Below are 480,666 nucleotides of genomic sequence, written 5' to 3' on the forward strand. Positions count from 1 at the left end.
AGGGGAAACAGAGAGAGAGAAACTGTTTGTTTCATGGAGACATATTCCCCGTGTGGATTTTAGCCCGCTGAAGTGCGCATGTTTTATTTCCAGTGGCCAGGGAGGCCTGCCAGGAAAAGAATTCACCTTGTGCTGGACTCCGGCACTTGGAGGAGATCCTGAGCTGGTTGCAGCACGCTGGCAGCTCTGGCCAGGCTGTGCAGTGAGAGGGGTCCAGCTGGGGAGTTCGTGGCATCCGATTCCAGGTACCCCAGCATCCTACCCAGCACCCCAAGTCACCCAGACCCTCTGTTCCCACACAAGTACCCCAGGAAGAGCTGGGTACTAATTTCATATGTCCAAAGTTCTGGGTACTGGCTTCACATCGTGCTTCTACTAAACCCAGTCGCCACCTGGCAGCAGTGCAATGGGTCCCGGCATTTGAGCTCAGCCCCTGCCCGGTGGCTCAGCCCGCGGTGCTGTGGCCATAGGCAAGACCGAAGTTCATTCCTGTGGCAAGACTGAAGTTATTTGCAAGAGAAATGGTCTTTGTGCTGAAAGTGCCCCAGGCTGCACCGCTCCCTCCTGCCCTGCCCCAACGGTGTCAGTACATTTCCATCGCTCTGTGGTGGCAACACCCATTTTTCTTCTCCAAGCGCTCCTGTGCTCGACCCCAGCGAGTGCCTGTACAGGTGCTGGAGCCCGTTTTCCCTTGGAGAGCTGGAGAAGGGAGCTGGAGACGTGCTCGGGAGCAGGAGGACGGGATTGCCTTCAAAGGTGACTGCGAAGAGAGGCAGTGGTACCGGCTGCCAGCTGTGAGCGGTGCGCGCTGTTGCAGGCAGAGCAACCAGCAGCCCCGGGGCAACCTCAGGCCGTGGAGGTGCCGTGGGCTCCTGCGTGGGCTGGGCTGAGCTGAGCTTGGGGAATAGCCTGTGACACAGAAGATGGGCTGGTATTTAATTGCACTTGTGGACTTAGCCCAAGCGCCCTTTAGTACCGCTCAGCCCTGGGGTGCTGGCACACCCTGTGGCACTGCACCCGCAGGTCGGGCAGCCTGGGAACGCCACGCTCGGCACGCTGCTTGCTGCCTGTGCACCAGAGGGAGCATGGGGAAAGAGCATGGCTCCTGCTAACAGGGCCTGCACCGAGCAGGTACCAAGTGATGCCGCAGAGTAAGGGAAATGCCCTTTTGGAGGCGGGGATGGAGATCCCGATGGGGCACATCTCGCCTCGGCTCCCAAAGCCCCAGTCTCCTGCTGCTCCAGCTCTCACAGGCCGCTGTGCAGTGGTAATTGCTGCAGCTCTCTGGGGAAATGGGATCTTCGTCTTTGCTGTAATTACAGCTACACGTCCACAGCAAAGCAATCAAAGGGAGCAGGGGAGGAGGGGATGAGGAGATTGCCGTCTCAGAAGCAGCTTGCACCGGTGGCACGTGCAGCAGGCACGCTCAGGCACATGCTGGCCATAAGCACCTGGCAGAGTCACAGCCCTGAAAAAACACACACATACACACACAGAGCTCAGCACCATCACTTGAATCTAGCCCAGAGGGGGCAAGTTACACTGCTGCTGGCCAGTGGCTCCCTGAGATGTGAGTCTCCGGCGTGGGAGATACAGCAAACCCCTCTTCAGTCCCAGGTTGCCCATCAGGAGAAGCCCTTAGCTAACGGCTGTGCCTTCCTTGTTCAGTCCATCAGTCTCCAGGTCAACCACCCAGGCCCTTCCACCAGCACAAAATCCATTAGAAACAATTTGATTTCCTTTATTTACACATGACATTTGGGAAAAAGCCTAATCCTATTGCAACTGGGGAAAAAAAAATAAAGTCATTCCAGTTTTACAGCCTTGGGCCTGGAGGAGCTCGAGCGCTGCAGCCAGACGAGCTGCTGTTTCCAAGGCTGTGTGCTGTGCTTGGTACGCTCTCATTTTACTCAGAGCCTCGCCTGGGGCGGATGGTGTGATGTCTTGCGGAGACCATCAGGTGCAGGGGGATTTCCAGCCTGGGTATACAAATGCAAATGCAACAGTAAAATCTTGCAGCCTCACATTTTTGCTGTCTCCTATTTCAGGCACAGTCTGCCAGGAGAAAAAAATAAAAACCGGTGTTGGGGAGCATGGTGGGGTGTAAGCCCTAGCAGTAATCCTCGACTGATGTTGCATTGCCTCTGCAAACACCCATCTCCCGACTCGCCGCCAGCCAGAGGAGCAGTGCCCTGGCACTCAGTGGGGCTGCTAGCGTGGCGTTCCGCACGCAGATAAGCATCGTGCCAAATCAGCCTTGTATCTTATGTGGATTTAAATAAGTAGTCAAGTTTTTCAAGGCAGAGGGAAGACAAGCTCAGAGAAAGCAGATCTTTATAAAGCACAGCTAAGAAAAGGGTTTAGGTGTGCTGGGAGCGGCAGGAGGGGACGGTCCTGCGGGGCTGGCGGGGGCTGCGTGGGGTCTGGAACCTGCAAAGCATTCGGGTCCCGGACGAATGGGACCATAAACCCACAGCTGCTGGACAGAACATCCGAGCAGGTAACGCACTTACTTTCTCAATAGAGTTATTTGTAGGTGATTGAAGGTTACAGGGAGGGAGGCTCTGATTATCTAATATACTTTTGCAATATGTTTCTCTCTTAAGTGCGTGTTCCCAGAGTCAAACTCCCTCAAGCTCTTTCTCTTTCCAGTGGCCAATGGAGGCTGGCTGCAGAACCCCAGCACCAGGGCAGTTTAGCAATCTCATGCTTCTGGGTTTTGTGCAACCCTGTTGCTCTGTAGTCCTGCGGGTCAGCCCAGCGCTCACTTTCAAACCGCGCTGAGCCAACCGCCCCGTTCCTCCCCAAGTGTTTACTCTGTTGTCACGAGAGCGCTGACGTGTTATTACTTAGAAGCACAGTAACTAAAGGGAGTGTGACCATGGGGCAGCAGGAGCCAACGCAGCAGCTGGGGGTCAGTCTGAAGCTCTGCTCCTGCCAGCGTGGGCTCGACCGTGGGCTTCCATGCCACCCACACAAGGAGCAGCAGGAGGGCTTCAACCTGCCATGCACTGGTGCCCTTTTAGGCTGAAACAAGTGAGATGGAAATGGGATTCACCCACATCCTTTGCACAAACTGCTCCTAGCCACCATCCTTGCCTTGCCCAGCAGCCTGCAGCAGTAGATACAGCACAGCCCAGGCCAGACCTCCTCACTATCTTTGCCAGAGCAACACTTTCAGGAGATTCCAGTGATGCCATCCTACTGCTGTCAGCCCTTAGGGCAGCCTTGCTTACTGATGCCAAGGTGGTCCAGGTTACCAGTCTGTACCTCTGCCTATGTGGGAGCAAGCTATAGCAGCGTAACTACATCTGTACGGTGATGCTGGGCTGTTTTATGTGCCCTGAGCTGCGCCAAGGCGAGACTCAGTGACACCAGGCTCTGAGACGTCTTGCAAAGCCAGATGCTAGTTGAGACAGGTAAAGAGGGAAGAGGATGGATCAGCAGACGGATGGATGGATGGATGGACGGACTGACAGAGGTCTAGAAGTTCGATCAGATGCATGGATCAGCTTACCATCCCCAAGTCTCTGATAATCGAGGCTGCTTTGCACCACTCAGGGGTTGCTGTCTAGGAGCTTGAGCAATGCGGGCCTTCGTGCTGGCTGCCCTATCAGCCCTTCCTGGGAGGGCTCACGAGCCACGCACATGCGTGCCTTGGCATGGCCAAGACCAAAGCTGGGCTGGCCGCTTCCTCCTCCCCCTGCTTTTAATGTCACCAAACCCAGCTGCTGCTTTCAACACATGTCCCTTGGCAGGAGGCGAAGAGAAGCAGGCCGCCGGGCAGAGCTGCCAAAGACGCCGTGGGAAGTCAAGGGCAGATGCACGGTGAGGCAGCGGGGAGCAAGACGCCGCTCTGCAGACAGACCCAGCCCTCCCTCGGCACCGCCTGCCCCTCCCAGGGGGTCCTCACCGACCACCCACCCGCCCGGCCTCGAGCCTCCCGTTGCTCTGCAACCTGCTCAGCCCTGCACGGCGATGCCAGGCAACGACACGTCTCTCCTTCCTTCCTACCCCGCCGAGTGCTTTCCCTCTCTTCCCTTTTCCATTCACCTTCTCCCCACATACGTGGGAGACCGTCTCCCTGGCTCCAGTTCTTTTCCAGTCAGAAGCAAGTCATCAAAAGCGAGGTCACAGGTTGCTTCCAAGGGAAGCAATAAATTGAGGCAAATAAAGATAAAAAACATAGCCAGGTTATTTTAAGACATCAGTAAACTAAGGCAAAGGGTAACGCTCTCGGCTTAATGGCTTTTCACGGACACAGCCGCAGAAATCCCACCATCAGCGATGCTGCGTGGACCCTTCTGCTCACCATGCTTTGCTGTTAGCAGTCTTCTACCTTTTCGAGGTAGCTTTTCAAGGCGGCTTTCTCAGGTCCCTGCTGAGGGTGCTGGAAGGCGCTGGGCGCCTCACGCACCCTCAACAGGCAGCGCCTGCCGCGAGAATTTACTGCCTGCTCGGCGCTGGCTGGGTGCTCGCTCCTGCCAGCGTTTCTGGACCCTGCTCAGCTAGACTACCTGCAGGGTACACTTGCAACACGTCTAAATAATTCAGTCAGTAGTTTAAATATGCAAAACTCGCAGCACAATCTAATAAGCTGGGGTTTTTTAAAAGAATTTGGAACTGCTTCATCCTGGCTGCCAAAGCTTGGGAGGGCAAGGAGAGGGTTGCCTTTGCCTCTGCCCAAAAGCGGCCGCGTTTCAGGGGTGATGACGTGATCCCTGTTGCGTTATGCAGCGCGCTGAGGCTCGCGGGCCCTCTTCCATCAGGCAGTTTGTTATCATAATGTTAATGCCCAGGCTGTCGTCATCTGGCAGCATAACCGCTTGCCTTATGAAATAACTCAGCGTGACAGCTCTGCTTGCTAGCAGGCAGGCCCATGTCTGGCTTCTAATCTGGCGTCAGAGATCTCTCCCCTTCCTTGAGCTACAGACTAATATTAAACGTTTCATTTGCATTACTCCAGATAATCTGTTGGAGAGCGTGGGGAGAAGGGAATTGCAGCCGAGCTCCTTTAGGAGCCCACACGTGAAGCAAATGCGCAACTGCCATCCTCACCATGCCGTATCTGCTAATGCTGTTTGCCATCGGTGCCGCGGCCGTGCTGGAATTCGCATTTCAGTTTCCTAATGTCAGCCGGCGTTTGCGAGTTGAGCAGATCAGCTCGCACAATGCCCCTGTGACAGATCACCGGTGACTTTCTTCCCATGTTAACAAAAGCAAAAGTCACGAGGATAATGCAGAATTGCTCCGGGCCAGCATATGTTCAGCTGAAAAGGTCTCGGTGACTTCCCAGGCATATGCCGGCTGGCACGGCGCTGGAGCAAGGCTCTCTGAACAGCGTGTACCACGCAGGCCGGAGGGATTAATCCAATGCTGCATCGAGATGCTAATACAATAAGGGTTCTTTGTGGCATTAGCAGGAATCATGAGACCAGCTCTGAGATGTCATTGCCTGGCAGCTGTAGGGAGTGCCGGCCTTGAGCTCTCCAGCGGAGAGAAGGAGCTTGTCTCCTGCTTCAAGCATTAAAGCTGCCGAGGGGCAGTGAAAATGCAGTGAGCCCCCCTCCGTTTTGGTGACAGCTCCTTTGGGAACAGCCCGCTACCTCTGTCGTTGAGTCTAGGGAGATCCAAGGGAACGGGGTTATTTGGAGAGGGACAATCACTTTTCTTTGAGTTTTCCAGGAGCTGCAAAGCTGCGGATACCAAGAGGATGCTTAGGACTGCAGCGCCAGGGTCACGTCTTAGCCCGGTGAAGTCACTGCCACCCGCGGGACTGTGGTTTTGCTCTTAAAAAGTGTTGCAAAACCTGCTGAGGCCAGTGAAACGGTTTGTGTCAGTTCCAGCAGACATGCTTTCATCTCCCTGGCCAGCTTCGCTTCCACAAAGCTGTTGGGCCTGATCCTGACCTAACCCCAGCACCAATGAGGAAAGCTCCACCCCACTCAGCACATTTGTGCTGGTGGAAAACCAGCATCAAGCACCAGCGGGAGAACGTGGGTGGGACAAGGGGCAGGGGGATGTGGCGAGCGGGAACCTGTCACGAAAATTCGCAACTGACCCGTGCTGACCTCGGTCAGTTGCGAATTTTCGTGACAGACCTGAAGCCCCCACACCATGCCAGGAGGGACCCAAAGCCCCCACATGGCACCATGAGGGACCCCCAAAGTCCCCACGTGGCACCGTGAGGGGACCAAAGACCCCACGTGGTGCCATGAGGGACCCAAAGACCCCCACATGGCACCATGAGGGACCCCCAAAGTCCCCACGTGGCACCGTGAGGGGACCAAAGACCCCACGTGGCACCACAGGGGACCCCCAAAGACCCCACGTGGAACTGTAAGGGACCCAAAGCCCCCACATGGCACCATGAGGGACCCCCAAGCCCTCAGGGTCCCCATGAGGGACCCCGCGGTGCTCCCGCCGCGCCCGGAGCGGACCGTCCCGCCCGGCTGAGCGGAGCGGCGGGGCTGCGGGCGGGGCGGGGCGGGCCGGGCCGGGCCGGGCCGTTCCGTGCCGCCCACATAAGGCGGGGGCAGCCCACACCGCTCGGCACGGCGGCGGCGGCAGCAGCAGTGGCGGAGTCTCGGCCGTGCCGTGCCGTGCCGTGCCGTGCCGTGCCGTGCCGTGCCGTGCCGTGCGGCGGCATGGCGGTGGGGTGGTTGTTGTGGGGCGCGGCGGTGCTGCTGCTGCTCCACGTCCTGATGGAGCTCAGCCCCGCCGTCAACTTCGTGCTGCGCATCGGCTTCTACCTCCTGCTGTGCATCGTCAGCTCGGCGCTGACGGCCCCCGTCTGCCTCCTCGTCAACGGCGGCCGCACTGTCAAGAACATGAGGTGATTTGGGGGGTGGCCGAGGCGAGGCGGGGGCGAGGCCGCCCCGGGGACGGGTGCGATGGCGGGGCCAAGGTGGGTGAAACACAAACTGGGGAGATCGGTTTCAGGCCCGGCCTCTGCGTGGGGGCCTCGGGGCGGGGGAACGATGGTGGCCTCCTTTACCTGAGGTCTGTGCCGGCAGACCCTGGGGTGGCTGCCCCGCTGGCAGCGGGGTTGCCTCTTGGCTCCTGGAGGGCGCTGGGGGCTGTGGTGAGGGACTGCTCTGGCCCGTAGCTGTGCCCTCGCCTTGGGAGAGCCCCACGCGGGGCGAGCGCCCTTCGGAGGGGCCTGGAAGGTGTGAGGATGGTGGCAAGCGGCCATGCTCCAGGGGCCATGCAGCTTTTGGGGAAAGCTATGTGACAGCAGTGTTTGTTTGGGGGTTTTTCCCCCTCCAGAAGCAGACGCTGTGCCAGGAGGGCTGCCCGCGGGCAGGCGGTGTTTAATGCGCTGCCCTCGGCCTGGTGCAAGGAGCACGGCAGCCGCGCAGCTGCCTGGGGCACACTTGTTGCTGTCAGGCCGTGCTCTGTGTGTCCTTGGACAGGGCGCCTGGGGCGGTGGCCGAGCTGCTGCTGGAGAAGAGCAGCTCCTCGACATGCGAAGGCATGTTTTAAGGGTAGAGCTGGCATTTCTGCTGGCAGCACCAGAGAACTTGCGCTCCTTGCTTTGCTCTCCCATAGGCAGCTTTTTCCCTACTCTAACCATCCATGTCCAGGCCAAGTTACATGGGTGTAGGGGAAAGGGGAGCCCCGTTGCCTTAATACATCCTTTTGGATCAAAGGTAGGGCAGCATCTCAGCTGGAGGAGCTGGACTTTGCTTTGCCGTGCAGCTCTCGCAGGCAGGGCACAGGGCGGAGCGGGCGCAGGGCACCGACTTGCTGCCGTGTGGGCTCTGCCCTGCCTGCCCCAGCCCACGGTCTGGTATCCACTCTGGTGCTGTGGCCCCAGGCCCTGGAAAGAGCAATCTGCTCTGGGAACTCCAGCCTAGCTCTGGCTCCAGCTTTGGTTGCCTTGGCTCGCTCAGGAGCAGCTTTCCAATGTGCAACCAGCTTTGCAGCTGGGAGAATTTATGATGTTAGTTATGGAGACACTCTTTTTCTTCCCCACCCCTAAAACTTGGTGAATCTCCTGTAAACTTAAAGGAACTCTTTGGGAACAAGAACTTGCGGTGGACAATTCCTCATGTTGAAACTCGGAGCTGAATTTTGGCTGGAATTGCCCTTTTGCTGTAACTTAAGCCCATTGTTTCCATGTGCTGGCGCTGGCTGATGATCCTGGTCATGTAACCCAGCCCCAGGGAGGTCCACGGCTGCGGTGATGTGATGCAGCAAGCTCCTTATTTCTACATCTCAGTCTGTTTATTCCGGCTCTGGGAAGGGGGTTGGAGCAGAGCATGTGCTGGTGGACAGACAGGGATAAGAGCATTGCTGCCCGGCAGAGAACACCCCGTCCTTGCTGTGCTCCTGTCTCCAGTGCCAAGCTGGTGTGACTTGGAAGAGGTTGCGCTCTGTGTCTGATAGAGATAGAGCTGTTTATCTAGCGGCGAAACCTCTTGCAAGAGCTTCCAACCTGGTAAGCACACTTCATTAATCCTTGAAAATCAGAGGATCCTAAAAAGGACTCTGTCACAGGCTGTGGAGCAGAGCATGTGAAGCTGGGGCTGCTGGATTTCAGACTCAGGCTGTTATGGGTACACTGAAAAAGCACATTCCCTCTCATTTTTTACTCTCTTCTTGCGTCTGGCAATAAGTGCCTCAGATTTATAGCTCTCTGCAACTGTGACTGCACTAAGTCACGTTCATTCATACCAGCAGAAAAGCTGCTTGCAGGGTTGGAGGGGAGTAGGACCCATCTGCTTAACCCCGTGGATGACGTGGCCAGCTCAGCATGGCTTCCAGTCACCGGCTTCTTCTTTACTTGCTCTGAGCTCTGCCCCTTTGCCTCTTTCAGTGGCTGAGGCCACATCTTGTGCAAGGAAACGCTGGCTTCATACTGGCAGGAGGAAGTTGGATGGTTGCTCTTGAGTAATGTGTAACCACCCTCTCCCAGCTACTGAGCAGTGTGACTTCCAGAGCGGTGACCTCTTTTTTGGTTGGCAGTCAGAAGGGAGGAGAAGTGGGATTTAGGTCAGTCTGGTGGCATGGCATCCACCATGACCTCACCGATTCGTGTCACCCTGCCTCTCCTCACCTGCCCCCTTATCTCCGCACCTGGAGTGCGCTCCCATCGCCTCAGCGCGGGCTCGTGGTGCTCGGGAGCTCTGCAGCCTGGGCACCTCCCCGTGTCCTTTCCCTGGGTGCGGCTCTAACCTTTGCAGTAAGTTTGAATGCCAGGCGACTGATAGCAATGGTGTCACTCAGCCGTGTCACCTGCGGCCGTTGGCCTGGCCTGAACTCCAGTGTCCACGTCAGTGCCTGGGTAGTCTGTGTGGTGGGGCATGCCGCAGAGAAATGAACTCCACTGTGGGTAGGAGCAAGCCAGGGAAAGTCGCCCTGGTGAAAGCATGTGGTTGAAGAGCTGGTGGCAGGGGTTGGGGATACTTTTGGAGAGCAGATGCTGGGAGCTGCTGCCAAGCCAGGATGAGATGCCGGCGGGGTGCTCACCTCCTGCCCTGCGTGACAAGGGTGCTTCCCAGGCTGATGGTGCTGTGCAGCCCTCCGGCTGGACCCTGTGGTGGGGGAGAAGCTGCTGCTGTCCCTCAGCCTCCTCCTGCAGGGAGGAAAGCTCCGTCCCCTGTCTGCCAGGGAGAAGGTGAGCCCTGAGGCAGGACCTCCGGGTGCTTGTTGGAGGGCAGGGCAGTGCCTGAATCGGCTCTAGCAGGGAGCAGAGCAGAGCTGGTAGCTGCTCCTGGGGGCTTTGTTCATGTGCAAGTTCCTCTGCCTCCTGTCCTGGGGAACGGCTGCTCCCCTGCCCAAAATAGCCCCTGTGTGCTGCCAGCTTTGGCCTTTGGCCCAGTTGGAGCGTCCCCAGCTCCCACCTGTCTGGGGGTGGCGTAGATGGGCCCTGTTGCCATGGGCTGGCAGGTTCTCGGCTGGCAAGCCTGGGCTGGGCGTGCTCAGCAAGGGCATGGCAGCCTGCGCGATGCGTTGGCAGGGCTGAGTGGAGCTGCTGGTGTCTCCTGCCAGCTGGGCTCCCAGCCCTTGGGCATAGGGGAGGAAAGCTGGGAGCTTTGTGGACAAACCTGTAGATCCACTGGGGAAGTAACCTGACAGGCAAAAGCTATTTGCTTGAAGATGGGTTTGCCGGGGGCACCTAGCCTCTGCCAGGCTGCATAGGGAGCATCCCGTTTGTGGCTTGCGTCCTTGCATTGTACAGGGAAGTGTTTCTCACCTTCATTCTCCTCCTTTCTTGGACCCCCCTGTAACAACACCCTGTGTTTGTATCGTTAGGCATCATCTTCCAGCACTGTAAGGAGGACAATTGGCAGAGCCTTCCTTGGGTGATGGGTGTGTGGGCTAATACCCACATGCTGGGGAGTGGCAGTTCCTAGGAGAACTGTTTGAACAACTTGTGAGGCTCTGCTGACTGCAGAAGGAAAGCATTGGCAGCATCGGAGCAGGCTACAGCCATGGCACAGGGGGAAACAAACTGTGCTAAATGAGCAGGACTGGCAGCAGGAGGAGTGGTCCTTGATTCAGCATCTCTCCCTCCTGCACTTTGGAGGGCTTCCAGTTTGCCCTCTGTTTGCAGGGCTCTTGCAGCTGCGCTAGGCTGGACTCACCTCTTCTGCAGAGCCCGTAGTGAGCCTGGTTGTGAGCTGATGCTGTCAGCCTGAAGGAAGCATGGACCATTGGGTCTAGCTGTACTGGCCTCAAAGTTATAATCACCTTCCCCCAGGCTTCCAGTAAAATTCCCACACTGGGAGTGGACAGGGCTTAGCATGCAACTGAAGCACTTTGAGTACATGGGACCATGCAGGACAGACACCTGGGTGGACCACAGGGCAAATGAGACTGGAGGCTCTCTGTCACAGAGCTGCTCTTGTCTCCTTCCACCCACCCTGGGTACAGCAGACCTGTCACCTCCCTGCCCTGCTGCTGACTGCTCTTCTCTTCTGCAGAATCATCAAAACTGTGGTCAAGACCTTCAAGTATTTCTTTGGCCTGAGGTTTGAGGTGAAGGGACGGGAGCACTTAGAGGTGGAGGGCCCTGCTATCATTGTGTCCAACCACCAGAGCATGCTCGACATGATGGGTGAGGAGCTGGTGGGAGGGAGGGAGCAGTTCTCTTGCTCACCATCAGAGAAATCCTGCTCGCATCTCCTGGCCAAGCAGCCCCCTGCCCTGGCTCGTCTGTGCTACCGAGCCAACTGATCCAGCTTTCTCTATCGGTGCGGGTTGCAGGAAGGGTCTCCCCTCGTTCTGAGCAATCGCACCCCTGTGCAGCACCCCAGGTACTGCTCAGCTTCAGGTGCTTCTCAGCTCCCTTTGACATCCCTGCCTTGCTGATAGCCTGGCTGGCCTAGCACCCGTGTTGGTGTACCAGGCAGCCAGGCACGAGGGGTGGCCCCGCTGGACACCGTGGGGCCAAGGAGTAAGCTGCCTGCTGAGGGGTCTTGCTATGACCTGCAGCCACCCTGCCCCTGTAATTCTGCTGTGTGCTGAGTCTCCATCTGCTCTCTTGATGGCAGCAGAAACCAGCAGAGAAACAAGGCACTGGCCTGTCCCTGGTACTCCTCTCCCCACCTCAGATTGTGTCTCTTGTCCCTTCCGAGTGCAGGATGGTGGGGGGGTGGCTGCTGGTTCTCACTCTCTGCCGTCACATTAGGGCTGATGGAGGTCCTGCCCAATGACTGTGTCCAGGTGGGCAAGAAAGAGCTGATGTACGCTGGCACTGTGGGGCTCATCATCTACCTCGGCGGTGTCATCTTCATCAACAGGAAGAGCACAACCAATGCCAAGATGGTGATGGCAGAGGTCGCCAAGACTATGGTTACTGACAACGTGAGTGTGACTGTGGCGCTTGGTGGGGTGGGATGTGTCTGGGCGTCCTGGGGTGGCATGGGGGGGTGTGGAGCTCCTGGTGCTGGCTCGCCTGGAGTTACAGCCAGCTGCAGCTCTTGGCAAGGCTGGCTGGTGGCTCGGCCAGCAGGAAGGGCGCACTGCAAGTGCATTGCTAAAGCAGAGCTTTATCTCCCCACGTGCAGGTGAAGGTCTGGGTGTACCCAGAGGGCACGAGGAACTGCACGGGGGATTTGCTGCCATTCAAGAAAGGAGCATTTCACCTTGCTGTCCAGGCACAGGTAACAGCACTTTGCTCCTGCATGGGGACCCTGAATACTTTTGCAGTGGCATTGCAGACTGGTCATGCAGTGGTATGGCTTATTTGCTCTCAAGTGAGCGGTGTTCCCAGGTCACAGCTGAGCTCATCAGCTAAACCACCGTTAGGTGTCGTAAGTGCTGCCCAGCAGGAGCTGAGAGCCTTTTCCATCCCCTGGAAGAGTGACTTGACCCCTGTGGACCAGGGGGTTGCAGACAGTGGAGAAGCTGCCTTGTCCTCTCTCCTGACTGCCCCAGCACTGCAGTCCCAGTGTCCCATCTGGAGGGCAGAGCACGGGGGACAGGCGCACTTGACCCCCTAGCTCTACACCTTGCAGGCAGCTGCCTGGCAGTGCAGTGTCTGTGCCCTGCTCCTGGGAGCACGGCTGCAGCACAGAGCTTGTTTCTGGCAGGGAGCCCAGCGGGTGCTGCACTTTGTGAGCTTGCCTGGGAAATCCCAAAGCTGTTGATGCATTTCTCAATCCCCCAGGTTGCAATAGTGTAGTCTTGATTCAGGATTGTTAATGCTAGCGCTTTAGAGCAACATCTGGGCTTGCTCTGGGTGGAAATAGCTGCTCCCTCCCAGACAGCCATATGGCACTTCTTGGTGTGTCTTAAATGCCTTCTCTCTCCAAAATGACAAGATCCATGAGCAGTTAGTGGGGGAGCAGACAAACAGCTCCTTGGCTTTGGACAGCAGGAGCTGTCGGTGCTCCTGAAGGAGCAGTGGTGCTTGGCTGGGCAGAGATCCGGGGCAGTGTGCCGGGGACACTGAAGACCTGGCTGTGCCGCCTGTGCCTGGGGGTTGCTGGAAGCTGAGCCACCCTGCTCGGCTCCCAGGTGCTGGGGACTAGGTGCTGGAGAGGCAGCTGGGAGGAGATGGGTGCCTTGCCTTCCCATGCATGCTCTGCCTTGCCTCTCAGGACTGGGATGACTGGAGGCCTGAGGGGAAACTGCTTTCCCTAAAATAGGTATTATAGCAGGGATCCTGGAGAAGGGAGTAGGTGCCAGCTCTTGCGGGGTTCAGCTGGGCAAGCCCAGGGTGTAGCCTGCCTTGTACCATCCCTATTCCTGCCGGAGTGATGCAACCAAGGCAGGGGCTGGCGGCTGCTAGGAGGAAAGGATGACAGTGGAAGTGGCACCCACCTCTGCTAACACTCCCCCTGAGTTACTGACTGGAGACTGTGTCTGTTATCAGCACTGAAATAATGACTCTGTACCTGCCCTCCTGGCTGTGTGTCTGCCTGTCTGAAGCTTCCCTGGGAGCAATTGATTGCAACTGGTGACTCCTTTTCTTAGAAGCTGAAGGCACACCACCTGGCCTGCCCCAAGCGTGTGCTTGTACGGCATGGCAAGGCCTGTCAAAACAGGCATCCTCAATGTTTGCGTGTCGGAAAATACCTGAGTTTTGAAGCCTGGCTTGGGACAAGGAGCCCTGAGGGCCGGTGCTGACCTGAGGCTGAAGTGTAACTTGGCCCTAGTGCCTCGAATGTCCCTGTGCCTTGAGTTGCTGGGGAGTGGTTTCGATCCCATTTGACTCCTGACTGTCCCAGCCTTTGGAAGTGGGTCTTGCTTGTGGGACTGTGTGTGCCCTGTACAGCTGAGAGCCAGGCCAGGTCAGCTCTGCTGCGTGGGATCTGCTGCTTTTATCTGGCCTGTCCTGAGTTGCTGCAGTGCAAGTAACTCCTTTTTCCTCTTCTTCCCCAAGGTGCCAGTGATCCCTGTGGTGTATTCCTCCTTCACCTCCTTCTATAACCCAAAGAAGAATCTGTTTACATCAGGTACCAAAGGTCCTGAGGGCCTTTACAGTCACTTGGAGACAGGGTTGATGCCATACCCATGTGGAGATCTGGTTCACAAGGGTGTGAGAGAGAAGCAGAGCTGGGGTGAACAGGCGTCGTCCCTCTGGGATATGTGTGGAGTCAGTTTAAAGCACTTGGCACCAGAGCCTGGGCTGGCTTAAGTCAGGAAAGAATATGATTAAACATGGTGAGGGATGTTTTCATTAAAGAGTGGATGCCACCTTTCCCTCTCATAACTGGCACAGCCCAAGTCATTTGGTGAGGGCTTGGGGAAAGAAGGAAGTGTGCTCTGCCTCCTGACATTTCAAAGCAGGGACCCCTCTGCAGGCAAACAGAGGAAGCTGGTCGTATCAAAGCTCTGAAGTCTGTCAGTACAAGTGCTGGGCAGAAAGTTGGCTTTCAGTCAACTTGGAGCAGTACCTCTCATTTTTTGGGAGGAAGCCATGCTTGCCATGCTGCGTGGATGGCTGGAGCCAGCCAAAGGTAGGAGCGTTGGGCAGAAGCAGATGGAGGGAGCACCTGGTGTGGGCTGTGCCTCCGCCTGCGCTCCAGGGGTGGATGCCTGAAGCCCTGTGAGGGGATGAGGGCTGTGCTGGGGCTGTCCAGGGTGGGGGGAGCAGGGGTCCTGGGAGGGCAGAGAGCAGTGCTCCTGTGCTGTGTGGGTTTCTCATAGGTTCTTCTCTTGTTCCCAGGCAAAATCAAGGTTGAGGTCCTGCCTCCAATAGAGACCAAAGGCCTGACATCAGACGATGTCTCTGACCTCACTGACAAATGCTTCCGCACCATGAGGGAGACCCTGTTCAGGCTGTCTGGCCGTCCAAGCGCGGTGAAGGACTTGTCCTAGATGCTTCTTCAGTGGCGTCACCGTGTGGTGGTGGCTGAAGGAACCTGTCTGTTGCCAAATACCGAAGGAACTTCTCTTCCTCTGCAGTGACTTCTAACTCTGGGAACACCACGGACTGGCACACACGGGGTATCAAGCCAGCGCTGAGGTTCCCCGTTGAGTGGATTTCTCTTATGGGTTCATTATCTTGCAATGAAATGTCTCCTTTTTCTGAATTTCTCAGGCATCAAACTTGTGCTACTAAAGGGCTTAATGACCAGAGAGGTGAGTTCCTCCAGCTCAGGCAGCTGGTGTGCTGCTCAAACAGGGCTGAGAATCAGGTGAAAATCCAGACTCTGGCTCTTCAGCAGCACTGGGAGTGTGGCGTCCTCCCTGGGCAGCCCGGAGCACTGCTGTCCGGCATGGTGGAGCTCACGGGCGGTCTCTGCAGCAGGGCCCATCTCCTTGAGAGACGCCTTTGGGTCACAGCAGCATCTTGTGCTGGGGCTTTGTGCTGCCCAGGCACTCCTGAGCCAAGTCTTTCATTTCTGAAGAAAGCACCTAGGGCCAATAACCTCAGCTGGGCTGTGAAGCGGAATGTGTGGGGCCGGTCAGCCTTATGTCTCTGGGCTTGATTGCCTTGTCTGAACAAGTGCCCTTGCTCTTTGAGGGGTGCAGCAGTGGAGGGGAAGCTGCAGTCTGACCAAGCCAATGTATATGGTCTGGGCAGAGTTTAGCTGAACGCTGTCCAGCCTTGCCAGTTTAGTCATGTTCTGAATGAAACCCTGTGCTTCTTTCTACCATTCAGAGCCCCCAGCTTGATTTTAAAAACTGCACAGATCTGTCCGAGTCCTGGGCCAAACTGTCCTCACATAGGACACCTCTGGACTCTCTGTGTGTGACATGCAGCTGGGTTGGCTCAGAGCTTCCTTGGTGTTGGGAAACTGTGCTGCCACCTCCCTGCCATGGTTTGACCTTGTCGCAGTAGTGCCTGCAGTACTCGTTGGGGATGCACAGGGCTATGTCGTGCTTGTTTTGCTACTTGTCATGGTCAGCAATGGCCGAAAGATGGTGCCTGTCCCACGTGTCTTTGTGCAGACCTCAGTGGAGCTGCTGCTCTGCAAGGCTTGTAAAACTCCTGCAGAGTCATAGGGCAGGTGAGCCACAACGGTAACGGGGCTCGGAAGGCTTCAGCTCTCCCTCTGGGGGAAATGAGCTCCTTCCCCCATTCAGACAAAGGGGTTTCCCCTGTGCTTTGGGGTGATGGACCAGCAGGGCTCCTGGATCCCTCGCTGGGAGCTGCAGAAGTGTTGATGACCTCTGTGAAGAACAAGGCTGGGTCAGGTCCATGGTTCCAGGGAGTAACCCTCACCTCTAACTGGGAGGCTTTAGCTCTCCTGTCATGGTGCAGGGCCTATAAACGTGAGATAAACTGCCTGGGGCTGCTCGGGTAACGGACACAGCTGGCTTTTGCAGCCTGTCTGGGGCTGTGTTGGTGGAATTGCGGTCATGGGGCATTTTGGGGTTAAAGCCTCAACCGGGAAAGGCAGGGAGTCCCCGTAGAGCCAGCAGTCCCCGAGGGAGGGAGCGCTGGGGCTGAGCTGGTGCTGGCGGGGGCCTTATTGGAGGGGCCTTACACTACAGACTCAGGGGTCAGACCTGCCGCTGTGGGAGGATGGGAACCGAGCCAGCACTCTGTAAGAGCGGCAGATAAAGGGCTGCCATGGAGGTTAAACCCTGGAGGGTCCTGGGAGGGCTCCTAGGGGGGATAACCACATCCACAGAGTGACTCCTGCAGCATCCTTCCCTGGGAGGAGGGAGCAGTGCCTCTGTGTGCAGTTATCTGCTGTTCACTTTTAATTGGGTTGAGAATAATGTTATGTGCTTTAAAAAAAAAAAAAAAAGTACACCTTTGGTTATTTAAATAAAGGAGACTCCTGGTCTTGTGTGGGAGCCGAGGGAGGAGGGCTGCTGCGGGAGGAAGAAGGGCGCTGACCTTTCAGCTCTTGCGGGGGGTGGGTTTGGTGACTGAGGGGGAAGAGCAGGTCCTTGTCCCCACCATGCGTCCCACAGGCAGAAGGGCTGTGCTTCTGCACCCCAGCCTCGCGCTGAGCCACAGCCTGGCCTGAACTGGGAGGACCAACGCCTGCAGGGACCCATCGCAGGGGAAAGAGGAAGGTGGTGTCTGTGTGGATGGGAGCCCAGGTCAGAGCAGGGCCCTGGAGTGAGCGCCTTCCCAGCCAGTAACGATCCCACAGCCTGGGTGTGCGCAGCAGGAGGCTTTATTTTGGTGCTCCCCCTGCGGCACCCCCTTGCCCACGCCGCTCCTCCTGCAGCTCCGCTCTAGGCAAGAAGGGAAGCGTTGTACCAGGTCGCTCACAGCTGCTCTGCTGTACCGGTGTCCTTGGGCTTGAGCAAACAGTGCTGGGGTGGAGGTAGGCACATGTGTAGTGGCTGTTGTATCTGGGAGAGACTGGTTACACCAACAGCCAGTGCTCGTGCCGGTGTAAACGTGGGTGTGCCAGGCCTTGGTCCCCAGTCCAGGTGTCCAGAGGACTGTCCCTCCCTCCTTGGCCTCACCCTGGTGGCACTACTGAGCGGCACGCGTTTGTCCCTGTCTGCTCTGTGCTGGTGATGGGAGCGTCACAGAGAAAGGTTTTCTATTAAAGCAAGCAAAGACAGACTCTGCACGTTCAGGCCAATGTAAAAGCTTTGTCCTTGTTACTGCTGTCAGGGCCAGGGATAGCGCAGAGGACTGTGAGCAGGTAACTTCAGAGCGAGCTGCTGCAGCTGCCATGCTAAGAAGCGGCAAGGCACCAGCCCACCTCCAGCGCAGGTGGAGGGAGGCTGGTGCCAGAGAGCAGAACAGAAGCTGCGGGGATGGGCACCCGCTCCCTGTACCTAGCCAGTGCCGTACCGTTGTGGGGACTAGCTGCTCCCATGCACTGCCATGATGCCTGGCGTGGGGCTGCCCCCTCTGCTACGAGGCATTTTTGGCCATAGTCCTCCAAAGGCAGGACCCGTCCCCACCTTTGGGTGGGAGCAGGTAGGGGGAGCATGGGCCAGGTCTGTGCTCCGCTGGGAGATGACGTCCCAGGGTAATGCTAAGTAAAAGCAAGGCAAAGCTGAGCACCGCGCAGCTTGACGTACAGCTGGTCTCTCTGGCGCAGCCCGACAGGCACTAATGGCACGAGGTAAGGCATTTATTTTATGCCACTCCAGCGGGAAGGGGGTGAGATGCTGAGGGCTTGGAGTCCAGTTTGGAAGTAACCGCGTGACCTTTGATAGGGTGAGTTGGAAGAGAAAATGATGGAGACGCTGATGGGAAACCAGCCTTCTCCTGCTACCCTGTGCCTTCCTGTAGATGATGTGGCTTCGTCCCCAGCCTGGGGCTGGAGAGTGAGATAAGAGCTGCAGATGCACTCGGCTTGCTCCAATTCCTCAGGTGCTCGGCTAGAGCTCATTCTTGCAGGAACCTGGGAAGATGGGAAAAAATAAAAAAAAAAATCCAGCAATATTGTTATCCTGGGTTTGGTTTGTCTCTTTCCCCAAGAAGGATGAGGTTGACTTCACCCCTGTGAACGTCACCCACATTTGCTGCTTTCCCTTTGCCAAACAACCCTAGGCTGGCTCCGTCCCGCCACATTTGGGAGCGTCACTCTCAACTCCCTGGCACGCCACGGTCCTCGCCAGCCTCGCCTGGGCCTGGGAAGTCCTGTGCAAAGCATCCCAAGGTGGGGGGAAAGCCACTGGGACCAGCCTGTCCCCACTGCAGACACAGCCGGTGGCTCTGTGTGGCGGTAACTGGAAGCAGGTGCTGCTGGTCACCGAAGTCCCCAACACCCAGGGAGCTCCGTGGGCTGGGGAAGGGACCGCAGGGGGTGGCTGCTGCCCAGCCGTGGGTCTGTCATGCTGCTAAGCGGCTGTGTCACGGCCAAGCATGGACAGGCTGTGCTGAACTGGGGGTAATTCAGCCTTAGAGGGGCTAAAATGGTTACGGCTTAAAGAGAGCTGACCTTGTGCCTTCAGTGGTGGTTTAAAGAAGAGAAAATGTGTTTTAGTCCTTACACACATCCCCAGCGGGCAGGTAATGGGAGAGTGCAGTTCAATCTTAGCATTCAGTTGTGAATGCTTCGCAAGGCACAGAAAATGGATGGCATGGGATGCCCTGCAAGCCCCGGTGCTTGCTGGAGTACGAAAGGACAGTCTCGTGTCCTCCAGGGCCTTTCAAGACCGTGAGAGGGACAAAAACAAGTTTTGCTTGCTGGAACAGGCTTGGCAGAAGTTAGTTTCAGGACTTGGGAGTCATCCCTTGGAATAAATCCATGTTACCTTGTGATGCTGCTCCCAGTCCTCAGTGCTGTCACTAATAATATGTCCAGGGCAATACTATGAAACTCAGTCTGCTGGAACACTGAGCGGTGCTGATGATTACCCCTTTCTGAGATGTTTTTAAGTGTCTAGTTGCAGCTACTTAGTCTTCAGAGAATTTCTTTGAAGTCTTTTATATCTAAGCCATTACTGCAAGCAGTGAACTGGGACTGGATATGCCCTGAAACAGTTTGCCCTTAAGTCTTTCCAAGCACCCTCACCCCTCTGCCGTGAGCACCAGGCTGCTGCTACGCGCCAGCTTCGGAGCTGGCCCAGCCGTGCCTGGTTTCTGGATGTGTTTGACTGGAATTGTTTAATGGGAAAACGAGCTGCAAGGAGCTGCCTATCAAAATAGTGTTGATATGGTTTGTCCTCTACTCTGAGCCAAGCTGCAGTGCTCCGGGGACCCGAGGGGATGCTGCCCAGCTCGGCAGTGCCACGGGGGAGCGCGCCAGGCAGGACCCCCGCCTTCAGCCATGTCACACGTGGCAGCTCTCACCAGTGTCTCTTCTTCAGAGTTTGCTACTTAGGAGACCCTCTCTGGTCCGCTGGTTGGCAAAGGACTGGTCTGTAGACTTCAAAAAGAAATGCCTGATACTTCCCAAGCTCATAAATCTGCCAAGTTCTGCCCGCTCCCTAAGCTCTCCTGATTGACTTTTTGGACTGTTAATTTCCTAAGAGCCAAGGTTTCTTTTCTAAGAACTAAGCCGTAACAGTGCAGGACGGGAACAGAGCCGGAGAGAGTGCTGATTGCGAGACGTGACCCACTGCCCATGCTGGGCTCCCTCTGCTTCTGCCCCAGAGCTGCGTTTCCATGTGCCAAGATCTTTGGCTGCTACAAGGGCAGTCAGATGGTGCAGCCATAGAAACAGCTTTGAAATTAAGCTAATGGGCTCTTTGTGTTCATCTTTTATTAATTACAGGCTGATGAGCTTGAGGGAGATATAGATGAATAGTGGCATATGTGTTACTGATCTCGCTGGCCCGCATCTGCTCACCGTGGCCTGTATGGGTGGAGTAAAATACTTCAAGCCTGCTTTTTCCAGGCACTTACATGTCTCCAGTCGCTCCTCGAGGAAGGAGATCTGCTCACTCAGGGAGTCAATTCTGTCCAGTTGCTGGAGGGAGTGGGACAGCCGGCTGATGGGGTCTGCACCGACGTCCTCCGGCACCGATGGCATGAGGTTGTGGAAGGGGGCCAGCACCAACTGGAGTTTCTACGGGGAGATGGGGAGCCGTGAGCATGTTCTCCCCAGCCCCGAGGACCACCCAGCGGGACGTAGCACGTTGCTTGCCGGGGTGCACCCCACCAGGGCGGCACACCGGCCGGCTCAGGGGCGTTGGTGGCGTTCAAAGGGCCGCCAGGCTGGAAGAGCTGCTGCGTGGGTGCTGCTGGCAGCGTGGAGCACAGCTGGGATCTCTGCGGCGTGAGGCCAGCATGACGTTAAAAATAGAGCTGGGGCGGAGGGAAACCCTGGCTGCGAACAGCCCAGCGTGGAGCCGGCTGAGCGCGGCCTCGAGCTGCGGCAGGGCAGCGAGGGCAGAGGTGTGTGCTGAAAGCTCACCTGCTCCAGCGCTTCCACTCTGCTCTTCAGGTCTTTCATTTCTTCCTTCATTTCACTGGGGGGACCTGAAAAAGTGACCAAGAACAGGTCAGTGAGTAAAAGCCCATTGCTCGAGGTGAAGTGGAAGGGTCTGGGGAGAGACATCGCTGCAGGGCTCAGGCCAAGCTCTGCTGCTTTCTGCTCCCCTCCTAGTGAGCTCCCAGGGTCAGCCCCGCCAGGACCAGCCCCTGGAGCATCAATCAGATCCAATGCCTGCTGCAAGCACTGGCATCTAGTTCCTGCTGCTAATGCGTACAAGCCTCTCCTTGCTGCTGGAGTACCTGCAACAAAGTGGGGAATTTTTCAGGCCGTGGGTTGATGCTTGAAGGATAAGACGTCTGGCGCAGCCTGGCCTTTCACGCCCATGTTGTCAGATTAGTTAGCACCCGGGTCTGCTCTGTCCCATGGTGGGCACAAAGGATCGTCCCTGCTGAGGGCCGCGGACACGGGATAAGGGCAGGTGGCTTGCGGGGCACGTGCAGACAGTGCCCTGCTCTCCCAGGCGTTTCCCGCGTGATGCCCGTGCTGGCCACAGCGCATTATTACTCACGGTACGAGTTTGAAGTGTCACAGCGCGTACCAAAAGTAATAATGGGCCATCACCAGCGGTGCCTGCCGCTCCTCATGGCTCCGGACTTGCCCTGCGAGAAGGACAACGATGATGATGGAGAGAACAGCTGCATCCCGGCCACCGCATGCCATGGATAGGCTCCATCACCCTTGCAGATGGAACAGTGGCTGGATTTGTGCACAGGGGAGCTTGTTTGGGACTCCTGGGTCACTGGGAATAAAGCTGAGGGGTTCTGGCCGTTGTCCCCTCTCCTGTCTTTTGCCAGTCCTGCTCCAGCCACCCTGTGATGCAGAGTGTTAATCCCAGCTTTCACCGAAGGCCCCGAGCAGCCAGGGCTGTCCTGCAACAGGGGACAGGTTACCTGCTTGGCTGAAGGTTTCTGGCCCGGGGGCCGGCACCAGGGGCTGGCACGCCTTGTTGTCGGCAGCGAGGCTGAAGCCGTCCCGGCAGGCGCAGCGGTAGCTCCCAGCCATGTTGATGCAGAGCTGATGGCACCCGTGGTTCTGGCCGGCACACTCGTCCACGTCTGAAACCACAGGTAGGGCTCAGTGAGACAGTGGTGGTGGAGAGGTGCTCACCGGGGCGAGGGGCGCGGACGGCTCAGCCCCGCTCGCAGGGGTCCTGCTCCCCTCACTAGAGCTGCACGGGCTCACACAGGGTGAGGATGCAATGGGACCCCAGACCAAGCTGGCGTTTGTGCTGGGCACAGCTCTGGGTGCTCTCAGCACTGCAGGGTGCGAGCACGCGACCCGCCAGCGCCTGGGACAGCCTTTCTTCTTGCTCCCAGCTGGAGTAAACCTGGGCTAAGCCTGAGGGGGATCTGGCCTCCTCCCCTCCGCCCGCTCCCCCCACAAAAGAGCCAGAAACAAAAGCTGTGGTCAGAAATGTCCCAGCTCTGGCCGGGCGGGTGCAGGCAGCGCACGGCTCTCATCCTGGATTTATGGCCGGGGTTTTGGTTCCAGCCAGCCGTGGCGAGGAGCTATCAGCCTTTCAAGTGTGTACAAAACCCAGTAACCTCTCCTCACACGGGGGAGTTATTAAAGCTGTTCCCACAAAGCAAAATGAGCTGAAACGCTTCCCACGCCCGGGCAAATCTGTTTTAGGCAGTGGGAAAATCCTTTCCCCTCTGTGCTGGAGCCGGAGCTGTCAGCGATGTGCTCAGCCCTGCCTGGCCCAGCGTGGGTCAATGCCACACGCTCCTCCTCTGCCTTACAGGAGGGCAGAAAGCCGGGAAACACCGTGGCAGGGGTTTGTACCACCCTGGCGTGCTGGGGTCTGCAGAGCACTGCTGCCCTCCACGCTGCCTGATTTCCCTGCACTCCGGCAAGGAGCATCGGGCTGCGCTCACGCTGGAGAGGAGCTCGGTGCCTGGAGATTGCCAGGCTTTCCCTCCACCCCTGGATATTTTCAGTTTACAGATTTAGTCTCTGCAGTAAATGGGTGTCTTAGTTTACAGCAAGAGTTTACAAAGCTTGGGAGATGCACAAACTCCGGCTGACCCCACAAGTTAACGGCTGCTCTGCAGAAAGCCTTTTGCTGGCTGCACGGTCACGGCAGAGTACAGACCCTGCTCACGCTGACCCACCGTGGAGCAGCAGCAGAGAGAAAATGTGGATGCCAGGGCCACACTCAAGGGCTGAGAGAACCAACGCAGCCAAGGCGAGGTCAGAGCTCCCCTGGGAGCCGAGGTTCCCATCCTTTCCTGGCCAGACCATCAGGCATCACTGCCCTGGAGCAACATGTGTAGGGGAGCGGGGGTGTGTGCGGAGGGGTAACAAGCTGGTTCCCCTCTGTGGGCTGGGTAGCACCAGGCACGCACCAAGGCTTGGTGAGGAGCCACAGTGCTGGTCCCCGTCCCCCACCAAGGGGTTGGTCCGTGGGCAGAGGGCCTCCAGAGCCCCATGGCAGCCCTGCTGCTCCCCGGAGAAGCTCTCCCGGCAGCGGTGGGGCAGGCCCGATGCAGGGAGTGCAGAGGGGAGCGGCGCGGCTGGTTGGTACCTGTCTGGCAGGCTCGTCCCGTCCAGCCAGGCAGGCAGGCGCATCTCCCGGGGAAGGTGCAGCTCCCGCCATTCTGGCACGGCACCCAGCAGAGAGCTGCAGGACCAAACACAAGCACAGTGTCACTGGGCAGCTCTGGGGGTCCCGAGCTCCCTCCCCTGCCACCACGGATGTGTGTACGCACACACTGCACACACACACACACACACACCAAAACACACACCAGCACCAGCCTGGCGCCAGGATGCTCTGCCCCAGCCCCGGAGCGGTGGGGTTGAGCTGACTGGGGTGCAAGGGGCACAGGATGGGTGGGAGGAACAGGACCTTGGTTTTGCAGCCTGGAAAGAGGCCAAGGTGCCTGCAGCCGGCACGGCCAGGGGGAGGAGGGCCAACGGGCAGCAGCGGGCCCTGGGAAGCCTTTGGTGCTGCGCTCTGAGCTCATCTGGGGATGGACTAGCTGCTGATGTGTTTTGTATTTGTTTTGTGTTGTACATCACAATTCCCTCCTGAAAGCATTTCTTTTCCATTACTGCTGATTTATATGGAAAGGACTTACTTGTTTTATTTATCCTCTGGTAACTATAAAGTTAATAAGCAATCCCAAAAGAAAAAGCCTGCAAGGCAGCGGAGAAAGGCTGGGAATTAATCAGAAATTGAACCGCATTTGGTTGTGATGCTGAAAATTTAAATGCTTTCCTACAGGGAGAATCTGCCTGACAGGCAGAGTGCCAGTAAATGAGCGAGCTGGCTGCCGGGGCCTCGTCCAGGGACCTGAGCCACCCGGCCCATGGGGTCTGGGGGAACGGCAAGTGCTGGCACCGGGGTGGCACAGTGGCCTCTTACCTCTGTTGCAGCTGAGCGCATGGCTGTTAGCTCTGCTCCAGCCGGGACAGCACGAGGCCGCAGGCTGGGACAGCTGCCTGTACGCCTGCCGGTAGGCAACCCTGTAGATGGTCCTGCAACGCAAAGATGGGGCTGAGCCGGGTGAGTGAGAATCCACCCCAAGCCCCCCATCCCGCTCCCATGCCAGTGGGTCAGACCCCCTGCACTGGCACCCCCCGCCAGGGGCTGGGAGCCCCTTCCCCATGGTTCAAGGCAGGACTCCCCCCTTCCGCAGCCCTCGCCAGTCGCTGCCTCGCTGGGACGGATCCGGCTCCCTCTCAGGGACCAGGTCCGTGCTGCGGGCAGCTGCCCTCACCTGTAGGTGCTGCAGAGGCGGTGGCCCTGGCAGGTGGTGAGGTAGGGCTGGTAGACGGGCTGGACGTGGGACTCGGTGTAGGCGGCCGCCTGGCTCTGCGGCACCACGGCACAGACTCTGCGGCTGCGGAGAGGGGAACAGGTCAGGCACCGGCTAAAAACCAACCCAACACTTCTCCCTTCGGGGCAAAGGGGCTCCACCAATTTACACCAGCCCAGGACATGGCCTGGCAGTCCCTCGTTACAGAGGGCTACTTAAAGAGCAGCGGCTAATTGCCCAAGTGACCCAGGAGGTTACTTCAGGCTGTTTCGGGGCAGCGACACAAAGCGTGAGCGCCGCGGGCTGCACGGGCTCCTTCTCCCCAGCCCCTGTGCGAAGGTGCTGATGCCTCCTCGTACGCTCACCCCGGCACAGCCCCTCCGTCTTGGGAGAGCAGTTGGGGTGCAGATTTAAGGGGGATTTACTCAAAGCAGTTCTCCTTCCATTCATCACCTCCCTTCCCTCAAAGTCACTCACTTTCTGGGTGGATTTTTCCTTTCTGAGACTTTTGCACTCCTGAAACAGGTGCCCCTGTGGCCATCAAGAAATTAATGATTTCACAGGAAGGCTCAGGCTCACCACAAAAAGGTAGAGGCCAGAGGAAAGTTGCCCTCCAGTCTTCCTAAGATAACTGTGATCCAGTCAAAAACTTTCCCAAGGTTAACAGCCAAAGTGGTCTTGGTTAAAAATTCTTTTTTTCAACATTTTCCAGCCCAAGCAGGTCAGTCCCACTGAGGAACTTGCCTACTTGTCTCAGCCTCCCAGCCCAATTAGAAACTAGAATAAAAAGCCTGGGAATTAGCGTGGACATCAGATGGCTTCCATTAACTCCAGAAAACTCCTCTCAGCCTCACTGGTTAATGCTATAGAAGATGCAATTTTTAAATGGCAATTGTTTGCTTTGTAAAAATTAGACTAAAGCTGTAGCTGCAGCCCGTGTGTGCGAGTGAGGAATTCAGCCCGTGGTTTTAGTCACGACCAACACGTGAAAGGTTTGACGCTAGAGGAGAGTATTTCAATGTAAAAACAAAGTTTGCAGAAAATGTGAGCTGTATCTGGGGGGTGGGCGTTGAGCTCCAGCTCCTTTTGGCTGGGGAAGAAACTGGGCCACCGAGCTCTGGGCTTCGTCTGACCCAGCGGGCGCTGAGCTGTGCCTGCCCAGGCCGTGCTGGGATCCAGGGCACCGTGTTGGGCCCATTTCCCAGAAAGGGAAGAGGAATTGCTGGAGCTGCCGCTCCCAGGCTTGCGGGACCACGACCGCAGCCGCTGCAGCATCCCCAGGACACGCGCCTGCGTCCCCTGGATGGGGCATCCCCTCAGAGCCGGGAGGCTGCATCCTCCTTTGGTGGCTCATTGGCAAGGCTTGATTAGCATGATAGCAAGATTGCATGCATATTTTTGTGCACGGATGTGCTTGAAAGAGACAATAATCATTCATGAGCAGCTCAGGGCCTGATTAGCTTTTGACTCTCCCAGAGAAAAAGCCCAGAGTGTTTTGGTGTCCCCTGCATGGAGCTAAATGGAGCTGGGGCATTTTCTCTGAGAGGCTTTTTCGCTTCAGTGATAAAACAAACAAACGCCAGCAAAGGGCTGCCAAGCCGCGGCTGCCCCGGAGGACTCGGCAGAGCCTTTTCCCACCTCCTCGCCAGCCCGGCGAGCTGCCTATGCCGGTGCAGCCGGCTGGCTGAACAGGGCTCTTCATCACCGGGAGGGGATGCGACTCGCTGTGACATGTGACAGCGCACACCTGGGAGATGCAGACAAAAAGGGGGCTTACCCTGCCTGGGCAAAGCCATCCGTGCTGGTCACGCTGAGGATGAAGAGTAGTCCCAAGAGGACGCAGCCGATGCGGCGCATGTCCCGTCCCTCCTGCGGCGCCCTGGGCTGCGCAGCACGACCGAGTCTCGCTCTTTGGTGAGAAGCGCTGGCTCCTACCGCATGTCTCGCCCTTCAGCGGGGAACCCTGCAACCGAGAAAAGAGCGGTGTGAACACGTGGCATCTGTCCCCAGCCAGTGACATCTGACGGAGCCGTGGGGCCGGGGCCGGTCCCTGCTCACAAGGTCAGAGGAGCAGCGCCGGGTGTGCACCGACCCTCCGAGGGCAGCGCAAGGGGCTGGGGCAGGAGCACGCTTGCTGGCAACAGAGCAGGGTGACAAGCACAGGGGAAGAGGACCCGTGAACCCCTTGCAAGACGGGACCTCCTCCACTTTGCCCCACTCAAGCCACTGGTGCAGCAGTGATTTACTGGCCCGGCACGCAGGAGATGCTCTTGCGGCTCTGGGGGCTGCACGATCGCTTGGCAAGTGGCAGGGAAGGGACCTGTGTTGCATGAAATACACTGCCAGTTCCCGACAGCAAGGGCAAAACAATGGCCTGTAATTTCTTAATCCATACAGCATTGTAAAGCTGCCTTTTCCCACCACATAACACACTGAAATCTGATCTTCTTCTCTTTAAAATACAAGTTCTTGCCAGAGAAAAGTGCTGTAAGGGTCATATGTACCGTCTGCGGAGTCAGTACTAACTGAGTCGCAAGTAAAGAGGCTTTGATTTTCTAGCAGAGGACAAATATGAAACAAGGCTGAAGAAGGTCAATAACATATCTAATTTAAACAATATCTAATTTAAATAAAACAGTTGGCCTCCGGATGGCAGCAGTTAAAGGAGGAAGAAATAAAGAAACCCACCTTAAATATATGCCAATTAAAGAAAGAATCAGTCTTTCTGATCAAACCTTGAGAAGGGAGAGGCTTTGTGGGGAGGCAACGCAAAATGAAACATCCTTCTGAAACTGCAAACACGGGGAGCTGCAAATAAACTTCCTAAAATTCCCAAATGATGTGGGATTGGGCATTGCAGGTTCATCCCCAAACTCCTTCGGGACAATTCCTAACTCCAAGCCAAGTTGTTGGAGATAACTGGCATAATCACCTCAAATCTATGGACCCTGCAGGTCTCTAAGCTCTTCACCGAGGCACTCAGTATCACCTTTTCCTTTTTGCAGATTGAAGAAACTGAGGCATGGAGAGATGCAGACCTGCATCTGGAGAGAAACCAGCCTGGTGCCTTCCTGCCCCTTCATATCAAATGTCTTGTGCGTGTTTGCATGCAGCGATAGCGCTGAGCGAGGCGGGCGGCTGGCTGAGCAGCCCCTTCCCCTCGTCACCGTCCCTCAGCAGGGCACACGGCTCTGCCTGGCTGCGCGATAGGGAGGGTTCGTGTCACAGCAAATCGACTGCGTCGCTGTAAAACGCAATCGGGACCTCGCTCGGTCCCTGAGTTCAGCAGTAGTGCAGGGGCTGAGGGTCTGGCTCCAGGACAGCGAGGGACGGCAACGTGCCCACCCTGCTCCTGCAGCGGTACGAGCAATCCCCATGGAGCCCCAGCCCGGCAGGGAACTGCAGACGCCCGAGCCCATCTTAGCCTCCGTACAAGCCCAGCTTTGAGGATGTAAGGAGGATTTGGATGATGTATAGCCTGCAGTCCTCCATTCTCTTCCAAATAGAGCAATAAATTTCATCTTCTAATGATTAATACGTGGTATCTCCACCAGCAGGAAATCAGATCTTTGTTGACCTGCAGGAAAGTTTTAAAAATATAGTGAAGAAACCTTCTTTCTCCCCAGTCCTTCTGGAGACATCCCAGGGACACCAGCGTACACAGACGTAGTAACTCCCCGCTGCTCAGCCAGCCGGCTTTTCCCAGGGCTATACTGGGACACATATGGCCCTTACAATCACAGATCCCCAGACTAGTGGTGCCGCTCCAGAAGTCTGTAAGTCAAACTCTGCCAGCCATCTCCGTCCTCCCACAGGATTCCCGTGACTGCTGTGGGAGCTTTCCCTATGGGGAAGGCAAGAAACACAGGGCACAAGCCTAAAATACAGGCGGTTTGTTTTTTCGCTTTGAAATGGAGCAGCATTGCCCTACCTCAAGTGGTCAGAGTATCCCCCTGGGTCGTAAAATTATGGTTGCTTCATACCAGAAAAAGTTTCAAAAGTGGAAAATATGATAGTCTATACTGGTCCTTTTTTAGTTGTTTATGAAAATCAGCCTCTTTAAAGCCACTGAAGATCCCCCAACCTGTTGCTACTACCTATTCTAATACTCCTCTTTTAAAGCGCATAACTTAAGGAAAATCTTTTCATGATTAAGAAAAAAAAATAGGGTTTTTTGTCACTGCCTTTCTAGTCTCTCAAATGACGAGGTGAAGCCCCATGGTCTCGCAAGTGAAACGACGTGGGTGCATCATCTGAGCTCCTGCTGTTCCAGGGAGCAGCAGAGCCCCTTGGCTGGCCCTGTGCTCCTGAGAGTCTGGGGGGCCCTCTCCTGCCAGCTCCTAAGTCTGCTCTTGCCTAATCCGCTGCAGCAACTACTGGGAAAATACAACCCACGGTGCGGGTGAGCAGTGCTTTGTCCAGCTCTGCCCATGAAACCGAGGCTAAACCTCCAGCCGATGGCAGCAGCAGGAATTGGGGTCTGCCTGCAAAGTGGTGCAAGAGCATCCAGGGCCTCAAGAGGATGCAATTACCCTCCCGAGAATGCAACAGCTGTGCTTTTCAAGCAGCCTGGCCTGGTTCTGCAGGTGAACCCAGCTGTGCTCTGGACCTGGTCTGTGCCCTTAAAGCCAAACCCTCCTGGAGAGGGGCAGCAGCAGCAGCAGGGAGATGGATTCTCCCTTACAAACACCTCCAGCTGTTCTCTGCTTAGGCTGGCATGCAGGCACCGGGGAGCAAGGCACGGGGATGCGGGCGTGATGGAGCAGGGCAGGGGGACGCGGGCATGACGGAGCAGGGCGCAGGGAGGGGGACACCGCAGAGCAGGCTGCAGGGGTATGGCATTGTGCAGCAGGGCACAGGGACACAGGGACCATGGAGCAGGCTGCAGGGACACGGGTATCACGGAGCAGGACACAGAGACACGGGTACCGTGAAGCAGGACACAGGGACATGGGTATCACAGAGCGGGCTGCAGGGACATGGGTATCAAGGAGCAGGACACAGGGACATAGGTATCACAGAGCAGGACACAGGGACATGGGTATCACAGAGCGTGCTGCAGGGACACAGGTACCGTGGAGCAGGACACAGGGACACGGACATCACGGAGCAGGACACGGGTGTCACAGAGCGGGACACAGGGACACGGGTAGCGCGGAGCGGGCTGCAGGGAGGCGGGCACGGCGGAGCAGGGCGCGGGGGCACCGGGACGGCGGCGCCCGGCGCAGGGATGCTCTCCCCGTCCCGCAGCAGGCCGAGCCCCGCTCCCCCGGGCGCCGCCAGCCCCGGGGCAGGCGCAGCCCTGCCCGCCGGCCCGGGCACTGCCCGCAGCCCTGCCGCCGCCGCCGCCTCGGGGGCACCTCCCGGGCCGCCCCCTCCACCGGCCTCCCCCGCTGCGGCAGCCGGTCCCGCTCCCGCTCCCGCTCCGCGAAACGCCCGCCCCGCTCCCCGCCGTCCCTCCCCGCCGGAGGATGCGGCCGCGGCCCCCCCGGGCGTGCCGAGCCCCCGGCCGGCGCCCGCCGGGACTCACCAGTGGCGGCGGCGGTGCCGGAGCCGCGGAGTCGCCGCCGCGCCGCGGCCCCCCGCGCATTTCCTCCCCCGGGCCGAGCCGGTCCCTCCGCCCCGGCCCAATGAGCTCCCGGCGGGGAGGAAAGCGGAGCCTCCCGGCCGGGGGAAGCGCCGGGGCCCGGGGAGCCTCCGCCTGCCCCCGCCCCGCCGGCCCCCGCCGGCCGCCACCTGCCCCCGAGCCCCTGCCGAGGTGCCCCGGCGCCCCGGGGACGTTCAGGGACAGGGCAGGAGCCCCGGAGAAGCCTGGTCCTGGGGGGGGACACATGCATGGACAGGGCAGGAGCCCCGGAGAAGCCTGGTCCTGGGGGGGACACACATGCATGGACAGGGCAGGAGCCCCGGAGAAGCCTGGTCCTGGGGGGGACACACATGCATGGACAGGGCAGGAGCCCCGGAGAAGCCTGGTCCTGGGGGGGACACACATGCATGGACAGGGCAGGAGCCCCGGAGAAGCCTGGTCTTGGGGGGGACACACATGCATGGACAGGGCAAGAGCCCCGGAGAAGCCTGGTCTTGGGGGGGACACACATGCATGGACAGGGCAAGAGCCCCGGAGAAGCCTGGTCTTGGGAGGGACACACACAGGGACAGGGCAGGACCCCCGGAGAAGCCCAGCCAGGGTGGGGGACATGCTGGCGTTGTGCCCCATGTGCTGACCCCGCTGCAGACAGGACTGCAGGGGGTCCCTGCCCTGCCATTGATCTGGAGGCTCACCTGCAGACCACCTACGGCAGGCTGAGCCCCGCAGCCCTGCCAGCCTGTTTGTGCGTGCCCCACACTACGAGGACATAAGGTCGCTGACCCCCCCCAGACCAGCTCACCTGGGTGGGCAGGGGATTAATGGTAAGAGCGGGAGATCCCAGCATAGCCCCCAGCCCCTTGCCCAGGGGTGTTCAGACTCCCAGGTGAAATGGTCCATCACCAGCGCAGCGGCCAGGGCAAATTTATTTCTCTTTGCTAAAAAATACCGTAGCTGGTTCTGCACTCCCGAAGAGGTCAGGTAATTATAAGAGGAGACATCATCTTTCCCTAGGTTAGGGACCTAACGCACCATACTGGTCCGTAGCCTCCCACCATGCCCCATTAATCCCTCTGAGCTCATTACAACAGCAAAGTCCTCCAGAAGCAGGCAATGAACTGCCAGGACAGGGAGGCTGGCTTCCAGCGAGCCCTAAAGGATGCTTAAAGGATTCCTCGGACGCCTCCCCAGCCGTGGAGCGGCGTGAGGATTGACCAGGAGAGACGCCCAAATTCAACACGCAGACCCACGCAGGGCGCAGCTCCGCCGGCTTGCCTGCACCTGCCCGGGGACAGATCAGGCAGGCCGATACCCCGGCTGCCTGCAGGTTTCTCCTGTTAAATGCCAGGTTATTTATCAAAGAAAATTCTGCAGTTTGGTTTGTGCCAAACTGCCACTTGTTTTGTCTACGTTTTTCTCTGGGAAATTAGAGCACAGAGGCTTATTGTTTTTCAAATTACTTAGCCGCCTCCCTGTGCACAGAACCAGCCTTAAAGATAGCAGGGGTCTGATGTGCACATGAATGGCAGGATACAACCCCCTGGGAATATTTGTTCCCATTAAGCTTTGCAACTTTTTTGAAAGCATGTAGCCATTTAAAGGAAATATTTACCAGTTAAACAATAATGGCTCCGAAAGAGCAATTGAGATCACTGGCCCATCCCCTGCATTTCCTCATGGATACGCTGAGGCTGCTGATTGAACTGGAGCTGTCTCAGGTCGTGCTGTGCCCTCCGGGGAAGCGGATGGGTGCTGGAGGTGCTGGCATGGGGCTCTCGGGTGGGCCCCTGTAAAGGGAGCATAAACTGCTTTGGTCAGATCCTCCCTAGGGAAGGGAGCAGAGCAGAGGGGAATCAGCTCTGGGACGTGCTGGTGAAGCTGGAGCTCCATCGGAGCGCGTAGGAGACTGGATCCCTCCCAGCAGCGAGGGAAAGGCTAGCTGACGCTCGTGGAAGCGCAGCTCCACATTACACAGCATCTCACGCAGCACAAACAGGTTCGCTCGCTCCGCCTGGATCCAGCCTACCTCTGGGGAATGATTTCACTTAATCTCATAAGCAGGAAGCACAGGCAACTTTTCCCAAGAGCCTTAAGGGATGGTAATTATCTCATTATGCAGAAAGCCTTATTGTCTTTTCTGGTGTATGGGGGAGATGAACAGAGCCTGATATTCAACTTGTCTAATACTTGCAAAATGCATTTGGAAGCCAATGGAAAGCTTCTCCATCTGACCATACTGAAAGCACAGGATCTAATTTCACGGCCGAGACTCACCTTATCCGTGGTGCTCCATCATTTGTCCTGGGCAGGGATCCTTTCCTTATGGAACATCTCAGTTTCTTACTGTCAGAACAGAAAAAGCCTGCGGTTACACTCCTCTCGTCATGCAGGCAGAGATCAGTGATCCAGCCCTTGCCCATGGTGGACCTGGTGTGGGATTCCCTGGATGCTCCCAAAGGTCCTTGCGGAGTGGGGCAGAGGACGAAAGCAGGATCGTGGCCACAGAGTGCCTGTGCCTGGCGTCGGCGCTGAGCTCACACCGCAGAGGCTCGCTGCCATGCTGGAGGGGCACAGACACCGTGATAGCGGTGGTAGGGCACGGGGAGCCCTGTCCCTTCCCTCCCGTGCAGTGCTGGTTGCACAGTGGGTGTTTTAGGAACATCCTATGGGTCCTGATCCTCCCCTTGCTCACGCGAGCTTGCAGTGTGGGTCACCCTGCTGTGACCCCGGTGGGAAAGGCCAGGCAGACCTGCGGTGCCTTTGCACCCTTTGGGGTAGAGCAGGCAGGGATACGAGCAAGGGCTGAGCAGAGCAGAAGCCCTGGTTCCACCTAACGCAGCGCTGGGGCTTCGCTGAACACCGAGCTCTCCCCTCCCGCGGTCTCCCCAGTGCCTGAGGCTGGGATTTTCTGAGAACCCCAGAGGACGGGGTGCCCTGTTCCTGCTGACACTCGCCAGGGTGTATCCGAGTTCCCTTACGCTCACTTGTGATCCCATCTGCTGTACCCCAACACTATATTTTACCATCTTCAGTACGTACACATGCTCATTTAAGGACAAAGACCCCTAACCGCCCAGGCAACCATTGCACCAGTCCCCGGGATCTGAAGTGTAAATTTGGTGGTCAGGAAGGGGATGGACTCGTTGGCACCCAGCGTCCCACGTGGCACTCTGCTTTCAGCTCCTCGCAGGACGATGACCCCTGTGCAGGACTAAGCACCCACCCTTCAGGGTCCCCGTTGGAGCCTTCTCAGCCATTAGACAATTAGTCCCTAAGTGCACTGCAGCATTTTAAAATTCTGCAATTATTTTAATTGCAAAATGTTTGCTTTTCAGTTCCATTTACGGGGTCATATCTTTGCTCAAGCAGGTGCCCATGTCAGCTGCTTAAGAACTGCATATAACCCATTAAAAGAGCATTTAATTCTCCGCTCATAGGGAGGGTTCAGTGTCTTATATGCTAATATTCATTATGCTGTGAGGAAATCCCCCAGGACACAGCCTGGCAAAGTTCCCTTGAAAGCAGTGGAGTGATACCAGTTCCGAGTGGGGGAAGATCAGATTTGCTGGCTCTGTTAATATCGGTGTGATGAGCTTCTGACAAAGGCAGAAGGGATTTTGGCTCCCAACTGTAAGTCTGTCTGAATTTGGAGTCCTCCCTGGACCGGTGTTTTACATGTTTCCTCCAAAGCTTTCTCCCTTGCACACTAGAAGTGTACTCCCACGACATCTAATATTAATGCTTGTCTCTGGGCCAAGAAAGAAATGTTTCTGCCCAGCCTCCCTCTTAGATTTAGCAATGTTGAAATCTCCTTGTCTCCCACTGGTTTTACCACCAGTGTGAGCTACGAGGCATGCCGAGCGCTGGCCTGGAGCAGGTCTCAGGCTGAGCACCGGGCTGGCTGCGAAGGTGAGATTTTCACCCACCTCCCCGTTCCCTAGAGCCCGTCCCGCAGACCTGCCACGCACACCGCACCCGCCCGGGCAGCGGCGCAGGATCCAGCATCACCCTGAGAGCGTCCGCGGTGGATGGAGGGCCGGAGGAGTGGGCTGGGCTTCCAGCCCGCCCCTGTGCAGTAGGTGAGCTCAGAGGGTGGGAGGGTGCCTGGGGCTGGGGTGGGGGAACTCAACTTTGCTCTGGCTCTGTAGGTATGAAAAAGGAATGATTAACAGAGGGGACTTAATAGGAGATCAGCACTAAGGTCCCACACCAGGAAACCTCGCAGAGAGGAGTGCGTACAACCCATCACAGTAAACAGGACATGCCCAAGCACACGAGCGCTTCCCCAAACTGGGGCCAGAGGTGCTGAAGTGGCAGATGGAGGTAGATGGATGGGGAGACAGATAGAAGAGTGACACACATATAGATGCAAAACTTTTCAGCTACTACAAGCCACGGCTGACCCCATACCCGCTGCATACAAAGGGCTCTCGCTGGCCTCCGCAGGGGTCTCGCCCAGAACTGGAAGCACTTGCTAAAGAAATGGGAATTTTTGGTGCTTCTGAAAAAAGGGGGAACGGCTTTTCCTGTTCCAGGACAAACTCTTCTGCTCAGGCTTTTCATAAGGCTGTTTGTAAACTTCACACTAAAGTTTAGGCTTTGGAGCAGCCCCTGTTCTGCAGAGCTCTGTCAGGAAAACAACCTCCCACTATTCTATTATGCCCCATATTGTTCTCGGTTGTGTCAGCTGCAGACCAGTTATCTCAGTGGAAATCTAGAGGAGTCCATTGATATCAGTGGGATCAAAGCACGTCAAACCAAGAAAAGTATTTGGCCCATAGCTCTCGGTCTGTCATCACCAGTTGCCCAGTGCTATGCATATTATGACCAAGATCTGATTCCCACAAAGTGATGGTTTTTTTTTTGCCTGAGTAAGGACTTTGCAAACATTAAGTGTCTCAGGACCGGTATGTTATAACTTAAGGCGACGACAGAGACGTACAGCAGCCTCGCTGTAGCTGTGCAAAAACAACCGGGTGAACAGGGCAACATCCTGTAGCCAGGTTTATTTCTCCTATGTGCACACGGATAAGATGAGTTCTTATTGATATTTAGAGGAGGCAGTAATGGCTGCTGCATAAAAACTGGGAAATGATTCATCTCACCGAGGAATAAACTGAATTTTGCGGCTTTCTGTGAAATTTCCTTGGCAAAAAGCGGCATTAGTCAGCAGGGAATGGTCCCCCACCCCGCCGTTCCCCTCTGCGTTTTCCCAGTGAATCACTCCCCGAGGGGCACATGAAAAGTGCGGTGGGAATAGCATGAAAGCGCGGTAGGAATAGCTGTGAGTTGCACGCACGGCTCGGTCCCGTCATCACGGCCATCCCAGTGAGCAGCTCAGGAGAGAGCATTTCGCACAAGACTGGTTTCTGCTCTGATTATCCTTCTCTGTCAGGAGAGAGTCCCCAGCTCCAGAAACCTGCAGAAGCTCCTCTCTGCAGCCACCTCCCAGGCTACAGGCAGGACGGGAACCCAAGCATTCACTTTGGGAGAGAGGATGGAGAGTAAAACAACATTTCTGATCATCCTCTTCTGTTTGCAGAGACCCTTTCCTTTCCTTTCTCTGTCTGAAAGCTCAAGTTAAATCTTCCCTTGTGTTTCACCGTGCCCTTCTGCTGCTGGTGTGACTGTGAGTCAGGTTCGTTTACTCTAATTTGTTGCAGTTTGTAAATCTGCCTCCCCAGAGCCAGCCCCATCTGCAGCAGTAGAGTCTGGGAAACGGCTCAAATGAGCCTGCAGCCCAGATTCAATTTCTCTTCCTTACCTCTAGGGAAGCTTGTGCAGAGCTGGTAGTTTAACAGCATAGAGGGGGACTAACTCAATTGGCAGAATGAATGCTGGATCACAGGGAATAACACTCAAAATCTGCCAGAGCAGACTCCGTGTTTTCTGCTGCTGCCCAGAGGAGAGGTGGATTTTTGAGGAGGCTCGGGGTTCAGCCACCACATCTGGGCTTCTGTCTCACACAGCTTCCCAAGCAGTGGCAGAGCTTCCCAATCTGCTTTTAAATTAGTTTTATCACTGACAAAGCCTTGCTATTTCTTCTTGTTTTTGATTATCTGCCCAGTGAATTGATTCCGTGAATGTCAGACCCTGGGAAAAAGTATGCCAGGTTATTTCTACCAAGAGCCATTCACTGGCCTGGTCTTGCCCCATATTCCCACACAGCCAGCCAGTGCCTGGGTATCCCAGCTGCTCCTACCCACAGCCAGCCTTTTATCCCAAAATACCCCAAGTGAGCCACTGAAAGCCTCCTGCCTGCATTGTGTAATGCCACAGGTTAGGATGGCGGGACCCACAGGTCTGCAGGTAGCTGAAAACAGATAGCATCTGCAAATCACCCGACTCCACGTTTATAAATTTGAGAGGCTTTGCTGAGCTCCTGGCATGCAAACACCGGCACGCTCCAGGCTCGGCTGTTAGCCAGTGCAAGCCTCAGGTCTGCGTGAGAGCAGGGACGGTCCCTGTCCGCAGCCCCGTCCAGCCCCGCGTCCTGCCCGCTCCCCGGGGGCTGAACTCTGCCGCCGTGCAATCTGAAATCAGCAGCACGGCGTCCCGTCTCGGGGTCCCGCCGTGCCGAGGGCGAGCGGCACCGCTGCGTCCTGCGCAGAGGGGAGAGAGAGCAGACGGGGAGAGTGCGGGAGGAAGGATGAACAACGTGGTGTTTTATCAGAGGTGTTCAGAGAGCAGGCAGGTGGAAAAAGAGAATGAGTTATGGAAAGAAAGGAGATTTGCTAAGAATTTCCAGCTATCTTGCAGCTATTCGTGCAAGTGTTTGGAACCTTCCTCTATATGCACAGGAGGTAAAATTTACCCTCTGAGTCCTCTGCTCCTGGAAAACAGCCTGAGTGCCAGTGGGATGAATTAAAAACAACAGTGCTGCAGGTCGGGCTCTGCTCTAAGCAAACCAGTGCTGGAGGCACTCCTCGGCTCAGCACGTGCGTGGCTGACAGCAGAGCCAGCCTCACTGGGAGCGGCCGAAGGATGCTTTAAAAACTCGTTTGCCCCGGCAGCCCTTTGCCAGCGCTATGTGTTCAACCAGCCCCTGAGGCTCCCACCATCGTCGCCTGAGCTGGGGGCAAAAACCCACTTGAAGCCCGCAGGGTTTGGCCTGGCGAGGACACGCTCCCACTGCCCCCAGTGCCAGTTCCCCATCCCATCCCATCCACCCCATCCCTGCTGTGGCAATGGCCGCAGCTCGTACGGTACCTGCGGCGCCCTGCCGTCCCCCGCCGCGCCGGGAGCAGCCCCACCGCCGTGCTCCCCGACGGCTCCCAGCGGCCATCCCCGCCTGGCCGCCCTGGGTCTGGCGGGCCTGGGTGCCCGCCTCGCACCCCCGGCATGGCCGGCCACCGGCCGGGCACAGGCAGGAGGTGGCTGCCGAGGTGGAAGGGCGGCTTTTTATGCTTTTCTTCCTGTATAAATCAGGCCGGGGATGGACAATCCCAGACAGGACTTCCTGTGTGTGTTGTGAGCTGATAACGGGCGCCGCAGAACAAACACGGCCGCCCCGCGCCCGGAGGGGGAGAGGGGCCACGGGGCGGCACCCCCACACCGTGCCTGCAGGGGATGGCCACAGGGTGCCAAAATGGAAAGGAGGTGACCACGCATCCCCGGGGACACGGGGAGGGACAGGGTTGCCCGCCTGCACCTCACAATAGACCTAAGATGGCTGCTGCCCCCCACCCTCCTGCCTCACTGGCACGGGGTGTGTTCCAGCAGCCCCCACCACAGCCACCCCTCATTCCCCCTTGGAGGGGGTGGATGGGGGAACACTGGGGACCCCTGCAGTGCCAGGGTCTCCCTCACAGCCCGTGCCAAGCATGGCGGTGCCTGTGGCCATCTTCTCAAGAGGGGGCCATGCTGGCGTTAGGTGCCAGTGGAGCACATCCTGGGGTATTTGCAACCCCCTGAAATTTCGGTTACACTTCAGCGGTCAGTCAGTTTGTTGGATGGCTTGTGACCCCCATCACACTGTCCCTGTGTTGGGAAAGAGCGAGATACAGGCAGTTCGGGCCACTAAACCTGCAGGACATCACCCAGCAAAGATGGTGTCTTCAGCGCCAGGCAGCAGAGAGGGGTGTAGAAACAGCTGCCCCAGTGCCCTAATTTTGAAGGCCATTTTGGTGCAAAGCCGATTGTGATTTCAAATTAAATATATGTGTATGTGTGACCTGGGTTCTGGGTGGCCAAAGGAGGAGTAGTACACTTTTTAATTGGAATTTGAAACTTTGATCCAGACTTCATGCTAGGAAAGGAGACATTTTGGAACATGCGGGCTGCGGTGGTAGCAATTATTTCTCGACTCTCTCAGAGGACACGATCAGGCCACCAAGCGAGCAGCCCTGCGCCTGCTGCTGCGGGCAGCGAGACCCCCACGGCAGCCCGTATGCTTTCCTCCTGGCAAGGCAGAGCGCATGGCGCGGGTCTGGGGACGCGTGTCGTCTGGGGCTCCTCTGGAGCAGAGCCACGTCCCCCGCTCGCGCCACACACGCCTGGGTCCTCCCGGTCTGGGCAGCACATAGTGCTTGTGCGCAGGCTTACGGTGAGCAGAGGATTACTCCCACCCTTATTCAGCAAAATATTACTCTGGGCAAGTCCCCTGGGAGTTGCAAAATATTCCTGTGTTTATTTATATAAATGCATGGCTAAAGAAAGACCCCACTTGTTTTCATTGGCAGGCAGGTTTTTAAAGGCTGTTTTCTGCTGCCCATAATTCTCTCCAGCAATAGGTGATTTTATACTGCGTGCTGCCTGCCGCGAGCGTTCCCAGCTGATGGACTCCGTGGGAGTGCATCTGTCCAGGGGAGTCTCTTCTCGGCACAAGCGTGTGTGTGCGCTCAGTTGCGCGTGTGTTTGTGTGTGCATGCTCCATTAAGAGGGAGGGTGTATCTCCCTCCATTTTTGTGCTCAGTGCTGAGCTGAGTTTTAAGCAGCAGCAGCTCCCTGTGGAAAGTTACAGGGCTTGCATGGACGGCATACACCACCTGAGAGAAGAGGCGGCACTGGGTGCTCCTTTCAGATCAGAGATGCTGGACACTGGAAACTCGGGTCCAGAGCTGACAGCTTTCTCTACCATCAGCAGACACACAGGCTCAATCCTGCAATGTACAGAGCCTTCACAAAAGTTCCCAGCATCCTCACTCTCCTCCCCACCTCCTCCAAGCTGAAGCCTGTGAACTTTCGGAAAAACTCTAGACCCAAATTTTATCAGTTGCAGCAACCACCACTTGGCCCTATGCCGTCTCTCCCATGTCCTCTGCCCCAGGATGGACGCAGGTCACGGTGCGTGGCTGGGACATTGGCCACCCACACCTCCCCGCGCACGCGGAGCTGAGCACGGAGGGGGACTGCTCTGGCCACGGCAGCGGAGGCACAGGAGTGAAACGGGATGTGTGGAAAACGCTTCCTGTTTACCCAGTCTTTAGTATCTTTAGTAGTAGCTGCTGGAGCGGGAAGTGGTCAGCAGGGGCCATACGAATGGGTGTTTTTAAATTTGAAGTCATGACGCTTCATCTTGTAGAGCCACTACCCTCTCGTGGAAGTCAGCGTTGGGGAAAACCTGGGCGTCAGCCAAGGCTCAGTTACGGTGTGCGAGCGGGAGGGAGCTGCAGGGTGCTGGCACCGCACACCCGGCCATGTGCAGCCATGCCCACAGCCCTGCCTCTGCCTGCATCTCCCCGTCATCCCCAAACCTCTGCCGAGGCACAGGCTCCCTGGCAGCCTTTCCAGTCCATCACAAGGTGACCTTTTCAGTAGCCCACGGTGGCAGTGGGACCCGCCAAAAGCAGAGCACGCAGATGGGCAGGCAGCCCCAAGCCAGGACGTGGGCTTTTCCAAAGGCCGTGGAGCCCGCTCCGCCGCTCTGCCCCGGCTCAGCGGCATTCAGGGCCTGTCAGGCGTGAATTGAGTAGGGGGATGGAGGGGGCTTTCGCTCCTCATTAGCACGAGCCAATTAACGTGGCATGCTGCTCCCTTCTCAGCTGATGCGGCTGCCGTTGAATACCCCCTGCCCACGCTGATCCTTTTAAGTTTAAGGCCGTGTTTGGTTTATGATCAGTTTTCCTCCATGGTTTTGCTGCAGGAAGTTTTCTCTTAAGTGTGTCTTTTCCCTCCGAGTTTCAGCTGCTCCTGAGAAACTAAAAGTCCTGCCTGGTTTGTTTTATTGGCCCTTTTGGGCTCTGCTAGCGTGCTGCTGCTCGCTGTGATGCTGTGGTCAGTCAGGGTTTAATCAGCATACGAGCGAGTATCAGTGAAAATGCTGTTCTGCAGCAACGTTTGGTACTTTAAATAATAAAAAGTCAATTACCAAGGAACAATCAAAATCAGACGGTAAAAACTCCACCTTCAGTTTGTACAGCTTTTGCCAGTGCAGTGAGCCAAGGGCAGCCCAGCCGTATCTGGGATGGGGTCAGAGCCTCAGCCAGGGTAAAGCGCTGCTGCACCCTCAGAGAGCTGGTCCAGAACTTCGTCAGATTTAGGAGCACCGTGCCAAATGCTTCCAGGCTCAGGTCTCTCCAAATCCTTGAGTGACCACTGCTTCTTGGGGAGCACGCTGTCTCTGGGAATGGTCCCTGCCTGTCGGGCGGGGGCATGGGATCCAGGCTGCCGGGGGCCTGTTTCCACCCGCTTCCTGGATTCTCCATGGAAAAACTATTTTACCATCCCTTGTTTGCTTTCTCATCGGTGGGTAATAAAAGTGCCAGTCCCATCACAGGTATGTTGTGCTGCTTACTCGACTAACACCCATGAAATGCTTTTAGATTCCTGCACAAAACCTGCTAGAGAAATTTAACTCCTAATTTTAGGTGTTGTGAACTTTCACTTGAGCCTCAAAGTGTAAGAAGAAACAGTATTTCAAACCTGAACCTTTTCAGGGAGCAGGGGAGGAAAAGCAAAACCTTTTGCTGCTCATCCTCCGCTGAACCCGGGCTGCCATCCTCATGCTTTAACAACCTCTTGATTTCTCCAGCTGCTGAAGATGCCGCACATGGGACGCACAGGGCACCTGTGGGGACCTGGAGCCAGGTGCCAGCGCCGCTCTGCAGTGTGCCCATGCCATTGCCAGGGTGCTCCAAGCCACCAGTGCCAGGGCAAGACCCCCAGCAGCCAGGTTTGAGCACTGGGAGACTTTCTTACACACCCTGTGCACCCCACCATCCCCTGGGTGAGCTCCATAGCTACACCCCAGCCAACTCATCCCCTCGCTGATATTTCTTGTGAGGCACCAGGTCTTGCATGCCCAGACCTCCTGAGCTCCTGGGGAGAAGTGGCACCTCTAAACCCTCCTTGGCTGCCCTCCAGCCCATCCTCGCGGCAAGGATGCTGGTGAAAACAACAGGCGACAGCACTGGGCAGAGTCCAGCCCGGAGATTACGGTGTGCATCCTGCTCGCCGGAGCAGGACCGAGGAGTTTTGAGGGTGCTGTGGGAATACCCACGTAGTGCAGACGTAATTAATCAAGTTCAGAGATTGTATTCTTCATTAGCGCTTCTCGCTGCGCAGGGAGAGCCTCGGGAGTCTGGCAGGCAACCGCAGCCTGGCTGGGAAACAGATCTGTCTTCTCCTGGTGAAAAGCTTCTATGAAAAGGAATTTTATCTGTGTTTTGCAGAGAATGTAGCAGATTTTAGGGAAATTGGAATTCAGGAAAAAATTCCTCTGAAACTATCAAAGTCTCCCAGTTCAAAAATTGTTTTGAACTTTAGAGCCCTGAAGTTTGAACGATTAGCTGAAATTGTATTTTTCCCACTCAAATTTCCCTAAGGGTTAAAAAAAGCATTATTGTTAAAACAAAACATCACCAGTGAAGTACCTGGGGAGGCCGTGAGCCGGGGCACACGATGGCTGGTTTGGGATGGGGCCACGCAGCATGCTGCTGGCTAATGAGCTGAGGTGGCCGACAGGCTTCTGCTTGCAGAGTGGGTTCTGGGTCACCGTGCAGCCCCGTGCCCAGCAGGATCCTCCCGCCAGGCCCGGAGAAACAGTACTGGGAAAGGCTCTTTTGGCAGAGCTGTCTGGGGAATATTTGTTCCCTCAGCTCTTTGATTATTAGTCTTTTCATTTTTAAAACAGATCATAAAGAGAGGTAAAGAAAAGATGCTTTGGGATAGCTGCCCTTCCCGAGGTCTTTCCCTGTTGTTTCAGCTTGCCCAAGACTTTTCGTGTCTCTAGATTTTTTGTCTCACCGTAAATGCTTATTTTATCTCTGACAGAAAGACTCCTGATTTTCAGCACTTGGGAAGCACCACGCAACATCATCCAGGGACGGCTGGATCAGCCGCCGACGCTGCCAGGACCGTAGACTGCAGATGCCACCAGAGCGCAGCTGGGTCTCTTCCCCAGGAGAAGTCAGCTTGGGCCCGCTTTGGGCAAGACCTCCTCTTTGTGCAGCTCTCTCGTTCCTCATGAAAGTCTCCACTTTTGCAATAAAGACATTTTTCAAGGTGCCCTGACACTCACAATGCCTCCTTTTCCTCCCATTGGTACTAGTAGCTGCTCATTAACACCAAAGGCTAATTGCTACTGACCTGTTAATTAGATGTTCAACATCACATTGCACAAGGATTTGGGGTTGTAATGACAGAAAGCTGGAGGTTGACCTCTGTAATGCCGACTTTAAGTAGTGTTTCCTACAGAAGACTGGCAGCTTCTTCCAGGATGTCTCTAGCATGGAAACAAGCCAAAGCAAAGGCTACGTGCGTGAGCAGCCAGCCCGGGGCTCGGGACACAGCCCCCGGCCAGGAAAGGGTTTCTATTGCAGGCAACGCCTGAGTGCATGCTTAAAGCCCTGCATGTGCTCCTGTGCTGTGTCAGAGACACGGGGGAACCTCAGCGCCAGCGAGCCTGTGTCATCGAGGTCAGCTTGTCCAGGCCCATAAATCAACTCCAGCGAAATTAAGACTGGCATCAAAAGATCAGCCAGACCTTACCGTAAAGCACCTCATACATCCATGCTTTCCTGAATCAGAGCTGCCCCAAGACACCACTGAAGCACTCGCACACACGTAGCTGCCAAGGACTGTGTGCTACTTACCAGGAGAGCTTGTGTGTGATTTCCCATGAGAAATACATTCCTGTAAGAGCGGTGGTGGGCAGCTCCCACGCTGGCGGGCTGAGTGGCATGGCAGCCCTTGGTGTGCTTCAGCTGAGCAACCCCGTGTGCTCAGCCTCCCCTCTCACTCTTGCTCTTGACAAAGAGTTCAAGGAAAGCCTGATAAGAGAGGGGCAGAAAGTGAGGGAGACAGGGAGCAGAGACTAAATATTGTGCAAGCTGGTGTCTTGCACACCACTGGGCTGGGGGACAAACTCCCCTGCTGTGCAGCGGTGCGGTCTGGGGTACCACTGGGACCCTGGTGTACCCAAGGTCAGGCACGTGGCCATGCCGTGCTGCTGCTGTTGTGATAGCATCGAGGACAGAGATGGGAAAAAGCCCAGAGCCTCTCTTTTGCTAAGCCAGCTTGGTAAAGGGCTCCTTTATCTGCCCTTTGGTGTGAGATAAGGTTTCAGTGCTGTCCTGCCGGAGCAGCTTTGTATCGCTCGCAGATACCTCTCCCTGCTGCAGAAAGGTATCAAGCATTCAGAAAATATTTGAGCAAGACCGTATCTTTTTGAAACCCATGTGCAATGGAAAGACACACAGGGTGGATTAGATCTGCACTGCGGGGGTTTCGGTGTCTCCTTGTCCATGCGAGGACAAAGCAGGTTTCCTCAGCTTGTAGGACTGGGCTGCGAGGGCCTCTTTCATTGTGAGTCCCTATGGAGAAGGATTATCGCAGACGAAATAGGGACCCAAGTGCCTGGGCTCCTTACCGGGCTGGGAAATGTTCCTCCTCCCAGTTCCCTGGGGTGTGAGGAGATGTGGTCCCTGCACGTCCCTGGTGCCTGCCTTGGAGACAGCTCCCACCAGCACAGAAAGCTGGGAAAACATTTTTCACTGCCAAAATTTCACTCAGTTAATCCAGTTGTCCCTTTCTTGCACGGGGAGTACCTATACAGATGGATACATTTGCAAACATTCTTTTATTTTTACTATCATTTGACAGCAGAGTTCAAATCCTAAATGTAGGACTTTTCTTTCAGCAAAGATCCAAAATATCCATTTTGAATTCTCCCCACAATGTAACACCAAGTGATCAAGCGAGTAAGGACCACCCCAGACCTGCCTTCATTCTGAGGATGCAAAAGGAAAACGTCCTCTCCCTGCTTCAAAGCTTAATGGGTTGCTTTGGAGATACACGAACGTCTTGAGAGCTAATCAAGATTACTGTTTGTTTTAATGAGTCAGTGAGAACTGTATCTTATTGCAACAAGCCATGTACTTTAATGTCCCTGACATACGTGCGTATTTGAAAAGGATGAGCTGGATTTCTCCAGGGTAATCTATCACCATCTGGGAGTTCAGCTCTTCTCTTTGAGCTCTGCCCTTCCCTACAAGGGACCGGGTTTGGAAGACCTTCAGTGACCATTTATTTCTATGAAATCCTTTTGCAGCACCATGAGGGCTGACTGGGAGGAAAAGGCATATAATGAAAATAGAGGATAAGGAATAGAAGCCATCCCTTTGCAGGGTCTAACGAAAGAGCCGCACACCACACCGGAGCAGTCGTGCGATTTGCATGGTGCAGAGGCATCAACCTCCCGGTGCCTGAAGCCGGAGGCTTGAGCAGCACCTTCGTGCTGGCTCACACACCGCTGCTTCTGGGTGAAGGCACCGAAAGGGGAAACATTTCCCTCTCACCACAACAAAGCTATTTGCATGGCACAAAATGGTGTTAGATCCTGGGGAGGCAACTGCTTCTGGGTTGCTCCATCCTCCACCGAAGTCCTGAGGGCTAAGAGCCCTCCTCTTCCCTGCCTGCAGCTGACACTCCCATTCCCAGCAGCTCTTACTGGTCATTACAGACAACAACAATTGAAATGTTAAAAACAGCCCAGTTGCAGAACAAAACACTCGCAACTGATTAAAAATTTTCTACATCAAAAATACTTGGTGTATTGAAAAACGCACTCAAAGGGCCGGTTCTGATCTCATTGTGTGGGACTAAGCCCGGAGGAGGTCTCCATGGAGAAGATCTGAAGAATGGACAGGACGTTACACTAATGGCGTTCTACAGAAACGATTAAGCCAAGTAACATGCAGCTGAATAGAGATCAATGTCTTTTTTATAAATTAATAAGGCGTGTAATAGATAACTGTCTCCCCATTAGTGGATCTAATACCTTGGCTTAAAAGTCCTACCCAGGAAACTCTCATAGCTTTTCTGCTGACTTCACTGGATTTCAGCAACATAATAGAGAAGTGGAATTCAGCCTAAAAGTCAGACAGTGAATGCAGAAGTCAAGACTTAGGAAAAAGATGCAAAAAAAGAACTGTTGATATGTCTTCTCTGACACGTCGCAGTGTATCAAAATGGCCACTGCCTTTATTTTGTTTAATCACTTATCTCCACGGAGGGAAGAGGAAATTCCCAAGAACGCATGATCGTTAAAAATATTAGCCAGTGCCTGGTGATTATTTTTGGTAGCTAAAAGCTTCCTGACTGAAGGGTTTTGGTTTGCATTAGACTTCAGTAAATGTTTTAGTATAACTTTCATAAATACCCATTATACTCAAATCAGTGTGCAGTTTACAATTCAACTGGGAAGGGCGGGGATATGTTTCTCTTTCTTTTGTTTTGCCATGCAGCATGCTAAAGTGCACAGCGCTACACTGAATTAGCATTTAGCTATTTTCTTGTATCCTTAAATAAAGGACTAGTTCACACAGTCAGAAATCTCTGTTTCCTTTCGGGCAGGAAAAAGGAAGTGAATGCGAGGGGCAGATTTGGAGTTTGCTTGCAAGAACAATTGAACTCCCATCCAGAAGGGAAGGGGATCTGCGTCAAGAGGAATTCACTTTTTTTTTTTCTTTTTTTTTCTTCTTTTTTTTTTTTCTGGAAGGGAAGAGAAAATGACCTTTAGTTTAAAAGCCTGAAAGAATAAAGGTCTGAGCATTTAGAGCTGCCTGCACAAATATAGTCATAAAGGCTTTTTCCTGACAAAGGGCTCCCGCAGCCGCTCGCGCCGTCCTTCAGCGGCAGGGCCCGGCTGCAACTGCTGCACCGCGTGCTCCCCTCTTAGCTACCCTAGGTGAAGGGCGTCACCGAAACCTGTCAACAGTTCCTGGCTAGGAGGGACAGTCCCTGGGTTTTTTTGCAAAATATTTACCATTTTTCTCTTTGTCCCTCCCCAGCGCTGCCAGTCTAGTGGGTCGGATGAGATTTGGTGGATGGGATTTAGTGGATCCCCTTGCCTTTCTCCCCAAAAGTCCCATTTATAGCTGTCCGTACAAGCAGGCAGGGCATCAACTCAACCTGTTACGTCCTCAAAACCTCACACTGGCCCCACCATTTTTGGTCCCTTTTCAGTCAACCACAAAACCTTCTCCCAGCTTCCCTGGGAAGAGGATGTGAACCAAGGCTTCAGGGGCTTGACTAAGTGTCAAAACATTATCTGTGTGGTCTCGTCTGTGGGCCCTAACCATTTTAGTCCTCACCACTAGTCTCCATTTTAGTGGGCCCTGAATATTCACATTTTTGTCTGTATTTCTTTCTCCCCGCCATGCAAGCCAGATTCCCAAGGAAGCTCCAGAGCTGGAGAATACAGGAGTTGAGACCTTAAAAGATGCATTCTATCTCCAAGGGCATTAAGCACTTCGGGATGTTTGAAGCAATCAGCCCCAAATTGGGGCAAGGCGAATGCCGCAGCCTGGGACCTCCCCGTGGTACCCAGCTTGCTTTGCCAGAGCAATCCTGGGGAAAGAGCGTTAGCTTATAACCTGCTGCAACCAAAGGGACTCATTGCCCTTCCCTCCTTCTCACTGCTTTTCACAGCATCAGTCAGACCTTTGCCGAACCCTGGGCACAACCCTGCATGAGCCAGCGGAGGGGTTTCTGCCCTAAAAACACAGCTCAGGCTAACAGCTCACATCGTCCGTGCTGCAGCAAGAGCATCTTTCCCAGGCCTGCTTTCCTCCAGGGATGCAGGTAATAAACAGGGGATCCAGCTCCAGTTTGGGTTCCCACATATTCACACAAGCTCCTCGGAGCAGTTTTTCTCCCATCCAAGCAAAATATTTGCTCAGAACGTGAAGCCGCGGCTGGGCAATGTCAGCAGCAAATGTCAGCAAATGTCAGCAGGAGAGAAACTAATTAGACAAAATGGGCCAAATTTCTCCCGGGGGGAGCTCCTCTGCGATCACTGCAGGAAGGATGAATGTGGCTTAATGGTTAAATAGATTATTGTGTGCTCTCTTCTTGCCTCCATCCTGGTTTTATCCAGGCAGGTAGCCTCACTGATTTTGGCTGGAGCCAGCCTGCCTGCCCAGTGGCTCACCTGGCTCCGATGACTTACCCCGGGGCAAAGCAACCCGGGCACGGAGCCCCCTGACAGCACATCACAGACACCTCACAGCTGAGCTCGGATGAAATCACCTCTCAATACTAAAGCTGCGGTTCTCCAAATATATCTTGGCAGGCTTCCACTTTTCTTCTCCGAAGTTGTCTGGCCTCAAAGCGTGCAGCTGGAGGGATGCCCCCGCCAGCACTCGGAGGGGCAAAACCGGAGCCGATAGAGAGCCAGAGGGACACCTTCTCTGCTAAGGTCATGCATCTGCAGAGCCTGGCGCTAGGCAAAGGTGCATCTGGAAATGCTGTGGCTGCGATGACTCACTGCGTGAGGAAATGGTGTCACCCTCCAGCTCTCTGCAGCAGGTCTGCTCCCTCGCCGCCACCGCCAGCTCCAACATGCATTTTTACCTTTTACTATCACAAGTTTCAGACCAAGCCCCCCCAGATGAAGCCTAAGTGTAACTCAGGTTCTGCATATGGGTCTGTTGGCATCAAGGGAGCCAAGCTGGGTGAGCCCATCCCTATGTCCAGCCCGGGATGTCAGCAGAAGAGCTGTGTGAGTGGTGTATGGAGCAGGCAAGGATTGCGGTGCAGCATGTGGATAGGAGTTTGTCAGCCCCGTGGTTTTCTATTCTTATTTCTGTTCCCCTTGAACTCCCAGGCAGCACCTTGGTGCCTAAAGGTAATTCATTAACCTGCAAGAACAAGGAGGCCTAAACTTTCCCCTAGTCACTGCGACAGCTCACAGTCATGCCGGTGTGTTGGGGACAGGCTCCCGGAGCAGTGCCAGCAATGCGGGGAATGTGTACACAGCTCCGCAGGAATGCACCCTCCGAGCAGGGTCTGGGGAGAGGGAGGGTTGTGGGGGGACAAGGGAAAGGCGCAAAGTCCAGGAGAGCCCAGAGGGCACCCCCAGGGCATGGTCAGGTAAAAGGACAACACAAATCCCAGTTCACCCAGCTCATACCTGCTGGCTTTCCCCGGTGGGGCAATCCCCATCGCCCAAGAGAAGGTGCTGCGTAACAGCCAGGCTGATGACACAGAGGCACCACTGGTTTGCAGCGTAAAAGCCAGCGGCAGGTTATTTGAAGAGCAGGGAGCTGGCACTGGTGGAGTTGGACGTGTGAGGCTGGGTACCAGGAGGTATTTTGTTCCCCTCACAGTAAGGATGGGTTTAGTGGAGTCACAGCACCAGGTTTGGGACTCCAGACCAGACTGGGAGGAAAAGCACTACTGCAGTGGGAGCAGGCAGGCTGTACCCCGTGGGCATGCCGAGGCAGCGCAGATCGTGAGTGCTTGTGCAAGGCCAGGGGTAGTGGCAGAGCTGGAGGCGCAATGAGAGGAGCCCTGAGCTCCCAAGTGCCCCAATGCAGAGGAGACAACTCGTCTAGCAGAAACCCTGGGACCGACCCGATTTTCATCGAGCAGTGAAAGGGCACTTTCCCTCTACTCCTGGAGGACCTGGGGCTCAGTGAGGCTGCTGGAGGCTGTGCCAGCCCAGCACATGCAGGGAGCCTTCAGCTGCTTTATTCATAGAAATCCAGCCTGCACACCAGCCCTGGAGCTGCTGCCTCTCTGGCGCCAGCCCAGAGAGGGTCTGTGCTCCAAGCAAATGAGCAGGTCAGCAAAGGCGCACCGCCGCTAATGTCACAGCGGGAGTGATAACATCTAGATCAGCCAGTTGGTAGCAGAGAAATCAAGTTATTGGAGCAGGACATCATCACGTGCCTGGTTCCTCCTGCTGCACAAATGAACACTTCAGTTTGGATCATGCATCTTATTTTCCATAAACATACCAGATTTTGCATCCTGGATTTGCAGGAGAGCGCTGCTGGGACAGTGCTTTGAGCTCAAGTATCAGCCTTAAATCTGGGCTTTACTGAGACTAGTCCCAGGTACAAAGGCACCAACATTCAGTAGGTTCTAAATGAGCACAAAAATCAGTTGGATCAGGATTCCTGTGGCACACAGTGAACTAAATTACTTGTCTGTTAGTTCTGAATTCCTTTTTTTTCTTTTTTTTCCTTTGTTTTGATTTTGATTTATTTTTCTGCTATCATAGGAAGCAGCTCGGAGATTGGTTGCGACATACCCTGGGCTAATTCAGTGGAAAGCCTGTTTTCAAAAGGAAACGTTTGCCATCTTGCTCCCAGCTTTGATTTGCCTGTCCCTGCTCGCTTGCCAGAGCTTATTCTGCGACGTTAATAGGAAAGTTTCTTTGCACGGAGCCAACCAGCTATTGTGCCCAAGTGATTTTGTTCAAGGAATAAAAAGCACATTCACTTTGTGTTCGAGGAGATGACATTTGTTTGATTGGTGTGTTTGAGAGCTCGGTGGGGAATACAGCAGAGAAAAAACATTCTTGTGAGGAGCTATTTCAAAAGAAAAGAAACAAGAATCCAGGAGAGATAAGAAAATGAATGTTTGCAGGATCTGGGAAAGCCTTGTGCAGAGGGACAGAGACAAAGTACGAGAATGCACTTTATTTGTGACAAGCTTTCCATCCTGGGCAGCCAAACAGGACATCCTGCTTCAGTTCTCCTTCCTCTCTTTAATTAGAGTTGCGTTCAGGACACTGCCATTAATGTCGTCTCAGCATTTCCATGACAAAGCCCTGTTTTTGCGGGACTTTAGGAACTTGGCCCTAGAAAAATCTGTTATTAGTGTAGAACTGCTCAGCCCGGAGACTGCGGCAGGTTTGCAGCCAGTTGCTGCGACATTTCCATCACAGGGAGCCGACGCCAGCTCGGAGCGAGGTGGCCCTGTCCACGACACGGGAGCAGCGGGGGAGACCGAACCCCATCTCCGGACGTGGCGGGGTTAGCGGTGCTCTGTTTCGGATCTGAAACATGGCAACCCTCTGAAGGCCATAATGTCACTGATAACACAACACTCGTTTCCAAATCTATAAGTCATTGTGGAAACCTCTGTCTTCAAATCATTTTAAAAAGCCTGAAAAGGAAACCGGATTCTCCAGCAATGGTATTTTCACTACCTGGAAGTAGGGACTGGCTACAGTCCCCCTGGCTGAACTTGCCCCAGAAATGGAGACCCCTAAGAATCACTCTGGGAAGAGCAGATCCTCGCGGCGCAGCACACCCTGCCCTCCCCAGCCCGGGGCCACGCCGCTGCAGCTTCCAGGGCTCCCTGACCTCTGTGGCCGCTGCAATTTCACGCTGAGCCAAGACACGGGGCGGCAGTGACAGAAATCACTTGCTTTCCCTCTGGCTTCTTAATTGCCACCCTTCCCCTTTGCTCAGGGTTGGCAGCTCAGCTCTCGCAGGGCTGAGGCTATCGCCGCTGCTCTTTATCAATCCCATGTGTCGGAGAAGCTGCTGCAAATGGTGCCTTGTCAAACCTGCTGTTTGCAACAGCAAAGCAAATGAGAGCAAACAGGGTTGTAAAAGTAATCAAAGAGGGGCTGAAACCACACCGGGGCCGTGTGGGAACTCCAGGCCGAGGCAGTGCTGGCAAAGAACCTAGCTGACAAGTGAGCTATAAAAAAAAAACACGTTTGAAAGATACTGAAATACACCAGCACAGCCTGGGCGAGCATTGAAACCTGCTCTAGCGATAAACCTGCTTCCTATCATGTTTTGTTATCCTGTATAAACTCCTTCCTTCAGGTCTCCACGGCAGGACCTGGGGCTTGTGCGCTGGCAGGAGAAATCCTTGCTCCCATCCCACCGCTGGCACCAAGGGCCCCGCGATGCCAGGCCAGGCAGATCGTGCTTCGCTGAAACAGAGCAGCACGAGAGCAGGAGAAGCCGTAGCTCAGTCCAGCCAACACCTTTGCGGCTAGTTTTGGCTCGAGAAGTGCTAAATATTATTAGCAAAAAGAAAACACTTTTTTTCATGGTGGAAAAAACAGTCCTTCCAACTGAAAATATTATTGCGATTCTTCCAGTCCTAAAGGGAGGGAAAACAGATTCCTTTGTTTCTATTGAAGTCCCAGGTGCATCGCTGGCATCCAGAGCGGAGCAGGCTCTGGAAGAAGCTGTAAAGCAACATTTCAGCACAGGATACTCCAAAGCAGACAGGGTTAAGCTAAACATCCTTTTACTGCTACTCTTTCAGTTCCCATTTCAGGGAAGATGATACAATGGTCCTGCACCCTGTACTAACGCTGTGCTGGGGGGATCCCCTCCCTGCACTGTTGGCCCCAGGTCCCCCCAGGGCCGGTTCGGCTGCGGGAGCGGGGCTGCATTTCTCTCCCGCAGCCCTGCGAGGTGCCTCCTGCAGCTCCGTGGCATGGCTGGGCTGGTTCGTCCCCGTCCCGGGCTTGCGTGCCCGCCAGCCAGGGCACCACGCGCAACGCCCTGCCCTTTCCTACCCTCGCTGCCGCCCCGCAGCGCGGGGGGCCGGATCGGGGCCACGAGCCAGCAAACTGCCAGCAGTGCCGCTACTGGCTTTCCTCACTCGGGGCTCTGCTGAGGAGCCGAGTCAGAGAAATGATCTCATTGAAACGAAGAAACAGAGTGAAGAAACAGTGGAAAGCAGCTGGTTTGGGGCTCTTCAAGCCAACTGGAACTGTTTGACCAATTTCCCACCTGCTGGAGCAAGCTGGTTTGGGTAAAAGGCATTTATGCTCCATTGCCACCCTGGCTGATGAGCTCTCCGTGCATGAGGAGCCCACCTGGCTTCTGGGTGCTTTAGCTTAGGAGATTTAGGATGTGCTGGCATGGGGACCTGCAGGGCTTCCCCAGCAGTGCCCACCGACGCCGGTCACCTCCGGGAGAGGCGGCTGGGCTCCGTCCCCCTGCCCGGGGCCCACCGAACCACAGCGCGGGGCGAGGCAGGGCAGGAAGGGAGCCGGCGGAGATGAGTGTTTCCTGACTCTCAGGAGCGAAACAGAAAAGTGCTGTCACTCAGCAGCCCCCGCAAGTGCAGCAGCAAGATAACTCCAGACACAGCCGCCATCACTTCCCCCCTTTGTCCCTGGCTTTTTTCAGGCCTTCCTGAGCAGAAACGTCCCATCTCCGAAGGAATGTCGTTGCCGCTGGCCGCCTACAAAACGCCGAGCGGCCACGCTGCCCACAGCTTGCTGCTGGCTGGGCTGGGGCGTGGGTGCCCCGGGTACCCCGGTGTGTGGAGCAGCCGGCAGCCCCGGGCTGGGAGCTGCCACGGGAGCCTGAGGAGGATGTGCAAGGCATCCCGACATGGTAGAAACGGGCCGCCACGTCCCCCAGTTTCCTGGCCTGAGTCATTCCTGAGTGCAGGAGATTAAAGGCAGTCAGGAGCTCACAGAGAAAATGCCTCAGGAACCTGGGGCAGCCCCAGTGCCCCAGCAAGCAGCCCCAGTGTTGGGTACTGTCCTACACCTGCCTTAGGCTCCTGGAACCCCACAAGTCCCTGCCAGCTTCAGCAAATGCCCCAGCCCATGGCTGGAGGGTGTTCACAGGGCATTTCATGGCTGTGACAGTCCCTGCTACTTGCCTGTCCCTATCCTGGTGTGCGCTGAGCCAGCCCGGGGTAACCCCCACGGACTGCTGTCCCTGGCAGGGGACACGCATCCCCTGCATAAACCCCAGAGAGACCTTTCTGATCTGAAAGGAGGGAGCACTTCCACCCCTTAAATTAGGCTTTATTTTTCCCCAGCATCCTTCTCAAAAGAGGGCTCTGGTTTGGCTCTTTGGCTGCAGCTCACCCTACAACCACCTCTATTTCTGTTCAGTAAAGACCTAAGTCAATGCCCATTCCTCCCCAGTGCAGGATAACAACAACCGGCTGGCTGCTCAGCTCTGCCCCAGGGCCGCTGCCCGTTGCAGAGCCAGTGCTGCATTTGCTGCGAGCCGAGGACCAGGGCAGGATGACCCTGCCAGGGATGCTGCATGATGGGGATGACGTGGGCGCCCCGGTCCCCAAAGGCAGGAGCAGGCAGGGCGGCTGCGGGAGCAGCATGCGGTTGCGGAGGAGCAGCCCCTCAGCAGATGCTTTTGCTCCCACAGCAGCATGGGGCAAGAGAGGCCCTGATAGGAACAATGGGGTGATGGGGCACCCCCAGACAGGGCCCTTGGATAGCACAGCATCAGCGTCCCCAAAGCCAAGGCTGGAATGCAACGAGGCTGTTTTATTATCTTCCTCCCCCGCCTCTCAAGGACAAAATAATCTAATGGTTGTAGAAACACATTTTTCACCAAGGCATTCTTCATTAGTGCTTGTTTCCTCTCCCAGCCCGTTTCCTGGAAGCAGTTTGTGCTGACAGAGGTGAGTAGGAGCTGGCCGTGGGCTGCAGCGTAGCTGCTGCGGGATGCACGGGCTGCATGCGTGCGTGTAGGTGCACACACATTCCTTCCACGCCCACTGGCCCAGAGTTACAGCTGTGCTGGGGACATGCTGCATTGCTGCTGGCCACCGGCTCTCCGTGCCTGGAAACCCCAAGTGATGGATCTTTGTTGGAATGAGACTTTTTTTTTATGTTTATCATCAAGTGGAGGCCCAAGCACCTTGCAGACAGGTCCTGGTGTACATAGCCCAGAGCCCACCCGGCGCTGGAGCAGAGTGTGTGCTGGCACAGCATGGACAACCAGCAGCTCCCGTTATAAAAGCCTTCCTTGCAGGTGTTTACAGTTCAGCCATAAACATTTGCTCCTGGCTGCAGTTTTCCCAGGCAAGATTTCAGCCCAAGAGTGATTGCTCACTGAGCTAGTTCTTCCCTGGTTGTTTACTTTTACAGTTCCCCAGAGTTAAACACAGCTTTATTCCTAGAGCGACTGGAACGGCAATATCTATCATCACCAATTCTTATAATAAACCAATTATGGATCTTGTGGCAACCAAATAACAAAAATTGATCCTGTAACTGGTGCCACTGATCAGACACTACACTCAAGAGGGTGGACGTCCTGCCCTCCCCTGTATGGGCCGAGGCCGTACACTCAGACAAGGGCTTCAGGGAACATTTAGCTGCCTTCCGAATACCTTGTGCAGAGTCTGGGGTTTGAGGTCTGTGGGTGCAAAGCAAAGCTCAGGTCTCCCAGGTTGGAAGGCTGCAAAAACTGTCTGTACAGTTTGGTTTTGACTGGCTTTGGGATGTTTGTGCAAATGCTTATGAGCCCAAAGCAGGTGCACACTGTGCAGGACACACTAAATTAAATTATTCCCCCAAGAAACTCCATCAAAAGCACTGCAGTTCGCATCTTTCCTTTTGAAACCCTCCCTGTGAGCCTGAATTAGCTGCCACCCAGCCCAAGGCAAAGCTGTCCCCCACATCCCCTAAAGTAACCCAAGTCCAGATGACTCGGGTGCAGACACGGGACCCAAAGAAAGGCTGGTGGCAGCAGTGGGACCCCCACAACCCATGGGTGCAGGAGGGAGGGCTCACATCACACTGCACAACGCTTCCAGAATCAGCTCATGGACCCATCCTTTCCCTGAGCAGCTCCCACCATGGGGTTTTGCCCCTTTGGGCTGAGCGAGGATGTCCCTGCATCCCCCCTCTGCCTTCGGTGGCAGCCAGCCTGCGCCAGGGAGGGAGGGAGCCGGCAGCAAGAGGAAAAGGATATGGTACTTCTGGGAGCTGCGGCCGTTTGAAGGCTGCGAAGGGAAACAGGCCAGAGGGTTATCCAATCTCTCCGAGCAGACATTTCCGCCTGGCACGCCCCAGCGGCACAGTCACTCGGCTTCATTAATAAATCACTAATCCTGCCTGCTGCGGCTGCCTCGGGGAGGAAACGGGAGCCGGTGCGAGCGGGGCCGGGAGCGGGGTGCGTGTGCGTGTGCCCGCAGTTGTGTGCACACGGGGAGGAGCGCAGGTCACAACTAGGAGCCCTGCAAAGGTCCTCACGGGCAGGCACTTTTCTTGGCTCACCTGGGGCTGGCCACGTGCAAAGGATGCTAAGCCGGAACCTTGGCTGTGGCTCCCTGTGGTCCAGATGACCCAGGACTGCAAGCACGTGGGACACAACCCGGAGATGGGCAGAAACCTTCCTTCTTCCAACCGTCGCAAGCTCCGTTCCCCCTTCCCAGCTGCCTTTCTATATTTATAGAAAGCCAGAGCTTTCCAAGGGCTCCAAGGCTCTCCAGGACACTATTTCAGCCCTAAACAATGCGAGCTGCATTGTTTCCCCAGGAACACAGATATGGTTTATACAAGGGCCACTTGGCAGTTCGGCGGATTATCAGCGGGTGAAGGCAGGGCTTTCCGGGCATTGGGGCGGTGGCTGCCCGGCAGCCCCGGTGAGGCCACGGCCAGTGCTCGGGTCTGAGGGGCTGCATGGGCCCACGCGGTTCTCCGAGCAGGCACCGCTCGCCCAGGTGCAGCTTGCCGGGACCCGACTAGCCACAGGACAGGCTGACGCATCTGCAGGTAGTGGATTCAGAGCCGGGAACCAGAAATCCAGCCCTGGCACTTCCCACCACAGCAGCCCGGCAGCAGTGGGGATTTCAAACATCCGCTGCGCAGGAAGGTATCCTGGAGCAAACCCGGCGGCTGCTGCGGCGTGTCTTTACAGAGTAAACACTGGTGTGATGGCATGGTGCAGATGCTTGAACACAGATAAAACGGGGCGTCCTGCTGGACCTGGTCATGTGCTGCTCCCCATTGCGGCGCTGTGGCCACTGGCCACATGAATGATCCCTGGCCCTTTATCCTTCGGCACACACTGCAGGGACCTGCTCTGCACTGCATGGGGTGTCCAGACTAGCAAAGGTCTGGTTTGCAGCCCCCCATACCTGTGGTGAGCTGGGGTGCCCAGGGCCGCCCAGGCAGATGGGGGGCACAGCATGGGGCAAGGGCCCACATTTTGCACCCACCCTGGGGTACCAGCATCAGCAGGACACATTTATTTTGGAGCTGGAAGAGCAGTATGTGCAATGCGCATTGCTCCCCACTTGGACACATCCTAACCCATTCCCCGCTGGCATCCACAGTGCCCCAGCCCCGTCGGAGCTGGATGCAGGCATGTCGGGGGTGATGGCAGACCCCATGGCACACAGTCCCACATGGGGTGTGAGGACTCCCCGCAAAGACACCTTAGCTAATGAAGGAGGACAAGGGCTGCCCGGCGCACGGCTGCTCGAGACACGGCCTCCCGCAGCGTGATGCAACGAGGCTCAGCCCCACGCCTCCCCGGGACGTGAAACGCTAAATGAAACGAATTCCTGCCACCAGCACCGTTTCCTGTTTTCCTGCTACAACGGATCACACTTCCCCGCAGTCCTTGACCCCAGGGACCGGGGCTAGAAAGGATGCGACAAACCGCCCCCCCAGGCCGAGGGACGCGGGGCTGGGCTAGGGGACTGCCCCGTGCGCCCCGAGCCCGCGGCCTGTTTGTTTGTCCATCTGTGCAGACACAATAGCTGTTCGATGCCTCCAGAGCAAGCACGGCTGCCAGCTTCCTCTGGGGAGAGGATCTGATAGCCGAGGGGGGAAAGCAGAGCCACAGAACAAAGCAAAGGCCAGCGCAGGAAAGCAAAGCTGAGCCTTTGATTCAAACCCTTTTTTTTTCCCTCTCCAGGCAAGACACCAGGGTTGTCTTCTCACTTACACTTCCCCGCGATTGCAGCTAGATTTGTGCTCGGCTCTAGCAGACGGAGCCAGGTTGACCAAAGCTCAGGGCTTGTTGCTTTCCCTGCACACGTGGAAGGGCTTTCTCCACTACTGGTTCCAAACTCCCTTTCTAGCACATATTCCCCCATTGCACAGGCAAGGAGACTTGGCTTCCCAAAATGCTGAGCCAAGGAAGGTGGGATTTCTGTGACAGCAAAGGAAAGCAGCTCTCCCCAAGCTGCCCTGGGCTGTGCAGACTTTCATGGGCACATGTGTTTAAGGAAACGTCCCAGCCAGGGCAGGTTGCTGCCGTTCAGCTCCTTCAGAGAGGCACCACCACCTGTCCCTGCTAGGAAATGATGCTATTGTAACTTTTCAAGATTTTAAAGCGTAAAGTAAATGTTGGTCAACCCAAAATCATGGGTGCTTCACTCTCTTTTTCTTGGGTTGACATGACATTTCAGCTCTGGTTTTGTTTGGTTTTCCAACTATTATGGGAGCGTCAAGAGTCAGAAATCCCTCCACAGACAGTCAAACCCAGGTCTCCTGCAGCCGGCTTCACAACATGAAACTTCACACACACACATGACTGCAATCAGGACAAGCCAGAGAACACGAAACATGAGCAGCGCTCTGGGGAGGGGGGAAATACAAGGGCAGTGGGTACCAGTCTTCAGCCGCTATCGGGCAGACCCAACACTTGTGACCATTCTTGCAAATGGGGACTGTGGCGACCATTTACTTCGGGGCTGAAGGGCAGCTTTGCAAGCGCAGATCTCCCTTTCACCCAACGGTGCTTGGCAGACCACCTGGCAGCACCAGACCATCCTTCAGAGACACCATCAAAAGCTCTGCAAAAGGACTCGGCTCCCACAAAGCAGATGTGAGGACACGCTGCCACACAAACGCTCCGGCCAGCCCTCCGAGACATCCTCCGACCACACATGGCTGAGCGCTTTGCAAAGCGCAGGTCGGCGGAGCTCACCCCTGCTCCCACTTTGCAATCACAGCCAGATAAAACTCTCCCCCTCCCAGCGTGCCGGGCTCACGGCTCCAGTTACAACACACTTAATCCTTGAGCCAGTTTGACATTGCAGCTTCGGGCTGATTGCATGACCCAGTTGTGAGACAGCGAGGCCCCACTGAGCTCAGAAATGTTAAATACATTGTAATTGGACCCCCGGTGCCTCCACTTTTCTTTAGAAGAGGCCCTGGTAAGTGAATTTTCCAGAGCGTTCCCGTGCTGGTGTGGCAGCTGTGGCCCCGGAGTGCAGCTGATTCTCAAACCACCCCGGACAGAAGATTTGGAGGCCCATCCCCATCTGCATGTGGCGGCAGCGCTGCGGGGAGGTCTGGGTTGGCCGCATCAATTGCAAAATGAAGGAAACCAAATCCGCCCGTTCCTGGTTTATCCCAGAAGGAAACGGGAGTGGGGCTAGATAAGGTATGAACTCCCCAGGGAAGGGAGGGGAGAGCTGTGCACTCCCTGTTCCTACTTTTGCTTTTTACTTTTCTGTACCTTTAATATCAAATCCCCTACACAATGCTGCCAGCATGCAGACCCCGGTGAAGGGATGGTGCATCGCAGGCCAGGGAGCCTCCACCGATAACCAGCTCTGCCTTTATGCAGTTTTAAGTGACCTGCCAACACACATCAGCCGGCTGCTGTTGAATGTCGCCGAGAAGCCAATTCCTGTTCATCCTGGGGCACTGCGGAGGGCAGTGAGCTGGTAACACATCGGCCCTGATGTGCAAGAGGGTGCATGAGGGGGCAGCGAGGGCACTCGTCCCCGCTGCATGCCTCTGCCTCTCCGGGTGAGCCACAATCTGCCTTTGCCTGGGGAGACTCTGGAGGCTCCTTGGGGCAGGGCTGTCTCCGTGGCCACAGGGCAATGCTCCCAGGTGCTATTTTGTATAAAGAATAGCGCTTCCTCCAGCTCTAAAACCCTTTTGCTCTTTGCCAGTGCATGTGGGTGCCCCTCTCGCAGCTGCCGTCCTCTCCGGAGGGGCTTTGAAGGCCATCGTCACAAAATGAGCAAACTGGGGCAAGAGACTCTGAAAGATATCCAGGCAAAGGATGCAGATGCAAAGAGAGCCCTGTAACAGCCTTATTTTGCTACCAAACACTCCAAAACATTGTGAGGACAAATCCAGCACAAGTGTGAAACATCTCCTCAGCCTCTTGGGGGCTTTAAAAAAAGCCAGTTTGTTCTCCCGAAGTTTCCAGACTCGCATGTCACAGCCAGCGGGTTGAGCCCTTCAGAGCAAGTGAGTCAGAAGCTGCTCGCTGGCACGGGGCTGCGTTTCGCTGGCTGTGTTGGGGCAGAGCTGGGGGGACAGCAGGTCCAGTGGGCAATGGGGAGCTCCCACGTGGGAAGCAGATGAGTTCCAGGCATGTTTCTGACATGGCTGTTGTGGGCTAGACCTCAGATTTGGCAGCCACCTGCATACAAACAGTTTTCCTGAAAATCCTGGAGCATCTTCCCTGGGCTGTGAGTTGCGTGGGGCCTGAGACAGCACCCTGCAAACTGACGGGAGAGCTTGTGGCTCCACTGTGGGTTTCCATCTCTGGCCGTGGGAGGGCAGGATGTGTCCCAGGCCTGGGGTCAGCAGAGTAGGGCTGCCTTGACATGATACGCCGAGGCACTTCAGGGAAGGAGATGCTCTCGTTGTTTGCCTTCCTTTGAAGTAAAAACCCTTGAAAGAGAAGGAACATCAGAGCCTTCTCCAAATGCGCTTAATTAATTCAATTTGTCACATTAACAACATCAAAACAGGGAAACTGCAGCAGAGTCTGGTCCTCATCTCACACCCACCGAGCCAAGAGGGCTCCGCAGAGCTTCCCCTGGAGCTGGGCTGATTGGCTGCGGTGCAAAAACTTGGGCAGGATGCAAGGACTCAAGGCGCGAGTTGTGCCTCGATGGCATTTGTACAGTGTCGTGGACAACAGGGCCAGGTCCCCACCAATGATGCTGGGAGCCCACTGGCAACACGGACTGCACAGAAAGCCCTGCGTTTTCTTTGCTGTCCTGCTCCCACCAGCTGGGAGGTTTGGTTCCCCCCTCAGTATTTCTATATTCATGAATTAGTGTGTGCCCTTTCCCAGGCGGCTGTTGGGGAGCAGCGTAAGGATGTCTCTTACAGTAACTGTACCCCAAGGTCACGCTGTTGTCTCCCTGTGCGCCATTGCAGGCAGCAGTCAGGTCGGAGGGGTGGCTCTCGCAGAGCCGGGCTGAGCCCCCACGCCTGGCGGGCACGGCCGCGCTGCTGCCCCCGGCCCCCCGCCTCTCATCGCCTTCCTCCCAGCAGCTGACCCCAGCTGATAACCTTGGAAAAGTTCTCTCTGACCAGGAGGAGCTGGGAGGGGGAAAGAGGTTGACTTTTAACCCCCTGCTGTGCTTCATCCTCCTCCTAAATGTGCTCAACTCTGCCCTGCTGCCTCCTCTCTATACTGAACCCATCCATCTTCCTGATGCTGGATGGGCCACGGGAGCTGGAGGCCCGCAGGTCCACCCACGAGACCATCTTACACTGAGAAGGAAAGATCTTCGCTTACAACCTTGCCTGGACCCACAGTTCCCTCCTTGCCCTGTCCCATCACCGCAGGGCAATGGGACCCCAGCAGCAGGTCCCTGGCCATCCACCTGGCAAGGCTCGGTCACTCAAGGGGACCTGGAGGGCAGAGCGGTTATGACAGGGCTGCAGGCAGTGCTGCTCAGTGGTTAAACCACAGACCTTGGCCAAGTCACCAAGTGAGACAGACCCTGACCCCTTCTCCTCCCAGCCTGTCTAAAAACAGCCGGCGAGCAGCCCCGCACCCAGCCGGGACCTGGCGATAAACAAGGGGCTTTGATGTGGAGCGGAAAGTGAGCCATCCCATGCAACCCCTTATCTCCCTTTTTTTCTATTCCTGGTGTGAAGGAATGGTGTGGGAAAATGCACTTTCCAAAAGGCATCCCTGGAAAGGAGGGGCTGGGCAGCGGGCCGGGTACCCCAAGAGCCACAGGATGAGGGGGCAGGGGTCGCAGCCCAAGCCCTCCGCAAGCTGTGCACAGGGAAGCTCTACGTGACTGCTGAGAGCCGCCAGCTTGCCACGCCAGGCAGCCACGTCCCCAGGGCCACGCAGGAGCTCAGACACAAAGCTGGGACACACAGGCTGATCAGAGGAGATTCCAAATGACTCGGTGGGGCCCCGATCCCCCTGCCTCCTTCTGCCCTCCTCCGGTGGCCGTGGGAGGTTTTCCTTGGATCATTCTCATCGGCTGCGCCAGCTAAAGCCTGCTTGTTCGTGTGGAGGCAGACCTTTAACGAAGGCCCCAGCGTGGTAGGGATAATTATCTTGTGCTCCAGGAACTGCCCTCATTATTTGTTATTAATACTGAACGGGGTGTTCCCAGCCCAAAGAATTACCATAAGAAATCCCAGCCCTGATCCTGCCAGGCGCTCCGCGGGAGTCGTGCAAAAGGGTTTGCAATGTCTGGAACTAAATATAGACCATGATGTGATGAGGACGAGGAAGCAAGAGCAAGAGTCGGGAAATGGAGAGACACCCATGCAGTTCCTTGGGCGGAGGGGAGTTGCCTGTACATGCTGCCTGCATCTGCCTGCACCCGCTCTCTCCCAGCATGGTTAGGAAGGAAAAGCACACCCCACCGTGGCTGCTCGCTCACTTGTTAGGGCAGTTTGCATCAAAGATCGCCGACGGAAAAGCACCTGTCTCAACGCTCTGTGCCATCCACCAAGGGGACTTTCCAGCAGGAAAACCCCAGAGCGAGGGAGCGTAGTGATTGCCCTTCACATGCCACCGCTCTCCAGAGGGAGAGGCAGCCGGGAGGGTAGGAGATAGCTGCTGGAGAAGGTTTTCCCTCCTTCACCCTATCCGCTTTGGGGGGGGGGTGAAAGAGTCTGGAAATGGGGTGTGATTTTTGTACAGAAAAATCACTGTATCCCATTGCCCCTCCAGACAGTACAGGCAGGAGACGGCTCTCCAGGGAACGTCCCAAGCTGCTGCAGGGCTGCTTCGCCCCTGCCACCGCTGCACAGCTGGGTCCCCACCTGGGGGTCACACACCACAGCATCTGGGCTGCAAAAGGCAGCAGGGAAAGTGCTGGGCATCCAGAGGCTTTTTTCGACATTGTTTTAAACCTCAGAAACACATTTCAGGAAACTTCAGAGGAGAAAATGTATAAAGCAAGGAGGAGCAGCATCTCCAGGCAACAGGAAGGTGGAGTGGGAGAGCCACGTTAGCAGGAGCTGAACAGTTTAATAGCAGAGGTTTCCTTGGCTTTACAAACACAAGATTCAAAGTTTGAAAATGAGTGAAGCTGTCTGCTTACGTGGGTCAGATTGAGGCAGCAGCTTCACAGAGAAAGGGGAAGGAGGATGGATGCAATAAAAACAGTGAAACACTTTGCAACAGGGCGTGCCAATAAAAAGTTTAATTCTGGAGCTGCTAAATGTTTTGTTTCTTCATTTTCAAATATGAAACATGCTTTTGGGAAGCAGCATTTTCCCTGAGAAATTGGTCCCAACCTAAAAAGAAAGAGAAAAAGCCTTTAAAGGATATTAAATGGCCCCCAAGAAAGAAAGGAAGGTTTTAATTTCGTGTGGAGCACAACGTTTGCAGAATGAACCAGAAAAGGAAACGTGGCAGAGAATCTCTCTTTGGGTCTGAGCCTGTCTGACTTTGTCCTTGCGGTTTTCGGTTCAGCTACAGAGTAGAAACATCCGTTTCCCCCCCATTTCTCCCCCTGCACCCTCGAGTGCAGCCCTGCTGCCGCCATGGGCCTAGGACCTCGTGCGTGGGCCCATGGGAGCTGCAGTCGGGTGTAATTAATTCACTTTGGGTGCTGCCGGTTAAGAGCCTTCCACAAACCCCAGCTCTCAGCTGAAACTGAGGTTATTGCTCTTCCACACTCAGCCACATGTTTCTGTTTATCTGCTCTGTGTGCCAGCAGAGCCCCCGCATCCAGATACATTATGTTTGCATATAAGCTGCAAATTTGAGTTTGATTTGGTGGGTTGGAGCCCTGGGGGCCTCTTGGCTGCCTTTGAAATAGTCACTGGGTCTGAAAGGTTTCTAATGCATGGGGCTGTGTGGTCCAGGAGAGGTGCTGGGGATGTGTGAGGAGACCAGGGGGAAAGAGAAAGGAAAAGGAAAGGAAAGGTGTGGGGATAATAAAGGAGAAAATCCAGTCGGGAGAGGGACCAGCAGAGCCAGCCTCCTCGGGGCTGCCCCCCAGCACAGCGCACTGCAGAGCTCGTCTCATGGAGGGGACACGGGATGCTGCCCAGCCCTCAGCGGCCCAGCCAGTGCCCAGGTCACAGCAGACACAGCCAGACCCCGTCTTTCCACATCCTTTACCGAGGGATGTACACAGAGCTCAGCATCCCCAGCCCGATGGTGAAACTCCCTCCCTCGAGGCAGCAGAGACAGAGCAGGCTCTGGCCACCCGAGCATGGCAGTGACCTCCTTGGTCGTCCTCCAGTGCAACCTGATGGCAGCTTTTGCCGAGCCCAGCAGCTCCCATCCCCGTCCCCCTGCTCTCCCCCCACACCCGCGGGACCGCCGTGCCCTCGCATCCTCCTGCGCGCCCGTCTGAAACACCCAGCAGGAGGCTGGGAACGTTTGGCTGCTCTCCCAAGGAGATTTTCCTTCATAAAACACAAGGCATGCGGGGGCTTTTCACATGCAGTGGGCACGGCTGAATCCCTTTTCTCGGCAGCCAGCGGGAGGAAAATGGAGGGGGGACAAGAGACAGGCTGGCCCGTGCCCCCTCCTGCAGGCAGCAGGACAGCCAATGCCTTTGTTCAGTTTTCAGAGATGGAGGCAGAAAGAGGACGTTACAGAGGGGTTAAAGATATAATGATGGCCCTGAATGCGGTGAAGGAGCAGCGTGGGGTGGGAAGGCTTTGGGCCACCGAGGCTGGGGACAGGCAAGGTTTGGTGGTCGCTGCTGGTGGCTCTGGGCAGACCGGGTGTGGGGACGGGGCTGAGCCCCTCGCTTTGGGCATTTGTATGGTAGGGGTCGTCCGCTGGGCTTGTCCTGTCGTGCTTGCAGGCGGTAGTCAGAGGGGAGACAGGGCGCCCAGCCGGGTCCACACACATGGGGCTCGGGGCTCCCACGCACCCCAGGAAAGAGGAGCCAGGCAGGGTCTGGAGATGCCCCAGTTTACACCGGGGAGAGCAATGGTGCTGTGGCTGGTTTCTGCAGCCAGGCCCTCGGATTGGGGCGGGTTCCCCACCAAAGTCTTGCGAGGAATTGAGTTTTTTGTAAAAAGAATAATAAACCAACACCGTTTTGCACTTTGGTGTTTCTGCACTGCCTCACCCCAAAAGGCACACGGCGTGGAGGGAAGCCTGCTCCTGCTTGCCTGCACTTGGCTCTGGCTTTGGCCCCCCAGCCCCTCGTTTCCCCCCTGAGGGGCTGGTGGGGACAGGGACATGGCCACCACCCGCCCTGGGGACCCGCCGGGGGAGCAGGGGCAGCCTGGCCGCATGTCACTAGATGGCGGCGCTGGCTCAGAAATGGCTGCCAGGGCTTGTCGGGGCCCAACCTGGGGGACCCCCGAAATCACAGGGTGGTCTGGGGGACCCCCGGCCCCACAGGGCTGCTGGAGGGTCCCCAGTGCAGCCCCCAGGCACCCCTGGCACCCCGTGTCCCACAGGCGCTGGTGGAGGCCGCCATGGAGGCTGTGCGGGGCCAGGCTGCTCTCCCACCATGGGGGAAGAAGCCTGGGGTAAAACAACCAGGATGAGGCCGGGACGTGCGTCCTGCAGAGCCCGCAGCCGCCCCGAGGAGAAGGCAGACATGAGGGGCCATCCTGCCCACCCAGCCCCTGACTCCCAGCCCAGCTTGGGTGCACAAGCGGTGCCAGGGAAGGAGGGCTTCACACGAAGCCATGGCAGGAGGCACATGGCCCGGCAGCGTCATGGCAGGTGGCGGCATGGAGGAGAGCGCTCACCCTCCCCAGCCCAGCCACCGCTCCCCAGCCCAGCAGTTGCCCGGACAGAGCCAGGAGCGAGGGGCGCTTGCCGACACTGTCTTGCTGGGGAGACAACAGGGCGATTGTGGCTGGGCTGGAGCCTTGTCGGCCACCATTGTCCTCACTAGGAATGGCCGGGGCACACCAAGCTGGCACGGCTCCCCGGGCCCCTGCAGCCCCGTGGGGGATGAAGCAGGTCAGCATGGTGTCGGTGGGACCCAGCAGCCTGGCACTGCTCATCCACCTGCGTAAGACCCCACCCACGGGTATTTACCCAGACAGGGGTTGTTACCGCCATCACCCAGCACGGCAGATGGCACACAGGGACGGGGAAGGGGAGCCCATGTTGCAGTCGCCCATGAGTAAATAAAGACGTGATATACCTCACCTATTGAAGTTGGAGGCTTTTCTTTTTCTGCTCGCTGCAGCCTCACCTTACGGGACTGTTCCCGCTGGTGAAGACCTCAGCAGCCATGTTGTCTTCAGGACGGCTCCAGCACACTCCTCACGCGTGCACACAGTCACCTTCCCTCCTGTAAACTTTACTTTCGGTCTCTCTTTTCTACCCTCGAATCTCAGTTTCTTGCAGCCTGAAGGGCTACTTTTGCTCCCAGGTAAGAAGCAGCACAAATTCATTAGACAAATCCCAGGGAATTTTTACAACCACACTTACCAGCACAGGCCATGCTCATCTGCCAGCTGCTGAGTTGCCCATGATGTACATTAAAGTTGCAAGCAAAACACGCTCAGTTGGAGGGAGGCAGAAAGACAGTCTTTGAGTTAGAAGATACAAGAAGGATTTTCCTGAGGGACCCCTAAAGCAGAAAGCTGGTACCTTCTGGGTCAGGAGTAGACTCACATGGCAGGATAAAACACCTCCCTCCCCTTGCCAGACTGACATATTTTTTAATTCACTATATTTTAAACAAGTAAAATGTTGTGGAAAGTGAAGTCAACCTGCCTCAGAAAGCCAGCGGGTATGTGGCATAACCCTGAAGAGTGGTATGGGGTTGTCCCACAGCTGCCAAGCTGATCCCAGATGAGTCAGGGCTAAACCTGTCTCTCCCTTGAGGTGTCTAAGTTTTGCTTGTCCCAGTCCTTCCCATTTTACCAGCTGTTGAGCCAATTCCTGTCCTCAGGCTTTCACACTCCCTTGAACAGGTCACTTTGGCATGTTTCTGACCTCTGCTGCTCTGGGTTCACGGGTTGAGACATTCCTTTCTGCATTAATTCCCAATGAGAGTGGGCTCTGCATCAGTTAACCAGGATCATCTCCCTCTGCACCTCCCATGTCTTCTGGAAGCCTTTGGGAGCTGCCTACCGCAATGCAGCAGCGACAGCGAGGCATCTCTCACCCTCCTGGGAGCAGTGTAAGTGTGGAAGCCCTCCAGCAGGACATTTGGCACATGTCCTACAGCCATCAGCCCCTCAAAGCCCATCCAGGCTTCCCCTTGCACAGCATCTTCCTGCGGAGCTGCTCCTGAGCCACAGCACAGCCTGACTGTGGCAGAGAGGAGGTCAGAGAACTGCATCCCTCCTGTTCCCCCATCAAGGAAACCCAGGTGGAGAAGTGGAAAAGATCTCATTTCATGCCTAGACCACAGCAGGTTGAAGGGCATGAACCTCCCATGGTGGTCTAAAACACCCTGCAGCACAACAGAGGAAAGCCCTTCACAGCGCTGAACCCCCAAGACTGGGCAGATGCAGGCAGGGAGTGTGGATGTGCACCCAGCCGGGGCAGGGTCTGGGGTCCCCATCCATGCAAAATCATCAGTGCTTCCCTGGGAGGTACACAAGCCTCAAAAATGGAAAGCAAACACCTCTCTCAGCAGCAGACATGCCCAGCATGGCCCCCATCGAACTCCTGTGCTGCCCCACAGTCAGACCCATTCCACAGTGTTCATGTTCCCAGTATGGCCAGTTCCCTCCAGCACTGGGGCCCATTACTGGACAGATCTGCAGCTTTAAGGCACAGCGAGACCGTGGAGCAGGTTGCTCTTCCCAGCCTCCAGTGACCTGCCAGAGTCAACTTAGCTGAGAGTAATTAGTGTGGTTATCAAGGGAAGAGGTGGATTAATGTGGGAAAGTCATTGATGAAGGCAGAGAAGGGCAGATGCTTTCCTGGAGTCCCCAATCAATACAGACCTTGGAGGATGAATGAGGGCTTCAAAGAAAAGCATCAGTGAACAATTGAATGCTTTTAGCTCCCGGATGGCTGCTCTGCCTGAAGCAATGAGTGAAATATGGCACAGGGCACCCCGCACACTCTAGCAATTATCCCTCGCTTGTGCCTCTGAAGGAGCCTCTGCCCACCGGGCACCCATGCAAGGGAGGAGGATGCTGGTGGGGTGGGATGAAGACGGGCACCAAGGTGGCTGTGAATTTGTGAGTTGGAGGGGCTGAGAACTCTCTCCAAACTCCTGTCCCCTCTTGGCCCTCCAGCTCTGCCCCACACCTTCCCTCCCCAGGAGGGCAAGTGGACGACGGCAACATGAGTGGGACTGTCGGTGACCACTGGCATGCAGGGCTTTCTGGGGCAGCCCCAGCCCCGAACATGTCCCACAGGGCAGTGGGCAAGAGAAAAACCTACAACCCCAGGTCTCTGAGCCTGAGCAGCACCCAGCACCACCCGCTCTCCTGCCCCATGACCGTGCCCTGCCCCACGCCGTGCAGCAGCTGCCAGTGGGCTGTGCTGCCGGTCACCGCACAATATGCCGGCAGCCGTGCCAGCACCCCCTCTTCCCGCTCCATTTTGCTTTGCTTTAATTGTGCAATGTAGAAAGTGGGTCAGGAAGAGCTGGGAAGAGCCGCTGGGAGGGAAGGGAGGGAGCCACAAGGTCGCAGGCTGTGCTGCAGGCCCTCGGCAGCGTGTGCAGGGGACATGCTCCCCCGGCCGGCGGTGACGCCGGGCTGGCGGCCACCATGGCTCCTGCGTGCCAGCACTCCTGCCTGCACTGCCTGCAGCGGACATGTACACGGACATGTCCCTGTGTCCAAATCTGACCGCTTCCAAGGCAAAGCCTTGTTGGTCTCCGAGGTGCAGAGGTGTGTTTTTTCATTGCGCTGAAGGATAAACTGAGGCACAGAGCGGGGAAGCAGCTTGCCCAAAGTCAGCAGTCTTGGTAGGAGAAGAACATGCCAGCACTGCCACACCTGCTGGTGGATGAGTGCTGAGCCACGTGGGTGGCTCCTGGCACATGGGTTATTGGCCGTGGCCCTTAGCGCCGTCCAGGCGGCAGCTGGTGCCAGAAAACTACGGCCACATGCAGTCGGTGGAGCTGGGTCCCCGTGGCCCAGATCCCGGTCACAGGGAGCACGGCTGAGGCGTGGGGGGGGAAGGCAGAGCTGCCCTTGACCCCAGTGCCAGCAGGTCCCCGCTGGCAGCAGGGCAGTGCTGTGCCCAGCCATGGCTCACTGCGTCCCAGCCCCCTGCTGTGCTACCCGCTTGCAGCACCCAGTGACTTTACTCGAAAGCCAAGCAGGGTGTGATGGCTCTGCAGAGAGGGAGAAAAACCAAAACAAATCAGAGCATGTTTTTTTTTGCACTCCCGGCCCAACTCCCGGCCCCTCCTCTGTCATCCCCACTGGAATGTGCCTCCGAATTCCTCGCTGGCTCACTGCGTGCTGCTGCCGGCTTTGCCTCTGATTGTTTGCAGCGATTGTGCTTTTCCCACACTCCAGATCATGGCTAGGAATCACCCGTGGCTCCGTGCCGGCTCCGTATCACCCCCAGCACAATGTGCAAGCGCAGACTTAGGCAAAGCGGCAATTGAAGAGAGCCAGCGGGGTGAAGTGGGTGCTGCGTGACTTGGCCATGAGTCACGCCGCGCCAGCTCAGCCTCCCCTCTGATCCTGGTTCAACACCTGCACCGAGCACAAGGCAGGCAGGCGGTCGGCTGCCTCTTACCCCTTCGCCCCCACGTCAGACGCCGCTGTGGGGCTCACATGGGCTTGACCAAGCAGGGTCTGGGCAGATGCCGGATGAGCAGGGCAGGAGGTAGAGATGTGACTGCTGCCCTTTCATGTATTCCTCATCACTTCGGCTTCAATCTCCATTTCAGAGCCCTGACACAGCCCTAGAAGCACGGTCACAATTTTTGGTGCGCCTCTTCCCTGGTGTGGAGGCTGCAAAAGTTGGGATTTCTTTGCTTGCCGGCAAAGCTTTGGGAACACTTTTCCATCTGAACACCTGGACTTCTGCTCTCTGCAGCCCTTGGAGAGGGAGGTGGGTGGCTGCAGGGATATGTTTGCTTCCCGCACTTTGTTTTTTCTGGCTGGGGCCACATCCCTCTGCCCGGTGTCACCTCCCTGCTCCACGCACAGAGGGCAGCTGCCGTTTCCATCAGTCTGGACGCACTAGGGAGATACCCGTGCTCCAGTGCTGGGACATCAGTAGCAGCAGGATGGCTCAAAAATGGCTGAGACCAGATGTGGTCACACAGATCCCACGTCCATCCCAGTTCTGTGAACATCTGACACCTCTAAGCTTGAATCCGCCTGCTCTCACCATTGCATCAGCGGAGCACCTGGCAGCCATTTCTCCTTCCAGCACCCCAAAATGCCCTTGTCTGCATCATAAGGTGGGGAAGAAGTCCTAAGGAGAGGTGTTATCTCCTGCAAACATACAGGAGGTCAGGAACCACCTGGGAGTGAGTGGCCCAGATTGACGCACTGAATCCAGGCTTCCCAAAGCCAAGGCAGCCTCCATCCACTCCCATTAATGGACTACCTCTTACACAGTGACTCCATAAAGTAGTTAATCCTTATCTGCAATTTATAAAAGGATAAACTGCACATGATTAAGACTGTACTGTGCAAGGCACCCAGCTCCAACAAAACAGCATCGCATCCCTGCAGCCCTCGGCGGTCAGCTCCCCCGAGGAACCAGCACCCCAATCCCAGGTCCCTCGAGCCCTCCAGGACCAGACAGCAAGGACTTTCCAGAGGTCACCCACATCCCTGAGCACCCTCCAGCCTCCTATCTCCCAGCCCAGCTCTAATCTCAGGGTTCAGGGCTCTGAGCATGAATAAACTCACCTGTTATTTGCAAACAATTCACCCACAAGTACTCGACAAACAAAACCCTGTAATTAAGGAAATAACACCAGCCCTCTCCCCCATTATACAGTGCTGTAGACTGACTTCTGTTTAAATTGTTTTATTGCGAAGAGTTTTAAATCACTCTTTTTATTTGAGATGAGGTAAAGGCTAAACATAGGAAAAAAAATCAGGGAAAGAAGGTCTGGATGGGCGGCTGCCAGGGCTCAGCCCTATCGCTGCTTTTCTCATAGGAAACCCCCATAAAACCGCTGAGAACAGGACACCCGCAGCATCGCCTTCTGTTCTGCTCCTATCACAAACCAAACATAGTGGAAGGTGAATGTAAACAGTTTCTTTAGCCTGATCAAATCGCCAGATGTCAAATTAGCACACTCGGTTAAGCCTCGGCCCTAATTGCACCGTTTGTCATGCTGGAGCAGGCGGCGGCACAGCATGCCAGCCCCCCCCAGCCCTCAGTGGGACAAGGGCTCCCGGCCCCCCACTCCCTGCCGGCCCCGCTGCTGCCCGCCCTGAGCTGGCACTGCGCCCCATGGGCCGGGGACTAGGCAGGGTCCCATGAGAGCAGCCCCCAGGGGGTGATTTCCCACCCTGTTCTGCCCAGTCACCCCCAGTTTGGGGACAGGGAAGAGCCGCTGCAGACTTCCCCCGGAGCAGCTCTCCAGAGCAGCATCTTCCCCCCAGCTCTCCAGTCCTGACTCCTCCAGCGAAGTCTGTTTTCTTTGAGTACCACATCTTCTTCTGGGGCACTGGCCAGGCGGGAGCCCTCCTCCTCCAGCGCTTCTCCCTGCTTCAGTCCTGCTGGCTCCAGCGCTGCAGTCCCCAGCTGCCCGCTGCCGCAGCACCCGGCACTCACCGCTCCCCTACTGCTGAGCACGGGCAAGCTCACTGCACGCGCTGGCACGCGCGGCTCAAACCCAGCGTCGGTGTCAACCCCGGGCGCTGCTGGCAATCCTTATCACGTTTTCTCAGTAGCTCCCTCCTTCCCCACACAATGAAGGTCAGGGTGCAGAGGGACGTTTGGTTTCTTGCCATCAAAACAGCACAGGTTTGGGTTTGGTTTTTTCCTTCTTCCTGCCCATCAAATCCCAGCTCCCCGTATCCAGCAGCCCCAAGGCGAGGTGGCCAACGCGGTGTGTGGATGCTGGGTCAGCCCCGCCGGCTGCCGCTTCGCAGCAGAGCCCTGCGATCTGCCCTGCGCAGATGGGATGCCGCTCAACAGACTCCCACCCGGGCGAGCCGGGAAATGACCAAAAGGGGAAATTAATGGAGTCAACAAGCTTTTGCAGCTTTGCCTATTTTTTTACTGCTTAGAGGTTTTTTTTTTGAAAGGGCTCAGATGTTTCCACGGGTGGGAAAGCCCGCCCCGGAGCTAACCCACCGGGACATCCAGGCCTGGGGGAGCAAGAGGATTCTGACGATTTTGAAACAAAACTATTTTTTCTGTTAGAAAAACAAGTACTTGGCTGGCCAAAGACAAATATTTTGAGTGTTTGCTTTTAACGCTTTCGGCACCAGCCATGTGTGCCTTTCTGTTTAACAAGAGCTTCTCACCTTGCAACGCTCCTTAAATGTCAGGTTGCTAGTTTTTTACATTAACTTGAAATCAAATCAAAAATAGTTTCATTCGTCCCAAAAGAACACTTTTTAATGTTTGGCTTTGCAAAAAGAAACTTTCTCTGGCCGTGTGGGTTTTGCACAAGCCAAACAAGCCTCCTCCTGCCCTCCTGGCTTGCCGGCACGGCCCCCTTGGCCACACCACCAGCCCTCGAGCTGCCCCCGCCTCGTGCCCAGCACAGCTCCATCTGCGCCAGAGCACACATGGCCAAATCCAGCCTCCTCTGACCCAGGAGTGATAATCTCAAAGCTGTTTGCTGCCAGCAAGTTTCGTGCACGTAGGCGGTGGAATAAGAGGTCAGAGAGGCCCTATTGGTGTCGCTGCTAGTGTCACCTTGGAGAAAGAGACTGCACGGGGAGCTCAGCCTTCTTATTAGACAGCAGAGCACCCACACACAAGAAACCCTCCGAGTGACAAGTGCGTAGGAAACCAGGCTGGTTTCCTGTCTCTGCTCTGCTGCTCCCAGCGCTGCTTCGCGCCGTGAGCCCCAGACGAGCCCCAGCTCCATCCATGCCAGCTCCCATGCAGCGTGGCACAGCAGTCCCCCGGGGCTCACGGCAGCTCTGTCCTGCTGGGGGGCACTGCCAAGCACCCCCACCGTGGTGCCCATGGCTGCGCAGCTCTGTCAGGAATCGCTGCGGTATCACCTAAAGCTTTGCTGAACTCTTGCTTCTCCTACTGATAACAGCATGCTCTTGGCCAGTGCCCAGGGCCAGGTTCTCCGTGGGAAGGGGGATCCGTCTGGCAGGCACCCCCTGCCACAAAGCTACCAGGCTCCAGGCCCCAGGATGGAGGCACAAGCTTCCCCGGGAACTGAGGGATGGGACATCTCCTTGGCTTGGGCATAGTGAGAGGTGGGAAGGATCAGATTCATGAGACTTGTGGTCCTGGTGGCACACAGCCGGCCAAGCCACACCGTGCCATGCTGGCCAAGCCCTGGTGCAGGTGAGGAGCCCCAAGGAGGCGAAGGGCCAGGGCTCTGCAGGCCAGTGCTCACCGGGGCTCGGAGGAGGAATCTTAGCTGTCTGTGTTCAAAGCCGTCGGCAGCTGCGGCCGGGAGCACTGTGGTGGCAGGAGGGTGCAGAGCAGGCTGGCCGGGTTTTCAAACCCATTGGTTCACAGAGGAGCCGGCAAGGGAGGGGCAAGGGAGCAGCCTGCCTCGTAATTGCGTTAATTAACCAGGCTCACTCCGAGCAGGATCCCACACTGAGCACGCCGTGTTAGGGGTTGTGCCGTCCATGCTGAGGGCAGGTGCCTCATCATCCCCTACCCAGGCAGCGTCACCATCCCCTCCTGTCCCCACCATCCCAGCGGGAGCATCCAGCCAGGCCTGGGGCATGCTCTGCTCCAAAGGTGGCTCCCAAGCGGCTTCCCTGTCCCCATCATACAGCAAGGGTCACATCTGGGGTCACCCTTGGTGTGCAGCCCTTGGACACAATGACTTTTGGGAGAGGCCCAGAATGGTCAGACACTGGTTCCTTGCAGGCTTTGGGAAGGGAGCGTTCCCAGTGATGCTCAGAGGTATCATCAGGGTGCCTGTGTCCTGTCAATCAGCGGGGTAGCACCGGGCTGCCAGGATGCTGCTGTGCTTTGCAGGACCAGGCAAGGTGGTGTGTGTGGGATCTGGCCCTTGGGCGTTCGCTCAGCCCGTGTCGAAGTGACGCAATGGAAAGCAGCAAGCAGGAGCGTGCCTTGCCCCTACTTGCAGCTCTTCCAGCTTTAGGGCTCGATGGTGGAGATAAACGGCCTTGATGGGATGGCAGGACAAGTTCCAACACTGCTTCCCAGCGCCTGCTGCCAGCTTCGGAGCGTGAGAAAATACCAGGCAGGGAGGGAAGGATCAGCATCGCACGGATGTTTAGAGATGATTGATATTTTTATGGTGAAGTTGGGATTTTTGGGTTCCTCCATCCCTCCACGTGGCAGGTTTCTAGGCTTAGGCTTGCATGCACGTGTTCGGCACAGTGCTGCCCACGGGCGCTCGGTGACATGCCAGGGGCTGGGCTGCACCCCAACTTCTTGCCCGTGCACCCAGAGCTGGGTGCAGGCGCCCACTGAAGCCGTGCACAGCTCCACACATGGCTCGACAGCCCTGGCCCCTTCCCCACTCAGCACCAGCGTCCCTGGTTGAGCCCGCAGGCTGGTTAGGATGGACCCTCAAAACTAGCGAGTTTCAAAGTAAATCAAGCAAAGTGCCAAAAGCACAAGTCACCCATGGGTCTTCATCCATCTCCATGGCCAGGGACCCCCGGGCCAGGTGCCAGCAGGGAGCAGGGAGCTGCCGCCTCCCTGCCCACGGTGCAGCCGGCTCTGGGGACTGACCACAGGAGAGGGCTCTGGGTAAAGCAGCAGCAGAGACAACTTATTGCTTCATAAACAGGCAGTGAAATAACCTCTCCACTCAGCGCTGGGTAACGATGCTGCAGGGATCAGAGGGTCCCAGGGCAATATCAACCCCCCCTCGCTTTGGCTGTCTGCATTTACGGCAGCTCTAGCACTGGGTGAGATTGAATCTTGGGGGACAGTATCTCCTGGCCAGCTGGGGAGGACCAGACTCTTCTTGAGATGTTCTAGGGCATCGCATTCAGCTCCTTTCACTAGCGCTCCCTTCATACCACTAAGAAGACAGAAACCAGCCCAGGGAGCGCAGCCCTCTTCTCCTAGCAGGTTGTGGGACATGTCCGGGCATAAGCCGGCTCCCTGCTGCAGACGATGAGCCACCGCGTGCTCCAGAGGTGCTGCCTCCATTCAGGGGGTTTGGTGTGGGCAGCAGCTCCAGGACAGGTCCCCAGCAGGGCCCTGTGCCCCTCTACGCTCCCTCGGGAGAGGGGAAAACACAAAGAGCAAGCTCAGCTCTCTGGGAAAGCTCCTATCTGCTATTCAGTGCTGCATCCCTTGAGGTAGTCTGGAGGAATTCAGCCTGATTATCATTAGAATAAAGGCCAAAGGAGCCCAGCTCTCTCCCTGCGCTCTCTCAACTGCTCTCAGCTTCCCCCGGTGTCCCCCCACCGGGTCCGGCTTGGTCCCCACCACTGTGCCCTGCTCTGGGCTGCAGCTGGAGCTCTGCCTGGTGCAGGAGCATGCTGCGGGGCGGGCAGGGCTGCAGCGAGGGGTCCTTGGCCGGTGTGAAATGGCCCATCCTGCCTGCAGGAGATTGCTTCCAGCAATCGCATGTTGGTGCTCCCCAATGAACACATGTTTTATCGGGTTCCAGGCCCTCCGAAACCAGCCGCTATCCTGCTACCTGTTACTAGCCTGCCTGATCATCACCATCCAAAATTCAGGAAAGGAGAGATGTGCACGTGCTCCAGAAAGATGCGGGATTGATCCAAAGCCTAGACATCCTGGAGCATCTTGCCAGCGCTTCCACCGGGACATGGGTCAGGAGCAGATGTAGCTGACTGGAGGGGGCTCCGCTCCTTCCCGGACCTACGTGCCTTCCCCAAGTGAGGCTGCAATTGCAAAAAGGGAGTTTTTCCTAAAAGAAGATGAGGCTAAGCCAGAGACAGCAGGCAATGAACTAAAAAGGCACAGCCTGCTTCAAAATCAATGTCCTTGCAGAGCAGCCGCTCGGGGCAAAGAGAGCCTCAGACAGGCAGACCCAACCCCAGCAGCGCCTCCGGCAGTCCTTCCGCACTGCATGCGGATGCTACAGAAAAGGGGGAGGTAACTCTACCCGGGTAATTGGGTACTCTATCAATTAATTGGGAACCTACACGTGGTTCCTATCGTTATTTATATCTGAGTGTGCAAAAGCAACAACCACGCATCTTGGAAGCAGGGTACGCACTTTTTGCCTCTAGCGCTCCCAGCAAATGCGTGTTTCCGCTTGGGTCCCGGAGGTTTGCTCTCCTTATCGGAGCCGGGACACGTGTGGTTTTTTGATCGGGAATTGTGCCCTCAGGTGCTCCACCTGTCAGCTCCCCTCCGCCGCTCCCTGTGGAGGAGGAGGCTCCGCACCGTGGGATTTCTCATCCTCCAGAGCAGCGTCGCGGGGAAGCGGCTGTGCCCGGGCACGTCCCGGCAGCAGGCAGTGTTCGGCTCCCCCCAGGCACTGGGGATGCACACCTCCATGGCTGTGAGCTCACCCCAGCCGCTGATCCCAACTCAGTCCTTTCCTTTTGTCCTCCTCAAGCCAGGACCTCGAGGGATGGGGGCTGCCTGCGTGGTGGTGGCGGAGGGGAGCCCAAATAGGTCGGTTCTGCTCGGAGGTGAGGCTCAGAGCCTGAGCAGGGCAGGCCAGTCCCTTTCACTGCCCTCAAACATCTGCACGGCCACGGTTTAACCCTGCTCTGGTCCCTTTCCAGCCCTCAGGCTGTTTCCTTGGAGGTCCAAAAGCTGTCCATGAGGGATATGACCCTGCAAAGACCCACAGCAGGGCTGGAGCAGAGGAAACTTTTATACCTAACCTTTAAACCACCTGATTTTCAGGTACATGGGTGCAACAGCCTGTCAACATCCTCATTGCAAGTAAGTGATGCCGGCAGCACCCAGCCCTGCAGCTGGAGGGCTTGGCAGGTCCCCCCCCGTCCCTACCACCGCTGCGCTGGCCCAGGGCGAGGGCGCCCGTCAGGCAGCACCTGATGCATGAATTCACACGGAAAGCCCCAGCCAGCGATGCCAGGACGAGCAGAGGGGACACTGAGAGCTGCCCTTGTGCACTCGCATCCCACCGAGCCATTGCCTGCCCCTGCCCTGCCCCGCTGAAAAGGGCTCGATGCCGCCCTGGCTGAAATGAGGAGCAGCGTCAGGCTGGGGCTGATGTACCTGAGCCGGGGCGATGCCTCGGAACAAAAGGTTGGGAGTTTAATGTTACACCAGGAAAACAACTCACTGGAAACCTGCCACCGTTCATAAATAAATACAGGACGAGCCCTGACAAGTCCAGCTCGTAGCTGCAGTGACACAACTGCTCTCTCTTCCCCGTGCCCTTTAAAAAGCCTGTAAGTGCCGACGAAGAGCATCCTCCCTCCTGCGCTCTCCAGGGCCAGGGATCGCACCCGGCAGGCAGCTGCTGCACTGGCCAGGAACAGTGGCTTTTTCCTGGAGACTGGCCACAGCTCATGCCGGCAAAGCCACGACACTTGTGGCCCGACCCCCCAGCACGGCCACTTTGCCCATCCCAAATCCCCCCCGTGCTGGGCACTAAGCACGTTGCAAGGTGGCAAGTGGTACCCAGGAACGGGCTGGGGTGACCCTTCCCCGGGGAATACCCTTCCTAAAGCCACCGGGGAAGCTCAGAGCAGGGAGAAGTCCGGTCTCCAGAGCACGCTCAGGCTTCCGAGTGGTGACTGACAGCTGTCAATCAACAGATGACACAAAGGGGGCTGGGAATGGCAGTTTGGGTGCATCTGGCCTCCGATGGGGGCCCGGGCCAAACATCTGCCTGCCAGCCTACTGATAAAAATGGTGTTTTCATAAAACTGAGATTTGGGGGGAGGATGTGTGGGGGGATGACATTTCCAACAAAACTCTTCTCTAGTGCCGGAACAGCAATCATTTTTATCACTTTTTGGCAGCCAACCAGATTTACAACGGCCTTTCACTGAAGAAACAGAGCTTCTGTTTGTTTTCGGGGCATCCACATTCCCAGGGTTTGACAGAAATGACTATTTCCCCCCCCTTTTCTTCCAAATGTTGACACAGGAGTGAAACACTGCCTTTGCTGCCAGGTCGCTGGCCAAGCTGAGAAAGGGAAATGTGCTGCTTTGCTGGAGGAGAGGCCGGGACGTGCCCAGGTTTGCCTGTGCCCCCGGGATGCTCTGCCCGGCCAGGATTGCTCCGAGCTTGGAGCGGCTGCTCCAGCCTCGCTGCACCAGCACCACGTCCCGCATGGTCCCAGGGGGCTGCTGCAGCCTGGGCACCGTCACGGGGAAGAGCAAACCCAGCAGGAGCAGCGCTGCCGTGCAAGGAGCCCAGAGCAGGGACCCGTGGCCCATCGTGGCTTTGCAGGGATCCCCGTGGTGGTCACAGATTTGGAGAGACCCCCGAGGCGGTCATGGCTTTGCAGAGACCCCTGTAGCCATCTCAGTCCCCATGTCCAGAGGTATTACCAGTGCCCAGCCTGGCACAGAGCACAGGTCCCGCTGCAAAGGGGGTTGCCCTGCAGGACAGGGGATGAGGAAAGCATGGCCCAGCACCCCTGGGGTTTGAGGAGCCCGAGCACTGAGCCACGCCCAGACCCATTTCTGCCCTAGACCAAGGTGCTCATCTGCAGACAACCTCAGCAAGACCCATGAGTGAAAAGCTCAGCTCTGTGTTTTAATGCACCCACTTCAGGCAGGGAACCCTGATTTCTCCCCCCAGCCTCTGTTTGCCCCTCCAGCTCTGCAGCAGCCTCTTTGCAGGGAGCCTTTGGGGCTGCTCACACCGTCCCCAGCCCATCCTACCCCCCCGAGAGCATGAGCCTGGCCCTCGCTGGCAGCAGCCCAGCCGGGGGGCCGTGCCGGGTGGTGGGAAAGCAGAGATGCGTGCACCTGCCCGTGGCCCCGGGGAGGCGAGCGGTGGCGCAGGGGGAAGTCAGGGGTGGGCTGGGGGAGCAGCATCCTCTGGCTGGGAGGGAGGAGGCTGGAGCACAGACAAGCCGCGGGAAGAGACCGGGTGAACTCATCTCTTGGTTCCTGGGCCAGGGCGCCAGGGCACAGGGAGGACAGGCCACTGAGCGCCCATCTGACACCATCCCCGCACTGAGGCTGAATCCTGCTGCGAGACAGGTGCCGGCGGGAGGCTGCGAGCAGCCCCGGCGTGCCCCTGCATGCCTGCCTGCATCGGTGTCTCCTTCTGCAAGAAACTGGGAGCTGCACCAGCCTCCCCGTTTCCTGCCCACTGCTGCCAGTGCTGTGTGCTTGCATCCCCCAGGGACAGGTGAAGCCCACATCCCGCTGCTCACGGGCACAGGTTTGCTCCTGCATTCCTGCCAGTGCTGTGTGCGGGGGTGCCTGACTCATGCAAGGATAAATTTGCAGTCCGGGGTGTGCAGGGCTGCTGGCTGACCCCCAGTGAGGCTGTGGGCTTGCATCTCCACTCTTGGGGGCTGATGGTTGCTCTCAGCAGGCGCAGAAGACCCAGGCCAGATCATCGTGGAGCACCCAGCTCTCTGCCCACTGTGGCAAAGCCCCGGTGCTTGGGAAGCTGGAAGCACCCTTCCTCTGAGTAACGCCAGTGCCAGATTCCCAGGGAACTTGAAACAAAGCAAATCCAGTCCAAGACACGCATCCCCAAGCTCTGTAGCTGGAGGGCACTGGGGGGAGCTCAGGGGGAGAAAAGATGAGGAGAATCAGAATCTTTTTTTGCAGCCAAGTGCGCATTTTCCCAAATCTTTCGCAGCTCTTGCATCAGGAGCTGTAATTACCAAGACTTGCCCTCTCTGTCTGCACGAGGCTGCCGTGTTGGATGCTGCCCCAGCACTTTGAAGTCTCTCTTTGCAGCAGGGTAAAGGTTCGTTAACTCTTTCGAGATGAGCAGGGCGACCTCCATCGTCTCCTGGCTCGTGAGCAGTGAGAGCACCTGCAGCACTGTGGTCGGAGCTCAGCCTCCACCTCTGTGGCCATGACTTGACGCGCTGCATGTTGGTGCAACCGCCTGGCCCTCCTGCAGCCGTGCTGTGCTGCTGCGCTCCTGCCCTGCCACCGGCCAAGGAGGCGTTAGCCCAGCAGGGACAGCAGCCAGCATCCCACACCTGGGCCATTTGCAAATGGTGACCAGCAGCATGGCAGGGTCCAACACTGCGTGTCCGGACGTGTCAGCAGATGGCAATGTTTCTGTGCTCTGCATATCTCCGCAGATCTCTCCTTTTCAGCCTGCAGCCTGCTACCAAACCCCGGCAGCATCAGCAGGACCCCTCCGTGGGGTCGAACCAGGACCCAACCCAGAAAGTCCAGAGCATCAAGGTCTGATGATGCTAACATGCCCAAACATCTCCGGCACCCTGCTAGCAAGATCTCCCAGCGTTTCTCCTCTGTCCGTGCCCAGGACACGGCTGTCTCATCCTCTCAGTTGTGGCGTTGCTGTTTCTGGTCTCAGCGCTGGCCAGGAAGGGCAGAGGCAATGACAAAAATAGCCAACAAACCGTTCAGTGAAGCCTTTTCAGATGCTTGGGTGTGGTGTGACTTTTGGGCAAGAGATCAGGGGTTGGCTTTTTCCGTCCAGCACTGCTCCCCTGCACTGGCTTGGCTTGGCTCAGCTTGGCTCAGCTCAGCTCAGCTCGGCTGTGCCAGGTTGCTTGGGAGCACTAAGGCAAGCAGGCAGAGGCCAGGAACAGAGGAGGAGGTGGAAGAAGGCTGTCCTTGTGGTGGCCTTAGTAAAATGTCAGCCAAAACATCTCTGTGGCGAGCTCTGAAATGTCAGGTCTGAACGGCAGCAAGTCAGGGCTCGGTGCTTTCCATCCCTCTCACCCTCCTCCGGCAAAAGCGGTCCCTGTGCGCGGTGCTGCCGGTGCCTGGCCGCAGCTCAGCCCGCCTCGCTCGCAGCAGGAGGTTTCTATTTCCCAGACTTCCCCTTTTGGGTGAGATTTATGAAAGTCTGATCACGGCATTTAGGAACCGTGAATGACCCAGCGAGCCTGCCCCAGGGGGTAAAAATAGCCCCGGGTAGTGATTCAGCATCTTGTGGTGTACAGAGCCCCGAGGCTGTGGACACGCTCCGGGCTGGTGATGCTGCCACAGCCCTGTGTCACCCGTGCTGCGTGGTCCCGTCCTGCAGACGTGTCAGGAACCTGCTCTGTCGCACCGATTAGCTGTGCGGCAAGGGCCGGGGGCATTGAGCTGTGCTGAGCCGGGGCAGTTTGCATGATGGGCTGCTCCAGCCGCGACCCAGCTCTCTTGAGCTGATGCTGCATTGCAGGTTTCCGCTTGCCCTGCAGGAGCTGGAGTGGGTGCTCAGCCCTGAGCACGGCCACATTGCTGCGTTCAGCTTTTGACAGCTCCCAGCAGCCGGCAGAGCCTGTCCAGGGGCACCCGTGGGATGGGGGCTGCTTTCCAAGGAGCCTTGCACCCTGTCGGGGGAAGGCACCATAGCACCTGAGTGCCTGGGAGAAGCCACGTGGGATGTTGGGAACATTTAGGGATTACGTTTTACCTCCTGGTGTAAAAACCTGTACCCCAGCAGCCCTGTCCCTCCCTGCCCGCAGGCTGGGACTGGAGGGGGGCCAGACCCTTCGTGCCGGTGCAGCACCACAGCACGTCCCTGCCACATCCCCGTGCCATTCCCTTTCTCTGTCTAATCCCATCAGGTAATGACCTTCACTGATGCGAAGCCCCGAGCAGTAAGGCACACTTGACTAAGTTGTGTGTCAACTCCGCTGAGCAGAAGTGTCTGTTGAGGGTGGGTGGTTACCGCAGGGTAATGCGTGCTTCCTCTGTGCAAGCTAAAAATAGATGGCAGAGCACAAAGAAACAAGGTGCTCAGTGCACCTCTGCAGGCACAGGGCATGAGGGAAGGAGGATCTTGACACAGCTTCTGGGTAGATGTTGCAAGAACAGCTTAATTCAATGCAACATGCGCTCCAGTTTCGGGACTCCTTTTTGTTTTCACAGGAGATTTGCACTTGAAAAGCCACTGTCAAATTTGCATGCACAAACATGTACGTAGTCAGTCCAGAAACAGAAATGATGCCCTCTGGTTTCCAGAGCAATCCTTGCTTCCTATTGCATACCTGGCTTGCACACCCACGGAGCAGCACCCAGCTGGTCTCCCAGGCTGGCCCAGAGCACTCGGTGGAAGCGGTATGGCAAATCCACCGTTAGCACATGTGCTAAACCCATGCCCCATCACGGAGCAGACGGCTCTGCCCTGCCTGGTGATTAATGACCCTCTGCTGAGATTTCCCAGAAAGAAGCAAGCATCTTTCCAATGGAAGGAGCTCGTTTCTAATGACCCGGCCCTGACAGCTCACGTCATCCATTGCAAAAGAGGCTTTCACCATGAACTCCCACTCTGGAGGCTGCCTTCTCATTCCTGATTTAGGAAAAGCAGTGATGCCTCTGGCAGCCGGCTCCTCCAGCTGCTGGCCCTGCCCCGGGGCAGGCGGAGGAGCGCAGTCCTGGGGCTACTCCAGAAACAGGAGCACCTCAGCGCACATCGCCCCGGAGCAGAGCAGAGCTGATCCCTGGCGCAGTCCTTCCCTCCTTTGATAACACCAGCCCTCCCGCGCAGCAAGCTGTTCCCTCGCGTGGCTACACGTCCCCAGCCGAGCCACTGAGCACAGGCAGCAGCAGCAGTGCCGGTGACAACTTGTATTTAAAGCCGAATCCTCAGTGGCTTAAGGGACCTGTGTGGTCTGAGCATCACTTCAATCCACCCTGGCGGGGGCTCGCTCCCAGCACATGCAGCTGAAAGGCTGCACAGGGTGAGTGGTGCTGTGCCAGAGCCCACCGGGAGCATTGCTTGCCGGGCTGGAGATGCAGAGGGGACCCGGCTTCAGGGCCCTTTGCCTGGCCAGGGTCTCCCCCACGCAGGCACAGGGAAACGCGGTTTGCACTCCTGCAGTGTGGAGCTGGTTTTGCAGAGCAAGGCCAGCTCCCCATCATCCCAGAACCATGCCAGAGGGGGAATGGGGAAAACCACAGCTCTGGCCGGCCCTTAAACATCCTATTGCCCCGGCTGCCGCCCATCAGGCTGGCCACATCCAGCATCATGCACAGGCAGCGTTTGCTTCGTGTCCTTTCGGTCAAAGTGAGCACAGAAAGCTGGCCAAAGCCAGAGAGGATTTGTGCCAAGAGCTGATCCTCTCCCACTCGCCGCTGGAAGGGTTATCAGGACAGAAGCAAAATCTGGAGCAGGGCCGAGGTGGGAGAGGTGTGGGAACACAGACAAGGCAGGGTTATTTCCCCTGCAAAGCAGAGAAGCGAGGCAGGAAAGACACACAAATAGACATAATTGAGGCTAAATGTCTTAGGTTTTTGAATCAACATGCACTACTGAGAGCACAATCAAAGGCTCTTTAGTAATTTATTGACTTACCCTGAAGTAAAATTATCTGTCCATATTTATCACACCCACACCCACCCACACCCCTTCCTATTAGGTAACTGAGTCCTTCCAGATCGCTCAGCTCCCCGGTGCCGTGCTCCGGCAGGAGGAGGATGGGACGTGGGACGGGGAGCTCTGCGCGGGAACCAGCCTTGTGCCAGTGAGGTGCACAGCAGCACTCACAAGGGTGCACGTTTGCTGCCTCCCCACCGCTGCAGGTCAGCGGACATGGCTAGATCCTGCTGCTCTGAAATTCAAATCAGATCCAAACACGGCTCCAGAGACGTCCCCAGAGAGGTCGGTGGTTCTGCAAGAGCCATGGCCATGGAGGACGGGGAGATTCCTGGCTCCGGCTGCAAGCCAGGGAGGCTTGGATGGGTCAGCAGTACCGTCACATCCATCACACCCTCCCTGCCCAGCCCGGGAGCACAAAGAGGCTCCCACAGAGCAAAGGGGGATGGTACAAAGCACTGGGGTTTTGCATTCACCACCCTACAATGTTTCCCCTTCCTGACCGAGCTCAGCTGAGCACAAGCAAACTCATGGCAGGGATGGCCCATCCTGCTGCCAGGCCAGCCCAAGTGACACTTCAGCCTTGGCTTTCCAGGCAGAAAGGGGAGGGCAGCAGTGAGAGGCGCAGTCACCAGGCCCTGAGGTCAGGCTCGGCTTCAAAAGGCACGTGCAGGTTTTCTGCAGTTGCAAAACTTCCCCCTCCCTCCTCTTACGAAAGACCCTCAGCTTGCAAAACAACAGGAGGTTTGGAACATGCAAAAAAAACCCAATTTGTAAAGAAAAAACCCGACTTAGGGTCTCAGGCTTGCAATGGGTGAGCACCTGGCTCTGATTTCACCACCATGCCAGCAGTGAGGGCAGCCTGTGCCTCAGTTTCCCCCACCGAGAAGCGGGCCAGGTGCTGGGGGAGCAGCCAGCACCGCAGGGCTCCCCCTGGCAGGCTCCCGGCCACGCTCCCGCTCCCACGCTGGTGCCTGGCCCTGGCCCAGGGGCTCGGAAAAACCCTCCCTCCCTACCCCACGCTGCAGATTCAAAATGATGATTTTCATTACTGACAAATGAGGCGGTGGGTTGGAATAGGCTGATCCTGACCCCGCATCCTCGAAAAGCACTAATTGCCACTGCAGGCAGCTGGGAGGGATGCACATGAGCCCATCGCCCTGGCTCAGCTTGGTGAGTCCATCCCAGCCTGCTGCGGGCAGACAAACACCCCTGTCCCTGGCACAGCCACAGTCCTGCTCCCTAAGGATCCCCCAAAATATAGGAAAAACCTTGCTGTGGTCCCTGGGAGCCCAACTCAGGGCAGCAGGGAAGGCGAGGGGCTGCCCAGCCTGGGGACAGCCGGCAGCCGCCTTGCCCCGTGCTGCAGCCTGGGGGACCCGGGAGAACCCTGCTCATAATTAGCTGGCAGCAAAAGCCTGGAGGGGAAACGCATTTGTTTGTGCAATCCCGTGCACAGCAGACAGGGGAAAAAAGCTCTTACGCAAAGCCTTGCCCACGCTTCTTGGTGGATGCAGCTCAGCGGTGGCCATCCCATGCAGGAGAGCTGCCACAGCTCAGCCGGGATGGGGTGTGCTGCACATCTGTCCCCGCTCAGTCACCTCCCCGTGTGCTGGGGACAGCCCGGGCTGCCCTGATTGAGTGCCAGAAATGCAGCTGGGCTCTTCTGTTCCCACCAAGGTCTAGTTGTTACTGTGGAGAAAGTAATATAATTGGAGGTTCGGCCCCAGCGCTGGGTCCCTTGGCCGCTCACCCAGCCCATCTTCCGAAATAAACATCCTCCCGGCGCCCGCGAGGGGAAGGGAGCTTCTGCTGCTGCAGAAAAAACACACAAAGTGAACCAAAGCCACAACCAAACAGGAACACACGCTACCGAAACGGGTCCCAGCTCCCACACGAGGGAGGATGAATCACTGGGAGATGAATCTTCTCCAGTGGGAGACCCTGGGGCTGGGCACAGCCCTCCTGCCAGGCGTCGCCGCACCCCGGGATGCTTGTCGGGGGGCATGAGCCAACGTGGGGGGCAGAAGGGGTTTCACAGCACAAGGACTCATCCCTGGGCACCAAGGACAAAACGTGGAGCAGAGCTGAGCCAGAGGGATGCCCCAAAAGGAGCACAGAGCCTGTGCAGCTCCCAGATACCTCTGGGCACGGGGAGAGGTGCAGGGCCGAGCCCAGTACCCAGGCGCAGGGGGGTCCACGCACACACAAAGCCCCCGGGCTGGGAAATGGGGTATTTTCCCCCTGTCCTGCCCCAGCCCTATCGCACAGAGCCAACTGCTCTGCACATGGGAAACTGTGAGCGCGAGAGAGAAAGATAGCGGCCAAGGGGCGATATCGCCCTCGCTTCCTGCGGGCAGCACACAGCCCTCCGCCCCGCACCGGTGAGGGGAAGCTGTGGTTCCCCAGCCCCAGAGCTCCTCTGGTCCACAGTTCATCTCCTCGCCTGGCACCAATTAGCCTGCTTAGCACCAGGACTTTGCATGGTGATAGATCAGGAGAGCCCCAGCCCGCTGGAGCAAAGCCTGGTCTGTGCGTGGACAAGATGAAGGGATGCTTCTCCTGGGCTGGTGTTAGCCCCCAAAAAGGAGGAGCTTTGATGGCCCCATCTCATTTCGGTTGCAGGCACCCCCCTTGAGGCCGGCCCGGGACAGAGGGTGCCCATCAGCCAGCGCCACGGCACAGCCGGGAGTCAGAGCAGCTTCAGGGCTTCCCTTAAAACTGTGTTTAGATGTGCCCGTAACCACACTTCTCATGTGTGCTGCAAAGCCGAGCGATTCAGGAGCCAGCAAATCACTGCCATATTACTGTAAACGCCTGGTGCAGGTGCTTCGTGTCCAGCTGGGAAGAGAGTTTGGCCCCAAAGTCATAAAAAATGTCATAGTGCTGAGCAGAGCGATTCCTGAATCCCGCCTGCTGCTGCCCAAGCCAAGGAGAGAGAAAAGCAACGTTGTGGGTGCATGAGCGTGCACATGTGCGGGCACGGGGGTGCGTGCAAGAACAGGCACGCACGCACACCTTGGGACATGGCTCGCGGCAGGCAGGAGGGCAGCGGCCAGGTCGAGCCCTGCCTTGTGCACGTTGTGAAGTCAAGGGGCCGGGAAGGGGCAGGGGACGGATTCTGGCGTCGTCCCCAGTGACAAACCCGGCCTTGGGAACAATTGCCAGCAGCTCAGGTTGGGCTGCCATGAATTATGGACACCTCCCCGCGGCCGACGCGGCTGGTCCCCATGGCAGAAGGCATTGCTTGGGTTCAGCCCCCGCATCTGCCTCTCTGGGGCTCCCTGGGGATAGCCAGCCCTGAGAACCAGCACTTCGCAGGGGGGAGCGCAGCCATCCCAGGATAGGACCCGCATCCTCTGCCCCTGCCCTGGCAGCCCCACTTTCACGCTCTGCGGTGAAGCGCAGCCACCGTGCCACAGTGCAGAGCTGTCCTGGAGCTGCTCGTGCTCCCACCGGAGCCCACGGGAGTCCTGCAGCTGGGAAAGGGCAATCCACCCCATAAATCCATCAGCCTTTCCCTTTTTACAGGGAAAATGTCTGGGAAGGGGATGTCATTATTAAAGTCACCCAAATGCTGGGCTCAGCTGGGGGAAGGCGTGGGGTGAGATGAAAACAGAGCTGCATGAGGGCTCCCGAAACACCGACAGCGGAAAGGCGCAGCCCCATCCCTGCGTGCAGGATTTATCCCCATCATGCAGGATTGATCCCTATCGTAGTGCCAGGGCGGCCCAGCAGGGTTTTGCTCGCCCGGTCCTGCAGGTCTGAGCATGGATGCTCCCATGCCGGCTTGAGGCAGGATAAATCCTCACCAGCCCCGAGGATCAGCCTGGAGCGGTGGAGAGCCCCGCTCGAGCCAGCTGGGGACAATCCTTGGGCGAGGAAGATGTGTGGGGGCAGGAAAACACAAGGCAGGGAAATGCTCCAGCACTGGGAAAAGTCTGCTTTTTTTTTCTTTTCTTTTCTTTTCTTTTATTATTGTTGGGGGTTTTTGTTCTTTTTTTTTTTTTTTTTCGGAAGGTGCCTGGGAAAGGAAGCGATTGTTTGGAGCAGATCTTGATGGCTCCAGGCCCCTCGTTGGGGAGATAACCAGGCGCAGCCCCTCTGCGGCAGCGAGCCACAGCCCGGCCCCGATGGGAAACGTCCCACTGCAGCTGGGCAGCTGCGGGGGGGACCGGGGGGTCCGGCACCAAAACCCCCCACCCCACCGCCCTTGGAGCTGGCGTGACGTGGGGAGGGGGTGCGTGAGGGCTGCAGGGACCCCCAGCAATGCCACCCCCATGGCTGCTGTCCCGAGGGCGGCTCCTGGCCACGTCCCCACCTTAGCCATATCTGTTTGGGGCTATTTTGGGGTGAGAAGGAATTAGGCAGCTTTAGCTCCTTTCTGATGCTGTTGCCAAAAATCTTGGCTAAGTGTATGTATGTAATTAGGGAGTCTGCCATCTTTGGAGCTGTTACCCCCCTACCCGGCGCTGATTTGCAATGCCCATGTCTTAAACACCACCGTCCGGGACTTCTCCTCCACCTCCCGCCGTCTCTCACGGCTTGAGCTGGAGATTAGGGAACAAGAGAGGGGTTTGGGGCCTCGCTGTCAGTCAGGAGATAGGGCTGGGTTTGTTCTGAGGAGGGAATTATTCTGGGTATGAATTATGTCATTTTCCTCTCCGGAAACAGCGCATGCTCCCGGGTGTCACAGCTGGCGGGGCAGAGGGGGAGGCTCCCTCCCCGGCACGTCCCGGCTCCTGGACCTCTCCAGGTCCTCAAACTGCAAGAACATTGGGAGCAGCCAGACAACGAAGGCAAATGAGCAGTGGCTCCTCTCTTCTCCACCCCAGCCACTTGCCGCCCGCGAAAGATGTGGCCGCAGTTGTGCCGGGGCCGTGCCGGCGCCCACGGGCTCAGCTGTGCATGGGGTGCAGGCGAGCTGGGGCCATAATCCAGGCTGGCAACTGGGGGGAAGATGTGGGGCAGATCAAAGGCCCGTGAGCCCCTCTCCCAGCCCCCCTGGGGAGCACCCGATGGGGTCGGGGCTCTGCGGCACGCAGAGCATCCCAAGAATCAGAGCAAATGGTGGGGGGCTGTGTCCCCCTGCCCTTGGCGCAGGGATTAAAGATAGCAACGGGGAGAAAGAGCTCTGGAGGGGATGGGAGCATCTGCCCTGTGACCGGCGGTGCCTGGCTCAGTCGTTCAGCTGAGCCGAGCTGGACTGGGGTGCAACACCCTGCACCCTTGCCAGCACCCTGCAAACCCCGCCATGCTCTGCTTGGGAGTGCTGCATGGCCAGCAGCTCTGAGCCCTGCGCCTCGTCCTGGCCCTTGGCGGATGCCGTCAAAGGGAGCATTTAGGGCCGTGCTGGCACCCTTGGCAGGCGCCGGGGCGGGCGGCCGGGCCAGCTGCTGCTGCTGGCGCCGGAGCCGGCGGCACAGGCTGCGGGGCAGGTGGACGGCTGGCTCGGCCGCCTCGCTCCCTACAAAGGCACCCCTTTCTCTGGGGCAGAATCGGATCTGAATGAATCTGCCTGATTTATTTGGTGTCGTTTCCTCAAATGGCTTTCCTGGCAAGCGTGTCCGCGCTGCCTCTCCCCCTCCCGCCGCTGGCACAGCCCGGGCGCTCATGGACCGGCAGCGGGTGAGACTCCCTCCGGAGCGGACGGTGCACCCAGCTCTGTGTAATCCCCCCTGCAGATGCCTGAGGAAGGGGACACCTGAGCATTTTTGGGGAGAGGCCAAGTGCAAGGGCAAATACTTTGCCAGCACCCAGGGAAGATGCTGGGCACGGTGTATATGCAAGGAGTGAACTGGTTCTGGGACCTGCTCCCAGTTACCCCTAAGTACTTAAAAAATGCGTTGTGCAAACCTCCCCACGTCCTCCCCTTCTGCAATGCCAGGCTCTGGGCATGCGGAGGGCGAAGCACAGCAAAACCCCGCTCCATCCCTGCAGGCAGCAGGATCGTGCCCTGCCTGCCCCGGCACCCCAACCCTGGCAGCACCCGAGACCCAGGCTCCCACTGGGACCCGGGGCTTTGCAGGAGAGCTGGGGCCCAGACATGAAAAGGCCTCTACGGTTTTCCTTCCTCGTGTTATCCAAGCACAATATCAATTAAAAACCGCTCTATTTAAAAATGCAAATGATCCCTGGCATGCCGATGCAGACAGAGGGAGTCGTCCCGTCTCTGTTGGTGAGGGCCCAGATCTGCTCATTTCACTATCTCGCTCTGTCGGAAACCTTAATTAAATTCTCCCTTTGATTTGGGCATGCTCCTGCACCCCACGCGGCTCCTGCCGGGGCGTGCAAGCCTCCCCGAGCACCCGGCTCCCTCCTCCTGCTCGGGGGAGCACCCCACACCCACAGACCTTGGGGGCGGCGGTAGGAGAAACCCCACCGAGACGGCGGGTCCCCATGCCCACGCAAAACACTGAGACGTGGCGCAGTGCACGGAGCAGGTGTCAGCCACACCACGTCTGCTCACGCATGGCAAAGCGGGGACCCGTGATGGGAAAATCTTTGTCTTCTTGACTCTTGAGGGCTGGTTGGTGACTGGGAGGCTGGTTGGAGGTGCCTTTTCCTTCTGGGGTTTTCCACCTGGGCTGGCAACCACCCGGCCGGCCACACACTTGGCTGCATGTCCATGCCTCTGCTTAAAAAGAGAAAAAAGAGAAATATGAGTCCCAAGAAGACACCTTGGCTCGTTGCAGGCTGTTTGCACACACTTACGACAGCCAAAAGGCCATCCACACTTATCAGAGATGCCTCCCCTGAGCATCCCCCCAGACCGGCTGCCTGTTCCTGCCTGGGGCTCCCCCGGGGCAGCGGCCCCCCCATCACACGCTGCTTGCGGGGGGGTTTCCAGCCCCGCTGGGAAAGCAGCCGGAGGGCGAAGCCGGGCGGGTGCCTGACAGCTCACAGATGGGGCAGAGCAGCGAAGTAGGACAGCTTGGGGAGGCAGCTCTGCCTCTCTGGCCCCATTGTCCCCTTTTCTTCCCCGAGCCCCAGCGCGGGGAGGACGCGCGGTGCTCAGCATCACGCCGGCGGGTTACCATGGCATTTCCCTGCCAACACCAGCCAGCGGCTGTCCTGCTGCCTGTCCCCTCCATGCCTGCTGCCTCCTGAGCACCGCTCGGCACAGCCAAGCTCCTGCCCGCGCCGGGGGCTGCCTCCCTCCCCTCCTGCCTTTCTTCTGAGCTGGTGGACGAGCAGCCGTTGGGGAAGGAAGCAGCAGGGAGGAATACATTGACCTGGTGTCAGCTGCGCTGGCACGGCTGGAGCTGCTCCAAGGATGCGTTTCACCTGCCCAATGCAACGTTACAGTGGGACTTTCCAACCCTGGTAACTTGGACCAAGCACAGGATCACCTCGTTTGCTGCTAATTTGCTATTTTGTTCCTGCTGCTATGGCAAATATTTGTATGCGGAATGTGTGGAGAAGTTCCTCCTTTGTTCCGCAGCCTCTCCCTTTGCCAGTCCCTGCAGCAAAAGCAGTCTGGGCTGACTGTTGATGCAAAGTGGTTTGTCAAGAATGATCCTGTCTCTCCCCAAAATCTCCATCAGTGATGGGCTCGGGATGGCACGAGGCTCCGCTTCCCACCTCTCCCCCTCCGCACGGGCCAAGGGAAGAGGGACTGAGCAGCGAAGCAAAAAGTCTGTTCTGTAGGAATTCAGAGCCAAGTTTGCGAAAGATTTCAGGCATGCATTTTTGCAGACTCCACTGTGGCAGAGCCAGAGGAGCTCCTGCTTCCCAAGGCACAGCATCAAATGGTTCAAAGGCTCTGTGCTGGAAGCCTCAATGACCTGAGAAACGCCCAAGTCCCAGGTCAGGGCACATGGGCTTGCTGGAGACACTGCCCTGTCCCAAGGACCTGTCCCTCCTGCAGCCAGCGTGCTGGGAGCACAGACCTCATGGAAAATCAGGGACTTTCAGTGGATGCTGAGCCACCCTGCAGCCCTGCATAGTCTGCCCGGGGCTCACCTCCAGCCGCGGGCAGTGCCTGCAGGTGCCAGAGGGCCGGCAGGACCGGCTGGGAGCGTTTGCACACCCTGGTTCACCCCACGCTCCTCACAGAGCCCCAAAATGAGGGCAAACGCGATGCCAAATCCAACCGTGAAGATAGAAACCAAAATTCATTTGCTTTGTTAATTACCTAATTACACTGGAGATAAACAACAGAGAGCAACTCCCGGGCCGTTTCAGTCTGTTGGATGTCAGGTACCTCCAGTCTCCGAGCCCAGCCATGCCACAGCAGATTGATTTTGGGGTGCCTCGCGCAAGGACTCCCTCCTGCTCCAGGCACTGCCGCTGAGCTGGGCAGCCCCCCGCGGCTCGACTCCCACCCAGCTCCCACCCACCAAAGCCAGGAAAGGAATTTGGCCTCCAGGGCCATGTTAATTACGATTGCTCCTCACCGCTGCTGCAGTCAGCAGATGAGGTTTCCTTTGCCGAGCAGTGGCTGTGACCTTTGCAAACACCCACCTCCCCAGCGCGGGGCCATGGGGTCCGGGACACACCATCCCAGAGCCACAGGCGCCCCTGCATCCATCGAGGTGTGGCACAGCAAAGGGCGGGTGGGGAATGGTGCTTCTTCCCCGCACCCTCCCGCTGTGGGGATGTGCCCGGGCATATTCCCCATTGCTAAAATGCAGCCACCCAAAACTTGCTCACCTGGAGTTCAAATGTGCAGAGATGTCCCGGGGCGCATGGAGAGGGGACCGTGCCGCCTGTGCGGACACGTCGCCCGTGCGTGGGGTCCTCGTACCTGCCTCGGGAGTGCTAGAAACCTTCTTCAGTTGGAAAGAAAGGGTCCCAGCTGGGCTAATCCCAGCCAGCCCCCCAGCACGGCCAGGCCTCCCCATCCCGCCAAAACCACCCCGTGCCACCCCCGGAGGTGTGTGGGCAGGGGGTGGTTCGGTGCTGGAGGTCCCCGAGCCGGGGTGACCACCGCATTTCTGCAGACAGGCTGGTTTCACAGTGAGGGCAGGTTTCCAGCTGGGGTCCAGCCAAAACCAACCCATTCGTTACAGTCCGGATCTCAGACTGGGCTTTACAGCAACCGCGGTCCCAGGGCAGAGGGGAGAGGTGGCCAAGCCTGGCTGACCCGTGGCTCCTGCCCTCCCCAGCCACCCACCACCCGTGTCCCTCCAGCACCAGCCAACTCCGGAGCCATGGTGCCAGAGCTCTGGTGGGAGAGCCCAGCGGGCACAGCCGGCCAGACCCTGCTCAGCAACACACCAGTACCAGGGCTTTTGGGGCTAGCAAGGCCCCCCCCTTCCCAGGCAGCCCCCCCTCCTCGCCCCATGGGACCTGCTCTCCCCGGGGAGCGTGTCGGTGGGGCAGCCGGGCGGCTGTGGAGCTGGCCCTGGGATGACTTTGCTGGCACAGCCTTGGGCACAGTGGTGAATGGTTTAGCTGCTCTCTGCCATGCCTGTGTGGCTGGCTGGGGCTGCATTGATTTAGCAATGTGAGACGATTCCCTGCTCCTAACGGCCAGGCTGCTCCCAGGAAGGCTTCGTGGTGGAGGCACGGCGGGCATTCCTGCTCCCATGGGGACCCTAAGGGGACAAACGCCAGCCAGGCATTGTGGCAGCAGGGAGAGATCAGAAAGGGTTCAGGATGGAATTGTGGGGATGAGCAGTAGGGAAAGACATCCTGAACCCTCCCTCCGCTGGGATCCCTATGGTTAAAACTGAACATCTTTGGCAGAGACATGCTGGTTGCTCAAGCGGCTCTCCGGCCGTGAGGAGGCTCGGGGGGGCCGGCAGTGAGCCGTGGGCGTGCAGGAAGGTGGCTTAAATTACCCCAACGGCCTTTCTGTAGCCAAGACTTTGGAAAGACTCTCCAGAGCCCGGGAAGGGTCTCTGCCAGGCTTGACCTCACATCAGTGACACTTTGGAGCGCAGACGCTCTCCGTTTGGGGTTCCTGCAGCCAGCCCGGTGCGGGACGAGGACGCGGTGATGGGGGGTGCCACACTGGCACGAGCAGCACCCGGCTCGCTGCCCCGGTGCTGGGCCAGCTCCAGCTGGAGTGCAAGCGGCTCGGTGCCCCGTCGCCACGCAGGCGTGCAGGCAGCTGGCCCCCGCCGAGGGCAGCGCGCTCAGACCAGGGGATGCATGCGGCACAGCTGGGCGCAGCGGCGGGGAAGGGGATGGAGGCACCAGCACCCCAGCTGCCATCCCACAACCCACCCAGGGAGCAGGGCCGTGGGGACAGCTCGGCTCACCGCCTTTTCCCTTCCTCAATTTCGGATTTTGTGCATGGAAAGGATATAAGCAGCCCCCAAAAGTTTAATATCCTCTGCCCCCCCCCACTCACAGCAGTGCGAGTTGAATTTAATGCTGTTAGTCAGGCAGTGCCTGGCTGGCTGTGCCGCTCTGCAAGCTGATGGGGAAACCAATTGAGGGCAAAATTGCTGCAAACAATTGTCCTTTTGTCCCTTTCCCTGGGGTCTGTCTGCCAAGGTTAGTGGAGCTGAATAAAACTCACTTGAGCTGCAACTCACACAACATACCAAGGGCTCCTTTCGGGGCTTGGCGGGGCGGGAGGAGGGGGACCGGGGAGGAAAGGAGGATGGGGAGCAGGAGGGGATGGTGAGGGGAGGACGCTCCAGCGTATGCCCAGCGCCCACCCGCCGGGCACTGGGATGCGGCAGTGGGCTGGGGAGCATCCTCCCAATCGCAGCTCGGCCCCCGGGGTCCATGGCCAAGTGACTGAGACGCTGGGAAATGGGGCTGCACCAGGACTGAGCTGTGGCCCTGCTCGCCCCCTCGGCACCCCAAAACGGGCAGTGCCGCCTGCCTGGGGAGCTCGGTGGGGCCATGGCTCCTCTCCCAAGCACCCCCTGCCCGGTGCCAACCCAAGAACAGTTTGGCCGGTCCCTCCTCGTGCACTAAGCAGCCTCAGCAGGAATCATCCCTCCGTGCCCATGGGCTGCCCAGGCAAACCCCTGTAAAACACACGGAAACCGATGCCTCCTCCGAATAAATAATAGCATGCTTGTTTGATTTCCTGAGCACAATAATTAAAAGCCCGGGGGCAGGAGGCATTGTCTGAACGCCCCTGGGACCCAGCTCCCTCAGCTGACTCTTTACATTCCCCCAGTTATTCTTTGCGTCCTTTTTTTAGCTTCTCCATTGGCGAATGAAAAATAAAAGCACTTTTTTCCATCAATCTGGCTTTGTTACTGGAAGCCAATGCCTGAAAAGAACTTCTGTGGGTTTTTTTCATGAGTAATGAGCACTTCTGTTCTCGCTGCCCGAACATGTATGTGTTTTCCCATGGGGATGCCCCTCGCTTCCTCTCCCCCCGCTCCCCCAGGTTTGTCCTGGGAGATTTCTTGCCTTATCTGTGCGACCTGTTGGAGTACGGCTGGAGCCACTTCTCCCTTTCCCTGCCATGTTGCTTCTCTTTAAGTATTTCCTCACCTGGCAGGTGGCGCAGCATGGACATGGTGGGACAGGACCTGCAGGCTTGAGGCCCTGGTGACGGGCTGGCACTAGCAGGAGAGGACCTGCAGGCTCAAGGCCTGGGTGATGGGCTGCTGGACAACTGGGCTGGCAGATCTGACCCAGCCCCGTGGGACACAGCCAGGGAGGAGGTGACATCTCCAGGAGGGCAGGAGCAGAAGCTCAGCCTCGCGGCACCTGATGCATTTCTTTGGTGCTCCACCGCAGCATCCCTGCGGAGGGCTCCTGCGCCGGTGTGGCGACCCTTCCGCCTGCTCCTGCTCGGCGGTCAGAGGGGCTGTGGGTGATGCAGCCCCTCCAGCCACTGCCGGGCCCTGGTGGAAAGCTGCAACGTGCAAGAAAATTAAAATGAAAGGACACCAAAGCAGGGCTTGGCACTTCACTATTATCATTCCTGGATTTGTTTGCAAAGCTGCACTGGGCAAAATCTAATTTCTGGGACCTTCTGGAAGCTGGTTTTCTGGGAACCCAACCAGCTGCAGGAAGGGTGAGCAACAGGCAGGCTCTGCCGCCCCAAAGGGGAGCATTTCCCTGCCATTACGGAGCAGGTTTCAGTTCCTCCTCAGGGACGGCTCCTCCGAGCAGAGCGGGGCTGTTCCCCGCCTGTCTGCGCTGGCGGCCCCAGAGGAATGGCACGTTCCCACCCTTGGGCTGGGGTCCCGCGGGGTGCAGGGGCCAGGCAGGGGAGCAAGGGGTGGCAGAAGAGGGCAGCGGGGCTGCTCTGGCTCCCAGGAGGAGCGTTCCCAGAGGCAACACACCTCCGGGTATTTTTATTCCCCCCCCCCCGAGGCCTCACTTTGCTGATAGGTGTGAAATCTCTCATCTACCTGCAAAGAGCAACTGGGATGGCTCCCGTCCCCATCCCCCCCCGTGCCCCGGTGCAGGCGGTGCCGGCACTGCCCATGTGCACAACAGCTCCAGCCCCACCACCCCAGGGACAACCCATTTCTACTGAAACATGAGCAAGGTTTCAAGAGGAGACCGAGGCCTCGCACCGGGACCGTGCTTGGAGCTGCACACCCCGCCACCCCCAAAAGTTTGCAGTGTCGCCAGGACAAGCCGCTGAGGAGAAGCAGCAGCGAGTGGCAGGAGGGCATCGGAGCAGGAGCACTGGGAAGGCTCAGGGTGTCTCATCGCCTGGCCACCACCTAGGAGACATTTTTGCCTTTCCATTTTGTAACTTTGCTGATGAGGAAAACCAACAAACATCCCCAAAGGAGCTGCGGGGAGGGGGAAATGCCTGAAAGTGAATCAACCCAAGCCAGACACAGCAGCCTATAGTGCCAGTAAGACCACGGTATGCATTGCACCATCAGCTCCAACGTGGCAATTAGCTGTATCTGCAAAGCAAAACCACCCGAAATGTCAGCTGGATGCTGGTTAACCAGGCACTGGGTTTGTCATGCGATCTAGTGAGTTGGAAACCGGAGGGACTTGTGGCAGCCGGTGGCAGCAGGGTGCCCGAGCAGAGGTTGGCCAGCGCTGCCCGGCTCGGCCGGCTGCGGCCTCGGCCACGGAGCCACGCTCCCATCAGCTGAGAAGCAATTCTGACCCAGAGAGGTTTTAGTTTACAGTTGCCAAAAGCAAAAAAAAAAAAAAACCCGAAACATTTTTTTATCCCCTTTTTGGCAAGTTTTGCTCTGAAATACCTCCGAGTGTCGTAGTATTGTTGTCTTTTTCCAACCCGGAGGCTGCCTGGTGATTCGAACCATCAATGAAAGCTGCTGCCCCAGCCACAGCAAAATGAGGCGCTTTCAGCAGCCTGAACGTGTCATTGGGAGGTTGCCATCAAACGCTGGTTAAAAAAACACAGCAGAAAAAAAAAAACCAAACAAAACAAAGGCAAGAGTACAAACAGACAGGGCTTGGGATCAGACCGAAGGAAAAAAAAAAGAAGTTATGAACTATATTTACTCTGCCCGAGATCCTTCACTGTCTTTGCTTCTGTGTGCGGTTATTTATTCACCAAGGGCCAAATCGCAGGAAGTGCTCGCAGCCTGCAGCTCCCGGCAAGTCATCGAGCCGCCGCGGCTGCCACGGCGATCCTGCCCCCCGCACCCCCTGCCCACCCTGGTGATGCTGCGCCGCCCCAGGGACCTTCTCCTGGCACAATCTGGCGCCCACGGCGCAACCAGGAGAGCACGGTGCTCCCCAGCGGCTGCAGACCGGCAAACCCCACGCGAGCGGGTCCCCATGGTTGTTCCCCCACCCAGGGGAGCTGCTGTGTTACCTCCAGGTGATGGTTTCCAGCTTTTCTAGATGCTTATGGACACCCCCAGCACAAAACCAGCATAAGCATCACAAGCTGCCACCACCACCAGTGTTTCTGCAGAGCAGGTTGGGTTTTAGTTAAGTGGGAGCTGCTCCCGCGTGGTAGCATGAGCCCAAATTTCACGTGCTCGATCAGAGGAGCTGGAGAGGGGCTGGCTGGGCACCCAAAACCACGCCAGCTCCCACTGGAGCCAAGCAAGGTGCGTTGTCCCTGGCCCCTGGGGCAGGGGACTGGGTCAGGACCCACGGCGTGCAGAGCTGCCCTGTGCCCCCAAGGGAGCTGCAGGGCCAAGGTCACCCAACGGCAGGCACTGGTTGCTTGTCCATGCTGTGATTTACCAGTGGGGTAATGGACATGTTAAAGATGTACATCTTGGAGAGACCACAAAGCCACCAGCGCATGGACTTTCAAAGCTCACCAGCTAAGGATGGAATAAAAGTGGAGGAAGCTCTTCACGCAGGTTTACTTTCCCAGCAGGAAGGAAAGGTGATGCCGGTTACCAGTACCAGCTGCGGCAAGGACAGACAGGAGATCTCCGGGACTCCCCTCCACAAGGGTCCAGGCTTTCTGCCAGCCCCAAATCACACCCTGTACCCAGAGCGAGCTCCTGAGCGGGCTGAGCCCTGCGTCCAGCCCACCTGAGTTTTGCAAGGAGAGGAGCTCAGACCCACCACACTAGCCCTAGACTCAACCAGCATGGCCAGGATGCTCCCAAAAGCAAGATGAGAGCAAAGGCTGACAGCTGCCCCCACATTATTTTTTCTTATTATTATTTTTTTTTTTTCTGCTGAAATGCTTCCTACCTGGGCACGGAGGTTTCTTAGGGAGCCCCAGGCGGGTCCCTGGCAGTGCTCTCACCCTGCTTCAGGGGCGGCAGGCGGGGAATGACTTGAAATGCAAAATCCCTCTTGCTTTCAGATGCTCTTAACACATCAATCAGGCCGGCAGTGAAAGCGTGCTGCAGCCCTGCCGAGCACTTCACACCGAGGTGTGCAGCCCACTGCTACCTCCGCCAGCATCGCCACCACCACCAGCACCACCAGCAGCCCTGCAAAACCCGGCGGGTGCCCCCAGGCCAGGGCCGGGGCTGCAGAAAGGTTTCCCTTTGACTCTCTGCTGCTTTCCAGGAGCATCAGCATCAGAGAGGGGTTTCTGCCGGCTGGGAGCCCCGTGGCCGTCAGGGCTCGGCACTCCCACGTGCCTCCACGCAGGGTTATTTTTCTAGCATTTGTTTTGTTTCCACTCATCCGGTACGGTTGTTGTGACACTACAGTCAGCAAATATCATTGAACAGTAGGAAATGTGAGGTTTTACTGCTTCAGTGAGATTCGGCTGATAAAAAGAGGAAGACAGAAACCTTCTTTGAGAGAGTGCGAAGCCCTCGTGTGCCGCCCCGGACCTCCCCGCACCCTTTAACTGCTTGGACCCCCAAGTCTGGGTCCGACCCACAGCTGCAGCCCCAGCTGGGGTGGGGGGATTTGCTGGGTGCTGGGGGTCACCCACAAACAGCCGGGGCATCGCTGCCTGCCTGTCATCCCGGTCCTGGGGTGGAAGGCAGGATACGACCCCCTTGCTGCCTGCCGTTGTGGGGTGCCTGCAGGACTCGGGCTGGGGGCTGTGCCTGGGACCCCCAAAGTCTGGATAAAACCCATGGGCTTGCTGTCGCCAGTGCTAGTGGCCATGGAATACTCATCGCTGGCACAGCCCAGGGAGCCGTTTTCAGCTCCTTTATCTGATGGGACATTTTGAGGGAACAATGTCCCCCATGGCAGAGCTGGGGCGAACAATGGGCGCGGGGCGGCGGGCGGCTCGGCGGCCGGGCTGCGGGACCCCGGGCGCCCCGGCCCGCAGGAAATCCTTTTATTTTTCACTTGTGAACTGAAACAAACACAAGCTCCTGTTTATTTCCTGGTCGATTGTATTTTGGAGGATGGAGGTGGCTTCCCCATGCCGGGCAGCTTAACTCCTCCCGCGCCGGCTGTGACTGTCCCCCATCCTGCAGCGAGATTGCTCCTCGTGCGGTGGTCGCCACGTGGTGGGACCCCCCCCTTCCCGCCCCCGTCTCTGCTAATTTATGTTTAATTTGAAAACCTGAGGGTCATAAATAACACGTGCTGGCGTGGGAAGTCTGGGAAGCGGGAAGCCAGCCCGTCCCCTCCCATGGCCGAGGCTGGGGAGCCCGGAGCGGTGGCTGGAGGATTTAGGGCTGCAGCTGCTGCTGCAGGAGCGGTGCGGCATCCATGGGGCTGCTCCACACCAACAGCCCGAAGCAGCCACCGCCACGGCCCCGTGGGATGCCCCACTCCAAAATGGAATGGAAACGGGGCCCCAGTGCAGCGCTGGCTCCGCACAGAGCTGCTGGGCCGGATTTGTCCCTCCTCTCCCCATCCCTCTGCACCTCTCCCTGCCATCCCCCAGCCCGGACCACCACCGTCCCTCGGGCTCAGGGCTGGCATCGCCCTGCATCTCTGGCTGCTGAGCCCTCTCCTGCGAGGGAGAGCGGCTCCCACGGCGAGGCCGAAGGTTTGCCGACCTCAGGCTTTTCTCACAGCTTCCCCGTCACATCCTCTCGGGCTCCCACGTCTGCCGTTCACAGGCGCTGCTCTCTTGGCTCCCGGCCCCGGGGCCTGTGCCTGGGTGGAAACAGCATCCAGATGGAGCTATTTTTTCACATTTTGGGGGGGAGGGGAGGAAGGTTTGGGAAAAAGAAGCCGGGACTAGGAAAGCAGAGGGAAAGAGCGGATTTGCAGGGGGGCTGGTGAGCACGGCCCCGTTTCTGCAGGGTGCTCCCAGGAACAGGGGGGCTCGGAGGGGAAACTGAGGCACTGAGCACCCCACCCAGGGCACTGTCCTGGCTGATGGTGAAGTCTTTAACTCCTGCCCCATCCCTGAGTGGGTGCAACTGGGGGGATGGCACGGGCCGGTTCACACCTCCATCAGCGAGGAGCAGCTGCCTGGATGGGGAGTTCGGTGCTGCAGGCAGAGCCCAAACTCGGCTCTTGCTCATCCAGAGGCCGGAGGGGGAGGAAAAGCCCCTCCGCCTCCCCAGCCTTAAATCACATCCATAGAAAACTTTCGAAACCCGACCATTGTGTTAGAGGATAAACATTTATTGAATATTTCCTGTTTGGCACAAATACTCTTTGACTCCTCTATGGTCTTTTTCTTCTCGTGTCTTTAAATGAGAATTATTTGAGCTGAATGTAAAGAAAAAGTATCCCCAGAGCGCGGAGCCTCTGGGAGCGCAGAGCGAAGGAAAGCCCACGTGTGTGCCATGCCTGCTTGCTGTTAGCTATTAATTTCTGTCTCCCGAGGTCTGACATGAGCAATGCATTATGCAAAGGTTGTGGGAATATTTCAGACGCTGCATCCCGGGAGAACTACAATTTCAGTTTTACAGGGTTTAGGGTATTTTTTTTCCCCCCTTTCTTTCAAATGTGTTATTTCGCTGAGATGTAACAGCAGTTACGACTTACACAGCAGAGGGGAGGACGAGCTGGGTCTGGCTGGGGTGGTCAAGGGCTCACCACCCCTGGGCACCCACGGTTCAGCCTGGCCCCTTGCGTCCCCAAAGCCCTCCAAGGTCAGCACCCATCAGATGGAAGAGCAGCATTCAGACCATGCTCGCATGCTTGGGCATGGGCAAAACCCCCGGGGATGGACCCTAGGGGCCGAAAGTGGGGCTGTGAGCTGCTGGCCAGCCGGGGCCGAGGCAGCAGCCGGGCTGGAGGCTTGTGGTGCGGCGGGGAAGGCAGCGCCAGGGGGGCACGCTGGGTTTCGGGCTGGCACTCAGCATAGCTTGAGCTGGGGAAAGCCTTGCAAAACATGACCTCTTCCAGCAGATAAGTCTTGCAACAGGCGCTGGCTGCAGGCGCTCTCCTGCTCACCACCACTCCTCGGCACGTGCCGCCACGGCACCTCCGGGGCTGGAGCTGGGGAAGGTGGGGGGGACACAGGGCCACGCCATCCCGCGCCACCAGGAGCCCAGAGGGAGAGAGCGGACTCAAGTTGGGATGAAGTTGAACAGGGCTTGGTCCGGAGGCAGTCTAATTCTGGCCCAGGCACAATCAAAAGGGATTTATTTTTAGGCTCCAGGCTATCGCTGCTTTGGGGAACTGAATGGAAAATGTATATTTAGCCTCTTTGGCGATTTGCTTAGAAAAATAAACTCCTGTCACCACTGCGGGTGGTGATTTGTGCCAGCCCTGCCCTCGCCAGCGCCACCGGGCCCCCAGGCAGCCGAGTGAAGCCGGCAGGCATCGCCCCGCCACATGCCAGTGGCTGTGGCCCCGGCTCACTTGGGCAGCGCTGAGCCGGGAGCTGGCTTGCAGGCTTGCTTCTTTTTTGTTTCTTGAAAGGATCTTGCCGTCCCGCAGACTTTGCCCTTGCTGTGCAAAGGCAGGTGTTGGAGGGCGGCACTGGGTGCCCCCAATGCCTCCCACACTGCTGCACCCATGGGATATCCCAGCCGGGACCGGTGCTGTCCCCGGGACTGGCAGCCAGTGCAGAGGGATGCAGTCACGTAGGTCTCACCGCTGGGACCTCATTTATTCAGTGCCTGTGGGAAGTGCTGAGGCCTCTCTGGTGTGAAAGACGCGCACGAACGCACGGGAGGGAGACGGTATTTCCTCCCCGAAATGCAGGTGAAAGCCAGAAGGGCAGAGCGTTACGGAGCCGTTCACACTATAAATACACGAGATACACAGGAACCCAGGGCCTGTAGCTATTTTTGCCTGCAGGAAGCTGGGATGCGAAGGAGAGCATCCCTCCCTCCCCAGCACGTTGCTGGCAGCGGGATGTGCCCAGGGTCAGGGCTGCCGGGCTGGGCATGTCCTGCCCTGCGCTGGCTCCAAGCGCTTTGCTCGCAGGCCACCACCACCAGCAAAGGCAGGAACGGGTGCGGGGCCAGTGCTGCTCCGTCGTCTTCACCCTCACAGGGCAAAGAGCAGTTGCTGGAGAGCTGCCATCCCTTGGCTGGGGCTCTGAAAGAGGGTGCATGGTCCCTATGCCAGGCTGCTGCAAGCATCTCATCTCAGGACGATGGAAATGGCCAGGATGGGAGCCTGCATCTGGGTAACCCCAAAGCCTCAAGGCCCCGAGGCGGCTCGTGCTTCCCAGCACCAGCTGGCCGCATGGCTGAAGGAAAAGACATGGCCTTCTCTGGGACTGATATCAGCTCTGCATCCCGCAGAGATCTCTGCTGACTGCCGACCTGCTCCCCTTGCACGCAGAAAACTGCATCGGCTTCACTGGCACTGGATCAGGCCCGTGAAGCGTGCGCAGCCGGTGTGGGAGGCAGCAAGGGCTGCTGCCACGCTCCGCACTCTTCTCCCTCGCTGGCTGCACTGAAGACAACTCCTGAGCAGCAGCTTCAGCCCCCGATCTGTTTTCTTACCCCACTTTTGGCTCTCTGGCAGGCAGACGGGCTGCATTGCCACGGGGTCACCGGCACTCCCGTGTGTCGTGTGGAGCGCACCAGCGAGCTGAAATGCAAACCGCATGGAGGGGATTAAGGGCACTCGGCCCTGAGAGGGGAGAGAGAGAACAGGACCATGCTTGGGGCTGCCTCCTCCTCTGATCAGGTCTCAGACAGCTCTCTCCATCCACACTCATCTGTCCCGATTTCCCTGTTGCTTGGCTATCTCTTGGCTGGCATCTCTTCTTTGGAAGAAGCCAACGGCAGTAATTGCACGAAACCAGTGATGGGAAATCACCAGCAGCATCGTCACTAATTGCACAGATGTTATCATCACCTTCAGCAGTGCCTGGCTGTCTCTGCATCCTCTCACCTCTAGAAAATGGAAGTCAGCAATGTTTCTTGGTCCAAAAAAACTTAAGGCAGAGTCCTGACTCTGCCAGATACTTGCTTGGTGTCTGCATTGGGGGCGGGGGGGGATGGATATATGTTTGCACACTGATGCCTGTGGGTTTGCATGTGTGCACGTTTCTGTGCTTGTGCCCTTGTAGAGAAAGCACATTTTGCAACAGGCAAATGGGAATAAAATATTTCAAGAATGTCTCTTGAATAAAGTAATCTTGGCGAATTTGACAGCCAAGGTCACCAATAACTTTTGCTTCTTGTTTGCTCAGTGCAGAGCCAGGTCTGGGCTCCGTATGGGCAGGGTCCCACGGTCGAGGAAGGTGGCCGGTCCCCAGCTCCCCTGCTGAGGACAGTTGTGTGTTTTGGGATCTATGTCCAAGAGCAGCAATAGCTTCAGGACGTGGCTGTGACCTGGAGCTCCCACCTCACCCCCGCAGGAGGAACCCTGCCTGGGGAGCGTCTCTCCTCCAAGTCCCGGCGTGACCTGCCGGGGCACGCTCCGTCTCCAGCGTTCACCAAAAGAAAAGAAGGAAGAAGAAAAAAAAGTCAGCTCCTTGTGATGTAGCCTCATAATTACCTGTTATTCTCATATCGAGGTAATTAACAATTAGGCAGCTGTCTGAATCACATGCAGAGGAACAATTATTTCGTTATTAATGAATTCTATTTAACAGGTCCTATTTTCCCAGATGTTTTTTTTTTTCCTTGTGCTCTCATGAATTATCCTAGCAATTAAACCTGCACCAGAAAGAGGGAGGAGTAGTCCTAATATTTACTGAACCTTGCAAAGCATCACATTTCTCAGCTTATGAACCTGTCACAAGTCATCGGGGGGCTCTGGCGGTGATGGGGAGCCGGTAACCCAACACCCTCTGCTGTCACCTGTGCGGATCTGCTGGCTCTGCCCCGCCGCTGCCAGGGAGCTCATTCATTTCACGGGTACTGCTGCAGATAAAAGCTATTATTTACAGTCGGTTACATATTTCCGTTGGCAAACCTCCTCCCTTAAGTGCAGGTTTGAAAACATCCCGCTCAGCAAACTGAAGCCGCACAGGCTAAAGCCAACCCGCTTTCGCGCGGGTGCTGTTCCCCCCGTGCCCGCCCCGGTGCCCCAGCGGTGCTGTGCTGGGTGTCACCCCAGGATGGCTGCGGTTTGGGATGCGGGAACAGCCCGGCTGGGCCCTTCACCTTCATGTTCCCTAAAGGCACTTTGTGGGAGGCACCCCAGGCTCTCCCCAGGGCTGCTGCCAGCCGCCCCTGGGAGCCGGGGTGGGGATGCGCTCCCCTTCCCTGGGCACCACGCTTTGCTCCTGCACCGCCGTGCCCGTGCAAAGAGACACCTTAATAACCCGTGAACGCTTAAAGCCCGGCGGCAGGGGCAGCCCAGGTCCGACCCTTTGAGTCAGCTCCCATGGGTGCAGAGGTGGTTTTGGCCATGCTGCCCGGGGCTCTGCAGGAATGGGGACCCTGGGTGGGCGCAGGAGCCGCCACGGGCTGGTGCGGCAGGCAGCAGTGATGCCGGGTGGAGGGCAGCAGGCATGTGGGGGCTAATCCCTCTCCAGGGAAAGTTTCATTTTAATTTTCCCACCTTTTGAGTTTGGCTCGTGCTCTAAAGCAGGAGGGTTTGACTCCCTCCCAAACCCTTGAGTTTGGGGTTTGTTTCGGGGGGAGTTTTTTGAGTTTGCTTTCATCAGTTTGTGAGTATGGACTGGTCCAGCTCTGGAGTTTGTGTTTTCAACAGACAGCCCAGGCTGAGCCCTCGCAGCCGCCCTGCACCGGGCCAGGCACCTGCTCCATTCCCATTTGTTTTTTCCAGGCAGAGAGTTGGGGATTTCACTGAAAAACAGGAACTTTGCTGGACAGCAGCTGCTCTGAGGCGGTGAATCAGCTCGTCCCGCTGACGCCCAGCGGAGCCGTGCCAGCACCGCACAACACTCCCATGCCCAATGCCCCGCACACTTGGGGCCCCGACGTGGCAGCACGTGCCGCCAGCCTGGCAGCAGCCCCCGCAGCACGGGGACCTGGCCGGCGGCTGTGACCACCCGTGTGGCAGCAGCGAGGGGTCTGCGGCTGGTGCCTCGTCCCTGACGCCTGTGCAGAGGTCAGTGGGCCACGACCAGGCACGGACAGCTAATGCCTTTTGTCCCAGCCTGACTTTTCCCCTCCCAGCGGGATTAGGACAGGATGACCAGGCAAGGAGGCCCCTAATCCTATTACAGGACCCCGGTGCAGCCCCGTCGGGCAGCCCTGGGAACCGGCCTCATTGCAAGGCACTGGGGCAGTGGGCGAGGAAGCAGCCTGCGATGCCCTGCGCTGTTGCTGCAAAACCAAGTGCAGCTGCCGTCCCGCTCAGCCCTGTCTCCACAAGTTTTCCCCAAACCACTTTGCTCTGTGCTTGCAGAGCTCTCAGCACGATGCCCCAGCATGCGTGGGCAGCAGGAGTCACACAGGCAACCCCGACCCCTGCAGCCCCCGCTGGCAGGGCTCAGCCCCCCACAGTCACGCACCAGGCAGCATTTGGAACAGGTGGTCCCAAGCCCTTTTGGCTCGTTTGGCTCGTTTGGCTCATTTAGATCATTTGGCTCATTTGCCACATTTCTCCATGGGGTTGCAGCTGAGAGGGCAGCAAACCTTCTCCCGCCTGGAGAGCGAATTGTTTTTCTCCCCTGACAGTTGCAAGGAGCTGTGTTTGTCTTCTCTCCCTTCCTGTTTACTTGCTGCCATCAGGATGGGCTTTGATGTGTTTTTGCTGCTGGACATCATGGCAGCATCGTCTCGCGGGCGCCTGCAGCTCCCCGCACGGTGCGGCAGGGACCACGGCTCTGAATGTGGCAGCTCCAACCGCACCGGGGCTGCAGCAGAGCCCGCGTGCCACAGGGGCACAGCTTGGTGTGGTGCCGGAGCAGGAGGGAGCGAGCATGCCACTACCCTCGGCAGCGCCTGGGCTGCCACACAGCTCCTGTGCTCCAAAGTCCAGGCAGCAGCGAGAGCCCTGCCCGGCCGTGCCCAGGACAGACCCCGCTCCGGTGAGGTGCAGTCTCCTGCCGGGAGTGGGGAGCTGGTGGCGGCACGGGGTCCCACTGGGCAGCATCACCCCATCCCCACGTACTGGAGCAGGGGGGTCGGCCCCATCCCTCCAGCCCCTGGCCAGGGGTGCACAGATCCCCCCACGCTCTCCGCTTCCTCACAGCTGTGAGTCTCACCGCCCTGTGCAAAAGCCACTGCATTTGAAAGGTCACCGGGCTTTGAAGTCAGTGGCTCAGGGAAGCAGGGGAGGGCTCACACCTTGCTGGTACCTCTTTGCTGGCCAGTTCCCAGCCCACCACCCACGCTGGCCCGTGCCATGGGGAGAGGTGCTGCCGGTGGGTGGTGCGGCACACGGCCCAGCCCGTGCCAGCAGCCCTGTACCGGCACCGTGGCATGGGAGCAGCGGGACCATCCCTATATGTGGAGATGAGGAGAAGCCCCACGGGCCAGCCGGGACCCCGAGGGTGGACAGCGCGAGTGAGAGCCCCCGTCCTGCCGAGGGATGCAGCAGGCAGCAGCCCTTATCAAGCAGAGCGATCCCTCCCTGTGGAGAGGACCCCACAGAGGGATGAAGGGTTGTGGCATCACAGGGGTTTTTTTGTTAATTTATTTTTCGGTTTAATTCTAAAGAAAATCTGCAATGATTTTCCAGGAAATAAATTGCTCACCTACAGCTGCCAGCAGGCAGAGGTCAGGGAATGGGCTCTGGGGCTTCTCCAAACCCTTTGGCACTGGCTGCGGCACCATGAAAGCCTCCGAGCGCAGCCAGCCTTACGGGAGCCACCACGGCACGGGGCAGGGGACCTCCAGTGCCCCAGCACAAGGGATGCACTGGGCATGACAGGGGTTTTCCTGGGGCTCCTGGGTGCACCCAAGCGTGGTTTGGGGGGGTCCTCCCTCCTTCCCTCCCGGGCATGGAGCCCACCACGATGGGGCACCCCGTGACAAAGCAGGCGGCTCCGGGGAGGCAGCCGGTGCCCCGCAGCCTCTCCTCTTCAAGCGGAAACGGCATCTTTCGGCCGATTTCTCCTGGTTCCCATCTTCGTGTGCCTGGCTTTGATTCGAGGCCGAGCCCTGTGATAATGTGGCTGCCTGGGAAGGAAGGGAGTAGAAGGAACTGGCTATTATGCTTGGCCCCTCTCCAGGAGGTGTTTTTGCTGGGAGGCACCAAGGTCAGAGCTGGGTGGGAAGCGTTCCCCAACAGCAGCCCTCGCACATGTGCCCGGCCATGGCAGGGGGGACGCAGGAGCCCCCACACCACCCCGGCAGCAGGGCTGCCATCCCAGGTGCCCGTAGCCCAAAATGCCCTGCGTTGGCACAGAAGATGCGTGGTCCCCTCAGCATGCGTTTTGGGGGGGAAAGAGCTGCTTTGCAGCCACTCTGCAAGATGAAACATCTCCAAATCTTCCCGTTTCCCCATGGAAGGAAAGAGGGGGCGGTGGGTGGGAGTGCCCACGAACAGAGCAAGCAGCAAGGGCTGGGGTGCGGAAAGCGCTTTTTCAGCCTCTTTTTGTAATCGCTTAAGAATTTCAGCTGGCTTCAGCCTGGCGCAGGAACTCCCAGGTCCCAAATCCCATTGCTGTGAGAACAGAGCTGGCACTGAACTGCCCCTGAAACTACCTGCCGGTGTCGGGGGCATCCCAGGACCCTGCAACCCAGTCCCCTGCAACCCAGTCCCCCGCAACCCAGTCCCCCCAGGCCAGAACAGCGAGAATGGGCATGCCCAGGTCTCTGGGAGAGACGTCTCCCAAAAAACCTGCCCAAAAACCTGCACAGAGCCAGTGTCCGCACGGCATGACGTCTTTCTTGAGTGCTTGCCCTGGGAGAGGCAAATCCCAGCAGCGCGGAGCTGGGTGAAACTGCGGGGATGCCAGCGTAACTCAGATGTGCTTGGCATTGCGCGGCAGTCCAGAAATCCAGTATCAGGTTCATGCCCAGGCTTGTGCGCAGAGAATCACGCTTGGGTTTTCACTGCTGCGAGCAATGGTTTTCAATTATTTAAATGTAAATATCAGAAGAGGTCTGATCCTGGCCCCTCCATGCACTCTGGTGAGCAATTTCTTTGCTGAGATGATGAAAAGTCCCATGTGCCTCAGCAGGAAAAGGAGGAATGGAAGAAAAAGCAAAGAAACTGATGGGTTTGAAAGATGTGCATGAAACGCAGGGTGCAAACATGTCCCGCACAGTCCCAGGGCTGGGGGCAAGGCTGGGGTCTGCGCTTCGAGAGAGCCGGGGTCACCGCCTGCATCCCTCCCGTGGGCGAGAGCCAGTGGGTGCAGAGCCACCCCCTGCCCTGAGCTGGGTGCCTGTGACACCCTGAAGAATCGCCCCGGCGAGGGAGGGCAGGGGACAGGGACACACGGTCTGCAGCACCCGGGCGCAGGCAAGGACAAGAACAAGCATGGAGGGGACAAGGACATGCAGCGAGGGATGGGGGGGCCCTGCATCTGGAGCCAGCCCACACAGGTGGGTGCACCCATGCCCCGGCACCCACAAGGGAGCAGCGCGGGGATGGGACAGGCTTGGGGCCGGGCACATCATCACCCACAGCTCCATAAACGCCATCGGCCTCTGTTTACACAACAGCGAATGTTTCAGTTGTTTTATGGAGGCGGATAAGCGCAGCGCAAGGGACGGCGAGGCCGGGGCTGGGCTGAGGGATGCCTGCCCAACACCTGCTCTCCCTTCACAGCCCATAAAGGCATTTTATTTTAAACGTGACACAGATTTTATAGCGCAATAGCACAGCAGCACCTTTCACCCAGGTACAAACAGTGCAGGGAAATCCGCTCCTTCAGGACGTCTCCCCGCCTGTCGCTAATCCTGTGGGTGAGAGTTACTAAGCTGACTTTACACACTGAGAAACGATGGCCAGAAGCAACCCTGCAATTAAAACCAGTTTCAGCAGCCCGTGAGGAGGAAAACCCTACGGGTGCCAAGCCCGGGCGCAGCAGCCGTGCCGGGGCAGGGACACGCATGGCACCAACCTCTGCCCCCAGCAGCGAGGGCTGGCTGTCCTCTGTCCCATCCCGACCCTGGACACGCTGGTGGGACCGATCCCCACAGCGCTGCCAGGAGGAAAGTCATCCTCCGCAGGCACGTGCTGCCGGAGGCGCTGCCATCAGCGCCGTGCCGGAGGTATGGCACGATCGGTGTGACTTATTCTATGGCCGTCCATTCACAATCCTCCACTCAACTATTTAAGGGGAAAAAAAAAAAGAAAAATCAGGATTGAGACCATTCTTGCAAATCCAGCCTCATTTCTCTGGTGCCCTGGGGAATCGCAGCTTAATCCCATTACGGGGCAGCTTTGGCTGGGATAGTTTTACATCGCAGACTCCACGACAGGCTGTATTTTTATCTGCTCAGACTTTCCAGGATGCTCTACCCACTTTGATTCAGCTTAATTACTAAAAATTGCTTTTTTTGAGAGCGTGAGCAAGGCTGCGGGTGCATGTACCAGCGCGAGGAGGGCTAACCCTGCGTGCGGCTCCAAAAAACCAGCCGGCGGAGGAATGCCAAACCAAGCACGGCAGGGAAAGCAGGACAGATCCAGTTTGATGTCTGCCTTATCGGTCCTATTTTTATTGCACTGAATGTATAAGAGCAAAATATTGATTGCGATGATAAAGAGATGAAAGTGTCAAGAAGGAATAGGCACACTAGTTACTCAGGCGATTGGAAGCCGCGTTGGTTGTATTTAACAGGCATTTGCCATTAAAAAAGCGCCTGTTTTTATTTAAATAGCCTAGGGCAAATTTCTCACTAAACCAACTTTCCCACGCCAGCCCAGTGCTCTAACTCTGGTTTTTGGCAAATTTTTTCCTGAGCTGTCAAGGCAAAATATATATAAGAATGCTGGTCTCACTTAGGTTTTTTTCCAGCCCCTGGAGACATGAAAATAATTTACAGATGTGCATTACCTGTTTATATTTGTATTAAATTTTGCTTAACGGACATAATTTTCTTAGCTTGCAGTAACAAAAAAATATTCCCAGAGTTTCACTCATTTAATTTTAACTTATTAAAACTTTTAAACGTGTGTGGAGGTTTTATGTTTTTAAATCACTAATCACATGGACAGTTGCCAAGGTTCCTATTAAAGCCTTTTATGCACGCTATTTTTAAAAGTACCTAAAATCCCATTATTTTTAACCCCTGAAGACCACTGAAAAGAAAAAGTTTGTTTGGATTTATGTCATATTCACCTCTTATTGCAAAAAGATTTATGCTGAATGCTGACTTTTCCCTTCCTCCCCTTTTTCTTTAACTGGTAGGAGTCTCTGGGGGAGGCGTTTGGGAGAAGGAAACTCGAGGAGGCTCCCTGCGAGGATCTTGCACCAGATCCCCCCTGTACCAGGGGAAGGATGGCACCAGATTAAAGCGGAGCATCTCACAGCAGCGCCTGGCTGGAGGAGCCATCCTCGCACCGACATGCTCGCGCCCCTGTCCTGCTCGTGGGAAACCACAGAGGAACCTCGTACCTCCCCCACGGCAAAACCTTCCCCGGTGCAGAGCCGCCCCACTGCCGCAGGGTCATGGCAGTCCCCAAGTGATGCCAGTAAATAGATGTATTTGACCGTTCGTGTTCAGAGGGCGAGGTGGCATGGCTGCACGGCTGCATGCACAGGTGTGTTTGCATTTATCCGCAGCCTTGCCCCTGGCTGCCATGGGCAGACCCTCCCCACCGCAGAGGAAAGCCGGGGCCAGGGCTCGCATGTGGCTTCCCACGTGCTCCTTCGGCCCCAGGCTCGTGAGTGTCCAGCACCCCGAGGGCACCCAGTGCCAGGGACACCCGGTTATCCGGCAGTGCCTGCCACGGCAGGGCTGGGGCAGCAGGCAGGGCTGGGTGTCTCCACCACCCGGTCCTGCTGCTGCATCCCGCCACGCTGCACCGCAGGCGGCATCACCGCCCCTCCATCCCCAGATGGCACAGGGCACAGCGGGGCCCCCGATGGCTTCATGTACCCAGGCATGGCCACAGTGGTCTGCTGGGGCTGGGGGAGCTCCCTCAACTTTCGGGGAGCAAGCCCCCGAGCTCAGCTAAGCTGAATGTGCGGTGCTTTCTGCATGTGGAGAACAAGCCCGGGCAAAGTTACGGCCGGTATTTCCAGGCAGGTAGAGCTGAGATGCTCCCTGCTCCCTGGGCTCCGGCGGAGAGGGAGAAAGGGAGAAGATGGAGAGAAAGAGAGCAGAAGTCTCCATCTCCAAGGAAGCCCGAGCGGTGGGAACCTCAGGCTGCCCTTGCAGCTGCCTTGCCTCCTGCTGAGGCTGACGATGGTGGCACAGGGACATTGCTCAGCCAGGGCGGTGGCAGGACCCGCATCCCATTGCCCAGTTGCTGCCATCCTACTCGTGTCTGCAGGGAGGACAAAACAGGGGGAGCACCCATTTCCCTGCCAAGGGTAGAAAATGAGGGTGACGAGGCATTGCAGCCAAGCGCTCGCATCCTTTGGCATCTGTTTTTGCTCTTGAAACGCGCCGATGGCCTGGCCTTGCCCCTGCTCCGCCGTGACGGAGCGCAGCGAGTGGCATCTCCCCGGGATGCTTTAAGGTTTCAGAGGTGGCTCGAGATCCCAGCAGCACCCGAACCCCGAACGGCACCGTGCTCCGCTCAGAGCCCCGACTCCCCAGCCCACGTCAGGGCACTGTTTTAGAGCCCAAAGCGACGAATGCAGGAGGAGCAGGGAAGGAGGGGAGAGTGCGGGAGTGAGGTACCGCTGCAGGGCTCGCTCCTTTGATCTGAGGAGCAGCCTCTGCCCTTCGGTTTGTTTAATTGTTTCACACTTGCTCTGGAAATAATTTACAACAGGAAGCAGTGGGATAACACCGGGCCTGGCATGGGATGGGATGAGCCCGGGGGCTGGCGGAGAGGTGCCCTGTGATGAGAGACACAGATGACAATGGTGTCACCTCCTTCCCATTAACCCGTTGCTGACCCTCGCTCCTCTTCCTCTTTCCCAAGCTTTCAGCCAAAGGCCAGCAGCCGGCCCTGTGTGTCCCCATATTTGAGACCTGTAAAAAGAGCCATCTGACGGCCTCCAACAGCCACAGCTCAGAGGGGCTCCGGGGGACTCCCAGGAGCCCAATGGGATTTAGGTGCCCTCATCCCTGGGGCAGTTAGTACCCCAAATTCTCTGTGCTCCGAGCTTTTGCCCCCCACCTTTGCAGGCACCGCAGTGGCAGACACCGGCTGCCGTGGCGTGACGCAGGGGACCGGTGTCGTGGTGAACCTCGCTGAGCAGGTTGGCCCCCACAACCCCGCAAGGAAGCATCACTTATTAGCACCCTCACACGGGCTGTTTCCAGCAGCGGTGCTCTCTGGGTACCAGGCTCTGCCACGGCACAGCGATGGCTGGGGGCTGGAGCGGGGCTCTGGGGACACAGGGATGAGGGCGCGGGGACCCACAGGCAGCACTGCTCACATGGGGAAGCCTGCGCACATCTGGGGGTTGTCGGGCTGCCTCCCGGTTTTGGCTTCCCTGCTTCTCCTAATTTATTTGTTTATTTGTTGATGTGGCGCATTGAGCTGGCCAGGGCTCCGCTGCGAGTTCATTAGTTCACAGCACACAACAAAAAACATCCGACCCCAGCTCCACAGGCAGCTGCCTGCACGTATGGTGAAGGCGGGTAGGAAGTGGCTCGGCGTACCTGCGCGCACCTGCGTCGTGGTGCAGGTCTGAGGGTGAATCCCACCCCGTACCCCTGAGCGCACCCTGCGCCCAGCTCCCCCGTGACCCCCAGGGGATGCTCAGCCCCAGCCCTGGTCCCCCATTCCCGTGTGTCCCCATGGTTTATGTGCCCAGGGCCCCTGCACGGACACGCTGCGGGTCAGGCTGGGGGCCTGGGTCCGGCTGCGGCCCCCAAGCAGGTGCTGCAGCCCACAGGGGCTGTGCAGGGGCTGGGGGAGCTGCACTGGGGGGGCTGTGTTGGTTGAGGTTGGTTAAGGGGGCTGCACGGGCGCTGGGAGGGGGCTGCACTGGGGCTGCACTGGGACTACGGGGGGAATTGCACTGGAATTATGCAGGGTGCGCATGGGGGAGGCTGCACCAAGGCTGGGGTGGGGGGGCTGGACTGGAGGTGTCTGGGGCTGCACTGGGGATGTCTGGGGCCTGCACTGGGACCATGTGGGGGCTGCATGGAGGTGTCGGGGCTGCGCTGGGGCTCTGCGGTGGCTGCATGGGAGGGCTGCGCTGGAGCTGCACTGGGGATGGGGGGCTGCCCTGCGGGGTGGGGGGGGGCTGCATGGGGGGGTTGCACTGTGGGTGTCCGGGGCTGCCCGGGCGGGCTGCACCGGCGGTGTCCAGCGCCTGCATGGCGGGGGCTGCACTGGTGCTGCCCGGGGGGGCTGCGCGGACCCCGCAGCCCCACTCCCGTCCCACGCAGGGACGCTCCGTGGCGGGAAAGGGGGTTCCCAGCGGCGGCCCCCCGGGCTGGGTAGGGAGGAGCGTCCCGTCCCGTCCCGTCCCGTCCCGTGCCGCGCCGTGCCGTGCTGTGCCGTGCCGCGCCGTGCCGCGGCGTCCCGCCCCGCGCCGTCCCGCCCCCCCGCCCTCCCGCCCGGCCCGGCCCGGCCCGCCGGGGCTGAGCAGCCGCGGGAGGCGCCGGCGCTTGGAGTCGCTGCGCTCGGCGCTGGGGCGCGGTGTGTCTGGGGCTACCGGCGGGGCAGCGCCTACCGGCACCGGCTCGGCTCGGCTCGGCTCGGTTCGGCCGAGGCCCAGCGGATCTATGCGGCTGTGAGCGGCGGGAGCAGAGCGGGATGGAGCGGCTCCTGGCGCCCGGCCTCCTGGTGCTCCTGCTGCCCGCCCTGACGCGAGGTGAGGGCCGCCGCGACGGGCCCGGACCGGCCGCCCCAGCGCCCGGCAGGAAGTTTGCCGAGAGCGGGGACGGGCGCGGCGTCTGCCCCGGTCCCGGCCGGGCACCGTGGGGCGCCGGAGCGCGGCGCCTTCGGGGGGGTCCGGGGCGCGGGGTCCCCGTGGGAACCGGGACTCGGTGCCGCGGGATGCCTGGGGACCGGGCTCAGCTCCGGCGGGGGGAGCAGGGTGGGAACCGCGGGGGGAGCGGGGCTCGGTGCCCCGGAGGAGGTGGCGGGGGAACGGTGCTGGGGGCGGCCGGGAGCCGGAGCTCGGTACCGCGGGGTGCCGCGGGGAACTGCGCTCGCTGCCGTCGGGGGCACCGGAGCTCGGTGCGGCGGGCGGCCGGAGCAGGGCGCGGCGGGGAGCCGGGGGAGCCGGAGCTCGGGACGGGCTCGGCCCGGCGGAGGGGCGCGCAGGGCGGCCGAGCTCCTGCCTGTTGTTCTGCGAGAGCTTTTGACCGTTTTGCAAATTTTTCTCGGTTTCCTGTTTCTTGAAAGTCAGCCGGGTCCCCCCCCCCCCCCCGCCCCGGGTCCCCCCCTCGGCGCCGGCCCCGGGGCGGGTCCGGGTGCCTCGCCGCAAAGCGCTGGGCGACCCTCGGGGGCGGCCGGTCGGGGCCGGGGAAAAGAGCCCTAAAAGTGGCCGGAGGTGCGGGGCGGAGCGGGGAGCAGCCCGTCCCGGCGGGCCGGGGCCCTGCGATGCTCCCCCCGCCGCCCCGGGGCCAAGCGAGCAGCCTCCCCCGGAGCAGGGGTGTCCTGGGAGGATTTGGGGAAGGGAAAGCAGCGGGGCTGCCTTCACCCTGCTCCGCACCGGGGTAGCCTGGGCTGAGAGCCGTGCCTGGCGCCCGGCCCCTGGGAGGCAAAGTTTGCAGAAAGTTTTGCCAGGCCGGAGTGGCCCCCAGCACCCCGCTCCATCCCCCGTGGGACGTGCGGGGCTGGGGACAGAGCCCCGAGCGCAGCGGGGTGTCCCCAGGGTACGTGGGGCTCGGCAGCCGTCCCGGGGAGAAGTTTGGTTCTGGCGGCGGCGGTGCGAAGCTGTAGTCGCTCAATGTGAAACTGCTCTGGCTGCACACGCGTGTCGCAGAACCGGTTGCCGTGAAGAGCTAGCGGGGCAGAGAAGGGGAAGAGCGAGCTGGGGTGGAAATCGCAAGCGATTCTGGTACTTTCAGGGAGTTGCTGTGGTAACTGTGCAGAATTTGGCTCCGAGGACCAGACAATGAAACCTTTACTCATAGCAGGTTGTGACGGGCGACTCATTTTGTTACTGAGTTAATGGTAACTAATGGGCCCTCGGGCGGATGGTTTTTCCCAAATGGCATTTGTCACTCAAGAGCCTGGTCTGGGGTTTCTCTCTGTAAGTCCTCCCGCTGGAGGAGAAGGCAGAGCCTACCCTTAAGCCCACCCCGCGTTTATTTTTAGGTGAGCCTCTCGGCGCTGGGGCCGTGCGGTCCCTGCTCACCTCCATCACCCTGCAGGTGGGGGCTGCCGGGTGCTGCAGCCCCCCTCTCACCGGGCCGCACGGGGCAGGGCGCTCCAGGGGGCTCGGCGAGCCTGTCCCCGCTCCGGGTGACGCTAGGGGATGCAGCCCCCCTCCCACTGCCACCCGGGACCTGCGCTGTGGCTAACGCTCTCCTTCTGTTTGCAGGTTTACGGTGCATGCAGCTTGCCGAATCCTGCCTCAACGGGGGCAAGTGTGCAACTCTTCTCAACGGGACGGAGGTGTGCCAGTAAGTATGGAGGAGCCAGAGGATTTTCATCTCCCCCGACCAAAGCATTGACATGCATGTTGACTTTGCTTTGAAGGCTCTGGATTTAATAGGGCAAGATGCGTTTTCTTTCCTTGAGTGGCAAGAATAACCTGCTTGTGTAGGAGTCGCTGCGAGTTTGGCAGGATCGGGCTTTGTTCCTAGCTGGGTGGAAAAACATGGGCAAAGGGCCATGTTTTGCTGGTGTTAACCTATGCAGACTGCCCTGCTGATGGAGCAGGAGGTAAGGCTGGCCCGCGGCACTCGTTGGACCGTCGGGTGGGGAGGGAGGCTGTCTGTCTTCCAGCTACTCCCTCCTGGCCCCGAAGCGCTGCCTTTCAGTCCCTTGCACCCTGGCAGTTCGTGGTGCGGTGTCCAGTACATCTCCAATAAACGTTCAAGAGGGATTTCATGGCGTGGCTCTGGCTGCTGGTGCTGCCCTGTTGATGTCCGTGGGTCTGTGGGACATCACCCGGGGCAGGCGGGGGAGCAGGGCCACCTCCTCCCGCAGCCCTGCCAGCGCCGGTGCCAAGCTGCGGTCCAGCTCGGCGTTCCTGGCAGGACCTGGCACCCGGGCAGGAGCTTTCTCCAAGCCAATTGTGGGGAAACGGATGTGTAAAGCGTTGGGACTCTTTGAAGGACCAACCGACCCACCGCAGCGATGGCCGATTCACTCCAGGCTCCCAGGGAACAATAACCAAGAGAAATGAATAAGACTCCAGCTCCCTTTTTAAAACTATTCCATAAAAGAAATGTGAATGGGCAAGGCTCTGTTTTCCGGCCAGATTTCCCCTCTGCCTGTTGAACGTGGCCTGAGCTGAGAGCAGGCGGGGAGACGTTCCCACCCACTCCAAATTTCCAAATAGGAAGTCCTCGGCGGAGGAACCTGAAGGCATTTCCAATCCCAACCTGTTGAATGGCAGTTTCCCTTGACAATGTGTGTTGCTTTTTGCAAATCTGCCTGGGTGCCGTTACTCTGCCCAGTAGCTGGGCACCTCCCGCCCCCTTCTCCAAGCTGAGCCCCCCAACCCTTTGGTGCAAATAAATCAGCAAATCAATCAGGCACATGAGCAATTTAATGGACAAAGGCTGGGTCCCTTTGTGAGCCACTAATGAATGCACGCCACTTTTTTTTTGCACAGAAGCCCCTACCAACGCTTGACGCTCTAAATCTTGTTTTCTTTCATTCAAAGAGCGACAGCTGGGATTCGGTCGAAATTCGGCAGCTATTGTTAAGGGAGGCAGATTAATGCTGTGTGACTAATCACGTATGGCTTCCCAGAATGCCCAACCCTCCACCCCCTCCCCAACCTTACACCCCTCCTTTTCCTTGTGGTCATTCTTCCCTTTTTTTCTTAAGTCTCTGCAACTCCTGATTTACATTTCATGTGCAGATGGTGATGGAATCTAATTAGATCTGATGTGTGCGAGCTCTATTTGGAGGAGAAGCCTCCAAAGTAGGCTTGAGGAGGGTTTTTTTTAAGAGAAAAAGTTAACTTTAAAGAACTTTTTCATTGCTAGCTGTGAATAACCGCCTCTCTCTTGGCTGCAGATGCCGGGATGGCTTCGCGAGTGTGCGCGAGTTATTTTTGCAGGAAACCAAGGTGTGCACTCTCAGTGTGTTAAAGCACTTGTCCCGTGCAGGGTACGCTCCGTGGACGATGGGAGCAGGTATTAGAGGTACTGCCAGACTGGAGGAGGTGCAATTTTCCAAGGTATCTGATAGCAGCTTGCAAAATCTTGGTTTTTCACTTGTTTGAATATCTCTTTACGAGGAGTTTTGCTTCCAAGCTTCTCAAACAAAGCAGAGCCAAGAACACAGATACCAGACGCAGAAAAGCTTGGCACTGCCCTTTGGCGCCTGCGTGAAATGCACCATTTTGGCTGCTGTCCACGTCTCCGCTCGGCCTGGCACTTAACAAAGTTTGGCCATAAAGCCCCATTGTGCTGCCCCCACAAATCCAATTAGAAAGTGGAGTGAAATAAATAGCGTACGAGGGAGACGCTACTCCAGCGGACAAGCGTCCCGGCGTTTGTGGCGGGAGAGAGCTAGTTGGGTTACGTGAAGACGACTCTGATAACACCAAACGCGAGTTATCAGCCCTGTTACGGAAAGGGAATCGCCGGTGTGAGCCGAGGAGCTTTCTCTGCCTTTATTATTTTACAGTGATAGGTTGTAAAACTCCAGGTGCCTTATCTTGCTTGTCCCTTTGCCAGGCAGTCCGGGGCAAGCAGGGCTTTAATTGAATGGAGAGGACTGAGCATTTGATCGGCTGGAGGGCTCGCGACTGAAGCGGCCTAATTAAGCCGCCTTTGGAGCTGTTTTCCAGCTTGGCAGGGGTAGCCGGGTCTTTCGGTGCTGGAAGAGCAGCAGCAGGAGAGTTTCGCCCATCTTGCACGGACCCCAGCTGAAGGTGCGGGGTGTTTCTGCACTTGCACCAGATCTGGAGCTTGAAAAGGTCCAGTCTGCAGACAATGGCTGCTGCAGTATTGCAGCGTGGTTTCACGGCGCTGGGGAGCTGTGGCTTTCCAGAAAAGGCACTTGCCTTTGACTAAGGCATTTTCCCAGACAAAATGAGAAGGTTTTCCAAAAGGTCGTTTTGACTTCTAGTGATAGCTCCTAATTAGACTGTTGGATAACCATAGTTTTGACTGGCATCCCTGCAAATGAGCGGGGCTGATTTTAGATTGCTGTGCCATGTGACGCTTATTCCCAGGACCTCCCTTGCTCCGCTAGTTAAAAGCAGATGGCATGAAAGAGGGCTGAGTTTCAAACCCCGCTCCACCAGCCTTTCACCATTAAAGTCAGAGGAGCTGTGTCTGGGTTGTCATACTCTTGCCCAGAGAAGCCAGAGGGACTGCAAAGGAAAAGAATAAGTTAAATTAATCACTAGGCTTGAGCTGAAAAGGGGGAAAAGTCAGTTTGCTAAAGTACTTCCTCTGTTTATGAATCAGCGCGGCGTTGTAGTTCAGCCGGGGCGATGGCTCCTGAGCTGGTGCCCGTTGCCACCACCAGCTTCCACGGGCAGCGGGCCAGAAACCTTGGGAGAAACATTCAGAGGGGGACCATCGCGGGAAGAGATGATTATTTTAGCTCAAAACTCTTTCAGGAGACAACCAGGAAGACAGGAGTGATCTGAGCCCTGCAGCTCTCTGTGCCCTTCAAGTTATTCAACTGCTCAGTCATTGTTATCTCATTGCAAAGGGCGGAAGTTTCCTTCTGGTTTGGTTTTTCTCATGTGCTTTAACCCAACGTTATTTCCATGAAATAATAACAAAGAAAAAATGCAGTCTCCGTGCTGGAGAGGAAGAGGGTGGAGTGTTGAACAATCAACCAGAGGAAGCTCTTAAAGAAGTAGATGAGCGGTGATTCAGCCATGTTGAGAACTCTTGATGGCTCTTTCGAGTCTGAGCTCATTCTCGGAAAGAACAAGGTGGAAATGGGTAAGAGGGTAGATTAAAAATACAGAAGTGTCACCTGTTGCAGATTCCAGTGGAAGAGAAACTTAGCTGAGAAGCCCAGCTGGTGGGGTCCCTGGGACAGCAGTGGGATTTTTTAGCTCTTTTCTAGAAGAATCTCTGTTTACATCTCTCCTCTCTGCAAGGCGTCTTGATGGTTATCAGTTGGCTTAGGTGGTCCCACTGACTCCTGCTAACTTGCCCTGGGATTTTATTGGTTGGGCTGAGGTTTTTTGATTGATTATTCTCACGGCTTGGTACTTGTGATGGCCAGAGGGTTGTACTGCATTTGGGCAGGGGCCAGCACGGGCCACGCTCAGCAGGAGGTATCTCGCTAGGTCCCTCAGCAGTACCTGCAGCACAGAGATGAGCAGGAGAGGTGGGGTGATGCCTGCTGAGATGAAGTTGCTCAGGGGCTCCCCAGGATCCAGAGGGAATGAGGTATTTGCAGTGGCCGTCACCACCTGAGATCAGAGGGGCTATTCCCCACCAGGTACTTGCAGCTGTTAAATGTGTGATCCCGCGGTGTGGTGCTGTGCACGGGGCTCTGCTCCGTGGTCAGCTTCTGGAGGTGGCTCACTTCGTCATACGGGGTACGTTTTATTCCACCAAAATCTCTGACTTGCTGTCTTCCTACATGCTGGAAGCCACGATACATCCATTTGTTCCAGCTGATACTACATACCCTGGTCTCACCTCCAAGGCTGTTACGGTTTATTGTATAGAGCATGAGGGAACATGCTTGGTCATTGCAAGGCCAAGCTATTCACCAATTAAGGGCTTGGATAACATCATCAGCAGGCAGTTAGCAAGTTTTAAAATAACATTGTTTGGAAATTAACCTGCTCTTTCCAGGCCTGGAGGTGTGCTGACCCTCATTTTGCTCGTGTTGGTAGGTGTCCCGAATGGTAACGGTGTGCATACATGAGTGGAATGTGAAATTTATAGAGCATCAGTGTGTTTAACGAGAGAGTAGCCTCGGGGTGCAGTTACTGAGAGCTGGTAAGCTCTGGATCTGGATGGAGGCTTCTCCATGGTTAACGTGTCGCCAAACTCCAGGTGAAGGTTTTAGACTGTGTATTGGGGCTGTGGCGTGGAAGAGCCTCTGGGATACAACTTAAACCCCCCTGGGAAAGCAGACCTGCAGTGGGGTCTCAGTTGAGTCCTGCCTCCATTGCAGGGACCAAAAAGGTGGTCGGGGTCTGTCTGCTTCACTGCAGGTACGTGGCTTTGTGTCCAGCTGGCTCCTGCTGCCGCCCAGGATGGGGCAGCACCACAGGGCACTTGGGCTGCTCGCTTACCGCTCCCCAGGCCGGTCTTGGGCTGACCTCCTGCAGCCCTTCATTTTGGGGGCCAGAGTTAGAAAGACCATCAGGCCCGAGAGGTAAAGGTTTGGGGTGATTCCAGATGCTTTCCGAATGGTCTTTTCATCTCATTGCATGCCCTTGGCACGCAGCGCCGAGCCCCAGCACCTGGAAGTGGCTGTGCCAAAATCCTGCGGGTCCCTGACATTTGCCGTGCTGCATGGTGCCCTCAGGAGCCTGGATTTGCTGCAGGGAAGAGGCATCCCAGCTTCCTCAGTCCATCTGTCCACAGAAGGGCTCCATCCTGCAGTGCCGGGCTCCTTGGGGCTGGCCTCGACAGGTATCGGCAGCGGCGGGTCGGTGTTACCGCCATCCAAGGGCTGCCAGCAATGGGCATTGTGTTGGGCGCTCACCAGCCCAGTGCTGTGCTCGCGCTTTGGTCTGGGGTAAAACTGCAGCAGCTCGCATCAGCCAAAGATCTGGAATGAGCAGGAGAAATGCTACTCGGGTGTTGAGTGGGGCATTGCAGTTCTGGTTCTTGGGTGTCTGAGCTCGGAGGCATCCAGGAGCAGGAGCAGAGACGTGTGAGGGTCAGGGCCCTGCTTTGGCACCGCCGGTGGCAGCAGGGTCTGATCAGGGTTGCAGAGCAGGGGCTCTGAAGGGCTGAGGAAGCCCCAGCTGGACTTAGTAGCACAACTTGCTTTGCACATCTATCACGTGTGATGTTGGGAAGTCTTTGCAGCACTCCACTAGGTCTTAATGACACCGGACCATGGCAGCTCCCGTCTGCCTGCTTGGAGAGCCCCAGGACAGTTAGAGATGCCCACCTGGGGACACCCTGGTCTTTACTTTGACATCTGAGTCTTGCTGAGAGCCGAGCTGCTTCTAGCTGGCCATCTGGCTGAGCTGCGATGGTGCCCGTTCAGGCTTGTGTGCCCTTGTCTGGACTCTGCCTTCCTTGGTGCACAGCAGCGCCTGGACCCATTGCATCGCCTCCGTCTATGGCTCTAGCGCATGTCTGGCGGATCGAGTCACCCCGTCTCACCTCCCTGCATTGGTGAGTGCCCCATGGGCAGGGGTCTGTGGAACGGGACAGTGTCAGGGTTTCCACATACATCAAGTGAGGTCTGCTTGGTGCCTCAGTTTCCCTCCATGTCCTGTTGCTTATCTCAGCATCAAAACCTGTCTTGGTGTGAGACAGAGCAGCACGACCTGCCAGGCACATCCCGGCTCATGGAGGTGAATTAGGCGATGGAGGTGCCTGTTGGCAAATGCAGTGCTCGGTGTGAGAGATGCAGGATCAGGACCACGACTAAAGCCCGTGTGCAGGGTTGAGGGGGGAGACGCCTGGCTGGGTCCCGTGGGGAGCCCTGCCCCAGGATGGAGCAGCATCCTGCCCACCGCCCCACGCGCAGCGGGGTTCCTGCCCTGCTCGCGGCCGGTGAAGCCCCACGTCTGTCTGCAGAGAGCTGTTGGGAGCGTGTGAGCAGTGTGTGCCGGGTGTGCTTCCCTCACACAGCAGTAATTAATGTCTACTTCAAGCTTTCACCTGTCACGTCTTCCCCTTCCCCCACAGCAGTCTGGAGTTAATATTGGAAAAGTCAGTTAAACAGTTAATGTTTAGGCCCTGGTTATTAGGCTCTTGCACATTTACAGCAAAGGGGAGCGGAGTTGCATTTTAATGGAAAACTTTCACGCTCAGTCAAGTTGCAAAAATTTATTTGTGCAGGAGTCATTTTCTTTTAACAAGTTTTCACCCTAATTCCCTTCCCCAAAATCTGAATTTAATGGTATTTATATGGGAAATGGATTTATTAAGTTTTAATGATGCTATAACGTTGCCCTTATTTAATAGAAGGGGCACCCTGCAGGCAAGCGGCCTTGTGGTGGTGGGCTGGGAGGGCTGGGTGCCGGGAGGAGCACCGACGGGCTGGGGAACCTGTTGCTTTGGGCTCGATCTAAAGTCAGTGTAGCTGAGAGCAGCGGTGCCAGGCTTAGCTTGGACCTCCAGGGCTGTGCAGGATCAGTCCCAGGCTGGTGCAAGGGCTGGGGGTGCAGGGCTGAGCCTTGCCTCCTGCTGCCGATTCCTCCTCATCCTCCTCTGTGGCTCCTGGCGCGATGTGACACTACCTGTGTCCGCCACAACTGTCCCCAAGAGCAGCAACGAAAGGAGCCTTTGGCACTGGGGCTCTTCACTTTGTCAACTGCTCTGTCCCATGTCCCCTTGCTGAGAGAGCCGGCATCAGCGGGGCGATGGGGACCCCAAGGACCCTACACTCCCCGTGGGCATCGCTGCCTGGGGGGTTGAGTGTTTGTGAGCGTGCAGTGGTTTATTTTAAGATGGAAATTATCTGCTGTCGATGAGCAGCGGTGGAGGAGAGTGTGTCCCCAGCGCTCCCACCCCGCCGATGCATCCTTGAGCAGGGGGATCAGAAAAAGACCCTCCCAAAGGCACTCGCGGCCGGTGAACCCATGGAATAGCTCCTCTTGGGACAGGTGGAGGAATGTGGCTGTCCACAGCGGGATGTGCAGCGCCACTGGCTCCCGCCCTCACGCCCGCTGCCGTCGGCGGCCAGAGCCCCGCGTACCGGCTTCGGGGCGGGCTGGGAGAGTGACCCAAGGGGGAGCTGCCTGGGAGGAGGGGGGGCCTCTGCCCGGCCCCCAGCCCCTATTAAAATGTTAGACACAGACCTCCAAGTCAAAAGGCAGGGCGACAGACGGCCCTTTCACAGGGCCTGCTGCTCCCCACAAAAGGGGGGTTTCCAGGGGAGGGGGGCAGGAATGCGGGCTGCGGCCGGAGGGCAGAGCCGCCACCATTGTCCCCGCTCCCTCGGCGAGGGCGTCATGTTGACACAGGGATTTCTGCCGGCAAAAGGTGTCGGAGGCAGAGTCTTCCCTCCCTCCCTTGCCGTTTCCTTGGTTAAACTCGGCAGCGACAGAAATCCCAGGATACAGATCCCGGGAGCAGATACCCGTCTGCTCTGAGGTGCTTTATGTCCCTCAGGCCATGGTTTCCAAAGGAGCAATGTTTTTGTTGCTAATAACTGTTTTTGGGAGCTTTGCTTTCCTTGCAAGAAGAAACCAGCAGCTTCATGGCTGTGAGGTTGGGGGCAGATGGATCCATCGCTGTCCGGCCGTTGGCATCTTTGCCCACTCACTGTTTCACCAAAACAGCCCTGGCACGGATTGCTCTGGCTTTTGGTAGGGTTTGTGCCGCAGGGGCACCCGTGTGCTCTGCAAAACCCCCCTCTCCTCCTGTTTATAAATATCGGAGCTAAATATAGCTTGTTTAAACTCTTGGTGGCTGTTCAGATCCTAATCTCAGGTTTTATGTTCAGGATTAGAAGAGTGGGATGGTGGGGTCACGCATGTCCCGGGTGGGAGTTTTCCATATTTGGCTCTCGGGCAGCACGGTGTTTAGCCAAAACTTGGTTTGAGGGGGAAAAGGGGAAAAAAAATAAAGAGTTCATCATCGCTTAGTGAGATGGTGACACCAGCACTGCATGCGTGCCAGAGCTCCCGGGAGCAAGGCAACGTGAATTTGCCCTGCACGGGCAGCAAGTGTGGGCAGCGCTGTGTCCAGAGCAGGTGAAAACGGGCATTTACCCCGAAAGGGATGGAGAAGGGAGGGTGGCCTCAGGCACCAGCAGCACTGCGCTGGCGGGTGGCCTGGGGAGGTGGAAATTCCTCATTTCTCCCAAATTCCGACTTTTCCTTCTGCTGCCTTAAAGAATAAAACATTTTTAAAGGGAAAATGTTTACAAATGAAAAATCAGTGCGGTGGGTGCTCTGGAATGGTGCAGATGCTGGGCAGCACGGCGGATGAAAAGAGCCGTGTCTAAGAGGCACACCGGTCACCGGTGTGGGCGCTTGCTTGAGGACCTGCCCCAGGACACTCGCCCCTGCCCCGTGGGTGGGCAGCGGGACCATTTGCTGGCCTCAGCCCAGGTTGTCTTCCCTGGGGCTCCTCCGCTGGAAGCGCATCCTTCACGGTCGCCCCATAGATAGGCTCCTCCATGAGAAGGAGCAGGGACCGGGATGAGTGGGGAGAGCAGAGCTCAGCGCCGGGCAGCCCGCGCCCGCAAACAATGGGGCTGTGTGGATTTACATCGGCAGAGGATATAAAAAACATCAACTGGGGAAAAAAAAAATTTCATCGCAGCCATTGTTGAGGGTGGGAATGAGGCGAGTTTTGTCTTGGTCTCTTCCTTCGACATCTTTCATGTTTATTGTGAATGAAGCTCCATTGAAAGGCAGCTCCTTCCCAGGTAGCCGGTTACCACCCTGTGAATAGCCTGGCCACTTTGCTTAGTAATGGGATTATATTGTTTTTCATTACAATGGGAACTTTGATTCCCAAACTGTCCTGACTAATGTCTGCTTAAGAAACAAAACCATTTTTTTTCCCTTCTCCCCTTCATGCTGGTAGGAGGAACAGGGCTCTAGCATGTTTTTCCCCGCTCCCATCCATAAGTATATCCAGCTTTGGGAATTCCTTTAGTTTCTCTCCAGATGAAAGTCTGGGTCTTAAAATCTCAATTAGATGGCTTGGGCTAGGTCAAAAATGAAATGGGATGAAAAAAACACATCAAAGACTTTGGATTGCAGTTTGCTTTTTTTAATTAAACAAGACTGGAGATCTGCTCTTGCTTTATTAACCTGATGTCACTCGAAGTAACCTGCTGCTTTGCCAACCACCCTCCCTGTGTGAAACTCTGGGTTTTTTTCCCAGGCTGGTGTCCCAGAGTGTTTAATAAAGCAGGGCCTGGATGGGACTTCATAAAAAAAACACTGGTTTGGTCTAGTGCTGGTTTTTGGTGCTGGGAGCTGCGTCGTGGCTGACGGAGGTGTTTGTGGGGCCATGCCGGCGCCGGTGTAGCGTGATGGGGCCAGCGGGAGCTTTGGGGTGCATCGCCCAGCCCCGGTGCCCCACGTGGGTGAGGGGGAGCTGGGCAGCCCTGCCTTGGCTCTCCTGGGAGCCGTGGCAAAGCCTTTGGTTTCTTAACGGACGCGTGTGCCAGAAACCACAGAGCAAAGCTGCAGGTGAGGCGCGGTAAGCCCGGCCGTGCCTGCTGCCGGGAGGGGGCTCAAGTGGCCCCTGCCAGCCCTGGGCTGCCAGGGCAGGAGGGAGCATCCACGGCCCCACGTGCCCCAGGGATGTCACGGCAGTGTCCAAAAGTGTTCCTCGTCTCCCTGTACCCATCTTCTTTCTGCTGGCTCCAGGGGTGCCGTGCCACCCCGAGCAGGGTGGGATGCCAGGGCAGGAGATGGGAGTGGACCATAGGGTGCTGAGCTGTGCTTTCCCAGCGGGACCGTTTTCCAGGCCTGTCTGCCTTCCACTGGCTCCGGACCGTGCTCCTGTGCTTGGCGGGGTGTTCCCAAGGCAGGCTGATGCCGCTGGGAAGCCATCCCATAGACATTTGTCCTCAGCTGCGGTCCCCGATGATGCTCCATGCAGGAACGCAGGAGGTGCTCGTGGGGAGGCAATGGAATAAGAATAAATGGATTAAGATGGAATGGGAAGATGCAGTAAGAAGCAGATCTCTCAGTGACACAGAGACATATCCCCGAGCACCAGCCCTTTCTCTGGTCGGACTGGAGCCGGGGGAGATCAGGGTTCCCCGGGCTGGCACGGAGCAAATGTGTCTTAGGGGGAAGGGTGTAACTTCAGGAGAAAGCTGGGGTGTTGCTTCCAGGCTGTGCCAGACGGGAAGCCACTGGCACAACTGGAAAAGTGACTCTTGTGCGTGGATGCCTGATGGAAAGCAAGCTTAACGCCCAGGGTCTGCAGCTGCTGGGGTTGCACAGGGGAAGGTGTGAAAGCAGGCAGTTGTGGTTCCCGTTCGTAAGCCCAAGGATGACGGTTACCCCGAGAGGTGTGGGGACGATGGGGTAGGGTCGTGTCACCGCTCTGCGGCAGGGAGCAGCGTGCAGTGGCTGTGGTCCTGTGTGCAGCTAAGGGAGACTCTCCTGCTGGTTATTTCTCCTTCCCTCAGCTGTTGCCAGCAAACATGTGAAATCCGAGTGTCCTGCTCACGTTCGGCCACTTCACTCCACAGGGTCCGGATTGCACTGGCACGGGCGCCCGCTTGGTCATGCAGCGTGTTTGCTGGTGCAAAGGGCTGTGTGGGTATGATGGTCCCTCAGTGGGGACCCTCTGCACCACGCAAGGTCACGGTCATGGTTTCTGAACTGGGGTGGCTCTGCCGGGGACTCTGGGGTGCAGGGAGGGCGGCTCGGCTGGGATGGCTGCTCCGGGCCATGGGTACCGCGGAGCAGAGAGCAGCATCCCCCCCAGCCCAGCCTGCACCTGGGGACAGGTGTCGGGGTGGGGGCTGCTGCCCCTGGTGGGGGAGACCCTGCACCCAGCGCCTGGGTTCGCTGCTGTCTCAGAGGCAGCAGGGACTCTCCTGGCCCTGTTAGTCTCAAGTACCCCCAAAACGGGGCTTGAGTAAAGACCCGAGCCTCCCCTCCTTGACTTTCCCACGGTGCTCATACCTTGGGGAAAACAACCGCGGCCGTTTATGCTTCCAGCAGATGAGGGTGAGGAAGAGGTTATGTGATAGCAGCGCAGATAAGAGACAGCCTGGATGCAGGGCCAGCGTCTGGGATGGGGCTCCCCACCAGCCCCCCGTCCCCTCCCGCGGACTGGGGCTGGCCCCTGGACCTGCCCTCCCATGGGATGGGGATGGGGGACAGCCCCTGCGTGTCCAGTGGCTGTGCTCCAGCTTACACCTGGTTTTCATTTTGCTTGTTGGTTGGTTTTGTGTGTTTTAAGCCTGAGGTGGGTTTTACCTCCAGCCCTGCCATGGTCTCAGCCCTTGGGAGGATGCCCTGGGGCCAGGCAGGAGAGCAGTGGGTGGTGTGAGTGCGGCCGTTCTCAACTGTGGGGTGATGCAGGCTGAGCCTCTGCTGAGTCCCCCCACCCAGGGCATCCCCCATGCACCCAGCATCTCTGAAACACCCCCCCAGGCCCCGGGCTGCACTTGTGCAGGGCTGACGCATCCCAAATTTGAACAAAGCCCCCGTGCCACCATGCGGGAGCCGTGCCGGGGCGGGGTGGGCTGCGAGAGCGCCTGGGTGTCATCTGTGCTGGCCGTGGCAGATGGCAGCTTAGCGCAGAAAGGAAAACATTAGTCTTGGGTCAGAGGTCGCAGAAACATCTGCCTCAGGATGCTTTCAGTGCCCGCATTGCTGCGGAGGGACAAAACCTGTTGCTGGTGGGTTGGAGGAAAAGCCTTGCGCGCCGCAAGTGGGGAGGGAGCGAACAAAGGGCCGGCAGCGCGCGCGGAGCCGCACGCATGGAGCAGCCGGCGTGGGGGCTGCAGGCTGGCGGGGGCCGGGACGGGCACCCCAACTCTGCCAGCGCTGCTCGCGGGGCGAGGGGGTGCTGGAAGCTGCAGCGCCTGGGCAAGCACGTGTGTAATGCAAAGCTGGGGCAGCGGCGTGGCAGCAGAGCTCGTTGGCTCTCTGATATTTTTGCGGCTCATTCATGCTTTTGATTATATGATCTGCCGAGCTTTTCTGGAGCCTTGCTGAAATAACTGCAGTGTTGGGCTGTCGTTTGTAACTTGTTGAGGATGTACAGCAGACACAACAAATGCACGTGCCCACACTGAGCAGATCCAGATTTGGCCTGGGCTCGGTGCTGGGAGCGGGGTGGGAATTCGGGACCGCTGTTCCCGTTCCCAGGCCATCCCCCGGGACTCGCTGTCTGACCTTGGACAAGGCCTTCTCCATCAGCCTTCACATCGCCCATGAATCGTGCTGGAGATTTATGGGTCGGGAGCGCGGTGCATTATTAATTGCGCCTCCCCCCTCACAGCAGTTTGTGCTCTGGGCGCGGGTGCTCGCTCGGGGCCGGCGTGGAGGGGGAAGATGCGTCGCAGCCCAGTGTCGTGGGAATCCAGCCCCCAGCCTCTGCCTAACCCCTCGAAACAATAAGCCACTAGGATGGACAGCATCCCCAGAGCTCAGGGGGGTGTAAATCGGTGTGTTGGCACCTGCAAGGAGCACATGCAGCATCCCCATCTGCAGGGATGGGGACCAGCTGCTGCATCGCTGTCCCCTGTCCTGCCTGGTGCCTCGGTGACAGCCCCAGTCCCTTGGTTAGGTCACATAGAAAACATCCTAGAAGTGAAGGGTTGTGAGACTGTCCGCTTTGACTTGCTCCTTGTGCCAGCACAGTGCTGGGAGAGGGAGCATCGTGCGTTGGAGCAGGGCTTGGCCATCACCAGGGTCGGGATGCCGTCACCCGGTGGGGTGCGTCGCGGCTGAGAGCGTTTGATGCCTATTCAGCAGGTTAATGAGTCAACGGAAACGTTTCTCAGCTGCATGCCCAGGGGAGGGAGAGACACCGGTATTTTTAGCCGTTCCTGCCTGGGTCGGGAATGGGGTGTGTGTCACACGTGAGGCTGGGAGCATGGCTGCGCTGGCCTCTCCGGGGATTTCATGGAGGCTCCTCAGGACCCCGGGGAGCTTGGCCGTCTTTCACTGCCTCAGAGCTGGTTTCTAATGGCCCTTCTGAGCTGTTTTGATCCTGGAGCACCCGCCCTGTCCTCTGCCAACACATATATCTATAATTAAAGCATAGCTTTAATGTCTCTTATGCTAATTTCCATAAGCTGCTTGGGGTTTGGTTTGGGTAGCCCTTGCTTGGGAAATGCCAAAGGAAAAACCACAGGGTGATCTTCACCTGGCTGAGCCTGCGGGGACGTCGCATCCACGTCTGCTCAGCTGGGAGTCCTGATGCCACCACCTGCTGGTATGTTTTTTATAGAAAATAAAGCTTAGCTTTCTGGGCTGAACTTTAGGAGAGGTTTTTAGCCCCTGGAGAAGTAGGTGGACGCACGATGTGGTTGCAGCACGGCTGGGAGCTGAGCCTGGCTCTGCTGAATCCAGCCTTTCCAGACCTGGGTGAGCTGAAAAATAACTACGTCTTGGGCTGGCCTTATTCTTCACCTGGTTTTTGATCTCTTGCTTTGCATGCGAGGCTTGTCTCCAGGCTTTCCTCTGCAGCCAGGACTCTCTAAAGCCATTGCGGTTGTTGGGCTTTTAAATGCAGCTCCCAAGTCTCCGGCTGTGAGTGAGCTCCAGGACCCACATGGGGAGGAAACAGTGAGATTCATCCCGTGGCTTCGGTCCGCAGCCATGCTCTTCCCTGCCTCGTCTCAGACTTGCTGTTGCAAACGTGGGCAGGAATAGCGTCGTTTCTGTGCAGAAGCATTTACAGATGATCCAGGAGCGGTGTCGAGGCTGCTGGGTGCGAGGCTGCCTGTGGGCATGTCCTGCACGCTGCTGTGTGCGAGCAGAGGAGCGTCTGGTGTCCTCATTTCATGCTCTTGCTGAGCAGCAATCTCTCTATCGTAATAGTGATATCCCTGCCATCAGAGACCTTTTGCTCTGAAACCTTGAAAAGAAACTGAGATGACTTAGAAACCGTGGATGGAGTTTGAGAGGGCTTTCCGAGCTGGGAGCTGGTGCGGTGTGTGCAGTGGGTATGCGAGGGCTGTCCCCGTCCCTGCCACGGCTGTGGTTGTGATTCAGGAGTCACCAGGCATCCACAGTGCTGCACAGCCCCGCTCTGCTGCAAACTCCTCCGTGGGTTATGGTGGTGACTACCGGATTTTAAGGGTGCCTGTGTTGTATTGCTTTTTTTCTGAAGAGTTGCTGCACCAGCACTTCTCAGTGGCTGGAAATACCCCCATGAAGGGAGGAGAAATGCCACGTGTGAGCGTACCCCGGTCCTGCCTGCCCACGTGTGCCCATCGCTCAGCTCAGCCCCTTTTGGCCAGGGCAGAACCGTGCCAAGCCCTTCCCTGGCGTCTGCCGCACCCTCCTCACTTCTTGAGCTGATTGCGTCCATAAACCAGCTCTTAAACAAGTAGAAAGCCATTTAAAAAAAAATAAAAATCTGCAAACTCCATGAAACTTGAGGGGTTTCCTGAAGTAAAAGCCTGGAAGGCACCCGGGCAGCCCAGTGGGCACAGGGCAGCCCCCAGCCCAGGCCCTGCCAGTGGCCCCAAGCCCCCTGTGCCTTCAGGCAGGGGCTCCCCTGCCCCCCAGGGAAGTTCCTCCGATCACTAATTAACCTCCTGGCTAATAACCATGCCCGGGCTCCTGGGCTCTGCTCCGGCTTCCCATCTGTGAGCTCAAACCACCGCTTGCCTGCACTGAAATTGGAAATGGTCCGAAAACTAATTGGGTGGGAGGGCTTTCAGCTCCTCGTCCCGGCCTCATTTAAGCCCCGCAGCACAGAAACCCCAACCCCAGCGACAGCCCCACCGGCCGCCCGGCTCAGCCTGGGATGCAGAGCATCGCCTCTTGGTCCCGGCTGCCCGTGGCGGCACCGCCGCGAGCCAAAGCCCGCGCCGTGGCGGTTCCCGCGCGCTCGGCGGTTCCCGCGCTGCCCCTAGGGCTCTTTGTCCAGCATCAATTTTTTTCTTACTTATTCCTTTTTTTTTTTTTTCGCCTTTTTCTCCTATTGGAGAATCTTGTGACGCTTCCCTGTCCACCAGCCGCCGCGAGAGCCCAGAGGATTGTTTTAAGAAAAAAAGCGTGTGTGGTGCGGGGAGGCGGGGGAGAGCAGTGCTTTCAACAGATGACTGCACACTTGAGCGGTTTGCCGGCGGCGTGCCTGTGCCGGCCGCCCGGGCCCCGCACAATGGCCCCTCTCAGGCGGCCGCGGCCCCAGCCCTCGCATTCCCTCGCGCGGGGCCGCGGCGCAGCCACCCAGAAGCGCCATCGCCCCACGGCCGCGGCGCCCAAGGCTCGGAGCCGCCGGCGAGCCGGGCATCGGCCGCGGGCGCCGGCAGCTGCTCTGCCTCATTAGGATGCACACCTGCTCCCCGCCGCCCTTTGTGTGCCGAGCAGATGCCCTGATTTATTATTATACACATTTTCTTTTTCATTTGGCCTGGATAATGCCGTCTCATTAACTCAAAATGTCTCCGAATCCTGACAAATTCTCACACAATCCCCAACAATGAAATCAGAATTGGGTTAAAAAAAAAAAAAAGTAGGGGAAAAGGAGAGGGGGAGTGGGGCTGAAACGTGGTCCTGCCGCCGGCATGGCACAGCAAAGCATGGCGCCTCTGGGTTGGGGCCGGCTGACGCTGGGGGTTTGCTGGCTGTGATTCACTGGAGGAGCCCCACGTTCTTGTTCTGGGGTTTGCAGGCTGGTGGGGTTTGTGGGTGAGTGCTCTGCTCTGTAGCCATGGGGCTGCAGCATTCCCCAGGACCCTCCCTGCCTGCCGCGGGAGCCTTGGAGGCCATGCACAAGGCTCAGGGACGCAAGGTCCCGACAGCTCGGGTGGCGACGGGTGCGAGTACATGGTGGGTGCCCTGAGCCCCAACCTACCAAAGCACAGTGGGGACCACAGTCCCCCAGGGCCCGGGTGCTGTTGTCTTCCTCAGCCATCACTCCGGCGGTGGTTACCTTACCCCGAGCTCGTGGCAGCTGCCCCCAGATTTATTTCTGCTCTCAAGGGCTCCGATAGCAGCTGGCAGCCCAGCATGAGCTGAGCACGGCGTGCCCTGCTCTGCTGCGGTGGCATTGCCATCGCGGTGTGGGACAGCAGCGTGCTGGCGTCGTCTCGCTCCTCCCACACCCTACTCGCGACGGCTGCTCGGCGCAGCCCAGCCAGGGCAGAAGATCCCCCTTTGGAAGCAGTGTAACGTGAGCAGAGCTGGTTAGGGACAAAATGCGTGGCATCTCCTGCTGCAGACGCGACGCAAGAGATGCTGCCTGGGAGGGTTTGCGCTGGGGAGGTGCTGAAGGGCCTTGTCCCCAGGATCTTCGTTGGATGTTGGGCGTACTCAGTCTCTGTGCACAGCTTTGCTCTGTCCTCCCTTTCCCGGGGGGCAGCTTCCCCCTCTGCGGGGTCCTTTGCCGGCCCCACGTCCTGCCCGGCCTCGCTGGGATTTGCCCTTGCGGTGTGTCCCCATCACCTGCCCCAGTCCTGCAGCAAGCAGTTGCTCCAGCCCTGCTGGCCAACAGTGACAGATGGTTGAGCCGGTGGCCGCGTCAGGAGGCCTTTTCTCAGGGCTCCCTCGCAGAGGGACGTGGCGGTCGGCGCCACTCGTCCCTCTTTGCGCAGAGTTTGTCATCGGGGAAGATCCTAGCTGGCTGCGAGGAGCAGGAATGTGTCCCACCTGCTACCAACCAATGCTGAGCCCATGTTTGATCATGTTTAAGTGATTTCTTAGGATGGAGGGAGGATAAAAATCACCCTGGTGGAGCAGGGACCCTGGTGCAGGCAGGGACAGGCAGGGGTGCAGGGCTATCCCCGTGCTGCTCAGCCCTGTGGGCCACTGCGGGGTTTCCTCTCCCTCAGGGTCTGTAGGGGCCCTGGGTTGGGTGCAGGTATGGGGTGCCCATTCCGGCTCCACCGCGTCCCCCCTTGTGCCTTGGTTTCCTCTTCATTAAGCGGGGGGGGGGGCAAAAAAAGCATGTTTTGATGAGAAGCAGGACGTCAGCGCTGGAGGCTGCGGCTTTGCAAGTCAGTGCAGGCCCCTCGATGGGGGACGCCTTTGTTCCTGGCGCCTCTTTCATCTTCCTCTTCTCAGCGTGGCCAGGGCAGAGCCTTGCAATTGCCAAACCCGACATGCTGGGATGTGGTGCAGGGTTGGGCTTGGGGAGGTATTCCCGGAGCCGGTCCCTGGGGTGGCTGGGTGTCCCCAGCCCCTTGGGGCCGATCCCACTGACGGCGTGTCTTGCCCCTGCCAGGTGTAGCAGTGCCCACGTGGGCGAGCGGTGCCAGCTGCCCAACCCCTGCCTGAGCTCCCCCTGCAAGAACGCCGGCACCTGCACCCCGGTGGTGCGTGGCAGCACCGTGGACTACACCTGCGCCTGCCGCCTGGGCTTCACCGACGAGCTCTGCCTGACGCCCCGCGACAACGTCTGCCTCAGCAACCCCTGCCGCAACGGGGGCACCTGCGATCTGCTGACGCTCAGCGAGTACAAGTGCCGCTGCCCGCCAGGGTGGTCAGGTGAGGCAGTGCCGACGCGTGACATGGGGCCACGGTGACCTAGCCCAGAGGGAGAAGGACAGCCTGTGACAGGGGTTGCTCCTGGAAAACCCGCCATGGATGGAGAAGGGCACTGCCTCTGATTTTGGCTTCCTCCAGGGCTGGGGGAAGGGTGGGGGGACGGTCTGCAAACCCAAGTTGAGGCTTGGGAGGGTCCCTGGCTGGGTGAGCTGCAAGCCTCCCGCACGGGTGAGGGTTTTACAGGGGCAGAGGTAGGGGGAATTAGTTGCACACCCCGTGAACGCAGTCCCAGAGCCGGGTCTGCACCCCAGCACAAAGATTGCTCCCACCGAGTGCCCGAGCTGCGGTTTGCATCCTTATCCTCCCTCCCTGCTCTCCCCAGGCAAAACCTGCCAGCAGGCTGACCCCTGTGCCTCCAACCCCTGCGCGAACGGGGGCCAGTGCGTCCCCTTCGAAGCCCACTACATCTGCCGGTGCACCGCCGGCTTCCACGGGCCCAACTGCAAGCAGGACGTGAACGAGTGCAACATCTCGCCGCTCGTCTGCAAGAATGGCGGGAGCTGCACCAACGAGGTGGGCACCTACCAGTGCTCCTGCAAGCCAGCGTACACCGGGCAGAACTGCGAGCACCCCTACGTGCCCTGCAACCCCTCGCCCTGCCAGAACGGGGGGACGTGCCGCCAGATCGGAGATACCACCTATGACTGCACGTGCCTGCCAGGTAGGGGCTGCCTCCGAGGTGGGGGACAGGGATAGGGGACCCTCTTGCAGCCCCTTTGCCCCCCCTAAACAAGTAGTGCCCGATCTTCCCCCAGGCTATGGCTCTGGGAGGGACAAAAACAAGGAGCTGTGGGCTCGCTGTGCCACGTGTGTTTGGGAAGACGTTGGGCAGCGATGCCCGAAGAGGAGAGGTCATCTGGGGGCTTTTTATACTTGGTGATTCACCAAAATAGCTCTTCCAAAACAACGGTTTCAGCAGAGGCCCCTGTGCGGATGCTCATATTCCAGAATAAGAGTGCCTTTTTCCGCTTTAGCTTAATCCACTTCCAGAATGGAATAATTAGCCCGGAATAGCTATTTTGGAAAGTTTCCGAGTGTGAACGGAGTTGGGGAAGGGAGACGCTCTCTGTGCTCGCTGCTGCTCCCTCCGGCAAGCGCCGGAGCAGCCCAGCCGAATTACAGCCTCTGAAATGAAGGGCTCCTGCAGGAGGGGGCCCGGTGGGGGCTGTCCTGGGAGCTCAGCACCCTATACAGGAGCGCAGCACCCTGCAAGGGAGCTTCACACCCTGCACGCCAGGGGAAGGAAAAGCGGCTGTGAAAGGGCCCCCTGACCCCAGCAAGCCCTTTTGCTTCTGCCCTCGAGCAGCGGTCTGCAGCGCGGTCGGGGCAGGGAGCGGAAGGGGCTGAGCGCAGCCCCACGCTCCCCCCGTCCCTGCAGTGGCTGGAGAAATGAAATAGCGAAGTTTCCTGCTGGCAGGTGGCCAGCGCAGCCCAGAGCCCCGCTGCCGCCTGGTGCAGCCACACACTCAGACCAGGCTGTGTTTGCTGGGGGGGCAGATGCCATTTCTCACCTGAGCCAGCCACGCTGGCCAGCTGCAGCGGGCGCGGAGGGGGTGCATCCATCCTCTCCCTTGGAAGGAAGCTGTGGGCAGTGCTAAGCTGCCTGAGAAGTCTCTCATGGGATTGCTTTAATCTCCTCTGGTCACCCATAGCCCCGCAGGGGCTGGGACAGGACAAGGGGTAGGTGGCTTCTCTGCTCTGCACCCTGGGCGGTGCTTGGCATCACTGCGGGGAGCCCCAGCCTCCCTCCGCTGTAGCTCCTGCCCCACCGCCACTGGGGACGTGGCATCGGGGCGGGGATGGGGTCTTCCAGCCGGCACAGACGTACTCGCATCCTGCTGGCAGCCCTGCCCGGTGCCAGGGGAAGATGCGCGATCCCCATGGGACAGCACAGGGGATCTCGTCTTGATCTCTGACACAGGCTCAGAGGTTCAATCACCTTCCCAAAGCTTTTGGCTGCAATAACTCGGGAGACTCATTAACCATCAAAAATACACAGGGCCTGCAAGATCTCTTGCTTCCCCTCCATGCCTGCTCACCCAGGCTGGAGCAAAGCTCCTGTCCTTAGGGGCAGTGAGGTGTTGGGGCTGACCAGGCGAGCACTGCCAGGGAAGGAAGGCTTTCCTTCCAGGATGAGCCAGTGCTGCCGGGAGCTCCCAGGGGCGATGCTCCGCGGGAAAAGTTCCAAGCCCTGGCCTGGCAGAGCGGCATTGCCACAGGGACGGGCAGGTGGAGGGGGCAGGAGGAGCGGCGCTGGCCCTGCCCTGCCGTTCCGCTGACGAGGCACTTTCTGCGGAGCAGCCCAAGCATCAGGCACGTTGGGATGAGGTATGGCCCTGGGGGAGCATCCTGATGGGGGGGGGATTGGTGCTTTCATGCCCAACTGCGGCTTCGTGGGCTGCTTCCAGGAGATTTGCATGCTGCACAAGCTGGTTCACCTCCCACGGGGTGGCATGGCACGGTCCCTGCTCCGGGGAGACAAGGGGTCCCTCGGTACCTCCGCCCTGGCTCGATGCAGGAGCTGCATCGGCTTTGGGCAGAGGCAGGAGGGACCGGGGGCTGTTTCTCATGATAAGAGGGTGATTGATACGCTGGTATGCAGCGCAGCAGACCTGAAACAATGTCCCCTTTTCATTCCCGGAGAGGCCTGGCCGTACCGGGTTTCTTCAAGTTAAACTAATCTCGGCTGTTTTTATCGTGCCATCGCTGTAGAATGTAACCCTGAGTTTAAAGTAATTGCAGTACTAATTACTCATTCGGATGGTTCAAAATGAGTTAATCCTGGTATCTAGGACATTGCTAGTTATTGCTGTTCAGTCTCAGCCCAGCTGCTTAAAAATGAGGTGCAAATCAATGTTATCTGCTCTGGACTCCTACCAGCAATCGTAAATAGCTGTTGCTGCTCCTCCTGTGATGGGGCTGAGGCTACGGGGGAGAGGAAAGCACGGCCCTTTGGAGAGAGTGAGGGGAAAACCCCCAGCTGGGCCAGGGTCTGGGGTCCCACAGAGGATGAGCCTGGGCCCCCGGTCCCTTCCCCACGGAGGCGGAGGTGACGGAGCTGCCTGCACGGGGGAGCAGCCTGGTCTGGACCTGCCAAACGCCTTGGGGAGTTTGGGGGAGCTGCATGTGCACGCCGGCACGGCGGGGAGCTGCCGCGGGCTGGCATTGCTGTCCCGACCCCGAGCACCTGGGTGGGCTGGGAAGGCTGACGCCTGATGGCGGCTGGGTCAGGGTCTTTGAGAGTCTTACGAAATGCAGCTCTTAACCCAAGTGGCAGTTGGAGGGGGACGGGGTGGCATGGCAGATGCCCCAAGAAGGGCCTGGCCATTTCATTTCTGCTGCAGACGCTGCAGGGAGAGGCCGGGGGCGGCGCGGTTTCCATGCATGCCACGCTATCAGGTGGAGGCGATAACATAAATCCAAGCAGCCAGGCTCAGCACACGAGAGGCGGGCTGGGATTAGCGCAGCGCCGCGTGGGGCGGTGGTTCACCCTGCCAGGGACTTGGATCCCGCTCCGGGGGACGCGCTGCTGATGAGGCTCTTTACATGTGAAATTAAAAGTCAGTGATTCAGCACCGGGTGCCGCAAGCCTTTGTGGGAGCAGCCCTGGTTCATCCTGGCTTACCGTGGAGCCGGATCCTCTGCTGCTCGGAGCAAGTGTCTCCAGAGCCGGGGGCTTTGGCAGGCGAGCCCCATGCCGGGGACGCCCCGTCTGCCCTGCACGGAGGAAGCCACCGCCACTTGCCAGGCTCTGGCGATGCTGCCCTGGCAGGGAAACCTGCGCAGCAGACCCAAGCCCCGGCAGAGGTGGGACAGGGCTAGGGATGAAACCCAGCGGCTGGCTTCAAAGTTGGGCTGGGAGCGCCTGGCACACGCTCGGCACCTGATAACGAGCAACCTGCCATCGGTGGGGGGGTGGCAGGGGACTGAGGCAGTGGCACGGCCGGTTGGTCAGTCGGCATCATGGCAGACATCTCCTCTGCACAGGGTTCACAGGCCAGAACTGTGAGGAGAACATCAATGACTGTCCGGGCAACAACTGCAAGAATGGGGGCACCTGCGTGGACGGTGTCAACACCTACAACTGCCAGTGCCCACCCGAGTGGACAGGTAACGCCACCACCGGCAGTGAGGGTGGCAGGGGGCTGGGCTGGCAGGATGGATCCTGCCCCTGGGGACTGGGTGGGGAGAGATGTCCTGCTCCGCAGCAATGCTCGTGGAGCCTGCGGGAGCTGGGCAGCGCCAGCCTCATGCAGGTACCCTGTCCCCGGCAGGTCAGTACTGCACTGAAGACGTGGACGAGTGCCAGCTGATGCCCAATGCCTGCCAGAACGGGGGCACCTGCCACAACAACCATGGCGGCTACAACTGCGTCTGCGTCAACGGCTGGACGGGCGAGGACTGCAGTGAGAACATTGACGACTGTGCCATGGCCGCCTGCTTCCACGGGGCCACCTGCCACGACCGCGTAGCCTCCTTCTACTGCGAGTGCCCCCACGGCCGCACAGGTGAGGCCCCATCCCATCTTGCCCCCTGCTCGCAGTGCAGGGTGGCGGCTCCCCGCATGTCCCCTGGCTCCTAGCTGAGGTCTTGGTGCATGATGATTTGTGTGCCCAGCACCCTTGACGTGCACCTGCCTTTTGCTGCCCAGGTTTGCTGTGCCACCTCGACGACGCCTGCATCAGCAATCCCTGCAACGAGGGCTCCAACTGCGACACCAACCCCGTCAACGGCAAAGCCATCTGCACGTGTCCTTCGGGATATATGGGGCCAGCCTGCAACCAGGACGTGGACGAGTGCTCGCTGGGTGAGCACCGGGGCTGAGCTCACATGGGTGGCAGAGGAGCAGCTGGGGAAAGCGCCGGTGCAGCCGGGAGCGTGTCCTGTGAGCTGCACTTGTGTGTTGCAGGAGCCAACCCTTGCGAGCACGCAGGAAAATGCATCAACACCCAGGGGTCCTTCCAGTGCCAGTGCCTGCAGGGCTACTCAGGCCCTCGCTGCGAGATCGACGTCAACGAGTGCCTCTCCAACCCCTGCCAGAATGATGCCACCTGCCTGGACCAGATTGGGGAGTTCCAGTGCATCTGCATGCCCGGTGGGTGGGCGGCCCTGCAGACCCCTGCCCTGGTGCTGGGTGCGGGTGGCGGGAGGGCTCTGCGTGCCCCTGAGCTTCAGCTTGGTGTTGGTTTGGGTAAGAAGCCGTGGGAGGCATGTGTGCCTGGCGACAGCACCGAAAAGAAAGAGCTTGGTAAAGATTGCACAGTCTCCTGCAGCAGTGGGAGGACGGGAGGTGAGAGTTGGGCACCATCAGCCCTGCTCTGGACTCCTCTTCCCAACCTTGCTGGCTTGGATCAAGCCAAGGGCAGGGAGATCCAAGGTGGACAACCATGGAGCAGCCTGTGCATCAGGTCCCACCACCTGTAGCACAGCTCCTGAGCTGCCTTTGTAAAGACGGGGGGACCAAATGCACCTTGGTGTAACCTGCCTGTCCTGCACGTTGTGCCGGCCCCGTGCCGTGCTGCTGATGGTGTGCCGGGTCTCTCCGCAGGTTACGAGGGGGTTTACTGCGAGATCAACACGGACGAATGCGCCAGCAGCCCCTGCCTGCACAACGGCAACTGCCTCGACAAGATCAACGAGTTCCACTGCGAGTGCCCCACTGGTACGTGGTGTCCGTCCCACTGCCATTGCAGAGGAAACAAAGCCATGATGCATCCCAGCTTGAGCTGGGAAAGAGCTGAAAATGGGCTCCTTAAATTCAGAGGCGCCCCCCCGAAAATGGGGAGAGGGGACTGAGCACCTCTCGGCGCTTTTGGTGGGGGATTCCCCCGTTGCGGTGAGGGGCTGAGCCCCACGCAGGCGATGCTGCTCCAGGTTGGCCCATGGGAGAGGGGAAGGAGGATTAAACCCCACGGCTTTGCACTTGAAAAGGCCTCTCTTTGGGAAGGAGGGCTGGGGGCCGGGGGGGCCGCACCAGCAGCTTTGAATGCGGTGTCAAAGTCACGGGGTGGAGCGGAGAATGGGTAGACGGTTAATCTGTGAAAGGAGGTTTTGAAGTTCAGAGACTTTGCTCCTCTAGAGATGTAAATAAGATGCTCTCAATGGCGGGTCGCAGCCCCGCATTCAGGGCCCCCAGCAGCCGTCCCCATGGAAACACGGCGCCCCGACCGGGACGTGGGGGACCCGGCGGGATCTGCCCAGCGGTGGGGGAAGGCTGGCGGGTCCGGCCATTGCGCCGGGACATGACTTCTCCCTCCGTTCCAGGCTTCAACGGGCACCTGTGCCAGTTCGACATCGATGAGTGCGCCAGCACCCCCTGCAAGAACGGCGCCAAGTGCGTGGACGGCCCCAACACCTACAGCTGCGAGTGCACCGAAGGTGAGGGGTCCCTGCATCCCGGGGGGCTCCGGGGGTCCCACCCTGCCAGGCAGGAACAAGCCACCTTCTGCCCCGTGATGTGCCATAAAACCATGTTGCCGAATTATTAACAAGTGCCCACCTCCCCATGCACCTGCCGTGGGGGGTGTCCCCGAACCCCGTGGCAGCGGGGATGGTCCCTGTGATGTGACTCCCATGGGGCAGGTCTGTCCCTTTCCCAGGCGTCGGCGGAGTGAGTCGAGCCCCGCTGCCCGCCGGGCCTGGAGCCGGGCGTAACGAGCCCAGCGCTTGTTAGGTGTGGCCCTGCAGCAGCCGTCCCGCCGTGCTCCCCGCCTCAGCGGCAGGCGGCAGCGAGGGGGAAGGCAGGAAGGAAGGAATAAAGCTGCCTCTATGGGGGCGCAAGGTGCAGGGCTGCGGGGGCTCGCCGACCAAAACCCAAGGAGCGGTTGCACAAAATGATGACTTGAGCCCTGGTGGCAAACAGTGGCTCTTTTGTGGAGCAGCTCCCGCCAGAAATCTTCCAGCTGAATGGCCTCTAATTAGTGTCTTGCTAATGCCAAGCCCCGATGAAAAGCTGCTATGTGGGCTTGGCGGGGTCTAGTCAAAGCTGTACTTTGTCCTCAGCTCTCCACCCCCAAACCCGGTGGGGAGGGAGCTGGCCAGGAGAATAGGATCTGCCGGGGGGGTTATTATTCGGGGGTGCCTGCGGCTGGCCCCCCCGCACACTCCGGGACGAGCCACGGGCGAGCGCGGGGCCCCGCTCCTGAGCTGAGGCGGCTTAATGCGGGTCATTGTGCACCCCGGGACAAAGCCCGCGAGCCGGGGTCTGACCAGCCCCGCCGCCGGCGCACCAGGGTGCTCCCCTGCCTGCGCCCCGCTCCCGGGGGTCCCGGGGCTCACGGCGGGGCGGGTGGGCAGGTCAAGCCACCCCGGTGCACTGCCTCGCACCTGACCAGGCTGGGAAGGAGAGTCCCCCATCCTCACCCCGCATCCCCCATCCTCACCCCGTGTCCCCCATCCTGACCCTGTGTCCCTCCCGCTGGTGGCAGGTTTCTCAGGCACTCACTGCGAGATCGACATCGATGAGTGCGACCCTGACCCGTGCCACTACGGCACCTGCAAGGACAGCATCGCTGCCTTCACCTGCCTCTGCCAGCCCGGCTACACGGGCCACCGCTGCGACATCAACATCAATGAGTGCCAGAGCCAGCCCTGCAAAAACGGAGGGACCTGCCAGGACAGGAACAACGCCTACAACTGCCTCTGCCTCAAAGGGACCACGGGTGAGCAGGAGGGACCCCCCCGGGGGCTCCACACAGGTCAGCCATGCTGTGCGGCACCCCGGTCCCATCCCTGTCCCTGGGCGGGTTGGCCCTGGGCCTCCGCTAGCAACCGCCCTGATGCCGGGGCTGGCCTGGGGCGTCCTGGGTGAGGGCAAGTTCCTCCGGTTTGGTGCCCGGCTCTTGCAGGACCCACGCCCCAGCCGGGAGCTGGGGAGACGCTTGTGGTGGAGACGCTTTGTTGTGGAGCGGCAGCAGCAGTCGGTGCCGGCAGGCTTCATTTTGCCTCGTCAGCAGGGCTGGGGACCCCCTAACAGCACCACTCTCCTCCCCAGGGCCCAACTGCGAGATCAACCTGGATGACTGCGCCAGCAGCCCCTGTGACTACGGCAAGTGCATCGACAAGATCAATGGCTACGAGTGCACCTGCGAGCCAGGGTACACAGGTGAGAGCAGGGCATGGCGGCCACCGTGGCACCCTGGGGACCTGGTCCAGGTCCAGCCTCATGCCGGGGAGCCTTGGGATGTTCCCTGTTCCCGTGGCGATGCAGAGATGCCTGCAGCTGGCGGTGCCCCACGCAGCCAGGGCGAGGGTGCAGCGAGGAGGGGAGACGCTGCCATCCCACTTGCCAGAGGTTTTGCACCCTCCAGTGCTCCTGCTTGCTCAGGAGGGTGACCCCGGCTCAGACCTAAATCAAAGGGGTGTCTGGTGCTGTGAATTCGACTCCCGCTGCGCCCACTCCCATGGGTATCAGGTTGCCGCCTTGTCCGACTGGTTTGTTTGATCACTGCTGGAAATGGCGGAGGGCTTTGATGGGAGCAGCCCCCCCCCTCCCGCTCACGCGGCCCCTTGTCCTCCTGCCCGCCGGGAGCCACAATAAAGCCTGACTTTGTCGGCCACGGCAGGTAGGGTTACAGGCTGAAACCGGCTCCCTACGTTATTCCCTCCTGGACCAAATGAGCCCAGGGCATGGCCTCTTCCCAGTCACATTTAATTAAGCCAGGTGGGCAATGCAGGGGTGTGAAGTCACCCTACCCGGAGGGCAGCCCGCTCCTACATGGCCGGCACACATGTACCCAGAGATTTGAGCCTCTGGCAGCCGTTCCCTGGGTGGCTGGAGGGGGACCTGGCCGGTGGGTGCCCCCCGGGAGGCGACGCACGCCCACCGTGCCGTGCCATGCATCCTATGGGGTAGCGTTTCATCGCCCCCCCGTCCCTTTCCCAGGGCACATGTGCAACATCAACATCGACGAGTGCTCCAGCAACCCCTGCCACAATGGGGGCACGTGCAAGGATGGCATCAACGGCTTCACCTGCCTCTGCCCCGAGGGCTTCCACGACCCCAAGTGCCTGTCCGAAGTGAACGAGTGCAACAGCAACCCCTGCATCCACGGGAAATGCCACGACGGGCTGAATGGGTAGGCTGGAGGGTGCAGGGGCTACTGGAGGGCTGCTGGGACCAAAGGGCCACCCAGCAAAGTCAGGGTTAGAGTCAGGGTGAGCAGCCGTCCCCCGTGCTGGTGCTCGTCTGTGCTAGTGCCAGAGGATGATTCCCTGCAGGGGCACAGTTAGGAGCCAGGGTTTGCTGGGTAAATGATGGCTGGTGGAGCCAGGAGGGCCAGGTCGGACCAGATCCTGTGCTTTATGCCCCAATTTTTCCCTAAAGCTACAGGTGTGACTGCGACCCAGGCTGGAGTGGGACAAACTGCGACATTAACAATAACGAGTGTGAATCCAATCCCTGCATGAACGGTGGCACCTGCAAGGACATGACCAGTGGCTACATCTGCACCTGCAGGGAGGGCTTCAGCGGTAAGGGTGCAGCCAGGGACGCTGCCCCATCCCTCCCGCGCCGGGGCCTGGGTGGGAGCTGTGGGTGGGCGTCCCCATGATGCTAGGTGGGCTGGAGGCTTCGCTGTGGGGATGGTGGAGACCCCAGGTCTGGTTGGGACAAGTGGCAGTGCAGCCAGCATGGGGACCCTCAGCAGATTTTGGGTGCCCGTGGCTGGAGCTGAGAGCAGGAGGCTCTTTCAGGGCGATGGGTGGGCCGTTGCCATTGTCACCACGTCCCCACTGTACCCTCAGCCCCTTCCCACCAGCACACCTCCATCACAGCTGCTTTTGTCTATTTTTCTTAATGCAGGACCCAACTGCCAGACCAATATCAACGAATGCGCTTCCAACCCCTGCCTGAACCAGGGCACATGCATTGACGACGTCGCTGGCTACACCTGCAACTGCCTCCTGCCCTACACAGGTGAGGGGGAGCGCCCCATGCCCCCCCAGGCCCTCGCCAGGGCTCCGCGGGGCTGCTGCTTCGAGTGTGACAGCAAATCGGTCCCTCTGCGCGTGCAACGAGCCGGCATCAAGCGCAGAGGCTTCCCTCACACTGCCCTGCCGTGGGGCTGCCCACAGCTGCAGCTCCACCTCCCTGTGCCATGGCGCAGCTGGAGGAAATTTGGAGGAGCTTTGGGCAGTGGCCAGCCAGAGCTTCCTCCCTTCTCCTCCTCCTCCTCCTCCTCCTGGAGGGCACCGAGGCAGTGGCTCGGCCTCGGCCGCAGCCTGCACCCGGGGCAGCAGCACCAGGCGGCCGCCCCACTCACACCCCACCGCCCTGGGGGGTCGGTGCTGCCAGTGGCCCCGTTCTCCTGCCATGATGCTTGTGCTGGAAAAAGCAAGCCGAGGCTGAGGGGCTGGGGGTTTCTGCTGAGCCAATTCCTGTTTGCCGGCCTCCCGCTTCCGCTCGCGCAGAGCGGCAACTGGTGCACAATTGCAGGAAGCCGTGAGCCGTTTCCTGCCCTCAGCAGTGGCCATAGAAACCCCTGGGGGGACGGGGACGGGGCAGGCAGGGAGGGGAAGGCTCTGGAAAATAGCAAAGGCCAGTTCAGGAGATACTGGCTGACAAGGAAGATAAGGGTTCGGAGGGAACGTGTCCCTTGGCTGGACATAAACAGGAAAAGCGGCTGAGAGGGACAGGGGGGAGCACAAGGGGGGAAAGACACCCTGAACGGCGCTTCCCTGCCAAAGGAAGTGCGCAGCGCTGTAATGCAGCCCAGATTGCCAAGGCTTAAAGGATTCGTGTGGGGCCCGGAGTCATGGGGGACCAGGGATGGAGGAGATGGCCCCAGGTGGGCTGCCCTGGGGCAGTGGGGAAGCCCAGGGTGTGCCCCAGGGCTGGCAGCAGCCCAGGGCGGGCGACGGGGTTAGCAGGGTCTTGGGCCACCCGTTGTTTTGGAGAGCGTGTCAGCGGGTGCTTTTGCCTGTGCAGGAGCCACCTGCGAGGACGTGCTGGCCCCCTGCGCCGGCGGCCCCTGCAAGAATGGTGGCGAGTGCCGGGAGTCAGAGGACTACAAGAGCTTCTCCTGCAGTTGCCCTTCTGGCTGGCAAGGTAGGGGCATGGCCCGGCTGGGGGTTCAGCACACCAGCTCCCCCGGCACTCCTCTCTCCTTGGCAGCTCAGGGAGTGAAAGATGGAGGGGAGGGAGCGTGGCTGGGGAGCAGTGGGCAGGTGGCTGCCTGCGTGCCCTGCCAGATGGGAGCAGCCCTGCACAGTGCCCAGTCTCGGGGAGGGTCCTGACCTGCCCACGGCTCAGCCGAGTGGACGGGACACTGCCGTCACCCACACTCCTTGGTGAGGGTGGTTTGCTGTGAGCGGCACCCAAGATGTCGTCGTTGTCCCCGGGGATTTTGCCAGTGCCGCCAGCCCACACGGTCCCTGTCCCGCTCTGTCCTGCAGGTCAGACGTGCGAGATCGACATCAACGAGTGCGTGAAGAGCCCCTGCCGCAACGGGGCCACATGCCAGAACACCAACGGGAGCTACCGCTGCGCCTGCAGGACTGGCTTCACCGGCCGCAACTGCGACACTGACATTGACGACTGCAAGCCCAGTAAGAGCAGGGGCCGCTCCGGGGACTGTGCTCAGCCTGGTCCCGAGCCGTCAGCTTCTCTGCCCCTCCTGGGGCTGGGATCCTCATCCCTGGGCGTGGGCAAGCCCTGTCCGCTGCTTTGGCCTGGGCCATGCTGCAAGCCCTGCTTGGGCTTTTGGGCATCTCAAGCATATGCCAAGTCAAGCTGCGTCAGTCCAAGGCCAGATGGGAGCTGGCAGGAAGGAGGCTGAGGGGGAGAGTGACGTGCAGGCAGTGAGCAAGTGTGTCCCATGTGCCCTCCTTGTTCCCAGCCTCCTGGTGAGGCTGGGCTGGCCTCTGCCTGGTCTACGGGCTCTGTCCCATCCCTCTGCATGGCCGGGGTGTATGTGTGGGGACAGTGCTACAGGGCAGCTCTCAGACACAGCTGCTGTGCTGGGGCTGGGCCGTTGCGTCTTCACATGCACATCCCTCCTCTCCAGATCCATGCCACAATGGTGGCTCCTGCTCCGATGGCATCGGCACGTTCTTCTGCGAGTGCCTGGCTGGTTTCCGTGGGCCCAAGTGCGAGGAGGACATCAATGAGTGCGCCAGCAACCCCTGCAAGAATGGCGCCAACTGCACCGACTGTGTCAACAGCTACACCTGCACCTGCCCCTCCGGCTTCAGTGGCATCCACTGTGAGAACAACACGCCTGACTGCACGGAGAGGTACAGCCCGGAGCGGCTCCTGCCACGGGCACAGCCTTTGTCGGGGCTGGAGCAAGGGGCTGAGGTCCCTGTGCTGCCCCGTAGCCCTGGGCCAGTTTGTGGGGGCTTTGGCATGGAGCACGACCAGCAGTGACTCACTGGGACCTGATGTCTGTGTTCCCAGCTCCTGCTTCAATGGTGGGACCTGCGTGGATGGCATTAACACCTTCACCTGTGTCTGTCCGCCTGGCTTCACGGGCAGCTACTGCGAGCATGACATTAACGAGTGTGACTCCAAGCCATGCCTGAATGGCGGCACGTGTCAGGACAGCTACGGGACGTACAAGTGCACTTGTCCCCAGGGATACACCGGACTCAACTGCCAGGTAGAGGAGCCTTGGGTTGTCGGCCGCTGACCCCAGTGTCCGTCCGTGCGTGCTGGCTGTGGGGATTTGGGGGGTCACTGCAGTCTCCACTCCTGCAGAAGCCCTGCTGGGTCCTGACCCCCATCTCTTGCTCTGCTCCCCCCAGAACCTGGTGCGTTGGTGCGACTCCTCTCCCTGCAAAAACGGAGGCAAGTGCTGGCAGACCAACAACCTGTACCGCTGCGAGTGCAACAGCGGATGGACAGGGCTCTACTGCGATGTCCCCAGCGTCTCCTGCGAGGTGGCTGCTAAGCAGCAAGGTAAGTTCCTGCCGTGTGTATGGCCTCACAGGGCCACGGTGGCATCCCCAGGTGTCCCCCGTGCTGGGCTCTGAGCAGGGACATGCTCAGTTCTCTGGGTGGAGATCTTTGGCACAACCAGAGCCATCTCAAGGATTGCTGTAACGTGCACCCCTCAAGGCTGCAGTTCTGGCTGCGATCCCCGGTGGGACATGTGGTGGCCAGGACGTGGCTGAGATCCCAGGACGTGTCACTGAGGTCCCCACGTCTCACTCTGCTCTCCCCGCCAGGTATCGATGTAGCACATCTCTGCAGGAATTCAGGGCTCTGCGTGGACACTGGCAACACTCACTTCTGCCGCTGCCAGGCCGGCTACACCGGCAGCTACTGCGAGGAGCAAGTGGACGAGTGCTCCCCCAACCCCTGCCAGAACGGAGCCACCTGCACGGACTACCTGGGAGGCTACTCCTGTGAGGTGGGTGCCGTGGGGGGCAGATGCACAGGGAGAAGGCACCAGTTGCTGCCTTTCTGCTGCCCAAGGAGCTGCCCCAGCTTCAGGCTGGCTCGGTGCCCCTTTACCAAGTTGAAGGCTAGGGTGCTGGCTGTGCTCCCGCAGCCATGTGGGAATTAAGTGAACCTCTCTGAGAGTTCCTCTCTTTCCTCCCTGTAGTGTGTGGCTGGTTATCATGGAGTTAACTGCTCAGAGGAGATCAATGAGTGCTTGTCCCACCCATGCCAGAATGGAGGAACCTGCATCGATCTCATCAATACCTACAAATGCTCCTGCCCCAGAGGAACTCAAGGTAAATTAATTCCCCAGGCTGGGGCATTAGTGGGCTGAGCGTAGATATCCTCGCTATCTGCTCATTAGCTGCTCAGGCTAGCAGAAGCAAATGCAACGCTAGACGTTTGTGTTTGCTTGCAAGCTTAGCCATCAAGGCCGCACAGCCTTGGACGTGAGCTGCGCGGTGCTGCGTGCCTCCTGCCAGAGCGGTGGCTCAGACTGCCATTGAGTTGGTCAGGCTCAGCCCCTTCGCAGGGAAGGTTGACACAAGGGACCACCGGGCACCCCGATACTGTTTGATGAGTTGTGTGGGTTGTTCCCCCATTTCTCTAGGGGTGCACTGTGAGATCAATGTGGATGACTGCAGCCCTTTCTTTGATCCTGTCACACTGGGGCCCAAGTGCTTTAACAATGGCAAGTGCACGGATCGGGTAGGTGGCTACAGCTGCATCTGCCCCCCTGGCTTTGTAGGGGAGCGCTGCGAGGGAGACGTCAACGAGTGCCTGTCCAACCCCTGCGACGCCCGCGGCACCCAGAACTGCGTGCAGCGGGTCAATGACTACAAATGCGAGTGCCGACCTGGCTATGCAGGTGAGCGCCGCGTCCCCCCCGCTCCCAGCGCTCAGCCCTGCAGCCCCCAGCCGCCCCACACATCTTGCACGCCTTCCTCTGCTCCTCACATGCTCCTCTTCCTCGGCAGGCCGTCGCTGCGACACTGTGGTGGATGGCTGTAAAGGCAAACCCTGCAGGAATGGTGGAACATGCGCAGTTGCCAGCAACACCGGCCGTGGCTTCATCTGCAAATGCCCCCCGGTAGGTACCTGCTCCGCGCCAGCTCTGAGCATGGGACGTTGCACGGGCCCTGCAAGTCAGCCCCTTGCACAGAGGGACACTCAAGGGCCCAGTTTAGCCCCTGAGGTTTCCCTGGCTGGGATAGCCAGGGGTAAGCATGGAGGGGAAGATGCTTTGCTGTGGGTGCTCGCTGGAGGGAGGTGTATCCGTATGTGCATTCCTTCCTCACTTGCAAGGAGACTGAGTTAGGGTCAGGGAGAAGGAGGTGGCTCAGCCCTGCAGGTGCAACGCACAGCTCTGTAGGACAGACTCTTGCCTGGTTGACCATTATTTGCACCACATAAAGGTGGAGCAGGCAGCTACGGAGAAGAGCTCCCTTCGTTTTGAGGGGGATGCTCTAATGGGGTTTGCATCCTAGATTATTCTTGCCCATCACTAGTTTCAGAGGACGCACCAGAGCCGTGCCCTCATTTACTGGGTTTGTGCCGAGTTTCCCAGAACACACACGTGTGTTAGGCTGCTCGTAGGACAGCGTCAGTGATTCTGACTCCCTCCTTGCTGTCACCTCCCCAGGGATTCGTGGGTGCCACCTGCGAGAACGACTCCCGCTCCTGTGGGAACCTGCATTGCCTGAATGGTGGCACCTGCATCTCCATCCACAAGAGCTCCAAGTGCATGTGCACACCGGCCTTCACGGGTCCCGAGTGCCAGTACCCGGCCAGCAGCCCCTGCACGTCCAACCCCTGCTACAACGGGGGCACCTGCGAGTTCTTCAGCGATGCCTCCCCCTACTACCGCTGCAACTGCCCTGCCAACTTCAACGGCCTCAACTGCCACATCCTCGACTTTGATTTCCAGGGTGGGATTGGGCAGGATATCATCCCACCCAAAATTGAGGAGAAGTGCGAGATTGCAGTTTGCGCGGGGTATGCCGGCAACAAGATCTGCGATGGGAAATGCAACAACCATGCCTGTGGCTGGGACGGGGGTGACTGCTCCCTCAATTTCAACGACCCCTGGAAGAACTGCTCCCAGTCTCTGCAGTGCTGGAAGTACTTCAACGACGGCAAGTGCGACTCTCAGTGCAATAATGCTGGCTGCCTGTACGATGGATTTGACTGCCAGAAATACGAAGGGCAGTGCAAGTAAGTGCCTTGCTCGTTGACCCTCTTGTTTTAAAGCCATGACCTCTGTGCAGATCGTTTGGGGGTATTTTCTCGTTGCATCTGCTAAAGCTCCAAAGTACAGACCTGTTGTTCACTCTTTACCTTCTGTTCTGCTTCCTATGGGGCTGCAACTCAAGCAACCACACTTTCATGTGGTCTTACCGAGTTTACATACACTTGGAAGCTCTCTGGGTTTGGCTCGTTCCAGATGGCTTCCCTGCCCTTGCCTGTATCACGCCATAAAAGTGAATTCTTCAGCTCACAGTAGTAGCACAGTGAGTTTCAGCGTAGGGAGACCCCAGATGGAAGAGCAGCCATAAAACGTGATGATGTTAACATCCAGGCATTTACCAAACGTTGTCTTTGGCAACAGCAGGAACTTCATCCCAGATTCCTGGACAAACTCTGGCCTGAGTAACTATTTAACAGTTGGACTTGATGATCTTAAAGGTCCTTTCCACCCTACACGATTTTATGATTCTGTGTCCCCACGTCTTCTCTAAGTCACAGTAATTTGTCCCTTTTTCTGGCATCTAAGTTGCAACTAACAATTTAACAGCTGCTATCTTTCACCTGCAGAGGTGAATGCTTCACAGCGCTGCATGAAACAGTTGCCTTCTATGTAAACCAGCTTAGCGTCTATCAGGATGAAGAATATTTATACAAAAGAGATCCTTGTGGACCACCACTTATTTTCTCAGCAGATAGGTAATATGCACAGTACTTGGTCTAATTCATTCTTCTGCATTTCTTTTTCTTCTGCCCAGCCCTCTGTATGATCAGTACTGCAAAGACCACTTCTCAGATGGTCACTGTGACCAGGGCTGCAATAATTTTGAGTGCGAATGGGATGGTCTGGACTGTGCAAACAACATGCCAGAGAAGCTTGCAGATGGCACGCTGGTGGTGGTGGTCCTCATCACTCCCGAGAACCTGAAGAACAACTCTTTCAACTTTCTGCGGGAGCTGAGCCGCGTGCTGCACACCAACGTGGTCTTCAAGAAGAACCCCAAGGGAGAGTATATGATCTTCCCATACTATGGCAATGAGGAGGAGCTGAAAAAGCATTACATCAAGAGGTCAACAGAGAACTGGTCAGATATGTCTAGTGCTGTCATCAACAAAGTAAAGAGCAGCCTCTACTCCAGGGCTGGCAGAAGGCAGAAGAGAGAGCTCGATCAGATGGACATCAGAGGGTAAGGGGGACCAACGGGTTCCTTTTTCACTGAGCAGCATTTGTGTTCTGTGTTGATAATAGTAACACACTATAAAGGGAAGGATGTAGGCCAGATAATTGTATTTAGACGTTGCTTTCTGTGTGAACAGAAACCGGATTTTGCTCTCGTGTGGGAAAAGCGAGTGATCGCTCAGGAATCCCTGATACAATGCTGCACCGACTCTCACGATTGAAGGAGTCCCTGTGTATTGTTGGGAGCCGGGGCTGGGCTGGGTGGGACCTGGAAGCAGAGGTTGGCCTGACCGACTGTCTGACTTCAGGAAGTCATTAAGTTAAGCCTCAGTTTCTCCCTGGGAAATGCTTTCTAGAGCTTTGTTGTAAACTCAATTACTGCAAACTGTGTTTGGAGATCTTTGGTATAAACATATAGATCTAACCTTCTCCCTCTCCGTGGGCTCAATCAAAAGCCACCGAAAGCAAAGGAGTTAGAGCAGCGAAACTGATGTGAGAAGATCTGAAGGCTCCCAAACAGCATTATTTAAGATACTGTAGTGGCTGGGTAGTTTTAAAACGTTGTGAAGCAGAGACTCCCTTCCATTCCTGTAGATCAGCGGTTAGATTTCACAGTATTCATTGAGGCGAATCCAATAGACCATGAGTGTGAGCTGCAGGGCTTGGGCCACAGGGAAGCAAGGAGATGGGTTCCCACCTTCTAATTCCCACTGATGGGGGGTTAAGGAGGGAAGGGAGACAGGGCTCGTCTGTCTTTTCAGTGTGGTCGTTGCTCCGTGTTTCTCATTGACTCTTCTCTCGCGCAGATCCATCGTCTACTTGGAAATTGATAACCGCCAGTGCATCCAGTCATCTTCCCAGTGCTTCCAGAGCGCAACCGATGTGGCGGCGTTCCTGGGTGCCTTGGCCTCCCTTGGCAACCTGAACATACCCTACAAAATAGAAGCCGTTAAAAGTAAGTACAGCTGGTTGGCTGCGGAGGAGAGACAGCCAAAACTTCCCAGCCTTATGCACGTTTAGTTAGCTGTCAGCTGGCTGCATTTGAGCACAGTCTGGTTTTAATAACCTTGCATCTTTTTTTTTCTTTGCCTATTCTTAAAAAAATTGCAAAAACAGTTTATTATTTTTGCTTATTCCAGGTTTATTTCAAAATCATTATCACTATAGAAGTTATTAAAAAAAAAAAAGAAAAGAAAAAGAAAACCCAACCAGCTCCAATCAATCAGTGACATGCAAGGAGTTGAAGTTTGTATCTTGAAAATCCCCCCTAAATCCTTTTGTCTTAACAGCTCAATGCAAGCGCAATGATTTGAAGTTTGCTAATCCTTTTCCTTAAAGGAGAAAAAAGTGAAGCTGTCTCCTGATGCAGGCTGGCTTGTGCAGCCGAGAATTTGCCGATAGTTTGCAATTCTGATTAATAGCGTATAAAATGACCTTATTTTGGGGGGGCTGATTTAGATCAGACTTAGGTACCTCTATTAACTAATTTTCCTTCATTTCCACTCTGTCACTGGTTTGCAATGCAGCTTAATGTCTCAGCATCTCTTTGTGCCCCACTGTTTCATAGGTGAAACAGCTGAGCCCACGAAGAACTCCCAGCTGTATCCTATGTACGTGGTGGTGGCTGCACTGGTCTTGCTTACTTTCATTGGAGTGGGAGTACTGGTGTCTCGTAAGCGGCGCAGGGAGCATGGGCAGCTTTGGTTCCCAGAAGGCTTCAAAGTGACAGAGTCGAGCAAGAAGAAGCGACGAGAACCACTTGGGGAGGATTCTGTTGGACTGAAGTGAGTAATTTGCTTGCTAACCCATTAAACACAGTGCAGCGGGGCTGCTCGGGGCTCTTCTGAAAGAACCCATCGCAATTTTGTTCTCTAGTGCATCATATTGGTGTAGTGGGGAGGAGAAAAATCGGGTTTCTTAAAGGTCTGCATGGGGAAAACAGTGTTCCCATCTGGAGGAGGTTTTTAAATGCTTCGTGGTCCGTTTGCACTTGATAAAAAATGAAAGGCAACCTGAGGGGAACCTCCTGGAAATTGCCTTGTTGATTCTTCTTTCAGTTTGTGCATGTAGATAAACACCATCCATCACAGACTAGTTCCTGCAGAGGAACTGATTTTTTGTATGGTTTTATTTTTAAAGACCCCTCAAAAATGCTTCAGACGGCACGCTGATGGATGACAACCAAAATGAGTGGGGTGACGAGGAGACCTTGGACACCAAGAAGTTCAGGGTAAGCTCACTGCCACATTCCCTTTCTGTGCTGCAAGTCGTCACTCGCTGGGTTTTGTCACGGAAGGAGCAGAGCGCTGCAGAAAGCAGCAGAGCGGAGGGACCCTCGGGGGCCCAGTCTGCGCTGCACATCGCTGCTGCCGGCTCCTTTGCAAACCTGCGTGTGACAAATGCACCTTTGAGACTTGCAGAGCTTCCCACACTAGAGCTCAGCCCCCTCCTCCCACCCTGACTTGTGCTGTCCGCTTGGTGCTCATTTCCCACTGTCATTCCTCAGTTCGAGGAGCAGGCGATGCTGCCTGACACGGACGATCAGACGGACCACAGGCAGTGGACCCAGCAGCACCTGGATGCCGCTGACCTGCGCATATCCTCCATGGCGCCTACTCCACCGCAGGGGGAAATCGATGCAGACTGTATGGATGTCAACGTCAGAGGTCCCGGTAAGGTGGACTCCTTCCACTTCTGGGCTGCTTGTCAGCTAATCTAAAATCCTCCCTTACCCCTTGCAGATGAGCAGTCCCAGACAGCCCTACCTACCTCTGTTGCTAGTACCGAGTCCCCGCTAGCCGTTCTGCATTGCATGGTTGCTTTCTTACGTGATTTAGAGATAGACCCTGTCGCATTTTGCTTTCCATGAGATCTCTTTTGCTTAATCACTGAGATGGAAATTAGAGAATACAGAAGTACCTATTAAATCATCCAGCTTATCCCTCTGCCACTCCTGGATTCCTCTCCTTCCACCAAAATGCACATTTCACAGTTGTCTTTTCAGGTTTTTAACGATATTAATAGTTAATAGGCTTTTAAATTATTACAAACATTTGGTCTTCCCCACATCTGTGAAACTGTCCTCTGAAATAACAAAACTATTTAAGGCTGCGCTGTACCGTACTTAAGTTTGCTTTGTGCAACCTTCCTTATAAATTGTACCTTGCATGTTAGTGTGCAAGCTAGCAGATGAAATAGGAAAAGCAGTGAGCAGTGAGATACCACTAAGGAATTTCAGATCCATATCAGAGGAAGGATATTCGTGTTTGATGTTTAGAACCAGTCAGGAACTCAGTCTTGATGCACCCACGAGAATAAGCATCTATCGCAGACAGAGCATCTTGCTGAGCCGCCTGCATTACAGAAGGGTAAAAAGCCTTTTTTCACCGAGTTCCCCTGTGCTTTTCAGATGGCTTCACCCCCCTCATGATCGCCTCATGCAGCGGAGGAGGGCTGGAGACCGGCAATAGCGAAGAGGAAGATGATGCTCCCGCCGTCATCTCAGATTTCATTTACCAAGGCGCCAGCTTACACAACCAGACTGACCGCACCGGCGAGACGGCGCTTCACCTGGCTGCCAGGTACTCCCGCTCGGATGCTGCCAAGCGCCTGCTGGAAGCTAGTGCCGATGCAAACATCCAAGATAACATGGGCAGGACACCCCTCCACGCCGCCGTCTCTGCCGATGCCCAAGGAGTCTTCCAGGTAATTTATCCTTTCGCCACCAGTCTCGGGGTTTTCGGGAGAAGGTTCTGGTGCTAAATGTTGAGTCAGTGACACGACTGAGCTTATCGCAGGGTCTCCAGCTGGTCCTGGCAAGCTGCGGGGTGGAAGTCTTGAAAACTGAAGTCCCTGTTGTCTCAGGGCAGGGCACAGCAAAGCAGCAACCCCGTAGCTGCCCTTGGATGTGCACCCCTGGACTGGGAGGGGGAACCAGAGGGACCAGCCTCTGGAAAGGGGCTTGGAGGTCCTGAGACCTGGGTACCTGGAGTGTCTGCTGTCTGTCCCTCCTAACGTTTGTGTTTCCTGCGCTTTGGTCCTTGTTGCGGCAGATCCTGATTAGGAACAGGGCAACCGATCTCGACGCCCGAATGCACGACGGGACCACTCCTCTGATCTTGGCCGCTCGCTTGGCTGTGGAGGGCATGCTGGACGATCTTATCAACTGCCATGCAGACGTCAACGCCGTGGATGATCTAGGTACTGCAGACAACTAAAACACGGGCTTCCTCAGAGGTGGAAGGAAAGGGCTGCTTGCTGTTACTCTTACCACTCACTAATGTGCGTTGTATGTCATGGCCTTCCTCCGCAGGCAAGTCGGCACTGCACTGGGCAGCTGCTGTGAATAACGTTGAAGCCGCGGTAGTCCTCCTGAAGAACGGTGCCAATAAGGATATGCAGAACAATAAGGTAGGGGTCTCCTGGGCTGACACAGGCAAGGAAAGAACCATTTGGGGAGTCTGTTAATGGGTAGTTTTTGCCTAAAATACAACGCTGTCTGGCACTGAGACTCTGATTTGATTGTTCGGTGAATGAAGCTGTTGGATTTAGCTCAAAGAAGCACTGTGGGATTTGGTCCTACGGGTGATGTTGAGTGGCTGTGCTTGGTGAGCAGTGTGGTACAGTGTCAGCGTGGCCATCTCCTTGCATGTGCTGGGTCACTCATAGGGTTCCTGGTTTAATATCAGTATAAGGACGTGGCTCAGCAGGGTAGAAACAAGCAGCAGCAAAACCTCACCAGAGGAGAGACGATTACTGTCTCTGCCACCCAACTGTATGGTGTTGGGTATGGAGCTCAGGATAGTGTTAGCCAGGAGAATCTGTGAACTTAAGCCTAACCATCTTTGCTGGGTTTCTAGGAGGAGACCCCACTCTTCCTCGCAGCCAGAGAAGGGAGCTATGAAACCGCCAAGGTCCTGCTGGACCATTTTGCCAACCGCGACATCACGGACCACATGGACCGGCTCCCACGGGACATCGCCCAGGAGCGGATGCACCACGACATCGTGAGGCTGCTGGACGAGTACAACCTGGTGCGGAGCCCGCCACTGCACAACGGCCCGCTGGGGGCACCCACGCTGTCCCCACCCCTCTGCTCTCCCAACAGCTACATCGGCAACCTGAAACCTGCCGTCCAGGGCAAGAAGGCCAGGAAGCCAAGTACCAAGGGCCTGAGCTGCAACGGCAAGGATGCAAAAGACCTCAAAGCCCGGAGGAAAAAATCACAAGATGGAAAAGGATGTCTGCTTGACAACTCCAGTGTGTTGTCTCCAGTGGACTCCCTGGAGTCACCCCATGGGTACCTGTCGGATGTTGCCTCTCCTCCACTGATGACCTCTCCATTTCAGCAGTCCCCTTCCATGCCTCTGAATCATCTGCCAGGCATGCCTGATGCCCACATGAGCATCAATCACCTCAACATGGCGGGGAAGCAGGATATGGCCATGGGAAACTCCAGCAGGATGGCCTTCGATTCAGTGCCGCCGCGTCTCTCTCACCTCCCCGTCTCCAGCCCCAGCACAGTGATGAGCAACGCCCCGATGAATTTCTCCGTCGGCGGAGCGGCCGGCCTGAACGGGCAGTGTGACTGGCTCACCAGGCTGCAGAACGGCATGGTCCAGAATCAGTACAACCCGATGAGAGGCAATATGCAACCAGGGGCGCATCAGCAGACGCAAAACCTTCAACACGGCATGATGACCTCCCTGCACAACGGCTTGCCCACCACAAGCTTGTCGCAGATGATGAGCTACCAGGCCATGCCCAACACCCGGCTGGCTTCCCAGCCTCACCTGATGCAGAGCCAGCAGCTACAGCAGATGCAGCAGCAACAGCTCCAGCAGCAGAATATGCAGCCGCAGCAGCAGCCGCAGCAACCCCCGCAGCAGCCACAGCAGCAGCAGCCGCAGCAGCATCACAACCCCAGCTCCAATGCAAGCGGCCACATCGGCCAAAATTTCCTTGGTACCGAGCTGAGCCAGCCCGACATGCAGCCAGCAAGCAGCAGTACCATGGCAGTCCACACCATCCTGCCTCAAGATTCCCAGATGCTGCCCACGTCTCTGCCATCCTCCCTCACCCAGCCCATGACCACCACGCAGTTTCTAACTCCACCTTCCCAGCACAGTTATTCCTCCCCCTTGGACAACACCCCCAGCCACCAACTCCAGGTGCCCGACCACCCTTTCCTAACGCCATCTCCGGAGTCACCGGACCAGTGGTCCAGCTCGTCTCCTCACTCCAATGTGTCCGACTGGTCCGAGGGCATTTCCAGCCCTCCCACGAGTATGCAGTCACAGATGGGACACATCCCCGAAGCCTTCAAGTAAAAGACGGTGTTTCAGAGACACAGGCGCTCAGTGGGAGTTAGAAGGTCGAGGGAGATCTTTTTTAAAAGGACATTGGATGCTTTTATTAAAGGATCCTTTTTAAATATGTTTTTATTAAAAAAAAGACAAATTAATTCCTTTTTTTTTAGTATTTATTTATGTACTTTTTATTTTACATGAAAACACTGCCTTTTTATTTATATGTTCTATTAAGAACTCAATGTGGGACACCAGTTGTGTTTCAAGAAATCAAAAAATTAGGTTTTTATAGGACATTCTCTTTTGTTTGGGGGGGTTCATTGTGTTTGATTTGAGAGGAAATGTTTATGTAAAGCTATAAGCAGCAATTTGTGATTCTGAAATGCCATTAATTTATTTTTTTCTCTTTCAACTCAGAAAGAGAGGTGAGAAAGAAAAGGGGAAGGAAAAATTGACTAAAAATACCACCCCTTAGGGGGAAAAAAAAATTAAGTATGGACAGATTTTTGAAATGTACTTTAAAATGTTTCCTTTGCTATTATATCTGAGAGGACATTTTATGGTACCAGTCATGAATCTTTGTTTAAATTTCAGTATTATATAGTTGTACATTTGCCTTGATGATAGAAATTTTTGTTCTCTCTTGTTTTTATATATATAAAAAAATATATTTAAATGATTTTTATGATCAAAAAAAAATCAGGATTATAGACCTGTAAGAACAGGTTCTAAGCTAAAAAAACCCCTACAAAACATGAATACTGTCCCCCACCAAAAGGAAGTGTATTTGCCAAACTTCTAAGAGAGCAAGCCCATAACTATGGAGTATATACCAAACCCATAACTGTGGAATTTATACACAAAGGAGACTTAATTTTACTTTGAATATCTTTACTGTTTTTGTTTTCGTGTTTGCATTTGAGTAACTGTTTAAGAAATAAATGCCAATATAAACTTGTAAACCACATCCTTATTTTAAGGATGGCCTGCCTATTTTAAAGAAGGTGTGTCTATTAATGCAGACAACCTGAGTGAGATTACAAAGCATTATAACACTGCCACCGCCAAGTGCTCGCCCGTGTCCGGCTCCTCTGGCCGCGTGATCGCTGGGTGCTCAGTGGAAAGCGCTGCTGGTTTTGGTGGGATGCTGGACTGGCTAAACAGGAGGGCGAAGGACAGCGCAGCTGAGTCTGTGCTGTGAAACGTTAACATTTTGTTCTTGTTAGTCCGGAGTGATGCATCTTTTTTTATATTGATGTACACTCTTTCTGTGTATCATGTAAAATATAGTATAAGCCTGTGGCAGATTTAATGTTTGTAAATATGTTTTTTTTTAAGAAAAGGTGGATTTTGTTTCAAAAATCTAAATGAGCAAGTCTTAAATATATCATAAATATATCACCTTATAGAGGTGTTGGAATATCACTCACTCGGGTGCAAAGGCAAGCAGACACCCTAAGGCTAGACATGTGTATGGGACAGGCAAATAGAGAGCAGTTAATCAAGAAAACCTAAGAAAAGGGTTCCTTTTCCTCGTTCCTTTCTATTAGAACACCAAATAAAATGGATATTTCTCAAGGCACAGCACCTTGCTGAGCACTCATCTTAGTTAACATTTCAGACCATTGTTATTGTGACATGCCTAATATGAGTGATAAAAACATCACGTGGTGTTGAATCTTCCTATGTTTTATAAACTAGAGTGTAGTTTAAGAAAAGATATCTTCTGTAATAAAGTTATCTACATGCAAAGTTGTAGTTTGCAAAAATGATGTATTTTTTTTGGTTAACTGATTTGCAATAAATGATGCTTCTGGGCATCTAGATTTTACTAAAACTGGAACTTAGTGTTTTTGTTACGGATTGGTTGAAATCTGGGCTTGATACCCGCTGTCTTTCAATACTGCACAGCTGCCTCTCAGCACAGGGTACCGGCACTTTCCTAACGCCTTGTTCTCGGTGTTAAAGCTCAGAGCGGGGCTTTGGACAATGAAACTTTCTCCTTAACTTGTGCAAAACTCTCACCGACTTGAGACGTCTGGTTTGAGCAAGGCAGGAGGGGCTCTGCCCAGGGAGCCCTTTACCTGTGCTGTGGATGCTCTGATGTCCTCTCGGGCCTCTGCCCTTCGGTCAGGATCTACAAGGAGAAACATTGAAAAGTTGTTTTAAAGAACGTCACCCATGCATGTTCAAAGTACTGTATTCCGTCACTTTGAGACTTTGCTTTCTGATCAGATTTTTAGGAGCATTCTCTGGCTGATGAGACGGCCAGGGGTAAAAAATGGCCACGTGCTTTTAATTACATAGTGCCTGTGGAAACAGAGCCCTCTCCGAGTGGTGTTAAGAGTTACGTATCGTGCTTCCTACTTCACACACAGCGCTGAGCAGATGGCCGGGCTCTCGGATGTGGTGGCTTGCACAGACAGAACTGGGAAGCCACCGACGACACCGCCAAGGGGCAGCAGCGCCCCAGGGAAAGTTTCACTAAGGCCACTCCAGGCACAAACACCGCGCAGAAACGTTTGCTGTCCTTGCTGCACTGAAGATTTTTAAGGTAATTTAATTTAATTCTTTCTCTTCCCCATAGGGACTCTGTAGTCCAAATGCAGCTGCAAAGTCCCCAAATAACTGGATATAAATAGCCGAGCAGTGGACCTCCTCCCAAATCAGATAAGCCTGGTAACTCCTGGAATGCTGGTATTTTCCACTCTGTGGCTGGGGAGGGAGCGGGCATGTGTGTACATGTACCGGTATCCAGCCCCAGAAGGATTCAGGGCTGCCAGACATTTGCTGTACAACCGGTTGGAAGCTGGTGCTGCAGCAGTGACATTTTATGTGCCACCCAGCAGCAGCGAAACGCAGCAGCTTCAGAGGGCAGGGAGGCGACATGTCAGTGTGCGCTCCCTGCAGACTCTATGGAAAGGGGTATTTTAACTGAGGACAAATCCCTCTTCCCCCTGCAAAACGTGGTTCGCCAATGAGGATCTCATTACCCCAAGGGACACCCTGGAGATGGGCTTCCTGAGACGTGCTCTTCCCTCCAGTTGTGTCTCGCTGCATCCCATCTGGGATACGCTAGATGAAGTGTGTCTGCCTTCACTGCGATTCACACATGTGCTGTCCATGAATCGCGTCTGGGAACATCCAGCCGTGTTCCCACTCAGCCCATCCTTCCAGGCTTCTCCCACACGTACGCGTCCCAGCGCCCGTGCCCATGGCTGGCTGCAAGCACGGCATGCCTCCGTGCTGCCAGTGGGACGGGGAGATGCTCACGCCAGGGACAGAACGAGGCAAGAGGGAAAATAATGGGAATAATAATAATAAATACCAGGGAAAGAGGCAAAACAGAAAGGTCTGCATCGGCACATGACTAGATACTAATAAATTGGCCACAAGGTAATTCAAACTAGAAGTCAGAAAAGGTTTTCTAAGTAGTAGAGGGGTAAGGATACACAGGTTTTAAGTCTTTAGCCCTCAAGGACTCTTACATTTATGAAGGCACCTGGTGACCCAAAAATTCCTGCCAGTCCCTCGTTCCTACTTTCCTGAGTGGGTAGATGAGATGATCGTGGGATCACAGATCCCCAGCTGGGACTGAGGCAAAGTTAAATGAGAAATGAGAGAGGTGGCCCCAGTTTCAAACCCTCCCTCCGCACTTGGGGCTTTCCCACCAACCCTCTATCCGGAAGGATTTGCCTTTCCGCAATCCCCTCCAACCAACCCACACTGTCCAACCGCAAGCTCATCTTTACCTCATGTTGGTAAAGATGCTGGGAGCTGAATTTCAAGCTCTCTTGTCAACAGAAGATGCCGAGGAATGAATGGGTCATGGCAAGCACAGTTGTTTTAGCATTCCAGGTGAAAAAGGCTGACAAGCACTAAAATTATATCCCATGCCAAGGGAAGGGTTCAGAAATGTTTGCACAAGAGCAGATTGGCACCAAGCTGTTCTGATGGCAGGTATGTTGATGCTATGAGGAATCGGTGCATCTGAACTATTTGTTTACATGCTGGAGGGCTTGGTTTTTTTATTCTTTGTTTTCATTATTCCTGCTCAATTAGATGGGACATTTAGAAATTGCTACTCTGTATTGCTTTTACCTCCAGGCGATTGGTGTTTGCTCAGAAAGTTGCTAACAGCTGCTTGAACCCTGATTGCCGAAGTGTTACTGCAGCTCAGATCACCCCCTTAAGAATGTACAAAAGGAGCCAAATTCATCTAAGGTGTAGCCTCTCCCGATTTACACACGGCTTAATGTGGCTGGGGTAGTTTGGATAATCACAGCAACTGAATGAGTAAATAAATAAAGCTCAGCTTGTCCGAGTTGGCTAACCTGATACAGAATACCGATACTCATAAGAGAAACTCTCCTTTAGCCATTTTCCCTGTTTCTAACTCAGAGAACGATCCTTTTAATAGCGAGCTCCTGGGGCAGGGCTGTGTTTATGGTTGCCTGCAACCTGAAGGCTGAATAAATTATCAGAATTTAATGGGAAAAGGTCAGTATCATTTGTGTTGTACCCCAAGTGACCTGATGAAGCGGGAGAGAAGGACGCACGCCGTCCTCTTCCCGCCAGCAAGCCTTTTTGTTTGTAATGGGTCACTCTCAAGTCCAGAACTGACTGCATTTGCTGAGTACAGCAGATCAGTTAGAAAGCTTCAGGGCAAAAAGGGATTGAATGTCTTAATGTGACAATTCTTTACAATCACATCCTTACCAGGAGAACAGCAAAGGTGAGAGCCTGTCATTAGTGTTTGCATTGCGTATGTATATGTATAGGTGTATAAGAACAGGATTAGATATGTAATGTAAATATATAGCTATGGATACAGCTGTAAGCTGTTGATGGTATTTACAGAATACATAAGTGTTTTTAAAAAGCTAATCAGGCTAATTAAAGTCATGTTTCCTCAGATTACACCTGTTGGGGGAAATATCAAGGGAGGACCAGAGCTTTATCTGCAATTCATGCTGGTGTAGGGAAATTGTATTTGACAAGCTGGTTTATAAGAACGTTCCTACAAAAGAGGGAGATGAAAGGCACTTTAAAAATCACAGGGCTGCCTCTGGTTCCCACACCAGCATCAAATGCTGCTTCCCCTGCTTGGACCGGGCTTTGAGGATATTACCCTGCTTTAATGATCGAGCCTGCAGGAACAGCGTTTGCGCCGATAGTGACCCTTGATTAAGATGTTTGTTTAGGACACTTGGTTAAGAGGTCAGTTTAGGTTGTTTGTATTTTCCCCTCCAAGGCTTGCACGGTGGCCGCCGCCTGCACCCGAGGCACCGCGAGACACATCCTTCTTACGCTTGGACAGGGTCTCCCCTCTTAAAAGCTTCGTGTTTGCATGAAACAGGCCCTCAACACAGAGCTAGGACACAGAGCAGAGCCGAGTAAAATCTTCAGGCTTGCACGTAACTGTTTAATATCATGTTACAATCTTCTCTTAAAAAAAAAAAAAAAAACCAAACCACGCAAACGTGCGCTTCCCTGGAGAAGGGCTTTTACAAGCCGCGAAGTTAACGCGCCCCAGGGACGGCTGCGTGCAGCGGGGCTGAACCCCGGCTACGCTGCAGCCTTCGGACACCCGTACGCCAGCCCTCCGGGCCTCGGCATCCTTCACGTCCCTCGGCATCACTAATGTCCCTCGGCATCCTTCACGTCCCTCGGCATCCTTCACGTCCCTCTGCAAATTAAGCCCCCGTGGACCTGCGGGGCAGGGACCTCGCTTTGCAGCGAGTAACAGGTTCTTACGTTTCCTCCAAAATAACAGTTTTTTCTCGCTCTCGGCTCCTGAGCTCCTGCTCCCGCTCGTCCCCCCGCCCCGGCCCCTCGGCCTTCAGCGCCCGCCCTGGGCCGGGGCCGGCGGTCCTCTGTCCCGCCCTGGCGGCCGCCTTCGCCATTGCACCCGCCCCGGGAAACCCGAGGGCTCGGAAGCCCCGGCGGGCTCTCGGCCGGCCCGGACCCCGCTGTGCCCGGCGGAGACCAGGACCCCCGCTCCGCCAAACCCCGGTCGGGGGGAGCGAGGCCCGTGGCGGACAGGGGCTTGGCAGCGCGGCTCCCCTCCGGGGAGAAGGGCCCCCCGCAGCCCAGGCCCCGCCGCGCCGACCCGGGGAGGCGCAGACACCGGCCGCGCCCGCAGCCGCCCCAGCCGGGACTCGAACCGGGGACTCCCGGGTCCGCAGCCGCACTGCGCCTGCGCCAGGCCAGGGCGCTACGAAGCGGACGCTGCCGAGGCCGCTTCCGCCCTCGATAGGTTGTGGGGTTTTTTTTTTACCCTCCGACACTTTTGCCTTCCCCCTTTTCCCTTTAAAGGAACGCGGAAGGGGCGGGGGAAGCCGGCGGGAAAGAAACACAAACAAGCGTGCGCAGCGCCGGGCTCCGCACGCGCCGTGGCGTCATCGCGCGACGCGGCGTGACGCGCCGTGACACGTCGGCGGCCGGCGGCGGAACTCCCAGCCGGATGTTCCAAGATGGCGGCGGAGGGGGCCGGTGCTGCGGCCGTGAGGGGGGGCGGCGCCCGCTGCTGAGGGGCCTCGGTCGGCGGGGGGCTGCCAGGTACGGCGGGGCCGGGCGCTGTCGCGGGGCGAGGGGCGGCGGAGGGAAGGGCCGGGGGCAGCCGGGGGGCTGGGGGGGTCTCGGGCGGGCTGCGTGAGGAGCGCAGGGCCTGAGGCGCGGGCCCCGGGGCTGGCGGCGGCCGGTGCCCCCCGCTCTGCGCGGCTGGAGCTGCCCGGCGCCGCCGTGCCTCGGCGCGGGTGGGCCTCGGGGCGGCGGCACCCGGCTGTCGCAGCGCAGGGAGGCGGCGGGTCGCCGGCGGTCCCGGGGCTCGGCCCCCGGTCCCGGTCGGGGCAGGCTGTGGTGCCGCAAGGAGGGGCGAAGCGCTGCCGAGGCCGCTTTCCCGCAGGATCGGGGTGCTTCTGGGGCGCCCCGGGTGCCGCGGCGGGGCGGGCGCCCATGCCGAAGGCGCTCCGAATAATGTTTTGTGGGGCGGGGGGGAGAAAAAGAGATCCTGCGGTCAGAACTATCGCCCGACGCTCGTTATGATGTATTTCCTTTGGGGAGACACGATACTTCTTGCAACTCGGGGTTGTTTTTGTCAAGTGTCATAGGTCTGTGCTTTATTGGAGTAGCAACTGGTGCTGACTCAGTAGTTGACTTGCCTCGAAGTGCTCAGGACCTGCTGGTGTGATGGACTGGTAGTCAGTCTCCTCTACAAAATAAATGGGAATGTTTCATGCTGCTGTGTCTATGAATCATATTAAGCTCTGTGCTTTTGATTCCCAAAGAGCTCTTTTCACTGGATAATATTTGTAACTGTGGTTGCCATTTATGAGACAGCCGGTAGGAAGCTCTCAGCCATGCTAAAGATGTAGAATGCGTTCAGCCTGAGCGTCATCCACAAGTGTGCAGATGTGCAGCTGCCTACGTAGAAAAAAAAATCTGAAAAACTAGTGTCCCAGATACTGATTTTTAAAGCTGCAAATCTAATTTTCCAGCTATTCTTGTCTTTGAGATTGCAGCAGGGTTTTTTATTAATTTTGTTCCCGTTGTTGGGAATCTGTGTATGTGAACATGTTATTTATTGTTTGGTATGTACACATTTGCGTGCAAACATGTGTATATATACAGGCATACATGAGAATTAGTATTAGTACTCTGTAACCTGCTTTGTGGGCATACTTATTCTTGTTTAAGAGTAATTTATTTAGCTTATGTCCCCTGGAGATAGGATTAAATTAATTTCCCCCAAAGAAATTACTCTTTCATGCAGATAAATTTTCACAGAGGAGTTTAAAACTAATCATGGCTATAGAGCTTGTCAGGTGAAATTTGTCGATGGCCTTGTCTAGAGGGTAGTTTTAACTTTTTTTTTTTTTCTCTTTGGTAACATTTTCTTGGCGTGTTTGGAAACACCACCTGCAATTGTTATTTCTGGTGACTAATGTTTAGCAGGCTGCTCTGCATTATCTATGAATAAACCTGCTGAAAGTTAAGAACTTCCAAACTAGATAAAGCAGAGATGGATTGCTCCTAACTTACATAGCTATTTCTCATTTATAAATTTCTTAAAATCAGCATTTCTGTTAATACTGGATTGGGGGCAGGGGGGGTCAGTATCACCGAGTTGATATCTTCTGTTTAAATTACCTGACACGGGCACGTTCGTTTTATTTGGACTTAATTCTTCAAATCTTGCATGCTTTTACTACTGTGTGCAGTCTGTTAATATTAACTTTCCTTCTGTAAGGAATCCGATACCCTCATATTGAACTTCTGTAACGCAGCATTGGCGATGTTGTTATAGGAATGGCAAGGCAGTGCTTTAAAGTAGAACTCTACACTTATTTTAATTAGCTGTTTACTGGTACTGGTTGTTACAAAAGCGTGGTAAAGTATTAGGATTTTTTCTTTGTGTACATCTGATAAGACACTGGAAGGAGTGAAGTCCACATTAGAAATTTGGAAGTGGGTATTTAAGTTGTAAAAACAATTGGCTTTTGTGCTCACCTGTATTTCAGAAACAACTTTTCTATTAAGAACAGAACTGTTAGGCGGATACTAACATTTTCTTCAGTTAAGTTAGTGCTTTCCAGGAGGTAAATGTCTGGCAGATGTTTTAATTAGCTTATTTTCCTCCCTGCTTCACAGTATGTTGCATAAAAACAGGAGTTTATTTGGAGAGGAGGCAGGAGTTCTTGCAATTAGGTTAACACAGTAAAGAACATGATGAAAAATAAATGGGGATGTCCCGAACACCCCGAGGTTTCTTAAGCATGTGGAAACTGAGGTGGGTGTTCAGGCAGGGTTTCCTGGTAACGTGGTTGGCAGTAAGCATGGCCAGCTGGAAAACCTCCACCTCGGTATCATAATAGGAGAAAAGGTTGCAAAGCACTAAAACCTTTTTGTGAGTATTCCTTGATAGGAATTCAGCAGGCAGCTGTGTTTTAAAAAGAATGTTGAAGACAAATGCAAGTAATGCATGAAACTAATGAGAGTGTTCTGTTTCATGCTTTTCTGTTGAAGTCAGTTTCAGGTCCTCTTTCCCATTTTAACAAAACACAAATTTTAACAAATTTACAAAGTCTTAACTTAAGATATTGCTATGAAACGTATGAATATGGGGGGAGAAATTGAGAGGCTGTTGACTGGTACTTCAGGCCCTCTGAAAGAGGGACCTGGATTATACATAGGACTGTTGGATTCTGCAGTGATGAGTAGAAGAGATTTTTCCCTAGGCTAAGTTGTACTGATGTCCAAAAAGGTCTGTATAGATCATGGCGTGGTTCCAGTCAGTTGCTTTTTATTGGAATTTTTTAGTTATAAATCTTCATGATCTTTAGTTATAAATCTTTTATAGTTATGCAGTGTTCACTCAATAGGTATTTTTATTAACCAGAAACCAGAAGTGTTTTGCATTTGAACTTCTTTATAGCCATTAACATTTTGGCTTGATTACAAACGTCTGACTTTTTTGGCTTCCCATTTTATTACTCTAACTAAGACGCTGAATCTTAAAAACAAACAAACAAAAAACCCCAAAAACCAAAACCAACTAAAAATTGCACAGCTTTTGTCTGTCTTCCATAAACAGAAGTGCATCTGGTATGAAACAATTGCCCTGGGTACTTTACATGATACAAACTATATTTGTTGTGTACTGTTAGAAAACAAGACTATCGTGTTGCTAAAGCTTCACTGAGCTGAACTGGACAAGTACTGAAGAACTCTCGTTTTGTCAGCGTCCCTCCTGCCCAGATTGTTAAGGGGTGATAAAATTGAAAAATACATGTTCTTGGTTAATTTACTGAACTTCCTGCGTACCAAATTCCTAACTGGTATTGTTTGGAGTTCTTGCTGGCAGACTTGGAATACTTCTGCGCCTGTCCTTTCCACCCTGAAATATAGCTATCACTCTGATACCGTGCCAAAGTCCCACTAGTGTTAGAGAGAGAACATTGATTAATTAATAGGTGGGAGGCGTTGATTGTCTTTTATATTCTCAAATGCAGTTTTACTATTATGCGGCATTCACCTAGAAGAAAGAATATTTGTGATGAAAACCCAGTTGCCTTTCTCAAAATAAATAACACCGCTATCCTACACAATGTTTTCTTTATTAAAACAAAAATGGCCTGTGTTCTGTTGAGGGGAATATCATCTGATGAATTCTTTCTGGAGATGCTTGCTTCTCATCTTACCTGTAAAAAGGTCCATTCACATTGAGCAACAGTGCAACAGAGCTGAAGATCATCTCTAACATAATTAGAGTTAGATTATAATTTCTCCACTCTTTATAATTAAATTGAGCCATAGTACTTGCAGGTTCTATTGTAGGCTGACTGCTGCTGTGTCTTGTCTATGATGCATACTTCTGCTTAAAACACATTTGGGGAACTGTAACAGTGTAATACATTGGTGCTTTAACAGTCTGAGATTTTAACATTTGTACAGGACCGAACTGTGTTTAATTACTCTTACTTGGAACTATTTGTTAATATGGTTGTTAAATAACATGCATTGTTACCACACAGCATTAAACTTCACTAATACTGGATTTGGATTTAGAAATAAAATGCTATGTGTAAATTTCGTATGCATTCTGGAGAAAAGAGAGATATTTTCCACTTCAAGTTCTTTGAGTAATTTTGTTTCTAAAATAAAAATTGCTTAAGTGCTGCATGTATTGTGAGAAAGGAAACTGACTTGTCGTCTGTTTTGCCTTAACAGGGTGGAAGAAGGAGTCGGTCTACGGCATCCACTACTAGTTTGTCGTCTAGCATCTGACCCTGCTAGAAGGCCATCATGCAGCAGCCTCCACAGACTGTTCCAGCAGGAGCGGCAGCTCCACCTCCTGCCGGCATTGCTCGGAACATGTACTGGAGAAACAGCTCGCTCAGTAAACGAGCAAATGCAACAGCTGCCCCAGTGCAGCCTGTGACAGACCCTTTTGCATTTGGCAGACAAACTCCACAGGGTTCCCCTTTAGATAATCCATCCAAGGGCAATGCATTGGTTATGCAAAGTTCTTCCCCAGCGGTGTTTCCGCAGCCAGCCGTTATGCATACTTCGCCATCACGCGCAGGGGACAATCCTCATGGACCGCATGCATCTTTATCAGCTCCCGTATCTCAACCAGGAATAAATGCCAGTACGTTTTCTAATGTTCCGATTCCTTCGCCGTCCCCAGGGTATGGTATAAATAGTACTACAGAAGTGCACCCAAATGCAGATCTTGGACTCCATGGGCCTGCAGTACCATTGCATTATAATACAGGAGCAGCAGTTGAAAATTCATTCAGTGTGCATCCTGGAATGGTGTCTGCATCAAACAAACCTGGAGGTAGAGATCCAAATGATGTTCCTTCAGGACCCCATGCAACAGCGCTCTTCCCTCCACCTCCTCAGCAGCCTGCGTCTCAGTGGAGGCCTGTTCAAGGTAACCTGCAGTCTCCAGTTCGAAATTTTGTGCCCTATCCTGAGCCGTCTTCTCAGTTTGGTGTTCATAACATTTCTCAGTCTTCTGTTAGCACTTCTCATCCTCCTCCACAGACAAATTTACAGCAGGGTCCTGTGCACCAAGGTGTTCCACAAAATATCATGCAAGCGCCTTTATCTGTTGGTTCTGAAAAGAATGGGAAAAATGGCTCTGCAAATAGCAGTCATCACATGAACAGCATCCAGCCTGGAAACTTGTTTAGGCAGAACGCAGAAATGACTAACACTTGGTTAAGTCAACCATACCAGGAACAGTTTTACCCACAGCCACCATTGCAAGACTTGAGTTTCGTCGCTCCTACAACTCAGGAAAATAACCCCCAAAACCAGTCTCCAGAGATGTCTGAAACATCAAATAGGCATATTCCCACAGATCGAGATTCGGGAACTCTCTCCATGTTTTTCAAAGGGGATGAGGCAGAAAATGAAGAAATACTTTCATCTGAAAAAAATTACATGGTTGAGAAAACAGAGTTTGATGCTTGTCAGCCAAATTCGGCATCCTTGTATCACCAGCCAATGCATCCTCAGCGGGTTGCAGCTAATGTTCTCTGTCAGGCGCAGATTGGTACAGGTTCAGCCAATGAGATGGTACAAAAAGGAATGGATGTCCAGAACTTTCCTAAAATTATAAGTCAGCAGGAGGCACAGGCCGCTAAGCACTCTATGTTTGTTAGTGACGACAAGGCATGTATAGGTGACGCCCCTGGGAATGGCGGGTCACAGTATGAAAATGTTGAGAACCTGGAGTGCATTCAGAATCAAGAAGTGCTGCCAAGTGAACCACAGAACATCAATGCTTCATCCCCTGCTGCTGGTCCTGATCTGTACAGATATGGATCCTTTCCAGGTCAGATGCTTCCGAAGAATGCTGTTGTGAGCCATGCTGAAGGAGGACCAAATTTGGAGGCACCTGATTCATTACCTCATCCTGTCCGACCAGACAGTGTCTCTTCAAACTATAGCAACATTAGCCATAGGAGCGCTTCTAGCTCAGCAAGACCTCAAGAGCAAGTTGGTACGTTTATTCAGCAAGAAAGTGGGAAGCCTGATGAAGAATCATCTGCTAGCTTCTTCAAACAGATTGACTCCTCTCCTTTGGGAGGCGATTCAAGTGAGCTAAACCTGGGCAAGAACTACCATGGTAATCTATCCCAGCCTCCAACTCCAAGTCCTCCTAAGCCTACGGGAGTATTTCAGACAAGTGCAAATAGTTCTTTCGAACCTGTGAGGTCCCACGGAGTTGGTATAAAACCTGCAGAGATTGACCAAGCAAAGATGGTGGTTGAATTAAGAGAGAACCACTCAAACCAAAAGAATATCAAGAAGACGACAGCTGTGCCAGCTGCATCCCCAGGCAATCTTGAACAGCCACCAGATAATCTGGAAACTATTTTCATGCCTCAGGTACACGCACTGCCTCTTGGAGTCACTGGTGAAGCTGGAAATATGTTGCACTCTGGACCTGTTATGGAAAACATACAATCAGTATCTGAGAGAAGGTCCTCAACAAGAGCTCAGGGAGCAGTTAAGAAGTGTGATAGCCCAGCAACAACTTTATGGGCTCATAATGAGTTACCTAATTTTGGGGGAAATGTTCTTCTAGCTCCTGCTGCTCCTGCAGTGTACGTACCTGCCAAACAAACTGTAGAAGTCATTCAGCCACCAGAAGAAGGCCTGTCTAATCAGCAGCCAAGTAAACCAGGGACTATTGCTGTGCAGCTTTCCCAAGATGGAAATATAGCTTCTGAAAATCTTGAGAATCCTCCCAAAATGGGAGAAGAGGAGGCACTTCAGTCTCAGGCAAGTTCTGGTTATGCAAGTTTGTTGTCTTCTCCACCTACAGAGTCTTTGCAAAATCAACCTATCCTGATTGCTCAGCCTAATCAAAGCTATAACTTGGCTCAGCCAATTAATTTTTCTATTTCTCTATCTAATCAGCTAAGCAGCAATGAAAACAATCAGCCAATGAAGGACTCTGGGGTTGGGGACAAGCCTGCAATGGGTCCCCAAACTTCACACGCTGGTGGGATTGTTCCTGGGGAAAACGTGCCGTTACCTGTGATGCAAGCTGGATCTCTGTTAGTTAATGCACTTCCAAATACTAATCTGTTAAAGCATAATTTATTACAAAGCCCTGTTAATTCCTCTGATACTGCTTCTAATCAGCCTGCAAACTTGCTTATGAAAACTCCGCTTAATTTGGCTCCAGAAGGGCAAAAGAATGTTAATATGGAAGGTTTTGTTCCTGAACTTGTTAGCAAGCCAGGATCTAACTCATCCGTTTCTCCTGGGACGAATCTCCCCAGTGGAAGTGCAAGTGCACTAGTCCCCCCTGTTAATTCTATAGTACAGGATAATAATTCTGCAAATCATTCAAATAGCAAAGAAGAAGCTGCTGGAGTGCTCGACTTCACAGTGTCACGGACGTTGGAGAAAAGCAGTGCAAGTAATTCCGTACAGGTGCATAATCAGTCACTTTCTGGTGGTCCAGTATATCCTCAACAGTCAGCTGGTAGTGCTGGTCAGGTGGGTCCTGAGATGCATGACAAACAACATTTCTATCAACAGGTGACAAAAGATGTACAGCACCAGGCTGTATCAGACAGAGCTGTACAGGGAGCATTGCCATCTCGACCACAAATGCCAGCAGCTCAAATGCAGCAACCAACATCTGGGCAGTCCTCTGTTCCTTCAAACTACCAGATTGCCGCAGGGACTAAAACCACACAGGCATCACAGCAGCGTGAGAACCAGGTGCTGAGTAACCATCCTCAACCTGTGGGTCCCCAAGAGGCAAGTTCAGTGCAGCTGACAAGGTACGATCAGACGAGTCCTGAGAAGCAAACAGCATCTGGACAGCCATCAGGTGCTCCAACTTCCACAGCCCCTTCTGCCACCACCAGTCAGTCAGTCATGCCAAATGTGCAACAAGACCTGCAGCGTCCACCCCTGCCTCAGACTCCTCAGGATGCCTTTGGTCCTCCCCAGAACCCTTACTACTACTATAGACATCCTTATGATGTTTACCAGCCTCCATATCCGCCACCTTATCCTCCTGCAGACCCCAGAACAGCAGCTCATCTTTATTACATGGTAAATTTTTTATTTTTCCCTTCCTTCTCCCTCAGTATGTATTAGTAATTTTTTATCTTTGAATTATGAGTTTAAACAGTTGTGTCATGATCAACATTCAGTATAATGTTCACGTTAAGTATTTAATTTCAGGGAAAATCCAGGTAGCAGGATCAAAACTTACTTTACAAAGATTATAAACACTTAAAGCAGTTGCTAATACCAATTCCAGTTGGCACAGATGTTAGCTGATAGCAGTTTATTTGGTTCTTTGGAAAAAGTTGGCAGTTATAACTGTCTTAGCTGCCCAGGTGTTCAAATTTGGTTCCCATCTGCTCCCTGAATTATTGACAGTTTAACAAAGTGGCCAGCATAGTGGCTGAACTGCCTTTAGTCCAGACGTAATGTGGTTTTTTTGTGTGTGTTTTTTTTTCTTTTTTTTAAGTTTGAATATTAATAGACTTGAATATAACTTGCCACAACAGGTATCAAAAGCTATACTGTAATCTATTGATCTGCATCTCTTCATGTATCACAGTTGTGGTGTGTATGGCGATTTGTTTGTTTTTAAAGGTTTATCCTTGGAGGTGGGAAGCCTCTTACCTTACATGTCAATCTCTTTTCTAGGAGGATACCTATGGACAGTATGACCCACGGTACAGACACTACGATAGCACCAGCACTGCTTATATGGAGCCTGGGAGCTATCGGTATTCTGAGCCTGAACGTCCTAGTTCCAGAGCTAGTCACTGCTCTGACAGGCCTTCTTCTAGGTATGCAATTCCTGAGTTGAGTAAAGGTCTGGTACACCCTGAAGCAGTGAGCGTAATGACGCCTGTTGAAGTTTTATAGCATAAGCTGCAGTGAGGAAGTTGAAAGGCTCATTGTGTGCTGCTGTAGGAACGGACCGTATCAAATGCCACATCTGAAAAAGATATGATTCCGCAGTCTTCTCTGTCGCTAAAGCCTTATTATTCCTTTCATCCAATTCTCTGGGTGGTTGTTGGCGTTTCTGCCAGGCAGGAGTCACTGCGGTGGGCTCGGTGCTGAGGTTGGCTCTTTCTCACATGTGCTGTGAACGAGCAGTGTAGGCTGTGGGTTTGTTAATCAATACTAATTTAGTTTCTGGCTAGTACTTCAGCGGTGGCCCCTACTTCTGTTAATAAATGGCACTTTTGCACATTGGTCTGGGATTTGCCTTGCAAGCGTAGCAGTATGTGTGGCCTACTGACTTACGGTGTTTCAGATGTTCAGAAGAGAGAGATGGTGAATCAAGTGAAAACATCCTGGTGCTGCGTAAGGTTAATTTGTCTGATGATTACTTCAACTGTGTGGATAAGCTTTCTCACAAAATTCCCAAACTGTGGTCCACGTAGCAAAGGTGCTATGTGGGCCCGTTTCAGCCACTGACTTCACTACAGGTTTTGATGCAGGTAGCACATGAATTAGGAAAATTTAAAAGCCTTGGTCTGTCTGATTATATGAAATAAAAAAATTTGAGAGAGGGAAACTGTGTTCAGATGCTACTTGCAAATATTAAATAAAAAGCAGAAATGAAATATCTAGTATTTCTCAAGCAAGAAGCAGCAAATTACCTTCCAGGGATTACTGCTTTCTGATGGTTATTGCATAAGTGATTTGTATGAACTTCAAATTAATGACAAAATGTTACTGTTGCCTTATCTCGTGGGTGGGTGTGCAGGTTTCCAAGAGAGAACCCCAGTTATCTGTCTGGAAATGATGAAACCCTTTGTAGTATTTGCCTGTTGTTGGTGGCATTTCACTCACGGAGCAGTCTCCAAATTAAAAACATAACATTTTGCTTACCGCCTCCAGAAGATTATAGGAGGTGTATTGTGGCCTCAAGGAGTACAAAGCAATGGCTGTAGCTGCATGTGATAACTTTTATCATCATCTTAAGTGAATCTAAGTGCACCGTGAGATATTGTGATGAGATGATAACCTCTGGCAGCACTTCCTGGTGTGTACTCTTATGTACTATTTTTATAAGACGTTGAAATTCCTATAGGTGGCACTGGGCAGATGAAAGCCTGTTAGGAGTAGCTCTGTCAGTGTCGATGTGTGACGTGACAGTGCAGTCGGCTGTGGACTGGGGTATGGGACTGCAGGGCAGCAGAGCCTAAGAGCGGCAAAGTCAGTGTGATAGCGTGTCTGAAGCTTGCCCTTAATGTACCGGTATTGATGACGCAGCTTTGTAAACTCTGTTTGGGGAGGGGAGGAGAATGACATCTTTCTGAAGGAGACCGGGAAGATCGGTTGGGTGGATAAACCTGATCTGATAAGATCAAATCTCCTCCTCTGCAGAGGTGGGTGCTGTGTTAGCAAACCTCCCACACATTCCAGGGAGGAGCATCACTGGACTTGCTTGGCTGCTTTGGAGTTTGCACTATCAGTTGTATGATCAGCTGTAGGGAGCATGAATGTTCCTGTCGTTCCAAACTGGCATTAAATATCTTTACCTCTGCTCCGTGTATGTATACATATGTGTGTGTGAGTGTATACACGTGTATATACATGTGTAGATATAAACATACATGTATATATATACACATATATGTACGTGTATATACATAGATGTGTACGCACATATATGTAGGCACACTACATTTTTCAGCTCACATTCATCTTCTAGCTTTTTCCAGAAATTGTGGGATGGTGTCCTAAAAATGGCATATAATAAAGGCTCATGATTTTTCACATAATGGCCACACTTTTTCCATCAGAAGTATTCTAATTATCTTTGGTGTATGCACTGACTCTTACTTTGATGTGTTGGTTTCAGTCAGGTTCTTGTGCTTGTTCTGTTCATTTGGACAATCGGTATCCTAACATGGGCTCTGTAAATGAGTATTTTCTTGTATTCAGTCCTCTCTGTTTGCTCAAATGAAAAACAAGCCTTTCCTACACGCTATTGTCCATCCGAGCCTGTTGAGAAGGGTAATAACCTAGAAGGTGCCTGGAATTAGTTGTGTAGTGATGTGCTGTGTTACAATTGCATCTCAGTGCTATCTCATTTATTCACTGAAGTAGTAAATGTAAGGATGTGCTAACACTCAAAACATTGCTGCGTCTACTGAAAAGCTGAGATTGAGAAACAGAGTGCAGAATGAAAATAAAGCACTGGGATTACAGTAGTGCTAGCCTGCACTGTTAGCATTCTGCGTGCTTGCCGGCCACAGATTGGCACCAGCTCCAAGTCGAACAAGGTGATACAGCACTGAGTTCTTTGGCCAGGTACCCAAAGAAAGGTGTAGTGCCTTTTAGTTTTGTTTCTTTTCTGACTCTGTTTAATGCTGGTGACACACACCGCAATGGCAGCCCCAGAAGCTGAAACCCTCTGTTCAGAATTATCTATGCAAGTGCTAGTTCATGGCCTGACCCATTTTCATGACCTCTTCTCCAGACTGTAGTCCTCTTTCCATCACCATAAGGTGTATAACAGCACACTGTTAAAGCTGAGGGAGCAATTATTTCATTAATTGTTAAATTACTGACTTCTCTGTTGAGACAGTTCAAAGGGTGCTAATTGTAGCAGTAGTTTGTGTGATTAATTGTCTGTAAGCAATTAAACTTATCACCAAAGCAGTTCACAAAAATCACTAAATTATTGTATAGTAAGGGATGCCAGCTTTTTATGGCACACAACAATTTAGTGATGTATTGGTTTGTAAAGTCTTAATTTTATGATTCCTTGATTTCCTGTAAGTGCTTTATTTTAAATATGAAACTCTACCTAATCAGTCGTGGCATATAGTTCTTCATATCTCCTGCTGACTTTAGAAGAGGTTGAAGGAGGAATAATAGCTTCTTATACCTGTGCGCTTTCTTTCAGGCAAGGGTATACTGAAGATTATTATACAAAAAGTGGATGGAATGATTATTATCCAGGCTACTACCCAAACTCATATGATTATGGAGGTAAGGTGTCAGAATGAACTCTGAATTTTTCTATAGAAAATTGCAAGTTTAAACAAAAATTTATTGGGAAGAGGAACTTTTAAGATCAGAGAATTATTATATTTTTCCATATTAATAAAACTGATATCCTTTCCACAACAAGCAAGAAAAAAGTTGTACTTGTTGCAAATTGGTCTTTGAGCCTACTTCAGTTCTGAATACATGCCATCCTTCCTGTGTGTTTCTTATTCAGTAGAAGTAGTAAATAGAAAATAAATTAAGGGTTTTTTCCCTCACTACGAGCCTTCAATTTGCCTTTCCATTGTGAAAGCACACCATTGTAAGTCTACAGAACAGTTTTCTTCAATGTGTTGCAAGCCTGTCATTCACTGGGGTGTATCCTTGGTGCGTAACCCTCAGACAGACTTCTAAAGTAAATTTTAGGTGGGTGTCAACAGAAATGGACTCATGACTAGAATTGGGTTTTGTCCATAATTGTCTGAATGCTCACAGAGACGTACTGGCATTGGGAATCTGAAGATAATTGCTTGTGTAGTGCCTGGGAGGGTTTTAAGCAACATCTGTCTGCATCCTGAGACATTTAGCATGACTGTCTGAAGACTGATCACAAAGATTCTGTTAATATTTGTTGAGTTATTATCATGTTATGATCAACTTTTAAAGTTGTTAGAAAAGATCTATCTGTCTGATGGTAAACACTGTCCTTTCAAGAGTATCTAGCTGACTATAATAACCATGTTTCTCTGAAAGCTGCGAAATTGATTTTTTAGGGTTTTGTTTTGTTTTTTAAAAAAAACTAAAAATGAGTGGACATGTTTATGTAGCTTTAAGTACATTATTTTGGTTTTGCTATATGCTTCAGGACCAAATCAGCATGTAATTAAAGAGAAAGGAATAGAAAAAAGGTTGCAGGCAACAACTTCCAATACCTAAACCATTTCTCTTTATTTTCCAAAGATCCAAGTCGCTGGGAACGTTACTCATCAGCATACGACCCCAGATACAGAGATCCTAGAAGTTATGATCAGAGGTATTGGTATGATGCTGAACAAAACCCTTACCAGAAGAGAGAAGCGTATCCATATGGCAACAGGTTTGTCCATTTGATCCATGTTCTCTCAATGCTCTTTCCAGACCTAGGGCAGCACGGGGCCTAGGTGCTAATGACGATCAGAGAACTAGAGCGTATGGCTCAGTGAAGGCGGAGAATCTGGTATTGATTTCTTCAGGGCTGAGTCCCCCATAGTCAAATGTGTCACCAGAAAATTAAGTTATGGCAGTAAGTATTAAGGCAAAGGCTGAGGCTTTGCTCGTGCGCTAACAGAAATACTACTTTATTTGCTGAAGATCTGCCCCAAAGCCTTGAGAATTTATGATCTGTTGTGACAGTTGTATCAGGTGTCAGAATTTTAGGGTATTGTGCAGCTTTGTAAGTCAGATCCTCTCAATATTCTCTAGGAATGCAGATGCATCCTGTGACAGAGTATTAAAGTGCAGTATTACACATATTTCACAGGTATATGTTGCTAGTCCTTTCTGTAGCTTTAACACAGGTCATTGAGGGCAAAGAGATGAGCTGTCATGTCACTCTTAAGAAAAGGATTTGAGGCAGTAGGACTTGTTTTCAGATCGGGTGAACATTCTGTAGGTTTTCCTGGAACAGACTCCGAGTATGATGTTGGTCTTGATCTTGAATATTCTGGATGAACTTCTTGAAGAAATGTCAGTTTGTGTACTGTAATAAAAACCTCAATCTAAGAAATAATCTAAAAACCCCCTCTGAAGTTAGGTACAGTTTTCTTCTTGATGGGTACGCAGTGAAGGGACTTCCCTCAGGGATATGGGTGGCTATGTTCATTTTTGCTTTGTATGTTTCTTTGTTCTTCAGACATGACCGATATGAAGATAACTGGAGATACGATCCCCGTTTTACTGGAAGTTTTGATGATGAATCTGAACCCCACAGAGATCCTTATGGTGATGAATTTGATAGGCGCAGTGTCCACAGTGAGCATTCTGGTCATAGTCTCCGTAGCTCCCGCAGTGTTCACAGTCACCAGAGTAGTTTCAGCTCTCGCTCTCAACAAGTGAGTTTCAAACGGTCGCATCAAGTATTCTTTCGGCTGAGTCAGGTCTTTCTCTATGTTAGGGGTGGGTGGAACATTAGAAATATGGAAATATTTCTGGGTTTAGCTTGGGGAGTATGTATTTTGAAAACTTTCATTCTGTAAGTTAAGGCTGTTTTGTAATATAGTTTTGAATGTAATATTTATCACAGTTGTCAAGAGAACTTTAACCAAAATCGGCACTCAGCTGTGCAAGTTGCCACACACACAGAGAAATGGAAAATTTCCTCTACTGAATCCATTTGCTGTTTGTGTTTGTCCTTACTGTCCTTGGCTGTAGCTGATAATGTGCCTGGCTTTCAGTGTTACGTCGTTTTTCTCATCACAAGCATGAATGCTATTACTGAACTTGGGACGTTAAAAGGCTAACTCCATATTTGTATGATGCTATTTTGACTTTAAAAGCAAAAACCAAATCTAACTGATCACTCATCTACTTATGCCGTAAGTACAAATACCTGAAAAACACAGAGAATATTTGGGTAATTTTTGAGGTACAGTCTTTGCTAGTGGAATGTGTCATTTTAGCTGTAGTCTTATGTGTTGGTTCATCATGTTTCTTGAAAGTTTAGATGGTTTTCCAGTCTGAACTCCAATTCATTTAGTAATATTGGAAGTAGTATTGGAGATCATTTAGGCATTAATCTTGAGGCACCTGAAGTCATTCAGGCATTCATCAGGTTTAATCAGTTGAGGTTTTCTGTCAAAGTGTTACAGCAGAGGTGAACATTGATTCTGATCCATAGTTGCTGATACAGCAACACTTGAACCTGTAACTCATTCTGTAATGTTGTTATTCACATAAGCATGTAGACCTTCTGTTATGAGAGAACTGAACATACTTGGATGTGAACAGATCAAATGGTAGTAAAAACTCTAAGGGAGAACACTAAGATATATTAATTATCTTCTATAGCCTATTGCTGTAGGTGTCTTACAGCGTAGCTTTCTCAAATGCAGTGATATAGCAAGCCTGGTTTATCAACAGTACGAGGAATTGAAGCCGGTGGGGGAATGCTTCCCGTCTTGAGTCATGCTTGTAGCATTGCTTGCTTTGTGTAACTTCACGCTCTCTGCTAACAATTACTAATATGATCTATTTAGAGCCAGCTGTATAGAAGTAATCATGATCTAACGGCTAATACGTATGAAACTACTGCGCAGGCAGTGTCGCTCCACACAGATTATCCATATGGCGGATATGCTGCTAACTTTGATGGACAACAGCCTTTTACAGAGTATGGCTACCCGACTGAAACTGGATGGTCAGCTGTAGAACAAGGTATTGGCACCATTGGGGAAGGAGGAGGGAAGGCACTGTGCTTGTGAGGTTGTCTGCTAGTAGTAGTTTGCACTTCTGTTACTATTTGTAGTGTATGAGATGCCTTTCATGTATTCATTGAGCCTGTTAACAGGAAAAAAAAATGCTGGTTTACAGTGTATGTACACATGAACAAAGTTTTGTTTCCTTTTCAGTGTAAGGATAACTTGCTTGCTGAAACCTGGGTATATCACAGTAGTAGCTAGACAGCGTTTGCTATTAAATTCTGCATACTTCCATTTGTAAATGTCTTTTTAGGTAGATTTTTAACTACACTGCCTGTGCTTCATGGGGAATGATTAAAGTTTAAGTTAAACTTCAGATTTTTCCATATTTTTTTCTTACCCTTCTGGTGTGGAACAAAACACTGTTTCTCTGGAAAAGCTTTTCTGGAATATGTTGAAGTATATCGTTAGCTCTTTGAAGACATGTTGTATTTGTACAGAGACCACAGAAATGTGTCTAATACAAACAATCAAAGCCCCTGCATTGAAAAAATAAGTGGATTTTAAAGTTCTGTAATCTAGTTTTGTTCTTGTTGTTGCAAATCTTCAGAATATCTTTGGGACTATAATGGAACTGATGAATTGTTGCTTATGAAGTTTAGCTAAATTGAATGGCGGGGTTTTTTCCACTAGTACTGCAGGATTACTGAATTGGATAAATACATCAGCAAGTTTTACTTAGTTGCAAAACGGGTTACTTGTTCTTATTTTATCTTTTCTTCCCATTTCAGCACCTTTAAGGCCCTCAACACCTGAGAAATTTTCAGTGCCTCATATCTGTACCAGGTTTGGTCCTGGGGGCTTCTTAATAAAGGTGCTGCCCAACCTGCCTTCAGAAGGACAGCCAGCTCTGGTTGAAATACACAGTATGGAGGTAAAGTTTGAAAGAAAAAAGGGAGGTGGTGGAATACAGGTCCTTCTTTTGGAAGGGGAGTAGGGAACTTGGATCTATAGCTCCCTGACCTTTTTTTATATGCCAAAGCATGTATATTTATATTTATCTGGGCTGTAATCCTAAGTAAAACAGTAATTTTAAAAATTCTTTTCCTCTGAGAGGTGATGTAATCATGATCAGGTCATCCAGCTCCTTACAGTTTTGTTGAGGTAAAATCCTTACCTCCTAGAAGGGCTGGAGATGGGTTGGTTGGTTTCTAATGTATTGCTGTTGATAGATACAACGTTGTCCTTGTACATTCTCTGCAGGGTTAAGGACTGCTTGTATCTAGATGGACTGGGGACTAAATATCATGGGTATATTTTCATTCTTCTGGTGCTGCTACAAAGAAATGCATTACTCAAGTCATGTAACGTATATGGAAGGACGGGCTTACATGATGAGGGTAGAATTCATTGGTAAAATACCATTAGAAGGGAGCAGAATTGTACACAAGTACTAGAACAGCATCAGGAAAATTATTGGACTTGGCAGCGTTAGGTTTACGGTTGGACTCGGTGATCTTAAAGGTCTTTTCCACCCTAAATGATCCTATGATTCTGTTCTATGATTAAGGAGATGTGAGGAAGGTTTTTGTATTTTGCTACAGAACGACTTCCATGTAAAGTAGATTTCATCATTTATTCTCCTTGTGCATGTTGCAAGTCACCATATGTATTTTGTTTAAGAGCAATAGGCTTGATTATACTACGGGTTATGTTCAGGTCTGGGGTTTTTATTGTTAAAAAGCAAAATTCATAGTTACAAGAATTTCTTATGATTTATGTTTGTGTTTTAGACTATGTTACAACATTCTCCAGAACAAGAAGAGATGAGAGCATTTCCTGGTCCTCTTGCTAAGTATGTTCTTACAGATTTCAGCAATAACTTTCATGCATTCAGAATTAATTTCTTCATCAAACTTTTAATTGTCTGCAAGTCACAGGATTTAAACTGACTTAAAATATTTGTGGCGTTTCACCTGCTTAAATAATACCTGAGCTTTAAATTTGTTCCTCATCCTAATCACAATAATGATCTGAATGTTTTTTGATCTTCATGTTGTTATGATCTTAATGTCTCATTAAAAACTTTTCTCCTTTTTTCTTTTTTTTTTTTCCCAGGGATGACACACATAAAGTGGATGTTATTAATTTTGCACAAAATAAAGCTACACAGTGCTTTAAGAACGAAAATTTAATTGACAAAGAATCTGCAAGTCTGCTGTGGGACTTCATTGTACTGTTGTGCAGGCAGAATGGGGTATGTCTCACTGCTTGAATTTTTACCTATCCTAAAATATTTTATAGACAAAATGGTATTTATGTAAAAGACAGTAATACCTGTATAGTGACTTATCTTGGAATAGTTCACAGGTTGATGGAACAGGTAAACTGGTCACTTGTCCTCAGGGGCTCAGAGGTGCTGATATTCACACGTTGTTGAAGTGACAAATAAAATGAAGGCAATGTTGAAATAATGGATTTTTTTATTTTTGTTTTTTCTCTACATGTATAGACTGTTGTGGGAACAGACTTGGCTGAACTTTTGCTCCGAGATCATAAAACAGTGTGGCTTCCTGGGAAGTCCCCTAACGAGGCAAATCTGATTGATTTCACTAATGAGGCTTTGGAACAAGTGGAAGAGGAATCTGGTGAAGCCCAGCTCTCGTTTCTCACTGATAGTCTTATAACCACAATTGACAGTATTGAGAAAGAGACAGAGAGATTCAGAGAGTTGCTGCTTTATGGCCGCAAGAAGGTGAATGCTTATACTGTTGTTCCAAATACTGCATGTGTCTTATTTTGTTTACTTATTTTTCACAAATCTTAAAGCTCTAGGCATCAGTTAAAATCATTTTCGCAACTTGCAGCGCATATAATATTTCATGGTGCTACACTATGCTGATATGGCAAAACGTTATGCCCTACAGTTTATATCATAAACCAAAATTAGATTGATGTGTTAGCATTTGATCTAAACAAACATTTTTTCATTCAGTCACAAAGTACTACTGTAAAATGGTCATTGTTTATCTGAGTAGTATGTTAAGGTATTCCCAGGAAACCAATTTCTGTATTAATTAGGATGCTTTGGAGTCTGCCATGAAGCATGGTTTATGGGGTCATGCTCTGCTACTTGCCAGCAAAATGGACAGCAGAACACATGCAAGAGTTATGACCAGGTACTGTTTTGCTTGTTGATTAGTACAATATGGCTACCTATTCTGCTAATGAGGTAGAGACTTGGTGCTCAGAAACCTTAATGTCAAAATCATGAGTTATCCTTAGTAGCTCATGGAAGAATTATGCTTTAATTTTACCTGTATATTCAGTTATCATCTGTTACTTTTTATTCTGGGGCCTTCTAGCCATCAAGCTAAACCTGAGAGGTTATTCTGCGCCACTCATTCCATTTAAGGGGTATTTGAACAGTGTCATCTGTGGGCTTGCTTGACAGGCTTTGAAAAAACTGTGCAAAAACCCAGCTGTCAACTTTGTTAAAGACATGTAACTCTGTCCTACCTTCATTCTCCTTGCCTGAAAGAAGCAGCTGTGTTCCTGCATGCTTTGTCTGTAGACAGAAAACCTTTCTCTTGGCTTCCTCAGCTTGTGAAATCATGTACTCAGTCTAGTCAGCTGGCAAGGGGAGAATCCTGAGGTTTTTCCTAGCTTGGACTGACCTATGTCAGAGGGGCAGATCCAGTTAACTAATAATGTTTTACTTTTGAACATTATCCACTGGGCAATTGCTTATTCAGTGTAGTATTTTCAAACAACACTTCCTTCTCTTAAACTAAACTACATTAACTGCCAGAGTGTTCAAGTACATTTTAACTGCTTACCCCTTATTTGTGTTTTGTTTTTCTCTGTAATGTCTCTGTAGGTTTGCCAACAGTCTCCCAATTAATGACCCTCTGCAGACTGTTTACCAGCTCATGTCTGGAAGGATGCCAGCTGCATCCACGGTAAGATTCAAGTGTGAGCTGCAGTTGAGACTGAAGAGGTACTACAGTGAGTAGTGTAGTTCACAACAGTAATCTTCCCATGTGCTTTTCCTAGAATTGTCAGATAAGTTGTTTTAGTCCTTTCTAGGTTGAAACACTTACCCATGCAGAGCTCCAGGCACTGATTTGACTAAGTAATTCTTCTAATTTTAGTGCTGTGGAGATGAGAAGTGGGGAGACTGGAGGCCTCATCTAGCAATGGTGTTATCCAACTTGACCAATAATGTGGACTTGGAATCCAGGACCATTGCTACCATGGGAGACACTCTTGGTAACTCTTGGGGAATGAACAGGGTGATGACTGGAGGAAAAGCTTTCTAAAAGCTTTAATTACTCAGCTTATTTTTTTGAAAACAAGCAATTGCCGTGTAAAATGTAAAGTGGAACAGTTTTATATGGGCATGTCTCTATTGTGAAGGTATTTGAATGCAAAGCCAAAACACTACGGAACACTGAATTACAGCGTGCCAACAAGAGGAAATGTCCTGAGTTCTGTCACTTATTTCTCTACAGCTTCTAAAGGCCTGCTGGATGCTGCTCATTTTTGTTACCTTATGGCCCAAGTTGGTTTTGGAGTTTACACAAGGAAGACAACAAAGCTTGTCCTAATTGGATCGAATCATAGGTTTGGTTTTCCTTTTTTTTTTTTTTTGTAAACACGACTTCTTAGGTGCAAAAACGAAAGCTTAATGGCTTGAGAGACTGAGTTGCGCTGCTCCCCTTATCATCACTAGCCACAGCTGGTTTTGAGATAACTATTTGATGCCCTGTCCTTGTTTGAGGAGTAGAAGTTATTGATATTGTGTGTCTAATAGAGCTATGTTTCTGAATTTATTTCTGATTGTCTTTATTGTCAGCATATATAATCTCAATGTTAAATAATATTTTTCCTCTCTTATTCCCGAATAGCTTGCCATTTTTTAAGTTTGCCACCAATGAAGCCATTCAAAGAACAGAAGCCTATGAATATGCACAGTCACTAGGAACTCAGCCTGGCTGCTTGCCCAATTTCCAGGTGATGAAGAGCTGTTTCTTCTTTTTTTTTTTTTTTTTTTTTTTTAATTTTGGCAGATGTTATGTGAGGTTTTACTCTCATGTGCTGTATTCAGCATAGCAAATATTTTATCTGTTGTAACATGAAATATTCGTGGATAACATAGTGCAAGATAGCTTTTTTCCTGTTGTCACTTAAATCTCCTTTTCATGTTTTTCATCTGTGCATTCTGAACTTCTGAATTTTAAATTTTGTTGTTATCGTAGCTATATTCCAAAAGAAAAATCCAGCAGAATGTGTTGGCACTAGCTGTAGACAAATAGATAACTTCCATTGGATACGTTGGGTGGAAGAGGATAATTGAATGCTTTTCCCTTTTTTTTTTTTTTTTTTCCCTGCCTAATGTAGATGTGATAATGGGATATTTGAGCTTTCAACTGAAATGACAGACTGCCTTTCATTTCATACTTCTAAGAATGTTCCGATCACTTGCTTTATTTCACCTGCTTGCATTCCATAGGTTTTCAAATTCATCTATGCGTGCCGACTAGCTGAAATGGGACTTGCTGCTCAGGCTTTCCATTATTGTGAAGTGATTTCCAGAACTGTCCTTAAAGATCCACATTACTATTCACCCGTACTTATTGGCCAGCTAATCCAGGTAACGTAAGGTGGTAGTAAGGTGGTAAGCTGTGGGTACAGTTGCCTTTTGTTGGCTGGTTAACTTAAACTTTGCAATGATTCCTTTCTCTAGATGTCATCACAGCTACGCCTGTTTGACCCACAGATAAAAGAAAAACCAGAACAGGAATCTTTTATTGAACCTTCATGGTTAGTAAGGCTTCGACATGTGGATGGACAGATCAAGGTACAAAATGTACTTCTCAACACGAAGTATTCTCTTTTAAAGATTAGTGTAAATCAATTTTTTTAAATGGTTTTGTTTATACTGCTAATCACAGAAATATACGAAGTGACCTTATGATGTATTCATGTCATAAAGTGCAGGTGTTATGATTCAAACCAAGTGGATTTACCACACTTCAGTGCCCTGAGATTCAATACAGAATAGTCAAAGGGTGGTGTACATTATATGACACAAGCTTTTCTTAGTACTGTAATGCAAGGAGAATTGCAAGGCTCATTAGGTTGCAATAACTCCTGCTGTAAGCAGAGGATCTGCTTGACAGAAAAAGAAGTTGTGTGTCAGTTAGTATAGCTAGATTGTAACAGAGTGGAAATGATTACCATTTATTTAGAGATCTGTTAGAAATTTGAACCTTGAGCTAATTAACTAAGCTTCCATTTAAAAAAAAACACAAAAAAAACCCCACCCAAAAAAACCCAGAAGCAAACAAAAAAATGTCTTGATTTAAATGTTTTGGTTGAAATTGGCCTGCAAATGGCTGACAACTCATGTTTTGACTAAATGCTAAAAAAACCTGTGTGCTATTTTCACTCTTAAGATTTCCTTTGTTATATGTTCCCTTGGTTATGAACTTTTTCTGGTACAGTTAATAAGATCTTGCTTTTTTGTGCAGGAAGGTGCAATAGCTTATAACACAGACAGATCCACCCCAGCACCATATGCGTGTAGTACGCCAAGCTCTGAATTAGACCATGCTAGTCAATGTGATGGAGCAGGAGTTGGCCGTGACATGGGTCCAGGTGCTGAAAATGCATTGTTAGCATCCTTATTACCCAATATGGCTCAACAGATGCAAAGTGTGCAGCTGATGCCTTCAGGTTAGTGTTTCATATCATTCTTCATGACAGAGAGAAAATAAGTGTTTCAGGTGTCTGGTATAAGAAACCACTTAAAAGGGTGGTAGAAACAGTGACATTTCACTTCTGCATTGTATCATTTTATTCATAGAGTAAAAGGTTCGCACATTGGAATTGCTGTTTAGTTATAACTCTTAACTTTTTTTTTGTGCTGCAGTACCTCAGGCTGTCCTTGATGGGTCAGCCGGTATGATTCCTCCTGGTGACCAGGAAGCTGTCCGAACTGTCCCTTTCTATTCAGTGGCTCCTCAGCCCATTGGTCCAGGACCTGGCTTTGCACCTCCAGGATTTTCGAATCCGTATGGAACTGAACCATCACCATTGTATTTAGGGTCAGCATTACCACCAGGAGGGCCACCGCAAGAAATTGAACCACGGTCAGAAGAGCAGACAAACCTGGAAACAGGTCTGGGATCTTAGTAAACAGCTTTCCTCCCTTATAAGGGGAATGAAGTATTTTGGGGAACAGTGCAAAATATCTCAATACTTAGAAAACAGTAAGTCAAGTCTTGGGTAATGAAATTAAAAACACCATGTAATGGTACAGAAACATCTGTGGAAAGTTATAGTATTCATTGTCCTTATTTGGCTTAGTTTAAAAGAGAGGTCAGGCTCAGCAGATTATGGTTCGGACCCTAACAGGTAATCACCGAGTGCACTGGGACTGGCAGTTCTGTTTGCAGGGTCTATGATGGGAACCTCGGGGGTTTCTGCCTCTGGCCGTCAGCTTCTAGGACCCTGATCAGTTTTAATTCTGTGACAGCAGAATCTGACACGTGTGAAGGCAGGCATATGGAAGTTTGGCAGAGATGTGTTAGAGATGTGAAGAACCTTAAACTGCCCCATGCTGATGACTGCATCCCTCAGCCTGTTCTGACCTGTGTTTAGAACAAACATAATACCCATGCAGGAGGCAAAAAAAAAAAAATCATAGCAACTGCAGTTCGCATTCTTTAAAAGACCAGATTCTTTCTAGCACAAAATTCATAACTAGTGAAAACTTTTGCCTTAAAAGTGTTTTTGTGGTTGTTCGGAGGCTTTTTGGGGTGGTTGTTGTTGTTGTTGTGTTCCCCCCCACTAACATCATGTAATTTGTTTTTTAAGGAATGCAGAGAATTGCGCCGGAGTCTCCTTCACAAAACTCTTTCCCTGAACAGAGAGAGGAGGATTTCTATGGCAGAATGGCTAACATGGTACCTTTATTTCATACATCTCTTCATCAAGTGTCAACTGCATTGAAGATATTTGCAAACACAAGAGTGTATTGGGGGTCCATCTTGCTTTTCAGCAAGACTTGAAGCTTAGTTTTTCTTAATTTTCTTCTCTAAAAAGAGGGTTTTCTTTAAAAAAAGGGGGAGGAGGGATACCAGGGTATTGTCCAAAGCGTTTAGTTTATTTTTCTCTGCCCTGCCTTCCTTTCCCATCTCCCAGAATGATTCTTCATAGCCAGAAAACCTGTAGCATACATCAGCAAGTGAGGCAAGCAGGCCCTAAAGAACAGTTATGTGACTGATTTTTAAAAGCATAGTATTGAGTACCACTTGGTCACGGGCGGAAACGCAGAAGGTGTTTTATCAAAATCCCAACCCCCCTTTTTAAATACATAGTATTTTAACTGTTTAAATATCACTGAAGTTGGTATCTCCTTGGAAGTTAGTTTAGTCTCCTGAAGTGACAATTGCTTGAAAGAATTAATATAAACATTTTTAATAGGGATACATTTGGCAACTGATAAAGGATGGGGAGACTTTTTAATTAGAGGTTAACCTTTTTTAAATTTTTTTTTTTTTTTAATGCTTGAGTTGCTATACGACCATTAGAAGAATAACCTAATGTTGGAGGGGAAAAAATGCAGCAACCACTCCTTGGTGCAGCATTTTTATATCTTTCTTCTTGTGGGCTGGTTAGCCTGCACAGCAGTGCCCTGATTTAGCTCTTTTTAATGCACCAGTTACATGGTAGTGCAATTACTTGGCCAGACTTCAGCTCTTTCTCTGCACTTCCTACATGTCAGAGGAGGTAGAAGTACGCAAATAACCAGCTTGAATATCTTGAATTGTGTGGGAATTCTTGATAAACAGTGAATGTTGTGTCAGATATTTAGCTGCTTGCTTATTAAGCATGTCCTGGCTTTGTATCTAACCAGGCACCAGGACGAAGATCCAGATCTGCATCTCAGTCTTCAGCACATATGGTATGCCACGAGCAGGCTGTTTCTTTCACTAAATCTTCATTGTTGTTTATGTTTATTTTTACATGCTTTTGTATCTCTTCCTATTACTAACTAAAGAAGGAATTTGTTTAGCAAGATGAAATGTAATCCATCACTCCAGCAGTGACAGCTTTGTGCTTTCCTGTATATTTGTAATACAGGGCTATGGGCGAAGATCACGAACGACTTCAGAGTCCTCTGCTCATTCCGTGGGACGAGAGAGATCCAACTCTGCAGCAAAACAGCCCTCTCCTTCTCCCTCTGTTCCTGTGGGGAAAGAGACTAAAAAAGAAATAAAAAAGGAGGCAGCACCTAGAAAGGTAAACTTTCTAAGAAAGGTAGCTGTAGCCAGAGGAGATATATTGGTATACGGGGTAACTCCTGGTCTGGGGTAGAGATTTATAGGAGGTCCTGATTAAACTGTTTCTTTCTGTTTGTTAGGTGCATCTTTGGGCTCAGAGTTGAAGTCCCTAACAGAAAGTGAATTGTTGCATGAATATTTCTTTTAATCTGACTGTAAAGGCAGTGTTGAGAGAATTAACTGAATAGATTAATTTATTTTTAGACTGGTGCAACCTGGTTTCGCTGGCTGATGGGAAAAGGAAAGAATGAAGCTCACCTTCCAGATGACAAGAACAAATCAGTAAGGCCCCTAAATCACAAAAAATTTTATACACTTTAATGTGTTCAAAGTGTTTTCCTGGATGGCAGATGGACAATGTTTTGACAAGTAAAGAAATGTGTGTAAAACTTTCAAGACTATGCTTATTCCAAGACTGGCTTTTTAAAAGAAAAGTTGCAGGTTTGGGTTTTGTGGGGTGGTTTTTTTTTGCTTAACAGCTGTGTTTGAACTCCTAATCTTTGACTGTGATTTCCTTATAGATTGTTTGGGATGAACAGAAACAACGCTGGGTTAATCTGGATGAACCAGAAGAAGAGGTAAAAATCTGAGAACTCATTATTTCTCCAAGTGGAAAACTAAAATCTGTACTGGCACACAATTTTCTTTAATATGCTATTGGCTCTTAAGCGTTTCCTTTTATTGAATTTGGATTAAAATGTGGAACATTTTTTGAAACTAATAAACAGGTTACATGCTCTTATAGTCTACATCCTTATGGAACCATTTGTATCTTTAGTTGCTGGTGTGGATCCAGTAACTGCGATTGAATTTACAAGGGAATTTACTCTAAACTTAGTCTGGTGTATCTCTTCATAGAGGTTGACATCACCTAAGCAATTGCTTGTTAATTGATTTGCTGCAAACAGAATATAGGGAAGAATGGTAGGAAGAGTCTGTAGTTTGGAAAATGCAATGCATTGCAAAGCAAAGAAAATGGCACATCCTGTCCATCCGTGTCATTCAAGGATCTGTCTCAAAACACAAATTATAAGAACCACTGTTGTAAATGTTTCATTTTAGAGTGAGCATAGGTGGGTTGTAGAAATGCCACTTAACATTAGTTAACTTACCAGATGGAAGATGGGGAATACTGGTCTGCACTCAAGATGTATGTCTGTATACGTAATTTTATGTGCCCTGGAACAGGTAAGGAAAAGGAGAAGTCAGACAGATACTTGGTTTAAAACTCGGTCAATGACGTGGCTGGATTTTTTTTTTTTTTTGTTCTCCCTGCAGAGTAAGCCTCCACCACCACCTCCAACAGGATTTCCTAAAGTTCCTCAGGCTGTTCCACCTGGACCTGGAGGCCCACCTAGCGCCCCTGTCAACATGTTCTCCAGAAGAGCAGGTAACAGACAGCATTAATGCTTGAAGTGTGGAAGACTTCAGATTTGCTGTTGCATAAAATGTGAAGGCAGAAGTCTTGGCTTTTCTGGAGTTGTTTGGGAACAGTTGGCAACTCAGTGATACGGAGCTGTGGCTGTTGCTGGCTTTGCTTGTGCCTAGCTTCTGCACTGTGACTGCTGTCACGAGGGTATTGTGACTGGGGTAGTATTGTTTGTATTCCTGGAGCATTATTTTCTGATTCTGAAAGACGGCTTAACCAGCAGGCTGTTTGAAATAGACATAGGTAGCATTGACTAACACAAGGCTTATTTCTGGATTTTTCTGTTTTAGCCGGAAGCAGAGCCCGTTATGTTGATGTCATGAATCCAGGTGGAACCAAGTCAAGCGGTGCTGTTCCTGCACCATCAGACTTATTTGCCCCCTTGGCACCCATGCCAATTCCTGCAAATGTATTTGTTCCAAACTCAGGTGTGTCATGAGCGGGTAAAATTGTAAGGGGGTTGTATGGTTATTTATGTTTATATGGTCATCTAGCTCACTCTTGCCAGTGTGTGTATTATGTAGCCTTTAATGAACATTTAAGAATGTTCAATCTCATTAACTCTAACTTGTTTTAGAAGTAGAATTAGTCTGGGAACTGCAGTAAACAAATGGGTTAGTAAAGCCCAGCTCTGCATGCTGCAAACAAAGGGGTTCTCTTTTTTGCGTTTTTTTTTTTTTGTTTGTTTGTTTGGTTTGGTTTGGGTTTTTTTTGCCTTCCCCCCTTGCAGAGTGGCTAGGCCATCCAAATAGCAAAATTTGAACTGTGCCGCTCAGTATCTCATGCTCACTTCTGACGCCTGTTCCTAGTTCCACAGTTGCTATTCAGGGAAAGAAAGGGGGAGGTCATACCTGCACACTTGCTTACTGTCTGTTTTGGTTTTTTTTTTTTCTCCTGCTTTCACTACGTGCTGTGGTGCACCCAGGTTATCTCTATGAACTGTATGCGTCTCCTGCTTTTGCAGACTTGTAACAAGACTGGGGCATCTAGAGACATTGACACTGCCCTCTTTAAATTACCTTTTTCCTGGGAGAAGATTGGTATTGTAGAAATTCAGTTCTGCTGATGTCTCTGCTTCTCGTTCTGTGAAGTCAAACGCCCTGGTATGGTGTGTTTGGCTAAATCCCATTTCCTTTGTAGTTCCAGGGGAGCCCCAGCCAATGGAAGGGAGTGGTGCAGCAGAGCACACACCAGCTGCAAATCAAACCAACACAGATCCTGCTGCAGCTGTTGAACCAGAGGTGCGTTAGGAAGAATGTCTTGTATATATAATTCAAACTTCTGATTAAAAAACCCTCATGATTCTGAATAGTAGTTTCATAGCCACAGTATGTACAAAGCATATTGTTGTTACGCACAAACGTAATGCCTACGTTTTAGTAAAAAATGGAGAAGGGAAATGCAAGTGAAAATGGAAGTGGGAAGCCTGTGAAAAGGACCAAAGGGACCGAGAAGATAACATAGGAAGTAGCCACACACTGCATGTTTCACCTGGCTTGATGTATTGTAACGTTGTTTTGCTTCAGTAGGATCATTATCGCAGAAATGTGAAATAGCATCATAGTAACGAAGATTAACAAAAGTGCATTGTTTTTCTTTAGTATTTAAACCCTGCAATCCTTCCTCCTGGATCTGGACTTCCTGTTTCTAACCCTGATGGCTCCCAATCAGGCGAGGTAAGGCTTGATGCAAAGTAGTTAGCTAATGACCTGTGCAGCATATTTTAACCCTTAATTTGTAGTGAACTTAACGTGGGCCATCTAAACCAACAAGTAACTGATTCAGTTGCTGATAACTAGCCGAGATGGAATCGTATGACTGCCTCCAAAATTGTACAGAAAAAACCTCTCGGTCCATACGAGAAGTTCAACCTCTATGGCCTACGTTCTGTAGTGTGATCTCCTTTTTCTATACAAGTAGACTTTTAGAAGCCTTTTTCAAAGTAAAATGTCAATAGCAGTTTGAGGATCTCTTCTTGCCTCCGTGCATGCATATAATTTCACTAATATTAAGTGCGAGACACAAAGAGGAGAATAGATTGCTATGTGCCAGGCAGAGTAACATTACCTTTGTTCCTACTAAATGTTTTCTACATAATTTTGTGCTTTAAGAAGTCCTTTTGATTTAAACTAACTTCTGGCTTTACATTTTTTTTAACTTGAAGTTGGTTTAACCTTTGGCAGTGAGACTTTTAAAATTAAATAAAACAACTGAAAGCTTGGGGCAGTGACATGCATGACGACTTTTTTATTTGTGTTTTTTTGTATTTGTGTGTTCTTGCTGTTTTGTAGCTTTCGCGCTCTAGTTCAATGAGTTCATTATCACGTGAAGTAAGCCAGCATTTTAATCAGGTACATGTGGCTGGCCATTCTCATTTATGTTAACTTATTTACTTTTCCTTTCTTTATTTTGCATTTGCTCAAATACTTACTAATGCTACTTTTAGTCATTTTCCCCTCTTCTCATTTCACAGAAATAACATTAGAAGTGACTAATGATGTAGTGTTCCTTTTAACACTCAAACAGGGTCTTCAGAGTTTTTTTGTATTTATGAGAATGCATGTAGTCCGGGCATGCTTTTTGTTTATGTTCATGTTCCTAAGAGATTCACTTAATAATTTTGATCAGCTCTTTCCTGGGATACCAAAGAAGTCAGTTGATTTTAAACAAACAAACAAACAAAACCCCCCTCCAAAACCTCCTAAAAAGACTCACACAAGCAAAACCTTGTCATTCTGCTGGTGCCAGTCTCAAATCGGTAACAATACCATTGCCTGTTTCATCTGCAAAAGCCCCTGTAGGAATTAAAGGAATGCTTCATCTCTGCTGTAAGTTCCAGTACTGTGGGGTCACCGTAAAGGGGTGACACAAACTTTTTCTGATATTTCTTAGTAAAGCAAAACTTGATGTAGATGGTTTATTTTGGGGCAAGTCCTAAGGCCTACTAACAAAAGCAGAAGGTACTAATTCAGTGAAGTCGCACCGGTGTCTTGTTTTGGTTTTGCATGCTTTGGATTTTCAGAGCTATTTACAGTTTATGCATGTGACATTGTTTTGCCAATTCCTACATAAAGCAAGTTTAATATTAAAGATATGGATGCAAACTGTACCAGCACTTTTTGCAGTTGTTACAATATGCTGCGCTGTCCATATTGTTGGCATTATTACTGTGACTATTTTCTCTGTATGACTAAGCAAACAACGTTTGAGAGGCATTGAAGCTCTGCAGTTCTGTAACTTCAGTATTATCTACTTTCTAGCCTGCCACTGTACCACCTTCGGGGGGACCTTCAGCAGGAACAGTACCGTTCTACAATCCTTCTCAATTTGCACAAGTGAGTAAAGGCCTCATCTTTACTTCAAACAAAACCATAGACTTGTTAGCCCTGACTGATAAACCAACTAGTGAAATGTTGCTTGACTGATCATAGTCGTGCTGAACCTTCTTGTTTTAAGTGAGATAATCCAGTCTGTCACCTGGTTTGCCTCTGGGCTTTCCCTGCCTTTGCAGCATTTCGGAGTTTTGCAAGATAAAGTAATGGAACAGCAGCTGCTACACTGCAATCTTTTTCGTCTGTTCTCAAACCAAGTGTGAAGGGTTAAAAGGTTGTGTGACAAAAGAGGCCATCTCACTGTCACGGGTACCTGCATTGCAGCAAGGGTTGCTGTACATAGAACGAGGCTCTTGCTACTGCAGGATGAGTTTCTCTTGCCTGGTTAGAGCCACAAAGAAGAAAACTGTTTAAATGCGTACTGCTGTGAAAATGTGGTGCCTCTGAGGTGTGATTTAGCTTTGATAGTCAACATCACCTGGCAAGCAGAGTCTTAATCTTGGATGCATTTGATTTTATGTTTTACTAGCTTAATCTGGACTGTTGCACGTAGAGTGTTAAATGTGCACATAGACCAGTCTAGCACCTGTTTAAGTTAACAGGTTGGCGTTCAAAACTTTTATTGCCAGCTTTTTGTGTTTTGTTTCCAGTATGACGCTTTTACGGAGCATTTTTTATTCCTGTTCTCCTTTTTCAGTCTCCTGCAGCCCCTGGAAGTTCAAGGCTGGGAAGAATTGGACAGAGGAAATATCCAACACTGAAGTAGAACACAATGGCTTTGTATTTGGAATTCTCACTCGTGTTCTGGGTATACAAAGAACTATTCGATCTTACGGCACATGGTATCAGTACTAGCTGCAGTTGACATGACAGAAATATAACGATGGGTGATTTTTCCCATGGGTCTCCCTACTTGCACCTCATCTACGCAAATCATTACCAAACATGAAATATATGTAACTTTTCCTTTTAAAAAAACCTGGCTAGAAATAGCTTTGCTGTGATAAAGAATAGACACAAGGGAGGAAATAGTTGCTGTCTGTTACAAAAACTATGTGTAAATTGCATAGGCAATTTATTCCTTAAGTTTGTTTTAAACCTACTAGGTGTGACCTTTGAAGACATAGTTTCAGGGATTCCTTAATTTCTGAAGGATGCTCCCCTCCCAAGCAGGGGAAAAACACGTGCACATTGTAACATAACGCTCTGTGGCCTTAAGAGGACCATGCACAATTGTCACGCTTATCAAACAGGACTTGGTTTGTCAGTGTGTGAAATCGGAGATGTTCATCTGGGAAATGCCTCTTGCTGGTTTGTTTTTTGAAGGGGGGAGGGGGCCACAGCTCATCCAAATAAATTGACCTGTATTGAATGAAAACTGTGACTGTAATCTAATACTAATTTGATTTGGATCTTACCTAGTATGTATGTAGTTTGTGGTTTAGACTACTTGTAAAGCAAATTGTATAGTCTGAAAGAAGCTCTCTGTATAATAGCCAACGCTGTACTATTTGACAAGTGAGTGTTCTTTTAAGTGCAATACGGTTACTTGCTTTCTCTCAAACTGCTGGCGCTGTACGATTAAGGTGGTAACAGCTTGAAGGTTGTTGAAGTTTTTTCCCGTTGAGTGCCAGAATCAGCATAATACTCTGTTCTTGAATTTCCATTACTAAAATAACCAAGGTCTTAAATAGCTAACAGCTGAATTTCAAACATACTAAAAGTAGACGGATTAGACCTCTACTGATGGACTTTAAAATCTTTAGTTTTAATATAGGAAATCTTGAAAACCATGATATGCAACATTCATATTCACTGAAGAATCTGAATTATCTGCAAAGAGAGAAATAAACTTTAAATATTTATTAAATCATTAGGCCATATTTTATTTAGAACTTGCCACCAAACTATTTGATTTTACTTGAATTTCTGCCCATGAGTAGAAATAATGTGAATGTGAAATTGCCAGTGTTGGTCCCCAGTTGGCTTTTTTTTTTTTTTTTTTCTTTTCCTGAATAACACCACCTTTCTAAGATCTCGATAGCCTTACGTATGTCCTAAAAGGTTTGTATGTAGCAGAAGTAAAATGCTGTTTGGGGGGATTAGAAACCTTTGCATAATGGTCCATACTCAATTCCAGACGTGGTCAGCAGCAGTCGGTGTGGTTTACTTTTTCTATAAATGAAACCTAGTCAGACACTTGGCTTTCCTCTAGTTCAGCCAGGCTGCTGATTATTTTCTCCTTTCAGTAGAGACTGCCAAACAACTTAATTCAAGAAGGCTTCCTCTGAGGTGGGAGCGGCTATCTTTCCTAAGTGTAAGATTTGACACTGTAAATTCTTAAATAAAATATTTTGCGCTCTGGAGCACTTTCACATTTTACTACTTCTTGTGGTTATTGCCGTAGCAAGCTGGGTTGAAGGAACCTTTCCTGTACGTTTGGAAGGGATCCGTTTAAAGAACGGGAGGTAGAGCGTGCCGCCGTGGTGGTCCGTACTGGAACCGGCGTCAGCCGCGGGGCTGTGCATGAGTATCTTCATTGAAACGTTCGAAATTGACGCTGTAGACTTAACATAAGCAACTTTTTTTTTTTTTAAAGTGTAAAATGCTTTGCTTTAAACTGCTTATTTAAATGCCGCCTTAATCTGGCATGGATCGTGACAGTCGTGGGTTTATTCGATTTATTTATTTATTTCCCGCCCCCGGCCCAGGGCGGGGCCTGGCGGCGCGCTCCTCCCGCCGCCAGGGGCCGCTGCCGCTGCCCGCGGGGCGGGCCCAGCCTCGCCGCCGTTGCTACGGGCCGGGCCGCGGGCGCGCAGCGGGGCTGGGGCGGCCTCCACCGCCGCCCGCTCGGCCTGCCCGCCCGCCGGGCCGGGGCGGCTGCCCGCCCTGCCTCCCGGGCCCGCGGGGAAGGGTGGCTGCGGCCGGACCCGGCGGGGCCCGGGCCGCGTTCCCCCCCGCAGCGGCGGGTGAAGTCCCGCCGAGGCCGGCGCAGCGGAGCGGGCGGCAGCGGGCCCGGAGGTCGGTGGTCTCTCAGCGGTGAGCGGGTCCGTGCCGCGTCCGCGGGGGGCGGCCCCTGGGTGGGGTCCGGTCCGTCCTCCCCTCGGCCGGGGCTGGGGTCGTCGTGGCGAGGCGGGTGGGCGAGAAAGCGAGGTGCGAGGAGCTGGCGAAGCCGCCCCTCCCGTCTGGTCAGCGGAGAGAGCGGGCGGCTTCACCCCGGGTACAAAAACAGCCGCCTGGCGTGCTTTGACAGGATTTTGCATTTCCAGCGTAGAGCTACCGAGCGTACCGCTGCCGGTGGGCACCTCGGTTTGCGATAACTGTAGGATAACGAGGTGCTTCCCCCCCTAAGCAGGAGTTTGCCTTGAACCCCGATTCCGTCTCCCTAAGGCTGCTCCTCGGATATTTTCTCAGTTTGAGCGGCAGCGGCCGGGGCTTGGCGCAAAGCAAGAAAAGGTGGCGGCGATCTCCCCGCTGCGAGATCACGGTGGAAGCTGAGATCACTGGAAATTTCCTGGCCTCTGGCAGCGAGCGCCATGGGCAGCCTGGAGGCTGGTTGTACCGGTGACTCGCTGTACGGCAAGAACAAGCTGTGGTTTATGTGCAGTTTTGATTTCCTTTCATGCTAACAGTATACGCAACCTTGTCTTAGAGAAGTCCGTACGCAGCTGTGATGCCTACAGCAGCGAGGAAGTCCGTTCACTGCTCTGCTCTTGGAAAAAAAAGAAAATAACATTTATTTTCTAACAAGGTCACGTTAAGGTTTGAATTGTTCTAGAAGGAGGCCCTGTGAGGAGCTTGCTTTCTGATTAAGGAGCAGAGCTCGCAGCTCAATAACTTTTCATTCTTACGTGTTTCTCTTGGGGAAATCCAGGTATCCCACCTCTTGAAATTTTTGCAGACAATGCATCTGCCTACACATACACCTGCCCTTCGTTCTCGACTAAAGACTGAGCTGCCTTCCATTTCTGTGTCTTTCTGGCTTGGTTAAAGCCCTGTGAACCTGCAGGGTAAGCAAGGGAAGGAAGCTATGCTGTGAGGAACTCTTCGTATGGAGCAGTGTCCATAGCTGGTACCCAGGGGAGAATGAGTACTCCAAATGGATTTCCACAGCACTCAGGGGCATGTGTTACTCAGAGCATGGAGGGTGGAGCAGTACAGGACCTGCACGCTAAAAAAGCTGGCAAAGCAGCAAAGAAGGAGGCTGGTGGCAATGGGGTGCTTACCTTTGAAGATCCTCCAAGTGTAGGCACTTCTTTAAATGAAACCTTAAAGCTTCTACCAGATGAACTCAAAGCTAATATGAAAATTAAATCGATCACTCCAAGGCCTCCTCGGAAACCCCGACTGGAGCGTGCTGCATCTCTGGATGAGAAAAGCTGGAGGAGGTGGAGGCGGTTTAGAACGAGTCAGGAAAGTCTGACTGATCCCAATGAGACAAGTTCCTCCAACGGTTCCCTGCAGGAAGCGTCCCTCAGCCCTCCCGTCAGGGGTAGGGCAAGCCCCTGCCGTCAGTGCTGCCAGCAGAATTCCTTGCACAGTTCACCAGACGCCTCGGAAACCAGTCCCATGGGGAAGAGCAGAGGAGGCTCCGCCGACCTGGGGAAACGAGCCTCCGAGATCTCCAGTGCCTTTGGTGGGCTTCTGCGGGGGAAAGCGTTTGCAGGCGGCAAACCCCGGCTGTCCCAAATAATGCCGGCTCGACCTCTGCCACCTATGGAGCTCAATGTGGCCTCTCACACACTGAGGACAGCTAATAAGATTGACTCAGATTATATGGATTATCGACATTATTCTCAGCATAAGTTCGGGAGGGTGAGCAGCAGCTTGAGCGATACCAGGCTACATGGCAACGGGATGGTCTACGATAATTGCTCCACAGACTCCATGAAATCTACGTTCAGCCTGCTCACCCCCATTCGCTCCAAGGATGTTCGAAGCAGGTATGTCCCCCAGCTTCTCGTGGCGAAGTCTGGGGTGTGTTAGCAGGGAGCCAGCTGCCCTGTGGAATCCTGCTGGGCAGAGGCAGGGAACTTCAGACCGATCGGTAAAGCACAAAAGTTGTTCTGTGGTGTTTAACCTGCTGTGGAGACTGGAAACAGTTTGAAGATTAAGAGATTAGTACAAATACTCTATACTTGTTCCTTTCAGCTGGGTATTGTTTTTCATAAATGTAAGTTTTATTTGCTGTCAGCTTGCTTGTAATATTTAAGTAATCATTAAGAAACAGTAGCTGTGCATGCTAACAGTTGGGAAAAAACTTTTCTTAAAAAAATCTAAAAGTACATTGCGCTTGAACTGAAATATTAAATGGCAGGAAGAAACCCAAATATTTTAGCTTCTATCATGCAGTACTATCATAATCCTGTAAGGTGATGAGGGTCCTCTGCAGATGTTGAGCTTGTTTGGCTTCTGGCAGGATCAAATCATGTACTGTGTACTGCTTCAGTGTCCCACAGGAGCTCCTCTGCCCCAGCTTTTCCAGGATTCTCTCGAGGAATAGTGTGATTCCACTCAGATCTCACCACTTTCGCCTAGTGCGACCCTGACCTCTTGCTCTGGTTGCTCATTTGTCTTCATTCTTAGTTAAGTTTAGATTATTGATTGGAGGGAACTGAAGTGGGTATGTTAATTTGCTTGCTAGTGTATGGAATCCTCTTCTTGTGTTGGCTGCAGACCCTCTGTCTGTGAAGATGTGCCAGCACACAGCACAAGCACCGCAGCGAGTATTACTGATAATAGCGTAGGTCAGGAAACATGTTTAAAGGTAAAGGATACCAAGTACTCAGCTAAAGGTTGTATGTTATAGATACACAACAGTCTGCAAGACCTCGAGGGATAAATCTGATCTGATCCAAAGAGTGGGAATCAGTGGTACAGGGAAAAATAATTCTGAGAGATAAATTAAGGTGTTACTGGTAGAAAAGCCCCAAAGATAGACTGTTACTTGTTTGCCATGAGGGGTTTTCTTTCACTTCCCTCTGTAAAGCTGTTGGAGTCAGGTGAGCAGCTGGGTGGATCAGTGGGTTGTGCAGCATTCCCTGACATCGCGCTGTCATCGTTATTTGCAGAGCTTAAGCAAGATTAAAAATGCTTATTCAACTTGCAGTCCTTTTGCCAATACCCCTTGCTTTCGTAAGCCGCGTGTTCTTTGGAGAGGCAGGCAGCGTGGGGCAGATCTATCCTTTTCGAATGTGATGTTCTTTTAGACCTCAGGCTCAACAAATTGTTAACTTGAAAGCTAATTTAATGAGTTGAATGGAAGGAAGAATGTGAGTTTGAACCCTTGATTAGGAGCAACTTGGTGCCAGAACATTGGGAATGGTGGAGCTATTTTCATGTTTTAAGTAAACTGAGCTGCTTCAAGATACTCAAATACCAAACCAATCGCTCCATTTTGTGTCTGCGGTAAGCACTAGGGGGATTGAAGACTTTGAATGGCTTAAGTCTTCTCGTCACAGAACCTGTGCACCCTCAGTCTCACCATTGTACTCGTGTCCTGGCTTTGACGAGGCAGGTTTATGACAATAATTTTGTTTTCTTGCATATGATCCATGAACTCTCTATAGGGGTTGGAACTTTATAAGGAACTTTAGGCAAGTAGAACAATATATAAATACTAAATGCCTTTTTCTTGAGCTAAAGGTATGTTCTTATTAACACAAGATTCAGGCATTACAAACCATTATTCCAACTGTCATGCCGTTTCCTTAGATGCTCTTTTATGGGTCTTCTGTTCACAGAAGCTATTTGGAAGGCAGCCTTCTGGCGAATGGTGCCTTACTGGGAGCAGAAGAACTTAGCAAATATTTCCCTGATCGGAATATTGGAATTTTTGTGGCCACCTGGAACATGCAGGGTCAGAAGGTATGTGCACATAAGTCTCCACAGATCTTTTGCAGTGGTAAAGTTACCCCATCTTTACTGCAAGGACTGGTGCGATGTTTTTTTTCTGTTTGTGACTATGTTCCTCGTCAGCCTGAGTTCATCATCTTTATCAGATTACAAGGCCCTCTCATGCATGTTCATCTTAGCGAGAGAGTCATTGTAACGGGGCTCCTCAGATACCAGGTGTGAGCTTGCTAGTGCCACTCTGGTTTTTTGTGGCAGCTCCTTTACGCTCCGTTCCAATTAGAGTCATATGAAGATGACTGACAATTTAGTGCTTATGGGGAGAACATCTCTGATAAAGAACACAGCCTCCTGCCTACATCTTCACGTAGCCTAGGAATTCAAGATTGATTCTGCCGGGTGTCTGAGAAGCTATGCTTGGAAGAACACAAGCAACCCCTGGGGTGTTCAGTAAATAGCCTCTGAGCTTGGTAAAAAAAAAGGATCACAGGAAATTAGAAACATCATATTACGGGCCCGCGTGGCTGAACTGTGGAATCTTGGTTACTCCTGGAGCGACAGCAGTTGAAGTTTGCCTTTGGGAACAAGAATTTTTAGTATTATCACTTAACCTATTTTTTGAAGCCTGAATTGTTTGCATATGCTGTGGAACTTGTAGCTTAGCCTGGACTTTTCTTGTACTTTTCTAGTAAATCTTTGCATAACTAATATTGCTATTTTCTCTTCCTTTTTTTTTTTTTTTTCTTTTTTAAATAACAGGAACTTCCAGTGAATCTGGATGACTTCTTATTACCAACAGATCCTGACTATGCCCAGGACATGTATGTCATTGGGGTTCAAGAAGGCTGTCCAGACAGGTAGCAAAAACAATGTAATGAACCATCCTCTTCTATTGTTAACTAATTACTTTGTTTTTAATTAGTCTGGAAATAATGCCATTATATTCTTAGTATTTTCAATAAACAACCCATTTAATAAGACTCTGAATTCCATTGCATGAGCACCAGGGAAAATGGGTTTCCGAGGAAAATGTCACAAAAATCCGTAAATACAGAACTTGGTCCTGTTGTCAGGGCAGCAAAAACTCCTGTCTGATTTCTGTGGGCATCTTGCATAGATCTGAGCTGGCTGTGAGCTAGCTGACGGGCTGGCTGTTAGTGTTAGCAGCCCCGTGCTCATTAGTAGTACATTGCTGCAAATTTCTAGTCTGTCTGAGATTGACCAACCCTAGAAGAGCAAGCTGAAGCCTCATGTCAGACCCTGCTTTTTTGGGGTATCTTCCCAGTGGGACTCTCTTTTCCTCAGATTTGCAAGCTGCTCAGTGCAGCGGCAGTAATACTCTCTCACCAACACGCAAAGCCTGCTGCACGGCATGGGTGGAGTTACACGTCAAACTGACCAGCCTTCACTGCAGCATCGCTGTGGCGGTGGAGGTTTTACTTACGCTTACTTGCCGTTCTTTATCAGAGGGATTGCTCTGTTTTCACAATGCTGATTTCCTTTCCTGGTTATTGTCTCTTGTACTGTCCTTGCGATCCAGCTGTTGTTCTTTCCTGCAGAAGAGAGTGGGAGATCCGCCTGCAAGAGACGCTAGGCCCCCACTACGTCATGCTCTACTCTGCTGCACATGGGGTGCTGTACATGTCCGTCTTCATTCGGAGGGACCTGATCTGGTTCTGCTCAGGTATGTGGTCCAGTAAGAGCTGGAGAGTGGGGAGGTGAAAGGACTGCTGCCATCAGGTTTCTTGTCCTTTTCTCCAGGGCTGTCCCTCCCTTAACTTCCCTGCTCACTGTCTCTAGAGGCTTTTCAGTAAAAGCAGCTTCTTTTTCTCCTTCCAGAAGTGGAGTATGCCACGGTGACAACTCGAATCGTATCGCAGATCAAAACCAAGGGAGCTCTGGGAATCTGCTTCACATTTTTTGGGACCTCCTTTCTCTTCATCACCTCCCACTTCACATGTGAGACATTTACAGTCTTGTTAGAAGGGTCCGGATTGAGGGAGGAGGAGGGTTACTTTACAAAGGTAAAAAAGCTGCAGGGGGATAGAGAAGCAGGACAGACTGAAGTTAAAGCTCAGGATTGCTGACGACAATAAGGGAGGAGGATTTTTTGGTAGCAAACTTGCAAAAGAACTATATTTAGAAAACCAGAAATGAACTCTGCACAATTGTGTCCCTTTTTCCACACTTTCTGTCATTATTTTTCAGTCTGTATGCTCCCTGGGTCGGAGTGTTACATTTTACATGTGGAAAATGTCTGATGTCCTTTGGAAGATCCCGTTATAACCAAAAAAGGTAATTGAATGAAAATGGTGCATCATTGGCAGTAATGGGATTTCTGTCTTTCAGCTGGGGACAGTAAGGTGAATGAGAGGAAGCTGGACTACAATAAAACCATTCAAGCCCTTACACTTCCCAAGAACGTTCCGGACACAAACCCGTATCGATCCAGTTCTAGTAAGTGTGAAACCATGCTTGTGTGGGAGCCCAAATGAACAGAGGTTGTGCATTGTCTTTCAGTCTACATTAAGGAAGAGAAAATGAGAGCGCTAATTTGAGATGGTATAAAAAGAGACCACAGGTCTTTTGTCTGAGGATGGTTATTATTCACATGATTATTTTTTTTTAGGTGGGGCATAATTTTGGGGGAATTTGAGAGAAAAAGTTGAAATGGAGGGGGAGAGAGAAAATTCAAAAGGCATATTCACATGATGTATTTTTTCTCAGAACAGCAATAAGATAATTTTGGTGCAATTTTTATCAATATTATGGATGTGTTTCACTTTCCAAGTGTTTTCTAGAACAAGTAGAAATTACTGTGTTTCAAAGCTTAAGAGAAAGAACGTTATTTCAATCTGTGTATGCACGGGTCAGCATATTGTTTGCCAAATCCTATTCTTGTTTCTTAGTACTGTGCTGTTAACATGGTGCCTAGATATATAGCTAAGCCCTTTTTCTAGGAAGATGAATTTACTCTGCAGCGTAGCATTAGGTTTTTGTGTTCATACTATTTTTAGGTCCTATAGATAGTTTGGTCTCTTTGCAGCTTCTTCTGTGATTTTTTAAACATCTGTTCTATTTTCTACTGTTTTTTTATTACCACATTCTGTAATGGTCACAGGCTGAAAACATGCTCAAGTATTATATCTCCTGGTAGTAAACAGAAAGAATTTATGCCTGTTCTTTGAACATATCTAGCAGCACTCTCAGTAAGCTATGCATCATACAGCTCTCACTTCAAAAGAATTAAGTGAGTTTCATTTTAATGAGCGTGTAGCTACATCATATACTTTAATTTTCCTCAAAAGTCAAAAGGAGATTCAGGGAAGATAAGTTTGGGATTTTTTTTTTTTGCTTTCAGAACTTTTCAGGATGTTTACCTTTATACTGATACTTCTGGTTTGAATTTGCAGGTGATGTCACAACTCGGTTTGATGAAGTATTCTGGTTTGGTGACTTCAACTTCCGACTAAATAAGGATCGTGAGACTGTGGATTCCATCTTGAACCAGAAGCCAGAAACAGACGTGTCCAAGCTACTGGCGTATGACCAGCTTACTAGTGAAATGAGTAGGGGTGAGAGACAGCTGTTTTTCTCCCTAGCCACTGGGAAGAGAGATATCTACGCATAGAAATAATTACAGCCAAATCCCTATTTCCTAGAGACGTTTCCTGCTTTCTCTTGTTAAATTCCCCAAAAAAGGAAGTCAGCAGTTGTCAAACACAGTGGCTGTCTGTACAAGGGACTTTTTGGTGTAGCTTTTTGCTATATATAGTGTCATCTCCCAAGCCATTTACTGCTCTGTTTCAGCTGACTCCTCTGTAAACTGGACATCATTCTGTCACAGTGTCTAGGGCATTTTGATCTGAATAGCTAGCATTTGCACAGCATCGTGAGCTTTCAGTGGAAGGGGAAGTGCAAGCGCCAAGTGTTCTTTGTTTAAATAGCCACTGACTAAAGAGCCACTGGCTATTTTTTATCCTCACTATCTAAGAACTTCAGCTTGCTCCCTTTCCGGAGCCCCAGCCCAGGTTTGTCTAGTCATGTCTGTACATGGCTGTTGTTTCTAGCCACCATTAGTTAAGCAGTGTTGAATAAATGCAGAAAGTGTGCCGGGTTCTTGGGAAGGAGGAATTCGTTGTTCATGCTGTTTCTTCCCTTCCCTTACAGGGTCTATTTTCAAAGGATTCCAAGAGGCTGACATTCATTTCCGTCCTTCCTACAAGTTTGACATAGGAAAGGACAGCTATGACACCACTTCCAAACAAAGGACTCCTTCCTACACGGTAAGAGATGATTTCAGAGCAGCGTGCTCGGAAGGGCTGCGTAGCCTCCCATCGGCCTCCAAAGGGGATTCTCACCTGCGGGGAAAAAGCTGCCTTCCGCAGTTGGCCTGCATGAGATAGGGACGTGCTGAGATTTGTTGCTGAAGGGCAACAGGGCATGTGGAACTGGTTTGGAAGAAAGGATTGTTGAATCTGTGAGCACAGGGGGAGTCTGGCACAGGCTGCTCATCTTATTTTCCCTGCCTTACATCCTGTTCCAGTGCATTCTCCCCTTTGCTTAGAGCTGGGCACAGAACTGCTATTAGGATCAGATTCATTCTTCATTAATGTATCCCTGTCCAAGTGGAGTGTGATAAATGAATGGATTTGTCTTGTGAACCAGTGCTGCTTTCCAGGGTGGATATGCAAAGGGCGTTACCATCAGTCTCCCCTCTCTCTGCCTCCCAGGATCGAGTTGTATACCGCAGTCGGTACAGAGACGACATCCACGCTGTCAAGTATTCCTCTTGCCCTGTGATCAAAACTTCAGACCATCGGCCTGTATTTGCCTTGTTTCGAGTGAAAGTGAGGCCTGGCAGAGACAAGTTAGTACCTCCTTACGCCACTCTGTACGATTGCACATGGCTCCAGTGACCCTGAGGATATGCTCCTGTTCAGAGTTTGTCCTCTCAGGAGAGTCCCTGAAATAGCATTAATCCTGTGTAGCTCACTGTGCAGCCTGTTTGTTTTTTACCCAATATATGCTCTCAGTGGTCAGAGCAGTAAGAGCGCTTAAACCTTGCGCTGACATCTGAAATCCCTGCTGCCGGGTCCCTTAATCCTCCTGAGGGAGATAAACGGAGTCCGTTGCAGTTGACTATAAATCTGTGTTTCATCTGAGATGCAGCGCTCTGTTTTTTTCCTATCAGCATGGACAGCTTTCCTCTTCTGTTCCTCTTTCCCTGTTTGGGATCAGTGCAGTTTTCTCTCCCCAGTGGTGGCTGCGTTTCAACATAGCTGTATGTCAGTGGAGTATTTCGAGATCCTCCAAGTTTCGAAATGTCCACTGTGTGCTGCCATGCTAGTAGAACTCCTTAGAAGATTTGGTTAAGTCACTGAAATTTAGTCTTATCTTTTCTGTGAATAGCGTGCTCAGGGATTTCAAGACCCAGGTATCTAGAAAATGGTGATTTCTCAAAGCACTTGATCAGCAGTGCAATTAGAATTGCGATTTTTTTTTTTGTTTATGGGTATTAAATACCCATTAAAGAGAAGTATTGCGGAGTCTGTGAAGCTGGGCTCCTGGGGTTTCCTTCTGGCCTCTCTAGAACAGACCAAGGTAAGAACTGTTGTGCATGAACCATACCAGCGAATACACCAACCTAACACTAAGCTACTTTAACTTTAGCTTTTCAAATGAGTGGTTTGGGGTTTAGGGTCATAAAGAATGTCCTTCATGTGTGTCCCTTATGAATGCAGGCATGTTCATGCTTAAATTGAAAGTACATTTGCCTTTTACAACCAATATTTTCTTAATTTAAATGTATTGTGAAAAACCGTAACTTGTTGCTGTGGAAGAATTTTGTTTTACCTGGTTTTTTCCCACAGCAGTAGCTGAACGCCTTAAGAAAGCAAAAATTAGGTTTCTGGCCTTTGTTGTATGAACTAGTTGGGAAGCGTTGGGCAAACAAGAAGAATGTATTTGCACCCTGATGTAATTGCTTGTGTTTATATTGTAGCATTCCCCTGGCTGCAGGGCAGTTTGACCGAGAACTCTATTTAATCGGAATAAAGAGGCGGATTACAAGGGAACTTCAGAAACGGCAAGAGCAGAAGGACCAAAAATCCAGCAGCATATGTAGCATTTCCTGAGCTGAGAACTCTGCAATGCTTGTGGTAGTGGTGCCCGGAAAGAGGATTTCAGGCCACGGCAGACTCTGCAGGGAATTGTCTGCTTAAGCACCTCTGGCAGTTGCTGTGGCTTGGGCGAATGTCTTAAACCTCATCCTGGATTCATTTGCATGAGCTAATCCATGTAGCTCAAGTGCTTTTGCTGAAGAAAACGGAGTCAGTTGTTTAGGACATCCATCCCAACAGATGTAATTGATTTATTTTTAATCGTACTATCTTTGGAAGCAACCAGATGCAGTCTCTTGGTCCTAAGATGACTCCACGCAGGGGGCACAGCTTCTGGAATTGGCATGACCGGGGGCAGGGGACGTAAGAAAAGCCTGCAGAAAGGTGAAAATTTTTGTCTGTTTGATTTGATCTGGTTAGCTTACATAGATTGTGGGGTTGGTCTTTTTTTCTCCTTATCTGTAGCCAAGTGTACTGTGTTCTGTAAAATGCGTAACAGGGACCAGTTAGGGGACTCGGCAGTTTTCTGTGAGGATGGTGCTCCCGTGTTGGGCTTTTTTGGTCCTCTGCGGCAAGATCTGTGTGAATGTACTACTGTACATTTGAAGCGTAGAAACATTGCCTTTCAATAATTATTCTATAGGCCTTCTGTTACTAAGGGGGTGAATATCAATCTCTCACACCATATATTTGGCTGTTGAGACTGCTTGAAACAATTCCTTCCTGAGCTCACTTGCCCTCCCCAGGGGTGATAAAACACTACCTGCCTTCAGCAGCAGGACACGTGAGTTGAAAATAACAACCTAAGTACAGCTACTGTGTGATGCTTCACCAAAGTGATTAAGATGTCAGTGAGTAGTAGGGAAGTATGCAGACAAACTGCAGCAAGTCAGATCCGCAGAGTTCCATTACCTCTGATCACAGTTAATTCCTTTTGGTTTTATTTTTCCAATTCCGTGAACTGTGAATAACTTGCTATTTTTGAAGTAGTGTTGTCTTAAGGCTAAACATACTACATGGACCAGTATGGCACTGGTAAAATGTTAAGTACATCTAATACTTAAAAACTCTCCATGGGCACAGATCGGCTGGATCATTAATCACCTTAGTACAAAAAACACCATGCAAACAACTTGGAAGAAGTGCTGCTAACTATGCAACCTGTCCAAGACAGAGCTTCTGTTCCGCGGTACAAACATTTATGGCACTGACCTGTCTGTAGCCATCAGGTATTGGAATTTCCTTTCTTTTTAAAGGAATAAAAATAAATTAATGCAATACCTTAAATGAGAACCAGCTTTTATTGCAGGGTTGTCAGAACTAGCGTTCTTTGACTGTGATGCATGCTAACCGTTCGGGTGACCTGAGCCATTTGTCTTCAGCTGGAAACGCGGGACAGATTTCTTTAGGATCGTTTGCCTTGAAGAAACAAGGCGCATTTCACCTACCAGTTCAAGCAACCCCGCCATTAGCTGATGAATTGCAGAACTCTTACTACTTGCTCCAGTCATTTAGAGGTCTCTTTATTTTCTTACAAACATACACAACAACTGAATAGGACTTCCATACTGGGTTCCACAAGAAGCCATGCAACATGTTTTCTTCTGGTTGCATGAGGAAAGGTATGGGGAGAAAGCAGGTCATAGCTGCCTCAGAGTTCTGCTCCCAGTTTGATTGCTCCTTACGATACACATCTAGCCAGTGAAGTGCTGCAATGCCGCTGTCTACATTTTTAAGCCCATACGTTAGGGGATTATAGAAATCCAACGTTTTCTTCCTCTTTTGGGTCTCCATTTCCTCAGTATGTCCCACGCGTGGCATTTAGCTTCATGCCTGTCTGTAACGCGGTGTCAGTCACTTTCAAGATCATAAGCTTTCTGAATGTCATTTTGTTGATCTTGACTCCTAGCTGAGCGACATCTCTGCTGTGAGACTGACAATGATGTCTTCTTTTTGCAAGGCCTTAAGTGGAGAATGTAGGTACGAGTTCAAGGTGCAGCAGCAGCAACTCCTTTAATAACTTTGTTTGTATACCAACTCTGGAGTAAAAGAACTTTTATTCTTTAGCATAGTTCACTTGCAAGTGAAAAACCCGAAGAACAGGATCGCTTTCATTCTAGAGTAAGCGTCCGTGTAGCATTATGCACAGAATCTCTGTAGATGAACTCCACAGAAACTTAGTTACGCCATAGGTCTACTCTCCTCTGAGCTCTAGCAAAATTATGAAGTTATTTCCAGACATGTGACTTGTAGTAGTACTAAAGATGGCAAATCACGCTGATGAAATGGATCCATGATGCTTGTAACAAAACCTGGACTGCAGGAAACTTGTTGCCTAACTTCACATGGATAACTACTAGTATTTTCCTACTTCAGTTTGAGCAAGTCTTTTGTTCACCACGGTAACAGCTATAAATATTCTTTGAATTCAGATACATCAGCCAAGCTCTTTAACATGCCACCACATTCCACAAGAAGGGCGCACACCACGGCCTCCAGTGTGACAGCCCCACTTCTACTGCTGATATGATTGAGAGGTAACACACAGCAGTGACTTAATTCTTCTTAGATACACGCTTTCAGCTGTAGCGATGAATATTTTGGCTTGCTATGTTCTCCCCAGTGCCAAGAGAAGGCTGTATACACCCATCTTCTCTTGTAACCTACTCGGAGGGTCAAAGTACTCATCCAGAGCCAGGGTGGGCCTTTAAGCCCAACATAACGAGCTCTTCACAGTCCAGTGTTCTGAAGCAGCTTTGTTCAGCTCTAGCATAGCTCCATGTTTGCACAGTATGCCTGGAAAGATAGGGGGAAGGGCCTGCAGCAATATCATAATCTCAAAAACATATTAAAAAAGAAGCAAGTCTGTCAGAGGTGCAGGATGCACTGCTTTATCGAAAGAGCCGGTACATCCGAGGGAGTCGCCCATCCTTACTGGAAAGCGCTGCCTGGATGTGTTCGTAAGTGGGCAAATCTGTTAAGTCACCCAGTGCAGCCACAGCTGGTTTTTTATGAAGCATCTTAGTGACCACTCTCTTGATATCAGTAGATTTCACCTGACCTGCAGACAAAAAAAAACAGAGTTGTGACAACTGCATTCTAAATAGCACAAAGCAGCTTTATTATGATGCTGAGTCAGACCCCATGCTCAGAAAACCAGTCACTATCTTTAGACCTTCTCTACCTGAGAAGGTACCTGAGAAGGTAGAGAAGGCTCTGTTTTTTCCTTCTTTCTGACAAAAATAAGCCTTGTGCTAGCTTGCAAGCAATTGAGAAGATCAGTTTGAAATATGTATCTGTAGCATTTACGCCCCTAGGCTTTCTAAGGCAATTCATCTGTGCTACAAGAATATGTTTGTAAGGTGCCCCGCCCCAACCGTACCTACAATTCAGTCAAGGCAAGGAAAAGCATCGTCTACTCACTGATCAGGGCACAGAGCTCGTGAGGTAGCTTCCTTGTGTTTGTTGCCAACACTTGCCTTCCCACATCTTCAAAGATAACTGGCCGAGACTCAAGGTTCATCATGAGCATGGACTTCAGCTGCGTCTTCGCTCGCTCAAGTTCTACCTGTAAATGAGCAGCAAATACGAACAGAGGTTCAAAAAGTCTGGCTGCTGCTCTCTAATACAAGATACCACGTAAGAGTTCTGCAAACACCTTCCTCTCTGTGAGTGTGTTACTAAAGTTACTATATTCTTCTACAGAAATACATATCGTACGCATCTACAAAAATGCATCCTAGCAAGGCCAGTGCAACGCATTATTTCAGCTGAAAGGTGATCTGCGTAGTCTGCAAGTTAGGCTGCTGACCTCTCCTACTGCTCCTGCCATTAGAATGAATTCTCTTGTGATGATTTCCACCATCTCTCGAACCTAGGAACAACAGACAATTGAAAGAAGGTTAGAACAATGCTTATTCTGCTAACATTACTGTCTGGTAATAAGCGATGTGATTACTTTTTTAAGGACACCTGTCTTTGAATACAGGACTCTATACCTGTTTTGGATCTGCACTGGCATGTATACACAGGAGACCTGTATCCTCATAACTGTGGTGGTAGGAGGTGGCATTATACATCCAGTGGTGCCTGTGAGTATACAAACAGTATTTAAAAATTTAAAAAAAGAGAATTTGAATGTAAAAATTAAAGAAACATGGACAGCGAGTCCCCTCCTAGGGCATTTTCCGGATTTTGAGCAGTGCCAATCGTCAATCCCTGCCTCTAACAATTTCTGCATGTGCCATCTACTTCCTTCTCTCCACTTGCATCCTTGAGACCAAACCCAGAAGAATACAGAGCAGTATTACTGGTACCTACTGCCAGTTCTGTTAATATCCCCTGGTTAAAGGATGGATTGGGCTAGCGGAGGAAGACAGGATTCCTAGCCACTTGTGCCCTTCATTTTCACCCTCTCAAAATGCCCACTGACAAATCGGCCCTGCATGTTTCAAGTGGAATAAGCTGACGTAAAACCTAGGGGTGTTGGCTTTCAAAAGATGAAGCCTTCCATGTGAGCCCGCTAGAGAAGACTGTTTCTGCTATCCCTTAAACAGAAAGGCAAACCAACCTGTTGAGCACATTGAGATACAGTCGGGTGAACATGCCCTTGCCAGGCCCTCCAGCTGAAAAAGAGCCACCACCTCCCATCATCATGTTTAATACCGCAAAGGGAATGAAATCTTCCTCCTGAATTGCAACAAGAAATTCCGTCAGCTAACAGCAGAGCTCTCAAAGGTCTGAGATGAGTAAAGAGGAAGAAAAAGAGCCAGAAAGAAACACGGCACAAGAAGAGTGTAAAGGTCAGCGCCTTCCTCAGACTGTCAGTGGAAAAGCTGCCTGTCTGTACATGCAGCAACAGCAGCAAGAGTGCCAATGTTTACATAATGAGCTAGTATTCTGGAATTCTTCAAGTACAGGGCACCCAAACCAAAGGATTTTAGGTTAATACTTACTAAAAATGAGCAGCTTTCTAACCCAATCATGATGTGGGTGAGCTCTGGGATGGGAGTAGGGCCCAGGCTCACATCTGACATATCTTTTTCAACCTGTGGGAAGGGCAGGCAAATTATTAGGACCGATTTTCACCTCTGTTGTGTCCCGCTTGATACATTCCCAATAATTAACCTGTCACCCACATAATGGCTGTCGTGGCCAGTTTTGGCTTGTATTCATGAACAGTATGTAATTTTAAAAAAGCAAAGCCTACAGAGAAATCAGTTGAAGTCCAAATCTACACCTCCAACAGAGAGGAAGAGGCACGATGCCACCTCGACCTTCCTTTTACCTTGACAATGCCTCCTGTGTACTGAGCCACAGATCTGTCCACGTCCTTGGTCTGTCCACTGCCCCACACCGGCTCCACTCCAAGCAGATGCTTCTTCGCACACTCCACTAACTGCTCGTGCTCAATTCCCACCCCGGCAAGCACCATCCTGTCTGGCGTATAGTAGTTGCGCAGGTACGAATGCAGGACTTCTCGATCGATTTTGTCAGTATTTTCCACTGGGCAGAACCTGTTCAGTCCAACTGTATTGTCTCTGTAGGCTGCCTAATAGCAAAGAGACACATTAAAGTAACAAATATTACTTCACCCCCCTCCATCTAACCCTTCTCTTTCTGTTTTAGAATTATGCCTACCTGTTTGAGACATGTATGAGAGGAAAGGCCGAGCATTATTTCACTAATGTCAGTGTAACTCAACAATGCGTTGTCACCCATGTCAACAAAGATAAGTTATAGATAGTTTTAGTTTACGTTAAAATCTTTCATGTGTGTAGAACGTAGGATTTCGAAGTGGAGGGACAGCAAAATTCTCCCTCTTACCACTGAAATCTAACTGAATAACAGAAAAATCTGTTTTCAGAGTAGTCTAAAATAAACCCTGAAGCTGAGGAAAAACTGAGGAAGAGAACGCAGCGTGTCTCGCACAGGGGACTGCACGCGAGGTAGGCTTTTCAGTGTTTTACCGCATGGATCATTTCTGTGAGGAGAGGCTCTGGATCAGGTCTCATATTCAAGTCTTCAAGCTCAAATCGTATAGCCGCGCGAGTCATCTCAATTTCTTCATCTGTAATAAGAGAGAAAGAAAGAGATAACAACCACTACGCAAAATACCCAACTGCTACATGATAACTTCTTGATGTGCACGATCTAACAAAGAATTCTGAAATCTAATAGCAAGTCATGCATTCGGAGGCTTTTTTTGAGACAGACTTATGTTCCCAGACCTGATAACCTGGGCTGCAGCGCTACATCAGCCAGCAAGTTGACCACTGTGTCCAGGCCTTTGGCATCAGCAGAAACCGCGTACATTATGGTGTCCCTGCAACACAAGCAGACGGGTTCCGCACTGAGAAGTCACATCTAGGACTGTTCAGTAAATGCGCATCAGGAAATCACGGATAAAGCTGCTTGACCATTACCATTAAATGCGTTCAAAAGGAAACAGAACTGACTTTTATCACCCTTTCAGGTTCACTTTTGCAGCTTCTTAGCAGTCGCCACAAATGGATTTCTGCCACTTAGAAACTGAAAGTGGCTTTTACTGTCACACGCCAGAAAAAGCAACTCAAAAACTGCTGTCAGTGTTACAACCACTCAGGTAACAGAGCACAGAGAAAGAGCGTCATACCTCGATGCCTGGCAGTCACAAATGCCCCCGTGCTTTTCTAAGGTGAGGAGAATTTCATCTTTGCTGCCAAACTGAGCTGTGGACTAAGAAAGAAAATACCAGCGTTATGAATTAGTAAAACCATAACTGTTTAGAATCCTTCAGTGTAGCCCAGAACAAGCATCTTCTACATTCTTTAAGTCAAATGGTTTGCTAGATACTCACTAACGTTGGAGGTGAAAGCAGAACAGACTTTCAAAATATAATTATTGTTACAATAACTAAGTAAGAATAGTTAACACCATCTATTAATATAACTATATTATATCAATATTAATAGTTATCACCATTTATTTAAAGGGATCAACCCCAGCGTGCCGCTGCGAGGAGTGGGCCCTGCCCTCGGCCGCTCCCGCGCTTCCCCGGTCACTCGCTGCTGGGCAGATTTACGGTTGTTTCGCACAGACCCCGGGACCCCCCTACCACAACACGGTACTCACGGAGAACGCCAGCTTTTCCAAGAAGTGAGAGATGCCGCTGAGGTATTTCGCTTCGTGTCTTGACCCCGAATTTATAAGAACTAGCGTTAAGAAAAGAAAAAATCAGCACGATTCGTACCCCCGCCCCGGTCCTTGCGCACACGTCGGGCAGCCGGGGGAGGTGAAGTCTTGCCGCCGCGTCCCCGGCCAGGCCTGCGGGCAGGGCCGGTGCGGCTGTGCCCAGCGCAGGCCGGGGCAGCGGCGCGGCCCGGTGCCCCCGCGGGTACTCACGGCCCACGGTGCAGAACTGCCCGAACTTGTTCTGGGAGGCGACGCGCAGCCCGTTCTCCAGCACCGTCACCCGCGTCTCGAACCGTTCCCGGCCCTCGGCCGCCGCGAAGACCGCCTTGGGCACGCCGGGCAGCGGGCAGGTCAGCGACACGCTGGGGTAGCTGCCGCCGCCGCTGTAGCTCCGTCCGGCCGCCAACCCGCACCTGCGGGACAGCGGGAGCCGCCGTCAGGGAGATCGAGCGCCCCAGTGGCGCCTCCCCCGCGGCCGGTACCGGTCGCTGCATCCCCACCTCCCGCCCCATTCCCCCCCCCGGAGGCGGCGCTCACCGCCGGGCCGGGCCCCAGGCGCCCCGCCGCAGCCACGCCATGGCGGCCGCCATCTTGCCGTCACCCCGGAGCCTCCCCGCCACCCGGCGCGGGGTCACGTGTGTGCGGGGCAGGCGGCACCGCGCAGCCGCGCTGACCCCTGGGAGAGGGTGGGCGGGGGCTGAGCCGCCCCGAGTGAGGCCGCGATTGGGTGAGGTTGTGGCGGCCGCTCGCTAATTGGTCCGTTCTGAGGGGAGGCGAGGCCCCGCCCCGCGGTGGGTGGTGCAGCGGCCATGGCGGCCGGGGGGCTGCCGGCGGCGGGCCCGGCCGAGCCCAACCCCTTCTCCTTCCGCGAGTTCGTCCGCAGCAAGGCCCGGAGCGGCGAGGAGGCGGGCGCCGCCCGCCAGGTAGGGCCCGGGCGGAGGCGCGGCTCGGCCCCGCCGCGCTGAGGCGCCGGTTCCGCGTCCACCTTAGCCCCTCTGCTCTGCTCTCCCCTCCGCAGGCGGCGCGGCCCGGCCCGAGCCTCGGCCCCCTCTTATTCCCGGATCCGGTGCCGCCCGGAGACGCGGAGGAGGAGGAGGAGGAATGGTGCGGGAGCTACCAGCCCTTGGCCGTGGAGCAGGCCCATCTCGCCGCCGCGGGCCCCGCCTCGCCCTCCGCCGGCTCCTTCTTCTGCGAGGCTGCGGGGCTGGCAGGCAGCGAGGACCCGAGCGCGGCCTCCCTCGGAGCCCCCCCGGGGCCGGGATTTCACCCCCTGCGGCAGCCCAGCTACGAGGAGGTAAGCACCCGGGCCGACCTCCCGGCACCTTTCCCAGAGCGGACACCAACGCCGCCTGTGGGCTCTGTCTTCTGTCAAGTGAGCTCTAAGCTCCTCTGTCAGGTTGTTACAGAAACTTGGTGTCAGCCTCCAGTGTTATTAAAGCATGCTGCCAGCAAGGGCTGCGCGATACGTGGGCAGCTTGTTAGAGATGCTTGCAAAAGAGAAATAGGTCTGAAAAACTGCTGTACAGCATGAGCCAGAGTCAGTACCTTGTCTGTCCTACTGCTTTTGGCATGACCCAGGTGACTTCCTCATGCTCTTCCTCTTGAGGTCATGTTAATTTAGAATTAACAGCATTTGATTAGTCACATCTGCACTGGTTGCTTGGTGCCACATTTCTGTGCCCTGCAGGGTTAGTGAAGTTAAATGGTTTTGAGAGGGGAAAACTAACTGCAAAAGTAAGCTTGAATGTAATAGAAAGCGCAAAACTTTACAGCACTAAAGCTGAATATTTCTTCTGATACTGGTCTTGGAGTGTTAGTAGTGTTGTGAAACTACACCCTCATTTCTAACGAGAATTTTTATTTTTTAGCTAAAAGAAGAGAACGCCAGTTTGAGAAGCAAGATCAATAAGCTTCAGATTTTCACTGAAACTCAAGCAGACAAGTGCGTAAGCCACAGTATGGGGGAAAGTAACCACGTAAGCAAGGAGTTGTCTTAGAAGAGGTGCTCGCTGGAAACAGTCAACGTCTTTAAAGAAGAAAAATGTAGTTGAAATCTATGCTATGTATTAGAAAGCTTTAACAAACCTGGTTTTCTTATTGAAAAAGGCTTGGAAAGTAAGTAGCAAGCTGACATCCGATGAGTGTGCTTGTGTGGCTTGTGCTTCATGCAGTTTAGGTGGTTAGTGAAAATGAGGGTAGGGCTTGACAGGATGCATTTCATGAGACTTCAGATTAACAAAATAATGAATCTCAGTCTCTCTCCTTTGACTCAAGAAAAGCATTTTTATTATTGCTGGTGAGCAACTTGATATTGGGAGACTTGAATTTCCTGAGGTTAAACAGTTAAACAGTCTGGCGACCCATCTCGGGTGGCGATTTCTTAAGTTCCCATCTGAATCCTCTACTCTGCTGCTCCTCGCAGTGCGGCAACTTCCACGGTGATGGGGTAACCATTTGTTTCAGAATTACCCTTCTCTAGATGATTGTGAACGGCCCTGTTTTCTGTAGGGCCTTTCTGCATTCAGCTGTATAGTCCCCATTAATGCTAAGAGCCGTTGAACAAAGAGCAACAGCCTAGAAGTGTCCTGTGGGAAGACTTCATTTTTCTTGTAATGTGAAAGAATGACTTTCTTGATCCTTCCCTAGAATTTTCTTCCTCAGGTATTTAATGCTACGAGTGCTTACTGAACATTGTCTCTTTGTTTTTTAAGGATGAGGAAGCTTGAAAGAAAGCTCGAGGAAAACAAAATTAAAGAAGAAAAAGAAGCGCAGGATTTGGAAGCAATGGTGCAGCACGTGGAACAAAATCTCCAGCTGATGACTGTAAGTGTTGGCGTTTGCCGTAGTAGCAGAAGCTTGTTCGCAGTTGGAACTGTGTAGCTCTGTTCCTTTTCCTTCCTCCCCCAGGAGAGCGAGGGAAGCTGAAGTGATTGCTTCACCCATGCGAGCACTAAACAGCTCTGACATGGGCTCAGGTTCTTCCCTTAAAACAAGACTGTGTCCAGTCTAGAGCTCCTTTCATTACCTAAAGTAAGGGAGGTCTTTGCAGAAACACCATTTTCGGGTTCATCAACGCCTTCAACTGCTTTTTTGCAGCCTTCTGAGAACACCTCCTGTATGACCTAGGAGCCATTTTTCCTGCTTGCTTATTATGCTGAGTACCTTTTCCTCTTGTCCACGAAAAAAAAAATAACGGCTGGAGGTGGTGGACTGCACCTGAGGATGTCTGAAAGGAAAAATGGGGAGGGGAGGAAACAGCTGATCAGCCATGACAAGGGGCACTATCCCCATCTCGTAAAATGTTCAGAGCAAGAGGTGGTGTAACACAAACGGTATCGCTTCAAGCTACATACTGGAATTGTGCATTCCTATGTAGCTCAAACTGCCTGCTGTGTCTTAAGCACTGCTCTGGTATAAATAATCTTTATTCCGTTTCAGAAACGGGCTGTTAAAGCAGAAAACAACGCTACAAAACTGAAGCAGGAAAACGCGTTACTTCAGGTACGAAGCAGTATTCTTAACGCCTTGCTGAACGTACTGGGGCTGAGCACGTACGCCTTGAAATTGAGCCCATAAAAAGGATATTGGTAGTTTTTAACTACGCCTCACTTTTCCTAGCGAGTGCTGTAGGAGATGTTCTAGACTAGAACATTTCAGCTCTACGCAGACAGTTACCTTCGTCTCTGCGACGTGTGGTACTTCACTTACAATTACGCCAAAGTTTCATGTCGTGTTCAAATGCTGTGTGATATTTGGGACCTATGAATGCCGTAACGGGAAGGTGCCTGACGGAGAAGGGAAAGAACCTCACAAAATATTACGGGTAGCTCAGCAGAGCCTGGTAGTGGTAGGTGGTAACATTGGTGGTAGGAAACAGCTTCCATCCCCACTGTCGGAGTTGGAATACAGCACTCTGTAACACAGGATTGGTTCAGTGAAACAAGCAGAACTGAAGGCTGCTGGCTGTCAGGAAAATGCTGCGTGCGTTTTCAGTTTTAATAAAGGCTTCCAAGTTGTTGGTTTCTGTCAGAGACTGCTCTCTGGAGCTGGGAAGACATTCTCTCCAGGCAGTCTGGATATGGGATCTATTCGTTAGTTGTTGTACCAAATGAACGGCTGTATCGTGTATTCATTAGTTGCTTTAGTTGTAAAGCATCTACTGGAGTTCTGTGGTTATTTTCATGGAAAGTTCTTGTCTGTTCCCTCCCTAGGTTCAGCTGAAGAATTACAAGACGGAGAATGAAGCCCTGAGGTCGGGCCAGTCGGCGAGCCTGGCCGTGGTGAAACAAAACGCGGACGTTGCCTTACAAAACCTTCTCACGGTCATAACAAACTCCCGCTCTTCAATAAAGTGAGTTGGTTTAGGAAGGCTTTCCTCAGGCTATCCCAGGCGCTTGTCTAATACTGAGGTCGCAGCTAAATGTCCCCAGTGGGTTTTTTTTTAAGGGTTGAAAGTCAGGTTCTTGTATTCCGTAAGCCAGATCAGCTAGTCCATGACCAGCGGCCTTGTATTTTCTTCCAACTTCAGGTAATAAAAATAACTAGAATGTGTAAGTCTTATTTTTTGTACTTAATGTAAAACCGTTGTACTTAGACTAATTCTCTTGTACTTTACTTCTCTTAAGTGTCTTGTACTTCACTTCAAGAAGCGAAGGTTTCAGTCCAGAGAAACTGCTTGAAAAATCACATTGCACGGGCCGACGCCGCTGCGGGCTGCTCCCGCCCCAGCCTAACGCTGTCTCTCTCCACCTTCCAGGCAGCTGCTCTCCGGAGCGGAATCGCTGCAGCTCGTCGCCGATCTCCTGAAATCGATAGACAGAATTTCTGAAACGTCAGAAGATGGACAGTAAAACTACAAAACGGACTCGAACAGAGAACTTTGCTTTCACGCGGAAATCGTTCCTTAAAAGTTAATTTCTGGTACCGTTGCGACGTGCGAAGCCGTTCGCGCTCCTGCAGAACCCGCCTGTCCGTCTCTACCCACCGCGCGGCCGCGGGGTCGCCAAAACCCGACTGGAGAAGAGTAGGTCCCTTTTCCTGCTAGGCCGGGCCCACGGGCCCTCCTCCCCTGCACCCCCTGCCCCCGGCGCCCCGGCTGCCGGCGGGGACCCCCGAGCGCCCCAGCTTTTGGCGGGATCTGCCCTCGCCGCTCTCTGTCCCCGTCAGGGCGCTCCTCGCCGCGGCGGTAAAAGGGCTTGCGGGGGTTCCTGCGGCGCGGCGAGTCCCCGAGGCTGCGGTGGGGCTCGGCCCCCGGGGACGGGGTGCAGCGCTCGCCCCGGCCGCCGCGTCACCGGTTCCGTGGCGGCGGAGCGGGGACCCGGCGGCGTCCTCACGCCGGCCGCGTGCGCCAGCCCCGCCCCGCCGCGGCATCGGCGGCGCGCTCGATTGGCTGGTCGGCGTCACGTGTGGAGGGGGTGCTCAGCTGACCCAGGCGCCCAGCAGTGATTGGGCGCTGGGAGAGGGGGCGGGCCCCGCGGCGAAGCGGTGCGGCCCAGGCCCGGGAGCCTGCGGCGCCGCCATGTCCCGCTGGCCGGGCCCGGCCGGGGCCCACCAGCCCCCCGGTGCCGAGGCCGCGACGTCCTCCGCGGCCCTCGACCTGAACGCGGAGCGGGAGAAGATCCGGCGAGAGATCGAGGAGCTGGAGCGGAGCCTGGAGCCCGGCGGGGCCGGCATCGAGGTGGCCGTGTCCGACTCCAGCCTCAGCTCCGGCACGGGTACGGCAGGACGTGGGCTCGCCCCTCTCCATCCTCCACCGGTGCTTCTGCTCCTACATTAAGTTACTGCTCTGGCTCTTGAGACGCGCGTCCGGCGTGGCGGGAGAGGGGCTCGCCTCGGTTTTGTGCTAACCCCGCCATTTCTGCGGGGCGCTGCGCACAGACGGTGCTGGGAACGAGCGCTTGAGGCGAGGCGTCTGCTCAGGGCTTTCCTTAGCAAGCGTCCTTGCAGGGGAAGCCTCTTGCACCGGTGTTTTGCATATTTTCCTGATGAAACCCACGGCGAGCTGGCGGGGAAGGTTTGGAGAGCCGTCACGCCTCCCGATGGAGGTTTCTAGCCAGGGCAGGTGGTAACGAGCTGACTCGCGAAACGCAACAGCTTACCAAATACTGGTGATAGTTAAATCCCAGCTGTTTCTACGCTATCTGAATGGACAGCACAAACTCTGCTGTGTGAGCCACTCCGTTTCGCAGCCTGCCTGTGCCTCCTAAAATTAATTTTTCAAAGCAAAGAGGGGGTGGTAATAGTTCAGGTAGCTATACCTCTGGTGGCTGTCACAGGCACTTCATCCACCTGTGTTTTGATCATGCAAGGCTGAATGATGTATGTCAGAAGTCTGTAGCCACACTGAATGCAAAATCAAATATTGCTGCAGAGTGTGGAAGGGCTGTTAGGTGCTCTCCAAGTTCATGGGTTCTGTTGGGTTGCAATGTTCACTTGCCTGCACGCTCTGGTGCCTGTAATTTGCCATGATGTGTAGGGCCATGATGCAGCCTGATTGTTGCTGTAGTTATCAGGAGCTGCTCTTTTTTCCTATTCTAGAACAAAAAAGTGCATACATGGAGTATAAATAAATATCATTTTTACTTGACAATACCGGCAGCATCCAAAAACTCTTAACAGTCACGTCTGAGATACTATGTGGTGCTTTATTCTGTATGCTTTAATTCAAAAGTCTCTGGTTTTGAAGCTTTTCTTTTTTTATCCCACTGCAGTCAGCATTTTTGTATTTTTGTTGTCTAACAGATGATGGTGAAGATGATGACTCAGATTCTCATGCTGAAATGGTAACCATTTTCTCTTTAAACATATCTTTGTCTGTCTGTTGAAGGGAGCAGGAGGAAGGGGAGTTTCACTCTGTTCTGGGGAAATCTATGCAGCTGGCTTGACTTTGTAGCTTGGGAAGGATTAGTAATAGACCTGGAGGTTTAGTTACTGCTGTCCAGGACTTTGTTATTCAAGTGTAATAGGGAGACTTCTTCATGTGAAAACAAATGAGAGGGATCAGAGGCCTCACTGCTCCAGTGCTTGCTGATCTCTGTCACTGGAAACACCGGCTTCTGGGGAGGTCGCAGAGCAATTGCACGTGAGAAAGAAATCATCAGCTTGTGATCAAGAAATCTTTTACTTCCTTGTACCTGAAGAATACGGGGTTTGTAGATGAGGGGAAAATTACTTCTAAGACTTTTTACAAATATGTTTACCTCTGGTGTTGTTTTAAACATAATATTTTCTCAGACTTCGTATAAAAACATTTAGCAGAGAAGTATCTTAACACCTGTACAGCACAGGAAAGGAGAAGCTAGTTTGTGAAGACAAATCTGCTGGTGCAGATTGGACCCAGGTGCAGAGCACTTCCATGAAACAGTCAGCCCTGCTTTGTGTCTGAAGCATGTGGTAATAAATCATGGAAGGGAAGAATTGCTTCAGTAGAAGCCCAGATGAGGTGGAAATCTGAAGGGGTCGTTCTGAAGTACAGGTTTAGCAGGTGAGAGAACCCCAGTGTCAAGTACTAGTATTTTGCAGTTTACTTACAGTTTTGCAGTTGATGGCACAAGACCAGGTGTTGGCAGGGTTTGGAGTCAGACTTTGGTTCAAATAGCAGCAGGCTGAACTAATGAACAGGGTGAAGGGGAGCTAGGCGAGGCTGGTAACACTGCCTCTGGGAGTGTTCAGAACAACTGCCAGGGAGAGACAAAGTTATGTGCCTCCAATTCTTTTGAAAATCAGTTTTTTAAGATAATTATTTTTGTAACTCAATAATTCTATTATGTTACATACCTGCTTTTAAAGCATTTTCCCCTTTCCCCCCCTTTCCCCCCCTTTCCCCCCCTGAAGGAAATGGAAAGAGAAGATGACAGTAGCGATGATGATATTGAAAGTAGTCTGCCCCAGGATCCAGAAACATGTCTGCAGATGAACCATGTGTACCAGGAAGTTATCCAGGAAAAGATTGAGGAAGTCGAGCTTCTCATTGCACAAAACAGAGAACAGCAGGTGAGTGAAACAGGAGTAAAATGTTCATTCCTGTGCTTTTCTGGGTTGCCATTTCCCATCTTTCCCTGTCCATCAAGCCCAGTAAAACTTTCCGGGACATTCCTAACCCGTCACAGGTACCGGTGGAATCGGCTGCAGCAGCCATAGTCCCTTATTCACATGCTGGTGCAGTGCTCAGCTTGCTTGGCCAGGAACCAGGTTCATTTTCTGCATGGCAGTTCAAACCAGTGTCACTTCACTGGCCTTTCGAATGGCTTATTTGACTGACGTTTCTGTGCTTTCTTATCACCAAAAATGCTACCACTAGGGTATTTTATATCTTATATTTTAGCTTGTTGTAGCAAGTTAGTATTTTATTTTTTTTTAAATCATCTGCAGTGTACTATACAGACTTAGGAAGTTCCAAATCGTGTCTTTAACACATACACTGATTTACAGTCTGGTGCTGCAAATTTGAACCCCGCCTGGGATGTTTGTGATGGCTCACCCACTGTTGTCTGAAATCAGGAACTGGAAGGAGACACTGATACTGTTTGTTTAATTCTTGTATTGCAGAAGGAAATGATGTGCGAGCTCAGTGGTCCAAAAATAGCAAAGGCAGGAGATGGTAGAAATCTACCAGCAAATATATTTTTGGGACATTTTATGAAGCCATACTTTAAGGATAAAACAACAGGAATTGTAAGTAAATGTAACTAGGTTACATACTGATATGTCTTTCAATGATAGGTTTAAATTGTAACGGTGTTACATTTCAGGTGTGTAACTGTGAATGTCACTCCTCAGTTTGAAACCTTTTTTTCCTCACTTGTTGCTTACTTACCCTCTTTTGGAAATGTTTGTTCAACCCATGTCTGGCTGTGACGTCTGAAAGTGAGTTCTGAGGAGTGGCATTCCAGCCACGGGGCACTTGAACATTCTTGTTTTCGACTTAACTTTGATTGTTTGTCTTCACCCCACGATCCAATTCCATGCTGTTGTTTAAAGTACTCATTGAAATCTGATTGTCTGTGAAACTGAGTTTTCTGAGGCCAATGTCGCTACTTCTTTCATGTGTTTTTAAAGGGTCGCTAGCAAAAGGAGATCTTGACTTTTTGTCGTAGCTAAGATGTCAACTGTCACCATACATAATATAATATTCAAGCAGCAACTGGTAATTTTTCTGTTAAATCCTACCCAGGTTGGTAGTGCATCTTAAGAGGGTACAACATGCGTAAGACGTGTCCTCATGTTCAAAATGCTTCGTCAGCCAACTGTCAGCTAACGCGAGCAGGCCTGGCTCTGAGGAGAGAATGTGCTGTGTAACCATGGGCAAACTTACTTGCTTGAAGTATCCGTTTGTATTTGTTTTCTTATGTCTTCTGATGTATCTGTGAGCTAGTGCTAGAAAAGGTAACTTAGCAGTTTGAATGTGACAGTTTGCACAAGTTTGTTACCAGTCTTTTTTGTAGCAGTTCACGCTAGAGTTCTAAGAAGAAAGAGCGATTTTTCTGTGTATCTGACTCTTCCAATGTATCTAACCCTTCTAATCTTCATTAGGGCCCTCCTGCCAATGAAGATGCCAAGGAAAAGGCAGCTCAGGGCATAAAATCCTTTGAACAACTGCTTTCAACAAAATGTAAGTAACTCTGTGTGCTGTTCAGCGTTCTGCAAGAGCTATAACTAATGTATGTATTCATATTGTTAGTTCCCCCCCCCGCAATTTGCAGTTAAACATCAACACCTGATATTTCATACTGGACTCCACAAAAAAAGTAGTTAAAAGTAAATGGGATGCTCTATAAATTGTTTCAGTGAGTGATTAATGACTCCCTTCTTTCATTTGCATTTGTTCTGATGCGTCAACTCCTGTGAGCACTCCAAAACCAAATGAGATCGTGCAAGGGTAGTGCTCAGATGAGAGTTCAAGGGACTCTTGCAGCTCTAGATGGTTACAAACACCTGGGTGAGGATCTTTACTGAGGTCTCTTTGGAACTAAAACTGAGCAAGAGGCTGCGGCTTGCCCAAGTCAGACATGACATTGATGATTTTAGGTGGGGAACTCTTATTGAAGACCTGGGGGATACTTTGACGGGGTATTGAAAGCAGCGGATCTCTCCTTTTCTTGGCAGTGGTTTTGCACTAATATCTGAATGCTCGATTACCTTCTTTGGTTTAGGGAAAAGCAGAGAGAAGACATTATTGCAGAAATCAGTAGTAAGTGACCGCTTGCAGCGCCTGCTTCAGCCAAAGTTACTGAAGTAAGTATTGTGCAAAAATCTTTTCTCCTGATCAGAACATTATATATGAAGGAAGGAGAGGATATGTGTGGAGATTCCACCTTCCTTCAGCAAGTTCTTGTGTTAACTATGATTCGGGAAGGTTACAAAACACAGCAGAGATACTTTGACTGTCACTGTTGGGCCTGGGAGAGCCGGTCTGCGAATTACAGCAGTGGTCCTCAGACTCCCCTGTCCTGTGGGCACCAGTGCAGAGGATGACACTGCTGTAGGTAGCAGCATTTTTCGTTCTTTGTTGACATCTGTATTATCTGTGTGTGCGTGTAGTACTGAAGTCTTGGACTGCAATGTTCTGACCATGTAAGTAAGAGGTTACAGCATTCGGGTTGGGTTGTAAATGCTTGATGATTGTTTTGTGGGTATCTGGCAGGGGGAGAGGTTTTGTTTTGTATTGTGGCATTTTATAGCCATCTATTTCTTCCCACTGACACCATGGTATAACTTAAAATAGTCTACAGGGCTTGAAGCTGAAATTGTGTTATGTACTGAGTCATAGTGGTGTATCCAGGGAGAGATTTCTGTGCCTGGAGCTGGTACGGTCGTTGTTGCCATTGCAGCAATCGTTGGGTCTCTTTGTAACTACCAATATGATTAATTGGAGACCTGTTCTGGGTCAGTGATGTGCATCGAAGGGGCAAAAGTAGGACAATGAGCGTGCTGTGTGGGAAAACCTAGAACAACGGTTTTGTGTACTGTGGAAATAAACTTGAAGGAAAGAATGATACTTCTGGGGAAACCATCTTTGCCATGCATGTTCTGATGCCATTGACCTCATTCCCATCTAGTCATAGTAAGTAATGATAAAAATGTCTTTGAACAGGATGAGTTATTGGAATCAGAAACTGGAGAAAGTCAAGACTGAAATGGAGAAACAGATCTTGGAAAAGCAAATCAAAGAAGTGGAGCGAGAAATAGAGGCAATTAAGTGAGAAGTCTTCTTTTTATGTTCTTGGTGAAAATGAAAGTCTGTTCTTGGAGTTTACTTCTTAAAGTTCCCTCCTTCCTCGAGCACTTCTAGATATGACATTTGGAGAAATCTTTATTTGTGTTGACTTGCAAAAAATTAAGTGCTGTTCAAACTCTGCAGAGCTCTCATCTCCACAGTTCTTTACTAAGAATGGCGTTTGGGATCTTGATACACAAACATAGTATCTATACCCAATACAGAGGTGCTGTTTTAAATAGTTCTTGATTTAGCAACAAGGAAGCAGAGAGCTTTTCCTCATTAACACATCTGGAGCAGTGTATTTTGATATTGCATTAATTGATTCTCCTGCTAAACCAACATCAACTTGTATGGGACTGTTTTTCAAGAAGAAACATTGTTTTGGGCAAAGTTACTATGTCAAAGAGCCTGATGCTTTGAGGTAGTAAGCGTTCAGTTCTTGCGGAAGTCAGTAATAGGTGGGAGGAATAAGATGAAGCAAGATCAGGAAGACAAAGTGACTGTTTAATTAACCATTTAATGTGGTTCGTTCTTTCTCTTTGTACCTTCTGTTTTAGCCAACTCCCAGAAAGTGACTTGTTAGGAAACAGATTCGATGAGCATGACTGGGAGAAAATTTCAAACATCCACGTAAGTTGGGAGATCAACTGCTTTATTACTTCCGATATCTGTGTCCCTTCTCTTGAGAATTACCTGTCCTGGTCTAGTTTGCATCCACTGTTCCCATCGTGCATTTCTAGAAGTTGACTGTTATGTGGTGTCAACTTGGCAAGCACAGAAGCACTGAAAATTTGATCCTATTGGTTAAATTTGATGATTTAATTCTGGAAAACTTAGCAATAAGACGTATGTGAAACACAAAATATATTCCATGTATCGGTGTTCCTGTCTGTACAGTTGTTTCAGTGCCAGCTACAAGACAAAACAGATTTTTGCTGTTTCTTTTAGTTTGATGGACAACGTAGTTCAGAAGAACTGAGGAAGTTTTGGCAAAATTGGGAGCATCCAAGCATCAACAAAAAGGAATGGACTGAGGAGGAAATAGAGAGGCTAAAGAAGATAGCTGCTGAACACGGTTATCTGGACTGGCAGACTATAGCCCAGGAGCTGGGGGTAAGGTCTTCTGAGCTCAGAAACAAGAGACGACAAGTCAGTTAATTCTGACTTAACTGTGCCTCATGTCAGTTTTCAGAAAATGATGTTAATGTTAATTCATTGTTAATTAATGCTTTTCTGAGAAGCGTTCTAGAACAGTACCAAAAAAGTTTGGTACTTTAGCCTTGCCCTTTTGCTTTTTATCCTCATAAATATCCAGTTATCTGAGTAGCTCTGTTTTTCTTCTATTAAGACAAACAGGACACCTTTCCAGTGCTTGCAGAAGTATCAAGTCTATAACAAAGATTTGAAAAGGAAAGAATGGACCAAAGATGAAGATCGGATGCTTTTAGAGCTTGTTCAAGAGATGAGAGTAGGAAGTCATATCCCATACAAGAAAAGTAAGTGACCTACCAGCAAAAATGTCTTCCCTTCACCCGTAATGGTTGGGTTTTTTTCATTCTACCAGGCTTATGTCTGTTAATGTTTCTGCGTACTAAAGTACCCAGCATGCTCTGATTCAAGCAAATAATGCAGTTTTATTTCCTATTAATGTTTCCATATCCAAGACAGCCACAGTTTTATGTTTTCACCTTACTTTTCTAGCCTGTGATCTAGACAAGGCACAACAATGCTGTGGCTCATCTGAAACTACAGATGTACCGATTTCTAAAAAACCCCATTGGTGAGCTGAATGAAAGAGGATGGTTGAGTTTTCCCTCTCTTTCTCCTTGGTGGCAGCAGTGATACATGCCTTTCCTGCACCTACCTGGAAGTTTCATTCTATCAACAAGATATAGTATTTCTTGGAACCTTTATCCATCTCTGAAATTTGGTTGAAACTGGCTGAGAGTTATTAACAAGTCCTGATGGTTGTGTGAGCTTTGTTTTTTGTAGCGAAATCATCAGAGTTCTTCCCTAGAAAGCTGGCCATGAATGAATACTGGCTGTTTTGGCAGTTTTCAGCGCTGTGCCCAGAAGCCTTTTCTAGGGGGTCAGTACTGCTGCTTCTGTTCCTCAGAAGTATGGGAGGCAGTATGACTGGTGAGGAGTAGAGTTGAGAATATAACCAAGTATCTGGGGTCCTAAATCCAAACCGGTGAGCGTAATACCTGGTGTCTTGAACCTGTCAGATATGTAGTGGAGCTGAAACCTTTCCTAGTTCTCTGTTGTTGCAGGATGGATCGTTGGGTCATCATGTGTCTAGTATGGATAATGCTCTTATAAATAGTAACATTTTGTGTATGCCACGCTCTTCCAATTCTTGTTGTGTACCATTGTTTAAGTATTTAAGCTGAGGTTTAAATGCTCCTTATGGCGATCCACTGTTTGAAAATATCACAGTTACAATGTAAGTAAAGGAAGATCAACGTGGCTTGCAACAGACTTTAAAATACACTTTTGCATTTCTAGTTGCTTATTACATGGAAGGAAGAGATTCTGCTCAGCTGATTTACCGATGGACAAAGAGTGTGGACCCCAGTTTGAAGAAAGGACCCTGGACACCAGAGGAAGATGCTGTAAGCTCTGTTCTCTGATGCCTAGAATTGCAGGGCGCAAAAAGCGGGAAGGTTAGACTGTTGAGATGTTGCATGACTGTATATATCTGAGCTTTAATAGTGGCACAAAGGAATGTAAAGTGGACCAAGACAGGCAATTTACACGTCAAGAGGGCTTAGAAGCTCCTAAACACTTCTGTTCAAAGATTACAACACACTGGAAACAAATACAACTGCTTCTGTCTCAGGCCTATTAGGATTATTACGATGAGAATTTCATTGAAATTAATGAGAAATTCATTGCTTTGTCTGATTAACGTAGATGCTGTTGGCTGCGGTTAAAAAGTATGGAGCACGTGACTGGTATAAAATTCGGACAGAAGTGCCAGGGAGGAGCGATGCTCAGTGCAGAGATCGGTAAGTACGCTAAATGTAGCAACTGTGCTTTCAAGTTTATTACAGAGAGCCAAGATGCAACTTATTTTACAAATATGTTTGATTTGCTTAAACCAGTGTCACCTTCAGGGCTGTTTTTTAAAAGTGGTTATGGTCTAAATATAGCCTCTAACATTGTCTCCACATAACCCTGCATTTGTAGTTACCGAAGTCAAAAAGTTGAAACTGAGTTTAACAGAGAACAGGGCATTGTTGCCAGTGGCGTGCTGCTCCCTCAGTATAGTTGCCTGTGGGTTAGCAGAAGTTGGGAAGAATGTTGTTCAAAATAAAGGGGTCATTAAACATGAATGAGGGCATGCAGGGAGGGAAGGTTGTCATCCCTGTATTGTCTGTCTGTCTGTGAAAATGATCTAGTCTGACTTCTTGTAATTGAACACCAATAATGAGGTGCTGAGCAATTTTCAGCCTTGGACCCAACTTCAGGATACTCAGAGTACAGTATGTCCTAATTTCAGTGACCCGTTTTACAGCTGCTTGTTGTAATTCTTAATCACGTGGCCTGATATTTTTGAGAACAAAGAGATTGTAGCTGTGCTGTATTAAGGGAGTAGGGATGGGACCCCTTAGAAAAAGGAAAGATCTGATACGGAATGCTGGTTTTGTTCAGCCTCAGAGTATGCAGTGATGATCGGAACTGTACGAGCAGGATTGAATGTTCCTTTAATGTTTTCGTTTTGAAGGTACTTAAAAGCATTGCACTGTGATGTAAAGAAAGGCAAGTGGAGTTTAGAAGAAGAGGAGCAGCTAATTGAACTGGTTCAAAAGCATGGCCTGGGTAAGTGTTTCTGTGGCTTAATCTTTAGAAGTTTAGAGAAGTAAGTATTATTAAGGAATTTATCATTTAAGTTTTCTCCTTTTTCATTTTAAGCCCTGCAGCTGATACTAGCAGGCCCTGCTTCGTACTGGTGATTGCAACCTTCCTTATATTGTGTAGCCTGTTCCTGGAAATTCAGTTATTGAGGGATTGTGTAGTCCAGAGTTCTATAGCTGTGTTAGCAAGGTGTCAGAGCTATGACAGTTTAGAGGGTCGAGTTCCCCCCTAAACAGCCTGTGAAAGAGCTGTCTTATTTTCTCTAAGACAACTTCCCTTAACAAATAGAAGCTTTTCAGCATTCAGTTTAAGCTTTCTTCTAAGCACTTTCTTACTGCTACAAGGGAGTGTGTAGTTCTGCTAGGGTGTTTGTTATTGGTTCATTTTGTAGTAGTTTCTAACTTTAGCTGAGTGTATAGTAGTGCAAAGTCTGATTGAAGAACACAAATGGGTATTAAGGTTTTGAGATCCATTCGTATAGTAACTCTGTCTCTTATACAAGGAAACGTGTAATATGTGTATAATGTTCTGCACTGAAAAGGCCTGTCGTTCAGTTTGTTGCATTAATAGGTACACTCTGCTCTGCATCCTTTTTTTAGGTCACTGGAGTAAAATAGCTTCCGAATTGCCACATCGGACTGGCTCCCAATGTCTAAGCAAGTGGAAACTCATGATTGGGTCTAAGGTATTGTAAAAAATCTTGCTATGTCACAGTCCCATCTCTTTAATTAAGGTACTCTAAACTGAAAGTGAAATCCCATTAAATTAATACAAAAATTGATACTGATTTCATACAATCAAGATTTTTGTCATGGATGTTCATGGTCTAATTTTTTGATGTGTTAAAGCAGCCTTTGTTTTGAAGGTCTGAAGTTAATTTGCTACATATTTGTCTGTTATCCAGAATTTCTTTTCTGCCTTGAAGTTCCTGTAAGGCTGGGATATACCTGGGTTTTTGTGTATGTACCTCAGGAGCTGCCAGTTTTGGTAGCAGGCACTTCAGAAATTCTGGCTGCTTCAGACCATGTTAAAGATAGTCTTGTTTCCATTGGCAAAGCGCCTGCCCTAGGGAAGGGGTCATGGAAACCCGAAGGTGTCAGGATGGGGCACTGTACTTTGTACTTCCACGTGCACCAGTTCTTAACACAAACTTGTCTCTATCTGTAGTTTTTCCTTTGCATACAAGAACCTAAACCAATAAAAATCTGTGTCCAAAGATTGCGCTGGATTTAGTTAATCTTAGCAGAAGTACAGCAGAACTATCCATTTGGAAGTCACACCTTACTGATAGGATACTGCCCCATAAAACTGTTTAACTTACTGATTTGAGAGATTTGCAAGTCCAGGGTGAACACTGGCTTAAACTTCTCTGTGCCTTTTTTGACTGAGAAGAAAAGATCTAGGCCAGCAAAACGCCGACACGTGCAAGAGAGTTCCACCTCTTCAGAGAGTAGCAGCGAAGACATAGAACTGGACTTAGCAGACAGTTCAGACAGTTCAGAGGAGGAGACGACAAGCAAGGAAGAGTGTGCATTTCCCAGCATTGATTTGTGGATACCAACACGGACAAATATGCAGGAGTCAAACAAAGGAAGATACCAAACTCCATCCCTTTTCTCTCCCGCGAGTGCTGATGCAAACACCAGTAGCAGCGAAGTTCCAAGTGCAGCAGGTGATGGAGACAAGGACAGAGTTGCCGATAAATCGTCGGAGTTGAACACCCTCCTGAGGGGCATTGCACGTCCACATTCAACGGACATCATAGTGAAGAATCCAGTAGAAGTAATGAACAAGGTGAGTCCTGGGACTCTCAGTCTGTTCTTGATGGGATTGGAGCTTAGATCAGAAGTGACCAGGAAGTGCAGTTGCTGCAGTAAAGAGAGTATGTGATGAGTAGATGGCAGAATCTTTTTTGCACTTCTGTTGGCTGCTTTCTCATTATGCCGTTGGGGGGTGCTGTTGGAAACTGAGCTGTGGGATTAAACAGAAATTTCTAGCACTGCCTCCCCATGCATCACCTACAAAATAGTTGTGTTTTCCTACCCAAAGTGTCACATAAACAAAATTTCTTTTATATCTTCATAAAGCAGAATTGTCCAGTGAATTGTGGTGTGTCTCGGCGCTGGTGACTAGGGCGTATAGGCTTAAAGTTTGGAAAAATTAAGTTAGTTACATGTCTGTATCTGCCTCTGAGTTGAGTTTTCACCCCTAATCAGGCACTGAAACAGTACCAACCCTCCTAGCACGTTTTTGCAGAAAGATACTCCTTAGCAAAATATTAAATGTAAAAATTTCTATTTAAGTTCACGTAAGCAAAAATGTCCTGACTTTTGTGTTAAGAATTGCACGTGCGCCCTAGATGGCAGGGCCAATTGCACTGATGACAAGCTTGTTGGTTACAGAAGTCGTGTGTTTTGGGGGTTATGGTATGCAAGGGTTGCAAGTGCTTTAATTTTTATTACAGATACAGCATTATTTTACTAGTAGAAGTTTAAGGAAGAGTCAGTGGCTTTTCCAAACCTCTTCCTGTTCCTTCCCTTTTATTGTTAAGCCAAAAAATGCAAAGAGAAGCATCCAATAAATTTTGGCCCTCAGTGTGGGTTTTTGTAGATACCTCACAGAAAGGCTTTTACAAAGTAGGGATTTGGTATTGTGATAATGCACAAGGACTAAGAGGTAAGGTAAGCGTCTGCACTTCAGGGCTGATCCCATTTAATAAGATACTTCCAACAGCAGGAATGTTGAGAACTTTTGTACCTTCTGTGTATAGTCAGTGCAAGTAATTTTCTGTGGTATACTTTCCCTTTTATCTTTTCTTGTATGCTTTTGTTTTAAGGCTTCCCGATGTGGAAAGCAAGTGCTACGGGTTACCCTGGAGAATGTGAGAAGAGTATTAAGAAATAACACGTGCTTTCAGAGGAAACTTGTAAGTGCCTCTTCTGTCTTGTCTGGTCTTGTGATGTGAGCACTGCCAGGCTGTATTTAGTGGGAAATGGTTGTTGATAGAATTACAAATCTTGCGCTGTAGTCTCAAGAGGAAAAGCTCGTAATTTTTTTTTTTTTCGTTCATAACTGCACCACGAATAGTTTGTCTTGGGACTAATTATGGTATAACCTTCCTGATTGGAACTCTTAATTATGTCTTTGTTCATGCACAGCAATCAAAGATGCTAAAACCTGCTGCCTTTTTAACAAAAATATTTGGAGGTAGTACTTCTGTTGGCGAGAAGCTTCAGGGGCTGCAGAATATCACAGAGAAAACTTATCGTCAAGAGAGAGAGCGTTTGAGAAGAATGAACCTTGACAGAAAGCTTCTAATGGCAGTGACACCTTGGGTGGGCAATGTACTACTGCCTTGCACCTTGCAAACTGGGAAGATGGCTTTTCATCACACAAAAGGTAGTGGTCACCCACCAGGGATAGTACTCTCCTACTTTTTGTCCCTGCTCTCTGACATCTTGTAAGAGAATGCCTAGCTGATTTTGATGTTGGGACTTTTTTCTAGCTGATGCCATTCAAGAGAAGATTAAGTCTATCAGCCTTGTGAGCACTCCTCTGTTCACGCTTTTCATTCAGGTAGGTTTTACTGGCTTAGTAGCATTATCTGCTTTCAAACCATGGTAATCTTTATTTCTGAATTTGCTTAAATAAATGGTTTATCTTTGTTGCTTAAACTAATCATCTAATTACTGGATTAATCTGACCTCATGGCTTGCATATGATGTTTCTTAAATAAATCCTGCATCCAAAATCTTAATACTGTGAGGATTTTTTCTGTAAGTGTAAAAATGTGCCCAGAATCTTGCATCTGAAGCCTCTCCCATCCATCTCGTATTGCCACTGGCTCTACCAGAACATTTTTGTTCTCAAGCAAATTTTAATGAAATTCTTATCTTGCAGCTCTTTCAGATTGATACCAACGGCTGCATGAAGATTATTCGTGAGAGAAGGCTAAGGCAGGCAGAGCTGCTTAGGGCTAATGCAAGAAGGCCTCAGCAGGTACGGCACATCATCTGTTTCTAAGCTTTTCCCACTGAACTCTTGACTAAAGTAGAGATTTTTCATTGTGTGTGGCCAGTGGTCCTGTTTGTGTGCGTGTGTTACCGGTTTGTTTTGGTTCAGAAGCGTAATAAAATGTATAGGATGTTGGCAGATGTGGGTTTGATTCACATCTGTGCTGTTTTAATGATCTTTAGATATCTCAGAAGTATAATTTAATATAATTTTTTTGGCAGGCTTCCCAAACTATGGAGACTTCTTCAGGTACCTACCAGAACATTTATTTTTATGATGTGCAAGAACTTTCACTTAATTCATCACCGTTACATTAATGACCAATATAACTGAAGGAGAACTTTTGGAACAAAACTACATTGTCATGCTCATTTTTGCTAGCTCTTGGATTTTCAGTTATTGGCTAAATATGTTACCCTTTGGTAAGGACTTGAAAAAATACTGAAGCGCTGGGGGACCAGTGGCATCGGGCCACCAGTTCTGTAGACTATGGCTGTTACATTTTTCTCCAGCAAGGTGCTGGCTGTAGGCTGTAGCGAACATGCTGGCACCGACCAAAACCCCAGTTTGTTGTTGTCATCCTGGCTGCTGCGAAGTGCTGGTGTAGTGCTGACCAGTACAATTCCTCGTGTGCGGTGCGTTCCTAGCCCATCTGTGATTTCTGGGAAAAAATTACATCATTACTGAACAAATGGTAAGCTTGCTGCATCAGTTATCTGAAGGATGTCAGGATGGGGCTTGATTAAATCAAGACTATAGTGTTGTAGGAACTCTCACAAACAGGAATTCTGCTACTCCTGTGCAGGGTACTTGATGCTTAATAGCTAAGGAATGGCTTTTGAAAATACTGTTGAATCTTTTTAATTTTTTTTTTTTTAATTTTATTTCCCTTCTTCTATAGGCAATTCATCACAATCTTGTACTCAGAGGAACTCCCGAAGGGGCATACCAAGGAATGCTGTCAGGAGACCTGTTACCTTAAAAGCAAGGGAAACTTCTGCTCCTGTCTTTGAGAGCAGCGCTCCTGCCATGCAGGGAGCTCTTCCAGCCCAAGCGCAAAGGCAGAAGCCTAAAACTGTCTCAGAATTACTGAGAGAAAAGCGGCTAAGAGAATCCCGGGCTAAGAAAGCTATGCAGAGGACTGTATTTGTTGCCCCACAGATGCTGGTTTCGGGGCCTCTGATAATCCAGCACCCGCCACAGCAAATCGTTCCTTCTGCACAAGCAGGGAGCAAACCTGCAGCAGCTGGTTGTGCAAATAGCCAAGTACAGTGTGCACCAGCTCCATTGCCAGCATTTACTTCTGTTGCAGGTTCAACTTCTGCCACTGTTGTGCTCGAAAACCAGTCCTCGTCAGTGCCAGAAACTGGGGAAAGCCCTGGTTCCTCACAAGGGACAGAACGACAATGCAATAAGGAACTAAAAGAGCAAGCTTTGGAAAGTAGCCCTGAAGGAGGGTTTTCTCCTGGCATGAATCCAGCTGCAGCAGAGAAGGTCCCACATCAGGGAGGGTGCAATGGTCAGGTCCTTGCTGGTAGCTCAGCTTCAGTGGTGTTGCAAAACCAAGCTTTTCTGCCACATCAGATTACAGTGGTGCCTGTTGGCATTGAGTCTGGCACCAACAAATTGTCTCTTTCCACACCAGTTACCTGTGGGCTGAATAGTAATGGGCCACAACAGAGGCCAGTCAGTCTATTGCCTGCTCTTGTAACTCCACAAACTGGTTCGCATTTGATTCCCAACAGCATACTGCCTTTCACATGGGTCGTAACGCCCCAGGCTTTGCTCCCCACCGCTGTACAAACTGTGGTGGGTGTTCCCCAAGGACTGCCAGCTGCTGCTGTGAGAAGTCAGACAACTGTGACTTCCAATGGCAATGTCTCTGGCTTAGGAGCGCCTCCTGTACCAGCTGAATCCAGTACGCCTCACTCCAACAGTGCAGAGACAAAAGCACCAAGTGCCCAGTTAGCAGAAGGAGTACCTTTGGGAAAGACAGCTAACCATCCCACAATTCTCTTACCTGTGACCTCAGCGAGTCCTGGATGCACCACATCCAACATTTCTTCTGCAACACCTGCATGTTCAGATGGCTTCTCCAAGGCTTCTGACTCCTCTGCAGCTCAGACTGCTCTTCCACCTGATGCACCAACCCTGCACGCTGTGCTGCTGCCCCAAGCACAGCTACCTGCAAGCACTCAAGGGTCTGATTCCCAATGTGTGTCGAGTCTCCCTAGCTTGGGAAAGAGCCATGGCTCCATTACAACAAATGGATCATCTTCCAATCCAGGCATCATCACGAAAGGGATTGTGATCCAGCCAGGACATCCAGTTCCCCATAACAACGTCCCAAGGAACTCCGATAGCTTTGCTCCACAGGCATTGAGAAATAGACCTATTGCCTGCAAACCTCCGACCACGCAGCCTGCTGACAGTCCCCCCCAGCCAACCACTTCCAGTGCAGAGAAGAATCTGCTTGACTTCAGCCTGATTTCCCTTGAAGAGGAGGGGCTAGTGAGGGAGTGGCTGAATGGGAAGCAAGGTGTCCAGGTACCATCACTGCACACCAGGTTGCCTTATTTGCCACCTTTTCTGTGCAACTTAAAAACCCTCTCGAAGCTACTTCTGCAGAAAGCAGCTCTAGAAGAGCAAGCGGCATGTCTTCTGCCTTCTGATGCCGGTCAGGATGAGGGCACTAGGGTTGATTTACACGCTATCAGAGAACTGGTGCAGCAGAAACTCGGCGATAACCCTGCTTACCTCCTACTGAAAGCCAGATTCCTAGCAGCCTTTACGCTCCCAGCTGTACTAGCAACTCTGTCTCCTCCAAAAGTGGCAACAACTCTGTCAGCCAGCAGGAAGCAATATGAAGAGAGTGACGAAGAGGAGTGGCAGAGTGAGAAGGAAGTGTCTGAGGAAGAGAGTTCTGGGAATGAATTCACAGGTGTACGGTCAGATTGGGCAGCTGGTGACGAGCCTGGAGACAAAGATGCTGATTTACTAAATCAGGTAAAAGAGAGGTGCCAGGGACTAAAAGCAGAAAGTTGAATATTGCACTGGAATCCAGGGTGAAACCCCCACTGTTCTTAAGTGTAGCAGAAATTTAGTCCTTTTGAATAAGCACAGTTTTGCAGCTGATAAAAGGAAAAGCTCTCTAGCTTAGCTGGGAGCCCTTAGTCCTCGCAAGGGTAAAAGTCTGTTTTATGTAGCACGTTAAACTTGACATGATAGTTCCCAGAAGTGGGTATCAAAGCTCCCTTCCACTTAGAGTTTATAATCTGCTGCCCTGACTCTTGTATTTTTGAAATCAGGCCTTATTTTTCATTGTATGTGTCCTTTAAAGCCCAATAGTATCAGGGGAATTGTGTATGTTTGCTCCTATTGATATTTGAGGTCTTCATCCCAAATTGTTTTATATGACTAGAGCTGATCAGAGTATATGGATCGATGTAAGCCATAACGTCAAGCTAAAATCAGTCTCTGATTTTTAAGCTAAATCCACTACTGCCCAGCACTGTTTCTTACAGAACATGCCAGGAAGTTGTGCAGCTCAAATTTGTATTTCAATTCATTGTGGCTCCAAAATAAACAAACAAAACACTAATGAAGATGAATAAACAAGGTAAATGGCTGTTTCTACAGAAAGACGGCAAAGCTGCCTAAAAATCAGAGCTTTCCCGTAGTAAAAGTCAGTTATCTTTCTATGTTGGCTCTGACTTTTGAGTCTGGGCCAAGTTCAGTGTAGTTTGAACTGTGAGGAGTTCACCCAAAATTCACCAGCAATTCTTCGCTGCCTGATAGCCTTACTGCCAGCCTCTGTCCTGTGTCATCTTCCACCAGGCTCCCTCCTGCTCCTTTTATTAATGCTTTAGCCAGGTGGTTTTCATGGTGCTTTTCAGTGAAAAGTTTGTGGTAGGGGTATGCTTTATGAGAAATCAAAAGTTTGTGTTGACCTGTGTTGTCTGGAGCACTGTCTGGCTCCAGCAGTGAAAGCTAAAGCATCGCTTGTGGCAGGCGCGCAGCCTCTCTAATGAATGGTTGTGCTCGCAACCCCCGTAACAAACGGTTGTGCCCAGACAGCAACTACAGCAGGAATTGCTCTAGTTTGGTAGTGGTAGCAGAAGCAGGAAGAAACACCAGCGTTGGCTGAAGGTTTCGCTCTGAAAACTTGGGGATGTTTTGTGCTTGCTGTGACATTAGTAACAGAATGTTGTTGTCCCATGCTTAATTTTGAAAAAAAAAATGGAGGATTGTTTTGGAAATCTTGCTGAGCTCCCTAAAATAAAAAGATGGCCGAAGGGGTTCTTTTGCAATTATGCTAGCTCTCGTGGTGTTGATAGTCTCTTCTGCTTATGTTGCAGGGCATGGGAGCTGAAGAGAATGCTGCACAGTCTGTCCTGGACTCCTGCACTGATGTGGCTGATGCCAGTGCTCCTCAAATCAGGAGAAGTGCCCGCTTCAGGAAAAGGAGGAGGGTGTGAGAAGGAAATGTGTTAGTAGCTACTCAGTGAATCTTGTATTTCTTGCCTGAGAAGAGAACCTGAAACACATTTGTCTGCGGTACAGTTTAGACAATGAGTCATGACCTTAGGAAAGGACTGAAATTATCTCAACTTTTGTTCCCTTAGGACAGAGAGTTCTACAGTCAACCATTAGTCATAGACTAAGGCTAATACTTTGACTTTCAGGGGGAGGGCAAGTTGATGTCTGCTTGAAGGTCAGACATTTGGCAGCCTTGTAGTCCCTGCTACTGCCTACTAGTATTATACCTAGTTGGTAGCACTCTACCGGCTTGGCTGCTAACATGAGGCTAGTAGAGGGTCATTGTTGGTGGGACAGGAAAGCCTGGGCAGCTGCTGCTGAAGAGGGGGTTTGTGTGTGTGAATGCTAAACGTTGCAGCAGAAGCCAAAGTAGATCCTTGCTGCAGGTTCCAGCAAGCTGGCTGTAAGACGTCCTTGCTCGGGGTTGTCAGGCAATCCTCTAGATCCTGGGCGGGTAGCAGCAGCTCTTTGGGTAGTTTGCCCTCTGCAGCCTGGCTCATGAGCCTTGATGTGAAGAATAGTATTAAAACCTGGTGGGAGGCTGGGACTTAAGACCAGTGGGTACTTCATTGGCGTTTGTCTTTAACACTTCATCTTTGAACAACTTTGAGGGTTGTTTTTTTTCCCTTATATGGCTTCATTTCTCTACACGTATAACAGGACAGCTTCTATAGGGTACAAGCGTGTGATGTCTTAGTATCTGTTAAGGCTTTTGGTGGAATAGACTGAATGAATATGAACGGTGGTAGACTTGCAGGGTTGTCAGATGAGACTGTGTGGGTTTTTTCTTTAAAACTGGTTTTAGAAACTCCAAAAGGGCAGCTTCCCTATAGAAATACTGTGACTAATAGGAGTTGTTTGTGCTTTGTTACAGGAATCGCTTCAATGAGGTCTGCCTTCCTACATGGCAGTAGGAGATACTCTTTGCACTATTCACTTTTAACGCTTCCAACAAACTGGCTAGACGGACCTGAGGAAGAGAGGAAAATGGCTGGACTGGTTTTCCCATCGCCTAACAAAGTCTGCATCTTTAGAGAAGTTGCAAAAAATGAACCAAAATAGCTGGAGGGAAGTCTTTCAGGCATAGACCAATTCTGTTTTCTTTCAAACTAGCACCTGCCATAGATGCCGGGGGGAAGATTGCTGGAGATCTGGGGAAACTAGCAATGATGGTTATTTATTTCCTTTTTGTGGTAGCCCCTATTTATGTCAGTGATTATCCATGTTCAGAATATGTTGCTCATTGGGTGTTTTTTTAGTGCTGTGACAGTGGTTTTGCTTGATAGCTAACTGACTGAATACTGCTGAATAAGCAGCAGATTAATTTTGTATCAAAATGAGTCTTGAGTATTTGTTGAAATACAGATGTTTTATTTTTCTCACTTAAAAATTACTAATGTATTCTGTGTGTTTATTTTTCTGGTAAATAGTGCTTTTAATACTGTGTGTATGAGTGTGATTGCTAATGAGAAAAATGAAGTTTGCAAGCTGCATGGAAACCAGGGAGAATGTGGAAAATGAATATGCATGTGGCTAAAACTGCAGGATTGAATTAGGCTTGGATTCTTTCTTGATTCTTCCACAGCCTGCCTCATACAGACACTAGTAAATCACTTAACAAAAACTTGTTTCTTCATTCACAAAACAGCAATTTCTGTCTTACAGAGAGATGCAAAGCTAGCTGAGTCAAAGCTGATAAAATCTAGTGGGAAAGTGCTGCAGAAAGCTTCATTCCACTGCACTGGCTAAGCTTCCCCAGAGTGCGGTGGTGAGTTAGAACGCTGTGAGTTGCAGCTCTTCTATGAGGGTCCTTCAGGCAGAGCTGGGGTCAGGGGACAGTGGGTACCAGTGTTGCTGTAACTGGGTGTTGGGACATTATGGAGCAAAAGGAATGATTTTGAAATGGCTTTCCTCTTGCAGCGTACTCTGTTTTCCATAAGCCAGTACAGATAACATTTTTGCAAGGAATTCAGAAGTGGCAGAAGCTCAGCCATACAGTTCTGTGCACTGTTCACCACAGGGCCGTTACCGCGAGGCACTGGTAGTAAATGTGATCTGTGCTCTAAATGCTTGTGGTCCTTTGCAAATGCCGCTCAAGAGATGCCCTTGTAATCTTACTGCTTGTGGAAAAACTCTGTGTAACTGTAAGAAGAGGCTGCCTTCATTCTTTTTCAGGATTAAACTGATCTGTTATTATAGAACAAAACCTCCTCAGGCTACTTTGGTCAATTAGCAGACGTTCTGATTACCTTCAGCACGCGCATAGCTAATAGAGGTACTGTATCTTTTTATAGTGTGAAGCTAATTTAATGCCTAACAAGAAGCACAGGCTTAAAGAATCTCTGAGCATCTCTGCCCCACTCCTAATGATAACATGGAGAAACTCTCCAGAAACTTAGAAAGCAGAACAAAGAGTAGAGTGGGAAGCTAATGGGAAAATGTGTCATGCTGCCATGGTATCAGAGCATGTACATTCTCAAGACTTTTTTAAAACAGACTGTTAGCGAGTTCTTGTTGCAGCTACAGTTCTAGGGCTGTGGGAAGGCGGGGAGGCAGTCAAAGGTATGATGTTGATGCTTAACATCATCACAATGCTGCTTGCTGTGCTGCTCCTTTAATTACTGTTAGAGCCACAGCCTGTAATTTGGGAATCGTGGGTTATGTTCCTTGCTTTGCCAAGACTTGACTCCCTTTCCCTCAAAATACTGAGTTGTCATAATTATGCTTGAAGCTTAAGGACATCCAAAATTAGAGGCATCATTATAGAAATCATCTTTTTCAGTTGAACTCTAAACCAAGAGAGAGTTCTTGTTGCCACCTCTTTCCTGTATAAAGATGTTATGTTAACAGCTGAAAGACCATTTGAAGAACCTCTTCCTTCTAACTCTGTGGCTTGTTTTGTCCCCTGAAATCAGCTGGACAGACCTCTGCCTGTGACCTTCACTGTTTTTAGTCTTTCTAATGACTACACAAAGAAACTTTCCGGACCTTAGCTGGTACTTCAGTGGTGCAGATTGGAAAACAAAGCCAGAATAAGTCTAAAATCACTGCATATGTAATGCTGCTGACTTGCAACGCAACTAGCATTTTTCTCCTCCCCCATCACCCATTTTGGCTTCCCCTTTTTTTTTTTTTTATCTCCCCCCCCACCCCTTCCCTTTCCCATCTCAGAGTATAGCTGAGTAGTTTCCCCTTTTCTCTTTTCTCAAACCAGTTTTGCTCCTGGAATGATCTTTGCTCTAGCCAGAATATAAAGGGAGGCTGCATCCAAGACAAGTTTTCGCAGAGACAGGACACAGGCGAGTGTTGCTAGACCAGGAGAGGAAACAAGGAGGCTTTTGACTGCACAGGCTCAGGTTGGTCCAGGTAATGCAGGATGGTTTATATTAACAGGGAAAGTTTTTTTTTTTTTAAGGATGTGGTGTTTATCAATAGGGGAATGCATTTCTTGTAATCTGCTGGGGCTGGTTTGATGTCAGGCAGGGCAGAATATTTTCTGCATGATAAGTAACGACTAGTTCTCTATCAGTTCAGCTCATTAAAGTTAACTGACAGTGTAGCGTGTAACAAGTATGTGCTGAAGATGTTTGGAGTTTTTCTCTGTGCTGGAGCAGAAAAACAATGAAGGTTTGAGATGACCTCGGAGAGAGATGCAGTAAGATGTGTGTGAAATCCCAGCCCCTGTATAGCTGCTGATGGGCAGAACTCTGTTTCCACCCTCCCTGTCCCCAAACAAGATGACTAAAAATGTGAATACTAAGGTTCCTGGCAGCCTTCCTGAGCCCCTGGAAATGACAAGGGCTACTGCAGTCAACTCCTACATGTGATATAAGCATCGTAATTAACAACTGGGATTTCAGAAGCTACTCATTATGGAACAGTCTGACCACAAAGGGGCAAAGAAATAAGAATAATGCCAGTTTCTTATTCAAAAAGCAAAGAAGCCTGCGTATAGAAGTGTTGGGTTTTCTGCATCTGTTTACCTGCACGCTTCCAGGCTGCGAAGGAGTTTTTCTGACCCTGTGGTTAATAGTAGGCTCTTGTCAGGAAGCAGGTAACTCGTAACCTCAGAGTACAGCTGCTGCAGGGGAGCACTGCAGCAAGCTCCCACCAAGCAAACACACAGAAGCGCCCTTCATCAACAGGAGTGCTTCTGTGGCCTCTCGGCGTGTCTGTGTGCTAGTCACGCGGGTGGTGTTTGTGAGAGTAAATTGCTGGAGCGGCAGAGGTGGGATCTGCGAGGTGGATGTGAGAGGCAGCTGACCTTGTGGTCTCCTGGTGCATGATTTGCACCTCTGTGTTTACAGTGAAAATTGTGTACAGCTGTGTGTTCCCCTTCCTTGCACATGGATAAAGTACAGCATGCAGAAAAACAGCTTTTGTATGATTACAGCTGAGCGCAGTTAAGGCTATTGCTGTTGGGGGGTTTCACAGAGCCTTTTGTGGGTGTTGGATGTAGTGACTCTGTGGTCACACAGAATACAGGGATCTCTCGAATGCTGGGAGGTGGAGAAGGAAGAGTGTGAACTGTTTGTAAAGCAGAGGCAACAGCTCATTAGGAGAGCTTTAAAGATGTTTTCACTTCTTCAGTGGATGCTTAGTTTCAAACTGAAAAGTTGCAGTTTGCCATCGGCTTATCCTGTGTTGTGTTCCATCTTTTTTGTATTATTTATGGGGATTAAAGATTTAATTCTAAGCATAGCTGAGCATCTGGAGAACTTACGGTGAAGTCAGTGAGATCTGACAGCACTTTCTTGGGGCATGCTGTTGGGAATCTAGAGTTAGTTGGATTTTCCTCTGTTGGTGGGGCTCTCAATGACTTGTCTATTGCCAGTGGACCTGTTGCTAAAGAGTTTCACTTTCCTCTTGCAGTGAGATCTGGGAGATGCTCAGCTGGTTGGAGGGAGATCATCAAGCTTTGGTGACTTCTGTTGTCTCAGAATTTCATGCTAGCTCTCCTTCACGCATGCATCAGCAGCATTGGCGCTAGCCTCGCAGCTGCTGATAGCTCCAGTCTGGTACCGCACCGTTCTTTCAGGTATGACTGTAGCGTATCACCGCGTTCTGCAGGCGATTTGCAAGCACTGAGTTAAAGACTACATGGGAGATGTGTTCCTGTATCTAAAAGACACTTTTCCGTTCTCAGTCTGTTAACATACTTGGTTTCACCACACCCCCCCACTACTTTAGGAGGCTTAGAGTCTGCTTGTTTGTTTTCCGTTTTTGTTTTTTCAAGACAGGAAAACACTGCTTACTAATACTTTTCACTCACCAACATGTTGGAAGAAGATAGTGATGAGACATGTTGGAATAACCTGGAGAACTTCCGGGTGAAGCTGATCTCCGTGATAGATCCTTCCCGTATAACACCCTATCTTCGCCAGTGCAAAGTGATCAGCCATGATGACGAGGAACAAGTTCTCAACGACCCCAGCCTGGTCATGCGCAAACGGAAGGCAGGTGGGTGAAGCGCCGCCGTCAGCTCCGTAGATGCTCCCGTGCTGTCAGCTCCTGGGAGCAGATTGCAACAGCGTGCTAACGGACCGGGCCTGAAGGAACGCATCGCTTCTGGGTTACCATCTGCCTGTGTTTAGACACAAACGTTGTAGGCACTGCTCTGCAGCTCCTTTCCCCTCCCTTTCCCCAGCACATCGTTGTGGGGAGAGGAGGAATGGAGATGGCTCTATTGGTGCATTCCTGAGCTGTCAGGGTAACAGGAGCACGGAGGGTGTGTGGCCTGTTGGTGTTCTGGATCTTTAGGTTAGCATAAGGGAGGGAGTTGCTTCGGTTTGACCCACGAGGCTATTTTTGTGTAACAGTTTTGTAGGGGGAGATTTCCAAGATTAATGCAGCATGTATTGTCCCTCATTCCTGTCTTCTGGTGTTTGAGGGAACACTGGCAGCACATTAAGTAAATCCTTCGTGACTGTTCTATACAGTCCTGGTCTCGTCCCAACCAAAGAGAATGGCAGAATTCATTATGCTATTAGTACCTCTTTTGGATTGGATTAACTCTTATTGATAAATTAGTGAGGGTCATTGAAAAAATTTATTTTCCCTGTTTGCCAGATTGGAAAACTGCAGAACACAGAAAGAAGCCCCCTGGGCTTGATTTGGTACAGAGTATTTCTAGACAAAGTAGGGAACTGAGCTCAAAGTCTTTTTAGTCCAGGCTCTCTTAGGCTTGTTCCTGCTACCTCTCTAGTTACAGACAGTGGTCATACACTAGTGGCCCTTTATTCCCATGTCTGCCTCTGGTATTTGGAAGTGGAGCCTCGAGCTGCAGAAACTGTTGTGGTGCTTTGTTTTAACTTACCTTTTCTGTAATTATCAGCAGGATAACATAGACTGCTCTTCTGAGATCTGCTTTTTGCACCCGCTGTAGTAGGAGCAGGTACAAGGGTTAAGTTTTAACTGTTCCTTCACAGTTAAAATACTTTTGTATAGTTACTGGGCAACTGGCTTAGGATTGGCTGGGGGATTTGATCCTGGGGACTTTAATCTGCATGTGGAGAAAGTGCAGCAATTTTTTGTTGTTAGAAATAGGTAAAGAGATAAATAAATGAATGGAATATCCTGTTGCTACTATTTCAGGTGTTCTTCTGGACATTCTTCAGCGAACGGGACACAAGGGTTTTGAGGCATTTCTGGAGAGTCTTGAGCTTTATTATCCACAACTGTATAAGAAAATAACTGGCAAGGAGCCCAGCAGGGTTTTCTCTATGATTATAGGTAATGTTTGTGTTCTGAAAAAACAGCTCTTCGTTTGGTGTTGCTGTGCAAATTAAGGGGGGGTTCACCTCTGCTTTTGCCTCTCCCCAGCTTTGGTGAGCAGAGTCGGGAGCGTTCCCTGGCTTGCTCCCTGCGTGCTTCGGAAGGGTTCTGGCAAGAATGGCGCTGCTGTCTGGTGTCACAGGCTGGACCTGGGAGGGTGGAGGAGGAAGCAGAGGGATCGGCTCTTCCTTCTGCCTGTTCTGTCAGTGACACTGTGGTGTAGGAGGGCACAGAGCACGGAGCAAAGAGCGGGGATAATTTGGTCACACGTGTCTTCAGGGTTTGCATGCTTGTGCGTGGCATGTGATGGTCCCGAGCTGCAGTGATAAGTGGGTGGGAACCTGTGCTGTATGTATGCCTGGGGAGCAGACAGGACAGCGGTGGCTGACGCCTGCCCACCAAACAGACACCGCTGGGGAATCCGGCCTGAGCCAGCTCCTGATGAACGAGATCATGAAGCTGCAGAGCACCGTGCAGGAGGAGCGGCGGAAGGCCCAGGAGCTCACCGTGTGGCTGCACACCAAAGAGGACACGATCAGAGAGATGTGGGTGAGGGACAGCCTGCTCCGCAAGCACCAAGAGCGGGCGCAGAAGATGAAGGAGGAGAGGGACAGCCTGAGCAAGGAGCTGCGCAAGTGCAAGGATGAGAACTACGACCTGGCAATGAGCTACGCCAAACAGAGCGAGGAGAAGAGCGCTGCTCTCATGAAGAACCGGGACCTGATCCTAGAGGTCAGTAACCCTTTTCTAAAGCTTCCCCCTTCTTACCTGATCCTTGGAAGGCTGTGCTGTGCACCAGACTTGTCTTTGCCCAGCATGGTCTGGACCAGTCCAGCATGAGGTTCTGTGCATCTTCTCTAGCAGGTGGCATGTCTCGGTGGTCCCTAGCTCAGCCCAGTAGGCCCATGTATGACAAGTTAGGCTGTGAAGAATTAACAGTCTTCCCCTTATTCAAGACTGGGCCCTCTTAAGAGAGCAACATGTTGTATCCATGTAGCACACAGACAGGACTCTGGTCCCCAGAGCCAAGCATCCTGAGGAAAATAAAGCGGGGGAGAAACTTGCCCCATGTTTGTCTGGGGAATGGAGTGAGAACTGCTTTTGCAGGCCAGAGTTTTCTCCTTGTTACTGATGAGCTCTGAACCTTCTTGTAGATCGATCACTTGAAGCACAGCCTCATGAAGGCCGAGGATGACTGCAAACTGGAGCGTAAGCACACGATGAAACTGAAGCATGCCATAGAGCAGCGTCCAAGCCATGAGGTGATGTGGGAGATCCAGCAGGAGAAGGAGTTGCTCTTGGCCAAGAATCAGGAGCTGGAGAACACGCTCCAGGTTGGTAGGGGTGGCTGGATGTGGACTCCTGAGAAGTGATTATTTGTAGCAGCCGGGGCTGCACTGAAGATTGTGTGGGTCAGCTGTGACCTTGTTCTCCCAAGTCAAATAGAGCACATAGGGCTGTGTGGAGAGTTAACATGGAGTTGCTGTATCTCACTTTTTTTGTCCAGCAGGTTGCCAGGGAACAGAATTTGGAGAAGAGCCTCTCCAGTGAGACTCTGGAGAATGATTGTAGCCAAATACTAGAAGAACGCCGGGAGCTGATGAACACCATTTACAGCCTTCGCAAGGAGCTGCGGCAAGCCGAGGTGCTCCAAGACAAAGTACGTGATGCATTGCAAATTGCTGCTGAGGTCAGTGGGTAAGACAGGCAGATGAAGCACCTGCAGTGTCTTGCCTATAGAGCAGAGGAGCTGCTCAGCAGCAATCCTTGCTGCTTCTACTCTAGTGTCTGTGTTATAGTTGTTGAAAAAAGGCGCACTAATATTTTAGCATTCAGTGTCTGTAGCATTAATTGTTACCTGTTAATGCCTGTGTTAATTAACAGTCCCTGCCTCAGCCTGGAGGGTAATGGGAGCTTTGATCATGATTGACAGCTCAGGTACATGTAAAGCCATCATGTTGGCAGTCCTCCTAGTCACGTTGACCAACCTTCTGGTTGGCCTTGCTCCAACTGGATGGTCTGGCTGAGCTTTGACATTGCATGGAGGTCTGGCCGTAGCACCCTGTGGCATGGAGCAGAAGTGGTGAGAGTCTAGCTCGGGCTCTGCCCACAAGCAGGGTGCTTTTGACCTTGTTTCAGCAGTATGCAGAGGAAAAAGAGATGCTTGAACTACAGTGCACGTCTCTGAGGAAGGACTCCCAGATGTATAAAAAACGGATTGAAGCTGTCTTGCAGCAGATGGAGGAAGTGGCTTCCGAAAGAGACCAGGTGATACAACATTCCTCTTGGAGCTGCTGCTCATCCCTGCTTCGCTGCTTGAAGTGGGCAGATACTGTAATGCTGAATGTACTGCTGCATGACATGCCACGACATGTTGTCCCTTACGCCAGGCACTCCTGACCCGAGAACAGTTCTATGTGCAGTACTCCAAGAACCTGGTTGAGAGGGACGCTTACCGCAAGCAGATTCGGGAACTGGGGGAGCGCTGTGACGAAATGCAACTGCAGCTCTTCCAAAAGGAGAGTCAGTTACTGGCTACTGAAGCCAAGCTGAAAAGGTTGCAACTGGAGCTACCCACACCGGTATGTCTGCGGGGCCGTCATCTGTGTGACGGGTTGGGAAGCCGAGTAGAGGGCCAGAGTGTGGCTGTTCCGAGGCCTTTGCACCGAACCCGTTCAAATTCAGCAGGCGGTGGCCAGCTGCTTGGGTAGCCATTTCCATGCCAATGCTGAGTTTAGAAAGACGTGATGGTTCCTATTACCTCACCCTGGTTCCAGGCATGGATAAGCTGGACTGATGCAAGCGGAGGCCTTCTCTGTTTGTGTTTGGAGCATGGCCAATGATGATGAGGGGATCCTCAACCACCAAAGAGTGAACTCTATTTAGAGACCATGTATGAGCCATTTGGATGAAATGGGAGCAGAGCGTAAGGGTGCTAAAATTTCTGGAATGAAATTAGATATACAAGGGCTTTTAATTAATGTGGCACCTTGTGTACTTTCTCCAAGTGGTCAGACAGGAGTATAGGGGGAAGGAAGTCCACACTGCTCTGTTTTCTGGAGCTTTCAGTCTCCTCTGTGTTCCCTTACTACCACTTCCTTGTTTATGAGGAATGCTAATTTATACTGGTTTTATTTCAGACCTCTGATCTGGACGATACCTCCTCCAGAGATTCCCAGGAAGTGAGTAGGGTGCCTTGTTTGCCTTTTACTTTCTGCTGGGATGGTTTCAAATTCCTCACTTGTGCTCAGTTCCCTAAGTAATAGCAGTTTTCAATCCATGGCTCAGGCTCATTTCAGTGATATCAGAAAGTACAGAGGCAGCAAAACAGACCAGTGATGGAATCTCCCTGTGTCCTGAGATTTCTAAGTGTAGGACACAGTTATGGAGTTAGTCAGCAAGATTTGTTGAGGCTAAGCAAATGCGGGGAATTGAATTATTCTGAGTTGCTTCTACTTGTCTCTCTTGTGGGAGAAGAGGCAAAAATAAGTCTTACCCTGGGGACATCTGTAGTAAAGAGTTTTCACTTAGCTTATAACTCCAGTGTGAAAGTGATTGTCACATTGTCTGGAGGCCAAAAGCATAAATGAGGCCAAAGGAACTGGATCTATTCAGGGAGGATAAATCCATGAGTAGATCTGTAACTTCTGGCTCAGTCTCCTGTTTTGCTGACAGCAAGATGCACTAAGGAGAGGTCAGTTCTACGCATGTCCTGTTCCTTATATCCCTCCATCTGTTCCTAGCTACTGTGTGAGACAGAATAAGGGGCAGTTCTCACGTTCTTGCTTTGTTTCTGTCCCATAGCTTACTCTTCACGGTCATCTAGATGAAGATACACAGCCGACTAAAAGTAAGGCTTTTCTTGGGAAAACATAGAGTAGAATTCTCGAGAGGATGGTCCAGTGTTTCAAAGGGACAGGAAAAGACATTCCTGGCTTTTATTTTTAGTGAAGAACAGGTCATCTGACTGGCGACTCAGTCTGTGGGAGATGCTTCTCAGTGGGGTGTGCCTGGCACTCTGAGCAAGACCTCCTTGAGACGACTCGGAATAGGTACCTGGAAATCAAGGCATTCTGCCATACCACCATCTTTCTCACCTATAACAAGGAGCACATGTCCCCAGATGCTGGGAACAGTGAATGCTTGTAAAGCTTTTTTGAGAGGAAAAAGCTCCCCAGGCTGTCTTTTTACTACATGGTCTCTGAAAGGGTCTTTGATATAGCTGGATGACCTGCGAAAAGTGGTATCGTTAGACCATTCTAGGACCTCAGGTCTTTTGAGGTAATCTGTCTACTGAATTTGTCCAGGAAAAATCACCTGGTGCCTTTGAGAAATAGCAATAGCTCCCGGGTGCCTTTTTCCCCCCACTTCTCCTGCATTTGTGGCAGAGCTGAGAACAGAACAGACATCCTTCCACTTCAGCTGGACCATGCGGCTTTCTCCAGGGATTTTTCCCTCCCCTCTTCCCTTTTATGCTGCAGGCTATTTTCACAAAAGCAGAACCATGTAGTTAACGCGGTCACTGGTTCTGTTTCTGTGGCATCCCCAGTGGAAATGATTCAGCAGTGTGGAAAAAAATTAATAGGCTCCTCTAAGAAATTCTCTTTCAAAATCTGTTGAGAAAGGAAGGAAGCTAGCACAGGAGAAGAAATTTTCTGTTTTGATTGCCTGGAAGATCTAAATGATCTTTTCATTCATCGAGAGGGGAGGTGTTTCACAAAAGCTGAACAACACTGATCCAAAAAGCCTTTTATTATTCTACCTCGCTCAGTTCAAAAACATGCATCGTGATACCTCATCACTACATAAGGAGTTTCACTAAACTATGGTCTGATGTTAAGTGCCTTGATAAGCACAACTTAATTCTTGGGGAACAGGGACAAATGATGGTTAAAATAATGATTAACATGATTTCTTGTGGTGACCTCCAACATGATTTTTTTTTAATGATGCTAAGCAGAGGTGCCGTTTTGCAACGGTTCGTTTTGCTCCTGCATAAGCAGAAACTAGAAAGCTGCTGTCTCTTTCTGAGCCTGATGGGGAATTCCATCACCCTAAGCAAGATGCAGGGCTCAAGGAAAATGAGAAGTGACTCGTGCATTGATCACAAGACCGAATCCTGAACGTTTTGAGGCTTGGTTTCAGTTCTGCTGTTGACTCTGTGTAGTGCTGGGCAGCTGTTACATCACAACTATTGCTGTTTGACGAACTGGCGGAGGGAGAAGTTACTTCGCGATGGCAACTATGACTAAAGTTGTGACTTCTCCTTCTCTTAGAAGATTGCCCCGAAGGACAAAACCAGAAATTTCGCACTCAAGAGAGCAGTCTGCCTCCAAAGTCACCCAGTGTAAGAGAATCTTTGTGGGCTCTCCTTTGCTATGACTGGGGTTCATGATCTTTAATGTTCTTGTTAATGATGGATTTACCAGGTTTGAGAAGCATGTAAGCAGCTACTGCTTTTCCAAAATCTGAGCACTTTGTGCAAAATTTGCCCTCCAAAAAGGGTGAGCTCTGAACAGCAGAACACTTACGGTGGTTATTTCTCCATCTGTGCCTAGAAACTTCTGTTAACTTTCTGGCCTTCATCTCCGGGTGTGGATGTTTTCCAGTTGAATTGTCTGCAGTATTACTGTTGGTACAGGAAACAGAATCCCAAATTACAAATGGGAGAGAATAAAGATGTGAAAGAGATGTATTACCATCCTGCACACACAGTAGTGGACAGCCCAGAAATGAACATGCTGTCCTTCATTCTGCAGCCCAAGCAGATGCAGGAAGCTAGCTGTACGCAGTGGACTGCTGTCCTGGATGAGGGTTTTGGTAGCGAACACCCGTTCTTGGACATCTGAAGGCATATGTTCCCATTTTTTTTCTCCTTCATTTAAATGTAAAATGATTCATTGCACAAACAAGTCAGAGAGGAGAAATGGCCGAGCTTATTTGGGTGGTCTGCAGCCTTTTACCCTGCAGAGGCCAGGTGCAGTGCATCAGCCTCAAAACGGGCCACATTTGCAGAGCAGGTTTGCACTACCTGGTGCTAACATTGATCTGATCTTCAGAGGAATCCAATTCATATTTGTTTGGATTTTTTTCCACTTCAAGGAGTGTGGCTTAGCCAATGAGGAGCTGGCAGAAAAGGAGCGGAGGAGGATGAAGGACTGCTTTGAGCGTTACCGAAGGTCTGGACTTTAGTAAGCAGGAGTAATTTAGACGTACCCGTGTGACTTAACTGATTAGCTTGCTGTATGTACTTCTTTTCTGTCTTATCCCCTGTCCCCAGGCTTGGAGAGGGCATAAATTCATTACAGGTCTTCAGAGGCTCATGCTTCTAGCTGAACTGGTTGAGACTCCTGTTTTAGTACCAGAGGTAGCCAAGACAGCAATGATTGCATTCGCTCTGGACCATGCAGATGGTTCCACAGCAGGGTAGTGGGGGTGGCTCCAAAGAATTGCGAGTTTAACAAATTCAGTAGATTTCTCCTGTGCGAGTGAAATCTGACATTCACTGACCATCTGACGTACTGCTGCCATTCAAGACCAAGCTCCCCCGACTGCGAATGGGAGATTTCCACCCTCTGTTCTCTCCAAATGCTCTTTTGAAGGCCCGTTCTCCAAATGCGTGGTGTCTTCCCTGCCTGTAAAACAGGGACCTTAGTTCTAGCACTAGATAGAAGTGCTCCTAATGGCACGGTACGTGACTCTTCTGACTGTTGACAATACTATTTTTATTAAAGAAAGGACTTTGGGTAGGATTTCTCAGCTTCTTCAACTGAGCATCAACAATACACCACACTTCAAGAAATGTAACGACGTCTTCATCAATTTAGACCAATTCTCTTTACCCTATGCTTGCTACCCGTCACAGCTTTATGTTGGGTGTGTGAGCAAACCATCACGTCCAATTAAACACTAAGTGGATTAATACATGCTGAACCTGCCCAGTAAACTCCCCAAAGCATTCAAATGCCACTTGCTTGCGGAAAACATCCGCTAAAAGTGAAATGTCATCTTGTTTTCAGAAAAAGAGCGATGCGACGGGTGCTGAAGGACAGACACCACGAGGCCGACTGGGAGAACACCACCGGCAGCGACAACACCGACACCGAAGGCTCCTGAGCGCGGGAGCCGACCTGCGAGGGAAACGCCAGCCCGGGCCGGGGGCGGCCACGGCCTCCGTGTTTCTCTCTCAGTGGACTTAGATTTTTAAAGCCATCGGAACAAATATTTATCAAAAGTTCGTGTTTGTAACGGGACGCTATTTTTTAGCTCTGACGTCCCCTCATCCATCTCTATCTTCGAAGTGCAGTGATGCGGGTAATAAACAAAAAAACAGGATTTAAACAGCTGAGGGCCCAAAGCCCCGAGGCTGCGTGTGCAGTGCCCGCTCCGTGCCTGACGAGGCCCGGGCTGAGCTGCTCTTTAATTGAAGGCGGCTCCCTGGCGCGACGCCCCTGCGGACCGGGGAGGCCCCGCTCCGGGCCGGAGAGGCCTCGACCCGCGCAGGGAGGAGGCTGCCGGTCCCAGCGCCCGCCGGGCCGGGGCCGCTGCCCGGTTGCCGTGGCCCGCCCCCGACATGGCCGCCGCCGCCTCAGCGCCCGCCCTCCCCGCGCGCCTGCGCCAGCGCCATGCAGCGCGCGGCGCGGGCCTTGGCCGCGGCCCTGCTCCGCGCCCCGCCGCCGTGGCGGCCCCGCCGCCCCCCGCCGCTCCGCCGCCCGCCCCGCCGCCCGGCCTGCAGCTCCGCCGCCCCGGGGCAGCCGCGGGCCACGCACTATCGCCTGGTGTACACCTGCAAGGTGGGCGGGGGCGGGCCGGGCGGGCGCGGCCGGGAGGGCCGGGGCGCCGCGGGCTGAGGTGAACGGCGCTTCCCGGGGAAAGGTCGCCTTCTCCGGGGCGCGGCGTCCGTGGAGCGTGGTACCGCAAAGCTGCACGGCACCGTGACGCGATCCAGCCGCCTTGCAGTAGTTAGAGGTGAGGGAGGGGGAAAGAAGCCTTTTGATCAGGTAAATAAAGCGGTTTTCTCTTAAAAGGTCCAGAAGCTGCAACTACCGCGGTCATAAAATCCACGCTGTTTGCTTTGTAGGTCTGCCAGACCCGGTCAGCAAAATCAATTTCCAAGTTAGCCTACCACAGCGGGGTGGTGATAGTGAAGTGTCCGGGCTGCGGGAACCACCACGTCATCGCCGACAACCTGGGCTGGTTTTCAGATCTGGAAGGAAAGAGGTAGGTGTGCCGCGCTCTTGGTCAGGAAGGGAAGGGGCTGCCGAGCTGTACCCGGATCCTCCGCAGCCTCCTACGTTATTTCTTTGATGCTTTTGAAACGTGGTTCAGAGAAAACCAAAGTTTTTGCTGGGTATAATTCTGTTTCATTCAGTTTCTTAAAGCACACAAACTGAGCTTCGTAATCTCCTGTAATTTGACCGTCGCTACCTAGGATCCAAATAAAGGGTGTAAAGCTGCGACAGGAGCTGTGTGGCGCACAGGCATCCTTGTTGGCGTCAGCGGGTGAATTACTGCCTGTGGGGTTCTTCTGTTCTCCCTCAGGCTTTATCAAATCACTGCCAGGTTTCCCTGGCCAAGCGTTTCAAACGTGTAGACCCATCTGCTGCTGAATTTCAGTGATTTCTAACTCCCTGAGATACCTTTAAAAATTTCTGTTTAGCTATAATTGCTAAATTATTGATCCTAATGGATGAAAATAGTCTCAGAAGGTTTGGGTGGTTGTATCTGCTCCCTAAATTCTTTATGGAGAAACACCGTGGCGATGCTCATGTGTGATTCACTGCGTAGCTTAACCCTGAGAGCAAAGCGTGAGAGAGCAAGCCTGCGCTTGGCTCTTAGGTCTGGCCTTTGCTGTAGTGTCACTGTTGGTTTTCAAATCGCTGTTAAGGAATATCGAGGAAATCCTGGCAGCCAAAGGGGAGAAGGTGAGACGTGTGGCTGGCGAGGAAGCCTTGGAACTGCTTCTGGAAAACGTGGCAGATACCGGGTCTCCAGGTCAGCCCACGGAGAGAGAAAGCGGGGAAGCCCCCCCAGAGACTGACGGCAAGGGACAGACCTGACGAATGGGATTTGTGTCGTTCTGCTGATGGCAAGAGAGACTCTTAACCTTTATTCCCTGATTTCAATGGGAAATTTCTATGTTTAAAATAAACTCAGGCATTGGTCTTTCTCTGTTGTGTGTCTTTGTCTTGTGTAGTTTTGCCTCTGATCAAGCTGGTTTTGCTTTTTGATCAAGTTTTTAGAGACGGAGCGTGGATATTTTTCCTGGTGCTTGTTTTGCTGACTTTTAGGCAAGTCTCAGTGCTTCAGCAGTGTCAGGAGCCGTGCTTGGTTTTGTGCTGAGAAGGGAGCTGGTAATTCTTTGTCTGTGTGCTGTGGCCTGGGGAGCTGCAGCTGCAGCTGGAGGCCTTAGTGATGTCTCCTGGCCTGGCCCAGGTGTGGCTCCGCTCTCTGGTTGCAGAGCTGGTGGAGGTGCAGAGCAGCTGAGCAGAAGAGGCAGTTGGTACCACCTGAGGAGGACGTGCCCTCACCCTGTGTGAGTTTGCAGAGCCAAAAGGACCCTGCAGGAGGGTCGGATCGCTGGCTCTTACTGCAGTCACGAGCTCCTTTTTCCTTTCCCTTGCCATCTTCCAGAGTTTCGCTTCTGCGCCCCTCGCCATCAGGGCTGAGTCTTCTCTATTTGTGGGTTACAGCGTGAGCCGCCCTGTGGGAGCGTCAGCCCCTGCGCGCGGGAATCCCACTCGGGGCGGTGAGTTGGCGAGCGGCTCCCTGGCGTTGGGGTTACACAACTTCCTTGGTGGTGAGGGGGAGGATGGGCATGAAGGCAAAATTAATATTTGTGAAGCATGTTGGAGATAAGTAGAGCACCTAGAAAGTTGTCTTAGAGTTACTTGACAGACACTGAGGTGCTTATTAACACTACTGCTGCATGTTAAGATCAGTTAGAAGAAAAAATAATAATTTAATAAATGAAAAACGTAGGTTTTTACCAGCATATAACACTCGGGTAGCGATGAATCGGGCAGCGAGGTGATCGTACTGCACTTTGTTAGGGCTTGCTTCCTCTGCCTGCGTGAAAGTTTAACTTCTCTCGAGGTCCATTAGCCTGAAGCACAGCGAAGTATCTGCTTTCTTATGGTTTCAGACTTGGAATCAAAGAATAATTCAGGTTGGAAGAGACCTCTGGGGGTTTCTAGTCCGACCCCTTGTTCAGAGGGGGATGCTCAGGGTCTTGTCTTGAATATCTCTGAGGATGGAGATCCCGCAACTTCTTTGGACCCCTGTTCTGGTATTTGACCAATCCCATAGTGAAAAAACCCAACACCTAACTGAAATTTCTTTGGTTTCAGCTTCTTCCCAAACACTGTGCGCTGCTGAGGAGCGCCCGTCTCTCTGCTCTCTGTGCCCTCCCATTAGCGAGCTGTAGAAAGCAGCAAAACCCAGTCCCCCGTAGCTTTGTGTCTCGGGGCTGAAGAAACCCAGTTCTTTCAGCCCAGCGTGGCCAGGCGCTCGTGGTCCTTAATCAGCCCAGTGTTCAGTGAGGCCGTTGCATGTGTTAATGAGTATTAATGAGTTTACTTCCTTCATCTGAAGTGTTCATTGTCATTTTATACGTGTTGCATTATAAGCACGGGGCAGAGCGACAGGAAAGTAGTCATGTTTTCCTGTTGGTACATAAGTTCGGAGTGATGAAATGGCGTTGAGGGGCAGGAGCTTCATCTGTCAGCCAGCTTGTGCGCGACCAGGTCCTGGCGAAATGCGGAGCGCTCTGAGGCAGCTAGATGCTAGAGTGATCCATGTATTGATTAAGAAACAGGAGTCTTGCATCTCGGAGCATTGCTGCGTGCTCAGCCCGTGGCAAGTTGCTGGCCTGTATTAGCACTCTGCTGGAAGAGTTGTTTTATTACATTTTTCCTGAAAATCAGCATTCTGCTCCCATCGCACTAATGCCTTCGATGGGGTGGAACAGAGCAGCTGTTGCAGGATCCGCATTGCCTCAGAAACAGTTCATTTACAACCTGATTTTTTTTTTATACTGTTTTCCTTACCTTTCCTACCTGTTCCTGTGCCTCAGCTACAGAAAGGTGGTGCTAGTTTTTGCTGTGTTACAGTAAAAACTGTAGCAAAGTCTGTGCATGTTGGCTGTTACCGGATTTTAGCGTTTCCCCAGTCGAGGCGCCGCTGGCACTAGGTGTGCCGGGGGCAGGACAGCCTGCCTGGCTCTGCAGCACCCAGGTCTGAGGACGGAGGGCGGCGTATTTGTGCTGCTGCTCTGAAGGTTCAGGCCCACATCATGGCCAGAACAGGAGGCAGCAGATTACAGGGAGCGGGCAAATCGTCAGGGTGAGGGGCTGGCGCTGGAGCGCAGGGAGGCCGCTGCTCGCTGTTGCCCGCGAGGGCTCTGCAGCAGGCGGGGGGCGTAGGGCGTGCAGCCCCCGGGGCTGAGGCTGCAGTTTTGCAACAGCACGGGAAATGGGTGCTTCTCCTGATAAAACATTCTGGGGCTTTCAGCTGGCAGGGGAGGGGGTTGCAGTTATGCGAGGGAATTTGCATATAATGCAGAAGGGTTTGCTGCTAATAGGTTGCAGGTGAAAAAGGAATTTTGTGCTGCTTTTTGAAGTGGGTTTTTCTGAAAAATGTGTCACAGGGAAGTGTGTCTGTTCGTGAAAGAGAACAGCGGTGAGCACGCTTTGTCTAGGAGGAGCCCAGCAGACCTTGCTTTAGCCAAAGACGAGGGAGCGGGAAGAAGAGAAGCAGCCTTTCTTCTCAACTGGAGGCGCGTCAAGATGGGAAACAAGTGAGGTGAAGGCCTGGTGCAGCAGAGCAGAGGAGAGCGACGAAGGGGCAGCTGGCCAGGGTAAATCTTTGCGGCACAGAGGGGAGACGGTGATTTCAAGGAGGGGGCAAAGCAGCGTTCGCAGGCTGGGCGGCAAACATAACGCTGTTTGCACCTTCCTTGAACACTGTGGCTGTTAAGGAATGGATCCTGTTCCTGAATCCTGTACATGAGAGCTTTTCTGCAAAAACGGCAAATACTTTGCCTCTTGTTTTCTGCCTCTTTGAGCAAATCTTCCTTTGGTAGTGCAGCCCAATTCCAGAGTTAATCCGCCCGGTGTGGGACCCTGATGGGTCGCGTCTGTTAGCTGCGGAGGTTACTGGTGCTCTGGCCCGCACTCAGCGGGATGGCGGTGGTGTTTGGTGAGGGGGGTTGAGGTGGGGGCCCTGTGGGGTGGGGAGAGGCTGAGGGAAGGCCCAAAGCAGGGGAGGCTGGGAGTGCAGAGGTTCGGTGGCTGGGGCTACCAGACAGAACCCCCTGCTGCTTTTTTGCTACCAGCGTGCGTGAGCGTGTTGCGTGCGCTGCGCAGGACTGCGCCTCTGCTGCCTTAGGCAGCGATGGCGGTTCTAAACCCCGCCAGGCCGGGTGTGCTGGGGAGGGCTCCGCTGTACCCACCAGCCGCTTGGGAGCCTCTCCAGGGGATGCGCCCGCCTCGCTGAAGTGGCAACTGGGCAGCTACGTTTCTTTTCCTGTAGCAGCAGCGCGGGCAGCGAGGAGGGGCGCTGCGGGCTGCGAAACGCATCGCTGCTTATTTGTGCTGCTTGCATAGGGTCGGACAGGTCGGTTCTGGGCCTCCACATCCTACTGTAGCGTAGGCAGAGGCACAGCCGGGCTAAGCAAGCCTCCACTCAAACCTGCGTGCACGTGTCTACGCTGCGTCCCTGGGCTGGGATATTCAGTGCAGGGACGGCCGCACCTGACTGCAAAGCCGTGCAGGAGTTAACCTGGCCCGTGGCTGTGTCCTGGCCTGGCGGGGTCCCGGGAGGTTGCTGGGGGGAGCTGCTGGAAGCCGTCCAGCTCCAGACTGAACTTCACAGCGCCTGGGTGCTCCGGGCCAGCGTATCCCTTCCCGCAGGCCGGGAGCCCTTCCAGCCAGGTGAAGCTCAGTGACGGCTGGAGCAGTAACAGCACCAGGCTCTGGGGAGGGGTGAGGTAAGTGCGGAGGCTCAGCCCTGACGTGACTTAGCCGATGAGCAATGCAAAAATCCCCACATCAGCCCAGTCTCGCAAGTTGCCTCTCAGGGCATGGGCACAGCTGAGCGGGAGCGATCGGAATCTTGTGTTTCTGCTGGTTTTTTGTGGTTTTTTTTTTTTAAGAGTTCCTCTTCACCTTCAGGCCTGCACCAGGGACAGCACCCTGCTCCGTAGTAACTCACACTTTACAGTTGCAGCAGCGCTCAGCAATCCAAAACTGAGAAGCAAGTCCGTCCACGTTAGCGCTGCACAGGCCCCGGCAATCCCGCCTCTATCCGGCGGGTGTCAGCACCGGAGAGCCCGTCCCGATGTGGGACCAGGCTCTGCTGGCCTGGGTGCCTTGGCAGCGCGGGAGAGGGGCGGGCTGCACCCTGGCTGCGACTGCAGAGCAGTGGCCGTGGTGGGCTGTGAGCGGCTCTGGCGAGCCCGTTGTAGCCATTACCTCCTGCTCACAGGGGCTCTTTCTCTCTCGTAGGCGCTCTGAGAGAGGGAACATTTACTGGAGCGTGTGTGCTCCCTTCCCAGCTGCTGAGGACAGAGTGAGACCGCAGGTGAGACCCCGTCACTCACTCACAGGGATTTCACCTGTTCTGGGGATCCAGGCCTCTGTCCGCTGCGTACCTGGGGGCAGGGTTCTGGCCCCAGGTCCCACACAGAATTCTGGTGTCCAGGCACCGAGCGGCGTGAGAACGCCTGATGAGAACGAGGTGGTGGCTCTTCATTAATCTTTGATCAGGACTGGCAGTGGCCAGCGCAAGTCAGCCAGGCGTGGGAAGACCAGCTGTGACTTGGCTTTATCCTCACAGGGCTCAGGATCCAAAATCTGCTGCTCTCAGGCCCGCTTTCCAGCGAAGCCTAATGGCCTGCTCACGCCTGCTGCATTGGAATGAGCTGGCGCTGCTGCCCGCTGCTTTGTGAGTGTCTTCACTACGGGCTGATGCCAGGGCTTTGCGCAGCACTCGCTGCCCTCTGGGGAAACAAGACGCAGCTTTTGGGGCAGGCGCCGAGAAGGCACCGAGACGGGGCTGAGCCGGAGCCCCCAGGCAGGGCCTGAAAGGAACTCGGCCGCGTTCCTAGAGGAGGGCTCGAGCTGACCGAGAAAAGCCGGTCTTTTCTCGGCTGCTGCAGGGCTGCTTTGTCTGCTTGGTAACTTCTGGGCTCGGGCCGTTGCTGCCAGGCAGGCAGAGCCGGGGATGGCGGCTGCTGCCCAGGAGACCTGTGTGCTCGTAACGTAAAGGGGCGGGCAGGGGGTGCACACAGCCTTTTCTCAACACTTACGCGCCGTCGTGTCAGCCACCCCCCATTCCGAAGGGCCAGCGTTAGCTCTGCTGTCGGCAGAGCAGGCAGGCTGGCCCAGAAATAACGGAAATGAATTTTTGTCACTGAAGCTTAGACACAAATATTTATTAAGCACAACCCCCCCTTCCCCTTGAGCTGTATTCGTTTCTAATATATTAATTCATTTGGCAGATTATTTTTTAGAAAAAAAAAGTACCTGTGGGTTGGAAATTCCCCATTAAAATGACATTAGCAAATGCACATGTAAAAAATAAATAAGCTCATACATTCAAGTATATGGCAAATAATTAACACCTCTGAAAGCTTAACGGTCAGATTCCAGTTCACCACCTGGCTGAGAGCTGCACAGGCCTGAGCCTGCAGCCGGTCAAGTCATCCTCATCTTCAACATTTTCCTCCTCTTCCCAAACGCACGCCGGTACGTCGGTGGCTGGGCAGGTCCTCCTGTCCCTTCTCCAGAGCTCTGAGCAGCCCCTGGAAGGAGGCCGAGCCGCGGCCAGGCAGTCCGCGCGGCAGCGTAGCAGGTGAGTGCTCCCTGGTAGCAGGTAGAACGCAGCTACCCCTCCACGTGGTCAGTGCAGGCAGGTTAAGATGCCCGATGAGCAGCATCACTGGTCTAACTGCTGGTTGGAAATGTTTCCATCAAATGCATTTCGAATAGAAAGTGCTGATTTGTTCTCTATAGGAACGTATCTGCTTTGGCAGAACTCTGCTGGAGTGTCTCAAGTCCAAGATAGCCTGTCTGGTCAAGCAAAGAAACATACTCCACCTCCTGAAGTTGGATCCCTGCTCCCCTCCTCCCTGCGCTTGCTTTTCCAGCTGTTCCAAAAGGGGAAGGAATGAAAGTAAATGCAGACCCTTGGCGCGTGTGTGTGGGGTGGAGCCGGCTTCCCCACCAGCACCCTGCTCTGCAGCTCCCGCGAGGCCCCGCTACTGCAGACGGAGGGGGCAGAACAGGAGCGCCGTGCGAGGGCAGCTCTGCCGGGGCCTGCGGGGACGGGGAGAAGCTCAGCACTGGATTGGGGAGGGAAGGGCCTTTACCTCTGACTGCTGTTGGACACGGAAGGGAGGAGGGGATGGTTCTGCTCGCTCTCCTGATGAGCCGTGGCCAGAAAACGGTGCCGGCTCTCAAAGCAGGTCATTGCCAAAAGCGGGCTTCTGCCTCGGGTGCACTCACCTGCACGCAGGAGAGTCCTGCAGGAGACTTCTGGCTCAGCGGCACCAGAGGCAGGGAGTTGCCCACGTTTGCCTTGTGCTGAACGGATGGGCAGAGACTTCCCTTCCTTCCGCCCTTCCCAGGCACAGGCCCCTGCCTCGGGGCTGCGCTTCGGGCTGCACGGCTCTTCTCTAGAGGTACCCAAATCCCACCGAAGCTCAGGGTGGGCAAGGCTTTGCTCCTGCTCAGGAGCTCCCGGCCCAGCTCTGCACAGGACTGCAGCTGGGGAAGCGGAGGGGGTGTCGCAGGGCTCGCTGCGGAGTCCTAAAATAAACTTTAAGGTGTGGGGGACCATGGCTGCGGCTGGGGCGGGGGTGAGGTTTAAAAGGACCACTGGAGCCTCTGACTTGGGCTCATTTCCTCCTGTAGAAAGAACAGAGCTGAGCAAGACGTTCCAGGGAAGAATCCGGAGCAATTTGTGTCACCTCGTGATGCAGGCAAGACAGGAGGACTTCAAAATGGAAAAGATGCTCTTCCCTTCCCCCATTAAATTAAAAGTGTTGTGGAAATAAAAGACATCAAGGCTGGAGTTAACTACCCGCTCCGGGCTCCTCCTGCGGCTGATGGCACAGGTTCCTGGATTTTCAGGTGTTTAGCAAAGGGGCTGCCAAAGTCTCCTTCCCTCGTGCTGTGCCCAGCGTTGCAGTGGCCGTGTGTCCTAAAAACCCCTTGTTTAGAAAGCGTCCCCCGCCTGCTGGGCCTTCCTGTGGCACTGCCTGCACAGAGCAGCCAGGCGCAGGGCGGCGGAGGTGCGGCTCCTGGGAGAAGTCTGTGGTAGCGCGGGAGCGCTCGGGTTTGAAACCACCTACACTTTTTTTTTCCTTTTAAAAAACAAAATGAAACCGAAACAACCCCCCCCAGCCAAACCCCAGTTCTTAGCTGGAACCAGGCCTCTGCTGCTCCTCTCCTGCCTCCTCCTGGGCTGAGGCCAAATCTACCCGCTGCTCGTCCATGCGTTTGGCCTGGACGCGCTGGATGAGGCTGAAGAAGTCTTCGTCGGGCATGGTGGGGCCGCGGGGGATGGAGTCGGGTGGTGCGCAGCGCTGGTCATCTATCCTGGAGGACTGCGCGGGGAGGAGAACAGGCTTTCGGACTGAGCGCTAAGACAGTCCCGTCATGGAAGTAAAGGGCTGGGGGCAGTGCCCAAGAGGTGTCCGGAGCACGTGCTCCCCGTCAGGGCGCAGGGCAGCGGCACCAGCAGCGCCGCACCCCGCTGCGGGCTGCAGCGTGAGGGAAGAGCAGCGACCCAGGGCAGGGCTGCGGGCGCTGCCTGGAAGGCGGGTTCTGCAGCCACCCTCCCAACCTGGGGAGCGGTGACAAAGCGCAGCCCTCGGTAGAGGGGAAAAAGAAGGACCTGGAGGCAAAGACGAGGGCCTGCCTGGGTGCCCAGGGCTGCGGGTGGGCAGCTGCTGGTCACAGCCCCTCCCGGCAGGGCAGGTGGGATAGGGGATGGCGATTTGCCCTGTGTGGGAGAAACTATTGTGTCCCCTCCCGTACCTGACACTTCATGAGCATGTTGAAGAACTCATCCCCGGGCTCCTGGGCGTCCCCCTCCACACGCAGGTGCCCCAGGTTGTTGTGTGTGATCCGGAGGCCTGGCAGGTTGCCCACGTTGGCACGCTGGTCATCCAGCCGTCTGCTCTGGGAGCTGGCGATGAGATCGAAGAATTCCTCCGTCTGCGGAGACGCCATTAAGGAGGACTGTGCTGTGAGCAGGGAAGAGGAGCACGCAGCAGGGTCACGGCTCTGCCTGCTCGTGCCTGAGCTGCAGCTCTGCTGTCTGCAGAAAGCCCAAATCCCCCTCCTCACCAAACTGCTCTTGAACCACCCGGGCTGCAGCTGAGCCTTACGCTGTAGAGCATGCTGGCCTCGTGTGTGACCATCGGCATCTCCTTCCACCCCGCGTGGGGGAGCACGAACAATCCCAGTGCCGGCAACACAAGTGAGCAAAACCCTACTGTCAAAGCCACAAGTGTTAGGGGGAGCAAAACCCACTGCCCCATCTTGCAACCACTCACTCCCACTCCTAAAGGCCGGCGCCACAGCACAGCCCTTAGTACCTGCCTCCCAAAAAGGCCTTGGGCTGCATCCCCGCCGTTGCCCTGCACGAAGGGCGAGCAGGACCGGCTGCGAGGAGCCTGCCTGCACACAGCTCCCGGCCCAGCAGCCAACGCCTTCAGCGGGACCCTCTGCCCTGCCTTCCCTGCGGGAAGCAGAAAAGCTCCTGTTCAGCGGAGCTGCAGTTTCCATTTCCAGCTGGAGCGCAGCTCCCCCAAGGGCCTCCGGCACGCTCCCTGGCCAACAAACTTCTTAATCGAACACATCCAATTTATGGGGCTGGGCTGTGAAAACAGCCCAGTACGCACCAGAGCACGCCTCCCGCACCAAGCCCACCACACACACGCAAACCCATCAGGCAGCACAGGGGGAAAGCAGGTGCCTTGGCAGGGTAAGGAGCAGAACCTCATGTACACATCTCCCGCTGCCGGACCTCCCGTGAGGGGCTCCCTGCTCTGTGCTGCGCTTCAGCCAGCTCCTGGAGGGCACCAAAGGTGCCACCTCAGCCCAGACGATCCAGTGCCCTGATGATAACCAGCAGCGGTTAATGAGCGATTGCTGTTGTTTCCAGCACAACTACAGGCAGCTTCTGCTGCTGCTTCCGCTCGGATTTCCACCTCGAGCCAAGAGGCACCGCTGTGCGAGGGCCAACCCGCACCTCGCTCGGGGCACAGGGCTGGGCGGGCACGGGCAACTGCGGGCAAGCACAGAGCTCCTGAGCGCTTGCATGGCTCAGCGACGGGCACCCTGCGTGGTCCCGAGGGCCGGGTGTAATTACAGGCAGGTAATCAGCAAAGCCCAGGCCTGGCTAAGCCGCTCACCTGGCGGCACATCCTTCCCAGGCCCCCCAGGAGCCCGGCCTTTTTGGGCCAGCTCAAGCAGAGGCGCTGCCGAGGCGAGCCCTGCAGACGCTCCGGCTGTCCCGAGCCGCAGGACCTGCATCACAGCACGCGTGAGGTCTGGTTCTTCTCATCCCGCAGAGCAGAGCAGAGCTGAGCCAGCCTGGGCTCAGTCTGCCGGGGAGGGGCTGGCACGAGCTGGCAGCAGGGGGTCCCAGTCCAGAACCCACACACCTAATCTCTACTCTGTAAACCCTCGGCGGGAGCATCCCACCCAGACACCCAACGCGCCTGCTGCTTTCCAGCCGTGGGGGTGGAGCGCTGGAGGAGCCATCGGGCCCCGTGCGGCTGGAGCGCAGCCCTGCGCAGGCAGTGACCCCAGCCTTGGCGTGCCTGCACCGGGCGGCATCGCCTTGGCACCACCGAGGGGCTCACGCCGGGCAGAGCAACAAGGGGACAAAAGGAGGATTTTCAAACGCAGCACACGAGCAGTGCCGGGACCTGGGCAAAGCGAGTGAGTCAGCCCCCAGCCCTGGAAACGCCTCTCGGGCAGCGCTCAATGGAAAGAGCCCGTTGGCTCCTGGCAGCTGCTGGGCAGCGAAACGCTCCCAAACAACAGACGCTGCGCTCGGGACAGGGACAAACAAAAGAAAACTGTAAGAAGCCCAGCCCAACGGGTGTTCCCGTCCCAGTGAGCACACAGCGCTTGAGGAGAGGGTGCCCTGAACCTCCCGACACAACGTGCTCTTTTTAGAGCCCCAGCTCGCGGAAACACATAAAAATCTCAGTGCTGATGCAAAGATGAGTTTCTTCCCCTTCAGCTCACAAAGAAATCTTGAAAATAACATGCCGGGAAGGCTCAGAGGCCAAAGGAGAGCTGAACAGAACGTGTGCCTACTTGTACATTCTTTATAAAGCTTCGTATTTTAAAGTCATTCTCCTAAATTACACAGCTGTTACAGCCAAATGCACTTCTGTATCAGAAAAGTGTATCTTGAAAAACTGATGTTCATTTCCACCCTATTTTTAGAAGATAAAAACCTGCTCACCTCACAGCCAACCTGCTGTCCTGCCGCAGCCTGACCTTCTCTGCGCTGCTCTGCTCTCGCTGCCGCTCCAGCCCCTGCTCCTGGCACCTACTTCTCCGAGCAGCCTTGTGCTGCGGCTCTTGCCGCGCTCGGAGGGATGTCAGGGGTCTCCTCGTCTCCTGTTTGTACTTCATGTTCATTTGGAAACCGATAAACAAATCCACCGGTTCACATGAAGTGCTTTTGAGCCCTTTGTGATGGTGCTTAAGCGTGCAAGTGTGACCTGCACATTTTAGTCTTCTCTCCAGCTTGGTTTATACAAAGGACCTCAACACCGTATCATAAAAAAAAGACATGAAACCGAAGCAAACACAGACCTGACCTGCCTTTCCTGTCCCATCTATTTGTCAGACAGCTTCCTCAATTTATCCCTGTTCTTCCTACGGGTGAGCTAGCTGTCTGCCTGCTGGAGCTTCCTACTGTTTATCCATCCTTCTGGCTTCTCTGTTCTTACGCAGCACCTATCACCACAGCATCCAAGAACTGTACAAAATCCAGAAGTTTTTTTCCTCCATGGCAACGCTTTAACTTGCCTGTGGAAGCCCCCCCAGCCCTCTGCACGCCCCAGCTCTCCAGGCTCTTACAAGGCTCCCCCAGTAATGACCATGAGCATCTTCCTCCTGGAGCTGCTGGCAGAGGCAGAAGGCCTCGTGCCAACCTCACTGTTCAGAAGGCCAGACCTTCAAAAGATCCGTACTGAAAAATCCCAAGTATATTTTGCATTTCTCTTGCTGGTTTACTCTCCAAGCCTTCATTCATATTCTCCAGCCTTTCCCTCAGCAACCACTAACATAAGAATGTTTCTTTCTTCCTTAAATGATGGAGATTGCCAAAGAACAGCTAAGTTCAGAGAGCTGAGGTTTAGGGAAAACATCACAGGATTCACAGTAAACCCATGACAGCTGGCCACACCACGGGAGCAGCATCGCTCCCATAGTAATAGTGACTTAGAAACACATCGGTGCTTACATATCCGTTCTTCCAGGGCAGGGACCGGTGTGGCAGCTGCCTCTGCAGCCTCCGATGGGCATTCTTCCAACGGGCAGCGCTGATCATCCATCCGGTTGCTCTGGAACTTGCTCAGCAGGTCAAAGAAGCATTCCTCATCCGACGGGGTCCGGTTGATTTTCTGGAAGGACAGTAAAATACAGAAGAGAGTCACAATGCCCCAAACAGCTCCCTGTCTCCAATCGCTCCGTTTGGCGTGGCCTCAGCAACGTGTCGTGCCCTCTCCTGGTCTGTTCAGGGGCCGGCTCCAGGCTGTGGCCACAGCTTGCCAAGCCCCGCAGTCTGGAGCCTGCCGGGGTCACTGCTACTTAGTCTCTCTGTCCTCCTGGCTCTGAAATAACCTCTCCCTTTTTCTCTTGCCACCCTTCGGTGTGGACAATCTAACACCGTCCTCCTAGAGGAGGCCACAGGCAGAGCATCACAAAGGTCCCCTCTCCCGCAGGGACCCCCGAATGGGAACGGGGTGAAGAGCTGCTCTGCGACTTGTGCTCCATGGAGAGCTGCAGCCCCTCCAACAGCTCACTCGCGCTGTGGCCGACCCCAGAGGCTCTGGGCACTTCTGCAGACCAAACCAGAGCCCAGCTCCTACCAGCGAGCGGATGAGCCTCGCGCAGAGCAGCCTCCGCTGCTGCAGGGCATCCTGAGCGCTCAGAACAAACCGGAGGCTGAAAGGGAAAGAGGGGAGGAAAGGGGACAGCATTCATCCTGGCCCAGCTCCACGGGGAAGAGGAGCTTCTGGGCTGGCAAAGGGGTGAGCTCAGAGAGGGACCATGGTCAGGAGCGCGAGGGACGAGGGGGAACCGTGCGGACGCCCTGGCTGAAGCCCTGTCCTGTGCCCAGCTGTGGCTCAGCTCGAGCTCGGGCACGCCAGCACTCAGCCGTCCTCTCTAACCAGCTAAATTTAACCTTTACAGGCCACTGCCCCCCACACTCCCAGTGCTTCTTTTCGGTGCTCCTGTGTCCTCAGCACACCACTTGTAACAGTCACCGAGCTGCAAATGACACAAAATGATAGTTTTTCAGGAAAACAGTTCTTGCACGAGAGCCCCAAATAAGCACCTTGCACTAGACAGTGATATATTTAAGTCGCACTGCAGAAGGTTCACGTTCAAGGCAGCCTTTCAAAAGCACCGTGTTGTGTCCAATTCCAGTGCAGAGAGGGGCTGGGTGCCCCGTGCTGGGAGAGCGAACCCGGAGTCCTGCTCTGGAGCAGCCGGTGCAGTAGGAACAGCCGATCTTTCCAAGGAGCCACTCAGAACGGGATATAAAATTAGACAGCGATAAGAGGGGCATCTGCCAGGCTCAGGAAGGGTCCCTGTGTGCTGAGCTGGTCCCACCTGATGCTGGAAAAAATACCACAACAGAAACGAACCCAAAACTCCTACAACTGGATCTGCCTCTCCTGAGCTACCTTCCAGCATGGGGCTGGGGAAGGCCAGCCTGGGACGGGGCACCGGGTCCCTCCTGGGAAGCAGCACACCCCACCGGAGAGAGCCAGCCGGGAGCGCCAGGCCTTTCAGCGGGGAAAGGGATCCCCTTGGCCATGCACGAAGCAAAGCCCCTCTCTCAGCTCTGTCAGTGGCCACCCTGGGCGGCCAGGAGCCCTCCCTCTCCTACCACATGCAGTGCCGTTCCCAGCAGAGAGCTCTTCACCGGGACAGAGGCACGCGACGCCCTTCAAGGGAGGGCTGGGCTGGGGAGAGCCTTGTGCTGACAGGGTTAAAGCCGCAAGTTGGATTCAGTAAATGAAGGGAAACAATTTTCCCGTGTGCTAAGCGAAGCAGATGAGATGCACTCAGCTTCTATTTAGGGCAGCGTCAAAATTAGCAGCGGGCCAGAGAGGAACATTAGCAATGTGGGAGCTGATCGGGGAGGGGAAAAACCCCTCTCACCTCTTTCCACGTGCCGATCCGCTAATGAAACAGTGGCTCGGACAGACCCTCTGAACCATCGACAGTTGCACCTTGGAAATCAAAGCTTGCTTGGGCTTGAACCAAGGATGAACTACATCTCTCACAGCTCTGCTATGTTGGCTTGCGTGACCCAAATTTCAGGCTAGAGGAGGAAGCCGGCTCATTCACACCAAACCTCCCTCTAGCTTCCCCGCAAACGCACAGAGTAAATCAGAGCAGTCGCAGGTCCACAGAAGAACTTTTGCCTTGCAGAGCGTTGGTCAGAGCCCCCAGCTCGGGCTTCCCCCGGCAGAGACCAGATTCCCCTGGGGCCCATCCTGCCAGGGACCCTGCAATTTCCCGTGTCAGGATCTCTGCTCAAAACGTGCCCGGGAGAGGAAAGGATGCTCTGAATCAGTTGGAAGAGCAGCCGGTGCATGCGAAGCGCGGGACAGGGCTGGCTGCACGCCTGAGTGCCTCCCAGTACGGTGGTACCCGGAGGGGCAGGAGGCCGGTGCCCGTGGGCCAGCGTTGGGGCTTGCACGTGCTGCGCCAGCCCGGGACATGGGGAGCCGCAGGGCCTGCAGCAGCACCCGCGGACGGCAGGCTCCCTCCAGCGCTGCCCCAGCCAAACCGCGCCCCAGGCCCGCACCTCTCTAATTAAAATGCCCAAATATGACAAGGCACGGAGCACTTGGCTCCCTCCACCTGCAGCCTGCTCCTGGCCCCGAGGAACGAGCTGCAAGGGCAGATGGATGTGCAATCACACCCTGGGGCCCACCGTCTGCTGCCGAGCTGTGCTTGCCCAGGGCTTGGCACATCCAGGACGGTCAGGAGGCTTCCCAAGAGCCAGGGCATCCCCTAACGGGGCTGAGCAACAGTCCTGTGATAGCACAGACACAAAACAACCAGTCACCACGGGCCCAAGACCCAGAGCCCTAAATGGTTCCTGGGCAGCAGCTTTGGTTTCCAGCCCCGAGATCACTTCTTACCCCACGGCTGGTGTCTCTGTCTGGCGTCATCACCCATCCTCCATCTCTAGCACCGCAACTGCCCAAATTCCGCCGACAGTTATCTTCCTCCGGTTCGCCAGCCTCCATCACGGGCAAAGCCGCAAACCAACCCCTTTTGCACTGGGCAGAGAGACCCGGGGCTTTTGCTGGCACCTGCGGAACGGGGGCTGCTGGTGCTGCAGAGATCACCCCCACAGCAGCTTTGGCTGCAAACGTGCTCGCCCTCAGCACGGGCACAGAGACACGCATGTCTCTCCCCATGTGGGGACCAGGACACGCATGAAGCCTCTGCTCCTGCTCCCTGACCCTGGGCAGGACAGGGACGGCCACCATCCCAGGCAAGGCAGAGGCCCTGTACCTGGGGGTCAGAGCTCCCATTTTCTGAGAGTGGTATTTCCACCTGGATGCTGCCGGCTCATCGGAGAACTGAGCAACCTGGCTAAGGACAGCCTGGGAGCAGGACACGCTCACCTGAAACAGGCCTCCCTCACTGGAAGGCATCCAGGCTTTTGCATACATTTGCTGGTGGATGAGCATGCTGTTTAACCTGCCAGGTTGGATCCAGGATGTGTAAAACACAGCTGAGGTGTTGGAAAGCAAGCGAACAGCAGCTGCGGGGAGCGATGGGGAGCCTGCTGCCGCTCCTCTCCCTGCAGCGATGCCGCCCCAGGGAGCCCCGCTGCTCGGCCAGGACAGGCGGCTCTTCAGGAGGGGTCGGGGGACCCCAGTGCTGGGGCTGCCCCAAGCCCCTGCCTCTCCCAGGCTGCAGGTCGCTGCCCTGCAGAGCACAAATGCACCCTACTTCCTCTCCGATAAACTCTCACTCATGCTAAGTAAAACCTTTCACAGTCTCTGGCCAAGAAGGTCCTGGGCTGCCCGGCTCTACCCCCCAGGCACAGGATTGCAGGGCACAGACCAGCAGCTCATGGAGAAACCCCTCACATCGGCTGCTCCGGGTGTGCAGGTGAGGCCAAGGCTGAAGCGATCCCAGGCAAAGCAAAACAAAGTCAGAACGGACTCCTGTGCCTAAACCCCCTTGGCCGTTTTTCACTCCAATTCAGGAAAGCCATTAAACAAATGTAGAATGCCTAACTGCAAGAACTAAACCACTTTCCAGCTCCCAACACCTGAAGCCACAGCCCACAAATGCCCCACAGCGTTTCTGCCCTTGGACACGGCTGTCCACCGGTGCCTCTGCAGCTAGAAGAGCCTTTCTCTGACGTTCCCATTCCAGTGCCCCATCCCGCGATCGACAGAGGACATTTTAATTATTTCTGTGCTAGTTTTACATGGTGTTCCCATGCCTGAGGTCCCTGGGGGCCTGTGGAGCAGGACATGGTGCTCCCTGGCAGGCAGAGGGGCATCCTCATGCTCTGCCCCACACACACATCCCGGGCCAGAAGCCGTAAGTCTTTGGTCACAGCAGGGCAATACTGCTGGCACTGTGGCTTGGGCTTTCTGCTCCACCACACTGCTTCAGCTCCTAGCAGCACCCTGTCCCCAGTCTCGCTTCAGCATCTGAGCAGCCCATACTCACCACTGGCCCCGGCTGTGCTCCCCTGCGGTGCACCAGCACCCACTGTTAGAAATACCCTCAACCAAACGGCTCTGGCGACGGCGGCTTCTCCCACAGCTTCCTGCTGTCCCCACAGGGCTTAAAGTCAGCTCGGGTAGAGCCGGAGGGCTCCCTGGGAAGCAGCGGCAGCCAGGGCGGGATGCCGCTCTCCCCGCATTTGCTGCTGAGCCCCACCAAAAGCCTGTCTGATTGCGGCTGTGCAACAACACGCTCCCGGGTTGCTCTAGGACATGGCTCCAGAAGCCCCCAAGGACCATGGCAGATGATTTCTGCGCTGGCAGAGCCATGGCACGCCTCCCAGCAATTCCTGCCACTGCCACGTGCCAAAAGCACCTGATGTACCATGCATGGGTGAAACGTTCCCTTCGAAGGGAGCGTTGCCCAGCAGACCAAACTGCAGACGCTCTCATGAGCTACCCAAAGGGCCAAACCTTGTTCCTCTGTCAGATCAGCTTCTCTTTTCGCAGCCGGTGTCCCCACGGGCTGCTGGCCTGCCTTTGGTCCCCCACCTCTCCTCCAGGCTCAACTTCTGGCAGACCTGCCCCGATGCAGCAAGGACTCTTCAAGCTCGAGGACTGCTCACTCCAGCTTTGCCCAGCCCTCCGAGGGGGACGGCGCTGTCCTACCTGCGGGCAGGACCCGCTGCCCAGCCGCTGATGGACCTCGGCGGGTCTGGCACAGCAGATGCAGCTCAGGAGCTGCTGCTCGAAGGCGGTCTGGCTCTGGTGTGGGCCAGGCCAGGGACGAAGTGAGGACAGATGCAGGTTCAGGGATAACACAGCAGTCTTCACCGCTACTCCCACAGCAGCCCCTCAGAGAGCACTGCTTTGGCATTTAAACGTGTCCACCAATGATTCCTCCTCCTCGCCTTATTTCAGCGAGGAGACAACCTGGAGATGACGTGACTTGACCATGTCCTGCAGTGATGCAGTGGCGGAGCTGGGACGGGACCCAGTGATCTGTCCCCAGGGCCAAGCTCTCAACTGTTCTTGGAAAAATTGTGTCCCTTGTTCTAGCAGGCAGTTATCTGCCCAAGGCCTGGCAGACATTCATCCTAACACATCTGTGCCCACGTGCCATGCCTTATCTGTCTCTCCCTCTATAAACTAGATGCATCACAACTGCTTACCTCCTCGCTTTTCAAGGCAGCCGACCTCAAAATCACCAGATAGGAGGGGGGCTGGGGTGGTGCTGGTGACTGCCAGTGCTGGGAGCACTTTATCCTGGGCTGCCCCGCTGCCTGCCAGTCCCCTGCACGTGGCTTTGCTTTCTGCCCACACCACCCCAACACCCGTGGTGGGGGCCAGCACCGCTGGCGTGACCACGACCCCAAACCCCGTCACCTCGCAGGTGCATCAGGCACTGAACCAACTTCCCCACCTCATCACTTCACCTGGTGAAAGGCACTGGAGGAGAGGTTCAGAAAGAGCCTCCCAGAAAGTGGGGGGGCTGGATGAGAGGAGTGGAAGGAAACTGCTGGCCAAAAGCCTCAGCCTGTTTTACTGAGAGGTGAAATGTCTGGAGCACTGTCTCGGCTCGGGAGCGGGGCTCTCCCAGTCCCCAGCCACCAACAGCTCGGTACTGGCTGGAGTCTGATACCATCACTGTTCAGAGTCAGAAAAGCTGTTAAACTTGTCCAGTCTTTGCTGAGGACAGCACTTCCCTTTCAATACCAATCCTTAAGCACTGCTGCCACGCTCCCTCCGACAGGCAGGGCTGGCTGGCAGACACCCCGTCCTCCCCCAGTAAGCACAGCCAGGCACAGAGAACCACCAACCGTGCTCGCCACGCTCTGCTGTAAGACATCGGCAGACACCCGAGCAGCCTGTGCATTGCTTGCATCTATTGCCCAGAAAGTTGCAAAAATATCGATAATAAAAAGTTCAAACTGAAGCTACCTGCAAACTTTACAAAAACAAGCATGCACAAGCAATATCCAAGCCCTGGCCCGAGTAAATCTTCTGTATCCACCTCCTTCTCTTACCCCCAATCTAGCCTCTCATTTCAGAGGACAGAAAGGAAACACAAACAAAAAACGAGTTTTACTTACTGACCTCAGCAGCCAGCTCTTCCCCACGCTCCAGCTTTTACATGTCCACGGGCAAGAACAACCTCACCTCGCAGGGCAGAGGCTGGCGATGGGGGGCTGCCGCTTTGATGCTCTTCAGCTACTGCTAGCAGCCAGAGAGAGCTCTCCCCAGCTCCGCTCCGGCTGCGGAGCAGAGATTTATGCGGAGCGCGCAGCCATGTGAAGAACGTCGCCAGCACCAGTGACCCGCTGGGTGCGAGATGCAGCTTAAAGCGACAGCCCAGCTCGCCGCGCTCCTCCCGGAGTCGCTCCTGTGCCCTTGCACGAGGGGGTGGACCCCAGCGCAGCGCTCCTCTCTCCCTTACCTCGCTGCCACGATCCCAGTGTTATTAGATGATGCTCTTAAACACACAGTGGAGCTATGTGAATATTTAGCTTTCCTTCCACCTCCTCACCTCCTACCCACCACACACACTTTACCTTAAAAATAGATTGGGATCAATTTTCCTAAACTACATCTGCAAACACGCTCAGCTCTACAGCCACACGCACCACGACAGTAAAGGCACTGTGCACATACAGACACAATATGATCGCTCAGATTTAAAGCACCAAAATATTGAAGGACCATTTTTAGCTCCTGATAGTCCTCCTGTTCCTCATATTATTAGATACGTGATTTTTTTTGTCCTATTGCAAGAGCCAAAGATGCTCAGCCATAAGCATCTCTTAATTTAAATGCACCACTCTTTCACAGAAGGAAATTTCTAATTGCAAGAAGGTTTTAAACATGGAAAGATGGAAATGCCACACAACAGTCAAAGAGCTGTTCTTACCTCCCATTTGTGAAATGTGAATTTCTGACACTGAAATGGGTCAATGGGAAGAGGAGCAGCTTGCCAAAGGCCACCTGGCAGGGCAGTGGCAAAACAGGGACAGAGCCCCATTGGCACACTCTGTCCACACTGTCCTCTTACACTTCATTCTCATTTGTCATGGCAAAAGTAGGAAATTTCTTTATCCTGAACAAATGCAGCTTTTGGGGACTGTCTGTGCCTTTCCATACCAGTAAATTTATTTCCAGGAGTCACACAGGAATTAGAAACACAGAAACTGCGTGGGGCCCGAGATCAGGACTCCTGGCTCGGTACGTGGCCCTGGCCCGCTGCCAGGCTGGGCACAGGGCACGGCGGGTCTCAGCCCCCAGACCCCTCCTATCCCCGAGAGGGGCTATGAAGCCTCACTGGGCTCCGCAATGATCCTGGACCCAAGGGCGAGGCATCACGGATGCATAAAGCATCTCCAGAAGGGGAGCAGCAAGGCCGGGGCAGCTGCGATCGGGGACTGCGAACCCATCGGTACCCACGAGGCCGATCAGGCTGACGGGGAGGGGGTCAGGCTGTGCTCAGGGGCAAACACAAGCTCTGAAGCAACAAGTGCTGACGAGACACAGGCAGAACTGCCGCGGTGGGGATGCTGCGGACATGCAAGATGGACCTGCCCAAACACCAGTGATGCGGCCAGGATCTGTCCTGCGCGGCCGCCCCATCTGTCGTGCGCCAGAAGAGGCGAACTCTCCATCAGGCAGGACCTTGCAAAATGCTAGTATCGGGACAGAGCAGGCAAAAGGCAATTACTCTGCACCTATTTTGTTCTGGTGCCACAGGCTACGGAAGGCAAGACACAATTGGGAATCGGCCTCAAACTAAGCTACTGCCTGGGGAGCTCACACACTAAACTTCAATTTAGTTTGTGATGTGATTTTCAAAAATGCTACAGCGACTGAGGAGGGAAAGAAGGGGCGAGGAAGGGCAAGGGGCAGGGCACAGCCGACCTGCCTGCTGTCACACTCAGTGCGGGGGCACAGACGCTGCTGCAGCTCGCGTGAGCTGAACGCCTGCGCTGCGGCCGCCGTTTCCCTGCTGCTGCGCTGCTGGGGGGCTGAGTTAAGGGACATTTCGGTGGAGAGGGGTAAGAGAGGAACGAACCAGAACTGAGACTCTGCCCCTTATCTGAAGAGCTGAGTTGACTTGGGACAGCTATGAAAGGGAGCATCTGAAGCTGGTATTGAGGGTGAATGCAGAAGACGGGTACAACGGAGGAGCAGAGCCCACACACAAGAGGCCGGTGCTTGGAAGAGCAAGAGGAAATGACTTTTTGCATCTGGGTTTAGGATGCAGCAGAGGAGAGCGAGTGAGAGGTCCATGATCTGCAGAGACACCACCTGCAACTTCGGGTTCCAGCTCTCACGCCAGGGAGCTCGAGCGTGCGCCCGAGCGTGCCCATGGCACGCGTGTGCCCTTCAGCCTGCTTTGCAAACTGCGCCACCACAGCCCCGCTGCAGACCATACACAGGCTGCTCAAACCCAGGACGTGCGCACCGCGCTTCCCTTGTAGGATGAAATTATCACCCTTACTTGGACTGTTTTCAAAGATTTTTTTTTTCCTTTAAACAACTCGCCCACTCATCCCTATAAACGCCGGTGCTAAAAGCTGGTTCTGTTGTTAAGATTTCAAATAACTTAGGTTTTATTGTTTCAAACAAAATCAAAATAACTCACCCACGCTCCCTCTTTCCCTAATACAGTTACCGCTGACCTGTTGGAAGCATGCCCTACTGCCACACGCAGCTTAAATCCACACCTTTGGATCAATAGCGGGTGACAATATCGTTTCTGATTTTATTTTGAGACGGAGCACGGCGTGCCTGCATGGGTGTCTGGCTGAAGTGTTACTGACACCTCTGCTGCTTGCAGTGCCGATCCGACTGCCTGAAAGCTACCGCCACCGTGCTCAGATTTGGCCGCTTTGTGCAACAACCTTATTAATACTGGATTTACACTTTTTCCCCAGCTACACGGTAATCCACCCTGAAATCACAGGTCAGGTAGCCAGCCCCCACTGCTGAGTGCATCTGTGGCATGGAAATGACTTCTGGTTTCTCTTTGGGAGGCGATACATTAGCCAGTGTATTCAAACAGTCCTCAAAGAGCTACAGCAATGCTCCGTAGTTAATGTAGCAACTTTTCCACATAGGTTTTGAACAGCATTTACCATGCCAGGCTGGGTTTCCCTGTCGCCGTTTAATAGAAACACACAAGCCTAGATTTAGCACCTGAAGCTTAAATTGCTAACCAAGGAGACAAGTTAGAAGCGTTATCATTCCAGGTCAGTCTCTCCAGTCTATGGAAGAAGATGGGCAGCTATAGAGGTCAATTTGGCCCATCAAAAACCTGGAGGATCCCTTAAGTGCCAAAACTGGGAGTGAACCTGAACTACTTGCTCAAAACAATTCAGGTTACAGGCAGACGCCAGCAAGCAGTAAGTTCTTGGAGTGTAACTGATGCTCACGCTCACACAGAGCTGCAGTACCTGGCCGCGCACACCGTAGCACACCCAAAGCAGCGACGCACAATGTTTTAGCTGAAATTAGCTGCACTACTTGATTTACTTTGCAGTTGGAGGGGGGTGGAACTAGGACCACGCTCAGCTGTTGAGTCTCAGCTGAGCAGCCGTAATTTGCTAAACCGAAATAACTCCATTGCTTTAAAGGATATAACCCATATTCTTGATTAATTAGCACAGAAGCCAAGGTTAATATCTAGTCCTCAACTCCCAGTCACCTACTCTATCCACTAGACCGCAGCACCACCTCCTCGCTTCCAGCCCTACCGAGGAGTAGGAGGTGACGGAGGAGACAGGTGCCTATAAGCCCGCTGCCAGCGAAGGACACGCTCCTCTTCAGCGATGGAAGTGATCCAACGCTCCCCCAGCAGCAGATATGCCCTCCTCCCCACAATATACTGCGCTCGGTGCATCTGAAATTGGAACCTACTGACAATTTGCTTTCAAAACGCTTTGCAAAAAAGCCTACTTGTCTCTGGATTGCCAAAATTGTGCTGCTTTCTTGAAACATACTTTTATTTAGACACCTACTTGCTCTTAGCACAGCGCTGTTTAAAAAGCAGCTGAACAGATGCAGCACCTTTACCAGGGGTGGTAACGATTGGGTGAAGTTAGTTGGTGGATCCGCACACACCCATCTACATTAGCACCCATAACGCACATCTAACCTTCATATAAATACCCCTCACTGCAGCAAACGCCCAAATCTTAATTATTATTTACTCATATTCCAGTAATGCCTGAAAGCCGCGCTCAAGATCAAGGCCTTGTTATGCAAGGCACCCCACAAAACATGAAATCCTGGCCCTGCTGGGGGCAGGGAGGATCCCGGGGCCGGTACCCGTGGGTTTACCATTTCAGTGATGGTCAGACACAGCCCTTCTCAGAAGAGCTTAAACAGGTAAGACAAAAATCACATGCAAACACAGGAACGGCTTCTCCTATCAGCCAAAGCAGCTCTTGCTCTGGTACATGCTGTTTAAAAGGGCAAGAAGAAATTACGCCCCGTTTGGGGAAGGCAAAGACAGGGAGGCTGATTTGTTCCACATGACAGTGCCCAGAGAATACTAGGGTGCAAATGGCTTTAGATAGAGGCGAAAAATCCACCAGGGACTTTTCTGCACATCCCAGGGGAGCTGCACCTCCTGCACCCAAGCATATTCAGTGCTCTCACTCTTTGCTGGCTCTCGAGAGGGCTGCATCTCTCTGCAAGCTGGTTCCCCGTCTCCTCCAGCACAATGAGCACTGCCGGGAACTGCAGCTCTCTCTGTGGCACACACACCATAATCCAGGATGGAAAAGTTGGATCCATGGGATCGTTCGGGGCCCTCCTCTAATTGCACGTCTCCCCAAGAAGCTTCCCCCCAGCAGTCCCTGCGCACAAAGCACTTAACTGGGCTCAGCTCTCTGCCAGGCTCAGGCTGCAGTCTTCCGGGGCCACATGGGGAACAAGAAGGAGCCGGGGGCTCTGAAAAACCATTATTTAGGCTTTTTTAGATTAATTAGTGTTAATTGCCTTGGGAGGCTCAAAAATAGCACTGCTAATGGGAAACATGGACGCAGGCTGAAGGCGAGGTGTGAGCAGAGGTTGGTGATTGCCACATTAACCCCGGACGCAGGTTGTGCCCTGCCCAGCGGGCAGCCAGCAGCGACTGCCAAAAGCAGGGAGACCTTCTCCTGTCCAGCTGGGATTTGCCTGCCTGCACCTCTAACCCTGACAGCCCCCCCAACAGCCGCATTCACATTCATACAGGGGCAGAGGGAGCCCTCCTGCTGCCACGACAGCTTTTTATCATGAGAGCTCCAAGAAACAGCACTTGTACCTTCCTCGTTTCAGGCTCCTTTGATTTATGGATTATCCTTCTCCTTACTCCTGCAACCATGCAGGACCCTCAGCCAGCTCCCAGGGAGCCTCCGTTTCCTGCATCTAGTCCAAGCACAGACACAAGGACAGCCCAGAGAGATCCCAAAACCTCTGCTCACCCCAAGGCTATCCTAAATCCAGAAGAGAGGACCGGCATTGGATGGGACCGCGTCTATCCATAAGCAGTGGGTTAGAGAACAGCCAGCCACCAGAGGAGGTTACTGCCCATCGCCTGGGTCGCTGAACTCTCCTGCCTGACCGCAAACGAATGCCGGGGACGGAGCTGTGCTGGTGATGAAGGAAGGCAGCAGGGTGGCCTCTGGGCAGGACACCCAAGTGACCGCACGGAACAAGCTGCTGCTCACAGGCTGAGATCTGGCCTCCCCAAAGCTGGGCAATAACAGACAAAAGCCAAACCTGCCCCAAAGTTGTGCTGTGTTTGTGTCTTCTGGGAGAGTCTCCAGCACCGTAGCCCTGTCCAGCAGCTGGTAACAGCCACTATCAAAGACAGGGTACAGACAAAACCAGTCTGATTATACAGGCTCCTGCATTGCTACAGGTCTGTCCTTAAATGAAACCCAAACCCCATATTATTAGGGTGCATTTCCCTGTTTTTAAATATAGATCATATAAAGAGCTCATCCAAGTTACTGGTACAGAAAAGACTATCTACATAGCCCCACCAACGAATGGAAAAGCACACAGCACGGCTCCAGCAAGCGCAGCCCGACCACGCTCTCCTCCCAGCCTCAGTCCATGCACAGAGACCAGCTGGATCCATCAGGTGCTCCCTTACGTGCCAGATCCCACCAGCCTCAGCTGGGAGCTCAGCCCCCGGTGCTGGCACAGGTACAGGCCACTGCTGGCACCCCGGCAAAACACAGGCACAGCCTCTTGCACTCGCATTGCCTGAGCAAGAGAGATTCATGCAAGAAAACCAAACAAAATCCCCAGTCACTGGAGGCCCCTGTGTCATCTGGTGTCATCACAGCTCCAGTGATTTAAGCAGAGTTATGCTGATTTACATCCAAAGAGAACCTGGACTATGATTTTTTTTTTTAAGCTATTCTGGCATGTGCAGTTTATTAAACGCAAGAGGCCGGAACTATGAACGTACGAAGTGCCCCAGGCACGGCAGAGACCCTAGAAACGAATGAAGAGTTCCAGATTTTGAGAGAAGTCAAACATTTGGAATTTTATTGCTCTGGGTCTGGCTCCGGTTCATCCCTCTTTTTAGTATTGTTCTCTTTAAAGTGACAGTTTCTAGGAAATGGTGAGTGTAACATCTCTTTTACTGTCTCATACCACTTGATGGCTGACAATTCGCCGGGAGAAAAGGCTGTGCAAGAAGGAAAGCAGACCTCAATTATGGCTTCAAAGTGCCAATAACTGAAAACTCAGTTACAATGAGTCAGGGGAAGAAGAATGTGTTTCAGTAGCTTGGTTAGTCAGCTCCAGCCTGGACCACTGGACTAGCCGGTCTGAAGACCTTCTGTCGTAATCTCCAACAAAGGTCTGCTGGGGGACCTTGGACAACCAGTTCAGTTTTTACCTCCTTCCTCAAGCAGGTTTCTCTCTTAAGAGGCTCTTTCTTACAGTTTTCCAGCTCCAGAACTGGCCTCCACACTTAGGCAGTTATGGATGGAATACGGGGTCTCAGACATGCTTTCATACATTCCCATGATTGCCAGCCCAAGGGATCTGAGAAGCATCCAGACCTTGGGTCCTTGGAGTAACTTCTGCACAGCTGAGGGCTTGGACAGCCATCCTGCACTGGGGCAGCCAGTACCTTCTTTTTTCTGCATGCGGTTGATGCACAAGCACAGGCTTGTGTTAAATCCTGCCTCCTATCTCCTTTCCACAGCACAGCTTTGATTCACTACCTGACCTCAGTCTGGGAGGAGGAAAAACAAGGGACAGGCGTAGTGGGAAAAAGCAGAAAGAGGGTGTCCCAGCAACAAGAATATCCTGAAGACAGGAAGATAAGGAATTCAGCTTTATCTCTGGGACCTTAAGCACTGAAGCATGTCACCAAGGACAAGGCCTAGGGGCTGACACACAGGCACAGAGGCAGCGATACCTCCGCCTTGCTTCTGTTCTCCTGCTTCAGCACCCAAAAGGGTCAAATATTCACAAGTGACCCAGAGGTCACAGTCTGGCCTTTTCCTGGCTTAAATTAAGAAATGTCAAAACCATTCACAGCACCTTCAGGGGCTCTGTAGCAGAGCAGTCACCTTCCCAAAACAAAAGCAGCATCAGCTGAGTCTCCTCGGTGCTGCAAAGCCCATTGCTCTGAGCAGAGACACCCCTGGGACCGGGCTGCAAAGGGTGGTTAAAGCAGCCAGTGCCCGTAACCTTCTCATAAGCAATAGCTGGGGGTAGAAGAGACAATCGCTGCTTCTCAAATCAAGCCAGGCAGCCGTCTCCATCGCACCCAAGGCACGTAAGGCAGAGTCTCTGGGCTCCCAGTTTTGGACTGTGCAGGAGTGATTTTAAGGAAGCCTCCTCTGGCCACTCAGATAGGCAAGGCAGAGGATGCAAAGGAAAAGCCTTGGACTGGCACTGCATCGACTGTTACACAGCAGCAGAGCGCAGGGAACAGCTCTCTGAAGACAGCTGGCCTCTCACAAAACCAAACCTCAAGTCACAGAGCTGTTCGAAATACAGGTACCATCCCCAGTGAGGAAGGGGTTGCCCAGAGAGAAGGCAAGTGCAGCATTTGGCCCCAGTGCTCCGAAGAATCAGGACGGCTCCTGCCTCACCTCTCCCTGCTGGGGATGCTGCTCCCTCCCCACGCACTCTCCAACCACACCTCACCAGGACCAGCTTCTCCTCCGTGGGATGCCGAGGAGCCTGGCAGGTAATTCTGGCTTTTGCTCCAACTGTGTAAGCTAGCCTACCTCCCAAACCCACCCCTCTGCATGAGGAAAAAGTAACTTAACGAAGGATCGTAAAACCGTAAGCCTCACATAACTGCTTGTGCAGCCCAGCCCCGCGCACCGGAGCTGCCCGCTGGGAAGGGTCGTGCCTGGGTTCAGTCCCCCAGGCACGACACTTGCCTGCAGCAGAGCCTGCAAGGCCCAGCTCTGCCGTGCCTCCCTCTCACTCACACACTCATTGGATAATTACAGAGAAAACCAAGGCAAATCCCAATTTTAGTGCCATTATAAAACAGAGAGGGGGAATTCATTACCTGGCAGCTGTTAATATTTAAGGAAGAAACTGATAATTTACCTCTGAGGCAATGAATGCAGCAGAGGCAGTGCAAGCCAGAAAATGCTATTGCCTCCCCCCACCATCTCTGTGCTGTTATTTTGCAGAGATTTTCTATCTACCCGTTTATTTCCCTGCCTCCCATGCTAGCACCAAAGTCCCAGCGAGGAACAGCGTGTGTCAGGGCTCTGCGTTGCAAAGATCACGAGAGTCTTGGCTCTGGCTCTGCTGTCTCTGCTGCACCTCTAAATTTGGGAGACCATTTTATAAATCTCTCCTGGCTCATGCAGCATCCGTACAACCAGCCCACCTGAGTCAGAGTAGAGGAGCTAAAGAAAAGAAGGGCCCTAGAGCTTAACAAAAAGACATACAGGCATATGGAAAGAAAGGTCAGACAATTTAAGATGACCCTGGGGAGGCAACCAGATCAGTGGCTGCTTCTCCAGAAAGCCCAAATCCCTGGAAGAGCCTCCTGATACCTGTCAGACTTGAGTCCTCCAGAAAGTTTTCCGGCACATCCTGCTTCCAGCTAGGAAATATCTCAGCGCAGCCTCTCTCCCAGGTCTGCGTCTGCCCGAAGCACCACAGAAGGTCCCACAAAGCGAACAGGAAGATAAAGCATTACGAGAATGAGCCGTGGCCGAGTGTTTACCCGCTCAGTTCCAACAGGACTGACACCAGCACCGCAGCCTCCAGGTGTCATAGGAACAGTCTTAAATTTAGCAGCAGCCGCCTTCCCTCTCCCTGACTCTGGCTTCTCTCTTCCTCTCCATCCCCCTTGCTCTCGGATTCTCAGAGCACGCTTACACCAGAAAGCCTGACCCACGATAATGGCATAATTATACCCACGCAGTTAAACAAAACATAAAGGCTGCGGGATAAAGGAGGGTGTGCGTTTGCACTGCCCTTGCAATAGTTGCGGTAGTTTACACATCAATGAGACAAAGAGGCTACCTCATCTTAAAAGAGAGGGAAGATGCACAGACAGCCACCGCAAAGCAGCAAAGACTGCCTGGTGCACCCCCCCCATGTTCAGGCTCCTGAGGGGCTGCAAGGAAATACCAGTTTAATCTTCTCTCAAACAATACAAGACAACGAGGGAAAAGATGCTTTGGGGCCAGAGCACAAGTGTCCGGGAGGAAGCCCTCGCTGCCGTATTTATCCTTGCACCCTGGCATCCATCTGGCCAACTCTGTAGCCCACAGTGAAGTCACAGGGGATGGAGGGGGCACCTGACATCCTAGCGCTGCCTGGACAACACGCGATTCAGCAGGGACAGGCGGGACCTGCCTGCCCGGCTCTGCCACGGATGCCACGCTGCCCTCCAGCTCTGCTCCCTGCCCAGTGGCACCAGGAACTGAACGCTTGTACTTGCAGGCCAGGCAGAGGGTCACCCACGAGCATCTGCTCTGTGCATCGCTCCTGCAACCTGACAATCCCCTAGTAAATCATGACAGAGAAAACCATCAGAAGAGCTCTGGCAACCTGCCTTTGGGGTGGGGAGACATGATCCACAAAATTTTCCCTTCTTTTATGGTTGCTTCTCACTGTAATCATAAAAAAGGTTTTATAAAAACATTTGTCCTAGGGAATGTTTGGCAATGCAGCGTGCTTGCAAATTGTTCAGTGTCTAAATACATCGGCAACCCATCTCTGCAAGTCGTCACTATACTCAAACACAGCTCTTCTTTCTCTTGCCTATAAATGGTCTTTGCTGAGGACAGGGTGGAGGACAGGTTTGAAGAGCGAGGAAGCACTCCCTTGAGCTGATGCACTCCCCTGGCCAGAGGAGAGTCCAGACAAACAGGACCATTTCTAGAGCACCTCTCCCCCAAGGGTCTGATCCTTACCTCCCCTCCATGGTTTTTGTTCCAGCTGGTAGACCTTGACCCAGTAAAGTGTTTTAGCCCTTGAACTCTGGCATGTTGACAGTCCCACTGCCCTCAGAGACTTTAGCTCGGTGCTGACCTTAAACGCAAGGCCCAGAATTGGGGCAGGTCCCCGGCAGTCTTTTCAGGAACGCACAGCCCCTTTCTTCCATGGACCCTCTTCCTTTTTCCACAGTGGTTGCTCTCTGAGAGAGAGGAGTGAGGGACACACAACCTCTGATATTTCTGAAGTGTTAGAAAAATCCCATCCTTCTAGTAACCCTCTAAAATACAGCTGTTACCAAGTCAATCAAGAGCTGGAGCGTTATGACCATCCCCACAGCGGAGCAGAGGGGTTAAATTTATGAGCAAGCCTTTGATGTCTGCAAGCTTCATGTGGTACAAAACCTTCTGCTTTGATGTTACTTTGAAAAGAGAGAAAATTCAGGTGTGCGGTGCACGAGGCCCAGGGAGCACTCGGATCTGGCCACCCGCAACTGCAGGCACAGGGACTGAGCTCTAAGGCGGCTACTTTTGCTCAGGGCTCTGCTGCAACAGAGAGAAAATGACACCAAACGCATCTCACCCTCACCAGCTTCTCCCAGACCAAACCCACCTTTGCTCTGCCTGTGGAGAACCAGGCACTCACAGCCCTGAGTATTCCCATGGGAGCTCCAGAGCTGACCTCAAAGGTGAAGAGGACCCTGCCCTTGCCCGTCCCCCAGACCCAGGCAGTGCTGGTCCCTCTCCTCCTGTCGACACCAGCCATGGCTGGGAAATTCCCCAACTTCACGGGGCCACGGGAGGGGTAAGGAAGCCCGTCTCTCTGCCCCGCCAGTGGCGCGACCCTCCTGCGTGAGCTCTCCATCGGGTGCAACACCAGCATCTTGCACAGCAAAGGCAGGAAGGTCTAAGCCGCATGGAGGGACCTGCTGCAGGCCCTGGCACGCTCTCCTACCTTACGCAGCACCTGGGCCATGGCTTCTCCTATCCATCCCAGCATCCCCACAGCTTTGCCAACAGGCTGAGCCCTTCTCCCAGGGCCCGACAGAACTGCCAGCACGGACAGGCTCCTCTCCATCCCCGAGCTCACTTTGCCTCCCTTCACTTTTCCCTGCCTCCCCTCCCCTCTCCCGCCTCCTCCCATGGGGAGTTTCCCAGCAGCTCAGTAATTAGCATCATCATCACCAATGCTAATAACACCACCCCAGCTCCTGCCATCCAAAGCTCAAACAACTTTACAGCCATCATCACGCCTCTGTAACCTCCCCAGGGTAGGCAGGGAAGCAGCATTACCCCATCACACAGATGGGGAAGAGGGAGGTAAACAAGAGGCAGTCGGTGGCAGAGATGGGCAGCGAACCCGGGAGCTCTGACTCAGGCACCGCACCCGCGGGACCTCCCCGTCCCAGGGAGCTGCCTGCTGCAGGAAGGCCCCTTGGGAAGGAGGTCGGTGGCTGTGTGGACAGCAGGACTTATCCAGAGATTACAGCACTCGGCTTGGGGCCTGGGAGTCCTGGGATGAGTTTTTTCCTGAGCATCCCCGCACAGAGCCTCTGTTCCCCTCTGCAAAACGACCGTGGGAGAGCAGCACGCAGGACTGCGTGCGCAGTCTGTGTTCACGCCTTCTGATGGGACAGCGGGTATTGCGGCATCCAATAAAAGCACCTTAAATCAACCATTAGAGCTCACCTCTAATTAAGGACTTGCTGTTTACTGGTGGATTAAAGAGGACTTTTGCTTTGAGCATTCAGAAAATGAGGAATCTGGTGGGATTCTTGTCTGAACAGCTTGACCAAGGAAAGCTTCTCCCCCATCTTGGGTGGGGTTTGCTACATTTGATTTAAAAATTCTCACATGGATGGGAATTACAGCTTTTCAAAAAAGCCCACCTGCACTCCCATACAACAGACCGATGTGGCCCTGGCAGCCCGCTGACAGACGGGGACAAACACATGAGGCAATGGGTTGTTTCGGTTTTGGCAAGTACCTGCAAGACGACATTGACTTCAAATGTTCTGAGGTCTAGCCTACGCTACAAAGTCAGGCTGGCCTAACTGTCAGCTGGGAGCACCAACACAAAACAAAACTCACCTGAAGTGACCCAGCCTCGTCCACCAGAACACACTGCAGAGACACTCTCCTGGCAAAAGAGCCCTTTCTGGAGGGTATTTCATGTGTGACAAGGCACAGTCTGAAGACAACCAGCTGGTGCAAGCCACATGCTAGCAGGGCTCTGCTGCCTGCGACAGGGGTGATGGACCATTTATTCCTACGCCTGGACAAACAGCACGCGCGCAGCACCGCCAGGCATGGCAGGGACCAGGGCAGAATTTCAAATGACTCCTGAGCCTCTCCAGCTCTGGTTTCTGGGGAGCTCCTGGATTTCTGAGGGTGTTTCAGAAGACTTTAGGGAAGGGGATATAAATGCGCCTGCCTTCACTTTGTGGGTGCACAGGCAGCGGCAAAACCTAGTTGGGGGCCCTGGCCTCCTTGGCAAGGAAGGATGGCAGGATGCCCCACCGAGAGCAATGCTGGGAGGCTTTGGTGGCCCACCTGCATTTTGCCAAGCAAACTTCTCTCTGCCATTCAGAGCATCTGCCTACAAAGACCACAACCCCAATCGTGCTACATAACTCTACATATCTACTGGCCTGAAGAAAATTCCAATAAAACACTTGTCACTGTCATTTTTATGGGATATGGACTATGGTCCATTAGATACCAAATCAGGGGCATTCTTTAAAACATAAGACAGGCAGCCACCCTTCTCCAGCCAAGAGCACTGTGGAGTGCATTGATCTATTTTCTCTTTAGTGTCTACAAGGAAGATGATGTCATTTTTTTCCGCACACTGCTGCTCTGCAGATCCTGTTGAATTCACTCTACGCTGTTTCACTACCATGTGCACCAGGCATGCCTGGGAACTGAACTAAAAACATACCCTCAGGATTCAGCTCCCAAATCCAGAGCAAGTGGAGAGCTAACACGCACACACTGCAAAGCCAGGGCACACAGGGCAGAGGCCCTGGGAGAAGAGCTGGTGAAAGAATCAGACTGCAGCAGTCAGCTAGAGCCTGAGCTGCCCCTCTGCAAGAGCAAACCCTGGGCTTTGCATCCCTCCTGCCTGGTCCCCCATCCCCTGAAGGGTGGGAGGAGCAGCGTGTCCCTCGCCTGCTTGCACACTTCCATCAGAGCCAGGAACCATCATGTAGCCCAGGTACCTGACGGGCACCTCCCGTGACTGGAGTGCAGACGTCTACACTTGCTCTTTCATGGACGTTCACCAAAACCCCATGTGTACTATCACGAGGTCACTGGTGGTTGGCAATGTCCCATGGGGCCTTTTCTTAGACACAGCCTATGTACTCACAGCTACAGTCCTGAGGAATGCTTTTTGCCTTGCTCTTGGATGGAGCATGACTTTTGTTTGGTTTCTGGCTGAACGTCTGAGTTAAAAATACAAGGCTATTTCTGACAGAAGTGGGTTTTTTTCTGCCTTTGTATTGCCTTGGATGCCCTCGTGCTGCTATCTCCTTTCTGGCTCAGATGAGCTTTGTTTTCCTTCTCAATGATCATGTTTGCAGTAGGTGAGCAGTAGGAAATGCTTTTCCTATTAGAACATTTCCACAAGCACTGTTGGGAATGAAGAATGAGCTCAGAGAAGTCTAAAAAAAAACCCAGTTGGTGTAAAGATCCTGTCTCCAGTGGTCAGAGCACTGAAAATCAGGAATGCCTGTGGGCAAAAAGGGATGTGTACATAGGCACACGCACACAGGTACAGCAGGACATGTTCTCCTCATGACCCACAGACCAGAAACAAAGGACTCGGTGCTAGAAATACTTCCAAGCAGCCCCACTTTACAGACAGGCTTCATCCCAAGCTCTGCAGCTCAGACCCTTTCTTAGCCAGCATGAAAATATTTTATTTTGCTTTTCTTAAATACCAAGAAAAAATAGGCCTATCTTTCCTGGCTTGGATTTATTCCATCTGGAATCACTGCATGATCACAGTGAAAGTGTGTTAGAGCCTCAGCATAAAGCAAAAGCCCAAATACTTTCAAGAACCCATACGATCATTAAATCTTTGCTGTTATGCTCCATCTCCTGGCAACAACGAGCCGAGGACTTGGGGCTTCTCACTTGAGATCACCGAGTTCAAATATCTCCAAGCCCCCTCCCACAATCCAGAAACATGCCATTGCTTGTGGGTGTGATTCCTGTCTCCAGGACTGAGAACAAAACCAACACAGCTGCAGGAAACCTCCCCAGCACATTGTATATGCCATGTGTCACAACAAACATCCACACAACCGGAAGATAATGGCTTAGCAAACAGCTCAGTTGTTCAGGCTAAGGACATCAAAAAGGCACATGGAGAACTTTCCAGGACACAGATCCCCACCGCCTTCTGGGGAGCCAAGCACAGACTGAGTGAGCTCTTGAACGCCCAACGCAGGACTTACTGCAGGCCAGTAACCCATAAATCACTGACATCAGGGCCAGTTCCTCTTGCCAGCTGCTGCTCTTTAGGAAGCATGCTCCACCTAACTCCTAGACAATGATTTTCTATCATCTCTGCCTAATGACTGATGAATTCAAAGAGACCACTCTGCACATTGCTACTCTGGAGACCATCCACATGATCAGGAGATGAGAGGGAACAACACCTAAGGTCCCAGATTTGGCAAAGGCAAACAGCATTTTTGGTTGCTCATCAAAAACCTGAAAAGGGCTCTGTTTCTTGAAGGCAACAAGCCCACGCCTCATGAACCCCAGGAGGCTGATCAAGTCAGGCTCCGCACCGCAAGGGCTCCAAATCACTCTGTTCTTCTGGAATTCAAGGCATCACCTCCTGACAGTCCCAAACTCAGGAAAGTTCAGGTCTAAACTCTCACCCCTCAAGAAAAGGTTACCAATACCACCACTAAATACCAAGCTCTCATGAACTAGTTCACGATGGAGGTTACTACCGTTGTTCTGCTTAATGGACAGTGAAGCCGAGGTTCAAAAAGGCAAAATGATTTGCCTACAGTTGCCCAAATAGTCAGCAGCAGAGCTATACGCAGGCTCTGTTTTCCAGCCAACAGGCCACGCTGCCACCCCCATACCAGGTTAGAAATGGGGTAAGAACGAATATGCTATAAGAAACTCCCAGATCAGTACTGGAGGAAAAAACCATCTTCCTACCGACTGTGACACCTGGACTTGGACTTCGCTGGCATCCAGTGGCGATGTACTCGACCCCTGGGACTTTCTCTCTGAACTGGATTGGTGCTCCTGGTATTTCTTTGACCTTGCAGGTAATGACAAGAACTCTTTTCCAGAGATCTTCATGTCTCCCACGTGATGGCTGTCCCCATTCTGGTCCTTGGGAAAGCAAGAAATAGTCATTGCAAAAACTGCCTGTCTCAGGTTTATGTGGAGATCTGTTGGCAAATGTCCACTGAACAGGAGATGCACAGAAGCAAGAAGTTAACGTGGAGTTTAGATAGTGCGAGTTGCCACTCACAATGTGCAGAGCTAAATGAGGACATTTTGCCTGTCTCCGCAATGGGTGATTTTAATGAGCGGAGAGGAAGCATCACCCAAACAACACACAGTAGTCAACTTCTCCATAGGGAGAAGGCACGGAGAAGTAGCATACTCTTAAAAAGTCCAGGTATGGAGGTAGAGACATGGCTGGCTTATTTACAGGCATAGGGAATGATGGATGAAAGGTCCAGAAGCAGTCACTGCTGCTAGCGATCTCTGGCAACTGCACTCATAAAAACCTCTTGCAAACAGAGTGGCAAGCTCATCTTGCTCAGGATACCAAACTCTTGGCACGAGTCCCTCCACTTGCTGTATCTTCACTTCTTCCTAGCGCCCAGCCGTGCTGCAGCCCACACTGACCCATGGATAACGTGACCGTGCCCCAGGGAACATGGCTATGCTAGATGCTCCACAGCATTTCCCACCTCTAGGATTTGGCTCCCAGCACACACAGAGCGTTGCCTGCCTCAGTGTCTCCCACTGGCTTCAGCAAGAAGACAGGCCCTTCCCAATGGTTTCCTAAAAGGCAGATTAACGTGAATGTTGGAGTCCCATTCACCTCTTTTGCCAACCCTCACGCTACCAGAAGCACATGCGGACCGCAGGATAACATGACTAACTACAGCAGCTGGTTACAAGCAGTCCCCTGTTCTCTCACTGCTGTCCTCCTTTGCTCTCTTAAATGCTTCTGCTCAGTGCTCCCATAGACATATAAAATATAGGATTATCACCCCTGCGTAATGCATGGGGAAACTGAGGTCACAGAGATTACACATCTCTTGAATTCTAATTTTTGTCCCTTCTCACTACAGCTCCTCACTTTGCTTTTCCAGGCCCTGCCCTGTGCCTGGCTCCTCCATTCTCACCCCCCTCCTGCAAGACGCACACAACCCTATCCATTCTCTGTCAAAAGACTCAGGTTAATGGCCCTGCCTGTATTATCAGAACAGCCTCATTACTGCTGTCACGCGGATGAGGCCCTCGTACAGAAGCACTAGCAGGACTATTCAGCGTTTAGCTCCAAAGACACTTATTAAGGGCACCAGGCATTTTACATCCAACTGGTGGGAACTGAGTGCCTAAACCTGCTTGATGCTTTGGGCTTCGGTGTTTCCAGGCTGCAAACTGCCTCTTTATCATACATAAAGCACTGAGGGGGCTCCCCAGGGTGTCCTTACTGTGGCAACTACAATGCAGGTGAAAGAAGCTTGAGCACAGCTCAGGAGGTGACCAAAGGGCCCACGAGGTCGGGATTTAAGGGCACGTACACTGAAAAGCCAAGGATACTGAACAGGATCTGAAGTCGCAGCATACCAACAGCGCAGTGGGATGCTGTAGCCAAAGACTTTTCCATTTATTGCAATGCAAACAGGAATAGTGAGAACAAGCAGGGAGAGATCCATTTCCCTAGATGCTATCGATGGGACCAACAGCAGTCAGGCTGGTGTCCGCCTTTTGAAAAGCAGCCACAAAAGTAGATTTCAGAACTGGAAAGAAACTGCCTTACAATGCCTCACTGCCTTAGTTAGAGCCCTCAAACTGTTTAGTTCATGACAAAAAGAACAGATGACTCAATTATGGCACATAAGCACCTGCAGGGTAAAAACCGGCATGTGATAAAGAGATTTTTAGCCTGGTAGAGAGAGGAATAAACAAGAACCAATGGCTGGGAGCTAAAACCAGGGAAGCTCAAAACAAGGAACAAGGCAGAGGTTGGAGAGAGCAGGATGATCGGGGAAGCGGCATTCCCACTATGTGCTGGGGCGTTCAGAGCCGACGCGGGTGCATCCTGGCAGGCACGCTCTGCCCAGACACACCACTCCATGCAGAGGCGTTGGACAAGAGTTCCTGGCCTGTGCGGTACAAGGAGTCCCTGCTGACTTGAAGGCTATCTCTGGCAGAGACAAAGGGCAGAGAGGGTGAGATAACAACGAGAGGGTGCTGGAGAGATCACAGTTCACTCCACTGATTTGTTCTTTACAATCTTATCACCCTCACCATAGCAAGCTTGAAGCAAACAACCCTCTCCCATGACCGTAATCACCTCTCCCTAGGAGCCGCAGCAGGGGAACTGCATCCAGAACACTCTCGCAAGGAGAGGTGGACTCGTACACACTCCACAGGACCACTGCAGGGGGAACAGGACAACTCATGTCTGACTCCACGGTTATGGACTACCCACAGCTCCTATTTAATCCATCCTCCCTGTGAAATCCCTGAAATCCCATAACCCTGCCTGAATTATTGAATGAGGCTCAGCTTTTACAGCAAAGAGTAGGAAATCAACCGCATTAACAGCATTAGCAGCAAATCGCACATCAGCAAAACTCTCCCTACCAGTCCTCTGGGCCATGCTGCTCCGATGAGGATACACAATCGAATGTATCCCCGACATCGGGCATCGCTGTCCCTGCTATCAACACCCCAGAGATAGAGCCACACTGGTTAAAGCAGGTAAGAGCCAAAATGGCCAGTGGGCAGTTGGGAGAATTAATAAAAATACATAAGTGTGTGTAGCATTTACCTCCCAAAGAGAGTTAATCCGGGGAAGAGCTTTTGTTTGGCCCTCCCACTGCTTACTGGGATGTTTAGGCACTCAAATGGTTTTGCAAGCCTGAGGTTGTTTCCCACTGACTGTCCGCACCTACCTGCATCTTAAGCAGGTTTTTTCGCTCTGTGACACTTCTGTAAAAGAGGAAATGCTCCCTAGGACACTCAGGAGAGCCGTGCCTGGAAAGCACTGGATGAATGTAAATTATTTGCGCCGAAGACGTTCCAAAAAGGCAGAGCACGGCTGCCTGCCTGGCCACCTCCTCTGGAAACAGGCATGACTGAGCCCCATGGCAGCACCAGTGCCTGCCGCTGGATTTTCTGAGAAACTTAAATGATCCCTGTAGGTGGAAAGGCTCAGTACCTCCCAGCTGACTGTAGAAACAGCCTTTGCCCTGGGGAGACTGAGAAAACGCTGATCTGCTTGGATCTGACATTTCCAGCAGCGAACCAGAGCAGAGGCAATCCTTAGAGCCCCTTGGAACAAAGCCCTCAGCCTCCTGCAACGCACCATCTCCTGCTTCTGACCTCTCCTTCCCTACTTGTGCTGAATGCAGCACTCCGCCGGGCTAATAAGGCATTGAGATTTGCCACCAGCCACTACAGGGGCTAAAATGCTAATGATTATCCTCTCAATAAAGGGCTGTTTTTTCAAAAAAAGCATAGAAGTGGCTTTTTCAGCTTTCAGTTGTTAAGTGCCTTTTTAGCTAGACCAGCTGTTCCTCTCCTCCAAGCTCTCTAGAAACCCTCTTTGGTTAATCCCATTGACTCCAATGATATCTGCTAATTGCATGCTTCCCTGCAAATGAAGCCAGTCAACAAGCCATTACGGATTCCTACTGATACTTAATCTTTGAGGCCAGACATCTTTGCTTACCTTTTCAGAAGGGAACTTCAGGAGGTCTAAGCTGTCCATGCTGTTCCTTTGGAGTCTCTTTGGCCTGGCTCCTGCAAAACAACGCACTCTCGCATCAGGAGGGTGTCACTCACCGACAGCACTAATGTCACACAGATAAAATTCAAACCAGGGCAGACCCTCCACTCCAGTTAACTACAAAGTCAAAAGGACGAGATGCTGCAGCTGTGCTGTCCTTGAGATTCAAAGGTGTTTTTTTCCTCTGCTGTTTTGGGTCTTTTTCAAAACACTATCACCGCACAGTCAGCAACAGCTAGGGCTGCGTGAAGGTTTTGCTATCGAACCAGTGGCTGGGTCACGCTACAACCCTGATCTCCAATGAGGTCTCTGGAATTCAACCCCACTCCAAACAACAAAAGTCAGGGGGCTGACATTGAGAAAAATCATAACAAAAATATAGTCTAATAAATACATGGATTTGTTGCTTTATCTTCATGTTTTTAACTTAAAGAATGTATCTGGGATGCAGCTTTGAGCTTTTCTCTACAGTCACAGGAGCTGGAAAACTAAGTGAGAGCGCAAATATTTTCTAACTATCATAGGCCCAGCTTTAAAGGGAACAAAACCTTGCCCTGAAGCTGACAGAGAAATCAGAAAATTTGACAGCATTCATTATATTTCTTTGAGATTTCATAAAATTCATTTTAATGTAGTATTCTAGCAATAACAGAGTGGGTGAAACACAGTTCAGCTCTGACTCCTGCTTTCCAAACTCTTTTTACCTCCACGTCTCCCTCCAACCTGCTTCCAGCTGCTATTGCCTTGCTCACTAACACAGCCAGGATTTACAAAATGGCCCTGGGATGCCTTCCACCACATCTGGGAAAACTTCTGCCCTTCCGCCTTCCTGCTCCCCTTTTCTGATCGTTCCTGAAGGTTCAGTTTAGCTGAGCACCACGTGACGTCCCACACCAGCAACACCAAACAGGGCAGAAAGGAAAGCTTTGGACCCAAGGTCCCATGACAACTTCCAAGCTTCAGGGGAAATCCTGGGGGAGGGCGAATGAACGCATGTGAATTGAAACCCATCCCCATGCTGAGCCCTGAGAACGGAAACCACTGAGCTTTGTGTGGTTCCTGCAACAGCAAACTCACCAAACCTAAAGATTCCCCAGTTTCCCACCACCACCCAACAGCACCCTTGCTTATGTTACAGCAGCCCCACGGATCCTGTTCAAACGCAGGGTGCCACTGAGCTGCTCACTAGACAAACTTAACGAGAGAGAAGGCACAAAATTAATAAACCAATTCAAGACCGACTGTAAGCAGAACATGGTGATTAAATGGAAAAAGCCACCAGGTAGCAGGGATTCCTGCACGAACACACATCCAGATCAGCCAGGGCTCTAGATGCGACCACAGCTGTATCTGAGCTACGGCAACTCCAAAGACACCGCTGTGTGAACTTTGAGAAGTTCAACCTTGCTCAGCTTCATGAGATACAAAGAGAAGCTCAGGTCAGCTGGGACTTCACTAAAGGTCATGCAGATAAATGACACATTACTTATAAATGACCTAAAGCTACTTTCACTGCCCCTCGCTGCTTCTTCACTACCCTGAAATGATGTACTTCTTGCAGCCATAAAGATTCAAATAGGCAAAATGTTTCTGCGTGTTTCTGTATCTCCACTCCAAAAAGCCATTAGCATCAGCTTCGTTTTAAGGTGACTTCACTACTAGGCTTTGAATTCAGAAGGGACTGACAGCAGGGCTAGTGAATAGGTGCAGAACAGATATTAACGTGAATGCACCATAAAGCCAGAGAGCAAGGAAAACGTGTAATGATACGCAGTCGCCATTCCTACCGAATTCTACCGCCCTCCGCACTGCAAAGCCAGTTGCTCGCTTGGCAGCAGCTCAGTAACAACAGGATTTGATCCCGGAAGGTCAGCAATTGCTGCTGACGCTGGCAGGGGTTCAGACACGGGACTGCCCTTCCTTTGGAGCTGGCAGGAAAAAAGGACTTTGCTGCCCTCAACAAAGCAGGCAGAACTCTTGATTTTACCGTTTTTATTCCAGTCTTTGCTTACGTTTACTAATATATTTGATCAAAGGTATCTTATACTTGCTAACGTATCTTAAGCACCTCCTGTAAGCAGGACGGGAAAGGCTCGTACTGTTGGATACCAACCAAACAATATGGTTATTTGGTAGCTGAACACGTCTATTATTATGGGCTGGATGTGCACTCAGCCATGAAGACAGATGAAACCATCAAGCCCAAGCCCTCTCCCACCATAAAATGGAGTCAGCTGCACCCACTCTCGGTGGCGCAACCCCTGCCAGAGAGACCAGTTCACGCTGTACAGGACTCCCATACGCTAAACACTGCCCAAGCTTAAGCTCCTCGGGGGCATCAGTGATACCACTTTCCAGCTGGGAGGACCCAGAGCTGAGGTCCTGTACCAACTCAGTAGGAGACACAAGACACCCCACACCCAGCTCCCATCACTCCACCACGCTCCCACCAGCAACCTGTGGGTATCGGCACGGAGCGGCAGGGCTGCCACCGGCCCCAGGCGTCCTCCCACGCTGCCAAACGAGCGAAGGGATTTTGGCTGCTGCCACGTCAGGCAGGCAGGAGCTCAGCGAGGGGAAGGCAGCAGCGCGTTCTGCCCCGTGGCTCCCAGTCACGCGCGATGATATTCCGGACATTGCTATAGCTGCTCGTGGCTCTCAGTTCCCTCAGAATTACCTACGGTTGTATGTGTGGAGCAGCAAGGTGGGTCTGGCATAAAAGACACCTACAAACACTTAATCAGATGGTACGTTTGGGTTTCAAAGCAATGCCCAAGAGGTGAGGCCAGCATCTGGAAGCGAGCGTGCGTCACAGCGGCTTTTAACGGCCACTTCCAGGAAAGCAAGAAAGAAGCAAAGTGTGTCTGATTAGATAAACACGCATCATTTCCAACAGTCTAAAGAGTCGTTAATTATACACCTCCGTCCTCAGGTGCTTTTGTACGTTTGCAATAGCATTATACTGCTGGCCAGAAACCATTAATCTCTGATCTGAGAAAACCTGCCTTCCCCTTTGTTAATTTAATATACATAGTCAGCTGAGACTACCCCAGCAATTAGGGCACGCAGAACAATTTGTCTTTTTCAGTTGTTTTGATGCTGGCGTTCCTCTGTTACCATGTGGATTTCACATTCAGTTGAGCTAAGAGAGACAGAAGTTAAGAGTTACAAACTCTGCTTCAGAGCCATCCAACTCAGCTATTTTCTTCCAGAAAAAAACATGACCAATCCTGGGGCCAAACACTGGTCTCGCAAAAGCCCACGGTTCTGCCATCCCCACTCACTGGGAGCTGTCCCGCAGGTGGAGCAAGCAGTGCCATTAAAAGGAACAGCTAAAAAAATTAAGCAGCTACCTATCACTCAGGACTATCATAAACTGGATCGACGCAGGCAGCAATTCCCACCGCGCTTCCAGGAGCTTCTCCCCTTTACTCCACGGCAGACACCAGACACGCTCGGTAGCCTGCACGTACTCATCTTCCAGGAGAGCAGAGAGATTTCCATACTCACAAGCACCCCACGACAGAATGAGTCCCGTTAACTTTCTGTCTCCGACCAGGACATTCCCTCAGATGGCTCCAGATGTAACTTTCAGCCTCTTCCGAGTTATTTTTCCCAGAAATACCTGCAGCACCACCTAATATTCAGCAAAAGTTCAACTCTGCCTCTTTCTCCCCAGTGCCGATCAACAGCGGCAGCAGCAGCTGTAGAGGCAAAGGATTGAGCAGCTGAAAACCTTGGTCTGTTCCTCTGGAAGGTTTTTTCCTCTCTCCCCAGTATTTATTGGCGTGTTTACCAAGCCTACTGCAGAGTAACGGAAAACCTCAGGGGCATTTCTAAATGCTCTCTCTGTCTTTAAGGTTTACTGAGGTCTCTAATAGAGCAAGTTGAAACCTTCTTGTGAACATCAGCTGAGCAACGCTACTGACTGGCCGTATTCATGCCTTGTTTTCCTCGAGCTCCTCGGATGTTGTCCTTTTCAGTGCTCAGGCTCAGGGTTGTTGTTTCATTTTTAAATATTTTTTTCAAAATCTCTTCCCCCCCCCATGATCTCAACGTCACCATGAACCAAGCGGGTTTTTTTTTACATTTTGATTTTGCAATTTCGTTCCTGAGGTGAGTTTAACAGTTTTCACATTCCTGTATTTTAAAACTTGATGAAGCAGTCCCCCCCCTTCCCAGAAGGGAGCAACAAACTCCAGGGAGGGGGAACTTGCTGCAACAGAGCAGAGGGGGATGCTTATGTGCTTGCTCGCGTGCATATGAGACATCTTTGCTTCCTCCAGCTCCTTCATATCCCCCATCTCACAAATACTCCTTATTCTTCTGTCGTTGGGACACTAACCCAACATATCCATGTCAGATACCCATCTTTGTCCTCTGTCTCACATCCCCACCCTGCAGACATGGTGACGGTCCCTCCGCACTTCCTTATGCTACCTGGGATGACATGGATAGAGGAACCTTTATCTACAACCTCCTCTTCGCAGCCAGAAGTTTGGCAGGGCATGCTCCCTACTTTCCTTGGGCTTTTTAAGCCAATCAGTGTAGAGCAACACTGCGCCCTGCATGTCTGATGGAGAGCCGAAACCAGAGAGCTGACATGGTGCGTGCAGCGAGCACAGCATCTTCCCCCCCATTCTTCTCCTGCCCCCTTGGTATCTGTCACCAGCTCCATACTGCCCAGAAGGGCAGGATCAGTACGGTCTCCAGAGGGAAGGACCCTATTCCTGTGCCACAGGCAGGCCCTCCAACAGGCGAGTCCTCAGTTTTCAGGGTGCAAGTAGAGGAGAAACGCTCACATAGCAAAAATTCTCCAGCACTACCTTGCTACAAAGTGAGATGTAGCCAGAGAAAACACACGGAGGTGTTTTATCATAGGATGGTGATGGGATCACCCCATGTAAATTTGCAAAGCTGGGTAGACAGTGTGGGCAGAGTTTTGCTCCTCTATGGACAGTCTCCATATCCAGCTGGCGCTCCTGAGATTTCAGAGTTGATAAGATCGAGCAGAACATGCGTAGCAGCGACTCAGGGAGCCCTGCCAGGAGCTCTCATCAAGCTGACATGTGCTTTGATAACTCCTAGGCTCTCCCCCATCTCCAGCAGCTTGGAGAGCTGCCTACTCCATCCCCTGCTCGAGACGAAGCAAACCCCCCCCGACGCAGATCGAGCAACAGTTCTATTTGCAGGCTGGGAACACGCTGTATCCCTCCGGGGTGGCTGTACCAGAGGAAGCAGAATTAAACCTGACAGTGGACTCCACAGAAGACCAAGAGGGAAAGGTTGTACGGCCACCATCATCCCCCTCTGCCTCCAGCCCTCCCAGCTGAGCCGCACGCACAGCTCAGCGGCAGCGGTTGCCCCACGGAGCAAAAGCTTTGCACCACAAAGAACACGACAGAGCTTAGCATAAGCACTTTCTGTATTTTCATGAAAAGGTCATTTCTCTCTGTACCTGTATTAACTGAGATACTGACTTGTTTTTTTGGGCGAGTTTTTCCAGCCCAGGACAGTGCCTCCCCACATTTGTACAGACCCCAGCACTTCAGAACCTTGATTTTGGCAGACAACTCTAAATATTGCTCAACATGATGAAGTTAGACCAGCCAGGCAGTTGTTCAGGGTGGAAGTTCAGTCTGTAAACCCTACCAAGCTCAGAAGTGACAGTGGAGATACGGTCCAGCAATCCAAATGCACACAGAGCATCTCAAATCATACGCTGCTGACATCTAATCAGGAAAGCTCTGTCAAGCTAGTGCTCCATTATTACTGCAAGCTCTTCAAAGAGGAAAAGAAAAAAAAAAAAACAATACAACAGCAAGAAAAGAAAGAGGGGAAAGAAAAAAAAAAAAAAGCAGCCTCCAGTGGGACAAGCATCTCATTTAAGGCTTTAATTAGTCTTCAAACACATAATGGGTTCTGGCACTATAAATCCAATTGACCTCTATTATTGCCAGCACTTGCATGATAAATGCTGGCATTTCTTTTCCCAGTTGTTACTGGGATAGAACAATACTTCCCTCTATTTAGAGAAAGCAAATAATATCAGTTATTTATGATGACTGCACCATAAAATACTGGCACCAAGCTGTGGCATGTCGATCCATGGGAAGGGCCATCTGCTTAGCCCCCATCCCTTAGACAGGAAAGGACCAGGGAAATCCTGACAGCTCTGGCCCCTTCTGTGTCTGAGGATAGGGCTAGCTGGGCAAACCAACCTTGTTCTCCCCATCAGTTATCCGAGGGCTTTTCTGGCTGCACAGGCCAGACAAAAGTCAAGAGCAGGTTTGGCTTACAACAGAAAGGACAGTACACATGAAAATAATAAAGTCAACCCACAGCTAAGGGCCAGGGAAAGCTGGGGGGAGGTCGTTTTCAATGTGGTGTCACATCAGACTTCCTCAGGAACGCACTTTGGTTCCACGCAAGGCCCTCCATCCTCAGCTCTCCATTGTCAGAGCTGGGAGCCAAAAGGACAGGAATGAAACCTCTTCTGCTGGGAAGATTGGGCTCCAGCATGTTTGCTCTGATGTGCTGTATTCGTTGGCACACAGACAGCACACAGCTGAGCAAATATCAGCCTTCCAGACAGATCCTGAGCACTACAAAAACATTCTCCAGAATAACAATTTAGCAGGTTTTTTCCTCCATGACAAAACTGTTCCTTTAAAAAAAGTATATACAATCTGCAGTAATGAAGAGAAGTTACTTTTGAATCAAGATGCTCATCTGCCTGATTTGGCAGAAGATGCTTTGCGTATGTGTCACCCGAGTTTCGCATCCTCCAGAATCCAGTCTGGCAGCTGAACAACTGGCTGAAAATAACAGCAATATTGCACAGCGACATGGCACCCAGGAGCCCCTTGCCATTTGGCTGACGGCATTCAGGGTGAGCAGCTAGCACAGAGGCTTCTCAGATGGGGAGAGGGAGTAAGGAGACGCTCTGGACCACGTGCCAGAAGAGCCTTCACATTCACGTGGAAGAGGTAAGACTTGGAGCAAAAGTCGTCCTTGGAGAGAGAGATGGCACAAGGGAGTTACCTTCCCTCAGTGGGGGCAAAACCAATGCAGCTCAGGAAAGCTGCAATCTTTGAGTACAAGGTGATCTTACATCCTGTAGCCTTACAACTATTACTAATTGCCATGATGTTGGGCACATCTTTGATTCCAGTTTTCCCCCCCACATGCAACGGGCAGTAGCTTTTCTCTAACTGACAAGGCTGGAATAAGGCTTATTTGCAAATGAAGTGTTGGCAAGTCAGGTCAAAGAATGAAGTACTTTGGTGCGTATTTGCAGGACCTAGAAAATGCAGAGCACCCAATCATGCAACACCTAACAGATAGTCAAATACAAGCCTTGGAGCTTGTGGGAAGCTCCAAAGCCACGTTAGAAGCAGCCTCCTATAACCATAACCTCCCCCAGGCAATGGTCTGCTTACAGATTAACAGTTGTGGGGACAGGAGGATTTTTTGGGAGATAAACTCAACTGGGTGGAGCAGGCTGAGAGGAGGCATGTAACCTCAGGGCTAATTCAAGAAGAGTGTGAAAGGCTTGGCAGGAACACCTAGCTTTCTTCTAAGAGCAGGTTTTTCTCTGCCAGTGTACAGCAGAGTCTCATGACCTCCAGTCTTCCATTATCAGTTTGTGTTGAACAAGCAGAGATCAAAAGGAAACCAAGTTTGAGCTAGAAAATGACACACAGTAATTAACCGCGGCAACATCTCCAGCAGCTAGACAAGCCCAATTACAGCAGCTGTGTCCTACAGCCTGACTCAGGGAGGGCAAGAGAAAGAGCAACACACATATCGGAGCTTTGCAGTGATCACACGCTCACAGTAAAGCCCTCTAAAAAGAGGCAATGTACTTGACCCCTCCCCTCCGGGATGCTGTTGTGAATCAGTCACCAGCTTGCAGCAGCCAGGCACTTTCCAGCTACTGGAACATGGCTGGCCACACCGGACTTCGAATTCATGAGCTCTGCCTCTACAAGCTGCCAGGTCTCTTTGCTAAGCGAAGGTCTGTTGTCTGAGTGCTTGTCCCTGCCAGGCTAGGGGCCAGCCTTGCTGCTGAGTGAAGGAGTGCGGTTCCTGAGGTCAGTCAAGAGATTAACGGTGACTCATGCTGAGGGTCTGGCCTTGCCTTGCTCAGTGAAATGCCAGAGCAGACCATGGTCATCCATACAAAAACCTTTGAGAAGTAAAAAGTAATTCTAGCTGGGGGAGAACTTTTCTTCTCGGTCTCTTTGTTTCTCTGTGCTGCAAGAAAATAGAGTAAGCAGAGGCATCTTGTTCCTAATGGTAATACTGTACTGTTAGACAGAAGATCATCGTAACCATAGGCATTTCCTGCACGTTGGCTACCAAAGGAAACTGTCTGTGGAAAGTGCATTCGGGAACCAGGCAGCAGACACCAGAGCTGGGATGGCTGCAGGAGCCTGGAACAGAAGCCAAAGGGAACTTCAGGCTTCCCAGCTCGGAGCAGGAGTTTGTGTAAGGAACTGACAATTTCCAAAAAGTTAGCTCTCCCCACAACAAGAGGTTCCTTGATTTAATAGATGGCTTTGCCAAAAGCCACGTTGTATCTTCTCTGCCACAGGCTTCAAGAACTGGCCTCTTCCTCATCCTCCTCTCCAGCACTTGCGGTCTCCCCTGGCATCAAGATAAAACAAGCACCTGAGTTTCATTAGCACACTATCTTCTCCTCCAGTCCTGGAGCATTTCCTCTGCTGTGAGCTGAGAAGTCTTGCTGTACTTTACATTGATGCTGGGAAGGGGCTCGTGTGTAGAGCAAGATGAAAGAACAACGTTAAATACTTCTTAACACTTGGAGAAGAATATTTTAAAACTTCACAAAGCCAATACTGGGGTAGTCTGAACTGAGTGCTAAATTACTCAGTTTAAATCCAAATGACTCAGAGGTTCATGCCCCCATCAGTGCTGCTGGAATGATTTAACAGCTGTAACAGCAGAGGTTACTCAGATTTAAAAAAGACTCATTACAAAGATAATGAAGAGGCATCCTTTAGAAGTCCTAAATCTTCACCCAAGAAGCTCCCCATGCAAGCAGCACTCCTGTCCTTCCCGCCTTGCTCCCTCGAGCATCACAGCAAGGACCACCACAGACCCAGGTCTTTTTGGACACCTTTCTGCAGATGCCTTACTGGGAGGCACGTGGGAACATTTGCGCTAGCACTCCTCTGAGCTCAGAAGCTAAGGCTCCACTGAGCATCTGTTAGAGCACAATAAAGCAACCAGACCACCTTGCATTCTGCCTTCCACTTCGCCAAAAGCTACTCTGCTTCAGTCAACAACCTCATCCATCAAACCCCTGCAGAAGCAGGTACCATTAACCAGCACAGCCTCGGGCTTTCATTTTCAGAATGCAAAAAGGCTGAGCTGCAGCCCGTCAGCTCTTGGGAAAAATCAAGTATAGTTGAGGATACTTAATATTAAGCAATTTCAATTGCTATGCTTACTCAGTCTGACCGCTAAGAAGAGGGCAGGTTCCATGCTGAAGCCGTTAGCAACGTGACCCCTGTACTCATCTGCTCAACAGAAGCAAACGCTACCTAGACACTGCAATGGCAGTCACAGTCAGCAGGGCTGTCCCACTGTCAGAAGGACGCTAGTCTCAGAGGGCCACATCTCTTGGCTGTCATCCAGCACAGTCCTTCACAGAAGGGTTGAGCAAACCACGAAGAAGGAACATCCCTGTCCCTGGGCTGCATCCCGGCCCGAGGCACAGGCTGGCATGGGTTAGCAGCACTGCCTCCTTCTTGCTTTGCATCAAGAGGGCTGGTCAATCTAGCGTATTTCAGCAGCCCTAAACACTTCTTAGATACTTCAAAGATATTTAAAGCAAGCAAACAAACAAAAACAAACAGGCTGGGAAACATAAAAGCAGGTTTCTTTTATCCCTGTCTAATTGATCCAAGGGTTCAAAGATTCCTGTGAAGAAGGCAAGCTCAAAACTGCATTGAGGATGCAAAGCCCCACAGAGCTGATTACTGCTCAGGAAAAAGGGTTTTATGCTCACCCAGGCTCAGCTGCCCACTTCACCACCTGAGAATACAACCTGAAGCACGGCTGCCTCTCACGCGGGGATGAGCAGTAGCCGTCGCGGAGGCCCCTGAACACCAAACAAGCAGACTCACCTTGTGCCTACCCTTATTCAGCAGAAGATATGCAGAGAGCGGGGGAAGCCAAGCTCACGGCCGAGTCCTTTCCTGCCCTCAGAGCTTGTTGAGCATGGTTGGGCAGCAGTGTCTGCGTACTGCAAACAGCACAGAAACCATGCCAGGAACCAGTTTACAATGCTCTGAAAGCATCTACGTGCCAACGCCTTCCGGAACACCTGCATCCCTCCCCACCTACACCCAGCTGCCAGGAGAGGTGTTGCTCAGTGTCTCCTAACACTACCGCTGCCATCACAGATGACGACTGAGGCTGACGTGCTGCTGAGAACAAGTGAAAAGCAGCCCAGAGTCAGTTTTCACTTTGGAGAGGCACTGAGGCTTGGACAGGGCTGCTCTCTGCCTTCTGTCCGGCACCTCCGCCCCTTTGGTGATGGGTAAGCCCCTTCTCTGTGCTGCCCTCCCAGCTGGCAGGCTGCCCCGGCCAGTGCCAGCTTCCAGACAAGGAAGAATCGAAGAGGAGAACACTGCAAAGCAGCGCTGTTTAGTGTGCACCAGCGACCCAAGTTACCCACCCAGGCGCTGCCACCAGGCTCAGTCTAGGAAGGGCTCAGCTCCATGCTCCTGATTCACCGCTACCCGCAGAGTGCTAGGCACAGCCGACTCCTGGCTGAGCAGCTGCCGAAACCTCAACCCAAACAAACTGATCTAGAAAAGGGCAGCCAGCGAGGGTGGCACGGGCAGCCAGCACTCCCACCCCGCATCCAGCAGCGGTGCCGAGGGCAGAGCTGGCTGTTTGCACCGTGGGGCATCTCCCAGCTCCATGTTGTCCACGGTTGCCTTCACCCCTACAAAACAACTCCCTTATAGGCAGAGCAAGTTCCCTTATTTCTCTCCAAAGCCAAAAGCCTACCAGTACTCGATGCTTAACTTGCAGGGTGTGTGGGAGGTGGGGGTGTGTGTGTGTGTATATATATATATATATATACACACACACACACACGAGGGCAAGACCAGTTTTCAGGGCCACATTTTTGGGTGTTTGGAGAAACAGACACAGCCTCTGTTTGCTTCATGTTTTAGCTACTCTCTACTTTTGTTTGTTGCTTTAAGCTCTCTCTGTTTACATTTCTTGACAAGGTCGTTGATTTCACAAGACTTTTGCAGCACTGCCCCACTTCCCTGGCCTCCAGCTTTGTCTTCTGACGTCCAATTGCTCTCAGAATATTAATTAAAATCACAAAGAGCTCAGCAAGAGGAGCCAAAACAGCAGAGGAAAACATCGGACACTCCTTCCCCCGCCAGGTCCCCAGCGGAGGGCAATGCCCAAGACTTAGAAGCAAAAGTAACCTGGGAAGGGCATCAGTCTGACGGTCTGGCTCAGGGTTTCTCAGCCAATGGTACAGATTTTCCCAGAACTCAAGTTTGCTATGAAACTTCATTCTACCTGCTTGATGAAATTGATGTGTTTTATAACATGCCTGCCCTATCAGATGATTTTAGCATCCTTATGAATATGCAGACATTTTATAACCTTAAGCAGGGAAAATAATCTGAAGGGAAGAATATTTGAAAGCTCTCCTCACCACAAGATTTGTTGACATCAAAAGGCACGGCTGGTTCAGAAGTCAACTTGAATCTCAACTCTCTCACCTGCTTCCTATTACAGAAACAGATGTTCCTCTTGCTGTAAATTGCTGCTATTAATAATATAAATAATTATGCTTTTCTAATCATTTAATAGGTGCACAGGAGGGTACCAAAGTTCCTGGCAGCTATTAAATACATCTCCCTTCTTCTCAAGGGCTCAGAGACACATTGGTGGCTTCTCTTATCCTCCACTCAAGTTCAGAGTAAGAGAGCTGAAGCCAGAATAAAAGCTAAGGAGAAATCAAGGGAGCTGGGCTCCTCTCCACAGGCTGCCCTGCAGACCCATCCTCTCTGCAAATCTCTATGTGACAGGAACAGCACCTTTCCCACCTGAGATGCCTGTGCCAGAGCCCACAGGTGGCTAAGCACTGCAACACTCATGCTCCCTTCCTTGCACAAGATGCTGCTGCACAGCCCCAGCTGATTTGTACCTCCCCAGCAAGTTCCCAGGACCCAGCGAGGGGCAGCAACCCCCGCATCCCACTGACTGGGGAAGCCCTACTCTGCAAGGGAACCTGCCCCTGGCCCTGCGGTCCCTCCCTCCCCGCACTGCAAGCCTCAGTCATTTGCTGTTTTTCCTCCAGAGAACACTCTGTCCTTCTGTTGACAACAGCTCCAGCCTTGGGAACCTGAGCAATGACACCACAGATTAACGAGGTCACTGCAACCTCCAGCAAACACTGCCCCGACTTACGGCTGCTCAGCCCCTCTTCCCACTCTCCAGCGATCATGCACACAGACCAGCATGGCTCCGGCTCTGTCCGATGAGACAAAAATCGCTACTGGCTCCAGATGTTAACACAGCACAGGCACATCTGGATCACTGGAAGGCAGCAAGCAGCCCGCAGGCCACATGCTGGCTCAGCCTTGCCCTGCCTCACCTTCAGAGTTAAGCCCAGTGACTGACCAGGCTTGCCATGTGCCTTAAGCAGAATTCCTAACCCTTCAGCGCCGCACGCTCGCTGAGTCTCAATCTGTGAGATGTGGTTGGTGGGGCTGTGCCAGGGAGACAGTGGGGCTCTGTCACCGCCCATGGGGGGGACACTGCCACACACCAGGCTCAGCCCTCCCCCAGAAGGGTTCTGCTCGGACCAAGACCCTCCGTGACCCCCAAAGCACACCATCCTGCCTGCAGTGGGACACCAGACCAGTCCATAGCAGGTTGCATTCAAGCTCAGATTCAACAGGGAGTGAGTTATGAGAGCAGAGACCCTCTTGCTTTATTTTTTCTTTTTATTATTTCCAGCTAAGAAAAGGCTGTGCGCTCCTGGTTATGCAATACAGTCAGAGCTGCAGAGCCCCTTTCCCAGATAAATCTGGCCTGACTCCTTCCCGGTGCAGCTCTTCCACACAATATGCTCATGCATCCAGTCAAACATGTCTCAGCACGCAGTGCTCTCACACCCATGTGGTCCTTGGTGCTGCCCTCCTGCACCCCATTCCCCAGCCCGAGGGACCTGGCACCCCATCAGCTTGTTTCCTCCACACTTCACTCCGTCCCAGGAGCAGAAGCAACATCAAGGTTAATTTCCTGTTCCCCTTTCAGAGCAAAATAATTTGCCAAAAGGAAGCCCCTAACGAGGTGCCAGGAATGAACAGAAGGCCCTAGCTAATATATTTCCCAGCAGTTACAAAGATGGGCCTGACGTGCAAAAGGAGACAGGGGCAGCCCCACAGGGCCTTTGAGGAAACAGCTCAGCTCCAGTGCAGCTCCTGATGGGGCACAGCAGGGCACGCTGGCTCCCTCGCCCACAGCTCAACTTCTCAGGAAAAGATTTAGCGCTGACGTAGCAGGCTACACCTTCAAGATCAATACAGAGCGCAAACGCGCAGCCAGCCTTTCTCCCTCCCAGAACACCGTGCCTCAACCCGAGCATCATCTCCTCTACGCCAGTTCTACCAACAGGAAAGAGAACACACAGCTTGAGAAAACATGTTTGCACTAACAAGGTCATATTTAATCAGCCAGCACCTCCCGGGATGCAGTTTCGTCTGTGTGAATTAATAAGTCTGTCCACAGCGACAGAGCACCCAGCTGGAAGCGCCCCATGCCAGGCACCCACAAATGTCTGCAGTGGGCAGTTCCAGGACAGGCAGACGGTCCCCGAGCTGGGGACATGTCAGGCTGACAGCGTGCTGTGACGAGGACTCAGCTGTGCTCTCCTGCTCCCTGAGGAGCAGAGGCAGAACCACCCAGGGCCCAGTGCAGTGAGTAAAGCCATTTTGTCTGCTGTGACCGACTTCTTGCCACATCTCTGTTTCCAAGTTGGGCATCACTGCAGGTGTTCCACGGGTGAGACAGCACCCAGCGTGCTGATACTCACAACCTGCCTTCAGCCCATGCTGTAGGCTTGGTTCCTTGGGTGCTAATCAGAATGAGAGCAGCCAAAAATCCCTGCCAGTCACCTTTTGAAAGCTTGCTGTATCAGTCAAATCAGTTAAAAGGGCCCTGCAGAGCTTTAAAAGAGACAAAAGCTGATTTGCTACTTGGCAGGTGGAATTTAATTCCCAATGCAGATTAATTCCATTAACTCATTCTGTGCCCTCTTTGGGGCGGATCCTTCCCTGCTCTTGCAGCTTATGGAAAGCACAGAGCAAACCACAGTCTCCTTTCTGGTAAAGGCACCCGATAGCCTCATCTTGCTCTAGCATTCGTATTTCCTCCCATGTTGCCCACTTGCAAACACCTCCCCTCCCCAGGCACCATACCACATCTTTCAGGAGACCGTGCAATGCCAGCAACAGCCCAGAAACTCACCTTGTGCTTCGTAGCCAGAATAGTGCTGAGCTGTACCCCCGTCCTGATCCCCGGGGCCCAAGCCAAGGGCCGACTTGAGCTGGGCCATGTTCACCTGTGCTGTCAGCTCACCGTTCCGGTCCCCGATCTACAGGGTGAAAACCAACAGGGCAGCTGGTTAAAGGGCAACATCCTTGAAGCAAACAGCCCCTAGCAAAGGGCTTGCCAGTCCCATATCAAAGCAAACAAACAGCCAGCCAGAAGAGAGCTTGGAGACACCCTGAGAGACCATACAGCTCAGCTTTCAACATCAAAGCAACTCTCCAAAACTATTCCTCAGTGGTAACCTGGGCAAGGGTCCACGCATGCTGTGCTGTGCACTGGCTGCACCTCAGAATGCATTTGTGCAGAGTTCGGTACAAGGAACTGAGGGGGCACAGCTCTCCCACTGCTACAGAACTGGGACAGAGGTAAACGTGCACGTCTGGTCCGTCCTGTAGCCGCATATAGCTTGGCAGAGAGCCCTGAAGCTCTCAGCCCCTTTCCTCAAGTATTTCCATAGTTACTGAGCACCAGACAGCCACACTACTATCAGCCACGTGGGCAGTGCCACACTCAGGGCTTGGATGCTCTGAAAGCCCTTCTCTCCTGGCTCAGATCCATACAGCTTTGAGTTGTTCCTAGTGATCTACCCACACAAGTCTCCAAAATCTTCTGGAGTCCAAATTGTTCCAAGTTCCCATCTCTCACTGGCCTGAGGCCGAGGAAGATGATGTTACATGTTTAGGAAGAGATCTTTCCAGTGGCTCCTGCTACTTAAAATGCAGAGTTATAAGACATGTTGCTGGGCTCTCCTCAGTTTAACCAAACAAGAAAATTACTGTGCTGCATATCACCAGCGAACACAGAGAGGTCACTCAGAAACAGCCTCTAATCTTCAGAGGAACAGCAGCCTCTGTAACAGACCTTGGCTGTTCCCTTGGAGAAGCCTGACTCCCTATTAAATGCCTTGCAACAGCTCTTTTGTGGTCCTTCGAGATAGACTGCAGTGTGAGCCATCCTAGAACAAAATCATAAATCCTCACATTATTTATGACAAAGCCCCAAGCACTAGTAAAGAGAGGCAGATCAAACGGCTTATCAGGCATAAAACCCCTGCCAATTACAAGAGATTTGCTGTTGACATCATCTCCAGAGAAATTACTATGTCCTGGTTAGGTCTCACAGTCCTTGATGCTCTGTTCAATACTTCCCTGACTGCCACTTATTCCAGATCCTCTCCAAGGCCCTGTTAACATCAGAGGAGCACACTGGCAGGACAACAGTCCTAGGCAGGACCCACCACACACACACACACCCCCCATCGCAGAGCCCTGTTTTCTGCCCTCAGCTCAGGTGTCTCCGTTTCCCAGGAGCCCCCGCCACAGGCAGAGATGGGAAAGGTACACCAGAGCAGTGTCGGAGAGCTGGGACAGCTTCCAAGGTTTTTAGGTACACATCCTTCACTCCAGCTGTTTCACAAAAAAGAATTTCAGTCACCTCTGATCACCCTGCAGCAGCCTCCAATGTGCTTACCCTGAGCAGATTTCATTTGGATTCAAATATCACCGTCAGATTTATGTCGGGATAGAAGGGGGAGAGGGTGATGGGAAGTGAGCTAAACACATCAGGGTGCAAAGGTTTAACTTCACTGGGTTTTCCCTAGGCAAAATGCTGGTGCTTGCCCCAACAGCACAAGTGGCTCACTTGGTTCCCAAGGCTAAAATAAAACATCAGCTTTTTAACAGAATCACTAGCTGCTAGAAGCTAATGCAGGCTCTCCTCACAAACGGGCAGTCTCTGCACTGCTCTGTAATTAATGATGTGGGGGAGTTTATTAGCCACCTAATCCTGATGTGCCCCGTAATCACAGCCATCACCCCAGAATGGTAGCACCACCATGAACCCCCAGCCCACCGGGTTTCCCCTCCAGCCCCAGAAGTCAGCAGGAGCACTACTGCTCCTGTCCTCCCATCGCCCCTCATCTGCGCTGCACATGGCCGAGCTCCATCTGGGGCTGAGTAATCAGCCCTGAGCTGCAACAGTCTTAGCAGACTAAAGCTGGAAAAGCTAATTTGTCCTAAAACGTACAAGGCCAAAGAACAGTATTTCTTCTGCATGTCTGATAAGCATAATTAAATACATAATTAGGCTGGTACGTCAGCCCTACCCCAAGATTTAGCCAACCTAACAGACAGGCAGGAGAACACACAAAGCACTTACATATGGTGATTTCAATTAGTACTTCAACAGGGCAATTTCTTCATCTGGGGAAGACTAAAGAGGCCACGGGCAATTTCCTCATAACACACTGGAAAAAGCAAACAATGGAATTCTTGCTTTCTGTACTTCTGAACCACCTGAAAATGCCATATGTTCTTGCACCAGGAAAGCGGCAGCTAGCTGGGCAAGCACATCTGTGAAAGCCAGTGTAGCTGCACAGATGAAACCCCAAATGCTGCGGCAGCGGTACAGGGCTAGCTGTAGGCTGTGCTCATCCAGTGTCAGCAATCGGTTGTATTAGGACAGTGCTAGAGTTTACCACCTCACAGCTGGGACCCCCCGCCAGCTCCACTGAGAGGAGAAACTTCAGCACACGTACACTCTGCTGCAGTGCAAAGTACAGCAGGTTTAGAGCACCCAGCCAGTGGGCAGAAGCTGGCCTTGTTTTCTCCGTATACTTAACTTGCCAGCAAATGGGGTCAGACCACAGCTAGAATCGCAAGGTCCGTCTCAGTCAGGATCTCTCAGCCTTGGGCTCAGTCAGGATCTCTCAGCCTTGGGCTCAGGAAAGGTGGGGTCTTACTAACAGACTGGACACCAAGAGGTATCCGAGTTCCTTCACGCCAGCTGGGTGCACACCACCTTGGCCAGCAGACGAGACAGCTAGTCCCCAGGACCTTTCTCACTGAGCAATATTGGTTAAGAGCAACGTAAAGCAAATGTATTGGCTGTAATTAAGGGGAAGGCTGGGAGCCTCCCATAAAAAGAATATTTTCCAGCCAAGCTCTGCAGTTCCTAAAGACACCATTGAAACAGCACATAGGCAAGGGCTTTCCAGAGCAGTCATAGCAAGAGAAGAACTACATTAATATAACTTATTGGCATAAAATAAAGTCTCTCAACAGGAAGAACTGATTCCCTCTGATCTGAACCAATTTCTCTTACCTCTTGGGAGATTTCAAGATGTTTCCTTGCAAAGTGCAAAGCTTGTTCATGGCTCCCCAGGGAGACATAGGCATTTCCGAGACTCCAGCAGGCTCTTCCTTCTCCCACCCTGCCAAACAGGAAACTGTCAACCACAGAAATGCTGGGCAAAACCCAGCAGCACAGCAGCCCTTTCAGGGCCTCCTCCTCGAGAGCACCGACAGCCAGTCCCTCCTAGCTATGCTTTCACCTACAGAAAGGTTCTGCAAAGGAAAATGAAATGCACTGTACATCTTAAATTCTTCTTATGCTGAGGGTCAGTAAGATCAGGGGATGAGCAATAGCCTCAGAAATTGGCTTACACCCACAGTGTAACAAGGGCCCAGAATGGCGTGGCTTCATTTGTGAGCACCAGCCTGAGAGCAGAAGCCAGAGCTCCTGTCCAGCTTCCACCTTGCACAGCAAGGCTTCCTCTCCAAAGGTGCACAACACATCAAGAGGGAATGTAACATCCAGCCCTTTTGTTCAACAACAGCCCAGAGCTAGGTTAACAAGAACACGGCAAGGAGGAAATATTGTGGGCATGCAACGTTCTCCTGCTAAATACAAGCCCCATGTCACCCAGGATGCATGCACAAACTGAAACTGCATGCAACAGCCAAGCAAATATTGACCTATTTCCACAAGGCCTCCAGGGTGCTGCTTCTTGTTTTCAGAAGCCAAAGAAAGGAGGCAAATGTGAAACCTGCCTCGGGCAGCCCTCACCCCCAGCCCGTGCCAGACACAGAGGTGTCTCTGGAGCAGGCTTCAGCACCTTTTTGCACAAGCAGGGAGAGCCCTACTGCTCATCAGAGCCTGCTCAGCTCTGCAAACGAGCAGATGTGGGGGGTGACGGGATAAAAAAAGCACATGGGGGCGCAGGGGGAGGTTCAGCGTGACTGCAACTCCCTTTTCAGAGGTTTGGGCGGGTTGATCAGCATTTAAACATTTTTCTTGTCACCCTGTTCAATACCTTCTGCTCATAGGGTGTGTTCCCAGAAATGCAGGAGCCCACAGCCTGCACCCCCACAGCATGATTCACCCTTGGGTGGGATTATACCTTCTCTGAGCAGATAGTGCCCGGATAGTGCCACAGATCTCCCATTTTAATGTCTCTGCTCCATCTAGTGGAGGACAGCCAGCTTCCCAGGAGCCAGCAGCAGTAACACTGAACAAGGCAGCTGCAAAGTCACTTAAGCTGCAAGAAGGCTCCAAGATTACAGAGAGAGTATCCAGGAGAAAGGAACCAACCTCTCTCAAAAAAAAAAAAATTAAAAAATAAAAAAAAAAAAGAGGCCAAGCCTCCTAAAGAAGAACAAATGAGGCTAAGAAGCAAAATATATAATCTCCACATGCTCTATGTTATGTCATTTGTTTCTACATGGAAGCTTCCAGCATCACGTCAGAGGAACAGGACAAAGTGGCGTGTATGTATGCCCTAACCACACAGTTTCTAAGGAAGATACAATTTTTGTGAACTTGAAGGAGTTTGAGAGGGGCCATTCTGGGATAAAGCAGCAGTAGCCTCATGGCAAAGCACTGAATACAATGCATTTTCTTGAAGTACCTCTTATTAGAAATCTCACTCAGCCCACACAGACATAGCTTTAAGGGCACAATCTCCGGGTTTGAATGACATGATAAAGGTGTCAATCATGTTATAATTTTTGACACGACTGGACTAAAGCCTGGATTCTGAGAGATTTCTAAAGACTTTTAAGAATACACGTTGCTGTTCTTTAGCCCCAACAGTAGAAAACAGTAAGGAAAGAGGGAAGGGCCAGTGCTCTGAGCCCCTCTCCTGAGGCAGTCCCTTACCTGTCTCCCAGCTCCTGTGCTATCACCAGATGTTTTAGATGGTACTCGATTGCTCTTTCATAGTCTTGAAGCAGTGTGTATGTGTTTCCAAGACTGTAGCAAGCCTGGGCTTCTACTGCTTGGTCTTTGAGTTGTCTGGAGAGCTGGAGTGTTTTCCTGCATGGAACAGGTGGAAATGAAGAGACCTGGTCACTGCAGGGCACCTCTGCAAGGCGACAGGAAAGCCACTACTTTGGCATGCGCTGCGTTGAAGTTGATGCCTGTAACACGCTGCAGGCTGTCAGGTGGCTGCATTACTCGCCACTGCTGAGTACCACACATGCAATTGGCCTCCAGGTCCCTTGTCACATCCCCCTGAGCCTACGCATTCACTGCAATAGGTCAAGGCTTCCAGGGAACACATGCCCTGAGTCTGCCTTAGCCCCTGGCACTTACTTGTAGTACTCAGCAGAGATGTCAAACCTCCCAAGGAAGATGTGTGCATTGCCCAGGTTGCTGTACGCTCTCCGCTCGGCTGCCTTGTCCCCAAACTCCTTAGCAATAGCAAGGCGCTGCAGCAGACACAGATTAGTGAGTACAGGCTGGCCATTGCCAGGTTTCTGTTACACAGCAACTTTTCTGGGAGGTTAACTTCTTGGTTTGCAAAGCTCCCACCCAGCAAGGAAGCGGCACACATGCCTATCAGGGCTGGATGCAGCAGGAAATCTCTCCCTCTTTTGCAATTCAGGATCAGAAAGGGCCTTTGGGGAAGTGGGAGTAATGCTGCATCCTCTTGCAACTCCTGCTCCAGCCTGGTCAGTACACATCTCTTTAGCTGAAGTGCAAAAGGAGTCATGTACATACTTCAACAGCTGAATAGAGGGGCAAACGGAGAGCTGTAGGTCAGGCTGTGAAGCGATGTGGTTGATCAGCAGACTAACGTGCAGGAACAAGGCTGTCACTTTGTGGGGTGCTGTGGCAGAGAACAAACGTGCATGTGTGTGCACTCCCTCTCACCGTCTGCACTGCAGCTGCTCCCCAGACCTCTGCCCTTACCAGCAGCTCAGTCCTGCCTCTCCTCTCACATCCCCTTGCTCCCCACACTTCCCCACCTCTCATCCTCCACTTTGCAGCACCTCCTCCTGGTCCCAAATACTGCACAGAGTTTTCCTGCCCCTTTTCAAGACCCTTCTCCCAAAGCACTGCTGGCTGCTGTCCTCCAGCATTTAAAAATCAGAAGTGCTATGACAGGGCTGACTTTCTAAGGGGCTGAGCACCTTCTGCTGGAAGGAAACTGGTTATACTGTAAACTAGAAGCTGAACTGCATTTCAATTGGGGCAGGGACTGTGTCACCTCACCATTCTGTAAAGCTTTACAGAAAGTTATTATGTTCTACAAGCAACATTTATTCCTGATCAACAGCTCTTTCAGCAGCTTAATTAAATTCATGGCTTGCATTTATTAAACTCTAGACCAATACAAATTAAGAGCAGAAAAGCCTTGCTAGGCACAGCTGCAATTTGCCCTTAGATACCTCCTTTAGTCTCCAAGCCAACAGCACCCTTCCCTCACACTGCTCATTAGGTGCTGATGGGGATTGGAGTACGATGTTGCTCAGCATGCATTAATACAACAGGGCCAGACCCTGAGGTACACACAGGAGGAAGAAAAACAGCTGAGAGCAAATGCCTCCCTGTACTTCCCAGGCTGTGGTGAGAAGAAAGGCTGCTCAGCCCCTGGCCCCCGGAATAAGGTGCAGCAGTTTCTTACCTCCTTGTGGAAGGCTATAGCTTCACTGAAGTTGCCAAGTAAGTACTGGGTGTTGCCGAGGTTGCCATAAGCACGGCCTTGTGCAGCCCTGTCCCCCAGCTCCTTCACCAGGGACAGGTTCCTCCTGAAAGAAGTTAGAGCAGTATGTCTGGTGAGACACAGCGAAGAGACTCGTACCGTAAAGAAAGGAGAGCTAGCCCTGGAGAAGGCATTTCCCCTCCCCAGCCGCCTGTCCTGTGCAACCCTTGGCAGGTGAAAGTCGGGTGATCTATGCTAGCTGCAGCTGTGGGAGCTTGTGCAGATCCAGTGGTGTAAGTTCCTGCTGCTCTCTTGTCTTCAGGCAATCGCAGCTGTGTACAGGATCAGCTCACACGCTGATGGTGATAGGATCCCATGTTAAATAAGAAATGGCCACCTCACTGTACAGGGGAGAACCAGGAGCATAGGAGAAAGGAGATTACCTACAGCAGGACAGAGATAAACCTAGGGAGAGGAACAAGATCCACAGTCCCATGCCAGGGCTCTGCTCATGGAGCTTCCCAGCATTTCTTTACCTTATTTTTCCCCCCTTTACACATACAGCACACACAGGGAAGCGTAGAGCTCCCAGTTGGTCCAAATTTACCCACTGGCTATGCTACATTCACCATTCTTTGGAAAACGGATGGTGAGGTATATACAGGCACTATCACATCCTCAGATATGAGAAGATGGATATAAGATCTTGTCACACTCTACATTTAAAAAAGTCTACTTAAAAAAACCTGCATTATTGAAGCAAAATTCTGAAGCACAAAGAGAAAAACATTAGCCCAAAAGTCTGGTGACAACCTTCCTGTGTGGGACATCAGAGTGATCTTTGAAACTACTTAGGAAAGGGAAGAATGTTACAAGCAAGATAAACTACAGATCCATGAGGGGGACAATTGGGACTTCAGGTGAAAGCCTCTTCCCTTGGGTGAAGGGGAGCCTCTGCTCGTGGCCCCTGCGATGGAGACACACAGGGATCCTTCTCATCAAGGCCAGCAGAGAGCAGCAGGGGCTACAGGAGCTAATAGTTTAGCTTCCAAATGCAGCTCTGAGAAGGAGCAGACTATTGAACATAATTGCATGATTATACTTCAAACTACCACTCAGTTTTACCAAGGCAATGCCAGGATGAATTTTAGCTCTAATTTTATAAAAGCTTGCAGTCCCTCTCTCACCTTCCTTAAGATTAATTTGCCATCATAACTGGGCACCTCAGGGGAACATTCCTAATTCATTACAACATGCAAAATCTCATTCAGTGGCCCAATTTTCAACAACACTGAGCCCACAGACTCATTCTTTGCAAGAAACGTCTTCCAGAGCGCCCACATCCTCAGTGGCCAGGAAACAAATCCCCTCTATGAGAAATGCTTCCAACAGGACTCAGTATTGTCTTGCACCCCATACAGCTATCATTAGCCTAACGGCTATCAGAGGTCAGCTAACCTGCAGACGCTGAAAGCTGTCAGCAGAACAAGAACACCACAAATACAGATTATGATCTGAGCAGGATGAGCTCAGCAAAGGTGTATCTGCATGCATTTTAGCAGTCACTGATGCCTGACCAGCCCTGTTCCATGCAGGAGAAAGGCTTGGCCAAGCTTGAATACTTACTCATAATATTCTGAAGCTTTCTGTAGCGTCTCCTTGACTTCTTGAGGCAGGTAGCCTGGGTCTTGGGCCATGTTCCAAGATAAGTGCTTTCCCTTTGCATGGTAAACATTTCCTATATTATAGAGTGCTCTGGCTTCACCTACCTAAAGGGAGGAAGAACATGGAGCAGCAAGGCATTACACTTCACATCCCAATATGGACCTTTCCATTGCTGGGCAGAGATGGTCAAAGCCAGGAGGGCCCACATTTTCCTTTCCCATCTTCACTGTCATGGCAGCTGTTACTGTCAGCAGCATGAGACCTGTGATGCAGTCAGAAGGGAGAGCTTTACACTCCACCTCCTTCCAAAGCCCACCTTCACCATATCACATTTACTGACTTGCAAACAGATTATTTTTAAAGCTAGGAAATGTTTCCTGTTGGATGCCATGAACCAATTACCTTGTCTCCCTGCTCCTGAGAAATGTCCAAGTGTCTCTGGCAACAAACGACAGCTTCATCAAACTGCCCAAGTATTTTCAATGTATTCCCAAGGTTGCCACTTGCCTTGGCTTCTCCAATGCGGTCCCCAATAGTTCTACAAGATGACCGGAGGAAAGAAGAGAGGTGTTAAAGAGCTCACAGACTTTTATTCACCAACTGAGAGGCAGAATTCCAGCTGCAGCGAGCCAAGCTGCAGCGAGCACTACATGACACACACACAACACATCCAGCAGTTCCCAGCACACACACCTGACTGGAATGCTTCATACAAGCTCTCTCAATTTTGAAGACAGATTCTTGTTTTTTTGCTGTCTCAGGTGAGCTGCTCTAATGACTTCAGGTGTGCGTACAATGAGTACCTGGGGATAGGAGCACCGGACACTGCCCTGCTCTTGCTCCAAGTGCCCTCCTCACATCCATACCCCTTTCTCCACCTCCTTGCTCTGAAGGTGGCTGGCCCATTCTTGTTGCCTCCCGAGTTCTCCACAGGACAGTCACCCCATGCCTCAGGGCTAGTTTTGGATGCTTATTTCTGGGGCAGATTCCCTCAGGCTGCTAGATTCAGACCCCACAGAACTTGCCTTCGCTCAAGCCCTGACAGATTATGTCTAATTAGGACAAAGCACTGCTGACATGCTTACCTGGCCAGGGTAAGGTCATGTTTATGGTACTCCAGGGCCTTGGAGTACTCCTTTAGGTAGAAATAGGCATTGCCCAGCTGACTGTAGATGGCACTGAGAGTCTTCAAGTCCTCTGTCCCCACCTGCACCGCTGCTTCGAAGAAGGCTGCCCCAGCTTTGAAGTCCCCAGACTTGCACAAGCGCTCTCCTTCCAGGGCCAGTTCCAGGCAGGATGCTTCCATTCTGCCAAAAGCAAGACCGTCATTTCTAGAGGAGTTAGACTGCAGCGCACCCATGCTGCTACGCAACGGTTAAAAACGTTACTTCATCGTGCAGCTCACTGCACCAGAAAAAAAAAAAAACAAAACCAAACCTACAAAAAAAAACCCAGACCCTGGAGGGAGCCACCCTCCAGGCAGCAGCTGCCTCTCTGCATTCAGCCCCAAGCACCAAGGCACCAGCCCCACGTCAGACATTGTTTGGGCGATAATAACTTGGGGACACGCAGCTGGCACACCTCAGCGGTGCGGACACCAGTTTTCAGTGGACGCGGTGGGCACTCAGCCCCTCTAAGAAGCCAACCTCCTAGGCATGAGACACGGGAGCAGGCAGGTTTACAGACCGCGTGGGCGAGTGGCCAAAGGCAGCCCCTGGGTTCCCAGTAGGAATCCGGACAAGAAACTCGGGGCTCCTGGCTCTCAAGACGCACGTTCACATCACAGGAGTAACATGGCATCTGTTTTTCTTCTCAGTGGTGCGCAGCGTAGAAGCCACGGACCCAGGCTATTCATGCCTGCACCACTTTCCCTGGGGTAGGAGAGAGGGTAGCCAAACTGTAACACATTTTTATTAGATACCAGAGAAAACCCTGGACTGTGCAGAATTTCTTGGCTGAGCAGCTTCCAGTGCTCGGTGTCTGCTTTTCATTAACTCCCCTGCTGTCACTTTTTCCACAGGCACTCTGCACATTAGCCTCCAGCCTAGCTTTCCTCCCTTGCATTTCTCGACACCTTTGGCAATGGTGCATGCCGTGCTGTCAGTGAGTGCTCTGCAAGCCAGCGGAGAGGAGCAAGACCAGTGATACTGCTTCAAGAGAAAGGAAGCGTGCTCCTTTGAGTGCTCCAAGCCCTCTCTAAATTACGGCCATCCCTGTTAGACCATGTGTATCCTCCAGTTCTCAGAAGGGACAGAGCATGCATTTGAAAGATTACATTTGGAAGTGTCTTGCTTGCTGCAAAGCCAGCCCCTTCACAAGGCAGATAGACACAGCATAATATATAAATAAATGTCCAAAGGCAGTTTCTGTTCTGTTCTCAGTCAAAGAGCACTTGCAGGAAGTTTGACTGTGGTACCCGGACTACGAGAACTTGCTCATCACCACTGCAACAGCAGCAGCCCAGCTGACGTCTCCTGCAGCAGTTTCCTGCTGAGCGCTAGAAGATGCTTCCCCCAAAGCCCCCCTTGTGATGAGCCAAGGCCCAGCCCCTGCAAGCGGGGTCTCTGCAGACCAAGGCTGAGGTGTGCTGGCCAAGCCAGGGCACCCTGCGCTGCTCTCAGGACAGCACCTGCCACGTGCACCCACGCGCCCCCCGTGCACACCGACTTCGGGACAGAGCTCCTCCTGCTCCAGGTCTGCGCTCCAGCATCTTCCACCCAAGTCTGCACCCAGCACTTGCCTCCCCCTGCCACGAAGGGGCATGGGGAGATACACGTACAAAATACCAATCCTGATACATTTTTCCTACAAACCGGCAGAAGGGTGTTTTCTCAGCTGCCAGGAAACAAAGCCAGTTCCTCTATGAGCAGTGCATAAACTGTCTAAAATCCAACCCTATTTGCCTGGCAATCTCCCTGCTGAGTCAGCTCCGTTTGACTCCAAACACCCAACGCTTGGCAACCCAATGGCATCCTGCAAAGCAGGACAACCCACAAAACGGTGAAAGACTGGTGCGGACTCTTCCTCCAAACACACTCGTGACCTCTCCTGTCTCAGCGTTCATTTGTTCCCAAAACCACCGAGTAGCAAGAGGGAGAACGGGATTGCAAAGCAGCTCATTTGAGCTCCCACCTCAAACTCCCACACAAATACTCGATTTCAAGCTCACTGCAAAGCCCACCTTTGGGTGGCTATTTTACTTGTGCAAGAAGGCTGTTCGCAGTGCCAGTGCAGCATCAGTCCCTGCCTCAACTTCTGTTTGCTAGGGGAAATAAGAATATTAAGCCTGTTAAGAGTAAAAATGTTTAGCTTCTCTCTACTGATCCTCTTGCTAAACCACATGAAAATCAGTAAGAATGAGCTTCTGCTACAGCATGTTGAATTAGAGGGACCCATTTGGGGGTCATACCAAACTTCCATCAGTGCCAAGGCACATTCACGGTCTGTAGATCACTAGAGTGGTTATCTAGTGTCATCACCAGGTATTGACAAGTCTCTGCTGATACGTCCCAAACAGCTGAAAGAAGGCTTGGGACTGAAGAAAGAAAAGGAACACCTTATACTCAAATCAGCAAGATTAAGTTCAGGCAGCTTAGCAGAGATGAATCTTGAGAGGATTTGAAATGCAGGAATGAGCCACCATCACAGGAATTAATGTTGGATTCCAGTTAGAAGACAGCAGAGACAGAAGCAAATTTCAAAATCATTTCAGTTCAAATTTCAACACAAACAAAAAACTCTTCCCAATATCCAGGTTCTCTAAGAAACTGAGTTCACCAACTGTAAACAGTCTAAAAACTGAGCTGGAGACCAATTTCCCTCATTGATGGCACTGCAGTCTAGCTCAGCTCGAACTTGTGTGATTTGAATAGCTTGAAGTGAGGGTTCCCATCCCTGCAACACAGAAAACCCTACAGCAACAAAACCCAGCTACACCCCCCAAGGGTGGCATCTTGCTCAGGCCGTATTTGCCAGTGGAAACACAACCAGAAGTGAAACGTGTGCCTCGGGGCCTGCGTTCCCATACACTCAACATGCACACGTGCACACACTCACGCTCTCTGGGCGCCTTCCCGGTGTTCCCACAGTAACTATCCAGGCACAAGCAGTGACATGACCTCCCAGTGCACACAGCCTTTAATTAAAATCTGTTTGTCCTTGAACGGGCTGCTTTGCAGAGTATCTGACCTATGTAATTAACATCACTGCTCAGTTAGGGACCTAAGCAAGGAAGGGGAAGGGAGAAGAGGCTTTTTCTCTGCATCGCACTCTGCCAAGCCTTTGTTGCCACCGAAAGGGACAGGAGTAAAGAACAGCAATTATTAATAGAAACACAACCCACTTCTACAACCCACCTGCCCTTCCCACGTCCTCAGGGCCCCACACCAGAGCTAGTTCTGGGAAGCAACTCTGCATGCAGTTCAGTCACTGCAGGCTTAAAAGCACTCAAACACGATGCCAAGGGCGGAGGAACCAACTAAAGGTCAACAAACAAACTCTAACAACAAAGCACACTAAAACACTACACGTACAACAGCTTCCAAAGGCCATAGCTCAACTGTCCATAAGAAAAGACCAGAAGGGCGATTTAGGCAGAAGATAGAAATCTGCTGTTCAAGTGAGCCAACCTGAACCACCTTGACAGAGCAGCAAAGGAAAGGGAAAACAGTGAATAAAGACAGACTCAGGTTACAGCCCCCATTCCTCCCACAGCACGTGTCTGAGCCCTCCCCTACCTCTTCTGCAGGTTACGCATTTTCTGAACATAAACCCAGAGCTCCAAGCCCACTGGCAGAAGGAAGCAGCAAGGCTGAGGTCTGCTTGGAACGATTTTGCAGACAGGTCTCTCCATTAAGTTCAAAGGTAGGATCCAGGGTTTTGAAGATGCTGATGGCATCTTCATGTCTGTACAACACGCACAGCTCTCCAGTTTTCACTCCATCTGCTTGGGCCACATTACCAGCAAGTTACTGGAATCTTGAACTTTGTTTATCTGGGACACTTCTTTTTCTGTTCATATGCTGCCCTTGAAAGGGAAGGAGAAAGGAGCATTGCTTTTGTTTCCAGAGACCTAATGTCCTCTTTCCCCTAAGAAATATAATATTCTTCATCCACTGTTGGTTTCAGGTATCAGATAGGTGAGTTCACAGCTGAAATCCAGAAACAAGAGAGTGTCTTGGTTCATTCACATATTTTCAGTGCTGCCCAAAGAAGCAAAAGGGCCCTAGAAGAGTCCATGAGATGGCCCAAGTTGAAGGCAAGCAGCTCCCTCCTTTCTAAACTGGTCTCTTCCCAAAGCACTTTGCCTCTGTGGTCGCATCAGCTGTTCCTGTTGGTGCCTCTTCGCTCCAAGAGCGGAAGGACTTCTGCTGCTATGAACCTCTCCTTGTCAGGTGAGGAGCTCAGGGTTCCTTCAAAAGAGGATCATCTTTGGGCAGAAGCATATGTTAGTTCGACGGGCTCTAATGAGGCCTCATCCATCTGCCACCTAGGAAGCTTTGCAAGTTCCAGAAGCAATCTGAGCATTTCTCAGACTGGGGAAAAGCAGGAGAAGGCAGATCCCACAGAGTACATCCCTGCCCATTTAAATGGGCTCCAAAACATCCCCATCTGAGCAGACACAGCCCTCTACCCCCCAGGTATTAAATTTCTCTGCTGACATACAGGCAACATGCCTGGGCCTATACCACCTCAGCTCAGCAAGCACCTACTATTCATGTCTTAATACCAGAAAAGAAGATTCAGTCCCTCCTGAGCCAGCAAATTACTGCTGACAAGCTGAAGGTGCTGGGCTTGGCCATATGGTGTGGTTCAGAAGAGAGACACTGCAGAACATGAGCTGTTTTTCTTACTTCCACAGCTAAGATGCTAGAGCTTGTTAATGCAATTCCCCCACCACTCAACCTTTTAGCTAAAGCATGGTATGTCCCTGCCTGGGGGTTTGAACACAGACACAGGGAGGAGGGGATGCTCACTTGGAGCAGCCCCGTTCATAAGCCTTGCCCTAAATCAGTGCAAACCACTCGTACAGATTTGCATGTTCCTCTGGATAGTCAGGGTCCCCAAGTGTCAGCAGAAGTCACATCCCAGACGCCAGGCCCACCACAAGCAGCCAGGAAGGTCTGACAAGCTTCCCAGGTGATCAAGTCCCAGACGAAACCAAGACCACACCACATATAGCAAAGTGTTTTCTTCTGAATGTGCAGAGATGACAGACCATGTCAAGTCTAGCCAGGTAAGAATAAAGTTTTGAAGACACCAGTTGCAATCTAGAAATCAGGACAGCGCTGGTGCGTACAGCAAAGAGTCCCAGCATCAGTTCCCAACTGGAGCTCTAAGCAAGCCCCGCAGCTCCTCTGCACCTTCTGCACACCTGTAAAACAGTCATGAAAGCGGCTCCCAGAGATCCTTTTGCAAACGGTACTTCAAAAAGGGCAATATATGTGTTTAAGAAACAACAACAAAAAGAACAAATTTTTTAAAAGCAGTAAGAGGCCAAATATAAACCCAATGTTTGGCCACAAATGAGTTAGGCAATCTGCACAGCATTCTGCCAGAGGAATGAGTGAGTGGCACAACGCTGGCAGATCACTCGGCCCCCATCAATGCGACAGCTGCGAATTTCAAACCCAGGAATGGATGTTGCTTCTGACACTTGTGAGAGGCAGAAAAGGGTGACCCTTCCATCATGTGGTGACAGGGATGAGGAAGTCTCTTCCCAATCCAACACAGGGCAGGGCCACCCTCCCTCCTCCTCAGCTTCTTTAAAGTATAACTGATCTGAAGGCAGAAAGAGCCAAGACGAACAGGAAGAGCAGATATTGCCTTTAACAACAAGGTTTCCCAGGGTCATCCATCACTGTCAGATAGCAGCTAATGATGATCTGTATCACAGATTGCCTTTTGGCTGCCTTGCCTTAAGAGCAAAAATGTTCCTTTACAAAAGATGCACGGGCAAAATGCAAGGACTCTCACACATCAAAGGTTTTCAATCGACGCAGCAATACGGAGAAGGCAGCGAGGGTCCCGGGAGCGCTGGGGATGCCAAGAACACTGCCAAGTAAGAAACAAAGCAAACAGGACAAGGTGTTATCAGTGCCATTAACAATGATCACCATGACTGCTGTTAAAACAGCACTATAATTAGGACTTGGGTGACGATATAGGTCCCCAGAGGGGGAACACTACTCATAATGTGCGTTCAGAAGCTTGACCTACAGTCAGACCTCCCAACACCCTGCTCTCCCCCAAATCTTTGCACCTCCCTTGCTAAATATTCCAAGAAAATAAAACTGCATTGACAACACCACACTCGTCCTCCCCGTGCCAGGCTGGAAAACAACAGTGCAGACTGCCTTTAGCCAAGAGCTGGTCTGCAGGCTCATGGGCTGCGCGTTGACCTGAAGCTCCGGGCTGCTGCAGCTCCTGCAGCGCAGGAGACAGGGCCACAGAAGCCAGAGTAGGACACAGCGACGTCCCACCGCTCAGGTCTGCACCTCAGTCCGCAGCTGCTCCAGGCAGGCAGAAGAGACCGTACAGTGTCCAGCAATTAAACTTCTCTGACTCCAGCCCTCCCTTTCACACATTCAGGGCTGCCTTGTCTGGACTGTGTTGCTCACAGCACTTACCCTGCTGACAACAAATCCATCAAGCGACACAGAAAACAATCATGTCACAAGACAGACTAGGAGACGGTTGTCTGCTGCCTTAAATATCCTAAGTCTCACAGGGCAAGAGAACCTCTTCCTGCCCGCAAGGTGAAGCTGCCTTAAAAAATAACATTTATAGGTATTTGATTCATATTAGTGGGGGCGATCGCAAAACTCATTCCCAATCAGAGCTGCTGTAGTTCTAAAGTCAGGAATAAAACCCAAGCTTTTAGACAGGAGGTAAGGCAGAAAAAAACCCACTGAAAACACCAACAGTAGTAAAACAGCCCCTTAGTACATCTATTGGTATGAATTAAGGAAGCTACAGATTTTAACATCTTACTTGCAATCTGATTGAATTTTATACAAAAATAAATGTAATTTCAGAGCACTGATGACAGGGGCAATTAAACATTTTTTGCCAATCACAAATGGATCAAGTTTATCAGGTGCTCAGTGTAAATGTATATTCACTGGCTTAACTAACTAAATATGCATTTAAATAATTAACTGGCAGCACATCCTCAAAGAAAGTAATCAAGCTGGGAATTATTCCCCTTCAGTAATTTCCTTCCCAGCCTTCGCACAGCTCCTGTGCATGAAAAGCAGCTGATGACTCCGAACCACCAGATAACACAGCCAGGTGGGAGCTGCTCCAGCTCCCCGGGGACAGTTCCCCTTCGCTGCACAGGGACACGACGGAGGGAGCTCACGTCCCACACCAACCAGCACACGCTTCTCCCGTGCCAAAGCCCACACTGCACCTGACGGCGGGTCGGACTGTTTTCATGGGCTTCCCTACATGAGGAAAGCTATCCCAGGTCCTCCTGACGCACAGCCCCAATTTATTCATGGTGAATTTATACCTGTTTAGCCTTGGGCCAGCACCGCAAGCCGGACTAGATTGCTCTTCTCTGCCTGGGGCACTGTCACAACACATTTTGGGTAGTTTCTCTCTGGCTACTCTGCCCCAGGCAGGGTCCACGCTCCTCATGGAGCGACGCTTTCCTCACAGCGAGCTGGGGGCTCGCGTCATTGCGCCACCAGCACGTACGCAGCTGCCTCCCTCTCTCACTTGCTCCCAAACGATGAGCTCCCATCTCTGAGAAGAAAATCTTATTACTAGCTCCTAAGTACACGTGTTTGCAACTTCATACCATTACATATCATCACATTGCCATGACACCAGACCTATCAATCATTCAGTTCCTCCTATTCAGTAGTCATCCTCCCCTGCACTGCTGGTACCTCGTATCATCAACACACCCATTAGCAACCTGCTCTGTTTTGCAGGGAAGGCACTAATGAAAATACTCAATTAGCTCACTCCCAAGACCAGTTCTTGTGCAACACGGCCAGCAATGCCTCTCCACCCTGCCGACAGCCCTCCTTGCAGCACGGCCCCTCGCTTCCCACCCACGTCACGACCCAAGCGCTAATCCCCTCCTGACAAGCAGTTTCCCCACAAGGCACCATATCAAACACAGGCTGGCAGGGAAGGCTGACAAACAAATCAAGATACACATGAAATTAGCCTGACTCAAACTACTTTTGGTAGTTTGAAACCAGCACGTGGAAGCTGGTTTCCCTCCAGTCAACGGAGTGCAGAACCTCTGGGGCACCTTGATCTATGTGTCACCTTATTAGTGAGGGGAAGAAAACAAAACCTCTTGTTTTGTTTGGAGAGGAAAGGCCAAAGATGAAACAACGAATGCTGCACCCAGCACTTCCCAGCTTCTGAATTAGTTCCATGTGTCTGGGCCAGTTTCCTTCACAGCTCCTGAAGCCCGTGAGGTGCTGCAGAGGCAGCTCTGTGCCACCAGCACATCTGGAAGGGAAAGGTTTCCACTCCACACACTTCCACTGGTAGCGGTGAGTCCTTTCAGTGACTCGCAAACTGAAAATGATAAAATAATATGTATACATACACACTTACTGCTGTTTGAGAAGTGTTTGTTCAAGCTGGAGCTCCAGGGAGTACCAAGATGAAGCGGTTTTCACCGCAGTCTTTTGGTAAGGGCATGAAACAGAGAATCCAGAGGGGAAAACTACAGGGAGTTCTGGAAGACACAGGGTCTGTGTGCTGGCTCCAGATTTCCTCTTCCACTCTCTAATGGTAGCATCAGTGCTCAACAGTAGTCATTTCAGTTAATTGCTATCTACCATTAGCTGCAGAGTACTTACAAGGGATTCAATTCCACTGCATATTTTCTAATAAATACCAAATGACAGTGAGGAAGACAGCTGTATTTAGTTGCATTTACCCTCTTATTAGCAGAGCTGAATAAGACCCCATTTCAATTCATAATGGCTCCAACAAGCTGCGTCATTGTCAGAAATTCAAACTCCCCACTGCCTGCTTGAAAGCAAAAGTCATCCAGCACTCCCCTGCTCACACAACTCTCCATTTGACCAAGGGCCACACAGAACGGCTGCCTCTGTGGCTTTGATCCATGGGGATGGTGAGAACTGAGGGCAGATTGGAGTTATTTGCTGGTTTAGTCCATTTTGTGAAGCAACTTATGATGCTGAACTGGTACGTGTAGAGGCTTTTCAACCTAAGGACCGCAAAATATTTTGCAAAGGTGCGAGGGTAGTTTACCCCATTTTGCAAGAAGGAAGCCAAGACACAGCAAGACATAACTTGCCCACAGTGAGCCAGCTGTAGGGAATGGAAAGGAACCCAGGAGCCCTGGCTCCCAGCGCCTCTGCTAGGTCCTCCCTTGCAAGCACCAAGTGAACCACTCAGACTGGAGCCTCTGCTAGGGATGAGGCGCAGCATTTTCCACCTAGGCAAGGATGCTCTCATAGCTCGTGCCACCAGCTCAACATGATGCCAAACAATCACTGAAGATCCAACCCTGCCCAAAGAGAGGCCCTCAACTCCAGGAGCTTAAGATACTCATCACCTCTAGAAACCCACTCTACACTGGGAAGGATTGGGCTCTCAATAAATTATACACTGGTAATAATTGCCTTGAATTCATGTACCAGATCCTTCCCACGAATACAGCTTAATCAATAGCAAGAACAGAGAATACAATGAAATTTTTCTATGTCATCTGAGGAGCAAAACCTCTAAAAGGCAATGAGCACAAATTTAAGCCTTTGTCCTCCAAAATTACTCAAATATCAAAGGGTCACGATGGGATGTAATTAACTGGCAGCATTTGAGCTCAGATGGGATTAAGGTGCAAATGTGAATTTCATCTCATCCTGGTTAACAGTTTCACTTGATGCTCAGTTTCAAAGCACTTAAATTAGAAAATGCAAATACTTTCCAGGGTCTAAGGAAATTATGATTAAGGAGATACCAATTTCAAAATTAATTCATTAAAACATGTTCTGACTCCCGAATTAAAAAAAAAAAAAAAAAAAAAATCTACCAAACATATGAACTGGTCAAGATGCCGTGGAAGAGGGACTGCGCAGGAGAACTCACTTTCAAGAAGAGTGAGACTGAAACCTTCTGAAGAGCCTGGATCATAATCTCTTTGCACAGCTCATCAGCAGGGTATAAACCCAACCACCACCACCACCTGCCATTTGAGCTAAAGGAAAACAAGCGTAAAGGCCAGCAGCCCTACCTTGCCAAATGCTAGCGGACCACGATGGTTGTGCCTGAGGATGCTCTCTCCTTCCCTGGAGGCACAAAGGCGGATGCTCAATCTGTGCTGTCAGTAGTTTCTCTCCCCCCGTACCTGCAGCCCACGGTCAAAGGTAACAGCTCTAACATCTGAAATCTGCCATGCAGAGCAGCAAGCAAAACCTTCCCTGCATCAGGATGAATTTTTAGGCATTCAGATTTTGTCACAGGATACTTGAACTCCGTGATTTCAGCACAATGAGGGAAACTTCCCGAGTTTTCCAAGAGCATTTTGCTTTCTTGTACAATGCTAGTGCCTTCAGTGAAATTAATCCATCACACTGCAATGAAACAACACTCTTGGGATGATTTCACCAGAAGCAAAGTGCTATTTCCTTCAGTCACTTCCAGAAACCAGAGGGCAAGAGAGGACACGCAGCCTGAATGGCTTTTCATTATAACATTACTTTGGCAATTAGGTCAGCACATCCTCTCACTAAAATATATGCTGCGATTTAAATCAGCATACTGCTCCTGCTACCAAATACACTGGGTTAAAGTGATGATATACATTAGAAAAACAAATAGTCAGCTCGTCAATGGCTATACAATGAAAACAGCTGATTGATTGATTGATTTATTACCCATTTTATTTATGCTATTCAACTTCTTTTACCCACCAGTGTACAAGGGTTCACATTCATGCCAAATTTGTTACTGAAAACAGACGGATTCTGGTTTGGGGGATTATCTTTCCAAATTTGGAAGCACTGTAAATGAGATGAGAGATGCCCAGACTCAGACACGTCTTCTCCACAACTGACTTCTCCACGCTTGCCTCCCACAGACACACAGGGGGCCTCAGCAGCCAGCTCCCGTGGGGCCAGCCTGGACCCCAGCCCAGCTGCTCTCCCGGGATGAGAGGGGACTGCCTGGCCCCTCCTGCCCTCTTCATCAGAGCCAGGGATGAGTTCTCATGGACCACAGTGGAGCTACAACACAGCGGTGACAGCTCAGCTTAGATGAGGTGAGCACGCAGCCCGGGACTCAGGCTATAAGACAGCTTGCACTGAGAAGCATCACAGCCTGCCCCTAATTCCTGCCCCGGCATCCTGCCACCCCCACCCACCTGCAGGGTCAAGCTCAGCACCACAAACGCCCCCCGGCACAACTGTTTCAGTTGTGCTGGCCAATTGCACAGGCTGAGGGGCCTTCGGAGATTTCCTTTCCTGCACACCCAGACTACTTTTCTGAAGCCAAATGAAAGCAAGTCTTGTTTTCCCAGAAATGCAGAGGCCGCAGGCCCAAGTCTTTTCTCAGTTCAAGCTGCCTGGAAACCTCTCCAACTGCAGCCCCCCCCCTTCTCCTTCCTCTCTCAACCTGCCAGCTGCTCCTGCCTTGCAGCATAGACGGAGCAGGAAAACAACTACATATTGAAAAGACGCTGCCAAGTCCCAGCAACACTAAGGACTGTATTATGGTTAAGCCCGGACAGACAAAGGAAGCCACCCCTGCCTGTCCCAGCCACCCAGCCCTTTGCGTGTGCCCCGCCACGTGCATGGCCTCATCCCAAACCTCCCTGCCTCTGCCCAGCGCCAGCAGTCGGAGAAGCGGCACGCACTCCCTGCACACTGCCTCCCTTCCTACCCACATACCCAGGCAAACCACTGATCCATGCTCAGGGCACGGCAAACAGACTGTCGTCGTAATGCAAGGTAAAAGGCAACGATGACAAAGTTCACACCGCAGTTTTTCCACTGACTCCTCAGCAACCTACAGCCAATTTGGTTCTGTTCCCTTCCTGTCTCATCTGCTTCCCTTCAGCCCCAAGCCAAGTATTTCAGTCCAAGAGAGAGGCCTTTGGGATCTATCCGAAACACACACCCCAGATCTCATGCTCCTGGGCCATCCAGGCTTTGAGCCAGGGAGATGCTGAGCGATCACAGCTCACCAAGAGACTGCTCAGGATGCTCTGCACCAACACTCACACTTGAAAGGGATTTAGATGTCATCTTTGTGACAGAAACAGCGTGAACTTCGCCCTCCTTTACTTTCTGCAGAACTCGTTGAAAAGCAATTAGCAGGAACCAAGCAATCAAGTCCAGCAAATCCAAACAAGCAGCAACTCCTTTTTCAAACTGCCACTTGGTAAAGGCAGTGAAGAGGGTGACACTGAGCAAGAGCATGCCAGCAAGAATCCGTGATAGTTCCTCCCTCGGCGATTACAGTCCTCTGTGCCCAAAGCAGAGAAAGGCACAGAGGAAAACAGATGGGGTGGTTCTCCCAGGTCGCAAAGAGCAGGGGGGCAGAGCTCGCGTCCGGGCTGAAGCGACACCAGACACTAGGACAGATTTTCATTGGCAAAGCTGTAGCAGAGCAGATTACATCAATTCTACATTGCTCTTCCTGCAGCTGTTTCACACTCTGAGGGCTGGTAAAAGCATTGTCATGCTCTCCCTGAAAATTTCAGAGGTGCTAAAAATCAGAAATCAGCCCAGACGCACGCATGCATTCAAAAGGCTGCCTTGGCTCAGGCGCAGGACACTGCTGTTCTCCCTGGCACAGCCACAGAGCACCCCTCTGGATTTTGTGAAGATAATATTCCACATCTGGCTGAAAAACCAGGAAACAGAGGCTCCCCAAGAGCGCAGATATCAGCCAGGGGTCCTCTGCAGTCCTTGCCAGCATCTCTAGACACAGTTTCTGCAACTCCTCTGTACAAACCCAGAGTCAGCAGAACAGCAGCAAAAGTGCTTTTGGGTTCTTCAGGGCATTATGGAAAAATCTATGCATGCCATCAGATTAATCTGCAAGCCCATAAATCAGAGTGTGGCAGGATTCCCAGAAGGCCAGGCCATCGCCTCACAGCAACGCAGCTCGCATGCAAGGGGAGAATGACGCTCTGCTTTGCTAATCCAAGGGGAACAGACCCACCGTCTAGCACTGTGCGGCACAGTGTGGCAGGTGTCTGCTGCTTCTGCGGGGAACCCTGGAGCTCCAGCATCCTACAAGCTGGTTTTGCTTCTTCCAGAGGATCGCGTGGCTTAGTCCTCCACCGCATTTTCCCAAATTTTTAGCACTTCTGTCCTAGTATAGCTCCACGGATAACATCTACCCTGGAAACGCTTGGCACCACTGCACTGAACGTCTGTACAAATCAAGCATGCGGAGGCAAGTCCCCGCTCCTCCCTGACACAGCACCACATCAGGTTTTGCTCCAACACTGTGGTATTAGTGTAATTCAATCACGTGTGTAAATAACAGGCAAGCATATATCGTTATATGAGTTTGCCACATAGATCAAAGCATGATACGTCTTTGCATCTGTGAAATGGACTCTGGTCCTGCTCTTCCATAGGAGGAATCTGTATAAACATCACATTTATTGGAAAGTCTTCCTGGATACAGCAACAACACTAATACTCTCCCTAATAATTTTCTCATTGCTATCACAAAATTGTGTGTTAGTCCATATAACGATTTGCTTTTTAAGCGAACTGCAAAACTTATTACGAAAAAAATATAACAGAATTATGTTCTTGTATATGTTTCTTGGAATTGAGCCTCTGGTAAGGGGAATAAAAGGATGAAGCATCAGATTTTTAAGCTTTTCCATGCCAAAAAACCTCCTGTTTTCCTCACAAGGTAGGGTAAAGGCCTGCAGCACATCCAACTCCAGCAAAATATCCTAGACTCCCTCCAAACCTCGGCACTTCTCTCTCCAACCTGACACAACAGCCACTGTTATGCCACAGCAGACGCTCTCCCATCCCTAGGACGCCAGGTGAGGCTCCTAGTCCAGCTGAGAGCCGGAGCAGATCCTCAGCTTACCAGGATGCTCTGCCTTCGCTGTACCTAACAGCAACCAGCCCCGCAGCTGCACCGCACCTATAGCCACGCCTGCTGGGTTCGGGGCAGAACCCGATATCCTTTGGGAAGGGGACACCCTTTCCAAACCAAGCTTCCTAAGGCCATGTCCTTCATGGCTTTAACTTCTGATTCCTCCCCCCCTCACCCCCCGTATTTCTTTCTCACCCCCACTGTCCCTGCTGCTGCACAGTCCCCCTTGGCACAGCAAGCATTTGTTACTGTGCACGCAGAAAGGATGAAGCCAGAGGTTTGTTATATCGTGTATTTCCTGCCTGATGGAAACACACAGCTAAAGAGACAGAACGAGCAGGAATGGATAGCGGAGACCTCTCCACAGACCTGTTCTATGTTTAGGTTAGCTCCTTGTTGCAACCTCAGAGATACTGCAATGGCTTTATACAGAACACATGCTGCTCTGTAGCACCGAAAGAACTCACTGCCCCCCTCCTCCCTTACGCTGGTGAAAGCAGGAAGGATATAGCATCAGGGTTACACACATGCCCAAATCAAGGGAGTTCATTTATCCTGACTACTGAATAATGCATGTCTTCAGAAAAAAAAAAATAAATCTGTTCCTGCATAGAGACATCATCGTCTAGGAGTGAAAGAAAGACATGGCACAACAGCAGGCTGCACAGAGAAATGCACCAGGAGCACAGGCAGCAGCAACAGGAGGACGAGACAGGTGACGAGACAGCTCCTTACCTTAACCCGTAAGGGTGGGGGGGCTGTGGAAGCTGCTGATGCGCAGGAACAACACTGCTTCCACACGGATTTCGTGTGCTGGAGAAGCCTCCTGTTTTAATCCAGGGCATTATAGAGTGGCTGCATTTGTGCTGTACAAACAGCCTCTATGAGCCTTTCAGGAGCAGTTACATCCTCCAACACACATGGCTTTAATTGGGAAATTTTTTTTTTATTTTAATTCTAGGCACATGTTTTGAGCTGTTACTTTTCTCTCCTCTGTGTGTGTATTTAGATAGATATATTTTCATGTCTCCTGTCTGTGTGCCATGTTAGCCTCAGGCAACCAGCTCAGAGAGAGCCATCAGCCTTGACAAATGACTCAGTTCTCCTTAGGAGCCAGGTCCGTACAGTGCCTCCTTCCTTCCCTTCCTAAGGCTGCTGTTAGCACAGCCACCCTGGCCCTGGGCAGGCGAGCTCTGCCCTCTGCACATGGGCTTGGAGCTTCACCAAGCGCAGCTGGAGTCTGACCCTGCTTCAGCAGACCTGAAAGGACTCCCCAAAATCACGCTGATCAGACCCTCAACCCAGGGCCCTTCAGAAGGGGAGATTTCCACGACAGGAGAGTGCCATTTTGTTCGGGGGGGGGGGGGGGGGGGAAGCCAAGGGCAGGCCACACAAGTTTTCTCTGCTCATTCCTCATCCTTGTGTCTCTGTGTATTTGGCTTTAAAACAGGGACAGGGAGAACCCTGGACGCTGGGGCCAGGACCGGTCTGGTCACAGAGAGCACAGACCACATCACGGAGGATGCCTGCTCGCTGGCGAGCCGACGTGCTCATCAGCCACGTGGCAGGACAGAGCCACAGCACGTGGCCCTGGCGCTCCGTCCTGCAGACATACGGCATGGCAGGACACCTCTGGTGGAGGCCAGTGCCTCAGACACCCAGGCAGCTTTCACAGGCTTTCTTTTTCCACTGCCAATCTCTCACACAGCTCTCTGCAAAGTGCTCGCTCAATGGCATGACCGATGACAACTTTCTGCCAAAAACACTGATGCCAAAGAATGGCTTTATTGAAGAAAATGTACATTTTGAAGAGTGAGTTTTCACTTTCTTCCAGAACAGCAGAGGAAAAAGTGAGTATTTTCAACCATTTCATTGTTAACTCCTTCGACACCTGAACCCGTTGTCAAAGCTCCCTGTTGAACGCGATCTCGCAGAGCCTGTGGTATTTGCTGGCACACTTTTGCTGTTTGCACTCCCAGCAGTGCACATAAAGGGATGAATGCAGATAACACGACAGCCTCCCTTTCTCCAGTGGCTTGACCCAGGAAAGCACCAAACCACAGACTTCAATCAACCAACTAGTTCATGCTTGCAGTTTCCTGGATTACAGCCCTGATGGAAGCAATTGATAAAAGAGCTGGCCAAGGGCTGCAGCCTTAAAATTCTGGGCGCGTCGCAGTGAACTCATACATTTTATTATTTAGACCCGTGCAGGAGCTCAGACGCTCGGCTGAACTCAGAGGCCAGGAAATGCCTCGCGGCACACGCGGAGTCTCACGATTCCAGGACATTCATCTGCTTTTATGTATGTAAGTCCCTGTTCACTCACCCCGAGATGTTGGCCCATGGGTTTCCCAAGCAAGCTACTCCTTGCTGAAATCAGAAGGGCTTATTTGTCCGAAAGGAAAGAGAAACACACATTGCTTATGATATGCTAGATATTTTCACTTGTTTAGTCACTGGTGGTTTATATTCCTGCCTTCATGCTGCAGAAAGCTTGGCCAGTAAACAAGTCAGATCTGATGGCCTCTGTGTTTTGCAGCAAGATACAATCCCCAATGCCATTTTCTCAACACAAATCTCTGCAGACAGTTGCTAAAAAAGGGGCTGTTTCCTGATGCAGTATCAGCTGTGATACAATAACCTCACAACAGCGTAGCTGGAGTACGGTAACAACAGGATCCTCCTCAAAGCCGCTGCCCATACCAAAAGCTTCCTGTCCAACTGTAAGGATCGAGATGTGTGGTTTTCTCTCTCCATCTCTCCGCATACCCCGAAGACAACCACCCCTCAAGGCAGGGCACCCAGGAACTCCACTCAGTTCTTACGTGATTTAACTTGCAGGCGATTTTCTGACAGGGAACATTTTTCCCTGTGTCCCTCTCTCCCGTTTTAAATTTAAAAACTGCTGTCTTCCCAAAACCTGAGAGACAGATAACTATGTAAAGTACCTGAGCACTCTAACAACTCAGGCTGTTCTCCTGCTTTCTTCAAGCCTGGAGTTACGCTCTTCATGGTGACCAGACTCCATGGCCACCCAGGCTGCTCCTTTTCCTCCCCTGGGGCCTGTGGTTTGCAGCGTTCCCACCACATTTGCAAGGCACACCTTGTAAATGGGCAGAGCCTGGTATTTAATTCACCAGCTGGTAACTTCCTTCTAAACAACCTTTTGCTCCCTCCCATATTAAGCAGAACAGCAGAACCATTGTAATATCGTGCAAGGCAAGTGCTGCACTGCCCTGCACGGTTCAGTAGAAGACAAGGCCAAGGTCTCCTCTTCAATTGACAATTAACCTCACTGTGACGTGGGTAAGGAAGCGCTGAAGGGAAGGAGTGGGAGTCAGGACATTCAGCTCCCAGCTTTGCCACCTATATTCCATTTCACCCTGAAGACTATGCAATTTCTCACCCTTGAAAACAGGAACAATATTTCCCAGAAAGGCTACAATAAGATACTGATGTTTACCAAGCACTCTGAAACCCTTGAACGGACATAACCCCTTCAGGATCCACTCAGCCTGGCACAGCAGCATGGGACACTAGGCAGTACCATAAATACAAACCATGAATAACAGTAATTAACAAATAGCTCCAGAGAGATTAATATTAATTAGCACTTTCCAGCTCTCCTCGGGCATGAACGGAGACTCCACAGATGGAGTGCACAAAGAACAACCTCAACTCTGCAGCACGGACCACAGGAGAAACTTGCCCCACAGCTAACTTGCACTCAAGCTGCTCCAAGCCAGAGCACAAGAAATCATAGCAATTTACACCAAAGCACCCCGGGGGTACCACCAGCCAAGGCCCAGCGTGCTGTATGGGGCGAGCGTTCGGAAAAGGCACCTGCTGTGACACCCACCAAAGAGCAAATATACCCCGCTGCTCTGCAAAATCACAGGAGCGTCAAGAAAGTCATGGAAACGTATAACCTGGCAAAGCCATTTGCTACAGCAAACCCCTCCACTCTACCTGGAGATACGCACAGCTGTGCGGCCCTTTTAATCAAGGCATGGAGAAACTCCACTGCACACACATGGACCACTTGCCTGTCCCAGCAGTGTGCTGAAGGTTCCCCTCAGGAACTCAACACAACTATTATTTGTGTTGCTACAACACTTGCAAGCCCCATGGCGAAGCTGGTCTCGCTGTGCTGCGCTCCTATAGCAGAAGTCATTCCTCCACAGGGTATACAGGGCAGGCAAGCATGAGTGAGGCTGCAAATCAAATAACTTGTCCCAGGTCTCATCACAGATCAGCAGCCGGACCCATGGCCACAGCAAGCTCTGCACAGCAGCCAGGAAAGGGGCTCAGAGGGGCAGCGCTTCGCTTTCGCACGAGCCGTCGCGGTCTGCTCCCTGGCAGCCAGAGCGTGGGCGGGAAACGGAGCTGGATCCCCAGGGCAGGAAAGGAGCCCTGTCGTACGGCGCGTGTTCAAAGCTGCTTCCCAGGAGCATAACGCAGCCGTCATTTTCTGCAGCTCAGAGAGCAAACTGCATATATCAACTGATGGCACTAAGTTTTACCCATACATTTTTTAAAAGCAGCTTCCAAGACAAAACATCTGCTCTCAGGTGGAGCCAGGGCTCAACATGAAATGGCTTCTACACCCAGTTATGGTTTTAGTATAACATAGGTTTTTTCCCCATTTTAAATCCATTTTCTTAATCTTTCTCCTACAGCACCTGGAGGAAAGATGCATCAGCTCCCAGAGAAGAGCCCCTCTGGCTGCTCCAGAGGGTGTAAATGCAAAGGGTAACAGAAAAGCATGAGGGGAGACAAGACAATCCGATATCCTTCATTCAAAATTCCTTCAGGTTTAGCAGCTGCACAGAGCTACTGACTCACAGCAAAAGATGAAGCTTCTTTAGATACATCATTTCTTAATCTCAGAGTCAGAAAGGAAAGGCCTGTGGTTCCAGTGTATGTCATCCTTGGGCAAAATGCTCGTGCTGAAAAAAAACTGGGAATAGCAGAAGACTTTTAAGCTATTTATTTCTACCCTGAAGGTGGTGATCAGATAGTAGCACTGCCTTCCAAGTAATTCATTCAGAGTTTGTGTTGCTGCTCCAATGTCTAGGGCCTTGCAGAGGAGTCTTTTTCTTGCCGTCACAGAAAGAAGGAAGAGCAATCAGATATCAATGAGATGCTGCAGCACGTGCTTGCTCCCCAGGCTTCCATGGGCCAGGGATCAGTCAGGCACTTGCAGGATCAGGGCATTACCCTGGTTTGGGGTTTGGCTGCCCATGCTGAGGGCTCTCAGCCCAATGCCTCAGATTCAGTTCTAAAAAGAGCCTGTATTTGCTCCGCTCCTGGTGGGAGCGGAGGCCACGGCTATTGCCCTTACCAGCTCTGTCATTTTATGCTGGGAGAAGTTTGTCAAGTCAGTTAAGTACAGGGTTGTGCTGCAAATTGCTCATTTAATATTGCCCTTGAAACTGCATTGTAATGATAAATTTTCACTTCCTTCCCTAGGCAGTTGCATAACACTGCTGGGCATTGTTTAGAGAGCTGCTGCCTCCAAGCCACAGGCAGCTGGTGTCCCCTTCCCTTCTCTTCACCAGGCGGAGCAGGACTCTTACCTTTCTGATTGTGGGGTTGTTTTTTACACTCTATCAGCTTACTACATTAAACAACAGATAGTTGTGACTTTGAATGCAAGTAGCCTTCCAACAAGATTACTCCTACTTTCTTCAGCTTTCAGTGGGGGAAAAAAAAAAAAAAAATCTCATTTATACCAGTTAAATCTAAGCCAGTTAGAAAGTCAGATCTGTCAAATAACATTTAATTAAGAGTGTCTTTAGGGAGGGAGCAGCTCAGTCAATGGAAAGCTTTCCCACTGACAATATAAATAGCCCAGGCCCAGAATTCAACAGCCTCACTTTGTGGTCAGGCTACACAGCCTGCATGCCCAGACGCAGGATGAATTTTTGTTTCATGGCTTTTGTTGGCGTGTTTTTTTTATAACAGGGAAGTGGCTTTGAATTCTGGAAGCTGGGCTGGCTGATCAAAGCAATACACAGAGCAAGACTGGGAGGAAGGGGGAAATTAGGTACACTTGAGCAGCAATTTGGAGATAAAATTGCTCTTAAAGCAGAACAGCATCAAGAGTCAAATAAGATGCATCCCTCCACTTCAGGAAGCTTGCTGCTGGTGGCTTCTTGCAGCATAAGACTTGACAGAATTCAAACCTGTTCTTCAAGGAAGGCTGAACACAAGTTTGGACATCACCTAAACCGCGAAAATACAAGACAGCAAAAAAGCAACCACAGTGACAGAAGGCCTGATCTGTTGGAGAGGAGACAAGGCAGCCCAGAGTAGAAAGCAGGGCTGGAACATGAGAGTACAGGGAGATGCAGCTTGTGATATATCAGTATTTGGCTCTAGGGAGAGCACAAACTGCATGTGGTTATGGTGCAGCAACACAATTGTGCCCTGAGGACACTTTAAAACAGCACGGACGCAGGAAGCCATAGGACAAGCTGGGAAGTCACAGGTTGTGCAGGGGACCCAGGACACAAGCCGGGGCCACCCCAGCTCCACCTCAGGGCAGGATGAGGAGGGCTGGGCAGGTGGCAGCAGCGTGGTCCTGCAGAGCAGCGAGGGGAGGGCTGTCCTGCCCCAGGACTGCCATCTCCCCACTGCCCTTCCTCTGGCCTCACTCAAGCTTCCAACGCACCTCCAGCTGAAAGCACCAGCAACGTTTCAAGCACAGCGGCCAGCTTGGTGCAGGGAACCAGAAGCAGGCACGTCTCCCCTCAGGGCAGTCAGCCTTCAGGGCTGGAGAGCTCTTGCTCTAATGGGAACATACACACTCTACTGGTTGGAATCCAGGCAGGATCTTCCATCCTGATGAGCTTTGTTTAAAAAACAAAGTCATTCTATTAGCTCCAGTCCATAAAAAAGAAAAATCCCTTCCTATCTGCACAATGTACTGCAGACGTTTCCCTCCAAGCCCGCAGGCCTCGATCAGTGGGGAAAGAAGCTGATTCTCCAGCCTTTTGCCAACGTATCCAATTTGAAGCCTTCCTGCTGCTGGCCATGATTTTGCTCATGCTCAAGGCACACACTAAGGAAAGGCTTTCCCCTGTGGTTTATGTAATTTATCAGGAATAAATCCAATGTCTGGGACACCCTCATCACTGAACTGGAGAAGGGGAATGCCAACTGAGCTATGCAGCCCACTGCTCTCTCCTTCACCCAGGTATTTCTAGTCTCCCACCACCTCCCAAGTCTCTGCTATCGTCTCCAGAGCGGTCATGGTTCAGCTGCATTTGCCTGAAGAGAGGAATGGCCACAAAGGAATTTTAAAGTTGCTCTTCTATAACAAATGAATTTCTCAGCCTTCAAAAAGAGTTTGCATCCTTTGGTGCAATAGGCACTGCTCCCTTAACTTACTTTGAAAATAAAAGGCAGCAGATCCCTAATTAGTTACGTCCACCAGGAAAACAGAAATTAATTACACACAAGATTTTCACGTGGCATAAGCAAGCCATGCTGCAGACTCCAGCCAGAGCTCTGACAAGACCTGGATCCAGCAGGACCCACCACCCACCGAGGCAACTAAATTATAACACTTGGTCACCATGATCCAACTGCGATCCAGTGGTAAGAGGTCCTTGTTACCACTACAAACCCCAAGGACTTTCTCTGACCTTAAGGCTGCCCCAGCCAGGCCCCCACCAATCTCCTGGTTATAGGAACCCTTTCCAGACAGCATCTCCCTTGTTGCCATGAGCTCTTCCAGATACTTTCCTGGGAGGGATGCATCTGATGACTAACGCAACAGCTAGCAAAAGGCACCTCGGTAGGTAGCCACGGGGCACCAGGAGGCAGGGCTCACTCAAGCTTCACAGACGACATCCCAGCCGGGATGGGTCAAAGGCTGCCTCGCTTCCAGACCCAGCTCTCCATTCAGTTAGGCCCTGGGGTGACCAAATAGAGTGTTAATGTTCATCTCACAGGGAATTGGCCTCAAGGGCTGCCCTCAGGCCACACACACAAGTCACATAAACTTATTTGACTTCAGCTGACACAGTAGCAAACGCCGTATAACCCATGAACATGTGGCCAACGCACAAAGTTCTCTTCCTAGTCTGCTTGGCACAAATGCCTCATACAATGCAAAGTATTTCAGGACAAAGAATCCAGAGGGACAGCTCTCACCCCAGAAGCATGAGGCACAACGAGCAGGAGGTCTGGCATATCTTGAGTCAGCGAAGTGCAAGTCAGCACATGAAAAAAAAAAACAGTGTATCATCTCAACTTGATTTCCATGTGCACCTACAAGTCAAATTAACACCCTGAAGACAAGAATTGTTTGTATTGCAGCAGCACCTAGAGGTCAGAAGTAAGATGAAGATCGCGCTGTGCTAGGCACTGTACAGGTACAGGGCACATCCTCTACCCATTTAACATCAGAGACCAAAAGGAGAAGGAAAAGAGAGCTGCTCACCCCACATCCCACAAGGTGAAACACAGAAGAATCAGAAACGATGCCCAAGGTCCTGGGGAAGCCTGCAACAAAGCCAGATGCTGATTCCCAGTCCAAGGCCGGACCAGCAAGGGTCCCCTCTCCCTGCTGCTCAATGTTCTGCTCGGCTCTGCTTTGGGATGACCACATTAGTCACAAATGCTGAAACTATGAGTGAGTTGTTCAAAATGTCCCAAAACAGAAGTCAACAAAACCAATACTGCATGCTAAGCTATCACATAATTTTTGCTCAGGCCACCTATTATGCAGCACAGCTATTTTAGAAATGTTTGTCCCGTTTTTCACATCCTTCTGCCTAATGGAGACCGACTGCACAGGCCTACAAAAGATAAATTGAAGTCTTTTAGAACCTCCAAAACAGCATTCTCAAATGTACTAATTAAGCAATTTCAAGTTTGATCTATGGAGTAAAGAGACAAAAAGGGGTCGTTTCCAGCTTTCTGGCAGTGCAAAACACCCCATTTTCACTGTGATGCCAACTAGCCCCCACTTTGCAAACCTGCCCGCCCAGGACAGGCCACCTTCAGTCACAGCACTCGCAACACTCATTTTCAGCAGGAAAATCTTTACCCAGAGACAAGAAGAGGACAGCTGTGGCAATCTGGAACATTAGAATAGGGAGACAGGGGAAATCTGCCAGCAAGTCAGACGTAAACAGCAGGTAAAATAGCCTGCAAGCTCAAACAGGTTAAAATCGCATAAACATTGTATTTTTTATGTAGATCCTGCTTACATAACAGATTTCACCTGCACCAACTCCAAGTATTTTTATGAGGCAAAGACGTACAAGTAGTTACTTCCCATCCATCCACCGAGAGCTACCCTAGGCATCAGCACCCAAGCCAGTCCTGCGAGCTCCTTGCTCGCGCTGCCTCCTGCTCAGCGCATGGTGAGGCGCTGCTGGCTCGGACGCGCACACAGCCAGACCAACCGGCCGCTCACACCGCGGCGGCGGCAGCCGGGTGCCCCGCCGGCTGCTCGGGTGGGGCACGCTCCCTCTCCTGAGCCGCAATAGTTCAGGGGTATCTTTAGCAAGTTTAAAGGGACCCCTTCACCCAAGCCCCTTCCCAGTCCCACAGAACAAGCTAATCGCACTCTGCCATCCTGTGAGCCAGCAACTCTCCAACCCTCAGGCTCAGAGGATTTGCAGCAAGGCACAGAGCTCTTTGTCACCACGTTGCTGCTCAAATCCAGCCCAAGTTCATACAGAGCCAGTAGCTGTCACCAGAAGGCTTATTCACGTGAGTATGCAGTAAAATTCCTAATGAACACCAAAACTAGCACTGCTGGTGGTGCTAATTTTTACCTCTGAGGCAGATACAAAATATTTATCTTCTTCCTAGGAGGTGGTATTTAATAGTATATTAAAGCAACATGTAACTTTTTTTCCCCTTTTGAATGAACAAGAGGCAACAGTGCTTTTAGCATTATACAAAGTCCAGTCTTATAAAGTTGTGAAAGTTTACTTAACAAGTAGTAGCAGCTGGAAAATGCTCACGATATTTCATGGTGTTATGATCCCTTGGATAAGTACAAAACGAACAGGAACCATTCCAGAGGGACGTCCACCCCGATGGTGAACTTTCTTCCCAATTTGCTTTACAAACACCGACTTATTCTGCCTTAACCCGCGTGCCGAGTTACGCCCTCTCTCGCTGCCTCGCATGTCAGAAGGCCAACAATTCTTCCATCTCAGTTTTCCCATCAGAACAGGAGAAAATTGCCTTCTCTAAAAAAATATGTGGTGCTCAGAGAGCGCTCTAATTGCCCGATGCACATTCAGGTCAGGTACCCACTGTAGCGACATTAATGAGCGAGATGGAGACTGTTTATGACACAATCAAGAGAAGTTAGTAAACATTACAAAAGCCAACAGCTCTGTTGAAAATACATAGCACTGCAAGAGAACACGGGGCAGGGGAAGGGAAAGGGAGGCCTGGGAGGGAGGAACAAGATGTGCTTTTATCCGAGTTTTCATGCCAGATTTATACATTTCTGGTCTGACTGCAGCATTATCCAATATTCTTTCTGTGTAGGATCAATAACGTCCCCGCGACATCAATGCAGCACAGCGATGGTTTCCCCAGGACATGCCCATGCCTCAGTCCCAGACTGAAATCTCCAGCGTGGTCTTCTAAAAGCAAAGGGCCAAACCCAGCAGAGCTCTCTGGACACTGGCGGACTCGTCCCCAGCACAAGCTTGACACATGCTCAGGAACCACAGTCCAGGGGAATCATTTGATGGGCTTGGTGCTTCCTACACATTCAAGGTCAGCCAGTCAGTGCAAAAAGGCAAGTGAGGTTGTACCTGCAGCAGCGGAGAAGAGAAGGGTACCTGCTGCAAGCAGGTCTTTCACAGCTCGGATTCTGTCCGACAAAAGTCCTCAGAGGTCAACACACAGCTGAATTGGATGCACTTAAAGCATCGGGCTCATGTAATACTTGCTCAGCTCAAGTTTGCAGAGTGTGATCACAGAGCTTGATGTTTCCAACAAGCTCTGGCCAGAGATCCTGCAGTCAATACCAGGAGCTGGCCACCGCAGACGCACCAGCTCTGTAGAGAGTCACAACGGCTCAACTGCTTCCAAAGCCCTGTACTTCCAACAAGTCTCCCTCGAGACCAACAGTTCTGCTGTAGCAACAGCAGTGAAATAAATGGCACCAGAAAGGTTAGCAAGAGCTGACGTAAAGAGCTGCACAGGACCTCTTTTCCAAAAACGCATACGGTGTATTATTGCTGTAGCAGAGATACTCCCGACTTTGGTCTCTCTAAATAGAGGAGCTTGGCCCAGTCAGCACACAGATTGCCCGCTGCAAGCACAACAAAGAACAGATGCCTTTGTTTAGGATGGGCTGAATTTAGGGAAATACCAAGGGATGTTGCAATGAACAAACACTTTCATTTCTTTGTGGCACACTTCCTTCCACCCCATCCCTCTTCCTAAAAGGAATTTACCACCCCAGCACCCCCAGATAAGGGGTCTGGCACTCCCTGCCAGCACAGGCACCTTCTGCAGTTCTTGCACCCGAGTTACTGCTCCCAGGCAAAACAACACACTGCAGAAGACTTTGATACCAGTCAAAGTGGCTTTACCACCGGAACGGTCACCTGAGGTTCCACCTGTCACCCTAGATATGCCTACTGGATGGAGTTTAGAGTCATTTACTTCAAGCTAGAAGTTTCTACGCTGGGATACAAGTGGAGTTAAGGAAGAAACTCTTAAGTTACAACTCCAGTTAACAGTGCAGTAAAGACAGAGAGGCTTCATCGACACGTACCGTCGAGGCCTGAAGAGCGCTGCAGGGAATTTTAACACCATGTGCCCTGCCAGAGCCACCCAGACTAAGCCACAGGAGAGGTGTTCCCCATTTCTTTTCTATTTGCTCTTCACTAAACAGCTGGTAGCAGCGTTTACTGTGCTAGACAGGCACACGGTAGTGGTACACAGCCCCCCCCAGGACTTCCTTCACAAAAATGACTGAAGTCTTTTCCCCAAAAAGTTTTCAAGAAAAACAAAAGAAAGGAAAAGATCCAGTCTGATTAAAAGCCAGTGTGTTTCTCTGCAGCTCTAGCTCCACCACAGTAGGCAGACCAATGGTTTTAACTCTGCATTCTCTTTTCATTTTCCCAGGAGCTGCTATACAATACAACGAAACCAAGAAACACCTGCTGTCCTAATGAACCAATACTCATTAAACTAGACAACCCACTAGCCGCCGTGCTAATTACTGCAAAGCATGCAAAGAGAACTGATGAAAAGCTACTATATTGCATATACTTTGAGCATTCTTTTTTTTTTTTGCCCTCTAGTCCAGATAGGGCATTACTTCCACTTCTGACTCCTGGAGGAGAAATAAAACACAATGAGGATGAACAGCATAAACAACAACGCTCCAAGCAATGCCGCAAGGCCTCAAATTGAGTCCAGTTCAGACTTTTTTATCTCAATGAAAAGAATGGGCGAGATATGGTATTTTCACGAACGCCTGACGGCCTGAAGCTATTTTTTTCCAGCCTTGTGTGAATTCTGTAGTGCCCAATTTTAAAGCTGAGACTTAAAGTCTCTGCAGTACGATCAAGAGCCCCCCATGCAAATGCCCAGCACAGACCAGGTTTCAGCATCAGCCTCCTTAAGAGGAGCTGATCACTCCGGGCTAGTGCCAAGGAAAGACAGAGTTTCCCTCTCGGCAACCTCAGCACCCACCATCCTACACACGAAGCAAGAGCTGCCCCACGAACACCGCGTCCCTCCCTCCCGTCTTCTCTCCCTCCGCTCTCGCTGGGTCCCCAGGCGTGCAACAGCGTCTCACTTCCCACGGATGAGCGCTCGCCCCCTCCCCAGCAAACCCGCGGCCGCCGGCCCCCCCCTCCCCGGGGCTCAGCGGAACGCGCTGCCCGCGGCGGCGGGCGCAGCTGCGGGGCCGGGCGGGAGGGTCCGGGGCCGGGCTCCCCCGCGGCCGAGCGCCCGCCTCAGCCCCGCTCACCTCGAGTAGAGCCGGCGGGCGGCGGAGCCCGGGCTGTCCCCGCCGGGCAGGCACGCCATGGGCGCCGGCCCCGCCGAGCCGAGCCGCCCGCCGCGGCGGAGGCAGGCGCGGCTGCAGCCCGGCACCGGGCAGCGGAGTATGGCAGCGGCGGGAAGTGATGCACCGAGCAAAGAAACTCGCGGGCAGGCCCCTCCTCCGGCTGATGTCAGCCCCGCGGCGGGCAGCGGCCCTTCCTCCTCCTCCTCCGCCCGGCCCGCCGGCATCGGCGCTGCCGCCTGCCCCGGGGCCCGGGCGGCCCGCGGTGGGACGGGGGGGGAGCGGGGCCGAGCGCCCGGGCAGGGCACCCCGCTGCCGGGGGCTGCCCTCGCCATCGCCCCTCCACCCGGAACGCAGCGCAGGGGAGCATCACGGCAGCAGGGCGTACTGAACATGCATTGAACATCACCTCGCAGTGCCTCTGCACCCACCTTCAGAGCTACGGTAGCAGGGAAAGGCAGAGCCACAGCGGTCCCACGCACACCCAGCAAGGTGCAGACACCATCCCTGCACGCTGGTGCAAAAGGGGGTTGTATAGCATTGCTGATTTGTGCCCCATACCATATGTAGCCACTTAATTCCATGAGAAGAAGTCTCTGGTTTTGCTTAGCCTAAACCCTTTTGTCCTAGAAAGTAAATGCCTACAGCTGGAGGCCGTTAGGGCGAGCAGCAGAGAGCAGGACCCAGCACAGCTGTGTGCCTTCTGGAGTCAGGAGGGGTAACGCCACAGAGGCCTGTGCCCTCCCCGTAAGTCTGCACAAGCAAAGTCTGGCTACTACCGTTGGTAGCGAGGAATTCACCAGGAAAAGGGATGTTTCCCTCCGGCCCAGAGCAGCTTGCCTTCTGCGGTAACTGTGTCCTGATGAACCTTGGGGCCTTTACTCTTTATTGTCAACTGAATGTCTCGAGGTGGATGCAGGTCATCTTCAAACGCTGCATCCAGCTCCGTCTGCTTTCCAAGGCTTCAGACGCTCCTGTAAAAGTCAGTGAGCTGGTCACTCAGCAAAGGCCTGTCTGTCAATTAGTGCCACTTATCCAGCAACACCAAACTAAACATCGTTATCATCACAGACACCCAAAGAAGCGCAGGTATAAATTGTGGCTTTCAGTGGGTTCTAGCAGCTTGCTCTGCAGACACGGGAACCCTGTGGTCAGAGGGAATCCAGAGCCATGCCCTACTTACTGGACTGTTTCCCCTGGGGACCTACACAAGGGCCCCTCTCAAGAGCCCATAGAGACCCTGCTCAGGAAAAAACATCATCAATAACACCCCGCTAGGAAACCACAGAAGCCGCTTTCCCCAGAGCTAGTTGATTGGGCATTTAAATCCAAAACAAAAACCCATAAACAAACCTGTATCTGTGTCTTAGCTTAGGAATAGTCTCAATTCTGCAGATAAACCACAGCAAAGAAAGCTGAAACCATCCTGCCGAGAGCTGCCTCCTCACCCAGGGAGGTGTGCTGGTGTCCTGGGTACATCCCATACCACCCAAAAAAAAAAGGAACCCCTCTGCACCCCCAAGCAACCAGCTGCAGAAGCCCCGCTGGAGGGACCGCAGGCGAACCCACGGGCCAGGCTGGGACGCTGTGCCTCACACCAGCCAGTTTTTACCCAGTTTTGTGATTTCACTGAGAGCAACAAACATCCCGGCACAAGCGCATGGAAGCAAGTTCAGCCCTAAGAGATTTTAGTGTTTCCAGGGGGTGTATTTGTCCATGCTCCCCCCCCACCCCAGCCCCTCTTCAAGTCAAGAATCCTAGTGCAAAAGATGAAAACCAGCTGCTGCTGCTGGCTACAGCCCCTCCTCAACCGCAGGAGACAGAGGGTGCTTTGCTGCACTAGGCCCGCAGCGCTGGGTCGGCATTTAATGACTGTGGGCAGATAGAGTCATTGCCCTTTGGAGGAACAATGCTGGAAAGGGGAGCAAAAGAAAGGAGGGTGGAGGCCAGCTTCCAGTTTGGGCTCTGGCCAGATATATGGTATTCCAGAGCTATAGGCAAACGAGTCACCCACATGTTAATGACAGAGGAATCGCTGGGTCAAATTCCACAGCCTGGGTTATGCAGGAGGTCAGACTAAGATGAGCTTAATGGTCCCCTTTGGCCCTCAAATTCATGAATTTGCAACGGATAATTTATCATCTGACGAACTCAGCTTCTTTTTCTTCTTGTAGAAGCGGCAAACAGGTCACAATAGATTTGAATTCATTAGATGAAATAATTCAATTACTTTGCTGTGGGTTGGGTTTGGTTAACCCTACATATTCATGCCAAGAAGCTCCCTGCAAGTACTTGGACCTAAGCCACAACTCGGATCCATTGCTCAGCTGCAATGAAACGGGCGAATTACAAGAGTACAGAGAGAGAGAAACCCCAATACATTAAAAATGCCACTAATTCATCTGGTGAATCGTGTCCACATTGTGTCACGTGTTGGGAAGGACACGGAGCAATTGGAAAGACTCCAGATGAATGTGACAAGTGTGACCTATGAGAAAAGGTAAGAGAAATGGATTTGTTCAGTTAGATAAGATCAAGAGGAAGTGGAGCAGTAATCTTTAAACATGAAAAGGGCTACTGCAGAGAGCGGCAAAAAGGAGGAATGGATCGTGAAAAAGAGGATGGGATGCAAAATAGCCGGGCTAGAAGCCATCACAGGAGATGCATGGTCATTGTAGTTAGTCAGACATTGTGTACCTCTGCGCTTCCAACCGCTTTTTGTTTCTGCAGTCTTAAGGCACAGCATCTTGTTCCTCCTAGTTACTGAATGGCTCTACACCTTCACTTACAAACACAGGCAGGATCACAACGCTAAGCAATAGCACTGCAGGATCCTTAAAACTTCTTGAGCAGTTTTTAATATTGCTTTTAGAAATTGATATCCAAAGCTACCACAATAGAAAGAGCTCTAACTATCATCACGTTTCCCACCGCTTGGCAGAGACAACCACGAATGCAGCAAGGCATAGAAAGCTGAAGGGAAGACAGCGAGACAGCAGTACAGAACTGTGATACGGTAGTCAACCAGCAAATTTTGCCAATCATTGAAGGATGGCTAGGGCATAGGAACATTCCTCCACTGCCTCGATGTCTTCATCATCCAGGCACACTGAAGAGTCAGGCACCCCCTCCAAAACACAAAGGTCTCTCTTAATTAGCATGGAAGCTTCCCTGCAGCTCATGAAATGGATTGCTGGTGGCCTCTGCTGGGGTTTATGTGCAAAAAGAGCACTGCAATTCAGATTGCTGAAGCTGACAGACCCCAGCTCAAATCCAGGCTGAACTGGCACTATAATTGTCAACTCTTACCGGCAGCAGCTGTAATTAAACACCATCACCTTGCACTGTCTTTTTTTTCAAACCGGTAGGTTCTGAAAGCACCTTGCTATTGTCCAGTGTACTAGAACAAGTTTCCCATTTTCTAAATTCTTTTAAAGGTAGCCTGCAAGGAAAAACAGGCTATGGTCTCTGTTCCTGTGGATGTAGAACTGAATATTTTTTCCTTGTGCGCTTTTTGGTGTGAAAGAAGGCACAGGTGATCCTCATCTATGGGCAGGTGCATCCAATTTCTGCATCTTCCCCACTAATAGTCATTTAAGTCCTCTCTTTCAACAAGTTTGGTAGAAAGAGAATGGTTTTGAAGATGGAAAGTTCCTATGAGGTTCTTGAAAATATTAGGATAATGAGACCTATTATTGCCCCAGCCAAGAGAATAGGGCAGTGATAACGCCAAGGTTGTTATGTGGCTGAAGATGTTAGTAGGCAGGTAGCAGAACAGGGCTTGTTTTAGAGTTCATGCTTAACTAAGAGTCCAATCACAAGAGACAAATCCACAGGCAAGCAGGCTTTCAGCAGCGCTTGCAAAAAGGTCATGAAACTATTAGCAAGGTTGAAAGTTGGCCACTGTCAAACTGGAGATGGACAGAGAGGCTGTAAATGACCCACTATCAGTCAGACAAAGTAGACAAACCAGAACGGGGTGGGGATGGTAATAATTTCCTTACCCCTTTCCTTCACATTTTAGGCAGCTTGATAATCTTAGTCTGGAGACAGAATAGTACTAGTTTAAACCAGCCTAAAAAGAATCACACAGCAAAACTGGGGAAAGTTTGTCTTGGCTTATATCAGATGGTTTTACAGCCGTGAATTTAGATGGAGATAAACATATCTTTGAGGAAGTTTGCACCTTTTTAATATCAAAGTACTCCAAAGGATGTAACTTTTGTGTGCATGCTTCTAAATGGTAGCTCGAGTTGCAGGAAGTGTAGAGAGGGGAGATAGATGCAAATTTATAATTAGCAGAATTCCTTTAAAAACAACAATAGTAGTTTACAGTGAGTAGAGGTGAATAAGCAAGCAAGCAACAATGGCTGTCAAAAGCAGTTCTATGGTAAAAGCGAAAACTGAAGAGACAAAACCCTGTAGAGACAGGATAAATCAGGCTGGCGCACGTGCTCTTTCTTTCCAAACTGCAATATGCATGTGTTGTGGTGGTGTTTATTTTTTAGCTTTTAATGTAGAGTAAAAAATCCACAGATGTCAAAAGACCTTGAGATAACAAACAAGCACGTTTTCTTGTCACTGAGCAAGGCTGTGCCACCAGGCACAGGTCATTTAACCTTCCACACTTTGTTTAGCTCACTAAACAGCTAACCCAGTAAATCTTCCTCTGTTTCTCCTAGCCCGTCCCCGCGGTTCCTGAGCACTGGTCCAGCACAAGTGTTCATGCAGCCGCACACTGAACTGAATCAGAGAACTGACCCAAGTGAAAAGTAACCCAGCAAATGCTCCGCACATGCGTACACAGTGGGTATTTTTCAGCTAGATCCATTCCTTCCCCAGTTTGTTGGGCAAGTATCTGCACAGATGCAGGCACCAGATGAAGAACAGAGGACTGGAAGGGAGGGGACGATGGGCAGCGTAGCCTCGGCCAGGACTGCTTTCTTGTGACACATCACTGTTGCTGCTGCCATATGCTGGTTTCTAAAGTGGAGATAACAAAATAAGTTCTATCTATCCCTCCTGGGGAAGGAATAAGAATTAATGTCTGAAGATCTTAAATGTATTACTGAGCTGTGAGCAAAGTAGTTTGACGAAGCCTGAAACCTGCGTGAAGATGGGTAAGAAAGGAGTTAGCTTTGTTAAAGAAAAAGGGAGTAACAGAAATGCCCCTGGAGGGTGCGAAGGCTGGTGTGCGCATCGGGGCCACACACAGCCTGCCTGAACCAGGAACATTTGCTTTGGCTTTGGGATTTTCATAAAACATAATTTACATGAGTTGCAACAACAGTCTCCTCAGGACAGCCCAGAGCCATGCAGGAAACTCGTGAGGGGACAGGGATGGGTTTCAGCAGGAGCGCTTAGCCATTCCTGTTATTTAAAACAACATATTAAGAACAAGGTTCAATATCTTTCTTTGGAGAACAGAACCCTGCATGCACCTGGAAGATTTAACAGGTCTAAATAAAACTGCTGTGCTGCACAGCTTTTTTTCAGGACCTGGAAAGGAATTACACTTTTCAAGGGCTTTTGCAATCCTTCTTTCCACTGAATCTGGTCCTAAGGCAACAAAACTCTGTTCAGAGGGTGGGACTCAGTGAGGAATCATTCTTTCCTCTCCAAAGTAGAAGAACAAAAGGTTATTACAGTCTGCAGATAACCTGTAGTAGAGACTCACAGCCAGGAATATTCTGCATACCTGAAATAAGGAGGATCATCTGAGAGTGAAGAGTTGCTTTGCTGACTGTGGTTGTCTCTTTTAGAACCTCTTGGAGCACAGAGACCCAGGAAAAGCTCTGAGTAATGAGCTTCTCTGAATAATTTAGCTGTGTGCATGCATGCCTGAAACAGCCGCAACTGCTGAGCAAAGAGACCCTCTCTGGGGCTCACATTCACACCCAGAGCTACGCTGCCCTGGCTAGCCAGTGGTGTGGTAAGATGCCTGTTAGGCAGCACAGCTGGATGCAACCCCCTGCCCAGCACCTGGGTAGTAACACAGCAAGCATGCTCTTAACTTTCTTTCCCCACCCCAGGGTAAGGCCCTCACGCCCACCCCTCTCTTCTCCTGGTACAGCACGAAAACACACACCAAGACCTTAACAGCTTTCAAAAGTTACATTCCTTTATGTTTGGGTGCACGCATCCGTTGAGGATTTGGCCTTTCCAGCTTTGTGCATATTTATACATCCCGTGTCTCTGATGTCCCTGAATTTCCTTTTCATTAGTACTCCTCTCAGCCTCGGAAGAGGCAAACAAAGAGGCAGAACTTATCCGCTTCCTTTAGCTTTCAAGCTTGACTGAAAATGCTTCATTAAATAAATAGCAAGAGACCCTTAAAATTCCCTTGCCCTCAACCTCATAGCTTGTTTGATGAAATGAGATCCTATGGCCTGGCATTGGCCTGCTTGGTAGATGGGGATTTTTTAGGCAGGGCCAGAGGGGACTGTCCTGACTTCTTTGTGCTAATGTCATGTATGCTTTGGATCCAAAAAGCCAGCACCTCTTCTTCAGCTGAAATCTTACTCTTTACCTCAGAGCAGAATGACTGTTTGTACAGAGTGCCTGGGCAGGCTTTTGAACTCAGCAAGTTTCAAGCACAGGCAACTGATGCGTGTTGTAACAGCGCTCTGCCTCATGCCAGCCTCCTCCTCTGCCCTGGCATCGCTGTCTCTGGATGCAGCTTGCTAAGGGGAGCCTGGCCCAGCCTGCTGTGGCACTGCAGCCCCAGGGCTGCTCTGGGCCAGTGCAGGGTGCTCAGGGTCTCTGCAGACACACTCATCTTCCTCCTTGCCTGGAATCAAAACTGGCAACTGGTGTGGTCTGCGTTTCAGCTTGGCTTTGCCGTGACCGTGAATTACCTGAGACCCAGTCTGACTGATGGGCCTAGAGGGGAAGCTGGAGCTGACTGCAATATCCAAGAGGGATGATATTTGATAACCAGCTGGGGGGGATGTGAACAGCCTTGGCATTATTAATGGCCTCTCACACGGGCCCCCAGGCATCTCAGTGATGTTTGCAGCAAGCTGGACGTGCTCGAGCAACACATGGGTTTCTGCTTCCTTTTCATCTCTTGGAAAATTCCCATGGCTTCTCACTGCCCGGGGGCACGTGCTCTGTAGAGCATGGTCGCTGCCTGCTCGCTGTTCCTGCAGGAGAATTTAACGGCCTGCAAGGTGCCTACTTCGAGAGGTCTTCTTAGGACTTCACCCAAGAGGGTGATGGGAGTCTCTCTTGTGCTTCATCAGAAATATGCTGGCTTTTTAATGGGCTTGGAAGACTCCAATGGCAGTAACAGGGAGCTTTTCTTGGAGGCGCTTTATCAAAGCTTTATTGCTCAGGCAAATACCCCAGAGCTCCTAGTCAGGATCAGCTCATGCTTACAATGATGGCAATGGGTTTGTTTAACCAACTTCATTTCCAGTAGTCAACAGACAAAAACCCAATTTCTCCTGCTGGAAGTCTGGGAAAACCTCCTGTTAGCATTAACTGAAATAAGAATTAATCTTTCATTATACTTGAAAGCCCAGAGGAAAAATACAGATTTTCACCTTTGAAGGGGGCTTTATTTCCTTTTTAAATTGTAACCGTTGGTAATGACCTTAATTACAAGCAAGCGTGTTTGGGTTTGTTTTTAAAACAGATTGCCAATAGTTACACTTTGATCGCGTTGTTTAGTCAAGCTTCTGCAAGTGCTTTCCAAACACTCCCCGCGTAACTGACAGGGTTTCTCTCTATTTAACCAACCAACAGCTCAGAGAATCAGAGACAGGAGGTGCAGAAGGAGCGGGCAAAGTGACTCTGTCACCAGCCACACCGCAAGGTCACAGAGGCTCCTGCAGCAGCACCAGACTGCGTCGCCCCTTGCAGTCCCCGCACCGGCTCCTTGCGACAGGAAGCACGTTCTGGTTAGAGCCAAAGCTGCAGCCTAACCACACAGGCTCAGGTCTAAACCCATCAATTTCTTAATCAGCAATGAAAGCCGATGCAAAAATATCACCATTTACCGCTCAACTCTGCTAAGTGTTTATGGCAGGATATAAAGGGGTTTTTTCTACATTTCTTCCACTTGAAGATAAGTCTGTTCTTATCATTCTACTAGAATATTAGGACACTATTATAGCAACATTAAGCAGCATTTTCTAAAAGTAATAATTCTCATTTTAGGACTGATAACTGGCACAGTGCACACTCTCTGCACCATTAATGCTGATTTTTGAGCAAATAACAGAACACAAGGAAAGTTTCAAAGGCCTGAAAAGAGACTAATAGTGAAGTGAAATGTCTTAGGAAAGTAACTGGGATGACCCAAGTAACTTTAGCCTCATTAGTCCAATACTGATGCCACGCTAATATGGGACACAGTCAAAAAGGCCATGGAATGTCAATCCATTGCTCCAGAAAACTGCTCATCAAACAAGCAATCTTTCTTTTGAGGAGATTATAAATTCAGTTAATAAAGGTAATTCTGCTGACATAATAGACTTAGACTTCTGCAAAGCAGTTGACTTAATCTTGCATGACATTCTGTTAAAAATAGTACTCAACAAAATCGATGTAGCTTATATTAAATGGATCGAAAATTTGGTAACATGAATCTAAAAGTAATTATCTGATGGAGGAATTTCTAGTGTGTCCAAAAGGCTTTACTCTTGGTACAATGTTATTCAACATTTTTATCAATGATCTGTCATTACTGGCAAAGTTTGTGTAAAAAATGCAATTTAGAATAACAGTAACAATTGATAAGAGAGGTGGGATTGGTTTGTTTGGTAGGGTGGGACACTTTGGAGCGTGCATTCCAGCACAGCCGAACATCACTGCATTTACAGTTCTGATGACAAGAACAAGTTGATAATGCAGATGCTGAAATGCAGGGGCTGTGAAAAGGCTATCAGGGTACCGCAAGCTAACAAACCAAGTGTCAGACCACAAAGCAATGCTGTAGCAAAGAAAGTAAATATCAGCTACAGGAGCGATGCAAAATTAGCATGTCGATTTAGCTTGCTTAAGTGAATTTTAAGGCGTGACTTAATCTTAGATGACAGTTAACTTTATAGACAAGAAAATTTCTGGGAATAGAAAGCTTTTTGGTCTAGTAGAAAGTGGCATATCCAGAACTTGCAGCTAGGAAAATTCAGACTGGAAATAAGATGTGATGTTTACATGTAGGTAATTAAACAGTGGAACAACTAACTTCTTAGCAACCGAGTGCACCCTCCATTAGTTGGTATCTGGAAGAATGGTGTTTAAATATGCTGCAATTCAAACACAAGTTCTGGGTCCAATGCAGCGCTTGCTGAGTGAGTGTTTACTCTGCGTTATATCAGAACTCTAATTAGACAATCTGCTCTGTTATCTGTAAAACCACTCTTCTTGTTTTACCTATCGATTGGTTTTATCTACTGATATTTGATATTTTTCCTGGGCTGGCAAAGCTCAACATTATGGTTGACATGACAGTCGTGTTTTTAGTGTAACACGTACTGCAGTATCGACCACACTATGTGATTAACAGCCTGTATTGCCTAAGGGACGAAATGAATATTAACATTTGCTCAAGTTGTCTATTGAGATCAACTATTTGTGTCCTTTGTTGATTGCAGCCTGAAGGCTGCGTTGGCCTCTTGGAAAAGAACAGAGTCCTGATTCTAAATGAAATGTTTGGGAGTGACAAAGCACAATGTTAGTCTACGTTTAGAATCCCATCCCCTCACTTTTCCTTGGAAAAGCAAAGGGAGCGAAGGTAGTGGCTTGGCTCCTCAGAACAGTGTGTCTACCTCCTGGCTGCTGCTTTTGACTTTCACTCGAGAGCTGCTAAATGATGTTGTCATAGAAACATAAAAGGGGCATCTGGGAGCCCTTCCAGTCTGGGTACGCACAGGACAGCACATTTCACTCGTGTGTGTCTGGGTCTCTGCAAACTTATTACCTTTCTAGCACAATTAACCGAGTCCAGGTTTTCTTACCAAATTCTTGTGTCGTGGTGGCGCTCCTTGCTCACAGTGCCTCAGCCCCTAAATAACCATCGTTTCCAGGTGTCCAGGATCTGTTCTTTCTCTCCGTGAGGTAGCACGCCCACCAGCTTTGCTGCAAGCAAACAGAAATTCCTCAGGGTCAGCTTCTCTACTTACATAAACTGGGATAGCTCTAGTTACTGACACAGGGCTGTACCACTTTACATCAGCAGAGAATTTAGCCTTCAAACATATGCTATGTTTATTTTCCATTGGAGATGGGTATGCAGATAGTATCTACTTTCCTTTGCACTTAGCTCCATATAGATTAATTTTGTCAACAATAAGGCAATACTTTTGCTGGTTTACATTATTATCGAAAGAGACAGGAAAAAAAAAAGCCCAGACAAACGAATTCCAGTCACAGTCATAAATGATCTTGGGTTAAATGACCGTGCTGTCTAGCATCCCAGGGGATAGCAGCAATGAAACTCTGGCAAATCTGAGGGCAACCTGACTTGACAGAGCATAACAAGGCAAAAGACAGTCTGCTGTGTTATTTTACCCTGCTGCTTTTCCGTTGACAATATTTTGGATTGGCACTTAGTGGTAAAACAAATATAATCAAGGGGAAATCGAGTGAATTTATGAGCAGAGGGTCAATGGCACCAGGGACTGTTCTTAGTAAGTGGGATATATAAAGCATTTCTGCTCTCATAACCTCTTGCAGTCACCTGTACTAGTGTCCCAACCGGGACAGAGCAGATCAGCTCCGATGCTGTTGTGCATCAGAGGAGAGCTCTCACGGTGCATCCGCACACACCACAATGTACTAGCCTGCCCGAGAGTTTCTACCTAGGTAATTAGGTAAGCTTCTCACTATGTCACTTGCAAATGATGCAGGTCTGAAATTAATAGCCGGCAAATTGCTGAGTGGAGATAAAGAACTGAAAGGTGGCAGGAGGGATTTTTAAAGCCACTGAAGGTCCAAGGAAAGCACTACAGAGAGGAAACCATGCAGAAGGGGAGTGGAAGCTCTGACTGGCAGCATCTGCTGTGTGGGCAGGACTCGATGGCAAAGAAACAGGCAGCAGCAGCAGAGGAAGGACGGGAGGACCCAACTCCCAGATTTTGACTGGACTATTTGGATTTCGAATGTAAAAGTCTTCTTGAAGGAAGAGGCTGAAATCTTGCCATTCTTGGTAGCTGTTTGATGCTTTGTTGAAAGGTTGAAGCAGAACAAAGCAACATTTGAAGAAAAAGCTGTGCAGCACAGTAAAACACCCTTACAGTGTACAGAGCTTTGAGTCTTTGCTGCTGAGGATGCTGTATTCTCCAGCTCAGAAGGAATTTTCCTTCTTATATTTAACGTCAGAAATATACCCAGGTGTGTACTAAACTACATATTTAAATCCAGTCACACTAAGTGCAGGACACATGGTAAGCCAGGAGATTTTGAGCTTTGTTACTAGATATGACAAGGCAAGTTACTTAAGCGCATGCAGTTCTGCAGGAGCTAACGACCACATTGGCCCCACGGTGGTTCCATGGAAGTTAGATTTAACCGTTACCCTGAGCTGGGAGCGGGATCAGACAGATGTGTGGTGTCTCATCCAGGAGGAGATTATGTGGTACTACCACTCGGGTCTTGGTAATGTATGGTGATGAAGGCAGCACTGCAAAAATAATGTTGTTGCTGTCTCATACCACTCCATCTATCACTGTGCTTGAATGTCAATAAATGGGAGAATCTGAAAACAGTAAATCATTCCCCACTCATCTGATCCCTTGTTACAGAAGCACTGTTTGTGGCTTATAGCACATTTGTCTCACTTACAGGTGTAACAAGCTGTTTTGGAGGCCTTCCCCAGATGGACTCTTCTCCAGCTCCAAACCAACAGCACAAACTGAGCAGCATTCCTGAGCTGCAGGGTCTACCACCTGCAGGGCTGTGCAAGCAGGGAACAGACTCTGCTTCTCCTCTCTCTGACTTTGTTGGGCATAGGTATGGTGCATCCTTGGGCCTGCTGCTCTGATTTGGTGCACAGGGATCATATGCCTGCTCGTTGCATGCCTGGTCCAGCCCCCACCAAAACCCCCAAGAATGTTTGCATCAGCTTCTGCAGGTTTTAGGTCAGGCTTTAAGATACCTCATAACTTTGTACTCCTGTAATTCTCCCTGCCCACCTACCCTTCCTTTTTCATTTTACAGTGCATGGAGACAATGGGCAAGGAAATGTGCCATTTTACCTGTAGATTGTTGATTTAAATTGCCTAGTCCCAGCCTGGCGCTATAAATCCTCTCATGCAGCTGGAGAGCCCCGTTTACTATAGCGGGTTTCCATGGCAATCCTGCGCTCTCCCACGTTCAGCTGCACAGTGCAGGCAGCCCCCCCCCGCCTTCTTCACTTCAGATTCCATTCACATCATCTCCTATTGATAGGAAAATACCCAAATGGGCCACGGATAGCTATTTCCTATCTTAACACACTTTCCCCCAGTAACTGGGTGATATATATGTATTTTAGCACATGAAGAGAACACTTGCCCTTTTCCAGACATCATTTGGCAAGCAGCATAACATCCAGATATTCTGAAGGTCTAGTTCTTTCCTGACACACATTACTCTTGTTATTTTAGGACATCAACAGGAAAATACAAGCTGAATCTTTCCTTGTGTTTCTGGCTGTAATCACTGCAAAGGAAGTGTGTATCTCTATTGCAGCAAATCCCTCCCTAGGCTTGGGGCAACCTCATGGAAGCCTCCCACCTGCATTTCAGCCGTTCCCTGTACAGCACTGAGTACAACTCAGTAACTGAGTCTATGACACAGTCCATGGGAAAAGTATCTGCCTGTTCCTAACAACATGGGAAACAGCATGAGCTGCTAGGATTGAAAAAAAAAAAAGAAAGGTCAGTGGTACCAACAAAAATTTTGCAGCCAGGGTCAGGCTCGTCCCTCTGTATCTCTGAGTGTTTTACATGAATATTGCTATTTTACAATATTACCTGTGGAGGAAGAAAATTATGTCTTATCTCAGGAACTGTGACAAGGCATCGTTAATGGGGCAGCCCATTTATCTCAGTCTTATTATGCTCCTGATTTGAGAGACAATAAGTACCCTTAAGAATTAGTTCGATATGTAGTGGTCAACCCTAAGCTCTTTGCAGGTTCAAATCAAATCCCAATTTATTAAGTGTCTTTATCTTTGTCCCTTTTAACTTCAGCTCATGTTTTGTCACAGAATTCAGTGGGTGCAGGATTGGGCCCTTGGCTGTCAGACTTCAAAGCAGTACACTCTTTTTTTTTTTATCAGCTGCCTCTTCCCACCATATGCTTACTACAAAATTCATGTCACATCCAGCTTGCAATCGAAGTCTAGATTTGTGCTTTGATTGTTTGCTAACTGAGAATTGCTGTGAAAAGTGGTTTACAATGTAAATTGCTTAGTCAGGCACAGTAAAAAACAACAACAAAAAAAACCCAACCAAAAACCCGAGTACCATTTCCTTTCCTTTTAGCTGGACATATTTTCCAAAAGCAAGGGAACTCACAACTCTCACAAAGCTAGGCACACATTGCAAACCAGCAAGAGAAAGAAAGGAGTGTGCCTGCCAGGGCTGCGAATTATAGCTTGTAAGATCCTTGGAGTATATCTGATGGGCACAAAAGTATAGCTGCGTGATATGCAGCTGTTTCAAAACACAGAGACTTAGGAGGAATTTCTGCGTTTGGTTCACATATGTCCTGGTTTCGGCTGGGATGGAGTTAATTGTCTTCCCAGTAGCTGGTACAGTGCTGTGTTCTGGATTTAGGATGAGAATAATGTCGATAACACACTGATGTTTTAGCTGTTGCTCAGCAGTGCTTACACGAGTCCAGGACTTTCTAGCTTCCCCTGCTCTGCCCGGTGCCCAAGGAGCTGGGAGGGGGCACAGCCAGGACAGCTGACCCCGACTGGCCCAAGGGCTATTCTGTACCATATGGCGTCATGCCCAGTATAGAAACTGGGGGAGCTGGCCGGGAGGTGGGGACTGCCGCTCGGGGACGGGCTGGGCATCGGTCAGCGAGTGGTGAGCAATTGCATTGTGCATCACTTGTTTTGTATATTCTTTTTTTTAAATTGTTGTTGTTGTTATTATTATTATTATTATTATTATTATTATTATTATTATTATTATTATTATTATTATTATTATTATTATTATTTTCTCTTCCTCTGCTGTCCTATTAAACTATCTTTATCTCAACCCATGGGTTTTACTTTCTTTCCGATTCTCTTCCCCATCCCACTGCGGGGCGGGGAGGGTAAGCGAGCGGCTGTGTGGTGCTCAGCTGCCAACTGGGGTTAAACCACGACAACATACATATGCACTTCCTCAATTTTGCTAGGCCTTGTGGGTTATTGGTTTAAATATTTCCTAAACAGTGACAGTGCACAACAGCGGAAACTGAAGCCTCTGGGAGGTGAGCCTGCAGCCTGAAAGATGTCAAACAAACCTCCAGGCTCCAAACAGCCTGGTACGGGGTCGAGCAATTACCAAGCCCACTTGCCTTTGCCTTGCAAAAACACCAGAGAACCACGCTGAAGCTCAGAGGCCGCAGTGTGGCAGAGCTGGGCGCTTCTTGTCCCACCTCATTCCTGTGCATGCAAGCGTGAAGGTAGCAGAAACTGCTGGCTGGGAGAAAGCAGAGACTTGTAACTGGACAATATGCTCTCCATGGGATAATCCCATGCGATGGGTTAGCAGCATCTCTCTTGGCAGATTCTTATCTGCAAGAAACTTTGCACTATCCTTTCCAGAAAAAGCCTAAAATGGGTTTTGTAAAACCTCCGCTGGGTATGCGATAGCCTGTAGCCTAATTTGCTAAAATGAGTAGGTGGCAGTCTGAGTACCTCTGTAGGGGAAATTTACTGTTTGAGGGCTGATGCATCATAAATGCCATATGAGTGAAAACATGGGGCCTAATTCTGTCTTAGTTCCATGTGACAGGAGCTGTGGAGCTGGCAGGCCAGAACCATACACAACTGGCTCATTTTGCTCATACAGATCTAAAATACAAATGGATTTGCTCCTATCTGCCTCGGCTCACACTTAGCTCCCTGACTTGGGAGTTTCACACACTGCAGAAGTGGGATTTGGCCCAATGATAGGTTTTGCTTCATCTCTCAGCAGATTTGTGGTCTAACACTCCAAGATGTGCAGCATAACACGCTGGCAATCTGTCACTCTCCTGGCTCTCGTCAGCTCCAACAGCTTGCTGAGAAAAAACGGTGCCAAAATAGATGCCAGTCCGACCTGAGGGACTTGAGAAGCATTGCCTGTGCGCAGCTGAAAGCTCTGCCTGTCACAGCACGTGCATTCCCGCTCCGCTTGGCTCCTCCATCAACCCAGCAGGCTGGGACCAGCCCTGGGCTTTCCTGGTTGCTGTCGCAGTTTCCCATTTTACCAGATCTTCACTGGAAGCTGCCCTCCCACTGCTGAGGTTTCACATTACTGTTCTCTCCTCTCTCTTCGGGGACCAGTTCGCTTGGCACAGTGGCTGCCTGTGAACCCCAAGGCTGCAATTAGGGCTCTTATCACTTGCGCACCCTGAATAGCTGTGGCTCCTCTCTTGGACAAGATCTGCATTCCCAGCACTGAAACCTCTAATCAGGCCAAAACGTTGGCTTGGAACAGCTTGAAATGGGAACTCCACGACTCCAGTCTGCAGCTCAGGAATTCCTTGTTTGGTTAGACTTGAAAAGCTGAAATGCTGGGGATGTCTGAGCACAGACTGCAGTGACATTTATTAGATTAGCAGTCTGAGTCTGTTTCTTCAAGAGAACTTCTCTGGAGACCACAGGGATCCGTGTACATGAAAGGATGTGGTGTTGGTATCTTGCCTCACCATCTGAGTACTTTCCAGTAATAACAAACACTTACAATACTGACATTGCTGCTTAAAGTAAATCTGCAGGATTTGCATGAACAAATAATTGAGGACACAAACCAGAAACAAGAGCCAGATTCAATATAAACCAAAATGCTGATGAAACAGTACATCAGTCTCCTCTGCTCTGCAGTGAGGTGGGACCTAGAAGAGGATACAAAGCCTCTTCTCAGGGTACTTACTGAAATTCAACCCATGACAGCAGTAATTGATGGCCACTGCTGTAGGGTAAAAGGAAATTTGTTTTATCCCTATTTGTTTGTCTTTATCGTATTCACATGCCTTCTGTGAATATCTGAGCCAATGGCAAGTATAGCCTTGGGACCTGCAGAATTGCAGCACATGTGAGAGGATATTTCTGGGAAGCAAATTTACAATTCAGAAATGGAAAAATTTCACAGGAAACCAATGCCTAAGGACCATCCAACCAAGGAAGAGAAGCAGCATTGGATGATTAGCCTAGTCTTGGCCATTATATGTTGATTGTAGCAGTTTTGGTTGTAACCACAGATCCAGGAATTAGCTGTGAGTAACTCTGGGGCAAAGAGCTGCAGAAACCAAGTCTCCCAAAGCAATGCATGGGCAGCATGCAAAGAGAAGGCAAATTCACCAACTGAGATACGCCTCGAGGGGTGCTTAGCCATCTGCAGCCATAATCTCGGGAGGGTTTAAGAAATGCACTGGCAGGCGTTAGTCTTGGAAGTCACTGCCCATTGAAGCCCATCAGAAAGATGCTCTGTGAAAAGGCTGAGTATGAAAATGAAGAGGAGAGTGAATCACTGCTATAGCAAGAGCTTTTCTGCTGCTACCATTCCGTGTTGTCTTTCACCAAAGTGGCAACTGCCATTCTCCTGGGTTGTCCTGGCAGAAACAGGGGCCTGAGCCTCCCAGCAACGTGAGCGCTTCATCTCCTGTTTGCGAGCTGAGTTTGCCCTCTGCTGTTTGCTGAATAAACTGTTCCCTCTGGTTAATCCGAAATGGGAGGTTAAGAACAGCGAGACCTGAAGAAGCAGAATGGCTACCCCAGATTTCAAATACTTAAACTTGAAAAATGTGACACCCACAAATGTGGAAAAACCTTATCTGAGACTTCAGCATACACTTTATATTCTCAAGCTTTTCTTTACAATCACGAAGACCAGAAACACTTTTTTTCATTAGCCCCTAAATAAAAGCCAATATTCAGAATTAAGCCCCCTGCTCTCTTGAGACCAGGGATTCAGGTGTGACAGAGAGTGCTGCTGAGAGCAGGATCAAGGGCTGGAGGAGTCCGCAGAGGAAGGTGTGAGGGGAGGTGCCCTGGGATGACAAGAAGTGCCCTGCAATGAGGAAAGGTGCCCTGTGATGAGGGCTCAGACAGGTCTGGTTTCTCCCCCTGCTCTGGCACCGTATTCTCTCTCCATCCCAGAACTGCAGAGCTGCTTCCACCTGGGCCCCAGGTTGGTCGCCCTGCTCCTCCGCTGCCCTGCCCGCTCCTCTGCAGCCATCCAGCCCTGGGAACGGTCATTGCCAGGATGCCAGACGCCCTGGAAAGGACACAAGGGCTTGTCAAGAAAGCTGCTGGAATCTTGCCACATGTTTGCAAACTGAGATCAGCCTTCAGGCTCCTCTTGGTGCTGTTTGTTTTCTCCTCTGTTCCTAACAGCCTCTCCCTGTGCTGTTGCTACTGTCGCCCTGCACAGAGGGGCTCAAACAAAGGTGTGGTGACGGTTGATGGCTGGCTGGGCTGGTGGGACTCCTCTGGACGTCCTCCTGCGCCTCCCAGCGCTCATGGGCAGGGCAGGGACTGACCTGGTGCTTGTCTCAGCAGAACTTCTGTGTTCCCAACTGGTGCCAGGGAGCTGGCACCTGCGGATGGCTCAGCCCAGGGAAGGAGCAGCAAATGGGATGTTGAGTGCGGAGATCTTTCTCACACCTTCCTTTGGAAGTGGCTTCTGGGATTAGCCACTGTAGAAAGGCTGCAGCCCTCCCACAGATCATCTCTAAAGTGCTTCTCTACATGCTTTTGCACAGCTCCTAGGTGGAGGCTGTTCCATGCATGGACGAGGCTTCAAAAGGTAAGTGTTAACCAGGTGGTAACAGGGGGATGCGGGAGGGAGCTGACTTCCTTGACTCTCTGATCATGGTCATATCCCCAAGCGAGCACGCTAGACTCCTGAGCTCCCAGGGCAGCTCTTCAGGGTGTATTGACCCAGAGCAGGACATTTACCAACTGTGCCATATCCCTGTCTCTCCCTGAGACTCCCTCACAAGGCTGAGAAAATTAATAACAGGTAACATTTGTGAACACCACAGAAATGTAAATGATGAGGGTCTTTATGGGCAGTCAGCAATTATAGATGAGAAAAAAAATATATAGGCATAAAAATGACCTAGTCTGTTCTCAAAGGGTAGCAATGACTAGTCCTTTTGCATGGTTATTTCAGACATGGATATCAAGTAAGCAGAGCTCTAGCACATCTGGAAGATGGATAACAGTTTTGCATCTGGAGAATCAGATCCTCTAGCTGGTACGTGGGTAATGAGCTTCCATTTTCCTCCGTATGGTCATAGCAGAGACTTGGATAAGTTTATTTTAAACCAAGGATTTATCACTTCTTGAAAGACTGTAGTGCTTAGTTTAATCTGGATTGCATGACTTCAGACACAATGGAGCAAATATTTTTAAGTTCGGAGGGTGTTGGACAGTTTTGTAACTGTGCTTGTTGCTCTTACAGCAAGACCAAAACTCCCCATTTCATGCTGCTTTCTAACAGAAACCTGCTCTATGAATCTTCCTCAGCCTGAAGTCATCAAGACTCAATTACTGTTGAATGTATGCAATAAGTTCACATTAGGAGCTTCTCCATATCTGATATGTTGCTTTGCTTTTTCTGTAAAAAGACACGAGCCATTCTTACTCTCACAGGTTTTTTTTGTAACTACTACCAAATAGGACTAAATTGGGAAATTCAGCTCAGTCTTTCCTAAATACATGCAAAACTACCAGCTAGTATCAGTGAGGATTTTCCTGAATAAGCACTAACATAGCTCAAAGAGCATTAGCTCTGATGGAACTAAGCACACATTGAAAACAAGCCATATATAAAAGCGGTCCAGACACAATTTTTCAGGAGCAGTTCTGTGTTTCAGCCACCAGCTCTATAATCTGTTTTGGCTTGGGCATGAGGGGAAATTGCCTATAGTGAAGACACGTGTGAAGAGATGCTAAAACATGTCTTTCATCTCCCGCTTCCACAGATGTGGCCTTGGCTTGGAAGAGTCTTCAGAAAGCCAAAGCAGCGGTACGTGCGGTTCAGGGAACACTTGCTGTCACATACCTTTATCACTTTCTGTCAGCTACCTGTGCATCACCTCCACAGAGTGTTCTTTCATGGAAATAATGTAATTGAAAGCGATGTAAACATGCCATTTTGTTTGTTCTTTTGCAATGAACATATAACCTCTTTAATCATTTGCTAAATGGCAAAAAAGAGGATAAGGAGAAAAGCAAGGAATCTTACCAAATGTCACAACACTCTTCAAAACTAATGACAAGAGCAGATAAAGGTTTGCCTTGCTTGTGGCTGAAGCCCTGAGCAGAATAATAGCTGATACTCCCTGAGCCAGGACATCCTCTGAATCCTCCCTGTCTTATTGTCCTCTTACTAGGAAACATAATAATGTTTATATCAGGCACAGCAGCTGCAATCATAACAGTGAAATTGCTTGGATGAATGCATAATATTATCCAAATGCATGCGGTGTTGGTTGTGCAGCCAAGGCCTGACACTCGTATCACACTGCTGAAGTTGCTGTTGGCGGGGGCTACTTCCAGCTTATGCTGTTTTGAAAAACATCAGAGCAGCTCTGGTAAAAATCTGAGGCACACATACAGGCAAAGTGTAAATAATGGAGAGAGGTGATTTCATCTCTTATCTACCCAGTCAACTGCATTCTTTCCAACTGTAGGAAATACCACATGGAACATGCTCAGACATGCCGGTATTTACAGAGTAACTAGGAGCTGCAAAATTAATCAGAGAAGCAATGTATGCCAGCAAAAGGCTACCACGGAAAAAAAACATATGTCTCCCTTCAAAAGAAAAATCTGCCTTTTCACAGCTACAAAGGATTGAAAACAAATTTTATCATCAAACGTGGAGTTGTGCCAAATCACAGGCAGCCAGAAGAAAGCTCTGGCATGAAAAAAGCTTTGGTGAGTTCTGAGTTACCGGGCAACTGCTGAGACAGGGGGACTGCTTTGGTGCTGGAGGGAAGGTGACAAGAGATAGTGAAAGGCCCTCTTCATTGGGAAAGTGTATATTTTCATCAGCTTTCTACTAATGCCCCCAGAAGAATATCACAATGCACAAGGAGCCACGCCTTGCTGGAAAGAGCACAGGCAAAAGATGCAGCATTAATACCCACCAGCTACAGCAAAGTGAAAGCTACGTGCACTTGTCCTCTGAGGCTTTTTTCCTAGAGATAACTGAAGTGATGTAAATACAGCATTTTGTTTGTTTACTTCTGCAGAAAATACATAATATGTTTAAAATAATCTCTAAAAGACAAAGTGGGATAAGAAAAAAGCAGGAAATTTAACCCAATTCCAGAAGACTCTTAAAAACTAATGAAAAGAACAGACTTCACTTGTTATTTTCGCATCTGCTGGGTATTTGTTTTTGAGATGCCTTATTGGCTGGGAACAGTTTAAGCTGCCAGCCTTTAATAGTTATGGATGCTATTTCCTCCCTAAGCAGTAGGGCTTTGTACCGCGCTCATGGAGATGGCTCACTGCCTCGACCCCGGTCTCAGTAACAAGGATAGCAGGAGAGGTGCGTTGAGTGGATCTGTTAGGAGCTTTGCTGGAGCTTGTGGTTTTGCATGTGAATCTTTTTTTGGCTCCCAAGCCATTTGAACAAGGGAAGGAAAGATGAGATGAATGTTTGTCACTGGGTTTAAATGACAGGGGCACGATGTGACCTGGTGGAGCACACCTTATCACCCTATACTGTGGTACTCAAGTAGCCGGGACAAAGAGTACGAAAGGTAGCGTGGGTTTCTGTGGAAGCTAGTAACCAAATACTCGGTCTGCCCTGCAGGCCTGGCTGGCGTGGAGACAGCGTACACAGAGGATTTTACACCAAAGAACAAACTCTCACTTTTCCATCCCAGAACTGCAATGTTGGCAGGCTCATTACCCAGCATGAACGAAATTGTACCCAGGTGTCCAAAGGGCCAGATTTGGTTTGGGAATATTCCCCAGTAAAACGAACTGGTTTAATTTAATGGTTAAGGAACCTTTTTGGTTTTTTGACATCGACATAATCTTGCTACACTGTAGATGGCGAGAGGAACAGAGATGAAACAGCTTTGAATGAGAAAAAGAGCAATGAGATTCCTCCAGCCTGCAGGTAAGTAATAACCTGAATGTACGGCACTTGGTGGATGAAGAGGCGAAGGCACACATAAAAGGATTTAAAATTCTGGGATGCAGGACTTCAGAAAAAGTTTAGCACCTTACTATTTATTAGAAAAAAAGAAAAAGTCACCCTCAGACATGCTGACCAACAAGCCAGTGGAACAGCCAATGCCCTGACATCAGTTCTCTGTGTTAGTCTATCTGCTCATGCTTGTAATAACTCTTAGCAGACCACGGTTCGCTTTGTACTTTCCCAATATTATCTTCATTTGCCAAACTGCTGATAACTGGCAAAATGCTGATCCTGTGGAGACACTGAGATCACCATCAGAGCATGTTCTAGAAACTCAACTGTCATTCATATTAGCAGTCTATTGAATAATTTCATAATACACCTTACATATTCAGTCTTGTTTTTCTTTTTCTTAAGAAAGGGAAACTGTGCTGCTCCCTCCCCTGCTTGGTCACAGACCTGTTTCCTCGAGAGCCCTGCCGTGAGCTCTGGCCCATCCAGAATGACCTCTCTGTCCCCCAGGGGAGACTCACGCTCAGCACCTTGCAGCCCTGCCAGGAGGGAGGCTGTCGACGGCGAAGGCACAGCTGGGACATGGTCTCCTGCAAAGAGCCTGTACAAACCAAGAAGGGACAATTCCAGGGAGCAGGCAGATTCAAGAGACCGCACAGTACAAAAGGAAAAATCTCCCTGCTCTCTGCATCACCCACCTCATGGCCCTGCAGGGAGCAGTCCGTTCTCAGCCGTCCCACGTGGCAGCCAGAGAAACGCTCCCGTGCCCACGGCTGTCCTGCTTCCTACATACCACCTTTCATCAACCAGCAGGCCCAGTGATCAGAAGCTGGAAGAGTTGTGGAAAAAATCACCCCAAAAGAAGTTAGAGCAACTCAAGAAGAGAATCCAGGAGCAGAAACAAAAGCAGCAAGCAGCATCTCAGGAGCAGAAGTGTCTGATTTCTGCCTATGCTAAAGAGCCACCGCAAAAAAGACCCCTGAAGAGAAAAGTGTGCAAAGTGGCGTCTGCTCCTCCTGCTCCAGTTTACAGAGGTCAGTAGTAGTCTGGCACCTATGGAGAAAGGCTGCAACTGTGTATTACGTAGCAGGGCTTTGGCACAGCTGAATCGCTATCCACACAGCTTCCACCCCACACTTTGGTTTATGCTGGGCAGCAACCGTGTTCATGTGATGATAAATTCATTTACTTCTGCAGCCCTTGGGGGAGCTGTAAACCTCCCTGTGCTATACATATCAACCTGCTTACTGACTTCACTTCTCCACTGGATTTACTCCCCAGTATGCACAAATTTATAAATTTCTTGCCACAAAACAGTAAAGAATTTGCTGAAAATACATTCTTTTCTCCCCTTTCCTCCCACATTCTTCTTTCTGCCAGATAGAAAGCATGAAATGGGAAATAGCAGCACAGTAGTGCGGAGAGGTATCACAGGTATTTAAAGCAGGAATTGTGTAGTTCAGAGCCGTTACGGGGGATTTAACGGTTCATTCAGTGGAACTAGTGTGGTTCTGAAAGCAAGTATTATTAGACTTCCTTATCCTGCTTTGCTGCTAAATTTGGGCCTGAAGTACCATTCATCCACAGCTGTCACTTTAGTTTAGCGCGATTTAAGATCTCAGGTTGCTATGAGTAATGCATGGACTTGAGAGCAAGGACTGCCTACGGCTAGCCCTGTTAGCCTGCCCGCTTGGCAAGCGTTTCTGCCAACGGGGGATTACTGAGGGTATATTAGACTAGAGAAGACGAGCTGAAAAGCTGTACATAATAAATCTTATTGCTATAATAGTATTAGTGTTAATTCATTGGGCACTGTGATCCCTGCTTCCATGGGCATTTCCCTTAGATATGCTCCAAATCACCTTTTACAATGATGTATGGAAGTATTTTATGGTGCTCACCTCGGGTCTGTGGGAGCACATGTCCGTGCTGCCATCTCCCCCTTCCAGCTGAATCAGGCAGCGGTTTCTGTCATCGCTGCGCAGCGTTACCCCTCCTAATACCCAGAAGCCAAAGCCACAATCCCTGCTGAGCCTCTTTTGAATGTTCTCGGGGGAAGGCTAGTTTAGTTTGTTTTTAACCCAGATCATTTTACATAACTGAGTTAGGGAATCACCAGACAAACAGTTGAACTTGCAGAACAGAGGCAGCCTCTGAGGCTGAAGACTAACAGCTCCAGACACTCGGTTTAGATGCAGCTTATTTGTCTGACTGTACTCTACCATTGAAAAATGTGTGTCACAGCTGCTTTGCCAGATATTACCTCTGTCAGATATCTGCAGTCTGGCCCAGGATACCTGCTTCTGCTTTTCACACATACAGGAGCTCAGTGCTATCAGATACCAGCATTTGCACTGCTCCTTGTAGCCTAACAGGTTTCAAATACCTGTCCAGGTTTTAGTGCTGTGAACCTGAGGTCTGCTCTCTCCTTGCCTGATGAAGAGCACAGAATACCAGGCAGAGAAGAATTTGCCATCCCTGGAAAAGGGAGGGATTATAAAAAAGCCCCCAAGGTCCCAGCTTAGCAATGCTGTATCATAACAGTTTGTTCCAGGCAACTCGCCCAAGCATGCAGTTTGTGTACTCTGCAGAGCAAGTCTGGATCTCCAGAGAGACACCAAGGGGAAAGGTGTCCCACTGCACCCACTGGATGTGCCAGTTAGGTCAGGGCTGTTTGCACGGTACACCGTTGTACAGGTAGACGGGGTCACAGACATAGCCTCAGGGATCCAGGCCAATGCTTGCTTTGCTGGGACATCTCCAGCACCACAAAATAAGGTACCCTGCTTGTTCTGTGACTGGTGTCATTAGAGAGACTCCCGCTTTTGTGTTCCAAGTGAATGGGACTGGGTTTGGTTTGTTGGTGACAGCAGTCATGTCAGTTTGATTTTAGCTGCATACTAATTCTTTTCTGTGCTTTTTTTCCCCTTCTGATTAAAGAGCAAATAGAGAGAAGTTCAGCACGGAGAATTCAAACACAAAGCCAGAGGCAGCCTGCACCCAAGTCCTCTGTTCTGGAGAGAGCCGTGACAGGTAACAGAAAGGATGAGAATCACGAGAAGTTACACAAATTGATGGACAAAACTACTGGAGGTCAGAGGCATCTGAGCACTCACCTGCCAAAATCTTTAGCTGGTTATTAAAATAATATCAAGTCCTCAGATCTGCAGTCAAGGGCCTAGTTATACCAAGCTGAGGGAACAGACAAAAATCAGCATTTGTTCAGGGAGGCGGAAGATGACCAGAGGCAGCACAGGGACACAAGGCTTAATTTCTAGGTTAGCTGCGGGCGAATCGTGCTGGGGCCCCCGGGATGGGGTGTCAGACTGGCCACTTGATACCACTTTCTGTCACTGAAAAATAAGCCATACGTCCTAGGTGGGAAGAGCTGTCTGTCACCTATTCAGTTCTGTGTTTTCTAATGAATTAATAGTGCCCGCAAAAGGCAGGGATTTCCTGGCCTGCAAAACAGGGACCTGAAGCACTGAAAAGTCAGATGAATTATCTACAGCCTTTCTACAAAGTCAACAGCAGGAACAGGAGTCCCAATCACTAGTTCTCAGTTTTCTTTGACTGATGTGTCTAAGTGCAGATTTTAATTACTGCAGTAATTTTACCCATTTAGTGCTACTACTTTGCGTTGGAAATAGTTGCCTTCAGACTTTGTGGGGAACAAGAGAAATAGTGGAAGTGCTATGGGCACAGCTGGCTCCAGGCAGTTGTGTTTTACACTGGCCGGGGTACTAGATATGTGACTTGGGTGAAACAGAAAAAAATCCAAGCTATCTAATACCGTCCAGATGAAATTATGAGCATAGTGGCATCATGCGCTCTGCTACCTAAGTACTATTTAAAATGCATGAAATATATAATAATTTCCTTCTCCCTCCTTTTTTTTTTTGTTTTAATGGATTGTTTGAAAAATGGCTTGATCTTCCTCTGAGAGTGGGTCATAATAAGACCATGCCACATGAAGCATTCATCATTGTAACTGCCAGTGTCATGGTGTCTTTATTGGCTATTAGTTTCTGTCAGTGAAAGAGCCAAGGCAGGGCTACAAAGAGATGAATGAGGGGCAGGGGTCAGAGCCAGAGTACTCAGGAATTTGATGAATTATAAATTTGCTGTAGTTAACAAAAAATTAAGTCACAACAGCTATAAAATATTCATCTGTTCATAGGCAGAAAAAAACAGGAGAATATTTAAATCAAAAAATTTCCTTCTAGCAAGGGTTTTCATCAGAAATGCAGACTGCTCTTGAACTTTAGCATAATAGTTTCTGTAGTTAATAAATACTGTGGAGATTAAAAAAGGATTTAATTGAAATCAGACAACATGGTGAAGCAAAGATCATTAGATCCACATATTAATTTGTCAGTTGCATTCAGAGAAACTAAGACAGCATAAAAATAAATACATCCTGCATTTTTAATACTGCTAGACTAGAAAACAAAATAATATGTTTCATTATAAATGCTCATTATATATTTATATTTAATTTATAATGAACATGTTCATTATAAATGTTTCATTAAAAACACTGATGGATCTCAGCTGTCCCAAGTCCAACAAATTTTGGCAATTCCACCCGTGGTTCCTGCTGTCAGACACTGAACTGCATGGATCTAGTGAAAAATTCCTCTCAAGGCTTCCCAAGTCCACATGATTATAGGAATTGACTTCAGCCCCACAGAGAGTGAAGCTCTTCCTTGTCTGAAAAACATAATTTCTCTTGTGACACGACCTAAACTGCACGGTTAAGATGAGCCTCCAGACCATCTCAGTGCTGCAAATTCGGCTGATGTAAGTGGCCGTGACTCTGCCAGTGGCCGTGGTACGGAGCCCAGGGCTGTTAGCTGAGAAGACGTTGCCTTACAGCTGTTGTTCACGAAGCAAAGGGGAACCTCAGGACAATCCCATTAACCAGTCAGTCTCTGAAAGTGCTTCGTGTCCAACAGGTGATTCTCAGAGGTGCTGCGCACAGTCAGCTCAGCCCATAGCCAAGGTTGCTGAACAGAAGCTAGAAAAGCCTGACTCAGCCAGTTGCCCGAGTACTGAACCACACCTTTGAACTGAGGCTGATACTGACTTAAGAGTAAAATCTTCTCTTTAAAAAAAAAAGCTTGAATATTTCCATTGGGGGACAATTTGGTGGGGAGGATTTCCATGCAAAAACCAAGTAAGTACCTGTTTAGTTACTTTCTGCTGGAGAAGTGTTTGCAATAAATAATTATGCCAGTGCAAGTATTGGCATGCTGTGAATGCAATCTGAAATTACGAAGTAAAACAGTGATAAATGTTGTCTATTACGTGACACTGCCTATTAAGCAAGAATAATTTGTTTGTGCTGCATACTGTATCGTTTATTTTTGCATTATACATTGTCCCTCGTCCTGTATCATTCATTGATTCTTCCACACTGCATCCTGCTGATTCTCACCAGTTTAAAAATGAATTAGGTTACTCTAGTGAGTTTGAAGTAATCAAAGGAAAATCATACTTTCATTACTCCCCTCCCTCCAGTTCTCAAATCTGCTGGTACCCAGTAAGTACCAGCTGTCTGCAGCTGCCATCATAGAAGGATGCTCTCAGACGCTCTCAGGTAGGTGTCCCGACCTCCTCTTAGTGTTCTTGAGGACTCTGGGAGTCAATGGTTTCTGAGTAAAATTTGTAAGAACTGTGTGAACATGCTACAAGTCTTAAATTCTATAAATGCTAATGGTAAAGCCTTAGGGAATCACTGAACCTTCATGTGTTGCCCTCATCCGATTCATGAACCAGCTCTCTGTCAGTCAGTGAATAGACAGTAGCAGAGTGACAGCCTCCAAAGTTTGAGTGCTTTAAAAACTTTTTGTTACCAAAGTAACATCTACTTTTTTTTTTAAACCTGCTCTGACAAACTTTTTAGATCTCCCCACACCGTGAGTGTGATTCCTGGAAATCACCATTAAAAAGATTTATAATAGAGTTACAATTTTCTTTCCAAGAACATGTGAGGGTTTAACAATTAAATACAAATCTTCTGTTTCAGGTGTGAAGCTACCTGGTGCTTCTGCATGGAGGGAAGGTCAGAAGTTAGCTAGAAAGTTGCTTGGTCCACCTCCTACATTTCCAAATCTGAGGAGCACAGCTGAAGAGCAGACCACAGCAAACACCTTTGGTACAGTTGCCTCTCCGCTACACTAGTTGTTTTGGCACACAAACAAAAAAGTGGTTTATTAAAACTAGTTGAAACAAAAGGTTTCAAGGCCCTTCTGAGCACCTATCTTTAATGACTTGCAATAACTCACTTGTCAGGTTAACAACCACCCAGAACAATTACTAAAGCTGTTGTCCATGGTCAGCTGGCACAGTGAGTCCATTGTGGTTTTGAAGAGACAATGCAAATGCACTGTATCCTTAAAATAAGACTTGTCTGGATCTTGACACAGGTTATGTCTCCCTAGCAGAGATACAGCGTCAGCTCCATGTCCCGTACATACTAGGATACTCCGCTTTTCAGCTGGGTTGGTTTGCCAGACACAGCTGTAGAGCTTCCCTGGGTCTGCCAATAGCTGAGGCTGGCCACTGAGTTCTCACTGTGCTACGCTGACAAGCATAAGACGTTTATGAGATAAAGGGTTTCATTGCCCACGTATATAAAATTCTGTTTCTACTGAAGGGCCACAAGCTACACATCATTTGTACAATTGGCCACTGCAACTTCCAATTTCACCCTTACAGATTTATCTTCTCCCTAGAACATTGCAGATTTTACAACAGAGGTACAAGCCTGGGCTACACATGCAAATAGTCCTCAGACCTATAGTAGGAAGCAAGTTTTGAGGTGCACATGATTGATACAGGAATTGATACATCTCTGAAGTAGTAACACCACTGTTGTTTCCAAATGCTTTCCACAGAACCTGGTAGAGGATTTGTAGCAATGCCAGCAATGGAAAAGAACTCCAGAGAAAAGGGAAATGAACTTGCGGGGAAGAGCCCTGAATTCAAAAGCTGCGTGGTTCCCCCCAGCAAGCCTGTTGAAAGGGGCAGCAATGCACCAACCAAGGGTACAAAAAAAATACTCAGGAGCTTGCATTTGCAAAGCCAGTATTGTGATGAATGCAGACATACCAGGCTCCCAAAAGGTACTGCAAAAGGAAAGGTAGAAGTTCTGCAGCGGTACCTGGGGATCCACTCTCCTCCACCTGGACCTCGGGCCATAACTACCTCTGCCTTCAGTGGGGAAAAGATACGATCTTCATCAATGAAAGATGGAGCCAAGCCCAGTAGCTCAGGAAACCGCAGCAGAGGAAAAAGCACATCTCCTCAGAGACAGAAAGGCTCAAGCAGCCCTGCACAGAAAGGGTCTGAGAAAGAAAACCTTAAGCACCCTTCAAAGAGGAGGGTAAACATTAAAAAACTTTACCCCTACAGCCCTGAAATTGTTCAGGAATTTATGTACCGAAAGAATGAAGAAAGAAAGAAAAAAAGACTAGAAGAAAAAAAGTCTTCGGTGCAGGCTGTGGAGATGAGAAATAAGAGATTGCAAGAAGTATACAGGAAACAGAAAGAAGTTATTGGAAAGAAAACGTATTCTGACCAGACTCACAAGTGCATCAGGGAAACAGCTTCTGCAAAAGAAAGTCCTCAGTGTAAACTTGAGCAAGTAAGTAAGTCATAAAGGAGCAGCAGATTGAAAACCCTCTGATCTCGATCAGTACAGCACCATGTAGGAGATGAAACACTTCATATAAATGCTTTGAAGTGTCAGGAAGAAAAAGTTTAATCTGGAAAAATACAGCAATTAACTTCTAATTACGGCAAGAACTTCTGGGCTCATTACTAAGGTTGGAACCCTTGACTTCAGGGCCAAAAGCCTGGAAATCTCCATTGCTTGAGCTAAAAGAACAGGTTTGTCGTTTGGTGCATGCAGTTTTCCAGTTACATGAACAAATTATTAAGTGGAACAAAAGCCAAATATCCCCCTCATGTTGCCTAGCTATTTAGTGCTTATACTAATGGTCACTTCTGTCTCAGGAGCAAACCAGTGGTGGAATCCTGGAGAGGAGTTTCATTGCCTGGGTGGATAGAGCATCCTGTACTCTACTAAGCAAAGATCACAGAGGCAGGTACTCAGACATAAAAAGCATCCTACAAAGCCTCTTTCTCAGCACACACTGCAGACTTTTCATAGTATTCTGCTGTAAACTATAAAAAATAGAGCAATGGACTAATGTACTATCATATCTGAACTGAAAGTCAGCCTCACTGCACCCTAGTCCAGAGTCATTACAGAACCGGGGAGCATCTGGGAGTGCATTTGAGCATGGAAGGAGACCGATGCTCTGGCTATCCAGGTTGAGGCAGACTTACCAGCCTACTTTTATGCTTTGTAGTTTTATGCTTTGTATTTTTATGCTTTGTCTTTTTAAAGAATAATTATTCCTTGCCAGCCCCAGGCTGATTCTTCTCCACGTCAGCAGTTCATGCTCCATCCTGAATCTGTCGTTTGACAAATGTATCTCTGGACAGGGAAATCTGTTTCTTTTTCTTTTGTGAAGTGCTTTAGCTGAGGATACTGGTCTGTGCAGAAAGCTACTATTACTTTGTCTTTATAACCTGACATTTCTCCTTTTTGTTTAAACAGGAATCAACTTCTAGATACAGTTCAATCACCTAAAAAAAGAGCGGCATTAGCTTCTCCAGCACCACTGGAATCCGAATGCTGGTTTCTCAGTCCTCTGCAATGTGAAGACTTGAGGGACTTCTCTCCCCCAGCCCTGCATACACCTCCTCTGAGCTTTTCCCTTCCTCAGAAAGTTGCAAAACCTTACTGCAAGGATTCGACTTCGGGTCTTTCTCCATACAGAAGTAAACAGGATCGAGTGAAAGCCATACATAGCCTATCCAAGGAACTCGCAGAAAAGATTGAGATGGCAACTAAGAGACTGAATGAAGCAAGTAGGGTTAAAGACTCTGCTGACAAAACATTGACAGAGGCAACTTTGGACCTTTTCAATGAGTCATCTTCTGTCCCAGAGCCTGAGACATCCAAGGATGAGCAAGACAGGACAATGACTATACACATGCTTCTGGACACCCCAGATCCTGGTGAGTTATGTGTGTCATCAGATAGGCAATTTCATGGACTTCATAGCCTTGCAGGTAGCACTGAGGGAACAACAGCCCTGGACAGACAGAAGGCAATGCCCACTTCTTTGTCTGGTGGGAGTGCTGTGAGCAAAGGATTACCATGGATCTCTCGCAGCACAAGACAGAGGCATCTCAAAACTGGGGAAGACCTGAGCAACACATTGTAAGGTAGATCATGTTGACAAAATGCAACAGTGAGGCTCAGATGCCATAGCCCAAGTCTTTCAAAGCTGCAAAGCAGTGTTTAAGCCTGGTCTCACCTTGGCTATTGGAAGTGTTGTGTCTTGGAAAATCCCTGAGCAGTAGGTCCTCTAGGCTGCATCTGTACTGCTCAGAGGGAGCTGTCGCTGGAGCCTTGAGTGTTTGCAGACTTGTTCTCTGCACAGCTCACAAATCTAACACCAAGAAGAGTCACAGGTGCCCTCAGCAAGCAGCACAGGCAGCACAGGGACCCTCTGGCAGCAGCAGTACGAGCGCCACGCCATATGCTGTTCAGTATCTTTAGATCAGTAGGGCAGAACCATGAAATTCCAGCAAAGCTCCTCAGATCAACAGGTTGCCAGAATGTTAGTAGTGACTGACTTTTCTTATATGTCTGTTTGGTTAGCACTGAAAAGTCTGTCAGTCCCCCTGTGAGAGGGGAGATGGGACTGAAGTAGAGGCTACCACATTAAGAAGTAATGATCTAACTTGGGTAATGACCTAATTACTTTCTTCTCCCCTTATTGCACCTGTGAAACTACATCCCTTAATTTTATCTGTGGCTTTGCCACTGGTTTTGGACACATCACTTCACCTTCTGGTGCCTAGGCTTTCCCAGAAGTAAGAAAGGAATGGTAAGCCTAACCCCATGTACTTAGAATGTTAAGTGCTCACATATAAGTAGGCAGAGAATAGATGCCAAACCTTGGGCCATTTCATTTCTACAAAGAGCATATTTATTAAATGCCTTCATTTGTCTTTTTAAAAGGTTTTCCTGTGAATAAGAGCTCTGAAGTGGACATAAGCCTATTGCATGAAAAGCCAATAATCAGCCCAGCCTCTCCATCTCACAAATTCCTCGCTAGAAGGTAAACAAATTTGGATATATTATTCTCTGCTAAATGCACCACACGCACACGTAGTTAAAATAAATAGCACCAATTCAACATGGAGCCAGACTGCTCTTTACTCCTTACCCAGCAAATTGCCAAGTAGGCAGATTTTGACACAAGATATACTGAAAGAGGGAACCACCTGTTTGTAGAGAGCTGGAAGATCAATAGGAAAGGTTCAGCTGGGGTTTTTTGGAGATGGATCTCCCCTACCCGAGTTTTGCCCTAGATGTAACCTCCCAGCGGTGTGGGGAGACCAGCACCCGAGGGGAAGATTTCTCTCCATGCAGCCGAGCCCTGCCATGCCTGTCCGAGGGTGCTCTGGCTTTCCACCCCTCCCTGGAGCAGGGGCACCCCTCGGGAGGAGAAAGGTCCTGGGCCTGTCCCTGCGGCCGCCGCACCCCGTGAGCCCCAGGGACCCTGATGGCCGCAGCCCCCCAAGGGCCCCCGGTCAGACCATCGTGTTGGGAAAGCGACAGGTAGCTCGTGTCTCCCTCTCCACCCTGGTGAAACAAAACCCTCAGTATTTTAACATATGGCGGTGGCAGAAGAATACATTGATTCTCTTTATGAGCACCTAGTTAAATCTCCACTGATCTCCTTTTTGCAGGGGATTAAAGAGTGATTTAATCAACTGAATACTATACATTCATTTTTAGTAATTGTTTTCACTCTGCTCCAAAAGTGGGTGAAAAGTTCTGATGACTGCAGCTCTACAGGCTGTGTGTACATGGAGCAACACCTACTCACAAACATTCAGTTTCCATGAACAGGACACATGTCAGAGCACGGCAATTATTATGGAAAATAGGTTTTGAAGCAGGAAGTTTAGAAAAAAGGATTACATTAACGCAGGTTGTTTTCAGTCAGCCTACGTTAATTAAATGTTTAATGTAGATGGCAGTTGATAGAAACCCCTCTGCGTTTAGCCTGTATCTTAGAGAGCAAAGACGTACTCGTGTAACTGCCCCAGGTGGGTCCTCTCTGGTGACAGGGAGGACCACGACAGGACCTGTTAGGTCAGACGCAATTGCAAACTGCAAACCAGACCATGCTCTTGTCCAGCTGCAGAGAAGGACAAAGCCAGCATCCCTGCAGGGGCCACGCGTGTCTCTGCAGAGTGGTCTTCCCTTAGAGAATAAATCCCCTGAGCCCTAGAAGATTAAATATGACCTGAACAGGCATTACCAAAGAAAGGACATACGTGCAGCCACCACGTCCCCAGCTTCCCGTTCAGAGCGAAGGATGAGGTGTTGGTGCTGCGGGATCCCTGCCCAGGCGGGGATGGCGTGGCTCTGCTGAACAGGCAGTTCACTGGTGCCTGCGACCGAGCTGGCTGTGCCAGCCTCCTTGCAGTTAAACTGCAGAAAGCTCTAGTGGGAAGAAGAGCAGGTTTTTTAACTGAAGGCAGGATATAAGGCACAGCATTCTTTTTAAGAAGATTGTTTACAGCTTTACAGCACAAAGTAAACAAGAGGAAAATGAAAATTGGAGAGATAAGTCCAGACAGGTCAGCTTACCAAACTTATAAACAGTAATTGCGGGAATTACTGAGAGTTAAAATCCTGTTCTTTGTGCGTGACTACCAGTTTCACAAAGGTTAGGCTGGTTTCTGCTCTGAGATCAGTTGCAAGGATTATGGAGCTGTTCTGTCAGAGAAGATGGCAAATGTATAAAACATGAGCACTCAGCACTCAGAGCGTGCAGTGAAGAGAGTCAGAGCCGCGTGTGCACTGCACCTTAGAGAGCGCAGCCCACCAGTCTGAAGAAAATGGTGGGGTCCATTACTCTTGCCTTGATGCGTGCGTGTTTATATGCAACTCTAATTCACAGTAATGGAAGGTGGGTACGGAACCCCCGTGGGCCCCGAAGGGAATAGCCCCTCAGCTGTCATGGACAAGCATCAGACAAAGTAGAAATAAGACAGATTGCACTGATCTCCTGAACAATGCAATTACTGAGAAAGCAAAGCTCCCATGTGTTTGAGCAGTGGAGTCAAAGTCCTCAGAGCATCACAGAAAAAAAAAAACACCAATAAAACCTCTCAAACAATAAATCACAACCCTGTTGCACGTGCTGTTTCAAAAGATGAGGAGAGCTACTCGCAGATAAAATATCGCTGTATTTAGAGATTAGAAGTGGAAAGTGTTGCTATATTGTGAACGACTCCAGACTCATCTTGTGGGTTGAGGGCTCCCTCTGATGCAGCAGTAGTAACAGTAAGGGGACAATATAAAGGAAAGACCATTCCATGTCTAACCCTTTCTTAGCTGCTGGTAAAGGAGATAATACAACGGTTCAGAGCAAAAGCCTGTCTTTGAATTATCCTCAGCTTTCATTTGCATATGATCTAGATTCTAATTTTGCACCTAGTCCCAAATGCTGCACACTCACTCACGGGAAGCAAAAGTGGATGGGAGTCCTTCTGTACACACCAGTGGGCAGCACACACAGGTAAGGACAACATGAGGCTCCCATTATCAAGCTGCTCCTGAAGTTGCTCCAGTATCAACCGATTCACACACCTGCTGAGTGCATACAGCTACGATCTGATCAGCCAGCCAGCCACGTGGTAAAGGAGCACCAGTGTGTTAAGGAGGTGACCAAGGGAAACACTTTCCAGGGTCATAATTCCTCCTGCTCCAGACACATTTGCCCTGTGAGTGCATGAACTCCGTATGCGGGAGCATTAGCAAGGAGCGAAGGAAGCCTGTCTAGCATACAGAACTTGACAGGACTCTGCTAACAGGCAGGGATAGTGCTGTGTTCTTAGCCCTTGGTAAATCCGTGCCTGCATAGTTCCTCACCAGTGTAGCTAGACCTAGGTTAGAAAATGTGATAGTAAAAACAGCTGGATTGGGTCTATGCTCTGACTCCCACTGTTGCTACCAGTGATGATGAGTTATGAGTCCACAGTCGGCTACAATAGATATTCTCTTCAAGAGTTCATCTAAACAAAGCCACCTGTTAAAAACTGACTGTTTGCCAGCCTCATTCACAAATACAAAACATCCAGTGTTACAAAATCAGTGCTCTTGAACACGATCTTATCCACAGCCAGTTTCAACAGCACAGTTTTGTGTTTACATGTTTAATTATAGCTGTGAAAACAGTGACTCATGTTCATGCAAGAAATCCCGCAGATGCCTCTTTCCATAAGAAGTGTTCTCATTTCATGCACGGCTGCTCTGCAGTCTGCAGGGGCGGCTGATGGAGATGCGTTGCTAATGCAAATGACTCACTGATGGGAATTCTCCAAACCGCCAGAAAATGTGTATGCAATTTCATCCTCACTTTGATCCAGTTACCTACAGAAGTGGCTTTCTGTTACATTCTGCATCTCTTGAGAGTCAAAAAGATCATAACACTTCTGCCGTAAGTTCAGTGCACTGGGCAGCCTGACGGGCTAGGGCAGAGGAAGCAGCCGCCAGGCAGAGGCCTGATGGCCTGATGTCCCGATCGCAGCTCTGCCTCCTGCTGTGGACCCAATAGTGCTTTCTCTTTAGCCGGTGCAAATCCAAAGAGCCTCATCTGGGAATTGTGACGGTTTATGCCCGCTGCCGAGCTGGTTGTGTCTGGAGGAGAGGGGTTGCTGGCCAATCCTGTGTCATCTCAGTGTGTTCTGTAGAATCTGCATTGATTTCTACTGCTGTTGGCAGTAGCCTTCCCAGGAAACAGGCAGGGTTGGATTCGGACCTTGACAACAGTCTTTCCAAACAGAAGGAGGCATTCCTCAAGAGCCAAAGGAAACAGTGGCATTGACTAAAAAACTAACGCAATACAAATGCAGAGACAATACTCAGCGTGTTTGCCCAACAAATATTAGAACTGCTTTTTAAGAAATCCCTGTCACCTCTTCTCTTTCTCTCTCATCCACCTTTGCTCCCACTCTGGAGACTACATCCAAGATGCGTTAGTGGAAGCTGTTCTAATCGTTTTAGCAGTTTCTGGGTCATGAAAAACAAAGAAAAGCTTATTAATGAGAAAAATGAAATGAGATTTCCCTAAGCTGATTGCCGATAAAAAAAAAATTTCCACGTTCATTTTTCTGCATAAAAAAAAGAAAACAGCTGTCACCATTTCAATGTGTCTCAGTGTCTCTGCTTGTGTTTCAGCTGAGGCTTGATCGATAAATGCCCATTTTCACACCTTTCTTCCTAATCTTTTTAGTTAAGCTGAGATAGTTACAGATCAAAACGAAGTAAAACCAGTTAGCGGAGATCTTCGTCAGGACTGTGGGACCTGGCGCTGACATTGTTTTGAAATATTAAAGTATAGGTAGCAAATCTTAGTTGGGTCATAGCCATGGTCAGCACATGTCCCAGAAACGCTGGAACGGAGATCAGCGCTTTGTGTTTCTAAAAAGATTTCAGGAAACTTTGCCAAAGTTCAGAGCTTTGTGCTAGATTGTGCAACCAAGTCCTAACAATGGCACGGATTGTACAATGCAGCCCTCATAAATCAAGCTTCAAACTGCAAGGCTGTTTTTTCTATTTTCCACCAGGTTGAAAAATACCCAGCTCTTTCAGAGCAGTATTTAGAGTAGGTAAAGACGAGTGTTGTTGGCTTTCCTGACAACATCAAGGTACAAGAAAGGGGATATTGTACATTGGCAGGTATGACTTTGCAGTAAGTCTTTTGTTTCTATTTAAGAAAATTTAATAAATGCTAGCTTTGTTAAAATGAAATAACCATTTTTTAGTTCAAAAGATTGCTTATACTCATGCACGCTCTCAAAAACTCTGCGTAATTGTTGTTGTTACCTTGACACAGTCCACAGAGAGAACTCGGAGCTCAGAGGAATCACTACTGGTGTGAGACTATTTTCAAAGTCCAGAATCAAGAGGAAATTGCCCGCCAGTCTCCCAGAGAGAGCCTGAGGACACCGGACAGCCGCAGGTTCCAGCCCTCTGCCGCTCTGAGCCCTGGCGCTGAGACTCACGCCAGCATTGAGCAGGACTTTGGTAAGGTGGCATTTCCCAAAGCGTCAGAGCACGGTGGTTACTCGGTGCCCTCCCAAGGTACTTCTTACGCTGTTGCAAAAGAACGAATAGTCCTTCATTGCAAGAGAATTCTTGCTAATGGTTCTGACTAGGACTGAAAAAACTTTCAGGGTGAGGGGGAATTTCAAATAGCTGGTTCGCATTCCGGATTTCAAAAGTGAAGAATGAATATATGGAAAAATGTGCCCTCGACCTTCATGTCCAATTTAACAGATACACCCCACTAAAAAATGCAATAGAAAGGCTTTGCCTTTTCTATGCAGTGCTGTGCTGTCTCACAGGTGTGAATTCAGCAGAGCATCACCTCCCAGGCTGCTCATGTGCTGAGTGACACAGCGACAGCTACAGATGGCCCCCGATGGAACAAACCCCATTCAGACCAGAGCCATTTTCAGCGTCTTGCAGCTTCATCTGAAGGTCTCAAGGAGCTTTGCAATTAATTCTTCCTAATTACCACATCAGATAAGTGTGGGATATTGTTGTACTTGTACAGCAAGAGACATCAAGGCACGGAACATTTACAAGGGTTAGCAAAGGCTGCAGGCTGAATGGAGAGATCTGCTCAAGGATCCTGCAGGGCTGGCCAAGGCAAGGGTGGGGTGCAGGGCATCGCCACTTCTGCTCACAACAAATGTTTGCATAGAAACAAGGGGAAGTTTGTGGCCGAAAGGGTTAAATGGCAAACAGTAGCATGCAGGCCGCTCTGTCTGAAGAGACCTCTGCTTGCTTCCACCAAACAGTAGCAGATGGTGCATTGTTTTAAGGGCTTTTCTGAGACAAAAGAACAAGATCAGATAACCTTTCCTCAAAGAGGGTACTTACAAAAAGCCTTTGCTTTTATTAAGGATTCTTTATTGTTTTCCCCACAAAATTTTATATGTAATATTGGATTTTGAGGTGGTGGAGAAGCCAGCATTGTTTACTGTGCTTCTCCCCACCCCCCAGCAACTAGGAGGGCATCTTACATGATTGGACAGTAAGTCCATTGTCTGAAGTGTTTACCATAAGCAAAGGACTTTATTCATTTAATATTAATAACTAAGGGCCCCAATTCTGGAAAATATCTGGCAAAAAGACCCTGCCATCCACTTTTCACTACATGAACAATAGGAACTGCTGCCTGGTGCCTATTCCAGGAGAAACCTTTACCTTCTCTGAGCCTTTGGAGGAGCTGACAGCGTTTGGGTGAGCTCAAGCCCAAGGTTTCACTGTAAGCCAGCAGCTCCACTACGGGCCATGTCGCTGCAGACGAGGCCCCGAACTGTCACTCTGAAGACAATGCGGTTTTGAAATATGAGTCACAAGTGGGTCTGTTCACCACTCGTACCAGGAGAAGGGCATTCAGGCGCAGGGCTGTATTGTCTGCCATAATGCATCACACCAGCAGCTGATTCTGTTCTTTTTCACACAACACCCAAGTCACCGTGCACAGGCAGCATAATGATGTGTAATTATACAACTGCTGCAAAATATAAATATTTACCTTTTAAAGATACATGTATCACCTAACTGCTAATTGCTATGCCAAAGACATGACAAATTTTCTGTAGTAAACATACTTGGCAAAATAACAAATTTCGTTTTCAAACATAATAAAACACAGCATAAGAAGCAGGTATTCACAAAATATTTGTAACGATTTACTGCCTGGAGTTAGACAGTGAACCTGTTCTGAACAGTTGAATTTTCCTTTTAAACACAGCCAGTATAAAATCCAGAACTGCAAATGCTATAAGCACATGCTGTGCTGAACACAAATTGTCTCCGCAGGCATCACTGGAAAGTATTTCACATAGCTCTTACGTGCATCTCTAATCAGTTTAGGCACAAGACTTGGTATAGCCAAGTGAGCTGATGAGGAGGTGGTTTGCACATTCTGCTCATCTCAGAGACACCACCACATAAAATCTTTCCATCATTCCTGCCAGACCACCAGGTCTCTTCCACAGGGAGCTGAGGAGATGAGCTGTACTTGCCCTGGCACTGCAGCACACCCTCTGAATACAGCCCACAGTGTCCGAGTTTCTGTATCGCTGTTAAACAAGGCAACTAGGTGATTTAGAAAAATGTTTTGTCTGTGCCCCTTCCTACAGCCTTGCAATTGGACTATGAGCCAGATTGGACTAAATGAGCCAGAAAGCTCATTTCATCAGGCCAGACTCTTAGTATTTCCTTTTTTGTATTTGAGAGACAACAAGGTTTAAGCTGAAATTCATTGTTAAAAAAGTATTTTCTAAATGTTGAAGCTTCAGCATAGCTACTGGCTTAAAGTAATTGGCATTAGGAAAGTAAATGGCATGCTCTCCATTATTCTTAAAATGCAGAATTTTAACCTGGATTACAAAGAAAATACATTCATACGTAACATCTTTCCCCTTAACTGCTGATTGACGTATTTTCTCATATCACTAGAGGGAGCTGCCTTCTTGCTTGTAGCAGAGAGAGAAATGATTAAACTAGTGGAATCAGCAGAGTGGTGTAACAGCATGGTTTCAGCTAATTGTCCTCTGATTGATAGCTTTGAGATAAGACAGCCTTTCACGTTTTGGTTCAAAATCCTACATTGCCTTTTGTATTTTACAAGGCTTCTGCCTGGTGAAGCTTCAGTGAGCGCCATCATCAGCCTTCAAACACCTCTAAGGTAGTCTGCAATGATGGCAGCGATGAAGCACAGCGTGCTTCTTGACTCTGCGACAGGCAACACAAGAATTGCTCTTGAGAATTGCTCTCACTTCCTTTGATACCAGTTTTCTGTCTCTGAACTAGTTTCTTTCCATACCCTCAGAGACTGTATTTGCACTGCTTATTAGCTGGCTGATAAATCATCCTATAGCCTGTGTGTGCACAAGAAGTCAGGACTTTGTCCCTCTCCGTGCTACACATGTGCATTTCTTGCTCTGTGGAGTCCAGTGTTGCTTTGCCGTACAGGTTGGGGCTTTGGTATCCATATTGCAAGTGTAGTGGGTTGAGGGAATTTAGTATAATTGATGAGCAATAGAAGGAACAGTCCATGGAAATTCAGGGTTCTGGTTAGGTCCAGATCCAGGCCCAGCTCAATCTTGCTAGCCTGCAGCAAGAGCTGCACTGCGCTGGATGTGACATGCCACACGTGGAAGGGGCAGCAGCAGGGTGAGGCATTGCCATGTGCTGCAACATCTGGCTGGAAGCTGAACTCTGGCCAACCCTCCACACTAGAGGATTTAGCTATAAACACAAAATATGCAGAGGACAGGAGCAGCACAGGCCACATTAATCCCCCTGTTTAGCAAGCAGCTACTCTTCAATGACAAGTGGGATACCAGACGTATTTATAGAGAAGAAACTGATTCAGCAGGCATGGAAATACAGATTCTCCAAGGTACTCAGGAATGCAGATGAGCCCATTGATTTTCCTGCGTAAACAAGTATAGCCTTCAAGTTTAGAGTCTCTTGCTTGGGGATTGCTCTTGGCTCACAAGTCTTGCTGAAGAAGGGCCAAACAGCCATCCTGTTCGCCCGTGCTGCACATCTCAGCTGTGATCAGGAGTCAGCAAACCTCTTTTCTGTATCTCCATTTAGCTGTCATCACTACAGCTCAGTTCCTGCACGCTAACAAAGTACTGAAACGCCTGGGTAGTATCTCACCCATCCCTCCCCTTACCTGAAGAGCATCCTAAAATAATAAAGCAGTTGAGCTAGCACAGTAATTTTGGAGAGGGGAAGGATTGCCCTGACCTGGGTATCAAATGGGTCAATGCCTTCTGGATCTGTTGCTCCGTTCCACAGCAGCATTTCAGGTCTCTTTACACCCCGTCTTCATACACCTCCAGGCAATAATGTAGTCAAAGTTGTGCTTACATCTAAAGTTGCAAGTATGTATTTTTGTAATAACTGGTTTGGACTGATTGCTGACGTGGGCAGAAAGAGAAAAAGCTGTCCTTGAATGAAGCAGCAGTAAGTGCTTCTGCCTAGCTTCAAGTGATTAGAAAAATGAGACTTTTAGCCCAGCTTTTTTAATTATATGTCACAGAGATTCTACAGGGCTTTACTGAGATTCTGCAGGTGCAGCGGAAAGTGATTTAATAAATAGCATTTTTTTAAAAAGACTGAGTGTATGTACATTGAAGCTATCTGGGTATGCAGTAAAATGCCATTCATCATAATGTAAGAGGACGTGAAGTTTAGCCAGATGGTATTTTCTTTAACGCAGGATGTTGCAACACAAGAAATGCATCTGGAAATAGCCACAATTAGGAAAATTATGTTCAAAAGGAGTGAAAACAGATGAGAACAAACTTTTCATTCACTTTGAGATCAATACCATTGTCAGGCTTTGAGCAGAACAACAACAACATTGTTCAGTTGGAGGCACAAAATGAAAATACTTGCCAGTTTTAAACTATATCCTAATAGATTACTGTATTTCAGAATGGCCCAGGTATTAGTATTAAAAGCTACTCAGACAACTTAGCATCAATAAATTTAGCTTGTAAATTTTTTTTATAAAATGACCTTATTTGTTAATATTGAAGGAGGCATCCTCCTCTGGTTTTTGAAACCGATGACCTGTCTATGTATCTGCTGAAGAACTGTTTGCTTGTCTTTTTTCTATTACATTGCCTACAACCAGTAATAAAACTTCCCTGTAGAAACAACAGCTCTTTCACCCAGAGGATTTTCCTAAATATACCATTTCACAAAATCATCTCTGGTAACTATAAGCATTAAAGAGGCTGAATCAGTCCTCAAAATTAGAAAGATTGGAGTAAAAACAAAAATCTTTTTAAAAGGATGAACTCTTCATTGGGCATGAGATTTCTAGGTAGTTCAGTATGATTTTGCCTTTTCAAACAACCCTCCAGAACCAGGAGATTACTGAAATAAAAGATAAGTCCATCCAGTCTTTTGATTCTGGAAAGCAGGGGTTTAAGAAAAGTCTCATGTAGTAACACTGTAAAAGGTAAATGAAATTTGCATTCAAGCTGTTTATAAAAATACAGCAGCATTCTAATAGAAAATCTGCAGTAGGCTTGAAGCATTAACATTTTATTTCACTCACACCCACGTAAACACAAAAAGCATCCTGGCACGCAAAGAACCCCACATCTCTGCTCCTTCCATGTTAAAGACATTTCAGTATTTAAAGCAAAAATAAACCTTGCATGTAGTGGGCTTATCCTGAGGCATGGGGTAATTTGGATTCAGACAGCCTGGATAGGGATACAGATTTTATTTGAAGTTTCCAAGTCAAACCTATTTCTATTTATGACCCACACTTCAATTCATTTATGACTCTGGTGGCTGTGACAGTGGCACAGCGCAGAGTAAACACGCAACCTGTTTGCATAAGCTTAGCGATTCATCTGAGAAGCTCAAAGTAGCCAAGAACATATCACTGGTAAACATTACATCACCTATACTGTAAAAGACAGACAGGAGAGTTACAGTAAGGAAGTAGCAGTGAAATAGGTGCACCTGGAACAAGAGTTACTTTCCCCGCTTAAAAGCGAAAGCTTTTCTTCATGGGTTTGTTTCCCCCTGTGACAAAAGAGAGAAATCGAGCCTGCACCGCTGTACAGGGAGAAGCTGCAAGATGGAGGGGGCACGCGCGATGCTGCTAGAGTTCCCAAAGAGGTGACCGGGTTGGGAAGCTTTTCTTCTTTTGTAACTAGTGGGTCTGATCCTGTTGGTGCAGCAAAGGAGCGGTGGGAACAAGAGTGGCAATAAGCCATGCTCCGGGCTTTGGGCTTAGAATGGGAATTGCTCCCCAGCCCTTCTCTTTCCTGGCATAGGCCCTCTTGAGTCCTACCTCTTCCCCTCTCCCCGGTACTTGCAGGATGTTATGCTAACAGATTTCTTGACAGGATGTAGGTAGCGACATTTTCCTTCTTCAGATATGGTAGAAGAAGTAAATGTATGCAGAGAAGCTATTCCAGGAATAAAGGCAGACATCAGATTCAGGCGGCTTCCAAAAATAGGCCCAGGGAGGATTCAAAAGGAAAACGCAATTAGGGACAATGTATATATTCCCGCTTCCCCTTTTGGTGATCTCTTGATTAAGTTTACGTATTATGACTCAGGCATGTTTTGAGAAGTACAGTCAGGCCTGAAATGCAGCAAAGAATGCTGAGAAGCAGATGCCCTGGTGCCCCATTGAAAATACCACGATACTGTTAGATTGTTTACAAGGTATCCTGGCCTCAGCGGTGACCCAGCAAGTCAGCCCTGCTGGCAAAACACTTAGCAAATGCTTAAATCCTGAAAAACTGTGACAGCATAGAACACATTTTCAGGGCAGCAACTGGAATCTGAAGGGATCTGCATCCCCTCCCTCCCTCTGGTTAACTCTGATACTTTCTTCAGCTAGTACCTATTAAATGGAGCACAGATTTTTTTAATTAAGAAGTGCTGACTGTTACCATCTATTTCCTAAGCTTTTGCAGGTGAGGGAGACCCTAGCTGCACAGAACTGGAAGAGAAACACAGGAGCCATCTGGACAATTTGAGGCAAACCTCCCTACTACTGGCTCACAAACTGAAGGTACAGTAAGCAACCTATGCAACAAGCAAAGAGCAATTCAAGTTCTGCTGTCCCAGGTAAAAAGGTGCTAGCTGTCCCTGGGTTCAGGTGTGTTTAGGCTATAATCAGTTGGCATCAGCTGACTATGCATCAGGTTTATAAACCCTGTGTAGCTGTAAAGGAGAGGTGCTAGCCTTAGTTTGTTGTTTGGAGATCCTAGTTCAGCTACTGGTGGGCAAGAATGCATCGCTCTGCTGAAGCAAGCGCTTGTACTGCCTTCCAAGGGCAGCAGGATGCGACAGGAGCTGGCTGCACAATGGCACAGAAGACCTGTGCTGTCTTCTCTCAGAGTTCACTGCCCTTTGTCCCCTGGCTTTGAGAAGTCATGTGACTTTGTTAAAAATATCGTTTATAGCATGTCATTTCCTAACACAGGTCTATCAGCTCCAGCAGAAACAGCAGCTTGCAGTGCTGAGGGAGAAAGCGAAGCTAGAGGTTCAAGAAAGCCAGAGGTTTTTGAGTGACCTGCTTCAGCACAATTCTGAGGTGAGTTGTCATTTCAGATCCTGTGTTACCACTTCTGGATTCAGCAAAATGTTCCTCAAATCCCCACTGTTCTGTTTTTCACTTAGAGTCCCTTAATCAAAAGGGGATTTTTAAACTGATAAAAACTGTAGATCAGGGTAACTTTTTGGCAGTGCCCAGGCCTCTCAGGTAACAGACTCCCTTAGGCTGTCATTTGGACTGTTGATCTGAAATCGCTTAGGTACTGCAGCCTTTGCTGTCTATGGCTGGTTTTGCTGTAAAATCAAGACGAAGGTTTTTAAGTCCTCAAGAGATAATTACTGTGATACTTGCTCAGACATGAGGGCCTAGTGAGATGCTGATCTTGATGAAAAAGTATCCTTAAAAAAAAAAAAACTAAAAAAACCCAAAAACTTTAGCATGCTGTTTATTTGTTGTTTACCTTCCAGCCTCAGATTCTGAAGTCAGCTAGGAACTGATGGACTTGAGTGTCTATTTGTTAGAATAAGAATTTAGCCCCATATGCATAAACACAAGCTCAGACCTCATGTGCAATTCCAAGCTCTCATTACATCGTTGAGAGTATTTGCTTTGGAGGATACTTTAGCTCAATTAATGTCTCCCAATATGTTTGAACAGCTCAGACAGAAGTGATCTCTGTATGTTGTTTTGGGTTTTTTTTAAAGCCCTTAGGATGAACACAGTACCCTGGCTCCCATGAAAGCAGCTCTAAATACACAACAGTTTGTGAGCTGTTGTACTACCTCACTTCCATATGCCCACGTAGTTTTTTCACTGTGAGTAGTAGCCAGCTCATTAGTTAATCCAACTCTTTAGGAATTATTGGCATATGAAAAGCATTATCAACAATGAAGGGCTTTCCCAAGAGGATGAGTGAAGAAGGCTTAAAAGTCCTGCCTTTCAAATGGATCGTTCGGGTCCACAATTTCTGTGTTTACAGGAGTGCAGTAGCTCCAAAGGCAGGTATTCTTCTGTGCCAAGACTGGACCATGCAGAGCGAATGTGGAGAGGATACCAACTGGAAGGTGACAACGCAGCTGGCAGGTACGGGAGGCAGTATACATCGAGGCACTTTGGTTTAGCCTGTGGTTTGACTATATGAATGACTTGGGGCTCTAGAGCATTTGCACCGTGCTGTTTCTAAAATGGATGTTCATTTCAAGTCATTTAAGAACAGCTTACATGGCTGTCACGTCATCTTTAAGACTATGGCCTGTTTTATTCATTCAGATCTCTGCTGTGAAGCATCCAACTTTGCAATACAATCTTTCTACTCTGATTTATGCACAAACCATAGTATAAACCCCTTTCTGATGTTGTGGGAGATTTTGCCTTTTTTTAAAAGGTAGAAGCCCCTTTGAAATTTGTGGTGAAAATATAATTTTCCTCATTTTGCTTTACCATCGTATACCTTGGTATGAATAAGAATATTGTATGTGCACACTTTTATGTTCATTTAAAGTGGCATAGATTAGAGACTTGAGAATTGCTTCTAGAGTCACAGATACAATTACCAGAAAGGCAACTTTGCACAGGTAAAACTTCCAATATTGCATAAAAATGAGCACCATGCTCATTGAAAAAGATTCAGCCTCCACAGAGGACTTTGCTATGAAAGCTAGGAATTGAAATAGTATCTCTGACTGCAATAAGAAAATATTTTCTTCCTCTCTTGCCTTCAGTAATCAAGAGACGCATACACTGAAAGAATCTGCATTGAAGACAGAAAGAGATCACAGTCCAGTGGATCCCAAAACAGTGGGAGAAAGAAAACCTCTGGGAGGAAGGGGTTCATATTGCTCCGAGCTTCAAGAAGGTGAACACTAAGTCAAGGGATTTGGTGGTATTGGGTAAACACCACCGCTTTCTAGCATGGCGTGAGAAACAGTGCAACATCCAGGGGCTGGAACACATAATCACAGATTTCAGTAATTTGCTAACTGATTTTGAAAATTTTGACCTGGATACTTACATTCATTATGCATATTTAAACCATAGCGATCTCCCTTTCTACTCCTCACCCTTCTACAGAAAATAATCTTGGGAGCTGAGAGTTATTTACCCTATATATAGGCCCCCTTTTTTTTTTTTTTTACCTGTTTACCATGATTTCACTTGAAAGTGAGGTTAGTGTTCACAACTTGCTCCTGTAGGTGAACGGCTGTGGGGTGACTCTCCTCAGGCTCCCGCTGAGGGCAGCGCACAGGCCTGGCTGCCAAATCTTTGCAAAGGCACCTTGAATTCAGGAATGGATGCTAACTCATGTACTATGGGAACTGGTTTTGAGGTCTTTTTTCCTTCTGTTACAGAGAAATATTTTACTTACGGTGACTTTAAATCTTCTCCTTAGGATCTCTGCTGGCAGAGCACAGGGAGCCACTGCACGACCATCAAACTTTGAATCTGTTGTCACCTCTGGTGAATCTGCCCCATGGGGAGACTTGTGCAGGGGACGACTCTGGAGAGAGCAGCCAACAAGCCAGTTCTGACAGCCAGGTAACACCAGCTCTCGTACTAGTGTGTGGGGTGTTTGGTTTTTGGGGGATTTTTTGGCTTTTAGTCCCCATGTCGAACTTGTCACCCGCACAGCACTTCTCCAATAAACATGATGTCTGCTCTGTCCCCAGTGGAGTGAAGTCGGCCGGCACTATGGAGGCTCCTTCTGCCATTTCAGCTTGGCCATGGCGGAGCAGTGTCTGAGGGGAGAAGAGCTGCGAGCTCGACACCAGGCTGCCCTCCTCAAACTCCGCAAAAAAGCTCTCCGGGAGAAAGCCAGGGCCGAGCTGGCCTGGCTGGGCCACCAGAAACGGTGAGGGGAGACGTGTTGGCAAGACACCACAGGCCTGCCCTGATGGGGACAGGTCCTTCAGCAGGAGGTGGAGGTGCCGCTGCCTGCTCAAAGGAAGAAAAACTGTCCCTGCTCAGGGGAAGAGAGCAAATATAAAATCCTTCTCTTACAGAGTAAGTGCAGGTAGAGCAGGAGAGGAGTCTGCAGAGTTTTATTCTCTCCAGAGCGCAGTCGAGGTCCCTACTGCAGCCTCCTTCAGGTGTGGTGTGAGCCCCTCCTCAGCACTGACTGGGCTGAAGCGCTGTCCGGGGCGGTGCGAGCCCCCTGGTGCGCGGCGTCCCTCAGCGCTGACTGGGCTGAGGCGCCATTGGGGATGGTGTGAGCCCCCCGGTGTGTGGTGTCCCTCAGCGCTGACTGGGCTGAGGCGCCATTGGGGATGGTGCGAGCCTCCCGGTACGTGGCGTCCCTCAGCGCTGACTGGGCTGAGGCGCCATTGGGGATGGTGCGAGCCCCCTGCTGCACAGCATCCCTCAGCGCTGACTGGGCTGAGGCGCCATTGGGGATGGTGCGAGCCCCCTGCTGCACAGCATCCCTCAGCGCTGACTGGGCTGAGGCGCCATTGGGGATGGTGCGAGCCCCCTGCTGCACAGCATCCCTCAGCGCTGACTGGGCTGAGGCGCCATTGGGGATGGTGCGAGCCCCCTGCTGCACAGCATCCCTCAGCGCTGACTGGGCTGAGGCACCATTGGGGACAGTGTGAGCCCCCCAGTGCATGGCGTCCCTCAGCGCTGACTGGGCTGGGGCACCGTGAGGTACAGTTTGAGCCCCCCTGGGTGCATGGCGTCCCTCACCAGTCGGTGCTGTGTACTGAGTGCTCAGGGAAGTCTGGCTGCCTTGGGAGAGGCCCAGGTGATATGGCCCCAGGGTGGTGAGATGTCCTCCAACTCTAGCAGAACTTTCTGCAGAGCCTTCCATAGCTATTGCTGCTTTGAGAGGAGCTTTGATCCTATCCCTGGCCTTGTTTTCTGAAGAGCATTAAATTCATGGCATTTAATTATCTGATAGTGATCCCCATCCTTCTCTGGTCTCCAGCTGTCTGGAAAACCTGCAAGATAGTAAGGGAGCCTCTGCCATGGCTGCGAAGCAGCACAAAATCCTAACAGAGCTGAAAGAGGAGCAGGTAAGGCTGCAGCAAGAGGAGCGGGATTTTATCTCCTAAACAGTGGGAGGGTGCAACACAGGGAGGTGCCTGGAGCTGCTGGAGCAAGTGGGGTTTGCTTTTAAAAATGTCACTGATGTCATTGCACATGCATTATTCTGCTTTGCTTCCTACATTCAGTGAGGTATTTTTTGTGCCAAAGTCAGCAGTCTGTAAATCTTAGAGAAAAGAAAACACCTTTTCCTTCCCCCCCCCCCCCCCCCCCGCTACTTCACTGCTATTGTGGACTTTTCTATTTGTGCCACAACAAACAGGTCATATAATGTAGATTTCTGCTGATTTATGCAGATTTATGCTTCTGATGTTGAAATATATTAAATTAATCTGACAGCTAATTTTATAGTCTCAATTCTCCTGCTACTGAGAGGAATGCTGGGCTCACAATTACACTTTGTAATCAGAAAATTTCTGTCCTACTCACTATGTAGTACAAGCCTCTCCTTTACTTCAAGGAATACCTATGCAAACAGAGTGCAAATCAGACGTATCCTGTAGTTTTGAATGGCCTGAAGATAATTCATTTCCAAAGGTCTCGCCTCTCAGAGACACCCCATCTCCCAGGCAGTGAAATATCCCCTTACCTGTCATTAGTTTTCACAGTTTCCCCAGTCAGCATTAGTGAAAAATAAAACTGCAAAATTTTTTTACAAAAAAGGAACAAGACCTGCATATTGAATTCTCAGGTTTCATGTTTTGTGAGTAGTATTGCCTTATGTTAAGAAATACTATACCCATTTTGAAATAGGTTTCTCTTTTATCTTAGCTCTCTTACGCTCCTTTCTGTTTCTGCTCTGTGTAGGCAGAAATCCAGCACCTGCAAAACATCTACAGGGCAGCCCATCAAGAAAGAAAGCTTTTATTAAAGCAGCAAAGAGAAATCTTAATGATGCAGCATTCAACAGCACAACTCCAGGAAAAACTGTATAATTTGGCTGGGAAGCAAGAGGTTACTAAGTCACAGTCACTAGATGTCTCGGTGGGTGTTTTTTTAAGTGGATAATAATTGAAATCAGAGGTGATGCTACAGCGAAGGAATCCAGGTGAAACCTTATGTATTACCATTTCCTTTTAGCTTACAAGGAGCCCGGCAACTGAAGAAGCAATAAAGCTGAAGACAGTGAGACTTATTTCTAGTCCGAAGTTATGCTCCTCCTTAGCAGAGTCTACAGCCCAGCCAAAAAGGCCTGATCTGTCAGGGAGTAGAGGGAGTTGTGTCCAGCTAAAGAATAAACAAAGCAAGAAATATGAGGGGTAAGTAAAACCTTTTCCACAGCAATAGCTGAAGATAAGAACCAATCCAGTGCAGAAGATGGAAGCAGTTATGTCCCATGTAATTGTGTGAGGTTTAAATGCCCCCAAGAGGGAGTTTTACAATGATAAGTTTCAAAAACCTCTGTGTTCAAGCAGTTGATGCATCAAGATCGCTGCTTATCATTCTGACCAGTATTGCCTCAGTGTTTATTTGTGTGTCCTCCATTTGTCCAACATACCATCTCATGTCCAAAACGGTAAGGTCCTCGGGGCAGAGACCACCTTATTGCAAGGTATGTGAACAGCATCAAGTAAATGAAGGTGTCTGGATCCATAGCTGGAGATCCTTTCCATACCACTTACTAAATTCTTCAGGTAGAATACATTCATCGCTTCACTATATCGATAAGAAACAGCGTGTTTATTTCAGATTTTTCCATTCTTTAAAAAGAAGTATCCTTCTGTGCGGAGGGAAAGTGTTTTAATGACATCTTGAATTTTACCAGAAAGTTGTTTGTGCCAGTATTTATACCAACTGTACTGTTTATCAGGGACTGTTTCTGATGTTTAAAAAAAACAAAAAACAAAACCAAACACCAACAAAAAAACCCCAAACCTCCTGGTGGTTACAGGGAGTTACATGATCTCAGTACTTCTGTATGTCACAAATATTAACTCCTTTAATAGAGCAAGTTAAAACTGAGCCTTAAGGCTGAAATTTAGAGAGACTGTATACATATATATCTGTCTGTGTCTATATACATACATATATATGTAATCATGTAGTACTGTGATCTGGGTTTCTCATTAGAAGTTGGACAAGTCTGTTTCATGCTGAAAAAAGCCATGTTGGTCTGCCATCATAAGCTTATTGCACATGGAAGGGGCTGTACTGGGTAAGAAACTATTTAATCCTGGGTGCAAAAAATGGAGCAACATTTGTTCCCGAGGCAGTTGTGCTTTCATTAGAATGGCTCCATGCTCTTGCATTCAGTGTCACAATCCTCTGTGCTTTAAGCAAGCCAGTCCTTGCAGGCTTCATATATTAATTTTAAACTCTGCATTTTTGTGCAAGCAGGTAAACGTATTGCATGAAGACTATCTGCACTATAAAATGTTAAGCAGTGCTATCGAAGTCTGTGGGACTGGGGCCTGTCATTGCAATGTTAGAAGAAACACAGCTTTGACATCAGGTCTAGGCAAGTTAATTTACATAGCATTAATAACCAGGATATTTTTTAATGATGCCACACAATTGCTAATGATAATTCGCATTTTCATGATGGCTTTTAACTACAGACTCAAAACACTTTCCAACTCTATATTAATTAAACTTCAAAATGCCCATATGGAATGAGTAGAAATGTATTGATTTAATTGGTGAAATTCACTCCTTTGTCATCCTCTGGCTCAAAGCCTATGTATCACTTAACCCCTCAGAGCAGGGTTGTGTTTCACTTAGGATTTAACCACAGAAGGCTTTTGTACTGTACGTGGCTTAATTTTACGCTTAAACTGAAGCGTAAAGGTGTCATGTAAAATGCCCCCAGTCAGAGGTAATTCAGGAGTTCAGCCAGGCTGTTCTGAGAAAGCACTGGCCTCCCGTTCCCCAGGCGCTGCATCCCCCTTTGCTCCGTGCTGAGCTGGCGGCGCTGAGCAGTGCAGATGAGGACCCAGCAGTATCCACACTGCTCAGAACAGCAGTCTTCCAAACCAGGCTCAGATGAACAAAAATCTAGTTTGCTTCAGAAAAAACAAACAAACACCAAATGCAGTTAAAGGCAAATATATATCTATATGAATTAAAAAAAAAACCCTTTTCATTCAGTGTTAACCAGACCTTTAGCAGACTGGTGAGCCAGGCTTGTGCATTTACTGAAGTCCCCACAGGGAAAGGCTTTCAAATAAATCCCTGCATGGAACTGATCTATAATTCATGGTGTTATTGATTACAAGCCACAGAAATCTTTAAAAGGTTTCTTGGCTGTGCTTTCACTTCTTATTACTGACAAGCCTGCTCATAGGAGAACAGTGAATATTAGCGTCGGTCTAGAGCAGACAGGGCCTGGTGCAACTCGCAATGCACCCAAACTCTGGCTGCTGCGTGATTGTGTATAGATCTCTTCCCTGTGTAAGAGTGCAGAGTGGTAATTATGCTATCTATCCACCAGTGCAGGTAGGTTCATATTTTATTCTGATCAGGAAGGTACCTAATAAGCAGGGCTGTAAGGAGATGGAAAGGGTTGGGAAATACTTTTAAAAATGAAAGGAAACCGAAATAATAAATAGATTACCGACATGCAGAAAAAGCTGCTGGTTTGGGGTTTTATTACTGGTTATTAAATGTTAGAAACAAGGAATACAGAAACTTGTAATTCTTATAAATGGACAAGCTTTTAGGTAAGAATTCTGAATTGGGATACTTATTTTGAAGTCCGTAAACATTAGTGGTGTTGGATACTCCATAGGCCTGCTTTTTTCACATTAAAAAAAAACTGAATAGGGATTTAGCTTCTAGTCACAGTCATACTGTTAATCTATGCAAGAATATATTTAACTTTTTAAACTGTTATTGTAATAAAAACAAAACCCAACAAAACCAAAGAAAATCCCACATGTAGATCACTTTTCTGAACAGAATAACTTACTGAACTGTGGATTCCAGAACTTGTACCCCTAATGGAAAAGTCTGTGAGTATGAATTGTGTTGCCTTGTGCTTTTGCAGTAAGGAGACTGTTTAGAAAGTTCAAAGTCACCATCACAATCAGTATTTGATGTCCCAACTGTCCACAAAGTTGCAATACTATACTTAAAGTGGAAAATTTAATGAGATCTGATAGTGTATCATTGGAAATGGAGGAGGCATACAAGTTCAGAGTATGACTCTGGTTTTGCCTTTTCAGTGCTGATTTCTTCAGTCTCCTGTTCTTGTCTATGAAGATTAGAAACCTGACTATATAAAATACAGTATCAAGTAAGAGGGAGGGAAATGGAGAAATAAATACACTATTCAGAGTGCTTCTGGCTTTACTAATTTGCTGCTTTATAAACATATGTGCATGTGAACACTTTACAGGTACTATCAAGCACTACCAGAAGCATTTAATTCATACCTTTATTGACCTCATATAGATTTGTCATGATTAACTTGGGAACATGCAAACAACTCCCAATCATTAATTCCTTGTCTAACTGTTTACAGCTTTTCTACTGAGAACAAGAAAACGCTGGTACAATACCAGAAACAGGCAGAGGAGTCCCCAGGTTTGGAGCAGTCCCTTGGTGTGCAAGGTCCTGACACATCTGGAACAGTGGCCAAGAAAGTGTGTGGTGCTACCAGTCACACCACAGGCTCGGTCTTTATGATTAAAGATTGCATAAACAGAGGTACCCGCTAAAGAAGGCTTCTGTAGCAAACCATGCTTGTGACTGCTTAGTCAAACTGAATGACTTGGGGCAAAAGCTGAAGTCTCAGCTGTCTTTGGAGCAGTTCAAATGATCTTTCAGAAGAGGACTGTCGAGCTAATTAGCCCATGAGAGAGAACTTGTGATGTTGATCTGTTCCTTGGTTACCTCCAGTGTGGGTTTTGGTACCAGGATCTGTTCAGGACTAGCAAGAAGAAGGTGTAACAAAGGTGTAAGTTGTTTTGTTGAGGTAGCAGCTACGCATAGATGAAGAAAGAGGGAAAGAGTGTAGAAATTTCTGAAAGTAAGCTTTACAGTTGCTACCATGTAACTGGATGATACGTGAGGTGATGACTGGATAAATAAGATCATTCAGCTTCTTTTGGTGTGACCAGGAAAGTGTAGGGCAAAATGAAGTTACTCAAACTATAAATATTTTCAAATAAGCCTTTTTGCCTGAGCTAAACAAAAAGTTATAGCCAAGTTACTCATGGAAAAAAATGCAGCATGGGAAACATTGTAACTTAATGTTGTACCTTTCAGAGCTTAATGCTCAGGATCATGTTTTATTACCTCTGGAACATTCAAATTCAGCTAGAATGGATGAACCTATATCCACACCCATTACAAGAGAAGGCAGAAAGTGTGCGTTTCTGGTAAGGAATCACCTCTGGAATTCCATTTCTGCCTCAAGAAATGGTGCCCCAGGTTATGTTTGTCTTACATAGGACCAGCACAAGACTCACTTGGCAGTTATGAACATCAGGTAGAAATCAGTCTTGTGTGTTGATTAAGTGTACTTCAGCTAAAGACTAAATTTTGACATGGGCTGGTTTACCACAACTTTGCTTCCCCTTCCATTTTCCCTGTTACTAACGAGTGACAATGTGTTTAAGCCATCTGCCGTGGATCAGTGCTGTGCTGCTCCAGGAGAAATGAAACCTGTCCCTGGAGTGGTAAACTACTACTTGCCCATAGCAGCTGCAGAGACTAGTCTCCTTCCTATTTCCTACACGGGTGACACAGCCCCAAAGTGGGTATATGTGCATAGGAGTCCATATGCACTTACATAGCTTAGCGTGAACATGTAGATTTAACCTCTGATCTCTTAACTATTCTTTGTGCCAGTCTGCCACCAGCAAAGTCCTTTTCTCTGAGGACATTAACTCTGCCTCCTAAATATTTACATTCCAGGAATCTGTGCTGGAGGAAAAGGCATTTATTTCAAACCCAAAGATAGATCCTAAAGACAATGAAGACATTAATCCATGTGACAGCAAGTTCACAGTGAAAGGCTTGGGGATGCTTTCTACTTTGTGTAACTTATGCCTGGTTCAGGCAGAAAATACTCTTCAAGGAACTGGTAAATCATATTTAATGCTATTATGTCCAATCTGTTTCAACCACTTCAATCAAACTTTAATCCAGACAGAAAGAGAGACAATCTTCTCATTTATTACCTAAGTGTCTTGCTGACTGTACCTAATATATAAATCTCTGCTAGGCAAGATGGTGGAGATCTCTCGAAAGTTTATTATGAGATATGATTATACTGCTTCCTCAGAACAAAATCATAACTTATTCTGATTGTGTCATTAACGACTTACTCTCTTTTGAGGCATTTAAAAATAATTTAAGGGTTTTCTTTTTAAAAGAACATAGATCAGTTGATGATAGACTTCGACAGGACATGCTGGAGTTATTTTTGTTTCCAGGTTTTATCCTCAGTTCATATTTCTTGCTCTCAGTAGGACATACAAAAAATAAAACTGGCTGTTATATATAAGCCAGTTATATCATTTATATAGTTCTGGGTATGCATCATCTCTGTATTATAAATATTTACATATTGTGGCAATATTTCATATTTGTGTTAATTCTCTAATGAACAATCTTTCAGCATTTACTCCTAGATACCATAGTGAGGAAGACTATAAATTTGTGTAATTAAGACTTAGTAACAGTGGTCTTGAGGATAGAAGTTTGGCATAGGCCAAACTAACTAGATCCTCAAACCTAGCTTTCAGCATGTGGACATCAAATTGCCTGAAATAAATCCTGTCCTTCAGGCAAAGAGAATTTTTTCCATGGACTGCAGTGGACCACAAGTTCACCATTAGTGTTTTGACTTCATTTTCTTATATTTGGCAAGGAGTCTTGTGCTGTTTCATTGCCTGTGCACTGACACTCTAGTAGCAAGGCTTAGATCCTTGTAGTCATGGCTACTTTGTGTGACTGAGTTAAAGAACCCCCCTGTATTTGCCTTCTGTGCTGAATAATCTGTGTATTTCAGGTGATGCTACATCATCTTTAGAAGATCTAGAGAAAGAGTCCCTAATAGTAGAGAAAGCACACAAGGAGCAGAGAAGTCATAAAACTCTAAGAGAAGAGCAGGACCCCTGCAGTCCATTTCAGGCATGTGGCAAGCTTATAATTTATCGTAACTGAGTTTTTCTCACATAAATTTTCCACAGAAGAAATCCTCAGTATTGGCTGTCATGGAGATACTGTGCTTGGAACTCTGCTTGCAGGCAAAGAAGCTGAAGTTGCATTGAGGTTTTGTTGTACCAGGTTAAAATATTGCCCTTAAGTCTGGGGGAAGTCCAGTAGCAATTCACTGCTATTCTTCAGGTTTCCTGTATATTCAGTGATTCTTGATTTCACTCTCTGCAGTGGCAGACTGGGAAAAGGAATAAAGATCTTTCTGATGATGATGAAGAAGGGGAAGGAAGATCAACACGGATGCCAAATGAAGCTACATTAGTGAAAACCCCATTAAGAAAAGAAAGGTCATCAGAAGAACAGAGGTACTGTATCTGTCAAGGCCGAAACCTTCAGTCCTACCTTCCAATTCTTTTACTGACATGTCAAACCTTGCCTTGCTTGTTTTAGGCCCATGGTTGTGGTCCTCTTGTGGAAAGAGGAGGCTGATCTGAATGATGTCAGCCTGGGATTTTTTGTTTTGTATACCTTAAAAAAAAAAAGAAAAAAAAAAAACCAACCCAAACAACAATAAAACACCCCCCCAACAAAAAAAAAAATCCTTTTATAACAGAATTTGACATAATACTTGTCACATTCATCAAACATTGTCTGCCAATTTTTCTTAGGTGATCTAATTTTGTGGAGTCAATTGAAGGTGTGGTGAAATCAGTTGTGGGGAGGGATTGTCTTCAGAAGGCTTTGGGCTAGACAGAAAGCATCTGAAGTAACAGTTAAAGCACTTTGTGTTATGCTGTTGGTAGGTAGCTAATACACCCAAAGAAATTTAACGTTCTACTCGATATTCTTGAATAACAGTGCATACCCTACACTTCATACTTTCAGTTTAATCCAACTATAATGTTGTATTTTCAGATTTAGCACAGACTGTGAGAGAAAACTGGAAATCACACATATAGATGAAAAAGTACCTTCTGAAATCCCTTTGTCAGAAGGTAAGAAATACCCTTTTCCCAATGGGGTTTCTGTGGTTATTTAACATACAGTCTGAGTAATAGCTCTTCGTGGAGCCTGTCCATAGAGGATAATGGCCTACTTCTTGTACCAGGCCATGAAGGTACTTACTGGGCTAAAATAATAGAGATCTTAATGAAAATCCTGTATTCAAACTCTTCTGATCAACTACATTGGACGCTATTGTATTCGCTTGTTTGCTACTCTACTGAGTTCCTCATCTTTATTTGATAAGTCGAATTTATTTTTTTTATAATGATATTAAAGATAGTCCTAATCTTGACTGTGTATTTAATGCTACTGTCTTTTGAATGCAATTTACAGCTAAGGATTACTGGATTTGAATGGTAAGTTAGCAACCTCTTCTATAAACCAAAAGATTTTTCTGAAATGCTGATTTTTTTTTTTTTCTTTTAACATTCCAGTTAAAGAAGTGGAAGTGCCTGTCCCTTATGAGATCCGTCAGGTGGATCGTAGTCAGTGTCTGAAGCATTTGGACCATATTTCTCATGAAGCTTCTGAAGAAGAACTAAATTTAAAAGCATTTTCCAAAGGATTAGCTTCCACTGAATCATCGTCCAAGTCAAGCAACTTCTCTCTGAGATGTGAAAGTGCCAAATCAGGCTCTTCACTCCCAGGATTTCAGAAAGTGTCTGCAGTTTGGATTGACATCTCAGAAAGCTCCATTTCAGACTCTGAATTAGAGGTGAAAAATGGAGAGGACACAGATGTCAGTATCCCAGAAGAGTTTGTCTGTGACAGTGGTGATGCATTTCCTAATGTTTCAAAAGAGACGCTAATAGCAATAAGTAATGGAAAGGAAACATTTCCTAGTGACAAACACGGTGAACATGAAGTGCCCAAAGACGATAGTGCTGAGATTTCATCACACTCCCAGAAATACCCTGGAGATGTTTCAGATAATGGCTGCACTGATCACTTGCTTGCTTTCATTCCATCAAACAAAGCAAATGCCTCCAAAACAAAGTCAGCATATTTCTCCCAGTCTGATAACCTTGCCAAGGGAACGGATGAGCCACATCTGGATGCCTCAGAAAACTACAGTACAAACAAAACCTGTTCTCAGGAGGTCACAAAACAGGGTAAAGATGCAGTTGCCAGCTCTTTGTGCAGTGATGATATTTACTCACCTAAGACCTATGAACAGCAGAACCCCAGCTCTCCAACTAGCAGAGTGAAAAGGAATGGCAGAATTGACAGTTTATTTGCAGTTCAAAATAGAGACTTAATGGGGTTTCTGCCGACAGATTCTTTGAAACATCTAGATTTGGTTGCTGACCAACTTAGGAACACTGTCTCTTCTCCACCTGACAAAGATATTACAAGTGAAAAATTGTTAGCATGTCTATCTTCAAGAAACTTATCAGTTTCAGGAGGCAAAACTAATCATGCACAGCTTCTGAACGAGACACTCGCATCCAGCAAACTCGGTAAGATTGTATCTCTGTCCATGTCCATGCCAGGAATTTCTGAGGAAGTCCATAGAGAAACCAATTCATTCAAGTCTTTGCAAATGGTGGCCACAGGAAATCAAAATAACTCAACAACTGAAAGGCGAGCCATAAAGGAAGCAAGGAAGGGACTGTTTTATTCTGTCTCCTCAAAAAAGCAATTGTTTCAAGTTGACAACTGCTCTTCCAAAGGTGAAGATGATACAATTTTTATTAGTGATGAGGGTCTCCCTCCAACTGATGGGGATACCTTGTCAGAAATCCTGTCTCCTGTTGATGAAGTATTGTCCTATGGAAGTGCTGACTTGCCATCCTCTAATAAAAAGGATTTGTCATTTCCAAGTGAAGATCCTCCTCCTCCTCCTTTAGGTGCAGATGCAATGAAAAATTATGATCCTAGCTTCAGTATGGATGATTTCCTATCTCCACCAGAACAAATGACAGTCTCAGAGACTAGACAGTGTATGGATGAAGATATATCACTGAAAATGGATGCATTACCCCCATTACCTGATAACATTGTGCCTGAAGAATTTCTTCTCCTCAATCAAGAGACAACTGATGCCTTTCCAACTCGGGATGGACATCTCTCGGAACAATCTTTAGTTAAAGCTATTTCCAGTGCAAAGGAGGGCTTATTAGAATACCAACAAGGAGAATGTGAGATGCCTTTTCAGCATTTGGAGTTTCTGCCTGTGTCAAATCCTATTTCTTCTGGTCAGGCCAGTAAAAACCCTGACTTCACAACGAAACAATGCAAAACATACTTAACGCTGCCCAAAGCTGAGGAGGACAGTGATGACCCATTATTATCATTTGAAATTGAGGACAGAGCGTTAGTAAAGCAGACCCAACCTGGAACCCTACTGTTCAAAGGACGGACTTGTTTTGATAGTGGCCATTGGGCTGGTGTTGCACTTGGCAAAGCTGAAGGTGATAACGCTGGAACTGACAAAGGGGTGAAGTATTTTGAGTGTGCTCAGCACTCTGGGCTCTTCGTCAGACCTGAGGAGATTTCACACCTGTTGGGGGCTAACAAAAGGGGTTCCAGTTACACTGGGGATGAAGACTCTGACTCCTTCTCTGATGATGAATCCTTCAAAGGAGACTGCAAATACTCTGAAGATGATGAGCAGGGAGGAGGGCTTACAGAGCAGAAAGCAGAAGACACAAATGATGCAGGAGGACCAGAAGTGAAGGAAAAGCAGTCTAGGTTACACATTGCCTTGGTGTCCGGAAAAGGGCAGAAGTTTCCACATTCTGACCAGTGTAAGGGTAGTGAATTCCTCTGTCAAAATAACTTGAAGTGCTTGGGATCAAATAAAGAAAAAACAGAACCGACACAAATAAAACAAAGGATACTTGCAGATGTGCTTCCAATGAAAAGTAAAACTGGTAACACAGATGAGGTACACACAAGCAAAAATATTTGTTGCTTGGTAGAGGATCAGAAAAGAAATAAACTCGCTGATGATATTGCGAGTGAACTTGGTAAAAAAATTCTGTTTGACACTTTAATTGCATTTTCTGAAACAGCTCAACACAAAAATAAAAGTGCCTTTGAAAAAGACATGATGAATTATGGCAAAGGCCTAAGACAAGAAGACAATCGGAAACTGTTTCTCCTCAAAGAAAATTCGGTTGCTATCTTATCTGAACAATCAGCAAAGGTTTCTGATGTTTTACTGTGTGATTTCAATACGCTTAGCATTCATGGTTGTCACATGGTAGCAGAAAGAATTGTCACTAAATTTGTAGATGATGCAGTTAAAGAATATAAGAAGATTAAAAGAAAAGTCGGATCAAAAGCAGACAAGATATTTCATTCATCTTCAGAGACTTCTCCAACCACTTTGCCAGTAAGTACAGTCAGGAAGTTTTTGTCTGCTTAAGTGTTGGACCTGAAATTGGGTCTACACAGGCAAGCATTTGTGTTGTCCTGTTGTTTTTATCATCCATAAAAATTACATCACATTAACATTTGGGACCAGGTTGCTCACTTAATCTGATCCATTCCTCATTTAAGGAATTATCCTGCAGCCAATGGATAGCATGTGTATGGGGGGACAAGGATGAGCCGAGCATGGGGATGATGACTACAGCTAGTCCAAAGAAAGCAAATGGAACTTTTTTGTTGGAATTTGTCAGTTAGTCAAAACTGAAATCTGTACAGACTTCAATTTTGATTTATTTCAAAGGAAACCTGGACACTTGTCAGCTCATCTACCTGATTCCTTTGCAGCTCCTGGCTGTGAGACCTTCAGCTTTCAACTTCTGTATTAGCTCTGCAGGCAGCTTCTAGCAAAGGCAAGACTCAGTTCAGCCCCCCGGGAGACTGGAACCCCAAACAAAATGGAAGCTTTTGATGCCTGCTGCTTCCAATCCCATGGTGTCTAACTTTTATTTCTTAAATAGTCTGTCAGGAAGTGCTACCACAGACAGCTAAAAAACAAAAACAAACCCTACACACAAAACCCAAACAACAACAAAACAAAAGAAAAAAATAAACTTGCTTTGGGGGGTGAGAGTAGTCCCAATTCAGAACAAAAATGTTTCAAAATGTCAAAAACTTTCACAGAACTCCAAATTTGGAATTCTTTCTAATTCTAAATTCTGCCAAATTCAGGTAAAATATTTGGGGCTTTTTTATGACATGTCAGTAAGTCTTTCTTTGAGCCCATGAGTAGTGTAACCTTAACCAGTTGCTAATAATCTCAATACCTCTAAAAAATTGTGGAAAAATATGGAGTATGTCACCTGGCTTTTCTTTTTCTCTCTACTAAAGTTCCTTATAAAAATCCTTGATGCTGGTGTTTTTGGAAGCTCTGAAGACTTTGATCAGCCTAATTCTGACCAACATATGCTGGGGAGACAAAGACAAAGGCAGCACTTGTACAAATTAGATCAGTGGCACTCAGCTCCTTGGAAGAAAACTGTGGAAGTTCCTCTTGTGGTACCACATTCCAGTTCATATGTTAAGAAATTGTCTGCGTATGCTGTAGAAGAATTATGGACCCCAGAAAACATGTATTCAAATTTCAGGAGCATCAATGTGCCAAAGCACTTTGAATGTAATCATCTCCCAGGGAACGATGTGGAAACAGAAAGCAAGAGGGTGTATAATCAGGTATGTGTAAAGCACTAACTGTTCTTAAACTTCTCTGGTGTTCTGTAGGCTGACTCATGTTAGCTAGTACTTAATATTATTCTGGCTGCTAACACTAAATTTAGCTAAAGGAACACTGGAAGAGGTATTGCAAAATACTGCTTCTGGTAATCTACCACAAAAATAATTCTACTAGAATAGATGTCCTTGCTGTGACACAAGCCTTTTGCTAGAGCTCTTCAATCCTAAGAGCCTGGACACCTAGCCCAGTGTCTGGCTTGGGTCTGGTCTGAAAAAGCCAAGCTTCTTGGAAAGCTGCAGTCTAAGAGTTCAAGTCTGCTGCTGCCTCGGATGTCCTGCTGAGTTTGGACATATCTTCATGTTCCTTAGCATCCTGAAACTATTGAGTGTTGTGAACCTCTGTCCACATGAGGGGATTACAAAGGGTCCCATCAGGTCCTCTTGTATAAGCCATCCATACTTAGTGAGTGTTCACACGTTACGGTCCAATATCTTCTGCTCCAAAGAGCATGTAAATGCTGTAATGGTCATCATGACATCAGCTATAGGAACATCGGTGATGCAGATGATATTAGGGAATTTTGCAGAGATGCAAACCTTTACTGTCACCAGCCTAACATCCTTCAGAAGCGCTGAGACGACTTCTGAAAGGGCATCAGTGAGAGATTCAGTTGATGTTGGTAGTGTTTTTGTTGTTACAGGTTATATTTGATTTGACCCGTGAGTTGCTATGTACAGAATATCAAGTGACTGCAAATCCAAGTAAGTTTCCACGGATGAAAGAAAATTTGGGATCTTACTGTTCCAGGGGTCTTTGCAGAAGAACAGATGTCAATGATGTCAAGGTACGTTCTGGAAGCGTAGAGTGTACAATAACGGGAGTCAGTGAAGAGAGAAATTGCAATGGCAAAAAGACAAAAACGTGACATTTGGGAGGATTACAGCAGCATAACTGAGGTGATTAGAGAAGAAAACAGCATTGCTCTGAAATGCTTGAGTAACTATAGAGTGAGCTAATTAGTTTAAATATTCCAAGTATAGGGAGTTCTGTAGAAGAACAGGAACTGGGCTTCTAAATCTCCCTGGTTATGACTATCTTGGGTGTAACCTCTGAAGTAATCTTATGTTTAAAATGTGTTGGTTGGCCAGTAGTGATCAGCTACTTCTAGATCAGTTCCCTAAGCTTTGGGATGTTTCTAGATTTAAAGCTGGATTTTCACACCGATACCTGTCGCTCATTTGCAACCTTCGCAGTGACAGAATTCCTATGAGAAGAGTTCTTTTCAGCCTTTTTTATTTTGTAGACATTTGTCCAGGATGAAATTATTAAAATAATGAACCTGGAGAAGAATGACTTGGAAATGAGAAGAAAGTTCCTTAATATGACCAAGTATGGAAACTGTAAGAGAGACAGAGTGGACCTCATTCTGGTAAGCAGGCTTCCAAATGGAGACTTGTTTACTTTCTCTAGGTTTAAACTAGAAATTGTCATGCTTTTGTGAGAATCATGAAGTTCTGAAATTATTTTAAGTAAACAAGTTATTGCCTTCCTTTTTAGTACACTTGCAATAATAATCTAGTATTTCCAGTTCTTGTGAGTGGTTTAAATTAAATTAAATAGATAAAATTAACAATGCAGGTCTAAAGTTGTTGGATTAGGTACAGTGTCTCAGTACCTTTCAGAACTGACCATGCTTTTATTCTTGAAGTAAACATTCATATCCATGCTGTATTTTAGATTCAGGAGCTCCGCAAAGAAGAATCTCAGTGGACTTACTATGACGATGATGAATTAACTGTGAAGATGAGAATGACTGAAGACATATTTGATAGCTTGATCCTTGATACAATCAGAGTTCTTAATGAGATTTATTTGAGAAAAGCCTGTGATTAGAAGTTTTCCTTAAAAGGCCCTAACGGAGGAATCTTAATCTCTGATTTTTTTTTTTATTTTTTTAGGCAAGAAATGCATGATTTAAGAACTTTAATTCTGAACTTGTACCCAATACTAGTGTAGCCTTGGCCTAATTTATATGTTCATGTTTACAAGGAAAGGATGCAAGCAGAGACTTTAGCAGATAGAAGAATATTACACAAAATATTTTTCTTGTGTTTTGTGCTTTGGGAATGCTCGTTAAGATCAATGGTCGTCTTAGACTGATGTCACACAGAATCTAAGGGGTGAAAATTTTATTCTTGTCTTGGTTTTTTTTTGGTCAAGATAGCACTTTATTTGCTTATGCATTTTAAGAGCACAACATGTTTTAAAATGGTATACATGTCTACACAAACAGGGTTCAAAACCAATTTATGTGTAAATTATTTTATTCTTTGTTATCATGTTCAGGTTGTGAATGATGACAAGTGAATCATATTTTGAAAATAATGTTCAGAAAATTGTAGGCGACTGTTTTAAGAACATAAATGTGCAGAGGGAATGAAATCTCGCAGAAACTGAATTGCTGTGGACCTCTGTAGTTTGGAATAAACTCCTCTAGTTGGAACAAGTCTAAAACTTTTCCTGATGGCTACAACAGAGTTAAAGGTGACTGTGCATCCGTGTTTATACACTGTGCGACTGGTTAGAAGAAGCCTGGAGATGGCTTCAGAGATGCAACGCATGGAATGATCTTGCCCTGGCAGGATCTAGAGCCAGACATTGAGTTTTAATATCTATAACTTTATATAAATGAGACGAATACTGATGTAATGCACTTTAAATGGGATACTTTTCTATCAGTAACTCCAATTCCTGAAAATTAAATATGTGCATGTGATTAGGCTACTTATCATGCAACTCACATGAGCCCTTTGCATTCTTACAACAACTAAACATAGGGTGCTGAGGATGTGCTTTAATTGGCAAAACAGAGGAAATCAATAATCCTGTTATTTTGTATTGGCAAAATTGGAAAAAGCAAGATTTTTAACAAGGAAATACAAGCGTTCCCTGAGCATGCTAATTGTTCACTATGTATACTGCTGTGGTCCCACCTATTTTGCATTAAGAGAAGACCAGTGATAAATTTTTGTTAGGTGTGTTTTTTTTAACTAGATACTATGCAAATAATTCTTACTGGAATTCAGAAACTGTTCATTATTAAATAATTGAATGTAAGTAGATCTGATTTATTCAAGTTCCATTCATTCAGGTTGTCTTTCAAATAAAATGAAAAGCAGGACAATTAAATTTAAACTATATATAAACTTATATTTAAAATCACAGTATTTACAATCTGGTTTTGGTGGGGAAAAATAGAAATACATTTTATGTTTCTATTTTTAAATACTGATGACTTAACTGGTTTCATACTGTTTATTTTATGAATAAACAAAATAAACCTTATGTATCTCATTTTTATTTATTTTTACTGCAATTCTAATTGATTTCAGATTATATTGCATACACTGCTGTTCTCATTAGTGAATGGCAGTAGTTTTGGTGTTTTGCAGACAGCTCCTGGGGCCGTTAAAAAGCCCTGTCCTGCCAGTTGCCATATGAGCAGAAAAAAGAGGCAACTTCTGGCCCAAGCGCATTCGCTGTTGATCTTATCCTATAAACTTTAATGTCCTTAGTGGTATATTTTCTTAAGTCTCCAACTTTAAACTTATCTAGATTAATTAATCAATGAGGATATTTGTTCTAAGATTAATGTTTTCCTGTTGTCAGTTTATAGTAGAATTTAACTCAATTTTTTTCTCCTGGACGTATAGACAAATGGTTGGATACAATGACAAATCTATATATTGAAGCACTACAGTTTTTCAGTTTATTGTCACTATGGTTTTGCAGCAGCAGCAGGATCGTTGTGTTTGGAATGAAAGCTATTAGAAATATCCCTTATCTCTGTGAATGAATAGATGAAGGACTCGTTTTATTTCAGACTGGTGCTTTATGTTACGCTATATGTTACACTTGAGGAAGATAACCATTATATTTGCAATTAGGTTTGTGAGTGAAGCTGAACCCTTGCAAGATGCTCTATACAGAAGGACACGGCTATAAAGTAACCACTGCTGATGAGAATAAAAAGTGTATACATAGAACATGTCAGACGTGTTCTAATATCCCCCACCACTCCGTGTTCAAAACCTTAGATTCTGGCACGCAGATATATTGACCTGTTCAGTCAGTGGCAAGACTTCAATATCAAGATTACTCTCCTTCAAGGTCTAATATTTTGTTTGCCTTGGTTTTGATCAATATTAACCTCTGGGGTCAATAAATCTTGATACTAGCCTCAAGAGAAGTCATTATCTTTCATAGAAAATGATTATTTCTCAGTTAAACCCTACATTTAATTTTCCTGTAATCCATCTCTTTCATCTTCGTACATTTAACAATTCTTCTGAATAAAATGCACTCTAAAATATCTTAGGCACTGCAGATTTTCAAAATCCTCATTAGCAGCTACCACAAGATTTTTCAGTTCTTTGAAGCAGTTGGACTCCACTATTGTCACCATCTAATTCTGTTGCTCACAGTACCCAGGAAAAATAGAGACAGAAAGCCCCTCAGCTGGGACGTGACACAAGCAACCGTGTACCTTACAGCTGTGGATATGGATGCAAAAGGTATGTGACTGAAGCACTTCAGGTACCGGTGGTCAAGAAAAGATCAGGAAAAGAAAAGGCAAAGGTGGCAGAATCTTACTCGGTTCTCAGAGGAGAGGATTTTTACCGTGTATAGGATTCCCGCCCTTGTACTCTCTGTGGATTACTGGCCAGAAACCATGATGAACTAGATGCTAACCTCTGAATTTACACCGGTGGGCCTGAAGTAAGAATTTGGATTCATTTGTTTCCTACTGGTTCTTGAAGGATTAAAAGAAGCATTTGTGAGTAACAGAAGGAAGAATTATCTTTTTGGGGACCTCAGTCTTTCATTATCTGAGTTTTAAACTCATCTGAAGTCGTCCTCTGGGGACATTTGCTCTGTTGGTTTTCTCCCTCTGTTAATGTAATGAAAATTCTTGAGCCTGTATTTACAAATGAAAGGAGACTTTCCTACCGTAGCTACAGCTACAAAAGGCGCTAAGCTCCATTACTAGTGCGCAACCACTATGAAATTTACTACAAGGACGGGGTTGCCAACGTCCTCTTGTGAGCCGGCAGCGTCCTACGTGCAGCCTTTCATCGCATCGGCAGCTCCGAGGAGAACCGGCTCTCTCCTGCTGAGCGACGCACTTTGGGATCAGACAGCTCTCGGCCCAAAGGCCGTGCTATTTTGATCTCTTCTCAATGAGAAGCTTCGTAGAGTTGAAAATTCCTTTTCTATAGCAATTGCCCCATAAAATCAGCGACCAAGCTCTATTGTTTTAACCTCATTAGTTTTACTTTTTTCCTTAGACAGTCCCCCTGAGGAAAACGTGGCTCTAAGCACAGCGCCAAAGGGTTTATTTGCGCTGCGTCCCCGTCAGCGGGGTTTGGTAACGCACTCGGGCACCAAGCGGGAGGCAGCGACCCTACCACCTCCCTCGCCCTGCACCTCCGGGGCCGGGGGCAAGGCCATGGCGGCTGGCGCCGCCTGAGGGGCGGCTGCCGACAGGTGCGTCCCCGCCTGGGGAAAGGCCGCGGCGCGGGGGGCAGCGGGCGTCGCCGCCTCACTCTCTGCGGACGGGGGACCCTCGCTTCCCTCAGGACGGAGCAGGGGCCGGGCCTCCCCCTCCGGCCGCCGAGGCGGGAAGGCAGGAGGCGCGCGCGCTGCCAGCGGGGCCGGCCGGGCGCTGGGCCGCGTCGCCAGGGCCGGCGCGTTGCTATGGCGGGGCCCCGCCCCGCCCTGCCCCGCCCCTCGCCGCGCTCCGCTGGCGTCCCAACATGGCGGCGGCGGGCGGCGGCGGGCCGCTGGCGCTGCCGGCCCTGCTGCTGCTGGCGGCGGCGGCGGCGGCGCGGCTGTACCGGGCGGGGGAGGACCCGCTGACCGTGCTGGCGGCCGGTTCGGTGCGGCAGGCGCTGCTCAACTCCTCTGCCGCCTGGGTGGTGCAGTTCTACAGCTCGTCCTGCGGCCACTGCATCGCCTTCGCCCCCACCTGGCGGGCCCTGGCGGGGGACGTCAAAGGTGAGGAGCCGCCGCCGCCGCCCGCGGGCTCTGACCGGGCCCCCGCCCTCGGCGAGCGGTCACCGCCGCCGCCCGGCTCGCCACAGCTCCGCCCGGCGTGGGGCCAGGCTGCCGCGGGCCCGGCCCGCCGGCCCGCAGCCCTCCGCCCCCGCGGCCTCCCTCGGGTCCCCGGGCCGCAGCCGTCCGTCCCCGGTGTCGGTGCTGGAACCGGGGCACCCGTGTGGGCCGCAGCGGTGCCTTGTCGTGCCTCGGTGCACGTGGTTGTCACCCGCGGGGCGCTCGGCTGCAGCGGGGCCTCGGCTGGCCGTGTCACCCGTGGGCTTCGGCGGTGCCTCGCCACGCGTGGCCGTGCTTTGCGTGAGCCGCGGTGCCTTGGCGCGTGAGCGTCGTCCCGCTTCCCGCTTCTCTGGTGGCGGGCACGGCCCTTGCCACGCTGCCAGAATGGCACCCGGGACACAGCGAGGCGTGGGCGACAGCAGCAAGCCTCCACGTTAAAGGTTTCATAGGAATCCAGGGGTAAAACATCCCCCCCCCCTTACACACACAGAGCGATCCAGCTGCGGGTTTACACGCAAGCGTCTCTGTGTGCATTGCAGCGTGCAAGTGGATGCGCTGAGGCGCAGGAGGTATGTTTAGACTAAACTCTCTGAGGCAAGATCTTTATCTTTGCAATGTTTTGTAAAGAGACTAGCCTATTTTAGAGGCTAAACAAAAAATAAATATTGTGGTACTAGAGAGGTCATGCACGTGTTTGATTTATATCTTGCCGATTCAATATAGTGTGAATGGACTAGAAGGGGAAAAGGACTGCTAGGAAATAATACAAAAATCTGCTTAAGTGAGAGTCAGGTTTTCAGGTTTATCAAATAGTGACTTAAAAAGAAATGCTGGCCTCCAGAGTTTATACTGAGGAAGACCTGCCTTGCTGTGTCTTAGTCCGCTCAAGTTTTTTGGCAGGTGCTGAAGTGTTTTACTCCATTTGTAGATGTAAGGTAAAGAAACAAACAGGCCCCTCAGGTATTGGTTAAATTCAGTACCTCTGGTGGGGAGAAGACCTGAGATCAAATTTGTAGGAAGTGTTACGTTTAATATAGTGGTGTTAAAGGCTTTTAAACTACTCTTAATTTAGCATTTGACCCAAGAGACGCTTGCAGGATGGAGACAGCAGTTATAATGCATTCATATGGTTTCAGCTTGAGAGGGAGTGAAGAGCTCTGGCTTTTCTCTGGCAGCCTTGTATGTGAAAAGTGTTAACAATTAACATGAAACGTAGGTGCAGTATTAGGTATTCGTGGGTTTAGATAGATGGAAATGGAGGCCTACCCAAAAATAAGTCCTGATGAACTCTTCACGTGCTGAGGATTGCTGACGGATGAGCAGAAACTCAAAAACGGAGAAACACAGAGCAGTAATGGTTTCGGAGCATTTCAGGTGCTCCTTACTTGCATAGGTTTTGTGTTCATAAAAGCAGTAGCTTTTTTCTGTTTTCTTTGCAGAAGTTTTTGTAACGTTTTCACCTCCTGATTTGATTTGCTGGTGGCTAAAATAGTATTAGATTTTCTTCTTCTTTGAAGAAAAGTAAGACCAAGGAGGTGTTTGAACACTGTACTGAAGATCATGAAGAGCCTGAACTGACCAGAACTTCTGTCAAAATAAGACAGGGATGTGATTATATGTTACTACAGCAGCATGATACCTTTGTAGGCGATATTTTTTGTAACTTGTAGTGGCTTCTTCAAATATATATTTTCTTTCTCATCTGCAGTCATGATAACTGCAAGTGATGTGATGCGCTTGTATTACTATAACCAGTTAAAGGCATATCTACTCTTTAATCCATTGAGCTTTTATGAAGACTTTCATTTAAAAAGTGGATTTTTATGCTTGTGGACATTGGCACTACCAGCAAATGCAATTGGCTTCTGGTGTTATTTGTCAGCAAAACGTTTCCATTTTAAAGTTGGAATGAATGGATTTTAGTAGAAGACTGAGAACAGTCACGCTCTTTTGTCGGTAACTTCATCCAAAAAAAACCCCAAAAATGTTTCGCCCACTTAGGCTGTCTTAACATTTATTTTTCAAAAATATTTACTCATCTGCTAGGATATTACAGCTATCTTTGAGGATGCAGACTCCTCTACATTAGAGAACTCCTAGATCACTGTGATTGTATTTGCTAATTTGGTACAGTCCAGTTAAATTGATGCAACTACTTTGTCCATAAAAGGCCTGTGCTAATAGGCTTAATTTTTATTTCATTTCTCATTTGTTAAATCTTGGCAATACTATCACTGCGAACTTCATAGCAGAACATAATCCTCCTGAAAAATAGGAGCAGTGCTTGCTTTTGTGCAATTTATGTTCTGAGTTTGATGCTCCCTCTCCTCTCGGATCATGCTTTAAGCTTAGAGTCATTGCTGCTGCATTCCTAATCACACATTGAGTTTTATTACAGTAGTGTCCGAAGTGGCCATTATAGTTAATTGTACTTTTTCTGTCTTAAAGGATGATTGCATCTATCCACCAAAATGCCTGTGGGCTGGAATTATGTGTAGTAATTTTCTGTGTAGAAGTAACAAACCCTTGGAAATCCCATATACAACAACCCTTGAATTATATGCAGAAGCAATCCACGCCTCTGGATTTGGAACAACTGTTTCAAATCTAGCAATAATGATTTCCTTCTAGAAATGGTTCTTTAAACACATTTGGTGGGGAACTGCAGAAACCTTGTCATTATGCAGGAAGCAGCCTATGTGTTAAAATACCTAACTCTCAAGCAGCACGCGGGGAGAGGTTCCTTGTGAATGGAAAATAACACACGGCATTGCATCTGCCTGCTGGAGGGAATACACAAGGTTTATGCAAAGAAAGTACTTTCCTCGTCATACACTGACTGGTGTGTTGGTGTTCTGTAGCGTTTCTTAAGCGGGAGGTTTGACCAACCTGCTGGATTTCCAGTTTGTCCAATACATTCATGTCATTCATTGGAAGTTGTTTAGCATACACAGAAATAGTGTTGGTTAATACGATATCACTCATCTACCCCTTTCATATAGTTTGTGAGTTAGTATTTCAAAAATACTAATGCTAATTTAAAATTCATCAGCATTTAAAAAAAAAAAAAACATCCAGGCTACAGTGCTACTGTAAACTTGCACAGGCTAGGCTGTGCACTCCCGCAACCTTCACATCCTTTAGAAAGGAAAAGCTCCTTTTTAAGCAGAAGCAAATGCTAAGCAGCACACATCCCAGCTGGTGCTCTTTAACCCAAGCATTTAGCTAGAGAGGGGTTTGCATTGTTGTGATGGGCTATTTGCATTAGGTTCATAGTGCTTCTATTCATTGTGTGGAGGAGGATCAAGACAGGTGGAAAAAGGAGGAGGAGTGGTGAAAGTTGAATGAGATAGATACCCAGAAGCCAAACTTTTTTTTTTTATTTCGCATTTTATTTGATGAAATAGACTGTTGTATCTTTTGTGCTCCTGTGAATGCATGCCCATCTGCTCTAGCATGCTTGTAGTTACTCCTGGTGCCTGTTCAGCTGTTGGCATGTTCAGCACAACTGAAATTCTCCATCAGCTGCCCCATCCTCCTCCAAAGACAAATAAAAGGTCAAGCTAAATTTCAAAAGCAGCTAGGCATGCAACTGTCAATCAGATCTTGAACTTGATGAAGCTTTCATGCTCTTTGCTATAAAAGCAAGTTTAATTTTAGTGCTTTTTAAGTTTTATTGATACTTGGGAATTGTGGTGTACCTTCAAATTCTGCCCACAGCTGTTTTCATTTAGCTTAGCTTCAAAAGTAACTGTCCAAGGAGTCCCTTGGAGCGATTCTTCCTTAAAGTGATTGCTGCAGCGGAGCATGGCTCAAAAAGATAAGTTCCTAGCAAAACGAGAAGGAAAAATCTATAAATGAGTTGAAAGCTTTTATTCAAGTTATATAAGCATATTTATAGAAAGACTTGAACTCTTGTGGTTATTGCTATGAAACATTTATAAAGGAAACTTACAGTGATGTTCAAACTCAGCTATTTACCACTCTGGTTAAAACTCAGCTATTTTTTGAGGTATATCTAATGTTCAGGATGTGTTGGGATTCTTCTTATGTAGGTGTATTCAAAATACTGATGCAGCGAAGACAAACAGGGAGGTTTTAGTTATTTTAAAAGTCAGTAGAATGTATTACACTTGAGGGTAGAAATGAATAGCAAATGAGAATCGAACGAGGGCTTGATTTCTATGCCATTGGAATCTATCGGAGTTCTGTTGTTGATTTCCGTGGGAAGCAGGGTAATCCATCAGCTGGGATCCGTGATCACTTTTGCTGAAAATTGAAAGATATCCTTGTTTTCAGACTGGGAACCTGCAATTAGAGTTGGTGTGCTGGATTGTGGGGAAGAAGAGAACTATGAGACGTGTAAAGAATATGGTATTCACTATTACCCAACTTTTAGGGTAAGTGGCATAATATATTGCCTTAGGTAAATGATGCGTGCTTTATAGTAACTAAAACCATAACAAACATGCTTGTGCAGAGTACTGCTTGTTCTTTAGCTGGACTTTTACTTTGCTTTTGCTGAGAAAACTGCAGGGTTGATAAAAGATTGAGTTCTTGCTGAATGCAGTAGCTGATGCAGGTATTTATAGTAGTAATTCAGTCCTCAGTTCTGAATCTGAAAAATGCTTATAGAAAGAAGATACCATTCTAGAAAGTATTATGTTGTTACATTTATATAACACCTAGTTTTAATGTATTCGTTAGATAACAATTTGTATAAAATTTTTTCGAATTCAAATGTTCATGATTATTAATAGTGTTTTTAGTGTTGGTATCTGAAAGTAAAGGTAATACATTGAAATTCCATCATGAAATCAGCTGATTTCATGAGCAATTAAAAATTTACCCTTGATTGATTCTTCACTATTTTTCTAATTAATTTCATAATTTGCTTAAACTGGCTTTTAAAAGGGATCTAGTGTTTGCCAAAAGTATCTACCACTATTCATTTTCAGGTCTAAGTGCAATTTTTAACTTCTCTGTCTTTGTCAATCTGTATAATCACATTATTAACCGTAAGTATGAGCAGAATGGGATGGATGGAGAGGACTGAATACACTGTGTTTGTTATGACAGGAGGTATCTTCTTTCTATAAGCATTTTTCAGATTCAGAACTGAGGACTGAATTACTACTATAAATACCTGCATCAGGTACTGCATTCAGCAAGAACTCAATCTTTTATCAACCCTGCAGTTTTCTCAGCAAAAGCAAAGTAAAAGTCCAGCTAAAGAACAAGCAGTACTCTGCACAACAGGAGACATTTCACTGTAGAATTCGTGATGTTCTACCCTGATAGAAACAACAGTATTTTTTTTTAATCTTTAAAGTTTGGGGTGAATTAGAAGGCACACTTTATTAGACACTGAATCTTTTCTGTTTTATTTTTTATAGCAGAAGGCAGTCAGGCTCCATTATATATCCTGTTTAACCACTGGAGGGAGTTGAGAAAATGTGAATAGTGTTCCAAGTATATACACAGTTGGTAGTACTGATTTGGTAATCAGTTAATTTGTGTTTGGGTTAATGTTTGCAGTAACGGATCGATATACAGTATTGAATTATGCGTTATGGTATTTTTCCGTCTAAAAGTTGCTTTGTTTAATTTTAGTGTTTCAACTGGTACACATGAGCTACCCTCATATAGTTGGGAAGCAGGTCTTTGGAACTCATAGGCTAAGAGGGAAAACTGTCTTCTGAACAGATAGATAAAAATGTTTTGTAATTAGAGCTGTAAAAAGTAAAAACTCTTCAAAGCCATTTTTGTTTCTAAACTGAGCTTTCGTCTCATACAGCGAGTTATTTTTGAAGCAATAATGCTTTTTTTTGTCTCCCACATAGTACTTCAAAGCATTTACAAAACAGTTTACTACTGGAGAAAATTACAAAGGTAAGAATATCCTACTGTAAGAAATCCCCAAAGCAGTTATCCTATCAGCCAGGAATGTGTCACACAATAAGCAAAATCCCTTTGGCTGTCAATTAGTTGAGACAGCTAGAAATGGGATGGACGCTAAATAGCTTTTTAAGATATGATATTACAAGTACTGTATGAAAATGGAATGTCAGGCAGAATTTTAGACAGGCAAAACATTTGTTCAAGAACTTAGGGCTCACATTCTTCATTTTTTTTGAAATGTAGTTCTTAATTTTCACAAATGGCTAGATAATTTTTTAAAATTCCTTTTTTCCACCACACACCTCATCAGCATGTGATCCAGTTTGCTCAGTCCTGACTCGTGCTTTTTGATCTGTCAGCCACTTTCCAGGCACCCTGACTCTCACTGGGAGAACCCTTATTCAGATGTTGACTAACTGAAAACAGGCTTATTCTGTGTGTCTGACAGGATCACAGCTTGAGGTGGTTGTCTGGGGACAAAAGTAATGTTGTCTTTTTCAATGGATTAACATTTAAAAGGCCAGAGGTCAGAAGAGAGACCACCTGCACCATTAACCCTTCATGTAGAAGTAGACCGTAGTTGTACCTGTTACTTTTTGGCATTTGTGAGAGTTTCTGCTTTTTAATTTATTTTTTTTTAAAGCAAATAAAATATTCTCACACTTCAGTTATTTCCTCATATTGTTATGTGGCTTTGTAACCTCACCTGGCCTGTTTGGTAAGAATGGTACATCTTTGCAGTTTTTAATGCATGATGAATATCCTTATTGCAAAAAAGTTAACTGAAGTTACCCGTGGCAACTATTGTGAAAATGAGCACAGATTTAGAATGAAGCATTGTTTGAAGAGAAAATCAGCAAGACAGGCAGATGGTTAGATTTGGAAAAGTCTTGAGGCTTTGTTAATTTTGGGGTGGGATGACAGCTTTTAAATACGATCTCATCTCAACGTTGAAGTGAAATCCTACAAGTAAATCCTTAGTCCCTGTTCTTCAGTCAGATAGTGTTCCGTTCAAATTTAAATCAAAAACCTGACACAGAAAAGCATGAGAATGTATGAAAACCTGCATGTGAGTCATTTTTTTCACAGTTTTCTGAAGCGGTGTATTTTTTTTGTAACCTATACTCAGCAGGAGCAGATCGAGAGCTGCAAACAGTTCGTCAGATGATGATTGACTTCTTACAGAACCATTCCCAAGAGCTGAGACCGCCTGCTTGCCCACCATTGGACCCAGTTTCGTACGTTTCTTGTTTAAAATACAGCTGGCTTATGCTTACTGTGTTAATTAAATGAAATGTAAAAGGTCCTATTAAAGACGAAGTAAGCTTTTTTCTTATTATCAGTTCTGCTATGAGATTGTAAAAGGGTGGGTAACAGTAACATCAGTAACAGTGGGTGTATTGCATTCTACCTGTGCTAAATAGCTTTTCTTTTCTTAAAAGGTCCAGTGATATTACTTCTCTTTTTGACAAGAACAGCCGTCATTATACTGCCATTGTGTTTGAAAGTAATAACTCCTATGTTGGTCGAGAGGTAATGTATGGCTTATGAATGACAAAATGAATATGAATGAATGAAATCATAACACAGCTGCATTTTATGTTATTTAGCCAAGCAACAAAATTTCTGATTATAGGACTGAATTAAAGGGTCATAAAGGGCAGGTTATGCATATTTGAGGTATCACAAAGTCAAGGGATTATATAGGGCTCTTGTATTTAGTCACACAGAGGAACTTACTTACAAATGAATATGATGTCATGTTAACTTATTCCATTCATCTTTTAGTGGAAGATTAATTTATCGATTTCATTGTTACCACAATTCTTTTTTCTTTCAAGATTTGGAAGATCACAACAAAAATATTGTCCTATTATGTTATTGTTTTGTTACTGCTAGAGATCCATTCATAATATTCATTCTTCTGGGCAGCTTTTGTGATTTCAACTGTTCATAATAATCTAGATTCTCTGGTTCTCTTTCTTCACGTATTGGTTTTAGGAAATTACATTCTAAATTAAGATGATAGCATAAAATTATTTTCACAGCTCTGAAGCACTGAGGAAGTGGAAGTCTTTGATTTTTTGCTTCCCCCACCCTCCCAATAAAATATTTGATTTGGCATCATTTCACCACCTAATGAGCCTGCTGTTAGCTTAGACAACTGTTACTTTTCTCTTCCTGCCAAGATCTAGGATAAGTAAAGAAAATAAATTGCATAATTATCTAGGCATAATCTGTATAGAAACATCCAATGTCTGTGAAATGTTTCTAATTAGATTTGGTGCTGAGATGGCCCAGTTGCATAAGTGGAGGAGAGTGTGCTGCCAAACATGAGAATCACTTTGAGAAGCAGGCTGCTCCCAGACATTTTTCTGGAAGCTGCTTTGTTGATACAAGTAGGCATTACTGAAGGAAGAAGTGTGATGATTAAAAAGTTCTTCAGCTTTTTATCACACTCGCTTTAATTTTATTACCTGCTGTTATAGGGAAAGACTGAGTGTCATCTGATTAACAGAAAGTGGAGTCTGCTTTCAGAGGAAAAAATATTTGCTAATGTTATGTAGTATTTTAGCTTTATAGAATAGATTAGTAAAATACAAAATAACATTGTTTTCAAGTTTACAGTGTAAGACAGTATGGACAAACCTAATAGAAGTCACAACAGCTGAAGAAGGGAAGGCCATGTGTTTATCACTGATGAAAGGAAGGAAGGGTCTCTTAAATTACAAGTTTGAAAGCGAGGGAAGACATAGCAAAGATAATATTCACCTGAAAGGGAAAAGCATAGCGGAAACTGTGAAACTAACAGGAAAAAGATACAGAAGAGGCAGAGAGGGGTAGAAGAATGACAAGCAGAAATGTAAGAAGAGTCAGAAACATGGAAGGCTTTGTAGGCGGGAATGGAACATTTGAAATGGTAGTATGAGAGCGTAGGGTAGTGGAAGGATGTGAGGAGTGTGGCCATTAGAATGGCAAAAGAGTACTTTAGTACTGGGATCTTGAAGGATTTAAGACTGGAAGAAATTAGTATTTTAAGCCTCTTTTTTTTTTATTAAAAGGGCAAATTTTTATTACTATAACCAAGTCGTCGTATTTGTAGGCTGTAGTTGGCAAAGAACTTCGACAGTTGAGTCCTGGCAAATCTTTGAGGCATCCTGATGTTACCACTTTCTTCTGTCTCCTCCACCCTTCACTGAATTTTACACCTTCAAAGAAATTTGTGCCCGCTCCCGGCTGCTCTAGTGCAAAAGCCCAACACCAGTTTAAACAGCTGACGAAGACTGGTTTGAGCTAAGATGCTGGACTGTGAACTGGAACTTTTGAGATAGAGGCACCTGTTCTGTATGGAGTCTCTGCTGTAGGGCTGGTAAACAAAAAGAGCTGAACAGACAGCTGGGTGCTGTGGCACCACAGACTGCACAGCTTGATTTGGCAGGGCTTGACATGCAAAGCCTTAACTCCTGTGGAGCCCTTAATTGTTTTCTAAGTCATGGACTTTGACATCAGAATGCTGTAAAGTGGTGGGACCAAATAAATGTTTCTTCACTACCTGAAAATTTGCCGTTAGAGTCCTACATATATAACATGAAACATAAACCTGTTGGCGCCTGTGGAATATCCTTTGGGCTTTTTTGAGGTTTATGAGGACATTTTATCATTCATTCTCATGTTTTCTTCAGATGTTGGACTTCAAAGGGAAAAGATCGGGATAGACCAAGAAAAAAACATGGAAGATAGGAGTAAATAATGTCCAGAGAAGAGTAAATCTTCTTTAACTGAAATTGTTAGTGCTCACAGAATGCTCGTAGATGTACTTCCTTGGTGAACAGCTTAATGTTACCCTTAAAGGATGATGCACTTCGCCTATTTATATGTCTTGTCCTACAAGATTGGATATTCCTTGAACAATGTATAATTCATGTCATCTTTCCATTATCCAGGTTATCTTAGACTTGATCCAGTATGAAAACATCGTTGTAAAGAGAGCGTTGAATTTTGATAAGCCTTTTCTTGAGAACCTTGGTATTACCTCAGTCCCTTCGTGCTATCTGATACATCCAAATGGGTCCCATGGATTAATTAACATGTAAGTAGTTATCTGTCTGAGGAATATGGGGAGGTTCACTTAAGCTATAAAAACAACTTCCATAGCTTGCTTTCATACAAAGTTATTCTATAACCTTCTTTTGCATGTATATAATGACATTGTGTCCTGGCATGTAATCAATACATTGTACTGACTGAAGTTGTGTGTTCTGTTTCTTTGTGTTTGAAAATTGTCTGTCTTGAGTCCTCTCTAGCAATTACTAACTCATCTAGTGATCTTGTTTACTCTTTGTGAGTGCTCGTAATAAACAGGCATGGGTTATGCCAGTGGAAGTTACATTTTATCATATAGTAGGGAAGATTAGCCAGAATGGTGTGGTGGCTAATTATAACCCTTGTGGTCTTATACCAAGTTTATACTGCTGGCAAAACGCACTTGTTAAGTAGATGTTTTGAAGTAGTGTTTCTAACTGGAAATAAAAGCTCTAAGCCAGTGTTTGTTATATGGAGTTGGATATCCTGACAGCAGTGGGCTGGTTGTTCTTAATGAACCATTTAATATTGTTACGTCTATTTTTTTAATACGAGACCTAATATTACTTTTGCTTACCACTGTTGCCTACTTATAGCTTTAACCTATTACTGTGATACTCCTGAAAGGAAAACACTTCGGAATAAAAGCGGAAAAAAAAATTATTAATGTTCTTAAAAACACTCGCTTCTAAGTCAAAATACTTGTTCCATGTGAACACTGCCTCTGTAAGGCAACCTGACGTTTTGATGAATGTGATGTGGTCTTATTTTGAATGGAATTTCAAACCACTAATCCAAATGATGGTTACTACTATTCCTAAATTGAATGTTATTTCGTTGTACTTTGTATCAAAACATAACATGTTGCGCTAGGACTGTAAAACATAAAACAAAGGGAATATCCTATTTTATAAATATCCTAATTTGCTTAGTCTGAGATTAAAAGTAGTCTTTACTTTTTCCATTTATATGCAGTTTGAAGCCTCTACGGTCTTTCTTTTCTTCGTATTTAAAGTCACTGCCAGGTGTACGAAAAAAACTTCTTTTGCCGCTTCAGCTACCTGTTCAGGAAAACAAAGAGGAGAGTACAGAAATCAAGGTGTGGAAAGAGTTTGATAAGTAAGTGATAGCCTCGATTTTCAGATCAATGCTTCGTTATGAAAATTTGCTGGCAGTTTTTTCTTGCCGTGTGGGAAGCTGTGCTGTAATTTGTTATGAAATCCTAGTGCAGTTCAAACTTTTACTTCGTTCCATCCCAGGTGATGCACCTTGAGTTGAATAGGTTGGTCACTACTGAATGATCTGCATTCTTCTGCCGAGTAAAATTAAAGGCGTTCGTGCTTAATACTGGAGAAATTATGGCATCGAAGCTGAAAGCAATGCTTTCAGCTGTTGCTTCAACCTCATCTATTTCTCAGTATATTCAGGTAACACTTGTGAATTAGTTTAATTCCAGCCTGAAGGTTACAACTTCTTTACGATTGTGAGCAGTGTTTCAAACAATTCAGAGTTCAAATTATTGAGAGCTGTCAGTATTTGGTTTTTAGCAGCAAGCCTCTGTACTGCTATGGAAGGAATGTTTTTCTTCAAAAGTATTGCTAAGTGCTTAATTGACTTAAAAATACCAAGGACTCATCACGCATTACCTGGTGTAAATAGATCACTGGTTTGAATTGTTGGAAAACTTCAAGTAATTGGTGTCCCTGAAAAAATAAATAGTAAAATAACAAGCTATAACATTTCTGTGGAAAACAAGAGTTCTCTGTGTGTATAATAGTGAAGCAGTGCCCACTAAAAAGTGCTTGTCAAATGCAAGTATAATAGAAAACACTAAAGTCACTGTAAAAGACATTTATCATACAAAATCCGGTAAGGTTTATCTTCACCCTCTTCCCCTCTTTGTCTGTTTGAGAGAAGGATGCCAAGGCTTTGCAGAGAGATAATCCCTCAGCATCTTTAGATGGAAAAAGATGTAGGACTGAGTGCTTTCATTTTGTACTTATTTTCCTTTCATGGACACTATTAGTGTCATCTTCTTTCAATGACTATAATAAGATATTTTATATGAAATGTTCTGTTATCAAAACAACTCAGTTAAATTGAGCTGCTTTCCAGCAAGACAAAATCTTGTTGATGTGAATCTCAAGTCCAAGTATATTCTAAATAGGATTCTTTGGGGGGAACCTCATGCATTCACATGGATCTCTCTTTATTTAAGAAACTTGAAGCAGAATTTTGCTGTTCTTTTAAATGTGAGTACGTTATTAATTAAGGAGATAACTTCAGAGTAAGTCTGTAGTCTTGAGTTGTTAAGAATATAGATTATTCTGTATTTCAATATGTTATTTCCTGCATGTTATTTAAGAGGTGGGTCCAGCCAGTTTCTTGGATGATTGTTCTTTTAATTTGGTTTGGTTTTAGAAATAATAGTGCTGCTGAACTGTTACAAGAAGTGTTTAACTCTATTAACTATGAGAACTTCTGTTTGTTTCGTTACATTGCTCTGTATCATACTGTCTAGAGTTTGTACTGAAAGCACGGAAAGTCAGGGTGTTTTACTTGATGTATTTGTACTTTGTAAAGTGTTCTTGTTGTTACGAAGATGTTTGGTTGTGAGAAGGAACTCTTACAATCTTTGATTTGCTTTACGCGTTTTACTTGTACCTGTCATAAGGTACCTAATTCTGTCTTAAGAGCTGGTGATTAAAATTGACCCTTAAACTTGGATGCAAAGTTCCTACAGTAAAACTACTGCATTTGGGAGAGGATTTCTAGATTCGGTCCTTTCCGACATTGACCTTTTTTTGTCTTGTTTGCACTCCTGCTCTGTGTATAATCTACTTTTCAACAAAAGTCTCCCTTTTGTCCTAGCATGTCATTTTTCCATTTGTGGTCAATCCTGAAGAGAAGCTATAATTTCTTTACACTAGCTGTTTCCTTGCCAACAATGTCAGGGTTATAATTTCGTTACAAAGTAAAGCTGGCTGGGAGGCAAAAAGTTTAGTCAAATATAAAAGAAATTCTTGTGTGCGGTTATGCTTCATTTGTCTAAACTCTGAACAAAATGACATAAAATTACTCTTTTAAGAGAGTACAGTGGAACTCATTGAACTTGACATTCACCATACCGAGCACCTGAAGTAACTGCTGTGTCTTCCATACTGGTGTAGGATATGCCGCAATCACTGTGGAGTGGCAAATGTTGAGGTTTTAATGACACCTACTATATATCAATTTTACCTTCATGACTGGTGAGAAAATGAGCGAAAGAAACCTGCCACTTTATAACATTATATATGTGTGTTTCAGATCTAAGCTGTACATGGCTGACCTTGAATCAGGATTGCATTACCTGCTCAGGGTAGAGCTTGCTACGCACAAGACACTTGAGGGAGCTGAGCTAAAGACCTTCAAGGATTTTGTTACCATCTCTGCCAAGGTATACACTTCTAGTCTTTGATTATTTGTAAGAATGAAGTGACTCTAACATAAAATTTATTATGTGACATAAGTCTCTCAAAATGTCTTTCAGAATGTTTAAATATATGCTTCCTCACTAGCTTAAAAAATAGTTTTGTGGGTTTCTTTAAATGTTATTTTTGAGTTATTGTATGTCGTTCTGACATACTTTTGGGTTGAAATGCATTTTAATTTAATCTTAGAGGGCTCGAAATTAAATAAAGCTTTAGTAGTCTGCAGCATATTGAACAAACACTGTAAATATAGTCCATTTATCAGATTTTCAAGATAAGTAGCTGTTGTAACTGAGTGGGATTAAAAAACCCTTTGTTTTTCATTCCTGACTTTTGGATTTCGTTAGTGCATACTCGACAAATGGTCTTCTATTTAGAGATATTAGTAACTTCTGCCTAAATTTTGAATATTAGTGAGGTATTGAATTGAATTGAATTAAGTATTTCAAAATAATTGAGGTATTGAATATAATTGAGTATTTAAAAAATAAAGATGCTTACATTTTACATTTGAGTAAATATACAAGATACGTAATGTGATATGACTTGAAAAAAAAAGAAATAATTTAACTTTATAATGTCAGCCTACTGAAATGACCAATGTCTCCTTATATTTACTTACTGAGCAGATAACACTTTGTTTTATTTTAAAGAAAGTGAATCAATATCTACTTAAGGGAATAACAAGGCCTATATGAACTATTTCCAAATATCTGCATTTATCTGAAAATCAGACAGACAGTTTTGTGCTCCCCCCCCCAGCCATCAGAGGTCAGAAATCTCTAGCTGGCCTCATTTCTTTAAGAAAGTGTAGTGGTAATCTTTCCATCATATTATCCCTAAACCATCCTCTGTTCTTCCTGATGGCTCCTGGCCAGCTGATGTCATTTGCTTCCCCGGCTATTAGTGCCTAAATGGGGAATGCTCTCTTTTAGTTGCCTGCTCATCTCCAGCCTGCCAGTGTACAAGTGGGGACTGCTGTCCTTTATTTGCCTTCTCTTGTCATGTAGCCCTTTCCTCATAGTTCTCAGTCGTGATTCTTGGGTGTTTCCGTTAGGAAACTTTTTATACTATCCTCCTGTGTAACAGCATTTATAGCGATGATAAATCCTGAGTCACGGAGGTCTCTGGTTCCCTACTTGGGGAATTTTCATTGTAATAGAATTAGGGATTTTGGCAGTCAGTGCAGAAGTCTGTTGTTTTTTGAATCGTTGATGAGACTGATGCCTGCCTGAGACACTGTGCAACTGTTGTCTTTCAGATAGTAATGGATGATATTCTGGGGCTCCTACAGGAGTAAAAGTAATTATAGTATGCCGTCAGTAGTTCAGAGGCGCGCTGTTTTTTTACAGCCTGTTCAAGAGTTGTCTTTGAACCCAAACAATGCATGGAGTCCCTTGTGTTAGATGCAATACAGACAATTAGCAAAAGGGAGTTCCTGCCCATAAGATTTGCATGCTATCAACGAAGTGGTCTGTGAATTGGAGATATTATTGATAGTTGGACAATGGCTGCAGAATGACTAGCATATGTATAGCTTGTTTTGTCATAAATAGCTTTATGTATTTAAAGGAGCAGATACAGGGACTTTATTTCCCATCTGTTGAAATACTGCTCCCTCTGGAAGGGTACTTAGAGGATGGTATGCATACTCTACTTAATTCTATAGTAATTACAACTATCACTGAAGCAAAATACCATTTCTAGTGTAAAATAACGGCATTACCTCTGATTGTTCCTCACGCACATCTGCCAGACTGACTTCTTTTAGTTGCAAGTTAAGGAAGTCACTGTTTCTAAATCACTTTGGAAATCACTATTACACATATGAAAAGGAAAATGCTCTTCTAGATAACCAACATCATCTACGTTTACAGAAATCTGAACAAATATTTTATAAGAACTAATTTTTGTGATTAATCTTCCAAGAGTGAGAAGGGATTTCAGCCTCTCTGATTCACTTAGGTCTTATGCTTCTTTTTGAGCTATACACTGAGCTGAATTACCTTAATGCAAAATTGTACATAATCTATCAAAAGTTGTTCTGTAGCATTTCTGCGTGCTGTTGAGTAGCTTCATTTTACTGGTTAACATTTTGTGCGTGCAACTTGTTAAATTTTGTAAGCAAAAGTTAGTGTGAGGTGGCTTTTTATTGAAAGCGGAACAAATAATTGATTTCCTCATAACAAAAGAAAATCTGAAGCATTTTAAAGACAGGAACAACACATTTAGATAAAGATAAGTGTCTTGCTGCTAATGAGATTTGCGCTTTAAAATATGGGTATTTTCTTTTTTTTTTTTTTTTTTTTTCCCCCCTCAGCTTTTTCCTGGCCGTCAGCCTGTGGTGAAGTTGTTAGAGACGTTGCAAGAGTGGCTGGTGAGCCTTCCATTAGACAAAATCCCTTATGATGCTATCCTAGATCTGGTCAACAACAAAATGCGGGTAAGCTGTTACTAGTTTCCAGCATAAAATACGGCATTAGTAAAGGATAAGATTCTGTATAAATCTAAGACATCACTTACTGATGGTCCCTCAGTCATAATGGAGTTGTAAGAAGGTTAAAATGAAAATAAAGTGAAATCATTACGAGAAAAAAATCCACATGAAGGAACTGAAAATCCTGTCTCAGTTTTATAATGAGCAAGCAATCGCTAACATATATATATTCCCTAACGTCAGCTTCAAATGATGCAAGATTCCCCGCAGATATTTTTGAGTTGCCTTTTCTTGCCGTGCCTGCTATCAGCAGGATTCTCTGGAAGGCCGGACTTTAAGTGATGGGAAATTTACCCACTGAAACGGGCATTATTCCTGAAGAGTTTCCCCAAATACTCTTTAATTTCCTGGCACAGTAAAGGCCTTGCTAGGAATCCCATCTCACTTTGGTAACGCAGAGCCCTGTGATAGGGCCATCTTTGTACGGAAGTTAATACGAGTCTTTCTTCCCGTGAAATGGGATTGCTATCTGAAATTTGGAAACCTCCTGTGTGTTTTAGGAAGCAGAGAGATAAGGGTCAGAAACTGAAATCTTACGCTGGATTTTAGGTGTAATGAATAAGTAGTGGTTTTGTTTTAAGAAGAAATAATAATGAATTCTACATCTTAGCCTGTTAAGACTTTGCCACTGTAAGTCATGTAGATCTTGCTGAGTAATAGGGAATTTTTAATGTGCCCAGGGAAACTGTAGCTCTCAGAGTTTACATTAGTATTTGTGTGTGTGCCTGTTGTGCTCATACTGTGCTTAAAAAAAAAACTTTACAAGTTAAGCTACTTAATGTGTTCTGTCAGACTAATTAGATGTGTTTGATGTGTATTTGACATCAGTGACCATGCGTTGTGTATCATGTAATATGTTTGCAAGAGGGATGAGTTTTATAACGGTGCATCAGAGTATCTCAGATTTAATGATTGTTGTAAGTTTAGAATTTGTTTGCCTTAAGCATGAATTCATTAGCAACAAGTGCAGAGAGAGTCAGTTACTGTTCATCCTTGGATCACCTCAATTTCAAGGTAGGATCGACTGTGACTGCTGTTCTGTTCAGTAGTGAATTTAGGTCCCAGAGCTCTGTATATCTTAAATACTTTAATACTTTTTTTTTTTTTTCCCCCAGATTTCTGGGATATTTCTCACTAAGAAGGTTCAGTGGGTCGGATGTCAGGGCAGCAGACCAGAGCTGAGAGGCTATACCTGTTCCCTTTGGAAGCTGTTTCATACCCTAACTGTTCAAGCTGCTCTGCGACCAAAAGCTTTGATAAATACAGGTAAGCAGCAGTTATAGGAGACACTTGAAGGACGAGACAAATATGTGCAGCAGTTCTGCTATGCAATAGGAAAAGGAACAGATTAGAGAGATTTATTTTGTAAATACTCAACTAAAACATTGGTGGAGGACGGTGGCTTTCAAGGCTCAGCTTTCAGGTTTGTGCCAGCAGGGGTCAGAGCATAGCTTTACTGCAGTGAGAAGGCTTTGAAAGAAAGCGTGTCAATTCTTGCTTAGAAATGTGGTAAATAAAGTATGTGGCCCTAAAGATGTGAGCAGTAAAGCAGAAAAAGGAGACAATTTCAAACAAAGAAATTTTGAAGTACCTGAAAAGGGATGAAGATTGTTCAGGTTACCTGAGGTTGCACTGTTAATTTAATTTGAAGAGAATGAGATTTAACTGTACAGTTAGTAGCTATAAAAGCTGTACAACCATTAGCCAGTCTTGTAATTTTATTTCCTAAATACCCAATGTTATGACTGGGTTTTTTTTTCAGCTGAACCTACCTAATGTCCATTAATCTGTGCAGTGATATACTACTTCGCAAGCACGCTGTAAAATTGCTTATTTTTAGACTTTCAGCGTCTTCTGAAGCAGAGTGTTAATATTCTGGTGATGATTCCTATTTAAGAAACATGCTGGATATATAATCTATTTTCTTCGCACAATAGAAATAGAATTACTAATGCTAAAATATTGGCCTTCATATGTTTTTATTCTTGCCAGGACAGTGCTTTGTTTGGTTATAGCTCTATTTAGTTTTCATTTAAACCTTTTTAATGTCCCTTCCAAGGCATATAAGAATGCTAGATGGAATGTTACTAGATCATAAAACTCAGAAATTGGCAATTTGTCAGTTGCTGATTGTATGTTAAAAAAAAAAAAAAAATTTGGTTATTTCAAATTATGGATAGCTACATTTGTCCAGCATTACTTGCAATCACGGTGAAAATCTCTCAATTCTTACTATTGAATCTCCTGCAGAATAGGGATTTTTTTGGATAGCTCATCATGCTGTTGTTGATTTCTGTTTCTTTGTTTTGTCTTGTTTTGTTTGTTATTTATGGAACAGTAGGTTGAATCCCTTTAATTTAGTACTGTGCTCTGCCTGGTGAGTTTGCGTTTTTTTGTACTGGATGATATATTAGCTGTTCGACAGGATCAGTTAAATTTCCCCTTTTGTCCCAATTGCCAGAAGTGTTCTAATTCAAAGTAAAAATGTTCTTAATATTTAACGATACAAAATTGCATCTTAAATTGCTCCCATGTTTCAGGCATAAGCTCTAGTCAGTCTGAAGTTAAAAATACATTGTAGAACCTGAAAACTCTTTGGCACACTTAACCATCAATTTAAATCGGGACAGATATGTGATGATCACTTCTTATGGTGAAAGAATTGGGTCAGTCTGAGACTGTCGGATTATGTCTTGGGAGGTTTTCCTCTCCTTATTGCTTGCTTAAATCCCATCTACTAAAAAGCATGATGTACTCCCTAATCCTTCCCACCACAGGTAGGGTTTTATGGTTCTTGTCCACTTTAAAGATTAGGGTTACCCTGAATTGCAGTAGTTTGGGAGGAAAGAGAAAAGGAGGATTACACGATGATACATGGCAGATGTTAATAGAAGATTCATCTCTGGGCTGATAAAAGAAAAACAAACAAAATGAGCCATTTTGCAATTGTTTGTTTTCTTTTTAAAGCAGCTGTATTTTTCTTGATAGTTTCCTCTACTTGCAGAGTCTGGCAGTCAGTGTGAACTCGCTATGGCTTTCTTGATGTAACGTTTTTATTGGTTTATATTTGACACGTTTTAATGTTGAACGGTGTAATTCGAACCTGCAGTGGGATCAGCATAAGAGAATCCAAAGGAACTCTGAACAGAACTGCTCACATCCGAGGATGTATAATATCATTGTAGAAATCTAGTCCTGAGCACGCTTAGTTATATGAAATGTGTTTTTAGGTAATAGGATCTATTGGCGTAAGACAGGCTCGTGGATTTTATAAAAAAATTATCTGGATTCTTTTTATTCTGTTGCTGAATTTGAAAGACCTCCTCACAAAATGAATTTTCTAGAGCGTAATATTACACAGGAGAACAGATATAATTAAATTTGTGTATGAATCTCTGTTCCTCCATAAAGAGGTTATTTGCTGTAGTTACTTTTGGTGTGTGTGGTGGTGTTTTTTTCTAAATATATATTGTAGTATACATGGTAAAACTGTTTTGCCTGAAATTTCGTTCCAACTTTCCAAAATTACTTTTCAGCCTTTCTTTTAATACTGTAATTTAATCTGCTTTAATCTCATAGCTTCTATTTATACATGCCTATTCAATCACAGATATTGAATGTCTGAGTAGAGATTGTTTGCTTTTTATGATTTCTTCTTGGCTTTAAAGACTTTTTATTTGCTGCCACGTTTAAGAATATAATGTTGTTGTTGTAAATAAAGGTATTTATAACAGTCTTCATTCATTTCTTATGTACATAACAGATAAGTACTCTGATAGTTTTGAATAGGTTTTGTTGAGGATTTTTTTTTCCAAAAAAACAAAGCATGTACAGAGGGCATATGTGCTACCAAACTGTTATTCATTACCAGAATAGGACAGCGAGCAAAGCTGTACTAACCCGTTAGTACAGAACCTACAAAACCTGCATTGTAAATGACTCGCGGTAGAGGTGTTCAGCAGCAGGAGTCAGTAATTTGATCAATCTGCATCATAAAACGTGTTTCATTTGACAAGTGTGTGTTTGTGGTAACATATAGTACGTTTGTAAATACATTTTGGCATAATTTACTAGGTCAATTAAGCATGAATCAGAAAATCTGTGAGACGGAGATGAAACCATTAGGATTTCAACAAATTATATCAGGTTTTCAAGCCACTTATAGATGCAGGGGCTGCCTGCTGTCACAATAAAGGCCCAGGACAAAGTTCTCAATCTGTAAAGACCTTAGCTTACTTCTGAATAAAATAATGATTCTTCTGCATTATATTTAGTGTAAAATTGTGAATGTTATAGAAGGAAAAATGTGTTTGTGTTTATTTCAGAAGGAATTCCTGAGTTACTCTTGAAAGTTTAAATGTTGCTAAGTAGCTATTATGTGTATGCATTCAGTGCTTGCCAAAAAAGCCAAGGAATTAATAACTGTAATGAGATTCTGGTATTCTGTAATACCTCAGAGTTACGGAGTAACAAGCAGATACCACAGGCACCTTGTGAAATACTTACCAGAGGTTTTTTGACTTGGTTTTTCAGTAGCAAGGTCACCATAACTTTAGTGCCTGAGCATAAATGCAATGGTGAATGCATAACATAAATATTCAGTGATTGGGCAAGATGTTGGAGAAAGTCTCTGCTTCCAGAAGAATTGTGTGACGTATAGGCAACGTGGACTTTGCATGTTTTAGCAGTTTCAAGATGTACTCTGATAATGGGCTTCTGAAAAAAAAATTTAATGTCTGATTTTCATTTAGCGAAGTTTGTTCCCCCCCTCAAATTGTAAGATATGCTTTGAAAGGAGAAGTTTCACTGTAAAGACCACTTAACCTTTAACTCTTATTTTAATGTGTTGTTCAGGGTAACTTTGAACACAATTGAATAGACTAAATGTGTTAGTATGTATTGGTATAAATACCTACTTTGCATTTTTAAGAACACTATCGCTCACCTAGCATTTTTTTGAATCTTTATGTGTTTGAAATAATGTGTATTTTTTCTGGTATCCCAGGCAACCTTTTAAAACAGTATGTTTTGAAACGTACTGTTTGAGATAACTTTAAACTCTACATTATTTATTGCCAGATAATTTGGTTTCTAAATGTCTCACCTCGACTACTTAGTGACAATATTAAATATGTATTTTGTTGGGGAGGGATATTTCTTCTACGAACTGTGTGAAGCTTTTAATCCCTCTAATATCTTCGTGACTTCCTGAGGTATAGGTTCTGTATGATGGCACACGTGCTGTGGATATCTTTAAATTATAAAAGTAGTTAATTTCTTATCTCTAAAGTGGAGGTGTAAATTTGCTTGGAACAAGAAGGTAGCAACATTTCCTTTTCCCACAGCTGATTTTTATGTACGTTAAAGTGGCAGTGTTGAAGCTATGTTTGTCCAGATGGTGCTAAATGCTCCTATCATCTGTATTCCTAGGTCTTGAAGACAATCCCCAAATAGTACTTCAGGTCATGCGGAGATACATTCACCACTTTTTTGGATGCAAGGCTTGTGCTCAGCATTTTGAAGAAATGGCTAAAGAGTCCATCGATTCCGTGAAAACCTTCGACAAGGCTGTTCTCTGGCTCTGGGAGAAACACAACATAGTGAATAACAGGCTCGCAGGTACGGGAGACCTTGCTTAGGAAAACCCACCAAAGGCAGCTGTGCTGAAAGACAAAGCTATGGCATTTTGTACAACACGTACATGTATTTGAACAAAGATATGCAAATTAAGCTCTGTAACAGGAGTTTAGAAACAACAGTAACAGTTGTTCCAGCTTGACAATCCTTTATTAGATACTGACTTCAAAAGACTAACTCCACATTTACGTTGGTGTACAAGAAAGGGTACTTGTGTATAGAGGAAAACCTAGAGCGTCCCAGTCAACTATAACTCTAAAGACCGCCACCCTAACCTTTGCTTGAGTGAGAAATACACACTTGAGGTAGGCTGTCCTCTAGTAACATAGTTATCTCTTATGATATATAATGAAAAAACATCATCATTCTCAAAGATACTGTTTCTTCTGGGATTTCACCTGTTGCTTGATGAGAGGATCTTTCTGGAGTACAAATCAAAGTCTTTCTGAAAAGGAGCAATCCAGTTCAGCTACTTATCAGTGGATAAAAAAATAATTAAATTTCTTTCCGTAACAGTTTAAATAGATGTTAAAACTTGTCTTCATTTTGTTCTGGAGAGATGCTGTATAGAAAATGATGATAATTGAACAGGAGACTTTCTCAGGATAAAAGAGCCTAAACTATTAGCAGATCAGCAACTGAATAAAATAAAATTACTGTATGAAGAAAATCTGTTCCCCCACTAGATTGCTATGTTTTCAGTTAGACTAAAAGTACCATTAAAATACTGGTTGTATTTAATCCATTCTGTTATGGGGATATCAAGTAACTAAAGCACTAAAGAAAATTGGTTTCTCTTTGCACTTAATCTCTGTCTGCTGTTATGGATCCGTGTAATGTAGCATTAGTTACAATTTAAATATGCTATATTGTGTTTATATTATTGTTATGATGAATTCCCAAGACTTATGAAGTATTAAATACTGTTGTAAGCATAAACAGTTTGCCTCCTTTCTCCAAGGAGAAAAAAAGGAAATGATGAGGTATTAAATAAAAATATCGCCTAATGTTTGTTACTATTGCCAGGTTGAACACAGGAAAAAAAGTCGTCTTGTTAACTTGAAGTTGCTAAGTAGCGGAGCAATATACTTATTTAGAACATCAAGTTATTGGAAAACTCGCATGGATATTGATTTAGACGATGCAACAGCCAGCTAAAATACCCTTTTAGTAAGAAGTATAAACATTCTGGAATAAATAATAATATTAAAATATGCTTTTTAAGTTTACTACAATTTTTCTTTGGGACAGTGACTCATTTTAATTCCTAAAAGCTGCATCTGTTATTTCTAGTGATATATATAGCTTTCAATGCGAAATAATGTTTGACTGGTCAATGAAAACACCTTGGCACAGCCTTCAAGTGCGGGCCACAGATTGTTGTCTATGGCTCTGCCCTATTTAGTTCTTTCCTGTTGCTTTAGAATGTACAGAATTTAGGGCATTCTTCTTTTTGGCAGGAAAACATGAAGTACAGCAAGTTTTCTGTTTGTAATCTTACCATAAGATGTTTTGTTTCTACTTTCTCTAGTGAAACAAATTGCTTACCGAGTGATCTTTATTTAAAGATATCTGAAACGCAAACTTGCTCTCTTACTTGTAAATATTGACGAGACAAATATTTCTAAGCATTCTTTGAATCCCTAAACAATATTTTGCTAAAAATGATGGGGAAGTTTCCTGCCTTTAAAAAGGATAAAAACAGTAATAAAACAAGACTCTCTATTTCTGAAATATTTTAAGCATATTAGTGTACTACTAACAGTTAGATAAATAAATTAGCTTTTTTACCAGGTAGAGATTTTTGTTCTAAAAATTATCTCCCTCCACATTTTAAAATGTTATTTTTTAGAGCAAAGTGCAACACGAGCTACAGTGTTCGGCTCTTTGCTATCAAGACAGAAAGGTGGCCAGAGCTATCAGCAACTGAAATGCTAAAATTGGATCTAGTTCAAGACAGCGTTATATGTTTGAATGCTAAAAAGCAAGCTGAAAAATAGATAATCATTTTTAAAGTACTGAAAACAGTTTGCTATAGTAATAATGCAAGCTATGAAAAAGACAAGCTTAGGATGGAATGGTTCACGATACAGAAACATGAAAATATCTGCAAGTCTTTGGCCTTGAAACTGCTTGCTGCAAACCAAGCTTCAGGATTAGGGAGTACTGAGTGCAAAAGAGCAGTTTGTTTTGAACCACAATTCAAGTTAACCCCTGAAAGGCCCAGATGGTGGTGGTTTTATGCCTTCTAAAAACATAGCAATTGTAGTATCTTGTATTAGAATTTGAACGCTACAGCTTTTACTGAGAGAAAACAAAAATAATTGTTTTAGTGTTTGTATTTTGAAAGAGGAAGCAATACTTCAGAACATAATTGGTGCCTCCATAAGGAAACTTATGAATTTCCAAATTTGTTCATGATTGTCTTCAGTTTAATGCAAACATTATTGTGCTGTGGGCTTTTTTTTGCCAACCTCACTATTTATAAGTGGAAAATACTCTGTGGTTTCCAGTCAAGTGTCTGATGGTTCAGCTTTCCTAGTTCATTCACTTCTGATTTTTTTTTTTTTTTCTCCTCCCAATTAGGTGATTTGACTGAAGATCCAAAATTTCCCAAAGTTCAGTGGCCAACGCCAGACATTTGTCCTGCATGTCATGAAGAAATTAAAGGGTTACACAGCTGGAATGAAGCCCAAGTTCTGCAGTTCATGAAGTATCACTATAACAGTGAAAATATTCTATATAAATACACTGAAAGCCAGACTGACCCCAGTGAAACTGAACAGGGAGATACAAGGGAGGGGAAAGACAAAAGCCTGCTGAAGAAACCAAGTGGAAACAGAGAAAATAAGATCCAGGATAAAGAAAACGTACTAGATTCAGAATCTAAGGTGTTAGATAAGCTAATAGCAAATCACGGACCTGTCAAAGATAGCGGTAAAAGCGCGGTTGGATCAGCTAACCTTAAAGAGACGAAGCAGGCCGTGTCTTTCTTAGGGATTGGATTTTCAAACATAGACATGAGTCTGTGTGTCATACTGTATGTAGCATCATCCTTATTTTTAATGATAATGTACTTTTTTTTCCGAATGAGATCTAAACGGTGGAAAGTGAAGTATTATCGTTCATCTGTATAGAAGTTTAAATTGGAAACAAAGTTTTCATTGTATGTGGCTGTTCAGTATCAGATACAGCTTTAATATTTATGATCAGGGATTTTATATACAGTGTTCCTTGTTTAAAACCCCTTTCTTCCCAAGTCATTTCAGAAGTGTTCTAGCTTAATATACAGAGCTCGCTGTAAGAACCCGAACCTTTAAGTGAGGCACATAGTGCTATCATAAAATGTCCACTGAAGTAAGCATTGCATTTTTTAGTTAAGATTTTTCCGTGACTTACCATCTACATCCTTTACTCATTTTCCGAGTAAACATTACATTATGCAATCAACTGTGCCTGGTTTTAGAAGGAAATTGGATATTGTTTTGTGTACTTCAAGTCAGGGTTTTTTTAATTTATCCAGAGCTGATTTTACCTACCCGAGTACCGAACAGTTATGCTGTTACCTTGGCTGCTTCATTTGGAGAAGCAAGAATTCTGATTTTTTTTTTTTTTTCCAGGAAACAAGAGTTCTATTCTGATTAAATCAATTCTAAACCTATGTGACTTTCTCAAATATTATTTACACTGCATATTTAAAGTAGAAAGCATTACATGCTCAAATAAGTCTTCCATTCTCCCGTGCGTTCCAGCCAAGGATGTGTATGTCTCTGCTAGGATGAGAGTTTGGGGGCAGTTTGTATCTCAATAAGCAGCCTGATTCTGACTGCTAATGCTGTCATCTGTTTTAATGGAGTTTAGAAGTAAGCAAGGACAAACTCGGCCTCGGTGCTTTACTTGCTTCTCTGTTGGATGTGTTGATGGAGCATTAGATAATTCGCCTCGCTCATTTATGAACCAGAGAAGTAGCTGTGCAATTATTGCATTATCTGGATGGACGCTGATTCTGACGAACTCCAGTAAAGGGAAACTGTTTTTAGTGAAGGACAGAGGTTTGCATCAGCATGCCAGAACAAATCCACAGATGTGGAAATCCTAAGTTTCTCATGATGTTGGATCACTCCATTACAATATAATAATTTTTCTTCTTGTGAGGTGGGGTAAACACTTCCCTTGGTATTTCCAGTTCTGAGCTCCCAGAGAGCACTATCACCTGCTAGCTGTAAAATTGTCCAGTACTTAGACGAACAGCCCATTTCTCTTGCCCTCCTGCTGGAGTGCTCCTCTGCTTGGGTCAAGGAGGGTTTAACTAACGGTTAAGGCCGAGAGCTGCTCCGTTCTGGGATGTGGCAGCGATTGGGAATGTGGCAGTTGCCTTTACAGATCTGTCTGGGGTCCTGGCGGGCAGCAATGAGAAGAAACCATGACGAGAGTTATAAATTTACCATTTGAATAGGAGTTCCTTTCTGATCCTAGCTGTGGGGGATAATTCACGTCCCGGATAGTGAAGTTTATAATCCTATCCAATGTAATTGAGCATGTTCTAGTTATCCATTACCTAATCTTTAGTTAATCCTAATAGGTTTTGGCCTCAATGTTTTCTTGTGGCAGTGAGTTCTACAGATTAATTATGTTATATAAAAAGGCTTTTCCTTTCAATTCTACATTTACAACTTTTAATTTAATTGAATGTTCGCTAGCTCTTCTGTTACGCGAGAAGGAATAAATAGTCTCTGGCCAATTCATTGTATTTATACTGTTAGCGTGTCCTCCTCTTATTTCCTTCATAAGCCCTAGCATAAAAAGTTTAAAGCCTAGCAAAAAGAATGGTCTGGAAGCACGAAAACTCAAGAGGGATAATTTTTCATAATCAAATCTTGTTCGTTCACAAAACTGAACAGTTCTGACAAGTATCTGCAGCTTGCAATTGGAATGACAAAGTTGAGCTTCAAGATTTACTGTCTCTTGTTCCTTAAGTTTATCAAAATAACATACACGCAAAGTAATAACCACCTGTGGTTATTGTGAACGTATGTCAGAGGAAAAATCTCCATTCACAGGACGCTGTTAGTCTGATGTACATAGAGGCACATGATCGGTGGTTTTCTTAAGCCACCTTTGCTGTTCGTTGCGTGCACCCGATGGCTCTTGCTCCACGGTGAGAAGCTGAACTCAGCGCTCTCTCCGGGAAGCTGGAGGCCAGCTCCTGCCGCACGCCGCCTCCGGGGAGCCGAGAGCTGCTGGGAGCACCTGCGGGCAAGTGCTGCTGCCTGTGGTCTGACACGAAAACCTCTCTTTAATTTTGGCATTAAGTCTGCGGCATTGAGTCCGTCCGTGCTTTTTAAGGACCTTCACTGTCCCAGAGTTCTGACACAAGGAGCCGTCGTGGATCTCTTCTCTTTAGGAATTTATAAGAGTCCCTATCATTGTCTTTATAGCACCTGGGCTTGAATGTTAAAACAACTTTTGTAAGTAACTAGAAAGATAGCGACCCAGCGGTGGAAGGTGGCCCAGGCTGGCTCGTCGTTGCCGCTGGCTTTGTGCCGGAAGCCCCTGAGGTCGCAGGAGGAGGTCGGTTACGAGGAAAGCCCACAGTTTCCAAGTTTATCTTTGAAAATCAGGCGCCTTTTAAATGATGTAATCTGGGGAGATGTCGATAGCAGCCAAGAAGCAAGGACATTTAGCTTCTCAAAAAAACCCACCCCACACCCAAAAGCCAAAACCACAGCACAGCAAGTATTGGATCTGAAAAATCTGGCCCGTTTCTGTGGGACTCCTGAGTCGCCTGCAGTCGGTGGTGTCGCACATTTTGAAGGTGAAAATCAGTCATCGCTGCTGCTGTTTAGAACTCTACCAAATCTGCAGACCTGAGTTTGTTAGCTTTGCCTCATTCTGCTTATTTTCATCTGTGTATGAAAACAAAAGACTTTGAAGGTTTGTAGGGCTGATTTTGCCATTAAAACAGCAGCAAACGTGGTTTTGGAATAAGTTTGGTTTTTGGGGTGGTTTTTTTTGCTACACACCGTTAACGTTCATGGTGCTGTGACCCTGCTGGAAACGCGACAAAATGAACCGATACTCAAACTTCCAATGGGTTTGGGTTGGTTTTGGGTTTTTTTGTTTCTTAAGAATGCAAAAGCACGAAATTAGGATGTTGATTATCCGTGTTGGTGCCAGCTGACTGGCTAAGGCTTTCACTTTAATTGCTAGTAGTCACCTCGTCTGGAAAAGCTGTCTTGACTTTGAATGCAGTTGTGTAAATCTTGGTTTACTTTTCTCATTTTCTATCTTCATAATGACAAATTATATCCTTTTATGTACTCTGACTGTAAAGATGTATTATGGCTGCTGGGGAGTGCGTGATGCTGCTTTGCCGTGGTGCATTATCAGTGGGTGAGTTACAAAAAAGTGTTTCCTTTTTAAAAAAATGCCTCAAACCCCCGTCTCCTCCGTCCTGGAGGTTTTCGTTGCGTGTTGTGTTGTACCACAATGCCACCTTCCTTTGCGGATGGTACCACACCGGTGGCAGTCACTTCCGAGAAGGATTTCTTGGCCCTTTGTAATTCACGGAGCCTTCTTTGCTCTTCGGATGTGTTTAAAGAGGAAATATTAAATCTGCATAGAAAATAAAAGGAGCACTGTGGGACGTGCCTGGAGAAAAGCTGCACGTGCTAAAGAAACCTAATGAAGTTATTCCTGAGAGCTCTTCATTTTTAATTTCCAGCAGCGTGTCCATCCTGCTGTTCCTGCTCCGAACTGGGTGGGAGCAGCCACCCTGACAAAACCTCCAAGGTGTTGTATATAAGGTGTTGAAAATAGTGAATATAGCAGTTCGGTAATTTAAATATTTTATTTATTTTAATTCAATAACTTGACATTTTCAAGTCTATTCTGTTTGGTTTGGTTTTTTTACTCAGTCTCATACCTCTCTGGGAAGGAGAAGTGACCATTTTGTACTAAATTGTAAACTAACGTGCTTGTTTAAAATAAATTGCAAACATTTGGGCAAAAAGTGGTGCGTTTTGGCTTTTTACTTGTATTTTCAAGTTCTTTTCAGCTAAACTGTATTGCAGGGATAGCTTGTATGCACGCCCATTTCAAACCATATTGGTCAGTTTATGTAGGTACTTAATTTTGAAAAGCACCAGGGACGAATAAACGTTTACTCCATTTCTTTCACTGTCATCCCCTAAATAAATAAAATGTCAGTGAATGTTTGCAGGAGCGATGGAAAAATTGTCGCTTTCTGACCAATTATTTGCACGTTCTCTCTCTATAGACACACATCCACACATCTTCCTTTCCTTAAACCCGAGCATCTCTTCTTTGGCCGGGATGGTGCTAACCTCCACCGGTGCTTCTGCATCTGTCTGCGGCTTCTGCTGGCGCCCGCAGCCCCACTGAGGAGGTGGGATGGCTGACTCGTTCAAAATATTTTAACATTAATATTTTATTTTTAAAATATTTTAATATTTTAAGATCAGTAAGCTCTCTAAACCTGTAGAGAAGGTTCTCTGAAGTTTGGCACTGCAAGCCACTTCTCCAGGGAACCGTGCGTTTCCTTGCTGGCCTGTGACCTTGCCTGGAAAACTGGCGTTCCCCGGGGAACCCGATGGACGGGCTCATCGCCGGAATGTCTTGAGGGCAAACGCAGACGTTGTCCCTGCTGGGGCAGGGTTAGAGGTGCCCTGTCCTTGCCACCCGAAGTTAATACGTCTGCTGCCTCGTTTTAAAGAGGTGCTAAGGGTGGTGCTGCAACTCGCTGCGCGATCCGATGCTCTGCTGTCCGGGGGGGACAAGGGCTGTCACGAACTGGCACATGTTCCTTGGGAGGAAGGACGCTGCAGCCTTTGGGTCTGTCCACAGAAGGCAACGGGCAGGGGAATATGCCTAAGCCCAGACTTCTCAGGGGCTGCTAAGAGATCTTCTGAAGCCACGGAAGGGAAAGAAAAACAGGAATAGATGTTTGGGGTTGTTTTTTTTCATGTCAGCAGAACCGCAGTGAGGAAGACTATGGGCAGGGTCTGATGGCTGCTACAACCTGAGCAGGAGGGCACAGGAGTGTGCGCAGTGCGGAGATCATCCCAAGGGGCTTTTGTGGAAACCTGCCGAGGTGGTGCCGCGGCGTGAGCGACTCGTGGGGCTGAAACCACGCGGCTGCGCAGGGCTGGCCCGTGCCATCGGCGGCCCCGAGCGGGACATCGGCCGCTGCCCTCCATCCTGCACAGCCATGGCCGCCGCGACCCTGCCCTGCACCCCGTGCGCTGGGGAACAGCCGCCACCACGCACAAACACACACGCGCTTCCTTAAACTGCTTCCTTAGAGGATCAGACTAAAAATCCACTTATAAAACCGAGCTTAAAAGAGTCCGTGTGGGTCATCGCCTGCCGCCCCCGAAGCTGTTCATGGCCCTGGGGAGGGCCGAGGTGCCCCAGCGCAGCCGGTGCCGGCGGTGCCCAGCAGGACTCGCCGCGGTACCTGGGATGACTCCAGCGCGGTACTGGTGATGCTCCACCAGTGCTCTGCCTGTACCCCAGCTGTGCTCCAGCCTGGCATTTCTAGGTACTTTAGTTGGGAACCCCAGATCCTTGTCCCCAAAATGTCTCCCCGTGTTATTTTCCAACCCTACGGGTCTGAGCTGTCCCCCAGGCTGGGACCTGTCCCCCGGCCAGATGAACCATCCGAGGGGACAGTCCCGACCCAGGCACCGGCCCCCGCAGCCCAGCACCGTGCAGGACCCGGTGCAGGCAGGAGGGCAGTCCGGCACCCAGGGGTGATCAGTAGCGGTGCTGGGCCCATGCGGGTGCCATGAGGTTGGGGCTCTCGGGGGCTCGGCGCTGGGCCCGCTCCCCAGCTGCCCCATGGGCAGGCGAAAGTCCCCGTGCTGCCGTCCACAGGAACATATGTGTGTTTGGAGGCTCCCGCCCCTAAGCTGCTTTTATTAATTTGTAATCCCCTGCGAGCAGGAGGTAAAGGGATTCAGGGGATTAACGGGCTCACAGTAACAACCACAATTATCAGCTGCCTGGAGCAAGCGCTGCACACACGCACGGGGCTGTGCGCCCCGCACAAGCACACAGACACGTGCTCACACCCGCTGCACACACAGCACCGCCTCTGCACACGCAGACACATGAGCACTCGCGGAACAGAGCACAAGCGCACAGGTACAGGCATGGCCTCACCCACCTGCGTGCACACACGCGCACACGGAAACCTGCACGCCCCTACGTGCACACCCGCACGGATGCACAGGCTGGCGCATGCACCCCTTGCCTACACAGAAACCTGCACACCCCTACCTGCACACCCACGTGGATGCACAGGCTGGCGCATGCACCCCTTGCACACACAAGTGCACACATGCAAACCGCATATAAACAAGCACCCACCCATGCACGCGCACACAGCTGCACACACAGCCCCGGCACCCCGCTGGGCACACGTGTGTTCCTGCCCACGCACATGCATGCACCCGCATGCACTCGCATGCACCCGCAAACACACACACACAAATACACAAATACACACACACGCACGTCCATGTCCGCCCCGTCCTCAGTTACTGCAATTAACCTCCTCCAGCCGCAGGGCGCTGATTGCCGCGGCCAATGCCCCCCCCCCCGTTACCTCTCCGCGCTCATTAACTAACGGGGGGGGGAAGAGCCGCCCCGCTCCCCACGGGAGGCGGCGGGGGAGACCCCGCGCGCGGGGGCAAACGAAATCCGGGCGCGGGGGCGGGCGGGGGGCGGCCGGGCCCGGGGGGAGGCTCCCCCCGACCGGGGCTGCCCCCACCCGCGCCGTGCCGCCGCCGGGGGCTTTGCGGGGGCCGCGGGGCCGCTTTGCGCCCGGGGCGCGGCGGCTGCAGCCTGAGCCCACGCGTCGGGGGCGGCGGCCCCGGCCACGCGTGGGACGTGGGGGGGGGGGGGCGGTCCCCCCCTCCCCTCTCCCGCTTTTGTGATGCTAAAGAGCCCCGCGGTGAACCGCGGCCCAGCTGCGGCCCGGCCCGACGGCGCGGTGCCGCCCCCGGCCCGCCCCCCCGCGCCGGCCCCGCTCCGCCCCGGGCGGCGGCCACCCCCCGCGCCGCTCCCTGCGCTCCCCTCCGCGCCGCTCCGCCACTCCTCCGCAGCCACCCGCGCACCTCGGACGGCGCCCGGCGCGCCCGCGGAGGCCGCGATGCTGCTGGAGCGCGTCCGCGCCGGCTCGGAGAAGGCAGCGGAGCTCTGCCCCTTCCCGCGGAGCCCAGGTGAGGGGCGGGGGGGGGGGGGGGCGCGCAAACCTCCGCGTCCCCCCGCGGAGGCACCGGGGACGACTCTGGGAGCCTCGGCGGGAGCGGGGCGGCCCTCGGGAGCCGTGGCCCCGGCTGCGCCCGTTCCGCGCTCCCCGGGGCACCGTCGGGGCCGCGGTGGGGGCTGGCGGCAGGGCAGGGCGGGCGGCCCGACGGCACCGGGGGGTCCATCCCGGTCCGTCCCGGTCTCTCCCGCCCGCCCCGCGCTCCCTCTCGTTCTCTCCTGCCCCGTCCCCGACGTCAGAGCCCGCCCCGCTGCCCCCCGCACGCCGGCGGCTCCGGCCCCGCGCCCGCTGGGGTCTCGTCGGGTCCGGACCGGGGCTCCCCGCCCGCTCCGGGGGCAAAGGCGGCGGCCGCCCCGGGCTCACCCCCTGCCCCAGCCCCGACCGGAGCCCTGTCCCGCACCGGGGAGCGGTGGCTCCCGCCCCGGGGCCCCGCCGCTCCCCGCGCAACGAGGGCAGGGGCGAAACGGGGAGTTTCTGCCCGCCGGTTCCCTCCCGACGGCGGGGATCCCCTGCGCCGCCCCGCCCCGCTCCGACCCCGCTTTTTCCCCGCTGTGGAAAAACTCCCGTTAATTCCTCTCCTAAATGTTTTTTCCTCCCGTTTAACGAACGGAGACAGCGCTGTCGGGGCGGGCAGAACCGGGCCGCGCTCCCCTGGCGTCCCCGGGGCGCCGGGGGGTCTCACCGGGGGGTGGCAGAGCCGGGTCCGGGGCAGCGGCAGCGGCCCCGGTCCCGGTGCGGGGCTGTCCCGGTTCCCGCCAGCATCGACCGCGGCCGACGGGAGCTTAAACCCGTCGGAGGAGCCGGGGCGGGGGGCCCCGCCGGTGTGCGGGGGCCGAGGTGTCCCCGGGAGCCGGGCAGCCCCGCACCCCCGCCGTCGGGCTGGTGCCCCCGGTCCTACCCCGCGCTTGGCGCCCGGTTTGTCCTTCTGTGGCTCTGCCCCGCAGCCGCGGTAGTTGCGCGTTTGACCCGGCAATCAGGAGATGCTTTCGGTATCGGGGGGAGGAGGCGACACGGCCGAGAGCGGACCCCCGGTAGAAGGAACGACGCGAAAACGCCGTTTGCCCGCAGGACGCGAAAACGCCCGTTCACGGCACCGCGGTCCCCGGCCGGGCTCCGTCGGGGCCCGGGGAGGCAGCGGGAAGGAGCGGCGGGGCTCCCCGGGGCCGGGCGGCGGCAGGAGCGGGCCCGGCGGCGTGGAGCGGCGGGGGGCTTTGCCCGGGCCGGGGGCAGATCCCGGGGTTTGCGGCTCACCAGGAGCTCGGGGCAGCGGCCGCCGCTGCCTCCCCCCGGCTCGGCCCCCTCCGGGTCGGCCCCGCCCGGGGTCCGTTTCTGGGCGCCCCGGAGCCGTCGCCCTCCCGCCTGGCTGGGCCGGGAAGGGGGGCGGCGGGAGGGGACGTGGCGCCGGTGCGGGGGGGTTAAATACAGCGCGCCGCCATGCCCTGCCCGGCGCTTCAGCCCGGCACCGGCGGGGAGGGCCGGCGTCTAAAAATAACGCGCTTTAGGGCGTTAAATCCCGGGCGCCGCGGGGGTGGCAGCGGCCGGGGGCGGGGGGAGCAACCGCCGCCGTGATTCGGGGGGTCCGGGGGGGAGCGCGGCGGTTTCGCACCCCGGCCCGGCCTCGGCAGCGACGGGACGGGGGCTGCGCCCGCGCCCCGCGGAAGATGCGCCAGTGCCCGCGGCCCGCCGGAGGGAGCGGGGCTGCCGCGGCCCGCGGAGTCACCATGCAGCGTAAGAGCCGCGGGCCGGGCCGTACCGGGCCGTACCGGGCCGTACCGGGCCGTACCGGGACCTGGCGGGGCTGCGCCGCGTTGCCGTGCCCCGGGGCCGTGCCGGGCTGTGCCGTGCCGCCGAGCCGGAGCCGGTGCCGGAGCCGGAGCCCCGTCCTCCCCGGGCAGCCCGGGGCCGGGGCCGGGGCCGCTGCCTTCAGCGCCGCCGTTACTGGGGTTATTCGTTTGGATGCGGGGCATTGTTGAGGAAAGGTTTAATACCTACAACGATACCATCTGCACCTCTACCCCTGCGCACAGCTGTACATCTCCGTATAGCTATACATAGTTATCTTCACATATAGATACTCTTATGTCTGCATCTATCTATATCTATACAGCCGTGCCTGTATATCTCTCCGTCTGTATCTATACCGATATGTCAAGATTTATATCCACATTTTTACCTCCCTGTCTATAGCTACACCTATATGCCGATTTCTATAATTTATGTCTATATATCTGTACATTTTCGTTCTCTATGTACTGCGTCTGTTTATTTTTATATCTGTTTCTCTATATCTGTACCCTTATATCATTTCTTTCTTTATCATCTCTGTCGGTATCTGCAGGGCGGCGGGACAAGCCTACCGCCTTTTTATTTTCAGTGCAATTCTCGTGATTTTTGGCAGTTTCTTCCCCCCCCCCCCCCCCCCGGGCTACCCTGCCGTTATCTGCAGCCGAATTTTGGAAGCGTAGGAAAAAGATCCCGGAATAATCGCGATGCAGCTTTGCCGGCGGCTCGGCCCGGGGGTTAACGCCGCTCCCATCGCTTCCCTTCTCGTTTTCCCCGGTGCCGCCGGGCGCTCCCCGCGGTGTGCGCGGCTCGGCGCTTGTCCGCGGCGCGGGGAGAGGCTCCCACGGCGCCGCGCTAACGAATTTGAACGAATACTAATTTTTTTTCGGGCCGTTCCCCGGCCCCCGCCGGCTCCGCCGTCGGGCGGCGGCAGCCCCGGGGGGCGCCGGGCCGGGCCGGGCCGGTGTCGGACGGCGGCGGGGCCGTCGGGCCGGGCTCTGACGGGAGCTGCCTCCCCGCAGAGATCCCGCTGTGCGCCGGCTGCAACCAGCACATCGTGGACAGGTTCATCCTCAAGGTCCTGGACCGGCACTGGCACAGCAAGTGCCTGAAATGCTCCGACTGCCAGACGCAGCTGGCCGAGAAGTGCTTCAGCCGCGGGGACGGCGTCTACTGCAAGGAGGACTTCTTCAAGTGCGTGGGGACGGGGAGAAGCCGGGGGGGGGAGGACACACAGCCGGGGGGGGGGTCGGCACCGCGGGCACGCGTGGGGGTCGGCACCGCGGCGGGTTCGGCACCGCGGCGGGGTCGGCACCGCGGCGGCTTCAGCACCGCGGACAGCGGCGGGTTCAGCACCGCGGACAGCGCCGGGCCGCGCCGCCCCCGCCGCGCTCAGCGGCCGCCGCTTGTCCCCCCCCGCTCAGGCGCTTCGGGACGAAGTGTGCCGCCTGCCAGCAGGGCATCCCCCCGACCCAGGTGGTACGGCGAGCCCAGGACTTCGTTTACCACCTGCACTGTTTCGCCTGCATCGTCTGCAAACGGCAGCTGGCCACCGGCGACGAGTTCTACCTCATGGAGGACAGCAGGCTGGTCTGCAAGGCAGACTACGAGACAGCCAAGCAGAGAGGTACCCCTTGCCCCGTCCCTCCCACCCCCGAGGGCAGGAGGGAGACGGCCCCGGGCCCTCCTGCCCTCCGGGAGAGGCTGATGCACCGGGCGGGAGGGGTGCCGGGAGCACCTGCCGTCGCGGGGGGCTGGAGGGAGGACGGGGGGTCCCAGGTCCCCGCGGCCGCTCCGTGGTAGCTTCGCCTCTAACTCGCCCCGTGTCGGCAGAGGCTGAGTCCACGGCCAAGAGGCCCCGCACCACCATCACGGCCAAGCAGCTGGAAACCCTCAAAAACGCTTACAACAACTCGCCCAAACCGGCGCGGCACGTCCGGGAGCAGCTTTCATCGGAGACGGGGCTGGACATGCGGGTGGTGCAGGTGAGACGGGGCGGCCCCCGGCCCCCGGCTCTGCCCGGGCCGCGGGGCGGGAGGCGGCGGGGACGGAGCCGGCCCCGCGGAGAGGGAGGGAGCTCCCCGGCGTGCCCTGCTTGCAGGTCTGGTTCCAGAACCGCAGGGCCAAGGAGAAGAGGCTGAAGAAGGACGCGGGGAGGCAGCGGTGGGGTCAGTACTTCAGGAACATGAAGCGCTCCCGGGGGACCTCCAAATCCGACAAGGACAGCATCCAGGAGGAGGGGCCCGACAGCGATGCCGAGGTCTCCTTCACAGGTCGGTCCCCGGAGCCCCGTTCCCTCTGCCCTCCCTCTGCCCTCCCTGCAAAGCTGCTGTCCGCGTCCAGGCTCCTTTCACCCCCTCGCTGCTACGTTAAGAATTTTCAGCCGTAATACAATGAGTGAAAACAAGCGCCCAAGGAGGGAGAGGTGCGGGATCCACGGCGGGGCGGCGCCGTGCCCGGTGCTGGCAGGGCTGGGGCGGGGGGAGCCGTGGCTGAGGAGCCGCAGGGGACCCCGCTCCCCCTGCGGGGGGGCTGCGCCAGCTCCAGAAAGGAGCAGGGGGGCAGGGGGAGCTCCCCGGGCGGGCGCTGCGGGTGTCAGAGCCGCCGCTCATCGCAGCCTGTTCAAGGGGCTTTTGGAAATACAAAAACCAGAGAGTCCAGCATCTCTGAACGTTTCTATGGGAAGAGTATGTAGAATTTTTTTTTCATCCTATTTAGGGGTGGTTTTATTTGTGTCGTTACTAGTTCGGATTCCCTTTCCAGTTGTGTGGGAGCTGTTAGCTCTCCACTGCGCTGTATACGGGAGATCGCTGCGTGTTGGGAGGTTTCTGCATCGGAGGGCCCCGTTTTTGGAGCAGAGGTTTCTGTTGATAAAGCCAGGGACGTCGCTACGCTAGCTCTTGCCCTGCGTAGCCTCATCCCGCGCTCTCCAGACCCAGGGCATCCGCTGCAGGAGTGGGATACGGCCCTGTGCCGGGCTGGGGGGATCGGTACCTGCCGCGCTGCGCAGGGGCACGTTCTGCACGGCCCCCGCTGCGGCCCAGAGCTGCCCCAGGGCCGAAGGGTCTCTGCCGACGCTGTCCGGTCTGTGCCCCGCAGTGCCCAGATGGCTCTGTGTGCGTGTGTGTGTGTGTGTGGTTTTTAGGAATCCAGGAGAGAAGCTGCAATGCAAAACTCTGTGTACATATTTGCACAGACGTGCGTCCATAACGCGTGGATGTTTATACGCGCAGAGCTTTTCATCTCAGCTTCTCTCCCCTGTCTCTAAAAACTATTTGATTTTCAAGTCTGTTTGTACACACTGTGCATCAGCATCATTAAATATGAATATACTATAAATAATAACTAAAAAATGTTGAACAATTATTGATAGCTTGATGCCACAAACGGGTTTGTATCCTAGGCAACAGAGCGCTCGCTGTCCATAAAGCCCCTAACGAATGCAAACAATTTTTACTGGTAACTTAAAAAATATTGCCCATTTTTCAGAAGTGTTTTTAAGTCGTACAGGTACATTTCATTAGCCTGTTCCTGAGCAGACAAATACTGCTGAGATTTAATATTTTTTTCTAAGCAATGGAGAGTTTTTCTTGCATCAGTGAATGTTCAGGTAGCTTCTAAAAACGATATCAAAACTCAAGATAAACCTCAAAGCCAAACAGAAGTGCGGAACAAAAGGTGGAAAGACGTTGAACTCACATTTCCCTTTAAAGGATTATTTTTAAATCACAGTCTTATATTTTAATATGTAGTTTTCATGCATATTTTTAAAATTCAAAATGTATTAGATGTTTGTACTCAGAAAAAACAATAATCCCGTGGCCTTCTGTGAAGATCTGTCAACAAGGATGGGAATAATAAGGAATTACAAGTGGCAAGTGCGTGGCTGCTCAGCTCCCATCCACCTAATCTATTTATACCCAGAGCTTGCAGGAGCTCCTGTGCAACCGCTGCCAGCCGTGACCATTGCCCTCCCAGTAAAACCAGTCCGTTTCCCTTTCAGATGAGCCCTCTATGTCTGAAATGAGCCATTCCAATGGGATTTACAGCAATCTCAATGAAGCGTCCCCCGCTCTGGGGAGGCAGGCTGGGACCAACGGGAGCTTTGCTCTGGATCACAGCAGCATCCCGGCTCAGGACCAGTACCACGACCTGCGATCCAACAGCCCCTACGGGATACCCCAGTCACCAGCTTCCTTGCAAGCACTGCCAGGCCACCAGCCTTTAATCTCCAGCTTGGTTTACCCAGACAACGGCTTGGGCATCATGGGACAAAGCGGACAAGGGGTGCCCCAGTCCATGAGGGTCCTGGCTGGGAACGGACCCAGCTCCGACCTCTCCACCGGCAGCAGCGGGGGATACCCGGATTTCCCTGCCAGCCCGGCCTCTTGGCTGGATGAAGTCGACCACGCTCAGTTTTGATACAGGGTCCACCACCGTGCAACGGGAAGGGACTCGGTGCTGTTAAATGTCATCTACCCTTGGACATAAAGGAGGGACAAACTGTGGTCGCTGAGCGGGGCAGGAAAGCACGATGGCACGGAGAGGGCGGACGCGCTGTCGGAGGGCGACCTAGCGGTGGGCTGGCAGAGGACGGTGGGCACCGGCAGTCGCACCGCAGAGATACGGAGCGTCCAAACGAAACTGATTATTGTGTCTTTACTAAACACCAAGACTTGTGCTTTACAGATTTGATATAAGGTATTTTGCTTTCTGTTGTCAGTGCATTCTCCAAAGCAAGGACTTGCTTCATCACCCATCCACACCGAAACCTTTTAAAGAGAAAATAAGGTCCTCATCCACGGTAAAAGGTGTGACAATGTCTATATTTCTATAGGAGAAATGTTAATAGTGAATCACCCCAGAAATCCATGGTAGAAAACTCTGTTCTTCCAGCAGATTTTTTAAAAAGCGCACCGATGCGGTATGTTTTGTTTTATTTTGAATTTACATTAACTTTTCTAAAATGAAATGCTCTTTAATATGCCAATCATTTATCAATAACCCTTTCCTTTGTAAAATGAAAATCATCTGTTAATTCTGCTTCTCATCTTTTTAATTTGTAGATTGCTAGTTTTATTCTTCCATATAAGCATTAAACCGTGACTAGATGTATTTATTACCAAATAACTACACTTTTATCACCAGGTCAAGAGGTGGCTTCTCTTGACCCAGGAACAGTAGCGGCTCTGGGTTGTGAAACTTCTGCTTTTCTTTCAAATTCCTTTGCAACAGTTTTACTGCAAAGTGTCTCAAAAATCACCCTGACGTCTTGTTGCCAAATACCTTCGGGGGGGTCTCGGCAGGGAGGTGCGGCCGTTTGCTTCGAGCCGTTCTCCAGGCGGCGCCGGGCGCGTGTCGGAGCGAGCGCACGCTTTCCCGGCGACCCTTCTCTCTTTCAGGCATTTGTGTATTTACGCAGATATCGTGCGAGCGGATTGTGAGGAAAGGCAAGACAATATGTATATTGTTATCTGTAAAAATTATTGAATTAACTGTAGATCATGTGAATGTCCAGTGTCTTTTATTTATATTCTCGCTTTCTCTCTGATGATCAAATACTTCAAGATTGCAAATAAATTTGTCAGCTAAACTTTAAATAGTCTTTTGCTAAATTCCCATCAAAAGCATCGATACAGGTAAATACAATACCTGAAACTAAAAGGAAAAGCCCCCAAAATTCCATGCCATGCTTCAACAAACCGTTGAAATACACTCTTCCCTTTACATACAGGAGCAACCCCACCGACGTAAAAATGCTTTGATAAGCTGAAACAAAACCCGGCCGTTTCGGAGGCTGGCAGTCCTCGGGAGATGCAAGCAATACCGCTCTGTGTGTGCACAGGCTTTGAACACAGCCGAGCTATTTTTGACGGCTCATGGTTATTTTTCAGCATTCATTGCAAAGGTAGAAATACGTAAAGCAGAAATCTGTGCTGACAGAGCAATAGAAAATAGCCGAGTCTGATATTGTCTGTCTGTGGACAGAAAGTTGTGCACATGAAATACTAAAAGTCAGATATTAGACTATTTCAAAGAGATATCAGAAAGAAAAGGAAAAAAACCTTAAGGATTTAAGCTTGGCTGAACATACGCAGCCCACAAGAGGTGCATGCACACGCATATCTTCATATACAAGTGTCTGCGGTGACGCTCCTCAAAGCGGAGTGAAGCACTTTGCTGAAGTCTCTGATTTAAGAATCAGATGGGAAACACTACTTAAAGCACATGGGCTTGGAGCCTCTCGCTCCCCTGGGAAGTCGGGGAATATTTGTACCGGGGTCTGCAGCGTATCAAGCATCTTTGAGAGTGTGTGAGTTGGAGACCAGCAGCACGGAGGCAGCACCGGGCCCCGCGGGCGATGCCCCGGCACACGCCGTCCCGCGCTGTGCAGGGGACCCCGGGGAAGAGCTGTGCCGTCCCCTGCGCCAGCGCCCGGCACAGCACTCGTCGCCCCGGGGACTCACCAGATGTCAGGCGGCGACACCTGGGAAGTCCAGGCTTTTGTTCCTTGCCTTTTCTAAAGAACACATCGCTGCTGCCGGCACAGGGTGATGTGTCGTTGTCTCCGGTCTCTTGCTATAATCCTGTGCTGTTTTGCAGGCGTGGGGGGACGTGTGCCGGCCATAACACACGGCCATTGCTCCCTGCTTTCTGGGCCCTTGCTCGGCGAGGATGGGACACCGAGGTCTCCAGAAGCACACAGGTATTGACAATATTTGCAGAAAGGTTGAGATCTGCAAAATACTTGTTAACCACCAGCACTGTGTAAGCATCTTTACAGCTTTTCCCCGTCCTGTTACACAGGCATTGCACCTGAGGAGAAGAAACATTCCCAGTTTCTGCTCTCCGTGAGCTATCAGAAGCCTGCCCAAAGCAAAACAGGCACATGCCTATTGCCTTAGGGCTGCAATATTCGCTCAATGGAGAAACTCACTCTTCTTTTCAGGAGACGCAGCCCAAGAGCTACGGCAGGGCAGGGAGAAGCCCCACTGCGTGACACCATGGGGCTTTTGGTGTAAAAACACCACCCCAGCTTGGACCTGGGGGTGACTCGTGCAAATTTGCTCGTCTCTCTGCTCCTGGGGGATTGTTCAGATGGGTGAAGCTGTGGCTCCTGCAGCCAAGGCAGGAATTTGCCTCATTCAGGTCTGAGCCCAGGGCTGGGCTCAGCAGCAAGAGTCTGGAGCTGCTTTTTCTTCCTTCTCCAGAACTGAGTAATAAAGAGACAACTGTTGCTGCTAGCCCGCGGGTACATTGCAAGGACATTTCTGACTGAATTTTATGGAATAATTAGAACATGGTGGGATTTTAAAAGAGCAGATTACAGAAATTCACCCAAAGGGAAAACAAGAGTTGGTGTTTTCAGGAATTCTGTGTTTTCTGCTCTCTTGCCCTATGATCTAGAAACACTCTCACCAAGTCTGGCTAAGTGGTTTGCATCAAAACCTTTTGGCAGATCAAGTATAAATAATATTTTCCTATAAAAGACTAAAAAAGACTCTAAAAGATGCTTATTTCCTAAAAAAGAAATAAATAAGAACAGAAAGACAGAAATGTAGTTGATTTTAGGATAATGCTGCTGTTATAAAACCACTGTCTGGAAACTGTAGTAATTGAACATGTATTTTATAGATCTTTTTTTCATCGTTTCCCTCCCAGCAAATAATGGGCGCCGTTGTTCCTCTCACTCCGGGAATTCCCAGCGGATGGCTGAATTTAAGAAAGGAAGAAATGCAAATTTGCCCCTCTGCCTTTGTGCTTTGCTCTGAAAGCAGAACGGGCTGAAAGTTGCCGGCGCTGGTGCTCGTCTGAACGTGGAGGAGAGGTCCCCGAATATCCTGATATAAAATTCAGGGATTGCATTTCAGCCTCTCCTTTCAGGGCTGAAACTCAGGGATTCCATTAATATAAATGCTTTCTTCCCATTAAAAAGAAAACCAATTTGAAAGAAGCAAATAAAACTAACACTGTCCAACTGACTGACAGCTTGTAAAACCCAAACAGAATTAGGAAGAGGGTTTTGCGTTGCTCAATTTGCAGGTGAGCTTTACGGCCTCCGCTGATTTGCGTGAGTGCATGACATGGGAGGCAGGAAATTTTTTGTGCTCTCAGCAAGGAAAATCTAACGTATGAAGCTTTTTTTCTGAGCAGCATATTCACCTTTTAGAAGAAGTCATGCCTCAACTTGCATTCCTTACAGACACAAGAAATGATTAGATTTTGTGTCAAACAGTAGAAGTAACTTATCTTTTTCTTATTGTGATTTTCTGTATGAGGTCAACGAAAGCAAACCCCTCATGCTAGGAGGGATAGACACCACCTTACTGTTCAATATTTCCTGCAGGTTCTGCGGGGGTGTCGGCTCGGCAAGGGAACCTGTTTATCGGCACTCGCAGCGGGCAGTAACCCAACGCCTGTGAACCAGCTGGGAGCCCGGAGGCCAGCGGGAGCCATGTGCCGGGGGGGGGTTAATCCGCCTGGCTCCGCTCACCCAGCTTCTACAGGAGCTACAACTTGAGAAGCCGGTGTGAGCCAAGCCAACCAGGGCCAGGGCGTGCGGGTTTTGTCCAGCCCGATCCAGGGGAACGAGGTGGCGAAAGTGGGGTGTCCCCAGCTGGGGTCCCAGGGCTGGCCTGGGGACAGCCCGCTTCCCCAGGGCACAGGGCTTGGGGACCTTAGTGCCCCTTTGGGGACATTAGTGCCCCTTCGGGGACATTAGTGCCCCTCTGGGGACGGGGGCCAGGTGAAACCCCTCGCCCACGGGGAGCAGGGAAGGTGGCTGGGGCCGGGTCATCCTTGGGGTCCTCTCCGGCGGCTTCTCCCAGATGTGTCAGAGCATCCGAGCAAAGGTGTTCCCACCGCCCTGCGCATCCCGCCTTGCCTCTCCTGCCGGCACCCAGGGCTGCGGGAACAAGGCAGGAAAGCAAAGACCTGCATGATTTATACTGAAATAACATTTCAAAGCAGCAAATGACTTTGTTAAAACCTGACAAGAAAACCAAGTTAGCAAAAATATGCCGAGAAAAAAACGTAAAGGTGTTTAAATTAGGGTTTTTTTCCCTTTCTGACATCTTTATTATGTGTCTAGGTGGGAGTGCATTTTGCACTAAACCACATGTGCAGGCGTGTTTGTTGGTACACGGGTGCAGTGGATGGGGAACAGAGCCTAGGGAAAACATTGATTTAGGATGCAGAAAGCATTGCTTTTGTGCTCAGCATTTTGCAATCTGGGGATAAAAAATAATTTAATAGCCAAATATGCAAGGCCTCTGGATTTAGATGAACTTTCCCATGTTAGAACACAGGCAGTTTCTGCACATGATTTCTCTTGCAGGATGCACATATATATCTGTGCGTGTGTGAGCGGAGCGTAGGAAGGTATGTGTGCTGCCTACAGAAAACACAGACCGTGACCCCCTGACAGAAGGTGCTATTTAAATGGTCTTTTCTGGTTTATAAGCAGAAACTGCATATTGGCTGTCAAGACTTTTTTCTTCTTTCCATTTTGAATGAAGACTCGGGTAATTTCTAACAAACGAATGAAGGAGACCTGGTGTGGCCCCGTGGGCTCTGGGCCAGGCGGCCAGCGGTGGTGCTGCCGGGACCGGCACTGGCCACCGCAGCCTGGCTGCTGTTTCAGGGCTCTGGGAACAGCGATGCTCCCGAGGAGGAGTACCCGAACGGAGGGGACCAGGGTCCCTTCCCACACAGCTGATGACCTGACCGATTTGCTGTGTGTGAAGTGCTGAGGTTCTTGCTCTGAACCCAGGGAAAACCCAGAGGAAAGCTAACAAATGGCTCAGCCCTGGCTCACCAGAGATGTTTTTTGACGCTTATATACGACCCGGTCCCTCCTCCCGCAGCGGAGGCAGAGCTGCCTGCTAGGGCGAAGGAGAGATCCCGGAGATTTGGACTCAGTAAATACTCGAGCAAAGATGCTGAATTTTAACAGGCAATTTTGGTCACCAGCAGCCCCCAGTTCAGACAAAACCAAACTCCACACCTCTTTTTAGCTCCCCAGGTTTTTTTCCACTGTGGTTTGAGGAGCGTCTCTGTCTCCCCGGAGAGGGCAGAGCCACTTGCTGCCAGTATCTGGCCGGACACACGTCCTGCGTCCCGCTCCCACCCGCGCACTGGCCTCTTCCAGCTCCTACGCAGGAGCCTGTAAAAAGTCTCCGAGTCAGCTGGAGGCAAGTAAATCATTCCTGACAGCTACATCTCTACAGGGCAGTTAGAATTAATGTAACAATTTGGCGTTTAATGAAGCAACAACATGCTGAGCTGCAGAGAATAGCTGGGACCTGCTGCAGTCATATTATAATCCCTGAGGGACCCAAACGGCAGAGACTTCATCAGATGCTGACTTGTTAGGCTGAGCAAACGGCCGTGTGGGAGGAAAGCGGAGAGGCCGGGAGCCAGCAGCCCCCTCCAGCTGGGAGAGAGCCAGCGTCGGCCAGCTGAGCACGGCTCGCAGGGACCAACCTGCGGCTCTGAGCCCAAACCCATGTGCGGCCCTCGTGCTGCGGGGATGGGCATCGGTCCGAACGGACGGAGCAGCCCAGGGGACGCGAGGGCACGTTGGTCGCCATTGCCTGTGCCGCTCTGCCAGGAGCTGCGTGCCAAGGGTCGCAGGGAGCCCTCGTCCTGAGGCAGGTCACAGAGATACTGAATCAATGTTGTTTGTGTAAAAAAAAAAATCTTCTGAAGCTTGTCGGAAGAGTAGAGAAAATAAATCAGTGCTGGAGGTGCTGGGCGGGGGCGAAATGGCAGAACATGTTTTGTAAATAAAACCCAGCTTGATCAGGTGCTCTGCACCCAAAAGTCTCCGCTTTCCACAGAAGTTGCAGGTATTCCAGCCGTCTCCAGGATAAGTCCTTCCAAAAACACTCACTGCATGAGGGAGGAAGGGAAGGGACAAATGCAAATGATGTTGGAAACAATCTCCTGTTTCCCATGTATATACATATGCTCTCAAAGCATTACAGTTTGCAGCAGCTTGGATGATTTAAAATAAATCATGCAGTGCATTTTTTTCCCCTTGCTTTTAAATGAAACCGTAGCACAAAACAACATCCCCTCACTTCCAAACCCATCCGTGCTGGTTCTCCTCTCCAGGGCTGGCTGGTGTGTGTGTGTGGCCATAAACCTCAACGCGTTTTGTTGTGAAGCCTCATGGTCACCGGCTTTAAGGGCTTGACAGGTTTATAAAGTGCTGAGTGTCCCAGAGGGACCGCGGCACTGTTTGCAGAGAAGATGAAGCGTGCCATATCCAGCTGGTCTAACAAGGCAGCGGGAAATCTAAATTAATTCAGGAATCACTTCTGTTTTTCCGAGGGAGGATGTTGTTCTCAATCTATGGAAATAGCACATCGGGAGAATACTTATTAACGGAGCATGGGGGGTGCGACACCAGGCTCCCCTCTCTTACAGTGGTGTAAATCAGGGGGCATTTAAAGACGTGCAAGCAGCAGAGTGAAACGGGGGCCCCAGGGCTGTGCCCCCGCACAGACACCCCGCACAGGGCTGGGCAGGATTTGGGCTGGAAAGTTTATTTCCACTTGAAACAGCTGATTTACTCATCCCTGCCTGTAAAGAGGGATCAGCCTCAACAAGTCCCACCTGGGCTCTGCAGGTGAGGCCAGAGGCGAGTTATTTAATGGCTCCTGGCTGCTGGCTGCCCCTTCCCAGGGCTGTGTCCTTGCTGATTCCTGGCCTCCTTCAAGCACCATGGGGTCACTCTGTATTTACTCTTTGGGACCTGGGACTGAGCTTCCCCTCTGTGCTGAAGGTCAGTTGCGTGGGCTGTGGGCTGGTTTTGGGGGAGGTTGTTGCAAATTCATGGGCTGTGGGCCTGGTCTCATCTCCAGAACATGGTGCTTGGTGTTTCCCCAGGATCTGTCCTGGCATTTGTGCGGGCCATAGACTGAGTAGTGTGTGTTTCTTTATATCCCTAAGGAGGCTGGTTCCCAATGTGTGATTCTTTTCTAAACTAAAAAAAAAAACCCAAAACAAACCTCAGATGATCTCAGCTTGGTGTACAACAGGCCCGTACTTTAACACAGCCTGCGTTTGAGGGGTTGGAGTCGTTTGCTGGTTCCTTTTGGTGAGGCCACACAATGCTGAGCTGTGGCTGCTTTTCCTTCTGCGTGCTGCAAGTTGGACTAGGATTTGTTGGGTTTTGTTTTGTTTTCTCAAATATGAATTATAATTTGAAATGTAGAAATATTTCTGGAGACTGGATGCTGAAATTCCTGCTTGCCTGCTCCTGGAGGCAGCCCTGCCTTGGGTCTGCTGCTGCCTTGTCTCTGGGGGGTCTCTGTGTGCTGGGGACGGGAGGGTCCTGGCAAATGAGAGGGACAAACCAAGCCGTGTCTGCGTGTGCAGAAGAGGAGGGATGGTGATCTCTTTCTGGCTAAGGAAGGGCTAAACACTGTATATCACTGCAGCAGAGCCATTGCTTCCTCGGGTGCGGTGGGACAGAGGTCCCGCTGCCCTGGCGGTGCCCGATGGGCTCGTCTGAGGGTGACGGAGCAAAGCAAGGCTGAGTGCGCCGAGCAGATCCAGGCTGGCAGAGAGCGTGTGAGGGTACAGTGGTAGTGGTGTTAAAAAGATATTTGTTGTAACGATGCTCTTTGGAAAATTAAGTTAAATATCCAGCGTGGTCCTCGGTACCCTGCTCGCATTGGTCAGCGCACAGCCCCTCGGCCCACCTCTAGCAGCAATGGCTCTGATGGCTCCGACCAGCCTTCATCGAGAGCCGGGGGGAGCCTTTAGCTAAATGAGGGAGGATTTGGACAGCAGACCTCCCTGTTTGGGAACTGGGCTCCAGTTGTTGAGTTTATCATGTTGAATTGGCTTCATATTAAATGGGGCTTTTATGAGAGCAATTGAGAAGGAACAGAGCCAGATCCTGCTTCTGTTCCTTGCCACCAGCAGTACTTAGCACAGCCTTTTCATTTTCATTTTCTGAACATACCCTCCTCGCTGCGGCCTGTTTCTGACAGGAGGCTGCCATGAACTTCAAAATTAATTTTCCTGGACTATCCTAATCATTCTAGTTGAAACATCCCCTTGTTATGCTCTTATTGGGACTTGGCTCTGGGGGATAAGGGTGTTTTGATGAACCTGCCTGATGTGGCAAAGCTAAAACTTATTCTGGTTTTAATTTGTACTAATCATACACTCAGAAATAAAGAATTGGTCCCCCAAGTGGTTTTCTGGACTAGAGGACCAGGCTCATTTATGCACATGGATTAACATGGTGCATGCTAATTGTGAGATGCCGATATTAGCCACGTCGGAGCAACAGGGGCAGCAGAACCACACCAGGTCAGTCTGGAGACATAGCTGTATCCCAGATCCATTGCAATACAAATTTGTGCAGTTTGTTTATCACTAGATTTGCCAGCAGGAAAATCATCATTTTCAGAAATAAATTCCCTCGTGTTAGTTGAAGCATCTCATTAACTTAGAAGAACACTAATTGAACATGCTTTGATCAGATGGGATATTTCTTTCCCGCTTCAATATAAAGGGCAGTCGGTTATGTCCTATGTGCAAGTTTATCTGTTCAGACCAAGCGCAGGATGATGCAGTGGGCTCCTGAGCAACCCCACAATGCGCAGTGTTCACAGAAGCTGCCACTGAAATAACTGAGCACTCGGCTCAGATTTTTGTGGGCTGGTGCCTGGTATCAGGCCTGGCTGTGGTGTGCAGCCGTAAGATGTGTCCTTGTGCCCCAAAGCCTGCCCTGGGGGTGGGAAGCCCCTCTGTGCTTGGGGGTGGCTGGGTGAGGTCCCCCTGCACTGCTCGAGCTGTCTGTGCCTCTCCTTACAGCACCGGCGCGCTTGGCGCCGCGGGGGCGGGAGAGCCAGGGTTGCAGGTGCAAGGTGCCTCGGTGCTCTCGCACGTTTGCAGGGTTTTTGGGCCCTGGTGTGGCCCTGGAGTCAAGGTGAGCCTGTGTTTCTCCTTCAGGCATCACACAGCTGGAATATGATCGCTTTTGTGGCTCTGGGTTGACACATTACTTGTCATTAATATTATATCAAGCCAAGCAGAGATCAAGTTGCGGTGCACGGAGCCTTGATATGGTTGTGCTTTCCCTGCTGTGCCTGACAGGCCGGGGGGAGAGGGCTGGGATGCCTGGGTGGAACTGGTAGGAATATAATGGAAGTCTGTTGAAGGCTCGTGACCCAGGACCGAGTCTGGCCCCATCACCCCTGGCTTGCTGTGCCTGTGGGGACAGGAGTCACTTGGAAGTCACCTCCTGCTTCCAGCATGGCAGATGTTTTACTTTCTGCTAGTCTTGGGAAAGACCCAAGTGCTCCGCAGAGGATGGAGGAAGGGAAAACCAGAGCCCTCTTTATTTTATAAGGCCATCCCTGCTCCTCCTGTGAGTTAGGGCAGGGAAGGTGTCAAACTTTAACCTACCCCAGGTTACAGCTTTGTAAAGTGACAGGTCTCTGCACCGGCACTCCTTAGGGCAGAGCCACCGCTATCACGTACTGCTCCGGACTCCGTGCATGTTGGGTGTTACGTGTGCCCCATCGCACTTCTGTGCAAGCGTCTTTGAAAGATTACCCTACTGACGGCTCTATCAGCTACATAGCTATAGCTCAGCATGTGCCTACAAGTGCATTATATATAATGTGTGCATTATATATAACATGTCCGCTATGTGCATCAGGCACCACGTGTTGTGTGTACGCTATGACACCCTCTCGCCAGTGAGCTGGCAGCAGGCGGATACTCCAGTTACAGATGGGAAAGTAAAGCCAAGACTTATCTCGGGTATTTTTCAGCTGTCACAGACTAACCTGCAGCCTGATGGCAATTACCAGCCTGGAGGTCAAATTCATCTTTGAAAAGCGGAGCTGAAGGCACATATGCTTGAGGCAGAAAGTCACCGGTGGTTGGAAAAAACCCCAGCCCCGCAGGTTGCATTAGCTGTGTTTTGGGGAGCTGTGTCACTTCCCACCGATCAGCCAGTCGTGCTAATGAGAAGGCTTGCTCTGAAGTCACCTCTCCTCCATTAATTAAAGCTGTTTGGTGTGAAGCGGTGAAGAGGAATTGCGGAAGGGCTCTTGATGCCGTTACACTTTCCATAGATGTTGCTGAGTATCCATTATGGCCCATGAAAGCCTTGTCAACATTTTTCCAAGGAAGAATGAAAATGTAAATAACTTTAAAATGATTCAATGTCACTGTGGTATGGAAAAAGGTCATGCTGCTGGAGACCATTTATCTTTTTGCCGATTTAAAGAGCTTTTTTCCTATTACATTTTTTGAAATTAATGTTTTTAAACATTACCCAAAGTAATGTTAACAATCATGGGGTTTATGGGATTGATCGTTATGCAGGCTGGGATTTAAATTGAAAAAGATTTGTTTTAGGTAGTTGTTGCTGGGGGGTTTTAACAGACTTTTTGATTTATTGCCTATAAAAATGTTTGCATGATTTAATGAAAAGGCAAAACCAGATCCTGAGTTCCCATGCAAATATGAGGGTAGAATGTTCTTTGGGAGTGAGTTTGGGATGATGGAGGCAGAGCTCATATGTGCATGTAAGTGTTAAAGCATATAAATCCAAGGTGAGCCTGAAGGGCCAGGGTCCCTATTTGCGGATTAAGGGTTGGAGGGAAGATAGGTCAGAGACTCGGTTTCCCCGTAGCCCCGTACAGTGCTGCTCCTCGCTGCTGTGAGGGCGTTTGGACCTCTGTGCTCTGTGCACCCGGCAGTGTAGCAGAAAGTCTGTACCTGCTAATGCACTCAGCAAAGACCCAGCGCAAAGCTGGAGTTCAGGTGTCTGGCGTCCCAGTTGGCTAGGACACAAATGGTCTGTTGTGGGGTTTTCATACCGGTTACCTGCCAAGTGTCAATACCAGTGCAAAACACCACATGGACGCAGAAGATGGGGTTGCTGAGCTGAGGAGGGTGGGCCAGCAGGGACCTGGGAAATAAGGGTTGGGTGTTAAAAAATAAGGTTCAGGCTTGTCAGTGTTTAAAGAAAAAAGCTTGGAAAGAAGGGTATAAAGATGCTCTTTGCATCTGATGAGGGAAAGCCCTACATTTGTCCCACAAAGGGACAATGCCAGCAATGACAGGCTGTCAGGGAAGATGGGACGTGGCTACCTGCCTCCTGCGGTGGCAGAGCACAGCCCACATAACAAGGTGGGCCAAGACCTTGTTAGCTTGTCTGCTCCAGCTGTCCTGCAGCAATGCTGACTTGAATCTAAACTCCCCTGCTCCAGCTGTCCTGCAGCAATGCTGACTTGAATCTAAACTCCCCTCAAGTAATTTCTGACTGTAAAGACAGGTGACACTTGTAAAGGCTTTCTGCTCTTCTGCATGGGAAGAATTTCAACAGTACTGAACCTTGGTTTGGGGAAGGGGAAAAAATAGCTGTGCTCTTAATAGAAACGCTTGGCCTGCTGAGATGTACTTGCATTTTTCACCTCTGTTGCCCCTGCTACATCAAGTGTGAGGGAGCAGGGGATGCCACAGCTGGTGCTTTGCATGTAATTTTCACCCCTCTTGTTAATGACCTTGCAGGGATTAGCATGGCCTTCTCCATATGCCAGTAGATTATGTCTGTTGGCAGCTGCTACTGCTGGAGCAAAATGGGATAGTTTTCATTAGGAGTGCTTGACACTAGGTTGCCCTGGGTGTCGTCAATCCTAAACTGTCAGTGCCTTTGAATAAAGCAGTGTACAGATGTGATTTATTAGATGTGTTGCTGCTTTGCTGAAAATGTGGCATTTTCAAGTCAGCAAGGTCTTGCAGAAGTGTGAAAGGGACCCTCTTGCTCTCCCCTACTCACTCGCCCTTCCACCCTGCGGGCTCTGGGGCTGTGCAGCAGTGCTGGGTGGAAAACCTGCCCTGAAATGACCGAGTGACATGGGGACTTGGATGAAATACCCCCCCATGCTGTTCAGTGTAGCTACTCACTAGTAAATATGTGTGTGTGTTTAGTGGAGGAAACTGTATATTTTTCAACAGCTTTAACTTGCAAGTATGTTCTGAATGAGCATTTCTATCCATATTTATATTCCTGCATTTGAATGGGGGGTGGGAGGAGCAAAGACTCTATTCCTCAGTGTTGAAACATGACTTGACCTTGAAATTATTTTATTTTGACTAAGAAAATATTCAGATTTACCACACAAACTTCTCCCCCTTAATTCAAGCAGCTCAGAGGGAAGTCGGGTTTCACTATTACCTTATTCCTATAACTGAGTCAATGGTATATCTGGAGACTGCAGAATATTTTTGCAGACCGAGGGGGACGCAGCTCACTTTTGGGGACACAGTTTCTAGGGTGCAGGGCAGGGGGTGGGTGAGATCTCGCCCAGCTGCCGGGGAGAGACGCTGCAGAGGCTTCCCTGTTCCCTTTGCCCCGGGAGGAACCAGACTCTGTGTTCTGCAAGGTTATTAATCCTCTGATTATCCTGTTTTAAAATAAGCAGTTTAAAGGAGGCTGTCAAAGATGATAGGCCACAAATCCATGTCATTCTTTTGATTTGCAACAGCAAAGCTAAACCCTCCTGTGTTCCTCCCTCCTTAACAGAATGGGGGCTTGTGCTCCCCAGCCCGCTGCAGCAATAACCCAGCCCACCCCGGCTGGAGGAGACCCATTTCTTGGGCAGGACTGCTCATTTATAAGGGCGCAAGACTATCCTGATGACATGGGGAGTATCCAGACAGCTAGTCCCCAGAATTCAGTGGTGTTACTTAGGGCTTGTGTCCACCTGACAGACCCATCCATCACCAGTGTGGTGTGGCGTTACTGAACAGCAGACTTGGGTAAGGGAGCAGCTGCTGTGGGAGAGTCCTGAAGCTCTTTGCTCTGCTCGACTTTGTGTCCACTTTCAAGAATGGGCCCACCAGCCCTTCCGAGCAACACTGGGCAGAACAGCCTCACTGCAGTCCGACTGCTTAACAACTCCCTTTGCGAGTTCAGTAATCACCAATTAACTATTTAAGGCATGCCAGAGGAGAATTAACAGCTGTGTCATGCACCAGTATGATTATTCTTCAATAAATAAATCCCTTATAATAAGTGGATAATTATTTCATCAGCAATAGTTCTGATTAAATCTAAATTAATAGTGCATGTGGGACATTTGATTTGAAAGTGGTAATGTTAAGTGAATTTTGCTTGTTGTTTACTGCAATACAAATGCTAGTGTTTGTAGCAGAGCAGTGGAGCTGGACCAGCCCAACAGGCGCTGCCAAAAAAGAAAACTGAGAAAAACGTCAAATTTGAATCAAGCTAATTTATTGCCCCATAGCAGTCTAAAAACATCCACAAACATTGTCTATGGGCAAAGCTCCCACCTCCCTGGGGCTGAGGGAGGCCTCTGGGCAAGTCGGTCTGAGCTGGGCACTGGGGGGCTGTTTCGTGCCCGGGTTCCCCAGGGACAGCCGGGGCGGGGGGCTGCAGGCGCCTGCGGAGCAACTTGCTCTGAGCCCCTGAGCAATTCCCTAGTCAGAAGAAGACACTGAGGAGTGGTGAAAGGGTGTGGGCAGGGGATGATAAATGAGGAAGGAGTGAAAAAAAAAAAAGAAGCAAGAATAGAGAATGTGAAAAGAAGTGCTTGAACTCTGACTGCAGTAGCATTACACCACAGATGGGTTTGACTTCTGTAGTCAGCAGAAGGAACAAAACATCACCCTTGACAATTAGAGGCAGGATCAGCACAGCTAGTTCTGGGGAGAGAAAAATAAAACAGGTTAGTTAACAATGATAGTTCTAAAAAGCCCAGGAGGTATTAGAACAGTCTCTTTCTCATAGGTAAAAACTAAACTCCAATACCAAAGTACAGAATAAAAAGTAATAATCATAGCTATTTTCTTGTCACATATTACAGCCCCAAGTACATGAATCCTGTCAGCATGCAACTATCTAGTAATGATGCTAAGGATTACGTGAATGAGACTGCAGCTGGGATCCTCGCCGGCTCTGGAGTTTCTGATTTGTGGCTTTTGCTGTTTTGTGCCTCGTGCCCAGGACGGGGAAGGCTCTGATCTGGCGTGGGGTGACAGACCCACCCCCAGTCACCATCTGGTGTCTGCCAGCTGGGCCGTGCCCAGGGTGTGATCCCCACATTAAAAAAAAGAAACTGCTCCTTTTCCCTGGCTTTCCCCTTGTTGGAAGTCCCACAGAGGTGTTCGGCTCCAGGTAAAACCACCTGCTGTTCTCATGCCTGGAAATCTCCTTTTGCAGCCACGTTGAAGTGCTGTGAAAATATCCTGAAAGAGAAGTGGTTTACTGCCCATGTTCATGGTTGGAAGGGCTTCTTCCTCACCAGTGGAAATGCCTGACCTCTCAGCTGCACCCAGAGCTCTCTGAACGGTGCTGAAGATGCTTTACTCCATTCCCAGATTCCCTGGTAGAGGAGGGCATTTCAGAAGGTGGAAAACTGACCGGCCTTATTGCTGTGCTGACCCATGTTCCCACAAGCATCTCGGGGACATGAAGGAGAGAACGTAGAATTTTTACCTGCCCCATGGTCCTGCAGGCTGTGGCTCAGGTACACGTGTGCTTTTGCCCCAAGAAGATTGGGGCCTGAAGAAAATCTGGGGATAAAATTGTAATGCTGCTGTTTGCCAAGTGGGTTGCTCTGCACCTTCCAGGCAGGTGAAGGTTTTGGCTTTCTCCTCCAAAAAGTGAGGCAGATGGAAACTGCTGTAGGAACGTAAGGAGTGGCAAGCTTGCTCTCTTAGAAACATGGATGTAAAATTTTTGATTAACCATTTTTGCAATAGGATTTTGGGGATTTCCAGCAAAAGGTGACAGTTTCTGATGGCATCTGGGGGTGTAGAATTTAATGAGGTAACTTCTGTTATTCAAATTTCTTTTTTTATTAAACTAAGTATTCTATTAGTTAAAATGAGATATTTGAATATAGTGATATTTGCAATAGGAAAATTAATAGTTGCGATAGGAAAGTCTTATTGCTTTTTTCCCCACTTTCATTCTGTTCTCATTACAGAAAAGCTTGTTCCAAAGTTTAGTTAATTATTTAGACTACTGATGTAAACCTTGCTGAAAACATTCTCCTGACATCGTAAGTCTAAATTAGACAGAGAATTGACATGAAAACAGCTTTCACACATTGGTTGTCAACACCTATTAAATATATGATGTGATTTTGGCATAGTTAACATTCTTGATACCAGGATCGCAATCTCGTGCAATGTGACATCAGCCCAGAGAAAGATGTCAGAGTGATGAGAGTGCTGGTACCCCACAGCTACTGAAATCCCAGTTGAAAACTGTAGAGTGCAGCTGGTGTCCACAGCCTGGCCCAGAAGCTGGCAGGGCCCCCTGTGCCAGACCAAGGCGGGAGAGCAGCACGGACCGAGCCAGGGCAGGACGCCTTCTCCTGCCGCCGCCGGGTGCCCCTCGGCTCCCCTGGCACTGCCTCCCTGCCCTCGCCAGCCCTATCCCCGCAGCTCGGCACCACGGTGGGCTTGGCCTGGCATGGGCTTACTTTGCGGTGCCAATTTTGGCTGTGTGTTTTTTCTAGGTGAGGGCATCTGGCACTCTCTATTCTCACCTGGCCTTTGCAATACCCATGGCTGAGTTGGGGTGCACTGGGAGGGTGACTGGCTTCTCCCCCGCATCCCGGAGAGTGGTTTTTGTGTTGATGTGGAAGCGGCCTCTTTGCTACAGCGTTCAGGGGTGATGCTCCAAACCCTTCCTTTCCCAGAATTCAGCACATGACATGCACATATTACAATTTCAAAGGCACACAGTTTCTGCAGCTAGGTTTATCAGGAATGAAAACTATTAAGTAGAATATTAGGGTGGGGAGAAACCACAGCTCCCAAATACAAGAGATCCTCCCTGGGGCACTGCCAGGTTAAAGCCTACCCTGAGGTCTCCTGGCTCACGTGGGCCTGCTCTGAGGTCCTGCAGAGAGCGATACCTCGCTTCGCAGGTGCAGAGGTCCCGGTTTCAGGGGCTAATTAACTGTAATAACCTCGGGACTAAGATTAGTCACCAACACGCAGAGGAGTGGATATCTCTGGGTAGGAGCAGAACCAGAGGGTTGACAAGCTGCTTTCAGAAACGCCCAGGGACCATGAAGTTAGTCAGGATGCTCTTGATTCTTGACTAGATTTTTTTTAATGAGGTGCAAGTCTGTAACCAGAAGACACTAAAAAGCAATTGCATTAAATCAAGAACTACATTTGACTTTATGGATTGTTTATGGGATCTTTCTTTTATTAATTCTTTATCCTTTAATATTATAAAAGATTTGTGTCTACAATAAATAATGTAAAGTTACATTACATCCTCTTTGGCTTAAAATTTTAATATTCCTATTGCCCATCTCCATAAAGAAATTGTATTTGAGGTCATTGCATATGTACAGCTGCAGTCATAACCCTAATGGAATTACTATTCAAGCACAGGCGAGATTAGTATGAACGCCAAGAAACTACCCGTCTGTCAGGGGAAAAGGTAAAAGTTCAGAGTTCAGCTTGCATCCAAATTATTTATCTCCCTAATAACTTAATAGATTGAATATATTACTTGTCAGTGACCTTGATGTACAACAGTAAAGACCCCTTGGTTGTGTCAGAAAATATATGAGACTATAATAAGTAGTACTTATGTAGTGGAATAAAAACATATTCTTTATGATAATGAAGTCTCTTCCCACAAGGACACCGCAAGGACGTGAAGCCATGTAAATACAAACACCAGCTTGCTTTGGCTGTAGCTAGGCAGTGGCTTCTCTCCTAGGGTCACTGGAGAGATGCTGGTGTAGGAGGCTGCGCCCTGCAGATGCCCCAGCGCGAGCCTGCCTGCCTGTGCGACGGGTCCCTCCCCGCGCACGCAGAGGGACGGCTTCTGCCCTTTGCTGCTTGTCCAGACACGTGCTACAGCCTCCGTCCCTTCTTATGACCACTTTATGCAGAGTTCGTCCCTTGCTTTTTCAGAGTCCTGTTGACCTCGTGCCGTTTCTAATTATTTCCATTCTGGATCTCCCAAGTATTTAAAAGAATTGTTTGAATTGGAGTTTAGGATCAAAGGTAATACTGCAAATAGGCATGTTGTAAACGTGCCTAAAAATAGGAAGGTAATTTCCCTGAGTGCCGTGGTCTCTGTAGCAGTGCAACACAATATCTCTCTTTCTTTCTGTTTCTATGTCTATTTTTCAAGGCTTCACATTATCTAAAGGGGAAAACAAAAAGCCCTCGAAGGATATTGTTCTTTAATAAGGCTTATGATTATGGATTTTTTTCTTCTTCAGCCAGCACAGAATCACTATTAATATACTCAAATGGAATGAGTCTCTCCTCTTTAATAGGTCGTTTTAATCATATATTTAAAGTTTTACTTGGAGATGGAGGAGAAGGGTGAGAGGGATGACAGAAAAAAAAGAGGAACTTATTTTATCTGATGTTTTTCAATTAATCCTCACGGCATGCCCACTCGTGGTGCCGAAGCCAAGCTGAGCGCAGCGGCGGTTGTGCAGCTGGCTCTGATGCGTGCCAGCAGCAGTCCTCCTCTCCTCCCGGGACACCTCGGGTGCGGACTGCGTGGGAACTCAAAGGGGTCCCATGTCCAAGCCGGAAAACCAAGCCTGGAAAACAACGTGGCATCCTGTCTCTGAGGTCCCTGAAGTTACAAATCCCCCTGTCTTCCTCCATCAGCAGTGCTGCATGCCGGGCTGAGCCCCCAGCCCCCTCCCCAAAAGTGCAGGACCCAGCCCCGGGCTGAGGAAGTACCTGCAGGCTCCCCCTGCTCCCAGAAAGCCCGCTGGAGCTGGCACGTGTGCAGTTGTGCTCCCATTCCCCAGCCGCTTATCCCAGCAGCCTCATGTTTTTGATTGTATTTATGGCCACTTAATCTGTGCAAGCAGCCAGGATCAAATATATCTCCAAGTATTGATCAGCTTTAGGCTGATAGAAGTTCAAGCTCATGAGGTCTCGGTCTTTGACCCTCAAATAGGATATGAATCTCAATCCAATAGACTGATATTCACACGCAGTTGCTGCCCAGGGTTGCAGGCTGCAAGGAAAAAATCAATGAAGAGTGCTAATGATTCACAATTTATAGAGCAGCTGCCATTTTAATATTAGAATAAATGTTATATTGCAAAGGGATGGGAACATAGGTGGTGGCATGGAAAATATTTCTTTGGAGCCTTTTCTGCGAGAAAATGATGTGCACAGGATTTTATGAAGTATAATTTATTGGCCTCATTGAGACTTATAATTTAAAACTCCTTATGAAAAAGGTATTTAACTAGAGTGGATTGGGTAAGGAAATGGCAAGGGCAGAGCAGGCTGTCTTAGAGTGCTTCACGCGCACGCTGGCGGGGAGAAGGAAGCAATATCCTAATACACGAGACTGGGCGTAAGAACTCCGCTCCTGCTTAAACACCCCTGCAGCAGCTGGCAACAAAAAGGCCCTGTTCTCTCACCTGGCTCTTCTGTGCAGACTTGTAAATGAAAAAAAATATATTGAATGGCTGATGAGGTATATGGAGCACATTAAGATTAAATAACGGATCATGTCAGAGTGGAGCGGGGGGGCAGAAAACTCTGCTGAACCGGGGTGTGAGGGCTAGAGAGAATTACTGAAGCCAAAGAGAAGGGGCAGGCTGGAAGACAGATTTCAAACCACGGGAACATGGGAGCTCTCTGTCCAGATCACACAGGTTTTACTGTATTCTCAAATAACTCATTTCTATTTGTAATGAATTACAGTTTCCTTTGCTGAGGTTTCTTTACAATAGCTCCTGGGGACAGGTAATCTCCAGGCTGTGGCAGAGAGGCAGGAATGACGGGGAGCTGTCAGGAAAAAATGGAAGGTAAACTCTGCCCTTCTGCCTCTTCCTTGGCTGTGACTCACTGGGGACTGGAGCTGTGAGTCTCTGGAGAGGGCAAGGAGGAGGGAATGAGATGTCTTCAGCCGCTGCAGTTCCCCGCATGGCCCAACAACACGGGCCAGGCCAGTGTTGGTGAGCTGGAGCCCTTCCTTGGGCTGCACGTCAGGGGCCAGAAGTGTTCTGGGAAGCAGTATCGCTCCTGGTCCTCCAGTGCGGTGTCCCGGCGGACGGCTGCCAGAGCGCTTCGTTAGAAGACGGTGCTTTTCACTTGTCTGTCGAGAGCGGCACCCCCATGTTGGTTTGCAAGCCACTCTTACTGGACAAGAAAAGGCTTCGGCCTGGGAAGACAGCATCTTTCCCTCCAGCTTCCAGCCAGAGCTGCACATGGCTTTTGCTTCTCGGTTCTCATGTGTAGTAAGTCTTCACCTGTAAGTCCAGTTCACAGGATGCTATTTCAGTGTATAATAATGTCTTTCCCTGCATGGATGCAAATGGTAAAAGGATTTTCAGTACAAAGAACCCAGGCTTTTTAGAACAGACAAGAAAAGATGGAAATCCTACATCAAAACCACAATTTATGGCATCCGTTTTGGCCATCTGTATTTATTTTTTCTAGAAGTGAAAAGAACTTAATTCATCTGCCTGAGAGCTCATAACTCTCTAGCCCGCATAGAATATCTTTCATATATCTCGTAACCTAGAGCCTATTGACAAACTGTATGAAAAATAACAGCCCTTTCACTTGCAAAAGCAAAATCCAATTTATTGATTGTGATAGTCTAAATACTGGCATTTCTATTGACCAAAAGGTATTGCCCAAACAGGTTGGAGTTTACTTAACTCAGGGCACGAAATGTCCCATGCATACTGTCATAAAACCAAAATTCACTTGATCCTTTTCCTTCTTTGGTTATACTGCCACTGTGACCAAACTATTTTACAAAGAAACTTGTCACAGGTACATAATGCAATTAAACACAAGATCTTTGCGGGGGGTGGGGGTGGTGATGGGGGGAGGAACAGACCCAGGGCAGACTGGGTAAAACACATTTATTTGCAGGAACACATTTTTTTTTCAGTCTGACAAGACATAGCTAAGGCCTATCCACAGTATGTGCATGCAGCTGCTGCAGTAACCATTAGGTGCTCTGAATTCACAGATGGAAGCTCCAGGGGTCCATCTGTGGCAATCGGGTGCCACCACCAGTCCCGGGGGATCCCGTAAATGGGGTGCAGTTTGAGTGGAGACAGCTGGATGTGCCTGCTGGTGTCCTTACCCTTCCTCTGGAAGGGGCTGTGGAGGAGCTCCCATGCCGACTTTCCAAGACGATGAAATTTGTATCACCTGCTCGCGTGTGGATTCGGGGAGAGGGATGGGAGGGAGAGCCAAAGGATGGGGAGGTTTCACAGCTACTGTTTAGGAAGGCTGATGATTCACGCTGCCTTCTCTGTGCTCCCCCATGGCATCAGTGCTGTGCTTGCCGCTGCGTGCTGTCTAAGCATGGCCCACCAAGTCTTTGCACTTCATCAGTGGGCTCTTCCTTGGTTTTCAGCTCTCCGGTGCCGCCTCTTTCATTCGCGCGTTAGCCAGGGCTCCGGTGCCTGCCGTGAGGCTTTGGTGCCATGCTGATAGCAGAGCCCAGTGGAAGCAAGAGCCTGTGCTGCTGCCACTGGGGTGACAGATGCAAGTCTTAAAGTTTGCACCCAGATCTGACACTAGAACTGGGTGCGTTTGTGCCGGGGTCCTACATTTGCACTAAGTTTTGCTTTCTCCCCATCTTGACAGATTTCTGCTTTCATTTGTTTTTTTTTTCCTCACTCCCTGTCAGATTCTCTCTCCTAATTGGGCAACAAAGAGATTGTTACAGCCTCATAAAATACTGAAACCCCTTTCCCATCAATTCTGCCTGTTGGAAAATGTTGTTCTCCAATCCCAGTCTTGCATACATTCTATTATTTAATTCATAAATGTTTAAACAGGGGCCTAAGAGATCCCAACTGTGTCTTTTTACATAATGAAATTACAAGGAGTCATATGTTACTACCATCCATAAACTTATTGCGCACTTTACATAAAATTCAGATCGGGTGGCTCTGCATGCATGCATATTTTACATTTTCAACTTTATTAAAGAAATGAATAGAGTGCTGGAACGGCTGCTTTGCTGTACGGTCAATTCGGATCGTGGGGGCCATAAATCTGAAAGCCTGTGATTTGTTGTTCTTTGCTCACAATAAATTAAGCCTTTCTTGATGGAAGGGTTGGCTACATTTGTTGCAGTTTAGGTCACAGTATTTGGACAAAGATGCATCTGGATGTGCCGGGAAGGGAGTTTGTGCTGGGTCCAATGAGGCAGGGAGAATATCTTCATTTTTATCAAGCTGCTGGAGCTGGAACCCACAGCTGATTCTGTGGCACAGGTTTTCAAGTCAGGATAACTGAGTGAGGTGATTTTCAGCTGAGGGCTGATTGCATTTTAAAGGCTTTTGATGTGTTCCTTGGAGCTTTTTTGCCGGGATGAAGCAGTGGCTTATCCAACAGGGAGGAAGCCAGGGCTGGATGGAGGTGTGACGTGGGTGGGACAGCCAGCAGCTGTGCCCCCATTGCCTGACCAGAAAGATGCCACCAGGGCCGTTCTCAGGAAAAAGAAAAAGGCAGGGCAGCACTGTCGCCTGGGTAAAGCCAGCCCTGTGTGGTACCCACGGCCTGCCATGGCAGAGACATGTGGGCATCATACAAATAAAACCATGTAATTGTATCTCCACTGCTAGTAAAAGTGTCCCCGACTGCTACTGAATGGTGTCTGCGCTGGGTTAGGAATGGGTTGATACGCAGGGTCTGGTGAAGCGAAAAGTATTACCGTTTCAACCACGAAATCATAATATCATTTAAAAACAAATCATTTCAAAGTGCCTAAGTCTGTCATGTCTAGCATGAAGGATGATTTAGTTGATAGTTGTTTATATTTTTCCATTAAGAAAAAATAATCGCTATTCCTGGCTTTTTCTTCCTCATCTAGATTTAAGCCTTCTTTTAGCCAGAAAGGAAAAATGGTCTTGCCATCGAACAAGACAAAGGGCTGTTTTGTTGAAATAGTGGCTCATTTAGAAATAATCTCAAAGCAATGCTGAAATAACCAGCTATTTTGCAAAGGCTAACCCCAGAATAACCAGCCTCCCCTGCCACAAACGCAGGTTAGCTCACAGTGGTATGTGTCTTTCCAAGCACCAAATTTTTGAATCAATAAGGCAAGATGAGCTGCAAAAATGCAAAGGAAATGGTGCAATTACGAGAGTAGCAGATTTTGTGTTTAAAAGGGGAAAAAAAAATCCTAGGAGTGACATTTTTTTCTCAGCTGGGATAAGATCAACATCAGGAAAGGTGACATTGTGGCAAATACAACATTCCCAGCTTATTGGTCTCAAACCCAACCAAACATAAGAAAATCAGACCGAACTGCTGATAAATTGGCACTTAACCTTTTTCCTGGAGATGCATTTGTTGGCAACAGATTACGCCAGTGCCTGTATACTAGATGCAGATACACATATGAGAACTTAGAGCTGTTTAAGGATTCACTAAACAGCTCAGGGATATTGGCATTAGTTTTACCACACTAAAACATAAAGGAGTTTAATCTTTTCTGTCATATTACTATAACAAAAGATCAGTAGGTGTGGGTGGCACATTCCAAATCTACTCTGAATATTTATTGGGTGAAGAAAATAAATGTTGTTCAAGTGAGGAATATGCTTCAAGTTTAATAGTGAAGTGGCCAGGTCATGTCTATTCTCCAGCCTGGAATTCACCCTCCCAGAAAGGCCGTACTGTCAATTGGATGTTAATCTGTATTAGATCCCGCATCTGTTCCTTATCGGCGTGTATACTTCTTCCGAATTAAAGTTTAGCTCTGACCCATTGAAGCAGTGCCCGTGCCGAGGTGGTGGGGCCATCCTCTGCTGCGCTCAGTGCAGGCGGGTGATCTCCGCGAGGGCTCTCCCGGTCTCCTCTCCAGGCCACGCTTCGCTGCCTCAAACGCCCTGAGGAAAGTCTTGTGCAAAAGCGCTGCCCAGCTGGGGCTGTGAGATGCTGGCACGGCAAACCTGCTCTGTGTTTCCGTTCTGGCCAAAGACTTTACCCGTTAATTGCCAGGTAGTAATTGCCTGGCTGAGGGAGCTGATGTTACCATTAACACCACAGAAAGAATGGATGGATTAAAAAAAAAAAACAACAAAAAAAAAAAAAACAGAAGAGAAAAATAGGAAACCTGAGCTGGTACCTATGAAATGCTTGTGAACTTACTGTGTCCCCCGTGCCAAGGGAAAGCCGCTGACCTCTGCAATCCGCATACCTCCAGCGCTAACACAAAGCACCTGACAAACTCCTCCAAACACCAGCCTGAACTTGAGGGGAATTGCTTTTGCTGAACAGCGATTGTAATTCCTGCTGTATATCCAGATTTTGACAAGTAAATCTCATATTTTAAATACAGGATTAAAAAATTTTATTACTACAGTGGGGATTAAGTAGTAAAGCCTCAGAATGTAAGTCTGCAAAGTAGGAAACACAGGAAAATAAAGTGAAATCTATTGTTCAAAATAACTCGGGCTTAACCCTTTGTCACCTGGTGCAGACCCAGATTGCGATCGGTACAGCCCTGGCATAATTATCCCCAGGTCTCCTGTAACATTTCACAGGACAGGGAGGGGATATGGAATTTCTTCCTGTTGTTTTTCAAATCCCTCCATTTCCAGACTTGGCTGCACCAGAAATAACAGTGGCATTGAATAGTGTCCGAATGAGAAATTCAAGCCAGCCGGTCTCCTTTGCTGCGCTGACTTGTCTGATTACAAAGTGGTTCAGTTCCGTTCCTTCTGGTTTGTTTTTTAGAGGAAAGTTTCTTTATTAAGAGCTCCATTGTAAAAGTGCAGTAAATATAATAACTTACCACCTGACAGGTTTTCAAGCCTTTGGGTGAAACCCTGACCCCACAGGAGCCAGCAGATACCCGGCCCATGTTTTCAGTGAGCCTGGGATTTTACCCAAAATGCCTAATTTTGAACCTGCTCCCCAGCAGAGTGATCCTGGGAACGAAGCACAGGACAGGGAGCTGGAAAGTGGGGGTTCCATTTCCCAGCTGTTTCCCTCATAACCTCCCTTTTCTAAAATGATGGATAATAATATTTCTGTACCTGCCAGGTGGAAGTTTAATTCATCTGTGGCTAGTAGGTGATTTGAAATCCTTGGCTGAAAGCTGTTAGGGAAATGGAAATAATAATTCTTCTGGGATGATCTGAATGTGCAAATTTAGAGGCTGCCACCTCACACCTCCAACTTCAGAAAGCGAACTCGCTGTTGTCACTCCGCTCAGGTTTCCCCCCCAAATATTCCCATCCGGAACAATGAACCGCGCTCTAAGAGAACAGTGAACTTCACCGCAGGGAAAACCGTAGCTGAAATAGTTCAGCTGAATGGCTGAAATAGCACCAGTACTAACCATCTAATGGAAACAACATTCCATTTTTGAATGACTAAAGATACTGCTTGATGTTTACGATGTCTTTTCTTCTCTCCCTGAGCTCACACATATTTGATAAATTGCATTTTCCACAGAAATCCCAGATATCAGCCGCTGCTGGATTCAGGGCCGCTGCAGAATTTAGAACTTGATGTTGTGATATATTATGCAAACCCCTATCAAACCAACAGCTCCTGCTCTTCCTAGGATTCAGCTATTTTCTACCAATATTGCTTTTCTGAACAACTAATGAACACCTAATATCCAATTAGTTGTCTGTTCCTTTGCAAACAGCTTAGGAATCTAATAAAATCATGGGCACAATCCTAAATCTTATGCATCTGAAATCCTTACTCCTGGTTCTTCCAGACAGGGAGAATTCTGACAATTTTTTTTTTTTTTTTTTACTTTCCAAATGAATGTTTCTGTGTGTCCAGCAAGGCCATGTGAGCTTTTGACCTGTTTTTAGGATTAACAGTGAAATGTTTGATAAATGTAAGCCTTCAGAGATTCCCCTGCTTTGCCAAGGGAGGTAAATCTATCTAATCATAGGTTAATTACCAGCTATTTTCACACTACCAGAACATCCTTAAAAAACAAATCAATGTCTAATAAATGATTTGTGTGTGTCCAATAATTAAAACCCTAATGCTCAGCACTCGCCAACTTTTACCGTGCTGAAACCGTCAGAAGATGCTATTTCATTCTAGCGGTATCAGCAGCACCATCCTTTCACCTAACGCACCGATTCCTTCATAAGGAAATAAAATTACTGAACATATGATTACTTAAACCCTTTCCATGCTGAGGAGTTGTAACAGTTGTTGGCATAATAAACGAATACAGAGTTATTTCGCGTACTGGCGCTATCAGCTACATTCCTATTTTTCCAGGCGAAGAACAGAGATTTGGCTACACTGAATAGAAAAGAAAGCTGCAGGCAGGAGTAGAGGTCGTTCTGGGGCCAGAGAAATTTTAAGTTTTTCTTTCCATGTAATTTTAGCTGCCTTTTGATATGGCTCTTAATTAACTAGTAAACTTGTCTTTTCATTTCCAATTAAATGTATTGGCAGTGCATTCTGACTTGGCTTGTAAGCCACCGTTTTCCTTTTGGTGTAATCAATACTGAGGTGCCACAAAGCCGCAGGTGACATTAAAAAGAACTTTTCTTTATCCCCCATAATTAATTGCCTCTCTATCTCCATTCCCTTATATAACCAGCGTAACAAAATAGCCCAGAAGGCTGCCTTAGAGGGAAGGTGGGCCTGACTTTTCGGTACTACTGGGTTTCCTTGGGTGGAGCAGAGTTGGAGACAACTCCTGTCGTTTGGAAAAACAAAGCTTACTGCTTTGTGTTTGAGATGAGCTTTTAAGAGGAACACACAAAAATCTGGGAAGCCTTTGTCTCTCCTCACCCTACAATTTTTGCTCTAGTGACGCATCCCTTCACTGCTTCAAAATAAATGCAAAGCGTGTGGCCGGTGGCTAGTACTCCAGGCAGTTTCAAAGCCAAGACATGCAGCAAAGGAGAAGGCAGCAGGGAAAGCGGTAACAACAGCTCTGTCCCAAAGAAAGAACCTGAAGTCGGTGAGCAGCCCAGGTTTGCAAGTCAGGCGTGCAGCAGGCAGATGTGAATTAAAGTTGCTGCCCTCAATCAGAGCCTTACCGCTGCCGCATTTTTGCGTGCTCCGCAAAGCCCCGTCGCCCTAGAAGAGGGGCTGCCTTGCAGTGTCAGAGCCCATTGCGAGGGGACGCCTGCTGCAGTCCCCGTAATTAGTTTCAGAGCTTCCATTACTCAGAGGAGCTCTGCAATTGCGGGAAGAGGGGCTCCGCGTGTGTGCACAGCATGGTTATGGGAACGCTCTGCTGCATCAGGCTACTGGCTCCTCAAGTCTGGGGTCCTGCGTTTGTGTCGGAAGCCTGCACTCATTGCAGGGTTTATGCCCGCTTCACAGGGGTGAGGTGGGGCCGGGGTGAGCGGGAAGAGAAGGTGTGGAGCCTAAGGTAATTCTTCAAGATGAAAGATCTGGGGGTGCTCAGCCTGAAGAAGAGGAGGCTGAGGGGAGCCCTCGTCGCTCGCTACAGCTACCCGAAAGGAGGCTGGAGCCAGGCGGGGGTCAGTCTCTTCTCCCCAGGAACAAGCGATGGGATGAGAGGGAACGGCCTCAAGCTGCGCCAGGGCAGGTTTGGGTTGGATATTAGGAAAAAATTTCTTCACTGAAAGGTTGTCAGGCCCTGGCCCAGGCTGCTCAGGGCAGGGGCTGAGTCCCCATCCCTGGGGGGATTTAAAAGCTGGGGAGATGTGGTGCTGAGGGCCATGGGTTAGTGCTGGGCTTGGCAGTGCTGGGTTAGCAGTTGGACTTGATGATCTTAAAGGTTTTTTCCAACCTAAACGATTCTACGATTCCATTTAGCTTTGTTTGCAATTTATTTTACTGGACTTAGCAGCCGTGGTTGTAACCTAGAGACTGGATCCAGAGGTGGCTCTGGATGGTGTGGCTGGAGCTGAAGCCCGGGTTAGCTGGAATTGAAAAGCTGTTGGAAAAGATTTGAATTCAGACATGGGTTGTGTTTAGGGGGTGGCTGGGTCGTGCTTGCTGCGGGGTACAGCCCTTCAGAAAATCCGCACACACGAGACGGGGCTGAATCAAGTTGTGCAACAGGTTGACTTCATGCTGCTTCTCTTGTCAGCTCAAAAAGTACTTGCTGGTAAATAATAGATAAATACTGGAGGGCAACGTTGCTCTGCTGTTGTGAATTGCACAGAGCTTTTATCATCTCTTAACGCAGACTGTGTAGCGGGGCTGCTACTTGGGGAGAAGCCCTGGGATTTGGCACAACAGAAGGAAAGGACAAAAGACGACAGAAAAGGTAAATGGTGGTTAGAGTTTTTGTTAATTAACTTCCTTCTTGGCCTTTACTTTCACTGCTGCCAGCAATCCAATCCCCTGCTTTGCTTTGTCCATAAAGCCCTGTAGTCACAGGTGACTGATCCTGGGGTGAGTTTATGTTGCATTTAAGGTAAACATAAAGCCACAGTTAATGAGTTTGGAACCACTCCCTGAGCAGCTGGGCAAGGGAAACTCCACCACCGAGTCTGGTGGGATAAGATTATACAGCAGTAATGAAGGCAGCACACAAAATGGGGCTTGTTGAAGAGCTGGGCTATGGAGCATTGAGAGCAGAGGGGACAGGCAGCACAGGAGGCAGAGAGAGATCAGGAGAGCTTGGGACCCGATGGGGCAGGTGGATGTGGTGTGGAGATGGGGGGTCCAGGCCTGGGAGGGTGGCAAGGCCCCTGCTATCCCCACGCCAGGAATCGGGGTGCTGAAGGCCTGTCCCCAGCAGCCGCAGAGGTGGTGGCGGCCGGCAGGGTGGGACAACAGGGGGCAGGCAGGCTGCCTGCAGCTCTGCCCCCCCAGCTCCCGCAAAATCCCTCAGAAAGCACTCGGGCGGTACGGCAGGCTGCTCCTCTGCATGATGCCTGCTGAGGCTGAGGTTCTGCACTCCAGGCGACGGCCCTGGGGCGGGCTGGCGCTGGGGCCGAGGGGCAGCTAAATGCCCTGCGGGGGCAGGGATAAAGCGGCGAGAGAAGCATGTGGCGGGGAAGGGCGCAGCCGCCGCCGCCTCCCTCAGCCCCGCTGGCCGCCCGCGCTGAGGGGCAGCCGGCGGAGCGCCTCAGGGCCGCGCCTCAACGGCTTTAACGGCTTTAACGGTCCCAACGGCCGCGCCGCGCGGCCGCCGTCCCGCAGGCTCTGCTGCCCCCTGTCGGCCCGCGCGGCCGCGGCGCCTCAGCCGGGCGGCGGGGCGAGGCCAGGCCCCATCGATCGGGCCGCGGATCACCCCGGCGTGCTCGCTGCCGCGGCCAAACCTCGGGGTTTTAGAACAGGTTCACCAAATTGTCAATTAAGTGCAAATCAATCCTCGGCCATTTATCACCGTGTTAATCCGTCCACGCAGTCCGAGGTGAAAAATCGATCGGTTCCTGTCACCGGGGACCAATCGAGGAGAGCTGGAAGACCAACATCTGCTGCATCAGGGCAACAGCTGAAATTTATAATCTCGGAGAAAAATTGCTGCTTGCCAAGTGGCCCATTAGGAAGTTGGGGAAGTTGAGAGCGTGCAGGGGGGAAGGGGCTGTGACAAAGAGCCTGGGCAGGGTGGCACGGCGCAGGAGGGCTCCTGTCAGCCCCGCGGGGAGATTTCGGCTTAAGGAGCCACCGGTTTATCGAGGAGAGATAAATAAAGATTACTGTTAACGATCACTGCGTTAATACATGCGGCTTTGAGGCTTTTGGGGGTGTTGTCGGTGCGGGTGCGGCGCAGCGAGGGGCTCCTCGGGGCCCCCCGTTCGGCTCCGGCCCGGGGAAGGGGGCAACAGAGACCCGGGGTTCTGCCGCTGCAGGCTGGCAGGAGCCTGCGCCCCCAGAATGAATCCCTCTCCATGACACCCCGCGTTCTCGACGGTATTTGTAATGACTGAGGTGGTGTTTACAGAAAGTATGTGGGTAATCTTTCTCAAACCGGCGTAACCGTGGTCAGGGTCATTCAGCAAGGCGCAGGTTTTATGGACGGTGCTCAGAAGCACAGGGTGGGGTGAATGCACCCCTAGTACGCCTTCAGCCACCCGCTCTCCCATGTGTGGAGATGCAGCCTGTGGGGAAGCCTCCCCAGCCTGCTGCAGGCTGTCGCACAAAGGAGGGGAATGCCCAGAAAAGAAGGGCTGGAGGAGGCGGGTAACTGTAGTTACAGCTGCACTGACTTGGTGTGCACTGAACAGCGTCGCTTGGGTCGGGGTCTGGACTGCTGCTGACCTGCAAGGGGTTCATCTGGGCCCTTCTAGGCTTTTTTCATCGTGGAATGATTTCTGTCCATCAGCTCATTGTCATCTCTGTCACAAGTTTTGCCCGAAAAGCCTGTGGCGTAACCTCCCACGGATGCGTGGGAGACACTGCCGTGCCTGCAGCAGCCAGCGTGCCTTTGCCACGTGCCACTTTGTTGTACTGCAGAAACCCGTGAGCGTTGCATGCGATAGGAACATCTCAAGGGCTCTCCAGAGCCAGCTGCTTTTACCATAGAGCAGTGTTAGGAGCACCATCATGGTAATTTTTTAAAATGCTCACAAAGCAAACACCGTTTTTGTCAGGGGAAATAAAACTTCTCAATTCTTCTTGCGTGGAGCTACCAGGATTGCTAGAAGAGTGTCAAAATGCCCTCCCTGGCGGCTTGCCAAAGGTCAACGTAGGCAGAGCCTCTTCTGGAACAGTTCGCGAAGAGAAGGGGCTGTATTGGGGAGCTCATTTCTTGAGCTTCCTTTAGGGTCTTACTGAATGCAAAGCTTGAAATCATAAGCACAAGCCAAGAGCTGGGGAATTAAAATGGTGAAGTGATTATTAGCTTAAAGAAGTGAACACACAGTTATTTCCTCTGAGAAGAATGGCTGTGTGCTGGACGACACGCTGAGGCTCCAGAGATGCGGGGCCCAGGGCTGACTCCGCCGCTTTGGGGACTTTGGGGCTGTGATTTCTTATTTGACAACTGAGCTAGATTGAAAGAAATTCCTCTGGCTGCTTTTGGGGGCTGGCACCACTTCTCACTAGGAGTGTACAGCAGCCAGCGTAACTGTGCTCTCGCATCAGCTGGGGTTCCCTCGGTACAATACTGAGAATAAAAGAGAGAAACTCAGCTCATAAAGGGAAATCGAACCAGACAAGAAAAAGCGTAGTCAAAACCCTTGTGGTTTTTATTCCCTTAGTCTGAGTGAAAAATCTACCCTTTTCTGTTTAGAGCTGCGTGAAGGTCAAGAAGTTTGTTCAAGACTCAGATAAACAATTTACAAAACAAAATTTTGTTTTAAAATTTTCTATCAGCAATTTTCACAGCTGTAATCACGCTGTGTTTCAATATGAACCTAATCGAAAACTGCCATTATGCGTCTTAGCTTGTTCCTTGCCAGAATCATAATTGGTTAGGCACAGTTTTCTTGCAGAAAGGAAATCTATGTCCAATCAGGATTTGTATTTTTTGGCGCTGCCAGCAATCTGGCTATAGATAAAAAAAACAACTGCTGAATATATTATTGAACTGTTTCAACTAAAGAAAAAGGTTCTTGCTAGCTTCTCCTGCCACTCATATGCTCTTTATCCATAATGCTGTGTAGTTATTGGGGTTAATGGGAGGAAGAGAGAGTCACGTGTGGATCTTCTCACCTCCAGCAACTTTCGTTGGCATGAAAAAAAATATTGCAAATAACGCCTGTTGGGGGGGGTTGTGTGTGTTACATTTTTCTTGTAAAATCTGGTAAAATATTACTCAGAATCAGGTTGGTTGGTCGTGGTTCCCAGATTAAGGAATTAAAGATCGACTAAACTCTTCTCAAGTATTTAAGAAATGAACCATCTGTATAAGAATCTAGGACAGATTACACTTACCCTTATTCTGAAGCAAGAGATTAAGATGAGAACAGCTACTGTAATTAAGATGCTGCAGATGCTGTTCACTAAATATTCAGCAAAGTACATCCTAGACCCTTGTACTGCAAGAGAGGGGAAAATAACACAGGATCTTTTCTGAAAGAGCCTCAATATTTTGTGAAAACGGTCTCACCCCAATAATTCTTGACTGAACCTGTTACATTTTCTCAGGCAGTGCTGTGCTAGTGATTCACTGCTGGGCTCACTTCCCATGGGCTGTGGCAATGTTCGCCACGGACGTCTTTCAGACGAGGCCAGGTGCCTGTCAGAAGGTTGTTCTCTTGCTCAGCCACTGCAAAAGCTTCTGGAAAAGGGCTTTAGTCCTTTTGTGGGAGGTGAAAGGAAATGGGCAGGCTGTCCCAGCCCAGCTTTACAGGATTTGGGGGGATTCCCAGCTACAACAGATCCTTCTCTCACCTTTTTCTAAGCAAAATTTACAATTTATTATAAGGGCTATGACTGAGGAGTAAGGAGCCCTTGAAATTAAGATGGGAAGAGGATTGGTTCATTTTTTTTTTTTTTAGTTTTCAGTTTTTAAAGGTTAATGCAATAAAAGAGTTGTCCTGAAACCTTTCTTGAAAGTAAAGTAAATAATCAAGTGACAGTATGAAATATTGAATCTGTCTATCTTGTATTTTGCTGGACAAAAGGACTCCTTGCTGATGCCTGCAAGAAGTCCAGGCTCCTCCTAACTGCGGAGAGCTACACGAAACATCTCAGACTGGGAGTACATGGGTATTGCTGATTCAGGGATTTTTCATGGATGCCCATGAAAGTAATTTTCTGTGTGACCTTTGTATCTGGTAGCTAAGGAAAGATTTTTGGCTAGTATGACTCTTGGGCATAAGGTGAAATACCAGAGCATCAATCTAACTGGCCTTGAGAAAACCACAAGCAGTTGTCTGGTTCCCGTTGGGAAGCCCAGGCCTGGAAGTAAGCAGAGTTTAAGTAAGCGCTCATCTGTAAATCATGTCATAATGCATCGGTCTGGTGCTTAATGAAGTGTTTATTACACAGCAAGCTTCCAAATTGTCCTAGTAAGAGGGAACTACATCCCTAGCAGTCTTCCAGCAACGTGGGCTCCCAAATGAGGCAGGAAGTAGAAATAAAACCAAGATGGTTTTTTAAACTTGTTTACCAGTATGGTTACACAGACCTAACTATTGGTAGTAGGATTTTTTTTTTTTTCACTTCCCAAGTGGGAGGTTTTCATTAAAAAAGAGGGAAGACGCTGAAGTGTTCCCTGAAGGAACTGAAGTGATTTATCATCATGTGAGTGAAATTCAGAGACATCCATTGCACGCTAGTGAAATCAGCCTGGGAGAATGACCACAGGCTCGTCTCCAGGTGAAATTGCCTGGGGTGCTCACATTTATCAAGTGAAGTTCTGTAGTTAAACATCGCTTTTCCTGCTAGTAGGAGAGCCTTTCCTCATTAAGAGACTTGGTCTACTTGAATATTGTCAGGGAGCAAATATTTTCCTAATCCTTTCCCAGTTCGATACCAACCATCGCCCTTCGGGCCAAACCAGCTTCCTGGAAGAGATGGTCCGGTCTCCCAGCCGCTTTTAGAAGCGCCTGCTGTGATGGGTTGTGTTTGTGCCGTGCTGCTTGTGCATTGTTACTTCTAGAACTGCTGGTCACTTGTAAAAACACCGGTGCCTCTTGAATGGGCTGGAGTAGCTGCTATACCAGCACACAGCACCGGGGAGTAACTCTCCCGGTTGCCTTCGTGTCAAACACGGAGCTTTTGCTGTCCTGGCTGTGCTTCGTGGGCGTTCGCCCAGCCAGGCCTTGGTCTGCGCTGTACAGGGCAGACCTGCGTTCTTATGCTTTGTTATTCCAAAAGCCTCACCTGAAAGGAGGGGGGAACATCTTGAGAATATTATCTGCGCTTAATAGAAAGCAAGACATTTGAAAGTGCTGCAGAAATGAGTTGTGCATTATTTAAAAAGGGAAGAGTATTACTACCTTCCTTGGATCTCGCTCTTCTTGCCTATCAGGTTATTTTTTTTTTCCTGGGATGGCAGGGAGTTGCTTAAAATGAAAAATTGATCACAGTCAACAGCTGAAAACTGGTTTGCATAAGTCACAGTTATTATTCAGATATTACAATGCAAGGCAGTGAGACCCATGAATACTCGCATGGAAGCATTTAAATATAAAAGCTTAGTACTTCCAACCCCAAACAATCCCTGCAGCCTGCCAACAAACGAGAATCTTACTGGAATACACATAAATCATCTTGTTTCTGACAAATCCTGAAGAAGCAGGGGGAGGGGGAACAGAATCCCTTGCTAATTCCCCCAAGCTGCTGTTTATTGAAATTAGGCAGCAAGGATAAACTATAGCTGGATCAATAATTATCTGTCTAATATAATCAAGTGCCTCCTATGAGAGTCTGCAGTTAAGCACAACTTCCTGCCAAACCCTTGGACAAGGTTTCATGCAATGAACTATCAGGCGATTCAAATGACGGGAATGCAAACTAAGATGTGTCTTGCTGGATCGCTGCATTTCTGGAGAGGGGGAGCTCCCCGAAGCCGTTTACCGCTTGCTTTGTGCTGCTGCTTCTGCAGCTGTTACTCATGGTTTGCACAATGACAGCACGGCGCTAGGCGCAGCACCAACGTATAGGAAGAGACAGGCAAAGTCTGATGAACTCACAGGCTACGAATCACCTTGGTCCTGCAACGGGCTTGCAGCTGGAGCAAGGCAGGAGTGGACAATCCCTTCACATAACACAAAAGGCTCGTTTTTAAATGTTTTTTGCGTTGCAACGCTTCTGTCCATTCCTGCTCAAGGTCTGTGATTCTCCTGCCACCAACTAACTTGCCTGCTTGCTCGGAGGCATAGATCTGGGGGCCTGCATCTGTACCTGAGAGCGACTGCGTGCCCCGGTGGAGAGCAACTTTATCTGTAGAGATAAGGATAGAAACAGGGAGTGCAGCTGCAAATCCTGCAGCACGGCGCAGTTAACCAGTGCTCCCATCAAAACAAATGAACTGTGAAATAGAAATAAGCAAGAAACATTTCCTGTAGTGAGAAAATGAAGGGCAGGATCCATTTTGCCATATTCTGCCCACAAAGCCCTTTTGCTTGAAACTACTATATTTACTATTCAGATAATGGAGTTGCTAAGACTGCAGGAAAGCCTGTGATTAGATAGCTGTACAGCCAGAGCTAATTGAAACTCTCGGTGATGAGGATGAAAGCAGAAAAGTATTCTGTGAGTTTTCTCCTTCTCTAAAATGCTTTCAACATTCATCAAGAAGTTCCTCGCATTTTTCTGATTTTTTAGGCTTCCTACTTGAAGTTTCACGTCTGAGAGTTATTTTGACAGACAACCCAGTTAAACTACGAATTAGGCATTTACAAGCAACTTTCTTCTGTTTCCACAGTTCAGCTGCAGAATATTAAAGGCGTGTAGGTGTTACTGATAGTCATGTATTGCAGCAATAACGTGTCCTACTGCTATGAACGTCGCTGCAGAATTCATCAATTCCATGAAAAATAGTTCCACGTGCACGAGCGCGTAAGTTCGCTGCAGCGCGTGGGCCAGGACTGTGCCGCCACCGCTGACGGCAATAGCCATAGATCACTTCATGACATTGCTGAACGCTTCCCCACATACATACGAAAATGTCTCTCTGAAATGGAATTCACAATTTTGGGCCCTCCCCAACACCCCCATAGGTACATATGTACATATATACATTCTTGGAGCAACTTAATGTATGTTCTTCTGATAGGCACGGCCTCATCTTTAATATCTTCATTTAAGATAATCCTTCCCGCCTGCCTGTTCTCAGCTTGGATCAGTGTGGTGCGGGGATGGGTGTGAAATCTCCAGAAGTTTTGGGTTAATATAGGGATTCTTATTTCTTTTGGAAATTTGTGTTTCTTATAAATGAAAAATAATTAAGTAATGAATATGAAATCAAAATAAATACACAAGCAAGTATACACTTGTTCGGTGCTCTGGTTGGTGCCATCCGCAGATGTAGCTGCTCATTAGATCCAGACAGAATGAGGACTCTGTAAATAAAGCTTTTATGACTAATATCATAAGCTACGAACAATCTCTCCTGTTGAAGAAGGCTGCTTCTAATGCAGGCGTCCTTCCTTCAGAGCGCTTGCAGTAGGCGTTTAGACTTTACTAAAAGCAATAAGCTAATATATCTCTATACCACGTCCTATTTGGTATTTGTGTTTCAGCTGGCAATGCAAATCAGAGCAGGCACAACGGCGTTCAGACACAAAGTCATTTCCTAGCTAGCTAGCAAAAGTCCTAGTTAATTCTGTACAAAGTGGTTTATTAGACCTGCTCGCTAAACCTCTTCCTACCAAGCAGAACCAGGCTGCCCGCTGGGCAGAGGCTCGGGGCTCTGCTTACAGCCCACAACTGTGTAAATGCCTCCAGGCGAATCCCGTTCACCGCTTCCCAGCCGGCCTTCTGCTGGAGGCTGCTAGGCTGGGAAAAGCCCTTTGGGACCGGCCTTTTCTTTCCTTTCTGAGCAGATACTGAATAAACCAAATATTCTCTGTCGTAGTGAAGCTGCAAGGGCTGGTCCTACTGGAAGGTACAATCCTAGAAGGGTTTCAGGAATGGTGTTTGTTTTAGAGGAGCACAAATGGGTACCCTAGATATTGCTGGCAGGTATAAGTTACGTTAGTTTATAGAAATATCCTATAGAAGCTCCGAGCTATAGGGATCTGAGTAGATTGAGCTCAAGTTTGCTCTAAAGGAAGAATTACTACTAAATAAAACCTTGTATTCAGAAAACGGCTCCTTAAAATCTGTCAAGAATAGGAGACTTTAATACCTGAGCAGGTAAAATCAGCTACCAGCTTGTGAAATCTTGCTCCTCAGAAATCGCCTACCAAATGAGTGTGAGAAACATT

At 50.1% G+C, this 480,666-nt stretch overlaps 14 protein-coding genes across 51 annotated transcripts; 11 read left to right on the forward strand and 3 right to left on the reverse strand.

Moving 5' to 3' along the window:
• Positions 1-6,561: 6,561 nt before the first annotated feature.
• On the forward strand, positions 6,562-16,691 carry AGPAT2 (1-acylglycerol-3-phosphate O-acyltransferase 2). Its single transcript, XM_009477100.2, has 6 exons — positions 6,562-6,835; positions 10,932-11,065; positions 11,639-11,814; positions 12,018-12,113; positions 13,838-13,910; positions 14,624-16,691. Exons 1-6 carry the CDS (start codon positions 6,648-6,650, stop codon positions 14,773-14,775), a joined length of 819 nt encoding a protein of 272 aa, XP_009475375.2. The 5' UTR covers positions 6,562-6,647; the 3' UTR covers positions 14,776-16,691.
• Positions 16,692-17,020: 329 nt separating this feature from the next.
• Positions 17,021-37,499, reverse strand: EGFL7 (EGF like domain multiple 7). Of its 4 annotated transcripts, XM_087752926.1 has the most exons (11): positions 37,332-37,499; positions 32,397-32,465; positions 31,735-31,909; positions 26,313-26,498; positions 24,497-24,619; positions 24,142-24,254; positions 23,299-23,394; positions 21,662-21,826; positions 20,691-20,755; positions 20,180-20,342; positions 17,021-18,230 (listed from the first exon to the last, which is right to left on the reverse strand). In XM_087752926.1, exons 4-11 carry the CDS (start codon positions 26,390-26,392, stop codon positions 18,208-18,210), a joined length of 828 nt encoding a protein of 275 aa, XP_087609052.1. In that variant the 5' UTR covers positions 26,393-26,498; positions 31,735-31,909; positions 32,397-32,465; positions 37,332-37,499; the 3' UTR covers positions 17,021-18,207. The 4 variants fall into 4 exon arrangements, with proteins under 4 accessions (XP_087609052.1, XP_087609049.1, XP_087609051.1 ...); XM_087752923.1 differs by lacking the exon at positions 31,735-31,909; XM_087752925.1 differs by lacking the exons at positions 31,735-31,909; positions 37,332-37,499 and adding an exon at positions 34,080-34,126.
• A 75,302-nt stretch (positions 37,500-112,801) lies between these two features.
• On the forward strand, positions 112,802-157,073 carry NOTCH1 (notch receptor 1). 2 transcript variants are annotated; one of them, XM_087753090.1, is made up of 34 exons: positions 112,802-113,030; positions 114,711-114,792; positions 132,301-132,563; positions 132,946-133,284; positions 136,611-136,733; positions 136,898-137,131; positions 137,275-137,430; positions 137,533-137,718; positions 138,172-138,285; positions 138,888-139,001; positions 140,051-140,284; positions 140,617-140,727; positions 141,508-141,700; positions 141,949-142,094; positions 142,426-142,539; positions 143,551-143,670; positions 144,018-144,170; positions 144,629-144,857; positions 145,021-145,222; positions 145,368-145,521; positions 145,791-145,975; positions 146,171-146,303; positions 146,756-146,875; positions 146,985-147,097; positions 147,650-148,221; positions 149,010-149,438; positions 150,238-150,386; positions 150,999-151,215; positions 151,571-151,661; positions 151,938-152,103; positions 152,841-153,136; positions 153,484-153,631; positions 153,744-153,841; positions 154,291-157,073. In XM_087753090.1, exons 1-34 carry the CDS (start codon positions 112,973-112,975, stop codon positions 155,758-155,760), a joined length of 7,512 nt encoding a protein of 2,503 aa, XP_087609216.1. In that variant the 5' UTR covers positions 112,802-112,972; the 3' UTR covers positions 155,761-157,073. The 2 variants fall into 2 exon arrangements, with proteins under 2 accessions (XP_087609216.1, XP_087609217.1); XM_087753091.1 differs by having other exon boundaries at positions 112,814-113,030; positions 146,618-146,875.
• Positions 157,074-162,140: 5,067 nt separating this feature from the next.
• SEC16A (SEC16 homolog A, endoplasmic reticulum export factor) lies at positions 162,141-194,140 on the forward strand. Of its 5 annotated transcripts, XM_087753423.1 has the most exons (33): positions 162,155-162,300; positions 166,471-169,041; positions 169,810-170,334; positions 170,941-171,086; positions 174,167-174,252; positions 175,210-175,345; positions 176,141-176,339; positions 177,483-177,660; positions 178,436-178,578; positions 179,438-179,499; positions 179,763-179,901; positions 180,157-180,399; positions 180,726-180,823; positions 181,525-181,606; positions 181,799-181,916; positions 182,159-182,270; positions 182,555-182,660; positions 183,160-183,300; positions 183,394-183,507; positions 184,181-184,385; positions 184,582-184,830; positions 185,529-185,617; positions 186,571-186,618; positions 186,798-186,956; positions 187,202-187,279; positions 187,519-187,575; positions 188,276-188,387; positions 188,717-188,854; positions 189,567-189,667; positions 190,028-190,102; positions 190,718-190,777; positions 191,687-191,761; positions 192,456-194,140. In XM_087753423.1, the coding sequence occupies exons 2-33, from the start codon at positions 166,546-166,548 to the stop codon at positions 192,522-192,524; spliced, it is 6,639 nt and encodes a 2,212-aa protein (XP_087609549.1). In that variant the 5' UTR covers positions 162,155-162,300; positions 166,471-166,545; the 3' UTR covers positions 192,525-194,140. The 5 variants fall into 5 exon arrangements, with proteins under 5 accessions (XP_087609545.1, XP_087609548.1, XP_087609546.1 ...); XM_087753419.1 differs by having other exon boundaries at positions 162,141-162,300; positions 166,471-170,334; XM_087753422.1 differs by having other exon boundaries at positions 162,142-162,300; positions 166,471-170,334; positions 177,543-177,660.
• Positions 194,141-194,492: 352 nt separating this feature from the next.
• INPP5E (inositol polyphosphate-5-phosphatase E) lies at positions 194,493-211,836 on the forward strand. Of its 4 annotated transcripts, XR_015703792.1 has the most exons (14): positions 194,493-196,701; positions 198,502-198,625; positions 199,370-199,467; positions 200,170-200,294; positions 200,450-200,569; positions 200,960-201,067; positions 202,024-202,185; positions 202,781-202,896; positions 203,344-203,480; positions 204,615-205,116; positions 205,816-205,961; positions 208,438-208,633; positions 208,721-208,823; positions 211,706-211,836. XR_015703792.1 is itself a non-coding variant. In XM_009477000.2 (10 exons), the coding sequence occupies exons 1-10, from the start codon at positions 195,845-195,847 to the stop codon at positions 204,745-204,747; spliced, it is 1,980 nt and encodes a 659-aa protein (XP_009475275.1). In that variant the 5' UTR covers positions 194,493-195,844; the 3' UTR covers positions 204,748-206,010. The 4 variants fall into 4 exon arrangements, 1 of the variants encoding a protein (XP_009475275.1); XR_015703791.1 differs by having other exon boundaries at positions 204,615-205,961; XR_015703793.1 differs by lacking the exon at positions 205,816-205,961.
• On the reverse strand, positions 206,235-212,567 carry PMPCA (peptidase, mitochondrial processing subunit alpha). The gene is made up of 13 exons (XM_087753425.1): positions 212,443-212,567; positions 212,116-212,318; positions 211,846-211,925; positions 211,367-211,449; positions 210,963-211,057; positions 210,702-210,802; positions 210,020-210,283; positions 209,688-209,780; positions 209,303-209,421; positions 208,731-208,821; positions 208,544-208,606; positions 208,156-208,300; positions 206,235-207,793 (listed from the first exon to the last, which is right to left on the reverse strand). The coding sequence occupies exons 1-13, from the start codon at positions 212,493-212,495 to the stop codon at positions 207,624-207,626; spliced, it is 1,560 nt and encodes a 519-aa protein (XP_087609551.1). The 5' UTR covers positions 212,496-212,567; the 3' UTR covers positions 206,235-207,623.
• A 131-nt stretch (positions 212,568-212,698) lies between these two features.
• On the forward strand, positions 212,699-216,828 carry ENTR1 (endosome associated trafficking regulator 1). The gene is made up of 7 exons (XM_087753293.1): positions 212,699-212,828; positions 212,924-213,199; positions 213,774-213,847; positions 214,617-214,728; positions 215,344-215,406; positions 216,117-216,256; positions 216,662-216,828. Exons 1-7 carry the CDS (start codon positions 212,715-212,717, stop codon positions 216,753-216,755), a joined length of 873 nt encoding a protein of 290 aa, XP_087609419.1. The 5' UTR covers positions 212,699-212,714; the 3' UTR covers positions 216,756-216,828.
• SNAPC4 (small nuclear RNA activating complex polypeptide 4) lies at positions 216,790-236,930 on the forward strand. 4 transcript variants are annotated; one of them, XM_087753272.1, is made up of 23 exons: positions 216,790-216,928; positions 218,647-218,687; positions 219,739-219,897; positions 220,453-220,578; positions 221,437-221,515; positions 222,057-222,138; positions 222,998-223,102; positions 223,681-223,753; positions 224,072-224,236; positions 224,472-224,619; positions 225,632-225,738; positions 226,040-226,134; positions 226,854-226,948; positions 227,584-227,669; positions 228,377-228,778; positions 229,821-229,910; positions 230,143-230,383; positions 230,490-230,560; positions 230,885-230,983; positions 231,220-231,247; positions 231,900-234,004; positions 235,357-235,487; positions 236,412-236,930. In XM_087753272.1, the coding sequence occupies exons 2-22, from the start codon at positions 218,685-218,687 to the stop codon at positions 235,474-235,476; spliced, it is 4,479 nt and encodes a 1,492-aa protein (XP_087609398.1). In that variant the 5' UTR covers positions 216,790-216,928; positions 218,647-218,684; the 3' UTR covers positions 235,477-235,487; positions 236,412-236,930. The 4 variants fall into 4 exon arrangements, 3 of the variants coding, with proteins under 3 accessions (XP_087609398.1, XP_087609397.1, XP_009475276.1); XR_015703763.1 differs by lacking the exon at positions 216,790-216,928 and adding an exon at positions 216,962-217,619 and having other exon boundaries at positions 235,357-235,555; XM_087753271.1 differs by lacking the exon at positions 216,790-216,928 and adding an exon at positions 216,962-217,619.
• A 134-nt stretch (positions 236,931-237,064) lies between these two features.
• Positions 237,065-249,515, forward strand: CARD9 (caspase recruitment domain family member 9). Of its 9 annotated transcripts, none has more exons than XM_087753277.1 (15): positions 237,065-237,305; positions 238,752-238,903; positions 240,410-240,575; positions 240,774-240,997; positions 242,132-242,269; positions 242,718-243,043; positions 243,466-243,645; positions 243,819-243,971; positions 244,451-244,579; positions 244,702-244,893; positions 245,452-245,493; positions 246,116-246,161; positions 247,588-247,658; positions 248,414-248,490; positions 249,331-249,515. In XM_087753277.1, the coding sequence occupies exons 4-15, from the start codon at positions 240,814-240,816 to the stop codon at positions 249,425-249,427; spliced, it is 1,635 nt and encodes a 544-aa protein (XP_087609403.1). In that variant the 5' UTR covers positions 237,065-237,305; positions 238,752-238,903; positions 240,410-240,575; positions 240,774-240,813; the 3' UTR covers positions 249,428-249,515. The 9 variants fall into 9 exon arrangements, with proteins under 9 accessions (XP_087609403.1, XP_087609411.1, XP_087609405.1 ...); XM_087753285.1 differs by having other exon boundaries at positions 244,454-244,579; XM_087753279.1 differs by lacking the exons at positions 246,116-246,161; positions 248,414-248,490.
• A 421-nt stretch (positions 249,516-249,936) lies between these two features.
• DNLZ (DNL-type zinc finger) lies at positions 249,937-258,374 on the forward strand. 12 transcript variants are annotated; one of them, XR_015703767.1, is made up of 7 exons: positions 249,937-250,104; positions 250,392-250,531; positions 253,959-254,168; positions 255,223-255,299; positions 255,817-255,892; positions 256,148-256,255; positions 257,079-257,485. XR_015703767.1 is itself a non-coding variant. In XM_087753287.1 (5 exons), the coding sequence occupies exons 1-5, from the start codon at positions 249,937-249,939 to the stop codon at positions 258,366-258,368; spliced, it is 687 nt and encodes a 228-aa protein (XP_087609413.1). In that variant the 3' UTR covers positions 258,369-258,374. The 12 variants fall into 12 exon arrangements, 7 of the variants coding, with proteins under 7 accessions (XP_087609413.1, XP_087609417.1, XP_087609418.1 ...); XR_015703766.1 differs by lacking the exon at positions 255,223-255,299; XR_015703765.1 differs by lacking the exons at positions 253,959-254,168; positions 255,223-255,299 and having other exon boundaries at positions 257,079-257,164; positions 257,326-257,485.
• Positions 256,725-340,388, reverse strand: GPSM1 (G protein signaling modulator 1). Of its 3 annotated transcripts, none has more exons than XM_087753275.1 (14): positions 340,249-340,388; positions 312,813-313,034; positions 312,130-312,265; positions 311,689-311,831; positions 310,045-310,168; positions 308,730-308,845; positions 308,295-308,450; positions 306,459-306,567; positions 303,273-303,399; positions 288,672-288,742; positions 284,900-285,079; positions 262,811-262,970; positions 259,354-259,562; positions 256,725-258,920 (listed from the first exon to the last, which is right to left on the reverse strand). In XM_087753275.1, exons 2-14 carry the CDS (start codon positions 313,031-313,033, stop codon positions 258,732-258,734), a joined length of 1,941 nt encoding a protein of 646 aa, XP_087609401.1. In that variant the 5' UTR covers position 313,034; positions 340,249-340,388; the 3' UTR covers positions 256,725-258,731. The 3 variants fall into 3 exon arrangements, with proteins under 3 accessions (XP_087609401.1, XP_087609399.1, XP_087609402.1); XM_087753273.1 differs by lacking the exon at positions 340,249-340,388 and adding an exon at positions 339,782-339,905; XM_087753276.1 differs by lacking the exons at positions 284,900-285,079; positions 340,249-340,388 and adding an exon at positions 339,782-339,905.
• Positions 340,389-357,414: 17,026 nt separating this feature from the next.
• CCDC187 (coiled-coil domain containing 187) lies at positions 357,415-403,380 on the forward strand. 2 transcript variants are annotated; one of them, XM_087753304.1, is made up of 33 exons: positions 357,415-357,762; positions 358,132-358,215; positions 358,946-358,989; positions 359,657-359,903; positions 361,032-361,101; positions 361,540-362,168; positions 364,075-364,167; positions 367,166-367,294; positions 368,037-368,785; positions 369,157-369,248; positions 369,767-370,230; positions 371,243-371,342; positions 376,140-376,330; positions 382,783-382,889; positions 383,304-383,414; positions 384,355-384,458; positions 385,097-385,230; positions 385,765-385,910; positions 386,042-386,223; positions 387,295-387,382; positions 388,221-388,397; positions 388,494-388,672; positions 391,876-392,060; positions 392,622-392,734; positions 393,273-393,441; positions 394,372-394,493; positions 394,752-394,885; positions 395,436-395,515; positions 395,960-398,865; positions 399,792-400,133; positions 400,835-400,978; positions 401,438-401,563; positions 401,872-403,380. In XM_087753304.1, exons 4-33 carry the CDS (start codon positions 359,735-359,737, stop codon positions 402,025-402,027), a joined length of 8,391 nt encoding a protein of 2,796 aa, XP_087609430.1. In that variant the 5' UTR covers positions 357,415-357,762; positions 358,132-358,215; positions 358,946-358,989; positions 359,657-359,734; the 3' UTR covers positions 402,028-403,380. The 2 variants fall into 2 exon arrangements, with proteins under 2 accessions (XP_087609430.1, XP_087609431.1); XM_087753305.1 differs by lacking the exons at positions 359,657-359,903; positions 361,032-361,101.
• Positions 403,381-405,918: 2,538 nt separating this feature from the next.
• Positions 405,919-434,800, forward strand: QSOX2 (quiescin sulfhydryl oxidase 2). Of its 2 annotated transcripts, none has more exons than XM_087753308.1 (12): positions 405,919-406,191; positions 410,548-410,648; positions 412,092-412,140; positions 413,279-413,387; positions 413,592-413,682; positions 416,094-416,239; positions 417,208-417,351; positions 419,542-419,671; positions 422,026-422,148; positions 423,318-423,468; positions 427,633-427,821; positions 430,426-434,800. In XM_087753308.1, the coding sequence occupies exons 1-12, from the start codon at positions 405,951-405,953 to the stop codon at positions 430,974-430,976; spliced, it is 2,025 nt and encodes a 674-aa protein (XP_087609434.1). In that variant the 5' UTR covers positions 405,919-405,950; the 3' UTR covers positions 430,977-434,800. The 2 variants fall into 2 exon arrangements, with proteins under 2 accessions (XP_087609434.1, XP_087609433.1); XM_087753307.1 differs by having other exon boundaries at positions 405,934-406,191; positions 413,282-413,387.
• A 3,216-nt stretch (positions 434,801-438,016) lies between these two features.
• Positions 438,017-444,337, forward strand: LHX3 (LIM homeobox 3). The gene is made up of 6 exons (XM_087753128.1): positions 438,017-438,086; positions 440,938-441,109; positions 441,340-441,542; positions 441,749-441,900; positions 442,017-442,188; positions 443,919-444,337. The coding sequence occupies exons 1-6, from the start codon at positions 438,017-438,019 to the stop codon at positions 444,335-444,337; spliced, it is 1,188 nt and encodes a 395-aa protein (XP_087609254.1).
• The last annotated feature ends 36,329 nt before the right edge of the window (positions 444,338-480,666 follow it).

The sequence above is a fragment of the Nipponia nippon genome, unplaced genomic scaffold, assembly GCF_047370975.1.
Source record: "Nipponia nippon isolate SJK-2023a ecotype South Korea unplaced genomic scaffold, ASM4737097v1 scaffold_16, whole genome shotgun sequence".
Taxonomy (NCBI): Eukaryota; Metazoa; Chordata; class Aves; order Pelecaniformes; family Threskiornithidae; genus Nipponia; species Nipponia nippon.

What these genes read in the sequence shown, in the direction of transcription:
- AGPAT2 (XM_009477100.2), top strand. Translation starts at nt 6,648, where the DNA reads ATGGCGGTGGGGTGGTTGTTGTGGGGCGCGGCGGTGCTGCTGCTGCTC. An exon ending in AGACTATGGTTACTGACAAC is followed by an intron (nt 11,815 to 12,017) that starts GTGAGTGTGACT and finishes CCCCACGTGCAG; the next exon opens with GTGAAGGTCTGGGTGTACCC. An exon ending in ACCTTGCTGTCCAGGCACAG is followed by an intron (nt 12,114 to 13,837) that starts GTAACAGCACTT and finishes TTCTTCCCCAAG; the next exon opens with GTGCCAGTGATCCCTGTGGT.
- SNAPC4 (XM_087753271.1), top strand. Translation starts at nt 217,424, where the DNA reads ATGTCCCGCTGGCCGGGCCCGGCCGGGGCCCACCAGCCCCCCGGTGCC. An exon ending in CGTGCTTTCAGAGGAAACTT is followed by an intron (nt 229,911 to 230,142) that starts GTAAGTGCCTCT and finishes GTTCATGCACAG; the next exon opens with CAATCAAAGATGCTAAAACC. An exon ending in GGCTTTTCATCACACAAAAG is followed by an intron (nt 230,384 to 230,489) that starts GTAGTGGTCACC and finishes ACTTTTTTCTAG; the next exon opens with CTGATGCCATTCAAGAGAAG.
- CARD9 (XM_087753277.1), top strand. Translation starts at nt 240,814, where the DNA reads ATGTTGGAAGAAGATAGTGATGAGACATGTTGGAATAACCTGGAGAAC. An exon ending in GGTTTTCTCTATGATTATAG is followed by an intron (nt 242,270 to 242,717) that starts GTAATGTTTGTG and finishes CCCACCAAACAG; the next exon opens with ACACCGCTGGGGAATCCGGC. An exon ending in TGGCTTCCGAAAGAGACCAG is followed by an intron (nt 244,580 to 244,701) that starts GTGATACAACAT and finishes CCCTTACGCCAG; the next exon opens with GCACTCCTGACCCGAGAACA.
- CCDC187 (XM_087753304.1), top strand. Translation starts at nt 359,735, where the DNA reads ATGTATGCCAGCAAAAGGCTACCACGGAAAAAAAACATATGTCTCCCT. An exon ending in CAGCATTGAGCAGGACTTTG is followed by an intron (nt 376,331 to 382,782) that starts GTAAGGTGGCAT and finishes CTATTTCCTAAG; the next exon opens with CTTTTGCAGGTGAGGGAGAC. An exon ending in GCAGAAAGTGTGCGTTTCTG is followed by an intron (nt 392,735 to 393,272) that starts GTAAGGAATCAC and finishes TTTACATTCCAG; the next exon opens with GAATCTGTGCTGGAGGAAAA.
- GPSM1 (XM_087753273.1), bottom strand. Translation starts at nt 339,840, where the DNA reads ATGGCGTGCCTGCCCGGCGGGGACAGCCCGGGCTCCGCCGCCCGCCGG. An exon ending in CTATAGCCTTCCACAAGGAG is followed by an intron (nt 308,846 to 310,044) that starts GTAAGAAACTGC and finishes TGTCTGCTGCAG; the next exon opens with CGCCTTGCTATTGCTAAGGA. An exon ending in TGCCCTGGAAGAACGGATAT is followed by an intron (nt 259,563 to 262,810) that starts GTAAGCACCGAT and finishes CCCTGCTCACAG; the next exon opens with CACAGTCCTCCTTAATGGCG.
- INPP5E (XM_009477000.2), top strand. Translation starts at nt 195,845, where the DNA reads ATGAGTACTCCAAATGGATTTCCACAGCACTCAGGGGCATGTGTTACT. An exon ending in CAAGAAGGCTGTCCAGACAG is followed by an intron (nt 199,468 to 200,169) that starts GTAGCAAAAACA and finishes TCTTTCCTGCAG; the next exon opens with AAGAGAGTGGGAGATCCGCC. An exon ending in CCCGTATCGATCCAGTTCTA is followed by an intron (nt 201,068 to 202,023) that starts GTAAGTGTGAAA and finishes TTGAATTTGCAG; the next exon opens with GTGATGTCACAACTCGGTTT.
- NOTCH1 (XM_087753091.1), top strand. Translation starts at nt 112,973, where the DNA reads ATGGAGCGGCTCCTGGCGCCCGGCCTCCTGGTGCTCCTGCTGCCCGCC. An exon ending in CATTGACGACTGCAAGCCCA is followed by an intron (nt 144,171 to 144,628) that starts GTAAGAGCAGGG and finishes CCTCCTCTCCAG; the next exon opens with ATCCATGCCACAATGGTGGC. An exon ending in GTGCCGACCTGGCTATGCAG is followed by an intron (nt 146,876 to 146,984) that starts GTGAGCGCCGCG and finishes CTTCCTCGGCAG; the next exon opens with GCCGTCGCTGCGACACTGTG.
- EGFL7 (XM_087752927.1), bottom strand. Translation starts at nt 30,125, where the DNA reads ATGCGCGGGGGGCCGCGGCGCGGCGGCGACTCCGCGGCTCCGGCACCG. An exon ending in TGCGCTCAGCTGCAACAGAG is followed by an intron (nt 23,395 to 24,141) that starts GTAAGAGGCCAC and finishes TTGGTCCTGCAG; the next exon opens with CTCTCTGCTGGGTGCCGTGC. An exon ending in CGAGGAGCGACTGGAGACAT is followed by an intron (nt 18,231 to 20,179) that starts GTAAGTGCCTGG and finishes CCATCTTCCCAG; the next exon opens with GTTCCTGCAAGAATGAGCTC.
- QSOX2 (XM_087753308.1), top strand. Translation starts at nt 405,951, where the DNA reads ATGGCGGCGGCGGGCGGCGGCGGGCCGCTGGCGCTGCCGGCCCTGCTG. An exon ending in ACTATTACCCAACTTTTAGG is followed by an intron (nt 410,649 to 412,091) that starts GTAAGTGGCATA and finishes TCTCCCACATAG; the next exon opens with TACTTCAAAGCATTTACAAA. An exon ending in AGTGAATAACAGGCTCGCAG is followed by an intron (nt 427,822 to 430,425) that starts GTACGGGAGACC and finishes CCTCCCAATTAG; the next exon opens with GTGATTTGACTGAAGATCCA.
- LHX3 (XM_087753128.1), top strand. Translation starts at nt 438,017, where the DNA reads ATGCTGCTGGAGCGCGTCCGCGCCGGCTCGGAGAAGGCAGCGGAGCTC. An exon ending in TGCAAGGAGGACTTCTTCAA is followed by an intron (nt 441,110 to 441,339) that starts GTGCGTGGGGAC and finishes CCCCCCGCTCAG; the next exon opens with GCGCTTCGGGACGAAGTGTG. An exon ending in TGCCGAGGTCTCCTTCACAG is followed by an intron (nt 442,189 to 443,918) that starts GTCGGTCCCCGG and finishes TTTCCCTTTCAG; the next exon opens with ATGAGCCCTCTATGTCTGAA.
- ENTR1 (XM_087753293.1), top strand. Translation starts at nt 212,715, where the DNA reads ATGGCGGCCGGGGGGCTGCCGGCGGCGGGCCCGGCCGAGCCCAACCCC. An exon ending in AGGAAAACGCGTTACTTCAG is followed by an intron (nt 215,407 to 216,116) that starts GTACGAAGCAGT and finishes TTCCCTCCCTAG; the next exon opens with GTTCAGCTGAAGAATTACAA. An exon ending in AACTCCCGCTCTTCAATAAA is followed by an intron (nt 216,257 to 216,661) that starts GTGAGTTGGTTT and finishes TCCACCTTCCAG; the next exon opens with GCAGCTGCTCTCCGGAGCGG.
- PMPCA (XM_087753425.1), bottom strand. Translation starts at nt 212,495, where the DNA reads ATGGCGGCCGCCATGGCGTGGCTGCGGCGGGGCGCCTGGGGCCCGGCC. An exon ending in GCTGCAGCCCAGGTTATCAG is followed by an intron (nt 210,803 to 210,962) that starts GTCTGGGAACAT and finishes CTCTTATTACAG; the next exon opens with ATGAAGAAATTGAGATGACT. An exon ending in CCAGTGCAGATCCAAAACAG is followed by an intron (nt 208,607 to 208,730) that starts GTATAGAGTCCT and finishes TGTTGTTCCTAG; the next exon opens with GTTCGAGAGATGGTGGAAAT.
- SEC16A (XM_087753419.1), top strand. Translation starts at nt 166,546, where the DNA reads ATGCAGCAGCCTCCACAGACTGTTCCAGCAGGAGCGGCAGCTCCACCT. An exon ending in ATGGCAGAATGGCTAACATG is followed by an intron (nt 185,618 to 186,570) that starts GTACCTTTATTT and finishes GTATCTAACCAG; the next exon opens with GCACCAGGACGAAGATCCAG. An exon ending in CATGTTCTCCAGAAGAGCAG is followed by an intron (nt 188,388 to 188,716) that starts GTAACAGACAGC and finishes TTTCTGTTTTAG; the next exon opens with CCGGAAGCAGAGCCCGTTAT.
- DNLZ (XM_087753286.1), top strand. Translation starts at nt 249,937, where the DNA reads ATGCAGCGCGCGGCGCGGGCCTTGGCCGCGGCCCTGCTCCGCGCCCCG. An exon ending in TCAGATCTGGAAGGAAAGAG is followed by an intron (nt 250,532 to 255,816) that starts GTAGGTGTGCCG and finishes TCTCTCTCGTAG; the next exon opens with GCGCTCTGAGAGAGGGAACA. An exon ending in AGGACAGAGTGAGACCGCAG is followed by an intron (nt 255,893 to 257,325) that starts GTGAGACCCCGT and finishes TGTTCTCTATAG; the next exon opens with GAACGTATCTGCTTTGGCAG.